This window comes from Lathamus discolor, chromosome 1 (assembly GCF_037157495.1).
Source record: "Lathamus discolor isolate bLatDis1 chromosome 1, bLatDis1.hap1, whole genome shotgun sequence".
Lineage (NCBI taxonomy): Eukaryota > Metazoa > Chordata > Aves > Psittaciformes > Psittacidae > Lathamus > Lathamus discolor.
The window spans coordinates 99,162,369-99,719,057 of record NC_088884.1 but is presented as its reverse complement, the minus strand read 5'-3'; the positions used below and the strand labels follow the sequence as shown (position 1 = coordinate 99,719,057).

The 556,689-nt window shown below is 38.6% G+C and overlaps 3 protein-coding genes and 1 long non-coding RNA gene across 23 annotated transcripts; 1 reads left to right on the top strand and 3 right to left on the bottom strand.

Moving 5' to 3' along the window:
• Window positions 1-22,743: 22,743 nt before the first annotated feature.
• LOC136018557 (uncharacterized) lies at window positions 22,744-45,023 on the bottom strand. Its single transcript, XR_010614481.1, has 2 exons — window positions 42,398-45,023; window positions 22,744-24,055 (listed from the first exon to the last, which is right to left on the bottom strand). It is a non-coding gene; the product is annotated as an uncharacterized LOC136018557 (long non-coding RNA).
• Window positions 45,024-46,529: 1,506 nt separating this feature from the next.
• On the bottom strand, window positions 46,530-74,850 carry USP38 (ubiquitin specific peptidase 38). Its single transcript, XM_065687882.1, has 11 exons — window positions 73,807-74,850; window positions 72,645-72,780; window positions 67,856-67,985; window positions 67,487-67,588; window positions 64,542-64,700; window positions 63,233-63,426; window positions 62,597-62,690; window positions 61,446-61,552; window positions 59,058-60,402; window positions 47,778-53,472; window positions 46,530-47,014 (listed from the first exon to the last, which is right to left on the bottom strand). The coding sequence occupies exons 1-10, from the start codon at window positions 74,813-74,815 to the stop codon at window positions 53,311-53,313; spliced, it is 3,438 nt and encodes a 1,145-aa protein (XP_065543954.1). The 5' UTR covers window positions 74,816-74,850; the 3' UTR covers window positions 46,530-47,014; window positions 47,778-53,310.
• Window positions 74,851-116,189: 41,339 nt separating this feature from the next.
• INPP4B (inositol polyphosphate-4-phosphatase type II B) lies at window positions 116,190-458,551 on the top strand. 13 transcript variants are annotated; one of them, XM_065687722.1, is made up of 27 exons: window positions 159,887-160,054; window positions 164,862-164,925; window positions 180,763-180,821; window positions 251,758-251,842; window positions 263,969-264,193; window positions 265,836-265,880; window positions 286,494-286,612; window positions 288,350-288,466; window positions 329,892-329,942; window positions 332,916-332,995; window positions 346,264-346,375; window positions 349,310-349,382; window positions 355,447-355,594; window positions 365,983-366,113; window positions 371,850-371,954; window positions 379,539-379,647; window positions 388,132-388,309; window positions 392,613-392,825; window positions 397,857-398,001; window positions 407,544-407,716; window positions 408,751-408,874; window positions 409,915-410,032; window positions 414,527-414,667; window positions 417,928-418,025; window positions 421,770-421,882; window positions 425,981-426,135; window positions 451,856-453,097. In XM_065687722.1, exons 3-27 carry the CDS (start codon window positions 180,810-180,812, stop codon window positions 452,028-452,030), a joined length of 3,045 nt encoding a protein of 1,014 aa, XP_065543794.1. In that variant the 5' UTR covers window positions 159,887-160,054; window positions 164,862-164,925; window positions 180,763-180,809; the 3' UTR covers window positions 452,031-453,097. The 13 variants fall into 13 exon arrangements, with proteins under 13 accessions (XP_065543846.1, XP_065543842.1, XP_065543800.1 ...); XM_065687803.1 differs by lacking the exons at window positions 159,887-160,054; window positions 164,862-164,925 and adding exons at window positions 177,595-177,648; window positions 177,918-178,033; XM_065687728.1 differs by lacking the exons at window positions 159,887-160,054; window positions 164,862-164,925 and adding an exon at window positions 139,038-139,052.
• Window positions 458,552-525,732: 67,181 nt separating this feature from the next.
• IL15 (interleukin 15) lies at window positions 525,733-556,086 on the bottom strand. 8 transcript variants are annotated; one of them, XR_010614472.1, is made up of 8 exons: window positions 555,897-556,086; window positions 545,694-545,821; window positions 530,756-530,865; window positions 530,168-530,249; window positions 529,670-529,711; window positions 527,946-528,089; window positions 527,007-527,362; window positions 525,733-526,391 (listed from the first exon to the last, which is right to left on the bottom strand). XR_010614472.1 is itself a non-coding variant. In XM_065687835.1 (8 exons), the coding sequence occupies exons 3-8, from the start codon at window positions 545,769-545,771 to the stop codon at window positions 527,249-527,251; spliced, it is 570 nt and encodes a 189-aa protein (XP_065543907.1). In that variant the 5' UTR covers window positions 545,772-545,821; window positions 549,330-549,435; window positions 555,897-556,086; the 3' UTR covers window positions 525,733-527,248. The 8 variants fall into 8 exon arrangements, 7 of the variants coding, with proteins under 7 accessions (XP_065543907.1, XP_065543917.1, XP_065543888.1 ...); XM_065687835.1 differs by adding an exon at window positions 549,330-549,435 and having other exon boundaries at window positions 525,733-527,362; XM_065687845.1 differs by adding an exon at window positions 549,338-549,435 and having other exon boundaries at window positions 525,733-527,362.
• Window positions 556,087-556,689: the final 603 nt, after the last annotated feature.

Below are 556,689 nucleotides of genomic sequence, written 5' to 3'. Positions count from 1 at the left end.
TATTATTATTATTTTGTTTTTTACAGATTATTTAACTGCAGGCTTCTGGCAAGGGAGCGTTGTGGTGGTTGTTAGCACCGCTGCTCTTCCACTGAAGAGAAATAGTCCCCCTAGTGTGCCGTTGTCGAAGGGAGCACCGCGGTGCTGTGATTCATCATTAAAAAGTTGCATTAAAAAGCATTAAAGCATTAAAAAGTTGCAACGCAGCGGCTGGAGCGTCTTAAGGAGGGCATTTGCAGAGATAACAGGGAAAAAAATAAAGCTGAAAGCTAAAGGTATTAAAATCAGTGTATGGGTTCCACCATAAATCTTTTCATAATTGCGACAGAGAAAGCACTATTAAGCACTAAAAGAGAGATCATTAAATATGGAGATATTTTGCCAAAAACGTTTAAAAAAAGAAAAAAAAAATCAATGCTGGCCTTTATCAGTATTAAAAGTGCACAAATCCTAGAATCCAAACCATTCTCACATACATTTCTACACATTTCAGCTGCCTCAGTGGGTCTATTGGAAAGGGTAAAACACTGTTTTGATGCCTGCAGTTCATAAGCATGAACTCAAATTGTACTGTTAGGTTTAGATTTCAAGCTGGGTTACAGTATACCTCTTTTGTTTAAACCACTAATGCCGTTGTTTAAGAACCTCAACATTTGAGATTATCCAAGTGTCATAGAAGACCACAAAATTTTCCAGTTTCCTTTAGAAACCTGGAAATAATTTGATATCATCAGAGCAAGAGCATGTAGAATCAGTGTGAACTTACTAAAAATGCCATTGGCCTTAGAGTGTTGTAGGATGATCCAACGGTTCATTTAAATCCTCCTAATTAACCCATGTCTTGAGGGCTAATCAAAGCAAGCCAGAGTCTTTTAGCTCAAGCAGAGTCTATGGAGGCACCAACCAAACAAATTATCTGGTCCAAAGACACAACATGGTCCCTGAGGTCAAATTTCAAAACACTACATTTGTATTTTAAAACACATTGAAAACAGTGTTAGCCTGGAGTCCGGCACTGGTTTTCATATATTTGTTATATGTTTGTCTGTCAATTTATTTTCTAGAAAATAGCTATCCAGAGACAAATTCTGTGTGTGGGTTTCATTCCTGCCATATAGCGATAAATCGTAGGTTAGGGAAAAGGAGTTAATGTCAAGAAAAGTGATTAATAATAAGTGCTAAAACCTGCCTTTTAGACCATCCCTTGTTGAGCCTAATCGCAAGCCCCCACACTGGACATAAAAATGATTTATTGGATTACTGAACTGAAGAAAATATAATTGAAGAAAATAAGAAAGATTTCCAAATGACAAGTTACGATGTTGTCTGATGGACCGCTCCCTTTCTAGTTGTGGCAGTGGATTTCTTCTAGCAACCATCTGAGTTACCCATTCACACTTCCACTGACACTTTCACTAATCAGAAGAGGACTGCATGTAGGTGTCCCTATCTCCCCCTCTTCCCAAGTAAGTCCACAGCCATAAACCCAAGAATATTAATACCATAATTCTCTGTGCATAACCAGCAATGCTCCACTGTTCATAATTTAGATACCCTGTATCAGGATAAACCAAAGCAATTAAGAACACTAATGAAATGCATAAGCAGCACAATATTTGGGTCTGACTCTTAACATCTGCATATTTAAAGCTGTGAAATTGTCTATGAAGAGATGTTAGTGGGCACAACTAGAAAAATCCTTAGCTCACTCAGCTAAATTAGGTTAGGGCATAATTTCCTGGAATTAGGATAAAAGTCACAAAGACCTTTGTCAAGAATGAATGCTTCAGCTAGTTTCCCTGCTACAGTTTTACTCTGGAAATTTAAACAATATTAGGCATTTTGAAATTCTCCTGCAGTATGGCTTGTGCTTGAAGTACTGAATACCCCCAGGGGCAGTCATTGCTTGCAGGATTACTGTAACCCTATGTCAGGACACAACCACACTCTCCCCTCACTTTATCCTGGCAGGTTATTTCTGTGCAAGCATGCTGTTACTCAGGAAGCCCAGAGGATAAAGATCCTTTGAGCTCAATTAATTGCACTATGGAGGTCTTTTGTGTTTCTGTATGAAGACAATCCTAGAGGGAAGAGGATTTTCTGTGCCTTGCCAGTGTATCAGCCATGGCCTAAATAGCTGCAGAGGTCTCATTGTTCCCACTGGGAACAATCTGACTCTTTTGCTTTGCCAACAGTCAGTGTTCATAAAGAATTGCCACCTTATTTTTCAAACAATATTCCATTGCTTCAGATCATCTTTGGGGATTTTTTTACTGATAGCAAGGAAACAATTGATTACCCCCAGGCATTTTGCAGCTAGTTGGGCTACTGAGGTTTCTTTCCCCTCCTGTTTTTAAAAAGGAGATCGCTATTGGCAGCTGCTGGTGGCCAAGATGAGGATGTGCAGAGCAAAGCAGCTATAGAAGCTCAGAAGGGATCCATACTGGCTGCCTACTGCACTGAACCCACTTGAGACCCAGGTACTGCACCATTGTGCATGTTGCCGTTTCTGAATCTCTCATAGCTAACGTGCCATTCAAAACAGTACCCATTTCATGATCGCATACCAGACTAACTATGCAGTACCCAAAATGTTGACTAAAATGCACTCTTACTGGCCAGGAGTTACTGAGCCCTGCTATGTGACAGCTACACGGTCACGGTGCTTGTGCCACCTTCCAGCTCACTGCGCTGGTGTTCAGGCTCCCCTGACAATGGTTTTGTCTCAGCTACCACCTACCTTCCACTAGCATGTGAAAGATGCCTTGATTCCTCCATTGACCTTGTGCTCTTTCACGAGTGTGTTCCAGAGTGTTTAAATGGCTTCTCCAAAATTTTGGAGTAGACTAGTTATAAATCTCACCAGATAAAGTAGGTCATGTGGAAACCCATTTGCCTCTGGTTTCCTTTTGTTTGCCAAGCCACCTTGACAAAGGAAACAGGAGCTGATAGAAGAGGAGATTAAATTCAAATAGGTTTGTTTGTAAAAATATAAATGACACTAATTTCTCATGCAAATAGCTTAGAAATTCTGGACTTGCATAGTAAGACAGTGCTCGGTACAGCTCCCAGCTTTGTGTTACAGTATGAAAACCTGGGCGTTCCTCTGTAGCTTCACATTGCAGTCACAAGTCAGCTGTGGCTCCTGGTAGTAATCCCTAAACTCTTCTATGCCTTTTGCTTATATTTGCATACAAAATTTATGCTTCATTATGACACAAAAGATTTAACACTCTAATAAATAACCTAATAAAAAAATATTTAATAAAAAAAATTTGCATGTTAAACTATGTCCCAAAACATCTTTAGGTATTTATGCAACAATGAATCAGTACAAAAAGACAGATAATTTTAAGCTTGAAAAAAACTGCATTTAGACATTTGTTTTCATCTCAGGTAGTTCTCTTTTGATCTTGAAATTACTCCCAGATAAATTGAATCTACAGGGTTATTTTGGTCAGTTCATAGATGACATTATCTACTGTTTCTTTCAGACTGCAGTTATTTATGTTATGTGGCAAAGAGGTTGAGGAAAGTAATATTAAAAAGACATAATTAAATGAGATGACTGTATGTCCGCACACTTTAGGGTTGTTTACCGGGTTTTAAGCTATCTCTTGTCTCTTTTCTATTATTCCTTTTAATATTGATGTAGGCAAATAAAGGTATGTGTACACTGTAGAATTTGTACCAAAAAAGGACTGGTTTTTAGTTCTGCATTGGTGTAATACATTGAGATCTCCTTTGTGATTTTTGTGGAAAACTCTCATTCCCATTTCTAGAATGGAAATTCACTGGTAAATGTTTGTCCTCTGTCTTTTTGCCAGGGGATCAGTTGACTACTTTACTTCATGCAAGGGAATTTCCCTTTCCATGCTAGGCAAGGAAGAAGGAGCAGGCTGGCTGGTTGGCCAGCCATGCAGAAACATCCTCAGGTCCATGCTGTTCAAAAATTAATCAGCAAGATTTTCCCTCCATAAGGACAACACCTTTGCACCTAGCCTCATGCCCTGAAAATGCATGGACTTTTTTCTATCATAGGAAGCATTTCACAAGTTAAGTAAAATGGAAGGTTAATACTTCAGACATGTTTGGTTTGGTTTTGAATAGAAATAAGATTTGCTGTATAGATGACCATGTTTTCCAGAAAAAATAAAAAAATGCATTGTCATATAAGAGACCAATACTCCAGTGCCATGCATAGTCAAGAAAGCATCACCCAAGCAGTTTGGTTTGAGCATGGTTTATCCTCCAAAAACACAAGGTGGAAGATGTATTGAACATCTCCCAAAACTTAAATTTATTGCAATGTAGAACAGCAGGGAGCAAGTAAAGGCTAAGAGGCAGCAAACATGAGCACATAGCTTTTATTTTACTGGAAGAATGAGAATGCAAGCATTTTACAACAGTAATAATTTCTGCTGGAGTTAAGGGATTTTTCAGGGATAGTCTGAACACTTGCCTGCAGCCTCAGCCAAAGAGGAGTCCTACTTCATTAAGCCAATTAGCAGTGCAGTTATCTAGGCTGGGATTCATCTCCCTGTAGTCACCTACAGTGTGGTGGTTTGCGTATGCACTACTTATCTACACCTTCTTTTTAGTAACTGGTGAGATATAGGCAACTAGGGCATATTTCATCTCTTCTAAAGGCAGATGTCTAAATTGATTAGATGAATTGAGTTCTTGGAGTGCTTGTTTATGTCCATTGACTGCAAGAGTCTAGACAACTAGCTTAGAGGTAGACAGCCATGCTTGTGACATGTAAAGTTAGGTAAGATGAAACCTTAGCATGTGAGTGAGAAAAGCAACTATATTCTCAGATGTTAATGTCAGTCAAAAATGGGGATTTTATTGATTTATTTGTTCTAGTTAAGTGGTTTTGAGAATTTTGAAAATCTTCAGCCTATATCAATAGTAGAGGTATGAGGTCAAGAGAAATTACAAATTGGATTAAAAGCTGAGAGAGCCAGAGCCACTTTGTATCGAAGCAGGACAGTCTTGCAGAGGCAGAGCACACAAGAGCAACAGTCTTTCTGTAGCTATTTATAAAATCTTCAGGGTTTCAGCTTGAAACTTCCAGAGCCTGAAGCTGAAGAGATTTAAATGTATTTCTACCATTAGTGCTGTTTTATTAATCTCTACCATAATATCTAAGATTATTGTATCGCACTCCTTTTGCTTCTTCCAGGTACAAACAAAGATTTTAATTAAAAAAAAAAAAAAAGAATGGAGAAAAATATTTCTAAATTGCAGGTGAATAGATAGAATGTTCTACTTGTACTTAAAAGCAAACAGTTAAGTTTCCTATCTCTATCTCTCCAGCTGCCACTGTCTCCTTGAGGATAACACTATCCCAGTTCACTGATTAGGCCATCACCTTGTCCACAAGGTCATCCAAGACAGTAAGAAATAAAACTGTTGCTTACTTGATCAGCCACACAACTCCAGTATTGGTATGTGAATAGTCACAGTGAACAACCCACTAGCAAGCCAGAGTTTGCCAAAAACATGAATTAAACTGCTCACAGAAAAGTTATGATCAAGTGGAAGAGCTCCATTTGACCCCAAAGTAAATATTTTCCACTTATTGATTCATCTGCCTCTACCACAAAAGATTGCATCATATTTTAAAGGATTTAATGACACCATTTTTTTTTTTCTAGTATAAATCTTGTGCTTATCTGTAGGCTGTCTGAATTTATTGTGGAACCTCAGGGATTCCATATCATCTAGGATAACACAGGCAAGTTTCCCTCTATCCAGGTAAAACAGCCACTGTAATCATAGAAATTGCCCCACTTCACATTTGGTGGTTTGGAAGGGCAAGCCGTGCCGGCCACTTGGTGCTTCTGACCTTGGCTTGCTTTAAACTCAGTGGACTTCTTAAACAGGCATGAACAGGAGTCCTCAAACACCTCATTAACCAATATTAAGGGATTCTCTTTGACCACCTTCTCAAAAATTCCTCAAAGGATGGACAGCTTTTCAGATGCTAAACAATCAGAAATCACTCTTTGATACTGAGACCTCAGTTCGCCCTCTAGATGAATTCTGATGTCAACAAGATGTTCACATTCTTTCTGTAGATGTTTTCTTCATTCCTTATCTTTTCCCCTTCTTTTCACTAGGCTCTTATGAAAGCCTCTTTTCACTTATCTCTTCAGTTGTTTTTGAATATGTTCCACGATCAACTTGTTGATGTTCTTACTTCCCTCATAATGCTTAACTAACTTTCGTAACAACCCCACTGCTTCCCCTGTCCAACATCACTCTTCTTGCAGTACCCTCTTCAGGGTGGGAGGCAAAGATACACTCCCTGTTCCAGATAGCTGGATGGGTCAGACGTCTGTGTTGTCCCACAACCCCATATGCACTATGTTGTATTGACCATAAACATTCAAGACCAGCACTACACTCTGTCCAGTGGGTAACTTCACAGACACTGTGTCTGTTCATCGGACAAATCACTGACTTTCTTCAGAAAGTGTGTTGCTGAAGAAAACTCAGTTACACTTGTTGCATTTTAATATTTCTAAAGTATTAATTTCCTAATTTACTTTGTAATACTTCTAATTGTGTGGATTCTCTATGTAAAGGCAGGACAAGGCTTTTCAGTAATGTAAAGAAACTCAAGTTTTACCTTCCCACACACAAGGAAAACAATTACTTAGACTGTCTTCATCCTCAGGAGTAGCAACCTCCAGTTTAGCAGGAGAGGTAGACTGCATGCCAAGAACAAGGATAGGTGGCTGTGGAGGCTCAATGGGAAGTTTCAGGAAGCCAGGAAACGTTGTGGGTTGGAAGGGACTCTCTCTTTCTCCCCTGGCTAACACCTTTTCACATCTCATTGGAGGGACTGAAACCCAAGGTAGAGGTTGAGGGAAACAAAACCCCGGTTCACAGATCAGGCCACCACCTTGTCCACAAAGTCTAGGTCATCCAGCACAATAATTAAAACTGTCACTTACTTGATCAGCCACACAATTCCAACATTGAGTGTTGGAGAGGGTGCATGGCAGGGTGCTCATGACCCCGTCAAGAGGCCGTGACTTGCCAGGAGTGTGAAATTAATGCAACACCTTTGCCCACTCTCCTCTGGAGAGGAAGAGAGAGGTTTCACTCTCTAACTGTGAGAGAGGGGTGTTGTGAACTGTGGGAGGACAGCGGAGGGGGCAGGTATATAGCAGGGCTGGAGGCAGGTGTAGAAAAACGAAGTGCAATGACCCCATCTGCTGCCATCCTGTTGTTCCAAGCAACTGTGTGCACAGTCAGCTCACTCTCTGAAAGCTATCTTGCCCCTCAAATTTTAATTTCTTGTGAGCCTTTCCATGAGAATAACATGGCTGTTATGACATGTGTGTAACATATGCTATTACATGTATGAAACATTAGTCACCTGGTCTGTAATGTCATAGTAACATAGCAGGAAGATCTGAGTCCACAGCACTACATTCTGTGCTAATCCTTTGGCCTCCTACAGACAGCAAATTAGAAATAATCAAGAGTTTTGATCAAAAAGGCTGTGGGTCAGAGACTTCTTTCTTCAGGCAGCTTGGGCAGAGAGATGGAACAATTAGCACAAAATAAGCCCACAAGCTTTCAAACTTTTGGACAGCCACAGACTTCAAGAGAAAATGAATATTTTTTCTTTTCTTTCTTAATTTTGCTCCATAGTACCAAGACTCTTCCAAGAAACACGCAGCTTCGGTGGGCCTTTCCCAACACTTGTAGCATCCCTTCCTGGTGCACCACAGGATGAAGGCACCTTGTCACATACAATAGTACCTTTTCTTCCTTCCTGGTCCAGCTGTTGGTGAGTTTACAGCAGTAAAAAATAAGGTGCTTAATCCCATTTGAGAAGTGCTCAACACGTCTAATTGAGCAAAGCCAGATAGAGTAATAGTGATAATAAGCTAAGGTCTGTTTTGTTACACGCATGTGCAGGCTTGATAAAAGACCGATCTACAACCTAACCAAAGGTTAAAAATTACTTGAGATCACTTTGCATGATAAGGTGAGGAGTATTGCAACCTCAGTTGTATTGTATGACCTTGATCACTGTTATGTCTGTCAGTGATTACACATCTCTATCTCTGGAGAGGAATCAGGCTCTTTACTGCAAAATGGCAAAATTTTGGTTACTAAAGGTTTCATCTGCAAGAAGAGGTTGTTCTGTTCTGGGCATGCAGTTAATCTCTTTCAGTGTAACACAGTATCTTAGTTCAATATAGCACATTCTTCCCTTTGAAATGATCTAGCTTCCACACTTAGAATTTTCTGGCTAAAAATTGAAAAGCGTACAAACCATGAATAGTTCATACTGGTTTAATGAATGTATAATCACAGGCTCCCATAAAACAGGTTTATGAAATGTGAACTGTTCCTGACTAGTAATGTCAAAGTTGTTGCAATAGCTTATTTCCATTAGCTGCAACATCCTCTAATCTTAATAAGAACACAGTAACTTAAATATTTAACAAAACCACAGCATGAAAGCATGAAAGAAACTGAATTAAGAGTACTGATACTTAGTGGGCAACAGCGATTTTGCTTTAACTTTATTCTGTAGCAATCTAGATACACCGTTCACAAAACCACACTGCATGCAAGTAGGGAAGATGTATTTACTATAGGGCAAGTGGATGGTATTAGTCAAGCAAAGACAAAGATGAGGTAAAAAACAAAAAATAAAAGTAAGAACGGGAGAAAGTAAATAGGGCTGTAAGATGAAGGGGAATGCAGAGCCTGTATTGCCCTTGGGGTGTTTTTTTGTCTTAGATTGTAAGTTTTTCAACATGGGGAGTGTCTTTCTACCCTGTGTAAAGATCTAACTCCAGGACTTCTCAGGCATTAAAGCCAGTTTCATTCTCCTGTCCCAGGGAGACAGGAGAGGTGTTAGCATAAAGAGCCTTGGGGCAGAGTCCTGGGATCTCATACATGCTACACCTCCTGGCAGACACAGCACTGGGGGATGGTGTCAGAGACTCTTCTGCTTTGACCCTTTCTGTCTCGCAGCAGGAATTTAATATGACAGCAGTGCTCACTACAGTGCTACAGACGTGGTAGAGGGAAAACACGCCACAAAAACATGCCTGTTTTGCATCCAGATCAACCTCTTGCCATAAGCAACTGCCAAGTTTTCCCATGTCTGTTCTCACACTGCCTGTGTTTGTCCAGCTCAGTAGAGAGTCAGTCCTTGTTGCTACAAGCATGCAAACAATAATCAATAACAATGTGGTCTCTGATTTTCAAATGCTTAGAATAGCGCTGCTTTTGGGAAAAACCTCAGCCAACACATAAAAATAAGATCCAGTGCTAAGGGTCAGCTTTGTTGACTTTAAGAGTGTTGTCGAATCTTGTATTTGACCTTTCCAAACCTAATTAAAGATTTACTCCAGCACAGAGATACATTCTGCTGTGTCGCACTTCTCCAGATGGGCAGACTTTGACTCATATAAGGTGAGCTATTTTGGGGGAGGACAGCGTGCCCTGCAGGACTGGGGCACTATGTGCATACAAAGAGCAGGCACACTTGCCCAGTCATACCAGTGGCAGATGCTAACTTGTGCCAGCTTTACATTTGCATAAGCAACTGAAAGAGATACCCTTGCAAATATACATCTCTACTCCACTTAAAACACTCTGAAAAGCCCAAATTCAAAGGGACATTATGATTATGAAGCTAAAACCCCCAAAAGTTCATGTGCAACTATAAATCTGCTTTTACATGATCATATATCTGCTCTGCTATTTCCACAAAGCCCCTGCCAAAGTCTCAGCATAGGAATGCCCTGCAACTTGCTGAAGCTAGTGGGAATTGAAGTAATTTTGCACTATATTAAAGTGAGGGAGGAAAGTGTGTGACATGCTCTTCAAAGCTGCATATAAAGAAGGTTTAAGTTTAAATAAGAGACCATATAATGATACAAAGTTAGCATTTGGTCTAAACAAGCTGTGACTCAGCTTTAAAAAATGCAATTTCCTCAGAGAAACTGAGGAAAACCAGCAAAATGGGAAACATGCTGCCTTTGCTGTTTCCTAGTCAAAGTGCCTAGACAGCATCAGAGATGGGGAAGTGAAATTGCTTGGGGTAGATGGATCATACATTAAAAATATTATAGAACATGGTTGAAATACGCAAGTTCACAGTCATCCACTTAGACCCCTGTTTGTTGCATGGTGTACCTGAGTCTAATTTGAGGATTTAGACAGGCTCTGTGTGGTAGCAGACCTCATCCTAGTGCTTTTTATGGAGATGCATTTCATCCCAGTTGCATAACTGTCAACAGCTGCAGTCATAATAAATGTTGTGTATGACAGTTAAATGAATGTGTCTCTCATGCTGCGATGTAACTGGCATGGAAAAGGTGGAAAGCACAGTAAATGGGAAGCAGCAAGTAACCATGCAATGCTTCAGTCAGTGTATATATCTTTTCTATGTGAGGTGAAAATGTTTTTCACTTCAAGCCAGTATATATACGCTGACAGGAATTCAGTTTAAACAGGAGATGCCGTTGGTAAGAGGCCACAGACGCGAACACAGGCTCGCACCATGTTGTGATCTAGCTTGTTGGAATTTGTGACCTTCAGCTCCAGAAACTTGGGCTTGGTAAGATAAGAAAAGCAGCTCTCCTAGTTTACCCATAGATAGGGGACTGATAAACACTAAGTAGTGTGGCATGCTTTTCTGCAGAGCACAGGGCTATGCATACATATGATACAATCACAGTGCAGCTTCTTCCAGTAGCTTTCCTAAACCACCATCAACCCAGGCAGACCTCCCACATCAGGGAAGGTCTGCATGTCACAGGAATCGGCAACATAGCTTTGGCAAACAACACAAAACAACATCAGCAGCTTTCTAAGAGAGCCAGGAAAGTGGACACCACTTTGATTTATGAGTCACCACAATTGTGTGGAACACCACCAAGGTGTATGTGTGAGCATATCCATAACTATGTTCCAGTAATCTTCCAGACCATTACAGAAGGAGCATTGCCTAGCATAACCCCCTGGGCTTAAAAGCATTTTCAGTATCCGCAGATAGAATGAGCTTAGAAGACTAAAATAATCAATACTCTTTATTATGTTTTTCTCATACACTGTAGCAATTAATAAAGGTTTGCAAAGCTTTTGTGGGCATATTGTTACAGACATCAAGACTTGCTACTGCTGATGCAGCACTGCAACTTGTGGGAGGGGAGGTAAATACCCCTGTAATGATGTTTCCTTGGTGGTGGTGTATATACCATAGAGCAATCAAAAGTGTAAGTGTGCACAATACCAAATGACACTGAAATAAGCACATGCTAGTACTATTGCAGCACATAGTACTAACAGTAGTAGCTTTATGCATTGTACTGCATTGCTTTTTAGCATTTTTAGATCCTTCTGTACAGAAGTAAGGCAGTGGCAACTACTTAGCCTCTCTGCTCATGCAGGGTAAACAGAGGTCATGCTGCCTTTGCATACGAATTTCAGGACTCCTACCTCTGCCCCATGGAATGCCCTGCACCCTGGTGTCTACAGTGGCATATAGGACCTAGGAGTCAAGTTGATGACAGAAGCTGACCTGTGGCACAGAGCTGTCTTCTGCAGAGGCTGTGGATGCCTGGAAGTGTTCTAAGGCAGCTTTGCTTATACTAACTTCGAGTTGCATTGAGTCATCTTTTTCTTTCACAGAAAGAATATCTTTCGTCATAAGGTGAAGTTTACAGGCTGGATCCATCAAACCCAATGAGAACAGGAAGCAAAAGCGGACAGTCCCTCACACAGCCTTTGAATCCCACTCATCCCATGTCATGCTAGTTGTACTCTGAGCCTCAACAACACAGTAGTAGCTTTTGATTTAGTATCATGACAGAATAACGTATCTGTCATCACTAATCTTCTCAAACAGTAATCAAAGTCTGAAGTGCTCCTCAAGGTTATCTCATTAGCTATAATCTTTCTCTAAAGAGAGCAGTAAGCTGTATCACATGCCATATAATAAGTTGTTCATGGTATGTTACAGAGTGCTTATGGACTGAAGCTCATACCAACTTCCTGTTGCATCAACTCTTTTTCTTTCCAAGAAAGAACATCTTTGCTTTGGATGAATGAATTACTTATTAGCAGAGTGAATGGTAACACTGTCTAGTTCTCTTCACATAAAAAATAAACACTGTATCAGACACTGATTCACAGCAGAAGGCATAAAAATAAATACCCTTATTACCACTGATTGCACACACTTTGGTGTGCACATTGGCAATGCATTTAGAATCATAGAATCATAGAATAGTTAGGGTTGGAAAGGACCTTAAGATCATCTAGTTCCAACTCCCTTGCCATGGGCAGGAACACCTCACACTAAACCATGCCATGCAAGGCTTCGTCCAGCCTGGCCTTGAGCACCACCAGGGATGGAGCACTCACAACTTCCCTGGGCAACCCATTCCAGTGCCTCACCACCCTAACACTAAAGAACTTCCTCCTTATATCCAATCTAAACTTCCCCTGTTTAAGTTTTAACCCGTTACCCTTTGTCCTATCACTGCAGTTCCTAATGAAGAGTCCCTCCCCAGCATCCCTATAGGCCCCCTTCAGGTACTGGAATGCTGCTACGAGGTCTCCATGCAGCCTTCTCCAGGCTGAACAGCCCCAACTTTCTCAGCCTATCTTCATACAGGAGGTGCTCCAGTCCCCTGATCATCCTCGTGGCCCTCCTCTGGACTTGTTCCAGCAGTTCCATGTCCTTTTTATGTTGAGGACACCAGAACTGCACACAATACTCCAGGTGAGGTCTCACGAGAGCAGAGTAGAGGGGCAGGATCACCTCCTTCGACCTGCTGGTCACGCTTCTCTTGATGCAGCCCAGGATATGGTTGGCTTTCTGGGCTGCGAGCGCACACTGAAACCGGCTCATGTTCATTTTCTCATCAACCAGCACCCCCAAGTCCTTCTCCACAGGGCTGCGCTGAATCTCTTCTCTGCCCAACCTGTAGCTGTGCCTGGCAAACACACAGGGCAAACCCCTGCTGGTGAGTGCTTCACAAGGAACAGTTCAAATCTGGGGAAAATGCCAGAGGAGAAACATCTTTTTGAGGAATTGGACAGCAAAACTGCACTCTGAGCTCTGGAGTGAATAAAACATTCAGTTGCACCTTCCCTTAGCTCTAGGTACCTTCTAGGTACTCTACTTGCAGTGAAGAAGGAATAGGAACAACCACCTGACCCAACCTCCACTAAAGCAGCTGCCTCCACTCACAGGCAAAATTTTACCTTGTGTTACACTGATGCAGTGGCAGTGTAGTCCACTTGGACTGACTATCAAGATTCGCTGTTTAGACCTCTGTGATTTGCCATCATTTGATCTGCAGGTAGCCCAGTGATGCCTTAGTTAGAGATATGACAAGTTTTCTAGGCATAGGAATAATGCAAACAGCAGTAACACCTGCTGGACCAAAGTAGCATTTGGTTCTGGCTGTGCAAATTACATATATTTCATATTTTAGCCCCACCTCATAACTGTATTGGCTTGCTAACAGTGTGCAGGTTGTTTGTGTGTACAGTGGTTTCCATCATCCAGCTCCTACTGCGCAGCTTTATTGCATCCCAAATCTGTGTGAGGACAAGGCTGTGTTGACACTCAGGGCTGCAGAGGAGCCATATCATGCTCTGACTGGTCCCTGGCTGAGAGACCAGAGCAATGGATGGGATGTACCTGTTCGTGCATCTGCCTTGAACAAACTGTATCCATAAGTGCTGTATCCATGAAATAGATGCATTGCTCTCTGATCAGATAGGCTGGCTCTTTTACTTTCATTCAAGTCATTGTTTTTTTTTATGTGAAAGAAATCAGGATCAGGATTTCTGGAATTGACTTAAAATAGCAAAAATCCAACCTAATATGAATTTTCCAATGATAATCGCATCATTAATGAATAAGCACTTCTATGCCATTTTGGAAAACAGCCACCATTAGGAAGTCTGCTTTCTTCAGAAGGAAGACTATTCACTAGCAAAGAAAAGGTCAAAGGCAATTGTTTTGTCTAAATGATCATGACTATTTCTTTTGACAAGCACTGTAACAATTTCTGGCATGGTCCTTGAACTGAATGAAAACCTAGCTTGAATAGACTTATCACTGAATGTCTGGAGTGTAATTTTCTATCCCGACTTTTATTTTAGATCAGTATTGGAAATGGAAAAATAATGCTGTCTTGTTTCTTACTGAAACGTACCAGCCAGTATCTCAGAGCTTCACAGTTCCTTTCTTTTACTATTACTGTCTGGAGAAAGCTTTGGAAGAGCTGGAGAGTCTTTTTCAGCTCCCTCTAACAAAGAAATTCCTTTAGCTTAGTACAACAGTGCAAAGTAATTAGCAAGTGTTCCCAATGGAAGATAATTTAAAACTGTCTCAGACCATCTGTACTAGAGACCTTACCGGCAGCAATAGGAATTTCATTAATTAAAACACACAATTGAAGAAGTAGCAATCCCTTCTAAAGCCCTACCTGACATTTCTCTGATACTAACATTATCTGCTTCTTAATTAAAAAATCCCATAGTGGTAAGCTTTGTATGAGCTTTTTAGCTACGTTCTCCCCATGGAAATATACTGAAATACAATGGACCATCTCCCCATTCAACCTGGGGAACTGGAGCAGATCAGACTATCTCCTACATCCAAACTAACTTGGAGCCCAGCAGCATTTATGCAGAGCAGCCCCAGGCCTGCCCCATACATCACTGCACTCTTGCATGTCTCAGTAAGCAAAAAAGGATGTAGGAGATCATGGAGAAACAGACTGTTTTGAGCCTTTGACTCTTCTGTGCTTGAGAGCAAGTGACGGTGGTGCTAAGCAGCTTTGTTGCAAAGAAAATCTGCAGAAAATTCTATAATAACAATAACAACAATAATAGTATCTTTTATAGTCCAAACAACCTGAGATTCTGCAGGTTGATCATAAAACTGTCAGCTGCAGTTTTCCCAAAGTTTTTCCATTTCTCATTAGCTGTTTATACATGAATGCTTTGCTATAAAATCTATGGGAGGGATTTTCAGTGACTTGTACATTAGACTAAACCTGGTGCAGGCTCATCAATAATGCGTCATGTGAGACCTGTCCTTTGGGGTATGATAAGCTTTTTGACTCCTATTTCTTGATATGAGTTGGGATGAGGCAGTAGGAAGGAAGTCTCTTCCTCTGCTGTAGGAAGAGCTGCAAAGCAATCATCTACTTTGCCATTTGTTTCCCAACCCCCTCTTCCTGCTCAGCATCCCCCATCCCCGCAAAGGTCTACCTAACAACAATAAACAGAAACTCCTTCACAGAAAAACCTGTGAAATTCTATGAAGCAGGCCAAAGTCTTAGAGGACAGAAAGAAACAAGGACAGAATAAAAAGCAGATGGGAGTGCAGTTAACTGAGAAGAATATGGTTGTTATATGGGAAGGTAGCCTTGATAAATTTTTGATCGAATACACCTGCACTTTCAATAGAATATAAAGTTAGGGTGCGAACCATAAGGTAATATGTTCATATGGGAACATATTTAGCTTAGGCAGCTCCCAAAAGCTAAATATGGTGCCCCCTGATACTCCTTTGCAGTTGCTTCTGCACTTCTGGTGTTATTGCCTGTAAAAAGAGTTTGTAATAATGTATTTGGTAGCTTTATTTTCCATTAAGAAAACAATAAATCATATCATGGGTTTCTGAATTCACATGCATTAAGGAAGGAATGACTTCTGGGACAGGATTATTTTCTATTTCTTTCGCTGCAAATGCAAGTCTGGCCAGTTTCAATAATGAGCGTGGAGCTGAAAAACAGTGTTTGTTGTCTAATCTCACACTTGCGTGTTCTCACACAGTCCATGCTTCATGTCACCGTGGGGACATCTGAGACCCCCAGCTTCCACTCTTCTCTGAGATTTCCTGGTTGCAGACAAAAGTTTGGAAAGATGAATCCTAAGTTCCATACGAATCTACAATTTGTCATTCTGTCTTATGATTTTGGAATACTTTAAGTTAGAAAAACTACTTTCCCATCAATTGCCTCCTTTGTCATAATAGGGGAGGAAAAGAGGAACTGGAGGAAAGTACAGGCTGAACTTTTACTTTACTTCTATGTGAGCCATGCAAGGGGAAATTCTGGTATCTTAGACTCTCTCCTCATTGCCCTCATGCACAGAAAGGCCAGGCTCTGTTTGGCTCCTAAGGCAGAACCAATCATGGTAACAATTTACTGAAAAACATGATGAAATAGGATCCTTAAAGCTGACAGTCCCTGGTGTTCAGAATTCATTAAAATATATTTTAGTTCATGCAGCATAGCCTGTTCTCCCTTCCTCAAGAATACAAAAATAAGAGGAGGCTGCTTCCCGGCAGCCAGAGCAAAAGGTACTTTATGCCTTTGGACCTTAGTTCCAGGCACCAGCATATTCCAGATTCTGGTCTTTGGCCCTTGTTACATGGACTCTTTATTGCTCGAGTTAATCTACTGGCTGGATTAAATTCTTGTTTTTAAATCTGAGAGCAAAATGGACAAAGAGAAATCCAAGAAGAAATTGAGCAAAACATGACACGGAGGTGAAATCTTGTTTTCCACATATAGGGCCAAATGTGAAGTCAGTGGAGTAGCTTTGAATGTACAGTGGTGGAGCTGAAGGCAGGATTTGGCCTTTGAAGCCGTGGATTGCTCGATTTGGAAGAGAATGCTGGTTGCTCCGTTGCAGCTTGGCTCTGACAAACTATGACTTCTGGACATAGTCCCAACAAGACAGGAATTATTTCAAACAATAATCGTTTTGTTTGCATAGCAGAAGATTTCACTCAGTTCCAAATACATCTTTTAAATTAAATTTCCTTTGAAAAACAATGATTCAAGGAGCAAAGTGGTTAGTTAAACTGAGGGTATTCCTGGTGAAAACTAGATCTTGGGGTGGGGTCTATTGGAAGCACAAACCACTGCTTAGTTTTTGCCACGACCATAAGAATAGGATGTTCAACCTCAAGCAGGGAGTAAGTCTGCCTCATGGTTTCCTCTGCCTTTCCTGTAACAAGACAAAAAATTCACAGAGATCAATGGCACAGGGTTTGTGTTTTTTTCTCTCTCGCTCCCCGCTCAGTGAGGACAGGCAAACCATGGCTTTCAAAACACTTCATCTGTAGACCACACACAGCCTGAGGTTAACACTATTACTGCTCCTTTGTCAGGCCTTTTTTGTCTGCTCTGCCAAATGAATTGCCTGTTTCTTTATTAAATAGATATTTTTTTTCCAGTAGCTGTCTCCCTTAACCTCAAAATAACCCCCTTCCCTAGGAAAAAAATACCAGCTGTGTACTCTTGTCCCCTTGGTGAAATGACAGAGACAACATTTTGCCAAAGGATGTTATGGAGTGTTCTCTGAACCTCTTACAGAAAAAGAAAAGCAAACATAAACATATTTTTCCTCTCACTTTGGGGCTAAAGAGTAAGTATATGGTACTCAGGTTGAACTCTGCTACTCCAGCTTCTTTAACTAATTTCAAAGACAACTGACCCTTCAGCAAGTAAAACTGAACTTAAGACTTTTTAACAAATTATTAATTTACTCTTAAATTAATATCTATCTGAGAGACAAGAAACTCTGTCTAAGAAAGCCTTTCTGCTTTCTGGGATTTTTGAAGGAATGAGCAGAATGATTGTCTAAAAGAAAGATTTCTGCCTATATGTTCAGAGTGGATATCACTTAATGTATCTTCAGTCATTGTCAGCATTTCAAAGACTGCAGAAGGTTCCCTAAAATATCATCAGGACTATCATAATCTTCCCTCATTCAGTTTTCAGTTCACAGCTCTTATAGCCATACTGACTCTCCTCATTTTCTTAGGGCTATGAAAAGAAGTTCTGGATCCAAGAATCCAACTTTCTCCTTTTATTCTCTGTACAGTACACTTCCTTCTAGTGCAATCTTTTTTACCCTTACCTTTGTCTTCTTCTTTTCTCTCACAAGTTTTGATTTCCAAATTCCATATTCATCCCTCACTCGTTCACCCACTTGTTCCCTATTTGATTTCATCTTCACTCTCTGCTATTTGCCCTCATGGTTAGCCAGTGCCTAATGTTCTGCCTCCACACAGAATCATAAAATCACAGAACGGTTAGGGTGGGAAAGGACCTTAAGATCATCCAGTCCCAACCCCCCTGCCATGGGTAAGGATGCCTCATCCTAGACCATGTTGCCCAAGGTTTTGTTCAACCTGGCCTTGAACATCAGGTAGCGTTCCTGGCTGTGCTGTGCCATCTGCTTAGGGAATCCCATTTGCTGTCACACTGGGAAGAGGGCACCCTCCAGAATGGTGTGGCATGGCTCATTGTGAACCCCAGGGCTGCTGGACCCCACGTATTGCCCATTCTCTGTCTCTATGCTTAGTAGCTCTACCCAGAAGGACTGGACTAACAAATGCACTGTCATGATCTAGTCAGATCAAGATCTGATTTCATCTTTCACTGACTGGCAGGTGACAGCTAAATCTTTCCTTTCAGACTCACTCAAGGACGTGGGAAATACTTTCATTTCTTCCATCTGGGATTTGTACTGTATGAAAAAGATAATTTCCTATTTTTCAGAGGCTATGGAAGCATGACGGTTTCCCAAAAAAGGCTGTTTCTGCAATGGTTTCTCCAAATTTCTTGTTGTCCCCTTCAGGTACTGGAAGCTGCTCTAAGGTCTGCCTAGAGGTTTCTCCTCTCCAGGCTGAACAAGCCCAACTCTTTCAGCCTGTCTTCACAGGAGAGATGCTCCAGTTCTCTGATCAGCTTCGTGGCCTCCTCTGGACTTACTCTAACAGGTCCACATCCTTCCTATGCTGGGGCCCCAGAGCTGAATGCAATTCAAAATTCAAAGTATACATCAGTATGCATACTGACTCAAAGTATACATCATTCCGGATGAGATCTGTATTTAAACAGTAAACCTCAATATAATGCATATACAATAAAGCTGTTAGAAACTGACATTTATGTTTTGCATTGGCATGTGGCAGTGCACTATTTTAAAATCAATTTTCCAGAGAAAAAATGAACAGGAATATGTGGGTTTGTACTGTTAAAGTTTCCCAAGAGAGTGGTCAAATCAGCTGGCTATCACATTGAGAGGATGACTCTACCTCAAGTAGCATCCAGCAGAAGAGTATCTAGAAGAACTCTCCCTTCTCTCTATTGATGGAATACACATTGATGAAGGAAAGGCACCTTACACAGTGGCATCCAGAAACTGCCTTTTTCTTCCTCCCTCCCCATCCCACCCACCACCCCCCCACCCCGAACAAAGGAAAAGAACAATAAAGCAAACTCCCAAGAGGAAAATAATCTATGTATGTCACTGTGAGACAAACACGTGGCAAATTATACTCTGGAAAGCAAAAAGAAAGGCTGCTGGCTATGTTAAGACAGTGATGAACCAAACGTGGGGAAGAAAAATCGCAGGGAAGAAAAATGTAGTGGCATCTGCACCAAAATATGGACTGATCTGAACTTGTGCAAATAATTGATGTAATAATATGCAATATTAAGTTTTTGTGTGAGGAAAGCTTATATTTGTAGATGTTATATGAAGAGATGTAAAACAGAAGAGTTGTACTGCATAGTGGGAGTTTCTCCTTTTCGATTAGGAGCTATGCAGAGGACCACCACATCAACAACAGAAAAAGGAAAAAAAGAGCTTGTTTTTATCACACTGAACTGGAAATCACAGTATATTTCTGACAAGAACCCGGCTGGTGTAAAAGTCCTATTGGAGATACTGCAGAAATACCACTTTGATCACCTCAGCAGAGCTGTTCATAGTATAGGAAGACTGTATCTGAGTATAGGAAGTATGGATCTGAGGGCCAGACACCCATTTCTTGAAGGAGGAAGGAAGCAGAGGGGTTGTGAGCCTGCCATTAGCACAGCCTGTTGCAAGCTGCACGCTGTGGATCACATGGATGGCTTGTAGCTGCTCAGTCCCCAGCAGGAGCCCAGCTGAACTCGGACTCGTGAGCCACTGAACCGACAGGAGGAAGTGGCATCTTCTCTTCTGAAAAGGAAGCCTGGGAAAGCACCAGGCAGAGAGAATATACCAGAAAGCTTGTTGTGAAAAGCAACAGGGAAACAAAATATTGATCTGTCCTGGTCCTGTGTAGCTGTCCGTGTAGGTGTCTGGGAACTGGCTAACCGGTTGGATGAAAGGAGCTGCTCTCCCTGAGAAGGTACAAGCAGAGGAGTTGTTCTAACTGCCTGATTTCCTTGATACTGCATGCAAATAATTTCTGTTCAGCAGAACGAATTGCACCCAGTGAAGTGAACAACAGAACCCAAGCTATCATCCCTAGGTATGATCAAGTACCTGCTATGAAATCACAAATGTGTCACTGAAAAGGGCAGGGAGCGCTTCTGAGGGTAAGTTTCCTAACAGGTCTGAACTATGTACTGTCCACAGAAGATACTGGCAGGCACTATCTCCAAGTGTCTCACTAGGCTCATCACAAACATCCTCTATCGGCAGCTAACAAGGGGGCAAGATATGAAATTAAAACAATATGCTATTCTTTTTGGCAGTCACTGACACAATGCAACAAATACTTGAGTCAATAAAATCAGATGGCAAGGAGTCATCACCAAATGTGGCAAAACCAAAATTCACATGAGTTATTCTAAATAAAAGTAGAAGGCAAACAAAAAGCCATTATGAATAGCAGATTCAGATAGCTTGGAAGCATGTACGACCAGCCAAGGAAATTGTTCCAAAGAAACTGGGGAAAACTGGGAACAGCATGTTCAGCTAGTTTCTCTTACAAAAACTGGAGTTAAAATAAGAACATGACATCTCAAAATGTCTAACACAAGGTTTACTTTTCCCACAGGGCCTTGTGAATGTGAATTACAAGAAGTTAATGTTGTTGAAAGGAAGAATATTGGATAATCTGAAATGTGGTACTGGCAAATATCCTTTTGTGCCTTCTGGTCAGAAAAAACAAAGACTGCTAATGTTAGCAACACTGCTAGAAAAAGGTAGACTCTGTTTCTAGACCTGAACAGCCATGGACATATTCTTCAATTGTACCAGATACAGCAATGGAAATAACTATAAAAAGCTTATCACAGGAGGGTGGAAGGGGCAACCTGTAGAGAAGTGAAAGCATTTCATTTGAAAAAGGTTATTTCAGAAACCTTTGTGCAGCTGACAGAACATAAAGTCTGAGGGATACAAAAGGAAAAACAAACCCTTATGAAAATATATTTGAATGTGAGCATAGAGAATAAAATGAATTTCCAGTTATTAGAAAGGAAGGTATTGTATTGTCACAATATTCTATCACCAGACTCATCTCCAGTTGACATATAAGCAAGGGTCAGGCCACAAAGAGGAGTACATTGGAGTCAGGGCTGTTAAATTTACATCAAGCATGTTAAATTAATTTTTATAACTTTAGAAAGATTTTTTTCCCCTTCAGTAGCAAACAAAGTTTGCTTAACAATACGTTACCTTCCATTTATATGGATGGTCTTGGGGGTCTACGGGATGAGCTTAGTAGTATTTTGTCATTCTGTCATTCTGTTGTCATTTAGTCATTCTGTAGTTCGGTAACTGCTGGCAATCTTGAAATGCATAGATCTGTGTAAGTGAACTGAATATATGTAAGTGTATATATTCTTACTGGGTGAAAGTTCTTGGCAACCATCAAGTAAAGGGAAATGTACTGGGTCTAAAAAGTGATGAGGCCAGCATTTTTCAACTTCTCACTTCTTAGAGATCTTTTCCAAAGGATTAAGTACATCTTTCCCAAGCAGTGGAATGCAGCTTAAAATGCAGTGTTGCAATAAGCATCTATCTAGTCTGGGAAAACAGGTTATGTATTTAGACATCTCAGCAAAACCTGTATTAATTAACTCATTTAAAAATATTGTTTAGCCTCCTGCATGAATAATGAGAGGAACAAATGTAAAATTTGTTATGGCCTATGAATAGCTAACGTATCTTCTAAAGCTCTGACCATAAGGGGAGCTGAATATTACCTTAAAACATATTAAAAAGTAGTGATGCATTAAAACATGTTTTTCTTTCTGTCTCCAAGTAGAGTCATAATAGCTGGCATTGTTTCACCAGTGCTGAGTTCTAATTATTGTGACAATACTATGACACAGATCCCCAAATACAGACAATCTTGTATCCCATGGAGTTTTTAATCAGAAAGACAAAACAGATAAACCAGGATACAACAAAGTCTGTGTTTCTCCATCCTCCTTTTCTTTGGCTTGATGGTGGTCTGCAATCATCCATCTCCTACTGATGCTAATGCAGTGGTGATAGACTAACTGTACTGGCAGGAAATAAACCTCAAAGGGCTTTCAGTTTGCACCTTGCAGAACTGGCTTTGTCACTAAGAAAAGATGAATTTACTGGAAGGCAAAATCCTGCATTAAATAAAAACTAATGCCTGTGATTAAGAAATCTTGATACAGCTTTTGCAGTGCAGAAGTATAATCAGTGTATCAAACACATCTGGAAGGTGCTTCTGTTTATTCAGGAGGAGACACTGGAATGTGAATGCAGGCTAGGTTGGGCCATTCTAAACTTGAAGAATGTAGGTCAGGCACATTTCAGATCTGTTATGACATCTTTTTTCCAGAAACAAGATGAGAACATTTAAAAAACAAAAGCCAAACAAAACCCTTGGGACAATTATTGATGTTAAACTATGGTTGAATTCAACTCAAAGACCAAAGTCCATCATTTACAGTAAATGATCTTTTATTTATGTAGTTCAGTGTTGATCAGTATTTCACTTCTGATGTCTTTATCAGCAGTTTCTTATTTTCCTTAATCCATTCCCTTCTGCACTGTGTATCACTAGAAGAAATTATCTTCAAAAAAAATTGTTGTTTCCTCTGAATGTAACAAAAGTTGAAAGCAGAGAAATGGTGGATGATCCTGATTGCTGGTGCTGCGATAGTGTCTAGAAATGGAGGCTCCTTTGGCAGAAACTCGTAATGGCATTTCCATAGGTAACTGCTATTATTAATGAGTTTGTCTCAGTGATTCCTTGAGCAGGACTCTTCTTTCTGACCCCTCCTGCAGTCAGGCACACTTTCAGCAGATGTGAAATTACAGTTTTTTCTTTCCCAGAGCACAGATGGCAATTTATTTTCCTCCCAGACCTCATTTCTGAAGTTACTAGGCAGATGGGAATGGACCATTTAGATATCTTTTAATAACTGTATTATAGTTATGTCATTCTAGCCTGTTTTTTTGCTCTCAGTGGATATGCCAGGGATTAGGAAGTTAAAGTCCCCTACAGACCTGTGAGACAGAGAGAGAGATCACTGATCCTTCCATTCACAGCTCATGGCGCTGCTTCTCAGGCCTTTCATCCCAGTCTCATCAAGCTTGGATGATCCCTTCAGTATTACCTCTCTCAGAGTAGAAGTCCTAAGAATGACAAGACTTGCTATTGTCCAACACGTAAGAGTGGCGTGAGTGACAACAGCCACGGAGAGATGTTGGTTCTCCAGAACATTTATTTGCAGATTTGTGAGGCCCAAGTCACCAGGGCATTGGTCAGATTTAATGAACCAGTTTCTCCTAAAGCACTAACCAATAACACCAAGTCTTCTGAACCACGAGGTTATGTACCCCCAGATTTCTGTAGGCTCCAGAATCACAGGAACTATAAGTGTGCAAGCCTGATTGCTCAGGTTCCCTATTGAAAGCATGACTTTCTCGTTGTGCAGAAATGGATAATGAGGTGCAATTTTAGTTTACTGCAAATGTTGTGTGATGATTGCTTTTGTCCTGTATTTTCCTTTTCCCCAGATGGTAAACACTGAAGTAATAAGTATAGCAATAGAGTGGATATTAGTGTTGTCTGCAAAGTGTTTAAGTTCTGAAAAATATACCTGAGACACTAGGAAGTAAAAGAGGGTGCAGTCTATTTTAAAAGGCAGACATCCAGTTCCAGGTGGTTGGAGGGCAAGATCAGAGCACTCATTAATGATGTGGGTGGTCTGGACTGAGAGCTGAACCCTGTGCAAGGGAGTGGACTGCGCTGTGGGAGAAAGAAAGGTTGAATTTATTACTTTTTTACTCAATTCTGTTAAGTGGAAGTTATTCATGGAATATCCATATAGGCGGAGTTGCTGGTAGAGCTGGCAATACTTAGTTTTAATTTACTGAAGATATTTAAGAAGACCTTGGGAGGAAAAAAAAGAGGAAATTAATTTTCAAATGAAAAGCGGCTGTGGGGTGAGTGTTTAGCTCTAAAACAATTCTGAATTTTGGAAAATCTGGATCCAAATCTCTTGGGCCATGGAACGCTCTATCTCTTCTTAAAATCTTTATTTTATATCCCCAAGGGTCTCCATGTGCTTGTTTCATTTATAGACCATAGGGGCTTTTTCAGGAGAGGCAGGGTAGGTGCCTTCCTCTGATTATGAAGTAACAGGACCCCCACCATAAAGCGGGTTTTGGAAGTGCTACAGTGGTATAAATTAGCAAAACCAACTTTCTGGCCAGTAGGTACGGGTTCCAATCCATTACTCATAGGCAAAATACCCCATAATCATATTACCAGTTTTACAAGCAAAGCTTTTTCAACCACATATTTATCTGGTATGCGTTTTTCTTTCAGAGAGGAAATGCTTTTTTTGTTTTAATGAACAAATAAATAAAGGTACTTCCGCACTGCATGGAACATTTACACCTGAGTTTGTGATATACTGAAGATGGGAGCAGGTGCATGACTTCTGCAGCACTGCTGGGAAACACTGGACCAAAGCCTCTGTCAAGACCACTGAAAAAAAGACCTATTATTGGTGGCACCAGTCCCAGGTATGACAGCAGAGACTTTGGCCCATTATACTTTCAAGGTCACTAAACCAAGGTCACTAAAGACAGCAAATAGAGAAAATGGAGAAAAAAAATTCTAGAGCAGCTAAACTGGAGCAAATGAGTAAGGAAGCAACTTTTTTTACTATCCATTTTGCATGTAATACACTCTTTCAAAGTCAGCGATCATTGGTCTAACAGGTTTAGCCTACTTGAGGCAAGTTTAAAGTTGCAACTTGGTTTAAAAAAGCAGAAATTAACGTTTTCTAAATTCCTAAAAAACAGTATGTTCAAGTGCGTCCAATTTACCTCTGGTTATGAGCTATTCCCAAACAAAACTATAGAGGGACCAGAGAGGATGTATAGTCTCCATCCCTGGAGTTACCAAAAGCCACAGGCATGGACCCGGGCAACCTGCTCTGTTTTCCTCTGCTTTAAGTAGGGGGTTGGAGAAGACCACCTCCAGAGGTGACCGCCAGCCTGTGCAATTCTGTGAGCCTGGGGCTGTATCCCACCCTGTTTGAAACAATATTTGGAGAACATTGCTTCCTAGGACTCTTGAGTGGTTTAGAATTGCATCCAGACAAGAATGTAACTCTGCTATGCTTTTGTTGTGGGTTAACTCCAGCACACGGCTGAGCCCTACACAGCCCCTCACTCACCCCTACCCAGGCAGGACAGGGGGGACAATGGCAAAGCAAAAAGTGAGAAAACTCACAGGTTGAGATAAAGACAGTTTAATAGATAAAGCTGCATGTGCAAGCAAAGCAGAGTAAGGAATGAATTCAGCACTTTCCACTGGCAGGCAGGTGTTTGAACACCCCCAGGACAGCAAGGCTACAACACATGTAACGACTACTTGGGAATACAAATACCTTATCCCCAGAGTCCTCCCTTCTTCCTCCTTTCACTCAGGTTTTATTACTGTTCACAATGTCATGTGTCCCAGCTGTGCCCCCTCCCAACTGGCACTGCCACCCCAGGCTACTCACTGGTGGGCAGCATGAGAAACAGAAAGCTTCAGCACTATGTAAGCACTGCTCAGCAGTAGCTAAAACATGGGCCTGTTATCAACACTGCTTTGGCCACAAATCCAAAACATAGCACCATACAAGCTACCACAAAAAAAAAAATAAATTACATGTATCCCAGCCAAAACCAGTATACCAGTTCTTTTTATTACCACAATGCTTATCTTCTTCAACTATCTTCTGTGGTCACTTTATGTTCAGTCAGCAAAGCCCGTATTTTATACTTATTCCAGCATTTTTACTTCATTTAAAGAGCAATTCCAACGACTTACTTCCATATTTTATAAAAAAAGAATAATTTCTTTCTGTGCACCGGATGTATTTAGCAACTCTGCAGTTGTAAAAGTCTTTGCCAAAAGAAACCCCGTGGCCGACTGGCGTCACACTTAGCTCCAGCAAGAGGAGCTCTTAGCTACTGGCTCATTTCCATTCTCCTTTGCATCCCTATAAATCAGGAGGCAGTTATTTAACACGTAAAGGGTACAAGCAGGAACGGAAACTGGGTTTAGGCTTCCCTACTTTGCCTGGTATCAGACTGTTGTGCTACGGATAGCCATGAGCCACTGCAGGTCCCACAGCCGCATTGCCTGCAGCTTTCTAAAGCTGCTGTAGATCACAGATTCACAGGGGTCACATGAAAGGAAGAGATCTGTGTTGCACATATTTTTCACTCACTATGCTAATGAGAAGAAGTACTGATTGGAAAAAAAAAAGAAAATAAAAGAAAATTAGAAGGCGCTTAGTGGAGAACAGAGAAAAGGTGATTGGGACCAACTCAGCACAAACGGAAGGGGAAACTCAGACATTAATGCAAGAGACTATTAGTGACTGCATGGAACAGTGGAAGGCTGTTGGATGTCTGAAGGCTTCCAAAACACCCCGAAGAGAGAAATCTAGTGATTTCCAGCCTCCTCCTGTGGTTTATTGCCTGGCGTATAATGTCCTGAATACATCAGATATTACAGACTCATTCATCACAAATGCACTTTAATGGAACAAAGGGCAAGGGCAAAATTAATGCTGGGGAGAAGGAATGGCCTAAGTGTGTGTGGAAGGGGAGAGATGATTATTTCTGTTTTAGCTTAAGTTGAAAGATTGCTCTGTATTTGTGTATGCAAAGCTTTTCACTAATAGCTACTGGAAAACCACAAAAGTAAGCAAAGAGTACAGAATTCCTGGATTTATGAGCATACAGATGATGGTTATCATAAAGCTCAATTGAAAAATCCCAGATATACCACATAAACATTAGGAGATGGTTTTAAACTAACAAAAAACAACAACAAAAAAGATGCTAAAAGACAAAATTCATCCCTGTTGTGAGAATGCTGTAATACTTAGCCACAAAAAGGGGACTTAAGCACACAAACGGAGCTTGATTCCAACCGATTTCATTTTGCTTTGCCAATTTAATTCAGATTTTTAATGTACCTTTTGAAAATTTTGAGAAAATTGGATGTAGGAGAGCTAGCAAGAGACTCACTTGCAATTGGGACTTTATGAGATGTCAGAAAAATAAATGTGGTAAAGACTTTGGAGATCACTAGGGTCTCCAGTTGACTCACTGAAGAAACTGTAAGCAAACACTATGGGAACCAGTAAGTCCCATTAGAGGCTGTATGCACACTTCTAACTTGCTCTGCACACAAAAGCAGCTCAGAAAAAAAAAAAAAAATCCATATTTATGAAATCTGAACTCACTTCAGAATATTTTAATAACAATAATAGCTTGATTAAGATCTAAGTGAAAATATGAAGCTCTAAAATGAGTTATTTTAATAGTACATAATTTTCCCTTTTGAAGCTTTGCCTAGAAAGGAGTTAATCCTCATGGACTAAAGAACACAATACACATAGGAAAGATCTTTTGAATGGTTATTCAGTTCTGTCATGTTAATGACACACATGCAATTGTGCAGGCCCTACCCACACAATTAAGATGGCAAAATCAAGCTCTCTTAAACCCAGGTATTGCCAAAACTCAGGCTGCCTCTACAATTGCTGTTCAGCCCCCTTCCATGCAAGTTCTGTGATAATACCATTGGTTTTATGGGGAAAAGCTACTCTTTTTTTACAGTGGAGTCTGCCTTTAAATACAGAATTGACTGTTCAGAGAGGTCAATAGCTATAAGAAATATAGTCTTCACAGTTCAGCTAGTGACCTATTTACTACCCACCATCCAAAGCCTACAGAGAATCGAGTTTCTGCATGTGAAGGGAAGCTGTGGGAAAGAAAATGATGAGATCATGCCATTGAAGAAGGAACCGTAATGCAGCCAACACAAGAGGGCTAAATTAGGGATGCTCACAACCACCTCAAGAGTTGCATTTTCCAGCACTTCAGCATTTCCTAAGTATATTTCATCTAATGATCTGATTTCTGAATGTTATTTCCTGGTTTTTCTTTATGTCTGAAGACCCAATAATAAGCCACCATCAAGAACAGTGCTGAATGCTGATATGCCCTACTGCCATATAATTGAACAATTATAATTAATAACAGAAGAATTATAATAAGGGTTATTCTTTCTCCAACATATATCCTGCATCAAAATGATGAAGTAGAAGAAATTGCCAAGGATATCCAGCCCGAATCTCTCTACTCATGCCCCTTGAGAAGATGTGTGTTCCCATAGACCCAAGCCAACTAAACGCTGTTGTTTAGGTCTGGCCTGGGAGCACGACTTCCCAAAGGCTAAGCTGAACCAAAGTTGCACAGCCACTGAAAAGAAAAATTTGCTCTCCCCTCCATCCCCATTGCTTCTCCTCCATCCTCTTCATTACAGAAGAGAGACTCCTCTGGCCCCAAGGTGCTCCTCTGCTTGAATTTCAGCAGCTTCCCATACACAGAAGAAGACCTACAGCTTTCCCAGATATGTCAAAAGACATTTTTACAGTGGGAAGCATTCAGCAACCCAAATGCAGGGCTGCTCTCTGCTAGTTCTAGAATGTCTGGACCAGATGGCAGTGTCACAAAAGCACTGTTCATTCATATCTGTGATGGGAGAGTTTATATTTCCATACATTTATGTCTTTGGATTTCAGGCAATGACTTGTGAGAGACATGATATTATCTCAGCACTGGTGTCACATAAGCTCATATCATAGGGATTTATTTCTTGGCCATCCCAGAAGGAAATGATCTAATTACAGGCTAATATAGTAGGATCATTATTATGTTAGCTGCCCAAGCCTTCTCATTATAAGACCCCTTTTTGCATTGCCTGTAATTTTGCAGTTTTAACTCTTTGACCCAATTTCTTTCATCCCATGAGACTTCTTCAGTCTTTTTTAAAAGCAAATTTTTCTGCCAAATCCCACACTAATTCCCAAGAATGCAGCTGAAAAGAGAGATACTATTTTCCTAATGCCAAATCTTCCATACGAAAACTCTAGCCTACATGTAGCTTTGAGAAGCTTTCTAGAAGACCAGAAATCTGGGTTGCAGGGGGACTCACGGGATTCTCCTTTGAAAATCAAATGAAACTTAGTGATGCAGCAAAAGCCTAGAAAAACTGCAGTTTGCACACATTCAGTAGAGGCCTGCCAGAACTTCATAATGCAGCTCTTCAGAGATGCTGTCTACAACGAGCACACTAGACTTTACAAGGCTCTTCTGCGGCAGGAAGGGTTGTAACCTAATACCACTAATAATTGCTCCTTCAGATTAGAGTTGCAGGTCTGTGCAACAGATTTAAAGTTTCTAGCATGCCGATAAATCCTGTTATTGTCAGGACAATTACACAGTTGAATTTTCCTTGTTTGCATCTTTCATAAGCTTAAGAATTTTGGCATAAAACTCTCCAAAAAAAAAAAAAAAAAAAAAAAAAGGCAAAACAACAGTATAAAACCCATGCAAAGTGAGTATTATTATCCCCATTATACAGATTTGCATCTGAGATATGTGAAGTTTAAAGCCAAATGTATCCATTGGTTTTTGGGTATCCAGCCAAAAAAACAAATCTGATTTTTAAAAAATTCAGTTTTTCTGATCACATGGCTTGACACAGCTGTAGCTGTGTGTTCTCAGAATCCTGCAAAGCTGTTTCAGGTCTCAGGAACAGGCACTCAAAGAACAGGGAGTGTGCAAATGAAGACTACCTGCGAAGAGCATGGAAACAAAAATGATCTCTCACGGTCCATACCTGAACTTGCATTACATAGGGGAGTACAGCTAGCAAATGAAAGGGACTTCCTGACTTGAGAACTGACTTACAGTAATATCCTTTTAACACAGTTTACCCACCAAGATTAAACTTCATATGATATAAATAGGCATATTCATTTCCCCAAAAGTATTTGGTCAGACCTATTTCAATATTAGCTTAGTCTTTCTGTGGGTTTTCTCTCTTGTTTGTTTATACGACCAAAATTGTAGAAAATTATTAGCATATTTTATCTTGAAAAAGTTTCACCACTGTTTGCACAGTCATTATGGCAAGTATTTGTATAACAAAGATGTTATATAAATACAAAGATAATAATACTTTTATTCTAAGGTTAAACCTTTCATCATGGTGTATTATGCAACAATTAATACTTTCTATTTCAGGAAAACTGATGTCTAGCTAACAGTAATAAAAGTACTACACTATGAACTCGAGTACTGGAAAAAGGTGCTGACAACTGGATGTAATGGTAATCACACATTATTAAAAAATAAGCAGGGAAAATAAAATGCATATTTTCTTTAAAACTGTTGAGCCATTCTAACAAACACAGACAATCCCTTGCAATTAAACAGCATCCTCTTTGCACTGTGGTGTTTACAGCTCTTTCAAATAGCACGTATGTTTTGTGCTTTTATCAAGTGTGCTTCGACGCTTTTCTCCTAATGAACAATTGTATGCATGGTAGTTGAGAAGCAAAACAAGACTAAGTTAAATATACTCTGGCTGCCTTAACTCAGAATTTCCTTGTATTTATGGATTTATATTAAATCCCTAAGGTTATTTTAAAATTGTTTTCAGTGTTATTTTATCATTAATCTTATTATCATCCAAAAAAACCTGGCTGCAAATGATTGCTTTGAGGATTGGCAAACACATTTGTACAGCTTGGAACAATTTATTGAAAACATAAGAGAACATGCTGTCTTGAAATGCTGTTGTTCAGAAATGTTCGTTTCTTGAATTTCCATTCTATTTATGGACTCTGAAGACAGGAAAAATACAATTTAAAGTACACCTACAGGCTGTGTACCTTTTTTTTGACCACCTTATTTTAACCTCAAGAGAAGGATCTTCGTTGTCTAGCCATGACTTTGCAATGGAATCCTCAGCGGTGGCACACAGCCGCACACCAGCCAAAGTAACATGCCTTTTCAAAACACTTGATATTTTCTCCAGGGGAGGAACTTGTAGGCAGTCATGTTGTAAACCAGCGAACATTGGTTTAACAATGAGAAGAATTTTCGTTTCAGTTCAACAGAACAATCCTCTTTAGCCAGATGTATTTCTGTGGGCATTTTAGGCATAATGAAGATTTATGGCAACGCATTTCTTTACTCCCCCCCTCCCTCCCATATATTTGCCATCTCTATAATACTTGAGTCATTTGCACATTTACATAACTCCCCAAGATGAAATGTAATTATTTTTGCTATTTTTCAGCTGGTGAAAGTGAGCTACAGCCAGAGTTACACAGAGCACACCTAGAAGAGCAAAAGATGAAACTCCCAAATGGTGAGCCCCAGTTCAAACAAGATGAAATTTTCTCTTTCACATCTGTAATTTAAGCTCCAGGGGCCAGATCAAGTCACGAACAATTATTAGTCACTGACAGTTATTAACATGTGAGTCCACACATCCTCCCCACAGCACACTGAATGTTTATGTCCCCTCTTCAGGGCATGCGTTGGGTGTCCTGCTCGGGGGATGGCCTAGGACTTTCCCCAATCACCAGCTAAGGCAGCAAACCAAATGGCTCTGTCTGTTCTAGATATTTAAAAATTTATCTTCACATTCCAGAAAATTGTTTATTTCAGATGCCATTTTTCACCGATACCTGATTTTTAGCACTTTGTATTGCCCTTTATGAAGTTTTTTAGAGAGTTAAGTGTTTTTTCTTCTGCAGTTGTAAATCTTGCTACTTCTGCTGACTACACAAGTAGCAAATAGAGAGTTTTCTCCCCTCTTTCTGCTTTCCTGGTCAGCCATTGATCGAGTACTTTGTCACCCGCTTTTCCTAAGAACACAAAAGCCCAGGGCTTTTCATCACAAATGGTTTCTTATGCTTTCATTAACTTGGGAGGAAGAATGGAATGAAATATCCTTTCATATGAAAATATGAAATACTTTCAATATGAATATTTTCAATATGAAAAGCTTTTAACAGAAGTTCATCCCTCAGTGCATCTTCCAGAGGGACAAAAGAAACCTATTGATTACTTGGAGTATTGTGTATAGTGCTGGTGTCCTCAACATAAAAAAGACACGGAACTGTTGGAACAAGTCCAGAGGAGGGCCATGAGGATGATCAGGGGACTGGAGCACCTCCCGTATGAAGGCAGGCTGAGAAAGTTGGGGCTTTTCAGCCTGGAGAAGAGAAGGCTCCGTGGAGATCTCATAGCAGCCTTCCAGTATCTGAAGGGGCCTATAGGGATGCTGGGGAGGGACTCTTCATTAGGGACTGTAGTGATAGGGCATGGGGTAATGGGTTAAAACTTAAACAGGGGAAGTTTAGATTGGGTATAAGGAGGAAATTCTTTACTGTAAGGGTGGTGAAGCACTGGAACAGATTGCCCAAAGAAGTGGTCAATGTCCCATCTGTGGCAGTGTTCAAGGCCAGGTTGGACAGAGCCTTGGGTGACATGGTCTAATGTGAGGCATCCCTGCCCATGGCAGGAGGGTTGGAACTAGATGCTCTTAAGGTCCTTTCCAACCCTAACTATTCTGTGATTCTATGGCTTTCAATGGCAAAAATCTACTAGGTCAAGATTTTTTATAAAATTTAATCTCAATTTCTGTAAATCCCTCTTCCTGGTTGGATACAAAGTTCTGCCTGCATTATCTGTCTGCATGTAGGTTTCATACAGGAACAAATGCAGACCTTTCCTCTATACTGGAGAGAATGAGCTGGCTCCCTCACGAATCAGCTAGAATCCCATACTTCTAGCTTGTTTCCCCACGTGGTCACTTGTTTCAAGCTCACAAAGGCTGGACCCAAAAGCCCAGCAGTCCAACTTGACTCTCCTACATTATTATTATTATTTTTAATCCAATTTTGAATGAGGAGAGTGACATATGTGCTTAGGCACTCAGAATAGCTTCCTTTTAAAATTAAATATAGCTGTCTTTCAAAAAATTGAACTTTGGAAACGCATTAGATAGAAAGATTCCCCTGAGCACAAGTATGCATAACTTAAAATCACAGCCAGACTTCAAAGATGCTGCCTTTACACCCACACCAGGCTCATTTTTTTTGTAATTCTTTTCTAAATAACTGATTACCTGCTAAGCATTAAATAAGCAATTTGCACTTTCTCCTTTATTCTTTATGGGGTAGTTGACCTAATGGTGAGAGCACAACTACCAGCTTAACTGACAGCAACACAACGCAGGTCAGGTCACTCCATCCCAGTTTCCCAGGGCTATGAGGCACGTATAATGACTTCTCTCCTGTTTCACTGTGCTGTAAAGGTTACTTGAGTAACTTTTACCATGTTCTACTTTAGGTCTAATTCGGCATCTCCTGCCAAGTAACTAGTCCTTACTTAGACTGATGACGGAGAGCTTAGCAATGTTTTTGTCAGGGCTCTAACTCCAGAAAGCTGAGATTTTTGTACAGAAACTGCATGACCACTGGCAAAAATTCAGCAGCTTGACTTGCACACTGGCTTACGCATCACTTCTGTTTCCCCAGCAAGACAGTGCCTGTATATTTGTTTGTGTGAGGGCCCTAAAATGAAAATCAGCTTTTGGGAGTTGTATCTGTACTCTGCTGAAGTCTCCTTTCTTCCCATCCTGAGCAGCACGCCTCTTTCCAGAGCTGCTGCCAAGGGAGAAAGCTGTGCTGTCCCAGCCACCTCCAGTCACCACACTCCGAAACGATGCAGAGTTAAATGCTACGGGTGCCACAGCTTAGCACACAGGCTGATCCGGACAGGTAAGTGGTTTATCAAAGACAACACTGGGTTTGGATTTCCAGCACTTCCCCCCCCCAGTCTCTCCCACTGAACTTCACACTAAAAAAAATTAAAAAAAAAAAGTAAAAAACCCTACTATGGAATCCTAAGGCCACCTTCAGCCATTTGTTAAGTTACTCATCTAAAGACAGCAAGAGAGAGATTAAGATAACAAGATCATAAAAAACTGAATAGCTACTGGCGCTCTCAGTAGATCATGCTTATCTTGAGATAATCCAAGAGCATTTTCTCATACATCTAGCACCATTTAAAGAGCAGCGGTCAGGTTTTCACAAACTGTGAGATGTTACAGCAGGATCAGTGGCCTGTTTGTATTTAGACACAATGTGCTTTGCAGCATACTTTTGTTCGGCAATATATCGTGACAAAAACCCAACTGTTCCCAATTACTACCAGGTAAGTAGAGAGTTTACTTTCTGAACACCTCGTTAGGTCAGCACTATTTACTGACATACAATTACATTGATACAGACTCTAAAAATAGTTCACCTAGATTTTTCTTTAAGGTCAACCCTGGAACCTTATGGTAGCTGTTGCAGTTTTCATGAGCTTTAGACCTTCCTGGAAAGCCACTGGCTCAGCCCTCGTTCCCCCAACTGTGGGGGAAGCCTGGAGAATCTGATCTCTTCTATCAGTGGTCTAAATTAGGCAAAGTGAGTAATTTCATTCTCTTCACATTCCCAATTGCTGTTTTACTGTTACAGTATGTTAAAACTCCTGTACAAAGCCTACCTGTCAGTATAAATGTTCAAAATAAACAGAACCAATTATGTCCTGTTGACCAAATGTTGGTTTAATCTCCATGAAACCTACCTCAGGTTATTTTAAAACAGACATACTTTGTAAGTTATATAAATCTACTTTATTTTCTTAGGACATTATGGTTTTGTTGTTTATTTTCAATTTCTCCTGAATTCCGTAAGTACAGGAGTGTACAATTATCATGGGCAACCTTCCCAAAGTGTTATGCAAGGTGATTTGGGATTCTGCTCCAGGAGCTTCATCATCTATCTATCTATCTATCTATCTATCTATCTATCTATCTATCTATCTATCTATCTATCTATCTATCTGTCTATCTATCTATCTATCTTTCATTTCAACAGTTAATTCCCTCCTTTGCCTATCTGATCTGTGCCAACTCCTCTTTCTTTTTTCCCTGGGAACCTGTGCTAACTCAATCCCCACACCAAATCTGCAGTATAAGGATCCATCACTGTTAGCTTTATGCCTCTCACGGTTACAGTTGTCTTGCTTGGATTTTATACTTTGCATGTATTTTATGCATATAAACTTTATGCACAGACTGAGATGTTCAACATCTTTGTCACTGACATGGACAGTGGGATTGAGTGCGCCCTCAGCAAGTTTGCCGATGACACCAAGCTGTTTGGTTCGGTTGATATGCTGGAGGGAAGGAATGCCATCCAGAGGGACCTTTACACGCTTGTGAGGTGGGCTGATGCCAACCTTATGAAGTTTAACCATGACAAGTGCAAGGTCCTACACCTGGGTCGGAGCAATCCCAGGCACAGCTACAGACTGGGCAAAGAAGAGATTCAGAGCGGCCCTGCAGAGAAGGACTTGAGGGTGCTGGTTGAGGAGAAAATGAACATGAGCCGGCTTCAGTGTGCGCTCGCAGCCCAGAAAGCCAACCGTATCCTGGGCTGCATCAAAAGGAGCGTGACCAGCAGGTTGAAGGAGGTGATCCTGCCCCTCTGCTCTTGTGAGACCTCACCTGGAGTATTGTGTGCAGTTCTGGTGTCCTCAACATAAAAAGGACATGGAACTGTTGGAACAAGTCCAGAGGAGGCCACGAGGATGATCAGGGGACTGGAGCACCTCCCGTATGAAGACAGGCTGAGGAAGGTGGGGCTGTTCAGCCTGGAGAAGGCTGCATGGAGACCTCATAGTAGCCTTCCAGTATCTGGATGGGGCCTATAAGGATGGTGGGGAGGGACTCTTCATCAGGGACTGTAGTGATAGGACAAGGGGTAATGGGTTAAAACTTAAACAGGGGAGGTTTAGATTGGGTATAAGGAAGAAATCCTCTACTGATAGGGTGGTGAGGCACTGGAATGGGTTGCCCAGGGAAGCTGTGAATGCTCCATCCCTGGCGGTGTTCAAGGCCAGGTTGGACAAAGCCTTGCATGGCATGGTTTAGTGTGAGGCGTCCCTGCCCATGGCAGGGGGGGTGGAACTAGATGATCTTAAGGTCCTTTCCAACCCTAACTATTCTATGATTTTACGATTCTATGTTTATTCTCATCTTCTCCCACAACAGTCCAACAAAGAAAATGACAAGTCCAGAAGGGTATTATACTCAGCACACTGTTTCTAAAAATGCTGCTAAAAGCTTGAATGGGGGCAAGGGAACACATGTAGAATAAAAACCCACTATGCTGAAGGGCATACCATTCTTCCTGGTATATCCTAGGAAAGGACTGAGCACCAATACCAAAGCGGCTACGCTTTCCTGGCCTGAATGCAGTAAAACATTTCAATTCAATCACGAGCAAGCAATCCAAGCATTTCCACTCACTAGACAGCCGACAGGCAGGCAGACTGAAGTGTCCAAGGAAAGGAAACACCTTAAAGAGACTAAAATGCTGAAGCATTTTTGCTTCATAACAAGTATTGCCTGGAGGACACTGTCCTTACTAGCAGTTCTGGCTTGGTTTTGGTTACCGTATAAAGAATCCCCCAGGGCTCAGTATGGTTTCAGGAACTCACATGCTATTCAAACGTGCAGTCTCTTTCCCTGAAGCCACGTCACCAGGCACTAAGAGATGAGCAGCCCAAAAATAATATTTTGGAAAGAGCACTGCCAATCCACCCTTTATGTGAACAGTTTTCTCACTGGCTCACCTTGAGGAATTAAAAGCTGATACAAAAGCCCTCCAGGCAATCTGCCTCTGTTGGTAGTGTTAGCTTGTATCTTTACTGATTTTAGTCTGCTGTGATGACCACTATCATGTACCAGGCAGAGTTTTGGTTTCAGTTAGTGCATTTAGCTCTCTTACTCCTGGGCTATAGCTTTTTTCTAAATCTGCAGTTTTCTTCTCACACCCATTCCTCTTTCATTTGTTGTTTCCATAAGGCATAATACAAAGAAATGCTGCTTCTTGTTCACAGAAAAAAGCCCTAGCAAAACAAACCCCAAAGCCACAATTTGTCCTCCCTCTTCTCATGCCTGCTGGCCACCTGACCATGAGGCCATTTTCCATTAATCTGCTGACAACCATAAAAAGGGTAGCAGGCAGCACTCGTGCTCCTACTCCAGAGACAAACCCAACACTAGGTGTGGGGATCCTTCTGTAGCGGCTACTGCACATTGTGGAGGAAAGCTGGGAGGCTGAGAGCATTAGTTGAGGCTGTCCATTTCGCAAAACGAGGAGCAAAACTGTCATTGCCTCTATGCGTTTAAGAGAACCCTGAGAAACATGCTAAATGTTAGAGCTGGCTGGGTAGATGAATGTACCTCAGATCAAAGATCAAGGGCACAGCTTCAGGCAGACGTACTGGAACAAATATGTGGAGGAAGGAGCATGTGTTAGCTGCGAGTAGAGTAGCTAAAATAACCCTCAGCTCCAGTGGTGGTGAGTGGGAAGAGGACTGCTGAACTCGCAGCGCTGGGAGAGATGTAACTGCTTTGACAGCAAATACAAAGCAAGACAATCAAGTAACGTTAAAGAGACAAGTTCTCATCTTTAAACTGCAGAACTCCCTTACTCTGAAAGCATCCAGAAAACCCCTAATCCTCCACCATTTGGAGGATTAAGACCCAAGCAACCCAAAGTGCCAAGCTTTCCCAGGGCACCTCAGACTGCCCTCATGCAGCCTTTTAATGCTATGTGAGCATCACAAACTCATGTCCTTTCAAACCAGTGTGATTAGCAGTGCAAGTCTGGTATACTCTTAAAAAAAAAACCCAAAATAAACAAATTAGTGAAATACAGTAAGAGGAGGAAGGAGAAAGAGCTTTATTACATGTGAACACAGATCAAAACATTTTTCTATGCCTATAGGGGTTTCAGAAAGAAGTACAACAAAACGTAACTTTCAATGAGATGTAATTGATGAATGATTTATGGGCTATTTGTGTAGAAGCACTAAGCATGATAAAGTCTCATCTTGATAAATCAGCTCAAATTCCACTAGTGCCATTAATAAATCAAAAGCAGGTCAGCTCCATTCTTAATGTTATTACTGTGGTGCCTTCTGTCTGCTAATGCAAGTTTTAACATCTTCTTCACACATTAGTATGAGACAAAGATACATATACCTCCTTAGTGAATTAATTAGGAGGATTTCGCATCCTTCACTTCACAGGCAGGACATCTCCCCATTCTCTCCCTCACACTCTTTTAGCTGTCTGAAGGGAACATCTATAATACACTGAAGGAAAAGTATAGAACACTATCATAAATCCGAGCCAAATTAACATGCCAGCCCTTCTAGAAATGGAGGACTTCCCTTTCCCTTTCTGCAATACCCTCTTCTCAACCCCTTCCCTTCACCCCCCAGATGCACAGGTCACCCCCTCCCTTGTGCTGACACCAGCACTTGTCCAATTGCACGGGAGGTTGATGCAATTTTCTGTCCCAGCAGAACTTAAAAAACCCCCAACATAAAACAACAACAAAAAACCCAAAAGCCCACACCACACTGTTTTGTACACTAGCCAGAATATCTGTGGGAACATTCAGCAGAATACAAAGGCATTTAAGTACTTTAAATTGATTTAAATGCAGTCATGAACACCAAAGCCAGCTCAAGGTAAGAGAAAAGGAGAGGACAGGATGGTATCTCCTCCTTCTGATAGCTGCCAGTTGCTGATTTGGCTCATCCACCTATGAAACTTTATCTTAAGATTCTATGACACATTTGTGGGCTTAAGAATCATTAAGAATACCAATTAGTCTGATTTCTAATTTCACTGAGTCTAATTAGTTCCTACACACAAATAATTCTTCACATGCCTTCACTGTGCGGGTCATTGCTCATCTGCAGAAAGAGCTGGACACTGTATTACATTTCATATCTATTACACATCTTCAAGACATTAAGCCTCTACTTGCAATACCAAGCACCTTTAAGATCACACAAGAATTGTTTTGTGTTTTTTTATATAGTGATTTGATAAGCTTATGTCCTCTGAAACAGAATCGGGTTCTGGTCAGTGTGCAAACCCCACTCCTTACAGCTTACTTCCAAAGATATTAGACAGAGAGAGACAGTACAGATAAAGACTGAGGAGAAATAGCTTCTACAGACTCTTTAGAGACTATTCAGAAGACAAAGGGGTCGGAAGAACATACCAAAAGATACACTGGAATTTAGGAATCTTAATACAAGTACTGGCATGCCAGTCTGAGTGGCTTTTTCCGTTTTAAACAAAAGCCCAAGAGTAGTTTCAAAAACCAAAACCAAAACCAATTTCTAGAAGGCTATGTTCTACTATTCCGTGTTAATTTTGCCAAGAACATGATTTTATGCACAGAAACTGAAGATCTAAAAACTCTGCATAAAGTTGCATTGGGCAGACACTGCTATATACACATGCTCCCCGCCCTGCTGAGTTTACAAAGAGCTCATGAGGCACTCCCCTAAAAATGAAAGGGCTTTCTATGTAAACTGCATATTTCAGTCCCAAATTTAAAAGTGCTTATTAAACTGAACAGTCACTAACTTCCTATCTCTGCATTAATCAAATATTAACTAGACTGAGGAATGAGATGATGTAGCTCATATGAAGCTTTATTCCCACATGTTTAATCTTCCCAGAGATTTCACAAATGGTTGAGGCATGACCAAGATCTGCAGGTGTTTATGGGCTTAGGTTTTCACTTGTCAGTCACTGTTGCAGCCTCGGAGCACCTTGCAAGAGCTAAAAACACCACCATCAATCACACCTCCTTCCTTCCTTCCAGTAGGTAGGCGTAAATTACCTGACTTGGATGACTGGGCTGGAGGGGAGGAAAACAGAAGCAGGGCAACCGAGGAAACTCACTGGAGGAGTTAAGCGCTTCATGCCAAGCATTCAGAGCCTGTGGTCGTTCTTATATCTCTTTCGACACACAGCTCCAAAGCCAAGATCTTTCTCGCACATAAATTTGGGCTCCTACATGCAAATCTTCTACGTTTTCTGCACAGGCCTGTGGCCACAGTGAAGCACACCTGCTGCAGAAAGCCATACAAGCAAAAGGATAACCATTTTGGAATGCAGGCGCTAATCCCACAGAGGGCTTCGAAAAACAAGACAGCCACTGTATGGGAAGAGGACCTCATTAGCATATGGGACACCAGTGCGATGATCTCACAGTGACCTGCACTGCTCAGCAGGCAATCCACAACAGGTTTGGACCAGATGGGACTTTTCAGGGTGTGATCTTGGTTCTTGCTATTGGAAATATTCATGCCTGGCTGTCCCAAGTGCATGGATCACTGTGGAGAATAGGGTGAGATACAAACTCATAACCAGAAGCAGATGGAAACATTTATTATTGTGGCTCTTCTGCACTCACAGAGCCGTGGGGGGTCTGAAGGGTCTGAATGCCAGAGGCTGACAACATCCCTCTGTGATGGGGGATGTTACAGAGAGGCAAGCTATCTCAAGCACACTCCTCTTTCCCAGCAAGAAATCGAGCTTAGCTTTTGTCCACTGCTGTTACACCAGGAGTTCCCAGTTAAACACCAATAATATTTAGACAGTTTGTCATGTATTAGTCTTCCTTAAGAAGACACAAGGAAAAAAAGATATCTTATTCTGACTGCTTTATTTCCTTACTGTTATTTCTCATCAAAATTTACTCCATGTTTTGCCACACAAAACCCTGCACTGCTTCATCTTGTGACTATATGTATATATGAGCTGGGCATTTTAGTAATTATCTCTTGCAGCCTTCCTCCCTCATTTACTGCTCCTCCCTAAGAGATTCAAAACAGGAAAGACCTTATTTCATATCTGAACATAGCATAAAATACTCACCAACTGCTTTCAGTAAAGAACTAAGATAGAAATCACAAGATTACTTTATCATATAGGCTACTCATTCTACAGTGGCTGTGGAAATCACTTAATACTTCTTTACTCAATTATAAAGAGAGTTAATCTCTTTCACGCTTGCAAAGACTTCTGTTATTATTGAATGGAAGCTATCAGTAAAAACAATGCAATGGGAAAATACCAGGCTCAGTAGGAGTTGGCGACCAGCAGACATAACTGTGGGAGTGACTCCCACAGTGGGTTCTGGCCAAGATATGCCAGTTATGTGCTCTTATTTTATCTTCATTGTAAACTGGGTTTTCGACAAACACCTACCCCCTCCCCCCCCAAGGTTATTGAACTAATGAAGTGTGCAAGGTATTTTGCAACTGAAAAAAGAATTGTCAAGGGAGGTTTTTCTTACTGTTCTTTCAAGCTAATCAGTAAGGGCTAATCTTATTTTGTATCATTAGACCAGTGCTTATCCTGGGAAAAGGGAACCCAAGTGCTTTATACGTAGAAAGGCACTCCTCTCATCACAGGTGCCCACGTGGTGACCCCACTTCAGGGAGAGGTGATGACCTGAAGAAGGAAGTGCACCACATCAGCAGCTGAGCTGGAAGCCCAGCACCCACATGGCCCTCACTCTTTTGAGCCTTGCCTCCACTCCCCCTGCTCCTTAGCCACTCACATAGCAGCAGTGTTAGCTTGGTCAGCTTGCTCACATCAGCAGAAGTAACAAATCCTTACTTAGTTTATAGCTGCATTTTTAAAGTCCAGCATGATGTTTCTGACTCATCAGAAACTGTAATTGCTATAACCATCCCAAGTGAACAGAATCACACCTGAGACCAATCTGGCCTCACTTTTTCAAGTTGCTATAGGAGAGATGGATTGAAATGAACTAGTTTAGCTCCCTAACATCTGCTCAGCAAATGCTCACATAAATCAGGATGCAGAATATAGTACATTTGCCACACCCTGAATAGCAATAGTCATGCAAGATGAAGAGGAGAATGAAATCCTGGACTTGAAGTCCATGGCAAGACTCCCATTACTTTTAGGAATGGCAATATTTTAATGTAAATTGTTACCAGATGGTAGATTTTAGGACCAATTGGAAAATGCAGTTAAAAGTAAAAAAGAACTGAATAACATGCTAGCTGCATTAATTTATTGCATTCAGATTATCAAAATACACAAAACTTGTGTATCTCCAAACAAAAACCATGACTGCCCTCTTAAAAGTACCCATTTTTACTCAGAAGAAAGCTGAAAGTCTTCTAACTAGTGAAGATTTTTCCCCAAGCAAGCAGATTTTCCATACCAATTTGACTTTCAAATGCATAAAGATGTTATTTTTTTAAAAGTGTATTTTAGATAAATACAGCATCTTACCTATGCGTAGGTCATTCTCCCCATGTTAAATAGAATCTTTTCTAACTGGGGGCTGTTTCTGAGATAATACTGCAGCCTCCTAAATCAAATTCAAACCAAACATCAGCTAATACAATAAGCATAAAAGGTGCTTCTACAAGTTCATGTGTGGCTGTTGCTCCCCCCCCCGCCTTTAAGTCCTTACAAATAATGTAATAAAGATATTGCCTCCAGACAGTTATTCTTAAATTCATCCAAGATTGAGATGAATTACTGTAACTCACGCTTCTCGGTGCGCTTGTTTCAGACTGCCTGTATGTTTAGGACGATTAACTTACACTGATCACATTATTAAAATTTTTCTATAACCCTAAGGGAGAATAAAAGCACCTTTTTCTCCTTCATGCTCCAGAACTACAGGTAACAGTTTGCAGAGCTGTTATGAACAAACACATTCTGACTGCTGGGCAGCACAGGGAGATGTTTTACCCAGGACACAAATTTGAGATACTCTTCCCAAAGTCATTTTAAAACATTTTTATGGGTCTGCTTATATTTTCTCATTGGCTCCATCTAATTTTCTCACAAAGTGAGTATAGGGATTGTTATTTTTAAACTGCTAGCCACAAACTCCATTTGACATATTAAAGTCAAGTTAGTCTTTCTTATTCATGCTACGTCATCCCTGAGGACTCCAGAATTTCAACTTCAGTCAACTATCTCATGTCCAGCTTAGCTGTCTCAGCTCTCAAAAGATTATTAATAAAAATGCTATTTTAGCTACTGCTGCTAAGAATTTTGCCTTTATACAGAGAAGCAGGAATCACCTTGATTATACTATTGACTTTCCTGAGACCTTTAAGATACTTGCAACACCAGCAGTCAGCCATTTATCCCAACAGTTTTGGCACCAACCACTAAAAGAGGAACGTTAATCAACTTCCACACCAAAAGCCATCACTTAGCTATTCAATGCAAAGGACAAACTGGAGTATTGCTGCAGCTCCAAACTGCGGGCAAATGTTAGCTTATCATTTCCTGCAAACTCCTCCTTTACACTCTTTTCCACAAAACTGTTTATAGCAGAGCTTCAGCTATACAGATCTGGAGAAAAGCCAAGAGTCCCGATCCCAGCCCAGTACTCCACAGCACAGCATTCTAAGACAATACTGAAGAATTTGATGGGAATGTCAACTACAAGATAGTAGTGTCATTAGTGCTCTCTACTGGATGAACACGTAATTACTCCAAACTTAATACAACACATCAGGGACATCAGTAACAAAGCCGTTTAAAACCACTTGTATTTAAATGATAATACTTTGATTATATTTATAAAAGCTTATGCTACCCAAAGCAAGTTAAAACCTTATGTCAAGATGCAACAATCAAGCCCCTGAAAACAAAACACAGCTGAAGCCACAACTGATACCTGAAGTAGGCCAATTAGAGAGAAAACAGGCAAGACTACACAAGAATACTCGAGTCAAGGTAGTTTTAATAAGAAATATTCCTTCCCATTCTTCACATACTATAATCCATATGCAGAGATGAATTTATAGCCAACAACTGTGAAATTCAATTTCAGATACTCTTCTGCCCTCAAAAGTAGTAATGCATTTGGAAGTCGCAAAACAATTTTCTTCACAGCTTTACCCTGTGATTAAAGGGGAAAGCTTCTACTTGGCAGGTCACACCAAGTCATTACTTAGTTCACTGTGACTACAAGTTGAAGAAGACTAAGTAAGCATTTCTGTTACCCTCCACTGTCACCACCAGTGCCTATGGCTCCATCTGAATGAAGAGAGCCATAATTTGCTATTTCCTCAAGCCAGCAGTGAATCACCAAGCCTTACCACCAGCAGAAAGGTTGTGCTGCCATGTAGTTCAGCATTATTCAGAGCCAAAATTATCTAATTTGGCACTAAAGTGTTGATGGTTCAAGCACCTGCAGCCACAAGCCTTTGCTTAAAAATGAGTAGTGACTAGCCTTTGTGGGAATCTCTTCATAATGCAATTCCCTACAAGTACCTGAAGCACAGCTACCACTATGCTACTTCATTCTACCACTGGGCATGCACACTTCTTAAGAAACTCTTAAACCGTTGAAGAAACACAGAACTTTACTGTAACTGCTACTTGTCTGAATTTCTACATACAAAACAGAGGCTTTACTGAGTCACATCAGGTTATATAGATGCAACAGCTCATTTTGATTTTTTAACTGCATTTTTTAAATTTTTTTTTGTATTTTTTATTATGTTATCCCACGTTTGATGAGATTTAAGAATTAAGCTTATGACAGTAGCATTTAAAAGCTAACCAAGAAACACATGCTATTACACACAGCCCAGCGCCAACAAGCATGCAGTGTACAAGATGATCTGTGTCCTGTATCAGTCAACTGGCAGCTGCAAGAGACTTGAGGAGTGGGAGGGGGGATGTAAACAGGGCAAACACCACAACACTGATGAAGCCACAGCAAGAAACATTTCATAAGTACCATGAGAATTTATTCCACTGAATTTGTTTAGGGGAGAATAAGACAAAGTTGCCAGATGGACAGGGCAGAACAGGTAAAAACCACTACTAAACACAGAGCTGCTGAGAAATTTTCCCTGCTTAGTGATCCAGTAGTTTTTCTTACCCAGTGAGTCCCTAGCTTCATTCCTGTTTTTCAAGTAGGAAGGCAATAAAGGAAATAATCTTGAAGAGTCCTAGTGATCTGAAGGAGAATCTAATGAAAATCTGGAGGTTAAGGAGACTTCAGGGATGAGGCTATCTACAACCTAAGATACCTATTCACATCAGATTGGACAAATTCTTACAATATGTAAGAGTGTGCATCATACTGTAATAAAGTGGGAAGAAAATTCAGGCAGAAGAATTACTTGCGGAAAAAAAGACTCTCCTTGGAAAATAGCTATTAAGTTAAAAAGACAAACCCTCGAATATTTACTTTTGCCAAAAAATATTTGCTTGAATACAATGTAGACAGATAGGAGGCTGGGCGTAAGTGTAGCTGAGATATGAATGAAAACAAGTAGGTCACAGTTACCTTGACCAAATGACTGCTGTATTTTTTCCCACATGGGTTTTAATTTATGCCTACATGACTTGAAGTTGGTAAGGTTTTGCTTAAACATCTTCTCTTTGGTCTCAAAAATAAGAGTAGGAAATCCACAGCTTTGCATACCCACATACTCTGAAGCTCTTGCTCACATTTCTTTCCAGCTTTTCCCTCCCCTTTCTTAAAATCCTCTGGTTGTTTTCCTTTCATCAAATCCTCTTCAAAGCTGAGCATTCATGTCCATTCCCAGAAGTGAGACGGGGAACGTGAAAGAGCTGCTGTTGCTCATTCTGGTCTCACCTACCTGGCATTTCCTTAATACCAAAGATGATCAAGTTAGATGGAGATGAGCTGACTCCCAGTTTAAAAGCAGCCCTGTCAAATAAGCAGTTAGAAGCCTGCTTAGCTGAAGTTTCTCCCAGCTTGTGTCTTATGCTACATATTCACAACGGGAGAAGAAATACTGACCACAGTATACAAACTCCGTATTAGGTGTGCTTCCAGGAAAATCAGAAGTTTCAGGAAGAATTCTCTACTCCTCCATACTTGTGATGAAAGGAAATGTTCTTCATCTGTGACTATACTTAAGCCTGTGGTCTATGAACAAAGGATGCATTTCAGGTCTAGTGCACTATTAACATTTTAGTCTTTCCATAGATGCCTTTCACCCTAACACACCCTGTGAAAGCATGGGAGCAGCAGCACTACTGTAGGCTGCCATGCAAGATCACACCACCACCACCTAGGATTCCGCTCCAGGAACTGACTGTTCTTCTGCAGAAGGGTTAATAACTGCTTTTAGGAAACTAACTACTTAAGGCCTGTTTGTTTTCTATTCCATATCCTCAGATTCATATTTCTTATTATCCTCACACAGCTTCATTCACTTCAATCCCCAAATGCAAAATACAGCAGACAAACCCAAATGATGAAGTCATCCACCTAGTTGCTTGTTTATACTGCAGCCAATTCCCTTTCCCAGTAAATTCTGCATAGCTGCTGCTTTCATGGTCTCATCAGTAGGAAACACCTTCTGCAGCCCTGGGATTTTTAAAGTCCAGCAAAGAACAAGCAGCTCCCAACTGTAGCCATACAATATTTATTTTGTTTTGCTTTAAATCATTATTAGGTCCTTTATTATGTTAAAGCTTGATCTGTCCTTTACCTTGGCCTTTAGCACGTTTGTTACTTAAAGCAAAACAAAACTGAAATATCTCAGGTCAAGAATAATTCTTCAGTTAGCCTGAATGGATCTTGGATGAAGAGAAGGTTCCCACGATTTCATCCTCACAGGCAATACCAAGTTTAATCCTGAGACCACATAAAGGCAGCTGTTTCTAATGCCAGAGGGAGGTTGTGGGTAGCCAACTAGAAGAGACTCAACTTCAAACTACACATTCTAAGGGCAACCCAAACCTTTCCCTTCCCTCTCACACAGTTCACCACCCAGGAGTAATTTATCCATTATTACCTGGCCTGTTCATTGTTCAAGTTTCCTAGGCATTCTTCTACTCAAGAAAACCCAGCCAAACTAAAAAACCTCCTTTCAAACTTGTAGTCTGTGGAACCTTGAGGAAGAATATACAAGAATTGAAAACAGCCTTGAAGAACCTTGTCTTTATTTACAGGAGGCCTGAATGTTTCTGTGCTGTAACTTACATTTCATTGGTAACTGCTGCATTTTTACCAATGATGATATTCTTTATTAATTCAACAAACTGAAGGTCAAAAAATGATAAAGATTTAAGCAACACCAATTGAGAAGACAAGTGAAACATTGCCTTATCACTGCAACTGAAATACACATGTAATTCAGCTGCTGCCCAACACTCAGGTCTCCAGATCTAGTTGGTCCATTAGGAGCTCTCTGCTCCAATTTATTTTCCATGTTTTTGTGTGAGATCCTTCAAGCTGAGATTTACAATTTACAATCCCCATAACAACCCCACCACTGTTACAATTTACTAGAACATCTATCTTTCAACTCAAGCCAAAAAAACCCAAAAAACTTTCAGACATCTTCTGAGGCATTAAAAAATATATATATATTTTGACTTCTTTATGCACCCCAGCATGTGTACAGTAAAGCACTCATTTATCCCATCCATTTTTAAAAGCTAAGATGAAAGACTATGAAACATTTAAGCCATTTTACCACAAGATTTAAGAATAGGCGCACTGCAAAAAAATATTTAAACTGTAGTTCAGTAGAACACTAAGAGATACAACAAGAAAATGAAATGGCTTTCTTTTAAGGAGTTAACAACTAAATATCACAATACTTTAGAGAACACTTGGAAAAGGGCAAGTCATTTGAAAAATGGTACTAACCTCTAAAGCCAAGTACTAACACATTCCTGCATTTGGTAATGGACATGCCCTCCCCTCAAAACTGGAATGGCTTTGTGCCTCTGCAAACCAGTTAAGGCTGACACCTCTTTCTTGTCATTTAATGCACGCTGCAGGAAAACAAATGGTGAAACAGTTCATAGCCCTTGCATCAAATTTTGTAAGAACTCAGAATAAACACAGATCCACAACACAGTCATGCAGCATAAAGTAATGACAACATTCTATATTCACTGAGTACAAGAAATCACTATTATAAACTGGTCAATTTTGACACCTGTTCCCATCAAGGTAAAACTCTTTTCAAAACTACAACCAAGAGAAGTGGTCTCTAAAGTGAATTGCCTGCACCCCAGTGGACGTTCAAGTCAATTCATCTGGGTGCAAGAACAAAGTATATCTCATACCATTAATAAACAAATTTGTAAGTAATTTAAAAATAGTGTTTATTTCATCTTTATATCATACTTTTTCAATTTCTATTCTTGTGTATGTACATAATATATTAGGACAGTAGTACAATGTATTATAAATGGAATAAATATACATATGTTGGCTGCACACTTCAAGTTTTTACTGATGGGGTGTGCAATCAAAAAAAGTTTGGAGACCACTGGCCTTGAGAATGCTGTATGATACTACAGCTGCTAAGCCAATCACAATTTCAGCAACAGGATGGTGTTAGCACTTATTTTTTTACTGTCAATCTGAAACACTCAGCAGCACGTTTCATGTTTTCAATATACCTATGAAGATTTTTTCTATTCAAGTATGCTGATACAACAGAAATTTTAGAGAGGTGAGGCCTGGACAACAAAGGCTTGTTGACAGAGTATCCTTTGGTGGAGTTACACTGAAGTTACAACTTTTTATCAGATACATATGAAATTATCATTAAAACATACACAACTTCTAAATCAGATTAGAGCTACCCTTTCCTTTTTGTAGTTTGCACTCTTGCTTTAGTCCTGCACCAGCACTTCTTCACCCCCCACCCCACACACCATCCCCATGTGAAATCATGCAACCTCTCTTGCTGCTTGCCACCTGGTCTCTGTCAGTGCTGCAAGGGATCCTTGAGCTATACACTCTGGGCCTTGGGATGTTGCTGGGGGTCTGGGGACCGTGCCTCACTTGAGCTAGCACCTCAAAACTTCAGATTCCTCTTGTGGTCCTTGCTGCACACATAAATGCTGAGGAGACACCACAGGGTGGCTGCCTCTGGCCACCCAGAGATGCAGATGAAGGTGAAGATCCCAAATGGCCACCAGCAAGTATCCCAGCACTGCAGTGCATGTGGTAGCATGCTGTTTACCAAGGCTGCAGCAAAGGTTGTACATTTTTACATGCCTATTCCAGCACTTTTACAACCGATTCCTAAAAATATTGCCTGCACTGGAAAAAACAAGCAACAAAAAATGTGTATCCTGAATCTACATACCTCCCTAGAATCCAGCAGACTTAGAAAAAAATACTTCTGTTTTAAATAAGAAAGCAGCATATCACATTGAAAACCATCCACCCCTGCTTCAGTTTGGCTAGTTCTGTTTACACTTGACCTGTGTGATTTAAGAGCATGTTACTCATAGCTATGTATTCAGATTAAAGGAAGACCTATGATGACTGGCTATAGGGAACATGAAAGTTTTTAAGATTATGTAATCTGATCTCTTGTTTAGATCGTAGATCATTTGCTCACACATTGAAAAAGTCCAATAGTTTACATCTGATTACAGCCTAAGGATACCAAGTGCTACAACCCATTGTATATCCCATAGTAGGCTGTTAACCAGGTAATTGCCCGTGTTAGGAATGGGACACATTTCCTTGGATCACAAGTCTTTCCAGCTTTCACTTTCTATCATTTCATAATTTTTATGCCTTGCTCCTCTAAATCAGAGACCAACACCACCCAAAACTGAGCAGTCAATCTTTGCTGTCATATTTAGTATTCCTTTCATTTACACTTTAATCTTGGAGCCTTAAAAAAAACAGCAATGTGGCATGATGGGAGGCCCAAAAGAAAACTCTAGGAAAGGACCTCTGGTTTATCAAGTCTAGTTGCCTATTATTCAGACACCACTTTGCATTTAATTTCTTTCATAGATATACTTGGCTGTCCCTTCAAAGCAGGTCTCTGCCTGGAAGGCTGCTCCAGAATTAGTTCTAGTAATCAGGAATTTGGTTTCTAATCTAAATCTTATTTACAGAAAGTTATACCCACTTGCTTTTGTTCTAACACTCCTTTAGCCTGGAGTAGTTCTGCCCTTCCCCTTAACATTCATATAGAAAAAAAAAAAAAAAAGTAATACTCTGACTCCATACACAACTATGCTACAGATTAAAAAAAAAAAAAAAAAAAAAGGAAAAAAAAGCTTATCCATTAAAACTTCCAGAGCATACAACAGATAAAATATTCAACTTTCAAGAGTAACGAACAAGATGAAAGGGGGAAGAACGGAAAAGGAGCTAGCCAGGCAGTGTGAATTGTTCAGTTATCCAAAGAAGCCTTTTCTCTCCTCTTAACTGAGCTCGTAGATACTGTAATCACTTGTTACGGGGAGAAATTCACAGCAGTTCACTGTGATGTTCCACGTGAAAAAAACACTGTACAAAGTGAACTGTATCAAAGAAAGTTAATACCACTCCACTGACCATTAAAACAAAAGCCAAAACACAATCTGTCATGTTAAAAGGAAAGAGAATTTTAAAAGGACGTATCATCCTTGAGTTTGGTACAACAGCACATCCTTGATGAAAGGAAACAAGAAAAAGGTCTAAGCTTCAGAAACCATATTATGTATTTTGTTATCTATCTATTCAACTTAGATAGAAAACAAAAAATGGAGCCCATAAGGTCAATAAACGAATCATCCAACGTTCATTCACAGGCAATAAAAATCAAAGCACCATATGTACACTGATCTCATGTCCAGAAGATAGGAGCATGCAACATCATTACTGTAAACCATGAAAAAAGGTGTACATTTTAGAGCAGGAAACTTCTCCACTTGCATTAAGTTTTATTGAAACCTTCCAAGTTAGGTCTGAATCAGCCTACAATAGTTGTCAGGTCAGCAAGCAGACCTGTCAATAGGTATTCTGAATTTTAAAGTCTATTCGTAAACCTCAAAGTAATGGCATCAACAGAAGTCAACAAAGAGAAAGGAAGAAGTTACTTTCAGTTTCAGACATACAATCACTTTATACCTAAGGAGATCCAACCCTATTGGCATTACTCTTATAAAATTTCCATATTTAACACTTAATTTAGAACAGGCAAACAAGGGTGTAGAAAACCTTCTATGATCTCATGAGTTAAATATAGTACAATAGGTATACAAAACTCATACTGCACATTAATTTTAGATAGGCTACATAATTTGTATTTTTTACTGTGAGAACATAAAACCAAAGCTGAACTTCACCAAATTATTATTTCATATAGACTAAAAACATTTGCCCCTGCTTCTCCTTACTAGTGTTTCAAAATGAACAGTAAATTAATACAGAGAGACAAAATACTCCCATTGTAATGGAAACAGTAGACAGCTTTTTAGTGTGTCCCCATAATCTGGGAGATAAAAGCTGAATTAACCTGTTATACAAAATATTCTGAAACCAGAGCTAACTGGAAGAGAAGCCTGAAAGGAAATAAAACCCCTCTTAGATTAATAATTACAGAATTTCAAAGCAAAGTGACTTTTCAAGAAAACCTCATCCAAGCACAACAAAATGAGAATGTTCCTCACTAGTCTCATAACATTCAGCATTTCCACAGCTGAATCCCCAGATTCAGAGACCTACAACTGAGATAGCAATGAAAAGCGTAGGTCAAAGCCCAGGTACTGCAGTCAAAGCTTGGAAACTTAGAAAAATGAATTTGAGCTGCTCTAGCTTTCTTGAGCAGTAATATCTGACCCTATAGCAGAGCAAATAGCATAGTTTTAGTGATAATATAAAAATAGCTTGCAAGCTAAGTTATCTTTCAGACTAACCCCATATATTTAATATGAGTAAGGTTTAATTTTCTACTTATTTTATGCTTTTAAAAGGCATTTTCTAAGAAATGTATTTTGTACAGTTAAGCTAACATCTGCCAGGTTTGCATGCTTTTTAAGGATGCCCTTTGTCACCTAGTAGAATATAAAAACACAGTAGAATTGCAGGATTTTGTAAAAATAAAGAAATTTACACTTCACTGTAAGATTATTCAAGTTAAGAATTAATTACCAGATTCAACAGTGTAACTCCTTCTGTTACCCTCATTGCACATCAAAACTTAAGTTGCTATTTCTGCCAAGACTTCAGAGGGTGGATCCTCAACCTCTGCTGGCTTAACAAGAAAGCCAGCACTGCTCCACGGACATCATTTTTGTCTTCTGTAGACAGTTAAAACCTGAACCCACCAGAAATTTCTCACTACAAGCAAAATCAGAAGGGAAAATTTCAGAGAACTCATAGAGGCAGAGATCATCAGCAAGGATCAATACAGGTGGCCTCCCTGTGATTTCACAAACATAGCTCGGAATTTATGACCACCTTTTTCTTGGCAACCCAGGCCACTAAAGTTGTGGATTACTAGGTATGTAATTTTTAAATGAAAAAAATAAGAGACAACATACTCCATTTCCAACTACCAGATTTGTACTGCTAGAAACATAAGAGCTACTATAAGTGTACTGATTTCTAATACTGACAAAAAAAAACCCAAAACCAACTAACTCATTTTTCCACTTTTCTGCAGCCTCAGAAAGTTTAAGTTACAGTACTGCAAGGCACATACACAATCTCTTCCTTTCCAATACACAGCAGATATATCCCCTGAAATAATTTTAAAATCCTCAAAACAATTAGAAATGCTACAAAGTTAACAATTTCTATTTAAAAACATTGTTCCTACAGAACATGCACTTTTTTTTGAAAACAACAAATATTTATAAATTATTCTTTCTTCTTGACATTTACACTGGAAATATATTGAATAATTTTTGACCTGAAAAGTACTGCATTATGTCACATGTAAGTTATTGCCTTCATTATAAATTGCATCATCTCTGGAAATCCATAAAGATGCTGGATTTGAAAATAAGTTGGAGGCGATAGACTATGTATGCAGTTTAGCCCATCTGAAAGGATTTCCACATAAAGCAATCCCATCAAAGTAAAAAGATGAACATTCTTCATTCAGTGGATGAGGAAAACAGAAACTGATGGAAGCACATGCATTCAGTTCAATGCAGTATCATTAGCAACTACTTAAAAATCTCCATTTTCTGTCTTTAGGTCAAGTGTATCTTTCTATAAAAGCAACTGAGTTTTAAAGAGGTAGTTTTTTCTGTTATGCGCTTATTTATTTCATATAGAACATAACCAAAAAGCCCCCAACATTTGCTTTTGAAACACAGATCAAGTCTCAGAAGTTAGTACAATATCCGACAAAGTTCACTATTTCAGTTGTCCTCAGCAGTACAGAGCTGCTTCGGAACCAGTGTATTCCAGAGTGTCTTCATAGTCAAAAGACTAATCTACCAACAGTACTGAACCCACCCCCTCCTCCTCCACCTGTAGGTCCACAACTTCCTGGGGGGTCATTGTCATCAAATCCATTGGGTCGGAAAGAGCATGAGGCTGAGGCGGCTTGAAGTGCCTGTGTTCTAGCACTAAGCTCTTGCTCCTGAAATGAAAGAACAAAAGAAGAATTTAAAAAAACCCAATAACCTCAAGTCCTTGAAGTAGCTTATTTCTAGTAAATTTTTAAACAGTTTTTTGAAACATCACTGACTTCTGGACTCCAAAGTCTGAATGGCTTTTTTGAACATCAGGTTGAACATCCACAGCCAATCCAAGATGTGCAATTTTGTTGAAAACTAAGTATATGTGCATCGTAATTAAATCCATTTAAGTTCATGCTACAATTGTATTTTTAAGCAACATGGGAAGTTACTAAAGAATTAAGACTGATGACCAAAACATAGCAAAACAGCAGGTTTTGATACATGTTTTACATGAATTTTCATCCTATCAATTTTAAGATGCCCTCGTTCTTGGTTGACAAATAGAAAGGTAAGACAAATGTTAATTATCTAAAAGATTCCTTTACATTCCATTAGATCAAACGCATAGACTAACAACATATTCAGAAAAAGGCAAGAAGATGGAAAGCTATTTAGCTTCCATTCAATGCAGTTTCTTAAACTTCCAAGTGTTATTGCTATGCTAACTCTTATTTAAGATTAGTAATTCTAAGGAACTCTCATAAAAAACAGGGTCAGCTGCTGGAAAAAGAACCTGCACAAGCAGCAGGACCAAGAAATCAATAGCAAAGTATCTGCACAAACAGCAGGATCAAGAAAAGGCTCCTGGCAGCTGTTTTTTCAGCTGAATGCGCCTACAGCTTCCTTAGACATCTAAGATAGGGATGAGCACAGGCTTTTCCCCCATTAGAGATATCATATACTACTTTGTCTCTGGCCAACCAGCCTCATAAACCTTGCAGCAATTTCTTAAGTATCCCTTTCTCAAATTGGTCAAGAGCTTCAAAAACTGAAAGCAGGTGTTGGGCTCTGGAATACTGACAAGAAAAAACACAGCAGACCTGTACAAGCTTTATTTCTTTAGGAAACAAAATGGAAGCATTCATGTGCTAAGACTCAATACCAATAGCCTCCTTCACATGACACTTCATCCCTACATACCTCCCTAAAGGCAAAGGGAGGAAATTTTAACAGGGTTTTAGTAATTACATGTGTCACCTTGAACTGTTCCTTTTCTTCTCCACCTCCTGGTGAAAGCAAGGAACAGAGCCAAGAACCTGGAAGACTGTTTGTATTATACTACCATGAAAGCACTAAACAGTCTTATCCATGTACTTTTACAGGTGCTAAAAATAGTACCTGTGGGTTTAAATTACTCTGCCCTCTTAGAAAAACAGCGTTAAGTTTGAAACTATTTTACACTACTAACAACTGAAAGGCATACTGGTTTCCAAAATTACATAAGATATTTGGAGGACACTGTCTACACTGATATGCTGGTCATATTCCTGAAAGACTATCTTACGCTATCTCCAGCAATACGTGGATTCTTACATATCTGCTAACTGTAAGACACATCAAAAACTTAAGTAAATTTACTAGGAATAACAAGGGAAGAACTCACTTGTAATACCAGAAATCAACAGAAAGTGTTGACTAAAATGTCAGGCCTTGTATAAATAGGCCGTTTCATTAAAAATCTACAGTGCAAAATTGCTTAATATAGAGCAGAATTTCTTCTCAAAACCAAATAGTGGGAGACTGGCTACACTGTCCCTGGGCTGGTTTGGCTTTTTTGGTAAACTATTTCTGAAAAGTGGTTAGATGCAGCATAGTACCAAACCAAAAATGGAGTTTTCCTTACTCTCTCCTACTCCTTAATCCCTCCTCCACTTTCACCCCTCCAGGTAATTGTTTTTGGGCAACTTTATACCTTAAATCCCAGTAGTTGAGTTTTACCTAAAAAAGTGTACTACAAACATATATAAGCATCAACAACAGGTTTGCTATTATGCTGTATTAAATAAAGGTCTTAAATCTGTAAACAAAAAAGACCACTAGATTCTTATAGCTAAGGTTTGTTTGGGTTGGTTTTGTTTTGGGTTTTTTTGCCAGATTTAGCTAGAAACATGACAGAATTTGCTTACCACTGTTACTGAATAGCATGAGGTTCTGGCATAGCTATGCAGCCAAACTACTTTATGTATGTCTTTATTTCATACCTTTGAAAATACTGTTAACAATTGTTCTATTGTTTCACTCTCACTAGGCTTCCTTGCAGAGGGGACAAGGCAAGAAGAGAAGCAGTACTACAAACAGCAACAGCACAGTGCCTTGCACATGACTTACATGCAAGGGATGACTCATTTCTGGAGACATGCACTACATTCGGTATAGACTGTAACTGAGCTGCAAGCACAGCTTTTGTCGACCACCTAGAAATACTGTTCAGAAGCGGACATAATGCACTGAGAAAATAAACCTCAGTCCTGATCTTAGCTTCATTCTACCGTGTACAAAACATTTTCTCTGCTGGATGGAGGGTATCTATATATGCACACGGCCAAGAGAAAGATTGCACAGTGATTAAATTATCAATTATTAATATTAATACTCTGTGAAGAAACTTTAAAACCCATACACTATTTGTATCTTCAATGCTAAAGGTAAAATTATTTAGCTGTTTAAGAGGTTTCATGCTTTATTCCCGTTCAGGAGTTTGTGCTAAATGAGCACACTTCTTTCTTCTCTCAAGGCACATACTGAATTAATATTAACCTATATTAAATTTTTCTAGTATAGCATCCAGCACTAGCATTTTTTCCAAGAAATATCCTTATTTCTTAAAAACAACTATGAATGTTTTCAGAATGACTGTATTTTTCCCAACATATACTAAATTAGGTAAGTAAAACTTGATAGTCAATACAGTTTTCTGGACTAAGAAAAACATAGAGCATCAGAGCATCCCTCCCCACCTCCCCACTTTCCACTTGCTCCCAGAATGGGATTATTAATTTGTTTCAACTGGAGCGGGAGCTACCCATATTGCAGATTTCATTACTTACAATAAAAATATTTTACCATGTGGCAAACTGGTATACAATAGAAAAACAAAAGCAGTAATCTAGACATTTTTGGAAGGTTTCTTTGAAAAAGTAAACGGTTTCTCAGGACAGGAAAGTATACGCTTAACCGGTTTAGAACTCTTCAGGACAATGAAGTGCAACTTCTCAAAAATAGAATCACAATACTAGTGTTAATTTGAGAAAAATAACTAATAACTATCAGCCTCATCTAAAGTGAAAAAATAACAGGATCTCAACAACTTTGAGATTAGTAGAGCACTACAAAGAAAGCCAATACTGAAGTATTCAAAATGGAAAGATGGGTAAAAGATCATAAATAAAAAAGAAAAATCCCCCAGATAAACCCCAAGCAAGCACTATATACTTGGGTTTGGGTGTGGCATTTTTTTTGGGGGGGGGGGGTGTTCCATTTTTAGACTTTTTTTAATTGTAAGGTAAAGGTTTTCAAGAGACTACTAACTTTCATGCTTTATAAAACTTCAGCTATGTGTTCAGTAGAGAAAGCTTTGATCTGGAAGGCTATCAAAAAGCAGTTTTTCTGTATATGTACCAAATGATTTGAACTTCTATAAAATCATTGATTTTTCACCGATTCTGATTTTTTTAAGATTTAATTAAGATTTTTGATTTAATTTTCACAAAATCTTTATTAACTTCATATTCCAGAAATCCCATTAAAATGGTCTTGAAAATGTTAATTCAGAGAAATCTATTTATGAATAACTTCAATATTTAACAAATTAATTTCTCAATATCCTGACAGTGCTGCTTGTTCCTAAAGCATCATTCAAATCCGAAGAGATGGCTAAAGCATTTCTTCATATTTGAAAATAGCCTCCATTAGACACTCAGGTAATCACCTGTCCTGTTGATATCAGTGCAGTATGTCACTACAGACATTGGATTCAACCAGTAAATACACAAAAAAGAATAGTTACTAGGATTTATATTCCATGTGGATGACACTGTTCCACCTTTAAATGCTTGGCTTTATATAAAAAAGGTTAAGGATCACTGTAGCAGTTGTACTACTTTTCTCCATGTTATTAAAATGTTTTTTTTCCTCCCCCCAATTACTCTATTACCTAGACACTGTCACAACTATACTCAAAAAAATAATCTGGCTTTGAGATTGAAATTTCAATTAAAGCATTTATGCATCAATGGAAGTCAGCAAGTCTGACTGAAAGCATGACATTATTTTGGAGGCAAGTGCATAGGCAAACCCCCTTCTTGCCTTCGCAGGCACCTCTGTACAACAAGCACAAGGCTCTGGCTGTGGAAGGTCAGTCAATAGATGAGTCCATCTACACCACAGATGGTCAGAAAAGCTTATGCCCCACACCACAACCACCTCCATGAAAAAGAAAAATTACTTTAAACTTGTAGGCAACTGCCTTCTGATGGGAACAGAAAGCCCAGTATGCTAGACAGACCCTCCTCTTACAGAAGCCTGCTGCCGCCCTGGGTCCCGTGTTAAGGACATCACTAGGAAACTTCCTACCCTGGTACAGCCCTCAGACCATTAGCTGTTACTGCTCTTCCATGCGGGTAGCAATGAAGCTGTAACATGTGGTCCAAAGAGACTTCAGGGCTTTTGGACAATTGAGAAGGGAATCTGGAACACAGGTTATTTTTCACTCTCCCTTTCCATCTGTTGGCACCAACATTTAAAGAAACAGATGGACCCTGTCACAATAGGACACAGGGTAATGGTTTTGCACTTGAAGCGGTAAATCTAGACTAGATAGAAAGGACAAAATTTTTACAGCAAGGGAGGCGAAAAACTGGAACAAGTTGCCCATATTGGTGATAGATGCCCCATCCCTGGAAACATTCAAGAGCAGGGTGATGGGCTCTGAGCAACCTGATCTAGGTGAAGATAGGCCTTCTCACTACAGTGGAGTTAGACTAAATGATTTTTAAAGGTCTTTTCCAACCAAACTATTCTATGATCTGCAACTGCTGCTTAAAGTAGCCATGTTTGTGCTACACTGTAGTCAAGAAGAGGTGGCATATAAACAAAGATGGTTAGGACACAAACACTTTAACCACAGTCTGAGAACAGCAGCAGAGTTGCAATTTAAACTCTCAGTTCTCTTGTTTATGTTTGTAAATACCTGCAGCTATTAACAGATTTTCCATAGTGAGATTTAGCTGTTTTCAATTTGAATTTACCTAGTTTTTCTAATTGGAGTAGGACTAGAACTCTTACAGTAACAGTCTGTCCCAGCAAAAAGCACACAGTAAAACACACTTTCACTGTTACACCATCCAACCATACTAATGATGTTCAAAGCAAAGCAAGTACAATAGATTACAAGAGCAGCTAAAGTAAAGCCAATGAAAATTAGAACCCTTTGAAGTCTCTCCTGCATAGAATGACAAGTAGCTCAACAACCCATGAGAGCACCTCCACTAAAAATTTAAACCAAAATGAGTTTAAGACATGTTCCTTAATGCTTCCCATCTAATGGTGACCACTCACTGTGAAACCTGGCTAGCCATATCAAGACAGAAGCAAGGTTGGTGGTTTATGTTAATATACCAGAATATTTAAAAGCTGACCTTTTTTTTTTTGGATGTGTCTTGCAAGTTTTAAGGAAACTGTTCTTCATACACAATTTCCACCTTACCTGCAAGTACAGTTTGTTATCTTTTGTAATTGCATCCATGAGGTCCTTCTGTAGGGGTGGGTCTCCATTTACCCAGAGTCCATTTGCTGAATTGGTGTTGAAGCCACAGGTGCTGTTCTGCTTTTTGTAAAACAGAACATAAGCAGTGTCCTTTGGAAATCTACTGGTAATTTTCTGGACTGACTGAAATGAGGTAAACGTCACTCTGCTATCATTAAACAGAAACCATTCTCTTGGCACCTCCATGTCCAGCTCATTTTCTACAACAGTGCAAGAACTTTGCTCTGTCAACAACTTATCTTGAGGAGAAACTAAAGAAAGAGCTGTAGACTGGTGGCAGAGTGCTGAAGGCCCTGACCCAGTAACATTTCTAGCATATGAATAATAATGTCCACTTTCAGAGGATACACCAGAATGTACCACCACAGAGCTCAATGTGTAGGGCACCAATTGAGGGCAGGCCACTTCATCAGTACCTGAGGGCTTCAGTTTTTTCGCAAGATTTTCTCCAATATCAGAAATCTCAACACCAGCAGACCAGCTTCCTGGATCTACAGCTAGAGAGGATGTTGTTCTTTCAACTGGTAGTTCCAAAACAAGTGGCAGAGAAACATTGTCCAAGATTTTGCGCCTTATATGACACTTTGGATCATATGAAAATCTCAAAAGAGTGAGAATGAGGTATTCAGGTTCCTCGATGATTTGCATAGTTTTCTCAGCATTCTGCAGAGAGGCACACTTTTCACAATAATACTTATTGTCTCCACTGAGGATCTCAGGTGCCAGAAAATAATTCAGTAGGTCTGTAACTGACAGGGTGTTTTTACCTACTAGCCTCTGAGACATATCCCTATTATCTTGAACTTTGTCGAGTTCAGCATTTGTGGTGTTCTCAGAGTTTGGCTCAGCAGAAAAATCTTTTATGGGTCCTTCATTCATTATTGCATCACATCCACCATTCACTTCCAAATTACTGAGAGGTGTTTCTCCAGCAGGACTATTTGCTAAAGTGTTAGTCTGCACCATGCAATCATCTTTGACTTCAGAACTTTCCATACAGTTTGGGCCAACATTCTCCAAGGAAGCTGGAGGACAGAAAGCCAGAGAGAGATCTGTGAAAGCTTCTTCTTTTTGAGACATACTTTTGCAGTTCAAACAGCATATAGTAGTCCTCAGCTTTCCTCCAAACATCTTCTCTATCAAAGTTCTTTCTTCACTTTCTGTACAAGGTGCAAATACTTGTGCTTTATGGTCAGCTTCTTGTGTCTGGGACTCTTCATTCATTATATTTTCAGAAGCCTTTAGTAAAGACAGTGCTTTCAAAGTTCTCTCTTCTTCATGAAGCCTGGAAACAAAGAAAAATAAATCCAAGTCGCTGTGCTGTTTTCCAAAGAAACATTGCTGCACCATTTCAGACCTTTTCTCCAGTTATGGTAAAAAATACAAACTGTGAAGTGGCTAGGAGTGTCTTACATTTAAAAAGTTGCTAAAAGCAACCTGAACCATACAGGTCAGTACTAGCCAAAATAGTACGAGAGAAGCAGAAATGTATTTAATTTGGGCTCCATTATATGTAACAGAACACAATGGATATACTGAGAACTAGCAAGTACTAAAAAAAAAAAAAAAAAAAAACAAAACCAAACCAAACTTCACAAACAACGTTTTTATTTACCATTACATTATCTTAATAAATCAGTTCTCCAGTTGACTGGTTCTGTATGTCAGATTTTATAAGAGAACAAGCAGCTATTTATCTAGTGCCAGACTATTTCCAAAGAAAAGGTCAGGATTTTCTAGCCAAGAAATTTAAGAAACTACAGCAAGAAAAAACAAACCAAAAAAGAAACCCAAGATAGGGGAGCAAATATTAGGAACAAGCAAATATTTATTTTTTAGCCACATCTCAGCCAAAACAAAAGAGGGCTGCTAATAAAATTAGGTATTTTTATCCATGCCACAGTTAATTTGCTTGTTTATTAAACTGGTTATAAATGCATGTACATCTCTTCATCACTTATCTGACCTGTATGAAATAGAGCTGTCTCTTCCAACATGAAATTCCAAATGCACGATTACACTGCTTTCAGCAGCCACATTAATTTTACAACAGGACCATGATATTAACATAACACTCAAGTTTAGATTTCTAAGAATGGAACATTACTACCACTATAACCTGCCTTAAATGATGTGGGTACAAGATGTTATCCATACTTTACCACAGATTAAACCCATGAAAAACATTTCAGACCACACAGAAAACCAGAGGGCCAAAATTCCCCATCCCCACTTAGGCAGTGGAACTGTTACATGACTGCTTCCCAGAGTTCAACTTTATGTGGTAGGAGTGTAGATTCTTTCCCATCAATGGCACAATAACTATACCTGTCCAGCAGGAATCTGAGATATTCTGAGCAGTCTTGCTGGGATCGAGGGGTAAACCACGGTGGTCTGGAAGCCTCAAAGAAAATTCTAGGAGCATATGCCTCCCTCTGTTGGCATAAGAAGAACAGACAAGGTTACACAAGAACTATTTAAAATATTGATAGTATTACTTTGATACCAATCAGTGAACTTCAGAGTGCATTGCTCTAGAGGAATCACGACACAAAGTACATGAACATTTAAACCACTTAATCATAGGAAGAGACACCCTTTAATTTTGTAGTAATCACTCCTAGTGATTACTACATTTGTGAGGGACTATAGTGTAATCACTATTACTACATTAATGATTACTACAACCTAGTGATTACATTTGGAGGAACTCATTCCCCTACAAATATATCATATTTGTGTTTACAATATAGTCAAGAGGACTCCCATGGCATCATGTTTGTTCCTAAATTTTGGTTTACAGATCTGGTCTTAAACATACAAGCAATGGATCCTGCAGGCAAATATTAAATGCGTAGTGAGTGTAAACCAGATGTTAAGTGTAATAGCAGTTACTGTCCTTGCTCACAAGCTTAAAAAAAAAAAAAAAAAAAAATATGTTTTCTTTCTTCAAAACATCACCAGTATTTCATAAGTACCAACTCAAGGTGATCCAGCCTCATCCGCTCCACAACAAGTTTATTGTTATTAAGTCAAAGAGTGTCTAATGTCTTCCTAGAACTAGCAAAATATTCTGAACTTCAGAATGAGTTTTAGTTCACTTTAGAATTCGAGCTACACTGAAATTTGTTCTAAAAACTACTGCAGAAAGTCACAATTTATCCTAGAAAGTTGCATAAAGTCAGCTTGGACATCAAGTCAGTTCTTACTTGGATTTTTTCATTTGGCTTCTCAAAGAAAGCCTGTTACTGCTCACTTCTAGAAGTGACACAATACCAAGAAGTTCCACTTATGAAACACAGATTTCTCCAAGCCCACCCACACCACCTGAACATTTGGAGGGACTCATTCCCCTACAAATATACCATATTTGTGTTTACAATATAGTCAAGAGGACTCCCATAGCATTCAAGTTTGTTCCTAAATTTTGGTTTACAGATCTGGGCTTAAAAAACAGCAGATAAAGTAAACTGACATACCTGGGTATGGGCCAAAAATGCGAAAAGATGCTGTAATTTTCTCATTAGTGAATTACACCCATTTAGATTCAGAGATAAAACATGTCTTCTGAAACTGAAAAAGAGAGATACACACAAGTTTCCTTGGTAGATTTCTAATAACAATGCAGTTACCATTGGAGCTCAGATTATTATTTCATTTTGGGAAAAAGCAAACATGTAACGCTTCAATACCTGGATGCAAAACTACTGTACGATGGGAACTAACACTGCAAAACCCCCATTTCTTTAAACATTTAAATGTGTAAGAGTAGGCTGTAGACAGACAGGGTTGGTTTTTTTTTTTTTTTTTTTACTCAACAGCTTCCAAATTATAAGAAAAGCATCACCATAAACTTCAACAGTACTCAAGGGAGCAGGGACAGTGAGGAAAAAGGGACTTGACGCTGGACAGAACGATCAGGATTTTTAAGGGCTAAAATTGCAGTTTCACAGAGCAGGACTTCAGCAAAGCAATCAGCAACTGAGTGCAAAGAAACCCACTCAGTTATACTAAGCTGAGACACCCCAGGACGTGTGTAAGCAAGACTGCTACAACTGCGATAGTTAATCTGCAATTAAATGAGTTGCTGAAAGGAACTGTTAAAAAAGACTTACTCTGTAGCCATAAAAAGTGCCTGAATAACACTGTTCATGTAGCAAGTGTTTCCTAGATTAATCAGGCCTGTCTTCCCAGTTTCGGATTTTCCAGAAAGTCTAGATAAACAAGATGGCAAAGAACTGGATTGTGAAGTCCAGGCACTCTGATTGAGAATCAACTTAATCTTCTCTTCAGTGGGTTTGGGCATATCCTACAAGAGAAACATTTAACACACTTAACAGAAAAAACTGTATTTGTTTTCACAATAGGTCCTGTGATTCAGCAGTCTATCTTCACTTGCTTGCAATGCTTCACATACTCGCTCAGGGTCTTGCTATCCCCAATAGTGTAGTAGATGCATCCCCTCTCTTCCCCATGACCTCCACAGCCACCTCAGTCAAAGCTGTCTTGATTTACTCAACTCTCAAATTGCAGGAATAAGGGGCTAGTTGTCACATTTGACCTTCATATTCACAGAACCCTTGAATTACACACTTTAACAGACCCCTAAAGTACTCTCTGTTCTGCTTGAAGTATGCTCCTGCTGTCAAATCAAAACATAAGAATGAAAGAATAAAGTCCAGAATACTTGGAATTGACTTGATTGGGCCTTTTTAAGCATGAAAATATTTAACTGCAATCCTACTGATATAAAAACGAGGCAGCAATACCAGAGTTGGGTTGTGGTTTTTTTTTTTATTTTGTATTTCTCTCTTTTTTTTTTTCCCCAGTTGTTTTGGAAATATTTTTAATTTTTATTTTTTTATTTTAGTGCATTATGAACTTAAATATTTATCTAAAACAGCACCAAATTTTGCTTTGAAAAATCATAGGCAATCTTCATTTACCCAGAGGCATGCAATACCGACTGCAGTATTAAGATGTAGTACTTAGCAATGGTGTTTTAGGCTAGCCAAAAATTAACACTATGCCAAGTACTTCTCAGAACCTTCTTCTCTTCAATACTATCAGTGCTCTGAATTTATATTTGAAGAGTTAAGAGTTTCTAGCTTGAGGTGAAACAAAATGCCTAGAGTAAGCCTCACAAAAACATATTAATAGCTACATGAGGCTTAAAAAATTAGACTGTACTTTTAATAAAGGATTTCATTTCAGGCTTTTTTAAAGGCTGCTATAATTGTATGATGGACAGTTGGAACAACTTTTCTAACATATTCCCAATACAGCTAGAATTGACCTTAGATTAGGTGGTTAGCTCTTCTCTCCTCAAGGAAGTTCTAAAGAATTTAGATCCACGGAAGTAGAGCTTTCATGTTTGGGAAAGCAGAACAAAAACATTCCACCCTCTTAATATTCCTAATATACCTTAATAGCTTCCAGAATAGGTTCATAGAGCTCTGGAAATCCTGAATAATGATACATCATACAGTGTATCAACTCCGTCAACTGCATCAAAAAGGCTGTACTGGAAGGTAAGCCATCTCTTTTGAAGGAGTGAACCAAACTAACCACGTGTGGGACAATCTGAATGGGAAAAACAAACAAGAAATGGTGTTAATTACTTTTTTTTTTAACCCCTACAGACAGCTTTACTGTTTTACACATGCCAAATGACAGGGGATCTTTTATTCTCAAAAAAAAAAAGAAGTGGTCGAGAAACAATGACTTAAAAAAGTATACATTATTCTTATGAAAATTTTCAAATATCACCATTAATTATTCAATGCTCTCTCTAGTTCACATAAAGTTTTATAACCTTATAAATTTCAACAGTGCATGTTAAAATCTGAAACAGTAAAGTGTTCAAAGTACTCATCTTCAAAAGGATCTGGACAGAAAATGTTTTGCTTTTGTGCCACCACTAACAGTGCAATATCCTGTTCTAATTTCACAGATAATGGTTTTTAAAAACAAACCTCTCAGTTTAACAGAATCTAACGCCTCAAATCTGGAACCAATTAATACAGTCACACTACTTGAGCTTTCAAGACAGAAGCCAGGTTACAGCTCCATCTAGTGAGGGAGCTAGGCTCAGTAAACCAAGACAGTCATTTACTTAGGAGCTAAAAAAAAAATAATAAAGAAATTAGCTTACTCTGAGGACTAATTCAGATTCATTGGTATTTTAAATTGTGTATAAATCAGAAATGTTTACTCCACCTCCTTCCCCTTCTTCAGTGCAGCACTGTACTTTTAAACGCATGAGTCACTTCTTTATATTATGCTTAAAACATCATGTAGGAAAACTTATTTCAATGCAGTCCCAAGGAGTAGGGACTTTTTACCATGAACCAAAATATTTTAGACACCTGTGGCAGTTTTCAAGTGATCAAAATAGATTAACTTTGAAAGAAGTAGACAGAATAATTTCCCATCACAAATTAGCTTACAAATTGTCTGGCAGTAAAAACATGAAATACAGAACATGAACTGTAAAAACATCGTAACTTTAGGAAAGCATACCAACTACAAGACTCCAGAAGACCAAAGTAAAAGAGGCCACATGCAAAACAGTCATTTGACACTTTTTCAAGTATCAGTTGTTCTCTAAGTATAAGGACTATTTCTACACCTCGGAGAAACAAATCTTACTCCTTTGGTAAGTGAGATACCCACTGTTTAAAAAAAGCCACCAAAATTAAGTGTTTGCTCTATTACAGCATGAATACTGAAAGCTGCAATTAAAAAATGTTGCTCTTTCATTTTATAAATGTGAGTACACAGCAATGAGAAAGTAACTCTTGAGCTCCAAGAATGAGATTTGTGTAAAGCAGGTCTGATATACAATAATTTGGCACAAAGAGGGAGAATGGAAAAAGTACAGGTTCTCAGCTCTCTCAAATTGAAAACCAAAATCTTACCTACAGCATGCTGCATAATACTGAACATGACACTTCAAATACATACATAAATATCACTTCTGGCTTGAGGCTGAATTAACATTCTATACATCAGTAGATTTTAGAATTCCATAGTACCCATCATGATAAGTTCTGCATCTTAAGTGCATGACAGAATGTTTTTCCTCTATAAAAAACTCAAGTCATTTATGCTAACAACACTGAAGCATAGGGAAGAGGAATGTTAATTGAGATGCAATGCAAAGTAAATTAATTTATATTTATTAAATGTGCATTTAACAATTTTTTATAATAAATTGTCTGAACGTAAAAGTGAACCAAGTAGTTTAAGTGCAGGAAAATATTACTGGATACTAAATGACAGGAGTAGCTCAAAAACTGTCAGTAAAGAAAATGGTCACAAAGATCTGAAAACAGATAGTTATGCAGTACTGCATGCAGCCTATGGTAGAAATTTTTGTTGTTAAAGCTAACACCTGTTTCTAGAATAAGTCTCTCACATTTTACACTTTTCTCATGAATGTTTTTTCCCTAAGGAACAAAGAAAAGCAAAACAGTAAACGCATAAAATATTCAAGTTTTGAGCATATTCAAGGCTACTTGGATCTTTCATTTACAACTTGGTTTCCTATGCTAGGCCAAGGTTACAGCAATGGAGGGAAGAGAAACTTCAGATTTCTATAATTAAAAGCAGTGTAACAGGCATAAGGCAATTACTCTGACACTAATCATAGGGTTGTGATCCCTTCAGGCCTAAGAGCCTTGATGACAGCCTGGAGAAACAGTGTGCTAGACTGTTACTATGGTTAAATCTGAAAGACTGACACTTCACTTAAACACCAAGTATGAGAATAGGGAATAAACAACACATCTTGCTGTACCAACACAGACAGTCATCGTCATAACCTATTATCACTTCAACTGGTGAATTGTGTTTTGATGAGTGGCCATTAAAAAAAGTATCTGTGAGTTTGCCCATACATACACTGAAACATAGATAGCATAGCTTTCTTGAAGTAAAGTATTTCTTGGTGTCAGGCATCTGTCCAGGGTGACCAGGTTATATACAGCAGATAACTGGTTATCTGTTTTCCCCAAAGAGTTGTGCTTGAAACTCTACTTGCTACCCAACTTTATCAGTAGACTTCACACCACATAAATGGATTTCCAGAAGTATATGGTTAAAGATAAGAATGCTGTGTCCAGGTACTACTGCCAGAAACACACAGATACCAGGAAGAACAATGCTCATTTCCAGTTACAGATCAAGTGGGTGAACCTGGAAGTTAAAAAACCTATTAGGGGTCTGTGAAACACAGAAATACAATTCTGCAACCTTGAAACAGAGAAAATCCAAGCACATCAATTCTGTTACTCTGGACACCTGCTTTAGAAATTGTATGTGAATGACATTTCCAATAAATGAAAACCATTTATTTACTAACTTACCAAATGAAAAGCTTCTGGAGAATGCTGAAAACTAAGTAACATATGTGAAAGGACAGCAAGAGCACCAGGCCTCACTAGAGGAAACCAAAGTCGATTAAATACCTAATAAAAAAACCAAAAACAAAACGCGTACTTATTTCAGCAAGTCTAGAAAATTAAATTTCAGTAAAAATGTAAGCAGATCTTCAAATTAACAATGATTTGAAACAGTCAGAATCACTGCATGCAACTGAAAGCTATAGATAAATTTACATTCTCTTTGCATAGTAAGACAATATCTATTGCAATACAAAAGATGCTACTCAATTGCAAGGCTGTTACAAATTCCTTTCTCTCTCCTTTATTTTTTAATGTTCTTTTCCAACATACCAACTCAATCTTAAGCAGAGTGACATCAATGAGAATTGTAAATTTCTGGACTGCGGCCAGTCCTTTTAGCAGTGCAATCACCCATGTTTCCACATGTTGAGCCAGAGGCCAGGACAACCAGTCAATCATTCTGAAAGATTAAAGAAAAATAAAAAAAATAACGCATAAAAGCCAATATGTCACTATTTTTAATCTCAACAAAGTTTTCATCTCTTATCCAGACAGTTACACACTTAGAGACTCAGAAGTAACAGAAGAATGATTTTGATTATAATTTGAGTAATTTTGATTATATCTGAAGTAATCAAACTTTATAACAAATACTGATTTAATACATTAAAAGCAAATATACCCTCCCCCTAAAAATACAGAAGCATATAAAATTAAGTATAATGCCTATTATTGTTACTTGTTATTTAAAAATATGAACCCTGATTTTACAGACATTAAGCTAACATTTTTATTTTGAGGCAAAAACTTCGTAGTGAAGGTAAAAAAGTGACCCTTCCCTCCTATACCTTTTACCCCAAATTAGACCCAAACTATTAAGTTTAAATATTAAAACTAAGTTTTTTCAGCTTTGAACTACATTTCTTGAAGCCAACTCAAATACTCTGTTAAAAAGATAAAATCTATTGATTTTAACTACATTGCAGCAGGTGTTATATAAGGCTCTTATAATAACCATCAGCAGCCTGTGGTCTGTATGTGCCCTGAAAGGAAGAATTTCACTACACCAAAGGAAAAAGGACTTCCTTGCAGAAAGCTCTTATGTTAATTAGACAAGGCCCTGAGCAACGTCTGACTTTCAAACTGGCCCTGCTATGAGCAGGACTGAGCCAGATGACTTCCAAAAGCTTCATTCAATCTATAGAAACAGGAAGTTAGAAGTGTATTTCTTAACATATTTTCTGAAAAAGCTCCTCAAAGATATATTATTTTAAGGGGCTAAATTCTAGGACACAACCAGTTACAGTCTAGTAAACAGCTGCTATCACTAATAGGCATAGCTAGTGATTATCACTCTGAAGCAGAACTACCAGCCTTTATGTTCTTCCCAGAAATTAAAAGAGCTCCAAACAGACTGAAATAAGGGTTTCAATCCTCAGATTCCAAACTAAACAACAGTCTTCAGCAACACCAGACATGCATTCCGAACATGCTGTATTACCATAAACAACCTAAATTCACATAGTTTATAATTTGGATATCAAAAATGTATAGCACACATTCTAAAATTTATGTCTCTCAGAATTATGTACTATCTGCACATATAGCATTCAAAGCTCTCTCTGACATAAGGAGTCTTTAGGACAGCCAGCACAGATCTTATACAGTTTATCTCATATTACTAGGGAAAAAAAAAAACCAAAACAAAACCTAGAACTTGGGAGAAAACATGGCAAGATCATCATAATTGTCCTGAATTTCCACAAGGCTCTCATTTCCTCAACATGTTAAATTCAAACATTTTTATTCTGAGCACCCCTTCCATATACTTTCTAAAATGGAGACCAAAAAAACTAGGCAAAAATTGCTTTTGCCTGCAACGAATTAACCTGAAACCAGGCCCCAACTCTTATAGTCCTATTGTTTTCACCTCCCAACAATTTGCAGGCTTGATATTTTTCAACAGTGGCACTAACACCTGCACATAAATTTGGTTAATTAACTTTCTATACAAATGAAGAGTATTCTGTAGAGCCCTACATCAAAACCACTGTTACAAGCCATCTGATCACCACCTCTACACTCTAGCACCTTCAATCACGCTGTCTCACAAGCGCCAAATGAAAAAGGATGCTTTTTGGCGGAAGCTAGGGCTCCCCAAGCTCCATTCCTTTGCTCTGGTTACATGATGGGCAATCCTGCGTCATCTCTCATCAGTATAATTAACTACTAAACTATTCAACCTTGTTACTAATAGGACAATGGCTATACTTTCAGTATGATTAACCTTGTGAAGAGACACATAACTTCTTGTGTAACTGATACAAACAGAATTCCCATCCTTAAAATCTGATTCTGCTCTTAAAAGCAAAATCAATGCTCTTTAGAGCAGAAACAAAAGGCAAAAGAAACAGAAGTGAATTTGCAAACATGCTTCACACTATCCTAAATAGCATCAAATCTGAGATCTAGTAGGTGAAGATTAGACACTTTGCTTATTAAATCCTCTCTGCATTGCATTTACTTGGCTCCTGCCCTGCTGCAATCAATGACTGCATTTTTAATGCAAAGGCAGGTCTTAATATGGGACATGATCTTTTCTGTGTTTACCAGAATAAGAGAACCTTAAAGACCTCAAGGGGACCTTTTGCTGCATATCACCCTAAATTGAGCAGGTCTGCTATCCACATATGTGTCTAACAAGGATATTTCCAATATCTCTTGATATTAAAAATAAGTATCTGTGCAACTTCAGACAGTAGCTTCTTTCACAATAATATCAGCCACATCAAGGAATTTGGCAGCTCAGGTGAAATTCCTCAGATTAGAAAGAGAACAAAACAATAACAGAAGATCCCCAGACTACCTGGCACACACCCACTCCCCACCTCTCCCCCCAGCATAGCATTTTTATAGTATTTTACATTTTTACCAACAGGACAAAGGGCCTGGTCACATCAGGAGTTTTTCTTAGGAAAATTTTCTGTTTCTCAAAGACACTTGGTTTAAAGTGAAAACAACATATTAACTATACGCAGTCAACTTCCTCCGAGACCTCTGAAGCAGATTTTTGATGCAGTCATATATCCCAGAAAAGATTCAACACTGTTGCTTCAGATAAGGTTTCATGAGACAGCTGAGCCGATTAAGAGCAGCTCAGTGATGCCAAAAAAGCAAGAACTTTTTCTTATATAAACCTATGCCTAATGCAACCTCAACTGAACAGATTCAATTTATTAGTCTTCTAATTACAGATTATTTACTAACTTGTGTTTTACTTTAGACAGACTCTGCAGTGTCGTGGAAGTGAGCAGTAAGAGCTCTAATTTACAGTCACCAAAGGTCTTTTGATTCTCATCAGGAGACCTTCTTGTGCCCAGAGTTCTGCATCTTCTGGGAATGATGCAAGCCTTATGACAATATTGTCATTTGGCTCTCCAGACTTTCCAAATGCATTATCCTTTTTACAATTACTCCTCTAAGACAGAGGAGAGTAATTGCTGCAAAGGGTTCCTAGAAGTACACGACGTAAGAGTACCTACAAAAATAACAAGGGGTACCAGGAAAGTTCCATGGAACAGAACTAGAGGCTCTTAAAATCAAGTATTCAAAGAATGAATAAGGCAAGTAAGATTTCACTGTCCTTTCAAAAACAAGAGGAAAAAAAGCACCACAGGACTAGTATTCAGAAAGATCACTTATTTGATAATAACAGCTCCTATTATACCCAAAGCTCAGCAATGCATTACTTCCCTAAGCAGAGCCATACAGAGAAGCCATTCTAAAGCTACCATTATACAATCACATTATGTTGAAATGGATAATACCACATAAATGTTAAAATTGCACTAACATGAAAATTAATCACCAGCACACTACTGGCAGATTATTAGCATGTACAAATCCTCCTGAACTTCACAGCTTTGCATTTCAGGCTGTGTACACAGCTCTGTTAAAATCTGTTCAGTTGAGCAGATTATTTTCAAAGCCCTAAATAATATGTCTTATTACCCCATATTACAGTATTGATGATGCTACTTCTCATTAATGTTTTCAACTGTAAGCACATTTTCAATGTGAAAACTCCTCAGTATTTCACCAAGATACACAAGTGTTACATTACATAAATGTGTGTTACACTAATTCAAATGGATGTAGTTAACAAATACTTTCAGTTGAGACTTGTTATTTTTAAACAATACGAATTTCTAACAGATTCCTGTTTAACTGCTTCACTCATTTTTCTACTCTTCAGTGCTCAATAACAGCTTCTTCCATAGGCTTTTAAATAAATAATTCAAGGACCTTCAAAGTCTTAATCTTTCTCCCATTGTTATTCTTCTGCATCACTAGTATTCACATATCTGAAGATACTAAGACTGCAACCTGAATCACAGCCTGTTAACAGTGATAGTCATGTTTAGATTAGTAACAAGAAGCATAATATGCAATTGGTTTTACATTAAAGCATAATATGCAATTGGTTTTACATTATTCCTATTCTTTTATTGACAGAACATCCACAAAAACTGTGGAGGCTGGAATGAAGATGGAAGTAAGACTGGCCCCTGTGAATCCTACTAAAAAGTAATGAAGATATGTAAACCAGAAAAAAATTCCTCAAAAATAAGCAGTAAAACTCATTTCTGTCTCCTCTCTTCAGAAGAGAGAGGATGGGTAAGAATCATGTGAGAGCATCAAAGCTTCTAGAAAAAGCATAAAAGTTGATCTTCTGAAAAAAAGGCTTTATTCCTCAGATTGCCTGTAAACCCTGTCAAGTTTCCTATTTATCCACCTCCCATAAGGTAGGGGATCTAAACATAAGGTGATATCTAAAAGGAACAGAGCTGGCTTCCTCTTTGTTTCTATCCAGCCCTCTTCTTCATCCACCCTAGCATAGCACGAGAAAGAAGCCACATTAGCAATGAAGCAACAAACTTAAATGGAAACCCTACCAGTAACATTCATAACATCATAAATATACATTACCTTAACATGCTAAACAGCGTAACTTTGAATACCATTTTTAACTTTTTTTTTAACCTAAATGACAACTCCAACAAAAGCAAGAATAATGAAAAAAAGAGACTTTTCTTCCCTTTACAATGAAACACAGTACCTGCACAGAGCTTGAGTCATACTCGCATCTTTCACATTTGGATCTGTAGTAAGGCTCCTGATGAGTACAGTAATCATCTGCAATGGTATGTGCTGCACAAGACTTGCCAGTGCAACAGAAGGTTCAAATGAAGTATCTGTAATAGTTGAACATAACATAAGAAACTAAAAAGAAAACCTCACAGAAAAAATATGCTTTATCTTCCACCCTGCAACTTCACTATAGTTGTAAAGTTTTGAGTGAATTCTATTATTACAAACCAAAACAAAATTTAAGAGTTTCAATGGATTAAGGACAATGAACAGAGCAAACAAACTCCTTTTGTTTTTATGCATGCAAGCAAGTGAGAGTCTGCCAACTTCCTCCTCCACCTCAACAGAGCTGAGAAGTAGGTTGTTTTTTTTCTCTAAAAAGAAGTACCATACAATTATTTATAATTCTTGATGTTAAGCCTAGGGATCCAATACACCTGATATTTCCCATATCCTACCTCAGCAACTGCTTGCTAACCATAGCAGTTATGGGGAAATACAGTATCAGGATGTGAAGTCTCCCAGGTGCCTCAAACAGCAAAAGTACTTTCCAGTGTAAGCTTATAGAGTACTTTACAGATTTCTGAGGTCAGAAAAGACCTACTTACAATCGCACCTACATTACGATAGCAGTGAATCCTTCCCACAACACCCAAGTTCTATGTATTTCTTACACACCCCCCAGTTCCATAGACTACACTGTTCTGAGATGCAAAGTATCCCTCGGCAGGGAGCAAGGAGGAAGAGTACCTTCTGACACTAAAAGTTTTAGTTTTTCCTAACAGGACACCCCAAACATTGTTCCTGTGTATCACTTACAGTACTGCAACAAGAGATGGGCTTGTTTTTCTGTTTATATAGTAACAAAACCATCCTACTCTGCAGCTAAATAAATCACCATCTCACCTCTAGCTTTTCTTGTGGGGGGCTTTGCTTCTGTCACGGGCAAAAGTTGCACTTTACTACCTGTGCAGGGAAGCAACGGGTCCTAGGCGATGCCTGCAAAGCTACCCGATGCTAACTGTTGGGCTCTTCCTTCTGGCAAACCTGCCGCTCTCCTCAAGCGCCCACGTTACTCTGCGCCCCTCCCGCCCCCTTTATCCCCCAGGGCCCCATCGGGCGGCGCTCACCGGCAGCAGAGATGATGGCGAAGAGCTCCTGCAGGGAGGGCAGCAGCGTGTCGGGTTCGGCCTTCCAGACACTGCGGAGGAGCCCGCTGACCTGTGTCACCTGCGAGACGTAGAGGCGCAGCTCGGCCTCCCGGGTGCCCTGGCTCTGGAAATGGGCGATGCTGCGCACCAGTTGCTGGCAGAAGGCGAGCGAGAGCTTCCTGCCGCGGGGCAGGCACTGCGGAAAGTCGCTCAGCAGCTGGCAGAGGCGGGCGCAGAGCGGCGGCGCCGGCCGCTCGCACACCAGGCGCAGCGCCTCCACTTGCAGCAGCTCGAAGAGCTCCAGCACCGAGGGGCAGCTCATGATGAGGCGCAGCCCCGCCTGGATGTAGTCGAGGATGGCGGGGTCGCGGTTGCTCAGCTCGCCGTAGCCGCGCTGCAGGAGGCCGAGGACGAGCCCGCGGTTGAAGAAGGCCTCGAACTCGTCGCGGTGGTAGCGGCCATAGGCCTCCAGCACCTGCCGCCCCACCTGCCGCTGGAAAGGGTCGGGGCCCTGCAGCACCAGCCGGGTGCTGAGAGCGAACATAGCGCGGCACTGCGCCTGGCTCAGCGGCGTCTCCGCCGACTCCACCACCCGCCGCACAATCACCCGCTTTAATGGCAGCGGGTGAGACGAGCTCACCAGCCCCTCCAGGATCTTGTCCATGGCGGGTGCTCCGGGCACATCGGCCGAGCGGCGGCGGCGGCGGGCCGGCCCAGGCCTCAGCGGAGGCCGCCGCCGCCGCCTCCCCGCGGCCCTTCCTCCGCCCCGCCGCGCTATGCCGCCCAGGCGGCGGCGGCCGCCGCTCCCGCGCCCTTTTCTTGCCCCGTCTCGCCGGCCCCTCACCCGGGCGGCGGCGGCAGCCCCAGCCCCGCTCCCCTGCCCCCGCCTGAGGCAGCGCCGCGGCCCCAACGGCGACCGCTCAACGCTCCGCCGCTGACCCGGAAGCTGAGCAGCACAAACAGGAAACCGGCCTACCGGCCCGGGCATACGCTGTGCACCCGTCAACCGGCCACGGCACGCCCGCCTCCTTGCCAGGGCGCCTGCCAATGGGGAGTGAGGACGGGGCGAGGCGGGCATAGCGGGTGGTCGGCTGGGGTGAGGGCCTGGCGAGCGCTGCGAGCGTGGAGAGTTCCCTCGCACAGTGTAACGCCCCCGTACGCTGTTCGGCTTTTAGTTTCTCCGCCGCACATGTAATGTCCCGCCAGCCGCCTCGCCGTTCAGTCGCAGTCATGGGATTACCCCGCTGTGGTGAGGCCATGTGCAGGTCTATCCTCCCTTCAGTCGGCGTGCAGAGGCCCTTTTCTCCTGTGACTGACGTTGGTTGCTTTATCTATCATGCATTCTGGCCTGTAAGTCTACTTGTAACCAGCAGCGCTTCCTTAGAGAAGCCTTTGCTCTTTAACAGCTGTGAGAACGTTCCCATCCTTAAGGAACATTGCCTGCTTATCCTTTGTTTTGCTCTAGATAGCTTTAGTTTCCAATACTCAAATTGTATTCGCATACCATGCTTTTTCATACCAGAATTTATTTCTAGCAATAGGGAGTTATGTAATTTCCAGGGACCGAGAACTAGGTAACAAGAAAGGTCACAAAATTGGCAGTATGCAAACCAGAAACCAAACTCCAGTTCTGTAGACAAATAAAATACTTCAGGCTAGGTCATCAGTCCCACAAACTGGGTGTGCTGGCAAAGCCCTCTCTGTGGTGCTCTTGTTTCTCAATACAAAAAACTTCATGGTATGTGGTTGACTAATACCTGTAATTCAGCATCAGGAATTTATGGGAAATGAGCATAATTAATCCCTGGTAATATCTGATGTGTAATAAGTGCAGCACAAGCAAACGTGAAAGAGCTGGAATGGTCACCTGAAAAGCTTCAGATGTACAGATGGCTTGCAGGCACGTGAAGAGGCAGGAAATGCAGAATGCATGTGTAGCTCTAAATTAGCAACATCACGGCTCCTGTGACCTGGGAGATCAAAGGTTTGAGCAGGTTTTCATTGCTTTGTCCTTCCTTTACCTAGCATGGATGGGAGGGGAGGCAGTGCCAGCTGCTTGGGATGAGAGAACAGTCTTCCTAACGGGATATTCTGTTTAGCAGCTTGGTCACAGCTATTCTGCATAGATAAGGCAATTTCTCAAAAAAGGAAGCAAAAAGGTCTGAAAATCTACAGTCCTGAGAAAAACTTAATATTTGAAGCTCTATAGCTGGGGGGAGGGTTAGCGACCTCGAGCATAAGAATTTGGAAATAATATTCTTATTTGCATCCACATGACCAAGTATGCAAACTCCTCATTTAATGAGCTTAAGTCAAGTAGTAGAACTAGCAATGAAAACCGACTGGTTAAGAGTTACGGTGATTGGCTGAGTCATTGTGTATGCTTATGACCTCAGAGCTAAGAATAACCTGAACTGTGGGGATGATCCTAATTACAACCTTACTATTAGATATGCAATTATCAATATATACTCATGTGCTAAATTCTGGAACACAGACTGTTCCTCTGTTTTCAGTAAAATCTAATTCCTATATACAGATATATTACTAAGCTGTGACAAAATGAAAAATAAGTGAATTCTTCAGAGAATAAATATAAAATATTTTCTTTGAAAAAGTAAGGGAAAAAAGCCCAGTTGTGTTTCATCAAAACCAAAGATTATTGGCAAATCTGAACAATAATTACTCTTCCTGTGAAACAGCATAAATGGCATCAGAAGGTTAACCATGGTGGCATCTCATTAATTACTCAAGAATCTTGAAAGGCAGAAAGGAGACTTTTTACTGAGAATGCTGGATTAAAGATATCCAGTCAGCCTACATGCATTTTATACTTCGTGACTGAGATAACTGCTTTCTAGCAGAACATTTTTTAGGTAAGAGGACCATCCTGCACGCCCATCCTAATGGCTGGTGAGGCTCTAGATCAACATCTGCTCATTGCTTATGCCACCCACATGAGCAAGTCTAACATGCTGGACTTCATGCTGGTGTACAGAGATATCCATATTGCATGTACAGTGAATTCAGCCTCCCCGAGAGGTAGGATCCCCATGTATTTGCAGTAGATTCAGGGCATCTGACATTGAGCGTCCTGTGGCTTGGCTGTGTGGTTGGATGACTGTTAAATGTAGTGCAAGCCGGGCAACAGGAGCCCAGGGAACATGGCAGGCAGGCCTCCCTTTTCAGCCACAGTTTGCTGTTAGATCAGTTTCAGCGTAACATGAAACTGCTCTGTGAGTCAGGAGCTTCTGAGCACTAATCATGGCTCTGGTATCAACCCCATTGGTGGCTGCAAGCAGCTTGCTTAACTACAGGGTCAGTATCTGTCACATATAAATAGTATTAGCTAGGTACTTGAGAGCACTGCAAAGTTCGATTAGATAATGTTTACCAAGTATTAATTTAGTTTTCAAAGCGTTGTTTAAAAATGCCTGAATGTTGAGTCATCATGTTCTAGTTGTACACTGTCACGTCTCCCAAAGGTTTATTCATCCAATAAACAACAAGACATCAAAAAGTCAAAATAGCACAGCATGTGGTCCCAGTGAAACCTGGGATGTAATTATTTATTTATATTTACGATGCAGTTATCACGATGCAACTATTTTTTTTTTTGAAGAAAGAAGCCTTGATTTGAAAGAGCTGTTTTGTCTCCTGTGGATACAATCTTTCATGATTTGGTTTTGCATATGTAAGATATATATATTTGTGGTTTCAAGGAGCAACATCTGCCTGAATGTGACTTTATTTCTAATTTTGTATTGGTTTTCCTCTGTTGTAACAGGAAGATATTGCAAAGATTGCATTCAGTATTGAAAAGACCTGTGTAGTAATTGCTGTGAAAACGAGGGGCATCTGTAGCTTTAGCCACACAGCTATTAACTGTGGTTAGGGGCAGTGGTGGTGGGAGATCTAGGTAAGCGTCAGCATCTGTGTGGCAATAATATGTCAGGGTATTAGGTTGAGACACTAAAAAGTTTAAGGAGATTCGGGCCTCTCTTGGGATTAAAAGACATACAGTGTGGACTGTGGGGCCAGAAAGTTCGTATTTTAGAAGGCAGACTTATCCGTGTGAGATAAATTGATAGACCCGTATCTGCCACTGGATATTTCCAGGAATAAGAAGTGTCTCTCTAGCTCAGCATGGCTCAGATTTCTTTTGGCTGAAATACTGTCTTTAGACTCAGGCTTCTTTACTAGGTACATCTGCCTTCTTTACTAAGTACTCAGTACTTCTTTACTAAGTCTCAGTAAGGGGCTCAGCCCGTCTATGGCAAGTGTATTTTGTGTTTCATCCTTTTACTCAAAAGGATAACTGGCCAGTCTTCGTGCATTACCTTTTTCTCAGATCTCTGTTACATGAATAAACAAAATTGCTTGTTACCAAATATACCATTTTCACTGCTGCCTATCTCATTGCACACCCTAATGAAAGTAAATGTAGTAGCCATAGTGAAACAATGGTGGTTAGGCTGGTATTTGGACAATTGGAAACTTAGCTGTGCAATACACTGTCCGTGATTGTTTTTCTCTTATGTCTTTATGAAATTTAGAATTACATCAGTGAAGTTCCTGCAGAGATCAGGAAGGTGTAAGGTACCTTGACATTCACAGCAACTACCCAGAGGCTATGTATATGCCAACAACTTACATTTCACTGGCAAGATGTGCATAATTTTTCAAAGCCCTGACAGTCTAAAAAGCAAATTTTGGTGGGCTCCGTATCTCTTCCTTCTCTTGCACTGCACAAAATGTTCACAGTAAATGTCCCAGATTTCAAAGTCAACATAAACCGCATTATGTTTAGGATGCATAAGGCTAGATATTTAAATACGGAAAATCAAACTAAGTTATGCCAAACCCCCTTGAATTTGTGCAATTTTTTATCTGTTTTGCTTGTGCAAGTGCGTATTTTGCATGCATACATTTGCAATACAAATGCAGCTTGAGTGTGTTTGTATGAAAATGTGGCATTATGTAGGAATTTATATGCAATGATACATACCATTTTCAGGAAAAAAAATTTGTAATGGTGATTGTCTCTTTCAAGTACATACTGCTTTTAAAACGAGAAAAGCTGTACCTATATGAAGAGCTTCCTTTGATAAATGATACATTTGATTAAATTTAGATACCTGCTGAGGAAATAGTCTGTTTATAGAAATAGAGTTATACATCTGCCCAACTATCTGACAGAAAGTGATAAAAGTAGATTGCCTGAAGGTCATCTGTAACTCAGAATTAGACAGAATATGGACTGTGGAAGTCAGCTGTAAGGCTGTCACAGAGAACAATGTATACTTCATTGAATCTGCTCCAAAAGATGTGTCAAATATCACACCTTTCTCTAGAAAGAAAAGATTCAGTAGGTGAAGAAAATACTAAGCATTGTACTTCACTGCATATTATGCACATCTGACTTATGTGATGTTTCTGGAATTTTGGTGAAATGTTTGCAAGTTGAACATGCATCCAAATAGACATATATTCTAATTTGTAAAATGATGACAGTACACTTCATTTGAAAAAGTAGCAAGGTTAGCTTAAGCTAGACTGCTGTTTCTTTTATAAGTTTTTAATGAGACGCTAGGCAGAACCAGTACTGAAATCCTTACAGGCATTGACTGACACTTACAATGCCTGCTGCTTAATGAAGGAGTAAATTGCATCATAAATCTCTGATTTTTATTGCCATTTCTTCATATGAGGAGTGCAAATCATCTTCCAAACTTACAGGTTTCTGCTGCCTCCCTCTTAATATATTATCCATGTGTATGGTGAAGGATACTGTAGAATGTAATTTGTCCAAGACCAAATATCAAAGAAGTTAATGCTATCAGATCTTCTGGATATATACTTTATGGATGACATTTGAAGGAATAACTGAGGACCAAATGAGCATTACCATTAAAAGAAAAATAAAAAAATATGTGGAGAATACAGAGGGGAAAAAAAAAACCAACTGAGTTTCACAGAACAAAAAGTTTGTCTCTCAAAGATACGACCATGGCTTGATTGGTGTGTGTACCTTAAAAGAGGTGCTTCAGCTTATTAGAGCCTGGGGATTTGCCAGTACTGAAAGATTTATACATCCTGTGAGGTATTAAGCATGTCTGTCTACCTTTTCTAGTTGTTCTCTTACATTCACAAGTTTTTTCACTAACCCAGCATTTTGGCTTGTATGAAATCCTTTGCTGTGAGCTAAGAAAATAAAATGTTCCAGTATACGACTGATAATGTGGCACAAAAGAAGCCTTGGTGTTTTGAGTTAACTGCTGTAATGCTCAACTGGTCATCATGGCCTGAGACTGCGGCTCAACTGAAATGTGCATACTCCTCCTAAGGGAAGTAATCCACTGAGCCTTGCATCTCGGTTCGTGTCTTGTTTTGCCTTGTGTTTGCTACAGCATGTAAGATCTACGAACCATTTTTAAACTCTGCTGTCTTAGTGTTTTTCTTTTCTTAGGTTTTGGTTTTGTTTGTTTATTTTTTTTGGGGGGTGGGGGGTAGAGGTGTGATGGTGTTTTATAGCAGAGTCTAAATTTTCTCGTACTTCTGTAGTGCTCTCATTACCTGCTCAGACTTCGTATACTTTATGAACTATATGACTGGCTTTGTTCTGATTATTTTGACAAAGTTTAAGCATTGGTTTCCTCAGGAGCTGAGAATTTTGTCCTAGGTCATAACTGTAATTCTTCTTTCTCCACTTAAGCCATCAAAAATCCAAAGATGGGCTTGTCAATTGTAAATCAGTCACAAACTTCACTTAGCATCTCGTTTTTGGTCTCTGTATAAAAATGTACTGCTGGGACCCCAAGGCAAAGTTCAGATGTCTACAGTTTCACCATTATCTCCTTTCTTACTTTTGATTCTTTCCTGGCAGCTAGTTGCTTACAGTTGTGAAACAAGTCATTGCTTATTTATGTTTCTTCTTAAAAGAGTGTCCATGCTCCTAAGTCCTAACTCAGTATTTCCTTGGTTATGCTCCCAGTACTCTGAATTATTCAGTAAACACTCTATGTCAAAAATGTCTGACAGAGGGCACTTTCATCCTTAGTCATTATTCTGACTGCGTGTAACCTACATTGCATTGTGGAGATACCCAGTTTAGGTTCAACTTGAGCAGGTGTATCTGCACCCTGCCTCAAATAATAAGCAATGCAACCTTTGAATTCATAGGGGCACAGCTGCTGCTTCTGGCACTGGAGGTGACTGCCACTTGCTTTAAGTATCTCTGTTATATGCTTTAATGCTTTGTGGGGTTGATTGGTTCTTCATTACAAAAAGAAAGTAGGCTTCATCATGTCAAATTGGCTTTCATAGCATACCTGAAATTTCTACCTCCTGTCAAAACTAAGTGAAATCAGCCATTTTATTCTAATGCTTATGATGAGCAAGAGGAAGACAGACACATGAATGTGAGTCCATACACCTTTTTTCCTTGCAACACTAAGAAAAGGTGTCTGACTTAACTTCAAGGAATCCTGAAACACCCAGTAATGAAGTACTGTGGAAAAGGAACACAGTAGCTTTGGACAATATCAATAGACAGTAACTAAAATGTATTTTATGCAAGCTTGTTTGATGAAACAGAAGTCAGATGCAGACCCACCAGCACAGATCCTCCAAAATCAGGTATAGCATTAAGAAATAAGGGGAGACCTTGTAGTAGCCTTTCATTACATAAAGGGAGCCTATAAGAAATCTGGAGAGGGACTTTTTACAAGGGCATATAGTTATGGGACAACGGGGAATGGTTTTAAACTGACAGAGGAGAGATTTATTTTAGCTATTAGGAAGAAGTTCTTCCCTGTGAGGGTGGTGAGGCGCTGGCACAGATTGCCCAGAGAAGCTGTGGCTGCCCTGTCCCTGGCAGTGTTCAAGGCCAGGTTGGGTGGGGCTTTGGGCAACTTTGTCTAGAGGAAGCTGCCCCTCCCCTGTCCATGACAGAGGGTTGGAACTAGGTGATCTTTAAGGTCCCTTACAACCCAAACCATTCCATGATATGATTCTGTGAATGCATTATGTTAGTCTTTTACAGATCCTCAGAGATTTCACACTTAACTGAGCAGATCACAAGGAGTAATATAGCCCTAAGACACAGTGTAATCACACTGGTAATCAGAATCTACAATTAGTTCCTATCTTCTGCCAGAAATGTCAGTGCAGTTTAATGATTTTTTGGAAGAGTTTGCTCAGCTACTGTTTCAGTGACCTGTTAGATTGTGGGGTTTGGGTCTTTTTCTTTTTTGAATTCAGCTCCAATATTTGAATTCCTTGGAAGAATTCTTAGCAATGAAGTAATATATCTAATTCAGATTATTTTGGTTTAGAATCTGTGATAATATACCAAAATAAGCCTGTTTATCTATATTTTGAAGCTTTTTGAGACGTTGCGTATACTAATTCAAACGCATAACAACAAAAGGAATTGTAGCGGGTTTTTTATTTTAATAGCTGAATTCTCTAGTATAAATTTAGATCACTAAGGAAATTTTCCGTAGCTCAGGCTTACTTAAGATCCATGAAGAAAAGAATTGTGTGGTATAGAAAAACAACGCAGGGTCAGATGTGTACTCTGAAATGTGAAATTGTGTAAACACATTTTTATTTGGATTCCATTTTAAATTTTAGGACAGATGGAGCCTGTGATAATTCAATAGTGGTGGTATTTTGTCTTAAACCAGGATCTGACATGTTCTTCACTTACAGTAGCTGCTGAGGAGAGCTTAGGTTAATGTGTAAAATAATTGGTTCTCTGAACAGTTGGGCACAGTCTCAATCAGTTCCCGTTTCAGTATCAGATTTCTTGTAATCAGAGGGAAGTGTAGTCTTTTTCTGATGCTCTGTATGCACTGAAATTAGTTGGAAAGAAAGTGTTTGGAACAGTGCAGCATAGAAGCAAATGTTCAATTTTATAAATAACATATGATTAGACAAATACACTAAGCTTATAGAGCTTATTTATGTTGAATCATGTGTCAGGGTGTACTGTGGACTTTTCTGCCCTTATTTCAGTGATCTCATTCTTCTGGGAAAGCACCTATTTAAAGTAAAACTTCATTTCACACAAGGCATAAATACATGTCGAAAAATAGTTATTTTTCTTTACTGAAGGCAAAGTTATCTATTACTTATTATCTACAATATGAAAAAAAAAAAATGCATTACTCATGGCCCCAAACATTTAAAAAACAATGAGGCAGATCCAGCCCCATCTTTTTGAAAGTCATATGGTATATACTGACAGCTTGATACAGAACTTTCCCAAATAAGAAGGTAGATACTTTTTTCTCTGTAGTTATTGCATGTTTTTCAGTATCTTCATTTTCCTAGAATGATTTAAAGGCAGTGAATCACAGAAGGTTTATAGTGTCATAAACTACTGTAGGAAATGTTGGATAATAGAGAAGAAAATTATTTCTTTATTAAGTGGCTATAAATTGCTTTTGGCTTGTTAATGCTTTTTAGCTTAATGTAAATCAGACACCTAAGATCTACATGGAGTGTTCTTTCTGACAAAAAGAATTGCCATTTCAGTTTTCAACAAAGATCTGGCTTAGGTCTGTCCCCTCAGGAGGGCTCGAAAGTACTTGATAATGCTTGTCATCCCCTTAGGCCAGTCACCTTCCAGTCTGGCCACTCACCAGTCAGAACTTCAGTTTGACATAAGGATTTTTGTCTCATGTTGTTTCTTGCACTGCATTTTATAATTGTAAGAGAAACAGCTTCCTAGCTCCTGCTCACTTTCTGAGTCTGCTTCAAGTATTCACCTGCTCTGCATCTGTATTTATGCTAATACTGGAGAAGTATCTTCCTTTCAGAGTAGATCAAGGCTTGGAAAACCTGTGCCTCTGAGGGCAATGTCTGATTGCACAGAGCACTCAAATTCTTGTTTCCTATCAGTATTAGACAGGTCCCCTTCAAAACTGAACCATGACCAATGAACATCCTCATGTCCTGCAACCCGTCATGATAAGAGGATGGTTTAGGCAGCTGACATACTTGTGTTCAAACAGCGCCGTCAAACCATCCATCCTGGACTGAATGTGCTCTCTTGGGTACTTGTGAGTCCTGCTTTCTACCAATACTCCACAAATACCAATGCTTTTGAAGCTAAAAGGTCTTTAATACTTGGTCATTTAAAGTTTGTCATTCCTACTGTCTCTAGAGCTCTTGCAAAAGATTGTGGCCTACACTTGCTTGTGAAATAGACATGTCTGATAGAAGGTCTAAATATTTCACCAAAGGCCACAAAATAATTTTACCTGGAACTGTAAGAGAATTATGCCTGACATTAGCTGGTAAAGCGATTTGATTTTGTTTATATTATAATTTATCTGTGTTTTGAAAGTGGATGAGGAGGACAAGAAATGACACCCTGTGCTTTCAAAGTGCTTTATGAATATCAGACTTACTAAAAGCCAATAGCATGCATATTCTAAAATTACTTAGGTGCTTTTGAAAATCCTCCTCTGTAAACACCTAACATTTTTCCTAATGAAGCTCCATCTCACATACCTCATAAATACCTGCAGAACCACCTCATTCTCTTTTCATAACTCTGCCAAGCTCTGTCTTGATGTGATACGTACAGGAGAGCTCCAGTTTGCTTTCTGTGATCATTCTTTTTTTTACTGGCCTTGATTGTCTTGTTATTACCTCCATGCTCCATCTATTTGTTATCTCTTTTCTCTTGGCTCATATTCGCATTGGCAGTGTTCAAGAACTGGATGATTCTTTCCATTTTGTGCTTTTACAGCATGTGCTAGGGCATGGCTTGCTTCGCAGTGAACATTTCCAGCAATGACAAAATAATAATGCATTAACTTTGCACAGCAGGGAAAAAGTAAGTGCTATTGCATGAACATAGGTTCGTCTGGCAATGTGTAAGTAGGGAACCCCACCTACAGAGGGACTTGCCACTGCCATGCTAAGAAGAGCTTCAGAATGGGGACTATAAACAAAGTCTTGTTCATAGTTTTGCTTTAGTGTGCAGGCTCATCTTCTGACAGTAAGATTGCAGAGGACATGCCATGAAAAGATGTTTCATTACAGTGGAATTATGTAGCATTGGAAATAAGTATAAATAGGGGTGTCTAAATAAAAAGAGTTGGGATTCATCTGGAAAGAATAAAGTGGAACTGATTTTTGCTTCATTTGGATAGTTAAAATAGGAAAAAGATAACCATTATAGTGACAGTGACACACTTGCTAGCACAATAGAAATAATCAGGATTCCAGTTTAATGAGATGTTATAGAACGTGAGAATATTTTGAAATGCTAATGAAAAAGAAGTGTTATGAGTGGTAGAAAATGGTAATTGGTAGATAGTAACGCATTTAAGGAATACTGACAGTTTCATTTGAAAAAGCATTGTAAGAATGTTGATTAGCTTAACTGGGACAGGAAAGATTTACAGAAAGAAGGGATTCAAAAGAAGAGCAGCCTTACTCCTGTCCTTGCAAAGCATTGCTTAGTATTAATTAAACAGAAACAGGATTAAACTTAGGTTGTGTGTAATAGTACAGTTCCTTTTACATGCAGTATTAATTCATTTCATGTCCATGTAGTCAACAAAATATCTTCTGAATGGCATTGACCAACACAAATGAGTGATAGATGAGCATAATATCACAAAACATTTAGAATAATTACTAACTGTAGATCACTTTACATTGTACCTAAGAGATTGCATGGATAAAGTGTTCATATCCCAGCTGTTGGTTTACAGTCTCTCTCTGCATGCTAGGTGGTGTGGGGCAGGAGCTCAGGGAATGTACATTCAATTCGCATTTTGTGTAGCCATTAGCATAATAGTTAAGCCTCTTTTTCACATGAAACTCAGAATTATGTAATATTATGTTTGTGGCATAGCTTTGTGCGTCATATTTATCTCGATAATGAGACAGTCCTACTGGCATGCGCTTTCAGTAACTAACACAACTGGATCCTATTCTGGGCTGATTGAGTGTGATCTGGGTCTCAAACTGCCAGTTACAAGCTGCCCTCTGCTCTGAGTGGCTGCTGTGCCTTTCCCAGTTTCATCAGGATTAAGTGAGCTGTACAATCCCAGTTCTGGATCTAGAGCAATAGCAATAACCTGCTTTCTCAACAGGCCCCCCAGAAAGCATACCAATAACCATGAAATCATCTTTACCTTTTGGGGAAGACAGTAAGAATCCAGCCATCCTGGCTTTGGATGGGAAATGACAGGTGACATTTTGTTTGTTTTTTACTAGACCTTATTTATTATACTGAGGATACTTTTAAGGAATGCATTTAACATAATATTAAATTTTATTTATTCAGAACCATCTAACGCTGTTGTCCAAATACCTTATTTTGCTTGTCAGTAACATAATTAAGCTCATAACACTGAAATAAATTACCAGGTTCATCCTAATTGTTATTCTCTGATTTGTCAGCTGAAGTTAGACCACATTTAATGGTAATACAATGTAAAATCGGACATGCTGGGAATATACAACATATTTCTGAAGGGTATGGTGATAATCAGATTTGTCTAGACATGTAAAACACATTTTTGGTGCTGTGAATTGTTCCATTTAATTTCATGAGTCTTTGAGGCTCATGATAATTTAACTGAGATGTAGTGTGGAAATTAGAAATTGTAATATTCACAAAGTTTTTAGCAGAAAAGCCACTGCCATCTTGAAATAATAAGGCCACATCTCCATGTGCTGTAAATAGTATTAGTGTGTTATTTCCAGTATTTAATGTATTCACTAAGCTTTTTACTTAATGCAGGCACTTGTCTGTCTGAGGAGGAATAAATTTAGACATGAACCAATATAGTGTATCAACTTGTTACTAAATGGCATTCTTTTCTCTCCTGACAGCCATGCAGCTGTGAGCTTTTTCAGTTCATTACACTTCTCTTGTTCCGATGCAGCACATGCCGGCTGCAGCGGGAATTGGCACTTACACACAATCCCTCTTCCAATGCAGTTGAGGAGTAGCAGAGCAGGTCGGGCTATCCATGATTTTCCATCATAGGTCTGCTCAGTAGGAAAACAGCGTTGGCAAAAGCAGCACTGGTAACCTGGTCACATGTTTAAAAGTTGCAAAATGAGAAGTACCACAATGCTAGTTTTTTAGCTGGTCAGTGGTGATGCAGATCCGGATGCAGATGTCTGCCTGTTGCTGCCATTTCAAAGATGTGGAAAACCTGCTGGTTTTCATAGCTGTCTCTTCAGTTCCCCTTGCTTTCCCCCAAAGTCTGCTTTACAAGCAGCTGGCAGAAACAGGCCTCTCCAGATGAATGTGTTCGTCTGAAGCACTGATGACGTTTAATTTGTCAGTTTGAATTTGGAGTGAAGATTCTCCTCACTGCATTTCTCCAAGTGGAAAGAGAAGTTTGCCTTTGTCTTTCTTCTCCCTACCCTTCCAGTCCCTTATGCCCCCTGCAGACTAGATTGTCTATAGACAATATAACAAAACGTGGGCAGGCATGGGAGACCTGGGTGTGCTCTGAGCACAGCTGTGTGAAGCTGAGGGCAGCCTGTTTCCACTGTCCCGTCTCCATCATCAGTTTGTCTGTTTCCACCATCAGCCTCCACAGGAGCAGTGGCCAACTGAGAAAGATGGGCTGTTTCATGGAAAGGACAGCCCCTGTCCCAGCAACGCAACTGGGCTGGTCTCCCTCACAGTTGCCCTGCTCTTGGCTGGGGTTGTGGAACAGGCCCTGGCTGCCAGACCTTGCCCTGATGGACCCTGTGTGGGTAGCCCTGACAGCCCCCAGCTGCCATTCGTAAAGGAGCAGCTAGCTCTTGCTGCACTCAGAAAGAGCCACCTGGAGAATAAAGGCTTGGGAATCATGGTGACATTAAAAAAAAAAAAAAATCAATCATTGAAAGATACGCTCCTGTTTTGTTTTCTTTTTTTTTTTTTTTCTTCTCCCAGGAGAAAATTACAACAACCTGCTTATTCAGCTTGGCTGTATTAATGTAACTGCTTTTTGCTGCTAATAATAACTACAGGAAAAGATTACCTAAAGAAAATAGAATTTGTCTTCCTTTTAAAAGTGTGGCTTGCAAAGTTTTGGTGTGTGAAATTCAGTTCTACCTGGGAGCTGTCTCACATCCCTGTGTAAAATAAGTCCACCGTGGAAGTGGAGTTAAAAGTCAGGAGCAAAAGAAGTGACGTAGAAGCCATAAGGGAGACAACACAGGAATTAACTGGAGAAAGCTCCAAATAGTCTAATCTGCTGGGGGTGACCGTAGGAAGGGTTTTCCAGTAGGCTCCTCTGCTTGGCAGGGCTATCACCAGGAGACCTCTGTAAGGGTCTAAATGCCAACCTGTCAAGCCAGAGTGCATGAGCAGGAAAGACTGGAAGGCAGGAGATGAAGAGGTTCTAGCTGTCTTTCCTCAGTTAAAAAGTAAACTGTACAAAGGGGGCAGTTTATTTATTCTAGAAAGGTAAAATATCTCCATAGGAAAAGAAGGAGAGAATCTTTTAGGCACGACTGGAATTGTTGTTTCTTAAAGAAAGATGAAAATTCTAAAAGATGATGGAAAACAATCTGAGCTTTCAACGGTCTGGGCTTGAGCACTTGCAGGGCATTGTGGGATAAATGACTCTCTCAGACTCTGTGGACAGTCTCCAAGTCCTGAAAGACAATTTGTTCTCTGCAAGTATGGAGAAGACAGGGAGTGTTCCTTCTGCATCTGGGGTTTCTCAGCATAGGATCTAGCTGTACCTCTGCTCGACGAAGATGGCAGAAGACCTGGCATAGGCAGGCAACCATAGCTAAGGCACTCAACGTGTCTTCCCCTTCTGTCCCTGTGTGCATGCATAGGTGTCAAGGTCATTGTGCTGGGTGAAAAAAAGGCTGACTAGAAACTTGCACTTGTCAGCTGTCTTCCTTTAGCAGTACTTTGGTTTGTTCACCTGCCTGACTGCTTGCTTGTGGGATGCTGCTAAAAATGGTAGTCCCGTCTCTTCTTATGAATATTTCAGCACAGAAGGTTTGAAGATCCAGGCGTTTTTATTGTGAAGTTAGCAGCTGCCAGCTTGAATGTACAGTGCCAAAATAGCAGTTCCCCACATCAGACACCATATGTGAGCCTTATTCTGAGAGAGGTTAGAGGAGAATGCAAATAGTTTTCCCTCAGTTGACAGGAAAACTTAGGAGCTTGAGGTAGCTCTCCACGGAACTGACCATTATTCCATGGGGAATACTGGTAGACCTCAGCATTATTGTCAAAATCACTTTAAGTTGTTGCTACTCTCTTGAGATAAGTCTGAAATGTCAACTTAGCAGACCACTGAAAAAGTTTTCCTTGTTTCCGTAAGAGGTCCTGAGCTAAAGTATTCTTCATACTTGCTGGAAGGAGAATCACCACTGCAGTATAAAAAGAAATTAGGCTCCTTTTCTTTCAGTTATATTGTTATAACACCTTACTCTAGTGTTCATATGGAAATATATTAGTAATGGAAAGTCCAATTATAAAATCTCTTGAGTTGGTGCATGAATAAAGCTGTCAAACAAGACAAAGTGCTAATAAAATCTTAAAACAACATGGGGATATTACCATAGCACCACAAAATGAAGAGTAAGTCATACATAACAAAAATACAGTAATGCAATAAAAATAATATAACTAGAGTTAAGTGTGACTTAATTAAAACCCTTTCCCTTGATGCCAGTTGATTATGCTGTCATTCCATTAGGGGTCAAATTCATCCCTGGAGTGACTTCAAGAGAGCACTAACAGATGGATTTTTGCCTTTGATTAGGGCTACTCAGAAGTTTACATCACACTGCTTCTGAAGAAGTTCTGAGCACCCTCTTTTGTCCGTTGTGTAAACCTGAGCTGGAATTTTTCAGTTTTCTTAACACTATGTTCCTGCATGTCCTTGCTTCTTCTGCTCCTGTCTTTGAATGTCTTGTAATGATAACAGCACTCCTACAGAAACAGAGAAGTTGCCTTAAATCCTGGCAGTAGAGGCCTCCTAGTACCTGGGATATACTCACATCTGCACGTGGGGCTGTACCACACAACAGGAGCTCGTTTAGGTACACTGAGTACATGCGCATCAGCACAAGCATTATGTTAGTACAGATAATTTGAAGAAAATCTCCTGCCAGTTGTCCCTGCACTGTGTGCTTGGGCCCACGGCACAAAAAGCAGTCCTGTGAGACCTTTGCAGGGTCAGGACCATTCCATTGGCAGAGGAGAGCATTGCATTAACGAGCTACTAGCGCTAAAGACTGCTTGGTGAGTACACTTGAGATAAAACTGATGGGAGGTTGATCAGAAATCAATAAGCCATTCTTTATTGAACTACATCCTTTGCAACTAATCAGTTTGCCAACTATTTAATAACTATGAAACTAAGCATTTTCAGTGCTGCCCCAGGGTGTATTAGCTACAGTCAGGGGTCTGCATGTGCAGATTACTTTTTTAGTAGGTGTGTTTTCTGCCTTCTCACCAAAATAAACAATCCATCGCTTGCACTCATTGAATTCATTTTATGTTTGTTTTAATTATTTGGTAATTTATTTTGTATGACTGCAGGTGTTTGAATGGAATAGCTGTCTGAGTTCATTAGTCAAACAATGAGTAGGCTACTTGGAGCTATCTCCTCTAGCTTGTAAATGGCTTTCTAGCATTAAAACTTTATTTCTATTAGTTTCATTAGTCCCTTTCACAATTTCCTGTTCTGTTAGGCCATGCTAAAGTCATTTTTTTTTTTTTTTAATTTGAGTATATCTTCAGCTCCACAGAAATTGCCTTATGGTGTTAAGACTTGGTTTTATCACATTAGTAGCTCTGTAAACACATGGTGCCCCATACAGCAAGCAGTGGGACTTACACAGCACACCCTGTAATCTCTCGTTTTTATTCTGATCACACAGCACAACATGTAAAAACATACTATTTCATTTGTCTCCGTTATTGCATATATGTACTGAACAGATGGATGTTTCAGTGATTCTTCCACTATAACTGCAAAATTCTTTCCCTGTTCACTTTGCTGGATGATTGCTCCGTTTAGCACATTCTTGAACTCGATTCTTCGCTTCCAGGCTAATTATTTTATAAGGTGCAATGGCTAATCTAAGCCATTATGTCAAACTGTCAATACCTAGAACCCATCTTTTTTTTTTTGCTCACAGAAACAGCAAACCGCACATTCCATGGGGAAAAAAGAAAAAAACAAAAAACCAAAGCCAAACAACAAAACAAAAACAAACCCCAATCCCCCCAATAAGAATGTAGAAGCCAACTCTCATGTCATTCATATTACTATATTAACCAGGAGACACAGATCAGAGATCAGTGAAGTAGCACACTGTGTGTTCCACTTCTTTCTGAGTTTTCCTCCACTCTTTCACATAATTATATAAGAGTTTCTTTGCCGCGGTAATACCTGAGAAGGTCTATACTTACCCATTTTTAGCTATAATCTCAGTTAAATGAAATACTACTTCAGCAATGTTTTCTTTTAAAAATAGCCTTTCCCTTTTGCTGCCATTCTATATTCTCCCTTGGGCTATATGAGCTTTATGCAGAAAATAATTTAGCGTCTCTCAAACAGTGATTTTTATCCTCATTTTCTGATAGAGGCATTAACTTCTTTCCAGGGACTAAAGACCGATTAAGATATCCTTATCTTCTCTTTGCTAAAACATTCAGACTAAATTATGTACATCTCAGTATTAGCAATGAAAACATGTTTCCCTGCCAACCAGACAGTTGTCTAAAGTAACAAAAGTGGTTTTGCATTGTACCCATTTTTTGATTCAGTCATTGTTAAAGGGAGGAGTAAGTCTTTGAAAACACTGCTTAAAATCCCTGGGCAAGGACGGTAGGATAGTGGTCAGTGATCTAAAAATAGCAATGAGAACATGCGCAGATTTAGCAGTGACACTGGTAATTCATGATTTATCTGATTCTTCCACTTCAAAAAATATTTTCTTGCATTTCTGCATGGCATCATCTTACATCTTCTCTCCAAGATCTGATGCATTAAAAATCAATAGAGCATAAAGTTGTTCCATTTTCCACATAATAGGAATCCATGTTTTTCTGGATTTCATTTTTTTGGGGGGGGTCTCTGAGATCTGTGGCTTAGATTGCACATTTGTTATATTCATTTTCTTTTCTATAATATGCTGAACTAATGGAGGCTATGTGAAAAGACCTGTAGTAGTAAAAATTGAAATTCTTTATGCTCCAATCAGTATTTTTCCTCAGAAACGCTGTGCAAGTATAACAGCACATTAACAGCTTTTCGCATACACACAAAGAATATAATCGTCATTTGGTGATCAGTGTAGGAAAACTTGCTGAAGTGACATTTCAGTGTAAATTTATGATTTATTAAAACATTTGAAATGCTTTGCTAAATCACTTTCCTCTTTTCTTTCCCTTGTGCCTTCACTATCATATTCATGTATAATTCCTTTCTTCCTCATATGAAAACTCTCTATGCCATACAAACTGTGAAAGCATTGCCGTTAATGCGGTTACTACTTCTCTGATCCTGAATGAGGGATGAAGGCATTGAAAGCAATGGGAAATGACTACTGAGAAATAATTTTAATGTATTTAATTGAAGACAGCCAGAGAACAGTTACTAAAATGAAACTCCAGTGTATCATTTCCAGCAGATACTTATGTTTATGGTTCGGTGTCAATGTTTATGGTTCAGTGGTTAAACCAGGAAATACCATCATCTCTGCAGAGACAGTGAAACTGTCTTTTCATTCCCCATGGTGATGCCCTGTTTCCATTACCAGCAGAAGAGCTTCTGAGAGGAATGCGTATGCTCACTGTGATCACTCTGCTGTTATCTTCCTGCGGGATGTGAAGAATGCTCCAGGGCAGTCCTCACCAGCCAGTACTTCTGTCTGGACTGGGCTGGACTGGATACATGCTCAAGGAAAGACCCTGCGTGTCATGCAGGAACATTTATTTCCCTGATTTTATGCAGGAATTGACGCTCCATTTTTGTTTGAGTAAGGGTATTGGTGGCCAACTTATGGCAACTCACAAGTCAAGAGCTGTTCTAATTATTATTGTGGGTGTGCTCTCAGCAAGTTTGCCGAAGACACCAAGCTGTTTGGTTCGGTTGATAAGCTGGAGGGAAGGAATGCCATCCAGAGGGACCTCGACACGCTTGTGAGGTGGGCTGATGCCAACCTTATGAAGTTCAACCATGACAAGTGCAAGGTCCTACACCTGGGTCGGAGGAATCCCAGGCACAGCTACAGGTTGGGCAGAGAAGAGATTCAGAGCGGCCCTGCGGAGAAGCACTTGGGGGTGTTGGTCGATGAGAAAATGAACATGAGCCGGCTTCAGTGTGCGCTCGCAGCCCAGAAAGCCAACCGTTTCCTGGGCTGTGTCAAATGGAGTGTGACAGCAGGTCGAAGGAGGTGATCCTGCCCCTCTCCTCTGCTCTTGTGAGACCTCACCTGGAGTATTGTGTGCAGTTCTGGTGTCCTCAACATAAAAAGGACATGGAACTGTTGGAACAAGTCCAGAGGAGGGCCACAAGGATGATTGTGGGATTGGAGCACCTTCCGTATGAAGACAGGCTGAGGAAGGTGGGGCTGTTCAGCCTGGAGAAGGCTTCATGGAGACCTCATAGTAACCTTCTATCTGGATGGTGGGGAGGGACTCTTCATTAGGGACTGTAGTGATAGGACAAGGGGTAATGAGTTAAAACTTAAACATGGGAAGTTTAGATTGGATATAAGGAGGAAGTTCTTTAGTGTTAGGGTGGTGAGGCACTGGAATGGGTTGCCCAGGGCAGTTGCGAATGTTCCATCCCTGGCAGTGTTCAAGGCCAGATTGAACAGAGCCTTGGGTAACATGGTTTAGTGTGAAGTGTCCCTGCCCATGGCAGGAGGGTTGGAACTAGATGATCTTAAGGTCCTTCCTAAGCCTAACTTTTCTATGATTCTGTGTTTTCAAAGTTGCATTGTTGGCTTCTGATCATCCTAAGACCAGATACTGAGATTTGTGGTCAACACTTAACCCTGATTTTAAATGTAATGGCAAATATTTTTTCTCACCTGACTAGCCAACTGACAGGTGAATAAAAGGACTAGAGCCTAGGGGTGGGAAGATTGACTGTAGCCCTGTAACTTCTTTCAGTTTTCTGCAGTATTTAGTTAAGAGAATTTTGGAGGCTAAGAAGCTGTTAAATGAGGAGCTGCTATGCTACTCTCCCTTCGGAGTTCACTGTTGCTGAAATGGCCTCCTTACTCCCTTGCTGCTGAGGATCAGCTTAGGAAGGCCCTGCAGGCCTCTACTGTAATTATTAGCTTATTCAGTGAATTTCTTACATAGTTTTTTTACAAACTACTAAAATGCAGACTCATATAGGCCTGGAGCCCTAGTTCCCATCTTTGCATTTACAGGAGCTCCTGTTTCATTAACTGCTATGGCTGGTACACAAAAAAGTAATACAGTAAATAAGCAAACTTTCATCCTGAGTCTGTGTGGAAAAGTAGCCTTTATACCTCATTAGCAAAGTCTCAACTGCATATATCTCTGCTTGATAACAAATGACAGCCAGAGATGTAGAGTTTCTAAGAAGTGACCCCCCTGCACTACTGAGCAGCCTATGCTGCTGTGGACAGAAACCAGGAACGCAGGGCTCCCAGCAACTTACAGGCACTGGTCTTTAGAAATTATTTAGTTTAACAATGTATCAGATTTCTGTCCTTGGGTTAGGGAGTATGTGCTCTTAACCTGTTACAGCTCTAGAGTATGACATGAAGAAAACTTGCTTTTTAACACTAAAATTCAGCGGATGTGATTCTGAATTTGCTCCTGAAGTAGGAACTATTTTTGTGACGTTCAAAGAACCAATCTAGAAATTATGTAACACTGGCAGACATATTTTTATGGTGGGAAAAAGCTCATTTTTCTATGCTTCTTGGTGATAACAACCCAAAGATACTGGTTTTGTATATTTGATATAAAAAAATGAATTTATGTTAGCATATCCCTGCAAGTCAGTGCTGAATAAAATTCAAAGGGAATATGCACATTTTTATAAATACATGGATCAGTTGGTATTGTATCTCCCTTTAAAAGGAAATCAGATCAAACACTGCTGTCATCATCTGTTTCTAAGAGTGCAAATGACCTATTATTTGAATCTCCATAGGAAAATGTGCAGTGCACCTGTTTCTCCCTATTCAGTCAGCTTTCCATGAAATGTAGCTTGGCCTTCAAAGCCCATATACCGGTCATGGTGCGTAAGAAGAAGATAACCTAGCTAAATTTACATAATCCTGTCCAAAGGGTTTGTAATTTGTGTGACAGGAGAGAAGGGGATGTAGAGGAGGAGAAAATTTTTAATTGATAAACTAACAAATCTGATACAAATCTGTTTGAGACAACAAGCTAGGTTCCTATTGAAATCAGCTGGAGATGGAGATGCACATGTTTCAGAGACTCTTGCGGACAACTGCCGTGTTGAACCTGTCTTGAGGGCCTCCTTTATGCTACAGAGGAGCTGGGTGCTGATGTATTTAACTTTCAGTCTGGTTCATACTAACTTGGGCCCTAAGGTGGTGCTTCATGACAGTGAGGTTCCCAAGAAACAGAACACAAGGTATGAATGGAAACTTATACAGAAAGAGTATTCTTTTCTTTTTCTTAACATAGCCTTCTGGGTTTTTTTCCTTAAAAAATAGTAAGTGAAACCCTGTTATTTATCAAGTCTAGATACAATGTACTTAAGTACAACTGGAAAATACGGTGGTCACAGTGACCTGTCCTCCAACAAGAAAATCCTGACCCTGCATCAAAAGCCTCCAAAGCCATTACTACCTGGCCCATTACAAGGTTGTAGACTGAGACAGGGAGTTCATTTGTAATAAACATCAGGCAGTTTGATAAGTAATAATCCTGGAGCTTGATAATGAATAATCCCTGATAATTGATAATTCTTTAGCAGTTTGATATTACCACATGTTGTTGATAGAGTGCTCAGTGCAAATGACATACAGATGGAACAAATAATCTGTGATGCATTTTTTTATCACCATATTCATTTTTGTGTGATGTGGTTAGGTTTTAGTATATGAAGGCTAATTTTTACAACCTTTTGTTTTTTTTAAATTTTGCGCCAAATTATTTTTTCCTTCTCTGTCATGATCAAACATTGTGTTAGTATCATATAAATGCTACAAGTGATAGTAATTTGAATGATTTTATTACAAATATTACCATGTAGTTTCCTTTGTTCCTTCTATTTGTATGTCTGATGAAAGTCTGTAGTGGAAGAGTGATTTACTAAATGTGTCTAAGGATTATATGGTGCTTATTAATCAATGTCCCATGTTGCTATTTTACCAGCAAAATGTGAAGTACAGAAATTCAGTATAGGAAATATAATGAAATTTCCTTAAATCATATGGAACGTAGCTATACTAATCATAATAGATGGTAGAATAAATGAATGAAATAAACTGAGTTTATCTGCCAGCAGGCACAAGTCAGTTAATCAAGACAGTACGTTTACTGTATTTCTGCTATACAGAAATGAAAACCCAGAGAGAAAAAAAAACAACAAACCCAACCAAAACATATCTAGTAAGAAAATGCTTCTTTTTATAGACATTTTATTTCCCTTTTCACAAATCTCTGTAATCCTTTTCAGTGGTGTGTGTAGGTGTTTACAAATACTCTGAAGGAGCACCTCCTGGAAGAGCTTCCGGCAGCTGGGAATTGGCTTCAGTGCACACAGCAATGTTATCAGTGCTGTAGGTTTAACCACAGCACTTCATGCTTTCAGAGAGCAATATTCAAACAACTTGTCAGGATAAACTTTGTATTATGCATTAGCTGTTAGGAAAGCTGGTACTGGAGCGAGAATGCAGTCTCCATACAAATACTGCTTTCTCCCTTTCCTGGCCTTCTCAGAAGGGTGGAAACAGAAATATTTGCAGTTTTCCCCAAAGATTTCAAGTGGCTGCAGCAAATCCTCATTTTTCTTCTTGTCCTTCTTATGTTTTTGAGGGTAGTGAAGACAAGGACTCTAAAAATTAAAATTTTATGAGGTAGCGTAAACATTCAAGTATCACGGGATCAAATTTATTTTTGGACTCTACCAGTAGTTCTTTGTCCATGACCCATACAGACCAGCATATCTGCAGTTGCCTACAGTCACGTTTTCCTGCTTCCAGATCAGACAACTAAAACCCTGCTGAGTACTTCCCTGGCAACCCTCCTTCACATAACCAGCTGCTGCTGCAGTGACCACTTTTATATGACAACTGTAGGATTACAGCACAGGAGATACAGATGTGTGCCTACAGCCTTATCTGTTTGAGTTGTACAATGAGATAAAGTTGTCAGTGTTCACTTAGGAAATGTTGATGGATACATACAATCCTTGTGAATACGAAGATTATCTCTGAAGACACAACTCAAGTGTCACTCATTAATGTAGTGACCTCCTGAGGAGGTGGGAAGGTAGCTTCAGATGGTACTAGCTGTCCCTTTCATTGTAACTGGCACCCTCTACTATGTTAAAGGAAAGGCTGGAATAGGTATGCATAATGGCCATAATGTGGGAGAGTGCAGGAAGAAACACTGTAGATTCCATACAGGACCCCGAATGACATAATTTTTGTTCTGCAGACACTTTAAGTACAGCATGGAGATGTTGTGAAAGAGGCTTTGCTTGCAGGCTGCTGAGGCAGAATTGCTGGATTGAGGGCTGGTAATGGGAGAAATAGCTGGAATAATATGAAACCCTAAAGTGTAGTAACAGGATGTATCTCCTAATGTAAAAATTTTATGATGGCTGTTTCTTGGAGCAGGATGAAATCCCAGCTGAATTGCAATTGGCATTTTGTTATAGCAGCTCATCCTGAATTTCTCATAAACTAAGACAGGGTTGTTTTGGTTGAGGGTGAACAGTCCCCCGAAGGGAAAAATGGCACTAACACACTTCTAGCTCTAAATCAGAGACAATTGCCTGTTGTCCTTCTTTAAGTGGAATTTTATTCTAATAGCATTCAATCCTTCTGACTTCCAATTTTTTCCCTCCAGATAGTTTTAAAGAAGCACGTGTACTCAAAGCTAATAAAAAATTTTATTGAAACAGTTTTTATAACGAAACACATTTCTATCTGTTAGTTCTTTTCCCCTCCCCGTTATATCTTTTACTTTGAAGAAATTTTCTTTTAAAGAGAAAAGAAATCTTTTGGAAAACATTTAAAAGTCTTGTCAAACAGCTGCAGAATGAAGTGTCTTGGGTTTTACTCATAGTTAAAATGTCTTTGCATAAATTAATGCAATGCAAACATTTATAATTTGTTTACATGTTTTGATTGTGAATTTGTGTTACAAAAATTATGATTAATTGAAAAAATCACAATAACCTGCCTTTTTCTTCCATCTTGGAATTTAAATATTTTGTTTTCCAGTCACCACTACGTACTCTTACTTTAGAAAGAGGAAATACGGCAATGGGAAGGCATGAGTGCTAAACTGTCTGGGATACCTCTTTAAATTTATTTCTTTTCCCACAGTTTCCATCACTTGTGATTACATTTGGGTTTGTTGTGCTTTAGAGCAAAGGCCATACTTAATCATGGCAGCTCGCTATATTACACCAACAGCAGCAAAATGTTGACTATCACAGAATCAGACCAAAGCCCGCAATACTTAGCCCTGTGTTTTCATCTGTCTGCTGCTCTGTGCACTCCCACCAGCCTGGCCCTTGGAGATTATTATAATTTTGCCAGTCCTTCCACATTCAGACTGAGCCACTTGCAGCCGCCCCAGTAGGTTTACCACTGGGAGTTTTCTGGGGGGCTCCGCACTCTCTCATGCAAACAAGCACACACAAAAGTTTGTGTGTGACCTAGAAAAGCTACCTCAAAGCTGCGCAGGCAGATACGTAAAGCAGAAGCTGGAGCTGAGACTAATTAATCTGGTGCGGTGACTCCAAACGTCAATTAGCTGGGAATAAATTTTAATCCCTGCTTGAACCAGGCAGGATTTAATTTGGTATCAAGAGGTGACAGGCTGTATCGTTCATTTGCCACACTTTCTGTTCTGGGAAGAGGCTTATTATATTAAGCCCTAATCTTTTTGGATTTTGCACAGACCCACTCAACCTTGTTTCTGGGAATACAAGTGAAGCTGCCTAGGACAAAGGGTGCTCAATGTTATTTCTTCGTTTTTGTTGGGTGCCACCCTTGGCAGTAGCATCAATCTGCACCCTAGTTTGGGTACTGATTTGAGGTAGTCAGCCTCCCACCACTGGAATGCATGCTGCAGTATGAGAAGCACAGTCTCAGCAAAGCATGGAGGCTGCCACAGCTTGTCCTTAAAGGGCTGGATGCTACTAGTCAAAGCAACAAATATACACCAATAAAAGGCGTATTAATGCAAATTTTAACTTAAGTCATATGTTAATATATAGAGAGAAGCAAATTATTCTAGAAGCATCTGATTTGACTTCTCCTCAGTTTGTGCAAGAGCCCTTACTGGCCTATCAGTCCTGGTTTCAATGCTGTCCAAATCGCTTTTAGACTCTCTTTTTCTGCAGAACTGGGGAATAGCAGTTACTGTGCAATTGAATGTAACTTCTTGGCTTGTGAAGGGCAGAAAAATATTAACCACAGTTGGCAGAACAGCTGGGACTTGAACAATTAGCCTCTGGTCACATAGATAAAACTCTTTCCCTCCAAGCTGTAAGACATTTTGAGGGGGATTAGTTCCTCATTCGCATTTTGCTTTGCAAAAATTGTGTGAAAGTTGCAAGATTATATATAGTGACGAAACAGCCTATAGCAGTGATCAGAATTACGTTACCTGTGATTAATAAAAAATGACAACACTGCCTGAATGTGGCCTATTTCAGCATGAGGAGTCCAGAAGTTGCAAACACAAAGTCTAATCTCCATCCCCCTGATATTTATGGTGAAGGAGTCATCACTTTAGCTAATGTAAGAACAGGCTACTTGGAGAACTAGCATACAAGCTACACATTAATCTTCTGCTGTACTTTATCCACTAGATGTTTGAAATGCCGTAAAATCCAACAGTTCACGGCCTCACTGCATAGCTGTGTGAGACAGCAGTGGGGAAGATCCCAAGCACTTCAGACTGCAGAGGCAACAGGCCCGTCATCTACAGTCCGCTCAGGGTACCGGTGCTAGGCTGCTTGCACTGGACAGAGTCTCTGTAAAATAACAAATAGTATTTGTTTCAAGACTTTGTGGGAGATGTTTTCTTTTCCTTTGGTTATTGTCGAACCTATGAGGGCCAGAGGAGCCAGCTGTGAATACAATTTCTGGGGTATGGGCCCAAGCTAAGTGACCTGGAGAAGCTTTCCCATTGGCACCTGCATGCAGACAGTTCCAGGAGGTGGACTAGGGTAAAAGTAAAGTCCTGCATGCGTGGCTCTGGACGGTTCCTGGGGTGTACAGTAGTCTGCAGATCATATGGGATGATCTGGATGATCTTCTGGAAGCTGGAGTAATTGATAATTTGCCCTCATTTATTCGAGGTTTAATTTTTAACCTCCAAAATGGCCTATGCTCTGTAGGCCAAAAAATAAAAGCGACTATTAGCCATACAAATTCCCGTATTGTTTTGTTTTTCTGTTTTTATCCTCTCCAACAAGTACAGAATGGTATCATGTATCTTAGTTGGCTTCTTTTGAAATCAGGCACCTTCAGCAACTCGATGCCCCTTTCTCACAGCACTGAGGAAGTGATTCATTACTGTCTGGGAGGGAGGACACTGTGCAATGGGTATCTGTTATGACTTGATTTCTCTGTGCTGGTTTATTTGCCATTTTTCTAAATCAGAAACATTCCTGTGGAGTGGGAGTGGTGTCAGTTTTGTGATCAGATGCAGTCTTCAGCAAAATAAACATGGAAATGGTAAGGAAGACCTTATGTTTACTCTGAAGCTTTTAGTTCAGTGTAAGATAAAGGTCATTCTGGAGAAATATGTCAAGATTTCTAGTGAGGGTGGCAGACATCTAACGTAACCAGAGAACCAGGAGGTTTAAAAAGGAGTTAAAACTACAAGGGGAAAAAAATTCTATAAGTATTTTTAGAAATCTGAGAGTTTAATATTTGAATGTAAGCACAATCAGACTGCCCATCTGAACTGGGCAGTACACACACTGCAGAAAGCTTCGAGTGTAAAACGGTCTCTCCTGTTACTGTTTAGAAATGCAGCAGTACGAACACAGCCTTCTCCCCTCCCTTGTGTTTTGCAACCTCCTTGGTAAAGTGAGATGATACTTAGCAGACACTTACATACTAGATTAAAAAAAACCCCAAAAAACATATAGCTGAAAGAACAAGCCTTAACAGATACAAGTGATAATACCAATTTCTGAATCACTTCCTGAAACCTCATTTTCCTTTGAGGTGTCTCATTCCTACTGAAACTGGAAGAACTGGAATGAAAGTTATTACGGAGGTCATTGTAATCGGGAAGTGTGAATTTAAAAAGAGCCCTTTAAACATTGAAAGGAGAGTGTAAAAAGTGCTTTTCATCACATATCCTCCCAACACTCTGCATTGCCCAGTTCAGAATTTTCTTCTTTGGTAGTCAAGGTTTTAGAGTTTGTGTACTAACTGGTACACAAAGTATGAGGGCAAGCGAAGCTCTGATTCTGAAGCTGTTGGCTTCTTATCTGATAGGCAGATATGCAGGATCAAAAATCCTCTGGGTTTGGAGCACTAAATGGATGAGAACTGGAGATACAGCATCATTTTCTTCTACTTGAGAGAAGATTTGGTGAAAAGTTGCCCTTGGTCATCAGCCTAAATCAAATCAGTAGTTCAAGAGTCTCTTTCTTGTTCTAATTATATCAAAAGAGCATCACCATGACCTGCTAGTTGCTACTCTTTCTCACTATGCAAAGGTAAAAGGTAAAATGACAAAGCAGGGTGCCCTTTTGGGGGGGCAGTGGCTTGGCTGGGAGCATTGGCTGAACTGTGACTGATGTTTACTTCTTTTTTAAATGCAGGAGTAAGCATGATCTGCCTCACTAGCTGGTGTAAAGGCCTTCCACGAGCAAAGCGGATAAAGTACATGTAAGAATTTGGCTTGGCACTTCCAGAGGATGCCTCTGACATTTGAAACTGGATAATGCAGTTCAGAAAGGGCGTTCACAAGCTGATCATGATACAGCTCTCAGTGTTTTTTAAGCACCTTTTTTTTCCCTCCAAAAATCCTATGATTTATAAAAATTTTTTCATTTTACTGAAAACTTTCTGTACTACAGTAATTTCCTTATGCTGAAGCATAGATTGTCATGACCAAATACTCTTTGCTGTTTTACAGAGGTGTTTTTATTAGGAATAGCTCCTAAGTGGGCCATGAGACTGTCTCCCTGGCACAGAGACAAGAAATGCTTACTTCCAGCCTTGCACCCAGCATCCTCAATCACATAATGATGGAGAGTAGAGCTCCATCCCTCCAACATGCTGACTCATGTACCTCTGCTCAGCACATAAGTCAGGGGCATTTACGTCCTCCTTGAAGCATAAAAATACCTTTTTTTTATAGCTCACAGGCAACAATATTTCTCCTCCTGCAACTGGTCATGCACCTAGAGCATAATCACATTCTTAGCAGTTAATTTTAGAAAGGAGAATAAATACTGGGCTGTCAAGATTATCTGTATATTTAGCATGTTGATATACTTAGGTGTGTTCTTAATTGTTCATTCTTTGGCAATGGTAGATAAATGCTTTTTTTTTTTTTTTTTCTTTGTGAAGTAACAAGACTTTCGTTTGAACAGCTTATTGCTCCTAAGAAAGTGACTGTAGAGAAAAATCACTCAGAATTCACAGAATCATAGAATGGTTTAGGTTAGAAGGGACCTTAAAAATCATGCAGTGCCAAACCCCCTGCCATGGGCAGGGACACCTTCCACTAGACCAGGTTTCTCAAAGCCCTGTCCAACCTGCCTTGAACACTGCCAGGGATGGGGCATCTACAGCTTCTCCGGGCAACCTGTGCCAGATCACAGAAGGCTAGCCTGTTTCTGGCTGGATTCCACTTTCTGTGGTAGGTTTATGTGTTTTGCACAGTTAATCTGGGGCCAAGCAACCATTAAGCAGAAGGGATCTTCTTTATAGTAATTAATTACTGCAATAGCCTTGTGCAAAGCACATTGTAGCAGGAGATATATACCAAGCAGCAGGTTCCTATCCCACAAACTGTAGGATTTTATAGAACACACACACACAAAAAAAAAAAAATAGATAAGAACACAGAATGTTGAGGGCTTGTATTAGCTGAAGTCTTACGTGGGATCTTAGGTAAATGGAGCCCATTTCATTCACTGTAGTCTGTTTGGAGAAAAAGTCATTATTAAAAGATACCATTTAGATATAATAGCTTTTTTAATTTGATTTGCACTGATTTAGCATTAGTGAAAACAGGTGTACTTCTTGTTTTCTGAAAGTGGCAGGAGCTGTGGTGTTTTCTGATCTTCCTCTTTGGTGTTGCTTTCCTTCTATTTTCACAGCCATAGTTCAATACAGATTTGACTGCCCCTCAGTGTTGAACCCTGAGCCAGCCTAACCAAAATGAAGCGCATTAACCACAGTGAATATGAGGCAGCAACCACCTTTCCACTGAGGGAAATTTCAGGAAAACCAGCAAATCAAACAGAGCACTGAGGCAGCAGTTCTGGGAGTATGGTCACCTTCTCCACAAGGAACTCTATGTTGTCTCATGGACCATCCATCTAGCCTGGACCTGCCATGTTAATGTGGATCTGTGGCTTCTAGGGTGGAGCTGGGCTGTACTTCCATCAGCTGGAAATATGGGTAGGCGTGCTGGGATTGGCCTAAATATGTGTAGGAAGACTTATTCCAGATCCTCCTTACTCTGTTATAGAGAGCTCCACTAGGACTCTCAATAAGGAAATGGTCTCTCACCCCAACCCAAACACCACACAGAACACCTGAAACCATAGACTGACCCATTTTATGGCTACCTGCTGCTCACAGCCTTTCTTTCATGTTTCTTGCTCTGATCATCACGCAGGATCTCACCCAGCTTCTCTCCCTGAAGCCCCTCTAGCATTGCTGCAAGAGTTGCCTGGAGGACCAGGCTTACTCCCTGCAGAAAGAGCGATGTAAGGCAGACCACTAGACCACTCTTCTCCTAGAGCTATCTTCAAATATCCAGTGCCCACCCTGTTATGCCAGATGAACCTTTTCCTTCTTTTTATCTACATTGTAGTATAACATGGATTATAAAAAAAAAAAAAAAAGCTTTCTTTTGCTGCTTTGTGGCAATTTTATCTCTTACATATTTGTAACACCAGCAGTTCCTGATCAAGGAGTTGAAACCTTGTGTTTTGTTTTCAGTATTCTGTGAGCAAAGGAGTAAGTATGACTGGTATTGAAATAGAAAGGCATCTGCTTTCTAAGACCAAAGTAGTTTATCATCCTCTGCCCTTCCCAGTATCTTCTCATCTTTTATCAGTTCTTTTATTAAGGGCTGCTGTGCATAACTGGTTTGATGTTTACGGGCAGAAATGTAACTGTCAGGATGGTTAAGGGGTTCTGGTCCTATATACATTTTTGACCTGTATTTACAACTGCCTCATATTTCTTTTCTTACATATCTAATTGCCATTCCCAGTTTGCACTGTCATTAGTTCCCCATGCCATTTGACTGATGCTGTTATGAACTCATTGCAGCAGTGATTTAGAAGCTCTCCTACCTACCAGAAGTTTTGTGGATGAAATCAGAGATTTGTCCTTATCTGCAAGGCTTGGGAATTGCCCTGTTCTCAGTTGCATGAGAGAAGTAGGTTTTCACAAGCATCCAAAATGGAAGTGCCCCAGAAACTGCTGGAAGAAACAACAGTTAGCCTTTCAAAAACTAGGGGAATAATATTTTTGGGGCTAGTCAGAAGACCTTATAAGAGGAGAGCTGAATGAGTTTTGACCTCTGACTTGTCAGGTTTTGTCCTTCAGTTAAGACCTCCACAGAAGGGCATTTTTCCAGAGCAAACTTGCTGATAGGGAGAAAAAAAGAAATTGCAGTATAAAGGAAGAAGAAAGGCTTAAAAGGTAAACAACTAAATGGAGAAAAACATCATCTTTTCCCTCTGAACCTTCCACCAAATCCTTTGATCTGTTTTTGGAGTTGTGATCTCTGCTGAGGAAGATGAAGCAATATCCCTTACAAATGTTTGCAGAGGTGTCTGTGGTTTGGTTTGTTAATACCAGACAGCCAGATTCAGTATCTGGTTTTGCTCCATCAACATACTAGACCTGGAGAAAAGGGGAAAGACTAGCAGTCATTATGCTAATAAAGCTTGATTAATGTGTGAAACCAAAGCTTAAAATCAAGTGCATCCTGTCATTTTGGCCCAGCTACCATAAAAAATCCTTTTCCTGCTCTATGGAATTATGCTAAAAAATACTGTCAATTGCTTAGATTTCAGCTCAGGATTACGTTTTCATTCCTATTTGTGTGATCGCTGTTAAACAATGCTATGAGATTTTACAAGGACCAAATCCTCCACACAAGTAGCCCCACTGAGCTGGATTTCAGCTTAGTAACACACGGGTAAATGCACATTAGCTCCTTCAAAGGCAATGGAATAAGTCCAGATTATGGTGGTGTAACCAGGTCACTAACATTATTATGACTATTTTTGGGGGGTGGGAGAGGAAAGGGGGAAGGGTGGGAGACAAGTTTAAGACATTTGCTTAAACTGTCCTGAGAGAGTCTGAAAGAAATTGTATTCAGGTTATCAGATGTGACAGTTCAGGAGGAAATAAAAAGTGACTGAATGTTTTGAACCAACAGCCAATGAATCAAAATTTCCAGACACCCCAACAGGGCATTTGGTGAAGAGTGAAGCATCTCGATACTATACATAGGTCTGTTGTCAGAACAGTAATAGTGTAATTTCACAGGGAAACAGGGTGACTGCTGTGAGCAAATGCACAAATTGTATAGGAGAAACAGTATCCATCCTAGGTGGGAAATGCTGACTTTAAAGTACTGGTTTTTTACTCTGCATTCCAAGTTAGCTTGCAACCAGTCTAGCATTTAGATCGCAATACACTTGCCTGAGAAACCACTGCCTGGGAAGATAGCCAAGAGCTAAGAAAATTAGTGAAGGGAGAAAACAGGTTCTGTAAATATTGAGCTTCAGAGAAGGTATGCTTTAGCCTGATATTATTACAGTTTTCTTGGGACTGATATTCATAGCCTTAAAGCAGTACACTTTTATGCCAACACCAGTTATTTGTTTTTGATGAGAAATGAAAGGATTTGCCTCTCTGGTTCCTCTCACTTTATTTCCTCCTGTGCTCACTTCTCTCCCCATCCCAGTAACAGGTTATACCAACTGTTTTACAGCAGCCAGACTACTGAATTCAAGTTAAACGTGATACTATTTACATAAATAGTGTCACAGAAATAGTCCTTCTATTTTGTCACTGCCTGCAACTTGAAAAAGGAAATGTAGATTGGGTGATCTGCAGTATTGTTTATTACTAAGCTATTCTCTAATTGTGGAGAAAACTGTACAGTTAGCTTTGCAATAAACAGAACTGTAGTCCACTAAATACCATTGAATTAAAACATTCTTGAAGGTTTTAGTTCAGCACCTTATTGGACTGCCAAGATGCATAGTTGTACGCATGTTTTAAATAACAACACATGCCATTACAAGAGTAGAGCTTGGGCAGAAAAAATTCCCTTCAACTATATTGCGTAAAAATGACTCAAAAGGGTGTAGTGTCTTGTGAAGATGCAGCGCTCTATTTCATGGAACTTACACGGATGGCTGCAGAAGAATTCCATTTTGGACAGCAAGCATGTTTTTAGGAAGGAAGTTATAGGATAAAGTTTAAGGCTGCTAAGTAAGAATGTTTGCATTGTTTGGTATCCTTTAATAAAATGGTGGAAATAAACTGGAATAACATGGCTGATCTAATTTGAATTTACTGCCCAGAGATATTCATAGACCTTTCCTGTAATGTAAATCAAATCATGCTATAAATCAAGGACTACAAAAGGTGAATAAAAGGAGCCTAGGTGTCACATTAGTGATTTGTGAAGTGTGTGAGCTCAAAGTTGCTTCTTAAAGAGAAATACGTGAAATAGTACCTCAACTGAATTAACTGAAAGTCTTTCTAAATCTGTGTAGCATTAAATTTGTTTTTACTTTCCCAAATTGTGGGGTTTATGCACTAAATTTGAGCACATCCCAAAAGTTGGGCCAATGAAATACTCCTGGGGTATTAGGAAATGGAGATCATTTACAGCTAAAGGAAGGCATATACAAAATGCTTGAGACTTCAGAATGTAAAAGGAAGGGGATAACTCTTGCAAACTTACCAGAACTGGCAAATTACCACTGAACCTGAAAGATTGTGCTAGCATGACCAGAGTAAAGGTTTTGGAAATTGCAAATAATAAAACCTACTTCTTCATGGGTCTCAAAAAGTTGAACACATTAGATGCTTAGACACAGCAGAAACTTGTCTTTTCTTACATGATAAATTGCTTTGCAGCAGAAAACCTCACACAATGTGATTTCATACTCCTGTTTATATAAAATATGTGATTGGGTTTATGACCATTTTACTTTAGTGCTTTCATACAGATTCTTGTAATACATTTTCAGCATTATTTTTACCAGTAGGGTAATAAAAACTAGTAAGAGTTATATGGTTGCTGAAATGATTTATATGTTATTATATTATATATTTTACCACTCAAAATCATTATTTATTTATTACCTTAGATAGAAGGCAGATGAAACTATAAATAGAAACAAAAAATTGAATGGCTTTATCACTTTTCAAAAAGCCCTGTACACGAAAATGACCAATAAAGGACACTTATAGAAACGCAGTATAATTATTGTAAAGAAATAATGACAAGAATTATTATAATAATTATATTTTTATGTAATTACCACCAACAATGACATAAGAAAACAAATACAGACAACTCAGACGCAATTTTTTTCTGTAACTGGCCAGGTTGGATGGGATTTTGAACACCCTGGTCTGGTGCAAGGTGTCCCTGCGTGTGGCAGAGGGGTTGGAACAAGATGAGCTTTAAGATCCCTTCCAGCTCAAACCATGCTATGATTCTGCGATCATTTTTAATGTCCACAGAATGCAGAACTAGTTTCAAGTATAAAACTGAAGCAGTTCTGCTCATAGGCAATGCCAGGGAAGTTCTCCTGATGTGCAGCACAGCCCCATCCCACTTTTCCCTGCTTTCAGTACAGCTATAATGCTATAGGTAAGCTACAGTACCTTTATGCCTACTGTAGGCTGCCTGTGGTGAGGTTATTTTCTATACAAGTTGGTGCATTTTTCAGTGTCTGCCCTTTGCAGGAGCCCAAAGGAGATGGAGCAGGCTGGATTTCAGACACTTCAATGAGATGCATAAAATTCCTGCTACAATATATAGCAGGGATCCCAGATTTGATTGGCCATATATTTTGACAGCTGTGACAGATTACAATTGAAACCTGGTTCTTTTACATAGGAACAACTTCAGGAGCCAGAGACAAGGAATGAGCTTTGCCTGTGTGTGAACCCTTGCTGTGTGGTTAAGCAGTCGCCTTCCGCAGGGCTTCTCTGCTGCTTGCAGTGGATTCTGACACCCTGTGCTGACTACACACTTCCAAGGAACAGCCTGATTTTGCAAGTACTGTTAGAAACAAAGCCCTGTACTGAACTTCCACTTAAGGTTTTCTTCTGATCGGTTGTCATATGCACCAAACTGATGGGGCGAAAACCCCAAGGCTGGGGTGTGTAGGCTGGCTAGGTATGTCCAGTGGTGTTATTTTAGTGAACACAGCCTAAGCAATCTCTGTGGCCAGCAATGTTAGATCTGCCCATGATACAAATATATTTAGGTTGTAGCACAGTATCTGTAACTAAGAAGTGTTGCTATGAAAGGTATATTCCATCGCATTATAAAAACTATAATTTTCCTTCTTTCCTATACCCGACAGTGAAAGCCAACTACCATGAATTTGTAACAGAATTCAAAAACTTCTTGCTAACCAGAATCATGGCTTACTGCGTAGGAACGAGAGCAGAGAGGAGTTGCAAACCACTGTTTTCACTTTTTTGGCCAACTCACCATGCATATTTGACATGTTATCAGTCTCATTTGACATGACAATCTTCTTCAAATAAATCTTTCTTTCCTACAAAGGAAGGGTTTGGATATCATCAGACATTTGTTTTTTTTCTGTCCTTCACAGAACGCATGTAAGAGTTCACAGCTTAAAGTAATGGCATAAGAGTCTACAGGAAGAGCCTAGCAGATATTAAGATGTGTGCCCTTTTGCCTTCAACCACTTTTCTTACATTAAACTGAAAACAGGATTACTATTGTGTGGTCTTGTAATTTAATATTTTGCAATATGCTGTGCATTTTCCAATCTTTGTAATATTCATTGTACCTTGCAGAGCCCAGAAAATTAGCTGTTTCATACTCAGGTAATCACTTTTGTGGCAGAGGTGGATCTAAATAAAGACTTCTGTCTGAATCACACACAATTGTGCTTTCTTCTTCTTGCATACTGGTCAAATTTGATTGCATTTAAACTTAGTTGATAATGACTGTTGTCAGAATGGGCAAAACAAACCCTATGGCTCTTGACTTGCTAGAAAACAGCATTCAGCCCAGCTGTGCTGCACTGGCTGGAGGAACTGTGCTCTCTTACAGTAGCTGAGCTCCAGTGAGGGGAAAGCCACTTGCTGTAGAGAAGTATAGAACCCCCCCTGCGAGGTGGTCATCATCACTTGTTGGTCCTTTGCACCTCAAAAGCTCAAGCCTGAAAGTATAGGTTTTTTTCTTTTCTTATCATCTGAGCCCTGTGCAAGAAAAAACATCCAATTATTAGGCAAGTATGCCAGCTGTGCAGGTGTCTGGCACTAACATACATGTCAGAAAGTGTTAAACAGTTTGCTTGCTCAACACATACAGAAAATCCCCTAAGGAAAACATCTTAGTTTTTCCCTGTCATTTAAATTACCATTGAGCTCAGTCCTATCATCTTCCTTGCTGAGGAGAAACTCATGTTTAATTCACACATAACTTGATGGGCATTTCATCTGTTTAATCAATCTGAATAACAAAGGTAGGATTTGGTCCAGTGACTTTAAAGGACTCCTATAATCTGTAACCAATTTTGGAAACCAGTTCCATGTAGATCTCAGAATAGACCAACAAGTATGGTGTTTGGTGTTTGGTTTTTTTTTTCTCAGCTTTTGGATACCAGTGGGTTTTGTTTCTTCACAAAAGTAAGGGTTAGAGCATCTGAAGTAAAATTCTGCGAAGAAGCAGAGCTGTTCTTCATAGCTCCAGTACAACTATTGCATTAGCAAACTTTCCAATTAACCTATGATCTACAGCTTTATGATGCAGTGATCACTCAAAGATGTTGCAACTGTCCCAGAGGAATCTAAAGTGTCTGAAGTGCTAGATACATTTATCACAGAGCCTACTTTCTACCATGCCAGATACTGTCATAAGTTCATTCTCCATATGCATTAATGGCTGGTTTAACTAAAATGTGTACTCAGGCTGAGTGGTCTCTAGAAAAATCTGACAATAAGTGAAGACAGCCTCTAGGATGTGGGGTGCAAATGCACACTTCGTAGCCTTCAGTTTAGAAGTAGCTCAGGCAGAAATCGATATGCAAGCGTTGCAGAAGGTTGGTGCCAGACAAGATGAATAATCACCTGCCTGGCCCCCAAACCCAAAATCACTTGGCTGCCAATCTTGCGTCTGTTTTTAAAAGATTTTGATGCATCATTAAGCAATCCTCATGTGTGAGCTACCAGCTTTAGACAGCCTTTCTTTGAAGAAAAACAGGTTGCTGATCTCCACTTAAGCATTTTTGTACTCCAGAAACTGCAGCAAACATGGGTACCCCCCCCCCCATATTTGTATCTTAAATCCTAGGTTGCTTTTAAAGGAAGCACATAGTGAATGATGTACAGTACAAGAAAATGGGATGTTCCTGTTTGGCGCTGTTGGGCCAGAGAGGGAGCAGAGGTAGCCCACTGTAGCTGTCTTCTATCTGGCACTGCTGTTGATGGCCAGCAACGTGACGGCCAGGTACCCACCAGTGCCTCAGATGGAGCTGGAGCAGCATTGTGTGCTCAGGGATAAGCATGTGCATCGCTGCTGTGCATCTCAGCTCATTCTCCATCCACCAAATGATGGCAGGGACAAGTTTATTCTCAAAAGCAAACAATCCAGCTTCTCAGTTTTAGCTGAGAAGCAACCTAATGCCCTCGAGTGAAACAAATGAAACGGTTCTAGGTCAGGTAGTCTCTGACGCTGGATAGCGGACAAGTGGTAATATACATCTTAAATAAAGAAACATGCCGGGGTTTGTTTTTGTGGGGTTTTGTTTGTTTGTTTGGTTAGTTTGTTTTTACTAAAATCCTTACTATTTTAACAGTGTATCAATCTGGGATGTTCTGTTCTTAAAGTTTTGTTTAATACTTACCTCTGTCTAAAACATCTGAATAAAACCAGAAACATTAAAAAAAATTCAGGATCGAATTACTGGTTTTGGTTTTTTTGGTGGTCGTGAAGCAGGCACTATTGGCCATCACTGCGTCAAAACCTTCTCTTTCTCTAGTATTTGATGGTCGGTCCTTAAAAAACCTCATCTGCTCAGGAAAATTCTTCCACTATTTAAAATCTAACACTGTAAAGGTATCAGTCCATGAATATAAAAGCCATCTTAACTGGAAATTGCCTTTTGTATTATTTTTTTTTTTATTAGGGATCGGATTATATCAGCTTCTTAATAAGAAATTTAATACTATTCTCAGACCAGTAAGTTACATACTGAGTAACATTTATAAATAATTTTACTTGGTTCCCTTTTTGAAATTAAATTCTACTGTTCTCAAATACAAGACACATATTTTTTTGTAAGTCTAGCCTTATGCGGTGTTTCTGGATTTAAGAACCAAGAAACTGCAGAATATTATGAGCCCAGTTATCCCTGATGCAATTCAACTGGAGTAATGAGAATTGCATTGGAGATTAACTTGAAGCTAGTTTTGATATCCCATATTTCTGCACCAAAAGGTAACCTGTCTGGATATTTTTAAATTATTGAAGTTACTACAGAACATCTGCTAAAGATTATATATACATTTTTGTTATTATATAATTTTTACAAATATTACAAATACTGTTGCTTTCTTATTAAAACATACAGCATGCAAGGAAGTCATATCATACCCTCTGTGAGTCTGCATTGGATGAATTTTGGACTTCAAAAAAACAATTTAGTTGAGGGATCCTACAATGCTAAAGACATCAGCTTTGAAGACTTTAAACTAAAATAGCAACATGGTGGTGCATTCTTAATTCTCACCAAAAAGACCAGCAAAGTTAAATCACTTTTCACCTTCTTGAAATTCAGCATTTTTTTGTCAAAGAAGTTATGAGAAGAAACTAAGCAAGTGCCTTGGAATAAACTCAGTAGTTTAAAGTCCATCAGGTTTTCTCAAGACAATATCATTTTCTTATTTCAGTGTACAGTTTAAAAGCAGCTGAGAGGTAAAACTTTCTGAGTTCAATGTCAAAGCTGATATTACAGAGAACAGAGGGACTTCTGTTAAAGAGCGAAAAGAAATTAGTTTGCCTTTTCTGTTTTAAAGTGGATGATATAGCAGAAACTGCTATAAAGGAAAAGTGAGGTGAACATGGACATCTTAGGAGTACGGACAAGGTACTGAAACCACTGTAGTTCTGATTAGCATCTGTTCCATTAATTCTCATCTAAGAATTTGTCATTTAGTTTTAAAGCAACACCTCTTCTGACTAAATGCCTTCATCTACAAACAGGACAAAGCTCACAAGGAAACTAATAGATTACATAAATGCAGAGTATACTTGTTGAGTATAGCTGTCCTCTATTAATTAACTTCACTGTTCTTGACTGATAAGCTCTGTGCTCCTCTCTGAAAGTCCCTGTGGGGCACGGAGGGAGGAGAGAAGGTAGGATCCAAGGTGAGACTTCTCTAAGTGGTGAAACTATTGAAGTCTGGTTTTCAATCATACTTGGTGGATTTTAGCATAGATTTTAGAAGGTGTAAATTTAATGGAATGCTTTCCTGCTTGTAGTATTACTCAAAAGTGTCTCTGCCTCTGTCCCCCAACATAGATTTTCCAGTGTCCAATGTGTGAGCACATGTTGGTGCCTTTCCCTCAGTCCAGGCTCTGTGTGGAGTTTCCTCTCTACGTAACTGTCTATATTAACAGAACTTATAGAAACCAAATTATTTTGGGGATTCCTCATTTGTATTAGATTAAGTGTGGCCAGGATATGAAAATACTATTGAAGGCATGGAAATACACCCACAAGTACATACACACAGCTTTAACTTGAAGGCCAGTTTCCACGTCAGCCAATCTAACATGGAAAAAATGTAAATAAAAGATAAGTTTCAGCCTATGGGTTGGGTACAAGGAAGCAAGAAAAGAGTAATGTCCATAGTTCATGCATCATAGCGTGTCTGCACAGACTAAAGCCAAAACCTGGTATGTGTTTGTGATACAAACTTCAGCAGCAAGGCTGCGACACATTATGCGCATTGAGAAATCCCGATTGCACAGGTGAGTAAATCAGGGGCCTAGTTAATGTATAAAAGAACAGTTCTTCTCTTTGGTTCAGGTGCTTAAATGTCATTCCCCAAAACCCTGAATGCAGCAAGGGATCTAGAGCTTAATGGAACCAGGGCCCAACAAAGAGGAATCAGGATGTGACTGGGGCATGGGCACCCTGGGAGGCACATCCCAGTCCTCAAGTCAGACACACTTTAGCAGCATATCTTCCCTGGAAAAATGGAACAATCACTAAAGGAGCAACATACATCACAGTAGGGTATGAAACCTGTTGCAGGTTTTTTTCGTATAATGTAAAATGAAAGTTGCCTGCCTATTGTAAGTTGAACTTTAGCTACTGTTAGCTTATTGAAAATTCTCTTTGTCCTGGTTTTAAAAGAGCCCTTCAACTTCTTTTTATATATTTTAAAGCAATACTGTTTTTTGAGCTGGTTATTTTATAGTCTGAGTTAATGTTGATTCATTCAGTTTGCATTTCTAGAGCATTTTGTGCTGAAATTATCACCAAGGTAATTAAATGTTTGTTATCAGGCAATAATAAAACATAATAACCTCTAGCAATTAGGTAGGCCTTAGAACATAAGGTTGGGATCAGCTACAAAAAGAAAAGGTTGAATTCAAAGAGTTACAGATTTTCTTGAAATGCATTCCTGCTTCTGTGCCCTATTTTAATGATTACATTTTGGCTAAAACTTATTTTTCATTACAGCAATATTGTCCATATGTTTAGGTTGAGTTCCTTTACTATAATTTTAATATCTTATTTAATATTCCAGCTTTTACTATATTTTGATTGTTTTACTGTATATTATATTGAATGCTTTAGAGAGATTTATGTGACTGTTATGATAGATCTGCTTTGAAAGATCAATGATTCTTTTATGATTCTGAAGAAAGCATAATACTCCATGTTTATGCTTTGCTAAATACTATTGATTTAAATAGTGAATTTTCTTAACAAACAGTAGATACAATATATACAAATAATTTCAAAGCATTGTATTTACATAAAACTTAATTCTAAATAATTGTGTTAACCATATACATGATATATAGTTATACATGCTATGTATAATATATACTATGTACAGTAAATAGTATTCTATAGCATACTATAATATACTGAAGGATCTATGCTTTATATATAATATGCTCTTAAATGTATATGGCTTCTGTATATATATACACTATATAACTAAATATACAGTTAAAGTTTAGTATATATTTTTGTATGTTTATTGATTTGAATTGGAATAGAATTTTTCTTGCTAAAGGAAGCATAGGATCCAAGCATGTTTTGTTAGATGCTCCTAATTTTTAGTAAAAATATGTTAAATTTAGTAAAATGGAAAATTGGAAACCATGTTGGAAAGCAGAAATATATTTCCTTCAGAGCAACCAGGTGGTATGTGGACAAGGGGGGGTGGCTTTAAACTGAAAAAGCATAAATTTAGATTAGATATTAGGAAAAAATTCTTTACTCTGAGGGTGGTGAGACACTGGAACAGGTTACCCAGGGAAGCTGTGGCTGCCCCATCCCTGGCAGTGTTCAAGGCCAGGTTGAACAGGGCTTGGAGCAGCATGGGAGAAGGGCAGCTCTGGAGGCTGGGAAGGTACTGAGTTCAGATACCTTGCTTAGCTCCCTTGGGATGCCAGCAGCAAATGAAGGGGTACTGTAGACTAATCTAGACTATTGGGTTTTTTTCCCCTCGAAATGTGTATTTTCTCCCAGTCAGCAGTGCTACCTGCACAAGGGCCCTAGCTGCAGGAGACCACCTCTCACACTGCCCTGCCTGCAGTGTACTCTGGCAGCAAGACTCTGCTTCTGCCTTTGCCTCTGCCCCTGCCTGTGCAGATGGACTGCTCCGTTCTGGCAGACACTGTTCCTGGGGCCTGCAGCACTGCAGCGCAATTGCTGGTGGATCCAGGAGAACCCCCCCTTGATAGCCCATCTCAAGCATGAACTGCAACAACTATTACTCTTGAAAGTCAGCATGACTCCTATAATTTATTCATCTCAAAATGTATTCATCCATCCATTATTTATTTGCATTTGTTTTACTACTATCATTACAATTTCATAAACAGCAGCATAGAGAGATGGGAAGTTAAAGGCAGAGGCAGCTGCTGGACAAAGGCCCTGGGCTTGCTTCTCCTTTCTGCTGACTGCCTCCAAGTTTTGTGTAAAGGCATAGCACAGAACAAGCAAAAATCCTCTATTTCTCTAATCCTTCACTAGGGTGGTAGAAATGTTTTGTTTCGCCTAAATTCCTCTCTGCAGTCATCTATATTCTGTTAATGTGGTGAGGACACTGGAAAGTACTGAAGTGGTGGGGAATGCTGTCATGTGCAGAAGCTGAGAGGAAAGTAAGGGTGAATGGGAAAGGAGTGCCAATGCCATACACTCACTGTCTCCCCTCCTCGGTGTCTGCTAGGGTACAGGTTTCTGTGAGCAGGAGAAATGAACTGATTTAAGGTATACTTACACAATGAATAGATTTAGATTTAGTATTTCTAGAAGTAATCTGGTGTGGGGATTACAAGGGAAATGGGAGATTGTGTTGAAAGGAGTAGGAAGCAACTCCTGTACAGAACATCACCTTTCCAGTATCTTTCCTTAACAGGCTCAACTAACTGGGCTGTGGAGAGACTTCGGAGTGATCCATTTCCTGTGGCTTGGCCGTGGCAGCTGACTGTCCCTACGTGCTCCTCACTAATCAGCTGCAAGGTAATAAGTGTTGACTTAATCTGCCTTCTTGATTACAGTGTGGAAAGAGGAGTTCAAACATCAGGCATGTTAAGGCACAAGATTGAAGGCCACTGGGTTTCCCATTAGGGAACTTGAGCCATTCTGCAGCACAGGGCTTTTTGCAACGTGTTATTGACTTTATAAAAGCCGTAGCAGCTTTGTTCTGAGTACTGCCCTTTAGACCTCCTTCTTTCAAACAATATACAGCTCTATTGTAAATCAATGTCCAAAACCATTGCAGCAAAACTACTTTAATCTGGAGGGACCATTTTGTTGAAAAGGGACGTTTCTTTAAAAGGAAAAAAAAAAGGTATAAAGAATTTCCTAAGGAATCATTTTGAGCCTTTTCAATCAGCCAGATAATTCACTTCATAGTACAGAAACACAGATTTGTTATTCAATTTTTGAAAAGAAAAAAATAAGGAGAAAAAAAAGGATTGCTACTTTACTCTTATATGGAAGGAAAAATGAATTGCCATGGAATTAGATCGTGGCATATAAAGCTTTTATGTAAATTGGGAGGTTAAGAGGTTAAGAAGTAAAAAAGCCTGTAGCCCTGTGAAACTTGAAAAGTGGACTGTTTCAGATTACGTATGTTCTGGATTTTTAAAGGGACAATTTATCTATAGCTTTGTTTTAAACAGTGGGGGATTTTGAAATACATGAATCCAGCAAAATGGAATCAAAGTCTTCAAGATTAAAATTTAATCAGGGAAAAAAAAAGCCTAAATAATATATGGAAATGTCGTGGATGTTTGAACATTTTGTTGCATGATATAAGGTACATACGGTTGTTTCTTGCAACACGAGAAGATTAGGTTCTCTTTTAATTTTTTCCTGTGTAAGCACAGGTGAGAAGAACAGCTGTGAGATGGGGGAGCAGAAGTTAGCATTTCCTGTTCTCTCCAATGACTGTAGAAAGTGCGTTCTGTTGATTGCCCTTGCTAGGCATGAATGAACAGACAGGCTCTAGGTCCATCAGACTTGGGGCATGGTCTGTGTATTCAAATGTGTAAGCCACCAAGAAAGGGAGTTTTAAGACCCTATTCTGTTACTTTGACATCCTTACTAATATCTTTCCTAGAAGATTTTAAGTAGTCCCTGGCTAGCTCTGGCTGCAATAGTCAGCTTATTTCCCTGATATTTTCAAACAAATATACTAATAGTTTCTTAAGCTGAGGTTAAAGTTATGGCCATGGACATACTATTAGATAAGAAGACTAGTAAGTAGCAAGTTTTCTTATTTGTATACTTGGAGGATGCAGAGGAAATGTACACATTTTCCATTTGGTTTAGAAATGCTGCCCCAAAATAATGTTGTCTCTTTTGCTATTATGCATTTATTGGAACTCTGTAGTATTTCTTAAGCACCTGCATCACATAATTCTGCTTCAAAACAGAGTAAATTTGGGTCAGTTTCACTCCCACATACATCATAACACTGAATGTAGAGTGACTTAAAATATTTATAGTATTGGGCTGTATGATATCTTAATGCAAGCCTTGCACTTACATTTGATTTAGCTGTTATCTTGCCCTTAGGGAAATCTCTTTTGCCCAAGAATGCACACTCTCAGTAACAAATAGGATCACAAAATCTCGAAAAAAATTGAACAGTAGTAATATTTTTAGAAGGAGGAAATATCTGTCAGGTTGCTATTATCAAGAATATTGACTTTTTTGCACCCAATTAAAACTGTTATTAAGCACATGGACTCAAAACTTTTAAGGGAAAAATGAACAGGATTTTTATTACATAGTGTGATCCACTGTTCAAACCTTCTATAAATTGCAGGTGTATGATGTGTCCATAACAATATCTCAAGGCACCTGATCTCCTGTGGTTTAGATCCCTGTTTGGAGTTCTCTGATCAGATCCTGTGTGGAAAGACTCAAGCAGTTAAAGGAGCATGGGCCATTTAATAATTCTTCACTAACCGCAGAAGGTAAATGGCAGTTTCAGTGATCTAGGAAAAATAAACTCTAGGGAAATAAGTGTTTCTAACAGATGTACAGTTAAAAATGAGGGAGCTTTGTCCAAAATTGAAGTTCAACAGAAACTCCAAGCCACGTGACTTGAAAGCAATTCAAAGGTGGAAGAATAATCCTTTGATCAAGGCACTAACCTGAGAGTAAGCACAGGTTCACATCTTAGTTCCACTGCTGACTTCCTGCATGATGTGTGCTGTCTCTGTGCTGTGCTTCGTTTTCTGTGTACTGAGACTGACAGCATCTAAACTGCATGCCATTGGCATAGGGCTATCTTTGTCTTCTGCAGAGAAGTGCCTAGTTCAGTGAAGGCTCAACCCTGTAGCATTGTGGCCCTATGGCAATGCTGCACAAGCTGGTAGAAGCACTTCCCAAGAAAAACAGTTCTGAATTCAGCATATCTTTGCAATGCTGAGCTATGGTGTCGCTGCACAAAGCTGCTTAGAAGTTTTTCAAAGATTTTTCCACTGGAAAGAGCTTACTAAAGTGAATTAAAACTTTTCAGGAGAATGTATGAACCTCATCACGTGCTTTAAGGTGCATTATGAAAACATTTTGCTGTACAAGGGACAAAAGGATTTCCTTCAGATTTACCACTTCCTCTTTTACAAACTTAAAAAGGAGTTTGATCCTTATCAGCACAGAGTATTTTATAATATGTTGGCTCATGAAAAATAGGGAGATTTTTGTAATTTTGCCTGGATTTGTGATTAAAGCAAGTGTAAAAAATCTTTGCATTTCCTCTCCGACATATGTCCTACTTTTCAACCCATGTTACCGCATAGTGTCCACTGAGATCATCATTTTAATAAAAATGCCTTCAAAGCATTAATTCCACTGTTATTAATTCTAAAAATCTCTCAGAAGTTCAGTATTCATGAAAGAAAAATCTTATTTGGCTCACCAGTATATAAATGTAATCCTTCTAATACGGCAGCACGAATAATAAGGAGCCAAAAGCTACAGATCTAATTACTGGGCATCACTGGCTCAGGAGTCATAAAAACCTTGACTCTGAATAAACAACCCAGATTTCTATTATTAAAGTATAACAATTACTTCTTGTAGCAAACAAACCCTGTATCTTCTTATGATAAAGAAATGCATCCTTATGAAAAGATTAAACCATCTGATTATGTAACAGCATATTTGTGGCCTAAAAATGTCCAACCAGAACCAGTCCTGCTATCATTAATCTTTACACTGAATTCTAATCAGGATATGGTAATGAGAAAAGGAGAAGAGAGCTGTCCCTCAATGAGACAGGGCTTGCTGATGTTCCTCCAGGGAAAGGATATTTCAGAAGTCTTATGCCCAGCTCCACTGTCTGTCTGAGAAAAACATGTGTAGAACAGTGTTATCAAAAATGCTCATCAGCTGGCTCATTTCAGTAGATTCAGCAGACTCAGCTCTTCAGAGGGAATAGAGCTAGGCCCCTGACAAGAGCTCTCTGAAGTCCTTCCCTCCTCTGCTCTTTATGGACCAAATCACTGCTTCCTATGGCAGAATGAAAAAAAAAAAGAAACTATTACAGGAAGGAAATCTCTAGATCACTCCTTTGCACTGTTTTTTGTTGTTTTCCAAATTGTAGCATGCAGGAAAGGAGTTGGACTTGTTAACAAATGGCTGAAGTTGTGTTTTCACTCAAAACTAGTGGTGGAGGCTGGGGAGCAGCATGACAGCACAGACGAAAAGGGGAGCATGTTGAAGGCTTTGCATCACCCTGAGGATCCTTGTTCATAGCTATCCTTGGAGCCCTGTAAGATATGGGGTTTCTAGCCTCCAAGGAGCACCACAGGATAGGTAAATGATGTTTGATCTTACTAGCTTCTCTGGCCCTCTCCGTTTCTAGGCAGCTTCCTTTTTCCAAAAGCATTACTGGACTTTTACAAAGCCTACCATTGATCAATGGGAAGACAAGAAGATACTTGTGGGAATAGCTTGCCTTGAAGTGGTACATAGAGTAATAGCTTTCCATGCCCGCATACTGTTACTCACGTTTGTTTCAGAGGCGAAAGCAGATTCTGTGTAAATCCTTACATTTCTGTCATGTGAATTCCAATGAATACCATTTAACTATTTTTCAGGGAGAAAGTTGATTTCCTAATTATGGAGATATCTGTCAATGAGAAATTAAAAAGAAAGGAAATGAGCCTACTAAAAAGCAGAACAGTCATTTCCAGGCTCTATTTAGATTGGGAATTTACAAGCATTGGGTCCATGCAGCCACAGAAGAAATACTGGTTGTAAGACAAACACAGTTGTGTTCCAGCACCCTGGAATAAGAAGACTGTAGTCATCAGAACAGAGGCTTGCAGCATGTGCTGATTTAAGTGAATAAGAGAACAGTGAAATAGCTATAGATGTGGCAGGGCTAGATTTCAAATGAATGAGGCTACAGGAGATAAAACATCAGGAGTGAATAAGTTAATTCATCTTAAATTAAGGCTTGATTGAGTGAATCCACTAATAGTTGCACAAAGCAATAAAAATATAATCTGGGGGAAAAAACATACAAAGACCACTCAGCCTTTGTGATAATACTGTAACCTGTTACAATAACAATATGAGGCAAGAATTAATTTGGTCCTTGTCATATCAAATCAAGGGGCTAAGATCGCCGTTACTTTGATGGTGCTGAATTCAGCCCAGTGTGAACAACAGACAACTTCTATGACAGGATATTCAAAGCACCCTAATCCTGTAGGCATGTCTGAATAACCTACCATTACAGCAGAGGAGACTTACAAAAAGAAATAGGCAATAAAATACTAATAATTCAAATACAGACATTGTATTGTGTTCATAATGGGAAAAATTAAATCCTTCCAGATTAAATTTGAGGAACTAGTGACTAGTGAGGAACTTGAAGAGAAATAGTGGAGAAATATAGTACCCTGGTGAGGAGCTGAATCCTTGTAAGAAGAAGCCGTGCCTCACAAGCTTCTTGGAGTTGTCTAAGTATTAAGTTCAAGGTGATTGAGTTGATGAAATCCACCTGGATTTCCAGTAGATGTTGAGTTAGGTATGAAATCTCTTAATGAAACCTCACAACAGTGGCATAAGGGGAAAGATTGCATGGATAAAAATGTTGTTAAATGACCATTATCAGAGGATAGTAGTAAGTGAATAATGTGGCAGTGGAGAGACCTGATCTGCAGCATCAATGCCAGCATCTAGGTTATGCAATATATTCATAAATAATCTGGGAAAGATGATGAGCACTGAGATGAAGAACTGTGCTGATAACACTAACTGATGCAAGAGAGTAAAAAAAGTCCAGTTAAGAAATATTGGCAAAAGATCCCATGATCTTAGTAATAACACAGTGGAAACTGAAATTAATGTAACTCAGCTGTGAAAGGGAAAAAAACCCTTAAATTTACATGAATTCTGCATTTACTAGTGACAGTAGAGAATGAGATACTGGGTTTGTAAAAGACAGTTTTATGGAAATTTCTGGTCAATGCCCAACTGCAGTCAAAAAAAGTTAATCTAGCATTAGAAACTGAGGAAAAGAACAGAACACACAACTGAGGAAAAGAACAGAGAACACAATGGAGGACCACTGCTCACCTTTGAATACCACACACTGGTTCTGGGCCCTGCATTCCAAAGGGTGTGGGAGAACAGGAAATGTTCAGAAAATGGCAACAGGCACATCAAAGCTATTGGAACAATTCCAGTTGAAGGCAGGATTAAATAGATGTGAATCCTTCAGACTGGAAAAAGAGATGCCTGAGGGGTGTAAACCAGCGAGTGACATGACAGAGTGGATAGTGATTGACTGTTCAGTTGCTTCCACTACGAGAACAAAAAGACATCAAATGCAACCAACAGAAGACAAATTCAAAATAAAGGAGATGGTTTCCATGCAATTGATAGTAGACCTGAGGAACTTTTCGCCACAGGATGTTGTGAATGGTTTAGTGGCATTTGGGTGAAGACACCATGAACTTATGTAAGGGAAATCTGTGGAGGGATGCTCACTGCCCTGAAACCAAGTCTGGTTCAGGAATCCCCTGAGCTGCAAAAGGTTGAAGTGTGGGAAAGACTCAGGAGAGGACCACTTATATTCATCCTCTTCCTCAGGTATCCACATTTGACCCTTGGTAGAAACAAAATACTAGGTTAACTGGATCTTTTATCGAAGCCCGCATGGTTTGCTTATGTTTTTCTATAACATTATATCAATAACATGGCAAATGAATTTCTAGTTGCAGGCCATGCTATGTTTGGAGGTTCAAAGCAAACCTACACTGAAAACAATATCAATCTCAAGGTCTTTGTGAAGCTCCTCTGGCTAAAATACATATCCAGAGCAGTTCACAGAGAAATCTTAGTCTAGCAAACAAAGCAAATAAACTCTGGCATCTCATCTTGTGCCCTGGAGAGTTGTCTGACAGATGGATATTGAATTAAAATGCTTAGATGCAATTTGCTAAACATACAAAGTTTCTGCATACTTCGACCGTACATGAGTGTTATAGATAATACTGTAGAGTCCATGCTGGAATTTGTAAATCCTCCTATGTCTGTGGCAACAGGACCGAATATCCCAAGTTTAGACTGGTAGCAATACCAGGCATGCAATAAAATTGTAACACTTAACATTTAGGTCTCGATTGTTGGTTACTCTGAAGTTGCTTTATGCAGCACTGGCAATGCAACGGGGTAAAGTGAGTGCAAGCTACCCTTTTACATCCATTTAAGTCTCTTTTATGCTGCCAGAGCAACGAAAAATGGTCTTGGAATAGTGAGCAGCAGGCTGCTCCAGTTTAAATCTGCCATTGTTTGAGAGAGGTACTCCCTGCCTTTTTCATTTCAGGCAGGAAAAAAGTACAAGGGAAATGGCAGGGGAATAAACTTGTCACTGATGTGGCCCATAAAAACATGCTGCACAGCTATTTCCTTGATTTTAGGTGACAAAGAAGAGCAAGTTGAAACAAATGACACAGAAAAATGTTCTTTAGATTTGAACTGTTTCAACAATAATTTGTTGTCCATCAGACTCACAAGGCTTAACTAATGCTTTGTGATCTATATCAACTACCATATCCTTTTTCTTCAAGTATCTTTTCCAGTTCATTAGTCTGTAACTAAAACGTCTCTTGGGTAACCCACCAATTCTAGAACCCCTAATAAACCGACTAACAAGTAATCTCCTCCCCGTGCCACACCACTTTCACTTCTGTAATTCAAGAGAATTGTACTGTCAGTATATATATATTCCTGACAGTATAATTTTTTCTATAAAACGAGTTAATCCCCACCAACTCTGTATTTGACCTCACCCTTCCTGATATAAATTTTGAAATTAATGTGTTACTATATGTATTGGCTGAATTCTTCATTAAAAGTCAGGGCTCCCCTTTTAATGACTCCACCAAGCCAGCGTCATAGAGGTAACCACTAGAGTTCCTTTTTGGAGGTTTTTGGGTGGTTTTAATTTTTAGATATATGTTGTCAAAAGATATCCATTAGCTGAGAAAGATAAAACATCTTTTATGCAATGACATAGGTGTGCAGTACCATTTTTGTGGGCTTGTGGAAAAGCAAATAACAAGTACTAACCTGTAACTGCAGTAGACTATCAACATAAAAATCAAGCCTTGCGTTAGCACCTCTTCATCCTAGCATGGTGTTCAACAATAGGCAAAGCTTTTAGCCTGCAGGAACTAAGGGGGAAGTAATTCTAATATATAAGACATGGGCACTTTCATTATCATTAGGAAGCATGCTGGATTATTCATGAAAGCCCCACTCACAGAGATAAGCAGGCATTTGCCATTTATTCCTTAGTGTAATTTCACTCAACATATCACTTTTTATGTTAACCTTGTGGAAGGTATTTTGATCTTAATTGGGTTTTTTATTAACACATTACTAAAACTCTGTATCCATTTGTAACTTCCCATCTAGCACTGGGTTCCAGAGCCATCCATCAGGGACAATATATATACCTATGTTATGGGAAACTCTGCAAGATTACCTAAACAAAGAGTCTGGATTTAGCTGGAAGTGTGTTGCAAGGACAGGCTCTGTGGGGCTGCTCCACTTCAGCAGAGGATAGGCAGACAGTGACACCCTGCTTGCAAGCATTGCTAGAGACAAAAGTGTTTTATAGGAAAAGAAGTGTTTTGGTCAGATGCAGTTCCTTTCCATGCTCTTTTTTTCCACAGCACTTCTCTCATTTCTTCTTTGGGACTCCTTGGGAAATCAAAATGCAGAGCTGTGTCCTGCACGTGGTCATTGCTTCTCTGTACTGTGCCACTGATTTCCTGCACATCCAGGGGAGGATGAGCAAGGTGAGGCACTACATTAGCATGGCAGAGGATGGCAAAGGATAGCCTGCTTGTGCTACAATTTCATCTCCAAAGAAAATGTTGAACAAACTGGTCTTTTATGTGATTTTGGCTAGGCATGGTCAAGTTACAGAATCACAGAGCCATAGAATGGTTTGGGTTGGAAGGACCTTAAATCTCATCTAGTTCAGACTCCCCTGCCATGAGCAGGGACACCTTCCATTAGACCAGGTTGCTAAAAGCCCCATCCAACCTGGCCTTGAACAATGCCAGGGAAGGGGCAGCCACAATTTCTCTGGGAAATCTGTTCCAGCATCTCACCACCCTCACAGTAAAGAACTTCCTTGTATCTAGCATAACATACTGGTATGTTTTTAGCTGAAGAGCAAATAAATGGATTACTTCATAGCAAACTTACCTTGTTTATTTGGATGGGACCAGGAAGGAACAGAGATGCTGGAGGAAAATGATTTGCCTAATTTTTATGTTAAAGAAACAAAAATATATTTGCATATGGCTGCCTCTTCAAATGATGGTCAGCGAGGGAGTGGTAAAATGAACTGTTGCCTATACTTGAAATCTGTTTTTTTGTGGTAAGGCCTGCAGAACTGGGTAATTTCTACTTGCCAAATTAGAGTAAGGTTCTCTCTGTTGACTTGCATTTTTCCTGGGCTATACAACTCCATGTAGTTATATGTCTGGTTTTTTTCATATTCATAATACATAACAGTAGCTCAAATCAAGCAAAATGCACTAAAGTTTACACTGTTTAAGTGATAATAATCAACCAAAAATGGTCTGTTTAGCGCTGGTCTGCTTAGTGCCTTTAACTGGGTATATTCTTCAAGATTGTTAGCTGTATATTTATTTCAGTTTTATTTCTTAATTACATAAAAGTAATTTTCATTTCTAAAGAAATTAAATAGAATTCCCTTAGAAACTGCTGTAACAAAACATTTCTACTAAAAAGTCATCTCTGTGATTTTTGACTTCTATTATACAACACAATTTTCTGTTAAACTGTACAGTATGTATAAAAGTAATACCCCAGGGAAGTTTTTAGTAGTTTATTATTCAATGGACCTTTTCTATAAAATGCTTTGGTTTGTACACACTTCCTCTCACCTCTCCTCTTCTTGATGGTTCTGCCTACTGCAGTATCTCTTTACCATTCTAATAAATGACAGTCATGTCAAAAAGCCAGATAAATCAATGAAATCATCGATTTATAGCAGAATGAAAAATGGTGCTGTAGAAATACGCCTAAACAAGAGGCAGTGAAGGTTTGACTCAGTTATTGTGAAGAGAAGAGCAGCTTTTTGGAGGTGGATCTTCATCTGTTAACCAGAATGATCTCTGTATAATGGCCATATTTTCTTATGTTCCTGTTCCTCCTTGTGTTGGCTCCTATGCTGAAACTGTTATTGTGGCAATAACAGACATTTATGCTGTTTACGTTATCATCCTAATGTGTGACATGATTAGCTTGCTTACAACATGACAATATTACAATATTGTTTATGGCAACTAGAAGGGAGCGACACACCACACTGCATTACAGCTCACACTGGAGCTGAACAAACTGCTGTATTCCTCCTTGATGGGGAACAAAGATCAGTTCCTTCCTATCTCAGCTTGCATCTCTCTGAGCTTCTTTTTTGGATTTTGTTTAAAGATCCAATGAGGAAAAGATAAGAACAGGTCAAGTAGCCTATATAATCGTTGCATTTCAGCTTAACTTGGTAAATTCTGCATGCTTGAATGTGAAGCAATAAGTATACCCAGGCTGAACATTTTGATAGAACCACATTACACAGTGATGCAGTGAAACCAGGGCAGGTTCCATGTTATTTCAGGTTTTTGAAAGGAATTACAGACATTTCTTGCAGCCGTCATGCTATCATTTTATATGGGCCAAAATTGGGCCATAACCAATTGCATTTCTGTAGCATTTCTGCTCAGTTATGGGTATTTTAAATCCCTGCCAATATTTCTGAATACCTACAAATATAATTAAATACATATCTCAGTCCAGCCACCAGGTGCAGGAGATGACATTTGGGATTTGGTTTGGTTTTTTTTCTAAGTCCACTATCCTCATTAAAAAAAAAAAAAAAGTAAAATAAGAATTGTCTTTCTTTACAGACCAGTCTTGCTTTAACACTGCATATCAGAGATTTCAGACTATTACTTTGTCTGCAGATGGTTTATTTTTCTTTCATTTTTTTAGGCGTTTTGCTTGATCAGTAAATAAAGGAACTTTAGAAATGTTCTTTTTTTTTGTTGAAATGTACTCATACAGATTTGATTGCCTGCATGTAGCGCACCACAGAACGCAATAGATATTTTTCGTCTGCATACTACCTGATCTCACAGACTGGAAAATAGCGTAAACAAAACGTCAGGTGAAAAAAATACAGGTTTATTTTAAAGAAACATTTTGGCATATTTCCTGACATTTTAACCGCTATATTATGACACTGTTCCCTTTGTTAAGAAAGCTGTAGAGGCATGTGGATTTAGACTTGTTTACCACTCTTCTATACACCATTTCTTCTGGAAATCCTAAAGTAAGGGGAATAAATGCCTCACTGCTGATCAGAGTAGATTACATTTGTGCTGAAATGCATGAACTTGGTATCTAAATCAACACTACTCCATTTTGATAGTATTTCATGTTATGATAGCTCTTTGTTTTCTCTTTTCTAACAAACATATTTAAAGAAATAGTACTCGGAGATTTAAAGCATCCCATTGCATTTTACATGAAGTACAGTAACTATCACAGCACAGCCTATAGTCTGAGGGAGAAATTCCTTGATAAAACCATGGTCATTGTTTTAATCTTCCCTCTCCTTTATTTATAACAAGTTTTGTCACAACAAAAACATCATGCACCAGAATACATCTGGCAAGAAAGTGAAGATGCTGTTGCCAGTAGCTGTTGAGGTAATAAATGTCATGCTAAATGAAGGACTGCAACACCTTGAAGAGCATTAGATTTTATTGTGCTCCTCAGTCCTTGCTCAGATTTTGGCTGGGTTATCTCTGCAGTCATATCACTTTCCCATATTTTGAGATGATTGTCTTAATTTCAGTTATACAAAGAAAAGTTTCAATGTACAAGAAAAATAAGCATCTGAACAGTGAATGGCAGGAAGCCCTGACATGCTTCTATCTTCCGTCACAAAATCTGTTGTCATACTTCAGCTCCCCTTACTTTCCAAGATTTAATATGAAAATGAGTATGAAAAGAAATCAATTTCTGCAGGTGTAATCAAGAGAGATGGCATTCAGCAGTTTCTTCAAAAAGTAAAGTGCTAGTGGAAGCACTAGATAGACTCAAGCTCTTGCAAACTCATTACTAATAGCAATTTCACAGGCTTCCTACTCTACACTGCCATCCTATTCTCCCCTCTAATTGTGAAATGCTTGTTCATTCTCTATGTTTTAACCCCTGCCCTCATTAAGGAGAGGAAAATGAATTGCTAACTTAGAAGTAGTGCTGTGATGTTAACATTACCCAGTATATATGTTTCCCCTCTAGCCAGTTTCATGTGCAGGCTAATTTTGTTCTTCAAGCCACAAGGGACATATGTTCACCCTGTCTTTTGCAGGCAAGTTGGAGCTCATTCTGCATGTCCTCTGAGCAGGGCACAGGTGAACCAGCTCTGACTCGAGGACTCTGTTTAATCTACAGCCATTATTTCTTACATCCAATAAATGCTTGGGAAAAACTCCTCTGTGGGGATTATTTCCACCTGAAGGAAAATTTGTCTCAACAAATGTTATATACAAACCCAGAATTCCATAGTTCACACACAAGTTTATTTACCATTGTTTCTTCTCTGGTTTTTTTTCCTTCGTTTAAAGTAAATTGCAAACAACCTCCTCATGCAGACCACTATTTGCACACGAAAGACAGGAAAAGTAAAATATATGTATTTTCTGGAATGAGATTTTCAAGAAGTCCTAAAGAAAATCAGTATGTGCCCCAGTATACATTGCAGTAGGAATACAACATTTCTACAAGAACTTGAATTTCTTCCCACAGAAGAAGGCAAAGCTTGCTGGACAGTGACCCTGTGGAAGCCAGCATTTGCTTCCCCTCTTCTCATCTCGCTTCGTGTTCTCCACAAAATGCTTTGAGGTTGATTTGAAGGATTACTGTCTCTCCACAAAACAGCACCTGTGCCATGTACAGCACAGGCTTTGCTCCTCCCTTGTCCCCAACATCTTAGCAACATCAAATCCTCTAATGGCAGCTGCTCATACGAGCTCTGAGTAACGCTAGAGAAAAGACAAGGTAGCCACAATGCCTATCATTACACAATCTGAGGGTGGAGAAGCCATGCAGCGTGGCTGCAGCATTTGCCTCTGACTTGCTGTACACCTCCATCCTTCCCTTTCAGCTCATTTCTCACTCCCTCCCCAACCCACAGCACAGAATTAAGCTACTTGGGTCACGTTTCCTGAGGTTCTGCTGTTTAATTTTAACAAGAAACATTAAAGGTGCAAGATAAATACTACCTGTGATTGGTTGGCAGGCAGTTACATGTTCATCTCTTACAGAGTAGCTGAATCCTGTCCTTAGATGCTGCAGCTGGATCAGAACAGTTCAGCTGGATCCAAAGGAATTTATTAGCATGGGTGGCAGGGGAAAAAAAGTGAACAGACTCTGACCCAATGTGTGAAGTACAGATAACTTAATACTTCTGTAAGAAGCTGTATTTTCTATTTCTTTTCTTGCTTGACTTACAAGCAATGTATGTGTACACCAGTTTATCTCACTTTGTCCCTAAAAATAACAGAGGGGAAGTGGTTAGAGGGTTTACATATTAGCACCATCTACACTTGTTAAAATATTTTTCCAGGAGCATGTATGTTTATAACTCTAAAGTTAATTTCTACTTAGCAACTAATGTTAACTAATAAAAGAGACAAAAAATATAAAGGATGAATAAAAACATTATATTGTAATGGATTTATACTTTGAATGTGAAAGTTTCCTTTTAATAAGTAGTCTTTACAAAAATAGTGGTGATCACATAGATTAATTAAATAGCTGAAATAGTATTTACTCTTAATACATTTATCCATAGGCAGTTAACCAAACAAATTAACACTCTGGAGTTACTGTTACATACCTACCAAATACATATTTTTTTGAGGACAAACAAGAAAATGTGTTCCTCTCTTACGAGATGTGCTGTATCTCTATAGCTATCTGCTCTCCGTGGTTCTGCTCCAGAACACAGAAGCCTTTATTTTTTGTGATAGCAGCAAGATATTAGAACATTTGCAGACAAATACATAATGCATAGAGCTAAATATTCTTACTGTCAAGCTGCAGAAAGAGGTCCTAAAGCTTCATGATCTTAAGGTCCTTTCCAACCCTAACCATTCTACGATTCTGTGATTCATGAGAGTAAATTCAGTGGAATATTTGCATGCATGAAGATGACCTAGATAAAAGTCAGGAAGGAGCAGGGGAAAGTTCTTGAAACTAATCTACTGCTAAACACAGAAGCTGAGAGTTGTTAATTCTTGATAAAAACGGGCTTGACTTCTCATATGACCTGACACATGACTTAAATTATTTTAAATATGTTCCTCTTAAAATGAATAATAATATTTTGCTCTCCTGTAGAGTCTGTTGGTGGAGGATTTTAAATTGTGCTTAATGCCTCAATTAATTAAAGTTCTAGACATGGAAAGTGAAGCAGGCAATAGTCTGAGAAAGACTCAAAGAAAATATGGTTCCATCCTAAGCTTTGCGAGCCTTTTTAGGCCAAAAATTTCATTTGATTTTACTTTCTCCCAAGCTCTTTGAGGCAATCTACTGCCATATGACACACAAAGGAAAGGGTTTCCCATGATGTTTCCCAAAATTAATTCATTTTTCTTGGTCAAAACAAGGTTTTATACCCTGAATGGCACACAGGTGCTGAAAGGCCAGCTACAGCTAGGGCCCAAAGCTAACAGTACCTGGTGAAATCTCTGAGGAAGATTATAGCTATTTTACAAGTGGGTCAGATCCACAAAAATTTAGCAAAACTCTCAAAACTATGTAACAGGTCAGTGACAAAGCTGGAACTAAATCTGACCGTCCTCACTATCAATCACCTTGTATTAATTATTTCCATTTATTTCATTTAATTTATAATGCAAGGCAGATATTCTTTCTGAACACAGCGAAAGAAACAGACCTTGGCCGGCAGAATGTACAGCCAACTTGAAGCAGTGAACATCATTAGCTCTTAGCTAGTCAATTCATGTTACATACAAGTTTCTACAGGACAGACAGGGTCAAAATCCAAAATATATCAAAGATCAGCAGATGAAAAGTAAGGGACATAATCAGCTAGGAATATATCAAGCTCTCAAAAATATTCTTTGTATTACTGTTTTAAATTGCAGTACAGGGAAAAGAATACACCATTAAGTGGTGATGATTTTAGATTAAGCATTTACTTTAAGACAGGCTACAATATCATACACAGACAAGAGACTGCTATTTTTGAATGGCATCAAATTGTGAATTGAAGCACAGTGGGTAGGAAAATGCTGCAAAGGACTTTGAAAATGATTGCTCATCTGTGTAGTAAAATATATCCTTTTTAAAGTCCTGCTGTGACCAGTATAAAATGATCAGGGGTGAGAGCCTGCATGGGGTCTGCCGTTGTGTAGGAAACAGAAGGAAAATCATTGTCCAGCAAAGGCCTGGGTACATTACAGGTAAATGAGTAAGCCCAGACAAAATACTGATAGGAAGTTATCCTACAAGTAAAACTTCTCTGAAATCAAGGTGGCTGTGTTTTAAAGCATTAGTTGATTAGAACAGGACCAGCAAATTTCCAAGCAAGGGGTGTCTTGAGCTGTATTTTTCTGTCTTAAATTAGAGGAAAAGTGTGACAGCAGGAGCTCAGCAGAAGCTCAGCAAGAGCAGGAAGAGGTTTCCCCTTCAAGAGGTAAGATATTGCTAATTAGCTGACTGGTAACATCTTACCTCTGTGGCAGGTAGACAGGAGCTCCCTGCCTCTGGTATTCGTATGGGGCTGGAAGCCAGCCCCTCCTACAGATATTCCCCTGAGATGCTATACCTGCAACAGCCCTCTATGTGCTATTCAAACCTGCTCACTTGCTGCCTTGAGCACTGGCAGTATCTTGTGAGTCCTTGATTTTGCCAGTTGGTATTTAATGCGGTTAATCTACTTTTATCTTTATGACATTCCCTTTGAAGCATGTATGGACTTGCAGAAAGCACTCCCTCAATTATCAGCTCCACCTGTCACACAGGCCTGGACTCCCGTCCAGTGAAGAGGGAATGGCAAGTAAATGGAGTAAAATGCAACTTCTCAAGATTATGTTTCTATTTGCATTCCCACCTTATTCCTGAAGGTTCTTTCCAAGCTCTAGAAACCTACTTTTATATGGAAGAGAGTACTTTCTTCTTCACTTTCCAAGTGTTAAGTTTTCATACAAGTGTGGTATCTTGAGCTACTCTTGACATGAAGACTATGCATTAGAGGACATATGTATGCAGCTGTAAAAGGAAATAGATTTTAAATGAGAATGGAATCACATAATCATTTTATGAAGATACCAATGATAAGGTATCCTATCATCTTGCTACTTCAATCTGGCAGGGATTTGTGAATTTTCAGTTTTTTAGATGTTGCTCATCTTCAGCCAGCTGCCACGAATGGAGCTAAAATCTGTTTCAAAGGAGAGTGTGAACTACTGTGTGAAATGCTCCACCAGAAGCACTGAAAAGCTGTAAGGGCTTGGTTTTCTGTTGCATCAAACCTTTTAATTTTCAGCATGCAAAGTAAAAAACAAATAAATGCTATCATAATTTGAGAGAAAGTTATCTTCAATAAAATACTACACAAGTGATTACACCAGTGGAGGGCAATGCAAATACGAATGCAGCTGCTCTGTGCCAATTTGTCCCTTTGGAAAATGAGAGAATTGAGAACAGCTTGCCATTGCCAGGGATACTCTTTTTGTAGGCATTGCTGGCCCAGAGGACAGTTTTCTCTCTGAATGGTGAGACAAAGGGAATATGGGATTAAATTTAGGACAAACACAGATTTTCCTGAGTTTTTGGCAGAGTTTTAAAGGGAGAAGATAATTAATATTCTTTTTGTAACAAGGGAATAGTTATAGTTCTAATTTCTGAGAATAAAACCAGAAGTCTGAACTCTAATTTGTAGGGGTGGTTGTGGTGGAATGAAAAGTGCCATGAAACTTCACTTAAAGACATAGGAGTGGGGTTGGGATTTGGCTTTGGGAGCCAAGGAGGAAGCTTAGAAATTTTCTTGATAGATTTTTTTTTTTTCCCTTTGGTGGACATCAGCACAATGCTTTAAAATAGGTCTGTTCTGGCATTGTACAAACCTTCCTTGAAATTCAGCCTACGTTAGGAACATGAAGAAAGCAACAGCAAAATCTTGTCAGTACGTAAAGAATCATGTATTGCTTCAATTTCAGCTTGTCTGATAACTTTATTGTTTCAGACAGTAAACTAACTGCTGGCTTGGCCTTTCACCTTCTGTCCCACACAAGTATTGCTGAAAGATATTGAAGTGTTTTTGCCTTCTGAGATAAAATAGAGCAGTGTGATTTTTTGGCAGAGGTTAAGCGTCCAACATCCAGTAACAGGGCGCTTGGCCTGAAAGATGGCATACAATACTAGTAGACCTAATAAAAACTATGGCTTCTGTCCCATAAGTAGGTAGTAAAAAGGTCCTTAAAGTCTACAGAGTTTGTACTAATGGAACTGGACTAATAATTTAATCCCTGATCTTGATTCTTTAAAGCCTTGCTTACTGCATAGTCATTTATGTTAGTGCAAAATGACCACAAAATGAAACTAAAACTTCCTTTTGTTTTCTTTTGCTTTTGGCTGCAGCCCCCCCAGTCTTTAGTACAAGATCTGCATGTGTCTGTCTTGCCTGGCAAATATGAACCAGCTTAGGCCTGGGCACATAACTGCATATTGTCAAAGCGGCCAGAACACATGATGCAGTGGATAAGCTTTAAGAGACTATCTGACAGAGGCTGTTAAAATAAAGTCATTCCAGTACCATGCTTTGAACAGCAGTAGAATTCCGTTATTCAGCATTGTGTGTTGTATAAATATGATATTTCCAAGGTCATATTAGTGATAAAATCATGTTTGAGGCCTTTGGAACTCTGTTGTTCCTTGGTTTGATACAAAATTCTGCACAGCAGTAAATAACAAAAAAAGCGAGCAGTAATAGTGTAATAGTGCTTTGTCTGGGATTTCTAAGACTGACTTCTTCCTGACAGTGGGGCAAGAAATGAAATTACTGTTCAGGTTGGCTTTGATGATAAATATTTGCATGATACATCCAATGTACAGAAAAACAATTGTGTGGGGTCAGTTTGTTACCATCATTCCCTACTCGTACAACAAACATAATAAATAAAGTGTAAAGGAAGCAAATCTGTCTTTCAGCAGGAGGTGTGATATACTCAGCACAGGACTTAATTTTGGTTTGGTTTTTTTTTTTTTTTTTTTTTATGATCTGCACTACCACTTCATCTCATTTAGTACACAGTATGACACTATCTCTGCAGTGATTTTCTCCAGTGGTTCTGTATTGTTTTCTTTCACTGTTTTTTGGTGGAAGGTGTGTGATCATTTCAGATAACTGAGGAAGTGTTTTCCTTTGACATTGCTTTCTTTGGTATTTGATAGTATGATTTTTATCTCAATTTTAGTTTCACCTCCACTATATTAGCTATACAACTCTTCTTCTGGTGAATGTTAGTCCTGAAAGTTGTTTTATGTTAGCAGTGGAGCTACTCATACAATTGATTACCCACACAGAACAACCTGTAAAGACCTTATTTTTTTTTTTAGTAATGCATGGTTTTCATTCCCTTGCAGAACCAAGTTCACCTTCATCTTGCTTTTTTAGCAATAATGCTGTAGCTGCATTGTACTATGTATATTGGGTATAAATCATGATTAGATAGATTAGCAGGGTAACTTTTTGCACACATTCATCATCTGTGTAAGTAACAAGGTGTGAGGCACCAAAAGCCAAACCGTAGTTCACGGTCAGTGATTCTGTTTGTTAAGAGCCTGACATAGTTCACAGATTTCATTTTGTGTAGTAATCTACAGTGACACTGTTATGCAGGAAGCTGTACCAGTCAAGTTCAGCCCTGCTTTGCTTAGATGTATTTTTGCTGATTTTCATTTGGTGCTTTAGGTTTTGTTTCAGCGCCAGAAGCATCCTTTGGTTTCAGGCAGTGTTGCTGGTTCCACCATGGGGAGGACAGTATCTTTAAGAGGTGGGAGCCATCAGACACTGATATGGGAATGGTTTATGCTTTCATTAGGATTTAATTTGTGATTGCCTAGTACTTTGCAGTTAAAAAGTATGTATAAAATTAGTATTCTTTGCTGTATTGTGGTTAACATGTAGAAGCAATGCAATTATGCTATGCAGTCAGTCATACTAGCTGTCCAGAGAACAAGCAGCCTTTGATTTTTACTCTAGCTTTGCCTTCAAAGATGTTTCAGTGCTCAGGAATATAGAATGCTTTAGATCATCTTCAGTCCTCCTTGGATACTGAGACTAAATTTAACTGCTCTGGCTGATACAGCCCTGCTTCCTAACAAGGTTAGCATGACAGACCCATATTGCATTTGGTGTACATTAACTTCTCTCTCTTGGTAAACTGTTACACAGAACACTGATTGAAGGTAACACAAAAAGAGCTTCTTGAAAACAAACCGTTTCTATCCATTAAAATGTACTCTGAACAAAGGCCTATAGCAATAAAGATTTGCATTTCTTCTTGCTTAGACCTTTGCCTTTCCTTGAAAGTTTAGTAAATTCTTGTCAATCCTGTTATTTCCTCCTGTGCAATGGGAGACTTAGCTTGCTAGAGCTTCTCCAGCAGAGATGGTTTACTCCAGCTGCTGACAGGCCATTAAATTCTACTTTTTTTTCTCATCCTGAAGTTCTTTAATGATTTGGTGTTCTCTTTGATCCCAGGCCTTGGTCTGGAAACAGTAAACCTTGCTAGCCAGATCCAATCTGGCTAGCAGAGGAAGGATATTCTCCAGTAGCTCCATGTGCTGTTCCCTTGGGAAGTCTTAAGTCTGTCTCAGATCAATTTCTTGTTTGCTCTTTCCCTCACTTTCTTTGTGAATAGGAGATTCTTGATTTGACTCTGTGAAACAGAATCATATCAGACCAGGAAGCTTAGTTATACCTAATATTTATAAGGTGGAATATAGGAGATCATACATATAGGAGTTGCGGAGATAGCAGAAAGGAAGATTTCGAATAAAGAAGCACATTGATTTGGAAAATATCGAGAAATACCATTAAGTAAGTAACAGAAAAACAATCCCCAGTAGGTCCTTCATTTAAATTTTTCTCCTGCTGGTACAGTTATCTGCTAAAGACTGAGCTTCAGATGCTCCTTTCCATATACCAGGATGATATGAATAATCCAGTCAAGTACTTTGTCAGGTTGGTGCCTCTTCTTCTAATGGCTCAAGTCTGCATTGCTTTTTTGAGAATGCTTTTATAGCTTTTCTTAAGCTTTGCGATACATTTATTATGAAGCACAGGTATATGTACACTAAAATTTTCAAGCTTGAATGGATGTAGTTAGACACCCTAAATCCACATCTAGGCACTTACGGAAATGTGATGTTCAGAGGTAGGGACCACTGAAACACATTTGAAATCATTTTGAACTCAGTACTTTTGAACATCAGAAGACATTTTTTCTGCTTAAGTGTAATTTCAAGCTCTGAAAATTTTGACTGTATGATGAAAGAGAGGTTTAGAGGGAAAGAGGGAATAAAACTCTGATTATATCCCCCCCCATTGATGAAAGAGAGGTTTAGAGGGAAAGAGGGAATAAAACTCTGATTATATCCCCCCCCCCCCCATTGACACATGTCAGGTTTCTGAACAGGCACTGTCCACTAGCATCTTGCATCTTAACATCAGAGTAATCTAAAAATCAGCCTTTTTCCTTCTTGGGCTCTGCAGTATGACTATCTGTACAACAAGGCTTGCCCAAGAAATATCGTACTTCAAGCCTATACTTTTGACAACTGCTTCTTGCATGTTCAGTGCTTTGTGTATTTAAGGTTTCATTACTGAAATAAATAAGCAGGTGTTCTCATTACAATTCCTTCCAAATCTAACAGGACAGCAATTTGACAGACTTTGTCCTCAGTTCTGAACACATCTAAGAGATTTAGATTGCTTTCATTTGAAAAGTAACCACAGACTTACTCAGTACTCAGTTCTTAAGGGAGCACAGAGAAAGAAGCCGCCTATGCTACTGAATTACGTGTAGTTAAGTTTTCAAGTTCCCTGCTCACGAGCCAGATTTTCATCAGTGGTGCTCTGAGCCTGCTGGTACTGATTCCTATGCCAGCAGGATCTTTTCTGCTGTGGTATACTGTGGAACATTAAAAACTGAACAAGAAGGAAGATTATGAAGAAATTCCTGTTGTGAGAAGCAAAATATTGTTTGTGGGAGATATTCAAAAGATTAATCTCTGAATTTAAAAGGCAGTTTCACTTTGTTACAATGGTTTGTTCAGTATAAGCCTAAAACTGCAAACATTAATGCATGAGTAGCTTTACATAATTTTTTTTTATCATCAAGCTAGGTGTTTGTGTATTACTTCTTATGTGTAAGTGTTTGGACACTGCCAAATTTCTCTCTCTTGTGCGTCCTCAGAGTTTTCCTTTAAATTTTTATGTAGCTTACAATGCAAGTATTTGGTTAGCTCCCCTCTGCTCACAAGTTTTTCTCTCTGTATAACTTCAAGCTCTTGAAACTAAGTCAGTCTTGCTTTGCACAGACCATTGTCAGCCTTTGTCCTGGTACCGTGTAGATGACTGCAGCTACTACAACGTAGAAAACCCTAAAATCCAGCCCTGTAACAAATGATATTTAGTAAGTTAAGGTAGCTATTTAATCTGCATTAACTTAGGTTGGTTTGTGTATGATGGGATAGGAGTTACTTATGCAGCTCAAATCCCAGACGGTGTCCTGCTATAATGCTATAATGTACAAGTAGTCTCAATAGGATTAACTGAAGTTTGAAATACCAGAATTCATCCAACTACGTTAAAAAAAAAAAAAAAAAGGATTATATATAGATTATTATCAAGTGAGTAAGATGCTTTAGAAATTACTTAATTCCTCTGCTGCCTTACACACCAAACCAGTTTTGAGATGACAGCCCATGCGGCATGTACTAGCTGAGCTTTGTGCAAGCCAAAGAGGTCAGCTTGGCCATCAGGGCCACCTGAGGGTTTTTTTTTCGTGAGGAATCACAGAATAGCTTGGGTTGGAAGGGACCGTCAGTATCGGACTGACCACGCAAAGCCCAGCATCGCCTAGATGCAGGCATTTATTCTGGAGGAGCAACGCACAAAAAGCGCCCCCTCACCTTGCCTCAAGGGCGGCCATTGGTGCCCCCCTACAAAGCTGGAACGAGGGGGCTGTGGCTCCCTGCGGAGCAGGGCCGGGTTCACGGAGCCATTAGTGGTTTGTGGATCCGCGGCGCCGGTCGGAGGCTGGGTGAAGCCCTCCCACCTCCAGCGCTGGCAGGAAGAGGGTTCCCTCACCGCCCACTCCCAAACTTCTGAAGCTCACAGGGAGCCATCCCCGGCGGTTCCCAGAAGCCATTCGCTTGCCCCTCGGGAGCCCATAGCTGCAGCTCTAAGACGGCGAACAACCAACGTTTTCCCCTGGCTCCGTACTGTGTTCACCTCGGTGACCGTGCCTTGGGGAGCACCTCCAGCCCTGGGAGGAGGTGCCGGTGAGACGCTCGTTAGTTCGGTAGAGCGCTGGCGCCGGTTCACCGGGAGGGACCCCCGCCTCGTTCAGCCGTCACCTCGGCCGGCGGGCTCCAGCTACAGTCTCTCGGCCCCTAGCGCTCGAACAGGCGGCCGCGGCGGCCGGGCTCCCTCTGGACGGCAGGAGGTGAATGGCAAGCGGCGGCTTCTCCCTCCCACACCCCAGTGTCGGTCTCGCCTCCTCCAGCAGCAGCAGTAGCGGGTCACCTCTGCGCGGCTAAGCCGAGCCGCGCCGCGCCGCGCCGCGCCGCTTGCCTGCCGGCCGCAGGGCTCACACAGAGGCCGAGGCGGCTGCTGGCCCCTTTCCCCGCCGCGGGCTCAGGGGCGCTACCTGCGGGACCGCCGCCGGGCTGCGGGCACACTGGGAGGAGACTCACCCGAGGGCGGCGCCGGGAGCAGGAGCGCCTGTGCCCGCGGCGAGCGACAGCCGCCACTCGCCCTCCCTGAGCAGGGATCGGGGCGGGCAGGCTCGGCGGCGGCTGCCTGGGCGCTCAGCCCTTCCTCTTCTCTCGCCGTTGCGCTGCTGGAGGCTCCAGACTATAAATAGCAGGCTCGGCAGGCACCTAGAGGCACACGCACTCACCGGAGGAAAGTACGGTGCCGGTCGCCCCGCCGGACGGGCGCACAGTCGCCAGCAGGTAACTGCCGCTCAGAGTAGCCGGGATGCGGGGATCGTTCTGCCGGCGAGGGGTTTGTTTCCTCGTTTCCCCGCTGGCTCCGGAGCGTCGGGAGAGATTAAAAGCCGGGGATCGGTTCCGCCAGAGTCCCTCCCTTGTACTCCCTTATCAAGTTTCTTAAGGCTGTAGCCTGCGAGCTGTGCGCAGCCCTTGGCAGAAGGCGAAGGCGCTCTCGTCCAGGGCTGCAGCCCTGCGAGCGCCGACCCGGCCGGGGGCGCGCTGACAGCGGCTGCCGCTCTCCTCTCTCCTGGGGCGGGCCCCGAGCCCCCTCACGGCTGGGGTTGAGGGAAGGGAGGCGGCCCGGCCGCACCGGGGACCCCGGCACTGCCCCCCGCGGCTCTGCGGGTATCACCGCGGGAGCGGGGTGACGGCACTGTCGGGGTAGCTTCAGCTCGGCCCCGCGGGGCACGTCTCCTACTTTCTCTCGGCGACAGCGGCGTTGCCTGCCGGGGAGCCTCTGTGCCGCCTTGACCTCGGCGCCTGGCCGCCCCCCGCCGCCGTGCCTCCTCTGAAGGGGCGGTGTGAGGGGCTTGAGGACCCTCTTTGCCACAGCTTTCTGTCACGGTTGAAAGTTGGAGGTACTTGGCTGATGAGGAGGGTAGCAGGCTCTGTAGGTGCCGCTGAGGGGTTAATTTGGTGGAGTAATAGAGCTATAGGATCCCCATATTGCAAATAATAGCGTCTGCTGAAATGTAATAATAACCACAAGGAAGGTATTACATATAAACAAGTTCAGTAGAGTTGTAACTTGAAATTGTATCAGCCTGAGAAAAGGGGTAGGGGTGATATTTAATTTCTGAACTGCGATGAAGTGGAGCTCTATTTTCTTTTCCCCAGAACGACATACAGGTTTTGGAAGCACTGGTAGCAGAGCTGGTGCTAGCTGCTTGCCTCGTCTCCGAAGCTAGCCCAGTGTCTTATTTGAAATAGAAATAGTAGGATGAAGTCTCTGTGGAACAATGTTTTCATCTGATGTGGAATTATGCTTCCTTTTCTCTTCCTTGTCAGAAATAAATTTACTTGTTTATTTACCCATTAATGACGTGTTAAGATAGAGATACTAAAATCAGGCTATATATATGCCATTTAAATCTGGCTTTGAGTCTCAACAACAAGACTAATTTTCAGTCTTCACTGGTTTACAGGCACTCTCTATTTATGTTTAAAAGGTATCTACATAGCAAGAATGATGGAGAAAAATGTCTGTTTCTCAGTCTGTATCAAAGTAAGAATTTATGTAAATAAGTAGCTACTAATGAAACTTCTTATATTCACATAAGTATTTATTTACAAGTGTGATAGTCTTTAAAAGGCAGTGTTCCAGTAATTTGATATTTTTTAATGTTATTTTTATTTTGCTTGATTAAATTTGAATTGGCTTTAAAGCCCTGTGGTATCTTAGTTTTCTTGTTCTGTGAACCTGTATATTGGATGAGGTTTGTGCATGTAAGTCCTCATTACTGTAACTATCCATGCAGGACTGAACAGTGTTTATTTCACACATTCTGATAATTCCACTAAAATTAATGTGCAAGTCACAAGATTAATATGAGCAGAAATTAGTCCTGTGAGATTTTTACATCCCTGATGACATTAGTGGGAACATGTGGCAGTGTTACGTACTTCAGAGCCCTATTTTTGCTTTTTTCCCCTCTGTTTTTTGACTGTTTTTATAGTGCTTAAAATGAAATTAAATCTTTCTTTAAAACAAAGCTTTTCTTTTACTGGCTCTCTTGGACTACTTAAAGTTTCAAGTGCCAGTTCTCCACGGGTTCCTCAAACCTTGCAAGTGCTGCTGATCTCTCATTTGCTCTGGTTTCTCTGGAGGGACTTAACCGTGAGACTGCCTTAGTTCTTTCTGATCAAAGAATTCTGTCTTCCTTAGGCTAGGGTATATCAGTTTGAGCAGGTATATCCACATGCCTCCTACAGATCCTCCTTTATGACTGTCTCCTTATCTTCTGATCTGACCTGACGATTTCACAACATTAGGTAAAGGTTTTGTGAGTCAAAATGCATGATTTATGCTCTGCTTAGTACCTGGATGCTTACTATACTGCAAGAAGACAAAAAAATCAAAACCAACCCCCGAAAAAAACAGGGGTAGAAGGTCTGCCTGGAGCACTGAAGTCAGCCATGGAGCATACTGCTGCTAGTTGACAGTCAAGAGTGGAGGCTGTGAGATAGTCTGCAGATGAGGTAATTGTTTGAATAGGCCTAGGCCTAAATTCACTATGAATTTTGAAGAAAAGTAGTTACATTGATATGTCTGCTGAATTGTTTAGCTTGTTGCAGATACGACTTTGGCAGTGAAATGTGAAAACAATACATTTTGGATTTATGCAACAGATTAGCAGGAGAAGGTAAGATAGTTTGCTAAGAGAGACAAACTAAAAGGTGGACAGTTACTCTCAACGCTAACGTTTCTTTAAAATTTCTGATAACTTGAACTAGCATTCTTGACCACTTCAGCAGTGAGCTATGTTTCTCTCTCCATTTTATATTTTCATAACCTTTCCTATATGTCAAATGCTCTGACTGACTGGAAGGTGTTTAGAAAGGGCTAGTTTTGTTTGGCTTAGTGAGTCTTTTGTATTACATTAATATTTTATTGTAACCATTGATGAATGGTGAATGATATTTTTTATCACACTTTTGAATAAGAATTCTTTCTTCTAAAGTAATCTGGACTGATATAAATCAAATTCTATGAAGTACTTTTCCTTGGCTTTTTAGAATAACTTGCAAATCTAACTTCACATGTCAAAACTTGGCATGGATGGAAGGCTGAAATGTCATTTAGTGACAGGTGGCGGTCCTGGCCTCACCAACCCTTTAGTCTCGCCTACTGTTTATCCTGGGTTTAGGAGCCCTCTGCACGCTACCTGTTTTCTCCTGTGGATCAGTCAGTCTTGCTACAATTTTGTCCCAGATTCTCCATTTCCTTCTTTAGGAGCAATAGTTGGTTTTGCTTTTGCAGTCCTTAAAGTTTATTTTTTTTTTTTATTTTTTTTTTTATTTAGGAGCGCCTAATTCTCCCTTAGCTCTGCCAGATAAGGATATGGTCAGTTATCCACATAGGAGAGCCAGGTGAGCTAGTTAAACTGTTACAGAAAACCTGAGACAAACCTTGAAAGGCTGTCTGAATTGCACAAGGTTTGAGTACCATGCTGGACTTCAGCTCATAGATGTCTTCACAATGATAAAGGGTTTTAATTAAAAAGACAGAATCTTGATACAAAATCCACACTGGCAATTTTAAAATGGAGTTGAGGTTTGTGAATTTCAGTTTCCTGCTGTTTGGAAGACTATGTTAATTGCTTACCAGCTGAATACTAAGAAGAGAGAAAACCTATAAGCTAGTGATGGAGGGATTCTTTAGTTTATTTTCCCCATGAACTGAAAAGATAGATTAAGTTAATTTGTCCACGTCAGTAACAGATAATTTCAGAGAAGAGGGTTTTTTCTCATTTTTTCTCATTTCTTCTGTCAGAATCTCAAACAGCAAATCTGATTTCTATAATGCTTTCTCCTATGAAAATTGCTGTTAGGAGACAGGATATGTTGTCTGTCTTCCAAGTCTTGCATCCCTTTTTGGCAAGGTATACTGAGAAAACATACTGAAAAGTGAAGTGGGTATCTTGCACCATACATGGTACATATATTAATTTGTCTTTTGAGAGGGAGTGAATAGAATAAATTGCATGTGCTTACTCTAGCTTTTACAAGTTTACAATGATACAGTTTGCTTATAAGTTTCAGAAATGGGTTTTAAATTGTTTAATGTACCTTTAGTGGGACTATTTAAGAACATACGATTACTTCTGTTTCTAAGGTGCTTTAGGTCCAACTTCTATAGAACTTAAAACCCTTCTGAATCCAGGCGAGATTGGGCAAGACAGGTCTTCTGTTTATAGTAGTTTCAACTCTGTAGCTGCACAGGAGGTTTAATATTGCTTTCCATAGGTTAGGATGCTAATAGGCTTTTTTGCCTCAGACTGACAAACTCGGCCTCTTCTAGTTTATCAGTGAATTTGCCCCATAGGTTCCTTGACGTTGTTTTTAATGTTGAAGAAGGCTATATTTAGTGAAAATACAGAAGACAACACAGCTAAAGGTGCTTACTCGACATAATACAGTGTCAAAGTTGTTCAATGTGATGCTATTGATCAAGTTAATTTCTTTGGCGGGCTGAGTTTGTGCTCTGTTACTCTGTGCCATGACATGAAAAAAATCAAATCCATCTGTATGTTTTTGGTGGATGCTTTTTATTTTGTTGTATACTCTGTTTCTATGAAATTTCACCCTATGCTGTGACCTCAGTGAGACTTTACCCCAAGCAGAGTAGTATAGTCAAGCTGGGCTAAGTCTGTCTGGGGATCATTTTCCCTTAATCTTACCAGGTATGTATAGCTAAACCACTGTCATTTGTACCAGTTTCTTTAATTCTGTTAGCTGTATACTTGTCAGTAGGAGTTTCTTGCTTGCTGTGAAAACACTAATTTGGAAAATAGAGTGAAATTCCTTAATAGGCACTGAAAAGACTCAGTTTTTTATTGTAGTTGTAAGAGGTAGATGTGTAATAGACAATTAAGAGGGAGAGTGTCTTGTGGGAAATAAGCTTTTATTGTATTTTGACAGCTTTTCATGTACTATCAGTTTTTTTTTTTATTGTTTACTTAGAAACTATGATCTTAGTATATTATAGTAATGGAATCTTACCAAGATGCAGTGAACCTAGGGTGCATATTTCTGTTACAAAAATGACTCAAACCTATGAAAATGGGTGTAAAAGTCTAGGCACTAAATGTGACTTGGTATTTTGTGTATTTACTGTTGTGAGAATGGAGCATTAGGCAGAACACATCAATGCTTTGGTATCATACAGTTTCTGTTACAGCAAAAACATCGCTGCTCTGCTTGGATTTTGTTTACTTTGTGCATGTGTAAGTGGCTAAAAAACTCAGGTGTCAGTAGAAAGGACTTTTATATATTACTTTCTCTGCTATAATGACATAATTCTGGAATAGTTCCCTTTCATGGGTTATTGCAGTTTATACTGTGAATGAGAACAGTATTTGACGTTCAGAATAACGTCAGTCCACTATTTTTATAGTTTTAAAATGTACTTTCAATTGATGAGATCTTTACTTTTTCAAATTAATAATCTGAAAGTTGGAGTGTGCATTAAAAGTGCCTTTTTTGCTTTAGCCAAGTAAGTGTGTGGGTTGGGTAGTTAATTTATTATTTTTTTCCCCTTCAAGAGGCAGCTGTAGAGCTACACTCTGTCTCAAATTTCTGTTACTGTCTGTTATGACACACGATTCATGCGGCTTTTGTAGAACCGCCACATGACGTAGCCTCTCTGTTAGCTGGAAGTGGTAAAGATGGCAATGTTGCCTCTGTGGGGCAAGCTGATCATAAAACAAACTTTCCTGCTGTCCTGCACAACAACTCTTTCCAGAGGAGCAGCATGATCAGGCGGTGATCCAGTGATTAAACCTAGGAATAAAGATTGAGGATATAAGTGATGAAGAAACACCTGATTAAAAAAATTAACATATAGAAATAAGCATTCTCAGTTTAGACCTGCTGTTGAGAAATACTCTTTAGTTTGATCTGTAGTTTCTATACAAGCACAGACAATTAAGATGCATTAATTAAGTTTTCACTCAGTGAATGTACATTAAACAGTTTCCCAAATGAATCATATTTGCTGATTCCTTAGCCGCCGAGTTAAAAATATAGATATTCTTAATTGTATCTCTAGGAATTTTTTTCAGCTTTTGGTTATCTGTCAATGTCAGATAGCTTTAGGTTTTGGTATTTTGTTTCAGCTGCTAATGTAGCCTTTTCCTTCTAGGAACTGACAGTTTCCAAGTAAAATAAATGAAAGCAGTGGCTGCTATTTTTGTGGAAGGTTTTATGGTTTTGAATACCTGAGGTGCTGATAGTTGGAAGTTTAGAATGTATGAGTACAGCCTACACTAGATGGCACTGCAAAATATGGAGAAGCCTTGAGACATTTGGCATTCTTAACAAATGCGGTAGAAGCTGCCACACTTAGGGCTTAGTTCATAGATGAGCATGTATTTACGGCGTGTACTCCTGTTAAATATCAGGTCACTTATTTTTCATGGTGTAATTTCGTCTTGAATTTACCTTGTTTGGGCAGTTACTGCAAGATAGCTGGCATACTGTAAGTTCAATCTACAGTTTATTCTTGGTTAGCTGGCTTGTGTTTGTAGTTAGTTATTGGTTAGGAAAACCACAGGTGGTTTTGAAAATGTTATTTGAGATGGATGTTTTAAAACTGTAAGATAAAAGCTATCAACTGATAAAACAACGATGGGTGAGACTTCCTTTTAATATTTGATAGTTGTATTATGGACATTCATCGTTTACCTAGGATGACCTGGTACATATATGTCAGTATTTTTAAAACGAATTAAACTGTACAAAATCTCGGGGGCAAATTACTGACGTCAAATTGCATGTACGGTTACAGTTTTTCATCTTTCCTTTACAGAAAGTGCCTGTGTTTGTGAAGTGATACATATAAAAGCAGTTGCTGTAATGTTAGTCTTTTAAAGAATGGTACAATGTCTAAGCCTCAAAAAGACCAAATGCATCTAAATGTTATTCAAGCATTGCAATGGGGCTTCCTTGGCAATGGGAATTAAGAGAGCTGTTTGTGAGCAAAGTACATCCCTTGTTAGTAAACCTTGAAGTGCTTTGCAAGTTTTCTTTCAGCAGTGGCTGATTATACAAAATTCTTGATCAAGGTGACAAAAATAGCATTTACAAGAAACCTTTAAATCAGTTTCTGTACCACGAATATGTGCTAGCCTAGAGGTAGACTACCCTACTAAAGCAGAAAAAGCAAGAGGGAGTAGAGGACCCAGCCTATAAAGGTTGTGTGCATAGTTGTTGTACTGCTTTGTTATATATTTGCAAGTGAAATTAGAAAGCAGTTTGATGTAACACCGTGAAAGCTTTATGTTTTTATAAATTGGGTTTTTTTTCTCTGACAAAATGAAAAACCTGGTCAGAATAGCTTCTTTGGAACTGAGTATTGGAAAAAGCAAAACTGTCCACATCCCGGAATTATTAAATATACTCAGGCAGTCAAAATATGCAGGCGAATATATGTAGTACTTTGCTCTAAAATTGATGAGTAATCAATCTGGTGGTAAATTAGGAAGACTGTTCATGCTTAAGATGTAAGTAAGTCATGACATACTGAATATGTTTGGGGAGAGAATATTGTACAACATCACAACTTCTGATAATGACTCCTTTTACGTAGAAGATAGAAAAGTACTATAAAATTGTAGGAGCTTTCAGTGAGGAAATAATACATCTTTTTCCTTGCTTTTCCGCTACTATTACAATGCTTTTCACAGAAGCAAGTGTTAGGTACCATTAATACCTGTAATATCAGTATTTTTTAAGATAATGTGAAAGATAATACCAGCCGAAAGTGTACCTGTTCCAGTAAACCTGTGCTTGGAGAGATACTATATGTGTACATGTGGGTCTTTGAGGTACACAGCAAGTATTTATATTGTCCTTTGAAAATACAGTTTCAACTTGTATCACTTACAGATTGCAGCAAAGGAAACCTTGTGTGAATTCTCCTTGGCAGCTCAGAATCTTAGCTGTTGCTTGAGCTCCAAGTGTAAATTGAGATAACTACATACTCATTCAGATCTTTTTGGTTTGGCATTCACAGGTAATTTTCTTATTTGTATGTTTTGTTTTAATTAGTGTTCTTAACTGAATGGCAAACTCTGGTAACCTTGCACAAACAGACCCTCCAAACATGTTAAACACCAGTTTATTTAAAAAAAAAAATTGTGGATGCCTTAATTAATATGAATAGGAGTTGTCCTATAATTTGCAGCTGAAGACTGATCTAATGGCGTGTAGGAATCTGACAGAGCTGATCGCTGACAAAAGCAAACTGTGAGAAGTCACTGACTGACTCACAGGGTGAAAGGAATACAAGATTAACTGTCAGTCTATTTTAGACCTGTATAAAAAGTATTCCAGAAATAAACCGTCTGATCTGTTGTCCAGTGCTCTCACCTCCAGCCATGATCATGGGGAAACTGAAAAACCTTTGTCTAGTTTGGGATTGTGTTTTATCAAGGCTGAGGAGGCTTGATCTGTGCAAATGGGATGGTAAGTATCAAGTCCTATTTTCTCCCCCTCCCTCCCTCTCCCCCCCTCACCTGGAGGTTGATCACCCAGTTTCCTGATATTTTTGTTCTGGTATTTGGCTATCATTTGAGGTCTATCAGCTTGTTCTCTATAAAACTTTACTCTTGAGAATGGGTCTCATGGTTGTCTAAGTGTTCGGGACGCTGCTGAGTATATCATGCCTATGGCATGGTGTGTGATCAAAAATCCATCAGGCTACCAAAGTAACCCTCTAAACTTCCTGTTCTTGGTAGTATGACGTTGCAGGGAGGGTTAGAAACTTACGTTCATTTTACTTTTTTGGGAGTGTAGGAGAAAATTCTTCTATTTCTGTTGCCATTAGTGGTCCAGTTGCAGGTACAGCTTTTTTGGCTGTTATGTGGGCATGGATGCAAGTTAGAGGAATTGTTTGGGAATAAAGTGATGAGTCCCAGAAAAAGCAAAGCAAACAGAGTCTTTAGAGCTCCTGGGAACAAGTCATTTCTGAGCAGAGCAGTGGGGACAATGGGAAACTAACCCATTTGGAGTAGTCCGTTTATTTTTCTAGTACAGGCAAACCTTGCAGTCTTCTTCCAGGTGGTAGCGTTTGTTGGCTCTCCTATTTCAACAAATCTATGTTCTACTTAAGAAAAATGCCACAACTGTTTCCATGTTGCTATGAGAAGATACGTTTATAATAATTATTTAAAATACCTAATTCGGCACTTGCTCAACTTGTTGAACAGCTTGCTAATGACGTGTCCTAGAGTTATCTATGAATATTTATTAAGATTTATAGCAACACAAGGATAAAGAAAAACTGTACTCTTTTTTGAAAGAAAAATTATGTTTCTCATTTTCAGTACACTGAAACTACATTAACAATCAATGTTGGCATGTTACAATGGAATGACATGCTTGGGCATTTTGCCTGAAGCAGTGATCTGAGGGTTGTGGCTACCTCTTTTAGTAAATACAAAAATAATGAATAGCTTTGTCCTCATGAACTGTTCCAGCTGGGAAAAACTAAACCAAAACAGAGCAGGGAACCTCAGGGGAGTCATATAAACGTCAGGGCTATTAGAAATTTTCTACTAGATGGGAAATGAAGGGATGTGCCATGAACAGTCCCAGTGTTGCAGCTTTCCTGAATCTTTAACAATGAAGTTAAATCTTTGTGTGCTTGGCCACTTTCCATCTTACCGCAAAGGTTGGTTTGTCCTTGTTTATGTTTAGAGAACTGTGTATATGAGGAGATGATGAGCTGGCTGCCTCCTTAAATGTTTGCATGTGAGACTGACTCCCTTTATGAGGCAGGAGTGCATCAGGGTGCATTTGGGTCATGGAGAGCACCAGAATTTTCAGTGTCTTTAATTTGGATTTGTGAGCATCTTGAAACATTCCTGGGTCTGTTTTGCTGTTTGTATTGGCTGGGATAACGTGCCCTGTTCTTTGTCTTTTGTATTGTTCAGACAACACAAAGAACAGAAATCAGACTTTCCAATCTATTTCCTGTTTTCCTTCTTTTGCCTACCTGGCATGATGTCCTGGTTTGGCAAGGTCTCTTAATCTTTTCTTTCTAGACACCTTATGGTAAACTTCACATCTGGACACCCTATGGTAAGTTTTTAACATCCAAAGGGGCCTTCTTATACTTGAGATAAGTGAGCCAATGTGAACCTCATGGACTTCAAAAACACCAAGTTCAAGGTCCTGCACCTGAGTCAAGGCAATCACCAATATCAGTACAGATTGTGTGGTCAGCTGAGTGAGAGCAGTCCTGCTGAGGAAACTTGGAGGTACTGGTGGATGAAAAATTAGAAATGAGCTGGGAATGTGCACTTGCAGCCCAGGAAGCAGATGTATTCTGGTTCACATCAAAAGAAGCATGGCCAGTGGGCCAAGGGAGGTGATTCTTTCCCTCTACTAAGCTCCTGTGAGATCCCACCTGGGGTGCTGAATCCAGCTCTGGAGTCCTTAGTACAGGAAATACATGGATCTGTTAGAGTGGGTTCAGAAGACTACCACAAATATTAAAGGGCTGGAGCCTCTCCTCTAAAGAAAGGGTGAGAGAGCTGGGGTTGTTCAGCATGGAGAAAGCTCCAGGGAGACCTTACTGAGGCCTTTTACTGCTTATAAGAAGGGGGCTTATTACAAAGGAGAGGGTTTTTTTACCAGGATATGTAGTGATAGAGCATAGTGGCTTTAAACAAAAAGACAGTGATTCAGATTGGACATAAGGAAGTAATTATTTAAAATGAGGGTGGTGAGGCAGGTGAACAGGTTGCCCAAAGAAGCCATGTGACTGCCCCGTTCCTGGAAGTGCTTAAGGCCAGGTTGGATGAGGCTTTGAGCAACCTGGTCTAGTGGGAGGTGTCCCTCTCCATGGCAGGGGAGTTGAACTAGATGATCTTTAAGGTCCCTCCAAACCCATTTAGTAGGTTGCTGAGTAGGATTTGCCTTTTAAACTGTCCTGTAGTGTTAGTCTTGATGGTTATTTAGGAGATTAAAAAGCTTTGTGTTTAATTTGTTCATAATAATGAGTTTATTTGTTCCAATTCTTGATGAAGATGTAATTTAAGTTCTATATGTAGAACTAGTGTTGGTCAAGCAGACCTTGTACTGAAGTAAATTCTGAATTCTGTTCTTACATACTGTTCAGCAGTCAGGTGTGGGTTTGTTTTGTTGTTTTTTTTTTTTTTTAAAGGTGTATATAGGCATTTTTTGGAATTTAATGAGAAGTGTTTGGTACACTTGTGTTTATTAGTGAAGAAAACTTGTAAAGTCTCTGTATGCTATTTATTCCGGTTTTTGCTCTTCATACATACTCTCATACATACATGCTCTTTCTTCATACAGTCTTTCAGCTTGTTCTATTTCTGACAAATAGTGTTGTTTCCATTCTAGACCAGTGAAGGATATTCACAGCTTTCAGACATAGCTCTTATCATACCCAGACTCCTAACAGAAACAGACAGTGTAAGCCGGGACCTTGTGTTGAGGTGGGCGATGCATGTAACTTGCCATGCTCTTCTCGGTAGAATTTCCTGCATCTGACAGATGATGCAACCAAGCAAGTAAATAAAATTCACATCTTGTAGTATATATAGGTAGCAGGTGTCATGTAGGTAGGTCATGGACTACTGTGGCTCAGGTAACTGAAAATAATGAAAATAATTTATACGATGTTTAAAATAAGCACTGCCTTAGTCCATCAACTTACAACTCATCATACGTGAAGAAGGAAACACAAAGTGTAAGTAAATTCAAAGGATTGAACCGAGAAAGACAGACAGATAATTCTTTTTGTTTACTATGCCACACGCACACACACAAAAAAGCAATGCCTTTAAAGAATTGCCAGGCAAGAAGGAGATAATTAAACCATCAAACACAGGGAATTTCACGGCCATTGTGGGTAAACAACTCTGGCTGCTCCAGGCAAGCGACCAACTTAATTAAAAAAAAAAAAAAAAAATCAAATCTAATTTAGTTAACCCATTTATCAAAGACATATGTTGGAAAACCATTAGTCTTTCTACAGAGAGTAACACTTTGCTTGTAAGTGCAACACTTTCGAAAGGGAACTTTCTGAAGTTTGGAGTGTATAAACAGCAAGGTGTCCTGTTTTGTTGGGTTTTTATTTTATTTTATCAAATCCTAACTACCTGATATTTCATTCCTTTTTTTTTTGGGGGGGGGTTGGGGGGTTCGTGAAAGAAGACCTGAAAGAAGGTAGTCTTAGATTAGACATTAGAAAGAAGCTTTTCACTATGAGGGTGGTGAGACACTCAAATGGGTTGCCTGGAGCAACTGTGGCTTTTCCATCTCTGGCAGTGTTCAAGGCTGGGCTGGACGGGGCTTTGAGGAACTTGGTCTAGTGGAAGGTGTCCCTACATATGGCAGGAGGTTTGTCTTGATGATTCATAGCTAATTAAATTTTTTTCACTTCTACCAATGAGTCTGCTCAGGCTTTTTCATAGGGAAACATGTTTTTTTATCTCATTCATGTGTAATGGTAGTTTTAATGAGAGATTCACTTTTAGAAAATATGCTTAGGTATTTAAAAACTAAAGAAAAAAACACCAAACAGCAAAACTCTTTTTTATTGATTTCTTTAGTAACAGCAGCCAGCGGAGATATTTTAATTTATTAATTGGTCTAGGAAAGAATGAATAGTAAGCAAGCCAACAAACATACAGTCTGTAGGTTAATTTAGAAACCAGAAGTGTTGGTCCATAGTAAAGTTATAAACAGCTTTACAGTTGACAGATGAAAGGCAGTTAGGCACTTGAGAATCACAAAGTAAACTTATATTAGCATACCAGAGAACAACTTCCAAATCATACGGAAATGCATTGTTGTTCCCGAAGCATTATGTAAGCTGCAGTGCTGTGCTGGAGTAGGGGATGGATTTAGGCAACTGTAAATTCACCAGTTTTGAAGCTTGAAGAAGCTGTGTTTTGTTTTACATGTGATTTGGAATGAATGGCTTTTCAATATAGGACAATGTAAGAAGGAAAAGAGCAATTATTTTTTTGAAGGGAGGAAATGTAATTAGGGTTTCTTTAATCTGCAACAGGAAAATATGAGAATATCTTTCACCATATTTCCACTTGGTTACTGTGTTGAGAGAGATTTCTGCTCCCAAAGGTGAAAGTGTTGCAAAATCAACGTGAATCCATTTTTTTTTTCGCCACTAACTCCCTGTGGTATCTGGTCTCCTCAAACCTCCACCAGTAGGAGCTTTAGTTAGTAGACAAGTTAACCTAGACAGCATTGATAGGATTTTTATTCCACAATTTATCTGGGGATTTAACATGGGGATTTGGAATGGCCTGTTAAGTACCTGTCATTCTTGTCCTTACCAGTCTGCATGTCATAACCAGATATATGGTTGAGGTAATAGTATCAAGCCAGACATCCTCCTCCTGTAATTTACTATGCAAAATAAGTAAGGTTGAGGAATAAGAAGTGAATAGATGAGAGCATCAACTGAGAAATTACTACTTATGTTTTTCAAGGGCAGAGAAAAAGATTAGGGAGAAGAAGCAGGTTTGATCTTAAAGCTCTGTATACAGAATATAGTATCACTAGGTATGATTGTAGGTTCAGGAGTTTAACATTTTCAAAGTATTCAAAGAAACAAATATATAAATTATTAAAAATAATGTTTTGGTCTGGCCAATTTTCACTTGTCTCTGAGATTGAGCAGTACATCATCTGTGCAATCAAGCAAGTGCTATTTGCACTGAGTTATACAGCAGATAGTGGTGTGGATGCTGTCTTGGCCTGCAAGCTGTGTCCTATCTGTTGCAGCACTGCTGTGGCTGCAGCATTACAAGGTGAGCATACTCATTAGCACATGGAAAGTGTATGAAAATGGTAGTGACTGGATTGCCCAGGGAAGCACTCAATTGCTCAAGTAAAGATAAGTGTTTATGTGAAGCTTGAGGCTGGACTGTAACTAGAGCTGCCATATCTGAAACTTTAAAATTACTCTTAACCTAAACATTCAGAATGAATCCATGTAATACTTTCAGCCTTAAGTTTTAAATGCCATTTTTACTTGTACTTGGTTTTCTAAATCTTTGCAGAATATGTGATGTGGTATTTGCAAATAGCAGCATTACTTTATGAATTTCTGGCATTCTAACTGGTCTGTGTAGATGCATTAGTCACTGACTGTTTTACTGTAGTTGGTGAAAAAGCAAGAACCAAGTGCTTAAGTGTAAATTAACATATATAGAGCTCAGTGCCAGAAGGGCAGCAAGAGAGAAAACATAGGCATGCCAGAGGTAGCTGTGAAACCAAACGAAAGAAATTGGCATTCTCTGAAGAAGCTTCTGCTATGGTGCTTACACTAGATGTATGTTAACAGTGTGTATCGGGTTTTCCTGTTGTGGCTAGTTGCTCTGCTACCTTGTGCTTCTTTGGTAGAATTTGGAGATGTTGGATTTGGAGCCTTCGCATGTGTATCTATCTCTTCATGCAGTGATTCTTGATAACATCAGCTAGATTCAAGTTCATATTATTACAGGGAATAGTTATCTAACACATTTTTGCAAGTAGTTTTCCAATCTTACTTTTAATTGTGGATTTAATATTTAAAATGTGAGGATTCTTAATGTTAAGAGTAATATTAAGGAACATTAATATTTAATTCGAAGTCTTCAGAAGTAGCTTAAAGTCCTTTTGGCAGTCGAGATAGGTAAGATATCTCTTACAGTTCTGTTGGAATTTTGGTGCTTATTAATCATTCTTTGCTTAAGGGATATGGCATAAAATCTTCCTTTGTATGTGTCTGCCAGAAGTTGGATTACGTTGGAGCTAAACAAACATCGAGCTGGTCGGAATTTAGATTAAGATCCATATTTGTAGATTTTTAAATTATCATAATCCTGAAAAACAAAGCTGAAAGTTCTCATCTCTGTCCGCACTACAGTAAACTCTGGGTTGGGACAGATGGCATGTACTTCTGTGCTGCTCTGTCTTTGGCACTTGATATTTTTCAGCTCTATTTTTCATTCACAGAAGTGCGTAAGTAAAAGTAAGATGCAGTGGAAAAGTTGTCTCCTAAGTGTATGCCTGTGAGGATTTCACTCAGCAGGGCTGTTTGCTGGTCAGAGTTGATGACTTAACTGGAACAGAAGATTCAGATCAGACCAAGAAATCAACCTTGATTAAGGTCTTCAGTTATCTCCTTAGATGCATGCTTGTAAGGATTTCACTCTGCAGGGCAGTTTGCCGGTCATAGTTGATGACTTCAGTGTAACAGAAGGTTCATATCAGACCAAGAAATTAACCTCAGTTAAAGTCTTCGGTTTTGAAACTGCATCCTTATTAAAACCAGAACACATTGGTGGGTTTATTAAAGTCTTGCTGTGGGTTTTGTTTTGAATATCTTTTCTGAAGATTTTTTTTTGTAAGATTTTTTCTGGTTTCCTTGTGCCTCCACCTTTCCCCCCCCCCCCCCCCCCCCCCCCGAGGTACAGGGGCACTTTTGTTTGTGCTTTTGGCTGCTCACTAGCCCAGTTTCCTGTTCTTTGGCTTAGTTGTAATGCAATATAAGTAAGAATTATTTAATTATCTGGTTAGAACAATGTATTGCCATATACTGAAACTATTGTTCAACATTTCTTCTCATTTGTGTCTTTATAATTGATAGTTTTCTGCGTTAGTCTAAAATGTAATGTTATTCTTCACACTGAATGTAGGAGATAAAATTATTGTCAACACAAAAGTATAGAGTTTCTGGATGAAAAATATCTTTCTTTAGTGAAATACATGAAACCGTTTAAGTTACATCCTTGTAGAGAATTTCTGCCTGTATATGGAAAAAAATAACCACGTTTATCTGAAAAAGATTTGGGAAAAGAGCATTTTTCTAGAGAAAGTTTATGTTGGAAGTGATGGAAATCTAGCTTTGTGGGAAGAAAGACTACGTGGTTCATGTAATGAGAGCCAGGGATAATTGAAGTAAGAGGTAATATGAAGGATCAGGATAAGAATATTTTAGTAAGAGTGAAAAGGATGAGCACTGATAGCCTGGAAAGCTGGAGGTGAAGTGATGGTACTTTTCTTTGTTATGCTGTCTTCATTGTTTTCTTCCTCAGTTTTTGAGGCTGTTTTCGTGACAAATTCCATTAATTCAGTGATGAGGAAAAGAAGCTGAAAGGTTGGTGTGTGGTTTTAGACTAAGGAAATCAAATGGAAAAGTAACTAAATTGTCTCATTATATGTCTTGTCTCCTGGTTTTGGTGGTGATAGCAGTGCAGCTGCAAAGAAGTTGATTGAACAAACCTTTGGGCAGTTAGCGAAACTCTTAGACCAGAAAAATGAGAAATGACAGAAATACTGGGAGAACAAGGGAAAAGATGACATTTTTGTATTTTTGCTAGTTTCTGCCTGTTTTTCCTTATAAAACTTAAGTGCAGCTTACTTCAGGGCATGACAGATAGCTGTTGCCTTTTTCTTTTTCTTTGGAAAAGCCCAAACAAAAACCCTTTCACTTGTATGTGGAACATAGTCCTTTGTTTTCAAACTACATTCCTGTGCCTCTATAGGTATAACATTCAAATATAAAATTAAAGGTTTTAAAAATCTAATACATTTTACCAATCAAATGCTATTTATTTTGGATAGCGTACAAATAAATTGCCTCGTGCCTATCAAAAACCTTGTGCAAGCCATAATCAAAATGCTAATTAAAAGAAAAATAAATCTGGTCACCCTTACCTATTTGAAGAGAATGGGGAGTGATTGTAATTTTCTAACCTATCACAGAAATAAGTAATCTTAATTAAGCAATCTTAATCTGTAAAAATGAGACTGATTTCTTATCCTACTGGAGCAGAATGACTGGTTGCAAGCTACTTGGATAGTAGTAAAATTTAGTTGGAGAAAAAGCTTTATTCTGTGGACAGATTAAAATTTGGTCACCAGAGAGTATAAGAAGACTTGGAGATGTATGTTATAGATAGACATTAAATGAGAGATAATCTAGTGGTAGTCACTAGTACTTTTTTTGCTAAAGTCGGTATCTTCTTAAATGAAGGTTGGTTGCTGTGTTTCCTCCCACTCCAGGTGGACTGGACGGGAAGGTGGATTGTACTGGATCTACCTAGTCTGGGTATAGTAGCCCAGTGCTGTGAGAAGGTCATAACACGTTCTTCTTTGTAAGTTTCTCTTTTTTTGTCACTTCTTACCACTGACAGGAAAAGACAGACAGAAGAGCATGCAAATCATTGCCAGGTAGTATTGAGTTCCCCCTTACGAAATGAAAAAGTGATAGGAGTATTCTTGTCATTGGTTGATACAGGACAGCAATGTATTTATTGTACCGGATGACCTGAATGCAGCAACTGAAATACCTAATATGGTAACAAAAATAACAATAAAAAATAAATTAATACCAAGTGCAGTGCTGAGCTGGAATCTGTGTGTGTCTATCAGTAGCTGCTGGTGAACTGGTATTCTTCATTCCTTGCAGCATAATTTAGCAGATCCAAGAAAGGGACGGGGCAGAGCTAGTACCACACAGTTGAGTCCCCTGATGACATGAAAAGAGGCAAATTATACTTTTCTGGGCCAATACACTAAGGCTCTAAACTTACTATTGTATTTTTTTAACCATTTCTTACTGTGGTTTTCTTCCTTCAGTTGTAATATGCAAATTACCAGTCAAATCTATTGATTGTTTCATCTGCATCCGTGTAAATTAAATAAAATGGGAGAGAAAGCAGCTGGCAGTGGGAGCTGTGCTCATTTAATGACTGTAAAATTTGACCTCAAGCTAGGCCTCCTTTTATTTCCTTTCTTATGAATAAGGGATTTGATGGAAGCATTTTGGTGTGATAGCATTTCAAAATTTTGACATGCATTTAAATATACATGGACTGCATACTTGAATCTGTACTTAGCCTTTCACTTAACCTGAAGACCTATAAATTCAAACAAAATAGATGAACAAAGCATTCAGTAAAATGTCTTGAATGATGCCTGCCAACTAAGAAAATCAGCAAACTGCCAGACAGTATCAGACCTAAAGGAGACACCTTTGGCTCTTGCTGGGTATGGCAAAGAGCTGTAGTAAGGTATGGTTACTGCAAAATAGGTATTAGGAGCTAAACTACCCTTTCTCTACTTTTGTGTTTTAAATGCTCTGGTTTAGAGTAAATAGATGTCATAAATGCTGCTGATGTATCTTAAGATGTGTTGAATGTCCTTCACCTCTGATACATGGCAGCCGGTGACACTGCTGTCTTCTGTGACAAGTCAGTGCAGTACTGCTGGAGGCAGAGCAGTGCTACTGATAAACCTGAGATATGTTTTGTCTTCGGGGCTCCTTTTCTGTTAACTAGATAGATGCTCCCGCACTGACAATCATCTCCAGGGTGCAAGATTTGAAGTACAGTGCTGGATTTTGGGACAGCAGAAGATTAATCTGTTACTTTTCTCTCTTCAGGATTGGTTGGGATTGTTCTAATTTATGTCAGTTTTGAGCTGATGCCTTACAGTATCTCTGCTGTTCAGATTAGTCCAAGCATAAGGTGCTTTGGGTAAATTGCTTTTCTCATGCTCAGATTGGCTTCCAGCACCTCTCTCCCTGGGGTGAAGGGGGATTTAAGACCATTTTGTGACTGAGGAGATGAGGGTTTAGTTTACTACCAGCCACATTATGGCTTCTTTTAAGGATTAGCCCAGAGTAGAGAAGTGAAATACGTAATTTAGATACTACTCCCCTTCTTTCCTCTCCTTTTTGAAATGGTTTCAGACTCTGTGCAACCAGATACTTGAAATATATATACATTGGTAGGTGCCAGGCTTTCTTTTGCTGGATTTTTATTTGTCTATTTATCTTTACCATGTAGGGGTGAAATGCAGCAGGCATTTAACAGAATGAAATAGCCACTGTTAAAGACAAAGGGAAAAACAGTGTCTCTTTGCAACTGAATAGGAAATTCTAGGTATGTTTCTTAGAGTTAGTCAGACTTTGACCAGGATGCCATAATTAATGACCTTAATGAAAGGCAGGTCTTCGTCGCTTAGATTCTTAATACCAGCTGTATGCGTATGTTCATCCCACTGTCAGAGAGTGCTGTAGCACTATGAAGGTATCATTTTTTTACCTTTTTATGTGAGCTATAGGTAGCCGGAAGTCCTTTATGCCTTGGTACCGTGATGAGTCCATGAACGATCTTGGACTACTTTCATTCTGTGTATGTATTTTTGATCTCCTTACTTACTGTGGAGTCAATACACTCCCCAGATGTTGCTGCAGCGGTGGAAGAATATTTAATTCACAATCTTAGTTTTAATTATTTTTTCAAATGTGAGTGAAATCATAGCTCACCTCAGCATAATATTCTGTTGAGAATGTGAATTTAACTAGAAAATGTTCTCAAAGCTAAACTTCCACTTTTTCTTTAGCTGGAATCTTTTAATAATACTTGACTGATTCTCCACAGGCGTGGGGTTTTTTGTGTTCTCTATCGTAAGACTTAGATGTAAGCTCTTTTTTTTTTTTTTTTCTGAAGATTTCGGCAGGTTGATCAGTTGTTGCTTTCTGCTCCGTTACCCATTCAGCTCAGCTTGATTTGTGTTGGTAGGAGTGGTAGAATGTAAGGAGCAGAAAAATAAATTGCTGGTTCTGCATGTCTCCTGACCAGAAGCATTACTTAGTTAGCTATTCCATTCTTCTTATCCTTCCAGTCAGGGCAGTCTGTACAGAAATGAATTTCTTCATCAAAGTGAGAGAACATACCACTTATAGTGCCACTTTCATCCTGGAAATAGAAAATTACTTTTCCTCTGGAAGGCACGAGCATTCAGACACATATAATGTCTTTGAAACTCTTCAAGAAAATGAATAAATCAACCTGTCAGACCTATAATCTCTGTCCAAGAACTCGGTGATTCTTCCAAGGTTCAATGTGCAGAACCAGAATCTTGTGCCTGTGAAATGACAGTCTTGTGAGTAAGCAGAGGTCACTGTTTCACAGCTCGTGAAGAGTGTCATCGACCTTTTTAATATGTCTGAAAAATTTGCTCCACAAATATACCATGCGTTGGCTGATTGAATGCCAAGACTGAGTGAGGATTGAGGGTTTTTTCTTTCTTTTCCAAGTTAACCAAAATGTGTATGGTAGAGAACTATGGTACAAGAGAAACAGAAGTGGATTGAAGTTGTACAGTCATTGATTAAGTGACCAGTCACTGAAAAGCCAAAGCATTTGCAGGATCACAGCACTAACATGCATCTACCTGTGATCTTTCAGGGCCTGCTTTGTCTACCAAGGTTTTGAGTAGCATAGAGCCACCTTCTAAAGACCTCTGCTGAGGAATGATTTTATTGCAAACAGAATTAAATTACACCAGTCTATAGTTAGCTATGTCTAGTCTATAATCAGACTCAGTGGGGCAGATTATGTGTTCTCTTAAAGGGAACATGGGTGGAGAAGATTGGCAGGAGAAAACAATGTAGATAGTGTAGCAGCTGGCCTTAGATAATCAGTACTCCAGGTGGGCAGAGAGGTATCTGAATTTTTGTTTGCTTGTTTCTGAATTCTTTTCTTAAATTTTAGGCCAAGAAATAAAACTGTGCCATCCTCTAGATACAGCACTGAGTCCTTTCAGATCTTAGGAAATAGTTCATTTGCATTTATCTGCTTGATTGTTTTTGATTTACTTAATGGTGGTTATCAGATATGCTATGACGTCAGGAGTGGTCTTGCAAATTTGGAAAACTATAACTTTCAAGGGTTATGATTCATCCATGTTTAAAAGGAAGTTCAGGCATTAAACCAAAGTTTTATTACTGAACATCCTGAGATCCCTGGATCCTAGCTTAGTACAGGGGAATGGGATATAAGAGTAGAAGGCAGATGATGAGCTCTGCTGTATTTTGATGAAGGGGCTGGGGAAGTAGTACTGGACAGCAGAAGCAAATGATGTTTTGGCTCTTCAACTGTCACTGGTCTCAGCCAGGTGAGCTAGTTTGTGTTGATAGCAGTGCTCATTTGTTTTGAAGAGCAGATGCTGAGGATCAGCATATCTTTATTTTTGTCCTCTTTGCTGTGGGGGTGGTGTCTTCTGCAAGTAGGGAGGAGTGGCAAAGAGGAGCACTACAATTTAATGCTGTTACAGCTAAAGTTAACAGAGTATGAGTGGGAGAGAGTAGGCTTTGTAGAAGATAAAAAGTTGCAAGGAGGAGGGGGAAAGGCAAAAGCAATCAATGCTAGTTTCTTGAAGCCAGTGTCTTGACACACTAAGTTCAGGTAAGACAGTTGTGTGTAATAGTTTTTACTTAAAAAGTAATTATTGATTATTATCTATCGAGTCACAACAGTGTTTTTTCTTGTTTCTATGTTCAGTCTGGTCCTGGCTCATGAAGAGAGAGCTTTGAGAGTTACCTAAAAGCTGTTGAATTAATCAGCATTGGAATATAGGCTTTCTATTATATAGCAGCCCAAAGACAGCTGTGGCAAATATGTGCTGTCTGCATCAGTGTGGTCTCCAATTGCATGAAAAATCTGCTGATTAAATTGAAGCTAGCTCTAAAAAGATTGTTAATAGTGTTAATTCTTCATCAATACAAATCCTTTGAAAATAACTGTGGGTGTCCATTGCAGCATCATGTTAGATATATTTCTGGTCACACAGTGTCTGCTGGGTTTGTGCTACCCCCTTGGCTCCCCATGCTTCCTCTGGTCCCTGTTATTCTACACAAAATAAAGCCTAGCAACAGTAAATCCCACAATATGCAGATTTTGGTCCTGTCTGCACCTGCAGAGATCTGCTGTGAAGGAAATACTGAACTCTCTATGCCTTACTTACTGATGAGTCTTGTAAGTTAGAAAGTATGCATTTGTACTGTTTGTAAATAACCCTATGCTATGCTTGTTTTTATTTTTTCTAGGAGCTCTTTGGTTTGTGTCCCTGTGAGAACACCAAATTAATACCTTTCTTTATCCTTTTATTTTGGGACTCACTTGTGTTTTTCTTCTCTTCTTTAGTAGCAGAACTTGGTTCCTTAGTATTTTCTGTCCTCTGAGGACATACCATTCTCTTATTCTGTATAGGCTAAAGGTTTTACCAGTAATCCTCTTTAGCTTTTGTTTAAGGATACACATCTAGACTCCAGACTTTCTTCTTTGGACACAGGGGCTGTTTGCAGTTGAATAGGTTGTTCACTGTGTTTTAAAGTTCATAAAATTCACAATAAGTGGTTGTACATTGGTACAAGTTGGTTCTTATTGTGTCTGGACACAAAAATACAGATGCAATAAGTCATACTGAGATTTACCTGCTGTCTAATCCCAGGGTAAATCCAGAATGATTTTTGAGTCATTTATCTAATACTACCCAGAAGTCCTGTCAGTGAGTTGGTCTCTTAATCCCAGATGGATTAATTTAGGTATAATGTGTGCTAATATATCCTGCTAATCCTTTATGTGATAAATCCTACTTTAGGTTTTTCAGTAAATAATTTTTTTTCTGTATCCCATCAATTCATGCGTGCAGTTTATTTACTGGCTGTCATTTAACTGTCTTGTATCTGCATCAGTGTATTGCATCTGAGTACATAACAGTTCTGGATAAAGAACCGGTAGCAGACTGAGCATAATATTTGGGAGAAACTTCCATCTTTTTATGTTTTTTGTGAAATACAGGTTGACAAGATTGCCTTCAAAGGAATCCTAAAATTGAAACTAGATTAGGAATTGATAATAAAGAAGAGATAGTCATTGGTCAAAGACAGACCATAAGTTGGCTCATCTGTGTATTACAAATACAGCCAGTTGCTGGAAAAATATTTTGGAAACCAAATGTAAATTAGTTACAGTAGAATGAGTATTTTAGTTTTAAAAGTCTAGTATGCATCAAAGCAGCTTTTCTTGTTTTACTAGACTTGTCTGATTATATACTCTAGGCAAGTTATTCAGAGTTTGTCCAGGTGAAATACCTGTGACTTATATTGTTCCTGAAATTAAATACCTGCTAGTAAAGTGAGGCTGAGTAAACAAGAAATAGAGTTAGGTTAATGCTTGCAGTAGGGCCAGACTTGCTTGAAGGAGTGAGTTGATGGCTGTGAATGCCCTGGGAGAATTTATGTGGTGCCGTTTCAGCAGATGTGGTAGAAGCTGTGTTCCCTCTTGTGTTTGTGCAAGTGTGTTCAGACAGTTACTGCATTTCTGTATTGCTGTGTGAAGTTGCATTTAAAATTTTTGAAAAGGACTGGCTTTCCTTTTTCCTTTCTGTAAAATGGGTGAGATTCTGTTCTAGGAATAGATGAATAATAATGGTCAATGGAGATAATGGTCATTGTCATCTTTAGTACTTCAAAAGACGCAATTGTAACTTCGTTTTAGGGATTTAAGCTGCTGTGATATAGTCTGGAGCCCAAGAGCAGGCTCTGTATTTTAAATAACTTAGCTCAAAGCTTTTTGGTAAAGGTATCTGCATATAATTAGCTTTCCTACAGGAATATGGGACTTAACTCAAATGTCCATAAACTTTGGATTGAGTACCAAAATACTTTTGTTATTGAATTCATGTAGTGTTTTGCTAGTGTTACTGTTTGCATCTCCTCTGTATGGGAAACCAGTGGTTGGAAAACCAAACTTGTACTGTTATGATTATGTGCAACCTGTTGTTTACTTGCCCTCCTCCATAAATCACACAGTAGTAGAAAGAAGAAAATGATACCAGCTACTGCTCTGTCTGTTCTTTCACGGTGATTCCAAGTGCAGTTTTTCTTTAAAAGCAATATACTGTTATTAGCAACCATGTTATGGAGATTGAGAAGGGCATGCAAAATGAGGAAAAAAATTCGTATTTACTTCAAGTATGTGTGAATAACACCTGTTCTTCCTAATAAAGACACAGAGACCAAGTATCTTCAGAAAATACATGCTAAAAAGGTTTGTGGGGCTTTTCATAAGAGAAAGTACTATCATTTAATAAATAGGCCCAATAAAATTAGTGTTCCATCATAACTTTATGAGCTTAAGCAAAACATCTTGTAAATAATATAATCTCAAAGTGTTTTAAATGGACTAGTTAGAAACCTGTCTTAAGGATCTAGAATAGAATTGTTATCTAAGCTTTTCCTGCTCTATGCTGAGAGAAACTGCACCTTTTTGTCTTTTCTGCTTGTATTCTGCACATTTTTAAATTTTACATTCTCTTTTAGTAAGTGGAGCTTGTTTTTCTATCAAAATCTCCTAGTGTCAGAGATAGTGTTTTCTATTGTTTCTTTGTCTGAATTGCTTCTGACTTCATTTTACATGTGGAGAGTGTGGAGGGACAGATTTATGGCTGCTGCTTTCACACACTGTCATGGTTTTCTCTGTTGTTGCTTAAGAAAAGTGACAAGCCACTGTTTGAGACTTGGAGCTTTCTTATTATGTTAGTACCATTGCAGTTCCAAGTTTTGCTGTGAATATAGAACTAAGGTGTTTCATACATTTTTTGTGTATGAAAAGACATTCATAAGCCCATTTCAGTTTGAATGTTTTCTAACTTCAGTTTCTAGGAGGGTACTGGGATTTTTAATACTAAAGGAGTATGCTTAGTAGCTTTTAGAAAGCGAGAATATTTAGAAATAAACCTGCCCTGTATTTTCCTGTGAGATTGCCTTTCCCCCCACCTCCTTATTAATGGTTAGAAAATGAGTCACTAGAAGCTCCAGGTAACCTATGGCAGTGAAGCTAATAACTTAATTTACTTTAGGGCAGGGTGGAAGGAAGACCTGGTTGTACAGAAAGGATCTGGAAATTTTAACCATTAAAAATGTGCCTACTGGAAGAAGAGTCTTAAAAGATGAACTGAAACTATAATTCGCAGAGAGACAGCTTGCTGACATTGAGAATTTGTGCTGTTGCTGAAGAACTTCAAACTGAGAAATGTGATAATCGGCATTATTTTTTATTTTTTTCCCTTTAAAGTGTACATGAAAAGAGGTAGGAAACCCAGGGTAGCAGAACAGAAAAAGTGATGTAACTGTACAAAACAGTGGATAATTGAACTTAAGTGTAATAAATATTTCTGAGAATAGCTAGTGGTTATGGCTGTGCCAGCTTTGAATGAAGCTAAGATTTTCTTAGGTGAAGGATAAAGCTGAAACACTTCTGTGCAATTACCAGGAACTGGGGGTTTAAAAAAATTGGAGCTGCAGCATGTTAAGTTGGATATGACAACCATAAGATAGTAGCATAGGAGTCACGACAGAACATGGATATTGAAGGATGCAATGTTTTCAAGAAAGCTAGAAACAGAGGTTATTGAAAAGCATTCTAATACATGATATTTTGCTCTAATAATTTAGAGATAATGTAAGTGAAAGAGAACCCGATGCCAGCTTAGTGAAAGGTGGTAATGAGACTGCTGTGGCATTGGTAGGTTCTTGTATTAGATGCAGTGCTGGATCTGGAAACAGGTAATTGTGGTGGAGTAAAAATTAAAATTACTAGACACACTGTGAAGAGAATACCTTCATGCATACCAACTGGAGAACAAGTGTCTCTGATGATGGTAGGTAGGGCCAAGATATTGTTGTTGAGACCTCAAACAATTTTTAAATTTGAAAATAAGTCATGGGGCCTAGAACAGGTGGGGCTGGTTTAGAATACTATAGTTTTAACTCAGGCTTTGTGTATCTTGAATATTTATGTTTTCCGTCCCATATATTTTCTTCAGAAATGGGTTCAGGGGAGAATTATGAGGACTGGAAAGCATTCCCTACAGGGGAATGATTAAAAAGAAACAAACCTGAAGCTTGGTTGGCTTTGACACTTCCAGTAAGGGAAAGAAGAGAATATAACTGTAACTTGAAGGTCACTGTTGGCATAATAATGTGGATAATTTGGACATTAAGACATGTAGGCTGAAAATTACTGAAGGTTCTTGCCGTTAAACCAGTTGGGTGGTGGAACAACATTCCTTTGGGGATATTGAGACAAAGCTATCTAGCTGCTTCTAGGTTTGAGCTCAATAATATATATTATGAAAAGGATTTAAATCTGAGGATGTATGTAATAGTAGATAACTCAAAGGTCTCTTTCTGTTTGTTTTTTAATGCAGCTGGACTAATCCTGTGTGTCCAGTGGGTGCTCTTTGGGTTCTACTGCCCGACTGGTATCTGAAAGTAGGTAACCACTAGGTGACTGATTGTAATCAGTTTGTCTCTTTATATTATCTATACAAGCTTTACAAGGAGTAACTTTTTGTTACACTTTCTTCTGAGGATTAAATCCAATTAAATTGAAATGCCACTGTGACACTTACGAAAAGAGTTGCCCTAAGCCTTTCATTTCCATGTCAAGAGAAATGTTTTATAGGACCTCAGGCCTTTAAAACAGATGATGTTATAACTGACAAGTTTCTGACCCTTGGTAGTTTTTTGTGCTTGAAAAGTAATCATAGGAACAGTCTTTCATTCTTGCACATTTCAAAAACAGCAGCCCCAAAAAAACCCAGGCAATAATAACAATACCCTTCCTTCACCTGCTACCCCTCTAACTTTCACACCTCTTCCATTCACCTGCAGAAAGAGTCTGATGTGACTGGTCTTGACATGTGCTAATGGCAAGGGAGTTGCTTATGCATCTCTCTAAGCAGAAATTTTTGGTTAATGTTATACTATTTTGCTGGAGCAGAATAAAAGTTGAATCTTTGTGTTTTGGTAAAGCTAATTTGTATCCATAGACTAATTATATTTAGCAAAGTGGGTTTTTTGGGGGGAAGAAAATAAACAGTAAATGGCTTAATAAAGGAGTCTTGTGGGTCAGTGTTACTGCTTGGACTGGGGAGGAATAACATTTTAAAACCAAAGAAAAATGATGGGCAGAAGTTAAAACTTTGGTCATACTTATCTAGAATGTACAAAGAAAATGCCAATTTAGTGTCATTCCAAACAAAATGCAAAATTTCAGTCTTCCTGTTTTCTTTTTCAATTTTATTTTAAAAATCTGTTTGCTGGGAAAGGAAGGAGACAGTGAAGGCTGAGAAGGAATCTGAGAATCTTGGCACTGTGCTTGTCCTCCAACTAACATACTCCTAATTGTCTGAATGCCTTGAGGAAATTAAGGAAGAAATCAGTTTTCAAGTCATTTATGGATATGTTTTTTTTTGCCTTCCTTGTAAGGTGAATTGGTGTGTATGCTGGGACCACAACAGCCTACGCTGGTAAATTGAGCGGAACGCTTTTGTAAAATACTGTTTGTGTGCGTGCACGTGTGTGTGTACTTGCAGTCTGCAATTTTTAAGATGTTCTCAGGATAAGGCAAACAGCTATTTACCAGCAGAATTGAAGTTTCTTAAACCTCTTTGTCTAACTCCCGCACAAGTTGCTTTTCTGCCTTGAAGCAAGGTGAACTTGCTTCAGACTAATGTCTGAAAATTCAAAAACAAGAGGAAAAAAATCCCAAAGCCATTGATATTCTACTTGAAATAACAGTCTCAAGGCTGTTACGCATCAATTGCAGAACATATTCCTCGCCACCAGCTGCAAGAAGAGCTGTTGGTTCACAGAGCAGCCACCTTTCCTGGGTTTGTTCAAGAGCTGGAAGAAGCTGTGGTAGGATCATAAAACTGACTCCTTGCAGTCCTGGACCCTGAGATTTGAACGTGTTCCCTTCTTTACCTCTCTGGTACTCTTCTAGATCAGCCAGTAGCTTCTGCACAGGGTGCTCTTTTTGCAGTCCTTCACATATCCTTCTTCCTGTTCCTGCCAGCTCTACTTTTCCCAGGCTAGACATGCTCATTATTTCAGCTCAAAAAATCAACCCTGATACTTCTCTTATCACCTTTAAAATGCATTAGCATATATTTGGTCCTTTCTTTCTTTGTCCCCAAACGTTCCTTCTTTTCGTGGTATCCTAGTCCAGTTGTTACTCTCCGGTGGCTCTTTCCACAAAGTCTGCAGTCTTCAAGTAGACTTTGAGAAGCATGTCCTTGAACTGCCTTTCTAAGGAAAATGCTTTTGCCTCACATTCTAGAGAAACGTGTCGTAAGTTATCTCATATTCCTGATTATTTCATGCAAAAGAGAGCATTCTGAAATACGTAAATCGTAAGAGATTCATATCTCGTAATGTATGCAAATGGAGTTAAGATCAAAATAACTGCAAGTCTGCAGTGCTGAAATGGAGCTGTAAAGGACTGTTGCAGTAAGGAGGAGGAGGAAGGTAGTTCATTAGGGTGGTATTAAAATTTATTTTTGCGCTGAATTAATTGTACCGTTACGTAGTCACTCTGTTTGTATGGGTGTATTTTTCTCCAGTACCTGTGATGTTCTGGCTGTGTGAAACTAGTACACATGGTAATTGCTCCAGTGCTGTCTGGGATTTTCACATGGAAGGCATCTTCCTCAGACTCTGCTTACTGTGTGAAGCCCTTCTCCATAGGCTGTGAGACTTTACTGCTGCATAACTGCCTGCTGCAAACGTGTCAAAAGCTCACTAGTACCCAGATTGCTGAGAGGAGCTTACTCAGAGCTCTGGCCAAGCTCTAGGTATTCTGCTTTGCCTCTGTGACAAGATGGCAGGAAAGCAAATAATGCAAGTGTGACCAAGGAACAGCCTGTTTATAACCACAAAAGCAGAGCTTTGCAAGCTGAACCCCAGAGGGATGTTCTTTCTTTTTTTAGCCTTTTTAGGGTTGGTTTTGTTGTTGTTTTTTTTGTTGTTGTTGTTGTTGTTTTTTGTGCACTGGGTTTGTTGGTCCTTTTCTAAGTTCTGTTTCTCTGTTCCAGGCTGTTTTCCCTGTTTATTCTTGCTCAGAGGGTCTTTTAGAACCTGAGAATCCTTCAAAGTGTGTAAATCTGATTAAAATGTAGGTGAAAATCCTTCCGTTAGTTAGGCAGCTTTTCCAGGCTGGGCAATCAGGTGTGATTTTACTAGGGATGGAAAAGAGGCTGTTAACAACCATGCACTGAAGCAAGCTCAGTTTCTTGCCAAGGAGCTTGCCTTTTGCTACTGTGCACCTTCATTTTTTATCACAGGAACACTAAGACCTCAGCTGCCTCTGGTAAAAATCATAGTTAAGTTTCATGTCTAATGCAAACCCATGCACTTAATTCAGGCATACCTGTTTTGTAATAATTGTATCTTAACACAGAAGTTGTAGGCTCTTTACCCAAATAATTCTCTACTGAAGGAGTGTGAGTATCTTATGAAACCAACTCCTGAATTTTGTATTTTGTTTGTAACTGTGGCACCCTTATTTTCTTTACTGCTGTCAAATTTTTATTGTTGCATGTGGTGTTTAATCTGAAAAACGTGTGACTTTGGTGGTTTTTATGTAGCTGGGCTATTTGTCAGTTCCAGCTTCTTCAAACTACGGTTGTTAAAAAGAATATTTGCCCATGGTCCCTTGTAGCTGAAAAGAATAGGGTGTCATTTATTATAGAGTAGATAATTATATGCAGAAATCCAGCTAAATATATGCCTCTATTGCCCAATTAATAAGTTGTGAAATAAGATTTATTTTCTAGTGGTTTTTTTTTTGTTTTTTTTTTTTTATTTATTTACTCTGGCTTTCCAGCTAGTGAAAAATTGCATATTAGTGAAAATAGGTAGTGTAATGATGGACATTCAAGAATAGGAAATTTAACTTAAGTGTTAAACTTCCCAAATTGCCTGTCTGCATGGGAAGGCATTAGTAGATTTTGAATTTCCACACATGGTGTCTGTGTCACAGGTTGTAATAGCAAGGAATTATGCAGTCAAAAAGTCAGCAGTCATGTGGTCACCATGGAATAAGACAAGGAAGAAGCCATTTACAATTTGTACTTGCAAATACACAGGTTGAGTAGTCCTAATCTAAACTGAAATAGGTATGTGAGAGAGCTTGATTGTCTCCTGTATCATCCTTTGGCCCTGGATTCAAGTTGTGGTTCTAAAGTATCACTTTGCTCTTTCTTCTGTTCTTTTTTCATTTTGGGTGAATTTAGGGAGATATCATCATGTACTTAGTTTAAAAAAAACAAAACTGTGAAGCCTGTAAGTCTTTTTGGGGTGTCTTATTCTTTATTTAAAAATACATAAACTTTATTCCTGTCTGCTAATTGAGGATATGTCATTGATCTTGACTTGTTATTGATGTAGCTTCCAGGTCGATATAAAGTAGTTATGTCCTTTAGTGGTTTTCATGTTCCATGAGTTTTGTTGCTTTTCTTCCCCCTGTAATTTTGTTTTGCATCTCTCTCTGAATATTCCCTTCCCCAGATAACATAATAGCTTCTGCTGAACTGAGACTTCCATTGCATATAGAAATTGACTCATTATTAATGGGACACAGTTAAAGCAATTTATTGCTCTTTCTTAATAGAATAGCACTAAGTCACAATTTCCTAGATTTATTTGTTTAGCAATTATGTTCTTAACAGTGGTAGTGGCTTTTTAATTAAAATTGTAGGTAATCAGATATTTGTGAAGGTTCAGGAGCAGTATATTTAAGTAGGGAATGTACTTCATATGAAGATTCTCCCCTCCTCTCCCTGATACTTTGCTTGACTTATAATTATCCAAATTAATTGACATAATAAAATATTAACTCCTTTGCTTTTCCACTCTTTCTTTTTGTCAGTTTGAGGGAAGCCCAGTAATCTCTTTCTCTTGAAAAGCGCAGGGCAGGAGAGCTCACGGTCTCTTCCGAAACTGTGAGAGGTGAGAGTGAAACTGAAGCCTCTGCTGTACCTTCACAGGTGTGTTAAAGAATTTCTGTAAGGAAAACCACTTCTGTTATTTTCTTGAACACTGTGTGGGGGAAAGACAGCCAAATCAGAATTAATACTATTAAGAAAAGAGGGAGGGGTTCCTTCCTGTTAATACCAAAATAAAGTGGTGAATTCCAGAGCTGTCTGAAATTTAGTGGAAGTTTTTTCCAAGTACTTAAGATCAGAAATACAGGGCTGTATTTTACTGTGTGGCTGACTTGACTCAGTTTTCTAGGAAAGTCATTTTAGAGCTCAAATGAGCTCCAGATCTCTCAAATATGCTGTTAAAATCTCTTTAACATTTATAGCTCAGATAAACCCCAGATATCATATGTTTGGGGAATGGGGAGTAGTAGAGAGAAAATCTCATCACTGTGTTTTCTCAGCAGTGTGGTAACATTTCTGTCAGCATAGATGGTAAGACTATTGAAGTTTGGTTCTAGGATATGATGCAAGGCAAAAAAGGTTAAGGAATGTAGTCCCCGAGCAGTTTTGTAAGCTTTTTAAGATCAAAGAATGAAGAAAATCTTGTATCTTAGACGACAAGCTGCTGTCTCAGTGCAGTAATTTGTCTGTTACAGTAAAAATTACCAGTAAAATTTGCGTCACAGTTATGTTGTACTTTGTTTGCTTCTGTCTTTTGCATCTGTTATAGATATTGGAAGAGAGAGGAAATGAGTCTTCTAGAGGCAAAAGTTCCAGTTACTGCCACTCAGATACTGTCTCTTACAGAATGGAGCATGCTGCCATTTTTAATATTATGCAGTATTATTTTGAAATGGGTTGCTGCGTCCTCCCCTCATCCCTTTATGGGATCAGTGGTTGCAGCACACTACCTCCTCCAGACTAGTTTTCCTACTATTGTGTGTATAGGAGCTCCAAGTGAACAGAGTTATACTAAGGCTTGTGTGGGGGTTTTGTTTCGTTTAAAGGGCAGGTTACAAAAGGTTTGGGTGTTTACATTCTTGGAGCCTAGAGAAAGGAATCTGCTATGTAAATGAATTTGTAACTAGTCACTGAAATGCTATTATTTAGCTGGAGACCACCTGCTCTGAAACCACAGCGTCATCATAGTGTCTGAAATCACTGACAGAGTAATTTGTGTGTAGCTGATGTCTTTGAAGCATTAATGATGCAGTTGCCTTTGAATAGGCTTTTGGAAGGCTGACTTAATCTTCTGGTGTTTGTTTTCTAGTGTTGGTTTTGAAGTGGATAAGTTTGATAAATCTATGTTTCTCGCTGGCCCAAGGGAAAGTTGTAGCCAGTGTGGTTCTGCTGTTCAGCAGTGGAAGGCAGGCAGTTTGGCAGGGCAGCAGTCACCTGGGCACATGTGGGAGACAATAATTTAAGACAGTATTGCTTAAAAGTGTAGTAGGAGATTTGAGAAAAGCTCACGGATTAATTTGGATTTGCCAGGAAGCTTGATGAGCAACAATTGTCTGAAGTCCTTTATACGTGAACTTTGTCCTAAGGCTGCAGCTATACCATCATACTAAGCTGACACGTCTGTGGTCATCTGCAGAAACATTACCTGTGGATGCAAACTCTTGTCCTCTGTTTTGGGCTGGCACTGGCATTTTTGCAGCCAGGTAGTCAGTTTGATCAGGGAACAGCTTGATGAGGTTGATATTGATCAAGGTAAGTCGCCTTAAGGTGATGTGCATGGCTGCATCAGCACTGGTGCTCCACGAGGAAGAAGGGCAGCCTTTCCCCAGGAGTCTGTGTCAGGCCAGAGGCTGCTCAAGCAGAGCCTGAGGGAAGTTGCAGTTTGAACACTTTAGGTCATAGTACGGTGGCCGTGCTGGTGAAGGCAGCAGCCTGATTCTTGTTCAGTTCTCTGCCTTGGGTGGTACAGGCTGTTTGGCCATGAACCACATGGGGCAGCTCATGCAACTGAAAAATTACTTTATTTTCACAGAGCTGGTTTTTGGCTGGATCAGTATCCATTGCTAGAGGTATATAATTCAGTAGGTGTGCCAGGTTATACCTGTCTGCAGTAAGTGTTTGTATTATCCTTCTTGGGAGAAGCAAAATGCAAGAATATATATATTTTGTTTTTATTTTTTTTTTTCCCTGAAAGGTCACATCTGAGCTCTGGGGAACTGCATGAATCATTTAGGAATGTGCTTGACTGTGAAGTCTGCCAGAGCAAGGGAAGACAAAGCTGTTCTGTGCAGTTGTTTTCTTTTTTTTCAGCTGAAGGGAATACCTTCCGGCCAAACCAGCACTTGATTTCATCATTTGCCTCCAGATCAATAGCTCACCTCTCACAGCTTTAATTTTTTTTTTCTTTTTTTCCTTTGAGTAGATACTTCACTTTTAAAGCCATGTTAGTTTTAAGACTTTAAAAGGGCCTTGCAGACAGTAGTGATACTGATAGAAGGGTGCTGGTTGGTTTAGTTTATGTAGTGCTGTATGATGCCATTGCAAAGTCATACCTCCCTTGGGAGACAGCTGGCTCTGGTTAGGGAGAGTCTTGTTGGCTGGAGCTCCTATGTTGTTTTTTAGGGCACTGTGAGGTTAGGGTGGTGGATCTGAGGATAAAGGCATAAAAGTTGTTAAAATATGGTATGTGTATGTTTCAGCATAAAATAGAACTGATATGACCACTGGTACTATTGAGAAAAACAGATAACTATTAAAGGTTTCTACTGCCTTCCCTTTACACACATTCAAAATAGTTTTTCTATGTTACTGTTCTTTTATGCAAACTAGGAAAGCTCAAAAAAGTATATTCTAGGAAGTGACATGTCTCACTAACTTGCTAAATATTGCAGGCCTGTCATTCTTTTAATTCTAGTTTTTCTTTTGGAAGGCCATAGTGGTTGATAAATGGTGGGAAGCAACATTTGAATTAGGTTAAAATGATAATCTTTTCAAGTAGATTACAACAGTGCTGTCAGCCTAGCAAAGTATAAGGCAAAATGACAAACAATGTATGATCAGCCTAGCTTCAGTCTAGCTAGCAGGAAATAGTTAGCCAGAAGATAGAAATGAAGAGATCAGAAAGATAGAAATAAACTGTTTTTTTTTTCATCAGCTCAGTTGACTGCATGCCAGCTGATAGGTATCTTTAACTTCCTATAGAAAGAAACAATTTTGTATTGCAAATAGATATATAGTTAATTTAGCATTTAGTGATAGTTGGTATATACATCTTGCCTATCTTCCCTCAGTGAGAGGAAAAAATTACTAAAAGGAAGGTTGTGTTTAAAGACAAATGTTTCCCTACTCTTTTATCCCTCTGTATGAAGGTTGATTTTTGCAGATCCCCTTGAATCTCCTTTGGAATACAGTCTCTAAATTTATGTAAGCCAGGACAGTTTTCTTACCTAATCAGCTGATCACCTGTTAATGATTTTAAAGGTAAAACTTAGATACAATTTAGATTTTAAAACTTTTCATTTGAATATGTGGATATATCCGTATATTTGGAACTCCTGTCATATATTCTTTTTGCTGACACTGCATTGTATTCTTCTGTCTTGGATTGAGGGAATAAAACCTAGTGTTTTGCTTTAATGTGCAGGGATCAGTGGTAGAATGGAGAATTCTAGGTGTGTGTGGGGGGCATAATGTGTCCTATTTATATTTTATGGCCTAATAATTATGTGTGAGATAAAGAGACAATATGTGGAATTAGCAATACCTTTTTGCTTAAAAAGAATACCGTTATTGAAGACAAAACTGTGGACTAATTTTGCAGCTTTTCTTTTGAAGGCTGTTTCCTGCACTGTGTGTGTTCCGAAGATTAAAGAAGCTCTTAATGCAAAATGATGTGAACTAAAAATATTGTACCTTTTCAAAGGAAGAGAAGAGGAATTCAGAATGTATTTGGCAGGGTCTCTGAGGACTCGCAGACATGAATTCTAGTGCTTTTCTTTTTGAAATTGCTGAAATCAGGCAACTGATTTTATTGGCTTTGTTTAGGAGGTTTCGGAGATTGCATCATTAGAAAGCTTGTGTTTTAACACTTTACCAAAATATCTAGCCTCAAATGCAGCACTAATGAAAGCTGCAAGGTATTATGTGCTAAGTTCTTTAATTCCAAACTGCACTTAAGAAAACTTGGAACCTAAAATGTAGTGTTGAAGGTGTTTCAGGGTAGGGTATCCAGCCATGAACGTGTTTACTCTGTTTTGCATTGGCACTAGTGAAACTCCCGCATTTAGTACTTTGCCCAGCTGCTGTTTGGTGGTTATCAGAAACTAATAAAATATATCTTAATAGCTGTCCTGCAGGGTGCAGGGGCTGCAAATTGCTTCAGTGTGCAGCTTTTTTCATGCTGGTCTCAGGTGTTGAAGTCAATTTTGTACAGGTTTTGCTTGGTAAAACTTCCCTGTAATTTAATATTACTTGAACATGCTGATAGTTTCGATTGACTTCTAACACTTACGTATAGGGTAAGAGGTGGTCTGACATCTCTTCAAGTGATCAAAAATATACATATTTCTCATTGCGATAATCAAAAATAGGCAACTATATGGCTGGTACTTAATAGTTACAATATGTCTCAGCTCTTCTGTGTCATGTGAATCAAATAGTTACAATTGTTCTACGTCCAGAGAAAGTGATCATCAAAAGTATAATGGCAAATACGAGGGGACAGGGGACATCTAACAGATTTAATGCATTTTGTGGTCCATGAGCTGTCAGAACTTCATCTGTTCTAAAATTATTGCTTCCAAGGACATAGACTCCTCCACCTCTTTCTCTCCTGGCCGCTTGCAAAGTAATTGACTGGTCTGGTTTCCTCATGAATTATGGTTGTGGTAATTGTGTGGGGAGAAATATTGAGAGAGACTTTAGATGCAGCGTGACTCTCTCTAACCACAAGTATTAAATAATGCCAGTCTCTTGAACCACCAGTGTTAAATAACTGAAGATAATATCTTTCCTATTGGAGATCATGCTAGGAAAGAGATTAGCTAGCAGAAACATTCAAAGGCACTATGTAACTAAGTAGTTTCCCCAACTGACAGCTTTATTCCAAAATGGAAGTAGATTATTGAGTTAAACGGTCTTGCTGCTCCTTCAAGGAGACCCAGTGCTGCAGCTGAACGCAGACACTTCTATCAGTTTTTTACCTTTTAATTTTATTGTTGTGTCAGCTCTGGCTGTGATCACCTTTGGATAGTCATTAAGCTTCTAAGTTAAATGCAAGTTTGAATCCCACAGTCTCTTAGGCCTTTTAGGTTTGAATAATATTCAGACATTGTCAGATTAGTTTAGCTTCTCTGGCAGATTTCCAGGAACAGGCACCTTGATTATTAGCACTGTGGATCTCTGCTGGCCAAGCTGCCTCGCATTTAAAGTCTGAGACAGGTGTGTATGTACCAAAGCATGCTGTCTCAGGGGTTTTAATTGCTGTGTACCACTCTTGCTGTCCCGCATGATTTGCATGTTATAGTTCGTATGCAAAGCAAGTGATGCCCAGGTGTGATTAAAGGAATTTCTAGACCATTACCACTTTACAGATAGATACATGCAACTGGTGGAACATCTCGGGGGGGGGGGGGGGGGGGGGATATGGATAACAAAATCAATATGCACATCACTTCCTGGTGTTTCTTTATTCCTTTTCATGAGCTCGCCAGAAAACCACAATGTTCTGTTCACCTGGTTTCCCTTTGCTGGAAAACAAAAGCTTCCTTAAATAGCAGTTTATAACTTGTCCTCTGGTCTTCTGTGTTTTGCATTTCTATGTAAATTACATGAATCCATGCATTACAGTAATTACTGCATTTAAGCATAATTAGAGTTTAGCCAGTAACCTTCATTTGTTTGATAGCATAGGCTTTGTATGGTTGCTGATGTTTTTCAATGACTTTTCCACCTGGGACCAGGCTTATAGTGTATGATTTCCTCCATGCTACTAAAAAAGATAGAACCAATCTAAAGTATCTGTACAGCTACAGCTGAAGATGCTGTTTAGTGTAGATTTATAAGTGGCTTACACAATGGACTGGAACTGATTAGTTCACAAACCAGTAACTAAGTAGGTTGCAGTTGGATTTCTAGAACTGCATTCTCTAAAACAAGAAGGCTACCAATAAGCTATGTGAAAGGTGTACAAGACATCTGCCTGAGAGAGGACCAGGGGATAACAAAACTGCACACCTGGAGATCACAAAAATTATTTACCTTGCCAAATTTAGGTCCGGTGTTTTTAAAAACAAGTAGGTCTATTGCAAACGGTGTGCTTTGTTGTTAAAAATATAGTCTGTGGCTGTAAACCAAACCCAACAATTAATTCCACTGAGACTGCAAAGGCTAGCAAGAATGTACGCGTTGCCAGTCCCCAAATCTCTGTATGCCCTTGTAAGCCTTTTGCAAGGGTCGTGGTGGCTGGGTTTTGTTTATCATGTGGCCAAGCCAGCAGCTTCCCCTGCCCCTGATGGATTTGATCTTCAGTGCTGGATATATTTGTAGTATTAGATTACAGTGTATGATAAATATACTTTTTGTAAGTGCTATGTGACTCATCTTTTCATAGTTGTAGTCCATCAATTCACCAAACATAGCCATCTGTACCTGCATGGAACCTCTGTTGGAGTTAGTAGCTCATTTTTGGCACAGCAGCACCCTTGTATGTTGTAAATTGGTGGCCCGGTTCTGTGATGACCATGGTGTTATAAGGTTGTAATTTCAACAAGATTATGAAATGGAGCCAAAAGCATGAAGATGTGCTTAAAAAAAGAAGTGTTGCTGCTGATGCTAAAGGGAAAACAAAAAAGAACATGTATGTATGGGAATGAATGGAAAAGGAAGCTGCAGCCTTCTACTGCTTAGATATGTGCTAGGAATGCTTGCACCTATTCTGTTTCTGGCTTGCAAAGGTATTTGATAATGAAAGGCAAAAGAGCTTTATGGCAGTTCTCCATAGAATTGTAGAACCATTGTAGGAGGAAAAAAAAGAACAGAAAAAGACTTGGAGCCTTGTCTTCTGAATGTCATATTTATGGCTTGGCTGTATTAATAGTTGAGTTTGGTCTGCTTTTGCCATTGTAGTGCTGTTGGAATTGGCTGTGGTTTGGCCATTAGAAATTAAAGGAGACAGCAGCAGTCATTTATTGAGGGATAAACTTGAACAAAGGAGTGAATATAAAGGGGAAAAGTAGGAATGAAATGGCCAATAGAAAGATACAATGCAAAAGATGTAGCTTTTCCTTTAGTTCAACAATTAAGGAACTTGATCAGGAATTAAGAGTTGTAGTTATCCATCAGATGGTGTCAGTGCTGTCCTCTAAAGAGCAAAGGCTTCTGATTCAGAGACAGGAACTGGCTTCTGAAGCCCATGTGCTGTGCATTGAGTGCCTTTTTTAAAGTGTGTAAGAGTATTAAGAACCATCTGAAAAAAAAAAAAAAGAGGATTGCATAGAATATTTTGGGGCTTAAAAGGCAGATCTATTTAGAAATACTTTTCTGGCTTTATTTTGCCTTCCTTGCAGCATTGTAACATGGTGCTGTTAACTGTAATTTGGACATAAACGTACGGTTCCAGCCTTCCACTGGTCAAAATTACAGCTACAGAGCCTAATATTAAATTAAGATCAGAAAAACCAAGGAGGAACTATGAGAGAAAAAAAGATCTCTCATGTATATGTCCAGTATAATTTTTTCACTAGGTTCAGTAGATGTAGTTCTAATAACCGAAAACTGTTGGTTTTGTGGTTTGGGGTTTGTTTTTTTTAATTTTTTTTTCTTGTTTTGTTTTGTTTTTGATTGGAGGGTGAGGAACAAGAACTCATTTCCTGAAAGTACAGAAGAAAGTGTTCCAAAAGAATTGAAAATTGTTAGGACACGCCATAAACTGATGGGAAGCACTTGATGTCCTAATCAGTGTCAGTATAACAAACATGAATACTAGAGTATATGGTGAACTTTTGTAGTTAATACTTCTTTTTTTTTTTTTTTTTTTTTCTTTTTTCAGTTACTGTTCCTGTGAAGGAGATGGAAGTACTAGGCAGTCTTGCCTTCTACCCCTCCACCTTGAATACCTGTTTGAGCTTTCTAATTATTTATATGCCTATAGCCAAAATATATTTTTAGCAGTATTGATAAACTGTGGAAATGCGGGGTAGAATTATAGCTTCTGCACGAGGCTATAAAGACAGTGGAAAGCAAAACATACATTTTTGTTTCTTAAAATGTATGTGGTGAGATGTCGTCACCCGTATAACCTTGCAATTTTTCCCTATTCCTTGCACTACTCCCATACTATGAAAGACAGTATGGTGTTTGAAATACACAGGAGTGGAAAACACAACAAAAAGCACCATCTCTTGCTCTTTGTTTTGTTTTTGATATTTCAGTTGACCTTCATATCTGCGGCTTAGGTTTTCCTCAGCTTCAACAAACTAAGTAGCATCATCGTTGTCTTCCTCCGTTCTTACTCATCTTCATCCTCTTCCCTGGCAGCCCCATGAGATTCAATGCTAAAGATCTGGCTTTGCTGGCCAGGCAACCATCAGGTTCTTTTGACAAGGAAGGAAAACTGAAGATTTGCAGAGTGGTCGGGGATGAAAAATTAATAGGTAAAAATGACTTGCACTGAAAACTGCCTATGGTTGATGTGCATGTTTTTTGCAGTTGTCAGCTTGCAGTTTCACTAATCACATGCACCTTGGAGTTTTCAGTTTTCTTCATTACTGATGCTTGAGTGGTGCTAAATACCTTCTAAATAAAGAAGTTTAAAGCCAGTTCTTTAGTTTGCTCAAGTTTTCAAGCTTCCTTTGTCATGTCCCTGAGAAACAGTACTTGGTCCTTACATTATTATTATTATTATTATTATTATTATTATTATTATTATTATTATTATTATTATTATTATTATTATATTATTTTAAAATTATTTTTTCCTGTAAGAAAGATTGATCTTTACTACTCGTGATTGCTTCACTGTATTTTCAGATACCCAGTTCCTCAGGAGCTGCCCCTCCCATACTCAAAACCTGTGTTCTTTTATCATTATAGATTTTCCATGGCTCACTTCCTACCTCTTTTGCAGGTTTCTTCAGGCTTTTATGATCGTGTTTTAAATGTCTTTCAATTTCCAGTAAGCTTGAATAAATGTCTGTTCCCTCGGTAGCTGTTAAGAAATAGCTTCTGTTTAGCTGTAAAATCAGTTCTAATACAATAATTTCAGCAACAGCAAATGTTTTATTTTCACTTGTCCCAGTTGATTTTTGTTGTATTATATTTATGCTTATTTTATGAGGGGGAAAAAAACCCCAAACAAACCCAAACGAGCACAGCCTCAATTATGATAAGTGGATGAGAAAACTTTGTGCCACATCGTCAGAATATTTTATTTATTTTCTAATGGCAAGTAGACAGTTTCCTGTGGAGGATACAGCAAACTTCTTGAAGATAATACTAGTGAGCTTTTCTATTTTGCTGCTTTGAGGTTCCTCAAGAGGATTCTCTCCCCATGTTCTTGTTGTAGGCAGCATGTCCAGTGAATGTACAATGTTTATGAGGATGTTTTTAAATTTTCTTCCCTTAAGAATACTGATTCTGCCACTAAAAACCTTAGGTCTACCAGAGACAGACCAAACATTCATCTAGCCCACTATCATGGGCTCTCTGTGCCATGGTCAGTGGTGATAGAATCTAGGAAAGTGTTTAAAAAACTATGCATGTGTAGGATGTTCCTTTTGCCCTGTAAATCCTTCTGGCTTTCAGCAATCAGATTATGACTGCTTGAGAGAAGGGTCACTTCTCTTGAGGTGTTTTGGTCACTGTATGTACTATCCACTGATAGACTTATCATCGTTAGTCTGACTAATCTTTGGACTTGCTCATTTTTCACACTTATGAGGTAGTGACTTTCACAATCCTATATAAAAATGACTTATTAGAAAAAGCAGCAGTGTGAATGTAACAGATTCATTCCTTTTGGTCCCTACAGGATTCTGGAGGATGGAATTTAGTCTTAGCAGGGTCCTGTACTTCTACTCTAAAGCAGCATCCTTGGCTCTGATAACTGTGTTCAGATTTTTAGTTGGTGGATATGCATTTATATTATTTTCTGTGTTGTTCTTGCACTCTAATACATCTGGAAGTACTTAGGAAGTTCAATTCTTTTTCTAAAAAGCCAACCCTGGTTATAACTGAAACCAGTTATTTTATGTCCCATGCCTGGGAGTGTAAACCTTCCACTCTCCTGTGGGGGAAAAGCTATTCTGATTTTTTTTTTTTTTTTTTTTTCAAATGTTGCCTATTGAAATTATCAGGAGGAAGGAAAAAGAATCTTATTTATTTATTGTAACAAGACATCCCTCTGGTCCATGTTATGTCTCTAGATGTCTCTAGCGATGGCCGGCTTTGAGGGAAGTACAAGAGTTCCACAGAGGTAGCTGTGGAATAATGTGATCCTAGGGTACAGCTGTTCTTCCTGCTCCCTAGCAGTTCAAGACTGGCTGCTGTCTGGACACATGGGGTTTCACATGCCCTCTCAAAAAGAAAAAGGAATGTATCTTATGTAAGACTGTTCCCTCGTATATGAAGAAGTGGCATAGGGTTTGTCTGAAGTGCTCACATTTCGTATATGCAGGTATATGTATCTATTTGTACCTACAGATGTATGTACGTGCTTTTTTAAGAAGAAAAATTATGCAATTTTAAAAATGGAAAGTTCAGGAAGAGTAACTTTTGAACCCTTTTGGACCCACTCAACAACCCTAAAGTTCTGAAACATTCCCTGTTTTTAAAAGCTTAAGTCCCTGCATGTGTATAAACACAAGTATGTTGTTGTTCCCATTGGTTAAGCACTTTTTAAAAGTGTAGTGAGAGCAATAACAAAATGACCGTAAGTATTTAGGTTTCATTTGCTTAGTTCTTATTTTCTAACAATTATAAATTCAGATTAGTGTGTTGTAACCTAAGTGGGATAGTAAATGTTTTTGTGTCTTAACAAGGATTATATTTCATCTTTTGAAATGATTGAAGAAAAAGCTGTTGCATGCCCAAGTGGCTGTTTCTGCTCTGATGTGAGGAAAAGGGAGGAAAACAGAGAAAACATTGAGTGTATGCTGCAGTCACCAATTCTCTTGGCTGCGGAGTGGAAGAAACCTTCTGGGAAGTTGCTTGGCATTTAACAGCATGTTGTACATAGGCAGCTGCTGAGTGAAGCTGGCTTTTTTTGGTTGTTAATGATTCTTTTTTTCTTGACCTTTACAACTAATGCATCTTCTTTAAGAAGCATTTAATATGTGAAGACAAAAGGTTGTTTTTTCTTAATCTCTTACTTCTTTGCATGCAGAACCGAGAGAGAGATGGTGCCGACTGAAAGGAAATCTGCTTTTTCTAATGAAAAATAAGGTAATTCATTTTCCTATTGCTTTTCTTGATGTGTTAGTCTAATTAGTGAAAACTTGAGTGATCCTTTTTCATGATAGCTCTTGGCATTGTTTTTTTAGGGAGAAAAAATATCACTATTATTAGAATAGTGGAGATGAAGAAAACCCCACCCCATTGTTTTCCTTCAACACTCAGTATTTTTCATGATATCAACATGCCTTAGCTGAATCTATGGCCAGGTTCTGCTTGTAACACATCCAGGTCTAAATCTAGAATTACTCAACCAAATCCACTGGAATAATGAAAGCAAAATCTCAGAGCTGTATGAGGTAATGTGTTAATGTTCAAGATGAATTTTCTGACCCCTACTACAGTTTTTTTTTGTCTGGTTTTTGTACCTATGTTTATCAAGAGTACTTTTATTTTTCCTTCCTTTATTGTAAAGAGTAATTATGTGCTTAAAATAAAGGGCCTATTAAAATAGGGTCTGACTGTGGCACACAATGGGGGTCTTGTGGGAGCTGCTGAGTGCCCTCATTTGCCATTGGCTTTATTAGGAGTCTAGGCCACTCATCCTCTGGAAGGAACAAGCACTGAGTGTGGAATTGCTCTTTTTCTTGCCCTTTCTGTCTGATATTATGAACCCTGCTTCTGTAGTTGCCTGAAAATAGCACACTGGATTGTAGTGAATTAGGGAGTAGTATGAAGATAGAGATACTTACCTGTTAACCATAAGTGTTTTATAATTGGCTTCTAGGGTATTTTTATACTCTGTGGCCTAGCAGTTGGATGGAAATGATAGTACTGCTTGACAGATTGCATATTCTGTTTGAAAGATTTTTGTCAATGGGATATAGCGGCTTATTTTAATACAGTTATGAATGTGCACATACGGTATACTTTTAAAGCAGTATTTGCTATCTGTTCAGGAGCATGGGGTAGATTTCTGTATGTATGCAAACAAATGAGACTCTATGATGTAAATGCTTCTCTGGCCTGAGTTCCATAGGGCTGCGTTCCCCTGGGTGGTAGAAGGACCAAGAAGCTTTACATAGGTGAAAGCCAGTTTATGGTCATCTCTTTGTCACACCCTCAGAAGTTATCATTCTGCTGTATGACTTGCAGAGACTATTTTTAGTAAAAGGCTTTAAGTTTCAAACTGCTTTCTTCTACTCTGTATTCCTCCAAGCCTCCTGTTTTCATGGGAGCCTCTGGCATTTTGTAAAACAGTTTCAGGAAATATTTTGAGCAACTTTGCAGCTGTGAAGAGTAGGAGAATTTTGCTGAAATCAAATATAGCTATCAGTTTGGCTCTTGAAATTCAGAGAATTAATGTTACTATACTAGAGAGTTTAGTGTGGATTGGTACTTGGGTTCATATGGTGTGTGGTGTGTGTATATATGTATTTTAATGTGTAGATGAGGTTCAGGTGGATGGAAGATGAGGCAATCTCAGTTGGACCATCAAATCAACCAACCAACTAGTAAATAAATGGGAATTACCCTTGAAATGCTGTGGTTTGACTGAACCAGTTTAATAGGTAGGTGATTTTTATCTCTATGTATAGGTCAGTTTTATAAAACTACATCTCATTCTGGTTTCCTTGTTTAAAGAAGTTTTCAAAATTTGCTGTTGTTACGTACGGAGGTTGCTGACGACACCAAGCTGTGTGGTTCGGTTGATACTCTGGAGGGAAGGAATGCCTTCCAGAGGGACCTTGACACGCTTGCGAGGTGGGCTGATGCTAACATAAAGTTCAACCATGCCAAGTGCAAGGTCCTACACCTGGGTCGGAGCAATCCCAGGCACAGCTACAGACTGGGCAAAGAAGAGATTCGGAGCAGCCCTGTAGAGAAGGACTTGGGGGTGCTGGTCGATGAGAAAATGAACATGAGCCGGCTGCAGTGTGCGCTCGCAGCCCAGAAAGCCAACCGTATCCTGGGCCGCATCAAAAGGAGCGTGACCAGCAGGTCGAAGGAGGTGATCCTGCCCCTCTACTCTGCTCTTGTGAGACCTCACCTGGAGTATTGTGTGCAGTTCTGGTGTCCTCAACATAAAAAGGACATGGAACTGTTGGAACAAGTCCAGAGGAGGGCCACGAGGATGATCAGGGGACTGGAGCACCTCCCGTATGAAGACAGGCTGAGAAAGTTGGGGCTGTTCAGCCTGGAGAAGGAAGGCTGCGTGGAGACCTCATAGCAGCCTTCCAGTACCTGAAGGGGGCCTATAGGGGTGCTGGGGAGGGACTCTTTATTAGGGACTGTAGTGACAGGACAAGGGGTAATGGGTTAAAACTTAAACAGGGGAGGTTTAGTTTGGGTATAAGGAGGAAGTTCTTTCCTGTTAGGGTGGTGAGGCACTGGAATGGGTTGCCCAGGGAGGTTGTGAGTGCTCCATCCCTGGCAGTGTTCAAGGCCAGGTTGGATGAAGCCTTGGGTGGGATGGTTTAGTGTGAGGTGTCCCTGCCCATGGCAGGGGGGTTGGAACTAGATGATCTTGAGGTCCTTTCCAACCCTAACTATTCTATGATCCTGTGATTCTATATGTGACAAATCTTAGTTTATCAATAAGACTAGTAACCTGATTAATGTCAAACTGCTTCCAATGGGGGTTTTTCAGGTACTTTCCTTAATTAGGGAGATCAGAATAAGAGAAACTTGGATATTCAAGTTGGGCAAATTCATATGATCACAGGATGATTAGTCACTGAACCCAAGTGTGATGAGATATAGTGGGTTCTCAGTTTTAAAATGCCACAGCTTAGTAAGCTCAGTACAGAGATCACTGAGTGATTAAAGGGGCAGTGTCTTACAATATATCAAACTAAATGATGTAGTACTTCCTAAGCCTAGGAATTTGTAAAATGGTCATTTTCAGGGGCTTCATCTTGTTGGGTAGTATAAAGGATAGCTGCTTTGACAGAGACCGATCTCCCCTGAATCTCGAATCTCTGTTTCAAAGGGTGCAATTTATAGGCTTACTAAGTAAATAAAACCAAAGCAACTTGTGTGCTGTGATGACAGAAGGGAGTGTACCATGTATTTTCCTTTTTTGCTCCCTTTTTCCACCCCCATATTTCATTCCAGAAATGGACAGTTGAAGCAGATCGGATTTGAAGCAGATAAGGAATCATAGTTTGAATTCTGGGAGTGTAGTTTGCAGGATAATAATAACCAAAAATGATCTTATCATAGAAGTTATTAAGCATCTTAAGCATAGTAGTTGCCAATTTTCTGCTTTTAATATCCTACTGAAACCTTTGATAATTCACGTAATGTAGAGTGTGAAAGATGTTCCCGGAACAGCACTGATGAAGCCGTGTTCCTATTTTTGTTGCTGGAACCTGACTTGGGTTATGGCTTGATGTGGAAGAAAAGTAACTCTGTTGTTTTAGAAGCTCATCCAAATGCTGAATAGTTAACTCCAGAAGTCACTGTTGTGAAATGAAGACTGATTTGCTGCTATTCCTTAATTGCTTTCGGAGGTACGTGCATGTCTGCATATACAAATGCTTATAGTTTAATGACAGATTGTCATTCTAGTTCAAATGTACATAAATTATACTGCTTGTATAGAAGAAAATTCTTCCCTATGAAATTGCAAAGGATGCTTCCCGACTTATTTGTGCTGTAAATCTTTAGTGTGGCAATACATTTTCAGTGCGAGAAAAAAATGTGGTTTATTCTATCCACTTTATCATATTGGATGCAGCAGAATAACCTGTTAGGCATCTTAAGGGTGTTCATTTTCCTTGGTCTAGCAGTGAAATTGGTTATTTTGAACTTTGGGCTAGGTGGTAGACGTACTTGTAGGCCTGAGGCATAATCTGGCATCTGCTGGTGTTGGTGAAACTTTTTCCTTTGGAGACTTCAGTGTGGTGTGGGTAGGTGGGTTGGTGGGTTTTTATTTGTTTTGTTTTTTTTTCTCTGTCCTCTCCCCCTTTTCTTCTTCCCCCCAGTTGGCTCCCTACCACATGGTAGGTACTGATTCTAGGTTTGCAAAGTTATGGGAGTAAGGGATCTGCAGGAGTGGTCTTTGTGAGGAAAAAGTCAGGGGTCCATCAGCAAAGCAAGTGGTGCTTCTGTGAAAATGTATTTAAGAAAGGGCAAAATGCTGCACAGCAGTGAGGAAGTGTGAGAAACAGCCCCTCAAACACACACAAGGTCAGAAAAGGAGCAGAGGAAGGATCTGCTCCAAGTGTGGGAAGAGATACTCCCCTGAAGTCTATGGAGGAGACTATGCAAGAGTACGTGGATATATACCGAGTGGTCTAGAGCCCATAGCTAGCCCATGCTGGAGAAGGTCCTTCTGGAAGAAACTGCAGCTCCTATGCTGGAGCAGGTGTTCAGTGTCTGCAGCCCATGGGAAGGACCCCATGCTGGAGCAAGGAAAAAGTGTGGGGAGGAAGGAGTGGCAGAGAGGAACCATTATTGACTGACTGCAACTCCATTCTTCATCCCCACTTGAGGGGTGGGGAGGAGGTAGAGAATGGAGTGAAGTTGAGCCTTGGGGAAAAAGAGGTGGGGGAAGAAGCTGCTTTAGTCCTTGTCTTCGTTTCTCACCATCCAGGACTATTTTATTTGGCGATAAACTAGATCAGTTTTCCCTGGGTTAAGTCTGTTCAGTGTGTGATAGTAACTGGTAAGTGATCTTTCCATCTTCATCTTAACACATGAGCTTTTAAATTTCATTTTGTCCACCAGCCCTGTTAAGGGGGGGCGGTGTGTGTCAGACAGCAGCTGGGTGGGTGGGTGTCTGACAGCTTGCTGTCAACCAACCACAGATACTATCCTTTATGGCAACTGTATGTTAATTCCTTCCTGTGTGAAGTCCAAAACCCTTGAGTTTGTGTGTAGGCTTTCTGTCCACTGCTGGGGAGGTGGCAGATGTGTGCACTTGTGTCTATTGAAACACTGTTGATATACTATATGCTTTTGAAGGCAGGAGTTTTGCAGCTGTGCTTCCTAAAGCTGTTATTAGCAGTGCTGACTGGGCTGGGGAGCCCTCATGTGTGACAGGGCTTCTAGAGAAAAGTTTGACATTGTGCTAATCTTGGAGCAATTTTTATGGATCCTAGTCCAAAATACTTAGAAATAGTATTATTAATGTTTTCAAAACAGTTAATATTTGGAACTAGGGAACTAGAAAGTGCTGTGTGCCTCACTGAAAGTATGTGGGTTATGTACTTAGATTCTATCCAATTCCAGCCTGGAGGTACTTTCTTCCAGAACTTATGTGAGGGGGAAACTGGGAGGAAGATTGTCAGGCGACAGTTGCTTATGCATATAAGAAGTATTATATACTTATGTGCCTTTTTTCATCAGCATAGAAGAGGACTTTTGATTAGAAGTGTCAGATCTCTTTGGGGATTGCAGTATTGTTTACTGGTTTTGGTTTTAATTACAGATGAGAATTTACAGCAATGGTTTTCTCTCTCTCTTTATTTTTTTTTATACCAAATGTCATGCTCTGTCATTTCCTTGTTTTCTGGTTTAGGTCCTTCAGAATAATTTCCTGCCTTCTTGGTTTTTTTTAAACCCCTACTGTTTGCTGTATATGTGTGAAATTGGAGTGTTTGTACTGAAGTAAAGAAAGAAGCTGCCTAACCTGTCTATGGTTCATTTTCCCATATACTAGTGTTCCCAAATGGTAATGCTGATACTTAGCCAGTTTTCTAAATTACTTTGTAATCTACAGTTAAAAAATACGCTAAAAACTACAATTATGTTTTTGCATCTTGGTAATAGTTCCAGAGGGCCCGTTATGTTTTATTGAATAAACATTTTGACATTCCTACTAATTTTTGAATATATATTTAGGAATTTGTTTAAAAATAGATTTTTGATCAATAGTCTGTAGTGGATTCTCTAGGAGAGTCATTAGTGTCTATTGTATAAATCTTTCTTAATTTGTGGCTTAATGATCCTTAGGGGGGTAACCATTCCAATCTGTTAGGGCAATTTGTCTATGCACTGGCTCAATAAACCCACACTGCTTTTGTGTGTGAAAGGTTGCCTTTTAAGACTTCCATGATGTATTGATTTTTTTAAAAATAGTCTTGTAGAGGAAAAGAAGTTTAGTTAAATGATGGCCATATTTAAAATAAAAGCTGTTATGGGTGCTGAAAGTACCTTAAATTAGCAGTCATATTTCAAACATAAAATGATAAAGCTGGCCTTTTTTTTTAATCACAGAACCATAGAATGGTTTAGGCTGGAAGGGATCTTAAAATCATCTAATTCCAATCCCCCTGCCATGGGCAGGGACACCTTCCACTAGACCAGGTTGCTCAAAGCTCCGTCCATTCTGGTCTTGAACACTGCCAGGGATGGGGCAGCTGCAGCTTCTCTGTGCAACCTGTGCCAGGGCCTCACCACCCTCACAGGGAAGAACTTCTTCCTAATATCTAATCTAAATCTCCCTTCTGTCAGTTTAAAGCCATTCCTTGTTGTCCAAATCTCAATAGTGTTGAGGTAGCAAACTTGTATGATGTGTTCAGACTGTAGTGGATCTATATGCTTGTTTCCTAACCCACTGAAACCAAGGGATTTACACTGAAGAAATGACAGACTTAGCTACACAGGTGTAAACTGAAGTGCTAAAATATACCTGCTGCCAGAGAGAATTAAGTGAAAGTTGGAAAATATTTTGAGACTTCTCTAGTAATGATTTATCTTTCCTTAAACCAAATGCATTATTGGGCTTAAGATTTTGTAGATGAGATTATAAGCAAATCTAAATGGTTGTGCTGTCAATAACTGCAAGCTTTCTTGCAATGTTTGTGGAAACATAACATAAATTATGTTGTTGTAGCATTTATCACAAGTGTAATGTATTGGTAACAGTTGGGGAAAAAAGCCTCAAAGTAAGATTTCAGATTGACTCATAAATCAATAACAAGAGAACCATGTGCAAGGTAGAAATAATAGAAAAATGACTTCTGATGTATTTCTGAGGCTCTGATGTAAATTACACTGTAACGCAGCTGTGAAAATATTACTCGGGTTTTCATGGTGTAATTGTATGTAAATTATGCCATGAAAATGTGAGGCTATCAATGAATCTGCTCTGCAGTCAGGCAGGTGTACACAAGGTATTTTCAGCATTTCAGCATAGCTGTATAGCTCTGATATCTTTTAAATACTCTTACAGAGTGAGAATGCTTTATATTGGAGCTTTTTGAGGCCTTTTCTGGTCTGTTGGACTATGGGGTTTTCTCTCTGTGTGTGGTTTAGCATTCTGTAAGTCGGTGATCTCTCCAGGGCATCTTGAAATAAAAGTGTCTCTTCTGGCTAAGGATGTACTTTTTAAAAACCATTTTTCAGTAGTGATTTCAGTTTTCTAGAGCATGCTCTGTATCAGTGTGTTTAAGGTCTGAGCAGCCAGAGTAAGTGTTGCTGTGCTGTATAGCATTGCTTTGGGATTGAATGCCACTGCTGATGTGGAGGTTTTTTGCTAAATGCTACTTTGATATTGGTTATGACTGTGTTTTGCAGTGTCTGTAAGCTGATAAGCAGGTAAGTGAATCTATGTCTATAATATAATATCTTTTCAGAAAGTTTCAGTGAAATATGTTGTTGCTGTGTTGGTGTCGTGGTTTAAACCCAACCACAAACCTCGTCCACTCACTCTCCCCACTTCTTGCCCTCCCCCTGCTCCTGGAGGGACGGAGAGGAGAATCGAAAAGAATGCAACTCCCACGGGTTGAGATAAGAACGGTTTAGTAACTAAGGTATAACACAAATCACTACTGCTACCACCAATAATAATAATGATAAAGGAAATAACAAGAGGAAAGAATACAACACCTCAACACCAGCCGGCCAATAACTCGCCCCACTCCCCCCAGCCAAGCACCGACCGATACCTCCTCCAACCCTGCAGTCCCAATCCTTCCGGGTAACTCCCCGTTACATCCTGGGCATGACGTGCTGTGGTATGGAATACCTCTTTGGTCAGTTTGGGTCAGGTGTCCTGTCTCTGCTCCCTCCCAGCCTCCCCTCCTCCCTGGCAGAGCATGAGGCTCAGAAAGTCCTTGGCCACACCAAACATTCGAGCAGCAACTGAAAACATCGGCGTTATCACCACTGCTCCAAGGCCAAAAGATCAAAACACAGCACTGTACTAGCTCCTAAGAAGGAGAAAAATGACTGCTGCTGCTCAAAACCAGGACAGTTGGTAATTTTGATTTACACGGGGAAGTGTGCTAAATAGAGACAGAAGCAGAAAATGACAGAACTGTGGCATAGGCAGATCTGGAAGCTGTATCAACCCTTACATGGCTCAGAAGTCTTAGTGTACTTCCGAAGAGTCTCAGTCCAAACCTTGCATGTACTTTTTCCTCCACTTAACTGAGATGTGTACTGTTGGAATGATGATTTTATCTGTATAAAACAGTGTGCACATGTGCATATACATAAGTTTAAGTATCAGGCAGTATTGAGTTTAGTTAAGAACTCAAATGAATTTGTTTGTGTTGAGAGAAGGGATGTTGCCATTTGGGCTTTTTAACTTTCCTCAGTAAGGTATTGCATGCTGTTGCTGTAGTAATGTGTTTAAGTCAGTGAGATGTCTTCTATGTGTTTTAAGTCCCTTTCTGAGACTGGGCCTATCTTTAAATAATAACCAGTTGTGTTGCCCATTATGTTATACTGTAAAGGTATTTTAGAATGCCTTTTTTTTTTTTTTTTTAATGTCATGTCTCAATTTAAAGAATAGATTTTTTTTTTTTTTCCCCCCCAGGATTTCTTGATCTTTTTAGCCATATTAGATTGGAAAAATGCTATGCAGAGAACTCTGTGCTAGTTGAATGCTGTCAACTCTAGCCTTAAAACCCCACTAAGCATGATATGTAATACCAATGTAGCGTTAGGGGGGAGGAAGCCGCTGTCTTCATGCTGCCAGTGAAGAGATCATGTGAGAACCAAGAAGTTGTCTGCAATAGTTGGGGCAGAACAGTAAGCAGACTGGCATAACCCTCAATTTTCTTAGTAGCTCTTCCTCCAAAGCAATTGTAATGCTAACCCAAACCCATATATTTTAGTCCTGCAGACCACTGCAAGTTCAGAGAGCCGTGTTTCCTTGTGGTAGCAAGGGCACAATGAGCTTTGTTGCTGAGAGTCTGTGTGGTACCAGTCAGGTGAATGTGCTGACTGTTGCTGTGTTTGCCTTGCAACAGTACTTGAAAATGGAATTTATAGCCATCAAGTAAGGAGAAACATTATTTGCTCCTATTTTTACTATGAGTTGAATGACTTTATATCTCTCTCTTTTCTACCATCTTAACAGGCTCTTGGCAAGTCATACTGCCTTTATGCCATCTTTGATTCACTTACTTTGCAGCTGCTCCTTCCTGCCTCCAGATGTTACTGACTTATTCCAGATAGTGAAGCGCTCCCTTTCCTTCATCTGCAGTCAGAGGCAGGCCTTTCTTAAAACCAATGCTTGCTTTGATAATTCCATTCTGTCTCCTGGTTTTCTTCTGCCTGCTTTAATCTCTTGCTTAACTTGTTCCATAATGTCTTCCTTTCCTTTAGCTTTTTCATGGCATAAGCATGCTTTAATCCTTACTTTTTTTGTGCTAACTGCCCTTTACCTACCTGCTCCCCCAGCTGTGCTCATTACTCTTTCATATCTGAAGTCTATGACTACTTTGTTTACAGTGTTACCCATGGCATTTCCATCCCACTCTCTTTCCCGGTCCTGTTGCTATCCCTTGCAGTCTTCAGAACAGTCTTATACTAATCTCCTTTGAATAACCTCTTCCAAATGAGAGCTGAGAAGCATCTCTCTCGTTCATGCGATTGTCTGCCACTTTGAATGACAGCTCACTGACTCCATTTTCTCCTGGTCATTTGCAGCTTTTTCCTTTGATTTTATGCTTTTTGGGGATTCATGATACCTAGAAGTTGAAGCACATATGAGAAAAACTGACTTTAAACTGCATATTCTTCAGTATTAAATTGCATCTGCATCTGCCTAAATACCTGTTTCTCCAAACTCCACTTTCATCTTGCTTTTCAGAGACCTCTTCCTGTGCATTTAGCCATGAATTCAATTTCAGCAGGAATCCAACAGCTGCTTAATCTTTCCTGTCAAGCTCTTCCCCCTGTTGCTTTTGATGGCTGAAGCAAACATCACTTCTCTCCCTGCTACTCATACCATTTTTAGCATTGCTTTCAAAAGGAATGTGTTTCTGAGTATTCATGTTCTGGCTATGTCTGTGTTTTTGCAGATTCTTTTCTAGATGGACCACTCTTTCTTTCTATCTCTCTATCACCTAAAACTCTAGACTGGGATAATCTTATTTTGTGTTTTCATTTACTGAAATACCTCTCTCGTGATCTTGGTGAAGATGAGGTTTGGTTATATCCATTAGAGCTGTTGAAGAATAAATTCCCTATTTTTTTGTTTGTTTGTTTTTGTGGGTTTTTTTTTTTGTTTTGTTTTTTTCTTTTGTAAGCTCTTTATTTTCACTATGAAGTTCTTTTTTTTTTCCCCAGCCTCCAGTATCCTATTTGATCTACATTTAGAGTCCTTCTGACTTTGAGTGGTGTTTAGCACACAGTGCCTGCTTTCATAGATCTGTGGAACCAACAAGGAAGTACTAAAACAAGATATTTAGTAAGAAATGTAATTTTTCTCTAAGTTTTGCCTTTATAAATCTTTTCTATGATGCTTACAAGCTCATAATGATAATGCCATTTATTTATCACTGTTTCTCATACAGGCTGACATGGACTTGCGTGTCTGGTATATAAACTCTCTGGCTTTTCTTGTGGTTTGACATCTCTCTGTACAGTGGATAATATCATTAGGTTCTGTGGTCCTTGATCTGTATTTGTAAAGGCTCCAGTGATATATATAAACATTTAATCTGAGGAAATCCCTAAATTTAGTGTTATCTAATAGAATTAGCTATTTTTTATAGTTGTTTGTGCTCTCTGCTATTCCTGCAGCAATTAATGTTACAGTTGCATAATGCATGGAATTGTATACGTTAGAATTACTTATTGGCAGTAATCAAGTACCAGTCTTGTTTAGAATAGATAATTGCATAGATAACTCTTTAGCAAAAAGTTATAGAACATCCCTGTGTGGTTTCTGCCTTGGTTTACTGGCTTTCGCTGTATTTGGTGCTTCAGTGAACCCTCTGGTGGTTCTTGGAAAGTGCAGGGTCTGGCAGATGTGTTTGTTGAGCAGCTTCACGCATGGCTGCAGAGGGAGTCCTGGGGCTGAGCAGATATTCACTATTTGAAGTAAGTTTCCAACATCACAACTCCGTTAGGTTCCATAGCTATTTTGGGAGACCTGGGTGACAATTTTTGCTATGTAAGCTATGGTTTTTAGAGAACTCTTTTATATCCATCTGTTTTTAGTGAGAGAAGACCCAATAGCTATGTTGGAAACAAGAAAGGCTTTGAAACTCTGTGTGCACATGCTGAGCAGACAATGTGTGGTAGTCCTAGCTGGGTAGACTGCAACTGAAATACTTCAGTTATCTCATAGAATATTAGCTCCTTACACATGAAAGAAACCTAGGGATGGAGGAAGGCTAATAATACCAGTGGAATAACATGCTGTGGTAAGAGGCAACTCCTGCTGCAATCTGTGAATCTCTGCTAAAGGATTGTTTTGAAGTTGGTATCAACTGTAGCTGGAAGAGCTGCTTGGCCTTTGAAACTGTTTGACAATGCATTCCAGTGAAGAGCCCCTTAGGAAGATAAAACTACCAAACCAAGCACAGAACTGGCACTTTCAATTATGTTAATCTGAACTGGGATATTACTTCTAAGAGAAAATGCTGTGGAAGTTAAAGATTTATCTTTGAAATAGTATTCCCACGTTTCTTTAGTGCTGAGTGACTAGTAGTCAAAGGAATATGCCCCCTTCTTTTATTTAAGAAAGAAAACCTCACCCCCCAAAACCAGTGGTTTGCATAACTTTTTTCTGTATAAGACAGTAAACCAGTTTGTCAGGATACTTTTGCTAAACTCTTCCTTCATTGTAAGGGGTGTGAGCCCACGATTAAGTGTTATTCATGCTTTGTTACTGTGTTAGATAATGTGGCCTGGCTGCCAGTTTGTGCATGCTGGGCTTTTCTGTGGGATCAGTTTGTCTGAGTTTAGAATATGACCTGTTTGTTTTATGTTTAGTTTATAATGGAAGTTGTCAGTAGATGGCAGCAGCAATCTCTTCAGTTAATAGTTTTAGGTTACCAGCCAAATGAACATCTTAGGCTAATGTTAAATAATCCTAAGAAAGAAACATGCTACTGAAGTAATTCACCAAGGGCAAAACTGGCTTTTATTTTTAGCTGAAAGCAGAGTTTTGAAGCCAGAGGCTGCTGATTAACCTCGGTTTAGACTTTTATGAGCTAGATGAAGAGAGAAGAAGGGAAGCAGGAGTATATGCACAGATAGAGTTGTCTTGCAGCTGCAAAATGATTGATGCCAGCCAGCCCAAGGAGTTTGTGGGTAGAGCCCTTCTACCATCAAAGATGATCTTCTGGCTAGTCTGTGCTTGCCTGACCATATAGTCATTAGTAAAGGTCGTATTTAGCAGATGGGAGGAGAGGAGCTGTGTGTATATATGCACATACATCAGGGTGCTGCTCTTTATATATTCTTTATATATTGCATCCCAGGTGATCCTGACTAGCCTTTTTTTTTTTTCCTCTTCTCCCCTTAGTGCTTGCTATGTCAGTGGCTCTCAAGTTTTGAGAGTGGCTTGATCTATGCTGCCCCTTTAGGAAGCGAAGCATAAAGTTTTGCTTTGTTCTGCTCATGTCCTTTCTTTTCTGCCCTTTTTGAGACGGGGTTCACCTAGGAAAGATGTCCTATGGCTCCTGAAAAGTGATTTAGGGAAGGGCTGTTTCACCCCTCTTGAAAGCCTCACTGTAACCCAGCTGCCGTGACTTGGTTGTGGTAGGGATGAAGGTGACTGCTATGTGTCATCTTGGTATCAACGTGGAGATGAGTGCGGTGAGGACAAGGTCCTGGTTGTACTGGGACCTGAAGATGCTTTAGGACAGTGCTGTGAAGGGGAGGGAATGAGGAGGTTAGCTAGGTAGTATTGAAGGGTAGCCTTGCTTCCGCAGGCTCCTGGCTGGGCCAAGAAGAATAATGGTGGCTTCCATACCTGTCTTCACTCTGAGATTTAATGAGACTTTCTTTCTCCCTGAGTAAGTTGAGTGCCCCCAATTTATAAGAGAGGCTCTAGCCTCTGGCCTTTGGTTTGTCAGCAGCTACTGACTCTTAAGGTCACAAGAGTACCTTCTCCTTCAGTATCTTCACTAAGCACTATTTACTGTTCCCTTCCTTTTTCTGAGCAGCTCTCAGAACTGAGCTGAATTCTCCCCAGTGCCACTAGAACGTATTTTCTGAGTGGTGATAGCTAATTTTAAGTTCAGTGTTATAAAAGTAAACGTGTTTTGGCAAATGTATACAGTTTGCATGTATCAGCACTGTTTTATTTGTTTGTTTGTTTGTTGTTTTTGTATGTTGACTTGCTTAGTGAGGATACTGAGAGCCTGTAGCTTTGCCCTCAGTTTTAAGTTTGATTCTCTTTTGTTGGCATTAGAAAACGTTACCACCTCATTGTACACATCCTTGTTCCTGAGCATCTGTTAATGCCAGACATCTGCCCTTTATGACTTTGCAGTGTAATTTTTCCAAGAAATTGGTGAAGGACCTTGAAAAACTTTCTTTTTAAAAGCTCGTGTGTGCTGCATGCATGCTTCTGATAACTCTAGCAGGCTTATGACATACACTTTTAATACGAAACCTATTAACTCTTTATCTTCCTGTTTCTCTAGTTTTATTCGGTATTATAATTTCTATGTTTGTCCAGTACAGCAGAGTTCTTCGATAGAAAAATCAGAAATATACTACTGTGTACCTGGCAATACTAATCACAGGCAAGGACTGGGCAGGATATTAATCTAACTTTTAGGGGTAAATTTTTTAGGGGTAAATTAAACACTCTTTTAGTAACTGCAGATGTTAAATTAATCAAGAACTTGCAGTTGATGATATGTAGGACTTTATTGTAGCTACCTAATAGAAGTTCAGAAGATGCAAATGGTGTGGAAAACAGTCTGTAGCTGAAGTCGAGCATTTTCTTTCATAGAAAGAAGGAAACAATGGCAGATCCAATACATTAAATAGTATTGCTGGGTTTGGGAGAGTTTGGTGGTGTGGAGTTTGTGGGTGTGGGGTTTTTTTACAATTACTTCATTAGTTATTTTTTTTTCTTTGGTGGAATTTTTTATTGAGAATTAAGTTCTTGGTGTGTTTTAGGTTGTGTGGTTTTGGTTTGGTTTGGTTTGGGGATTTTTTTGAGTTCTTTTTTGATTTTTTTTTTTCATATGTTTTTATTTTGTGTGGCTTTGGGTTTGTTTCTTTTAATCACATGCATCTGGCCTTTAGTTTTTTCTAGGTTTACTCAAGTTCTTAGACTTCTGCTCCTCTTGACTATTTGAAAAGTCTGCCTGATATTGAATGTATCTGTAGACTTTTGCCATTGACCTTTCCTTTAGAGCAATATTTATAAAGAATAGAACAGATGTGGAAAGCAAAAGTTTGTGAAACCAAAATTGATATCTCTGTGCTGTTTCAGAAGGGTATAAAAGCTTTCCTAATATAAAAACACTCTGAAGTATTCCCATGAGAAGATAAGCCTCAGCATTACCAGTGATGTCTCCTTTTTATCACAGCCTAACATACTAATGCTAATGGATCAACTTTTTAAAGGCTGACAATTATTTCTATTTCTGTTAAGTGCATTGCAGATACTACTGCAGCGTGGTACCCAAGTGACAAGCTCCTACCAGGTTCATGTGGTTTGATTTCATTGGGGTAGGGATTTTGTGATGCAGCACTACTTTCCTGAGTAGATTTATGAGTGATTTTGAAGAATCTGCAGCTGTTCACTCAGTCTCTCTTTTTCAACAGTTGCTTTGGTGGCTTGTTGATCTGCTACAAAGTTGAGGCAGAAGGTAAAAATAAGTAGATCATCTGTTCCTTTAAAAAAAGCCTGTACAAAAATCCCCCTTCTCCAAAAATAGCCAGGACACCACCACCGTTTCAAAATTGCTAGGTGGAACTGCTTTTAGCTGTTACAGTCTTTGATTTTACAGGTATTTCCTAGATACACAAGAAGGTTAAATAAACAGACTTAAACTCTAATGGGACATTCTGAGGATTAATGTCAATGTAGTCCAAGCACATAATGGGATTCAGTGAGGCCAATGTGTTTGCATTTTGGAATGGATTTTAGAGAAATAAATACACTGTATGATCAGCATTTACTGCTGAGATTTTCTGTGTTTGAGGAGCAAGGCTTCTTTTATCAATGGTCTGGTAAGTAATCAGTGTTACTTGGTCTGTGTTTTATCAAGGCTTTGATACGTTACACTCTGCTTAACATTATTTTAATGGCCATGGTATGGACATATGCAGAGGCAAAGTCTGTTTTCCTTCAACACTCAGTATTTTTCATGATATCAACATGCCTTAGCTGAATCTATGGCCAGGTTCTGCTTGTAACACATCCAGGTCTAAATCTAGAATTACTCAACCAAATCCACTGGAATAATGAAAGCAAAATCTCAGAGCTGTATGAGGTAATGTGTTAATGTTCAAGATGAATTTTCTGACCCCTACTACAGTTTTTTTTTTGTGTGGTTTTTGTACCTATGTTTATCAAGAGTACTTTTATTTTTCCTTCCTTTATTGTAAAGAGTAATTATGTGCTTAAAATAAAGGGGCTATTAAAATAGAGTCTGACTGTGGCACACAATGGGGGTCTTGTGGGAGCTGCTGAGTGCCCTCATTTGCCATTGGCTTTATTAGGAGTCTAGGCCACTCATCCTCTGGAAGGAACAAGCACTGAGTGTGGAATTGCTCTTTTTCTTGCCCTTTCTGTCTGATATTATGAACCCTGCTTCTGTAGTTGCCTGAAAATAGCACACTGGATTGTAGTGAATTAGGGAGTAGTATGAAGATAGAGATACTTACCTGTTAACCATAAGTGTTTTATAATTGGCTTCTAGGGTATTTTTATACTCTGTGGCCTAGCAGTTGGATGGAAATGATAATACTGCTTGACAGATTGCATATTCTGTTTGAAAGATTTTTGTCAATGGGATATAGCGGCTTATTTTAATACAGTTATGAATGTGCACATACGGTATACTTTTAAAGCAGTATTTGCTATCTGTTCAGGAGCATGGGGTAGATTTCTGTATGTATGCAAACAAATGAGACTCTGTGATGTAAATGCTTCTCTGGCCTGAGTTCCATAGGGCTGCGTTCCCCTGGGTGGTAGAAGGACCAAGAAGCTTTACATAGGTGAAAGCCAGTTTATGGTCATCTCTTTGTCACACCCTCAGAAGTTATCATTCTGCTGTATGACTTGCAGAGACTATTTTTAGTAAAAGGCTTTAAGTTTCAAACTGCTTTCTTCTACTCTGTATTCCTCCAAGCCTCCTGTTTTCATGGGAGCCTCTGGCATTTTGTAAAACAGTTTCAGGAAATATTTTGAGCAACTTTGCAGCTGTGAAGAGTAGGAGAATTTTGCTGAAATCAAATATAGCTATCAGTTTGGCTCTTGAAATTCAGAGAATTAATGTTACTATACTAGAGAGTTTAGTGTGGATTGGTACTTGGGTTCATATGGTGTGTGGTGTGTGTATATATGTATTTTAATGTGTAGATGAGGTTCAGGTGGATGGAAGATGAGGCAATCTCAGTTGGACCATCAAATCAACCAACCAACTAGTAAATAAATGGGAATTACCCTTGAAATGCTGTGGTTTGACTGAACCAGTTTAATAGGTAGGTGATTTTTATCTCTATGTATAGGTCAGTTTTATAAAACTACATCTCATTCTGGTTTCCTTGTTTAAAGAAGTTTTCAAAATTTGCTGTTGTTACGTACGGAGGTTGCTGACGACACCAAGCTGTGTGGTTCGGTTGATACTCTGGAGGGAAGGAATGCCTTCCAGAGGGACCTTGACACGCTTGCGAGGTGGGCTGATGCTAACATAAAGTTCAACCATGCCAAGTGCAAGGTCCTACACCTGGGTCGGAGCAATCCCAGGCACAGCTACAGGTTGGGCAGAGAAGAGATTCGGAGCAGCCCTGTAGAGAAGGACTTGGGGGTGCTGGTCGATGAGAAAATGAACATGAGCCGGCTGCAGTGTGCGCTCGCAGCCCAGAAAGCCAACCGTATCCTGGGCCGCATCAAAAGGAGCGTGACCAGCAGGTCGAAGGAGGTGATCCTGCCCCTCTACTCTGCTCTTGTGAGACCTCACCTGGAGTATTGTGTGCAGTTCTGGTGTCCTCAACATAAAAAGGACATGGAACTGTTGGAACAAGTCCAGAGGAGGGCCACGAGGATGATCAGGGGACTGGAGCACCTCCCGTATGAAGACAGGCTGAGAAAGTTGGGGCTGTTCAGCCTGGAGAAGGAAGGCTGCGTGGAGACCTCATAGCAGCCTTCCAGTACCTGAAGGGGGCCTATAGGGGTGCTGGGGAGGGACTCTTTATTAGGGACTGTAGTGACAGGACAAGGGGTAATGGGTTAAAACTTAAACAGGGGAGGTTTAGTTTGGGTATAAGGAGGAAGTTCTTTCCTGTTAGGGTGGTGAGGCACTGGAATGGGTTGCCCAGGGAGGTTGTGAGTGCTCCATCCCTGGCAGTGTTCAAGGCCAGGTTGGATGAAGCCTTGGGTGGGATGGTTTAGTGTGAGGTGTCCCTGCCCATGGCAGGGGGGTTGGAACTAGATGATCTTGAGGTCCTTTCCAACCCTAACTATTCTATGATCCTGTGATTCTATGATCTTACGTTTTAAAAAATGGTTTTAAGGTATTGGTGCTTGCTGTGTTTTGTCTTGGAATCTTTCCTTTTGTGGTCTCCAGTGCTCACAGTAGGATTGTGTTAAAAGGATCTGAGACTTTTTCTGGTGCTGGTTGGAACAAGCTATGCTGCACTTCTTGCTCACAGCTTCAGTTAATTTGCACGGGGGAAAAAAAATAAACCAACTCCATTCTGTCCATTACAATATTAATGTTTTGAAGTAATTTTAAGATTGTGCTGAGAAACTAGGGTACAAACAGAATTCCTGTGGCAAAAAATAATTAACACTTGAACAGTCACTATTAGAACTTAGGTTTTTATCTAGCCTATTCAAAAATATGTGAATTGAAGGAAAAAGAGTATGGTTTTTATGTGTGTTAACACTAGAAACTTTAAAGAGTTATTTGAAATGCTTATTAATCTAGAGTGGAGAGAATTGCAGGTGGGAAGTGACGGACTGAGAGTTGTGCCAGGGATGGTTTAGATGAGAATTAGAATGAATTTCTTCATCAAAAGGGCTGCCCAGCTAAGTGGCTCAGTCCCCATCCCTGGAAGTATTTAAAAGATGTGTAGCTGTGGTGCTTAGGGACATGGCTTAGTGTTGGACTTGGCAGTGTTGGGTTAACAGCTGAGCTTGAGGAACTTAAAGGTCTTTTCCAACCTAAGCAAATCTCTGTGTTGACAAAAGCCTGAAAAACCGTTGCTCTGTCCATGCTGCAGTTGAAAGGGACATGTTTAGCTTTTATAAGTGTAGCTAACTGGCTTGTCATTTTGGCAGCATAACTGTAGCAGCCTGGTCTTTGCTTATATGATGTTCACCCAGGATCCTGTGCAGGCTAGTAGGCTCTTGTGGAAAGCCAGCTGGGCGCTCCACCTGGAGATTGCTGCATAGATGTGTCTTGTGTGGCGTTGCGAGTTAATGCTGTTGTATTACATGAGTAAAGAAGGCTCAGGGGATCAGTTATCACCCTGCTCCAGTATTGGGAGGGTGGCTACAAAGAAGATGGAGGCTCTCTTTACAAGGAATCACATAGGAAAGATTGAGGGGTAATGGGCACGAGTTACTTTTGGAGTCATTCTGATCGGACACCTAGAGGAAAGTTTTTCACAGTGAGAACAAGCAGTCACCGGAATAACCTCCCCCAGGAAGTGGCGGGTTCCCTAGCGCTGGACATTTTTAATATTCAGCTGGACAGTGTTCTGGGCCATCTTGTCTAGACTGTGCTTTTGCCAAGAGAGGCTGGACCAGATGATCCTTGGGGTCCCTTCCAACCTGGTATTCTGTAATTATAGAAAAGGCACTGTGGGCTCAGTCACAGGCTATTAATAATAATCAGAGGGTTTAAATACTGCTGAAGTTTGACCTTTGTAAGGAAGCTTGATAGCCTCTGCAAAAAACTTAAGCAGTCTGTAGCCTGGAGAGAAGCAATTTCTAAAATTTATTTTGCTTTTATTTGACATGTTGCTTAGTTCTGAAATAAAAATGGTTTTCGTTAAAGTGTTCTCTGCAGAGAAAGAAGGATTATTGTTAGGAAAGGCAATACAAATAAAAATGCAAAGTTTTATCTGAGAGATTTTATACCAGGAAGAAAATACTGTTTATCCCCTTATCCCATCTTCCTGATAAAGCTTTGCTAACTTTCCCTTCTCCTTCCTCCAAAAAAGAAGTAGATATAGGATTTTGATATGTATAATCCTAGTGATACTAAAATTGATGATCTTGACATGATAGGAAATAACCAAATAGTGTCACAGGTACAGAAATGCAAGATGTGGAAGGAAATGCAGAATTTCCCTTCCTTCCATGTTATGGACCACATGAAGACCCAGTCCTCTCCCCTCTCTACACTAACATGAGTTAGGCCAGTACAGCTTTCTACCACTTCAGGAACCTCTGAGGCTGAGAGAGGTGAAAATAAGATGTGGACAGGCTTCTGCCTCTGTGAATCTGCAGAGATGCAGGGGTCTGCTAGTGTGTGTGTGGTGTTGGGGTTTGCTTTTGTATTAGCTTATTTACTATTTTATTGTTCATGGGTACAAGCGGTAGAGCAAAAGTCTTCATGCATAGTTGTTCTTTAATTTGTTAGCTGTCTGTCTTAGGCAGATTCCCTTAAAGGCCTAGACTTCCATGGTTGCAGCCAGACCTCATGGATTTATGTGGCAGTCTTTGATCCAGTCTGGCAAATGCAATTCATATTGCTGTTTCCTGATGTAACAGACTTTCCTTTTGAGTTTCAGCTTGATGCTCATTCACACTTGGCACACTCATAAGCTGCTTCACTGTAACTACTTCTACTTACTATTAAAGTTGAGCTACTACTTCTCCTTTGGGTTTGTTTGGTTTTTTGTTTGTTTGTTTGTTTATGTTTGTTTTTTTTTTATTTTCTTTTTAATATTTATATTCTTCCAAAGATTTTTATTTGGCAAAATATTCAGATAAATATACTGCTGTTACCAGACCTAATAGTTTATTTTCTAGAATAAAAGAATAAAGATTCTTAGTCCTAATAGAGAAAAATTGGAGGGGGAGGAAATCATTGAGACATTATTTGTGCATGCTTACCCAAATCAGTCATGCATTTTTTGATATTTCAAAAACTTTAAGAAAAACTGTTAATTAGCCAACAGTGCCAGAAATGATCCAATAAAACATCGAAAATCTTAATATGAATTTGGATTAAAATACGTGTTTCTTGAAGGTAGAGACAAAAGCTTTGTATTTCACCTTAACAAATTTCCCTTGACCTGATGATGTGGATAGCTACCAACCTGTTTGCTTGCTCTAGACTATTACACACACTGATACAATGTTAAGCCTCAGAAAGTTTGCATATGAAATCTGAAAGATGCGTATTGCTAGTTTTCCCACGACTGTTTTAAACAGCCTGGCTGCATTTGATCCATGGAGTTGAGTAAAGCTTTCTGGATGCAGCGGTGAGTACCCAAACGGTGTGTTTATCCTGTAGAGTTACATCTAAATTGTACCTGTTCCTGTTTTGGTCTGCTGGTGTATTGTATTTCTTTCCTTATTGATAGCTTTAGTCTTAATATTTTTGCATTACATGGAGTTTCATGCTAGTCTTTTAAGTAAAAATATTGCCTGAAATGTTCTGAATTTCTCTGTAGGGAAACTGTTGGGAAGAACAGTTGTCTCTGCCTTGTGGAAGAATAGGTCACATTCCCATGTGCCTGCCCACCTCCTGCCCCTGATAAAATTGCTCACAAAAAAGGCTAGCAATTGCTAGGATGAATTTTCATACCTTACCGAATAAGTGCATCCTTGTTTATTCAGTGGTGTTTTACCTTGGTGTTCAGCCAGGTTGAATCAAAGGACGTCTTAAGCTTAAAGTGGCATGAGAGCAGGAACAGGAGTGTCATGGGCAGGAATGCGCTATTTGCCTTTTTCATTTTTTTTTTTTATTCACAGAGACTCTGATTTTTTCAGTGTCTGTGCACCCCCCACCCTGATCCGTAGCAGATGCAGGTATCTTTTGTCTGTTTCTGTGAACCATCTATGCTTTTAGCCTCTACATCACTATTTTTGCATTTGAAAGTTTAGTTTGGAGGGAAATATTTTCGGTTTCTTTCTGCTTGGAGCTGAAAACAAGTTGTGTATCGTCTGACCTGTTAACGCTAGCAACTTTGTCACCTTCCAAAACTCAAGAAAATCTGGAAGTATTCTTCAGAGTGGTTGCCTTCCTTAGCTGTCCCTTAAGTAATAGGAAATCCAAATCTTCTTTGCATACATGCAGTCTGGGTGTTTTCAGCCCCGTTCTGTGGTATTCTGCACATGCTTTTCTGTTGAATGAAGGAATATTCTTCTAATTGTTTTTCAAAAGAGGTTTTAAGTACATGTTTTAAATTATACAAAGATAAATTGAGTATGAGGTAAAACTATAATTAATTTGCTATTTAATGTCTTAATTGCTTGCTCTGTGTTTTGATTATATGCCCTATTCCCCATCTTCCTTTTAGGAGGTTTTTATTTTTGTGTGCAAAGCTCAGAGTTGAGAGCATCTTCACAGTAATCATTTCACTGCTTGCTTGTGTTCCGAAACCAGATATTTGTAGATGTACATTTTAAAACATTCTTCTCTGCCGACTGTGTAGAAAAACAACCTGAAAGGAAGGGCTTGCCTGCTATGGAGAAAGCAGTGTGATTTGTATGTAAACATCACAGGGTAAGATAAGTTATCAATGGAAATGAGCTTATGTTTCCCTAATTAGAGTTTCTAGAATACATGAATTGTGCTTCCATGATGATTTCTGGTCTTCGTCTCTTCCTGCTTATCATGAATCAGGATTGTGTTTGTGACCCTCCTATAATGGAGACACATGAAACAATAAACCCATTGCTTCCCTGCCTCATGGGAACGGTCACTCAAGACGAGCTGGTTTGGCACTGAATTTTGCATTTTATCCGTTAAGGTTATTATTTCTACCTGTGCCCTTCCTGCTTCCTGTCAGCAAGGAGTTCCCATCCTTGAAAGAACGTTATAGGGGTTTTTGTCCCTGGTGCTAGACGCTACCTAGATTGCAACTGCTCTCTTTCAGGACGGTCCTGAAGATGCGCACTGAAACTTGCCAATCACATCAAAATACTCTTTTGGTGGAATGACGGAATCTTGCTGATGACATCTCTAAATTTGACTTTCTACACCTCTTCCCATTTTTATGGGAAAGCTAAAGTATTGCCATCCACTTCTAAAACGTATATTAAAACTTTGCCTATTTAAGGATAGGAGCCTATTCTGTTTGAGTTGATGGAGATTTTGAGAGCTGTGTAGCTGAAAAAAAAAAACCCAAGGAAGCCTGGCATTGAGTCTTGTGTGTGATCTTTGTTTATTCCTTCAAGTTTCCCCCAAGGGGAATCTCTAAATGTTTTTTGTTTTTCAGAGAAACAGGTTATATTTCTTTCTGCCTAGAATAACTGGTGAAATATGGAACACTGAAAAGCCTCCTCAATGAAGCATTGTTCTGAAACATTGCTGGCTGCTTCTCCTTTCTTTCCAGTCATGCAGGAGTTCCAAAACTGTAAATATTCAAGTGTTCCACTTGTACAAGAATATATATTTTCCAATCCAAAGTGAACAGAAGACTGTTGAAGGAGGCCAGCTCTTGCCTATTAATTAATATTGTTGTGGCTTGTAAAGTAGGGAAATGGATTTCTGAAACTGCAGCTTTCTTTTTGATGTATTGTTGGCTGTTAGGCTTTCAGAATTATGAAAGACACTTAAGTATGAATTGGAGGATAATGTCAAGGGAAAAAATGTTACATATTTGGCTGTGTTTTAAAATAAATTGAACTTCAGAAATGTTCAAAGACAGGTGTTCCCATTTTGATTCATTCCCTTGCATTAACATATGCTCGGCATTGTGTTGTGATGATCTTTACCATTTCAAGTTAAAAAAAAAAAAAAAAAAGACTGAAATTAGAGAGGCAAAGATTTTTATTTTTTTCCTTCTCCCATGCTGAAGTAGGAACATTTTCCAGTCCAATAAGTAAGGAAACATTTACAGATGGGGAAGGAGTAGAAGTTTAGAGTGAGATGCTCTGTAAAACTGGAGTAAACAGAATATTTTTAATTAACTGGTAACAGAAAGAAACAATTGGATAGTTTTTTTGCTGGTTTTGGTTTGTTTTGGGGATTTTTTTTGTTTTTTTGGTTTTTTTTTTTTTAAACCTCTTTGAAAGATTCAGGTGTGTGTATTTAGGTGGTGTTTATGGGGGGAGGTGAGGTGGTGGTGTATGTATTTTGTTTTCTCCTGGGCAGCTCTTTCCACACTACTGCCTGTTTTTTGGATTGTGGGATCTGAAGGCCATAGGTATACTGCTAGCCTTAGGCCAGGTCACCTTTCAATAGCCATGGAATCCAGGGAGTCTAGCTAGAACTTACCAGACTGTTTCCATGAGGTATTTTGTTTTTCCCAGATCAGCAGGTTGTAGGAAAGCCTTAATTCTGGTTAGCTCTGCTGAAGTGTAGCTCAACACGTGTAGTTCTAGAAAGAGATTAAGGTAAACTGTTTTCTAACTATTTCCAACTATAAAAAGTGAGTAGTGTGATGGCCATTTCACTGCGTATTCGTGTGCAAACATACACTAGGAACTGGAAGGAAGGTTGAGACTGTTCTCTCAACTTCTATTGCAACATTTCCCCTCATCTTATTCACACTAGATATTATTCACACTAGGCCACTCTAAATGGAATATAGCTTGTCAAGTACTAGCTAGTCATGTGAATTAACTTCCTTATCTTAAACTAAAGAATTATCTTGAGTCTCCTACGGTAGGACCTCAGTTTATGCTCCAAAACAGACACTTCAGTAAAATTGCTTAAACTCCTTTGGGTTCTTGGCAAAGGAAGACAATGACGTTCCTCAAATTCAATAATCAATTTGAGATTTTATTGCTCTGTTGGGCAGGATGCCTCTAAAAGCTGGCTGAGAACAGTATTTGGAACCTTCCCCATAGCTGGTAAAACCCTTAGATGCTGAGACTAGGTGGAGTCTGATTCAGAAGTCTGTAGCTTTTAAAGAAGAGAATTTTTTTTGCAGTAACTGAGCATTCTTTCAAAAAGTAGCCTTTGGTAAACTTCACAGGAATTGTTTCAGTAAAAGAAAAAAAAAGAGTATTTTTGGAATGACACAATACTGTCTGTTTTGGTAGGCTGTATTATCCAAAAGGGTACATTCTAGTCTAATTAAAAGTTAATATAGGTTAAGCAAACTTCGAATTTTCCAAGTTTAGTTCTGTTTAACTTTGGTTAAGAAAATATTTGCATTTAAGCAAAGCTCTCCAGAGGCATATTTTTGGCATCTTTATCTTTCTGTCAGTGTCAATATACTTTTTTACTTTGAAAATTTTAAAAAGAATAGCGTGTGTTAGTGTCACTCTTTCAAATTACAGAGCTGAATGATAACCAGCTTCAGCAAATGTAGCCCCTGAACTTTATTATGTACTTTATTTGGAATAGTGCATGGTGCCAAGAATACCATTCCTTCATGTCGTTACAGGTGACTGTATCGCATGATTCAGACTATCTTGTCTTTTTTGTCCTTTTTGGCGACGTTCAGTTTTGTGGTTGAGATGTACATTAATATGCATTTGTTTGGTTGCAGTCTTACTTAAGATGAAAGTTTTGTAATACAGTTCACCTTACTTGATTAGTTACCATTCTATACCAAAGAAAATCTATCTATATTTATTTAATAACTTGATGTCAGCAATATATCGGCTTACACTTTGAGCATTATTTTATATTTGTATACTAGTAAGAGGTTCCAATAACTGAGAGGCTGACAAGGTATAGGGCTTTCCAAACTATTCCCATGTGGTTTGAGCAACCTGGTCTAGTGGAAGGTGTCCTTCCCCATGGCATGGGGGTTGGAATCAGATGAGCTGTAAGGTTCTGTCCAACCCAAACTATTCTGAGTCATTTTGACTGTGATTACTGTGGGCTTAAGGTTTTTCAGGTTATGCCCTGAAGAGAAAGATAAAATTCAATATGCATTACATTGAGTGTATCCAGGATAAATGAGAAAGATGACTAATCAAGCTAAGAAGAAGATGAATCTTGAAATTATTAAAAAATGCCTTTTTGTGTCTTTAGCTAGGAATTTAGTATCTCTAGATAGTTCAGGAACATCTCAGGGGACTATTTATAACTTCTCAGGACAAGCTTTTAGGGGAAAACTTAAAAGTGAGAACACTGGAAATCCTGCTTTACAGTCTCACTAGCTTGAAAAAAATCTTCATTGCAATCTACCAATGGCAGGGTAGAGTATCTATCATCTTTGAGGAAAAGAAGCAAATGTAAGATAGAACAGGGCTACCTTAAGATTGCATAATTGTGATGTTGACAATACCAATGTAAGTAGTATTTCACATGCTTGTTTCTGCACAGATTTTGGGTGTGGGTTAATGAAGGATTACGGAGGGATTACTCCAATACAGGAATGTAGTACTATTCTGTAGTAGGTCCTGTTTTGTGCTTTGCAGACCTTGGGAAAGTATTCACTTGACAGAGCCTTTTCAGGTCTTGAAATCCTCTTGTTCTCTTTGTTCTTCCTTGTTACTAATAGATTCAGCTGTATTATTTGTATTTCTACTTTGTTGCTGCAACTTAGTGAAAGCCAAACAACAGTGTAAGCTTGTTTTCCAGGGATTGGATGCTGATATACATCCCGCTTCCATACTTTTCATAGGATGATATAGAGATGGTATCTGTCATAGTAGAAGCAGTTCATGAAAAAGTGATCCTTCGGTGGCTGAGATAACCAAATGGGAGATGAATACCCTGTCAAATCATGCTGCAACAATCATGACTATTGGATACCTCAGAAAATATGTTGTGTTATTAGTAAAAACATGAATGGAACAGTGCTGATTAATGTAAAATGTAGGGTAAGAGGATCACTAAGGTTCAGTGAAGAAAGACGCATAGAGAAACAGCAACCTTTTGAAGGTGATGAATACAGAAGAAAATATATCCTTTTTACAGATTCTTTTCTTGCTGAGTTAGAATTTGAATATATATGGAATTATTCTTAAAGGGTGAGTTTTTTTTTCAGAATGTACTTTGTGGTACTTTTCCCTCAGTGGTAGTTGGGCAGCCTGCTGTTTCTTGTTATAGCATTGCTCTCTGCATACTGACTTCTTAGTAAAAGTGAGAGTAGAAGTTTTGCTCTTGAGGAGCTGCAGAAATTGTAGTTGAGGTGTGCTTGAATTGGTGAATAGGTTATTCTCTCTGCACCAGGTTGATCCTGCTGTCCAGTGTTTGATGATCAGACCTTTAGAGCAATAACTGCTGTAATTAGTTCTTCATTGTAGCATTCTTTTTGGTCTCTCTTAAACAAACCACCAAAGCCACCAACCAACCGCCCCCCCCTCCCCCCCCCAACCCCAACCAAACAAAAAACCCACATCACAACAAGCCTTCTCCCCCTAGAAACCAAAAAAACCCCCAACAACCCAAACCCTATACTTTGGAATTGAATTTCTTCCTGTTCTGTGTAAGAGCTGAAAATGCAGTTTGCTATATGTGGGCTTGCTTTCATTAAATTGATTGAGAGGAAGAGATGCTTCTGCAGTGTCACAGTTCCAGACTTCTGTGTCGAAGACAGTAAGCTTGAAGAGCCTGTAAAGGAATGTGGTAATTGCCTTAAAGTTCAGCGTGGTAAGCACCTGGCCATATACTTGGTCTGAAAGGTTTTGTACCAAGGTGGGTATTGGTCCCTTTTCCTGAGTAACAAACAATAGGACAAGAGGAAATGGCCTTAAGTTGCACCAGGGGAGGTTTAGGTTGGCTATTAGGAAAAAATTCTTCACTGAAAGAGTTATCAAGCATTGGAAGAGGTTGCCCAGGGAAGTGGTGAGTCACTATCCCTAGAGTTGTTCAGAAGATGTGGTGCTTAGGGACATGTTTCAGTGGTGGGCTTGGCAGTGCTAAGTTAATGGTTGGACTTGATCTTAAAGGTCTTCTCCAACCTAAACAGTTCTATGATTATATATATAAAATGTCGGACTGATGGTCCTTTTTCTCATATGTCAGGTTGCTTGTTTCCTGAAAGCTTCAAACTGGATTTCTCTGGTATATAGGATGTTTAGCACCTTTTCTGGGCTTCGTTCTGGTCAAACTGTTGCAGGGATATTATCTGTTTTAGCTGTTCTCTTAATCTAGTTGTCTTATGTGGGGCTTGATGTGGTTTCTTTTAGTCTAGTCAGGTCTTTTTGTTTCTTCCATATTCCTTCTTTTCATCTCTGTTAGCTTTCTCTCCTGTTTCTGGAGGGAGAGGTGTTTTCTTTCTTCCAGTTTTGTGTGAAATCCCCAGTTTATTTCCGCCTATAGCTTTCTTTGTTCTCCCATTTTGTCCATTTTCATCCCCAAATCCTTTTTCTGCATTAGCTATCTTCTCATTTTGTACTGGCATTTTTTTCTTATTTTCATGCAATCCATATTTCAGAAACTACATAATTTCAGTGTTACTAGGCATATCAATATTCTGTTGCAGTTTTTAAGAAGCCATTAAACTTGACAAATTTTGTGACTCTTACTATTGTATGTTATAATAATTATCCCTATCTATTAATCAAGACAGAAAGACTAATAACTGATATAATGAACTAATTCTTTGCCACATTATTGAAGTAAATTAGTGTTTACTTTATGTAAGGAATATTTTAAGTATTTTAGAAAGGATGTTGTAAGGATGGAAAACATTAAAATGGTGCAGCTAACAAACTGTGACTGCTTTTTACTTCTACTCGAGTCTAGTTGTTCAAGAGGTTGAATGACTTCAACACCTACTCATCATTCACCATGCAGTAAGAAATACTGTGCCTCCTAAATCAAATTTTAACAATCTGCTCCTGATTTAACACCCATTTAACCTTTTGAGCCTAATTATTTCTCAGTAAACCAGCTAAATCTTAGCCTATCTTATAAAGTCATCCAGTCGTCACTTGCAAGTACAGTATTTGTTAATATTTGGAATTGAAGACACATTGGGCTACAGCTGCAAGACTACTGCAGTTTTTCTTGCTGATGAAAGAATGCAAATTTGTTGCCTGTAATTCTCTGTGCGTTGACAGTGACCTTACTGCTAGAACTTGCTGAGACATGTGTTGACTCAAATACAGCAAGCTCTCAAGTTTCTATTAGTTTAAATACTGGTTATGGAATTAAATATGTAATTCTTAATAACTGAAAAGCTGATGGGCCTCCAATTTAGTGGACTTCTAAATTTAATTTTCAATAAAGGAAACTCATTCAAAAATTTAAAGCTGTTGCTATTTGAAAACAAATTACAGCATTGTGTTGAAATTCTGCTCACATTACCCATGAAGTCCAGGGTTTTCTGTAGTATAAATGTAAGTGAATGCTTGGCCTCTGTGCTGATTTGTTTTACTTCTATGAAGGCTGTGTGAAAGTCATGGAAGAGGGCTATAGTTATGCTTTGTTTATAACCAGAAGGCAAAGACTGCAGAGAGAAATATTCTTCTATCCCCTGGCTACCTGAGCCAAAACCTTGAGGATATATGTAGTATAAGGCTTGCTTATCTTGCTCAGTCCTATGCCATAAAGTTTGGGAGACGTATTACCCAGAAGGTCTTTTTGGACCAAGACTAAGCTAAGCAAGCAGCGCAGGAGGGCTATTGTCTGGTTTTTGCTGTCTGGGAGAAAGGCAAATATTTGCTTTGAGGTCATCCCTACAGTTGGATGGTGCTCTGGTTGCCGAGGCTTCACTCACGTGGGACAGGGTTGCATGTGTGCAGGGCAGATGGGAGGCCTCTGTTGCACCAGCCCTCCTTGAGCATCTTTGGAAGCCTATGGAATAGCAGTCTTTTGGTTACATGAATGCTCTGTGTTGACCTGCTCTTCAAAGATTACACTGAGGCTAACTTGTGCTTCTCTTGTATTTCTCTTCTGAAGCATGAGGTTTTTTTAGTCTTGGTCGGTTCTCCTTCAGTACCCTTTGAAAGAAATGCAGTAAATAATCTTTTTCTTTTCAGCTAGATATTAGAAATATCATGATACAAATCAGCTGTCATGTAAATACCTGTCAAAATAATAAATTGGTTACAAAACCCCTCTAACTGGTCACAAAGCCATGAGTCACAGTCAGAAACTGATCTGTTTTAGGAAGAGGCAGATAGCATGTACCCATGGATGGCTAGGAAGGTAACAAGCTGCAACTTCCACAATGAGCCTATCTGTTGCAGAAGAAACTTCAGGAGGAACAATATCCCCCAGCAGTTCTGATACTAGGAGTTATGTACAAACTTAATGAATGAAGCAGTGCTGCTTTCTGTCTGCTACCCAACTTTCCCTTCTGTTTGTGAGTGGAGTTTTTATTTTCATTTTGTAAAAGCCCCTTTGTGTGTTACCTTTGATGCATCTAGGATGGAAGCATTACTTGTTTGCAGCATGGAAAATTTGGCAACTGTTTTCAGTAATTATTTTGTAGCTTTAGGTCTCTTCAGCTGTACTTATTTTTGTTTTTTTTTTGTCTAATTTGATGTACAAAGTAATTTAGGAATCCTCTGTAGGAAGCCAAATTCATCTCCTGATCTCACCATGAATAATTAGATGCTTGCACTATGTAACTTTGTTACTGATAGCTAAAACAATCTTTAGTCATTATTATGGAGTTTATAAATATATAGGTATAAAGCAACAGAAAGATAGAAGGAAACCCCAATAAACAAAGCATATTGTTGTTTGGGAACACAGGGAAAACTCCTTACTTGAAGAGTTGGAATGGAAAGCTCCATCTACTTAGTGTATTCAAAATAACAAAATAATAGTGGAAGATTAAAGCAGGAGGTTGAGTACTGGATTGCCAGCAATGTTTTGTACAGTTGGTGTATTGAGCAGCAGGTTTGGCACAAGTACTTTGATATGACAGGTGGGATTTTTCTTGAAGGTCAGTTGCCATACCATGTAAAAAAGAGTTGCTCTCTCAGGAGTCACTTTTGCTAAAGATTTTTAATGAATGGATTTATTGATACTGCTATGGATTCTAAAAATAATATTTCTAATATGTTGAGCTTTACTGAGTTTGGTTTTATTACTTTGTAGTAGTAAAATCATGCCCTCTGTCTTGTTTTAAGCATCAGTATTCAAAAGGCTTAAATGCTCAAAAAGCGCCAGGGGACAAAAAGGCAGCTGAACCTTGACTGGTTTTAAATTAATTCAGTTTGATTTCAGCCAGCCAGATTAGCATCTGTTGCCACATGAGGCTCTGGCATAATAGGCAAAGGCTACTGATGTTATAACTGTAATATGTAAAGTCTTCACAGACTGACAGGAAAGTATGTCAGCTTTCTCTCTCACTCTAGTTACTATTCTGTTGGCCAGTTCCCCAGCTCTCCTCTTTGAAATTTGTCATTTATACCTTTTATAATTTGGGCAGTTGTGCAAAATAGAAGAAAAAAAAAAATAAAGAATTAATCTGGTGGTGATGGGGATAGGTGAGGTTGTTAACATGTTTTCTTTGAGGACTTTTTGAGCTAATAGCCTCAAGCTTTGGTATACAAGTGTTTTGTGTAGGACAGAGGTGGGAAGGAAGATAGCTTTTATGTTATCATTTGTAATATTCATAGTATTGTGAGCAATTCAGAGTTAACCTTACAATTTCACAGTCTCTGTTCTGTGGCATTGTACCTTTTAACATATAGTCCCAAAGAGTTACTCTGCATATGCCTTGTCTTTAGACTGTAGTGTTGTTCCTCTCTGCTCTATTTCACAGAGCTGTACATCTGCAAGGTAGCAGAACATAGAAACTGAAAATGTGGAAAATCTCTGGGTATCTAATTAAGCTATGTCTTACATCTTTATCTCATGCTTCTTAGTGTAAATAAATGATTATAAGTTTAATATTCATACTAACAGAGTTTTAGAAGTGAAAAAAATGTGTTGTGTCCTAAAAACCTAAAAAAGAAAAAAAAAATAAATTGGAAATTCTTCTCGCATCTCAGTCATTTTGTTTTGAGGAATCTTTATTTTAAATTGAAACGGTTGATGATTTGGGTATATGCTACTCTGGATGAGGTTTGTCTGTTCTGCTGCAAGTAAATTTGTGCTCTGGGCAGCATGCTGATTACATTAGAGACAGAATCATTCCCTTTGCTCTAGATCAGCCAGTCCAGGAGATTCTGTAAGCATTCAGCAGCTTGCTTTTCCTTTATGTGCTAAATGGTTGCCTGAAAAAATAAATGTGGGATCTCAAGATGTGCATTTTCAAGTTAGGTATTTGAATTTATGTACATATACATGCGTATGCCTGTGTGTGTATACCAATAAGGCCATGTTACGATGGAAGCAGTGATAAACACTTGAGAAAGCATCACAAACCATGCTTTTGAACTTCTAAAGTTGTTGTTACAGGAGAACAATATATGGTACACAATGTGTAGCACAGAGTTGTTTCTATTCTTCTCTTTAGGTATGTGAGAAATGCCGCAGGGCTCCCCATTGACTATTTTCTGCCTGAGTGACAGAACTGGGATCCAGCCATGTAAGCTTGAGGGGATGGTTGAAAAGCACGCTATCCCCACACGTATCTTATCCTACACCAGCCAGTATTTTACTGTTTTTCAGACCATGTTAAAAGAAGTAATTTACTGGATTTTCTTTACTCCAAGTTCATAAATGGCTTAAGATAATCAGATAAAGGTCAAGAGTGTTGACATGTGCTACAAGCTGTGAGCATTTTTACACTCCAGTATGAATTTTTTTAGTGTTTATTTTGTTTACACATCCCTCAAGGTGCTGTGCAGTCCAATTAGAGTCACTAGGTTTCAGAGTGCTGTGAAATCAGGGATTCTATGTTCTGATTAGGCTTTTGAAATAGTGATGGCAAGTGCTGCTTAGAGATAGGGTGGGGTTTTTGATATTATTTGTAATTGATTGAGGACAGAGTAGTGATAATATTTTTGTTGTTGTTTAAAACATTTTTACTTTGCCCTCATAATGCACCCTCATAATTTACTGGCAACTTTAATGGCTTTAACCCTATCACTCACCCTGTTTCTTTTGCCTTCTTAATACTGGCAGTTAACCACATTATGAAGTTTATGCATCTAAGTGTACATTTTAGCATCAATCTTTTCCCCTGCAAACTATCGGAAGCATTTAACTAACCAGAATATCCAAGCGCCGGGTTGTGCTGAATGCCAAAAGTGTATGCTGTTAATTGTTCATTTCTGTGCAGTTCTCTTTGTGCTTTGCCTTCTGATAGCAGACACTTGGGTTCTAGCTGTATCACAGCAGCAGTGTTGGCCTTGCACTAGAAAACATTCTTCTGGATATAAAGTTTACTTGTCGTAAGAAAGCCTTTCCTCCTGCAGCTAGTTGAGGTGATACACTGGGGAGCGTCATTTGTGTGAAGGGTAGGGCTTTGCTTGAGTATCTCTCCCACCAGCCCTCTGTCCCATTTTATATTGCAGTATTTAATGTTCTGTGGAGCTGAGTAGCTCAAATATGATGCTATCAGCTCTCTGCTATACAGACCTGATCAGGCCTATGCAATCCTGATACACAGGAAAGTATAGTTTGCCAGGCATTCCTCTGCACCTTTCTGCCCAAATACTTCTCATGCTATACTGGCATGATACCAAAGTACCTTCTGTGACTTTGGTGAAGCTGATGAGTTTCACTGTAAAATGCACATACGTGATGATGGGGTGCTATACTTTTCAGATATATCCTCTGTCTTAGAGTGGAATAGGTGGACAGAAGACAAGAATGTGTGTTGAGTGAAGAATCAGCTTGTTGGGAGGGCTGTGGGCAGGGTTGAGGAGAGGTGTTTAAGGATATATGTATATGTATGTTTCCTGTAATATTCACTGGATTGTAAAATGGAAAAGAATTAGCCAAGAATTTTGTAGTAGCTAGGTTCAAATATATTTTTTCCTTTTATTAAAAATTTACTCTTCTTTTTCTTCTTCTGGAGACAATCTGTTTTAGAATTAAAGGACGATTCTAAAAATGACCAGATGACAATGGGAAAAATACCTGAGTAGCAGTTTCCCAAGCACAGATTAGGTATCCCAGTCTGTCCCTGGGGTAAATAGTCTCTAAACTTTCAGATAAGACTATAATATTCAAAGACAGTCTACTTTCAAGCTCTCAATATGCAAGCAGGCTTGTTAATCTTCAGGATACTTTAAAAGGTATTGAATAATTACATCTGTGGGTTTTGCATGTGAAGAATGGATGGATGCATTTAAAAAAGAAATTGAGAGCAGTTCCAGTGGTTACAGATTTGACTAGGGTGCAATAAGATACTTTTTGTGATGATATAATAGAAATAATGTAGCTAGTGTTAGGAATCAGTTTTCTATGTGATTTGGCTGTCTGAATTCATAAGGATATTGCTGTGCTAATAGACCTACACCATTGTGAAGAAAGATGGTTTCTAATGGCCTTGACGGTAGCTGCGAAATCACCCCTGGAAATTTGCGTATACAAATCAAAGAATACGCTAGCACATGGAAACAGATTGCTGATCTGAGGGCCATTTCTTTCAGGTTTAATAATAAACTCACAAAAGCTGGTGCAATGACCAAATGGGTGCCCTAATGTAATAGCAGTCTTTCCTTCCTTCCCCTTGTGCTCTCCCTGTGGCACTTGGCTGAGCTGAGCCCCTTGTCTTCCTTTTGTGGATAAGTAAAACTAATAATTCTAAATGTAATGAAAATGTGCAGTAGCCCTAACTTTCGTGGTAAGTTACAACCAAGTCACCAATATATGCAGTAGTTATGAATGCTTTTACTATCTATTATGTACTTGATGTTTTTAATTAAGTCCCAACCCCCCCCCAATATCCCTTTCTTCTATTCCCCTAATTAAGCCTCAGCTGAAGTAAGAGGATAAATAATTTGAGTAGAAGGAAAGCTATATTCTAGTAGTAAAAACTGCTATGTTTCAAAAATGACTTGTCCAATGGTAGAATGAACTGCACTTTGTTCCCAGTTCAAGCCATAGAAGAGTATAAGGGTTTTTCCTTTGCTTTAAGATAGTGAAAACTATTGTTTCATCTTAAATTGCATCACAAGGTTTGCTTTCAAGGGCAGTCTGCTGATCTGCCTTGCATTTGACAATCCTGCATTCGTTGACTGAGAACTTTCTAAAAGCAAAACCTAACTTTGAGATCCCCTCCCTCTGCTCCTCAATTTTGCATGTAGACAATAGTATATGAGGCTGTGGGCTTTGACTAAGACTTTGTCTAAACTCAAAGAGTAGGAAAACAGCAGATCTGGAGCTAGATTGACATACCGATTTCATTACCCTGCAATTGTTGCTTGTTTGGTGAGGAACTTGGAGGTTCTTCTAATTTGTGTGAGTAATTCGCCCAAGACTGCAAACTCTGCAGGATATCTTTAAATAGTATATATTCATGATGTTTTCATGTAGAATCATTATCAAAATTCATATGGTACTTATTGTATGGACGCTTACCATTTAGGATAAGGTTGGTCTTGGAACTAGCAAATGGAAACCTTAATTTAATCAAAGCAATTAATTCAGAATTCACGTTTATATCCAAGAGCAACATTTTGAAGAAAAAGGGTAATCTTATTTCAGCAAATGCAGAGTTGGTACCTCATGAGCAAATACTGCCTCCAGAAGAGGCAGGGGTAGCATGGCTGAAAGACAACCTGTTTCAGGCAAGTAGATGGAAGTGGTTTTTGTATTTTTATGTTTATTTTACTCCTGTGTATGGAAGGGAAATTTAATAGGTAGTTTTATTGCTTTCAGCAGCACTGGACCTTTAAGGGGAGTCCAAGAGAAATAAATGAGTTTTAGTTCATTTTGTGTAACTTTTGTGAATTTAGAAATACCTTTTCACTGCATGGAGTCCCAAAGTAGTGTTTTCCTTCTTGTCTTTGGTAGTCTTCCAAAATAGGAACCATTACAATAAGTCTGTTGTAATTTTTATGACCTGGGTCAGAGAGAGAAGTGTTCCCATCTGTCTTATGAATAATTGTGGATTGCATAGATTTTTCTTTCAGAAATGATAAATTTCTCACAGTTAGTTTACCTGTGTACTTCAGTTTTAAAGAAAGGATTCCATTGTGTATGAAATACTGTATTACTTTCTACCTCTCTTAATGGAGAGTTCAAAAAGTAGCTCCAGAATAAAGAAGCTTTGATAGCTTCCTTATCTTTAAAGATTCTCATATATTTATCTATCATAGTGGTAAGTGGTGAGACTGTCCTGTTGTCTATGATTAGATGTCACTTCATGTACACATCCTACTAATAGTCTTGGACTGAAAAGAGCAGACTAGCTGCTGCTTTCATTATTGCACTTCACAAAACCCTATTTAACATCAAGAGAAACAGAAGCAGAGGATTTCTAATTCATTGTATTTGAGCCCTGAAAAATAGTTTGATACACTGAAGTGTCTTACAAGGCTTGATTGGAAGAAACTGTATTTAATCTAGGTTTTAACTTTCTGCTGTGCGTCTGAGTTAGAGACTTGAAACTGTTTTGAGTCTTGAACAGTATTATATGTATGTGGCTTGCTACTGAGACCAGAAACCATTGAGAATCTTCTGATCATGCTCAGGGAGTCTCTAGTATGATTTGAACACCAGAAGTGTATTAGATTGTTTTCGTAGACTTTGAGGGGTTCATTATTTTAATTTGTATTATTTAGTTTTAAATCAGTGTAGCACACCAGAATTTTAAAGTCTCTGTATGGAGTTGCTTACTGAAAGTTAGCCTGTTTTCAGCCTGTGCTGCCTAAATAATTATCAAGTAGCCTGATGTGTAAGTGTTGCTTTTAGGACTCTAGATGTGACTGCCTGTGATCTAAGCAGTATGTCCCTGATGACACAGTTTTTTGCTCTTTCAGCTTTTCTGTAATGCAGTTTTGTGCAGCACTTAAATTGTGGTGGAAATGAAATAACAGAAAATAGAATTGCAATACAGAAGAGAGCAAAACAAAGTATTTGATAATGTCAACTTTCCTGTTGTTAAGAAACTATTAAAAAAATAACCCCAAAATCTCTTCCAAAACACATGCCAAATGACTAAGAGTGTTATTAAAGGATGTTTTTGTATTCTATAGAGTGGTATTATATTATGATTGTGTTATTCCCCAGATCTAAGTTTCAAAATAGAGGACTAGAATGAAGAGCTTCAGCTGTCTGAGAGCTTTAAAAGACAGGCAGTTACTGCTTTTGAGAAATTTCTTTCATTAAACAAAGAAGGAATATAATATTCCAAATTAGATTAGAAATTTAAATTATTTAATCATGGAATAATGCCAGACTGCTCATAGCTTTTTTGTATCATGAGTGGTTTTAAGGACTTCAGTCGTTGAATGCATTTCAGATTAACTACAGCAAAACTGTGCTATTTTGTTCCCCTGTGGCTCTAATTCTGAAGACCAACTTCTTCAGTCAGGAGAGTTTTAAAAACCCTGAGAAAGGTTTCTGTTGGCAGAGGTAACTATTGATTTAGCCCCTCTGTGTGTCTGTCTGCTCCATTTTGAGTAAATCACCTGGGTTCAGACTGCTGGGATTCACAAATATGATGAAGTACAGATTTTGAGGAATCTGCAGAACAAAATGCAGTGCAGGAAAAAAGCTCGACTGCTGCCACATAAATATGCAAAGTTTGAATTATGGGACATACTAGAAATGTTCCTGCGTCCATGCCCTGCCAACAGTATAGGCATAACTAGTACAATAATTTTCTTTGACTTTTCAGAGATGGTAAGCTAATGAGAAGCAGAAGCTTGGGGAGAAGTTGTGGCCCTTGATTTAGGTAAGATTGCCTTCCACTTTCCCACTTCCCTTTGTCACCAGGCAATTCTTAAGGTCAGACTTCACAGGAGCTAATAGAGTGTGAGATTAAATCATTAGAAGCAGTGGATGAGGCTGTGAGAGAAATGAGTTTTTTCTGTTGCTGTGTAACCTCAAGTTCACTGTGAAATTGTACACAAAGACCTTGCTGATTCAAAGAGGCGATACTGGTCAATGACCTGTTCATTTGGCAGTAACTCTGGTGTTCTGCTTGTCTGCCCTCAGCTTCCATGGAGGTGGAAGCTGAATGTGCAAGTGATGCCTTGATGGCCATGATCGCCTTTGAAATGCAGTATGTGTAGTATCAATGCACACCTTCGGTTTTTGTGAAGCTGTTGATTCTGTTTTGATTGCAGATTCTTCTGCACTGTTGGCAACATCCCACATTCAAGTAGTATTTCATTTCAACTGCATCTGTTTTAAAATCTTTAACTGAAAAAAACTTCTTTTTGCTTAGGTATAAAAATTGAAATTCTTATCCTACAACAGTTTTTAATTTTGCTAGTAGCCTTTTGTTGATAGATTGTGGTGCTTTTGTTGACCATGACATGAATAATTAGGGTAAAACAGCTATGGAATTTGCAGTTACGTGAATTAAGAGCTCCTGTAATGAGGTAACTAAAGTTGTCGTTGTTGCCTGCCTGTGACAGCGTTGGCCAGCTGTTTAGCAGCTAAATTAAACCATTGTTTAAAGTTTCTAAAATACTGTTGTATATCTGGATGAGAGAGATCCTTTAAAATAAAGAGAAATTATCCAGAAAGACAAGAAGAGTAGATCAGAGCTGTGTTAGTTGAGTTTCTTATTAAAAAGAAAAAAAAAAAAATTGGGTAGTGATGGTATGTAGGGTATTCTCTAGCAAAACTGAGCAAACAGATTCCCAGCTTCAAATGAAAATATGGCCTATTAGAAAGCAGGATTATTTCCTCCCTCCCCACCCCCATTTTTGGACGGTGTGGCATGAATTTGTGTCAAAACCAGTGAAATTTTGTAGGCTTCGTTTTTTTTTTTCACCATGTTTGCCTATATTTTTGTAATTTGGAGAACTGGTTCAGTCTACTGTTCTACCCTTTAGGTTAAGAGTATGGAAACCCCACAAATCTGCATGCAGCTTGGGGAGCTGCATGTTGTCATTGTTTTTCAAATGGCAAACTTGCACTAAGTTCATCCCTGGCAGTGTTCAAGGTCAGGTTGAATGAGGCTTTGAGCAACCTGGTCTAGTGGAAGTTGTCCCTGCCCATGACAGGGTGTTGGAACTGGATGGTCTTAAGGTCCTTTCCAACTCAAACCATTTTATGACTGATACTTCTGGGTCACTACTATTCTGGGAAAGGCTTTAAAGCTAAGATTGATTCTTGGAATTTACAGATGTTTTGCATCAGCTTAGGTTAGTAATTACCCTCCATGCTTAATCTGAGGTACCACAACTTTAATCTGTAAAGTGTGTGACCTGCTGTGGCTGGTCATACTGATGAAATAATAGTGGTTTGCAAAGGGTTTGATGGTACTGCTTTTAGTGTTACAGAATAAGGATGAAAGGCTGGAATTCTTTATGTGTGGATGATTAAGTTCTTTACTACCTGCTGCTTGACTTCATTGAGGCCTACAGAGTATCTTCTCTTTATTGCTGCTGTTTGCTCGGAGGACGTGGAAGTATTGCATGGAATGAGTATCTCTATTTTCTACTTGTTTGCTGCTCTGTGTTACCATATTTTTGTTGTTGGCTGTGGGAATTGAGAAAGGCCCCCTCTGTGCATCCAAAAGTGGACACAGGAAATGTGGCAGTGTGGAGACTGAAAACTGCATGCTGAGGTAGGGTTGCTCAAATTCTCGTTAGTATTTAAGCTTAGACTTTGGAACTGCAAACTTTCTTTTAAGGCAGGTCAATAAGATAGCCTTTTAGATTTAGCTACATTTTTTTTTTTAGTGAGGCTTGAGGATTTCAGATCCATTGTAAGACTTCCACTAAACCACCCCTACTGGAAAATCGTGTATTAGTGGAAATGTGGTCTTGAAACATGATGGTAGTGTCTTAGTAAAAATTTCTTTACAAAAAAAACAGCTAACCAGCACCTCCTATCCCCCCCAGAAAATAACTACCCTGAAGCCTGTTGGTTGCTTCAGATTCTTCTGTTCAACCAGTGGAAGCAGCTATCTTTGTTATCATGCCAGCTTGTACTGTGCTGTATTGCCACATTTCTGAAATGTTCTATTTAGGTTTGTAGTCACAGCCAAAGGGAACCTAAATTATGTAAATCTTGTCAGAACCACTGTTCACATCTCTCGAGGAATTACTGGTTGGTTCCTGTCCATAAGTGGAATTTAAAACGCAGGGCTTTCTAAAGAACAGAGAGACTGACTGCAGAAGAGCAGTTTCTTCTTCTTTTTTTTTTGTTTTGTTTTGTTTCAGTTTTTCTTCTAGATAGACCTAGCTGACACAGAGACAGAAATCTTGTTATGCCATATCTTAATTCAGCTTTCAGCTGTTTCATTTCCTTGTTACCTGTTTTTGATGCTTCTGTGAAAACTCTTCCTGTTTTAATGTTAGAGACTTCTTTGACTGGGGAAAATGAAGATGTTCTTCTTTAATGCCTTTGTGTGTAAATTGGATTGGATTATGATTTTGTCTTGATGGGTGAAGCTAGACATTGCAACCTGCTCCAGGAAAAGGCAGCAGAAGGTACTTGGGCCTGCTTTACACAGGCTGCTCATAACTATAGAGGGACAGAAATGGGATACTGTACTTGGAAAATACCAAACAACAAGATGGACTTCATTTGATACTGGTGTGTTCAAGTTTTGTGGATTCAAATTGATTTCCTCAGCATTGCATAGCTGGAAAGGTGCAAGCTGATGTGTGCTAGATGGGGTGACAGTCACCCTGTAATAAGGGATATGCATTATAGGCAAGTTATTGAGGCAATTTATTTTCATAGGTGGTGTACATAGCCTTCAAAATGTTTGCTGGCTTATTTTCAGCACTAAGCGACTTTCACATTGGCAAAAAGGGGCTCTCTTAATAGCTATGCTTTTATATCCACTGATGTTATGAAAGGAAGAAAATAGTTTTATGTGTTGTAAAGGGTAGAATAGCTAACAGTGTTATAAGATTATCTTGTCTTCCTGCCTCCATCCTAGAAGAACTTTTATAACAAAATAGGAGCCCGTGTTGTGACAGTGATTCTACTGAATGTACAGACTACAACTTGATCCAAAATTTGAACTCTGAAATTGAATTAAGTCTTAGTGTAATTCCTGAGTCACTGTGGAACGGAAAGGGATATATATTAGACACACAGATGTTTGTATACTATATACCAGTCTCTTGTGGCAAAAGTGAATATGAATTCTCATCAGCTGAAAAACCTGGCTAGATTGAGGAACAAACCATAGTATTTCTCAGTATACCTTAAGGTTCTGTGCTGCTTAATCCACCCTCTTTATATCTTATTTTTTTAAAGGTTTTCAAAGCTAGATGTCAGTGTAAAATTAAGCCTAGTAGGCAGTGTTTACCATTGCATCATTGGGTTTATAAGCAGTATAACTGTATAAATACAGCTTCTAATGCACAAGAGAAATCATTTATATTCTCAAGCAAATGTAGTCTAAACCCATGTTTGGGAACAAGTCATTACATAAGTGTTGAAACTGATTTTCTTCTTTTTATTTCCTTTTTTCTTGTCTCTGAATGCAGTCTTCATGAAAGAGATGGAAAATGAAGGTTTGATTTCTTATTTTTGTTAGCAGCAGTAGAGTTGTATGGGAGTCCAGCCAGTGCATTTAAGTAGAGAAGCAGGCATGCAGATTTTCCAGTTGGAGGCATCTGGGAAGAAGACTTGAAATAACCGTTTTGAACTTTCTCTTTTTAGGCTTGTTTCTCAAAGTGGCTTTGAAGGTTCTTAATGAGTATCACTTCAATCTAGTAAAATCAAAACCTGGGGCCGGGGCGGGGGATGATGCCATCCATCCTAAGTGAAGATATCAAGGTGGCTCATTTATCTGCAGTCACACCTTTTTCCATTCATAGTTTTCGAAGTTTTTCTGCTCTAAGTGATTACTCTTTCGCAAGGCTGGCTCTTGTATTGTAACGTGACAGCAGTGGCATGGCACCAGGAATTTGAAGCTTTTTGGCACCATACAGTGAACCGTACCTGCTTTTGGAACAACTCACCAGTCAGTACTTCGCATGCAGAAATCTTTTTTTCAGTGAGAGAGAATTACCAGTCTTAGGTCTTCTGGTTAAAAATGTTCTTTTCCTTTTAGTTTCTTGTTCTTAATCTTTGGATTCCTTTGTACGTGTGCCAAGCAAGTTTTGGCACAAATGCTTTAACTTTCATTGGATTTTCTTCTTTTCATAGTGTCATGCTGTATATTTCAATGGGTCTGGATTATTTTCCACTTTTGAAGGGGAGAGGAGGGAGCCTCTCCCAGAAGTTAGGGTTGATTTTCCAATTACATCTTAGGGAAGTTTGCTTAGTGTGGCAATGAATATTTGATGATGCTGTAATCAAAGTGGAGGCTCAGGTAATCCAATGTCCCTAAATTTTGAATACTTTTCTCCCTTAATTTTTTTTTTGAGATAAAAAGAGTATCTTTAAAGAGTAATTTAAAATCTATGATATAAGATGGTGAATATATTTTTAATATAACTTAAAAGACTGAAAGAGGATGGAAAAATGAGGTGAAAAATAGCTCAAGGACATTTTAGATGTAACTCTCTGGTAGTTTCTGTACAGTTTCTATTATAATACAATGTAGAATACTTGAATATAACTTTTTGTGTTCCTAAGGTAAATACCTGGTCATGGAGTTCAAACACTTCAGAAGGATTATAACTTCTCCTTCAGATTTTTTGAATTTGGCTTTTCTGCCTGATTATTCTCTTATGAGTCGCTGGATAATCAGCTACAGTTCATTCATGGATGTTCTATTTTCTTCTCCTTTGTTGTCTTATTGAAGGTCATGGTGATTTCAAAGTAATTCCCATCTCAGTGCTGAAGGGCTGATGATCTTTTAAGAGAAAGCACATATCTCTTGAAGGAAAGAATGCTATATTTTGGACCAGGAGTAGAGGGAAATAAAGTGAAAAGATCCCGTTTCATAGGAGGAGGAGAGCAGTAAAATGAATAAAATGGAACATTTTATGAATGGTAGAAAATGATTTCTCCAGGGCAGAGAACCATTTTAAGGGGAATGAAAGGAAACTTGTACTGTTGTTACAGCCCCAAAGGTGCTAAATGTCCCACTTACCTATTACACAAATCATTCAACTTCCATAATAGCACAGTGCATTTAATACTTTCATTTGAATTTCTGTTATTAGTCATAATACTTAAGCAATAGTTCTTACCAAGTATACTCTTATTTTGGGCTCTTTTCCCACAGGTGTGTTTTCCTACATGTATTCAATCTGGATTTAATTTTATTTCTGGCTTGTGCACTTTTTGCTTTAATTTGCATTAAACTTAGGTTCTCAGTCTCTTTTTTTTCCATTGGCAGTAGTGCTCCCACTAGTATTCTGTATTAGCTTTCCTATGGGTATGAAATAAATATTTCTGTAAGGTCTGTCAAAGTTTCTTTGCTTCAAAGCTGAAAATGTTGCAAGTCCCAAGGTAAACTAATCTGCAAAGGTGAGATCTTTTTTAACCTGAAATGATAAAGAAATGTACAAGTCAGGTGTTGACAATGGAGGAAAGTAAAGGAAGGATGAGGAAGGACAGGGTAAAATTGACAAGATGTGGTGTCACTGTTAAAACTGTCAACACTTAAGTTACAGTGGGTTTTTTTTTTAAGGGTGTCGTGGTTTAAACCAATCCACACAGGTCGTCCACTCACCCCCCCCCCCCCGACCCTCCCCACTCCCGGAGGGATGGGGAGGAAAATCAGGAGAATGTAACTCCCACGGGTTGAGATAAGAACAGCCCAGTAACTAAGGTATAACACAAATCACTGCTGCTACCACAAATGATAATATTGATAAGAGAACATAACAAGAGAATACGATACCACCGCCGAACGAGTCGACCCCCCCGAAGAGCCAGAGCCTGCCCCTTCCCGGTAACTTCCAGTTCCCCCTCCGGGCATGACGTGCTATGGTATGGAATACCTCTTTGGCTAGTTTGGGTCAGGTGTCCTGTCTCTGCTTCCTCCCGGCCTCCCTCGTCCCCAGCAGAGCATGAGACTCACAGAGTCCTTGGCCAGAATAAACATTACTTAGCAACAATTAAAAACAATCGGTGTTATCAGCTCTCTGCCCAGGCTGGAAGTCAAAACACAGAGCTTGCACCAGTTACTAAGAAGGAGCAAAACGGCTCCTGGTAAACCCAGGACAAAGGGTATTTTGGGAAACCATCATGGCAGAAGTGGCCATTTGTGTGTGAACACAGGATGTATCATCTTTACAGTATTTCTCATGTAATCTTTTCCAGCTTTTTCACTAAATGGTGCCAGCACAATATTAACAGCTTCTACGCCTGAATTTTCATGTGTAAACAGTAGTCCTTTCCTTAGCAAATATTTGTGACCCAGCACTGCATGTGTAATCGAGAATTTAGGCAATGCTTCACGAAGAAGCTTTAGCGCTAACATAGAATTGGATTGCCTGGTTTCGTGCCCTCCATCGAAGGGAATAATCTTCCTTTCTCAGTGCAGTGGGAGCAATAGCAGGCAGGGTCCCACTGAGGAACAAGACTCAGCAGAGCCTCTTCTGTAACCTAAGTATCAGGTTGAAGTTGCTTCTCTTAGCAATAGGATTCATGATGGCAAATCCCCAAATAATGATGGTAATGAAATTCCCAAATTTCTTTGGGTTGTGGAACTAGAGAAGGTGTCATCTCCCTGGAGTATGTTCATGATAGTGGATAAACCTTAATTGCTTTAGTAGTGTGCAATGGTAACATTGTTAAACTACGTGAGAAGCTTGGTAGCCACAGTTTCACAGCAGGCTAAGTGGCAGATTTAGGTCAAGTTTTCAGTGTTTGACTCTTAAGGGACTTCATATATGTGGTGTCCAAAAGTTATTTGGTATGTTTTCACAGCCAGCTTGTTTTAGGATTAACTTCTTAATTTTGAATCGCACAACTTGACCATGTTCATTCTTTCTTCAGAATTTCATGTTCATCTGAAAACCTTATGCTTCCTGGAAGACAGAAGCCAGATTGGCTGGTTTTGCATGTTTTCCACAGGATTATAGGATATACTTTAGAGAAGCCTCTCAGTTGATACTGTACTGAGCACAAAAGTATCTTACTGAGTTGTTAAGCTGAGACAGTGGGAAACATTAGATATTTATTAACAAAAGTAGGTCATACTTCCTAATTTTCAGGGTGGTTTGTTAGTAGCATTACCATCAGCTTCCGTATACCTCATGTTGGCTGATGTCACACTGAAGCTGGGAATTCTCTCTTTTTATCAAACTTGTGGGCAATTTTTTTTTTGCTATCATTCACACAGGTATCAATTTTGGTCATGTTAAAGACTGAGATCAGTTACAAGAAAGAAAAGCCTCTGTGTTTTGCTGTTATTTTCTCCCATTTGCTTATCACAAGTAAGGTGAACCTTCCTGCTCACGCTTGTCATTCAGAACTAAAGCGTCCTTAGTTTTGCAATTTCCTGCCTGAGAATGAGAATATCCACAGTGGAGCTGAAGTAAATTTATGAACTAATGAGACACCTGCAGTTCATTCAGATTTGCTTCCCTGAGAGCTTGTTGTGGGCTACTATTGGCTAGTACTGTTCAAATATTCTGTATTTTGGAGTACTCTCTTTACAGCTGGGCTCCACGATTTTTTTGAAGTGCACAATATTCTCAAAAATGAATCCAGTTCTCAGCCTAGACCTCAATAGGTTACATGGAACCCATAATGGCTGGTTAAAGACATAAGAGACTTCCTCTCTTCGTGTGAAAAGGACAGCCAGTTTGGGGGAAGATTAGGTCTGGTTGCTTTGGGCTGAAGAGCAGTTGTAGCAGGAAACTAAACTCGGTTTGTTCTTCTTGTGAAAGCACCAGCTGGATTTTAAAAATAAATCTTGCTTTTTAAATTCCAAGAAGAGATCCCGTTTTTGCTAAATGCACCTTTTCCCTGTGAGCTTGAGTTGTGCTTGGAAATTTTCCCTCATTTATGAACCTATCAGAATAATAATTAAAAAGAAAAAGAACCAGATCTATGTTTCCCTGGAGTTGTTGGGTTCTTTATTTGTGTGTACAGTGTAGGCCTTTCTGAAATTTATAACTTAGCCTCAAACTGAGCGACTTCATTGTAAATTGCTGATTTTTACTTTTGTCAGCACATTTAAAAAGGAAGTTGACAGCTGTAGGGTTTATGCTGGCCTTTGTCTCCAAGTCTGGAAATGTGTGATATAATTCAGAGTCTTTGTGTTACACATCATCAAATGAAGCGAGTATTATCTTTACTTCATAAAGTTCACCATAGTTACATAGCAGAGTAACGGTACCACTTAAAATAGCAACCAAATGTATGGCCAAGTAGCGGTGGAATAGGGGAAAGTAATTAGTCGTCACAATACATCAGATGATAGGACATACAGAGAAATCAATGGGAGGGCAAACCACTCCAGTGATTGAGGGCTGGTAGAAATGTAGCAGCAGACAAAGCAGGCTTAACTGTTGTACCTGTTTTACTCGGAATAATTATTTCATGTTATTTCTGTGGCTTTTTTTAATGACTAATCTGACAATTTAGTTAATAGGATTGAACATGCAATTGTAAGTTCATACATACAAAGTGTATCAAACAGATTGATACACTGTTAAACCTCAATTCATGAAGTAATAGGAAGCAGCTTGTCAGACTCTGTGGTGTTGGTTGTTGGATTTGTTTGTTCATATTTAGTTATCTGGGGGGTTTGGTTTTGTTTTTTGAGGAAGTAACAGTTTATTTAATAAAACTGTCTGCATAATGTTTGGTGGTTTGTACCTGGCTCCTTTTCTTGTCTGAGAAAATGTAGGGCAGTCTTCAAGAATAGGGTGAAAAAAAACCACAAACAACCAAACCAAACACACACAAAACTCCCCAAAAAACCTCAAAGAAAAGAAGACAAGTCAAAACCACAAAAAATCCCCACTAACTAATACAAAACAAAACAAACCACACTCCCCCACCCCAACCAAACATCCCAAGGGATGTGAACACAACTGGGCTTAAGATATATGAATGACACCTCTAAAAGTCAGTATCAGTTGAGTGATCATAGAATGGAGATTTTGCTAATGGGAGTCTGCTGGTTTCAGCAAGAATGAGGCTTAATAGTAGTCAATTATTCTTGAAGGGTTCTTCACTGCCTGCTTGAATGGATTTGAATTTGTGAATTATGAACCTTGGTAAGGGAGGATGCTCCCAGATGGAGTGCCTGATCTCAGCTTCTCAAATAACAGATCCTGCCCCTGTGGTTTTCCAGTTTATAAGTGTTTCAAAGGCATCCTCTAGATCTTAATCCATCTTTTCTTGGTCTAAGTCTCTCCAGAAGGAGAGCTGCTCACTTTGTCTTCAGGCCTGTAGTGGAATATCATTTGGATCTCCTCAGAGCAGTAGCAGCAATTCTTGTCTTGAAACTCATTGGTATTATTTAATTACAGCATTATAGCAGTGAGCTCGTTAGGAGGGAGATACCGCATAAAAAAGAACTTTGCTGAAATTATTTGGAGAACTCTGTCTGTATTTTCAGATAGAGCTGGGTTCTGCTGTCGTCACAGCTGAATATGTGGCTGTTGTTTTACATCCAGTGAAAAGTTGTTTGATTAAGGTCTGAAACATCATTATCGCAGTTGCTGTACTGAAACACTGCTGTCGCTAGCTACTTTTCTAATTTAGGCTGTGATGATTATATTGCTTGTAGTGATTATTGCTGGCCCAAGATGTCAAGTATTTAAAAAGAAAACCTTTAAGTATTGTGAAAATATGCCAGCATCTCTGACTGATTATCTAGTTAAGTGGGGCCTTGTTGCTTTAGTTCACTCAAAGCATCTACTTAATACCTTCTTAGACTCTGGGAAAGGTGTTCATAATCTCAATAGCTGTTCTTATGAAATAATTGGATAATCTGAGTTATATTGATGTGGGCAAGGATTCTGGTTTCTGTTTGCTTCAATTCTGCTATGTTAAGCTACCTCTTCATTTTTGGACATCATCATTTGCATGGGCACAGTTCCAGAAGGCAGTCTCTAAACTGAAATGAGGTTATAGTTATCACTGCAGTTTAGGACTGAGTTTGGATTTGAATGCTCTCTATTGATTACACCATTCAAAGTGTTGTGGGTCTTATCATTTGAAGACACTGGTTTTATTCTGCTGTGCATAGATTATAGAAAAAAACACATTTTATTTCATTTAAACACTAAGGAACTTTGGTTCAGGTGTTTTACCACTGCAAGTGGCATTTAAATGTGCTCCCTGGGATTTAGTCCTACTACTAAGAATGCCCTGTGATCTTTAATCATAGGTGTCTTTTTTCATGTCTCAATCAAAGTCTTACCACTGCAACATAGTGGAACCATATAGTTGTCAGATTTAGCATTGGCATGTGTGTTCTCTTAAAGTTAATTGTTGTTTTATGCAAATGTTTTGGCAATTTGTAATGTTAGTATGGTGATTATTTCCTGAAGAAAAACAGGTGAAGCCAAAAGCAGATTGTAAGCTCACATTGCTATGCACCAAAATGAAACCGTATATCTGTTCAGCTAGCAGTGAGGCAGATGTTCTTTGGATTTACAATGACATCTTGCAGCCATCAGGATTAAGAAGTATTTTTTTCAGCAGGGCTTCAAATGTCACTGGAGCAGCTGTGACTGCATTGTGTATTCAGAAACTGATGGCAGCTGTGGTGGAATAGAGGTAGTGGGTTTCACAGCCAGGAGTACAAGGTGGTGGTCAAGGGTTTATGTCTGTTACAAGGTTTCTGCTTTGTCTGTTGTCTCCCATTTAATTGTTTTAAAAATTTTGCTTGCCCAGGAAAGTCTTCTCAAACTACTTCAAGAGTGTTAGTTAATGGATGATGGTCTTTTATTTTGATCTTTATTGAACTTGAAATGCACAGCTGTAGCGCCTATTGAAAAGACATTTTACTGGAATGCCAAATTGAAATTTTAATGGGAAAGCAGCAAGGAAATTAAGAAATAAAGTTCTGGTATGGATTAAATTGAGAATCCTGTATGCTTTGTGCCTGTGTAGTGCTTTTCCTTAAGGAATCCACTTGTTTATTCTTTGCTAAAAAACCTTCTTCCTGAACTTGTGTTTTCATTTTTAAATAAAGAAATTTCTAAAAGGTGTGAGAAAACCATTAGCATTTAAAGAGAGAATATGAGTAATTTTAAGATTTTTTTTTTTTTGAAACTTATAGTAGCCTTGAAATAATACTGGTTTGAGTTATCATCATCACCTCATTTTAACTAGTGGTTTAAATCTATGGCTGAAGCTCTGCAGTGTAGTTGAGCAGACCAATAACATGTTGCTGTTGAAGGCAAGTGATCACACCTCTTGGATTCTCCCTTGGTCCCAGTGGTACAGTGATATGTTTTTCTGATTGTTCTTGTATTGATTCAGTTCACTTAGCTAGCAGAAGAATATTTTCATTTATATCTGGTTGGGTTAGTCCTGTTCAGGCTAAGACTGATGCTGCTTATGGAGAACCTCATGAAAGAAATTCCATAAAAATTGCAGGGAGTGAGTGGAAGTGAATTTGGCTTAAATTTCTTGGATTTTGTGGCAGGCTGCTCCAAATCCCTCAGTCCAGATAAACCTCTGGCTTCCCTAGTTCAAGAGCTTCTAGGTTATGCCAGGGCCTTTTAGATGTCTAACAGTGAGAGCTTTGAAGAAATGAACTGTGAAAATAGATCATGTAGTAGCGAAAAAAGATTTCACAGTGAACAAACTTGTTTATGGTGGTGTTAATCACAAGTTAACTGTGTGTTTTCTGTATTGGGGGGCGTGGAGGGGAGGATTTGGGGGATGTGGCATAGCATAGTAGATATCAACCCACTTCTCTGTACCCAGTTTTTTTTTAGTTCAGAGGGCTCTTGTGACAACCAAAACCATTCCTTCATTTAATGATGTGTGTTCCGTGTTGGGAGAAATTATGACCTTTAGTTAAAAAAAAAGTTAAAAAATTCCTTGTGAAATATTTTTCATGGAGAATAATGCGGTAGAAAACAGCAAAATGAGCTGCTTAGCTGCAGCAAAATTGTGAACAGGTCCCAGAAAAGCTCTCATCCTTACCATCTTATCCTCTGCATATGGAAAGACTGAATGCAGGGGTTGGGAGGCCCGTCTCTGTATGATGAGGCTACAGTCCTCGTCTGCACAATTCAGGGATCAGGAGCTCAGATGTGTACTTGCTGCTAAGTCTGAAGTCAGGCTGATGGAGTGAAGAGTCTAGTATGAGCTTTTATGGCAGGGCTGCCAAATTGGCAGTTGTTTAGGCAGGGCTGGGCAGTGCCCAAGTTGGACTTCCAAATCCTTGTGGACTGTTGCTCTTGGCTATGCATTCAACTGTTTCTGCACAGTATCTCCTACAGGTTGAGTGTTATGTTGACATTTATGGCCTTTCTTCCTATTGCAGCCCATTTGACCGCCATAAAGGAGCAGGAGTAGGAACAAGAGACTTTACCCTAGAAATGTTTGTCTGTGACCATGCTGTACTGAAATGTAGCGTGGCTGATTTCTTAGTCATATTTACTGAAGACCAGAGTAAGCTTATTTGCTGAGCTTATATGTGAGAATTTTTTTTTCCATGAAAAAGAATGTTTAGGGATTTGTGTTTAAGGAGCCCAGATCTGGGTCAGAATTAACACCTAGAACGGAGGGAGCCTAAAGGCTTAACAGGAGTTTGTACCCAGTGATGCAGAAGCAGATTGATCTCAATACGACAGAACAATTTTTATTACAGTTGCCAAGTTATATCAGGTTGTTTAACTCAGACTGAAAATACCAAATGGGACCTTTTACTTATCTTTTCACATTTTTGGCGTGGTAGGTCTTTGATAATTGTTTAACAGCAGCAAAATCCATCATGCATCTTTGATTCAGATGCTTTTATTCTTGTTGGTGTATAAAACTTACAGAAGGTGACAATACATAACTGACAGTCTGTTTTCTTGCCACCTCCTTGTGCTATAGTGTTACCTATAATTAATAATTTTTCAGAATAACACTTTTTTATGGTGTTTGCAAACTAGCAAATCTGTTTTGATTATTATAGCCATGACAGTGATAATTTAAGTAATTTAAGATTAAGTCTTGTGTTTTGGGCACAGCTTGTTTTAGTTTATGTACTGAAGAGAAGTGATTTCACAATGCAATTATGCTGTAAAACAGACCATCTTTTTCCTGGCAAAATTAAAACATTATAATATATCCATGTATCAAGTAGCTTACAGCCAATTACGTCAAAATGTGGGGCTTATGTAGGTCAGCATAGCCTTAGTTAAGGCTGAAGTCCTCATATACCCAAAGACATGGCGATGAATGACCTCTTGAAGTTTAAATAGCCTTGGCACCACTCTTGGGAGGGTTTATCAGCAGTGGCAATCATGCAGAGCTATGGGAGCAGCTGGAAGGAGCCCAGCACAGCTGCCTGCAGTTCCTTGGGTGTGACTGTCTTCAGTTGTGGTGCAAAATTCTGACTCTGTACTGGCAACCTGGGAAGCTTAAAATAGGTAGGCTATTTCAATCAGGGAGAGTTGCAGGTGTTTAGTGCTGGCTTGTAATTGTAATAGAAAAGAGAAAGACATAGACTGCCTTTTACATCCAGCTCTCTGCAATGCTACCGTGCTGCTCTTGAGCTTCATAAGGAAGACCTCAACTCAAGAAAGTACTAAAGCCCTCGTTTGCAACTGAGTGGCTCCATGTACATTTTCCTCAGGAATGGTGCTGCTAGTATAAATTCCTGCCCTTTGCTAATGTTCACTCCCTCAATAGTTGTGCTGATGGTGCTGGTTGTAGGGCTACGCTGTATTTACTGTAAATCTGATTAGCCACAAATTTACTGTGAGGTGCTGGAGGGAGTTTGTTCCTTCTCATGTATCACAGAAACATAGGATGGTTTGGGTTGGAAGGGACCTTAAAGATCATATGGTTCCAATCTCCCTGCCATAGGCAGGGACACCTTCCACTAGACCACGTTGCTCAAAGCCCTGTCCAACCTGGCCTTGAACGCTGCCAGGGATGGGTCAGCCACAGTTTCTCTGGGCAACCTGTGCCAGGGCCTTACCACCCTCACAGTAAAGAACTACTTAATATCTAATCTAGATCTCCCCTCTTTCAGTTTAAAGTCATTCCCCTTTGTTCTATACCTACATGCCCTTGTAAAAAATTACCAACTCACCTCTGCCTGTTCTTTAGCACTGCTGCTCAGGCACTGCTGTTTGAGGTGGGCCTTTCTGCTGAGTGAAGGGTGTGCATCATGTGGCCAGTGGTGTTTAGCAGGATGGCTCTGCTGTTAGTTCTGCTGTACTTGCAGGAGTGGACACAGGGTTTTATTCCGTGGTGGTGTCAAGTGCTTATGATGCTTTTGCACTGTACTGTAAAGTTGCTGTGGCTTTGGCAGTTACTCTTGCAGTTTATCTTGTGGTCACCTGTCATGAGAGATTATTCAACTATGTCCAAAAAGTCTGTTGCCTGCATTATTAATCAGTTTAAAACAAAAGTCTCTTAAAGCAGCTCAGAGGTAAAACACCTGGCTCCAGCCTTCACTCTATTATACTTGTATAAGAGAGATTTTAATTTTAAATGTGAAATGAGGGTGGGTGTATGTTTTCATGATGAGCTTGTTATAGAAATGGCGTTTCACAACATCTACTGTATTTTCAGTTATGAAGCTAACTCTTCAAGGAATTCTGATGCCTTCACAAATGGCAAGAGGCTAAGATTTACATTCTGTGTTAACCACTTTACACTGAGGCCAAATGGGGTAGGCAGTTACAGAACTGTTACCTATGGTTAATAAACAGATCCCAAATGAAATACTGTACAAATGGATGTGTAGGATTTGGGGGTGGTTTTTCCAGCTTGATGCATTGCAAGTTTCTCAGGCTGAAATGAAAGTAGCTAGACTGTTAGACTAGCAGCAGTTGCTGGGGAAGATGTGAAGCACTAGGCTTTCTGCTGCTTTCCTGTACTGCAAGTGAGCCTGCTTCTGGTAGTGACCCAGAGAGAGGAGGATGCCACAATCTCTCTGCTTGTGGGAAGCATGAAAAAACTGTCATACAGCAAACTCATTGTCTCTTGAAGACCTCTTCCTGTGGCCTTTGTCATAAATCATAGAATGGTTTCAATTAGAACGGACCTCAAAACTATCTAATTCCAACCCCCTGTCACGGGCAGGGACACCTTCCACTAGACCAGGTTGCTCAAAGCTTCATCCAACCTGGCTGGATGATTATCTGCTTCAGCAGAGCATAGGAAGTGAAATTGTGACAGGGGTTGTTAAAGCCTGGGAGATTTCTTGGTCCTTCTGTGCTTTATGTACCCCAGTATCATTATGCCTTTGTGTTACCATCCAGTCCCTAGTGTAAAGTGGGAAAGAAGAGGAAAAAAAGCAAATGAAACAAATCACAAACCCTTCCATATTTCTGTCTACTACGGTGTGCTTGCTGGGAAAACTAATTTAGTTATAATTATGGTATAATTTCAGGATATTCCCTCACTAATACAGTATGCTTCTCAGATGAAATGCAAACAGGAAATTAAATAGAACAAGACAGCTGAACCTTGAATATAGCCTTTATGTCTTCATAACATACTATGCTCTTGCATAAATATCACTAGATGTTAGTGATTTTTTGTTTGCAGAAATACCCTCCTGTAAATTTTTTTAGGCCTTTTTGGCAACCTTGACTTGAAGTGTGAGATAGGTAATCGGTCAGTGTGATGTAAGTCTGTAAGGATGGAGGATCTTGTCATTCCAAGAGGCTTGTTAACATCATTGCCATTCTGGATTCAAGTTGGCCTTTATACCGTTGGCTCTTGACACAGTGTAACTGTTTAAGGTCTAAAGACATGATTGATGCTAGTGCATGAAGATGAATAAATGACATGAAACACTTTTGCATGGTGCTAAATTGTGATAGCAAACCCAAAATTTCAAAAAAATTGAGTATTCTGTTTCAGGCATTCCCTTTTAAAAACAAACAAGCCAAACCTAAAATACTTACACAATAATGATGTAGACTCCAACTATAGTATGGAGTTTATATTCCAGATAAATAGATATTCAAAAACTGATGCAAGAAGCTTCAAATTGACAGAAGAAACATAATAACTGGGGATTAATTTATTTGGGATAGTAATTATTATGGCCTAGCCAGGAAGTACTATCAAAACAGGTTTTTAATGTGGTGTTTTCAAGGAAATTATTGGTTTTGAAAGCCAAATAAAGAAAAGCCAATTCATTATGTTAATATGACTATTGAAAAGTTTATATGCATTTTTTAGTTGTGGACTATGAAAAATGTCTTAATAGGAGAAGTCCTTCTGTAGCATTACTTTTACTCTTCTATTGTGTTTTTGTTGGGTAGCTGTGCTCTGAGAGAAGAGCTCAACCACTGTGATGAAGAGAATGCATTGACTTCGAGTATAAAAGCATTGCAATTTCTCCTAAAGGCAAATTTCCAGTTTTAAACACTATGATTAAAAACACATGATTCTGTTGGTTTTCCTGGTTCTTTTTCAGTGTTGGGATACCAGCACTGTTCTTATTCACAAAAGAGCATGAAAGAGTTGGCCTTGAAAGTTTGGATGTATTTTTTTTGTGTGTGTAAACTTAGGGATATGGTACTGCTGCTTAATATTCCTAGCCACTCGCTTGGATTAAACTAGCTGAGTTTAAGAAAGGGCTCAGTGTGTGTCAATTTAGAATCAGCAAAAGAGGTTAAATGCTCGCTGTAGTTCTCCTTTTTAATACATTGCATTGGATAAGGCGTTCTTGAAAGCTGACTTGCTTTTACTTGCGGACTTCTTGCTTGTGTGAGAAATTTATCTCAAGAGATGTTCTGTGGTAAAGAATTAACAAAGACCAATTGTGCACATCCCTGGCAGTACTGAGGAAGATTAGGTGGAATGAGCCTAATTTAATTCTCTTTTTTTTTTTTTTTTTTTCTTCTCGGAAATTACTGCAGTTATATTGGGTGCTTAGAACAGAGTAATTATAGCTACAAGCTTAAAAATGCTTAAAGTCCTAAATTTGGTTTCTCTTCTTTGCTGTATTGATACGAAACATAAAAGCCCTACAGAAGTGCTTCGTTGTCTCTGGAAATGACACTTGGAGCCAGAACTTTTAAGTAATCTTCTGTATAATTTATTTCTGCATATGGGATTCTTTAATTACTCTTAGGGTACGTATTTAGTAGTAGTTTGGATTGTAAAGAGCAAGACAGGTAAAACATTTTGTTCCTATGTTGCTTAATGTTTTTCCATCTTTATTGTTTTTTCTAAGGTACACAGACTAACATGGTTGATGTTGAACAGGCATGTGGAGACACCCCTTCCCTCTCTCTCCCCCTGACTACAAGTACTATCAGCCACAGCAACAGCGCTCAATTTTGAAATACTTTACTAAGCTTTTTCCTTACTGCTTTTATGTCCATTCCTTCATATCCTCCTTGTCTCTTGATGAACATCTATACTCAGGATCGTTGTCTATGGTTCTTCTATGCAGAGGTAGTTAAAACTTGGCTTGGTTGCATGGTCGTATCAGCTCGTCTTTCTGTAACACTGGTACATTGATTATACAACATTGCTGAACTTTATTCACCCTTTTGCTCCAGACTCTGAAAAGGTGCAAGGGCAGAGGAGCCAGATCCATGGCCTGTGAAGACTTATGGAAACCAGGCTCCAGAGCTAATGTGCTCATTGAGGAAGGAGACAGCTGGTGGCTTCAGATTTCCCCCAAAATGGGATTTTTGAAAGAGATCTGTAGGGGTTCCGGTTAAGGGAGAAAATATGCTTATTTTTTCTTAAAAAATCCAGAAGACAAGGAAATAGTTTGTACTCCCACTCTTTGAAGAGTTCCAGGAAGGAATATCAGACCACAGTTGATAATCTATTCCTGTGGTCCCTTGACAATACAGACATGAGCGCGTTCATCTCTGGATACTGGTTGGTGGTGTTTGACAAAGTGAATTGCAAGTGCATGTGAAGCAGTGTTGCTGTGCCTACCATACTGTTTTACCAGGCTGTTTGCCAGCTCATCATGGCCTGAAGCATATCTGGGATGGACACGAAATAGTTTCATTAATTGTGTATATTACCTTTGAGATGTTTGGCTGGTAAATTTTCCTCATTCTTTATCAAATGCGATTACAGCATTGTAGTATGATAAACATACATCTTCTGTTAGCTGCTTTGACATATAAATTAGTAGTAATACAATGAACAATACTGGGTACTGAAGTCAGTGTTGTAAGTAGTTTCACAGGGTTTCTATGCAACTGAGTGTAAACATTGTACTAATTCTTTAATGTGCTGTTATTTAGTTATACCCTAGATTGTTGGTTGCCCTTTGTGCTACGTCATTTTGATCAGTTTCCTGGGGGATATCTAATACTTAATGTTTAGGGCAAAGCAGTTACAGTGAGATGGTACAGGAAGCAATAAATGGCTTTGAGGCTATTTAAATGATGAAGCAGTGATGAGGCTGCTAAATTAGAGAACTGTTTGTAAAAGTTCTTTTGGGGAAACATTGTTCTGCTGTCGATGGAAAATAAAACTAGTAGGTGGAAACATGAGAAGTAGCATTAAACTTACTTCACACAGAGAACATTTAACTTTGCTGTTCACTAAGTGTTTCTGCTTTGCATGTGAACTGCTCATGAAAGTCTGTCTTGAAGGTTTTGGCAGCATGGCAATTAAATAATTTTAAAACCACGAAGGGTCAAATGTGTAAGGCTATGTGTTAGTGTTGTACAGGCATCTATTTGCAAGTGGATGGACATAGTTCCTTGTGTTTGCACACAAATGAAGCTACACAGATTGGAAACAGCTTTCTGAAATGGGATTATTACTTATTTCAGTGTCTGTAAGGAAAAGAGTGTTTTATGTGGCATTTTGGGAGGGTCTGTGACTTATTTTGTGAGGGCGTACTCTGGCTGAAATTGCATTTATAATGTAGATTGGAAAGTTGTTTTTTTTTATTTACTCTCTGAGATCAGTGCTAAAACTATGACATTAGAGATTGCTTTTTCTCCCTTCGTGAGACCAGTAATTACAGCTTCAAGTCAGAATGTGAAGCCCAGATGAAGGTTAAACTTGCCTCTGAAAAGTGTTTCTAGGCTGTTATGTTGCAATAAATATTGACATTTCCAGAACACTGTACAGCTTCATCATCTTTAATCCAGGGCTTTCAGCTGCACCTTTTTTTAATAACAGACATGAATGTATTTTAATTTTGTTCTGAAAATACTTTGGGGAAAGTTAATTACTGTTATCTGTAATTGAGTATTGGAAATGATTGTTTCAGAAGCTGTCTTTTTATGACCAAAGGAGGATGAAAATGCAGAAGAATAAGATAAAGGCCATTATATCCTATGCTTGCTCAGAGAGCATGCAGTGAAATTGTTGTTGGTTGCCAGTGAGTTTTTGGAATATCTTATGTAAAGACCTATAAACATCAACTTAAAAAGTGAATGCTACAATGTCAAGTTGTTTCTTTTTCCCACAAAACAAATGCATTCATGATTAGTCTTAAACTCACTTGTGGTGAGATAAATTTAACCTAAGTCTGCATAGTGAGTCATAAAATTTACAATGGATGTTTGCTCATATATAGTTTTGTAAGCAACCCGTAGCTTCTTTCTTGGGCTGTTCAAATGCGCATACTCTTTTGAGATTGTGTATCAGCGCATTGCATATAAAGCTAAGTTTTCCTTGAGGACGATCTGCTGTTAAGTCTGCCAGAATTGGTCTCTCCAGATGAGGCTGAACAGCATTACTTAGCAAATGTGTCCCAGGTTTAAAACTTACCACAAATTTGGATAAGATTCTTGCAGTAGTTTCGTATGAGTCTTATAGCCAAGCTCAAATTTTCAGAGGTAGAAATTAAAGAAATTCCTCTCGTTTCTTTGTAGGAACTCTTTAGTCATCTATATTGTCCTTTTTTGTGCATTAAATGTATCTGTGCTGTGTGCTTTCCGCATACTTACACGTGTTTTCAAACACCGTTTTACTGGGGATTTTATTTTTGTTTGCTGTGGTTGTGTTGGAGGTTCAGCAGAGTAGAAGAATGGCTTTTGCAGAAGGTTATTTAAAATAAAATTAAAGTAATGGCAGAAAAAATTGCAGCAATTGTAACAAAATGTAGAAGTGGACATATTGGCAAATGTTAGATGTTTGAGGAATCAATACAAATGCACTAAACACAATTACCCATTGGTTCAGAAAAGTCCATGACCAAGACTAGTAGATGCCCGGAGGTGTTTTGGAGAAGCATGATGCGATGTTAGCTCTGTTCTTAATGAATTCCCTATTTATTTGCCTCTGTTCACTATCATAGATGCGCACAATGCTGTGTGGGCTTTTGGGCAGATGCAACAATTATTGTGTCGTTTGTTTGTTTAAGCACTTTTCATTTTCTGAGTTCTGTTGTGAGGTAAATGGTTCTTTTACTGTGAAAGTAATCAGGCTAGGAAATGAACAGTTAGAATTTTTGTAACGTACTGGCATAACTGGGGTGATAAGCAGTGTGGTTCCCCTGGAAGACAGCTGAGATAGACAAGAATAGAAATATTTTTCTGGTTTTTTACTAGGCTGTATTTTTGGTGTGATGTTTACAAAATTAGAAGCAAATTGAGACAATTATCTTGGTGATGGTGAAAAGTGACGTTGATTTTCTAATTAGTAGCCAAAGATAGCCTTGGGAAATAGCCTTGCTTTTTTCTCAGCTCCATATGGTGGAAGTTAAAGAAAACAGGTGTTTGGGTTTATTTAAGTGTGACTTTTTAAAAAATCCATGTCTTTTGAGTCTATGTATTAACTTTTACCTCTGTGACTCCTTTCCATGTTTCTTCTCCTGTATACTGTTGCTGGGGAAGATGTTCCACCTCTATCAACTACTATCAAGAATGTTCAGTAAAAGTGGCCTTTAAACAGGCTTTGTTTTCACCCGTGTGCAGGATGGACTATTCTAAGTTGTCTTAACGTTTGGAATAAAAATAATCAGGTCCGTTGTCCGACATCCACTATGTGTTTAAAAATATCAACATGCATCTCCTTTGTTTTTCTTTTCTATGAAGTGTTTTTAAGATTTTCATTAATAGCCTTTCACGGAATCTTCTGAACGTATGAAATAATACTTTCATGTCAGAATACTAGCCTGGAAATAAATTGATATGCTTCCAGCTGAAGGTATGGGCAACTCTGAGTTGAACTCGTTGATCTATTGGATTTGCTGGAAAATCTCTTCTTTTACTATAAATATATATTTTATACACTATAATATATAATATATAATATAAATATGCACAATATCTACTATATGTAATATATATTATATATAAAAATATATATGTGTATATATACACATATATATATATACTTTCACTAAGGTGTCCTGTGAGGTTTTTTGTTTGTTGTTTTGGGCTTTGGTGGGCATGGGGTTTTATTCCCCCCCCCCCCCCCCTTTTTTTTTTTATCCTGTTGTTTTTTTTTTTTTTGTAGGAGCCAAGATGTTAGTTTAAGAAATGCAGTAGTTCTGTGCAACTTGCAACTTACAATTTGTTGTGTCACTATCAATGTACCACTAAATAACTTTATGTGGGAACTGCTTCACAGCTTTGTAATGAAGTCTTTTATTTTTCATAACACCACAATCTCAAGTGTGTCTATGGAAGTAAAAGCAGTAATTGTTTTTACCTGTCTTTTTCAGGTGAATATAAACCCCTCGATTACTTGAATTAGTAAACAAAGCTTCCATGTTGAAAGTGGAATGCTTTAAAGAAGATGGAAGTTGTAATCTAGTTTTTTAAGATTATGAATGCCTGTGTTTTGAATCAGTGGTTGAATACTTTTATTCTGATTCCACAGAGGATATTTGATTTAAGGCATGCCAGAGCTTGTCACTTACCATTAATTTTAACAATCCTTGTTATGCTTGTTCTTTATAGCCAGTGCATGGTACCTTAGAAACTAGTTTCTACACTATATTGAGGCACTTAAAACATATTGAAATAATATTATGTATAAATAAATATTTAGGGCCTGTTGATGCTGTAATCAACAGGCAGTTTCTGGATAATGGCATTTGAGTAAACTAACCTTATAATGCCTTTATTTGGTTTTGTTTCTGATTTAGATATAGAACATGACACTTAAATTTTGGAGAATCTGGAAGACTGATAGTAGTTTCTGCGGGTGGACTTTTTTGTTCTTCATGATCTTGTCTTCAAATAGTGATTGCATAGCTGGAGTTCACAGTCCTGGGCTGGGGCTGCATTTTGTGATTATTTTTTTTCTTCTTAAATGTACCTTGATTTTTGTAAAGGGTAGAAAGCAAAGAAATTGAATTTTTTGCAGAGAGAAGGTGGAAAGGTCAAAGCACAGGTAAAATTTTCTTGTCATGTATTTAATCATTGTAATTTGAAAAAGGTTAAAACCCCAGTGAGCCTCTTTGATAAGTATCTTTGGAAAGTTTATTTGCACTGCACATCGAGTCACTAAATTTTGTTTGAATTTAAAGGTACTATTGCATGCCCACTCAAACAAGTAGGTACCCTTTTTGCTCACAGTTATTGACCTTTCTTTCCTAACTGTTAAAAATACCTTTCCTAAAATTTCTTTCTGTGGGCTTATGACTCTCCCTTCCTTTTTGTGCGTGTTGCTCTGAACAACAGTGGTGGTGGTGTGTCTGCGATGATGTAAGAACATAATCAAGGTTGTTAGTTGGAGGCTATGTAATTTATTAGACCAAGTGACAGATGAGAAGTGGCAAGCTTTTGACCACAAATGCCTTTGATGAGGTTTGAAATCAAAATACCAACATTCAAAGCTAAATAGTGTTGCTCAGTGTTCAATTAAATATGGATCAATTTTGCCATCTCAGAATGGAAAGGGAGTTCCTAAGAGGGGAGGCAGGAGAAGAGCAGATAGGGTGTTCTTGGTGGAGGGAAGAGATGAGAAAGCATTTGTCTCCTGAGTGGAAGAGACACTTTATAGCTGGTGGAATACGAGGAGTTGGCTCTGGAGGGAGAAATCTTATTGAGCCCATATTTTTATTTTATGACCAATTGGATACATTTGGTATCTAGCAGAGTTACACATTTTGGCTCTTATGTCGGTCTAGTTGCCTGTGAAATTTCCTCCTCCATGCCAAAGCTCATAGTTGAAAAGAGGTGTGTAGCTTTCCCTTGAGGATGGCTTGAGAGATTAAAGCAACTGTTTTATGAGAACTGCCCTACTGATGTCTGGCTGTACTGTATCAATTGTCTGCATGAACATATTTTTATTTTTATTAAAAAAAAAAAAAAACACTTGTTCATATTTACTTCTTGTTTTTATAAATATCCTAAAATAGGAATGCATGATGTTCTAGTAAACAAGAAACATTGTTTTGAGAAGAGGCATTTGGTTTTTCAAAATCTATATTCAAAATTCACTTATTACGTATAAAGTATGACGGACTTAATCAGTGTTTGTCTTCTAATTCCCAAGCATCTAACTGCTACAGTTTATCACATGAATGCTTTACTAGGTCCTGCTTAGTGAGAGAGCTCCTGAGGTGTAATGTTGAAGATCAGAAAGTCAATACCATGGACATAATGGTGTTAATGGCAAGGGAGCTGTTTTTCTTTTTAAAACTAAAATTGATGAAGTTTAATAAGCCTCTCCCATTCACAGAGTATGATATAAGCTTTCTAAACTGTAAGCTTGTAACCTAGATGGTTTTCCTTAGGGTGCCCACACATGAATTGCTCCTTCTGCCTTTTATGTTCAATGACTTATTGTTTGTAAGGGAATATAAGAAGAAAAGTTTCTCTGGGAGGTAAAAAAACCCTCTCATCTTTCTTTCCATGGCTGTAATAAAACTAGGTTTCTACATGGTCCTTTTTGTTGTTATTTTGTTTTTCCTCAAACATAAAATATGACAGATATGCATGCAGAATATCGAGGGCTTAATTCTGTTGCTCTTGCAAAGAACACAGACATGTCTGGTCTTGGCATGGATGCCAGGACAGGTTAAAGGCAGAGCTGTGCTCTGGCATACCTTGTTACTCACCTTTGAGCTTGGGAGTGATCTGGAGTGCTGGCATTCCTTTAGCTGCAAAAAAGGGAGGAGAGGACAAACAAATGCTGGTGGAGTAAGGAAGTTAAAATGAACACGTTTAAAAAAGAACTAAAAGGCTTCTTTTGATTCAGTTCTCTGTTTAGAGGTTGGAACTTACTGACGTTGGGAAAGAGCTACCTGGAGGCAACGTATAGGTCTGCTAGAAAATTTTTTGGTGCTCTTAGGCACTATAAGTAGTCACACAACACCCATCTCTTAGCACACTGAGTGTTGAGCATCTTGAAAAATATTTTATTTGCTTCTTTCAAAAGCATTGTGCAGAAGATTAAAGCTTTGGGGTAGGGAGCAATCGAAGATTGCTTTCAAATAAAAGTAAACAGCATTATTGGCAGTCCAAGGAATCAGAAGAGCAGGAGTTGTATTTACAATACATATATTGGATATATTAGCACTTAGGGTTTATAATTGAAAATACTCAAAATACTTATAAATTGGAATGAAAGCACTGCAAAAATTTAAGTTTTGAGGAAAGTTGATAGCATATAGTGAATTTTGGATTTTTTTTTTTTCACTTTGGGAAAACCTTCAGTGGAAAACACAAGATTTATATTGAAAAGAGAGGTCCTGTGAAGAAAGGTATTTTGTTAAGAAAGTCCATCCTGAGGTTGTCTCTTTGGGGTTGTGTGGATCATGAAACTAAGTCTTGAAGAAGGCATGGTTCTCTGCCAAGGTAATTTGCACAACATTATTTGTTGGAGGCCGAGCAACGGAATGCAGTTTGGTCTTGGTTTTCTCTGCACTTGAAATATTTTTTTTTTAATAGTGTCACTTACGGTGATCCTGTTTTAAATGTGTTTGAATAACTGCTCATGCAGTTTGTGCATCATTTAAATCAATGAATGGTCAGTATGATCGCTGAAAACATTTTCTGCTGCCAAGGAAAGCAACAATATTATATGAAGAGCTCCATTTGTTTTCTTAATAGGCACTTAGATCCTTCATTTGCTTTTCAATCTGTTGGGTTTTTGTGTTGGTTTTTTTTTCCACGTACTTGTACAAATAATGCAGATCACTACATTGTAATAGGGAGGAGAAGTCTAGCATGGATACCTAGTTGAATAAAGTATAAGGTCTAGGAACTACAACTGCCCGGCCAGTTCTTACAGTGGAGTGCATCAACAGGGATTTGTGTTGAGGCTGGTGCTTCACGTGTGCATAAATGGTAAGAAGTAGGTAAGCAATGAGGTGAGGAAGTCTGATGCTTACTTACTGAGTAGTTAAGCTCGGGGGTTCAAGTATCCTCTAGCTTTTCAGCATGCAGTGTCAGAAACACAAAGACCTGATGCTGCCCTAATTTAGCTGGAACTGCTAGGGAGTCAAGAAAGTTGTGGTTGCGAGTGTACCTGCATGCACTTCTCTCTCTCCTCTCTTGCTGACTGATGACCTCTTTGATGACTCTTCCACACCTGTCATATTTTGGGAATAGGAAACAGCAACCATTTCTGCTTGCTAGGAGTACTTTTTAAGACTAAAAAAGAAGTAGCCAAACTAATTTCAGCATGCATTTACTAGCATGGGACTCAGTGCCACCCAGAAAACGTTTCCCACCACCTTTATTGCAGGGGCTGTGCAGCCCATAGACCCTATGTCAGGGAACTATTGTGTCCAGTTTTCTACCGAGATCCTGGGTTTTGTGTTTTCCATTTTTTTTTTTTTTTTTTTTTTTACTTGCATAATTGAAATATATTCATGATGCTGGTTCCACTGTTACAAGCAAAGACTTTTTGTACTGCCTATTGATCCCATTCCAGTAGTTCACTGATGCCCTTATTCTAGGAATCCTCTATGACATTTGTTCTCATTGCCAAGGGGAATATTATAGCAGCACAGTGCAATAATTGTCATCATACCCTGGTTCTTCAAACCTTTGGCAATCAGAACTAATATAATCTTGCTTGGCAAGTCCTGCTTCATTAACCTGATCTTCTATGACAAGGTGGCCCACTGAGTGGTTGCAGGAAGGCCTGTGGATGCTGTCTACCTAGCCTTTTGGTAAAGTCTTTGACACCATTTCCCACAGCATTCTCCTGGAGAAATTGGCTGTTTGTGGCTTAGATGGGCATACATTTCACTGGATAAAACCCTGGATTTTTTGTATTTAAAAGCCATGTAGATGTGGCACTTAGGGATGTGGTTTAGTGGCGGACTTGGCAGTGCTGGGTTAACAGTTGGGCTTCATGATCTAAAAGGTCTTTTCCAATCTAAATGATTCTATAAGCTGTCATATCTAATTTTAACATGCAGGTAGTATTTAATTCTTATTTTCAGGTATTTTTGAAGTTAGAAGGCACTATATTGGGAGCTGTGCCAGATATTAACAACATGTTTTTTTATATGATAGCCAAAAAATGTAGAACACAGGGAGATTGTTTTTTATTAAACCCCCCCCCCCATATTATGGGAGGTATGTGGTGGAGTGATCCAGCACTGGAGTCTTGCACCAAAATATAGCTTTAAAACACTTCACTAATTTGTATTTGAACTGAATACCATAAACTTTTTAGGTAGACAGGGAAATCTGAGATTGTTTCAGGCTGTGTGTAGAATGTAGAAAGTGTCTAATTTTCTTTTTTCAATTATGCTCATGCATAATAAACTGAGTAAATGTGGAGTGTGTATTAAGAGAGTGTGTATTTGTACATCATTATTATATACTCCTGATGTGTTTTTAAACTGAAAAGAAAATTACTGTTGATTAAATATTCACATTTGCTAAAGGTAGTAGTCTATTAGAAGTCCTATTCTGTACTGCAGGACTTGTTCAGCGGTGTAAGTCAACATTTTCCAGAGTGAACACAGATTATTGGTATTATATTGTCAGCTTGAAGCTGGGATCTGGTAGCATTGCCTATGGATTAATCACAGTGGGGAGAGCATTTTTTGAAGAAGATGATTTAAGTATCTTTCAGAGAGCTGCCAGTTTGTAAAGATTGTTACAATGAACTACCAGGTTACAGCGTGTCTGGAGTAATCGAAGCACCTCATCAAATGCCCGGGAAGCATATTTTTCCTTATCGTGCAGTTTGGGTCTTAGGCTTTGCATTACTGAACAGACACAGGGTTAGAATATTAATATGGCAGAAGAATATATAATATTAAAGGAGACTTCACTATGAGGGTGATGAGACACTGGCACAAGTTGCCCAGGGAAGTTGCGGCTGCCCATTGCTGGCAGTGTTCACGGCCAGGTTGGATTTGTCTTTGAGCAACCTGATCTAGTGGAAATCCCTGCCCATGGCAGGGAGCTTGGAACTGCATGAATACTACTTGCCAACACTTAAAGGGCAGTTTTAATTCTGCAAATTATATGCTTGTATATGTCATGCAGTTATTTGTTAATATCTCAAAATTAGAACAGTGTATTTTGCTTTATTTGGCAATGGACATAGTGCTGTATAAATACATCGAAATAAATTTAAGACATAGCTTTTCTATTTGTGAATGAAATTACCCTGACAATTCATGTTTCTTTTTTCTTGTTCATATATATATATATATAAAAGCTGTGCTTTAACTGCATGATGATGAACCTTATCTGTGCTAACACTGAAATAGCAAATGTAGGTGGTAATGTTTATAGCATAGTCAAAAGCAAGACCTGAGCACACACATACATTACTGGGCTAGTATCAATCTGGCTAGCTCATTTTCCAGTACCAGTGAAGTTGTAAAAACTCAGGATCATAGGCAAGTTGTACAGCTTGTACTATTTTTAATGCCATTAGGACTTTGTTTCTGTTGGTGTCGGAGAAAGATAGGTTAACACTAGGCTATTGTTAATACCATTATATGCTTTCTACGTGTTGCAGACTTCTGGTCACGCTGTAGGCGTGCTAAGAGACAGTGGTCATATCATATCTGTTCCTATTCTTATAATCACAGAATGATTTGGGTTGGAAGGAACCTTAAAGATCATGCAGTTCCAACCTCCCTGCCATGGGCAAGGACATCTTCCAGTAGACCAGGTTGCTCAAAGCCCCATCCAACCTGGCCTTGAACACTGCCAGGGATGGAGCAGCCACAACTTCCCTGAGCCAGTGTGTCACCACCCTCATAGTGAAGAACTTAATACCTAATCTAAATATCTCCTCTGTCAGTTTAAAGCCATTCCTCCTTGTCCTACTCCTACCTGCCCTTGTAAAAAGCTCCTCTCTAGATTTGTTATAGGCCCTTTTGGTACTGGAAGCTGCCCTAAGGCTTCCCAGAGCCATCTTGTCTCCAAGCTGAACAAGACCAGCTCTCTCAGCCTCTCTCTGTAAGAGAGGTGCTCCTTCCCTCTGACCATCTTTGTGGCCACCTCTGGAGTTGCTCCAACAGATTTACCTCCCTCTTACATTGGAGGCCCCAGAGCCAAATACAGTTTTCTAGCTATCCTCCAGGAAAGCCAGTCTTCAGCTGATTATGAGGACACTGAGATTTTCTGAGCCAGGTTTACACAGTCAGGATGTAGATACATGGTGGAAGTAGCGAGGAGTCCCTAATTAGGAGCAGGCACTTACCTTCGCTTTCCACTCTTGCAAGTAGACTCTTAGCATGTATATCACTGAAAGCAACCTTGTAGGTGCCCAAATACCTGGTCTTTCAGGTTTCCTCAGTCACCAACTTTTCCTCTAAGGCTTCCAGTGAAAGGCATTAGATACATCTTTTATTAAGTGGTGGACAGTGATGACTTTGCAGTTTGAGGGAGAGATGATATGGGCTCAAAATAATTTGATAAACTTCACCTGCTGCTACCAGTCCCTTCAGGCAAAGTCCTCTATTGCAAGTACTTTAGTGGCATACAGGAAATGAATTCTCATCACTGACATCTTGAAAATATTGTTTATTTTTTTTTAATTCCCTAGCATAGCCTTTTTTGTACTTCTGTGTGGCTATAATTTTGTCCATTTTAGTGATGTTTTGTTACCTTTTGGTAACATTTTGTCTTTAACTTGTTTTAATCATAGGAATAAGTTTAGATGCAGCAGAAAATAATTTATTTGAAAGGAATGATAAATGGATAGGTATATGTAGCATCCCTACTCTATCACACTTCTGAATATAATTGTTTCAAGTTTGCAAAAATAAGCTTTTAAAAAAAATGAACTGTGAAATTCACACACACACACACCTGCCCTGTTTAACACTGGAGGCTTTTTGTAATGTCTTATTAGAAGAGTTTTTACTTTCCGTGGTGTTTGGTTTTTCTACAGTGCTATAGCTTCACTTTTCTACTTACTGTTTTAACACAGAGGAGTTGCTTGGAATCTCACTTCCAATTTTAGCTGTCAGTTCAGTTCCTGACTTGATATAGATAACAGTAGTTTGGGTTTTTTTAGCTCCCTCCTTACAACAACCACCCTCCTATTGTAAAACCCTTTTATAATGACACACTTCCTCCCCTCCCAGTGATATATCAAGTCAGATCTACAGGAATGCAAAAATAGTTCAGACATGACACTGACAGTTTTAGGAGTTTCTCAGTGCTTTAATTTTTTCAAAAGCTTTTTTTTTTTCTCTTCCCCTGTCCGATCCAAGGAAAAATGGCAGGCTTGAGTCTGCAATAACGTAGTTGTTATTGCATAGTCCACTTACATCGTAGGTTGCAAATTTTGTTAAGTTAGAAACAGCTAAAAAAAGTGCCAATGTAATTTCAAATACTGTGTGCTTCCCTCTCTACTGTAGAATGTGTTTGCAGATTTTATGCTTTCTAACTGCAAAAATGTTACACTTTGTCAGAAAATGCCTCCATATAATGTATACTTTGGCTGACTCAGGAATCTGGAGCTAAGTACTTGACTGATGGTTGCCAGCTTAATATCATTAAGCTTTCTTGATGTTAAAAGGAGCTGTGTACAGTTATGTAGGTATAAATACACAGTTAGCAGACATCTGCTCATGTGATCTGGTGTAATTGTCTCTTATTTCAGTTTTATGCATGGATTCCCCAGAAACAGGGATGTCTTCTCTACTCTGACTTGAAACTCATGACAGTTACAACAGACAGTAGCAGCTTTAATTGTAGAGCAGTACTTTGGATTTACAACAGCAAAACTTGGCCAATCGTTTGGCAAAGTGAATTGGAAGGGTTTCTGTTGATTCTAGATGTTGGGCACTCTTCTACTTCAGCAGTTTGCTATGATGTTTAAGTTAAATTTAGGAATCATTAAATTTTCTCCTCAGATCAGTGTTTCAACACAATTTCATGATCTGGGCAGTGGTGGTGTGCCTGTAGACTTTGTCAGTATTTTAAGAAAGATGTAATAGTTCAAGGCCTAGTTGTTATTTGGCATTTGGATTGATCCAGTAAGTTTTTTATGACAGTTATCCAAAATAACCAATGGGAGGAAGCAAACCCCAATATATTAGATAATAAACATTACTACAGAGCTGATCTTGATCCTATTTGCTGTGCATAAAGAGCAGTTTGTTAGAAGTTACCCTTTTATTTAAAATTGGACCTGAGGGGAAGGGAAGCTAGTCCAAAGAAGGTCACATCATGCACTTAGAGAGAAATTTTGGATCTCCTTAGATACTGAAAAACAAAGCTGATCTCTCATATATGCATAATGGTTCCCTTGATAACAATTTTGTCATTTCACTTGTAAATGCATTTTTTGTTAGTTTTTTGTTTGACAGAGCACAGCTCATCCAAATGATTAAAAGTCTGTAGTAATAGTATTCGAAAGGTATTTTTCTTCCATTTTGTGTCATGATGTGGGAGATGTTTTGCAGCAATATATACTTTCTTTTCTGGCAGCCTTAATGCTCTTTCATAGTTTGTTTTCCTTCTTGTTCCCTCTTGCATACAGGGAAAGTAAATGCATCAGATGCTCTGATCACTGTACTTGATTGTGTACCTTGGAAAAGCAGTCAGATTAATTTGAAGATGTAGCATTGTTTCATTCCCACTTCCACTGGTGTAGGGAGTTGAGTAATTTGTCTCTAAAGAGGTTCTTGGGCTGTAGCATCTGCTTTCTTAAAATGCAGAAAGCTTCAAATAACCCTGAACTGTCTTTTTGTTTGCAGTTACTCTTGTATGTCAACTGCGTTGAGACAAACCTTGCTTGTACGTACAAATTCTTGTTAATGATTTGATAGTTATCTTTTGCTAACCACTTGCCAATTTGTTTATATTATGCATATCCCTTTCATATACAAATCCAAACATAAAGCCTTTAAATTCTGGCAGCTCTAACAAGCTACATGGAAGCTGTGATTCTTCATTCCTGGCCTTTTTGAATACCTGACTTGTGTGAAAGACATGAAACAGATAGTTGCTTCTCTTTACATACTGACAGGCTTCCACTTATTTTAGATAATATATTTTGGAGGAAATCTACGTCTATGGAGTTGTTACATATGCCAGTTTCATCTCTGGGGCATGAATATCAGCAGAGGAACCATTTTCTGTAGTGGTGAAAAGAGAAAAAGCTGTTAGGTTTGATTGTCTATTTTTTGGACAGAGTGTATAGGAGACTCGTGTGCTCACAGCTGAGTGTTAAATTGTCTCAGATCTTTGTTAACTTCTGAAATAAACCCCTGGGTTTGGTCATATCTTTTCTGTAAGATTGCCAGCTTTTAAAGGAATCACGCTGCATTACCCACTTTTCAAGTCTGGGAGACTACTGATGTTGATACTTTCCTTCAAAATCGGAAAAATTCAAAGTGTTTCAGCAGTATTGCAGTGAAAGAACTTTTCCAAATTAGTCTGATATTTGTTTTTGAACTATTATTGCCTATTTTCCCAAGATGACTTGATCTGTTGCCCTTAAAGGCTTTTTGTATTTTACTTTACCATGTAGAACCTCAAAGAATGTCTTGCTCAACAGCACCTGAGAATTGCCTCTGGGTTACCGCCTATGCTTGACTCACTGGATTCTACAAATTGAGAATTCCCAAAATAGTGCTTGCATTTCTCCCTTAACTTACTGCACTGTTTCATTGCTTTCTTCCTTTTAAAATTTTATTGACCAATCAATTAGCTAGGTTTCAGTCTACAGGACAATGCATCCCTTTTAGACCAACCCAGCCTGAATAATATTTCAAACACGCCAGTGTACAAGTGGTTTCTAGATAAGTCTGATTGCTTCTTCTGAGTCTGTTTCTCTTTCGACCTCTGGCATATTTCAGTATAATATCATGTGCTTTTTCCTTGGACCTCTGTTTTATTTTAACCTTTGTGACCTTTGGATGTTGATTTGTGCTTTGATAACTGGGTTTGGAGTGTTCATTTAATAAGTGGTAAAAGGTGGCAGGGAGGGATAGACTTTCTCAGGGAAATCATTACTCATCAATCTTACTGTGGTCTTATTGTCTTGCTGTAATAAATTTTCACTTTTTTCTTATGAAAGATTACTAAGTAAGTAAAGGGTCTTTTTGTGAGAAAATGCAGAATCAAGCCATCCATTTCAAAAAGAATACGAACCTCTTGGCAAAATCTGATTCTGGCAGAACAAATAATGCAGCATAAATGTAGAGAAAGAGGCAGACAAGAAAACTTGTGTATATTAAGCACGTTATAAATATGACCCGTTTTATGAAGTTATTCGTTAAATGTCATGTGTGGAACTAAAGTTCGGGCTTTTGGTAAAATTGGAATACGGTGTGAAAAAGTTTTTATTTTTAGGATCACTTGAATAAAGAAGTACCTGAGGAAGGAATATTAAAATAAGAGTTTGCATTATTCTCTGCAGAATCTCACTGAAGTAGAGAATGAGCTCTGCAGCATTTGTATTGTGAACCTGCAATGAGGGAATGTATGGGTACGTGTTCTAAGGGTTATTTGTTACCAGATGTTAGGGATAAAAACTGGATAATGAAAGTTTTAAGGTAAAAAGGATTAATTCTGAGGGAGTGATTGATAGCTTCACTCTCATGAAAAATGAGTCATACTAAACTAGAAGAGCCTGCATCTTCCCTGCAGAGCACTCAAAAAATGATAGTGGTGATTTGTATCATATTGCACTCTGCGATAGGTCCCCATATCACTTAATGTCATTTGAATTGCATAGCTAGAGACAACATTCAAAGTTTCAAGTGATGATAAAGAAATCCCTTTTAAATAAAAATTGAAGAGAAATGCCTGCTGTAAGACTTATTTTGTTTCCTTGGAAGTATCCTACTCTTCTAGTGGAATCTGACATTTGATTGAGTCTTACTAGTAAATATGAAACTTGGAATGAGCTAGACTTGCCTGATTTGTTTAGGAATGAGGTGGCAGCTAAACTTTTGAATACCAGCAATAGGAGAAAAAAGCTAACTACTGAGTTCCTTTTTTCTTAGTTTCTGGCATGGTCTTTTCTAACAGTTTATTCCCATTATAGCTCATAGAGCTGAAGTAGGATGGCACAGATCAGTAATTAAAGAACGCCTGTATCCATCTGCCTGGTGACTTTCATGCTTTGTTGTCTTTATATATCTACATGTTGCATTGGCTGTAAACAGCTAAACAGAAGGACTTCCCAGTCAGGTTCCAAATCCTAACATTGTGTCATATTTTATGTCTCAGAATTCTGAAGCCTCTGAAGTGGTAATCCTGGAGCGCTGCTGGATTGTGGAGTTCAGGAGTAAAACAGATGTTTCAATAGTTGTCAGTAAGTAAGACATAGCTCAATATGTTCAGCGTCAATTTTTACTGTCAATAAAAATAACAAACTCAACTATTGAAACTTGCTAAAAATTTAGCTAGAAAATGTTACATTCTCTTGTCTGTTAAATGCCCATGTCTAAACACTGCTTCTCTCTGAATTCATGCCTAAAAAGAAAATCTCAAAAGCTGTTGTTTTACTTTTTCTAAAATCAGGTGAAAGCCTGTCATAGAATCACAGAATAGTTAGGGTTGGAAAGGACCTTAAGCTCATCTAGTTGCAACCCCCCTGCCATGGGCAGGGGCACCTTGCACTAAACCATGCCACCCAAAGCTTCGTCCAACCTGGCCTTGAATGCTGCCAGGGGTGGATCATTCACAGCTTCTTTGGGCAACCCATTCCAGTGACTGACCGCCCTTACAGTAAAGAACTTCTTCCTTATATCCAATCTAAACTTCCCCGTTTAAGTTTTAACCCATTACCCCTTGTCCTGTCTCTACAGTCCCTAATGAATAGTCCCTCCCCAGCATCCCTATAGGCCCCTTTCAGATACTGGAAGGCTGCTATGAAGTCCCCATGCAGCCTTCTCTTCTCCAGGCTGAAAATCTTCAGCCTGATCATAATCTTCATCTGACAATAGGTAGACATTTGAGGTTCAGTTTTGTTAGATATTATGTACAATATGGGTTTTATATCAATGCAAGGCAATTCATCTTATTCTTGAAGGATTATTTGCCAGCCTCACCATTAAATGAGGGGTTTTCCTACTTTTGTCTCCTCCTATCAACTCTTCATTAATAAAAGTGTTAAAAATACTATGAAAAAAGTAGTTATTTCATAGAAATTGGAATAATTATTTAAGTGCAAGGATTGATTTTATTTGGAGAAAAGGCTGACATAATTTTCTCTGCAGGAACAAATCTCCAGTAGCCATTGTGGTAGACATTTTTTATGATGTGGATTCTTTCTGATACCACTGCAGAGATTTGAAGTCCATAGATCTATATGATATTTTCTATTGGCTGTAATGGCCTAAGAGCAGTTTTGGTAAAAGTAGCAGGCTGGTAGAGCAGGCTGGTAAAAGTAGCTACAGGGGAAAAAAGGTTATGTTGCATTTGTAGGACAATGGCCGGCTTTGCATTTAGTAGAAGTTCCTACTTTCTTTATAATCAGCAAAACTTCCAGTCCACTTCAATTGAAATGTTACATTAATTATACTAACTTTTGTCCTCACATGCTGAAGTGATTCATATTCTCATAGAATGGTTTGGGTTGGAAGGGACCTTAAAGATAATCTAATTCTGACCCTCCTGCCATGGGCAGGGACACCTTCTACCAGACCAATTTGTTCAAAGGCCCATCTAACCTGGCTTTAAGTTTTGGTCATGTTTGAGAAGGCAGCATTGTGGGGTTTATCTTTTTCTGTGGAGTAGCTCAAATCCTGCTTACTTAATAGTGGAATTAAGTCTCTTGTCTCTTCCGCATGTTGAGGCACTGCATCAAAAAAGACTTCTTTTTGGATTTGGAAGCATTGCTTTGCCTAATTATAACAGCTGAATGATTACCATTGACTCTCAAATTGAGACATTTTAAATTGTGCCCTAATTGAGTCCAGTTCATTGGTTGGAATCATCAGCTTTATGAGGTGGTGATGTTACAGTTTGAGTATAAATACAGTCATGCCAGTTCTGTTCTGGCACTTCTTTTACAATGCTTGAACGTAATGCTGCTAAACTGAACCAAGAATACAGTTGTGATTGCTGACAGGACTCTCAATTAGCTCTGAAGCCTGCAAACAGGGCAGTTTCTGTGGCAGTGACACTGGCAGGTTTTAAGTCTAAAAGGTGGGAAAGTAGACAACAATGAATACTGAGTAAGCACTTCAAGCTGCCTGTAGAGAAAGACTGTGAATATGTGTGGAAGAGGAAATATGCTTGCATAGTTATGAAGAGAAATCGCTAGCTGAGAAACAGACTTTTCAAAACAAAGTTTTTGAAGGTCAGTAGTGTGGTTAGAAGTAAGGGTGGCATTCTGACTAGCCTCTAAAAACATATTAAAGGAGAAATGAAGAAGCAGTGCAGAGAACTCCAGGTATGCAGAGCCAGCAAATGAGGATGAATGCCTGGGGTGCAACTGAAGGAATACAGCAGAAGATGGAGAAGAGACAGACAGGTATATGAGAAATGGATTTCAAACTTGGCAGTTTTCCTGTGCCGGAGAACAAGGACAACAGCCTGGCTGCTGCTGATTTGTTGGATGGGAAAAGAAAAAGAAAGCCAGACTATTATGTGGTATTAGAACAAAACTGAAGACAAATGAAAATGATATATTGTGGACTGAGTGACGATAAAATACCAAAAGAAGTGTAATAATCCATGTACCGTAGGTGAGAACAAAACTCAGAAGACAAAATGGGGGAGAAAAGCGAAACTCAGGAACTAAGAAGAGATCTTTGTCAATGGGGTCTTTGATAATGAAAAACTAGCTGTGTTCTCACAAGAATATATCCCTTAGCCATTGGGAGCCAAAAAAACTTTAAAATATCTATCTGAGACTTTTAAAGGATTTGGGTGAAAGCAGGAATAGGACATACCTGCTCATAATGTCAAATTCCTTGTGGAACAGATGGAAGAGAGCTGTGCAGGAAAACAGAAGCAGCCCCATGGAAGGAAGTAGAGTTGATCTTCAAGGTTTAATTTGGGATATGGCTGGGAAGGATTTGCAGGCTTGGAGATTAAGATAATTAGCTGGTGGGTCAACTTGGAACCATGAGGGGGTGGTTAGAGTGAGCTTTTGGCCAATTGTCTCCATATTTCTCTGAGTGGTGGGCTGAATCCCAGGAGACATGAAGAAGAGTGAGAAATTGAGAGTAATCTGGATATCTAGGAAGAGAATGTAATATAGGGCAGTGGAGTTAACATGAAAGGAAAAATAAGGACACTTTTATGCAGCATCTAGTGATATTACGGAGCTGATCACTGCCTCAAGGTGATGTGGGCACTGAAACATAGTGGGAGTACAGAAGAGTTCAGGCAGTTGTGGCAGATAATCCTCCCAGTGCTTCAAGTATAGTGCTCCCAAAGCAGTCTATCTCAAAAGGTTTCTAAGCAGAACATGAAAGAAGGAGGACTTGTTAGGTGACTGTTGTTCTGTATGCAGCTGGTTTCTTGCATGCTCTTCCAGAAACTAGTTGCTATTAGCAGAACAGTGTGAGTAGGATCTGATTGAGCGTGACAGTTCATACATATGTGATTCATTCCTGAAATCCTGGAAGGTGTGATAAGGAAAGCGTTTCAACCCTTTTGTCCAAAAAGATCTTTAAACTGGAAACTGCTGCTGTGCACTAAGATGTTTGAGCAGTGCACTGTTAACTGCCTTCCCTTGGATTCTTCTCAGGAATAACCGCCATTTTCATGTCATCAAAAGGCAATGGGTGACAGTGTAAGTGACTCTCTTCTGAGAGGTACAGAGTCACCCATTTACCAACCTGAAACCCTCTCTAGAGAAGTGTGCTGCTCACTGGGGGCATGTATCAGGGATGTCACCGAGAGAACACCAAGCATCATACAGTCCAGTTACTGTTATCGGCTGCTTTTGTTTTAATGTGGGCACCAGTGATACAGCCAGGAGCAGTCTGAGGGACCTTGACAGGTTTGAGGGGTGGGCCATGAGCCTCATGAAGTTCAGAAAGGCCAAGTGCAAGGTCATGCACCTGGGTCAGGGCAGTCCCAGGCACAAATACAGGCTGGGCAGATACTGGATTGAGAGCAGCCCTGAGGAGAAGAACTTGGGGGTGTTGGTTTACAAGAAGCTCAACATCAGCCAGTAATGTATGTTTTCAGGCCAGAAAGCCATCCGTATTGCGGGGCTTCATCAAAAGAAGCATGACCAGCAAGTTGAGCGGGGAGAATCATCTCCCCACTTCCACCTGGAGTGCTGTGTTTGTTCTGAGTCTCCCGACATTAAGGACATGGACTTGTTGGAGTGAGACCAGAGGAGGGCCACAAAGATGATGAGAGGGCTGGAGCACCTCTCTTATGAAGACAGGCTGAGAGAGCTGGTCTTGATCAGCCTGGAAAGGAAAGCTCCAGGGAGATCTTAGAGCAACTTCCAGTGCCTAAAGGAGGCCTAAAGAAATCTGGAGAGGGGCTTCCTGCATGGGCATGTAGGGATAGGACAAGAGGGAATGGCTTTAAACAGACAGAGGGGAGATTTAAATTAGATACTGTGAGGGTGGTGAGACACGGTCACAGGTTGCCCATGGAAGATGTGGCTGCTCCATCCCTGACAGTGCTCAAGGCCAGGTTGGATGGGGCTTTGAGCAACCTGGTCTAGTGGAAGGTGTCTCTGCCTATGACAGGGGGTTGGAACTGCATGGTCTTTGTATGGTCCCTTCCAAACCACTCCATGGTTCTGTGATCTAAGCTTGCACAATGCAGGCAGGCATCGCAGGCTCCCCAGGCACAGAAATACATAACTGTTTAGAGCACAGCTGTGTCTCTGCTGGACCTTGGAAACCCTGTTATCGGCGGTGACACTTCCGAGTGTATGTGCCCAGGTGCTGGCAAGGACGGGTTCTGCAAGGCAGTCTCCCTGAGGAGTGGCAGGGGCTACCCTGTGCTGGACTCAGCCGGTTCCATCCGGTTCCAGGTGCCCCCCCTTCAGGGCTCTGCCCCTCAACCTTGTGGGTGCCTCAGGGAAAGCGTGTTTTGGAGATGGTGAGATACTGCCCAGCTGTGAGGGGCGAGGGAAAAAGTGTGGGAAACAGCCCTGTGAGCACCAGAGTGAGAGCACATGGAGGGGAGGAGGCTCTCTAGGCCAAGCAGAGATTCCCCTGCAGCTCCCTGGGGGACTGAAGTGGAGGAGGTATTTCTCTGCAGCCATGGGTAAAGTGTGAGGGGGAAGGAGCAGCAGAGGAGTACTTACGGGCTGATCATAACCACCCAAGCCCTCCAACTTTCATGTGGGAAGGTAGAGGAGTAAAAAAGGGAGTGAAGTTGAGCCTTGGAAAATGGGGGAGAGTGGAGGAGGGGAAAGGTCTTTCTCCATAGTGAGCACTCTTAATTTGCAGTATATTAAGTTTTTTTTTCCTGTGAATCTGTTTTGCCTGTGGTGATAATTAGTAAGTGGTCTCCTTGTCTTTAACCTCACCCATGAGCTGCTGGGTTTTTTTTTTTGTTCCCCAGTGCTGCTGAGGAGAGGGGGTGAGTGAGGGGCTGGGCAGGTGGCTGGCAGCAGGCCCAGGTCAACACAACACTGTTAATCTGTGTCAGGGTTTTTTTTCTTCCAAGTGTTTCATCCACTTCCAGAGGTGTCACTGTCTGAGCAGCAGATGCAAACAGATAAGCAATTGGGAACAAAAAGCTTGTGTTAATGTTGGTAGTTCTTGGTCACTGTTGTGATTCTCTGGAATGGGATAATTAGCGCTGTGTGGCTAGGTGTTTGAACCGGTCTCAAGAGCAACCTGAATTTGACCTCTCTGTTGTCTATAGCCTCATGTGGGTGAGAGCAAAGAACTGTCTGCCTCCTGGCCTCTATGTCATGTACAACACAAAATTGGGAACGAATCCAAGAGACTCAGGCACAATGAAATTCAATCAGATGAGAGGCAGCATTCAAGGACTGTCTTGTCTTGATCTGTGTATCTCTTCTGCTTTTCAGGGTAAGAGATTTCTTTAAAGTTATTTTAATTGTGTTACTGTGTGTGATCCGTTAGTGAGTACTATGGAGAGGTAAGAGCTCTAATAGCCAGGTAGGGCTGGTGAGGTGCAAGGAGGAAGGGAGGGAACAGGAAGAAGACAGAGCTTTTGATGAAAGGTCATAGTCATCTAAAACACATTGCAGTGTGCATCAAGGTGGGGGGGGGGGGGGGGGGAAGGCCTGCATATAGGAATACCCTTAAGATGGCAAGCATTCTCTTTTGCCATGTGTAGTATTGCAAGTCACTTAACCTTGGAAGTTTTTGTTTCCTTCAGTAGTAGCGGCTTGGAAAGGCAGGTCAGTATCACTCCATTTTAGCTATAGAGTGAGTGAGTCATATGCTAAGGTTACTCTTGCAGACCCAGACACAGAATCAAGACCCGTGAATCCTGCTTTTTTTAAGGTAGACTGATGGTCCAGCCAGTGATGCGATCTACTTTCAGGAAAAGCAGTCTACTGTTTTGCAAAGGCCTCAGTACGTAAAGTGAGTGCTGCGGTATTTCTGCTCAGTGATCTTGAGATACCGTTGTGGTATTTAAATATTTGTGTGGTCTGCCTTGCTTCTAGCATAGGTGTGGTAGTTACTTAATAAAAGGGAAGAAGCAATGTGGCATGTGTGAAAGCCTGCAGGTATTAAACGAAACTAAGTTTTGTACTGCAGTAGTCATCCTGGGATATCACACTATATTAATTTCAAATACCTCAGGCTTCTGTGGGGACTTACATAAGTTACCATTGCAATCTCTATTTAACTTTATTCCAGCATTGCAAAATATAAAAAACAACACTGAAGATAAAATTTTTAATTAAATTTTTTATCTTTGATTGAAAGTTTAACTTCCAAAGCAAGATTAACTTGGCACCATGAGTAACCACAGGATGATTTCATCACTACTAATTTGAACATGAAATATACATCAGCATATAGAATTCAGTCAGCTTTGTGAATTAAAAGCCTCTGATGTCTATATTAGAAATATCCTGCGGATATAATTTACGTATCAAAGCTTCTGTTCTACTTTTGTTACAGCATATGGTGGTTAGCTATGATGGTGCTTTATATTTTTGAGTGGCAGTGGCTCATTGATATTCTCAACCATTTTCCACTGCTGAGGTAACACCTGAGAATTACTTTTTGCTTGTGTGTGTCATAGAATCATAGAATAGTTAGGGTTGGAAAGATCCTTAAGATCATCATGAAGCCTTGTGTGGGATGGTTTAGTGTGAGGTGTCCCTGCCCATGGCAGGGAGGTTGGAACTAGATGACCTTGAGGTCCTTTCTAACCCTAACTATTCTATGATTCTATGATTCTATGATTCTATGATCTAGTTCTACCCCCTCTGCTGTGGGCAGGGACACCTCACACTAAACCATGTTACCCAAGGCTCTGTCCAACCTGGCCTTGAACACCGCCAGGGATGGAGCATTCACAGCTTCCTTGGGCAACCCATTCCAGTGCCTCACCACCGTTACAGTAAAGAACTTATATCTTCCTTATATCCAATCCAAACTTCCCCTGTTTAAGTTTTAACCCATTACCCCTTGTCCTATCACTAAAGTCCCTAATGAATAGTCCCTCTCCAGCAACCTTGTAGGCCCCTTTCAGATACTGGAAGGCTGCTATGAGGTCTCCATGCAGCCTTCTGTTCTCCAAGCTGAGAAGTGTCAAGAGAGGCAACCTTCAACCTTTTTGAACTCTCTTACTTCGCACGTTTGCATAGGAGGAAAAATAGTGATCCTATAGAAAAAGGGGAAGCTGTCATCCTGGATATTGACCATGTGCTTTGTACCTGTTTTTATTTAAATCTTGCCAGTAATTTCTTTTAAAACAAGATGCTGGAAGGGCCACTAAGCACCTGCAAATGAGGCATCTCCAGTTCAAGAAGGTTAACTTTCTGTAATGTCAATGTAAGTGATGTCTTTGTTTCTGCCCACTTGGTGTGTTGAGGGATGGGAAGTCATAGGATCACAGAATGGTTTGGATTGGAAGGAATCCTAAAGCTCATCAAGTTCCAACCCCCCTGCCACAGGCAGAGACACCTTCCCACAAAACCCCTCAAAACCCTGTCCAACATGGTCTTGAACACTGCCAGGGATGGTGCAGCCCCACCTTTAGGTATTGGAAGGAGGAAGGTTTTTGGTATTGGAAGCTGATGGTTCGAACACAGATTTACACTGTGGAAGTTGGACAGTTTCTAGACAACAAAACCTTGCTTTAAAATGTGTGCATAGCAACACCAGTGGCTAAGTGGCTGTGAGCTACATAGAATCAGAATAGTTAAGGTTGGAAAGGACCTTAAGATCATCAAGTTCCAACCCCTCTGCCATGGGCAGGGACACCTTGCACTAAACCATGCCACCCAAGGCTCTGTATAGCCTGGCCTTGAACACCACCAGGGATGAAGCATTCACAACTTCCTTGGGCAACTCATTCCAGTGCCTCACCACCCTAACAGTAAAGAATTTCTTCCTTACATCCAATCTAAACCTCCCTTTTTTAAGTTTTAACCCATTACCCCTTGTCCTATCACTACAGTCCCTGATGAAGAGTCCATCCCCAGCATCCTTAGAGGCCCCCTTCAGATACTGGAAGGCACCTGTTGTAGAGCAAACACAGAATGCTCTGCTACAGAATTTGTTCCCACAAATGTCATCAATGATCCCTCAGTGTTAGCTTGCTTTTGCAGCTTTATCCAAGTGTCAGTTGTGTTATCCAAGTGTCAGTGCTAACATTTAGAGACCATTTCATGCATTAAAGTTAGTAATATTTGGACTTTTCTCTCCCCTCCTCCGCTCCTGTGGCTAGTAGCTGTGACCATTAATTTATTTTCAGCCAGACAGATCAAAATTGAACTAAGTGTAGAGAAATGAGAAGAAATATTTTATAGCTGGCAATTTATCGTAATTGCAGAGTAGTGTTTAATGGCAAATATAAATACATCTGACTTTACACATTTTTTTATATTAACGTAAATAGTATAGTAGCCGTACTCTTGCTTTTAAGCACTCTCCTAGCTTCCAGGAAACAAATGAGAGATCTTGGGAAAAGCTGAGGACAAAGCTTTGTAAAATGTTGATTTAGATAGATAATGAATTCGGTTAGATATATACAAATCTATTGTTGGGACAGACACTTTCAAGTAACTGTTGGTTACATCAGTGTCCCAGTGTCTGGCCTCAGGATCTTTCCCTTTATTTCTGTTTTTTGAGTTTATGCAAACTATCAAAAGGTCTTATGTTGCTTCTTGTAGCTATGTAGACCACCTTCGGTTCAAGAAGAAAAAGAGGTGAAGATAGAATTACATACCATTTTCCATTGAATTTAGGGTTAGTAAGTTGAATGTTTGTTTTGCGATGAAAGCCATTGTGTTTAACAGCGTGAATGTCTTCCGTGGGTTTACGCCATCCAACTTGAATACCTACTAGCAATGTCCAGCAGTAAGATGAAAATTACTGTTCTACTATTGCAGATTCCCAAATAGATAGAAAAATTTCTTAGTGTTGTGTATTCCTAGATCTTACATGTCCTCTTAATTAGAAATTATAACAATAAAACTAGGAATGTATACCACATAAAGAACTGGCCTTGTTGAAATGTGTAGTAAATATTCTGAAAACGTCAGGATTTTTTTTCCAGAACTAACTCACGGTAACTCATGTTGCAATGACAGCATATCAAAGGATGCTCATGTATGGTAACTACTTAATTGTAAAGCATAAAGTGCTCTTGTCCACCCAAGAAATACTCCTGTGTTCAGGACACAATGCAAATATAATTCTGCTGATATGTCTACCACTCATTCAAGGCCACCATTACATTTGTGGGTCTGTTCATTTCAGAATCATTTCAGCTTAGTTTTTTCTGAGCTTGTTAGGGTTTGTTGTATGCAGCTGATTTAAAATAACAGTCCCCATAGTCTGGGAGAGAAAAGAGATGGTGATCTTTATGACATAAATAAACCTGTTGCTCCTTTATTGCAACAGACATGTTTGCCAATGTGCATTTTGGACATTGCTTGTGTGTATTCCAGTATGTGAACTTGTTGTCTGTAAACATTATATGCATTGAAACACTGTGGGAAATATCTAACTTGCCAACTGCTGGATCTGCAGAATAAAAGTTTCTACACTTGCAGTGATGAATATTTTCAGGTATTTTAATATGCTTTTCAAAATTTAACTTAGCTGTCAGAGTACTCCAAAAATCTAAATATAGCAGACTGCAGTGTTTTGAAGTGACAGTTTAGAATGAATTTCCAGATAGCAAAACTGGCACCTGTTAGATCAGAATACAGTGAATTATGCCCACTTGTACTGCATTTCACTATCCATTTCTGGTTCCATGCATATTAAGGGTGATTCAGTATGCTTTTTGTGTTTGGCAGTCTGATTTCCACAGTTAAGAAGTAAATATAAATAGCTTGATTTCAATTGCAAAACATTGATTTCCTCCCAAAGCAGATGTTTTTTATCTAGCTAGTGGTAGGATGTTTCAAGACAAGATCACTGTTCGTTCCTATTTGCATTTAAAAATAAAGAGCAGAAAGAAAAGAACACCTTGGTGTACTTGTATTTTGGATGCTAAGTGTTGGCTTGTTTCTCTGCAGTTTTTCCTTAGCTAAGGTATCTTGGATTTTCAGACTGCTTTTATTAAAGTTGTTCTTTTAAAGGCTGAATGGTGTAAGCAGGCGCTTTGCATGCCTGTAAGTTTTTGATTTTTTTTTTTTTTTTTTTTTAAGTAGAATCACCGCTGATTAATTTCGGTCTTGATGCTGGTTAACTACCTGCCTCTTTTTTTCCTGTCCTTTTTCCACTGGCAGCTCCAAAATATTATGAAATAGAAACAAACTTCTGAATCACTGAGGTCAGTGACAGAAGAAAGTAGACCACTGTGCTGTTGCAGATCTTACCAGAGCATCGGAAAAGTTATTGCCTCTTCCAATTTCCAGTCTTTTTGAAGGTTACTGCCCTTATGGCTCAATGCAGTAGCAGAGCTTACAGCTGAAACTTCCATGTCTCTAAATCCATTTTTGACAAACAATAAAATGCAGCTTCAGGTTTGATCATTCAAGTAGGTATTTTGTGTGTAAACAAGGATCTGATGAACATATGCAGCTCTCTCAGGCTTTGAATATTCTTGTCTCAAGAACTGAATGCCTTGTTTTATGACTGAGGGCTGAGGCAAGAGTTTGAATCATTATTAGCACTTCTTAAATCGCCTGCGAATCCAGAAAGATGTTCCCCTGCTTCCTGCTCTTCTTTCAAGTCTTTCCTCATGAATTCTGTAGTCTGACTGGTATGTGAAATCTTATCCAGCATTTTTAGCAGCAGCTGCAGTCACACAGATTTCCTTAGATACAACCCCAGATAAAAAAACTTGTCTTACTCTACAGGCATTTTTGCTGGTACAGTTCAAGAGGCTTCCAGACTTGAGGTTTGCGTCTTTTGTTCCCCCCACAACAATAAAAGCAGAGTTAATTGTAAGTGGCAGATGCTCAGTTTATGAAGTGCAGATGGGTTTAGAATAGCATGTGGGTAAGTGCCCAAGGTGAGATACTCAAGCTAGTAAAAGGGAATGTAAGCTTACTGTGTGCTGAAAATTTTTTTCTGTGTTGTTTGGATTTTCAGGCTAAGTATGAAAACATTTAAGTGTACTGTTTCATCCACTGATGTGATCTGTGGCTTATTTGAGTCAAAATGATTCTGATGTCCAAACAAATACTTCAGTCCTGATTAAAACAGTAGCACAGGTGTTTTGTAGAGTGTTATGTATCTAAATCACTTGGTAACTTGTTTTAAAGAAGCACTGATTTTTTTTTTGTTTTGTTTTTTGTTTTTCTTATTTCTCAGTTTATTCTTCTCAGTGCTTGTTGCACTAAATGTCACATTGAATTTGTGCCTCTGTGAAGCCATCTACGCTGCAGAATTTGAAATGCCTAAGAGGTGTTTTTTCTTCTTGTTCTAATCTTAACCAAATGACTGACCCTTGCTACTCACCTGGATTCCTTGGGAGCTTCTGCTTTTTTCCCCTCTTTTTTCATTTTCTTCTTAGAAAATTTAATCGTTAAACAATTAGACTTCAGGCAGAACAGCAAACAACATGTGGATATTAATGAGGTCAGAAGCTCCCACATGCAACCTATTGAGTCTTCACAGGAGCTGCTAGGCTGCGGAGTCTGTGCTAAGAGAGCATTTCCTGTTTCAGTTTGATTCTGCTACCTAGTTTAGCAATATATTAATTGCTTTTGGAACCACTCTGGGGATGGACTCAGTACAGCACTGAGTACAGAAGAACTGGGAGTTTGATTCAAGGGGTGGCTGGGGTGCATGGTTCAGTGACCATGAAAAGAAATGTGTGTGTGATGCTTTTAATTGTGTGGTGTCAATATTTTCATGATCCTAAAAACTGTGTTTATGTTTTCTGAGCACAGAGTTTCAGAGCGGAGAACAAGATCTTTACCTTGAAGCTGCATCAAAGCCAGATTGTGAATCCTGGGCTGTGGCACTGGGAGAGGCAAACTCAGAAGGTTTGCAGAATAAAATTCAACAGCTCCGGAGGTTGATCATGGAAATCAAAGAGGAGAGAGCATCACATGAAGCACGACAGTTTGTCCCCTCATCCCAAGTAGACAGTCTAGGAGAGCCACAGTTTACAAGTAGGTGCATAATACTCATTATTATTGAGTGGTACAGTAAAAATGTCCTTCTGTCTATCAGTACAAGTAGATTCACAAACAAGGTGCATAATGCTGTTTTAACTTGTTGCTTGACAAAGTGCAGTTGTAGGGGCAGTAAACTGATGAAAATTATCTTTAAATGTTATTACCTGATGTATTTTTATTTATACAGATAAACTTTGGGAAACAAATGTGTGATCACTGTGTTTCTGACTTTCTCTCCCTAATCTGTTTTTTTCATAAGACTTAGATGTTATTTAGTTAGAAATAATCTTTTCCTCTTTTGAGTCCTATATGAACATATGGACTACTGTTTAAAATGTAGCCTGATAACTGATAAATGTGTATAAAGCTTTAGTGACACTTGAATTAGTATCGCAGATTTGTTCTTTGTGATATAAAAGCACGCTGGGGATTTGAAAGCACATAGCTATATGTTGAGTCATCTTTGGTGCTCTGGATTTATGCTATATTTCAGTTGCCCAGCTATTTAATCAAGTCCGTATCCAGCATATTGATAAAGGTGTTCCAAACCAATATGTTGATGCTGCTAGTAGCAGAATTCAACTCAGAAATTTGGTATAATTTCATTAAAAACATAAAATAAAATAAAATGAAATCATGTTATCTCTTCTTGACCAAGGCCTTTTTAAGCTCTGCAGCTGTAATTTTTCATGCACATACCTGAATGATTAGCTATAGTAATAAGAACAATGTGGGTTGGTTTTTTTTGTGGATTGTTTTCTTAATTTTTAATTTTTGGGGGTTTTTAAAGAAAAATCTGGTGTTCCAGTTCATATACTTGGTCCTTCCCATCTGACCAATTTCTTCAGTAATGGCAAATACTCAGTAATGCTCACTGGAGACAACATGTAAATGTCAACAAGAGACAGTTCAATTTCTACAAGGTTCATTGATACCATAGTTGTGATGCAGTTACTTCCTGCAGTGGGTGAACAACTGTGTTTTTTAATTATCCTTCCTACATTTCTCTTGTTGCTGCTCTGTGGTTCACTCCTTTATTCCAGTGCAGTAAGAAAATATTGGTCTTTGCACTAAAATATGCGCTAGAATGTAATTTCGCAGTGAAGGGAATTAAAATATTCTTATTGCCCTGCATATATGAGAAGAGGAATTAATTTGCTATTTTCCAAAACCAAAAAGTTGGTTTTGTTGCTTTACAACATATATGTAGCTGGTTTATTCTGCTGTATTAACCTGATTTACATACTTCCACAGAATGTGTTTTGTCTGTTTTTAATGAGATAACATCACTACTTAAGAATGAGTAATTAGATTTGATATTTTTTCGTCAGGTATATTGTTAGTTGTTATGATAGAAAATCTTACAAGTACCCAACTAGTCAAGTACAACTATGAAAGGTTGGGTCTTTTCTTTTCCTTTTTTTTTTTTTTTAAGATTTATTTTTTTTTTGGCAAGTATTTCATGCACAGGTCTTTTTCACTATAAGTTGGTAACATGAAGTGTTATTCTCATGGCAATGGCAGATAAAGTATGAATTAAGCATGTGAAAGTTTGACTATGTATTAAAAAGCTGAGCATTGAAGTCTAATTATGTCATATAAATACATATAATTATTTTTTTTTTTTTCCTGAAAGGTATTCAGAGAATTGCAAATGAGCCAAAGCTGGAGTTCAGTCTTGGTAAGATACCATTTTGTCTTCTTGGAATTGCAATGGCCTGTGTGTGTGAAGAGTTTATATTTAGCTGATACCCTAAAGCTGCCCCCTTTGGGACAGATGTACTTCTGTCTGATACAATAGTTTTTAGGTTATCTTAACTCTATCTTGGTAGCTTTACCTGTATGCCTTTTAAAAACTGACAGTTATAGCATTACAAAAACTTCATTGAGTAGTGTTTTTTTTCCTGTAGGGACTGTCTCTGCTGAAATGGTTAAATGTTGGCATGGAGAAAGGCCTAGCTCTGTGTTGGGGAATTACTGTGCTGTAATAATTGTTAAAAGTTATTTTAACTTTTGTGTGCCTTTCTATACACGCTGTAGGTGACATGACTGTAGTATTTGGACATAGCTAGTAATTGCTACACTCAAGGGACAATAAACTCCCAGAATGATAGTGGTGCGGTGTAGGAGAGCGGAAGAAGGTGCTACAAGCAGTGACTACGAATTAGATGAGCCGTACATCAGTAGAACTTGCTTTCAGTGATAAATGTACCCCAGCAGGCAGAAGTGTAAAACCAATGTAAAGTGATTTTCAGACTTGTTTGGGCTTATGCTGAGTTCACTCATGGTGTCAGTATTTGTGTATTGCATTTGGTTGTTTCTGTTAGGAATTTATGTTCTGTGGTTTGTTCTGCAACATTATTGATTGAGTCGTTGCAGCTCTGTGAGTGATCTTACACATCGACTTCTGCTGCTTCTTGGGTAATAAATAAGAGTAACAGTGTAAATCTCTTGGTTTTGACTGATATTCCTGTCTAATGTCTTAAGTCAGGGACATTTGGCAGTGTAGGGAACTATGTAAAACTGATTCTTAGTGTCTTGGTCCTAAAATAGTACTATATATTTAAGCGTTGCACATTTACATTGGGGGAATCCACTTTCAGTGGCTGCATGGTCCATGGAAGACTTCAATTTTATTGTAACAGTTATAATTCTTCCTGGAGTATCAACACTTCTATGCCACCTTTCCTAGCTCCAGCCACCCCACTCACCACTACTGTGCTACTTATATGTTTAAATGCACAGGTATGCAGCAAATACCTCTTTCTGATAAGTGAGACAGGAACAGTTTAGCTGTGAAGTATGCATGTGCTGTTTGGCCCAACCAGCTAGTTAAAATACCTCTTGCAAGGGCAGCCAGTCAAGATGTCTTTTCTGCTGTTCGCCTGGTTATTGACAGAGCTGGAAGGGACTCTCACTCTGACAGGCTGGTCTCTGCATCTGGAAAACGTGACCTGCCTTGCCATGCCAGCTGAGCTGGATAGCTGCCCCTTGGAAGCATCATGCCTTTTGAAGGCTTGGTTTATGCCAAATTAAAGACTTGACATTAGCTTTAGCTAATCAAGGACTTAGAAGATCTCTCTGTGAAGCAAACCAAAGCATGGTAAGCTGGGATGAGAAAGACATTTGCTTCAAGCAAGCACATTGCTGCAATGTTTGCTTAACTTGGGTAACTAAATCTTGGGCTCTGTAGAGATGTTTCAACTTGATTAGACTGGTCTTTAGCATTTAGAATTTGGAAAGCAAATATAACAGTTGCTAACCTATAATACTGGTTTCTAGTCCTGGAAGAGTGGTTTATATCTATAATTTTGTTCATATGCTTTATATGAACAGTACTAAGTAGCATACAATATATGTATATAAATAGACATTAGCTTGTACCAGTTAATATATACAATTTTTAACTAATATTAAAAAATTGACAATTATCATATAATTGTTATTTGCAACTCTTCTGGAACACTCTGGAAAGTGTTCTCTTTGTAAAGTGCCCCAAATACTGTCTTCCTTTTATTTTAAAGGTTAGTAAAGTGTTTTGGGTGTTTTGGTGGTTGTTTTTGTTTTGCATGGTGGTGGTTTGGCTTTGGTTTTAGTGTCTTGAGGTTAAAGCAAATGATAAAAATCTTCTGAATTACAGCTTTCCTATGCAATGTACTCAGCAGTTTTGGGATTGTACCTGATCTTGTAACATTCCTTATTTTGTAGTCAGATCTTGCTTTAGACAAAGATTTTTGATTTTTATATTCCTGAGGACTCTGGAAATATGGCTGTTTTTTGAGCCTTCTAACTGTTGGGAAGTTTTACTTTTCAAACTTCTTGTTTGGCTTTTCAAGTCCTTCTGTTCTGCATGCTGTTTTATGGACCACTAAGAGGTAGCATGTGTCAGTTTGTGCAGAGTGCTGAATAGAGAGAAGGAATAGAGCAAAAGGAATAAAGGCAGATCCTGGGCATAAATAAAGACCTAATCTAACAGTGAAGCTGGTAAGAATTTTTCCCATGACTTTGAAGTGCACAAAGTCGCTCCTTTTATAGATGTTTATTTTGGAGTTACTGTTCTTAGTTGCTTCTCTAAAACATCCCAGCCTTTGAGTCCCAGATCTAACTAAATGTGGTTGTAGGTTCCTGACTTTGCAGTGATTTCAGTGTAGCTACTTTATCAGAACTTAACTTATTACATAATGCTTCAGCTATGGGAAATAAATTATATTCTGCATGTTGGTAAACACTATTGTGAAGTCTTTAAGAGCTTCCACCTCTAAAGGTAGTTGCGTTTACTTGATGGGAAATTGGCAAAGCAGCACAAGAAAACTCAATAATAAAAAGAAAAGAGGAAGCAGGGCAAAATGCACAGTTGATTGTCAAAGTGCTCAAACATGAAATCAGTAATGAACATGATGTTAATACGGAGAAATACATTTGAAAAATGGTCTAAAAGAAAAGTTTGTTACTCTACCAATGACCAATTGAATTAATTTTGACCCATTACAGTGTGTTTGAATTTGTTTAATTGACTAGAATTGTGAAGAGAAAGGAAAGGATATTGCAGTTGTGGCTGTAAGTATAATAATCTAGAGAACTGTAGAGAAAGGAATGTCTCTGCACATGTTATAAACATATTCAGGTGCTAACTTTAATGAAAGCACCTGTCTAGCATCTCCAAAAGCTTTTTGTTTCTTGGGAAGTATGTTAGGGCAGTGATGTCTAATGGACTGACCTAATGTTGCACAGCCTCTAGGTACTTTTCAAGGTACAGAATAATGTAATCCATGGTGACATCATTTTGCAAAATCTCATTAAACAATGCACAACTCACAGAAAACTTCAACAAGTAGCTGAAAGAATTAAAAATTAAAATTTTGGGGATATTTATTTATTTTTTTTTTAATTGAATAGTGGATTTGATAAGATCTGTCTAACTGTAAACACAGAAGTATTTATTCTTTACGGTCTTATTTTCTCAGAATAATGTTGTGATGGCATCTTTTGAAAAAGGCCTTGAGGCAGATTTACCTCTGTACAGTGAACATAAATGGTGTATGGATGTAGCTCAAATACCATGACTAAATGTTTTTTTCAATTCTGAAACATAATCTGAAGCTTTTTCAGCAGCAGTTGTTCCTAGAAGAGTGATAAGCAGAAGTACTTTTTTTTTTTCCTTTTCTTTTTTCCTTGTCCATACGCTAAGCCCAGAGTCAGAGTCCTGATCCTAGCACAATTTTCCTTTCTAACTTGGTTGTCATATTATGAGTTGGTGAACAATTGATACCTTGTTCTGTTAGCCAATTGAAAAAAAAAAAAATCATTACATTTTTTGTTAGATTTTAAAAGTGATCGCTTCTCCATGAATCGTACTGAAAGTGATGCTTTATGTTGAGGGTGTATCCCTCAAAAAAAGGTCAAATGTTGATCATGTTAGGAACAATATTAGCAAAAATATGAATGTGAAGGGTGGGTTTGTGCTTTACTAAAACTGTTATTTTTCTGTTTACATTTCATCATTTTTTGTTGACACAGTTTACTGAATTTTACATTAATTTGCTCTAGCCCTACACAAATTTCATCTTCCACCAAAACAGCTAATCAGGTTTTCTTCCTAATTTTACTAATGTTAAATTTTACTGATGGAGTGACCCTTACTTGACTGTATTTGAACTATCAGGAGAAAGTGGATGACAGCCTTGTAAATACAAATGTGTATAAATCAGGGCTGTTACTAAGGGAGATTTTAAAACTCATAGAATAAAGTTTCTCACAGCAACACGTTTTGATATAAATGCTTATCTAGAGATAAATTTTGAATAGCTATTGCTAATCTCTTTAGCAAGGGGTTTGTAGATACCAGAATTTGAAAAGCTATTTAACAGTTGAAAAGATTTTATTGGAATTTAACCATTCTGAGAGACAGGGGTTTCTCATCTTAGTTCTTAAGCGATGCAGCAGATAATAGGATTAAATTCTGTCAGAAACGTACAAACTCTGGAATTTTGTCAGTTAGCAAAGTGCTGTATTTACAAGGCCAGGGAGGAAGGACCATAAAACTAGGAAGGACCTTCCTTTTTAACATCATAAATAAAACTGGTAGGCTTCTTAGTAAAATCAATTTCTTCTTGATATTGAAAATGGTACTTCTGTCTACTTCACATTTTTCTCATAGGCTGCATAAGTATTGTCTATTGTGCAAAATTCCTTCTATTCAGAATCTCAAAGGGATAAGGTTGTGTCTATGCTGAAAACTGTAATGCTTTCTGTGAGGCTGGCTGCTAGATCAGTGCCACATTGAGGCGGGGTACTGGGAGCAGGTTAATTATAACAGCTCAGTTTTAGTGTGGTTCACCTACCTCATTCCTTACCAGTAAGGGTACTTGTGCTGCTTTGCCTGAACTAATTCTAGGTTCTGAGGGAAAATGCTCAAAGCAATCAGAAACCTCTAATATAACTTACAAGGTTCATTGAAAGTTACTTATGAAAAGGGTTCCTGAATTAGTTAAGAATTTGTAGATGCAGGTAGAGATTTAATGTGATTCTGTGAAAACTGAGCTATCATAATAACTTTTCTCACATAGATTAAAACAAACAAACAACTCAGTATGAACCATAATTTGTCCTTTAGTATTTTTCCAAGTGCAGTACTTGGCTTCTGAAGTATTGGGTGTTCTGGTGGATGTGACAAGGACTCTTAAATTCTTCTGATGAAAATGAAAATGTGTGTTTCCAGGGTATTTTTAAGGTAGTTCATAGGAATATGAGATTAAGATCATTAAGTTAGAGAGAAGTTATTTTTGGCACATGCTGCTGCTCTTTTTTCTTCATCATTTTTCTCTTCCTACTTTTCCCCCAAATTACACCTCCTACCGTGCATACTTTCTCCTACTCATCTTGCCAACATATATACTCTTTCCAGTTCAGTTTTTGAAGCTTAGTCTCTCAAATGAGTCTCTTCAGATTCTCTGCATGCCTCCCACATAGGGCTCTTAGACCTCATGCTATGAGAGTTGATTTGGGGGTGTGTGTGTATGTGCACGCATGCGTGTAGCCTATTACACATTCAGTCTTTAGGATGCTGGAGTGGGAGAACAGAGCAAGTGGCAGAGCTATGTGAGAGCCCAGTGGCTGAGCTGGGAATGGAGAACAGTGCCTTACCTAGCAGTTCTCTGCTATGGAAGGGAGTTTTTATGGGCTTCTTAGGTGGACTGGCATTTAGCCCACTCTCCTGTTGCATGACTGACACATCCACGCTTTTATGTGACCTGATGGCTTTGTGCTTATCTGATACATAATGAGTCCATGAGTGATTCCCCTGCGGTTCCAGGAAACTGGTCTGAATGAAAAGGACTAGTTACTTAGAGTCATTTCTATTGCGGATGTTTATGCACAGAGAGCAACAAGCCAAATAAGGATGAGTTATTCCTTTGTTCTTATAGAAAGCTCTGTAAGGCTTCCTTACCTACAACAGAGAATTGAATGGCAGTCCTGGCACTGCTGCCTTCTTACAACCTTTCTCTACCTCCTACCTCCCAGAAAGCTGACATTTTAACTATTCAGGATGTAACTGATTTTTTTTTTCCCCTTCTTTCTTTATTTATTTTTAAATTCCTTAACCATGCTGTTGTCAGGGGGTCTTAGAAGGCATATAGTGACTGCAGATGCTTTTCAGCAATAAATGTTAGTCTACTCCATAGCTTCAATACTAGAAATAAACTACTTTTTCATAAATCTTTTAAAACTACAATGCGTCTCCTAGTGGAAGGGCTTTTTTTTTTTTTTTTCCATCAAACTGCAATGGCTGGTAGCATTAAAATTTTAAGCTTTGTTTCTACTTAAAAAAGAAATTGTGTATGCCACTAAGACATTTTTAGTATTCCTTGTTTTATGCTTCAGTGGCTGAAATCGTAGTTTTCTATGCTGCTGTCTGATGTCCCTTCAAGTCCTGGGATTTCTTCCAGGAAGGTATGAGAAATAGCTTGTATTTTGAAATTACTGGACAGTCAGTTGGGATGCCAAAAGTAACACTTATGATTCAGGGACTGGAGATTAGTAAGGAACTGGAGCATCCTTCATATGGGGAGAGGCTTGCGCTGCTCAGCCTGCAGAAGACAAGGCTCATGGGGGATTTTATCCGTGTGTCTAAATACCTGGTATGAGAGATTGAGTGTGAGGGAGCCAGACTCTTCTCAGTTGTGCCTGGTGAAAAAAAACAGGATACTGTGGACTGAAGCTAAACCCATATGAAGTTCAATCAGAGCACAATTCCCCATACACAGACATTTTTACTTTGAGGGTGGTAAACACTGACACAGATGACGTAGAGAAGCTGGTAAGTCTCCGTCCTTGCAGATGGTCGAAACTCAACTGGACGCAGTCCTGGCAACCTGCTGTAGCTGTTGCTGATTTGGGAAGAGGGTTGGATTAATTGAAGCTCATTCTCAATGAGCTTCATTCTGAAGCTTCATTCTGAAGCTCATTGAGCTTCAAGGTAAGACTGATCTGGTGATCTGCGTGGCAGGGATTTGTCATGTAACTTGCCAATAGGATTTTCTTAGTGATGGGCTTGCAATGGACTCTTGTGTCAGTCTGTACCGTATGTTGATAATAAGATGTCTGTTGCCTCGATCTAGATTTTTTTTTAGGATCTCTAAATCACTTATAACAGTCTAATTTAAACGTAACTTAAAATTGTTGCCATCCTTGTTGACTCAAGCAGTTTTAGGGAACTTCCATTCTTGCACTGTTACTAAATCCTTTAGGGTGTGTTTAGTGTGCCTCACATAAGGGCATGACAGCAGCCTGAATTGCCCTACTTTTGGGGCAGAGAATGTGTTAGGACTGGAGTGAGTAGAGTAAATGTGGATTAAAATTTTGTGAATACTCTTGGCCTGGGATAATATCTTATTGGTGCTCATTTTTATGTTTTAAGGCCTTTTTTTGTACATCTGCATGCATAGTTTAGTTTATTTTTTCTGTATATTCTCACGGGGAAGACTTACTAGTAGGAATGCTTGCAAAGTGCAAGCTTGAAATAGAATGTTTACTGAATATGTATTTACAGCAGTAGAGTTGGCTAGGAATTAAATTGGAATGGACACTTGTACCCTGAGCTGAAACTCTTCCCCCTTTCTCTGTGAGTAAAAGAATTTGGGTCAAAGACAAAATAAGCTGAGGATGACTGTTGAGTGATTAGCCCTTTATTCCAGTGAGGTGGACCTGAGTTCTGGAGTGACCATGGGCAGTGACCTGAATTCAGTGACAAGTGAATGTAAAATAATATATGTAAAATATAGAACTTATCTTTCCTTTTTAAAATCAAGGTGGGACAGATTCAAGAGGAAGACGTGTCTGCTCATATGCTGTCTTTTGTGTAATAACTGGTAACTTTGTGGTGTGTAGCTGCTATGTTATAGGTGGGCAGAATGACAAACCTCTGTGGATCTGCCCGGTGTCTGACTTCTTTCTGGTCAGGTGTTCTACTGAATTAAAATGGACACTGGCCCCATTTCTTCTTCAGCTGTCCCATGGGGTCTGTGTGAAGGAAATCAGCAGTGATGTTTTTGCAGAGCACGGACTAGCAACTGTGCCCTGCCACTGCCTGCCAGCCTGCTACTGTCAAGATAGGTGTGTGGTTTGCAGATCCTGACAGGGACAAAGATAGGCTCAGCATTGTTAAGGCAAAGGCAAGTGGGACATGCCCAGAAGCCAACCTGCAGGGATGTAGAGACCTCTTACAGTTGAAAGCTTAAATATCTGGAGACTTTAAATACCTTCAATGCTACATAGCAGGTGTGCAGAGGCTTAGAGCAGTCTGTTTAAAACCCACTTGTGGACATCTGTCTTTTTGTGCCTTTACGCTTGACTTTTTGCTGTCACTTTTTGCAGTTGGTCTTTTCTAACCTTTAGCCCAGTCTGTAAAATGCTTCATGAAGAACTGTTGGGAGAACTCTTCGCATCTCTTTCCGTATGTGTCGTTCTCCTTGAAGATAGTCACCTGGCAATCGCAAAAGAGTACAGATCACTTGGGTGACAAAAAGCAAATCGATTATTTACAGATTACAGTGGTTATGTTGTTCATGCTTCCTGTTGTGCAGAATGGTAATGACTAAACAGACATGAAGGAATTCTGTTAGGCCAATAATATTTTAACTGAAACATTTTTAAGTAATTCAGAGCATGATAGCTCTTGACTTTTTTTACTCTAATGGTACAGCACAGCATTAACTGAACATTTGTCTTTGAAATGGCTGTTGTTAAATACATCTCTAACTATGCCTATAGAAATAATTGCAGTAAGACTTTCATGTTATAAAACATTTCCCTATGGATTTATTTTTTTTCACTCCTCATATCTAGAAACAGAAGTTCTGTAAAAAGCAGAACATCTAATTAACAGAAGTTTGAAGTCATTCCTCTCTTTTGAACACATTAGTAATAGCTGCACTTACTTTGGGCAGTTTTCAAATGCATGTCCTGTGGGGAGATTTGACTTGAAACTGAGGTTCCTCTGCAGGTCCTGAAAAAAATGGAATTCTCTTAAATGCAGGACCACAAAATGCCACATGATGTTGGGTGCAACATGATAAGCAGACTGACCGGAGGTGCTTCGAAGGGCTTTGCTGAAAACAAGCAAAATACCGAAGAATGCTTTCCTTCATTGTTTTACCCCCATCTCATGTGGATAATGAAGTTTCTAGTACACTTATGGACACTTCAATTATTGTGATAAACTAGATTTTTAGTCTGTTTTTTCCTGTTATGTGGAATATGAAACTGAACCAAAATAAATTCAACTAAATTAAAAAAATGCCTGACTGAAATATAGTTCAAATGTTCAGAACAAGTCAAAGCTGACACTTTAATCTGCAGTCCTGTTGCATTTAAGATTGATTTCTGAGAGACTGAATGAATACAGAATTTCATTATGAGTTAAGAAGAATTTAGTCTTGGCATTCTTTGAAGACCAGAATTCTTCACACCCAAAAGGTTGAGGATTGTTGGCTGTATGATTATAAATGAACTGCTTTAGAAACTAACATGGGCTAGCACTGTTTTCAACTTCAAGATCTGAACATGCTCCCACTGAGATGAAGAGCAGCAATACCTAGGTCATTCTGGATTTAAATCTCAGGTCTGCCAGGGGGTGTCTCTGCAGAGACTCATGAGGGTCTTCCCCCCCACCTTTTAATCCTTAAATAATATTTCTTTGTACAAAGGTGTTGAAATAATTTACAATTATTTCTCTGCAAAGAAGAGAAAGTTCTATCTTTACATGTGTCAGCTCATGAAAACCAAGGCAGTTTCCCCCTAGTATTGTAACGTGTAAATAGCAGATTTTCACCTTTGAAGAAACTCCTGCTAGAAATGACAGTCTATTTATAGTATAAAGATCCAACTTTCTGGTTTACCATGCAGCACGTTGGGCCCTACTGCTCTGTAGAAATAGTTAATATCTCCTACTTTTAAATCTGCCTCAAAATACAAGCTTGCAGGCCTTTTGTAAATGTGTGAGTTAACAATTTAGAGTAATAATTATGAGCCAGTATCTTTGAGGAGGTGAACTCGGTGTTGATTTTGAAGAAACTGGCAATGCAAATGGATATAGTGCTTTAAAAAATGTTACTTTAAGATGACATCTAAGTGTGTCACGACAGCTAGAGTCAGTATGTTTTTTGTCACCCTATACTTTTTTAAAGGCTGTTTGTGTCTATCAATAGAGTTCTCATGGTTGAGATGTACATTTGGAAGAGTTTAGGGGTAAACGTTTTTACTTCCGAATATGTGAGTAAACAAATCCAAAATGCTCATGGGAGATGAATTCTTGCCCTTTGACACAGCCCTTGATCTGTGAGCTTTTGTTATTTCTGGACTCTGTCATTAACGTGAAAAGACACAAGTATGTGGTTTTGGTATATTTTGGGTTTGGTTTTGTTTTTTAATTCCTTAAAAAGGGGTTATACTTTGCTATTTCATGCTAGTTCCATGCTATTAAAATAATCTTAATTTATTTGTCAAAATGGCTTTTTCAAAATCCCTTGAGGAGTAAAGCATTGTCTCTTACTTAGATCTCTAGTTTAGGAATTAATCTAGAATTGCGACCTTTTCAGACAAGTCTTACTGATATTAGAACATCCTATCCTTTTACGTACAGCTTGCATGCAGATTACTTAGCATTTATCATGCATTTCCTGCCTAGAAAATTTAATCATTATAGGGCTTAAAGTGATTGTTCTGGGTTGCAGAAATCTATTTTCTCCTTTGATTAAAAGTGTCTCTTGCTTTTCTTTGCCGTGACTTTGAAGTACATTTTAGTCTGGTTTACTTTTAGACATGTCAAAGAGCGTGGGTTTTGTTTTCCTGAAAAATGACCTGTGGCATATTGGAGTGACTAATGCTTTGCTTTCCATTTTCTGTGAGGACCGTCTTCTTAGACAGAGACTCACTATTTCAACATTTGACAGGCACCTATGCAACGAGAACCAAGTGTGAATCAAGCTATCGTTTAGCATCCAAATGGGGGATATAATAAAACAACCCAGTAGAATCATACAGCTCAATAATACCCTGACTACTTTTTTTAAAGGTTTTGTTCTGGCTCATTTGAGCACTACAGATGGAGAGTATTACAATGCTGAAACCTTTCTGCTGTGCTCCCATGGGGGTTGGATTTTTAGGAATGTTTGTGAAGTTGATCCAAACTACACTGCTTCCTCTCCCTTCACAGAGGCTCCATCCTTGGCATATGTAAAGGAAGGAACACAACTCTTCTCGGACAAGTGTTCCATTAGACAGTGGAGCAATAGTTTGGCTTCCAAGTCTAACTATTGTCAGTCTTCTGTGAGTTGCAGTCCTTACTGCATCTTGTCCTGGCACCTTCATCATGATTGCCTTTACTATGTAACATTTTCACTCAAAGAAGAAATTAGTAGTTCTATTCACTAGCAGTGTCTCATGGGCAACAGGGCTATGGCCACATGGTTGATTAGCTTATTATTAATTAGAGCTGGCTTCAAAGAAGTTTATGTGAAAAGGACATCCTCATCACAGCCTCTAAAACCTCACTGTTGTTTAGATGTGCTCAGGTCAGTGTTAACAGCAGCTAGCTTAGGTTGTAGTAGCTGTGGGACCCTGAAGGCCTGTCCAGGCTGCATGACATGCTGAAGAAGCAGGGTGGAACACTCACTGATGAGGTCTCGGTTCCTGTAGCTGGACTTCTACCCAGAAGCCAGAGTAGCTCACTCAAAGCAGCTGTATTGCAATGAAGAAGCACCCTGAAAGATTTAAGGTTGCTTAGAGTTTTTTTCTGAAGCTTGTTGTCTGCTGTAGTTCCTGGACTCTGTGTTGCTTCCTTTAGTTTTCAAGAGAAGCTTCTTTCCTTGCCAAGCCTGAAAGTATGTTGTAAGGATTTATGCGATGACATGGATTTGGAGTAAGACTAAGCAGCAGCTGAATTTTCTTTACATATTAGAAGAAAAGACTGTCTCAACAGTATTGTAAAGTAATACTGCACTCTGAGGATCAAAACCCCGTAATGCTTCACTTGACAACTGGCATAGCACTATATAAATGCTTATGTCAAAGGAAGCAATGTATGCTGTTAGAAAAAAACATGGCAGATGGAAAACTTTGAGAGCGACTTGGCACTTTCGTTTCTTTTCATCCTCTTGTTGTATTGCTGATATATTTTTGCACATTTATTATATTTCTGAAGATAAGGACAAAGTTAGGAATCAGCAGAATATATTTTATTTATAGAATATGGAGAAATTGATACAGGTTCTGGATGTTTGTTATGAGCTTACAATGTAAAGAAACTTAAAGCTGAAAGAAAATGGGAAGCCTGTATACCATTTGCTGTTCTTCTAATTCCTTGGTTGGTACTTAAACTTGTAACCACTCAATTTTGGGGATCATGAGAAATCTCAGAAAAATTGCAGCAAGTTTTCTTCTTTATTTGATACTTGGAATGATAATACTGGGAGAAGGCGAAGGGGGTAATAGTGTTTCACTCTGTTTCCAGGAGGTTTAAATGCTTTTGTGGTACTCTAAAGTACCAACAATACCAAAATAATTTATAGCCTTGGAATAGCAGTGTCAAAAATAATTTTGTTATGAATATATTTTGGAGTGCAGTAATATATAGCAAGCTTTTGTAAGACTAGACAAATTTCTTCCTCTCACTTTTCCTTTTTATTTCTCTCAGCAGAGAACTGAAATCACCTTCAGGTTCAAGCATAACTACCATTTCTGCTCATGGCTCTGCCTGTTACACTGTTGGACAGAAGGTAGTGATGACAATTGAGAATCTAAAGGAACAGCTAGAGCCTCTTCTTTGGGGTCGCTAGACTGCTCCAGCATCTCAGAGTTCTTTGTGCTGTTAGAGGCACAGTGTGCTCAGTAAGGAAATGCAGTCTTTTTCTGGAAGAGTTACAGAGATACACAGAGACACATTTTCAGATACAGTTTCAAAAATTAAAGGAGCTTAAAAATATTGATCAAGAGCGTTTTTTTTTCCATAACTTAAGGAACCAGCTGTTATGAGTAAAGCTATGAATTCACTTCTGTGACCTTGTTGCTATTGTAAAGCTTAAGTCTGGAGCACAGGGGTGGCAGAAGTCAGTTATACGCAGTTGTAAATAAAGCTGGAGGAGCATAATTTTTAGCAGTGAATGTGCTCAAACAGACAGTCTATTGGTAGCCATGGATTAAGGCGCTACCAAAATGTAAATAGCACTGAATGGATGGTTAACACATGTAGCCATGCATTCAATTCTGCAGTGGAAATATGATGCCTATGAGCTGTACGATGATCCAGTCAGCCTCTTTCCTGAATCTCTTCATCTATCATACTTAAACTCTGTAAGCAACTAGGACTGTCCAGGCTGAATAGCAAAACTACAGTATGAAATAGGCCTGTTCTAACACGTCAAAAGAATTGAGACCCACGTGCAGGATACAGCTATTATTGCTGCTGGTAATGGCAATGAAAAGTTAGTCTAAGCCTTTGCGTTTATTTTACCTTCTTGAAGAAAGCAGAAGGATGCAGTTTGGAAGTGCATCTTAATGCACTTAATGCATACTTAATGCTTCAGTATAGTATGAAGCTTTCAGTAAAGCAGAAAAGACACAAACCCTAAAATTTCTTTAGTACTGCAAAAGCCAGGGTGGGCAGAACTTATTCTGAAATAGATCACTTCTGATTTTTACAGTGGTAATTCCAACCAGATTTATTGCTTCATATGCAAATAGGAAGATGAGTGCAGCTGCCGTCTCAACTCCTGGCCATGATCACTTATCCCACCCTCCGTCAGCATATTGCATTTTCCTCCAGCAGCACTCGTGTCTTATTTCAATGACTCCTAAATGATTGTGTTCTTTTAGCTGCAAATTAAGTGAGTGACAATTGATGTTTTTCTGGACACCATATTGAGGTATTCACGTACAGTGAGTACTGCTAATATACTCAGCAAGGCCAAGTCAGGTATGGCGATGCACTCTCTGAGCCCTTCCCAATAACCAGTGGTGCGAAACAAGGTTGCATTCTCGCACCAACTTTATTCACAATTTTCTTCAGCATGATGCTCCAAAGGGCTATGGTAGACCTCAAGAAACAAAACCACGTTTATATTCTATATTGTACTGATGGTAGCCTATTCAATCTAAGGCGACTGAAGGCCCACACTGAGACCCTAAATCATCTTGTTCGTGAGCTGCTTTTTGCTGACAATGCCGCCCTTGTTGCCCACACAGAAGCAGCTCTGCAGCGTTTAATATCTTGCTTTGTGGAGGTGGCTGAGCTTTTTGGGCTGGAAGTCAGCTTAAAGAAGACAGTAGTTCTCTACCAACCTGCACCACAAGAAGATATCATCATCCCCACATTACCATTGGTGAGTCAGAGCTTAAGTCAGTTCAGCAGTTCACCTACCTCGGTAGCATTATTTCCTCAGATGCCATGATCGACAAAAAGATAGACAACAGAACAGCAAAGGCATGTAGAGCCTTTGGAACACTCTGTAAAAGAGTCTGGTGCAATAAACACCTGAAGGAAAGTACAAAGATTAGTGTCTATAGAGCCATTGTACTGTCTAGTCTTTTATATGGGTCTGAATCATGGGTTATCTACCGCCATCACCTGTGACTCCTTGAACGCTTTCATCAGCACTGCCTCCATACAATTCTAAACATCCATTGGACTGACTATGTGTCAAATGTTACTGTCCTTGAACAGGCAGGGGTGACCAGTATCAAGGCCATATTGCTGAAATTACAGCTGCACTGGGCAGGGCACGTCTCTAGGATGAAAGATCACTGCCTCCCTAAGATCATATTTTACGGGGAACTTGCCACCAGTTGCCGCAAGAGAAGTGCCCCAAAAAAGAGATATAAGGACTCCCTGAAACAATACCTTAGCTTTGGCCATATTGACTACCATCAGTGGCCCACCTTTGCCTCCAGTTGGGAGACTTGGAGACATACCATACATAATGCCGTTGACTCCTTTGAGACCTCACGCAAAACTAGTCTTGAGGAGAAAAGACAACATAGAAAGAATCATGCCCCACCTATACCACCCAAGGAGACCTTTTGCTGTGCTTTTTGCAACCGGATTTGCCTATCTCGCATTGGCCTTTTTAGTCATCAGTGTGCTTGTAGCAAGAATGGGTAAAGCCCTTCCCAAATCTCCGTTCCAAAGTCAAGCCATGATGATGACTGCTAATATTGGTGGTGGTTGTGTGTTTTTTCACTCCAGATCTGTATTTGTAGAGATTTCTTGGAGATACCTTTCTTTATGCTTTACCTGAGGAGACTTCCCTGTCATCTCTTTCTCCTTGGACTGTTGGTAGAAATCTTCTTCCTGCTGTTAATTACAGGCATGCCCCAAAGGATACTAATTGTATTATGTACATGTATTTCCTTGAGCTATAACTAGGTTACTTTAGCAACCAGCTGTACATTCAAGAGAACAGATATGTATTTTATCTTTATACAAGTCTCATCTCCAGAGACAGAAACAGCCTTCTTGAACATTTTCTTAGTTAAAAGTCAGTGGTTCTCTACTGATTTGTATGTGATCCAAATGTAGTCTTCTGTTACGTAGAGATTCTTTTCATTGCATAGTTTACCTGAGTCTGACCATCTGTTTTAGTCACTACTGTTAAAAGAGTGTCCCTCCTAGTACACAGCTTTTTCATGACTGTGTAACTGTGACCTCATTTTGCAATAACATGGGTATTATAATTTCTGTGGCTGCATCCTTTGATATTTAGTGTAGTACAGTAAATTTTACTGGAAGTCCACATTACAAATTGTTTTTGAAGTAGCTTCTGTGTTCTTTTGGTCCCTAGGTAGAAGTGCTTTTGAGCAACCAGCAGACTGAAGCATTCTTCTGAAATGTGAATGGGACAGCCAATTAGGAATATTTATGATAAACTAATTAATAATATTTATTGTGGAGCACTATCTGGAGGGGTGGTCATTAACATCTTTCTTCATTAATACCAGTCCCCAGATGTTTCTCTCATTTGCTTTCAGGCATGTTTTGCCATGCAAAGAACACATCTTTGTCCTGTTCTCATCCCTCTTGCAGCTGTATTTACATTCCTACTTCAAAAGGATGGCCAAAGCCTTTCCTCTATATTCTGAAGTAGGATTATTCCTAAGCCTTTGTATGTGCCTTACTGAAGGTATTCTTTTCAGCAAGCTTGGTTAGTGCTGTGTGTTTGCAGCAGAGGCAGAAGCAGTGGTGATGTGCCCTTCCTTCTCATACGCCTCCCCATCCTCCTCAACAACCCCCAGGGTGGAGGAAAGAAATCTGCATGCTGTTTAGCATTCTGCATGTAGCACAGGTCTGAATGTAGTGTTCTCTTTTTTAACGTGTCCTTTTGCTCACTAAGGAATAGCTGCACCTCAGTTAATTAGTCTACCAAGACAGACTGTACATTATTATTTATAAACTAAGTTGCTTTGGGATAATAACACTGCTGCAATGCCAATAAAAAAAAAAAAAAAAGAAAAAACACAAAAAAACCAACAAACCCAAACAACAACAACAAAAAAACAAACAAACAAAAAAAAAAACCAACAACTTTTGAACATTATGTTCACATATACGTGTGTGTGAGACACACAGGCTTCTCCCATGACTCTTGTCCTCAGATACTACTAATTTTGTTCTGTTTTGACAGCATGCAAAATAGTGTACCCTGGAGACAGCAGGGCTGTGGTGCTTAATTTGTGTCCCTTGCTAGCCCCTTGGAATATGTTTAAGTTTGGAAATTGGAGGCAGATGAAGCTGTGGGAAATTGTGTTTCTGTCCCCAGTTAGAGGAAAAGCTACCTTTCAAATTGTCATGTAGGCTGATATACGCATTGTGTGAATCTGTAGTCTGGGAGGACATTCTCCAGTATGCTGTAGTTTCCCCCACTAACAAAAACAAACACTGTGATTCCAATGCCATTTACTAGTTTTTTGGACTAGTCCTTGGCTTCCTTCCCAAACAGCTCTGTGAACTCTGAGCTCAGGATGTCTTTCAGTCCATCTGCCCATGTCTGTTTGCTCCAGCTACTGGACCTTTTTAAGTTCTGGGAGATGGTGCATCTCTCCATTTCTCTACCAGATTAATTTCTTTTGGCTCCAGTGGGCGTAGAGCTTGGAATAGTGCTGAATGCCTGGTCAGAACTGTTACAGTTCCAGGGAAGGTAGATGATGAATTTTTCAGACTATTTCTGTTTTGTTTTGCTTTACCCCTTTTCATTTTCATATACTCACAGGGATTTTTCAGCCTTTCTCTCTGTGCTCTGTTCTTCTATGGAGGTAGTGTTTTCAGAAAATTCTCCCAGATCCAATGAATCAGTCACTGAAACTGTGAAGCGAGATTCTGCTCTGTTTACATTATAGCCCAATTTTGAGGAAACAGTAACTGGTCTTTCTCTTCTGTTGTCTTTACATGAGCATGCATGCTCACAGAAGGATGAAGAGCACAGCCAGCATGTCAGTGCAGCATAGAAGCTAGTGAAATACTGAATGTGGCAGGACTCAAGAGTCAAACGGCTACTTGTGCAGTTTGCGTTTACAGCACGCATAGTTTGTGTGCATCGTTATTGTACTGGAATGTGCAGGTCAGTGTATATGCATGACTGATAGAGAAGGAGCACTTGTTTACTGGGATTCATGTAAAAATAGTATTATAGTTTTAATAGTAGAACAACAACAGTAATGGACATAACAGTATTCTCTTTGCTTTTATTCTTTAGAAAAATAAGTGTTGACGGATGATTGATTAAATGTTATCTGTTTTAAGGCATTTGAAATGGTTAGACAATTTTATACGTAGACCACAGAATTTTGCAAAAAAAATAAGTATTTGTAAATATATTCTAGAGCAATCCTTTTTCCTTGCAGCCTTTAATTTTGCTCTACACATAGTGATTACTTTGCTGTCTTTTCTTCTTTTTCTTTGCTTAATATATAGAGGAGTTGTCTTCCTGTCATCTTAGCTTCTTTCTTTGTTGATGTAAAAGCATAAATTATTCCTAATACTGTTCTTCCTTAAACATTCATTGTACGCTGATAGGCTTAGGAGAGATGGGATCACCAGGAGAATGGATGACTCAAGCTTCTACACTGAGTCAACAGTCACAATGAGTAGATTCATATACTTTTGGCATGTAGGTACAAGCTGTCACTTCATTTCACTGAGTTTTGTTGAGGAATTTTTTCAGAATTAATTCAAGCATAGTAAAGTATTAGTGTGACCTATTATATGGTCTGCTTGGCTGTAGGTTATAATGGAAAATGCATTGATACTGTTACCTGCTTTTGCTGTGCTATATTTGCAGTTAAGAAAACAGCCTTAGCAAGCCTTTAATGTTTGTATTTTCAACAGTTTCTTTTTGAATAGTATGTCAATAATGCTCAGTGGATGTGTTTAAATATATAACATGTAGCTAGTATTCCACTTCCACAGCCACATAATGTTTCGCTTTTTCTGAAGTGTGTTGGATATTTTTTGAGAAGACCTAAGATTTTCAGATACTGCCAGTAAAACAGTTCAAAGGGCAGTAATGCCATGTGGGGCTGTAGAACTTGCCAGGCTATAAACAGGATATAAAAAAACCTTCTTCTTTCTTTGCCATCAGCTTAAAAATAGTCCTTATGTTGTGTTAAATAGTTCAGTTGGGCTGTTTTTAAGGGAAGTGATGCACTGTGCTCAAACTGACGGATTCTGTGTCACACCAAATCATTTCTCTCCCAGCATCAACCTTACCGAATATCCTCTCTAACTGAAGAAATAGTTGTAAACAGTAGTAGCACAATGTCACAATAGAGACAAAGTAGGCGGAGGTTTTATTTAATTTCATTTATCCTTCTGCCCTGGGATTTTCTGAAGAGTTCTGGTACTTTGTGCTTATACACCCCATTGGAGAGATACAAGTGAATTATCTTCATGTCAGCTCTACCCAATGAAATTCTAGATTGTGTTACTAAGCTGCCTTCTTGCAGGAAAATGATCTAATGACTGGATTGTCCTGCTATCATAGAAATTAGCTGTCTCCTATGCTCAAATATCACCAAGGTGCTAACCATTTAGCTCAAATCTTCTTCCTATTGTTGAAGGTTTGTCAATAGGATAAAAGCCTGTGCTATTGGAATTAGTCACACCTAGTTTATGTATTTGAGACATCCAACAAGTAAATCAAATTATTATTTATGGGGGACTTATTTCCAACATGCACCGGTACCTTTTACAAGAGTTCAGCTGCAGGGTTCCTGCCAGAGTCAGTGGTGGAGTTTTGGGGAGATTTATTTTAATTTTTCCTAAGTTTCCTGTCTCTGTTTTTCCCTTCTTTTTTTCCTTCTTTTTTCCTTTTTGTCTTATCCCACTTGTACCACCAAATTATGATAGGGTCAGTTTGAGACTGTCTTTCAAGAGATTACATCGGAAGTTTGGGCTAAAGCAAAACCTTCAAAATACTCAGTGAAGATTAGATTTAGTTGCTTCCTTGTTCCGTTTTAACTGTTATGGATGGAGTGGTAAAACTTTCAGCCAGTTTTTCTTTTATTTCCTCAAGCAGCAGGTCCTAGCTTCCCCACTCAAAAAAAAAAAAAAAAAAAGGATAAACCAAGCTGAGTTGGCCTTTTGTATGTATCAGAACTTCCCTTGCCTTGGCTTCTCATCAGGCCAGGTTTGCTTGCTGTGAGGATAATCACTCACCTTTCAAAACGTTAAAGGTCAGCTGCACTTGAGGAAGCCCGTGGTTGGCAATGACTCCTAGAAAATTTCACAGCATTTTCTTGACAATTAGCCTTTCCAAACCTATGGGCTTTTCTTTTCTTCCCTCTGGATTCTAAGTTCCCAGTGTTGTGTGATGCTCTGCAGAAAGCACTGGTTAGGTGCTATCACAGTATTCACTGTTGCGTCTTCTCTGCTGGAAAATGTAAGGTGAATGGGTTTTGCTTTTGAGGCAATGCATGCCTCATTAGTCTACGTCCCTTCTGCAGAACAGCTAGTGGGGCACTTATTTCTTTTTTCCTTTTCTATTTCTTTGGTGCTTCCATCCTTTTGGTTAGAAGGGATGAGGTGTATTAGTCTAAAGAGTGAACTCAGTCACCTGCATGAGTGAGCCCAGGGTAACAGCAAATTATTAAAACAAGAGCTGAATTTCTCTATACTTGTTAGCTAGAATAAGTTTTAATAATGATATGACATAGTCAGAATACAATTATTCTTCTAATTTATATGCCAGACAAAAGAATTGGTTGTTTTGCTGTCTGCTTTTAGTTATGTAGATTTTTACCCAGTGATTAATTCTACTAAAAAGTTCCTAATGTAGTATCAGACTGTATAAACTAACCTAATCACTGAGAGCGTTTAACTGGTTTAGAATGTGTTTAAAATGGTCATGTACTGTGAAAATTGTCAGACAAGAGATGATCAAGTTAGGCTGCTAAGGGAGATTTTGTGGCGAATGGAATAAGTGCTTATGTAAAATTACCTACTGTTGCAGTGTGTGTAAGTGTGTGCATATGCGCACGCATATTCATATACTGGAGCTGATGAGCCTCTGGCACGGAGCTTTGCAGAAGCTGCAAGTATTTTTAGTGGAAACGAAATCTCAGTTCAGTGCTGCAGCATGTGACTTCCTATTTCTGTAAGTTACTTCCAAGGGACTTCCTCTGTTAAATCGGCTTGTCTCTAGAGATCTGATCTGGAACCGGCGCTTAGTCTGCTTTGTCCTGTGCCTGTGACAGCTTTTTCCCAGAGTTTTCTTTTGAGAATTTCATTTTTATTTTGTACTGTCTCCAGCATGCAAGGATCTAGTGACTGCTACCCGTGATCGGAAGCTGAATACATTCATACAAGTCTCAGTGCTACATCCAGCAGAGCACATTTTGACGAGGTATTCAAGCACTGAAATCGTGGAGGTGAGAGTCTTTCTTAATTCAATTAACATGTTGATTAATAAATCGCTTGTTTCTTCCTTAGAAAGGGAATGAGAAATAAAACAAGTTAGTACATAGTCTTAGGTAAGACAAGCACACTCTGGCAGTTAGTAAAGCATACCTAAGAGCGTTCTGTAGTTCTTGGCATTTAACCAGGATAAACAGTTAGAAATGAACTTGCCTTTTCATTAAAGCTGTGTCATTCCAAGTAGAGATATAGAGAATACTCCGGTTCTCCAGACATAAGTCTAGAATGAAACAGGGAATAGTTGCTCTCATGAGAGAAAAAAGCAGTGCAAAGTAAAACTAAATTAAGAGTGCAGTGAGTTGGTAAAGTATTTTTAAATTACAGAAGAACATAGGTGTATTGTATGGTCCGTTATCCTGTTTCATGTTCTATTTTTTTCCATTGGAAAGTTTTGCAGTTTCTAGAAGTAGCCTAATATTATAAAATTAGGGAAAAGAGTGTATGTGTGTAATGTCTGTGACTTTAATAAAATAATTAGTGTCTTGCATCACGTATTATATCTTTGCTTTGCCATATAAGCATGTCAAAACCAGCAAAAATGGTTCACAGAGAAAATGAAGTGTGAGCAGGCAGTGTAGGTGTAACTTGTTTAACTTACTAGAGAGACTCATTAAGAAGAGGGAAGTCTTATTATAAACACACACAGGATTTCGCCAAAGGCTTAACTGTTAAATACAGTAGAAATATTTTGTGAGCTCTTTGTGTGATCAGTTTCAACCAACTACTAATTAAATTGTTATAGTTTCAGCCATCAACCATCCTGAAACTGCTTAATTCAGGTATCTTGTGTCTGATCAGGATGTTTCATTGCAGACTGTCTGCAATGAAGTTGTGCAGAAGATGGAATAGATGTATATTTTCTTAATAGAAGTTGATGCATTTCCTAACACAATGTCCTAGATCTGAATAAATCCCTGAACTTGTTATGTCAAGGCTCTTAGCTTCACAGTCAGGCTTTGGGGGAGGGGGAAGAAAGGGGCACAGAAAAGCTATTTTCTACAAAAATTTAAGGATACTAGCCTGGTAATCTTTAGAAATTAACTATAATTAAACATTAGGAAATGATAAGCACCATTTTATATGTCTCATTTAATTGTCTGTGTGTTTGAAGCTGTGATTATAGTTACCTCTTCATAGAGCTTTTAGATATAATCATATTACAAAACCCAGGAATGTTATCTTGCTCCACTACTGCCTAAGAGGGGTAGTGTAATCACCTCCCCACAAATCGGTATGCTTAATGTAATACAAGGAGTCTCCATAGCATTGTAGACATTGAGATTTAATGAAGATCTCTTTTTTTGTTTGTGTCTAAGTTTTATTTTTAGGTTATTTAAATTAATATGAAACTGAGAGTATTGTGAGAGATAGAAAGGGATGGTTTATTGCATGTTATATTCCAGATACTGATACCTGCTGACTGAGTTGTTTAAAGGCATGTTGTTAGTCTGTTTCAGAAGCACTTAATATCTCTTCCAGTTGAAAAACTTTCCAGAAAGTTATTTGAAACTTTCCTGACAAAGTTTTAAAGTTCTCCAGTTTTCTTATTGATTGGATAATACTTAGCTCTTCAGATCTCTCTGCTGTAGAAGCAAAGTTCTTGAAAGAGCCCACAGTTTCTGTACATCTGCACTGGTACACTATACATTTCACAGCTGTTACCTTACTGAATGTTTGCTTATGTTACACAGGGTACAAAAGATCCACTGTTTTTGACTGGTGTGACATTCCCACCAGAATACCCTATCTATGAGGAGACTAAAATAAAACTCACAGTCTATGATGTCAAAGATAAATCTCAAGACACGGTAAGTGCTTTGCTTCATTTCTTGCATAAATCATACTGAGGATTCCATGTTGTTCTTTGGCTCTCTTTAGCAAGTTTGCAAATTGGGTAAATAGGTCTATGTGAATTGGTTTTGTTCATCTTTTATACTTAAAATGTACTTTATTTTTTCTTTTTATGTTAGAGTGTAGAAAAAGAGAGCCAGGCTTATGATGGACCCTTTGCTGCTGTTTAATTGGTTGCATGAATAGGCACAGGAATTCCTGGCAAATGAAAGATTACTCTTCTGTGCTTTTTGATGGCAGAGAACATATGCAATAGAGTGAGATAATACCACTGTGAATAATTTTTCAGAAAATGTTTCTAATAATATATATACCCACACCAGAATGATGTTGTAGCCTGTAACCTGGTGTTTGAGAGAGATAATCATACTTTATTTTAATCTCTTGTGTGATGATACCTGCAGGTCTGCAGTGGCTGCTGCTATTACTGGTTTGTAAGAGTCCAAGGTCTTGTGTGTCACTGCTAAAGGCGAATCATTCTGAGTTCCAGTATTGCGTATTTTTTGTTTCAGCATCAGCTTTTTATGCTGAGAAAGTTACTCTCTTGAGATGATACATGGAGGTCAACAGTACTGTTTGAGTGATGTAACTGCTGAATATAGGCCTTGAGTGCCATCTCATCTGCTCCAGGTGATCTAAGACAGCCTTATAGAGCTAGAAGATATCATAGGACCTATTGGAAATGTGTGTTTTTCTTCTGTGGCAGCTGGAGTCAAAGCTAATGGTTTTCTCTTAGGCATCAAAAATGGCCCTTAATACCTCTATTTAAATAGCTGAGCCAATTTATAGCTGAGCTAGTTTATAATACTTTTTTATAAGGCAAGATGTTACTACATAGCTATCTTACAACTGGATGTAGGTAAGAAAAATTTAAATAAGCTGTAAGATTTAAATCAAGGTAGACTGCAGTACGTGTGAATGATCCTGGGCCATCCAGGCTGTGACTTCATTTGTGCCAATATTTGGATTCCTGTTTTCACCCTAGAATATCAGTAATGATCTAACTAATAACTTGACTTTCTTTCCTATAATTGGAAGCCAATGCATTTTTCTATTAATTCAGGTGACTTTTTTTGAGTCTGGAGATGTATATAGATTTGGAAAAGTCAGGTTTAAATCTGCTACAGCTTGATACCATTACTAGCATAGCTGCAGCTGCACAGACCTTAATGTTTGCTTCATGACCCAAGAAATGGGATGTGTTCCTTTGGCAGTAAGCCTGTTCCAAGTGCTGTGGCTTCAGAGTTCTGATGATCCATGCTACAGTAAAGCTGGCTTTCTTGTTTCTCAAAAATTGCTGCCACAGCTTACGGCCACAACATGTAGCCCCACCATTTCTTAGCCAGGTAATCCACTTGGGGATGGAGGGGAATCCAAGACTGTTCGGTCACTTTGCTCTTCTAGGCCACGCTTTCATACTGGTTACGAGCTCGTACAAGTGAGCATTTATGGTAGAATAAACCTGGAATCTGACAACTGCAAAATATTTTGCTAAAATTGGGCAACAACCTACAGTAATAAGAATTTCCACAAAGTCAGAGCTGTACTAAACCTGGTTAGTTCAGTTAACCAGTTCAAGTAGTTAATATCCTTCATCACAAATATATGCTTGTCCTTTTCTTTTTTTCCCGTGTAATTAAAATGAAATTAAAGGAAGTGAATTGTGTGCATTAAACTCAGCAGGATTTTACTACCACTAATAGAAGACTGTAGAGAAGGCAGGGAAAGGGCAGTGGGTGCGTCACAGGGTAAAGTAATTTCTCGTTTTTTAGCTAAACCTGTCTCTGTCCGTATGAAAGAATTAGGTCTTACTTTCAAACCTGTTGGATTTTTACTGTAATACGGAAAGAATTAAATACTGCTCAGTTTGTGCACACATAATGCTAAAGGAAAGTGGATACCCCCTAGTGAGAGACAACCAGATTTTTGTTTTGGCATTGCTGCCATGCTGTGTAAATAGAAAATTTTAATAAAGACTAAGCTATTCCTACTTTACTTTTATGTATTTGGAATAAACAAGCTAATAGAGTGTGTTAAGAAATGTAATTTAAATACATCCAGTGGAGCCATGCTTACAAAGCAATGGGTACTGCCATATTCTGAAAAATGTACAGTGACATCTGTTTCTACATCACAACGATTTTCTTTCCATATTGCCTTGAGCAAATTCATGTTACACCAGCTTGAGCTGTACTGGCTTGAAGATTTTGGATAGCTGAGTTTTGTTGTAATGATGGGGCTACACCTGTTAAGTCATTGTTCAAGAAAATTGGAATTAGAGGCTCATACACTGTTAAAATATTACCTGTGTACCACTTTTGCACAGACATGCTATTCTTGTCTTTCCTATAAGCATGCAAGTTTGGTCTAGCAAGTTTTAAAGCTGAAGCCAGATTCGTTCTCTTTGAAAATACCGCTTAGCACAAATAAGATAGCACTGCCACATGACAGACTCACAGGAAATACAAAATAGATGAATTTGTGTTATAGTAAGAGGAGGGAAGGCTTAGTGACTAATCTGGGAGAGGGCAGTCTTTCTGTTCTGTGTTTAGAATATATATACTTGTGTCCTGCAGCAAGCATTCTGAACTTCATTGTGTTGAGCAGTGTGGTTATATTTACTGTACTGTAACATTTAGCTCTGGTGAGACTTTTTTTGGCTTGTTTTCCACGATTGGTTCTTCTGTTGTCTCATCTATATCTGAAATTCTCATTACACTGACTTTTCTATCTGTAAAGTGGGTTTGAAAAATGTTTGTGTCTTGTGTGGTGGGGTTATGTGTGTTTTAATGCAACAAGATCTTGTAAAAGCTGTCCTTGTTGACAACTTTCTGTGTCTGGTCTCTGCATCACCCCTTCACAGTTTCCCCTTATTTTCAAGAGGAGAGGGAGACTTCATATCCTAACTAGGGTTACTGATTTAATGGATGTCTTTGCTGTTTACCTTAAAAGACCAGCAGGTAGATATAATCTCCTTTGGATGGATATAAGAACTGGAATTCACATTTAGATGTAAACAGCCACTCCAGTGCAATCTCCTGAGAGCAAGGAGAAATGGGATGTATAAAATTCAGTGGAAATATTTACACATTCTACAGTCTGGTCATGCATTTGTTATTTCCCAATTTTTTTCTTAATCGCTGAGAATAAAATTAGATGAATTTGGTAATTTTAAGAGGAGGAGGGATAAAAGTGAAGTTTTGGATGTGGAAACATGTTATAAAGTGCAAATTTAGATTATTTAGGCTTCAAATTGCATGTCTTTTAACTCATGAGATTTGAATCTTCTATTAAATTTGCTTACTATGAATGAAAATTTGCAAAAGGTTTTTCTTTGCGTGCTTCTTTGTATTGCAAGTGTCCCTGTTAAAATGGAATCACGCTGGAGTGAGTGGAAAATGAAGACTGCCTGTCATTAAAAGATGTGTTGTGAGTATGGTTGTGAAGCCAAATCTGAAGTGACAGCATTCCATGTTCCCTCGTGGGCATCGATCTATATCACAAAACCACCACACACTTTAGTGTGGTTTGTCATCTCTGCTGAAGAGGCCCCATGGCTTGAATATTAGGAACACTGCAGAGCAGGATGTGAAATGCATTAGCAGAGATAAATGTGAAAGCTTGTCCATCATCTTCCTGCACTCTGCCTGTACTGGAGTGCTCTCAGTCCCTCGCTCTTGTGAATGCTAAAACTACTTCAGCTGCTTTTCTTTTTCTTTAAAACTTAAAGTGGTGTTGGAAGTGCTTGACTTTGTTTAAAGAAAAAACATGTAATTCTTCCTTTTCTCAGTTCTGGTCACTGTCATCTCTGCAGGATTTTTAGGAAAATATAGCCTTTTAATATCTCATTCTTTTTAATAGAACAGTACTGTATAGTACCATGGTCCTACCAACAGAAATATGTGCAGTAAAGCTTCAGATGTTCACGTGTCTCTTCAACATCATGTAAATATTTTTTTTTTTTTCCACAAATACATACTTGCTGATAGATGTAGTCTTTCTCAGAATTTTTTAAAAGTCTGGATACATAAAGGGGATTTCAGACTGCTGACTTTCATTTGGGTTTATATGGAAATAAAATCTTTCTTTGAAGTAGCTGAGGGTACAAATAAGGTTTCGTATATCTTAGTGTATCTGTAAGAGAACTAGGGATAAGCATCAGGACCAGGAAAGTTACATGTATAGACTTAAAGTCCATTTGTAGCCTTACTGCTGTCTGTGCTTAGCCCTTGAAAATTCAATGGGAGGATATTTGACTTTCCAAAATTCCTCCTCTCTTTGAATGCATTCTACTTTTCATCCTACTCTTTCTCATACCCTCTCATTATTTTTTTCGTATTTAAGGCAAATTCCTCCCTATTGCTGTATCTTCAGGGAAAGTTGTAATCTACTATTTGTTAATTTTCCATTTTCTTTTCCTTTTCTACCTGCTCTGTCAATCAAATGTTACTGCTGCCTTACATGAGGCAAAGGTTTGCTCTGAGAACTGACATTTTGGAAAACTGCTGTAAAACTACATAGTGATGAGACTAATTGTATTCTGTAAAAAATGTGAAGGGTTGCCTTGGAAATTGCTTAGAAATAAAAGAGCCAAATAGTAAAAGATAACGTTTTCCTGTAGATTTTTATTCTAACCAGCTAAGGATTTCAGTAACATAGGTGTGATTGTTCTAATCTCTGTAGCACTGTCCAAAAAGCTTGAAAATGTGTCTTTTTTCCATGAGTACTTGTGTATGCATATTCATAGATATCCTTCATTGCTTCATCCCTCACTCGACTGGCATGGAGCACATAGGACTAGTCAAACAAATCCAAGGTGGATATTGCACTGCCTTATCATTTCTAATGATGACTTTTAGGGTTCAAGGGTCATGTGCCTACTATAGCAGGCTGGAATATTTTTCTCTGAAATATGCACAAAGCAGTGAATAGAGGAAGAAGAGCATGGTGTGCCTTTAGTAAGTGTGGAGCAAGCTGGTTGTGAAAACATGACCTTAGGTTGAAGAACGTGCTTCTTTCCTTTCAAACAGTTGATATGCATTCCTTTGTAGTGCCTTTGACCTGGTGTGCCTTGAAGGAGACACTGGAGGAGCAGTTCCTCAGGAGGGGTGGCTAGTGCTCTTGTCAAGCAGGGTGCTTCAGCCCTCACAGGCAGCCCTGGCACTGCAAGCGTGAAGGATTTCCTTGTACTAAAGTCAGCAACATGGGAATGTTTGAATGACTCAAGGGATAAGATCTGTCCTCACTGGTGATTTCTTATCAGGTGAATAATCAGCTCTTCCAGCTCAGGGGACTGGGTACCTGGAGAATGACTGGCCTTACTGTGAAAGACTAAGGCAGAGAAGGTGTTAAGTAGGCTCGGCCTTTTCCTTGTTCTTTGTAACTGTGTTTGCAGTAAAGGATGGGGATTCTCCTTGTCCCTCCTTTTTTTGCTACTGTATTTATAGAAGCATTTGTATTTGTTATTTGCAGCAGTAGCCAGATTAATTTCTAGTTGGGTTTTGGCCCTTCTAATTCTCTCCCTTCACAACCTCACAACATCCTTGTAGTCCTCCTGAGTTGCCCACCCCTTTTGCTGAAGTTCATAAGGTCTTCTGTTTATTCCGGAGTTCCAGCTGAAGCTGCCTGTTCAGCCATGCCAGTCCTCTTTCTGCTGGCTAATCTTTTGGCACATGGGGACAGCCTGCTGCTGCACATTTAAGATTTCCTTCTCTAAGAATTTCCAGCTTTCCTAGACTCTCCTTCCAATGAGTTCTGTCAACCAGTCTCCTTAAAAGGTTGGAGTCTGCCCTCTGGAAGTCTAAGGTAGCAGTTCTGCTGACCCCCACATCCTTACTTCTCCAAGAATCAAAAACTCTATCATTTCATGATCATTTTGCTCAAGATGGCCTCCAACTATCACATCACCCACAAGTCCTTCTCTGTTCACAAACAGGTCCAGTGGGTGCCTTCCCTAGTTTGCTCACTCACCAGCTGAGTCAGGAAGGTCTCCAGGAACCTTTAAGACTGTTGGCTCTCTGCTATGTTGTGTTTCCAGCAGTCATCTGGTAAGTTGAAGTCCCTCACAACAGTGCAGGCTGGCAATTGTGAGACTTCTCTCAGCTGCTTACAGAGCATTTCATCTGCCTCTTCTTCCTGGTTGAGTGATCTGTAACAGTCTCCCACCACTATACCTGCCTTGTTGGCCTTTCCCCTGATTCTTACCCATAGACACTCAAGCCTGTTGTTGCCATCATTAAGCTCTAGATGATCAAAACAGTCCCTAACATTTAGGGCTACTCCACCACCTCTCTTTCATTGCCTCTCCCGTCTGAAGAGTCTAGAGCCATCCACTGCACACTGCAGTTGTCAGAGTCATTCCACTGTATTTCTGTGATGGCAATTATGTCTTCCACTGTTCCTGTTTGTTGCCCATGCTGCCCATTGGTGTCAATGCACTTCAGCTGGGCTATTGATCCCCACCTTTTAGGGGAGAGAAGCCCTAATTCCTATGTGACCATTCTCTGGTGCTTCAGTGGTTTCTAATACATCAATAGCCCTTGCGTCTTTGCTGCCACACAGATCTCCGTTCCCTACTTCCACTGAGATGGCAGACCTAAGGACATTGCTAGCACACCATCCCTCTAACACTGGGCCTCTGAGGCTTATGTCAGGTAAGCCTGGTTTTCCCCCTTTCCCTTTCAAATCTAATGTAAAGCTTTTTCAGTGAGCCCTACTAACTCCTGTGCAAAAGCTAACTTTGCTAGCTACCTCTTCCATCTCTCCTTAGAGAAAGGCACTTACCTATGTTGATGTAAAAGGTAAAAGGTTCAGCATAATAAAATCTAGTCCTTCAGTGGCAAAAAATGTTTAAAAAATATAATACTTAATATATTTAGATGCAACAAGGATTGAAAGGATGAAAAGAAATATATATGGAGCAGAGGTAAATCTGCTTTTGCTGTTGTGTTATGAAAGCAGGCACTTAAAACCAGTTTGGAAACAGATTTTTCTTTTCAAGCTTTTGTGTGTATGTTCTGGGAAAACAGAACAAATTCAGTTTATTTAAACAGATTTTTCTCCATTACCATGTGTCTCACAAGAGTGTTCTATACAGTTATGGATGTATTTGCACCAGGAAATATCTGCATTTGAAATTTTGTACTTTCGAAGTAAAGCTGAGGAAATAATTCTATTTAAAAAAGAATTGCATGCATTGGACTTAACGTGAGACTATCTTCTTGAGCAAGTTTTTGTTAGAAGAGCATAATAAATTGTTCTGAGTAAAGTAGTTAAATGGTTTGAATTATGCTGCACTTTAAATATTTGATGAATAAACATGCAAGGTTTATGTAATCATTTAGGAATTCCAGTGTTGTTAGAAATGCTTGTATCATTGATTTTTACAGTAATCAAAGCCTCTTTATGCAATCATTATGCAGTATACTACAGAAGCAAATTCCCATGTGGCTGAAATTCTCCATGCTTGCCTTTTTTCATGCCAGAACTGGGGATTTTGTTTTGATCTGTTCTTTGTTTTGTCTTCTTCACCATGGATTGCATGATCATAAAAAGAAGGAAAAAAATCTGGCTTTCTAACATGCAGTTTTTCAATAAACCGTTGCAGTTTGTGCAATGTTGGCTGGAAAACTAAGAGAACAAAGGACAAATATAGTCAGTAGCATGGTCAAAGTGTAGTGTATTTGCTTTTCTGAAAATCTCTCCAGCATAAATGTGAATGAACATTACAAACATCAACAGTTAAACTGAGTTTCAGTGCACACAGTATCAACTCCTTTGTAGTATATGAGATTTCCTTTCACTGAGAAGTAAGCTGCCTTCCCTCACCTTGAATGACTCATTGATGAGGTCGTGGATCTTTGTCAAGCAGTCACTGCCACAGTGACATTAGGTAGGGTTATATTTAGTATGTTTGGTGTGTTTTTCCAGCGTTCTGGGGTGTTGAGATTTTGGTGGAATTTTTCTTTCTTTTTCTTTTTTCCCCTCTGGCTTTCTTTTCATCACAGCTATGATATTTTTAAAGCAAGAATAGTCAAAGTTTTTTATAGTACCATGCAGCTGTTGATGCTTATTCTGGCAGTCTTATTATCTTTATATCCTTTGTTGTATATGCAGTCTCACTAATGTGAAATGAAAAAGCTGCAAGTCACAATTATCCAAACAATTTTAGTAAGATTTCATTTTTCCCTTTGTTTTTATTTTTTTTTATTTTATTTTTTTTTTGTTTTATTTCAGTTTGGAGTAGTGAACACTGTGTCTATTTTCCTTACACCTCCTTCCGCTATCTTTGTTGTTCTTCCCCAGTTTTCTCTGCCAGCTTCAGCATGTACCAGTAAGGCACAGTATTTAAAACAACTATTGTAATGACTTATATGTAATGGTTCATAGAGCTTTTGAGGTAACTTTGTTTAGAACAAAACCAGAGATACAGATTTGCAAAGACTGTTCTATAAGTGTTGACTGTAAATATTACACCTGAGCCATATTCAAGTGAAATTGATGCTTTCACTAGAAAGAAATTAAAACAAATTATTTTGTCTACAAGTTGATAAGCAAGTTTGTTGTCATGCACACCAAAGAGTAGTATGTTTGTACCAATACTAGAGTATGTATTCTTGTGGGATTAGAAGAAAACTTTTTAACTGTGTAGTACATTGATATGACTTGATATGTACAATTATTTCTGGTGGAGGCTGAAGTGTTCTTGCGTTGTGTATCTGCTGGTTACATATTGCCTATATTGCTTAGGTTTTTGGTTCTATAGAAGACTATGAGCATTTGTCACTGTGTTATTGTTAGGCAAAACAAAGAAATCACTGTATCTCTGTGGAGCAGAACGAAGAGTGGAGGATACTACCTTCTCTCTTCTGCATCTGTTAGCACAAAATTAGGCAGGTGTGTTACTGTCTAGCAAGTTTATGTCTGTGCTACTTCAACCAAAATCTGGGAGCAGGACCAGAGGCAGTATTGGATCACAGTGTTATGTTCCCTTCTTTACCCTTTAGAAGTTTTACTGGGAGTGTCAGAAGCAGTCAAAAGCTCTAAACTTTTTTTTTTCTAGGTGCATTGAGTGATAAAAGCTAATTCTTTTGATTGCACCAGCATGTGCACCATGAGCCGCTGTATGGATCTGTTTTGTCATAAAATGCAGATTTGTAAGTTTGGTTTTGGAGAAAACTTTCTTTGGTGAGATTACTTCAGGCAGGATAGTGTTCTTCCTGGCAAAATCTGTTTTGTGTGGGACAAATGTGATTTATTTCCTGTAGAAGGCAGCAGTCAGTACGTCTTTGAGATGCTTGCAAGCTTGTATCTTGACACACAGCTGCTTTAGTGAAATCAAGCATGGAGGTTCTTGATTTGTTCTAGCTATAGATCCTCACTGCCTCTGTTCCTGGGGAATAACTTGGCAGCTCTTCAAAAAGAAGTAATTGCAAGACTCTTGCTCAAGAAATTATCTCTCAGTGTCAAAGCTCTGGACAGTTACTGCCCAGTTATTGCTACCCTGTTCTGAAATAACATCACCCCTGTGACAAGAAAGTTTCTGAATAATTAACTATGCCCAAATGGCTTTCAGGCTTGGGTATGACAGAAAAAAGGCTGTCCTTGCAGTATAAATTAAAATGTAGATACATATACCCTGTTCCGTTGAGAGGCTTCCTGAAAGACTGTTTCCATGTATGTACAATACTGCACGAGACTTGTGTCCAGAGATTCATTATCTGTTGAGACATCCTTGGCCTTATCAGTTACCTGTCCTCTCCTAGAAACCAGGAGGAGAGATGTGGTGAGTATCCGGCCAACATTCCAATACAAAGTGCATACTGGGAGGCTAGGAAGAATCTCAAGAGTCTCAGTTCTAGATGTGTTGTAGAGGACCAAACTAGTAGTGCATAGCAGGGTAGTCCCATCATTGCTATCGTAGATAACACACCACGCTGAAGCAGTTTGTTTGGCTGTTTTCTGTTACATGACTGCTGAAATTTGATTTGGGCATGCGAGTGGCAGATGGGGAGTTGCTGGTCAAGCAAAAAGATTGCTAGGGATGTGACAGGCAGAAAGTATCGGGGGGAAAGGAGACTCATGTGCAGAGGCAGAGAAATTGAAGTATAAAGTGCGGCCAAACTTTGATATGCTAAGAACTTAAATAGTCCACCCTTTTCTATCTCAGGCTTGCATACTGTTAGAGCTGGATGTGCGTGTTTGCGTACAGGTAGAGCTGGGTCTCTGGAGTGGGCTTCAAGTCCCAGTTCCTTTGACATTACTGTTAGAAAGAGTAATGACATGTTAGGCTATGTTAGCTATCAGTACTGTGAAGCCTCAAGATAGTAGGTCTTTTGAGTTTGTGTACAAACAAATTCTGAATACAGAATTCACTAAAACAGGAATAATACAAAGACTACAAAGCTGTGTGATGGAAAATAGAAGGAGGTAAAATGAAGACCACGCTTCTCTACAACTGCATTGCTAATCCAGAGTCCATGTAATTACACTATACCTGAACATCCTTATTTTCTGTACCTAAGGCTTTTAGGTTAGGTGGTGATGTTATTGTCAGTTGCTTCTGTGGTCACTAATATGCTAATATTGAGTATAATAAGTTGTAATGTTTTTTGTGTGTGATATTGAGTATGAAAATTAGGGAAGGGGGAACAAATTCAGTTTCAGCCTCTATAAACATGGAACTTAGAGCATTAGTAGCTAAAACAACTGTAAGTAAAATGCATGTTTTATTTTCCTTGAAAAATGCAGCCGGTATGTGCTGGTATTACTAGCAATTGCAATAAGTTTATTTCTTACTATCTTAAAAAAAAAAAAAAAAGAAGTCCTATTCAGGGAATATGGAATTGTGTGTATTTTGCTTACCTACACCAAAATAGTAATTTCAAGTAAGTTCATTTTATTTGTTGTTTCTCATTCACATGATTTATTCACGGCTCATTCAGATTTAGTGCTACAAACTATGAGAAAAAGCTTATCATACTTTAGTAAAGCCACTTAAATATTTCATTGAAAAATTAAGTTGCCTTTTTCAAAGAGGGAAATGTTTTAATTGTGATTGAATTAGTATAATAATCGTACATAATTATTAGCACTTATTTTAAGCAGATAAACACTTTCTCCTAAATTAGCCAATGCTGATGCTATAAGAACACCTGTAACGGCACCTCACCTTACCAAAAAATACAGTGGGTTTGGGGGACATTTGGTTTTGCCTCAAATTTCTGAAGCTAGTTTATTTTCTTGTCTTCCATGAAATGAATCCTGCTTTAAGTGCTGGTATTGGTCAAAGGAGCCTTGAAATGTTGGGGTAAAGAGGGCCAAGAATGTGCCATCTTGTATGATTTATTTCTCTTGAAGTGGTTTTAGTTTCATTAGGGGGTGCTTTTCAGGGGAAAGGGTTTGTTTCTAGCAAGATCCTTGGCCTGATGGTACTTACAACTTGTCAGCTCTAGCTGACTGGGTGAGTCAAAATTTCCACATGGCATAATTTCTGGAGCCTGGGCTGGCAGGAAGTCTGAGGGCGGGGTGCTGCTTGCAGCCCAGAATATAGGTTAGTATCTGAGCAATAATAACATTTCCAAGAGAGACGGCTGAAATTCTTAAGGATGCATTTATTTACATGAAGTTTTTTAAATTAATTTTTAGAGGAGGGCTTCAGTTGTTCCTTTTTAATCTCTTCCTCCTTTCCCAGTTTTCAGATCACTGAGAAGATTGCATTTAAGTAGTTTATTTTATAAGCTGGGTGAAAATATTGGAGTTTGTCCCACATGGTCTAAAAGAGCAGTGTGTGCTGTTTAGTGCTCTGACTTTTCTTCCGTATGTTGTTTCTAGAGTCAATAATAACAAAATCCTAAGACAGATGAAAATGGTCTGTATCGAAATGCTGAATAGCATTGAAGGTCAGTGTCCTATGTAAACAGAACAGTTCCTATGTATACCGGAGGAACATGTGTACGTGTATTTACATTGACACAGTGTGTTAGAAAAGGTTCTACTTTTTGAGGTATGGTTTCTTCAGGATGTTAGAATAAAAGAGCTGAAATGTAGGCTACCATAGCAGGTATCTTTATTTCTTAGTGCTTTTTCCTTATTTCTAAATCTATATGGCACTTGTAACCACTAATGAAGTTAACTGTGTCTCTCCTTAAACTTTCCTTTTTAGAGAGGAAAATTGAAAAAAAAGAAACAGGGATTTTATTGTTGCATTGGTAGCTTCATATCCAGAATTGGATTTTTACCAGTTCTGTTAATCAGTCCTGTCCTCTAATGTCTGTATCTGAAACTGGAGGTAACGTGTGACCACAGTATTTCTCTGGTGGCATTAGTTCAAATACAGAGTTGTTTGCAGCACATACTGCATCTCCTCTGGGGTTTTATGAAAATGTTAGTATATTCAGAATATTTTGGTACTGAATATTAACTTGCATCAATTTATTCACTGGAAAATATTTGTGCAAGGAAGGACAGTGGTGGCCCTGTTAGTCTGAAGAAATCTGCGTGTGTATCATCCCAGTTTTACAATAAAAGCCTCATGGCAGCAGATAATTATTTTAATGTTGGTTATCTAATTGAATATAACACCATTGCAAAGTTTTGCAAAGTGTGCAGTCTCTGTGCATGCCTTTTGATGGCAAGTTTTCTGTCCTCACATTTACATAAATCGTTATATACAACGTGTAGGCTGAAGAGTGTGAAATGTCTTTGGAGTAAGCTGGAGGATGCTGAACCTGTGAGCTGCATGGCCCTTCAGCTCCTGCCCACATTGCTTCTAACAATCTAACAGCTCTACCTCAGGCTCAAAGTGTCTGTGCCGCACAGAAATTACTCAGTGTGGGGGATATCTGGATAAAAGGCCACAGTGCTTTTCCCTTTGTGCTTGATCTGTTTGGACAGCTTCAGAGTTCAGGCAGGCCTGTCTATAGTATGGGGTTAGTGTGCTTACCCTGTGGAAAACAGTTGAGTATGTCAGTTTCTGTCAATGAGACCTAGCTGCATGTTATTTGTAGAATTCTCAGGAGTATTTTGCAAACTATGCTGCCAGACCTCCAGCAGAAAGTGTGTCTGCACGGCAGTATTGCAACAAGGAATTGGACCCTCTTGTCACGTGCAAATGTAGTTTCTATAGAGGAAGAGAAAGAGATACTCTTAATTTAAAGTTAAATGTACTCACCTCTGGAGTTAACAACTGTTTGACTAAGAGATGGCAATGCTACATACTGCTTGAAGATAAAAGCTGAAGTCATACCTTACTGAAGGTATTAGGTGGTGTTTGACAGTCCGCTTTAGCTATTTGAATCAAGGACATGGACAAACATAGGGGACCAGACTTCTGTTTCAGGAAAAAATCCTCATCATGAGCAAGGATGTATTAAAGTAAGATACTTCCTGAATGAGCAAAGACATTCTGTTTAACTGGATTCTCCGGGCAGTCTTAAAGATAATATTAATTGCAGCAGTTTTTACAATGGAAAACGACGTTTGCAATACGTCAGTGCAAGCTACATTTCCTCCCCCAGAGCTGTTAGTATTTTTAAAGCATTTGAATTGAGCTCTGGATGTAATTTAACTTTGAAAATTTCTTCTTAATGAAAACTTTCTGTACTGTAAATGTACAGAAATGTCTCCAGAAATCATATATGAATCTAGTACTTTCAGAACAGTCTTACTTGGAATGGAAAAGAAAAAGCAAGGATGGGTGCCTCACTGATCTTCATGGAACTTATTGAATTCCCTGTGAACTTTTGATATGCTCAGGAACTCCCAACAGTAAGTTGTGACATATCGTTCAGTTCAGAAACTTGAAGATGTGTTTCAGTAGTGAGTCAAATGTGATTTGCCATGGACTCCCCAGCACTTTTTGTTAGTGTAGGGGCCCCATTTGACTTGAGCAGCTTGCACTGGGGCAACCAGCATGGCAGTAACCTGACAGTGCAGAGCTAACAGCTCTAACTAGCTAAGGCTTGACAGAAGCACTAAAACCTTCACAAAAGGACTTTAGTCAGCTTTATTTGGTCTGCTGGCAAATGTCTAGACTTCTGAAAAGTGACAGTGAGGCTTGTGACAGCCTCAGTTTCATGGTCCTTCCTCATTAGGCTGTCTTTTAAAGCACAAGGCACATCACTGTTGTGCAAAAGAGAACTTTTTGGCATGGATTTCATTGAATATTTTCTGTTCAGTTGTCAGCTGCAAATACTGAGTTGATTCTTATATAGTTTTTGTTCACCTTGGGGTTCATGTAATTTGTGGCAGGCTCTCTTTCATGTCACTTTATCAGTTACTTTGTGTTTCAGCATAAATGCTCTACTCCAGTGCAAACAAAAAGCAAGAAAAAAGCCAGTTTTTCAGATATTCTCTTAACAGATAAAGGATACAACTAATTCATATGCCCACAGTAGTCATTGAGGAAATCATAGCTTAGACACTGGACTGGAAAAAAAACCTGAAAGGTTTTAGAATGGTACTGGATTGTTTAAGGTGCTTTTTAGGAATCAAACGTGAAGTCCAGGCTGTTTTCTCTTCCCCCCTACCTTCCCCCACATCAATTTTCAGTGTAGCTGAAGATTATGCTAAGGCTTATGGATTGAATTTAGAAGGATATTCAGACTGGAGATATTTACACACCTAAAGATGCCAGTGAGCTGCTGTATGGATTCTAATGAGGTTAAGCATCCAATTTTCCATTTTTTCGCTACTTGAGGTACTTCTAGTCAACCTATATCTACGTAGATGCCTTTAAAGCTGCCTAAAGAAGTTTGCCAACACCATTTTCAGTCTCTACATACTTTTGAAAAATGTGATTCTAACTTTGCCAGATTGGTGTCTATAGCATCTCTTTTACAGATGTCCATGTGCCAACACAGAAGTGATATGCTCCATAAACTTTCAAGATGGAGGTTAAGTACCCTTTCAGGAGTTAATTGACCAGTAGTCTGGATGGAATACATTCCTTGCCATCAGAAGCTAGTACCTCAGACTGGCTTCTAACAGTCTGTAATAGGAAAATTGATTACAGCTCTCCTGTAATCAGATGGGGGGTGGGAGATACATTGGCCTACACAGTGATACCTAGAGACTTTGGGCAGTCTGGGGGAGAACAGTGTCTCAGCTTTTAGTCCTTGCCTTGGTGATTATTTTACAAAATCAAGATGAAGAAATTCACTTATATATGGCTGGTAGGACCTGAAAGAAGGGGGAGAAACTCAGGTTTTAATGCAGTTTTACTAGGTACAAGTACAGTGAGACAAAGACTCTGAGGATTGAAGATTGGGTAGGAGTACCTTTGGAATAAAGAATCTGGAAACCCATGCCTGGGAGGTTTATAGACAGTCAACATGTCACCAAGATAAAGTATTTTCAGGAAAGAGTTGCCACAACCATAACGAAGTAGTAATTCAGCAGAACAGACTGTTTCCATTGAAACATTTTGGACTGAATTGCAAAATATTACTAATGTGATCTGCAGCTTCCCTCACATTTCTGTTGGGAAACTGTGTAGGTATCACTGTGTTTAGTCTGTTATTCTGTTTACTGTTCTTTGAACTTGAACATGAAGGTTGTTACTATAACATAATTTTGTCTTATACGCCTGGAGAGAAGTATATTGTGGAATTTGGTTAGAATCTCACAATTAGGAATTATGTAATGTCTTTTATATTTTGTAAATGGACTGTTCAGTTCAAAAGCATGGTGGTTTTTTTAATGTGTAAAAATTGTATTTTGTTTTGTTTTCTAGAGGGGATGAAGATTGATGTTGGTTAATTGAGTGAGTTAAAGCCATCTAAAAATTGAATTGGCCATTCAGAACAGTGAGAACAGGTGCACTGAATCTGAATGACTTGAGTCTCAGAAAAAAGAATGAAGACTTTTGTTTTGAAAGAGCTAAAGCAATAGTAAATATGTGACAAAGGGGAATTTTGATAAATAAAAGGGTTAAAAGACAGTAAATTTGGATTCAGCCTGTGCCCTTGTTTTTTAATTAACAGTTGTGTTTTTGAACTGAGATATAAATAATATCTTCATTATTCTTGTTCTTAGAGTGACAGGGAAGTCTGTGAAGGCTGTGATCCTTTGCTTCTAAAGGTTTGTTATATAGGACTACTGGAAAGGAAATTAAGTGTTTAATATAGCAGTGAGAATACTCTGATAAAAGTTCATCTCTGTCAGCATGTCCTTTATAAATTCATGGTCTCTGAGTTTTGATGGGCATGAAAACTAGCTTTACGCTAAATTTATGAAGATTTAAGGGTAAATTCTTTAAAGTATAAGGGGATTTTGGTGCAGGAATGTCTCTTATTGTGGCAGTGTGAATATATGTCATAAGGAATATTTCTTAAAATGAATTTTAAAATAGGTAGTAATTTTTTCATTCTTGGGGGGGCTTGGTTTGGGTGTTTTGTTTTGTTTTTTTCCGTTGTGTGTTTTTTTGGGGGGGTGTGTTTTTCAGCTTTTTTGTTTGTTTTTCTTTCCATTTAAAGTAACTTGAAATGGAGTATAGGCTGGTAAGAAGTGTGTGGAATAAAATAGTGATCTGTGCTCATGCTGATATATGTAATTAGCACAAGAACTATTATAAGTAGGACAATGCTCATACTTATTCAAGCACCTCAAAACCAGACAGGAATTCAGATTTGTCTGAATTTGTCATGCTGCATAGTGGATGTACATAGGCTAAGTGGTTAAAAATGAATCAGACTTCATAGCAGGGTATCTCTGCTCTGGTCTAGAACAGCAGTCATAGCCTGCAGGGCAATACAGGCATAACAGCAGCCAAGCAGTGCCCAAAAGAATTCAAGGGGAGTAAAGCTCAAAGGCAATTTACGGTGTTTCAATTACATTCAAAAAAATATGGTCTTTTGGAGGAGGGGTATAACTTTTATTTGTTTTATCAGCATATGCTAAGAATGTCTCTTGTGTCAAATGTCAGTGAGAACACAAAATTGGAAGGTCTATTGCCCTTCTCTAATTTCCAGCAGCCCCAGTTTTAAAGTCTGGGGAGTACTGCCTTAGTTTAAATAGATCTCCTTCCTTTCATGTTAATGGGCAGTTGAATTCATTTAAAATAATCGTATCTCCTTGCAGCTCTTGTTTTGTGATGCTGAAATAAATAATAAATTGAGCTATTTTAGTCTTATTACCTGAAAGTGGTTCACCATTCTTACTAGCCTTCTTAATCCTGTTTCTTGAATATGAATGTCAAGTGTATACAGTATTGATCATGAAGTGGAAATGCCTTTCCTGATATATCTGGAAAGGAATTTGCTTTTTTCAAAGTTGTTGATGCCTCATACGCAGCCTGCCAATGAATGGTATGCTTAAGTCTTTTCTGCTGCTGTTTCCTGAACTGGCATGCCTCTAGCTTGTAGAGGAAGTGCTAGTTGTTACTAATTGAATGCATGGCCTTGTACTTGATACACTTACGTGTCTGTTACTCAGGTCTCCCATGTGTAATTCTTTCTGTATCCCTTTGTGGTTTTACTTTTTACAGATTCTGCCTTTTAAATTTTATTACAAAGCTTCTGCAATTTTTGTTGTAGTGTTCAGTGAAAATATGAAATAAAATTAGCCCTGCCACTGAGTCTCAAGGAACTGTTATTACTGTTTCAACCCTGCCATTTCCTGATTAGTCAGTCTGTTATTCTAATTTCTTTCTAACCGACTAATAAATTTTGAAAAGCCACTATATCAACTGCTTTATTGAAGTCCACAAGATAAAAGCTACTGCATTTCCTTTGTCTAGACAGTTATCTTATTAAAGGAAAATAAGAAATTAGTCTGCTTAATATCTGTTTAATGAACATGTGTATTTTCCTAATAGGAATATGCATATGTATGTATAAATATTGTGGCAACCATCAGTAATACAGTCACCAGTCAGGGGGGATGCAAAATCCTGACTAAATCTTAAACTACTGGGAAGATCCAGAATAACTTGCAGTTTTTAGTAACATGCCAACTAGACTATCCACTATCCTTGTCAGCCTACTGATGATGTTAAAGTCTAACTATGAAGAGCATGAAACACTGTGAGCTAATGGGACCTGAGGAAACTGCATTAACAACGGTTTGAATCATAACTGAAGGAGTTCTGGGGTGGTGGGTGGTTTGGTGGTTTGTTTTTTTTTTTTTTTTTTTTGCTTCTTTTCTCCTATAACATATTTGAGAGGCTTGACATCCATGCGATCTTTCTGAGCTCTGTAAGTTATGTTTTTAATCTTAAGAGTCTAACATGGAGGGTTAGGGTCTGGTTTCATTATATTAATTGGTGGTTTATATTTCCAAATAATTTCCAGGTTAAACGCGTCATTCATTCCTTTAACATTGGGCTACATAGTTACATTTTGCTTTAGTGCCCACCACAGTTTATTTGCAATGTTTCTGGCAGCAACTTCAAATATGTTTGGACTTCAGTCTGTTGGTGTGTTCCAAACAGCAGCAAGAGGTTTTAGGCTGCTTGCAGGTAATGAAAACCGTGAGGTGGTTTTACATGCTTCACGTATCAGTGTTGTTCACTCTTTAGATTTTTCCCCTTCTCAGTTTTATGATTCCTTAGGGAGCTTTAGTTTTAGCACTGAGCTAGAGTAACATATCAGAAAGTAATGCAGATATCTTTAAAGCACACAGTTGCATTTGTTTTGCTGAAAGTCTAGTCAAGCAGATAGAGAATCTCCTTTGGACAGTCCTAGCTTTAAGTTGTCTTCATGAAATAATGAATAATTATAATGAATAATGAAACTATTGTGATAGAATAGTGTTTCAAATGCACATAAACAAAATTCACTCATGAGCATTTTAAACTTAGTCAACAACAAACTTTTCAACAAAATTTTAAATAAGCTTAGGAAATACCTAAATTTCTGCAGAAGAAACCTGATTTTGTGGGATCTTGGTTCATTGATTAATTTTCTCTTGTTTATCAAGTAATTGCTTTTCTATGGAGAAAATAAGGGTTTCAAGCTTAAGGTATGTTCCTGGTGTAATGCATTTCTCCTTGGCAGTTTTGAGTTCTTAAAGATTCTTCTCTTGTATTTAAAGGGAAGAATGGGTCCATCTTGGTCAGAGGTAAATCCATCTGTTAAGAAAACAGAGTTCTGAATTGTTATCATGGGTCCTCAGAATATATTCTCCCCTTTGCCTGCTTAGTGAAAGAACCTTTTTCATGTAAGAAACAGCGCTGAAGTATCAAAACTCTTAAAATGAGGTTGAAAATACAATACTACAAAAATTACTATTTGGTTTCTTTTTCATACCAGATTTTCTTTTACAGGCCCAAAGCTTCTGCTTTTGTAGTGGTGTTACTTCAGTGACCTGGATTTGCCTCTAATTCACATTGGCAACGCCAGGAGTGGCCCTTAATTGTTTTAAGCAGTATCTATTTTACAAAAAGCATGACTGGCAAGGCATTTTGTATTTGGAAAATACCTATGAAACAGCACACTTTTCATTACACTTATTGACTCTTCCCCTGTGAAGAACAATTTTTGTTCAGACTGTACTTTCCTTACTAAACTGCTGCCAGTTAGCATTCATCTGAATCCAGTTTCCCATGAGATATCTTTGAGAAAGGGCTGTTCTGATTAAGTATATCATATTTAATTAAAATGATACTATAATTTCATTCTTTTTGTTGTGGTCTAAAAATTCTGAAGTTTCAACAGTAATTTCTTGTCTCCTTTTATGCTTTTTTCCTTGTTTTACTGGTTTTGAGGAAAATAGCCATTAGTGACTTAGATGTTGTTAGGGCAGAATTTATGCTGGTATATTAGTGTTCCTAGAATGGAAACCATTGCAGAAACCACATGTGCTACCTTAGCAGTGAAGTAACTGCAGCTGTACTGTTCGTTTCAGTGGCAGTGCATTGCTTGGTGATTGGTATTGAGTTTAGGGAAGTGGGAGGTACAAGTGAAATTAAGAGTTAAAATGCTCAATTTAATGTGGATATGCCAAAAAAGAGGCATTAAAAAAAAAAAAAAAGCCTCATTAAGTACAAGGAATGAAGACATTTTATTTTACTTATGAGTGTTGACATTGTATTTCCTGCTTGTCATTTCTGTTCTCCAGTAAAACATATGCAGCTAGTGCAGAAACTTTCATTGGCACCACTAGGCATGGGACACAGCTTTCAAGTCTCCAGATTTTGAACTGTGAGTGAAAAATAGTAGTTCTGTCTTCCTTGATAACGTTTCCGTTGTACAGCCTGAATGAAAAGGGTATTAAAAAGTGATGTACAAATACAACAATTTCTTTTACTTAGTCTAACTTCAATGTTTTTGTTTTCCAAAATAATTTTATATTTGTCATTAAAATGACTAGATTACTGGTGTAGTAATAAAACCAGTCAAGTGTATTTACACACTGGCTTTAGTGTATTAACAAGATCTGAGGTTATAAAAGAAAGGTGGTTAAGCAACCATGGCCCTTCAAATAGTTTCATATGTAGTGTTTTCTGTCCTAAGGCAGCATGCAAATTCTTCTTCAGAACTCAAAGATACTCATAGCTGAGCGTGTTTTGCCGGCCACGTTTCTAAGTGCTCTGAGGAGATAAATCTCTTGGATAGCATGTTGGATGAGAGAAAGTATGGAAGTTACACACCACATGTCTCTGAATAGCCTGTCTTTTAATGTAGCTCTGCTGAGTTGTGTGGCTGAGACTTGTGTTTTTTTGGGGATGGTTTCAATTAAGTCTTGGGCTTTGAAGAGATATTAAAACAGCACAGTGGTTGGAATACAGAAATATATTTGTTAGGGGGATAACCCCAACTGTGAACAGAAGAAGGAAGCTGAGTAATCCAGTGGTATGTGGAACAGGAGACAAGAACCTATGTTCCTAATTTTATCCCGGGCAAGTCACAAATACTGTATTTCTATGCGGTAGAGGGTTTGGTTTTTATGGGATTACTCCCAGTGCATGAGATCAAATATGTGTACACTGGTAGGATCAGAGTATTAGGTAACCAGTCTTAGTGTCTGAAGATGCTAAGCACTTGAATAGTGGCTAGGTAAATAGGAGCTTCTGCCTCTGTAAAATGGGGGAAATGCGTAGGTGTTATACAGAGAAATGCATGGGATGTTCTAGAGTTAACTTTCCATTTTAACAGGATGCACTGGAAAAAATTGTAGAGTAATAAAACAGTTTAGGCTGGAAGGGACATTAAAGCTCATCTAGTTCTAAGCCCCTGCCACTGGTAGGGACACCTTCCATTAGACTAGTTTGCTGAAAGCCCCATCCAACCTGGCCTTGAATGCTGCCGGGGATGGGGCAGCCACAGCTGCTCTTGGCAACCTGTGCCAGTGTCTCATCACCCTCACAGTAAAGAAGAGTCTTCTCCAGGATGAACCACCCCAGCTCTCAGCCTGTGTTCTTAGGATAGGTGCTCCAGCTCTCTGATCATCTTGGTGGCCTCCTCTGGACATACTCCATCCATCTGTGTGCCCTTTTTCATTTTCTAACAATACTTGGTTGCAAGAAAGCTCTCTTGCTAACAAAATTCTGTCATTTTTGTTGTCCTTAATCATTTTAAACAAAGGAATGCTGAGAAGCTTCAAGCAGTTTGTAGTCTTTAATACGCTACTCCTTGCCTTGTCTAGATGTTGCTACATACTGTTGTTGCATGAAGTCTGAGATGTTTCAAAAGCTTCATCTTGACTTCTTTGTTCTCGGTTAAAGGATTTCCCTGCTTTTAGGTGATGCTGGGAGCTACTTTGACATTAAGATCTACATTTTATCTGAGGGGGGAATACTAAGCATTTCGTCTTTTTTCCCCAGGATGCAGTGAGCTATGAGTGGCTTTAGAACTGAGTTTTCATCCTGGTACAGGCTTTCTCACCTCTTCCTAGATGCAGTATGTATACTACTACTGAAAGGCCGTTTTCTGGCTGCATTGACCAGCAAGGAGCTTTGAAATGGAACTGCTAGTGTTCCTTGTGAAAGTATCAGTCACGTAGATAAGTAGTTTTACTTTCCTGTAGCTAAATTCCCTGTAAGCAATTTGCTGTATTTCAGGCAGTCTTGGGGTGTGTGGAAAATGGGAAGTTACTGCTTTTCCCCTACCCTTTCTCTATATGCACAGTGCTGACCAGGATGGAGCCAAGAGTGCTATAATTTAAAACAGTTTCTCAACAGCTAAACCAAATAGCAGGACTGTAACATGCTTCTTTTTCTTCTTCAAAGGTAATAAAAGCAGTAGAAGCTGAATTTTTCTTTTAATGGTTTTGTGGCTAGAGTTCATCTGTCTACCGGAAATTAACGGGGATCTGTTGCAAAGAATTGGTACCTGAGGTGTTGCTGTAGCTGCTGGGTTTATTAACCCTTTGTTGCAAGAGGGGACATATTGGGGTGGGAGTTCCACGAAGTATTACTGTGGCTGATGAGAAGGTATGTGATTTGAAGTGGTATTTCATTTAGTTACCTAATTGAGCCATCTTTTATTTAAATGTTATTCTGTATAAACTTCACTGAAATATTTCGTGTAGTCTTACTTTGTTTCCAGTTAGCCCCTAGGGGTTTCACTTTAATTATTTACTGCAGCTTGTTTTCACTCTTTTTTGAGTGTGAAAAAAGAGTGAAAAATGTCGCTTATTTAATATGCAAACATGTGGAGATTATTCCTCCCCCTCCATTTTGAAGAAGTGTGAGACTCTCCTGATCTATTGTACAGGAATTCCTGTAATTTGCAGGAGCACAAAGCCATTTATGAGATTTTTTTTTTTATTTTTTTTTTCACACATGGAGAGAACAGATTTTTATTCTGTGTAAGTAAAAAGCAGGGAAGTCAGTGCTAGATTACAGAACAATCACAACTCAGACTGGTGTGTGCGTTTTCGTGGAAAATGACATAGTGCAAATACCATAATTGAGTATTTGTACAGAAAAGGATTTCTATGGAACCCTATTACAAATGCTTGGCATATAACATCCAGGAATACGTTTGGCCACAGGCTGTGGTGAGTATTAAAAGAAAGCTGAAAGGCATATTTGTGAACTTCCATCATTTTGAATTTAAAACTCTGCAGATCCAGTTTGCAAAGGCTTTAATAGAAAAAGTCTGTGAATGTGGACATTTAGGAAAGTGGAAAGGACTTTCGTTTGTGACATGAACTTCATGAGCACAAACTGGCTGCTGCAAGTCAAGCACAGAACCTATTGCAATTTCTGATTACTGAAAAAAATGAATTGCAGAAAACAAGTAGAGCTCTTTTCTGAGAAAGGGGTTCAGTGTAACCATGCTGACTCCTAGTGTCTTAAGAGCAAGTATCTGTATTATATTGGCCCTGTGCCATAAGGCAAGAGCAATTATGTTGTCAGATGTTTCATGGGTTGCCAGCAGAGCGGGATTTATAAAGAATGTGTTGGGACTGTTCGTTATCGGTGGAGGATGTGGGAAATTTAGGGGAGATAAAAGTGAGAGGAAAAAATATTGCTGTTGATACAATTGAACTGCGTAACTGGAAGAGGCTTTTGTTGTTGCTGTTTGGGAAACAAACTGCGTCTTTGCTCAGGAAACATGGTTTTGTTAAATGATACTTATTAGCTTCTGGCACTTATCTTTACAGAGAAATGTTTTCAAGGCAAAACAATGGTCAGTCTGCAGCTTTTCTTTCTTGGATAGAATAGTTTACTGCGATGACCCTGTATTTAGGTGAAATGAAACAAAAATAGTGGCTCTGCTCTGGAGAGGTCTTTAGCACATCTGTAGCACAAATGTAACACATCTGTAACACAGAAGATTAACTAGAGGCTAAAAACATGAATTAGTCTTTGTCATTGTAAAGATCTGGTTTTAGCAGGAAAAATATAATCTTCCAGACTTGAGTTTTTGAACCGTTTTTTCTGAAATTTATTGTACTTGGTTGTTGATGATAGCTCTAGTAGTGGCAGGAGATCTCTTAAATGTAGGCACTTGTCAAATGAAGTGCACAATTATAAAAATATCTTCAATCTACACAGGAGCACAGAAACATTAGTAGGAGACCTTTGTCCACAGAACTAATGATGCTAATGGTGATGTTGATGCTTCCAGCTCCTGCTTCTTAACATTTTCCTTGGAAGAACTAACGTTTTGAATATAAATTCTGGAGTATTAGTATTTTTAAGTAGGAACTGAAGTCAGAAGTGAAATAGGCAAACTGCTACACTGAAAAGTAGTCCTGATGCATGTCCTCCAGCAGCAGTGGATCTTTTACAAAGGCTTCTACTTTTATGTTCATAAATAAAATTATGAAATGGTAAATGGTTTTTTTTTTTTTTAATGAAAGGGTTTCTTTATGTATGTTTCCTTTTTATGCCTATAATATAAAATAGGGTAATATGCTTTATGTTTGCTCTACACATCAGTTGTAAAACTTAATTATATATTATATGAAAAGAAAACTTCTGTAGCAAACTTCCTTCAGTGTTAAATACTTGGTGGTGAAGAACGGAAAAGAGTGGAAGTCTGGCATTCCAACTCAAAAACCTTTCTGTTTGGGGGAGTTCATAAATCCTGGAAAGTTACCTTCTGGTATGTGATCCTTACGAGTACTGTAATAAATATTAACTTCCCTCTGCAGGGGCTTGCAGCTTTCTCTGTTTATCTCATTGTTGAGGGAAGGATAATCATTTATACTCTTATAAGAGAAAAAGACCCCAGGAAGCATGTACACTGCAGTTGGCATATGAGTTTTGAAGAAAAGCAGAGTCTTTTTTTTTTTTTTTTTGTGGGTATCGTGGAATCTGAATTAATACTCTCTGACAGAGGCTGAAAATACCATTGTTCTGTCTTCTCATGAGCAATGGTGAGATAATAAGTGAGGTGCCATTTCAGGAACTGCATGTTTCACTGTGGCAGCCCTTCATGCACACAGATGTCATGGGAAGAAATTGGTATGTACTAAGACCAAAGATGCTTTTTAGGAGAAGAAATTAACAGCTATATTAAACTGTGATGGTATAAACAAAAATTAGCACGACAGTAATGAAAGGACATTGAGAGTATCTGGGACTTTCTGTATGGACTCCAATAGCCTCATCCCTCATTTCTGGAGGGCAAAGGAATTTAATTTTAAATAGATATTAGATGGCTTTCTAGAGATGAATGTAGATCAGAGAAGAATTTCCGTGAGGTCACAGATAACAGGCTTCTAGATTCTAAGAACTTGTTATTTTGCATGGTGAGTGGGCTTCCCCTCTCCCTGCAGAGGTCTGGAATTCTGTCACTTTTGTGTTTGTGAAACATCTTGTGAATTTCATTCAGGGGTCTTGGTTTCTTCTCTGGTATACAAGGAAGAAGGCAAGTACCGTTAACTCAGAGCAGTCTTGAGGTTGTTTTTTTTGGGGGAGGACCTTCATTTGCCCTTAAACTGTTCTTCTCAAGGTACATGCAATTGTGAATTGCTCACAGGTTTGTGGAGCAATGATGATGTAAAAAGTGAAGCATAATTCACTGCCTTTCTGTACCATGATCTTTGTGTAGGAGGATGAGAATTTTAAGCTGCAGTGTTTAAATCCAACCTGCCATACACATTTTGTTAATGCAAATATTATCTTGAGCTGAAGCCTCATGTGCAATTTGAATCAATGCTAGGCTTTTCTTGTAAAAGAATACTCAGCTATTATTTTTAAATGTGGCCTTTCAAGTAAGTCAATGTTTTAGTTTTCACAGGGAATGAACTGAAATCCATTAATGTTGAGTTTATTTCACTCTCATCTTTCTAAAAACGAGATGAGGAATTTAATAAAGTGATCACTGCTCTGTGATGATGCTTATGTTGACAATTTTTGGAGCTAAGGTTCTTGCAACAGTATTAGATTTGGTATTATTTCAAGATCTCTTAGTGTTTAAAACTGAGCAGAGTGACTTCATGAAGTTACAGAATGCAATAGGAAAAAATCAGCTTCTTTTAGATCTTGTCTTGAAGGTGTATAAGTAACCAATTTGTATACTTTTATAGTTCTATGTAAAATATATATTTTATGTATTTTTATTTTGCTGAGGGCTTTTTTTAGTTAAATTCTTAACTCATTAGATTTTTTAAATATTTTTCCATGTAATAAAGTTTTGTTAGTCAAATACTGAAAAGCATTTTGACCCCTTTTATTCTTCTTTTGAGATATTAAGTATGTATAAATCAAGGCATGCTTTATGGGACATTTTAAGATCAGGGAAAAGTTTCAGTCTTCATTTCAAGCAGTCTGACACTAGCGCTGTGAAAAATAATCACCAGGTTGGGAAGTGTATGTCAGAAAGTTTAATAACCTATTGTATTGACAGTTTCCAATCAGGTTTATAAAATGTCTCCTTGCCACTTAAGTAATACACTCTTTCCACTATATCATGTATATTCTCATAAAGTACAATCTATCATTAAGCAAGTTTTTTCTTTAAAATTAATCAATTGACTGTAAAACTGAAAACTTCCTTTTTAATTACTTTTAAGTTCTCCTTTGCTTTCATTTGGGATATCAATGGTATTTAGACAGCTGCTGAAATGCCTCAAAATAGAATGCTTTCCTGAATCAGGACCTTTATCTCCTCTTCTCCTTATCCCATTTCTCGTGTTCCTCCATGTGAATCTGGAATACAGATAGCTTTGTGTAGCCTGTTTCTCTGGTAATTTTACCTGTCTTATATCCAGACTTCTTTGTGGTCTTCAGTTTAAAAATTATTTTTGGAATTGTTGGGAAAAAGCCACTGCCTAATACAATATTTAATGCAGCCCATAATACAATGCAATCAATTGTTTGTTCTTGCATTTATTTAGTAATTTAAAATGATCTGACATGAGAGCAATAAATAAAATGGCGTGTTACTCAAAAATACCGTATCACTTGGTGAGACTGATTAAGTTTGTGATATCCGAATAAGCTTGTCCCATGCATACATATACATTTCAAGTAGCTGATGCTAGCAAAGCAGGTATGACACACAAGTCTTATAACTACCCTAACATGACTGATACAGAATTTAATTTCCTATGTATCCACTTGCTTGTAAGCTATGTTATCCTCTTTGTATTTGTTCTACTCATAGGTGGGATAAATTACAGATGTTAAGCAAGAGCCCATCCCAATACCTTCAGTATTCACTGCTCTCATTACATTCTCATGTTCTTTTTTTGTCATTTGTAACTGTGGCTATTATTGCTCTGGATAAGGATCCTGGCTGCTCACCTGCAGAAAGGTGAAGAAATGAAAGTCATAAATGGGAAGAGGAGGGTGTTGGTGGTTTTGGCATCTGGGGTTTTGTTTTTGGGGTTTGCTTCTAAATGAAATGCTACAATTAAGTTGCTGGATGTGGCTTTTTTAACACTGGAAATTGCATGGGTTTTATTAGAAAACTAGGCAAGTGAGCCTTGATATTCATGCTAGATTAGTTCATGTCTTGAGATATGTAGTGGGTTGACCACGGCTGGACACCAGGTGCCCACCAAGACACTCTGTCACTCCCCTCCTCCTGGGAGGGAGGGGGTGGGAAATAAGATGAAAAAAAAAGCCTCTTGGGTCAAGATAAAGGCAGTTTAATAAAGCAAGAGCAAATGTCATTTGCGGAAGCAAAGGAAAAGAAAGATTTTATTCTCTATTTCCCATCAGCAGGCAATGTCCAGCGACTTCCTGGGAAGCAAGGCTTCAGTGCACGTAGTGGTTGCTCCAGAAGACAAACATCGTAAATAATGAATGCACCCTCTTTCTCCTGCTTTCTTTTAGCTTTTATTGCTGAGCAGATATCATGTGGTCTGAATATCCCTTTGGTCAGTTTGGGTCAGCTGTCCTGGCTGTGTCCTTTCCCATGATCTGGGCCACCCCCAGTCTGTGGGTGAGAGGGGATTCTGGAGAAGCAGCCATAATGCCAGGACACTAGTCTGTTACCAACACCGTTCTGTTTAGCAGTACAAAGTACAGCACTGAGTGCTTCTATCAGGAAACTTGACTCCATCTCAGACAGACCCAATACAAAATGCATGCTAGAATTAGTTAGATAAAGATGTATGCATTTTATCCAGTGGTGTCCTGACTTTCTTCTGATTTCTGTTTAAAGGGTCCATTTGCAAGATGCTGAGTTCAGGCAGCTGCTATAGTAATCACGTTGGATGTAGAGGGTCTGCAACAATTTACAGAGAATTTATTGTATGAGTTGGAAGATTCTCTGAGTACAGCATTATTTCACATATAAGCTGTTCTTTGTTGCATATATCTTTTTCACTTTTAGATATGATATGTGGAAGGGGGAAGCTTCTAAACATTAATTTTCTAGAACTACCACCATCCTGTCAGCAGATAGCATACTGTGCAATTATCAGAGCACTGTATCATAACCTATCCTCAAGCTGAAGAGATGACCATATTTTTACATGTATAACTACCATTCATATAATACATCTGGTATTAAAATGCTTTTCTTTTATAAATAATTATTCCCTCTGTCAAGGGGAAGGAGTGAGGAGAAATTGTAGGCTGTACAATTGTACTTGCTTAAAGTGAAAATGACCACTTCACTTTACTAAAGCTCATATTTGTTAAGCTTTTCTATATTATTCGTTGTATTAGTTTTGCTTCAGTGAAACTGGTGCTGTCCCTGTGAAGATGATAAATTAAAATAATTTTGATATGTAAGGCTACTAACACAGTTTTGGAAGCATAGCCTATGTGTTGCTTATTAAGTAGATAGAATCTCCTACTTGTTTTCAGAAGTCCTTCTCAAGATGTTGCAGTGTCTGTAGTCAACCATTAAAAATTATACAAAGTTTCATCATCTATGGCAAGATCTGTTCTTTTGATTTATTTAGACAGAAATCAAATCTTTGTCATCTAATCTACATGACATAAAATCATTCCTGCTAAAATGTGTATGTGCTTCTTTTATCCTCTACTTTTGTGGGGCAGACTTTTGAGTGAATTTCTAATACTAATTTTGATCTCTGAGAACTGTTAATGATTTAAAATACAGGTATCTTCCATAAACTACTTTCCCTAGGCCTGGACCAAAGTTAAGTAGAATCTCATACACCTTCTCAAACCAACTTAACTTTTAATGGTTTTTGGAAGACAAGTAGCTCAAGGTGTTTACAGACAGAGTAATTTTTAAAATGAGTTGCTGCTTGGTGGCTTTGAAATGCATGCCTGTGTAAAATTTCCAATTCCCGTTCCTGATGCCAATTTGAGTATATCCTGAGATATGATACTGACTGTAAATCTCTGCACCCTATGGTATTTCATGTCATTTGGTGAGGAGGTAAAGGGTGAGGCAGCAAGTGCTGTCATCTTAGCAGAGCTCTCTTGGAAGCAACAAAGGATGCAATAGTGAGAAATTATACTGCACATCAGAAGGGAAGGAGCAGCATGTAAAATATGACAGGGAGGAGAGCTGTCATCAGCATTTGTACTATAGCTTTCCTGTCTCCTGGTTGAGGCAGCTTCATTTAATAAGCTGTAGTGTTGTGGCTGACATCTGGATATCTCACAGAAAATGTCTGGTGGGTGAGAATGGAGTTGGTGGTGTTTTTAGACAAACAGGTATGTTGGAAGAAACAAGTTTTGAGGAGCACAAGCTTTTTTGAGTTCCTGAAAGAGACTTCACATGCAAAAACCAGACTTGTCTGTTTCTTTCCATCTCGTATCAGCTTGTTTAGTAACAGCTATCTTCTTTTGCAGAAAGCATTATTTTGCTGAATTTCTGAATAAGAATTTGCAAGTTGAATTCAAGAAAGAACATATAAATGATTTCTAGAAATAGAAGCATGATCAAATTTCAGATTTAAACATCTTTGCCTAAGAATGCTGTTCCTAATATCTTCTGTTTATTTGCTGATAAAGCATGTTTGAAACAATCCTGGAAAATTACCACTTTTCAGTTTCAGAAAAAAAGTGAATCTTCTTTTTTTTTTTTTTTTTCATTTTTAGTAGTGAAAATGTTTAAATCCATTTGGTGTTTACTCTGAGCATTAGGATCTTTTTGCGTCATCAATATATAAATTGTGAAAGAAACAAATTAATTTAAAATATTTACCTAGTGTCTTTATTCACACTTTGTGATTCATGAAAGTCAGAATTCAATTACTTACCATAGGCGGCCATGACTATCAGCTCTCCTGACCCTACTTAGCAGTCTGAAAGTAGGCTGCTCATAGCTTACTCGCTCCTAACTCTGCAAGACCTTGATTGTGCTTATAGAAAAGGATTATGTCTTGCAGATTGCAGTTATGCTTAAAAGAAAAAAGGTGATAATGCAGTGCGGGGAAAAAAAGGATTTATCTGAATATGGCAGTCAAGCACTGTGACATGTAGTCAGATGAGGAAAACAAGTCTTTCTGTAAAATGGTTTTGAGATCAAAATCCTACATTTTATGCAGAAGTAACTAATTTCACTGATAAAACAATGAAATGCTTTTAACATTGTTGTCTCTCTTCCAGCTTTGCTTTGAGAAGTAAATGAACTGTGTGAAGTCTGCTTTTTTTTTTTTTTTGCATTGTCTTGTAGGTACAAAACTATATTTAGGTTGCTGCAGAGTAAATAGGCCCACGGTGATAACTGCGTCCAGTGACACCTACTTCTTGCCTTTGAAGCAGAAACTAATTTAGATTGTGAGAGAGGTGAGATATCTGTCTTGAAATCGCTTCTGAAGCCAGAAGTGAATTTCTTTAATAAATAAATATACAACCCCCCTTTCAGTTCCAGTCTCAGAAGAGAGAGAGGGGTTGCGCGAAGGTCAGAACACTATCAAAGATTGTTTAAAGATGGCTGAGCAGTAGGTTATTTGTTGGAGTATTTATACACTTAGGAACTTAATTCCAGTTATGCAGGTTTAATTAGTGTAGTTCAATAATGAAATGCTTTCTAAAATTGAAAAAAAAAAAAAAAAAACAAAACCCAAACAAAACACAAAAAATATTTTTTTCATTGTAGATAGTTTTGGAAATGTTTATATTTGGATAGTTGAGAATGTTTGGATTGTTGGGAATGTTTATTTTCCCAGGGACTTTCGGAGGTTCCTGTGAGAAAATTCGTTGCACCTCTCAAGCCTGGATTGCTAACAATGCGGATGAAGTATGTGGGAACTCTGAGCACAATAGTCATTCTCATGACAGTACTGCAGTTCTGCAGGTTGAGAGGGCCATTGTCTATGGAAGTACAGCTGTACGTTTGCTAAACTGGGCTTTTGTTAGTAGATAGATCCTGTCTACTAAGGCAAAGAAAATAGAGCTCATAACAAGTCCCCCAAAATTATAAGTACTCCCTCTCATTGTTTAACCTATATTTATGCCTTCTACCATAGTATATCTGATAAGCAGTTTTACCCAGATATTCCCAAAGCAGAAGCGAATTACCATCTGTTAGGTAATATTGCCACCAGCCCTTAGCCTCCACTATTTTTTAAACATTCTCACAAACTGTCATAATAATGAAAGAAAAATCCTTATTGATAACTCTTATTTTCCTTGCTTTTCTGGAAATATAAGTGAGAGTGCTTCAAGCTTCCACTTAAAGAAAAAATCTGGTGTGTGAAGAAAGCTTCTGATCTCCTAAGGGAAAAGGGGTTGCCAGCTGAGAGAATTCTTTACCCATGGAGCTGCTTCAAGGCACTCAGTCTGGAATAATAGAAATGGGATGAAAAAACAGTAGTCTCCAAGTACATGTGTATATACACACAGAAGACAAGGCAAAAATATATATTTTTTACTAACGTGAACTTTTTGGATGAACTAAGGCTTCATGCATTGGAAGCAAATTACATGAAGGACAACACAGGTAAGTGAGCTGATCAAAGTGAGACTGAGTGATGGATGTAATGCAGCAGAGAGAGGCAAGCATGATTCCTGGATGAATCCAGGGAACTATGTTCAATACACCTAAGTTAGGCCTTTTCTAGAAAGCTGTCAGTAATGTGATCATTCGCATTCAAGAAAGATGAATTAGGACTGGAACAGGTCAGCTAGTCTAAGGAATGGAGAGCCTGTTGTATGACAGTGTATTGGAAAAGCTTGGCTAATTATCCTAACAAAATGAAGTATGAGAGAGCATATGATTCCTTTTTTATGAATACATCAGGAGACCAGTATGAAGAACAGAAAATAATTACTTAGCTAAAAGACCGTGTTGGCAGAAGAGCAAATGAGCATAAACTCTCCATGAATAATGCTGGGCTGCAAATTAGAAAATGACTCTGAACTATTATAGCAATCATTTTTTGGAATGGCCTTCCAGTCACAAGGGTGGGAGAAAAAATTAAAATAATTTCAAGGTGTAGTTCAAAAATGTGTGAAGGGGGTTTTATTATGTGGTGTCTGTGACAGTAAAATATTGGAGCAAATGATGTAGAGGTTCTTAGAGCCCTGTGTTGCTAATATTTCTTTTTATTAAAATATAAGGCTGTTGATCACTTTTTCAACTTTTATGACTGTTTTTGAGGGGAGTAGGGTTAGTCAGAAAATATGCACTCTACATGTATTCTTTTACATAGTAGAGCTGAAGCAGCTTTCTCTGCTTCTCTCAACAACTCTTACGGGTGTCTGGAGTACTGGTGGATGGGTGCTGCATGTAAACATGGCACAGACTTTAGGGAAATGATGTTACTCATTTTAAATCTTCACATGGATGGATGGATCATCCCTGGCAGTGTTCAAGGCCAGGCTGGACAGGGCTTGGAGCAACCTGGTCTAGTTGAAGGTGTCTCTGCCCATGGCAGGGGGGATGAAAGTGGATGATCCTCAAGGTTCCTTCCGACCCAAACCATTCTATGGTTCTATGACAAAAGTTCTTTCTGGTGGTGCTACTGCTGCAGCTGCATGTAGCTGTAACTTCAGGAAAAATCCAGTGCTGGAATTCCAAAGAGAGACACTCAGTAGGAAATGAAAAATGTTGAGACTGGCTGAGCAGAATCGCTCTGAAATGTTCACTTTAAAATTTAAAATCTCATGTTAAAAAGTTACCTTACAATGGAAGAGGGAGAGGGTAGAATCTTTAACTTTCTTCCTGGATAATCTCATGACAATTTGCAGCTTCTATGGGGGCTGATAGCTTGTCAGTTCTGTACCTCATGTAAAAACAGCTCATTCAAATTACCTTAAGGTAATTTGGGACCTTAAGGGCCCCAACAGGCAATGCATTCAGGTATAGGCAGAGGGGTAATACTAGCTTCTATGGCAAACTTAGGTGAAGGTGTGTACTGAGGACATTACTGCCCCAGCTGCAGAGCAATTTAAATTCTGAGTTCTCATTTTCAGCTGCTCCCATGAGTCAGTAGACTGATGGAGATTTTGTATAGTGTTGAAAAGCCTGGATTTGGTTAAGGCAGCAAGATTCTTTTCTGTATTTAATATGTGAATAAGCTTCTGCAGTTTGAGTAAATGTTGCAATCTGTTGAGGAACTGGGAATGTTGGAAATACCTATGCGAAATGCAAATATAAACTTTGCTTCTTGTAAGTAACTGGCTCATCAGTGTAAATGGTGTCATGTTTAATTTATAGTAAGAGTTCTGAAGAATTTACTAAGATTTTTATGGCAATAGATACAAATTATGAAATGCAGATTTTAGCATACTCAAAAATAGACTGTTTATTCAGTAAATAAAAAATGGGATTTTCAATTGATTTTGTCAACGTCGTCAAACTCAGAGCAATTTTTATTCAAGTTTTGGTGCGGAAGATTGTGTTCTGGTAATTTTGTAATGCCATTGAGCTCATCATCTGTCAGTCCAGCAGTATTTGCCTTGATTTATGTTGTGTGTCATATACTGAAGTGAGACTGTGTTGGCTGGCTGCTTATCAGACAACTGAATGTTCTTTTCACCACTCCTGGCTTGTAGCCTCTGAAATCTTCCCTGCAATATGTGGTTAGAGTACAAGTTCTTTCCTTGGCTTCTCTAGCATGGGGTTTTGGCACAGGTTCTCTGATACTCATGTGGAAATGAGATGGGTTTTTTAAATTTTTCCTCCCCCCCATCCAGCTGCCTCAGGCCCTGTGAGCAGTGCTGAATACTTTCAGTCTCAGAAGGCATGTTTCCTTGAAATTCCAGCTTAAACACTTGGGTTATAGTCTGCTGCTTCAGGGGAGCAAGATGCTCTTATGGACAGACAGAGAAATTGCCAAATCAGTCATGTTTTGCGCAAGCAATATGCATAGCTGAATGGGGGGGGGGGGTGTGGAGAAAAAAGTGTGAGGGAAAAGCCTCTCTATATATTTCTACATCTTATTTTCTTGATCGTTCTGGAGTGAGCATTCTTTGGGATGTAGGTTGCCAGAACATCTGGGGTCTCCTGGCTGCCATTAGCAGCTGCTTTTTTTGAATTGTGGAGTCTGTCTCAGTGATGTTTGGGAAGTGGAGCTGTAGTAACTGGCCTGAGGTATTCAGATTCGAGCAAGTAACAACTCCCCATTGGCTGGCCCATATAAATGAATAGCCGAAAAAGCTTAGGAGTGCTCCATCATTACGCTTGCTGACAGAAGCTAAACTTTGTCTTCTGTAACTTTTATTTGACAGTGAAAGTGAGCAGGGAAGAGCAGGCATCGCAGGCACTTTGGAGGGGATTTTTACTCTTCAGGTTTTGTGGATTGTTCCGAGTATGCAACAGATTTTGAAGGGGTGATTCCCAGAAATTATGGTGGGGGCAAGGGGAAGAGCAACCAGCCTACCAGCTGTCTTTAATGACTACAGATTTCAAACATGATGTAGTATTATATAAAAATGATATCTGAGGAAATGTCTAGAATATTCAGTATGTATAGTAAGACTACAGAAGGCTTCTTCACATGGTTGGGCTTTGTTCAGAAAAACAGAGATGGAGGAAAAATCCTGTATTTCATTATTTTACTACCAGTGGTCATTATAATGATTGCAAATGATGAGTGCTGTGTGCTGTGTCCTGTTCTCAGTTGCATCTGAGAATGTGTTTGGACCCCTGCAGTGCTTGAACCATCATTTGTAGGTGTTTCTTCCTGCATGCAAACTGTGTGTGCTGAAACCACAATGCAAAGGTCATCTTTTGCTAGCAGCAGTTCACGGGTGGGGTGACAATGCTCTCATAGTGCAGAACAAGAATGCTTTGCGGGAGAGGTCTACATTAAGTCTCAGCTGAGAGTTAACTGAGTGCAGCAATATACAGCAATTTCTTCTTTTTGTAAAGCGGTGTTCTGCAGCAACTGATACTGGCAGAGTATCTGTACCCCAAGTTTCAATAAAGAGCAAATTACTAGCAGCAGAAGAGCATCTTTTTTTAATGATGCTAAGGCTCAAATGTTAATTATGTCTAATTTATAAAGACCATTTTTCTTCGCCACTTTTAATCTCTCACATAACCTTACAGTTGACAGATATTTCTCAGTGGAAAAAAGAAAAGCTCTTTCTAATAGGTTATAAACATTGAATCTAGTGCTCATGCTGTGTACTACATTAACAAGGTAAATAAGCAGTTTCTTTCTTCTCTTTTTTCATTGTATATGCTGAAAATAAAGATTTATATGGGTAGATTTGACAGCTTTTTCATGTTTACATTGACTCTAAGAGATAAATTAAACTTGGGGTTTTACCTTCAAGGATTAGTTATTTCTCAAATGAATAGCTGTGGAAGAGAATAGACCTAGATACAGAGAGGTTGTTATAACTGTGTTTCAAATGTGCTATTTTCAGTTTTGTATGTTTCGGTTTTGGAGCATACTGGGGAAAGAAGATATGTATGTGATCCTAGTGCTTTGCAGGGGAAGAACGTTAACAGGAGCTGCCTTTTTTCCTGCTAGGACATCTTCAGTCAGCTCCTATTTGTGTTTGGTAATTTGCAGACCAAGTGTCAGCAGCGTAAGTGGTCAGCCAGGCTGACTCAGGCCCTGTAGCCGAACCATAACCTCCTCCTGGAATCTGAGATGCAGTGGGCCCTTGTACAGATAACTGTCAGTATCCTTCTGCATAAGAGGCATGGTGCAAGGTAGTACCGCCCCGCTGTGGGTGGCAACTATGCTGAGTTGATAAGCCTTGCTGCATCTGATCTGATCTGACTCTCTGAGCATATGCAAAGCACTCATAATGTACGGATTTTTCTGTCCCTTGATCTCTTTCAGCATCCATTTGGATGTTGCAAAGTGGCATGTTCTTTGTGATGCAGAGTTCCTGAGGTTTTGGAGGCAACTCTGATCACATGCCCAAGCTGTAAAAATAAACAAAATTGTATTTGTAATCAAATTGTATTTGTAATCAAATACTCAAGGCTTTTGTTTTTCTGCTTCTTATTCAAACACCTAGTTATGCACCTACGTAAGCTGTTAAATTCTGTTCGCCTCAGCCTTTGCCCAGGGGGATCTTGTAATGCTTATCTTGTGCCATGTGTTGGTACTCTTCTCTAGAAAGCATGCAAAGGTGCAGCCTACACAGAGAAGATAAAGATACTCAGTTGCAGAGAATTTGGAAAGAAAAGCGATTTATGATGATTCTTAGAGACTGAGAAGTTTGTATTTTCTATTATGCTCATATTATGTCTACATTATTTCTTGAAAAGTGTGCCTGGAGGTAGTAAATAGTCTCAGTGCTGCACAAATGAATTATTCTGACTTCACACACTGCACGAAAGTCAAAATCTAACATCGCCTATAAAAAGTATCCAACCATATGCAGATATGCCTGCCCTTCTATTTGACCCTTTCAGATAAATAAACAGCTGAAAATGTCATTTGGTATACAGCAGATAATAGGGGCATGCATATAGTAGAGAAAGTCCCAGTTTCCTTACTATAGATAGTAGGGAAAATATATACAATATTTTATCACTTTTAATTTTATATTTTATGAATATAAATATATAATGTTTATTGTATAATATACTATATAATAAAACATATGTATTATACTACTGCAAAAGCATAGCAGTGACGTTTGTATAGCTTATATTCATTTTACTTGTTTTCATCTTCAATTTCAACATTTGTTAGTGTCTCTGCATAGCAACTTTCCATTGGAACTGTAAACCCATCAATACCAGATGCATATCTATTATGAAAAAAATTTCTTTTTTGTGTTATATGGACTCTGAGAAATAATTATACAATAAAGGTTAGAAAATTACTGTATAGTCTTTGTCCTCCCGCAAATAAGCAGGTATCCAGCAAAGTATTGATTGAAGTGTTTTACTTTGCTGACTATGCTGTGCTGATTGAACTGTTTAGCAAATTGTTAATCTATATAATGAAAATAAATAGCTGGTAAATGTGTACAGTGTTTCATCACTATCTTCTTTTAAAAATTAATTTGCTGCTTGTACAGGAATGGGATCTATCCTATAAAAGCTGATCAATATTGTTGCAGAACCTAGTAACAATTTCAGCATTTTCAGCTCATCCAGCACATATACATGGAGCTGCAACTTCAGTGATGAAAAAGTTACAAGACAAGTGGTTACTCCCTGACTCTGACGGTTGGTGCTGCATGGTTGGCAGGCAGTGGTGGTGAAGCTGGGGACTGACTGTCCATGGTGGCTGCCTGTGGAGCTGTGGTGGCTGTGTTAGCAGAGTTCAGTGTTAACTTTCTGTGCAAAAGGGCTTTTGGGGAAAGAAAGGTGCAGATGCTCGCTATCCCAGATCACCTCCGGGTAATGTAAAATTGTCTGCATGTGTTCTTATACCACTGCCAGCTGTATACTGATGAGGTGATATTGTGAATGCCTTCATGGAAGGTTCTATATTGAAACAGTATTAAGTCAATTTTTCAGTGACTCCTTTCTGTGGTCTCTCATCCTACGCTTTGTCTGGAATGGTGTGTACATAGTTACAGTGAGATGCTGATATCATATAACAGCAGTGACAGAATAGTGCATTTGGGCAGCCAACAGCAATAGGTACTGGGAAGTCATTGGGAACTGCTGGTGATTTGATGAGATAAATCTAGAGTAACTGAGAAAAGGATCTAGCATTATTTGTTTGAAAACTTAAGTGCCCTGTGAACATAGCCTTTGATCACAAACTGAAATTCAAAGGCTTTAATTAAGGGCAGGCACAATACGTTCGAAAATGGTAATGATTCAGTCTTCTGAACTTTGACAGTGTGTGTGGATGCGGCTCAAACTGCCATGAGTGACTGAAAGAAATGTTCTTTTTAATCATATGAAGCTGTCTTATACTAAAGGACAGTTAATTAAAACTGAATTTAACATTTATGCCTAGAGAAATTTGACACTTGGATATGTCTGTGATAAATGCACTATAAAGTATAAGAATAGCTACTCAGTGGGTATTGTTCTATATGAGATTTAAAGAAAATGAAATGTATCATGAGTACCCACTCTAGAGTTCTTACTGGTTTGCAAGCTGTGGTGCATACGAGATAGCTGTATTATTTTACAAACTGTATCATTGGAATGAACACTTGTCACAAACATTTTGCATTTGACCTAGTTTACAAGCAGGTTTTCTTGCTTACTTCTTTTGTCTCTTCATACATGTCTTGTCTGGGAAGGTAAGGCTGCAATGTGTGTTATTCCAGGGATGTTCAGCCTTACACCAAGCTAAAACACCCTTCGGAGGTTTGCTTTTTGCACAGGAAAACCTAGAGCAAATAATGACAAAACTCACATTTTAACAGAATAATGGATGCTTGGGATTAAAATCTGCCTTTTTGTTTGTATTTGTATTTTGTAGTTGTTTTAGAATACTATTAGGTCCATTAGGGAAAAGTTGGTTTATGACAAGTGTTTTAAAAACAAATTAAACAAACAGTAGTTTGTTTAATCAGGCAACGTACTGGGAAAATATTTGCTCTTATAAATCCTTCGTATTTCTTTAAAAAAAATAAAAATTGTGCATTGGGGTTAGAGTTGAATTCTTTTTTAGATTTTATATTTTGTTGCAAACTGTCTGACTGTATTTGTAATGTTGCTGGCCTGGGTCTATGTGGACATCTCATAATAGGATTCTGATAATTGCAGTATTCTGAGAGTATAAGTATGTTTGGGAACTTGGCCAGTAGATAACATGAAAGGGACTAGACAATAGCTCCTACGTATATATTTGCATACACATGTATGACTTTTTAATGAAAATTTTTAAAGCGTTTCTGAAGAATAATAAATATTTGTGTACACTTGGATCAAAAAATCCAGTTTCCTTTCAAAAGAAATGTATTTGGGAGGAGGGAAAAACAGCCTAATGCCAGTCCCACCAAAAATGGTGCTTACATACATTTGGCTGTATGATTACTGGTTATAAAGTGGTTTAAAACAACTGAAAACAAACAAAAGAGCCATGGAGCTGCACTGAAAAGTATTTTAGAAATCAGACCTGAAGTTTATGGATACTTTTTCTGGTCCTCTAATTGTGACACTAATGAAATTGAGTTTGGAACTGCAAACAAGCAACAAATTTTTTTTTTCCTTATTTAACTCCATTTGGAATAATGAAATTTTTGTTATATGGAAGGCTTATGCTGTAGGTTTGTCAGGTGTTGACATCCTTTTCCCCTTCTCTGCTGGGGCAGAAAAGCAGAAATAAGTTCTCCTGAACTGAGAGTTCATCCAGCAAAAGAAAGGAATATTCTGTGATTCTAAGCATATGTTTGGAGTCCATTAGTTTCTATAAGCATAAAAGATACTTAGTCTTCCTCGTGCTTTAAAGCACACCTTATTTTCATGCAAAACCAATTACACATGTTTGAAAATACTTGCTGGGCTGCTTCTTATAAATCAGTGGGGAAGAGAAAGTTTCATTCTTAAATTATTTGTTGTGTTTCTTGAATAAATATCCATAGCAATTAGAAAATGGAAATACCTCACTTCCATGTTGGGCCAGATGTTGGTTGTTTGAGGCTCAGCTTTTTACTGGTGTAGAATCTTATGGCCTGTCATTGACACCCTTCCTTCTTGAAAGAAACAGATCTGTAAGTTATCTTACCAACCCCTGAAAGGGTGAAACAACTACCGCTAACAAGGAAATATCAGTAATTTTATTTTAATCTGTGACTTGAAGAATTTACAGGTAAATTTTTGATACAAATTTGGTGTTGAAAATTTTGTGCTAGTATGCTATAGAAAGCCAAATGAATGCCTGTGTAATATTAATGCTGGAACTAGATGATCTTAAGGTCCTTTCCAACCCCAACTATTCTATGATTCTATGATTCTATTAGTGGAAAAAATCTAAATATAAAATTACATCAAAATGAGGAATCCCACAGATTTCTAAAATATGCTGTGCGTTATTACATTAATTATAACATTTCTTGACTATCTTTATGCTTTTGTGGAAAAATAGTTGTTCTCACTACAGAATCAAGGCATAAGAGCTAACTCAGAAAAGCTGTGGTTCTACTTTGTTGTGTCTCTATGGTAGATTTTTGTTGGCCTTTTCTAACAACACACTGTATTTAGGATAACAAACGGGCAGGTAAAATTACCTTTGTTTTAAAGGAAGCTTTTCTCTTTGTATGTTAAGTTGCAGCTAGAATAAAAGAACTAAGAGATGCATTTGAGGGCATGGGACAAAAATTAGTCTTCTACTTACAGTTTTGCAAAATGAGCTTGAGTTTTACTTTGAAATCAAGCCAAAAATTGTTCCTTGGGGGGCCCTGCTGTAAATGGATATCTGTTATTTAGGCTAGGTAATCGAACAGATGTGACTGCTTAGTACATGCCTCCCTTGTGAGTTGCTGAAGCTGGCATCCTTTTACCCGCAAGCTAATTCAATGGGCTGTTTTGGCTTAGGCGCACTATGTTAGAGGGGTGTTACAGAGGTTCTCTAACACTTATTCTATCTCAGTTTTACTGTTTAATTGGTTCTCTGTTCTTAACCAACATTCAACGATAAAATTATACAGACACTAAATCTGCCCCCCTGTATTACTGTATGTTGTCCCATACATTTTCTTGTGGAATGAAAGTAGTGTACAAAAGCAGCTCCACCCTGCAGCAAATGCAGGGACAGCTGGAGGTCCCTGTTGTCCCTGCATTCCTTCTATGAATATCTACAAATATTTGTCACCTCAAAGATGCTCAGAAATTGGTAGGAGGAGACAGGGCCATACATTGTGAGAGATTAGGGATCCGGATGTCTTTGGCAGATCAGCCTGCCAAGGCAAGTGCTTATTTGGAGAGAATACTTTTTAATGTACTGTGTTCTTTCATTTACAGTTGAAAATTTTGGTTCCAAATTAACAACTCTAGATGAAGAATTCTGGCATTCAGGTTAGAGGCAATGAGTCTAATTTTATGAAAGGAACAACTGAGCACAGTCTTTCTCCTTTAGAGAATCAGGAAAGTTCAGACTGATAAATGTTTAGTGGTAAGAGACTTTCCTCATAGGAACCAGAAGATATTGTGGTTTTAAATTATAGATTATTTTTTATTAAATTATACATACATATATTCCTCCCTTTAAATTCATCTCCATAATGTCGAAAGTATGAGGAAAAAAATGCGCTGTTTTTTTTTCTTCCTTTCTCAGGTCCACACTAGTGTCCTACCTGATCACAAGGAGCCGAGAGCAGATACTGGAGTAAGCAATTTTAATTTTTTTTTTTTTTTCCAATAATTGATTTTACTTCTCAGTCCATCAACAAGCACAGACACCCAATGAAGAGAAATGGTGTTCTGCATAACTGCTAAACAGGAGCTGACAAGCTTTTTCGCTAGCAGAAGTCGGGTTAAATGAATAAAAAAGTCAAGGCACCAGTAATGGTCTCAGTGTCTGTTGAAATCCCATTCACATTGTTCTTGAAAATCCTTTTCAACTGAAATTATCTTGAGGCAAGTACAACTATCTAGACTTCCTGCTGCTGCCATACAAGCAATCTGGATGAGATCAAGAGCCTTGGAATCATGTTGCCGGAATGAGCCTGACCTGTTGACTTTCTGGTTTTCATGTGCAGAGTATAAAAAGTTCTGCTGTAGGAGTTGCCTTTGAGTCCATCTTAAGAAATTACATTAGTGACATATGGAGGACTCACTTTGCTGTGTAGATCTGTGAAAATTTTGGCAAAGGTATTGGGATGTCATTTCTGGGTCTGAGAAACCTCCCAGATAATAAAGATACCTCATGGGGCTGGGAAATATTGGTCCTGCAAGAGCTGAATAGAAGGCCGAACGTCTGGTGCAGGTATCAGACTTACATCTGCAAACAGTTAAACCAACTGGATTTTGAAACTTTTAGCCTAAGGTGACTTTCCTGTGTTACCAGGGCCCCCTTGGCACAGTTTCCAGGACTTCAGCTAGTGTTTGAAAAACCTGTAGCTTGGCAGCAAGTTCAATCTGAGTGAAATAATTGATGTGTTTCAACTTTTCATATAGCTATTATGGAGACTTTTCTCTTTGGCAAGCTGAGATTATTCATCAAACTATGCAAGGCACATATCTTAACATTTATAATCATAAGTACTCCACTAGCAAAATTACAGAGGAACATTACTCTATAATTAACATTACAGCAGCAGTTCTGTTTAAAGCCTGCCTTTAAAGCCTCTCCAAGTCACGTGTGCAAAGTTAGACTGGTTTGTATGCTGCCAGTTCAGACCCCAGGGTAGAATACTGGTATCTAAATCAGTGTGAAAAAGTATTCTCCAGCATTGCTTGAAATTAAACCCCTTGAACATTAGCATAACTCTCTTCATTGGATCATTCACAGTTTTATTTAATTTTGCAAATAACTCCTGATTGTCAGGCAAAGAAAACCTAATTCTAAATAAGCATAAAAATAAAAACCAGACAAGTGAGTAGAATTTTTTTAAGCCCATACAATTATTCACCTTTAATTTCATGACCCCAGAGAACTAGATAATGATGCTGAGAACTGGTTACCGGGTACAGTGACCAAAGCTCCTAGATTGTGTAAGAGAGCAATATAATTGTTTCTTAGCCCTGGTCATATGTGAACTCTGACTTAGGGTTCTTAAATGGATTATAGTTCTATTGTGCTGCAGAAAGAACACCTAAGTAACCCAACTTCTATCAGTTTAATTCCAAATATTCACCTCCCTCTTTTCAAACGGTAAGGTTGAAAATATAAGCACTTATATGCCATAAAATACGAGACTAGAGGCTGCTATATAGAAGCTGTGCTGCAGACCATGTTCTTATTATACTGATATGTATCTTCCTACTCTTGTAAAGAGATAACTAATTTGTGCTTACCATGCCACCATAGAGTTTTAGTGAAGAAACACTGTCATTAACTGATCTAAAAGAAGATGGAACTATCTGTGTATTCACTCTAGGTGTGTCACACCTGGACATATTTCTTGTAAAAGTACATGTTTCATTTTGGGAGGGAAAACTAACCATCAACTTTGCTTGTCTGGCTGCATTATTTTTTCTTCCTTACATCCTATTCAGCACTTCCCAAATCTGCTGTTTTCCCAGCCTTCCCTAGACTCTCAGTTTGCATCTTTTTTCATTTGCTACTTTACTGCCAACCAAAGCACAGGAAATCTAAGCCTGTGTCATGAGTAGGAATGGGCCATAAGTGATGACTTAGTTACCCACTTGGAAACCAGTGTCAGTGTTTACCTAAACTGAGAATTTTGATTTGAACTGTATGTTTTACATGCAAGGAAACCTATCCTAAGGATGGGCTTTTTTGTTATCATTCAAACACTCAATATCCAGCTGGTGTTCCTGAAAAAATTCAGGCTGCAGGGTTTTTTTTACCAGAGGAAGTTACACTTCTCTGTAGCAACAAATTCTCTATTTCCCTAAAGGGGAAAGTTACTATCTACATGCAGCGTGTGTCAACTCAGAGCAACTTGATTTTCTTTAATTTGTATATCCAAGAACATGTATAATTTACCTTGGAATTTTACCTTGCATTCCAATAGTAAAGTAAAATTAGTGTAATGTAATGAAAAGAAGCTGTATTTCTTATTATTTTCTTGCAAAAATTCAGCATAGTCATAAGATCTCATTATAATTTATTCAGAGCAAGTGGTTGAGTCGTATATTTGAAAGATAAATGGATAGAAGATGGCAGTAGACTGTTGTTTTCTTTCCTGTTGTTTCTGGGGCAAAGTTGACCAGATGAGATTTTTGCAATTCATAGATGGTAGTGCCTAAGGTTTGAAGAAAAACTATAGCAAACCCAGCTTTGATAAAATAGTGAAAACTTAAAATTTCTTGTAATCTAAAAATGACAATTATGGAAAGAAGATGATGCACAATGCAAGTGTGCTTGTGCTGAACAAAAGTTCTCTTATGGCTGTACATTTTGCAACCTGTTGTTTTCTCAGGTTGTCAGACTGTACATAATAAAAGAGAGAGAGGTTCCTGCCTGTAAAATCAAAGTTTAACAGTTTACTGATAATCATGCTACAGGTGCATAAAAGAATTTCTACTGGATAGTGTGTCAAATTGACTCTATTGGAATATAATATTTTCTAGGGAGCAAAGAAAGATTTTGAAGTGTGACACCAAAAAAAAAAAAATTAAAACTTCAAAAATTAATGGAGACCTTACCTTTTCTTTCTGCTTTGGTTTCTAGCGAAGCTTCCTGGGCTGTACAACTTTTAGAGTAGCAGACTTGGTAAAGTCAAAGGAGCAACAGTTGACCCTTACCCTCAGGTAAGTGTTTTCCTCTGTTATAAACTACGTTGAATTAATAACCTATGGGATTTCACATCCAGAGAAGAGCAATGAATCTAGTGAAGGGTTTAGAGGGCAAGTTCTGTGAGGAGCAGCTGAGGGAACTGAAGTTGTTAAGCCTGGAGAAAAGGAAGCTTGAGGAGACAGCTTATGACAGCTCTGCAACTACCTGAAAGGAGTTTGTACTGACGTGAGAGTTGGTCTCTTTTTCCGAGTAACAAGTGATAGGATGAGATGGCCTCAAGTTGTGCCAGGGGAGGTTTAGGTCGGCTATTAGGAAAAAATTCTTCACCAAAATGGTGTTAAGTATTGGAACAGGCTGCCCAGGGAAGTGGTGGTGTCATAATTTCAGGATGTATTTAAAAGACATCTAGATGTGTCAGTTAGGGACATGGTTTAGTAGTGGATTTAGCAGTGTTAGGTTTATGGTTGAACTCTATGATTTCAAAAATCTTTTCCAACCTAAATGATTCTATAATTGCGCGCTTGACTATGAAACTCTGTATTACTTAGGTATATTAGATGTCAACTTGAAATGCTTCTATTTCTACCATGCACAAAGTCAAAATGAAATATTGATTCTTTAAGCTGGGGCTTGCTTTGTGTCAGATTAGAAAAGGTTAGCAATTTTTTAGTATGATAGTCTATGGAAGAATTGCAGGGAATTTGAAGTAGGGGATGTTCTTTCAAGGTTTCCTTTAGAAAGGAACAGAAAATTCTAAATATCATTTGATGTGTGTGGTTTAAAGATTTAACACAGTACAGTTTTCTGGTTTGGTTACTAGACATATTTAAAGATGGTGGACCCAATGACTCAAGGCTTCTTTTACATGAAATTGGTTGTCATCTTCTAAACTATTGTTACATGCGGCCAAATTCAAATGCCAGTAGGGGGGTGATGTACATCTCTAATGAGTGGCACAGTGTACAATGCTGCAGGAGAGTCAGACGGGCTGAACAGATAGTTCTGAAAACTGTGCACTGAGGAAAAAACATTAAGTTTTCACCCCTGATACTGACTTGCATGGCCTAAGGTGTATAAAGATATGAATCTTTTTGAAGGTTAGGGGACACATTTTAGGCACTGATATTCTGAATTAATTCTTTGGACTTTATATGGTGCTGGGATTTTGTTGAGTTGATTTTTGCAGGAACAATGAAGACTTATTTGCCATTACTGGGTATGTACAGGTACGCATCACAAAACAAGTACCTAAACTCATGATGCTTCTACACAGCCACATTTTGGGGAGGAGAGAAGCTGTGACTAGGGAAACTGAGATACTGGTATATGTTCTGCCTAGGATACTGTACGTAAGTGCTGTAGAAAAGTTGTGTTATATTCTTTATCCCTTCACATGAAGCCAGGCTTGATTTGGATGGAGGCCCAAATTGCAAACCGTTTCAATGATGTTTGTGGTATTGTCACTATGTTGAGGACACTGTATATTTTTTAAACAGAAATTTGCTGAAGCATTTTGGGTTTATTACCACACCTGCTTTCCTATTTTAACAATAGTAGTTGCATTACCACACCTGCTTTCCTATTATAACAATAGTAGTTGCATACATGCATAGTTTAAAGGGTAAAGTTAACAAAATTCCTTGATTTTAATTTCTCCCAAATGCAGATAATGTCATGCCTACTCAGCAGGTAACTTTTTCTTGCAGAAGAAACCAATCCGATCAAATGTGAACTGACTACACCCTATGGAATTGTATGGCTAGATAAACAAATACCAATTTACTGTTTATAAGTCTTTTGTTACAGAATTTCGAGTTGTCTCAAGTTCTTTGGACAAACTTTGCCTCTCTGATTGACATATTGAAAACTTTGATCTGAAACAATGCCTCTGACAGGTGCCATAATAATTGACAGAATGTAAAGTCAGGAAAGTTTCAGAGTATTTTGTATCTAGCCCATCTAATTTGTAAATAAAATGTTCAGATTGATAACTAATAATCCACAGGTGACAGATTGCCAGGTTAGTTTTAACTGAAGCCCTGAGCCTTTTCAGGTTTGCTTTTATTTACTATTTTTAGTCTTGTATGTCCTCTTTATGCAGCTAATATTAAAAGACAAATATTATCATAGAATCCTGGAATGGTTTGGGTTGGAATTTGCTTTCCTTTAATTGCCCTAATATATTAGCTCCCCTCAGGAGGATAAGGGAGTCTTATCAGAGCATGCAGTTCTATTCAATTCTTGTTGATATACTTTGGATGGGAGTTTACCAGAGACTGCCTGGGACTGAGATACTGCTTTGCTAGATCTGAAGTAAAGATTTAAGTATCCGGAAATAGCTCTTTGATGTGCCCTGTAAATATTGTTGCAATTATAGTATCTAGTTACTTTTTTCAGGGTGTTGTGGGGTTTTTTCCCCCATTTATTATGTCATGCTGTTGTCTTTTATGAGGTACACAACAATATAAAAGTGTTTTTAAAGAAATATTCTTGTATTTTTCTCAGTTATTTTGTGGAGGGCTGGCATACACCTACAATTCCTTGCTTTTCCTCACCAGTGTACATTCATAGTGATTAAGGAATCAAGTTACAAAACAACTGCAAAAGAATTTATTGTGATTGTCCTTTCTTCCCTATAAAGGTGCTCTAAGCTAATGTCTGAGTGTTTATTGTAGATGTGTGCGCCTATGTCTGTCTAAACATCAGAACCAGAACAGGTCAATTTATAAAATTGCTTTGATGCTGCTGATGTACACAACTGATGTTGGCAAAGGAAATTTAGTTAGTAGAGACTTGGGATTGTGGTTTTCAATATGAAATTCATAAAAACAGATACGCTTTCTAGAGAAGAAAAAGTTTTATTTTGTAATGGTGATGCAATGCCACTTGCTTCCAGCTTTCTCACAGGGCTGTGATGATGAACAGGATAAATTGGGCCGTTCAATAAAACAGAAGCCAAAGCCACAGCCAGTAACAGAATATTTCTTAATAGTGACTATATGTTGCAGTGTATTCAATAAAAAAAAAAAAAGCACACGTCCTGTTTTTCTTTGTAAATGAGTTAGATAATGATTGCTATTTTAGTAATTAATAATAGTTTTTTAAATAAATTTTAATAATTTTTTCATGTTCATTTTGGAGGATCGTTTTGCCATGCCTTTCTTTTAAGAACAGCACAGTGTGGTTTTTTGCTTGGTTGAGGCTTTCTGTAAAGGGCCAGCAATTAGTATTTCCGTTAGCTGCTTCCCCTGTGGTAGTAGTTTGCCTGTTTCCAAGAAGGTCATCTTTAACTGGGTGATTCTGGTATGATTTCCAGTAAGTTACACATAAGAAGCAGCAGAAGAAAAAGATAAAAGTGCTCTTTTGCTCTCTCTGTAAAAATAAGTTCTGAGATGCTCCTCTTAGTAGACGGTACAAAATTGCAAGTAGGGTACCTCAAGATAAAACTAGGGTAATGTCAATGCCGCTTGCATCCTTTGGCCCCTGTAAACAAGAACTCTGTAGTGATGGAACTAACCATACAAAAACAAGAACTAGGATGCAGTGCATGAATTATACAGATCACCTGAGAGAACATGCCTGTAAATGTCTGTCAGTCATGTAGTGTACAGACTTCCTTTAAACATGTGACTGTACTTGACCTCTTGGACCATATCTTTTTGTCTATCAATCTTAGTTTTTTAGCTGCCTTATTTTCATTTATCTTGGGCAGGACTGAACCTCTTTCCTTCAAATAAAGGAGATAAAAATTAACGATAATTATTTTTGGAAAGTTAAAAAAAAAAAAGAACTCCAAGACTTCGTTAAAGAAAGTCCCTCCAACTTCCCTCCCTCCTAGCACTGTCCTGCAAGCATCTTGTAGTTTAGTAGGCCAGAAGACATGTAACTGCACTTCAGTAGTAGTTACATTCATGTTTAACTAACTAATCACAGAATCACAGAATCCCAAGGGTTGGAAGGGACCTCAAAAGATCATCTAGTCCAACCCCCCCACAAGAGCAGGCTAACCTACAGTACATCACACAGGAACTTGTCCAGGCGGGCCTTGAATATCTCCAGTGCAGGAGACTCCACAACCCCCCTGGGCAACCTGTTCCAGTGCTCTGTCACTCTTACAGTAAAGAAGTTCTTCCTGATGTTAACGTGGAACTTCCTATGCTCCAGTTTACACCCATTGCCCCTTGTCCTATCACTGGATATCACTGTAAAAAGCCTAGCTCCATCATCCTGACACCTACCCTTTACATATTTGTAAACATTGATGAGGTCACCCCTCAGTCTCCTCTTCTCCAAGCTAAAGAGACCCAGCTCCCTCAGCCTCTCCTCATAAGGGAGATGTTCCACTCCCTTAATCATCTTTGTGGCTCTGCGCTGGACTCCTTCAAGCAATTCCCTGTCCTTCTTGAACAGAGGGGCCCAGAACTGGATGCAATATTCCAGATGCGGCCTCACCAAGCCTGAGTAGAGGGGGAGGAGAACCTCTCTTGACCTACTAACCACTCCCTTTCTAATGCACCCTAAGATGCCATTTGCCTTCTTGGCCACAAGAGCACATTGCTGGCTCATGGTCATCCTCCTATCCACCAGGACCCCCAGGTCCCTTTCCCCTTCGCTACTTTCCAGCAGGTCAACCCCCAACCTGTACTGGTACATGGGATTGTTCTTCCCCAGATGCAAGACTCTACACTTGCCCTTGTTAAATTTCATCAAGTTTCTCCCCGCCCAACTCTCCAGCCTGTCCAGGTCTCGCTGAATGGCAGCACAGTCCTCTGGTGTGTCAGCCACTCCTCCCAGTTTTGTGTCATCAGCAAACTTGCTGAGGGTGCACTCAGTTCCCTCATCCAGGTCGTTGATGAAAATATTAAACAGCACCGGTCCCAGCACCGACCCCTGAGGAACTCCACTAGTCACAGACCTCCAGCTAGATTCTGCGCCATTGACCACAACTCTCTGCCTTCTTCCTTTCAACCAGTTCTCGATCCACCTCACTACTTGATCGTCAAGCCCACACTTCTTTAGCTTATCTATGAGGATGCTGTGGGAGACAGTATCAAATACCTTACTGAAATCAAGAAAAACTACATCTACCGCTCTACCATCATCCCTCCACCTAGTCACTTCCTCATAGAAGGCTATAAGGTTGGTCATACATGACTTCCCCCTCATAAAACCATGTTGGCTGTTCTTAATGACCCCCTCATCCTTGATATGCCTAGTGATGGAGTCAAGAATAAGTTGTTCCATCACCTTTCCAGGGATGGAGGTAAGGCTGACCGGTCTATAATTACCCGGGTCCTCCTTCTTGCCCTTCTTATAGATTGGTGTGACCTTTGCCATCCGCCAATCCTCAGGCACCTCGCCCGTTTCCCACGACTTACCAAAGATGATGGAAAGTGGCCTAGCAATGACCTCCGCCAGCTCCCTCAGCACCCGTGGGTGCATTCCATCCGGACCCATCGATTTACAGATGTCCAGATTGCATAGCTGATCCCTAACCCAATCCTCATCTACCAAAGCAAACTCCTCCTTTGTCCTGACTCCTTCTGGGGCTATAGAAATCCGGGGCCCTCGGGGAGAGTCTGCAGGAGTAAAGACAGAGGCAAAGAAGGCATTCAGCACCTCTGCCTTCTTTATATCCTCTGTCTCCAGGGCACCCACTTCGTTCAGCAGTGGGCCTATATTGCCTCTTGTGTTAGTTTTATTTGCTATGTATTTGAAGAAGCCCTTTCTATTGTCTTTAACCCGACTAGCAAGATTGAGTTCCAAGGAGGCCTTAGCTGTCCTAATTGCCTCCCTACATCCTCTAACAACTGTCCTATATTCCTCCCAAGCGGCCAGCCCCTCCTTACATAATCCATAGATTCTCCTTTTCCACTTGAGTTTGCCCAGCAGCTCCTTGTTTAACCACGCCGGTCTCCTAGATCCCTTACTTGATTTCCTATTCATTGGGACGCTCCGATCCTGAGCTTGGAAGAAGCGGTCCTTGAATGCTAACCAACTATCTTGAGCCCCTTTACCGCCTAGTACACTTTCCCATGAGACTTCCCTTAGCAGTTGACTGAAGAGGCCAAAGTTGGCCCTTCGGAAATCCAGAACTGTGGCTTTGCTAGGTATTCTATTCCTCCCGCACAGGATCCTAAACTCCACCATCTCATGGTCACTGCAGCCAAGGCTGCCATTGACCGTCACCACTTCGACCAAACCCTCCTTGTTGGCGAGTACTAAATCTAGCAGCGCTGCTCTCCTAGTTGGTACGTCCACCATTTGAATTAAGAAATTATCATCAGTGCACTCGAGGAACCTCCTAGACTGTGAATGACTGGCTGTGTGAGTCTTCCAGCAAATATCGGGGTAGTTAAAGTCCCCCACGATGACTAAGGCATGTAGTCGCGAGGCTACTTCCAGTTGCCTGTAGAAAGCCTCATCAACTCCTTCGTCCTGATCAGGAGGTCTGTAATAGACCCCCACAACTGTATCACCCGTGCCAGTCTGCCCCTTGATTCGTACCCACAGACATTCCACTTGCTCCTCATCCGACCCCGGACAGAACTCAATACATTCTAGTTGCTCTCTCACGTAAAGAGCAACTCCACCACCTCGCTTCGCTGACCTATCTTTCCTAAAAAGGACATAGCCATCCATGACCACATCCCAGTCATGTGAACTGTCCCACCATGTCTCTGTAATCGCCACTAGATCATAACCTTTAGCCTGCACACAGACTTCTAACTCCTCCTGTTTATTCCCCATGCTGCGTGCATTGGTGTACAGGCATTTCAGGGAGCCAGTCCTAGTACCCTTTTTCCCCTGCGGGACAGGGTCTAAAGAGCTATCCTTTCCCACAAGTGAAACAAGAGATTGATAGTCCTCCTTAGCCCGCCATCCTTCAATCCCTAGCATGTTCCTCTTGGGCTTGTCCCCAACAGGCCCAGTTAAATCCCCTCCCCCTTTCATAACTAGTTTAAAGCCCTGTCAATAAGCCCTGCTAACTCCTGCCCCAAAACCCTTTTTCTTCTCTGGGACTGGTGTATCCCGCCTGTCACCAGCAAACCAGGTGTCCCATACAGCAGCCCGTGACTGAAAAACCCAAACCCCTGCCTTTGGCACCAGTCACGTAGCCATACATTAACCTGCAGAGTCTTCTTATATATCCCTTCACCCTCGCTTGCAACAGGTACGGAGGCAAACACCACTTGCGCTCCAGACCCTTTAACCAGCCGTCCCAGGGCCCTGAAGTCTCTCTTCATTGCCCTTACGTTCCTTGTAATAATTTCGTCACTGCCAACCTGAAAAACCAGCAGTGGGTAGTAGTCAGACGGCTGCACCAGTTCAGAGAGTTTCTTTTTAACATCTCTAATCCGAGCCCCAGGCAGGCAGCAGACCTCCCTGTGGGGTGGATCTGGTCGACAAATGGGCCCTTCTGTTCCCCTCAGAAGGGAGTCACCCACCACAATTACTCTTCTTTTCTTCTTGGTTGGGGAAGTTCTGAGGCATGTGGGTGAGTGACTAGGCCTGGGTGACTCACTAGATAGATTTGCCTCACCATCTCCATTCACCTGGCCCTGAATTTCCAAGACCTCGTACCTGTTATTCAAGGGCAATTGGGAGGGAGGAAGGCATTGTGAGGGTTTTCGCTTACCTCTCTGAGGAGGAACCTCCCTCCATCCATCCTTGTCCATTAAGCTCTCTCCTTCTGTCTGATGGTAGGAGGGAAGGGGATGGATCTAGGCTTTTTTCAGTGATATCCAGTGATAGGACAAGGGGCAATGGGTGTAAACTGGAGCATAGGAAGTTCCACGTTAACATCAGGAAGAACTTCTTTACTGTAAGAGTGACAGAGCACTGGAACAGGTTGCCCAGGGGGGTTGTGGAGTCTCCTACACTGGAGATATTCAAGGCCCGCCTGGACAAGTTCCTGTGTGATGTACTGTAGGTTACCCTGCTCTTGCAGGGGGGTTGGACTAGATGATCTTTTGAGGTCCCTTCCAACCCTTGGGATTCTGTGATTCTGTGATTCTGTGAACCACTTCCCTCTGCCCTTGCCTTAGGGTGTGGTTCCACCAATCTATTTCACTTTCACACTCTCTAATGGCTCTCAACCTTTCAACTAATGACAATTTGAAAGCAGCACACTAATTCTTGCAGTCATTTACGTACGTATAACTTCATTAGCAAATGATGACTATAGAATACTATGTATTTAGCTGCTTTTCTCCATTAAAATTCAGTCCAAGTCTGCCTACAACTATTTTACTTAATCTCCGTCCTGAAATTGTTTCATAGCTGCTTCATGTCATGTCATCCACCACAGGAAGCAGGTAAACAATGGCTTGGCATTATAAGCAAGGCAAATCATCCATTCAGTTGAGGTGAAACGTGTTTTGATGTGAAGCTTAATCAACAGTACATTGGATCATGAAAACCGAGAAGGAATTGAACAGTGAAAAACTTTATTTACCTTAGAATGCGATGTTAGTCTATACTAATGGCATTTATTGCGTATTATGCTTTGAAGAAAGGGGCTGCCTGCTAGATGGCAAGTCATGCAGTTTGCCTTTCAGGAGGCAGTCACTCACTTTGTCATGTATAAGTGACATAGCTGTGCAAATATACTGTCTGCTTCTCTTTCCTTGTATTCTTGAGGTTTTGTTTTTGTTTTTTTGTTCTATTTTTTGGAAGAAAAGTATGGCCATGGGAACCAATTAGCAGGCCTAAATTTGCATATTCACTGTGCAACAATGAGACTTGATGTGCACAGCATTGGAGGCAAATGGCTGCTGTTCTCAGTCCTTCCGGCTCATTTGCTTTTCTACCGTTAGGTTGTTACCTTCTTTCTTTCTGGATGCTTGGGTCAACCTTTTGTTGCTAGAAGTATTCAGGTGAGCATGTATTCCTGCTGCTTGTGATGGTGCTGACTAGCTCCTTACCTTGCCTTTGAGGGAACTGATATTGACCTGGTGATTCTTGAGGACTTAGTGTGGTAGGGAAATCCATGTGTATAATAAACTACAAGTTCATGTTAGAAGCATTAGTAAGTAATTGTAGTTTTAAGCCTGGGCTGATTTTGTGATGGCCTCAAAAGTCTGTGCTTTCGCTCAGTGAGTAGAACATAGAACAGCAGTGTTGCTTTTAACACTGATAGAAGTCTGTGGGTTTTTTTGGTTTTGGGTTTTCTTTTTAAGTTCAAAACAACCTGCTTCACTTGGAATCCCCTCCACAAAGTTCGGCAGAAGATGGGTCCTTAGTGACTTCAGCTTAGTGAGTGCGAACTATCACAGGCTTATGGCTGTGTTAGGTGCAGTGAGCATTGCAGTGTGCAGTCATGTTACGCTGCATGGTTAGGGATAGACTGAAACATTGCTAGCTTTGCTGCCAAAGCCTACATCCTGTGACACTGGATTCTAAAATCTGGTTTAGAAATTATGTTTCTAACACTTGATCTCCTTTTCACTGGTCATATTCCAAATGTAGATGCTCTGCAGGCCATTGGTGCTCCTTCTCCCAAGCTTCTAAAAATAATCAGCAATTTTCCAATTCCATGAGAGTCTGAGCCATATATGTGCCTCTTTTTTTTATTTTTTACTTTTATTCTTATTGCTGTATTCCTCATCCCCACTGTCCCTCTGCAGTTTTACGAAGATATAATCCTTTGTCTTTTAGGTCTACCATATCTCTTGTTACATGACCATGAGCCATTTGATGCAGGGACAGTCTTCACTGCACTGCGAGAGTACAGAGTGCACTTTTTGCTTTTATTAAACTGTAGTAAATAAGCTGATTCTATCCTAATGCATTATGAAGTAGTCTGAAACTAATTAATTATTCTCCTTTTGCTCTGTTGAGCATCAGTGTGTATGTGTGAGATTGTCTTTTCTTGTCTGTCCAGGCAAATAGCATAAAGTGTATGCATATATGTGTATGTATGTGTGCAATACTGTTTCAGTTAGTGCAAAGTCAAGTAATAAAGATTTTTATCCAAGTATAATCACTAGATTTTACTTATTTTTCCCAGTGATTCACTTCTGTTTTTTCCTTTTAATTTTCTTTCAAGCTAAATTCTAATCTCCTGGTGTTGCTTGAAGTTTTAAATGTGTCCGTTGTTTGCAGACTCATGCACCAGTGATATTTTACATTCACAGTGTCTGACACAGCTAATGACACTTTCTCCTTGGGCATTTATAGAGCTCTTTGTCGATTTGCATGCCTATAGCATAGGGTGGTTGGATTTTTGTTGTTGTCATTGTTGTTTCTTGTTTTTGTTTTGTTTTAATTGTATTTTCATATTTCCATGTGGAAAGAGAAGAGAAATGGAGGAAGTAGTATAACTTCAATGCAGTGTCCCACTGTCTAGTTTTATTCTGTTGTATGACCTTCTCTTGCAGATACTGCATGTTTCAAATTGTAATGTTAGATATATGTTAGACCAGAACAGGAGTGATTTTGAGAAGAAATCAAACGTGTATAGAGTAAGCTTCCAAATCTATACTGCTAGTTGTGCAGGCAAGCAATGCACTGCCCACTGCCATACTGAGGCCAAACCTCTAATAACAGCAATGAGGGGGAATATTTAGTGTTCTAAAGGAAGGGAGACAAGGACTGTGAAAACACAGTTGGCTTTTATTTTTTAATTTTGTTTTACTTGAGCAACATGCCTTTTTGGCTTGTAGCAGTTCATTTGCAAATTAAGCTGCATTTTGTTCAACATCTCTTTATACTCTTAATTTCCTCTGATGTAGTTTTAAATCAGATCTGTTTTATGTAGGTCAGTCTCAAACTTGCATTTCTCTTTAGCCTTAGAAAAATGTGTTTCCTAAAAAAGGATGGGCAAGATTTTACTTCTGAAAGTCAAATGAATGCAACATTTTCCTTTCAGACTAGAATAACAGCAAAGTGCTATTGCATATTTATGTCAGCCTGGTAATGAGGTCGTCCACTTGTACGCTTTAGTTGGGACACATTAAGCTGTTGAAAAATTTTCAGTCTCACAGCCACACATTTTACTCTGATTTTTAAAGGCATAGGTGATTTGATAACATCTGTTGTATTCCCTTTCTTCTTGGAAATGCTGTAGTCCATTTGTTGAGTTAGCCTAGTTTGTATGCTGGTTTGACAAGGGAAGAAGAAAACAAATGAAATCAAACCACTAAGCTGTAGCAACTCAGGGGAATCTTCTTCATTCAGAAGGCAGCTAAGTGCTTATCATGCATTTCAAAATTATTGTACATTTTTGCTCATAAAAACCCTTTGGACATTGAACCTTTTGTGTGCTTTGTTAATTAACATAGGCTTCTTTGGTTGTGAGGCTATCTGGAATTGGTTAATTTTTTATTGTTCCTTTATTTTATTGTCAGTAATGAATTTGGCTTAGAGGAAATGAAGTAGTGACACATGTAAAATATGAAGAATTATGTCTATTTTGCAAGGTTTTATACAAGAACAAATTTAATTTGTGTAGTTACAAGATGAATGTATTTTAATGAGACACATATTAAAGGATAATGGTTTGCAACCAAAATAATTATTTAAATTTGAAGCTTGAGGGCAGTTGTATTTGAGACTTCACTGTAAAAAATGAAAGTTTTGATTTAGCATGATAAATAAGTATCCATGCCTGAAAAGACTGACGTATGTGCTTGAGTCAGTGTGAAGACTTGGCATGCTCTGACTTAATTAAGGTCTTATGCTGCATGCAGAAATACAGATGATGTCAAATTGTGAGAGGAAAACGCAGAGACAGGGAGCTCCTACCTGGGACATGAGCAGGCACTCTGGGAAAACCTGTGCATGGCAAAGTCCAAGGCCTGCCCTGCGTGAGGGTGGGAGACAGTGTGTGTTGGCGCAGTGCTGCTCAGGGGTTCTCAGTGCTTCCAAGGTAGTGAGAATTGTCTCGTGGAGCTGTACAGCTGTGGTGCCTCCGCATGGTATTTTTTCATGCAGCAGGCCAGGCCTTGGATTGCAGTCTTTCTCCTGGTTGGTGAAATGAGGAGAAGGCTGTTTGGTTTGTTTTTTCTTTTTTTCTTTCCTATACTAATATAATGTGAGGACCGTTTTTTGAACTTCTCAAAGTGTGTCTGTGTTGAGGGGGTTTTGATGTTTTCCTGCAGCAAGGATTGCCCTAGCAATGTGGCAGTTTTTAATGGAAACACTTTTTTCTAATATTACTGTTTCTGAAAGTAATATTTTATTTTTTGTTGCCAGCCCTCTAGTCGCTTTTCTATGTATTCCTTTGTCCTGCTCCATCACTTCTCATCTTTGCTTCTGAGATTATACACAGTATTACCCCAAACCCATTTGTTTTCATTCTTTTCATTCCTCTCTGTGATTCTGCAATTCTGCTGAACTTAATCTCATCATTTCCTTTTGCTGATTTTTACTTGGTGGCTGTTGTTCTACCTACTTCATTATTATTAAATGGTCTGTTACCCTTCTTCCTTTCTTTCAAAAAATCCAGTTGTTCAGAATAAGCCAGAGGAGGTAGGCTGCACCATTAACCTTGGTGTTTTGCTACTAGTGAAAGCTGAAAAGCATTCAGTATCTCTTTGGAGTTTAAACCTTGGTTTCTCCTAAAAGGTAGTGAGTGAGCAGTACTCCTGGGAGATGTACATCTCAATTGCTATTTATTTTTGCTTAATTGAAAGTAAACTGTTTGCAGAGATGGTAATAAAGGAGTTCATCTGGAACTATATTATATTCTCCCATATAGTTGAAGGAACAGGACTGATTCTGAATAATTACTCTACAGAAGGACTTGGAAAGGAAAAGTGATATTCAGATTAGTTTCATTATTTTGGTTTAGCAGGAGGCTTATTAATATATTGAGCATGTCCTTTCTTCACAGATTATGTTAGGAAATAAAGCAGTGTGTTGTGCAATGAGGTTCAAGCTCATAAGCAAGGTATTGGTGCAGTGTTACAGCCCTTTCTCTCACGGTTCACACACATAATAATGTCTAGAATAAAAGCTTGGCATATTCATGGATTCTTCCACCATTTATATCACTTATCCATCCTCAGTTTTGTGCTGAAAACTTAGATTGTTATTTTAAAGAATTTGGAGAAAATACAATATGCCTTATTGTTAGCATTTGGTTTATGATTAGAATCATGGAATCATAGAATGGTTAGGGTTGGAAAGGACTTCAAGATCATCTAGTTCCAACTCCCCTGCCATGGGCAGGGCTATAGTTAGGAGAATGGAGAGGGAACTAAATGTTTATCAACAATGTTTTTACTGAATGCATGCAGTGCTGCAGATGACCCAATGTGTGGGTTTTTTTCCCTAGGACTTCTGATGGTGGGAAGACAGTTGGTACCATTGAAGTCAATCTTGTGAAGATGGGAGAGCTAGAGGATGGTGAAACAGACCACATCACAACAGATGCCCAGGATCAAAAGGTAGAAACTCAGTTCATTGTGAGCCTTAATTAGAATGATCAGCTTTGCCAAATACCTAAATTGATAATTCCAAATTGGGTTACGGACTTAATGAAAAATTTCCAGAATAAAGTACTATGAACACTTAATATCCCTAAACTAAAAATAGTTTTTAATGAAAACCTATAGAGTAATATTCTAGCCTTAGTTCCCTAGTCCCTCCCCTTCTTTAGGAAAAAAAAAAGAGCTAATTTTGATCTCAACTGAATGTATTTGATCACTCCTAATCAAAAAATATCCATAGAGACACCATAAATTTTCTTTTTCCCTTGGACAGTTCCTCCTTTTTCTGCCCTTGAAGTCCATGGATTTTTATGTGCAACCTATACCCACAATATTGAAAACCTCGAAAGAATGACAGACAAGCAAGCACTTGCAAAGGGGAAGGTTCAGCTGCATTTCATGGGAGCACACAGCGGTGGGGAAAATCAATGAGAGGAATGGCATAGCAATGATGCCTTAAAGTGGTAGCATAGAGCAGTGTTCATCAGAAAGTTGTATGTAGGGGTTTTAAGTTGGATGCTTATGGTGTGAGGCAAGAGGAAAGATAGAAGGGCTTTCAAAGAGCAAAAATGCTCTTAAGTAGGCAGGCTGTTGCAGGCGAAAGTGGTGGAGACTGGAGTTGAAGTTGATATGGGGAGAGTGGATTTGAGAGTAATAAAGCAAAGGAAGGAGCATGGAAAGGATGGGCTTTCTCTATGGTGACGAGCTTTGGGATTGGAGGAGATTCAGAAATTACTGCTCAGAACAAGGAAATCAGAGTTTGAATGATTTGCGGTTAATAAAAAGGTCTCTCTAACTGATTCCCTAACTGATGGTAACTGACATACCTGTACAGGATTGCTTCCTTTTCCTATCTCTGTGTCTGCAGCCTCATTCTTACTAACAGAATTTTTGCAGCCCTAATACTATGGTGTATTGCTATACACTATGGTCTATTCTGTTATTAGTGGGGGGAAAAAATAAATACATTAGATAATGCTTCATGAAGTGTAAGTTGAAGGACTGCATTTTTTTGTCTGAAAGTAACATGTAAGAATGTAGCTTTGGGGCAATTGTTCTGAATAACTTTCCTGCTCAGCCAAAGCAGTCTGCTTTTGATCCAAATTCGGAGGTTAGATTTTACAATCCTTTTTTCACCATTCTTCTTAAAACACTTCAAGGCCCTTTTAAAGCAATGGACCAGTGGGACCAGTTCAAAGAAGCCAACAAACACTGTGAAATCTTTGCGGTTTTGTACTGCAAAACTTCCACAAGATATACAAAATGAACTGGTTTTTTCAGCCTTCTCTTTCATTTTGCTCTTCTTCTATTTCCAAATGTGGAAAGAAGCTTCCCACAATTATTTGGGATATAGTGAATGAGCTCTGTCTAGCCTGAGGGAGCCAGAAATAGCATAGCTGGCAGGGCCAGGGAAGTGGTCATCACCCTGTACTTGACATTTTGAGGCTGCACCTGGAATCCTGTGTTCAATTCTGGGCCTCTCACTGCAAGAAAGACATTCAGGTGCTGGAGTGGGTCCAGAGAAGGGCAGCAAAGCTGGTGAAGGGTCTGGAGGATAAGTCTAATGAGGAATGGCTGAGGGAACTGGGGTTGTTTAGTCTGGAGAAGAGAAGGCTCAGAGGGGACCTTATCACCCTCTAAAACTACCTGAAAGGAGATCGTAGTGAGGTGGGGATTGGTGTCTTCTCCCAGGTGACAAGTGACAGGACAAGAGGTAATATACTCAAGCTGCGCCAGGGGAGGTTTACCTTGGATATTAGGAAAAATTTCTTTACAAAGAGGACAATTGTGTATTTGAACAGCCTGCCCAGGCTGGTGGTGGAATCACCATCCCTGGAAGTGTTCAAAAACTGTGTAGATGAGCCTGCCAGTGATACGATTTAGTGGTGGTCTCGGCAGTCCTGGGGTAATGGCTGGACTTGATGATCCTAAAGGTCTTTTCAGACATAGTTGATTCTATGATTCTAGGGGATTCAAATACTTGTCAAGATAGACAAGCCTCATGACAGCTCCATTTTCTGTGGTCTTTAAAGGATTCCTTAGTTTTTATGTGTTAGTTGCACCATGAAGTTTTGGTTTCTATGTTCATAGTGAGGATGCAATTGTGAGACTGTAAAGTTATTGAATTATTTCAAAGAAATAAGTTCTAAATCAGGTTTGACAATTCATTAGATTAACTACGTACAGGGAATTCCTCATGGAAGTGTAAGGTGATAGTTAAATTCAGTCTAAGATATCAACTGGTGGGACAGTACATCATGTCTTGCTCTTTGATTTAAGCTCTGCAACAGAATATCTAGGAACTGAGGAAGCCCTAGGAGCTGCGTTACAACTTTAGAGGCCATCTGCTGTTTGTTTCTGAGTGTAGGAGAAGCATTAAAAATGTGCATTTAACATAGGTTTACACTGTTGATTTTGCCATGAACTTTTAATACCTTTATACCCTGATCAAACAAATCTTCCAATTTACTTGTATAACAAATTACTTCAATCACACACTATGAGTACATTTTAAAGACTTCCCATGGTTTCTACTTTTCCCTTGTTTAAAAAATAATGGAGTGCTTTCTGACACTGCATGTGAAAACTGCATTGTCACCAGAAAGCTCTCTGAAAGCACAGAACTTGTAAAAAATTATTTTAACCTCTGCTGTAAGAAACCTTTCTGTTTTACTATAAAATAGCTGATCATATTTTGCCATTTTCTCTGCTATAGCTCTGATTGTGTTACAGTGTAATAGAACAGGAATATAAAGAGGAAAATGTAAATTATAATTAAGGGTTCAGAGGTTACATTATCAGTGATGTTTTTCAGTCTGCCTTTTATAAACTGCTATGAATTTCCTTGTAACAGCTGAATGTGTTACATTTGCTGTTGCATTTCTTTTGTAGTGTGCATTGGTTCGTGAATGTACAGCCACTGAAGGCATAAGTGGTAAAGACAATTTGCCTTCATTAAGTGCAGGTAAGTATTCTAACATCCATAAAAAATGTGTTGTAATGCTATGTCAGATCTTGAAGAAATCACAAAGACTTGGGGTAGAGCTCTTAAAAGGCTGTTCAAATGATGCACAAATTTTTAATATTTTAATGTTTTGTACCTATTTGATAGTATCATTTTACTGAGAAATGTGAGGGAAAACTTCCAGAAATATGTCAGTTATGCTTTCTGAAACAAGCACTTCTATGTCTTTACCATTCAATGATTTTCAAGACTGTCAGTGACTTCAGTGGGCATGGAATTAACCTGATAGTTTTGTCTTTTAACATTCTGTTAATTACGCATTATTTGTAACTGCATACCATGGAGAATTAATCCCTCTCATAGTTGATGAAGTGGCAATTTCAGTTTGATCTGGAAGCTGTATGTCCTAAAATGAAGGAAGCTGTTGGCAGGGTGTTCTCAATTCTGGGTGAACTCTGGGCTAAAGTGTCCAGTGTTCAACTAGATCTATTTCTCTTTCATTATACTGAGAAATATTACATGCTGATATGCTGCACCATAAAAGTTTTATTAGCCCAAGTTTATGAATCTCCATTACTCTGCAGTAACAATGTCACAAATAAGTTATATGGGTCATCTGAAACCACAGTGCTGTCAAGAATTCTGTGTGTTTGCTGCATACATTTGAGGACAAATGTTACTGAAGTTTTAAAGCCTTTAATGAAACTTGTTCATATGACTTCACTGATAGGACAGACTTATTAGACTAGCTTTGCAGTCTGAAGGAAGCACTAGAAGCCTTCAAAAAATAGTTTTTCTCCATGTATGTATGAATGATGTGTTTTTTTTCTATGACTTGTTGAGACTAGATCAAAAGCAAGGAAAAAATTCTTCTTCAGAGCTGCCATTTCTTTTCAACAGTTCAACATGAGACTAGGTATGGTTGTGGAAATGATACTCATTGAGAATTACTAAATACACAGGAACTACATCTGGCTTCAGAAATTTCTGAACTGAAAATCGCTGGAGGCATGAAGACTATCTTGCATATTTAGGTGTCTATTTATGGCTCTTGGAGGCAAGATACAGAGCCAGTTGAACAATTTGTCCTAACTCAGTGCAGCCATTCCTTGATTCTGATTCTGTATGTCATCCACATAAATGGGTCTTAAAGAAATGACATTTCTGTACAGAGAAAATGTTACTGATTCACAGCTGATTTCTTTCAATTTGCTGTCTCTGTTGAGTGAGTTTCGTTGGGTTGTTTGGGGGGGGTTTTGTGGGTTGTTTTTTTGGGGGGGGGTTTGTTTGTTTTTATTTTTATGGGGAAATGCAGTAGTTTGGGGATTGTATTTTGTTGGAACTTCCAAGGTAGATGCCAATTTTATGATTATTAAAGTCTAGATCACTTTGTCAAGAGTATTTGCACATGACATTTTTGTTTATCTAGACAGTGCTTAACGTTTCTACGTTTATTGTTCTCATATACAAACACACAATATAAAACCAAAACCCACACCCAACATTACTAGGGTGGGTTTTTGTTTGGTTTGTCATTTTTTGTTATTTAAAAGAGTTGAGGGGAAAAATCAGAACTGCAGACACATATGCAAGAAGTGACAGCACACAGGATATTGGAAAGAGTTTTCAGTTACAGGAAGTTTGTTCTAATAAATACATACTCTTCAGTCTGTTTCCTGTAGTTGTGACTTCCTCTTCTCACTCCAGCATTGCCTCCACTTCCCTGCTGACACCTGGCACTAGTTCCAGGTTTTGTCAGTCCCAGTCTCTTTACTGAATTCCCAATTTCTTTTCTTGTAAAATTTTAGCTCTCCTTTTATATTCTCAACCTTTTTGCCCACCCATTCAGACTTCTTCCCCAGCACACTGCTGTGACTGTGATTCATGTGGATCAAATTCCTGTGTTGTTTGGAGACTGGCTTTCTCACATGGGTAATTGTGTTGCCCTTAAGCATATTGTACCACACAGTAGCTCTGCCCAAAAGCATATTCATCCACTCTGTATGAGTGTTATGTGCACAGTCTTGGTGGTGGTAGAAACTGGGAAAGATGCAAGAATTTTCAGTAAAGATAGACCCTTGGTGCACATAGGAGGTGTAAAGTTCAAGTTTTGAGTTTTTACATACTGAAATTTCACTCCCAATGATTATGTTGTTGTCATATATGGTGAAATTGCACATCTCTGTTAAAGATCTACTGTCAGAATTCAAGTTTATAAAGCACAGAATTTTCTGTTGCAGATTTCTGGCCTCATTCTGTGCAGCTGGAAATTTCAGAAAATAATCAGTTTAAGCCAGACAAATTTGTGTGGCAGAATTAAAGGCAATCAAAAACAGGGACTGAAGGGAAAGGGACAATATTAGTAGTATAGTACATTACAGGCAACCTGATAACATCAGCGTTGCCTGCACTACTTTCCCTGCTGTGTACACACAGAACTATTACAGTGCAGTATATATTCCATATAGATACATATTTAGTACATGTGTATACTGTTGTAAAAAATTCTATCTCCTGTGGTTTATCAGGCCTGTGTGAATCTTGAAGTCTGTAGGAATAGATACACATTGGCATTCCTCTGCAATTTAAATCTTAATATAAGGAACTCACAGCCCTCAAGTGAGTTATGAGGCACTTATGGAGTGAGTGGGAATGAGTGTCATATTTCAGAGGCTTATCACTATTCCATTTATACCCCAAGAGATTAACTTTGTGTGTCTTGAAATTCAGTTATTTGTTTATAACACTGGAGAGTTTGCTGATTGTTTGCATGTAAACAAATTGCACTTTGCAATAAAAAAGAGAATAAAAGTAATGGAAATTAAGCAAAAATGAAGAAAATTTTAATTATTCTTCCTGAGTTTATATGCATAATACACCTATGTGGCAAAGGAAGATGTAGTTAGAAACACTGTTAATAAATTAATATATGGCAGCAGTAGGTGTTGATCTATGTTCAATAGGGAACAAAATTGAAAAAAGTATTCAATCTTTTATTATGTTTTCATTTTACTTGCAGGGGAAGAAATGTGAAGGATATTGCATGGAATAAAACCACAGAGGTCTTTAAATTTAAAAATGAGAATTTCCAGAAATATGGCTAGTTAAATATACGGCATTGGCTTTTAGGCTTCATTGCCATAGAGAAAGGCTTTTAGAACAGGTTTTTCTCTTTTTAAACACAGCAGTTCATCTGTTGAGTTGGGTTTTTTTCAGTGTTTTTCATGATCACTGTCTAAATATAGGAAGGATTACCTTTATGAAGCTTTGAGTAATTTTAATAACTACTTTTTATAAAAATGAAATCTAGTCTTGCCATTCTTACTATTTGGGTGGTTTTACATGCCTTCTGGAATTTGTTTTAGATGACTTGTTGTAATTAGAAAGCAATTATTGTTGTAATTGGAAAGGAAAACGCATGAGATTTTTATGGAAACACATGATGTCAAGTATTTTGCAGCTCCTGTTGATGATCTCAAGCTTTAGTGATACTTCAAATAGGGTTTTTTTCTCATTTTTTAAATGAAATTTTCTTCATAACCCATGGAGAGATGTTTTGGCTATATATATATATTTTTTTTTTTTTTTTTTTAAACTTGCAACACATTTGAGATTATCCCCATCTGAAAATTCAGACTTGGAGGTAGTACTTGAATTGTAGCTTAATGGTTCTAACAATGATAAAAGTCGCAACTTTTTGATCCACATTTTCAAAGTTATTCCTGGTCTCCCTTGCTGTCATGCTGCAGTTCTGCTGGGTTTTTTTTTTGTTTGTTTGGCTTTGTTTTTTCCCCATGGTGGTTGTGGTAATGGTGGGGAGATAGGAGGAAAGAGATTGTGGAGCTACATATGTGTGTTAGGCTCTCACAGACAGATGTGAATTTTTGAATGTAATAGATTGAGTACAAATGTAAGGGCTGTTCTTGGAAAAATATCTTTGGATAACTTCTTAGGAACTAGATATAATAAGGTAAAATAGAGAAAAGAGCCTTTTGTGCCTGCAGCATCATCATTTGAAATATCCTAATAAAAAATCTTAATAAAAAAATATCCTAATATTAGAAATATTGTAATAAAAAATTCCTAGAAAACAAGTGGAATTAAAAACAAAAAAACCCCACAACAACCTCACATACACATACACAAAAAATGCCACCCACAGAACAATGACAAAATCACCATCAAATCATCATCTCTGTTTTGGCAAGTGTCTCTTTAAGGGCAGACTTGAATTAGCCCTTAGTTTCTTGAGCCATCCTTGACATCTGAAGATTGTCATTCCCTGTCTTGTTACTGGAAGATGTTTGGTGCCATATATTTACTTTATGGATTTACAAAGGCTGTTGATAATATTGACAAAATTGATTTTGTTAATTAGAAGTTTCTCAGCAAAAGAGGAAAACAGGAAAGCATTACAGCATATTTTAATCAAGTAATATAATAAAGCCCAGACACTAAGGTTTCAGTTGATCATAGGCAAAGGACTTGGATGGGATTGTTTTTTTTTTTTATAGTAGACACTAGTTGAGTCTGCGTGATGAGGTTTCTGGAGCTGTGTAATATCTGTTAAGATGCTTGCATGTTGAAGTATTTGGGGTATTAATAACAAAGAAAAATTGCTGTTATTCAGCATATGTTATGCCATAGCTATCAAGCATCTCTTAGGCCTGTTTCATAACAGTAAGTCAGAATTTAGTTTTTGTGAGTAAAATCACTGCTAAGTAAAGGCAAAATGACTCTAGAAAGACTTCCACTTTCTCTTCAAGTTTAATCTTGTTTTAGGCCTTTCTGAAAGGACTTCTGTTAAAAACAGTTTGATTAAATAGACAAGACAGTTTGTGAACATTCATGTGTTTTTCATTCCCCATAAGTAAGCCTACATAAGCAATAATGGTGGAAGTGAGTTCTGAAGCTGAAATTTCTATTAGTAGATGTCATTTTGACAGCAACAGTTTCCTCGCAGCACACATGGGAAATGCATTCCTAGGAGTTACAGACCATTCAGTGGCAGATCAATTGGAGCCTGCTCTGAGGCAGCTTTTTCCAGAAGGCTGATAGAAAGGTACTGTTGGAGGATTTGGATGGCTGTCCAGAGTCGTTCTGAGTTGTATGATGTGTGTGTTAAATGACAGTCATTTGTCTCCTAGTAAGCTTGTCAGATCAAACTCCTCTTTTTCAGCTTTTTCCTCGTTTGCTTTTTCTGCAAAATTAGCTAAGAGTAAGGAGGAGGAAAAAAAAAAATGAAGGAAGGAAAGGAAAGAATAGAAATTTCTCAGCATTATCATTGACCATCATCGTAAGATCTGAACGGAATCATAGCTAACATGTGAGAGCTTTAAGATAAAATATGGTGCATTTTTAAGTAAGACCTTCCAAGACATCAAGTAAGGTGATTTTCCTATGTCAAGATAGACACTGAGAACAGTGTGTGTATCATATTTATAGGTTTGTTATACTTATTTTTATGTAGTGGGAGTCTATTGATGAAGTCGGTGATCAGGTTGACTATAAAATGACATCCTTTTGACCACATCGATGGTCAAGTTTCCTTTAATGCAGATGCACACCATCTGTATTAGTGACTTTTGTGTGTGCATATCATGGAGAAGATGTATTAGGTATAGCTAAACTGAGGCATGCTTCACTTGTCCCATGCAATTTATTAGCAACGTGAGTGATTCTAGCAAATGGTGAGCGATGGTATTGACTGTATGTGAGTTCATTGTCTGTTTCTGCATTTCATTTTTTCCAACTGTAGCCAAAGTGTAAGAATAGAGACCATCATTTACATTCTCACTACACTGAAATGCTAAATTCACAGGATACCTACTGTGCAGGGAATGCATGATTTATCTACTCTACTAGTAATACTTTGTCCTCCACATGCTGCTATAATAAATTAAATAACAATCTAATGTTTTTAATAGAGTTGCAATGGTTCTAAAATTAACTCTGGAAGCAAGGCAGGAAATAATGTATTATTTTTGAATATAATTTTTGTCATAAATTTTCAGAGAGCCATATAACCACAGTAAAGTAATGATATTATTTTTCCTCTCTGCAGTGTTAAAAAACCCAATCTGTAAGTTATATAGATTCCCTACTTCTGACAACAAGTGGATGCGGATCCGGGAACAGATGGCTGAGACCACCCTTTCTTTCCATGTTCCGAAAGAGCTGATCAATCTGCACATAAAGGAGGATATGAGAAGGTAAGTATTTGCAACAGCAAATACTAGATTTTATTTTGCTGAGTTGCAGTATTGTAAGTGATGAGCTAAAAATATTAATTTTTAGTATGAAATAGGCAAAATATAGCAATCATTTTGGCTGCTAAGAATTTACAGCAGTAACTGAACAATAGCATAGATTGCTCAGAATTTTTAGGACTCCAGTGACTTCATAAGTTCTGAGCAATGAACTGTGTTAAAGAGCAGTTATGACTTTAAATGTGTAAGCATCAACATTGGTTAACAGTGTAAATGCTCTGAAAAGTTAACAATTTATACAGAAACTACACATTACAAAGGGGTGAACTACACTGTAGTGTGTTTAGCTTTGTGTCTGAGCAGGGCTAATGTCACAGGCAAACATTATGCAAGCAAGGGAAAATAGCATGTTTGTAGTTAACAAAGGAGCACTGAAAATATGAATCACATTCCTCTGACTAATGTAAATTAGTTGGCATAAGAAATGGACACTGAAGTAACTGAAGTTTGAAGTCTTTGTTTACATTTGGTCTTGTAACCAGGAGGGACATCTGAGGATCATTACAGTATGTACGACCTGGGGATAAAAGAGGATAGGGAGCACAAGTGTCCCAAAATCCTTTGTATGTCCAATTTCTGACTGCAGCAACTAGAAGGGTAGCCTGTCCGTGAATATGTATAAGTTGTGCTGATACATCTATGGAAAAAAGCAGTGTTTTAAGTAGTCCAGGGCTTTCCTGAAAGCATGCTTTCTTTTTCCAATGAGAATGAGTGGTGTAGAGAAATGTATTGCTTCTTTCCCCATGAAAGTTGCTTCACAAATAGGTAGGCATTTGGTCTCATGTGTGAGATTAACACTGTGAGCCAGTACTGCGTACCAAAGCCACCCTGTGCACTTTCATGCAACTCCATCAGAGGGGGTGGCTTATGGTTGTTTAGTGGCTGTTTGTCCTGCAATAGGAGGTTCTTTTCTCTTCTTTTATTCACCCCATCTGCTGCTTCTCTATGATCTTTTCATGCCAATATAACAGCGTGTGGGAGACCACAATCTTGCTTTTAATAAAGTCAGTGAACAGATACATACTTACGCATGGTGATGATGGCTTATAAAAATCATATGAATTGTTATAAGGCTTCTTTTTATTCATTTATTACTGTGTTTATGCATTTATGGCCTGATCTTGTTTGAGAATACTAACATGTAAGGCTTTTTTAGTAAGCAATAAAAATAGATTATGCTGACTTGCACAGTTCATCCACTTCCTAGATTTTCATTTGCCCCATGGGTAAATGCCTTTTAAATGTTAGAGGATTACTTTAACCACTTTTACTACTACTGCGTTATTCTCTCCGAAGGCATAATGCAAGTAATGGCACTGGCTGTTATTTCGTATTATAGCATTCACCTCCTTGGATAAAGTCATAGTAAAGAAGCACCATAGTTTGGGGCTTTTTAAGTGATTATTCAATACTTACCAATATAAAGAAAGGCTTTGAGGAAGAAACTGAAGTAAAAGTTGCTCAAAGATTGAGTTGTTCTGATTTTTCTTACTGCCAAAATGTGGTTAGCTGTTTGAGGATAGTAGAAAGTGTGGGTGTGAGGAAAGAGAGGCATAGTGATTGTACTGATCTGAGGGAGGAGGTAAGACCAACCAAGAGGAGCAACAACTTGGGGTAGAATACCAGCAGATGATGGGAATAAGGGCATCTGTGTTACCTATCATCATATAAGTGTGTAGGTTGGAGCTTCAGTTTTGTACAGGCTTTGCTTATTGAAATAAGTGCAAAGATGTGCAATTATTGCAAAATCTTGTGGACTCCTTACATTGTTAAACTGATAGAACGATGTTAGAAGGATATTATGTTAGTTCTTGAACTTGTGCAAAACTTATATTGCAGCATCTTGAGGCTCTTCTCTTCTGAAGTATTCTTCTCTGCACCTTTTTTCCCCAGTTGGTATAAAAGAATAAATATTTTTTTATCTCAGAGGTAATTTTTTGTCATCCTCAGTCTATTTCATTGTATTCCTATTCTGGCTGCAATGAAGCAATTGTCTAAAAAAAAAAAATATCCAAGTGAAGTGTTAATCCCATTCAGAATTGTATTTTAAATTGTAATTTGAATTCCCTTTTCACATAGCTCCTAAGATTGTTTATCTCTCGTATTCACTGTTAACCAAACGTTTTCATTTACTGATGTGCTAGTCTGAAGTATGCAACTTCTAAGGATGTTTAGCTTTACTTTTCAGTATGAGATACTATTTTTAAAGATATGCATACATTACAGATTTTATCCTTCAAACCTCCCTGGAAGAAGTTTTAGTAAGAGTTACATGGTTATTTTTATTGTTCTAACAATGGTCATACAGTTTGCTTTGCTGGTTTTATTAAGGAATTATTTCTATTTCCTCCGTAAGGTTTTTCAATGCGTCCTTTCCCTAGTCTTTAATATTTCTTTACACAAATCTCGTCCAGATACTTTGCACCTATCATGCATGATTGATTAGTCAAGCAGTTCTTTGAACCTAATTGTTAGAAGAAAGACTTAGTAGTTCACAATCATTGTTGAGAAGGTTGGCTGTCCCATATAATCTAAGCTTGCAGGTTTAGATGTAATTGGTGTTGCACTAGATAGCACAGCAGCAGAATTGGCCTATAGTGGAGGCTGCAGTACAGGCTCTTTCAGATTTGCCACCACTCTTTTGAGTCTCTTGGAACCAAACTCAGCTTTGACTGAAAATTCCACGTACTTACAGCTGAATTTGGCCCATGGCATTTGCGGTCACAACCAATAAACAGATTTCAAGGATAAATTGCTGAACTTTGCTTGAACCCTCTCTCCAGAGTACAAAGCATGCTCAAGCCTTCCTTCTGTATCAGGAATGGCTGTCCTGTCCCAACTCCAATAGCCTTTTCTTGTACAAATCTGTGCTGTTTGTCTGTTTTCTGATTTCTTTCTTGTAACATTACAGGATGAGGACAAAGTTCAGACTGTCTGAAAGATGTATGTTTTTGTACTATCTTTTAATACACAACTTCCATAGAGCAATGGAGCCCCAGGCAAAAATGCTGTGTACTGGGAGTAGACATTGCTTTTTCTGGACATTTGCATATTATTTTTTACACAACTGATTTTTGAGCAATTGCACTGCAAAAACATTGTATTAATAAGAGGTAATAGCATTAAGAAAAAACCAAAAACAGTTATTCTAAGTAAAATTACCATGAATTTTGAAGCTGTTTGAACCAGCCACATTTAGACAGGCACTGTTAATATGCTATCTACTTAAGGACATTGAAAACCTAAGGTTTTCAAGTAACTACCTAGCACAAATGTTCACTTAGTAACTAAGTAACTACCTAGCACAAATGTTCAAAGAAGAATTTTTTACAACACTTAAAAAATGTAGCTCAACCACAAGCACATGCATGATGGTGCATTCATTTTACGTGCATTTTAGGTTGTTATTGGGTGTTTAAGTTGCAGTGCAGTCTCAGTGGCTGCTGAAGTTTCCAGGTGTTATATCAGTGCAGAACATGCCCTGGTCCATACTGAGCAAATGATATAACTTGTAGGCCTTGTAGAGCCTCCCACATCATAGTGAAGGACAGAAAGCCAAAGCAAAAAAATAATCTGTTTCTCGAGATTGTAATTATTTTAGCACACTCAAATTCTGTCATAAGAAGCATTTTATTTTTTACATTGTTAACTAGAGATTTTGCACTTAGCAGTACTTATCTGTGGTCCTAATAGCACCAAGTTGGGTGCAATTTTGTCAGTTCATGTCAGTGGGGGTGCAGAGAATATAAATTGTAAGGCAATTAGAAAAGCTTTGTGCAGTTTTAATATGTTGCTCATGTCATAAAGATTCTCACTGTTTATTTTGGATGAGGCACTCTGCTTAATATATTGGAGAAAAAAGAACACAGAAACCCAAAAAACTGTTTAAATGCTTGAGTAATAATACAATTAATAATGTGATTAATCTTGTCACATGTGATTCCAAGCTGAAAGAAATTGTTATAAATATAAGCTATGAGAATAAAATGGTTTTGCTTATATCATGCAGCTGAAGCAACATTGTCTTGAGCCGATTCTAGTGTAGAATTTTAAAAAAAAACAACTGAAGAACCCTGGAACAATTCTGAACAGCATAGATAAAATATACTATATGATTAAAGTGTAAATTCCACAGGTGCCATTTAGAGTATTACTGAATTTGAGACTCTTTGCAAAGTGTGATGCAGATTATCCTCTGCTACTAAATGTGAATCACAGAATTAACCTCAAATGACCATGCTGTTTGAAGATCTCAAGTCTTTCAAAGATAAACCCAGGCAATAAAATATCCAAGGAAGAGCAATTTTAAGGCAGGAAGGAAGAGATTAGTTTAATTTAGCTTGTATATTGTCTACACTTTTGAATAATAAAAAGGGATAGTGGTAGAAATGCAAAATGAATGTAAAACCTCCATCTTTCGGGAACAGTATAAAATATTCTCAAGCCTTTAAAAATCCCAGTCAATTTTCCATATATATATATATGTATAAGAAACAGGTTTTAAAATATTTTTAATGCGTGTGGGGGCTTGTGGTTTTGGGGTGGTTTGGATTTGGTGTTTGCTTCTTTTGTTTCTTAAAAAATGTTGAATGCAGGAGATAGGCAGAACCTACATTTTAGGTTTTACTTACCTGTCAGGTCAGGTTTACCAGAACCTGAAAGTTCTGGTAAAATCGGTAAGAAAAAAAAAAAAACCAAAAAACAAACAAACAAAAAAGGACAGTTATTTTCTAGAAGTTCTATGTAAAAAATATTAGAAAATAAAGTATCCTTTTATTCACTTTTTTTGTGGTAGCTTCTCCATAAGAGATTAAATTCTTCTCAGTAATTACTTGTCTGTTTGAGAAACATTATAGTAAAAAAATGACATTTCTTTTATTTCTTGGGAGAACGTTATATTTCTTGGGAGAACCTTCTGATGGGTAATTGCCTGTACATCACAGGACAATAACTTCTGATAAAGTAAAATGAGAGTAATTTTGTCAGTTTCTGTTCTACAAACAAAACAAAACAAAACAAAAAAAAAAACCCAAAACAAAATAAATTTAAAAAAAGGTTTATCCATAAACATGTACACTTTAAAGAAAAATTTTTTAGAGAAAAATAGTTCCCGTGTTCCTTTCCTTAAAAGAAAGCTTCTAAGCTTCCTTTACTTATAAGTGATTGAATAACCCTAAAGCTCTTGTTTTCTAAATACACAGAACTTTGTTGTATTTATAACTTTATAAAACTTTTGCAGATATGATATGCAGATATGTCTCATCTTGGTTTGAATCCTACTAAGCACTTTGCTTCTGATCTTTTCTGAAAGTGGATTTCAGAAGCTAATTTTTCTCAGCCGAGGCAAAAATCAATTTCTTTTTTTATATTTGAGCTTGTCATGTTTGCTTCACTAGGACATGCAAGACTAGATTTTTGATGCTGAATGTATCAAAAACTACTACTTTGTCTTCATACAGCATTTGTGGTTTATGTACTTTTATCATATGTCCTCTTAATTATCTCTTCTTTGTGTAATTACACTGATCTTTTCAACTTCATCTTTCAATTTGGAAAGATTTGTGCTATGTCCTTAATGATGCAAACAGCTATTCCTGCTGTTCCCTTTTCTGCAACAGAATAATTGAATCCAAAACAGTTCATTGATGGTATGCTGCCTTCTGAATCGTCTTGCTCATCTTAATATCTTGCTGCTGGTTTTTTTTGCTTTGTTTTGATTTTACTGTTGCTAACCACAGGTTTTCTCTATGCTTTCCACAGTGGTATCTGGGCTGTTGAACCTAGTTGTTGTTTTGCAGAACAAGTTCATTTGGAACATAATTTCAGTATTAGGACTTTCTTCTAATAATTATGAACATGATGCATATCACTTGTTCAAAATACTCCTTACAGAATTCAGTATTTTAAATTTTCAGCATTGAATATTTTTCCTTTAGGCTGCTAAGCTGTTTCTATGTCCTCATACCCAAAATGATGAGAGAGTCTTTTTCCGTTACTATGGTCATTAGAGAGCATGGCACAAAGCGCAGACTGATTAAGTAGAAATTATTTGTTCCTCTTTCAGGTACTTTTTGTAGTTTAGTATAATCATGCACCTAAGGTGTTCTAAAAAAAAAAAAAAATGAAAAAAGCGTGAGTTGATAAATCAAAAGGCAGAATATTAGTCTGAGCCTTGGGTGCTCAACCATCATTTCATAGTGGGCTTCATTGAACATTTTCTTGGAACAAGAAAATTGCATGTAGTTTTGAGTCTGATGGCAACAGTATTTAACTGCTACTATTGTCAGAAATGTATCCAGTCATGTTGGATACCCTGGTGCAGTTGTTCATAAAGAAAAGCATAGCTGTTTCAGTCCATGCATGGATCCTCTTAAACCACCCTGCATATCCGTGTAACAGCTTGTGCAATGTGTAATTCCATCAGCAGGGAGAGGCAGGGTAAAGCTCAAGTTTTAAGGGCAAAGTGTCCATGAATTGTAGCTGAATAAATTGGTAAGGCATTCAGAGTAAAAGAAGTTGTTGATTTTAAGTAAGAGTCTAGAATGAAGGTTTATGACAGTTCTGATAGTGCTGTGGGATCCTGAGGAGTCTTATAATTTAGACTTTTTCATCTCTTCAAAATTGTGTTGTGATAGCATTAATGATCATTAATCCTTATACTAACAATCACTGTGGTATATAGAATTTTTCTGCCATAATGTCACAAAAGAGTTTTGAAGAAAGGGTAACAGGGAAAGTTTAAGTTTCTTTTAATGGAGAACTGCTTCTAACCATAATGGGAAGTGCTCAGTAAAAGCTGGCATAGTTCGTCTACTAAAGGAAAGAGTGGATATGAGAAAAAGAAAGTACCTGAGAAAAGCGTAAAAATAACCTGATTAGCTGATGTTTGAAATGGACTAGGACAGATGGGACAGACTGTTTACATCCCCATTCTGGTTAGGTACATATGAGGCAAGATAATGTCGAAGCCACCAAGGAAGATGCCGAAGTAATCAAGGGAAGAGACAAAGTTGAGGCACACTGCTGGGTGGGAGTTTTGTTGTGCAGTGACAGAAAAGACTATCTGGGAGACAGCTTGAGGAACTGAACAGCAAGGTGTAGACAAAACTTGTATTTTCATTCTGTAAAAAGAGTTGAAGTTGATGCTAAGCACCAGATCTGTCATGATGATGTGTACAGTTACCTGGAAAATACTTTGAGAGGGGATTTGCAGTGGGAGAAGATGATGATAAATCACTCAATTTTAACAATATTGGGTTTGCACTGAGCTTACTGCTTTGTTGACAAGCTATTAAAAATTCCATGGCTGCACTGAAAAGGTGAATCAGTAACTGATTTCCCTTCTGTAGAGCCAATATATATTATAAATATTAATTTTCTCTTACAGCACAGTTTTCGTTTGATGCAATTATTGATTAAAGTGTGTTTTTTAAAGTTATTCAATGAAATAAGTTCTGGTATAAATATTATTAAAACAAAGATTTTTAAGATTGTTGTTGTGGGTATTAGTGCAAACTATAAACTTCCACATTTGAAAAATGTTATGTTTCTTCAATCTGTTTGTTTACTTTTGGGACGGGCCCTTCAAAGCAATGATGATGAAGCTTGGTACTATGGAGTGTTGTTGATGGAGCTTAGATATAGGAAAAATAATTCTTTTTTCAGCCATAACTCAGAGTTTTACTGAGCAACAAAAGCAGTGACAAATAGTAAGAAATCATAAGACACGAATACTATCTAAATCCTCTGTCTTACATGTTCATATTTGGGAAAAAAAAAAAGACATAATTTGCAAAAAGGCTAATTTTGGAGGAATAGCATTTATGACATATAATCCTGTTATCTCATGTGTTGGCTTTACTATATTTTTTTTATGAAATTAAATTTAGAAAAGGTACTATTTAGAGTTTTCATGCTATATATGGTCTAGATTTACTATAAAACTGCACATTCACTTTATTAAAACATTGTGGATAAGATGTGTCTTTTCATGACATACTAGTGGCTGCATTTTGACTTCATTGATGCATTTGTGTTTCTGAGATGAAGCAAATAGAAGCCTTGTAGACAACGATAAGAGCAGGATTTGACATTTCTTGAAAACATGTTAAAGATAATGTGGTGGGATTTGAACTTTCCCTTCCTGTTGCTGTTGGTGTCAATGCAGTTAACGTGTAATCAGCCAGTTAAACCAGTTTTGGTTTTGGGCTGAATAGTTTAGCCTGAGATAAGGGATTTCTATTTCTGATGTTGCTTGGCTTCAGCTTGAGACCAAAAACTCCAGGAGTGGGCTTAGATAAAGGCAGGGAGCAAAGCCTCAGCAGTGAGTTTTCCATGGCATAGAGGGCTGTGCATGCAGCGTATTGATGTGCTGACCCCTCACTCTGTAGTAAAATTCTTCACAACGAGGGCAGTGAGACAGGCTGCCCAGAGAAGCTGTGGCTGCCCTGTCCCTGGCAGTGTTCAAGGTCAGGCTGGAGGAGGCTTTGAGCAACCTGGTCTAGTGGAAGGTGACCCTGCCCATGCCAGGAGGGGTAGAACTAAATGAGCTTTAAGGTCCTTTCCAACCCAAACCGTTCTCTGATTCTACGAATACTATACTCCTGTATGGGAGGAGCAGTAAAGTTTTGGAACTCAACCAGGTCCAAACACTGTTGCTCAAACTATTAAATAAGACAAAAATAAATATCAAGTGCCAAAATATTGCCACTGCGAATAAATAAAATTGTATACCCTATCAAATCTTAGGAGGTTTTATAAGAGGAAGCCCTGAGATTTTCACTTAATGGGATGCCTCATTTTAAGCTGATAAAAACCTTGCAAGGAGAACAGTGTTTGAAAATGGTGGGTTTCTCCTCTTACTGCTGATGATTCTTCTGCTACAGTGTTACCAGCTTGTATTGATGGTGGAGGACAGTTGAAGTTTCATCTACTTCTGTTCTTCGGGTTGAATGAAATGGAAAAAAGTAGCTATAAGTCATTAGTAAACTCCCAATGAGCTCACGTATTGCAATCTGTTTCCATTTTGATACATCCAAGAACATATATAAACAAACAGTCTTAATGCTGCTTCCAGTGCAATCTGCTTGATTTTAGTTGTCCTTTTCACCAGGAACAGAATTATGCCTATATAGCTTATTCTAATAGTGTTCACTCTCATTCAAAGCTAATGATGATACAGGCAACATCAGTGTATCAGTGTGGGACTGTTCTGTTTAAGAAATAATTTTAAGAAATAATTTATGGCTAGGGGTCAGAGCTGTTGCAGTAAGTACAGCTTCGTGTTTCTCTGCTGCATTCTCACTGGTCTTTTTTTCCACCTTTCTGCCCCTTTTCCCCTTGTTTTTTCTTTTACTTCAGTAATTTTCCTACAGACGAGAGGAAATCTGGAAATCTTTTTTTGAGACTTCCAAGAATTGCAGTGCAACAGTCTGCTCAGTACTTTGTGGAAAAGTAGTTGGTTGTTGTTGCACAAGTTTTCTCCTGAACAATTCCAAGTGTTTGAAGAGTCAAGATCTTTCATTTTCAGTTTTCTTTAACAGCAGATCCCCCAAAGTGGCCCTGGGTTATGTATAGGATGAACTTCCTTTGCAAGTGCGGAAAACAAACAGAAAGCCCAGTGTACTGTGACTATGCTTGTTTGTGTAGGAAATTAAAGTGATCTCTATTTCACTCAGGTCAGCTCTCAAGAGTGTACAGGAAAACTGATAATTTGCTAAAGGATTTCCTTTCGGATTTTCAGTGACATGTTTGGTTACCATAACAGACCTGATGAACACAGCTGTAAGGCTGAAGATTAAGTTTAAGGGGACTGGTGGTTTTTTTTCAGTTTGTGTGTTTTAAGCACTAAAGAAATGTGGGCAGGGCTGGTGTGTTGGTTAAACTGACTTATGAAGAAATACTGCTAAAACTGTGTTTATGATATATATGAAAGTATCTAAAGAGTAGAGTGTATCAAAATACCTATGCTGCAAGCATTGCCGAAGAAGCAAACTTCGAATTCTTTACAATGATGTTTCGTATATTTTCACAAAGAATTGCTCCCTGGAGCCTAGAAGCCCTCTTACCTCCAAGGAAGAAATAATATTTCCCTTTGCAGGCTATTGCATTGGTACCAGTTGAGTTTTGAACAGAAATGACTGATTTGACTTTATTGTGTAGCTGAAAAAATGAGCTGAAATCAAAAAATTTTACAAGTGTCATGAAAACAGATTTTATTTCAGTTAGAAAGTCTTTGGGTTTTTTTTTCATAATCTGGTTTTAGATTAATTTGGATGAATGTTAACACATTCATGAGTTAATTAACCTTATATTTTTGCCTTTTGATACAGGAATCAAGAACTTAAAGATCTGGGAGAACTAGCTCCTCACTGGGACAATATGCGAAAAAGTGTTATTGCTCATTGTGATCAGATGCTGAGCATGTACCAGGATACTCTTGCAGAGCTTGGGAAGCACACAGGTATGAATCCATGGCTCCATAATTCCATGAAAGTAGCCTCTCCTCATCTGGAGCAGTTAAGCCAGGCTGGGCGGGGCCTTCAGCAACCAGGTCTAGTGGAAGGTGACCCTGCCCATGGCAAGAGGTTGGAACTAGGTGATCTTCAAGGTCCCTTCCAACCCAAACCATTCTGTGATTGGTGTATTCAGCAGAAATAAAACACATAAAAATGAAATATTTGTAATTCCGAGATCTCACAGGTGCCCTATTTCTTCATCTATTCTTGGTTACACAGCAGCCAAAAGAGAAAAAAAAAGGGGGAGTGAATGTGTGTGTGCATGTTTTAATTGCATGTTTTCTTGGACAGACTGCTTTGATAGTATTGAATACCATCTGCTAATTGAAACCACCCTTAGAGGTGGTTTTGTCAGTTTTTCTTGAAACCTAATAGGGTTTCATTAAGGAAGTCGCATTTAACAGTCTACAGGAGAACAGTAATATCTAGCTATGCATTGCATCTCTTTAGTGTAGTGCCCACACTGTGCCAGAAAAACACAGAATTAACGGGATGGTCAGCCTGCTCACAGTCCAGAAGCAGCAGCATGTGCTGCCTCACCTTTCTTCACGTGGAAGCGGTGGTCTTATATTCTGATGTGTGCTGGGTGCTTGTTCAGTTCATACCTGCCAGAGTCCTGTGGTCAGAGCGTTCGCATGGCAGTGGAAGAAGCATCAGTGACAAATGTGCAGAAAAGGCAGCTGGGCTTTTCCTCTTGTAGCAATTCTTACTCATAACAAGGCAAGACTGCAGGACAAATTATTTCTGATTATGAATTTCTTTTCTTTTGATTGTTCACAAAATCATTCAAGGAACTTAGGATAATTCTTTTCTGTTTTGTGAGACTACTGTAATTATTTCCTGTATAACACTATATTTAGAGCAAACAAAGATTTCTGTCAGTATATAGCGTAACTTTTTGCCTCTTTCGGCTGGTGTGCCTCCTACACACCCACACACACCCCCACACCCACAGCCCACTATTTTTGATATGTTCTAGAAGGAAATGGACACATTTGTTCTAACTTACTACAAAGGCCTTGTTATTGTTGCTGCTTTCTTGCTGGTGTCAGATTTCTAGCACCAGTCCTCACAATTACCATCTCAAATCCATGTTTTTGATGACATTATTGCTTGCATATGCTGTTTTCCTGTATAGTCTCACTGCTAGGTGTTCCCACTATAGTCCTACTCCCACACTTACGTGTGTGTAGGCACAGCAGTATGTGTCAGAGGTCAATACTGCACTTTGTGTTACATACACAGAAGTTTACAACATAGAATATTCCTGAAAGAGGGATACATTATGGTTATGAAACTTTGTAAAAATAGAGGTACAAATTATATAATCTTTTGAAATATCTGGTATATAGTTATGGAGAATTTGCAGTATTTTCTTAATTATTTATAGCTTTCTACATACTCCAAACAAAACTTTTTCTGTATCTACTGAGAAATGGATTAACTGGGTTTTAGCTCAATATACAACTAAAATGCATAGCAGAATAACTGTTTCTTTTAAAGAATTCGGTGCTTAGGATGAATTTGCTGCACTGCGTAGGTGAGACACAAATCTTTCCCTTCCAAAATATTCATTCAAACTGTACTTTTATCCTTTAGCAATCATCTTCTAATACAGGACTGAGTATGGTATTTCTCATTGCAGATTGCTCTCTGGAGTTCTGTGGCTTTCTTAGTCACAGGAAAAGATAAATCCTGTTTCAGTGTATGAGCAAAACACAGTCTCTAAATGAAACTAAACATTTTGGGAGCAGTTGATCACCTGCTTCAATGAGTGTGTGTGTTGGGGAATAAAACTCAGCTGTTACACTAACTGTTGTATAATATTTTGCATTTTGGTTGCAGAAGTGTAATTTCTTGTATTTATGATTGTTTTCCATCATCAGATCTGATTTTGGCAGACTGCTGTCTGATCCAGCGTGACACTTCTATGTTTCTGTGTTTTAACTGATGTGTGCTTTTTAATGCTGAGCTAATAACATTTTGAAAGCAAACCATAAAATATCATATGCAAGGCAATAGATACAGATCATGAAAGAATCTATGTAATGATTATAACTTGCAGGAAAAGACTGAAATAAACTTTTGAGAATAAAATGAAAATAGACACTGTAATCTATTAAGCATAAATCCTGCAAGTCCAAGTGAAATTGAAAAGGTTGGTGATGTTAAATGACCTGTCTTGACTGTGGTTTGAGATAACTGCAACAGACATGGGAACCTAGTCTGAGGAGAACAGAACCAGCCCATATGAAAAAGAGTAGGAACATCTCTCTGAAAACAAAACAAAGCAGGAAACAAAGCAACCTAATAATTGTAGTGAAGATGAGAAATAAGGGGAAGATCTTAATTTGCTGGTCAGCACACAGGTATACCTCCTTACTAATTCAGTACTAGTAAATACTTGTGTATACTTGGAATACCCCTGATTTTGCATATTGTGTGAAAAAAAGTTACTTTAACATTCAAAGACTTATTTTATTGGGATCAATGGGCTAACTGCACATTTTAAAGCCAAATAATAGCCCAGTCCTTCTAATGAAGACAGCATTTACTTTTAACCCTGCAATATCTTATTAGATGTCACAAATAAATTAGATGATAAATCCACTTCTGAAGGACCAATTCCATGAGAGTCATCTAGATGCACATATCTCCAATTTCCTTTTGTATCAGCACTAGGGAAGACTGTTAACTCATAAGCCATGTAAAGAGGGGAGATAGCATCTGCAAATAATTCTTTTTTTTCCGAAATGTTCCCTCATTTCTCCTATACAATCACATGCTGGGTTTTCTGAGAGACAGTTACTTCAGATTCAATTGAGCTATTTGTGGAATTTAATGGAGAAGGCTATTTCTTGTTAAATTTGGAGACTGCATGAGTGTTAGACAGCAGTTTTGATTTAACAGCGTATTTACTGAAAATGGAGGTTTAAGGAAGTTAAGACTATTTCAAATTTGAGTTGTTTTGGCAAATAACTCCCCTCAAAAACGCGGGAGAATTTTATAGAATGACAAGTATTTTTGTTTCAAGGAAACATAACAGAAATCTAAAAGAGCCAGGGAACATCAGAACAAATAATTTTAGGTTAATTTTAAATACAGATTTGGTGGTTTGGGGAGGGAGTAGAACTTTAAAACTTATTTTTTTGTGCGCTTTAGTTTGACCCGTGATGATTTCCAAACACACCTTTTTTTCTTTTTTCTTTTTTCTTTTTTTTTTTCCCATTTCAGTCATCAAACTGAAAATTCTGTCCATCTAGTTTAAGGCAATCCCTGCCTCTATCACAAAGGTCCTTATGTGACACCAGGCAAGACAGCCTTCAGAAGTGGTTAGTGTGTGGTGTTCTTTTTTGGAAGCCTGGCAATAGACACCAGCTGTTTTGCAGACGTACTCAGTACTCATGGATGTAATTCAGCTCGGTGGGAGCTGTGCTTCCAAAATGGAATGTGATGTTGCATTATAATGTGTGCTCTGCAGAATGACATCCTCCATATCTCATATTGATGCATTGTTTTCTTAAATGATTTGACCTTTTATTGTCTGCCATTAGAATGGATAAAATTATAACCCTTTTTCTCAGCCAGTTAAAATTGTTCTATAAATATTTGTAAAACCCTTAGAAACTGTTGGCATGCAGTAAAGAGGTTTGAGGGAATGAATAATCCTGTCTTTGTGGGAGGCTTGAGCAGTATATTTGAATCCAGATACCTAAGTAAAAGTTGGAAACAAAATATTGAATCATTATTTCTAAAGTGAGCAGCAGAGATACTAAACATTCAATGAGCTGGAAAAAAGCTAGAATGTGTTAAGTCATTGAAGTCTATTTCAGAGTTCCTCTTCAGATGGATGTCAGATGAAGGTTGCATCTATATTCCTGTATTTCCTAACTTTGAAGAGTTTAATCTTGCAACAATAACAACAACAGCAACGGTTTTAATAGAGGGGTTGTAGTTTTCTTGGTCATTAAATACAACTTACCGAGCTATTTGAAAACTAACAAACTACACTAAAAATTTGTTTAATCACATGGATGATACTGGCAAACACAGACTGAGGTATTAATGCCACTGCATGAATATCACATACCTGAGTAAACAGAATAACTGATAGCAGTAGGTGGTTATTATCCCATATGTTTCTGGCACTGGACAGGAAGGGATTCTGCTTCACAGCTCTTCCCTGAAAAGAGGAGGAACAAGAGTCAGCAATGCTGCATGTATGCAACTCCAGCCCAGAACAGAAGTGTACTCTAGGGAAAGCAGGCTCTTCTGTTCCCTCCTTCTCTTCTTTTGCCTGTCCCTTTTAATCTGCTGACATCTTTTTCTTATCTTAGTCTGCCAGTGCTTCCTTGTCTCAGATGCAGTTATCATTCCTTAAGCTTTGATCTCGTTTTTAGCTGAATTCTGATAATCTGCACTCCTTTTGGATTTCCTTCCTAATGATTTGCAGTCTCCTCACCTACACTATTCCTCATACAGTTGAAGTTCCCTTTACTGTTCCTATAATTTTGTCTTTCTATGCTCTCCAGGTGCAGGTTTCCTGCTGGTATTCTTCGTCATCCATGGTTCCTTATTTCAGTCTGCATCTGCAAATTTTCTGTCAAAGCTGAATCTTTGACTTCTGTCAATTGCTTTTCTTTCTACTTTTGCTCTTAATCTTTGTTGTATTATTTACTTACTAAGCTTAGGTAGCAGCCTAAGCAAGGCTGGCTGGTCTGGATCATCACTGGTGCCCTCTGGCAATGATATTTGCATTGGGAAGCTCAGTGCTTAGTCTTGTTGGAATCTATCGCAGTTTCAACAAATAACCGCTAGCAGATCTTGATTGACTAAGTCAAAAAGAAGAATTTAAAATATTTCATATTTTCCCCTTAAGAGAATGTTGAACAGATTGAACCTTTCCAAAGACCTTTGAAAATTATAGTGTACTGCAAAAATTGTCTAGGTGAATGTTGGGTGATTGAGTGAGAAGATAGGACTCTCTCCTAATTTACACCCTTTAATTTTATATATGCATATGCTGTTATCAAATATTTCCAGGTAAATTACATTTTCATACTGTCAAGCTTTAATTATATTCCTTTATGCCACCATAAAGTTAATCATAATCTCATATTTTGGAATTATGCAACCAGATTTATTTATTTTTTTTTTCCCCAGCACATTGCGCTGCTTCTGGTTCTGGCTTTTTAGAAAGAAAACCCATTTATAGCTTTTCTTAAGCTAGTTTATATTTCTTGATTTAAAATTTCTAGGAACGATGCATAGCCTTGTCAATGTAATCCTTTTGCTTGAAGAAAAAAAATGTTACTTGGTGAAAATGTAGTACCTCCACAGCTCTGTATCCCTGTGTTTTTAGCACAGAATAAACATAATGCGCATTAACTGTGACATTGTTTCCAGCAGACTGCAGAGCAATTTCAAACAGCGGGAAAAGATGTCTATCACCTAGACTGAAAAATTAGATTGTTCTCTGAATTAAAAGCTGTTTTGTTGCTTCCAATATGGATACATGCTGAGACTCAGTTAGTGAACCATTCTTCTCCTAATGTACAGTTACACATTAAAAGTAAATTAAAGAAGACTTCTAACATACAAGTATTGTCCTTGCATTAAAAAGAAGACAAAACATCTGCTGGGTGCTTAAGATAATGATTCTTTAAACTGTTGTTTTTCAGGTTCTTCCTTCAAATCAAGCTGTAGCAAAGGAGAAAAAACATTAGAATTCATCCCAATAAATCTTCATCTGCAAAGAATGCATGTGCATAGTCCTCGATTGAAAGGTAAAGTATATCCTGCAGAGAAGTTTTCCAAGTATGACAAAGTATGTTTTGAAATGCAATTAAACTTTCAACTAAGAGGTATGGTTTTCATTGTAGCCCGTTTTAAGATGTAAATATCTGAATTTATATATCCTGTTTTAAGGATGAACATTGGGTGGACATGCTTCAGATTTAAAACTGCAGTGGAACTGAGAGGTATTCTATTTAGAGAGTTAAGTCTTGGTAATGTTGAATTTTCACTTAATCACTCTTGTTAAATTTTGTAGGTGGGATGAAAAGATGCTACAGATAAAAAGCGTGAAAAATAATAGTATTGCATTGATTCATTTTTTAGTAAATTTATGTGCAATTTGAACTTTTGTCAGTTTGCAGAATGGTGAGGAGAAAAGCGTATCGCAAGAAATACAGTGACTTATAAAGAAAATTCTGAGATTCATTTCCTGTTGCATGCATTTTTCCAGTTAGTGAAGTTTGTGCAGTATTAGCTCGTTTGTAAAATTTGTGCAGTATTGTAAGATTTGATACAGGAGGTTTCTTGCATGACCAGATTGTTGCTTGGTTTGGTTGGGCTTGTTTGGTGGTTTTGTTTTTCTAATAAAATCAGAATCAGTCTTCCAAATGTATTATTTAAAAATCTGTGCTTTACAGGCTTAAAGTGTTAATTTTTTTCACTTTAATGGGCTCTAGAAACTTTGTGTGTTTATTTTTTGCCTTTGTTTTGTATACATATCTGGAACCTGTCTTCCCAAAGATTTTGATTTCAGTCTCTCATGCCTGTGCATCTGCTTCTAAAACCCAAGCTCTACAGTTTGGGTGTTGTTTGGAATATTTCTAGAGCAACTGAGTATGACTGTCCATAGAAGACCACACTTAAATCATGAGATCAAAGAAGTGAACAGCTTGCCCATCCTCCACATTTCAAATTCTTAAAGTAGCATGCAGATGCTGAGATTGATTGGAAGACCTGGATCTGTGCTGGAAAGTAGGAATCAGACCCAAATTTAAAGCTGTACAAGGGATTTCTCTGCCTCATCTTCTGAAGGCACAAGTTTTGGATACTGGTAGCAGATGGAAAACTTAAGAAGTGGTTAACAACATTTCTTTCAAGTTGTGGGGTTTTTTTTTTTATAAATTCCAGGTGTGTTGTGCTCACGTTGTTTCTATAAAACTGAGCAAATAAGTAAATGAAGAATATATGTTCACTGAAATGTATTCATAGCTTATACATGATTCAATATAATGTGTGGTTGCAGTATAGAACTAATAGTGTCATGATTCATACTGACACACTGCACAGTCACATCCTTCTAGGGCATTGGCTTAATTTTCCACTGTGGTGTATAATGTCAGTGCAGTGTAAAAAAAGCAAGTCTTACCTGCCTTGTTTCTGAGGTGTTTCTGGTTGGTTGGTTGGTTTGTTGGGGTTTTTTTCCTCTCACTGTGCCACCAGAGATAGTGATAAGAGCACAAAATATTTCCTCCTAGAGACTGCTGGGATAAACTTACCAGCCTAGGTGATGCTAGTTCAGTTAGGGATGGTGTTACTTCTAAACTTATTATCATAGAATGGTTAGAGTTGGAAAGGACCTTAAGATCATGTCGTTCCAAACCCCCCATCATGGGCAGGAATGCCTCACACTAAACCATGTCCAGCCTTGCCTTGAGCACTGCCAGGGATGGAGCATTTGCCAGTTCTTTAAACAACCTGTGCCAGTGCCTCACCACGCTCACAGTAAAGAACTTCTTCCTTATATCTAACTTGAACTTCCCCTGGTTTAGTTTGAACCCATTACCTCTTGGCCTATCAATACAGTCCCTAATGAAGAGTCCCTCTCCAGCATCCTTCTAGGCCCCCTTCAGATGCTGGAAGGCTGCTATGAGGTCTCTACGCAGCCTTCTCTTCTCCAGGCTGAACAGCCCCATCTTTCTTAGTTTGTCTTCATATGGGAGGTGCTTCAGCCCCCTGATCATTCTCGTGACCCTCCTCTGGACTTCCTCTGACATCTCCATGTCCTACTTATGCTGAGGACACCAGAACTGCACACAGTACTGTAAGTGAGGTCTCACGAGAGCAGAGTAGAGGGGCAGGATCACCTTCGACCTTCTGGTCATGCTCCTCTTGATGCAGCCCAGGACACTGTTGGATATCTGTGCTGCGAGCTCACACTACCGGCTCATGTTAAGTTTCTCATTAACAAACACCCCAAAGTCCTCCTCAACAGGGCTGCTCTGAATCTCTTCTCTGCCCAATCTGTAGCTGTGTTGGGATTGCCCCAACCCAGGTGCAGGACCTTGCACTTGTCCTTGTTGAACTTCATAATGTTGGCATAGACCCACCTCTCAAGCATGTCCAGGTCCCTCTGGATGGCATTCCTTCCCTCCAGCATATCAACTGATCCACACAACTTGGTGTCATCGGCAAACTTGCTGAGGGCGCACTCAGTCCCACTGTCCATGAACAGGATCAGTCCCAACACTGACTCCTGAGAGACATCACTCATTACTGGTCTCCCATTGGACATTGACCCGTTGACTGCAACTCTCTGTGCAGCCATCCAGCCAATTCTTTATCCACCAAGTGGTCTATCAAATTGATGTCTCTCCAGTTTAGAGACAAGGATGTCGCATGGGACAGTGTCAAACGCTTTGCACAAGTCTGGGTGGACGATGTCAACTGCTTTGCCCCTATTCATCAGTTCTGTAGTCCCATCGTAGAAGGCCACCAAATTGGTCAGGCAGGATTTCCCCTTAGTGAAGCCATGTTGGCTGTCACAAACTACCTTGTTGTTTTGATGTGCCCTAGCATGGTTTCCAGGAGAATGTGCTCCATGATCCTGTCACGCACAGAGATGAGACTGACTGATCTGTATTCCCCTGGGTCTTCCATTTTCCCCTTCTTGAAAATGGGGGTTATATTACCCTTCTTCCATTCGTCAGGAATTTCACCTGACTGCCATGATTTTTCAAATATGATGGACAGTGGCTTAGCAACTTCATCTGCCAGCTCCTTTGGGACTTGTGGATGGATTTCATCAGGTCCTTTGGGCTTGTGGATGGATTTCATAAGGTCCTGTGGACTTGTGCACATTCAGGTTCCTAAGATGATCTCAAATCTGATCCTCTCCTACAGTGGGCCTAAGGTCTCCATTCTCACAGTCTCTACATCTGTCTTCCAAGACTTGGGTGGTGTGGCTAGAGTACTTGCTGGTGAAGACTGAGGCAAAGTCATCATTGAGAACCTCTGCCTTCTCCAAATATATCCTATTTCTCAGGAAGCCTTAATGAGCCCAGTGCTGCCTGTGCCTAAATCAGCTTATTCAATGCTAACCTGTGCCATGTAAGCATTTGCTTAGCATTAAGCGAAAATATCTCTCTTGATTATGCTGAAAATACCGTAAACATCTGATACCTTATGGAAAGGGTGATAATTTTCTGTAATGTCATTTGTGATTCTGTTTAATACAGAGTTCCGCTGCTGCTGCTTGCATTTAATTTTAACAGCATCCTTTACAGATAAAAGATTATGTATAAGCAAATCATAGTACAGTGAATAATATATTGATTAATTGAGATTATTAAATTTGCTGTCACTGTAGAAACATGTAAATTACACTGTAAAGTTTTGTCTTGTAAATACAGTCTGCATCTAAGCAGATTGTAAAACGGTCAGTAGAAACAATGATTGTGGGAGTACTAGATTGTGTACTGCCGATGTTCATTCACTTCCAATTTAGAACATGGGATCTTCTGAGTATCTATTAGGTACTGTATTGTTCCAATATTTTGTTATTTCTTCTACTAAACAATGGTTGCTCCAAACATTTTAGCAAGATGGGGAGTTATTGTGACAGAATATGACAGCATGAATTTTAATGTAGCTACTCTTTTGAAGTTAATACACGCAAAAGCATTTTTAGATTTGCAATGACTACACATGGCTAGAACTGTAATTTTACATCTTTTCAAGAAAACCTTTGGCCACAGGACATTGTATGTTTATTTGCTAAATAAAAAAGTGGAATGAAATATGCTACTTAATCACCCCCAACTTTTGCACTGCTGGAGTTTGTTTTCTTTTGTTTTCAGTGAATTTTCTCCTTTCTCCTCCAAAATCATTTTGCTTGTGGCATATGGTTAATCCATAATTGAAAAGGGTACAGAAAGAATTAAATGTTAGAATCATTTTCTAAATTTAGAACTTGAAGTTATAAAACACTCCCTTTTTTCTTTAGCTAATGTTTGGTTTGCTGACGTAAAAATTAGATAAAGCTGAGTGTTACACTCAAGTTCAGAGATTGTAAAACATTAATAGAGAAGAGAACTCGTGTTAAAATCAGGGTATTTCTGCTTGCCCATATTTTTGGGACTGACACCTTAGTTACGGGGAGCTCTTTTTATTTCTCTGTTTACAAAATGGGTTCCTCAATATGTTTAGGATATTTTGCTAGCTCTGTAGTATGGATGCAACAAAAAGTAATTGATTTTTATTATATTTGCCTTTGGTTAGATAAATTATTTCTCTGTCTATTACATAGCTACCATCACATCTGTTTAATTCTGTGAACATTCACAGAGGTGGTGGTTAAACAAGCTGATGAGCCATAAAACTGTCATTAACCCTTACCTCACCAGATGTCTTAATTTCAAGAATGCAAAATAGGTTTTAATCCCACTGACCATGTGCATGCCCACTGATATGTGCTTTTTTGTTCAACATGTTCAATTACAGGCTTACTTTTATCGAACTTTGATTTAGGTTGTTATTTGCAACTGACATGGAATAGAAAATACCTGTGTGTTTAAACTTACAATAGGAACAGCTTTGAGAAAAATACTATTTCATTATGGGATAACCAAATCCCTATCTATTTGATAAACACCACATTTTGCTTTGTTCATCATACTACAAAGTTCAAATTTATATATTGCCATAGCTTTGCTTTTGTCCCTGTTCATACATTGTGTTTGTTTGAAACAAATTTGGTGGACTGAAGAAATTTTTATTTTGCTTCTGGCCAGTGGGAGACACTGTCTCTATGAAGGTAAAAACGTTACTTCAGTTCAATATTGAGCTGTGCTTGACATAAAATTTCCTTAGCTCTTTAAATTGGTCTGATAAAGCCTAGGTTTGTGGAACTTCTATCCTGTCACTGTGGATATCACCATGTTGCAAAAGCTGTGTTTTATTTGTGAAGGAGTGATGGGCAGGTAGTTTATATTTCTGCAGGGTGAAGAGATTGTTGGTTTTGGGCAAGTGTGTAATTGATGTTAGTGTTTCACTTGTACCAGTAGAAGGTGAGTGATATTTTTGAGTCAGAATAATTGGTATGAAACGATGACTAAGTCAAAGCTCTGTTTCCTTGCACTCCAATCTTCTGCATTTTCTTCCTTCAATATCTGAAGTAGGTATTTGAAGAAGGGTTGAGGGGTCTTTCTAACACCTATTAATTAATATTTTGGGAGAAGCATGCTGACAGTATGGTACAGCTCCTACAATTCTCTGCTGGATTTTAAGGTCTGTCTCCACTGTATTGTCAACAGTCATCTGTTCTTGAAGCGGACAATGGTTGTGAGTTAATGGAGCATTCCTGTACCAGTGCACTCATGCTGACACTGCATGTGCTTTACATGAAGCTTCATTGATGTGAAAGTGGACCACATCAAAAGGCATTCCTTGCAGCACTTTCCAGCATACTGTCCTCTGGAAAGTGGGAATGAGACTGCCCTGTGACTGTCACTAGGGTCATAGACATTTTCTTCTACTTAGCCACTCTCACTCTCCCATGTTTGCTTGCATGGGGTAGATGCTCAGCTGTTCTGGGTGTGTTCGTGTCTCAGACATCCTTGACCATGATGAGAAGATGCCATAGGCTGAATTAAAGCTTCCTTGTGGGCAAATCCTCCATAAAATTAGCTATAAGCAGGGTCACTATTTCTTTTTAAAACAGAGGCAGCAAAAGCACCAGGGTTTACTCTTTTAAGTATTTTCTTGAGTTAATCTGTAAACATATACAGAAGCCATTATTCAGTTACCCTGATGGGTTCATATCTTATTTTGGTTTCAAGCCACCGTTTTGTGTTTTTTTTTAAGGAATAGAACTACTTATTGTCAAGTACTGATAGAGCTCTAATAGCCCAAGATTATGTAGTATGGACTAATCTCTATTAAGACCTGAAAGAATGGGCTATTGAAGAATCTTGATGCTCACCTTAGGCTAATGAAATTGTGTCACTTCTTCTTTTAAGTGGAAATTGAAGAGTCACCAATTAGAGTGCAAATCAATTTGAGCGAATATGCTTTGACATTCAGCTCTGGAAATAAAACATAGTTCATTAACTGTGAATCATTTGTACTGTGTTCTTGCTTCTAGGGATATTTATCATCAAAATGCAAGAAAAGTTCTATTTTAGGAAAGGATTAGATTTTAATTTAAATGGAAAGCTTCCTTAATGAATAAAATAGTTCACAGAAAAAATTCCTCTAACTCTTCCTTTAGAAATACATTGTAAGAATGAGGCATTCTGACCTGTATTTTTATACCTCCAGTAAGCTTGGCACAAAACAGGTACTGCTTACTGCAAACATAAATTCTGCAAATGTAAATTTAAACCTTGAAGGAATAATTATTGTGGTTTGGGGTGTAATTAAATCTTCATCCCTGCATTGACAATCAATCACAGGCACAAAATGAAAGGCTGTTTTTAAGATGATGTTCCACCTCCAGTTCTGTAACCATACAGAAAAAGTTCATCCTGTATGTCACAAGATATCAGGTACATACGGAGAATAATAACACTTTGTTGTCTCATCAAGAATTTCAATAGTATGGTATATTTTCCGTTCTGTTAGCTTTTCAGCTGAAAACAATTTACATTCTCTGTGTTTATAAGCATATATAAAAAGGAAGTACGTGTCATAGAACAGGGTTCTTCAATTTAGCATTAAACAGGTAATTATATCTGCAAGTGGAAGATAAACAAATTCAGAGCATAAAATAAGTGGAGATTTGATTGATTGATTAATCTTTGGAGGACTTCTCTCGGAATGTAGCAAATTCATTGTCACTTGAAGTCTTTAAATCAGAATCTGATTGTGTTTGTTTGTTTGTTTTTAAAGATGCTTTTACTCAGCCAGAAAATATAAACTTGGTGCCTGAAACATTAGCTGTAATTCAAGTAGTCAGACTCTTCAGTTCCATCATAATGGTCTCTTTTGACTCTAAAATGCATGAATCTGTGCATCTCAACATGATTGCAAGTTAAATAATGGAAGGGGTAATAAAGTGAAATACACAAAGGGCCAATTTACCTGGCAGCTTTGTAAACTGCAGAGCTGGAATACTGTTCTATGCTGTGGCATATAGTTTAGATGTAGCAATAAATCAGATAAACTTTTTAAGGTGTGCAGGTGGCTATATGGAAAGAATGGTTAGCCTTTGGGCCTCCTTGAGACACAGATTCTCGATTATTCGTTGGAACTAATATAGACCTGTTGTACTTGCATCTTGTAGAGTAGATCATAGTGTTGCCATACCATGGGGATAGGCCCATGCAAATCTCTGTGCTTGTCTGTTGCTGTTCCAGATGCTCTGTATGATGTCATCACGGTGGGAGCGCCGGCGGCGCATTTCCAAGGATTTAAGAATGGTGGTCTCCGAAAACTGCTGAGTAAATTTGAGGCAGAAAGACGAAAGTAAGTAATTTTATAAGTAGCTAGGAAAATATCATTAAAGTTGCATTAAAATGTTATGAGCTCACTTGAGTAACAAAATGGTTTACCCTGCTGAATGCGTGGAAGATTAAAATCTAGTAGGACTGAACAAGGATGCATTTATAACCTATTTCCTTTATCTTCCCTGCTTTATTGGGCTGCAAAATTGAAGCACAGTTTACTTCTAGTGTCAAGACCTATTTTTGAACACAAATTCAAAATTGTGACATTTTCTTCCTATATTTTGGGAACTTGAGGAATATCAGTGCTTGAAAACATGCTGTACAAAATGAGATAGCGTTTTGGTAATTCTTGTGCTAAGTGGAAAGTGGCTAGAGACAATTTTTCAATAAACAGAACTTTATTTCTGACAGCCCTGGGTATATGTGAACAAAAAGTATTTTTAGCATGTCTATGAAGTAAACAAGGAACTCCTCTTGGTTTTCAGAAAGATGAAATGAGAATAAGCAAAGATAAGACCCTAATTAAGGTTTCAGTTTATTGCGGTACTCAAATGCTTCGCTAACTACTCAACATGTACAATACTGTTAGTTGCATATTTTGCTAACCAAGAATTGGACGTATTTGTGTTTGTTGCTATGGCTGTTAAGAAATTTCAAGCAGCCACAGCTGTCGCTGGCAGCACCCATAGTTGTGACTGCTCAGTACTTCAACTAACTGTGCCAACCCCATGCAGTCAGTGGCACAACATTCAAAAGGGAATGCAGGAAGGTACTGCATATATGCTAATCTAAGCATCGGGATGCTCTGTAGAAAATGAATTCCATTGTTTTCAATGCTAAGAAAATTTTCATAGTTACGGTATCATAAAGAATGAGCAGAAATTATAAAAATCTATTGTTGATTTCTGGGTTGACTAGAAAATGGCATCAATACTAAAACCAAACTGAAACCAGCAGATGTATTTGCTTTGAAAACTGCATTAATATTTTTAGTCTGTGCATTTCATGACATAAAAACCTTATTAAATCTTCCAAAGTCTTTCATTTCCCTTGCCATCTCTGATGAGAAAGCTTGCTAGTGAAACATGAACATCACTGTTCACACAAGACCCATGAGTGGACTTCGTGTAAACAATAGGTACATATTCTACTATCAGCAACTGGATAGACAGCCTTATCCCCATGATATGGAGGGGTATGAAGTACATGATAAAGAAAATGTCTAAAGGCATTTCTTAAAATAGCTGCTTTTTAACTATCTGATTAATATAGTTGCAGTTGTATTTACTGGAGTTTTGTTACATTTCATAAGAAGAAAATAATGTCATAAGTGATATAAAGAACTTCACAGTGTTTTGCTTTCAGAAAATGAACCGTTTCTCACTTGTGCAATCCTGCAGCGTATCCATATTGACAGAATGTGATTTCCCAAAATGGAAGGTAGATGTAAGGGACACTTGAAATCATTAACTGAGATTTCTGTTCCTTGAAGAAAAGGAAAATGCTTTATAGGAAGAGACCTAGTCTTTCTTGAGTTCTTCCATATTGCAATAGCTCATAGGAATGGGTAGACAATGCTCTTGTTTCATAGATGCCCGTAACAGGAGAATAGAAGATGATGGGCTAGACTCATTTCTTTGGATCCTATTCAGTGTTCTGTGTCAAAAGGATAGGGTGGCAAAGGATACTCAGTGCTGCACTGCCTCTTCTCATTTTCATTCACTCTTCTTTTACTGAGTCAATCATGTAGACCTCTAAGGTGATAGATTGTGATCGAGTGCACAAGGTAAAGCTTTGTGCAGATTTTATCAAAGCATTTCCTACCTATTTCAAAGTGCTTACACATCACCTTATATTTGCCTTCCTGCTTAGACTTGTTTGCATCCCTCAGAAGCACTTGTATTTTGGTGACTTTCAAGGACAGTACTGGACTTTGACAGTGCAGTTTTCATGTTTCCTTGTTCCCACGGAAGAGCAAAAATCTGTATTTAGGATGATATAACTAGGGTAACTGTTAGTATCCTCTCAGACTCTTCCTAAAAATAAAAGGGCCTCCGTCAGGCTAACAAACTTAATTTTGAGCATTGAAAACAGGGGACTGCAATTTTAGCGAATCACTTACCAGACCTGAAGAAACGGACACTTAGCATACGAATTCCCATGAAGTAGAAAGGAGGAAACCTCCAAAATTCGTCTATCTTTGAGAGCAGCACAGAGCAAACTCAACTAGAAGCTCTTGTGTGAGTCAAAAGACAGGAGCAAGTAAGCTCTGAACATGAACTCACTTATTTGAATATTGAAGAATTGGTCTACTTTAAATATATACAAGAAGTGACCATTCTCATTCTTACCACGGAGAATTTCTTTCACTGTGGCAATGACAACTTTATTTTGTAGGCACCTGTTTGTTTAACTGCATGAGGATAGTTTGAGGACAAAGAGCATTTCCAGGGGCAGCTTTTACAATTTAAATTTTCTGGTTTACAATGGGAGCAGCTTTTCTGAGGATCTGGTTGAAGGAAGAAGTGACACCTTGAGATATCAGTCAGAATATAAAATGAACAGAAAAAAAATGCAGATTTAGCAGCCGGTTCCTCTAGGCGAACCGAGCTGAATAATTAGAGGAAGATGTGGGAAGAGATTATTTTTCAGGCCAATCCTGGTAGCTTTCAAGATAATGTTTGCACATGACAGAATGCCTTGCATGCCTTTGACCTTCAGACTGATTATTAGAATAGGTTATTGAAATATTCAGCAGTATCACCATATCACAAAATATTCCTTACTCAAATCTATGCTTGTGGAATTAACAAACAAGAGGAACTGTCAGCTGGTAGCAAGGTTATATCCCACTTTGCAAGAGCATAATTGCATTTGCAATTGCCAAACCAGAACAAGATTGAAACATATGTTTCATGAAAGTTTATCAAACAGAGAGATGAGGAAAATGTGTATCTGAAGATAGGGCTGGCATATTTTCTATTACATATAGAAATTTTCTATTACATATGTATTTTGTGCAGACAAAAGAGAGGGGAAGGTATTATATTATATTATTTAATTAAAAATGCAGTATTTTTGCAGTTCTCTCATTTGTTACCACTAAGAAAGTTGTATTAAAAAAAAATATTTCTAAAAATGCTATCTCAAATAATAGGGAGAAGGTGAAAAACAAGACTTAATGGTATGCAATCTAAAGGCAGGTCCATTATTTAATTACCCATTCACAATCTGTACTGGTTTTGATTTGCAACAAAAACATAGATAAAAGGCTTTGCTACTGCAAATGTCAGGCCTGTCTGTAAGTAATGGCTCTAATATGTCTGTCCCTTTAGTAGCTGGTGGTGAACTTCACAAGACCAGTAAGAGCAAAGGATTTATTTTTTTTTTTAATCTTGTTTAGGCATAATCGCATTTACATCCAAATCATTGAAGTTTGATCACAGTATGTGAAATCATTGCACAATGTGAATTGTATGTGTATAAAACAATACAGATTCATTTTAGATCTTTTTTCATGATGTTGTATTGGTTTATTCTTTTTATTTTTTCCTTGCTTATTTCTAGCTAAAAGAGAAAGTCAGTTAGTTGTTCAGATTCAGTTTTCTGTTGGCCTGCTGGTATAGGTTACTTCTCCTTCCTGCAAATGGAAGGCCTTGTAGTCTTCATCATCATCATCACCAGTCTAGATGGTGTAGCAAATTATTTTTAGAGCTCATTTGTGCAGGAACATAAGGCAGAATGCATTATACTGTATACAGTAAGTTATACACATATAATGTCTTGCTGCTCAAAATGTGCAGAAATCACTTCCAAGGTACTTTTGAGGACTTTTTTTCTAATTTAGAATCTAATTTGATAATCTCTGATGTAGCCAAAACACGCAGCCTGATGATTACAGGATTTTTAATACCCTGGTACTCACCATCAAGAAAAATCAGTGTCCCACAAGCTGCATTAGGTGCGGCAATTCACTACGGTTTTGTAGACCATTTCTAGCAAGTTCTTCAGAAATTACCCTGCTTTAAATTAGCACAGGCGTAAAGCTATAATAGCACTGAAAAAGATTTTCTGTTGATTTTTTTCTTTTTTATTCTTTTAAAGCCATAATAATTTAATTTGGGTTTAAACTACCCAAAAGGACCCTCTTTTGTTTGACTACTCCTAGCTTTTGGTCAAGGTGTGAGGTGTGTTTCTTTACGAACATATATGTTACTAGAAATTTTATCAATTCTGAGGTCTTCCTTCAACCCATTTCCATTCTCTGAGGAACCTGAAATGGTACTGTTCCGCAGAAAAATCCCAGAGCCGTTGAAATAATAATGAATTGCATTTCATCTAGTTGTAGCCTTTATTCTCAAAAGGAAACCATAGCCTGTCATGCATTGCACTGTTCACGGAGATGTTATTCTTTGCTCACTTTCCCCTGGTTTTTGTTGGGGTTTTTGTTTGTGTGTGTGTATTCCTACGTGTGTGTGAGAATGAGAGATTAGACTTCATGGAGATGAACATTTTCTTTCATTGGCCATAAATCAGTGTAGTTGGAAGTTTTGCTGGGAAACTGCCAAAGATTATACTATTTGTTGAGATATAAAAATCTCATCAGTATTTTCCAGGCACTAGGCACTCAGGACAGAATTGCCTGAAGCGTTTCCTTAAGCAGGTATAAAAGAAAAGGGACTGCAGCTGGAAAAAGAAGGGAAGAAGGAGTTGAGGAGCTTTGTATGTGAAGGTTAGAAAGGACCATGTGTTTTGGAGAGCAAGAAACTGTTCCTCCTCCATGGACCCATGGAGTCCCACCAATGTAAAGATACTCTTAAATTAATTTGAAGATCTGTGGAAGGCTTTCCCTGGGCATTCAATCTGCCTGGACTTAGTCTTCCTAGGAAGATTCACTATAAGATTCACCTATGCCCCTGTGGTATCAGTCCTACTTAGGTCTCCAGAGGGCTGATGAAGAGCATCTTCACCTTTCTTTTGACTGGAACTCGTGTCCAACGTAACCAGCTGAAGGCATTGATGTAGTTATTTGAAGGGTCAGTTAGGAATGAAGAGGAAATAGAAGAGCAGCAAGAGAAGCTGTGCATATGGCTTTAGCCATTGCTTCAAGATAAGGATTTATGGAGATTTGGACTTAGTAACTAAGGGTAGATTAGAATGAATAATTTTATTTTCCTCAGTATTCAAAGTCAGAATTTACAAGTTTACAAGGGAAATCTTTAGCGCTAATAACATCAAAATCTCGGCACTGATAACATTGTTTAGTTTTGTTTCCTGAAGCAGTGAATTGTCCTGAGGTTGAGGGGCTTTAATGTAGCAATTTATTTTTGAGCCTTACTTCCCTCTTCAGACAGAATACACGTGATGCATAAATAAGCCACTGAATTAGTATTCGGTAATGTATGTAAGCTGGAAGTTATCTGGGTGTACAGGTTCTTGCTGTGTATACTTTAAATGGATTCTTGCTGTTATTGTCTGTGGTTTTGACTGTTGAAAAAAGCAAGGTCAAATGTTCATTCTTGAAAGATTTTAACCCAGTCCCAGATGGTGATAATTTAACTCAGGCACACAAATTACTCAGTTAACAGCAGGAGTGGAGTTACTTGGAGTGTCATTAAAAATTAGACATTTAGCATATTGCAGTATTTATTCTCAGGCAAAAAACTTTGTTAATTTAAATTGCAGATCTAGTCAATGTAATCTTTATTCAAATTACATGACTGTGTCATTAAACCAATTTTCAAAATGAAATGACCACTGACAGTCATATATACACAGTTAATGATGGTGCCAATATGTGGAAATGATTAAATATGCTTAGTGAGAGCTTTGGAACTTAACCCAGAAGACATTATTAGAGTTTTTCAAAAGGTACCTGACTAATAATACTTTTTGCATATCAAAGGTAGGTTTTCATAGTGCTGCTGGCATCGCACACTGGAGCTACTCATGCGGCCTTTGGCCCAGTGCAAAAGTTTCTTACTTGTAATTCCCTTCATCTAGTTTCTGCATTACAACACCTGTGAAAAGTTTCTCTGCATGTTCTTTTGGTAGCTGTTTCTTTTAAGTAATGCTGCTTAAATACCACAGCTGTATGTGGCATTGAGCTCTAAAAGTAGTTATTTATAAGAAACTAATTTCAGTGACTTGGAAGTATTAATGTCTTTTCATGAATGGCAAGGCCACAGAAAATCTTAGGCTAGTCTTAGATGGAACACTGTTGAGACACAACAATTAGAAATTTCAGATACTCCCAAACATGTTGTTTCTGAATAATAATTATGCGCTTTCTTGGGGGAGAGAAGTTGCCCTCAAATTCTGAAAGAAACTGAATATTTGGAATCATATAATGCTTTCTAGGGGTCAGGAAATGTTAAAATTAGCCAAATAATGAGGCCTGATTTAACACTTCATTTTGAAGAAAAAGTCATTCTCTGTTTATTATTTCCTTTATTTAAAAGCTATGATTGCCTTTAGTAGAATTAGAACTACCTACAGGTTTAGTATCTCTCTTTCCTCTTTCTTTTCCTATAGCATTGACTGTAGCTTTTCTGCTGCAATATTTGGTGAAGCTTAGAGCTGTGGGAGATGAGTGAAAATGATCTGGGAATTAAAGGCTGAGGGGAATCCCAGAAAGAAGTGTGTGCATGGTGTGCTTGATAACAGAGTTAGCCAGATTCAAACTGCAAAAAGGCTGTTTGATAATGGGAGGGGAAGCCTGAAGGGGAATTAGAGAAGATTATTCAGTGCTGTGAAGCATCAAGACTTTTAAGACTGACTTCACTACAATTAACATAGACTATATTACTCTTTGTCCCTGCCCTGTCTACTGACTCTGACAGCTTGAGAGCTGTGGTGGATTTAGAGAGAGCTCTAACTTCGGAAGTTCATTTCACTAAGTGTTTGCCCCTTGAAGGCAATCCTGTGGCCAATTCCTATTTTCCCAGAGGGACAGGGATTTTTTATTATTATTTTTTTTTCCTCCCAAAATCAGTAGGAGAGATAGTTTGTACTATTCATTTTGTTGAAATATTCAGAATTCTGGCCTCTGCACTCAGCGGTACAGCAATTCATGTAGTGGACTGCAAATTGGAGACGCATAGTGATTTTGGTGTGACTGCTATCATGACTGATCGTGGCAAAGCTTCGCTGACTCAGATGCCCTTCATCCTGGCTACCTCCACAAAGAATTGTATCTAAAATAGAGACATCATTGAAAGATGGAGAAGCAGGTTGGGGTATTTTGAATTTGTGACTGCAGCTTAGCAAAGTGTCTAAGCAAGAGGCTTAATTTTAAGACTGCTTGCATCTATCCTTATTTGGCAGAAGACTTCAGCCATTTAAGTTGTAAGGAAGTGGCTTCATTTAGACTTCTGAATGTGAAATGAAAAACAGTGCATATTGTTCAAAGGATTGCACAAATTTCAGGTTTTAATATGTGAAATTAGGAAGGAAATTAAAATGGTTGGGAGAGCGCAGAAGCATCTGAAGGATGTGTGGTAAAAGGACCCAAGAGAAAAGAAGGGATAGGCTTACAGAACCAACTTGGGACTAGCATGTATGTTGCTCTGGCGTTAGTAATGTTCTAGGAGTTGCTTGATTACAGTTTTTCCTTGTTAACATTATAGGCTAACCTGAAACTGCAGAAGGTTTTGGTAAGTTTTTCCGAAAGGCTGAAGCAGTGCTTTATAAATGGACAGATTAAATACAAGAGTTTTAGGTGGGGAGATGTATACTACATCAAAGAATACAGGGTGTGTGCAAGCTGTCTAAAATCGTATTTTGGAATAATGTTATGAAAATGATATTGCATAATTAGGAAGTGTTGGAGAAAAAAAAAACAAGGGTAGGAATGCAAAAGAATTGTGGTGGTTTGAAAACAGTTAAAAGTAGAAAGTTTGCAGTGTTTATTTGTGTGGTTTTGTAGTAAGTAACTCCCATACCCTATTTCTGTGTCTTTTCTTGCAAATGAGACACATGCTTCTTATTTGAGATAGCTCTGGTTATTAGCAATTCCTGGACATCACTGATGCTAATCAAAACATAGTGTGGGCCACTGATCAATTAAACAGTAATGGCTCATTTTGAAAGACTTAATGTGGTAGTTAATAACGTGATGGGGAGTCAAGTTGGAAAAATAAGGAGCCTTATGACCTTTGTGATTATTAAGTGACTTGGTCAAACATTTAATTTCTCCAGAATTACATTTTTTTAAAGTAAGTAAATAAAAACCTGTTTTTCTTGTGTTAAGATCCGTCACTCACAGGGATGAGTAAGTTGAACAGTACTGCTTGGAGCATTTGGTAGTGGGCAGTCTGTTGTCCTCTACTGTTCTAGCAAGGAGCTGGTTTTAGCCTTAAATAAGGAGCATTTCAATGATATCAGTGAAGTTTAGGTATCTATCATTGTTTGCAAAACCAGGTAAAATTTTTAGCACATTAAGCATTGCTATTAATAGCAGAAATGACTTTGATGTTTTGTGACCGTTTCTCTGTTATTACAGTACTGGATACCAGTGTATTTACTATTCACCTGAAAACACAGCCAAGGCAAAAGAAGTTCTCAGCAACATCAATCATCTGCAACCTCTCATATCAAGCCATGCAGACCTGCTGCTTAATTCTGCAAGCCAGCATTCTCCAGACAGCTTGAAGAATTCTTTAAAGATGCTTTCAGAAAAAGTAAGATTCAAATCTTCACTGCAATGGAAAATGGAATAACCAACTCTCTAACTACTGGGTTTTTTTTCCCGCATAAATTGACTTTCACAGCATCAGCAAATGTTAAATAAGTTCTGCTAAAATAAGCTTCAGAATGTTGCTATTAGAAAAAGAATATTATTTAGCATTTTCTGTGTAGAAAATTAATGAAATCTATAAAGGTTGTCTTTATTTGAAATTATAATTAATTTCATGTGTGTCTGTTATCCTCTAGTGGCCACACACTGGGGTTTATAAAGAAAAAGATTATTGTAAATAATTTTGCAGCATGATAAATGGTTGTTTTACTTCTCTTTCTTTCGTACTTCAAATTTGAGCTTGTGGGAGGTAGCTCAAGCCAGGTTTGAGCTAATGTTTAGAATTATACCATGATCAGAAATGGTGATACGATCTGGAAGGAGAAGTTGGCACCAGGAGGTCTCAAATTTTAATTCTCTTTCTTGTATTATATTCTGCTGTAGCTGTAGGCTTTTCCTCATGTTAGCTTCTTTAGCTCTAAATTAAGGAAGATAATATTTTCCACCTGTCTCACAGAGTGATACTGGAGATTAGCTGAAGTCTGAAGTACTTTTAAGCATATGTTATCTTACAAAAATATTAACCACTATAGCTCTGACCAGAGGGGTTGGAAAAAAGTTTCCCATCGCTTCATGGGCCATACCTTCTGTAATATGATCTCAATATGGCTTAATAACACTATCAATAATCATTTCAATATATCTTCAGCTATTGGGAAGTAGCAACCCCTGTGGTCTGTTGAGAACTATTATCCCAGCAGTACATCTTTCAATGGGAGAGTTTCAAATCTGAATATTGAACTCAGTCACATACTGTGAAGGCATTGCATTGGAACCACAGGGGAGATAAACGTTGCTCTCGGTTACAGATGTGTAAACGCACAGTAACTCTGAGAATATTGGAGTCACTGAATGTCAAGAGCCATGTAGGAAAGTAGAATTCGGCCTGTAGATTAAGAAAGAGTGGGGGATGGGTGTTGCGGTAGTTATAGCATACCTTTCCTTGTCATACCAAAGGAGGCCATTCTTAGCTGCATGTAGAAAAAGTGGAGCCACTCTGTTAGTGCTTAGTTTGAAGAAATATGCAAGCAAAAGTAAAGCAAATCAAACAAAGTGTTTGTTGTGAAGATCCAAGATCCAGTTGCTAAGGAATTTGTTTGTGGCTATAGCCACTGGCTTTGCCCTTCCCACCTTTGCCTGCCTGGGCTGGAGAACTGAATGATTTCAGAGTGGCTGCAGACAGCTGTGATACTGACTGATAGTTTGAGCCATGGCCTATTGGAGAGTCTGGCCACAGAAAAGGGCCAAAAAGGACAATCCATTGAGTTTGAAAAAGTCACAGATATTTTAAATTTATCATTTGTCATTTAGTTATATATGTCCGTATCAAATATTCAGGACCAGGATTAAATTGCTGGTTAGTACTGGAGCACAGGTTCCCAGATGTGGAAGCAGGAGTCTAACCTGACATAGTCCACCTACAGCCCCTAGGTTCTGTCTATCCTCCACCTTTTGCTTGGAAGAGATGAATCCAGTTGTCTGAACAACTGCTGCATGAATGACTGAATGCCTGCTTCCCTGGCTATTCCCAAATTTACTCTGAGGAGAAGACAGATAATTGAGAAAAAGTGTGGGACCCTTGCTGAGGAAACTAGTGTAGAGACACAGCTGCCTGTAAAAAAAAAAAAAAAGGAGGTCTTTCATTTGGAAAAGAAAGACCAAGAAACAGCTTCAGAGAAAGCCAGTATTAAGTTTCAAAAACCCAGATTGAGTGAAACCACACAGTGCTGCAGCTCCTAGGTAATACAAAGCATCATCTCAGTATTCTAAAATAGCCTATCTATATAATCTGGTCCAGTATGGGAGAATTAAGACTAACAAAGTGTCCCTGCTTATATTTACGATAGGTTGATATGCTCTTCTGAATAGAATTATGTGAAGCCTACCTATATTCTTATGCATATGAGGTGCTTCTGCTCTCCCACCTTTTGTATACTATTTTATATGTAGAATAGAAATGTTCTCATACATTTTAAGTTGCTAGAAATTTAGGAATGAAACTGCTATTTGAGGAAATTGAAAAAGTGATTTTTCTGGTGATTAAATTCCTCAAATATATTAAAAAGGATAACACTTTAAGATAACGTTAAGCTTGATATAAAGAATAATTCTTTCTAAAAACATTAGGTAGCAGGGAGTATATCTGAGCTATCAGTATGGTGAATTACAGTTAAGTATTTATGTTAGAAATGGAAAGATTGTGTGCATGGCTTGGAAGTGGAAAATCAAATAATTCCACTGCTGCTTCTTAAATTGAGCTTATTTTCTCATAGCAAGCATGGTTTTACTTCTCTGTGTATGATTTGCAATTTGCTGTAGTGTTTTCCTGAGACTAACCTTTTATCAACATTTTCTGTTAATTGATTAAGAAAGCCTTTAGCTGTCGACAAATGTATCAGCATATGCAGCTTGCAGAAGGCTTGATAAGTTCATTTTCCAGCTATGCCTATCTTTGTTTGCAGAAATATTCTTTGGTTGAATATCTAAAAGAAATTGCAAAGTTTTTATTTCTTTGTATAGACTTGTTTTGTGATTGCAATACAATTTTATAAATAGCGATGTGCAAATGTAGCAGTACTGAGCTGTAAGTAAATGCAGCTGAAATGTAGATTGTTCTTAAACCAATGGAATTTAATTACAGAAGCGTTTTAGTCTCTATATAGAAAAATGGAGGTTTGCTTCCATGCCAGTTTGCTTCTTAAACTGAACTTTCCCTATAAAATATTTACATTAATTTAAATTGCTTAGACTTTTCAGGTAGTTACCTAATATATATTGCAGTCATAGTGGGCATTCCTTACTTCGAATTGTCCAATACATAAAATTTCTGAAATGTAAAGCTCTTTTGAGTCTACCATGCCTGATGCAGAGACATGAAACTATCTCAAGCAGACTTCGAGTGGAAAGGGAGGCATAAAACCTCAGTAAAGCCATGATGTTGTCATTTCTAAGGACAGACAAGCAAAGTAGTTTAGACTCTCCCGATATGATACTATCTTGAAGAGTCTTGAAGATAAGCTCTGCTGTTACCATGCAACTCCAGCAAGTCTCACTTTGCTGCTTCTTCATAGAGGGTTGGTAGGGTTTGCTAGCAGTATTCCCCAGAGACTATGAATTCTCTGAGCATGCACCACTTGGAGGCTGGAAATGTAGAAAACTGAAATTGTCCTATAGTACTGAAAAAGAAAGAAAAAAGTAAAAGAAGCAGAAACTTTTCAAGCAGGTAGCGAACCTAGCAGCCAGAGCTTTAAGAAAACCATAAATTATTTAGAGCATTGTGGTCTAAATGTCAGTGAACTTTTGAGGGGGTATAGAGGCAGGAAAGTAAGAAAAGTTGAGGAGGATTAGGCATACAGAAGAGCAGCCAGTATTAGCAAAAAAGGCATGCCCGGCAGAATGGTGGGAACAGCAAATGCTGTCACATGGAGAGGGTCTAAGAGATGCTAAAGGGCAAATGGAGAAAGCATTTTCCTTTTCTTGTTGGGGTGGAAAGGAGCTAAATACTGCAGAGATGTTGAAGGTTTTTAAAAATACAGTGAACTTTCAGCTGTCACAGTCAACAAGAAGGATTTAGAAAAATGATGCAGTGATTGAATAACATCTTCAGAGAGCCTAGAAAAGCTACTTCAAGGTTTCCTGTCCTTAAAAATAATTAAACTAAAGCTAGAAATCAGGTGTTTTCCCCTGCCCCAATGTGTGGGTTGATACCAACAGGTACCAAAATTTCACACTGGAAATACTGCTTTTGCAGGTGCTGCAGTCTCAGCAGTGTAGAGTGGTGTGGTTTTATTCAATTTGTTAATTACGTTTTATATGGCATTTATTCAGAAATTATAGAGCCGTGACTGGTTACTCTTGGAACTGATCCTTGTAGAGGTTCATCCTTGCAGACAAATTCTTGAACTCGAATAGAATAGGATTGTGTGCAAAGATAATCATCTCTGTGACAGATACTGTACTTTTATCTTAATCCTTAGAACAGTGGGATTGTAGAATGTGGTCATATCCCTATACCCCTTGAATCATTCCTCATTGTATCTCTACTTTGTGTTCTACCTCTCAGGCCTGCCTGAAACCAATATCCACTCTGCCTAAGGGTAATTCAGTCCTATAATAGGTATGTTGCAGTATTGCCTTCCTTGGTCTAACCTCTTCATTCATACTTTTTTTTTTTTTTTTTTTTCCAGACAGAGTTATTTGTGCATGCATTTAAGGATCAGCTGGTCAGAAGTGCTCTTTTGGCACTATACACAGCTCGGCCTGGCTGTGTCCTCAAGAAACCAGCTATGCCTAGAAACAGTACAGAAGAGGGGGGTGATTTACAGCATCAGGATCATCCTTCTCAGATTAAAAGACAGGACTCTATACCCCATCATTCTGAATATGATGAAGAGGAGTGGGTAAGTAGTCATAAACTCTTAGCTGCTATTCAATCCTAAACCCCTACAAATCGGCATAAACAGATAAAAGCTCCAAATGTCCTTGTCACGTACTATTGGGAGGGGAAAGGGGTGCAAAACTGTGAAAAACTGTTTTCAGATACAGTACAGATTTAAAAATAACTCAAAAGAATTTTCCCAACTAGAGTGTGCTTCTGTGTTGCTCCTTGGTTGTACATGTAACAGCCAGAGTATCTCTTTGTGCAGGCAGGTAAATAGTCTTTGGTCCTTCTAAAGTTCTTTTTGCTAGTTAGGCAGATTTAAGGAGACTAGAGTAGCAGATATTATTCTGAAGGAAAATTATTATCTTTTTTTTTCAAAGGCTGAATATAAATAGTTTAAATGCACATGAATTAATTCTCAGCAAAAAAAGAGCTGTTTTCCCTTAGACGCTGTTCTTAGAGGATGTCTGAGGTTGCACTGAAAATTACACATGGCTTTTCGATTTTAACATTCTTAGCATGTCTTCCAAAGATTTTTATTATTTATATGGCTGAGATTTTGTAAATTAATTATTTTGGTGGATTTGTTCATAATGGATCTGCTGCTTTGTTACATGTATGCTGAACTCAAGCTATTTTTATTCAGTTCAGGCTCATCCTTTCAGTTCATTACTGTATTCTCATGAATGTAAAGGATGCAGCATATTAATTGCTACTGTAAATTCTTAATAACTTGCATGAGCTACAGAACTTGCACCTGAACTGTGATTTTTATACATACCACAAATAAGGGAAGAAGAATAAATTTCTTCTAGAGAAAGACAATTATCTCCAACCCCATGCATTAAGTAGTCATGAGAGTTAAACAATAAATAACTTATTCTTTTATTTGTCTGCTGGTTTTAGAGCCTTGAATTAACTTTTTCATGTTTTCTCAATAACCCGATGGGCCAGAATGGTGGTTCTTTCCTTGAAATGAAATCCAAAATGTTTGCTTTCAGCTGTTGAAATGTTCAGATAAATATCACAATAAATTTGATGAAAGGGAGAAATTTTAGTTTGGAAAAGTAGCATTTTTGTGCAAGCTGTATTTTAGTTTAGTACTGTCATTTAGCTTCTCTGCAGAGGCACTAGCTTTACTGTTTTTCATTATTGATTTTTGATTTTTTTCTGCCAGGTGCTTGATTCTCATCTCTTAAAATATATAAGCACATTAGTTCACAGTTGATCAATTTTTTTTCTGCTGAATGAGTGAGATTACCTGCTTGATTAAAGCGTATCCTGAAGTATTTTCTGAGTTAAACTGAGTCAGTTATTGTAAAACTTAAGGCAGTATAAATATTAGAGAAATTTTGTTTTTTTCTAAATTTGATAGATTAGACTTTCATTATTTTTCAGTTCTTTCTGTCAGTCTAGGTAATGAATAATGGTAGTTGTAATGATCAAATTGTTATTAGTATGATGAAAAGAGAAAGAATAAATTTATATAAAGTATGAAAAATGTTTAATCTGCTCTGAAAATCGACTATAAAGGGGAAAACTTTGAGATACATTGCCTTGTATGCACGGTACTGTATCCTTTTTTCTTGTTTTGTTTTTCCCCACTCTATTATTAAGATCTAGACCTGCATTTTACAGTTGGATTTTCAATCTTAGTTTTGCCTGAAATATAAACCAGTGGCATCAAGCAATCCTTTAAGCTAACTCTGTTCTATCCACTTCCAATGGCTGCATTACCTTACAAAACATCACAAAAGTGAATTCAAGGCAGTAGGTGAGGTCTACCCCCTTCCCTCGCATTCAAATTTATCTGTAAGGAATAACTCCCGATTTCTTAACTGCACAGGATGCCATTTCACTGAGTGACTAGTGTTTTCCAAAAAGCCTCCTTCTGGATAGCAAGACTGTGTTGTACCTCTCTTCTTTGATGCCAAATGCAAATATTCATTCCATAGTAACTGACAGTGGTATGAATTGTGCACTACACATAAGCAATAGTAAAGCATTGCTGTTGAAGGAAAAATATTTGAGAGTTTCAGATTGCCTCTGGGTAGATACTCTCTTCTCCTTTTGCCAGCTGCTTCTGCTGTCCTAGCACTTCCTTGCAGGAAAGAACAAAGCATGTTATCATGTATAATAAAAGAAAAGGTGGACACATTGCATCTGGACCTTTTTCTGCTTTACATTTATGACTGACTACTTAACATAGTTGAAGCTACAAAGAACAGATAAAATAGTGTTTCCAATATGTTCAACTACTGACATGGTACTCAGACACAGGTCTGACATACTGACCTGTGTGCGATGTATTCCATTCCAAAGCACTGCTGCATCACAGGAGGGGGTTAATCATGCACATTACTTAAGATATTTGCTTTATACAGGTTCACTTTTAAATGTCTTAAGAAAAGTGATAAGCTTTCTGTGATGACAAGGCCTAGCTTTTTGTGGACATCATTCTGAGTATGCATGCGTGACTGGCAGTGCCACAGCAGAGGCAACAAGAGGGGTGCATCTGTGGTCATTTCTAACTAGCAACACCCACCTACATGTGCTGGGACTCAATAATGGCTTCTAAAATTTGAAAGAAGTAAAAGATGTCAGTGTGTCGTTGCCATGTCCCAGCGGGGTCAAGCCCTTTCCACCCACCTTCCCTGTCATTGGCTTGACTTTTGATCTTGAAGCAGTAAGGAGAAGGAACAAGAAACCTTGTTTCTCTTGTTCTTTCACACCACAGTAGTAAACTTACCATCCAACTGGTGGGAAAACTGATATCGGGGAAGAAGCGTCCTTACTTGGGAATCTAGGGTCACAGTAGTTCAGTGTCTTGAGAAATAAGACTTATTTTCTTCTGATCACTCACATCACACAGAGGGCTTACAAGAATGTTTGAGAAGCTGTGGGTGTCATTTTGTGCTTTAACTTGGTGCATGCTGCAGAATGGTGGCCTGTAAGGTAGTTCTTAGGCAGATTGAAAATACACCACTCACAAAGGTGAAAAATGGGTGTAAAATGTGCTTGGCTACAGGAAAACATTATGGGAATAGTACGGGATGACAAAGAATGTTAAATGGATGGATTACTGATCCCAGAGACTAATAGGGCGTCACTTGATTTCACTGATTGGAAATTGCTTTTTAAATTGAGAATTGTTCTTACCAAACTACAAAATTTCAGCAGTATTCTTGGCAAAATGTGGCCATCTTTGGTGCAAACAGAATAATGTCACAATGAACGGTAGACACATCTACTTTTTCTGTCTGCCTATAGTGATATCTTCTAATCCCAGGAACCTCCAATGTGGAGAAAAAGGACTGCGGGACAGGCTCTTGCTCCATCTCACATGCCCATATGTAAAACAGCCAGATATTTAAGGTCCTTTCCAACCCTAACTATTCTATGATTCTATTTGATAATAAGGGTGAGCTTTCTGCCAACAGGTGTTTATGAATTTTGCTTTTAAACCCTCAGGGGATATTTATGTGAATATTGTATAGACATCCTCTCAATGTTGGCTTAATGGGTGGCTTGAAAAGAGAAAAGTGTTCTTTCCAAAATGAAACAAGGGCTCATATTCATGTTACTTATGCAATAACTCCAGATGCTCATTAAGCATCACTGTTTGTGTTGGGATTAAACTCCCCTTGCAGACAGAAGAAAGGGAAATTACATTGCTGCAGCAACACTGAGCAACTGTGTTTCTGTACAGATTCAGCAAATACAGTTCAACAGTCTGCAGGCCCATGTCGTGTCACTCAGGATAGGATGCCTGCTTGTAGTGGGGTGTGCCCTCAGTTTGAGGGAACAGGGGAAGATCAGATTCCTGTGGACAGGATAATGGCCTCAGAAGTATGGCATGTAGTTAAAAAGAAATCTTAGTTTGAATTTTTGCCTTAGTTCTAACTTTGCCTTCACCAAACTTTCAGGCATTACCATTTCTATGGAACTATGGTATTTTTCAGGTTTAAGTTTTCTTTAACCTTCTCTCTTACTGTCTTTTCAACTCCCAAGTTTTTTGCCTCAAGGGCTACATATGCGTAATGCTTACGGCTATTATAAAGTAGAAAGAAAAGCAATAATATTATCTTCCCATTTTTCAACCTTCAAGCAAACTCTGGTTGCTCTGCATTAGTTTCAGAATGACTCGGCGTTAAAACATTTATATGGGGTGGGGTTTTTTTGTGGGTTTATGTTTTGGGTTTACTCTGACTGCTAGCCTTGTGTACAGCCTCATTTCTGTACAGCTTGGCTGTTTCCTTTTTCTTATTCAGCTCCATATAAGTAGGTACAAGAGCTTCAATTTCTGCAGCATCCAGCACCTGAAGGACCCTTCCTGTGTCTGTGTTCCATAACAGCTTTGTCTTTCACTCCATATTACGTTTCTTGTTCTCTGTTGTACAGTATTCGTTCTATCATTCTGTTACATCTGTAATTCTCATCTTTGTTATAAACTCAGTTAAGCATGATGGTTGCAGTTTGTATGAGAGGTGAAGAACAAAATTGAAATTGTGTTACCTAATAAACATGGCATGAAAGCAAGTTTCTAATTCTAGGCTTTTAATTTTACATTTGCTTTAACAGAGTAACTGATGTGATAAAATAGAGGGTATGTTAAATTATCAAAAACAGGTTGTCAAGTATTATGGCAAAAAACTGGCAGTTGCACAGGAGGTTTGATTTGGCAAGGCTTTGTATGTCTGCTCTCTTACTTTATTATTTCAAATAGACAAACTGCTCAGTTTGTTGTAATTGGACATGAAACCTAGCATGCATTTTAGCATAGACTTTGAAGTATGTGTGTTTTACAGTGTCTAAAAACCCCAAACAGTTTCAGTTCAGTCATTTATACTGCAAGAAAAAAAATACATGAAAAAGGAATAAGTTGGTAATAGGCTGAAGAATGAGAAAAATAGTAATATGCTGACACCTAATACTCCCAATAACACTTACAGTAATTTGCACATCTCCAGTTCAAGGTGTTAGTAAGAAGTTAGTATTGTCTCTTCTTTTAATTCTTCAGTAATGTGCAGTGATAATTATGCTTTTTCAGGACAGGGTATGGGCCAATGTGGGAAAGAGTTTAAACTGTGTTATTGCCATGGTGGACAGATTACTTGAAAAAGACAACGTCAGCAACACTAAAGAGGGTGAAAATGATCCTTCAGCAGCAGATTGCAAGGTGTTTCATACAGGTGGTAAGCAAGCTTTTTTTTTTTTTTTAATCACTGACTGGAGTAAATAAACATGGAAAAAGTCACAGAAAAGCAATATGGAGAAGGGTCAGTAGTATCTTTGATGAGAGAGCCAATAGCAAGTTTTGCACAGTTGTAGCCTCGAAGGATGGAAGGCTACTTATCAAATTATAGCTCCCTTGTGTGCTCAAACTTCTTGCTATGCTCTTCTTTTTTTTTTTTTTCTGTGCCATGATGAAAACCTGTTGAAGCAACAATGTTTTCCTTTGAAGGTTGGTGTAGTTTAATTTATTTCAGGTTTTACTTGAATATACCATTTTAAGAAAAAAAAATTGGAGTGTGTCTTACTTACAAGTTAGGTGAACATTCTCTTTGTGTCATTCTCCTTCTACTTTTCTGAAGTGCTATACTGATTTTTGTTTTCTGATTTGCTAAAATTCATTTTTCCCTGAATACAGGTGTCAGTGTGTGTCAATACTGAGGGCTAAGTAAAGTGATTCCATGAGATGTGAAGAAAACTTTATCCACAACAGGCTGTTGTCACCAAATCTTCTGATCTTCTCCTATGGCTACATTCCATATTGCTTTCTCTAAGCGTAGACTAAATCTGATTCTGAAGTCCAACAAGACTTTGTGATATGCAAGTGTGTTGGAACAAACGAAACAGCTCCTCAGTGATACTGCTGGGAGCCCAACACTTCAGTTAAAAAAAAAAACAACAACCAAACAAAAAAACTCCATAGAACAACAAAAATGCCACAACCACTTTATTTTACGGCGCTTCAGATTTCCCTCTCCCTCCCCAGTCTGAAAAAAGTGATGACTTAGTATAATTCTTTCTGGATGCTTTTTGACACACTTAGCAAAGTGAATGTTTACAGATTTTCCTTCAGTCTCTTCAACCCTGAACATGTCCTCTGTTGTTCTGTATAATCCGTAAAATGTACATAAGCAGTCTATTGGAGTTACAAACAACATGCTTTGATTCAGGCTCACACGCTACACAGGCAAATGAAATATTGGTCGCAGCTTTTAGCTCACGAAGCCAAAACCCCTTAAAAGTTACTTCCTTTTAGGTACTATAATAAGCAGTCATCAAATAGAATGAAAAGTACCTCTTGCTAAGGAATAATGGTTTGAAAATTATAGATGTGTTTCATTCAGCTGGATTGTCTTGTGGAGCTGACAGGCCAAGGACACAAAAAATATCAAGATGTTACAGCGCTGGAATAAATTACTCTTCCCCCCCACCCCCCCACCTTCATTTCGGGGCCTTCCCTTTTCTCTTGAATTAGTACAAGTTTTCTTCTGTGAGAGCACAATAGGTGCTCCTGAGGAGTTGTGCTGAGGGTTCTGCAACATGGAAACTGCAGATTTGTGGGGCAGATCACTTTGTTTTTATGTTCTCCTTTATGAGGAAGACATAATTTCCCAATGATATTTTCACGAAAGCTTCTTGCAGTGCCTTTGACAATTCATAGGACTTTCAAGGTCATGGAGAAATGGAGATGTTTTAAAATCGCTTTCTTTTATAGGACTAACTTAAAAGATGGAACTTTCTGAAGAACTAGCCAGGTTTTGGGCACACACCATCCAAAGTTTGTTGCCTGATGATTTTCAAAACCATTGCCTTTGGTGCCAGAATTTTTCATGCTTGACTTCTCTATGAGAGTGTGGGTTTATATGGACTTTTTTAATCTGCATCCACTCTCTGAAATTTGATGTGGAGCCTTACAGATTCACCATGAAGTGCCTACATAGAGGTTGAGATTCTAAGTTTAGGGTTATAAATTCTGCCTTAATTCTTCTCCATTTTATATCTGAAGCCTGGTTTGTATGGGCTCATATCTTTTTCCTAGATATAAAGTCATACCGTGTTTACACCCAGAGATATATTTCTAAAATTACAATTTTATGCTACATACAATTCACAAACATTACATATACGAAAAGCTTTTTGTATGCTTTTGCGATTATATTATACCATAATTTGAGCATAACGTTTCATCAACACTGAAAATATATGGGCACAGATAGATCTTTGATTCTGAAAGTGCTTCAGTGCTGGAGTTGAGCTGAAGAAACATTGTACTGATGTTTGTAAGAAAAATGGGGAATACCCAGGGTTTGAGCAAAACAATGAAAAGTACACCATAAATACATGATGAAATATTTGTTTGTATTAGTGAACCTGACTGTATCAATACTTTATTTTCGTAGCATATAACAATGATAAAGATGAAAAAGATGGCATGCATGTTCATTTTAGATGACAGAAGACATTATGACAATAATTTGATGCAATAGCATATTCCTGTAACAGTAGATGTTGTCATAACATATATTCAGAGCTTCCTAAGATAGGTTTATATTTGCAGTCTCAGTGTTGACATCATGTGATCTTATTCTCTTTTTTTTTTTTCCCCCCAAACATTTATTATGTGGAGTTTTTGTCATCAGAAATATCAGTGGCACTTTTTTCTCATGCTTACCTTTCAATATGAATTATACCTTCCTTAGCCGAACTTTTCATGCAGTCTGACCTTTGAGTGTATTCTTAAGACTGAATTTGAGTTATCAGTTACCAAGGTAACATGCTGTGGTTTCATCAGTTGCAGGATTATGATTTCTCTGCAGGATAAATCAAGAAGAGTAGATGGATTTTAAAGGCAAGGGAGGTTTTCTATTGTTTTAACTCCAGAGCTGTTTGCCTTGGAGAACTACTTGACAACATTAAATCCTTTTTATTTTTGCCTTTTCTTTTTCCATGAGAGTCAGAATGTGGAAGCCTATCCTGCAGCATTAGAGGTGCCAGTGAAACATGGTAGTTTGCTCTTACGCTTACACTGTCCCTCACAGGTCTCCATGTGTAGCTGTGCTGCTAAAAGAGTCTGTTGGCTCCAACTGCTTCTTGTAGCACACCATTAGAATTACTACCAAGCTGTTCCTCTGCTGGCTCTGTGCAAGAACTCCCTGTTTTTTCTACATGCAAAATTCACCACATGATGTCAGGCAATTTAAGCTGGCAGTGTGATTGCACCTGGATTTTGCCTTAAGTGAATTACGGAATCATAAACTATGTTTCTGGGTGGATGAATGGACCAATGGTAACCTTCAGCAGAAGTAGCAAAGAACACCTGGGGGAATGGTGCCATATTTCCTAGCTAGAATTAAGGGAAACATCTGTTCATAGCCACATTGCTGTAGGCATGTGTGGGTTAAATTTTGTTGAATAATCTGCTACCTGGTGGGGACTCTTTAAGTCTAGATTCAGCCTTTCTGTCTTTCAGTTCATCCCTCCTAATGCAGTGCTGGTAGAAAAGTGAAATAAAGCTGTGTTGTGGTTTTGTTTGCATCCTCAGAAGAAGAGCTTTTAGTGTAAGTTACCATTTGGTCAGGAAAATGAAGAATTCTCCCTTGGTCTGTGTTTGCTTGAGCAGCCGGTATTTATTTTGGGGAAACAAAAGACTTGTGAAAGACTTTCTCTTTCCTTCACTTTCCTCACATTTTTCTTTCCTGTTCTCTTAAGCTTGCCTTCATCCTGCTCTTTTTGATAGAGTACTTTCCTGGGCTATATGTAGCCCAGTTTATAATTCCAGTGCTTTCTCTAATTTGGCTAATAAAGGAAGCTTAAAAATGTGTAAGGGAAAGGAATACTATTTAACTGAATCAACACACTAATTTTTAAATAAGACATCAGAATATTTAGTTGCACAACATTTCTAGAGCAAGTCTTATCCATTACTCCTGTGTTTTGAATATTTTTGATTTCCTTAGCTTAATGTCTGTTATTGTCATTGCTGCTTTTTTCTGTTTTCCTTGTGACTAAAGCTGCTGACACAATTGTATATGTAACGTTAGATGATTTCCATTTTCACTATAAATCCATGTGACAGTATAAAAAATCTCAGATGATTGCAATGGAATAATAAATACCCAAGATTTCAAGATTGTTCTTCTGGACACCCAAATTGTGCAAAGCAACTGCTATTACATTAACTGCAGAAATACCAGGAAGACTTATGCAGGCTTTTGCAAGTTTTTGGTATTCCTGTGAGAAATGCCACAGAATTATGAGCATAAAACCTCATTCTTTCTTCAAAGAGCTTAGCTCTCATACTAGATTTAAACTGAGCTCCAAGAGCAGAGTGGCAATACGGGGTAGGAAGCTGACCTTTCTATGCTGCCAAGTTTAATACTTGAACTCTACTAAGACAGTTTTTAAGCCTCTCAAAAAAGAAAATAAAAGAAATCAGAAGGATGTTCCTGTCCTAGGTGAGTAAATTCAGACTGTCCTTAATAGTACCATGATGTTTACATTACCTGCTTTGAGGGGTTTACTGCTGGTTTGTGTTGGTTGTTTGGTTTTGTTTGCCTTTTTCCGTAAGGCAGATTTTGCCTAGTGTTTGATCTGTGATGTTAAGACAAACTCAGTTACATCCTTTGAGCCCTATTATTTCAATCCTATCATGGATTATTTGTATGTCCAGGTAGTAAGGGGGTAAGTGGTTAGCTACAGTGAAAAGTTAAGTTGTGGGTAGCTGCTGTTGCATTCATTACCGTATGTCTGTACAGCCCTCTGTTATGCTTCTTTTGCTTTTAATTCCATGTTCAGTTTTTAACTTCATACCATTTATATTTTGAGGTGACTTGAATCCATCGAAGATTTCCACTGATTTTTAAGTCGTGCAGACAGCAGTGGCAGAATTGGCTTTTTTCTCTGTTGCCAGGACAAAAGGAGATAGAAGTCCAATTCCAAAGCCTCAGAGCTTTTCCTGTTTTATCACCAGCACATTTTAATAAGCACTTCAATGGGTTCTGACTTTGAACAGAGCAGAAGCTTGCTTTTCTGCCAAACTCTATCAAATTTAACATGCAGTTTGACATATTGCAACTTGAATATTAGCACATAGAAATTACTAGCTGTGTGCTAAACAGGTCATTTGCCTGTGCAGGCATGCTGATTAAGAGAACATGGGACTGATGGGCATTTTCTGGCAACCAAAGGGCAAATCCTGTCATAAACTGACCTTCCACAGCTCTCTGTTAGCAATGTAAGTGGAGTATTACTGGTGCTTTGCTGCACATATTCATATGTTTTAATCATACACTAACTGCATAGTGGTGATACCACTTCTTTTAATTTCATCCTTCTGTTTTCCATTTTAATGTGTTTGGCTTTTATGCCCTTAGTTTCCTTTCCAGTGGCTGACTAGAACAATTTTTGAATTGAGTTTCCTTGTTTCATCAATAATCTTTGACTCATCTTTGGATATTCCAAACAGTACATAGAATCAGCAAGGTTGGAAAAGACCTTTAAGTTCATCAAGTCCAACTGTTACCTCAGGACTACCAAGTCCACCACTAACATGCTACCTTTCTCATTTTAGCAACCTGACCGTTATCCTGTAGTCTCCTTATTGCTTCTGTTCTTGTTCCTAATGTCTTTTTTGAGATGCTTGCTCTTCAGTCTTTTTCAAAAGATTTTCCATGGTACCGAGGATGCAAACCTTGTGATTTGTCACCTGAAGTGTCAATATGTGAGTCCTTGAATGTGTTGAACACAGAAGTGTTTCTAGAAAGCTGTCATTACTCTGTGCTGTAGCAGAGGTCTTGAGCCATGGCTGGCCCTCTGTACCTTCTTTACAGCAACAGTTGATTCTGAGCTGCCAGTTTTCTCATGAAGCAGGAGTAGTAGGGCATCTTGCATCTCTCCCCAAATTCAGATGTGTAAGCAGTAGCTTTTACCCAAACAGTATCCTCACATGTCAACGATGCTGTGGCAAGTTAGGTCTAAGCCTGATTTTAGACCAGGGATTTAAAGCTCCCTTTACAAATAATAGCTCTTTATTATTTTTATTCATTTTCCATATTTATGCCTTGCATACAAGACAGTTTTATTTTCTGAATTCTGCTGAATTTTCTTGTAAGCTTCAAAATACAGAGGTTTTTTATGTTTCATTAACTTCAGTTTCACAGTGCTTCTCAGTTTCAAGGAGCAACTTAAAAGCTGTTGTACTTGCTATTAAGCAAGTGCTTCTAATGAATATTTGGAGCTCTGTGCATTATTAATGAATGACCCTGATTTATATTCTTGCTGAAGTATTAGCAACAGGATATTCTGCATGACAAGTGACATACAGTGATTTTTAACAGACCAAAGATTGAGCAGCTATATAGATTTCTCGTTAGAGTTGTCCATTCTAAGATCCTGGTCTCAGCATAAGATATATCTCTTATATATCTTATATATACACAAAACTTGCTTTAAAATTAATGGATAGACGTGGGAATTTACTAGTCCATGCATAAATTTTCTGTTTTCAAGAAACAATGCAATCCCTCTCTTAGATTTACTGACTAGCTCCACCTTCTGGGGACTGGACATCCTTACTAATTTTGAGCAAGGATTTTCAGTGTGAGGAAGGAGTAGGATGGTAGCTATGAATAACTTAATCACAAGAGGCTTTAGTTTTATCATCTTTCCTTTTGGCAAGTACAATTCTATTTATATTCTATAATAATTTCTCTTTCCTCAGTCATTAGGGTAATGTTTCCAACAAATTTTCAGTTGTTATTGTTTTCTACAAAACAAAATGTATATGTAAGTAAAGCTCTGCATTCTTTGGGACTTCAAGTACTCAATAGGATTTATTTTTAATATATATAGCATGAATGCCCTTCAATGTAAAAATGGCCTTGAGAATTTCAAATCTTTGGATTCCTTGTTAATGCAACTGTTGATGACAAAAATTACTTAGTAAGTTAGTATTCCAAACACATAATTTCCCCCAAAACAGCCTTGTGAGAAAATGATCTTGAAGGTACTAAAAGGTATGTGCAAAATAATTTGGAAAATAATAATAGAAGGTGGTTATCAGTTGTTTACTGCCAACCTGGAAGGCTGCATGAGGTAGAATCCACTTACATTTGTTCTGGGTCCAGTATTATTCAATATTTTTATTACTGACTTAGCTTATGAAATATGAATGATGCTTATTAAATTTGCAGATGCTTAAGGCTGGGAGAGGCTTTAAGCACCATGGGAGCAGGATTAGAATGGATCTTGATGAAATGGAGCACTGAAATATTAGGATGCAGCTCAGTAAGGGCAAGTACAAAGTTATGTTCATAAAGAAGCAGAAATACAGTACGGATTGACTGGTTAAGTTTGACAGCTCAGTAGAGTCAGATCTAAGTATTATGTGACCAGTATGTGACCCCTCTTTTATGAAAAGGAGTGTCAGTAAAGCTTTTTAGTCCTACCCGCATAATCTGAAATTGTAATAGCAGGTTCACAAAGTGTGGCTAGTTCAAGAAATTCAGCTTTTTCTCTCTTGCCCTGGCCGTCAGTGTACTTGCAAGATCCTTGGCTATGTCTGTATCCAGCTCTGCTTTCTCATGAAAATAGAACAGATGTCAATTTAGCAATACCTTGAGATCTGTTTTAAAGTGGCCAGGTATGATCTCTTTCATTATTTGCTCAAGTTGGAAGCAGAAAAGACATTCTGTTTCAATCACATACAGCCCTGTTGACAGGTTCAGTAAGCGTTGCATCTTTTGATCTTGTTCTGCAGTTGCTTTCCTTGGAATTTATTGATTAATTTAATAAATTGCTATAATTTAAGACCAAAAAGGAGAGTTTAAATTGTCTGGTCTGTCTAGTCTGACTTCCAGTATGTCACACCTTGTTGTTTACCTTATTTCTAAAATTGACTGTGTCTCCCAGCAGCCTCTGGCCTTTGGTTGTTCTTTCACTTTTATTCCCTAGAATAAACATCATTGTTAGTACTTGTTATTTTCTCCTCATGAAGCGGGGACATCAAGTTGCTGCTCAGCCTTTTTGATAGGTTTAAGAGATTAAACTACTCTTAAGTCTTGCAAGCTCTCAGGTTTTTTTTCAGCAGCCTCCTTAAAATGTGTACACCAGATCTTGGCACATGGCGTATAAGTGCTGTCTTAGTCAATGGCATGTGTAAGATCGCCTCTTTTTGCTGGAGCATGAAATGGGGGATGGCTTATATTCTGTTTTGTTCACGATGGCTCTAACTTCATAGCCACTGTTTTCCAGGGAATGGTTCTTCAGTCTGTATTACTCACATTTAAATATGTATGACTGTGTTAGAATGCATGTTACCTGATGACAAAGACATTATTTGCAAAGCAACTCCAGTTTTTCTCTGTGGCTGCTCTGTCCTTGTTCCTATTTCCTCATTCCTGCACCTTTTCCTTTTTTTTTTTTTTTTTTTTCTTCCAGTTTCTCCTGGCTTTCCAGGTTCTATCCAGTCTTTTTGGCTACAGTTGTATTAATTTAGCTACTTTTCTGGAGCATAGCCAAATTGACTTTGCAACAGGCAGCTATGTCTTCCTGCCTAAAGAACTTCTCCAGAACTAATGAGTATTTCATTGGCCTGACTCGGAATGTTACCTGAAACAGCGTACTGTTATCTTCCATCTAATTGCAATTTAAATGGAACAGATTTTAATTATCATTGATTCTTAATTACACTAATCTACAGAAAATATGAGTAAGTGATGGACTGTGTTAAGTCAGTTACACTCCCTATTTTTATATAGGTTCTTCTGCAGTGTTGTTTTTTATTTTAAACTGTAACAGTGAAACTGAGATGCAGATTCTGAAGGAGGGTGTGTTTTTATTATTGTTTGATCAGCTTGGAGAGGTAGGCAAACCTATGTGCAACTACCATGCAGGTATGGTTTTGTTAAGTCCTGGAAAATTCAGGAACAGCTTGGGAATTAGGCAAGTTGGAGTAAGCTGTTCCAATTTTCCTCCATTCCTAGATAACACTTCATTTCATTTGTAATATATTAAGGAGTCATTTTCACTGGCTTGTGTTTTCTGATATTCTTAGCATGTATTTTAATAGAGCTAAACATATGACAAAAGTCCTAAATCTCTCCACTTGAAGTACCTTAAAAAAAAGAGTTCAGTATATCTAAATATTTAAAGAGAACAACCTAAAGTGAGGCTAAAAACGTGACCCTGAAGGTTAGTAATTTTTCTAGCCTATATATCAAACAGATAATACCCTTTCAGATATCTGTTTATTCTTGTTTTGCTTTCTGACACTCACTTTTTCTTAATTATAGGCTCTCCTGTCTGTTTTTGGTGGTACTTTGTCTGTTTAGATAACAAGTTGTTAGTGCTGGTAACAATAGGAAATCTTCATCCCCACTGTATTCATCTTGTGCTAAATGTGTTTTCATGTGTATCCCTGTATGCTCTGTTTATGACACTTTAATGCAAGCTTTACAGAGAGGTTAGGTCTGTTAAAAAGTCATTGTTTCAGGATATAGTTGGATTCAGGCAAAGCATTTAGCCTCTGTCTTGGTGGTATGCTGGATTTCTACCTCCAAGCATATTCTCTGGTGTCCTTTGCTGTACTGCAGCAGTTAGGATGGAGCTGCAGAGTTGTTTTAAAATGTAGGACAATCTACGCAGCCACTGCAGCCCTCTTTTCATTCTGAAAAGCATTTTAGTTGCAAGTTTTCTGTTTTGGAATGAATGTTTTATCTTGTTCTAGGTGACTGGTATGAGCAGCTCTATCCCCTGGTGATTACACTGAAGGACTGCATGGGAGAAGTGGTGACCAGGGCGAAGCAATCAATGGCGTTTGTTCTGCTTCAGGAGCTTGCCTGTGGTTTGCCACAGTGTTTGATGCTGACCCTAAGAAGAGACATTGTCTTTAGTCAAGCAGTAGGTTGTCTTGTGTCACTTATCTCCTACTGTTGCTGTAATTAAGCATCTTATTCATGCCAGTGTTTGTGATTTTTTTCGTTTTTTTTTTTTTTTTCCTCTTCTCAGTTTAACACAACTTTTTTTCCTATGTTTGCCATTACATCCACTTAAATGTGTTATAATGTGATAGGGAAAATAATAGTAGATGGAAATCCATAGTAGCTGTATCACTGAGTTAAAGAAGAAGGTCTGCAATGGACCGTAGAAGGTTACGTAGTCCCCTTTTTTTCACAAAGAAGGATCCATAAAGTTATTTTTAGTTTTTCTAGGTTATATGCCAGTATCCTCACCTGTAGGTGAAGTTCTGATATCTAGCCTGGAATAGTATATAGCCTGGAATATAATACCTAGCTTGCTGCTGTTCAAGTTAGGTATTTTTTTCCCTCGGTCACCTTGGAAATGAAGAACAGATTATCTGTTATCAGATTGTAGCAGTATTTTATTTGTTTGAAGGCTATTAGTGTGTTTCTTCTCAGACTTGTCTTTTACTAACTGAAGTGCTTTTGCTCTTCTGTAGATCATATTTTTCAGACAGATTTTTCTCTGAATGATTCATCTAATTTCTCCCTTAAGTTATATGTTTTTCCTAACATAATTAAAGAGTTAGAGTGCAACTGCCAAGGAGATTCAGTTGCATTAGGTGTCTAACTGCTTTCAAATCCATCATAATTCACAGCCTTATGTGTTTACAGCCTGCCAGCAGACGTTCTGGTCTTGCTTCTCTCAGTGTAAATAGCACATAACCCCACAAATAAATGAAGCTTATCTAATGTAAAATAAGTGAGTATTTCACTGCTTTTTACACTGAAAAAAAAAGCCTCAATAATATATTAATATGAAATTGTGTACGTAGTCATTGAACAGAAATATCTATGCTGTTTTCCTCAAATATCTAAATATTATTTCTATTGCTCATAATGATAGCAAGCCTCATTTCAACTATGTTATAACAGTACATCTGTTGATTTCGTATGGTTTCACTGTCTTTATAGCTCGCTGGATTGGTCTGTGGTTTTATAATCAAACTGCACACAGGTTTGCATGATCAAGGATTTTTACAACAGCTTCATACTGTTGGATTGCTTGTGCAATATGAAGGACTCCTTAGTACGTATAGTAAGTATTGTTCTTGGACAAAGTTTCTTATGTATTCAGACCAGTTTACCCAGGAGGTTCTTATTTTAACCTCTGTTCTGCTTCCACTAATTTGGCTTATGAATCAACAAGTACTATCCTTAGGAAACAGTAGGTTTCCATATAATAGCACAGTTGAAGCCATTGATACTGTGCTGTCAAATCTGCATCAAAAATTACTCATTCATTTTATTCTCAATTCCTCTGAGAACACTAGCTGCTAATTATTCCATGAAGAGTGCTGAACAACATTGTCTTAAATACAGGAGACTCCTTCCTCAGTACAGCTAGTGGAACTTTTGGCTTTAATAAAAACTGTCTCCATTTGTATAGGCATTTGACCTAAGCAGGTTTATAAAGCTAATCCAGACAGCAGATTTAAACAGTTACTGACTCTTAGCAGCCTCTGCCCTGACCACACCAGTGATGTGAAGATGATAGCTTGAAAACTCTAATTCCTAGCTTGTTATAGATGTCATCATTTGATACTTATTAAAAAGAATATTTGGAGGGAGAAACTGCCTTATGTTTCAAAATGCTTTGATCTGGATGTATTGGATCCTTCCCCAAATTACAGATTTTGACCAAAGTAGGGACTTAGCATTTGTGCAGCTCTTTAATGCACAGGGAATTGCAGATCCTCTCTTGGACATTGCTGTCAGGCTCCCTTTTGCATGATGCTTGTTGTTATTCTCAAAACCTTTGTCCTCCATCGGCAAGATGGTCTTTAAAAACACTTTCAGAATAGACAAAAAAGGCTTTTCTGAGGTATTGTATGCACATGCAGAGCAGCCTGATTTTCAGGGGTACTTAATACTCATAGTTATCATTTAGGCCATGGAGAATTGTCAGCAGTTCTAAAAATCAGTCTGCTTTTATGTAGGTTACTTTAATGTAGATTTAGGACTGTGATTTTTTTAGAAGCACAGACTGGAAAATATAATCCCTGTATTGCTTTACTATACCTATTCAGTGACTGATCTATCTACTCTGTTAATAACCTCTGTAATGTTTCCATATAGGTGAAGAAGCAGGGATGCTGGAAGACATGGCTGTGGGAATTTCAGATTTGCAAAAAGTAATGTTTAAAGTCATAGAAGCCAAATCAGAAGATTTTTTGCCTATCATAACTGGAAGGCGGTAAGAACTTTGTTTCCTGTAGCCCATGGCATGTGATTTAATCTGTAGCACATGAAAAGCCCAGATAGTGGTTTCCTTGTTGCTGAATTCTATTACATGGAAAGTGCAGTAGTTTTACTTTGCATGAGGTGAGTGGAGATGTAATGAGGTAGTAGAGATTTGTAAAGCTAGCAGTAAAATGGGTTCTGGGTTACTTTCCTGATGAAAAGCTGAAAGCTCCAATTATTAAAACAAATTAATCAAAACAGTGTCTGGATTATGTAGAGTTTCTGTTGTGTTTTTCATACTGATTCAAAGAGAGGTGTCAAGGTCAGTATTTACGAAAGTGGCCTCTAACTGAAGAAGAGTTGGGTTTGAAGTGTCCAGAACTTCTATATCATTGTGACAAATGAAATCACATTTCTAAGAGCTAGGCCTTTGTTATCTTAAGACAAAAACTGAAAAACTCAGGCACCAAAACCTAGTGGTCACTTCTGAAAAATAAAGCCTGTCATAGTTCCTGAAGATCACACAGGACATACGCAAACTCAAAAATCCTTGTGCAAAGCCACTGATGCATCTCATATACGCACTGCTGAATATCAGGACATAAACTTCATTAATTATGGCTATGAGAGGGTTAATAGATTGTTACACAGGAGGAATAGGGGTTTTATCTTCGGTATTATTCTAGTCTGAAGCTCCAAATGTTTTTACTTTTGCAGAAATCACTTCCTTACTAGTATCATTATTCTTAAGATTACTGTAAATTAAATTCAGCTAAAAGCAACAACTTTTAGAAAAGATGTGTTTCCTCTGAAGGGGGTTTTCACCACTGATTTACTTAATTATCTTGGATAATTCACTCTTATTCTATGGGCCTTCTGAGAAGGGATTGAAATAAATAGCAGGAAGGCCGGAGTATGGTAGGCAACGCATCGGGAATAATTAAGAATAATTATGGTGTGTAGATAAAACATAAGACATACATCCTTTGCAAATTACAGCAGTCAAAAAGCTTGAAAAATCCAGCAGCTACATTAACTGGCTTGCTGCCATTACTGCAGTACACTGAACTGTCACGCTAGGAGGTCCTGGCTTGAAAAGAGACTTGCGCTTTGAGCTGCCTCTGGCCTTCTGGATTGATGGAGTAGTCAGTCTTTAGGAAGAAGAGTTACTGCCTGTGATTGCTGTACTGTACTTACTGGCAGGTGTTCACTGGATGGAATCAGTATCAAGGAAAAAAAGAATTAAAAGCTTATGCATAGGAGCCCCATTCTTGTTAGAGCTGTGATGAGACAGCTGCTATCACACAGCATTGGAAGTCAAGCATAAAAAGAGAAGACAGTGGAAAACCTAGTTATTTGTAATTAATGTGTAAGATCATTTGGCTTATTACATGGTGTGGCTCAAAAAAATGAGGCCGAAAGACTCTAGAAATGCAACACAAGAAGATTAAGATACAAATTCTTATCTTAGAGAGTCAGAGTATTCACTTGCAATTGTTTTTCTGGGGAAGTGCTGAAGACTGAGATTCTGTGTACACAAACAAATCAATCCAAAGAGCTGTGGCATTGACTAGCACTGTGATAACCTGCTGATATGGGTGGCTGACTCTGGCCATCCAGGAAAAGTGGAGTTTAATTCAGGTGCTCAGGTTCTTTAATTATTATAGGCATTATATTGTGGTATTTTATTATACTTACATTCTGTAGAAGAATTTTATAAAAGTATTTGTGCATATGAACTTTGAGGCACCTCAGGGTTTGATACCATGTTTTCAATGAAGCCCACTGTCAGACTAGCACTTTTACAGCCACATTGGAGTGATCTAAAAAGTCATCACTTAGCTAAAAGAAGAGCTAGGTAAACACTTCCCAGCTGAGATGCAGTGACTGACCATGTGTGCATTGTTTTTTCTGTTGCAAAACAAAGGTGCATATAAATGACTTGGTATGGAATGATAGCAAATATTAGAGAACAAGGCAAATAAAATCAAAGATAGGGATATTCTTAAACAGTTCTGTTTTAGTGAAATTATATACATTTAAGTGTATAATGCCAAAATTTATATTATTTGTTCGGAAAGATATTATTTATTATTTACTCTCTTAAACATGCTGGATTTCTCCACCCTGTTGCCCTGAGAGATCATTGAATGTTAAAAATTATGTACTGGTATTTCCTTCTTATTGGAAAACGTGGTAGCTACCTTACTCATCTCATGCCAAAAAAAAAATGGTATCTCTGCACTGACTCTAGCCACAAAAAGACATGGCATGGCAATAAAATTTACTGCTTTATTAGTGTTTCATGTTTAAATAGAAGCACAGGACCTGTAAGATTTTCAGTAAATTAACATCAAACAAGTCTTCCAGATTTCAGTACTTTGAGTTATTTTTTCTTTTTTGCCCGCCTGACTTCAGTACCATTTCTAGGCAGCTCTGTGAAAGCTTGGGAGCCTTTTACTTACATGATCAGAAATGAGTTGTTTTCATTGTGCAACCAGAGTTTGTTGTTTTTTTCTTAGAGTTATCACGGATTATCTGTGAGACTTCTAAAAATGTTTCAAAAAAGAAGAAGAAAAAAATAAAGGGGGGGGGGGGGTGGCAAGAGGAGGCTCTCAAACAATACTGATGCTAATTTATCATGCCTAAAGGTCAGCATTTCCCAATGTTCTTCCACACACTGAAAGATCTGTAGTGATTCGGGGGTGTGAAATGTAGCAGTGCAGGGATTTGGTGGCATTTTGCAGCGTATGCTCTTCGAATTAGACTAAACCAACGTTTCTTCTCAACCTCATGAAAGCACTACATCACAGAAGAATGTCCTGGCAGTACCTGACAGCAACTAGGAGAGCTCATATGCAGCCTCTGAATGAATGCGTTGATACAAAGGTCATTTGAGTTCTTTACTGTCATCCTTGCTAACTCACCATTTCCTTCACACAGGTGAATTAATTAAACAAAACACAAACCAAATAGACTTATCTGGGGAATGAAACTATTTCTTCACACACACACTTTTTTTTCCCCCCTTCTAAGGCATGTATCCTCCATTGAAAACTGATAGCCCCCCTCAATAGGGAGCATTTGGCATTTGCTCAGAGAGTACACACTAGTTCTAGCCTGTACAAAGGCAGAACCAAGGCATATGCTGTCGCCCTAGTTGCATGTAATTACAGTTCAGTCACAAGTCTGTACTGGATCTATTATATTTTGCTCTCAGATACGTGGACAGGATAGAGGTTCAAATGCAACCTTGAACTCTTCTAAGCTAAAATACTTATGCGAACACCTGCTCTGGGATAGTGCCACTCCTCCTTCCAGTTTGCCAAGGCTGTCAGAGCTAGTGCAGAAACTGCCTCTTTTCTTCAAGGTTTTCTGAGTTTTCTTTCCCGAATTCTACACATGGGAAATCCAGATTGTATTTTAATTTCTTAGCAAGCATGTGATTGATTAAAATAAGGGTTGGAGTGACTTCATGATAGATTTCTTTTAATAGCTGCTAAAAATTTTCTAGCTAAAGTTTACATGCAGAAGTTGTGTGACTTCCTAGGCCTGGTTTCTGTAGGTAGGATGTAGATCTTCCTTCCCTTCTGTTGCTGTAATACTGTTCCTTCTTGGTGGTATACGAGATGTGCTCTGCAGGAGAGGAAACCTCAGTCTTCATTATCAGTTGGCCATGTTTGAATGATTAAAATGCCAGATCATGGAGACAAATAGATTTGCTTCTAGTCTGTTCCTCTTTTATTAGACTGATTGCTCTAATAATTGAAAGAAACCTAACAAACCCCAAGTTAACAGCATGCTGTTGTTTCTGTGCTGGGGTCAGGCATCAGTCCTCAAATTCAACTTGGAGGGTTCCACATAATAAGAGTTTAGACTGGCAGCCAATATAACATGTTTTTCATAAAATCAGACCAAACACAAACATATAACCACAGCTGTTCTATATTACATCTCTTCCCCTAAAATAGGATTTATGTTTGTGTAATGAGCCTTCAGTTATTATCTTCACAGAGTCAGTTTTGTTACTGGTGGTGCTTTCTATCCCCAGGGAGAAAATCCAGCCACTGAAGAAAACGGGAATTTTGCTTTGAGCTTTTTTGAAAGGTGTTTGCTCATATTGCATTTAGCAGGATCAAGTCATGACTTCCGAAAGGGAGTTGTTGTAACTCAGCAGGATGCATTTTAAGATTTGAGGAGTTCTCACTTATGTTTTTGGTAAAAAGAAGACTTTTTACTGCTTTCATCCTTAGTCCTATTTTCACTTCAGTAAAGAAGTCGCTATCAAGAGCGTGTGATTATATTTACCTGCCTTTTTTCCATATATAGCTTGGTTATCCTCTTAAAGCAAGCAAACTGAATCATCACATTTTATGGTTCAAAACAATTAAGGGGAAAAGGGAAGGACTGATTTATAAGTCTCCATGTTCTCTATAATATAGGAAGGTTGTAATTTCAAGAAAACTAATTGATATGTGCATCCTTATTCATCTTTTTGTTTTCCTAGTGAACATTATGTTATAGAGGTCCAGCTTCCAGCAAAGATGTTTGAGTTGCTGCCACAAGAGATTAAAGAAGGAAAGCTACTTCGCATGTATCCAGTGCTCTTTAATGTTGGAATCAATGAACAGCAAACACTTGCAGAGAGGTAAGAGAAAATTGTGTTTTATTTTCTATCCAAGTATGCCATGCTAGTATGGGGTATCTCCCAGGACTAAAAATAAATCTGTTTTGTTATTTGTTGTGGGACCATCTCACATTTGCTTGATGTGTATTTTAAAAAGTATTAAAGCGAATAAGCACAAGCTATGAAGCCATGCAAAATAATGAAAAGTCCAAGTGAAGATATGACCATATGCAGGGGTGCATTTCACAGAGCCAATGCCAAGTTTCCTCTGGTTACAGATATTAAATTAATTTCTATTTCACAGATGTAGAAGTTTGTTTCAAATATGAGTTTGAAAATTGAAAATTCTCATTATCTTAGAAGTGGGGTTGAAGATGCTGGGCAAGTCATAAGCTAGAAAGAGATCATTTTTCAGAACTTTTTAGGGCTTTTTTCCAGGGTTGAGGAGTGTTAGTTAATAATAGGGAATGCTTAGTATTATGTTTGTAGAAACATTAAGGCTAATGTTATAGTTCTGATATGCTAACATTAATCCTCTGAAAAGATTGCTGGAAACTAATTAATTAGCACAATAAAAGTCAAAGTTTCAGCAGCCTGTTAGTTTTCCAAGAGAAGGTTATCTGTCCATGATGTTTAATTATCAAGTTTGTGCAGTGCTAAAACTGGAAGGTAGACATCAATAATGAACAGCTACTTTTTCTTTTCTTCCTTAACTGGTTTTATTAATAGGGCATCAGAGAGACATGTATCATTAGATTGCATTCACTACAAACTCGAAAGCAAGTGTAGCTGGGGAAGTAGGGTGAAATAGTGAAAAATGAAGTTAACCCAGACAATAGGCAAGAAGTTAAGCACAGCAGGAGTTTCTTGTCCTGTTCTATCTAGACAGCAGAGTAAAAGTAATCTCTTGTCTTTTAAGGAAGTCTTCTAAGGAATACCATCAGATATCTTTGTGGATGTCTGTGGGGGACTTCTCCAAATTGTGAGTGGTGATGTATGAGAAAATTTCGATAGAAAATTGAAATGAGGGACATAGGCTGAGTCATGAAATGGTAAAACCTTGCATTTTACTGTTGAAAAAGTCAATTAATGGGTTAGAGAGCTTGAAACATTCTTAAAAATTAAAATAGCTTATATTTGATGCCATAAAGAAGGGAAAAGTGATGCTATGAGAGGAGTGACAATGCCAAGGTGACAGGGTACAACATCAAAAAAATCAGTCATGACAATTGTGACTGGGACACAACAGGTTTCTCCAAAATCAGAGGAGTATGCAGGAACAAAGAAGCAAGTTCATGACAGCATACATGGGTGGGATAGGCAGGAAGGACTATTATGTTACAAATGCCCTGAAGAAAGATTTGACAAGATTTAGAAACAGCCTGGATATGTGGGGGCTTGTAAAGAGGAGTTGGTGTGAAAAGATGTCTGGCTTGCAGGTGGAGTGACAGGAAGACAGGTAGTCTTGTTCACAGTGGGGATTTTACATTATGGACAAAGAAAGCCATGAATGAAAAAATAATATATGTAGATCTATAAATAAATATATGTATATTAATATATATATCTCAAAAAAGTCAAGTTGGATTATTCCATGCAGAAACAGTTTTTTCTGCATTCACTTACAGGTGTAAACGTTAGACTTAATTCAAAATACTGCTTAACTCCCAAAGCTGCACCTTTGTCTTTGAGATTGGAAACACTGCACATGCTTTTAGGTAAAAAATATTTTTTGTGGGGGAAATTAACATGAGAATAGAAAGAAAATTTTGTGATAAATCTCTAGAAAATGTTGCTTTATTTAGATGAAAACATCTCTTCAGTATAACACAGTTGAGAATGTATCTGATTTAAAAGGAATATTCTTGTGTGACAGTGCAGCAATGGCTATTGAGGAAGTAGTCTTTTCCCTCTTTAGCATGTTTGAATGTTTTATTTCCTTCTGCGTGATGTAACTGTACATTTGGTATCTTCTAATTTGTGTTTCCTTTCCTCTACCTGGTAGAGATAACTTACCTTCCTGAACAGGTTTACCTGTCCACGTCTCTCTGTAGTCCACCATTTCCTTCTCTGTCTTCCTTTTCTTTATTTCAAGGCTATTCTAGAGATGAGTCCTAACTGCCCAAGGGACATTCCTGTCTTTATATTCATATCCCTCACAGCAGAGCTACCAGGAGATTTATATTATATATTTCTCTTTTTTAGCCTGTATTTTCTACAACTTGGCTGTTGCAGGAATTTTGATCTTGCAGATAAAGATACTTGCCTATGTAGCTATGGTCAGATTGTGGATAAGCGTAATAGCATCCTGATGTTGTCTGGATTTTCTGTGAAGTGCAGAATAACAAGGATTAGGGGATGTGTTCCCAGCAGACTCTGCTGCTGCAAGAAAGCCCAGAACATGTTCCTGAGCCAGCTGCAGTACTGTCAAGCAACTGCTGAGGTCTGTGTGCCACAGTAAGCTTAAATGAAGACGAAGCCAGCTAGCCTGCAGGTCATAACTCTGTGAAGCTTAATGGTGAAATCACTGCTCAACAACAAGGAAATGGTTCTGTCATTGGCTTCAGATACGAGAAACCAAGATAACCAACAGCTCAGGAGCAGTGTAGGTCAGAAAGGGCCCAAAGAAGTAATCAGTTTGACTATTTATAGCAAATATTCTCAGACCATAGCAGAAAATATTTCTTCAGAAGGTTTTCCACCTGACACTTGAATATCTTCCATCTTGTGTGGCTTCAATATTGTCCAGCTCTGGTAGAAATTAATACATTTAAGCAAGAGCAGCAGTAAGAGATGTAAGAGATGCTCTCTGCCTGTGGTGCCATCTGAAATTCCCACAAAGAGCCCTTGCATTTATGCAGGATTTGTGAAGGTAAAAAGAATATGTGCTTTATTGAATGTTTGTCTCTAAATGGATTACTTTTGTCCATATGATTTTGGAAAAATTATCCATGTGTGATGACCTCATTCTGAAGTATTAAAATATTAGTTACAAAGCATATGAGAGATTAGCAACTACATGTTTAACAAAATCTGCTACATTCAACACTGGAAGGGAGGGGAATAAAAAAAAATAATCAAAGTCCTGTGAACAGTGTCCTTGCCTGTATCAGGGGGTTGGAACTGGATGATTTTTAAGGTCTTTTCCAACCCAAACCATTCTATGGTCCTATGATTTCTGTATGCAGAGAAATCATTCTGAAGGATAATTTAGCTTTGGTTTAGTTTTGATCGTTTGTGTGGGATTTTCTTTTCCATTGTTTCATTGTGCTTTTTTATAGGTTTGGAGATACCACTTTGCAGGAAAACATTAACCAGGAAAACTTAGAACTTCTAAAAGAATATTACAAGCTGTTTACAGAAAAAATGCCTCCTGATTGTAAGTACAAAATAATGCAATATGCGAATGTCTTTGAAAAGGTTTGATAGATAGAAGATTCTAAGAAAGTAACGTTACCACAGTATTAGTGTGCAGCTTTTAGATTTAGGCCTCAGTCCCATAACTTGTTCCATAAAGTTTAACACTCTGAACATGGCCTGTACACAGCCCTGCTGAAGTCAGTAGTGACTGCAGGCCCAATGCCACAACAGAAACTTCAGGGAGAGTGAAACAGCATAATGATGACCCAAACAGCTCTTTTAAATCTTAGTATAATATTCCTTTTGATATTTCAAGTAGAGGACGGTCTGTACCTAACATATTTGTACAGAAATACTTGGTGCGAATTTTCATCAGTTTCAGTCATTCCCTCCACTCTTATTTTGCAAATGTATTAAGGTATGGCAAACCACTGAGAAACTGGCAGATGCAAACGCAAGCAGTGAGCCACGTCATAATGTCACTGATGTGAATAACAGGGTTCCATTAGAATGGGTCCTATATTTCAATTTTACAGAAATTTGGTATTATAAATATTATGAGTCTGTTACTCTGATTCTTGAAAGCAAACACTGAAAAGACCATTTATATCAATCTAATCCTATTAAAGTTGTCTAAATGCCTAAACTGTATTCCCAAATGATGCAAATCTTATGCCCTTATTTTAAATAGCTTGGATTTAAGTCTCTGTTCCTTCCCTTTTTATAAAGGGGGGGATGAATCTTTTAAATCTAAAGGTCTGTCATCCTACAGGATTTGCATGTGCCTTCTTATGGTGAATACTGCCTGTTAAAATCCCTTGCAAAGCTTCTGTTCTCATACAGCATACCTTGTGTTTGTTAGTTTTGCAAATTATCTACTACATGTATGTACTGGGAGTTATATCTAGTGTGTCACTGTGTATGTGTACTTATCTTTTATCTCGGGATTATTTTCAGATGTTAATAACTGTGACAGAAATTAAAGTCCTGTTCTTAAACAGTGGGCAGTATGCCCATCATCCACCTCCGGCTCTAGGATTTCTAGGATTTCTGCAGAGAAACTCACACAAGAAGTTAGTAATTAATTTAAGGGAATCCTGCCAAGAAAGCATCCTGAAAAGCTAACCTCATCTGGGTTTAGGTCTAAGGTAGATTTGCTGCCTCATAAATGGTTCAGATTATATAAAAGCAAAAATTTGCATGCAGATAGGATTGGCCACTTTTCAGTAACAGAAACTAACCTTGTACTGCCTTCTTGCAGAAGGATTATTAGTGAGCTGCACAGTCTTCCTGGACTTCTTCCAGACTGTGCAGGCTTTTAAGAACTACGCTTATCTAATTCATCATGTCTTTTCTGGTTATTATTACCTTCTTGCTTTTTCTCTACCTCTAAGATGTGAGTCTGTTTTTCATCCAAATTTTTACACCAGACAAAGCACCTTCTGGTTGCATTGCCCTACCCAGTAGCTCCCTGCCATTGCATGCAATCACTCTTTTGGCTTGGAGAAACATGCGTTTTAAACCAGCTCCCTGGAAAAACAAAGTCAAGCTCTCCAAATCATTCAGCTGGGGGAGGGCTTCAGTTGCTCTCCTGTCCACTTACCTCAGTGCTCATGTTCTTAAGAAGCTAACCCTCCATGCAAGCTGGCAGCAGGTCTGGTGTTGTGGCTAAGTGAGAATCATTTGGCATTGATGGCTCCTTGATGGTTTTGTCACACCTTTCCAGATAGTTGCCTGTAGTGCAAAATCTGTGCTGCAAAGTAAGTGCAGGACCCAGCTCACAAAGCTCTTAGTTACAAAAACAGTGCTCATAAAGCCAGACAGAATTTAGGGACTCACAGCCCGTTGGCCAGGCTGTTGCATCCACCACCCTTAGGCAGCCTCACTTGCCTGCTGCTTCATTCATATATTCCATTTCAATGATTTTAATTTTCCACTCACATAAAGGTATTGCCACCTTTACTGGTAGTTTTTCGTCTCATCTCTGTAATTCTGATTGCAAATAATATTCTAGCTTTCTCTGTCTTCCCAATTACTAAAAGTCTTCAGCTGCATGTAACTGTATGCTGTACACTGACTTTCCCTCTTCTTTTAGATGAATATGCACTGTCATTCACCTGTTTCTTAATCTCTTTAATTATCTAATAGGAAACTCTGAAAACTGTAAATAACAATGTGCTTCCAGAAAGATTCCTACTAAAAATGCCAACCAAATGTACCACTGATTTAGGCACCAAAATAGGACTGCTGTTATGGAGTAGCTAATGATAGTAAGGGTAGAAAAAATGTGTGACTGTTGTTTAGTAGTACCTGATTAATTGAAAAGAACAGTTTAGAACTCAATTTAAACAGCTGAAAACATGAAGAAACCCATGTCATGAGTGATATTCAGTGTTGCTGGTTTGATACCCAACACTCACAGCAACATCAGTTCGTCATTGTCCTATGTGAGAGGAGGGATACATGCAAGGTTTAGAAATCCAGCAAACAAAGATTTTATTCCACAGCATAATAATGCTTGTAGCGGTACGTGCATTTTCAACACAAAGTCTGTGAGTCTGTTATGTACTTCCAGGCTTTTCCCCCTTATAATCTATGAGAATGATTTGATGGCTTAATGCTGCTTTATGACACAAAGGATTTAAGTGATCAATCGCATCCAGTCAAGATGCAGCTCATTTGCTGATGCTGTAAATTAGGAGAATCTTACTTTATCTGTGGTGAAGTCATCTGTCTGAGATGACTCATTTTATGCTGTGAACCAAAGGAAAACTGCTATGAAACAATAAAATACTTACCTAGTTATGCATTCCCATAATCTGGAAGCATCTTTTTAGAATACTCATTGTATGCGATGTGTTTGAAAGAAGCAGATGCAGGATAAATATAATAGTCTACCAGGTTGTAATGTATTTTTATATGTTCTGCATTATCTAATTGTCTGATCAGGAATTGTAATACTAAGATAAAACAATCCTCATTAAGATTATTGCAGAACTAGTTTGAATGTGCTTTTTCTGCATTTTTTTCTTTTTGGCAGCACAGTATGAGGAAGGCAGCTTAGACATTTTTAGAATAGTTCTTGAGTATATTTAAATTACTTCTTACTATGAATCACGGATAGGGGAAACTGCAGAATTCGTTACAGATAAAAGGTAAAAGCCTGTTGATAAGAGGGATCATTCCAGCTGTGATCACATTAGGAGAATGGATTTTGACCTGCATTAGTACTTGCCTCATTTTACTCTTTGAATTGAGTGTAAATCTTGGGCTTGGGGCTTGAAGAAGTAAATTTTAAAAGCAGATTTTGATTGTTTCTGCTGATTTTCGAAACTAATGAAGATAAAGGTAACATTAGAACAAACCCCTCCCCTATATACCCACAAAACTGAAGAGCAAATTAAATTGCTTATTCTTGAATTGCCACTAGATATCTCTGATAATAAAATGTCAGCTCAGCTGCCATACCTAGGGCAATTAGGTATAATTTTGGATTTTAAGTAAAGCTGAAATTATTATGTATTTCAAAATCAAAGTTCCTCAGACTGAGAAATATCCCTTGTTAAATTTGGGGGGATGTGTGTGGTGCGGTGGTGGTGTTTAGTGTTGTTTAACCCTCCTCTTATATTAGGAATTAAAGCAACATTTTCTAAGAAAAATGAGATGTAACAAAACCAAAATATTTTGACCTAAAAAATGCATCCCATCAAAGCAGATTTTTATATGCTTGATTATTTCTCTACTCATCAACCTTTTTTTCCAGGTCTACCACATTTTCAAGAACAAAATGATTTAAAGGGATTGCTAGAAAATCTCCATCAAAATATCCAGGCCAAAAAGAGAAAGAATGTAGAAATCATGTGGCTGGCTGCGACGGTAAGTCCTCTTGTTTCGTATGTGTTCACACGATTTTTGTATGCCTGCTGATACTGTAAGCGCAATGCATTTTAAGGATGTAATTGGGAAACTTATTGATTAAAGTAGATGGGCTGAAATGGCTCTCTAACATTTCCATTCTGATGGGCTCTCATCCCACTCATGCATATATCTCTTCTTCCTACAGTTAAATTACAGATATTATATTTTTCCTGCTTTCTTAACTGGTAGAACTGGCTAGAATTCAAAGAGAGAGAGATGGTCTTGGTCACTTTGTTGTCCCCTACTTTCTCCAGCCCCTTTACTGCAAAGCTTCTCCTAGCTAGGCAGTCCATGGCCTGTGCTGCTGCTCAGGGTTGTTTTGCTCCAGATGCAGAATTTTTCATTTATATCAATGAGTTGTATAACAGGATAAAAGAGGTTTTTGTATTGTTTGGGGCATGTTTTTTTGCTTAACTGAGTCCAGTTTTAGGCAGAGGAATCCCTTCATCCCCAGTATGGACAGAATTAATTGTTTGGATGATCATGCATAGCTATTGATGTGTCATGTCATATGGGAGAGACAATACAGTATTCAGCTACAGTATCTAACTATTTTTGCTTGTTTGTTTAAAATCATATCCATTCTTTGATAATATAAAATTTGGTTGTTCAGAATACCTTCCTTTTATTGTTTAGTGTCCATAACCCTTGAGGACATAATTATTTACTCTACCTTTTGTTAAATATTGCTGTACTCAACTTTTTAGTACTTACATTTTGTAAACAAGTGTTTAATTGTATCAGCACAACTTCTTGTCAATCACATATTATGGGGGTTTTAGCCAGTGTCACTGTGACAGCCACTCCAAGGGCACTGATAAGCTTTATATGCAAAGGGCAGATGTTCAGACACAGGGAGAACACAAAAATGTTTATCAAACAATTAATGATACTTACTTTGCTTTATTTACATAATTCCTTTTCGTTTCCCAGTTCTGTGTTAAAAACAAACAAAACCCCCAACCAAATAAATGACCTTAGATATTTACAAAGAGCTCAAGATTTTCAGGAATGTGGAATTCAACCAGGTAATAAGAATAGACATCCTTGGTGTCTCTGACCATTATATAAGTAGACGCTCAATCTTTATCTACTAGAATTGAAGCAAGACCATGCATTTGAGGGAACTTTCAAATGCATATACCTTTCAAGGGAAATAAGTGTTTGATAAAAATATTAATTAAATTTTCCATGTCTCTTCATTAACATGAGGAATAAGATAAGATTAGCTATGTCTTTGTATTAATAACACTGCTGTAATTTTTTTATATTGCTAATAACATTTTGCCTTGTGGTTCATAAATACTACCACATGCTATTACAGTATAAATCTGTTGTGAGTAAAACCAGAAGCCTTTCTAACAGTACAAGTTCTGCAATTACTACGAAACATTGCTTTTTGAAGAAGTGTAAGATAAATCAGTACAGGGTAATGTAAAATGAGCTATATGAAAATTTTCTTAATCTTTGGCTATAGAAAGTTGTCTTCTACCATCTATTCAGGATTCTCTGGAAACAATTTCATGGGTAAAAAGCATTCTTTGAACATTCAAACTGATTCAGATTTTTCCTTCACTGTATTCTGCTTCTCCTCATGTTACCTTACTGTAAGTTTCTGAAATATTTCTTGACTAATTGATTTACACATTGTTGCACTATATTACATTTATTTATTGTAAAGTATGTACGGATATCACTTTGTTATTGCAGTAGATTCTAGATAGATATGCATATGCATCTGCATGTAATCCCTATTGTAATGGGACCCTGAGAATACAGCTGTTTTAAAAGTCAGCTTTTGCAAATTGGTATCACACACATTTCTTATCCTAAATATAATGGGATAAAGACTTAAATGCTACATTCTGATCTCCAAAACTGCCCCTTCATCTTTTGTCTTAGATCACAAGAAATAAACAGAGTATATTCTAGAGCAATCAGATCACTGTTTGCCCATTTTATTTACTTTGTTTAACTGCTGGTGCTTAGTGAACTGAGTCATTGTGAGGTTTTCTGTGGGCCGGCCTATCAGGTTAACCTATGCTTCGTCTTAAATCCAAATGCAAGGATTTTTTAATTTGTTTAAGTGAACAGATTATTTTCTATTTAATCCACTTTAAAATGATTGAGACTTTTGTACTGTGCTTCAGTGCAAAACAAGATTGTGGTTACAGTAATTTGCGTATTGTGGCTAGAATGCTTCTCAGTTCAAAACTGACTCTCTCTAGCCAGCAGTTTACGTGCTGCCAGCCCAGATTTGGGATTTAGTCTCCCCTCCCTTCATGAGGGTCTCATCTGGAATAATTACCTGTTTTTTTCTTATGATTCATTCACTTCAAATATTCACAATTAATCATGGTCTTCAAAAGAAACAGTGTAAGGAGAATTAATCTCCTCAATTAAACAGTTAACTTCTTTCACAGCATCATCTAAAAAAATTCAACTTTTGAGACTCATACAATTAACAGATAAATAAGTGCTTATTGGCCAAAGTGAGATTATGAAGTTTCACCCTGCAGGATCCAAAGTAAACCCTTGATAGCCAAGCTGGGAAGTTCCTTAGGATGAAGCCTAATTGCTGTAATTTATTGCATGCCCTATTCTCATAACTATTTCCTTTTTAGATGCTGTTACAGCTATGATTTTCCAGGGATAGGAGCAAGCAAATAAAAGTATTACCTTTTCTTAGGACAAATTATACCAGGGGAAAGGCAAACCCACACATAGGCACACCAGCTTTCCTTCAAAATTTTCTTTTTCTAGTTAAATATTGTTTGAACCCAAAGTATAAACTAATGGGCTGGCACAACCACAGATTGATTCTTAAGGTGAGAAATTATCCTCAAAAATACGTTTCCCTTATTCCTTACAATTGTGCCAAAATGTACACTGAAAGTAGACAATCCGTGGCAGTCATTTGTGTTAACCTTTAGTTGTTATGGGTCATGCATGGAACAGTTTACCTCTTAAAAACAAGGACCATATTTAAATGCAGATGTGTCTGAATCCGTGCCCTCATATTAGTCCTCTATGTCCATGAGCTTGAGCTAAGATTTGATGAAGTTCTTCTTTGCTTTTCAGCATTAATTAGGTGTTCAGACAATTCAGCTCTAACTGAATAGGATGGTTCTCACAGAAAATGAGGAAAAAATTGAAGCAACTTTTCCTTTTCTAGTCTAGGCTAACACAAATACTTTGTGTTTCAAGTTCAGGATTTTGGATGCCATGGTTTTGTAAGCTGCAGTCCATGCACACGTTTTAGTGACTTGCTTAAAATGCTTAGGACTAAAAGTAGTAGATTTTGATTTTAATTTTGTTGGATCCACCACCGGTTTCTTGCTTCGCTGAGGGGGTGGTGTTGGGGTGGGCAGGAGAGAGACTTGACTGCAATTGCAGTACAAGACTGCGTGCAGTGTGCTTTTAAAATAAATAAAGGCTTTTTTTCTTCAGTGAGCAGGTTATTTATATGTTTGTCCTCCTGGTGAAAGCCTTGAAGATCTGCTTTTAAAATGTGTCATATGGACAAATTGGAAATGGGCTATAGAGCAGTAGCTATAATCTTTTGGTTCTATTTTAGTGGAGTGTTAATGCTGCAAATTTATAAACGTTGTTGTGTGTGGCTGGTCTATCCCTGGCAGTGTTCAAGGCCAGGTTGGAAGGGGCTTTGAGCAACCTGATCTAGGGGAAGGTGTCCCTCCTCATGGCAGGAGGTTGAAACTAGATGAGCTTTAAGGTCCCTTCCAACCCAAACCATTCTATGGTTCTATGAAAAGATAAGTTGGCAGTTCTTTTCAGCACATTTTCACCTTTTTTGGCACTGCGTCAGGCCAGCATAATCCTGAGAATATTAAAATCCCCACAGTAGATTTAACTGCAAAGATACACATCAGTAGCCGTTGGAATTACTTTTACAGCTTTTTTCTTCTTGAGAAATACTTCAGTTCTCTGTATTCCTTGTCTGTGATTGCAAAACTGTGGGAGTTTCACAGTCTGTGTAGTGCCTAGAGAACACAAGGTGTGAAAAGGGCAATCCTTTGATGTCTGCATGTGTTTCAGATTTGCCGTAAGCTGAATGGAGTCCGTTTCACCTGTTGCAAAAGTGCCAAAGACCGGACATCCATGTCGGTGACGCTGGAGCAGTGCTCCATCTTGAGGGATGAACATCAGCTTCACAAAGACTTCTTTATTCGGGCGCTGGACTGTATGAGAAGGTATGTGGAGATTTTTGCATATCCCTTGCATTTGGGGCTGAGCCAGAAGCCAAGTGTGGTACAAAAGGGTCTAAAGCCAGTTGCAATGTGTGATAGGCCCCAGTCCTGATTTAGCACAGCTTGACCAGCAGCATGCCAGCTGGTAAGTCACTTCTGCATGCAAGGGCTTCACAACTGTGTGTTTTAGCAGTAATTAATAATTTCTAAGATAGATAAGTGAAACCTTGGAAGTGTCACCACTGACTGTAGCATTTTACCAAGGTAAATAGCAGTTATTTTAACAATTTCTTAGGCTTTCACAAGACTTAACAACCTTTTATGACAATATAAATAAAAAAAATGAAAGTTAATGTCTGTTTTAAGATAGATTTTTTAAATGTTTATGCACTCATTAAAAATTTGTGTAAAACTTATACAAATAATGTGAAAGCAGTATAAATATTTTTTACAGATGGCAATTCTTCTTACCTCATATTATTAAGAATAAAGTTAGCTTGGACTGATGGTGTTGCCATTAATATCTGATAAAATCTTTACTATGCTTTAAAAAATAAAGTTTTTCATTCTAAATTACAGCTATGCAGAAATTGAGGCTGATGCCATCAGCAGTGTGCAATTAAAAGATGTAAAGATTTCTGACTAAATGACCCTGATGAATAAAAAAAAAGAAATTGAGCAAACAAGTTTTGATCATGAAATTAATCCAGATGCTATATTCTCTAAAGAAGCTTTCATCGTTGGCTTTAATCAGTACTGCAGTGTGTTTTTTATAAGAGTTTAAAAAATGTATCTACAACATTCAAATTAGGTCTCCAGCAAATAAAAAAGGTCACTGCAAAACTAACAGAAAATATTCTGGTCAGCCAGCAGAGTCATATCTTGCACTTCTGTGAAACACAACTTGTTTCCATGTTGGATTTGGATCATACTATGTAAACAATCATGTTTAAAGTCTGTAACTAGTAATTCCTGACCTTAATGTTTAGTATAGTCAGATTAGGTGTTTAATGTCTACATTAGCACTGTAGGTTTACACAGGTAGGGTCCTTTTGTCTTTTGGCAAAGATAGATGTTCTAAAGAAACAAAGTAATGTTTACAAAGAGTAATTGAGCAGAGGACTGAGATGACTTCAACACAGGTTTGTTTTGCAAGGTGCTAATGCAGTGTCCTGTATTAAAATGAGGTGCATAATTTTGTACGTACCTTGCAAAAATCCCTTTGTCTCTGCAGTATTTCAGTGAGTGAATGACTTGTGTGCAGTCTTTCGTAACCTCGTATTTTACCATTAATGAACAATTTCTGAGTTTTCTGTGTTAAATTTTATTTATGTTGGCATTTCAAATGTTGTTTCTTTTGCTTTTATGTCTCCAATAAATACAAAAGTGTGTAAGCTACAGTAAATTACCAGATACAGGGAAACTAATTGCATAAAACCATTATTATGTTAGAATAGCATTGAGCAGTAGATTAGAAAAGTTTCACAGATACAAATATGATTTAAAAAAAAAAAAACAGACCTGGTTTTCATACAAACTTGTTAGTATGAAAGTGTAGTAGGTTTTTGTAGACTAAAATGTAAGTGGCTTTGAGTACTTTAGTATCGCATAACTGATCTGAAGGCTGAGAGGATTAACACGTCAATTCTGTTTGAAGGTAACAGTAAATTGGAGTTGCAGAGGAATGGTGAAAAGCCCAGAAAATCTGGAGAAAACTTAAAAAATAAATGAGCAGATGGGTATGTGAGGTTGAAGCGCCATCACAAGAGTTACTTCTATGATTTTGCTGTAGTTCTGAACAGAGAAAAGTTTTATCCTGCTAATATCCGATAAATTAACTTGAAACAGCCTTGAACTGATGTTAGATGCTGTGTTCAGATGGAAGGTAATAATTTCAACTTGGGAAATTGTAGGGTGGTAGGATTGTCTGGTAGGACTGTCTGGGTGGTAAGATTGTCTCAGATTTAAAGCAAGAGCCTTGCAATTAGTGTAGCAGTGGCATACAAAATAACCTGCACCATCAGGATAAGAAATAAATAGATCTTTTACCTGGGCTAGTTTTGATCTGTGTAACATTGTTCACATAAGTGGAGGCTGAAAAAAAAAAAAAAGCAAACTATTTTTTTCTCATGAGCTGGCAAATGAAAGCCCAAAAATTCAGAGCAGAGGAAAAACAATGTCAAATGGGGACACACAGTGCTTAATTCCATGGTGCTCTCACCAAGAGCTGCCTTCGGGTGCTTTTTTGGGTATCTTTGGTGCTACATACATTCAGCAGGGACTGTTTCTCCCTCCCCACTGCCCATCTGTTGCTGGAGGTGCTTCTGGAACAGTGCTGGATGACACAGGCTTCCCTCCCCCGCCACCACTGACTAGGTAGTGTGGCATGGACCCTCCAGCTGGGCTTTCTACTCGTAGGCAGATGGAGAAAGGTCAGTTGCAAAGAAGGACAATTTGAGAAAGCAAACTGGGAAGGAAAGAGCAGTCAGGCAAAAGAGATGAGGGGGAAAAAGCCATAATTTCCACAAGAAGACAGACGGTGTTTCAGCTACATCCATGTATTTTACTTGAGGGAAGTTTGGCAGCTGTGGTTTTGAGGTTTGTGTGAACAAGGTCAACAGACTTGTTTGGTAATCTTTGTGATGCTTGATCCTTTCTTTCTGTTTGATTACTATTCCAGAGTGCTATTTGAAAGATTATGCTGTGCATTTCTATGCTTTTCATTGACTACCTGTAGAAGCTTTTAGAATGTTTTTCACATTTAAAAGAACCTATTTTGTTTTAAGAGCAGACAGACAAAAGCTCTGTTTGCCATTTAGTTTATGATTTTAGCAATTTTCCCCTGATGAATCTTCTCTAGGTCACTTAGTTAAACTCTGCCAGTCAAATCCCTTTATGTTGATTGCCACAAATCACTTCTAAGCCTTTCAAAAGAACTAGTAGAACAGAAAAATTCAATTTTAACATCTAGAATCCTAATGGCCTGGATTGATCTTTGAAAGGCTTCTTTCAAGAGTTAACAGTAGGAGAGACAGAGTACTGTGAAACAGAATGGTAGAAGCAAATGGCGAATCAAAAGCAGCCTCTATTGGAAATGCCATGATTTTGAGATACGAAAATTATAGAGGTGCCTGTGTAGCTGTAAAGCTTTTTCTTTTCCTGCCAGTGATGACACAGATTTGCTGGCTGTTGTAAAATGGAATCATGTGCTTATGGGTTTGTGTTTTCTGGCCACCAGAAGTTTGGAGATACTGACTTCTGCATGCTGCTGTTTTTCAGCTTCTCTAATGTCCCTAGAATTTTGAGCAAACCAGTGGCAATTTCAGATGTTTTGGTGTGTTTGCTTTAATATACATTGCACAGTGCTGTTTTGGAAAATAACTGCCAGTAGCTGTTATTTAATGACTTAGTTTGTAAGAGGAATCAGTGGCTTGTAGTGATAAACTATATGTTTTTTGCTTCCTAAAATGAGAAAAAGGAAGAAAGAAGAAAAACTGTACAAAAATGTTTCCGTTAGTTGTCCTTTTAGCATATGAAAAATGTGGTGAAACGATGACAGGACTTCCAGCTTGTCATCACTTAGCATATGTAATATGTGGTTTTGTCTGCTGGGTGCAACTCTAGCCATTGTGGTGTTGCAATTGATGTGTATGTGAAGCAGCTATTCCATAAATAATTCTCCATATTCTAGTTTCCTTGGTATGTGTATGTGATGTCCATTGATTTTAGTGGCAGGCATAGTGTAGAATGAGGAAAATCAATACCTTTTCCCCCTCTGTATCAAATGCTTGCAATTTGCATCATATTAAAATCATATTTATAATATTGCCGATGCTTTCAGATCATAATCTGTCACAGTCATCAATATTATGTTCCTATTTTTCCCTTCCCCAATATGAGAATATTTTCTATCATTCAATGTTAACTATATTCCAAGAGGCAGGGGAGAGACAAAACTGATTTGCCCGAGTTCCTTTCAGTATCTGTCAAAGGATTATACTTTTTGTCTTTACAGCTGGCCGCTTACCAGGGAGGTTGGACTCTGATAAGCAGCACACTAGAAGCAGTTCTGTAAAACTCATTGGATTGTCTTTTTTCCCTTTTCTTCTTTTCTGAACCTGTTTAATTTTAAAGTTTTGGTGACGGGTTTCCTTTTGAAGGCCTTGGGTAGTGAGTAACCTCAGAATCTCCTGGGTTTTGAACATGTTTCCAATAAAGCCTCAAAAGTAAAAACAAGCGAATGAAATGACAAGTTCACTGTATATGGTGAAGCCTCCAGGCTTTCAGCTTGATCATCATTCTTAGCAGGGCACAGTACCTGTCAGGTATTTCCGACATTGAATGCAATATTTGTCTCAATGTAGGACACACAGTTTTCACTTGAAACAGCAGTCAAGGATATTTCAGATTATTTTAGATAAATTGCCTATCAAAAATCTGATTGAAGCATAAATACAGAGAATGCATGGTCTGGGCAACGAGGTATGGGGTCTTGATGGCCCAATTATGAAGCAAAGAGTTACTTTTTAAAGGGCTGTTCCAGGGCATCTTTTCTTAGAGATCATCTCAAAGATTTGTGGGGTTGAGAAGAAGGGATGGCTGTAACATCTTTGTCAGATGTTCTGGGCAGAATCTATTAAGTCCAGGCTGAGATGACCTTGGCCATGGAAGGCCCTATGCCAAACACCGCAGTGCTGCAATTGCTGCACGGGGTGGGAAGCAGAAGCAGACAGGATCAGAGATCGGGATCCATGTGCAGACAACTGTTGTTGACAAAGTATCAAACTGTATCTTGAAAAGGCTGTGTTAAATCTAAGGTTTTTTTAAGTACCCTGTTTCACAGAACTGATCTTTACAATGTGTCTTTAAAACAATGCTCTAGTTTGTAAGATTTCCAAAAAAATAAGGAAACAAGGAAACCCAAACACACTTTATTTGCACCTTGTCAGGCTCAGAAAGTTCATTGGTGAGGTTCAGGCTTCTACATGGGCAAATTAGGTAAGTAAAATTGGCAGTTGTTCTGTAATACATTCTCACACATTTTGTCTGTTCCACTGTGGTCAGATGTTGATGTCCATGTTTTGCAGGGGCACGTTTTCTAGCTGATTGCCAAAGTTTCATTTCTCTTGTACCTCATTTCTCCAACATCTTTCCATATATTGGCTTCAGACTCCTTTCTGATCAACGCCCCGGTCAGAGTCCTGAGAACTCTCTCATGAGAATGTTCTCATCTTCCTCTTTTTCACCAGACTAGTGCTTGAATAGTGCCCTCTTGTTGCTCCTTCCTCCTTTGTGATGCATGTGGCTGCCTTTGTCTTCTCCAGAGAAGCACGTCCGGTAGCTTCACTAACAATGTGGAGAGAACAGCGGAGAACATCAGTCCCCCTGCCTCATTGCCTTTGCTTCGTGTTGCAGTGGTCATCACCTGCCATGGAGAACAGCAAGCAAAAGTCTTGTCTAACCCCTTGACCTGGCAGACGTTCAGCATAAATTAAATCTTCAACGCGTGTACCTGGTGAATTTTAACACGTCCTTGTTAGGAAGAGGTGATTTGAGATTCTAGCAGGAGCAGGCTCTTACAATAGTTATATCTATTTGCTCCATCCCTGGCAGTGTTCAAGGCCAGGTTGGACGAAGCCTTGAGTGACATGGTTTAGTGTGAGGTGTCCCTGCCCATGGCAGGGGGGTTGGAACTAGATGATCTTGAGGTCCTTTCCAACCCTAACTATTCTATGATTCTTTCTATTCTATGATCTCTCACACCTTTATTACCTTGGTGCAGAATATCAACTCCTGCTCGTCAGTGTAGAGGTTCTAGTAACCATCCCAGCCGCGCCCCCGTCCCCCCAAAAAAGAAAAGCTGTATTCTTTTTACTTCTTTACATGACATTTGAAATTTGAATTTTATCCATTCAAAATGAATGAACAATTGAAAGTAGAATCTCAATGGAAAACATTGTGTAACCTTAATTATAGTTGCTCTTCACCTGGAACCTACAATAGTATCATTGAACTACTCACTGGGGAGGAAGGGAGTGTTCAAGGGCAACAGTAAAAAACTTTGCCGCTCTTTGCAGGGAATGTTTAGAGCTGAGACCCAAGCTATGTCACCAAACCCCTTAGCTCTTCAGCAGGCAGTAAACCAGAATTTCTGAAGTAAGTGCTTAGTATTCCTGTCAGTCCAGGGGAAGAAGTACCTGTAAGAAGTCTGTACCACCTCTACATTCTGGCACCAGCCTTAGGTGGGTGAGTCCTTGAAAGGCACCTTCTCCTTCATTGATTATGTGGGAAAGGTGGGTACCTTCCTACCTGAGGACTGAGAACCTGACAGTAAATTTTTAACTGCCGAACAGTAAAATATGGTAACATAGCATTGCAGTGTATTACAGGGGGAAAAAAAAAAAGTTCCTTTTTCATTAAAAAAGAAACCGGCCATGTTTGTGTTTAGCTTTGTGACAAGAAACAAACCTTGATTCCCTGTGACCTTTTTTGCTGAAGGGAGTCCTTGCCTTCTGACTTACACATGTATGTGACACAGTTCTCCAGAGAACCAGATTTAATGGAATTCCGATCATAAACTCGCCCTACTCTGAGTTCTTCTGCTCTGATTTGTACTTTCTATTTCTGAGATATCAACAGGGTAAATGATCTGTTATCTAGCCCATATTAGTATTTGCCTTATCTTGACCCAAATGAGAGTCTAGAGACTTGAACTATGCCTTCTCTCCCAGTGCATGTTTTAATTATTCAGTAGAGGCAATGAGAAAGGTGTGTAATTAATTACCAGGTGCACGCTAGGATCACTTAGTTTTCAAAACCAGCCAAATGAAAAAACCTTATCCAATAAATTTGCTTTCCCATTTAGTACCGCAGTCTGTGTTTGCATCCTTAATAGTGCAGCAGTGATTTTTGACTCTGCATCTTGATTAATTAAAAAAGGAAAGTGCTTACACTATTTGCACCCCTAATGTAAAGTGTTTGTCACTTTTGTTGTACATAGATAATAGGACCATAGTTTTCCTGGACTTCACCTGCTATGGGTGGGCAAATCTAGCATGCAAGCAGTCAGGTTATCTGGAAATACGGTTTGGTGTTTACTTTTGAGATTCTTCTAGTCATCCATGGAAGAATTTATTAATTGCTTCATTCATTGGGTGCTTTAATGCTTATGCTATTGCTTATTCAGATCTTCCTGTGAAAGACTAGGTCTTACCTGAAATCAGAAACTAGATGTGTTTTTTTCACCACAGTGAGGAATACCAGATTTCTTCCTAGTATATTTCACTTCTATTAAGATTTTCTGGGAGAGTGTGTGAGGAAAGTCCATGCATATTTATCACCTCTTAAATCTCCATGTGCCACAGCTGAATTACTATGGCTTTGACCACGTACAGCTAAATCACTCGGGAAAAGCAACACTGCCAGGTCTAAAATTTAGATAAGAAGGGAGCAGGAAATAAAAATAAGCGGGTAGTAACAGCATACAATAGCTGGCTAAATTTATCATGGATCTAATCTCTTCAAGAATTTATCTGCCTCTAAAACAATATTCCTCTCAGAATAATGCAACATGGGCAGGGAGAGAATGTAACTTCCTTCCTGCAGTCCCAGCCATGTACAGGCTGTGGAGAAGTTGGAGGGGACACGGGAAAGAGTGGCACCTAGCTGCTATTCCAGAAGGGTGGTTTCGTAATAGAAGCTTGTGCATTTCTTCAGGAGAAAGATGATGCAATGTCAGGCTATAGCATTAGTTGGCTAATGTAGAAAGCAGGTAATAGACATTTTGAGGTCAATTTTTGCTCTTAGTTTAGGCTCCCTTAATTCCTTCATCAAACTTAGTTTCTTTTGGAGTACTCCCTGTTCACATAGTCATCATCTGTTCTCATCCAGCATCCCTGTTCCAATTTTCTTTCATAAGATCCCTGCCTTTTTTTATGCGTGTGATTGTTGCTGTTGTTTTCCCTTCTGTCTGCTGCTCTATTTCCCTTTTCCAGTGATCATTTCCGTGTTTCTTTCCCTCCTGCAGTGTATGATAATGTGTTCAACTTGGTGTGTCATACTTTGGAGAACTCCTCTGAGAGTAGCCTTGCTTAGCTCAGTTCAGGAGTGAGTTTTAGTTGTGGTTTCTAGTTGTTACTCTCTGAGTCAGCTCTGATTCGGTGAATGTTATTTCATGAATGTGTCTTCATCATTACAGCAGCCTCTTTCACTGGCATAGCTAGCAGCAGCACATTGTTTCTCAGTGTTTCCTTGCCAGCAGAAGTCGTGGTAACTGTCAGGAGTGGAGTGACCAAAGGAGTTTCCATTTGGACTCTTTATTATAGATTTCCTATTTCCATGATGTTATCTGTAGTTGTCTGGAACTACACTCAATAACAAAGCCAGGAGCATTATATTGGTATCCTGTTCTCTCGATCATTCAGAGATAAATTCGGGAGATAATTTTGGGAACCTGTGTTCTTAATAGCCTAAGCCTCTAATATAATCTGTATGAATAGGAAGTATGTGTTTATAAGGAAGTTAATGCAAAGGAAAGGTTGGAGCCCTCCCAAAGTGCACAGCCAAATCACTCCACAGTTGACTCCTACTGTTCTAACAGTTAAAGTGGTTTCTGCAACCCTGGGGCTTAGTGGTGCCATAGTTGTATTGTGACTCCAAACATAGCTAGTGCCAAAATCACTGGGCACTTGGCTGTGCATCTGCAGTGCTGGTTTTGTGCCCTGCTGTGCACTTACTTCCTTGCCAGCTTATCTTCTCTCCCCAACCTGGTGTTGTTGCCATGTGCGGATTGTCTTCCAGCAGTGGCTTTTCTCCTCTGTTGGAGATGCTCCTACTGCCCCAGGTAGGTGCCAGAGCAGAGTTTCTATCTCTGCAGGGCCCTGGGATCCCAGACAAGGCTTAGCCAAGTTAAAGTCCCATTGACAGGGGAGGTCGGAGGGTGAGCAGTAAATCACTGTTCCCCATAACTTCTATCATGGGATGAAATATTTGGGGTATATGACTTAGCCTCCTACTTAGATCAGCTGTTAATGAGACAAGAGATGCCTCTGCCTGTGGTACTTGGAACCTTCACTTAGCCTTGTGTGAAAGATTTCATAGTATTGTGGTATTAGGGGTATCATTCTTTATTTGAATCAGTTATTTTTTTATTCCTTAAAGGAGTAAATAGTGCTTTTGGGGGTAATTTGATAACTCTTGAAATATTCTGAACGTCTGTAATTTAATATAAGCACTGTTACTAGCAGGGCTAAAGCCTACCATACCAGCGTAACTCCATGAAGGAATATGAAGTCAGGTTTGTGCCTCTTTTTAGGTTGAATAGAAGTTTTCTGTGCCCTTTCATGGCTTATAGACTTTCTTGGGGAATGATTGGCTGAGGCCCAACTGAAGTTTTTCCACAGTTCGGCATTTATAAGAAATCTCTTTCTACTCCTCTCATTAATCATATGTGTTTCCTAATGTATAAGCAACTTCAGTCTCATGCTACAGCCTCCCCCTTGGACCATGTCTCTGCATCTTGACTGTATTTCCTTACACTGGTGAGAACATAATAACCTTTGAGGTGTCTTATCCCTCACTTGACTTCAACTGAAATCAGTTAGTGTGCCCAAAGGCTGCAAAAATACACAGATGCATCTCCCTTCCCCTCACAACAAGCACTAACATGTAACCTTTGCTTCTATAGGAAGACAAACTGAAAAGGCAGCAAATTGTTATCAGCAGTAGATCAATGAGCTGCACCTTGCTTTAAAAAAATAGGTATTTTCTCCTCAGCCACAGACCCACCCCACTCAACAGCAGTGATATGAAGAACTTGTTTAGAATACTTAAAGGATTAAGGAGCAGATTAGTTGTATATTTGTAAGAAAGGCCTTGCTCTAAGATCCTCTCATTAATAGTTTGTGCCTTGGGTAAACTGATAAGTCTGATGAAAATATTATTCTTGCCAAAATAAAGTTCTTTAGAAGCATTTTACAAAAAAAAAATCACTCCTTACTGCTCCAAAGTTGTTGATTTTTTACAAAATTTAAATCCATTTCTAGCTTATTCATAACTGTTGACAGTGGAGCATCTACAGATTACAAAGTAATCAGCAACAGAAAGGTTTGCCTGGCATTACCCAGCAGACTGCCTTGAGGTGGTGTGGTAAACAGAAAAGGGGAGTGTCCACAGTAGATTGTTATGGAATGTTTTTCATAATACATTTCAGCCAGGAAACAAAACTCAGCACCTTTGATCTGGTTTGGTTTGGGGTTTTGTTTGTTTCGGGTTTTAGGTCAGTTTAACCAAGGCTGGCATGATCTGTGTTCTAAGTTTGTAATAAAACGGCTGAGGGAAGCTAATAAAATGGCTGAACTGGCAGTCTGTCAAAGGCATTATCGGCTGATTTTGAAATGATCAAAGTAGCATCAGACAAAGGAAGGCAGTTACAATATCATCTCATTCTCAAAGGTCTATGAATTGATTCTGGAATTCCAGAAGAGTCTGCTTTGATAATATTGGTTATAACTGGTTAGAATATTTATTCATGAGTTTTTAAAAGACCAGACATGTTCAGCCTTTTCTGTTTCACCTTTTGTTGTCATCAGTGTGCAATTAGTTATGCTCTGTCCTACTTTTATGTTGTTAGTTAAAGTTGCTAGGTATTTCTAAGATGCCCTCTCTCATTTAAGATCTTATCATAAAAAAGTTGCAACATGAGTTTGTTTCCCAAAGAAAGTGCAAAACTTTCTAGTTGCTTAACATTTCTTGTTTGTATTGTATTCTTCACTTTGTCACCTATATAAAAACTGCTAACGTGGTAAGCTGCATATGTACTAAATGCCTTTCTTTTAGTAATCACTAGGTAAATGTTTTAGAAGTAGGTCAAAAACTGAGATTCGAGGAGATGTGCAAACAGTTCTTAATGTCAAATGTTCTTGACTCAAAAAGCTTATAATTGACAAGCAAAGGATAAGATAAAGAAAGGCACTTGTATCTTTTTCACATCCTGTTCAGGATAAAGATGAAAAGTCTTGTCACTTGCTCATGACCACACAGTCCTTTCCTTTGTTGGAAATTGAATTTGGATCTACTTTTCATAAACAGAGGCTTTTCTCATTGTCTGTCTTGTGTTAAACAGAAGTTGTGATGCTGTACTTGCATGTGCAATAGCAATACTTATAGGTTCGTTGCCTTACTGACACTCACTATTCTGCACATTAATAATTTCCCCACTCCCTCTTGCTATTTGGGTTCATGCTTACATGGCTGGGTTCATGTTCACTGTCTGCACAGTTAAAGCCTCTTTCCCTCCTGGGCTCTGCTAAGCAGGTGCATGAACTGCCTGAGCACTGATGGACAGTCCTTCTCAACATCACGCTGAATAAAGTCCTCTCTTGCTTTCTTGCTGTGTTGCTGCTTAGGGGAGAAGGTTGCTCCCTGTTTCCTCTTTCTCTGTGAAAACTTGCTGCTGTAATGGTATTATCAGCTAATTTGTAGACAATTACTTTAAATATAGTTTGACATTTCTGTTACACAGATTAACATCATTTCCTGTGTGAAGATGCTGCTTGAAGTCATTCTTAAAGTGAGCTCGTGCATGTCAGACCACTAATATGCTCTTTATTTTCGCTTTTGTGAAGTGCAAGTGGCCCAAGAGGTGCTGCCAGGCAGAGGAGTATTCACTTTACTGCTGTAGGACTGTTTTTCCCCTGCTAGCCTGCCTTGCTGAGCTCTGTAAATTACTGTCTAGTGTTCCGCTTGCAACTCACTTCCTCCTGCACTTTCTTGAAGGGAAAATCACATTGTTTCATGAAGCCCTTAGAGTGGATATGACATTATGCTTCATGCTTACTGTGCTCTACAGAAGTATTAAGAGGGTTGGTTTTGGTTTTTTTTTGTGACCAAGGTTATTGTCTGCCTGGCTGTAATTTGTGTAATTTTAGTCCAGTAGATTAAAAGTCAGTAAAATATATTTCTGGCTAGAAATATAGGAACCATTGCATACAGAACAGTTTTGCCTGCTCACTGTGCTGGTCTGTGTGGTATAGCCCATAACGCACGCTCAGACACAGAGTCAAATAAAATGTAGAAACGTAGGAGTTGGTGCATTTCATTTTGTGACATGTTGCTGTTTTCTTCTATGACTTCATACAGAGAATTTTTAAAAATGGCTTCACAAATATTCTTTCCAAGACAAGAAACAGTTTTTAGAGTACTTTTATTTCTGTATCACTGTGGCTTCTGGTTGTTTCACATGCCTTGACTGGGAATTAAAATTCAGCTAAAAGACTTGAGACCTTTGTGTCCTGAGTTGCCCTGCAGGTTTACTGTCTTCAGATGAAGATACTTGTTTGTAGATGAGGATTTTACTGAGCTAGAAGAGCTGGGAAAATTCAGTCACTTGATATAAGGTGATAGAGCTATTGTTCCTGGTGTTTCAGGGAGGATAATGAAACTTGAGTGTGCCAGCATTTTTCAAATCACTTTTTCTCACTTTCAGACAATGGGTGTTTGCTGGTGGGAAGGTGCTGAGCAAACACATAGCACAGTACTCTAGAAAGATGTTTGTAGTCTTAGCGGATTTTTAAGTTATTCTGTGAAAGAGGTATCTCAAATTTGATGTTTTCAGTTCCAAAAGCAATCATTCTTCCTGCTGTCATGAAGAATCTTCCTCTATGCAGCACAATAGGGACAACAAAACACATTTTAGTCTCAATTTACTTTTAATTCCAAGGTAAAACTTGAAATGAGGTGGTAATGAACTTGCGCTCATGGTTTTGATTATCTCCTGGGTGCTTATACAAGCACTCAGACAGTACAGGTATTTTCCAGACATGGTTCTGTTCTGAGAGTGTTTGTCTCTTGAGCAGATTAAAAACTGAAATTTTCTGCTTTGCGTGCCCTTAGAGTTAATATAGTAAGAACATCTGGAATTCAGTTCTTATGTTTGAATGAGACCCACCAAAATACATACCCAAACGAAGAAAAGATAATCAATCATGATATGATAACTGTAGGAAATGAGTTAGTAAGACAAAGAGACAAATCCTGTGAAACAGAGAATGATCAAACCAATTAAAACTATTTGGAAAGGAGAACTCATAAATGTGTTTCAGTTCCAGCTGTGCAGGTCAGTGGGTGCTGCGGTGGTAACAGCCAGTGTCTCCCTCAAATTCTTTCCTAAAATATTGGTTTGTGCCCTGTATCTTTAATATGCTCAGCTCACAAACAGCCCTTATGTGAAATAAAACCGCAATAGCTATAGGAAAGTCCAAGGATCTAAACTGACAGACACTGGTTAGAAATATACACACCCCACAGATGAGGTCGCAAACATTCCAACACATGGGTTTCTGTAGCATGAACTTTATTGATCTCTATGATCAGTGGCTATATATTACCATATAGCCACACGGGGCTAGCAGAAGTCAAAGGACCTCTTCCCAGACAGGACCAATGCCTGCTATTGAGGTGGGCTACTTTATTCAAATAATAAAACTTTGTTATTACTGCATTACAAAATACATTAAGCATCCAGTTTCCATTGTAAATGAAGAAATGTATTACCTCAACAGCTACTTTTGAAGCTATCTGCAACTTCAAACACAGATGTTAAAACTAATGGAACTAAATGAACCCCCTCTGAATTGTAATCCTTGAATAGAAAAGTGCTTTTTAGTAAGGTTTTCTTAATAAAGTTTATTAAATGAAATACATATTACAGTGGAGAGGAACAACTAAAATGATCTTTTATGGCAAAAATAAAAACTGTAAGCTTGCTACCCATACTCCATTGGGCATGGAATGCCAAAAGAGAAATGAAAAGACATTTAATCTTCTTGCAGACCTTAATGTTCTGTACCACATTGTAACATAGCCCAAGCCAGACAATTGCTTCCTCTTAAGTCTTTTTTTTTCCTTTTATTCACATTACAGAGAAAAAAAATTGAGACTGTCCATTCAAAATAGTCTGTAGTCAAATGAGCTTGAAACATTACATTGTTAGCCATCCCGTTTGACCGTATTTATGGTGCTGGAAAGAAAATCTGAGGCTTATGTAGTTCAGTTTTGTAAGCGATGCAGTGGCAGCGCAAGTACAGGCTGGAGATCGTAAAGCATAATAACATGGGGAAAAAAACATTGGTATCTCCTCTTTAGGGAAACATGTTCATAGATAACTCTTTCCTTGCCCCCAGGTTGCCTGTTACTTCTTCAGTGGTTAATTATTCTAAACTCAAGAAAACATCATTGAGCCAATGTAAAATTGTCATTTTTTTTCCACTGAAAAGTCCAGTTTAAGATGCACTATCATGTTTTAAATTTTCTACAATATTTTTACATGTGTTTCATTACTGTATACCGTACCTGGGAAAATGTCATGTATTATTTCATGCCCCAAAATATTCTGCATTGATGTACATAAACTGATAAGTGGAATTGCTGCCCTCTCACATGCTTTTAGCTTTGTTTGAATCTTGTATCTGCCATCATTAAGTGTTCATGCAAAGAGCAAAACTGAATAAAAATAGGGTAGTAATAGCACTAGTGAGAGTTAAATAAAAGAAATACTGCTTGCCTGGTTTAACCGTGTTGTACAAGAAGAGGAAGGATGTTGTTAACTTACTGGTACGTAACCAGTGCACAGCAAACTCTGACCCGTGTATATATCAATGAGATAACAGGAGACGCCTGTAGCTTGACAGTGGTAATTTTAAAAACTTACTTCTGCTGTTAATTGCAGCTTTTGTGTTGTATTGATTTTATTGCAGCTGTCACTAGCAGCACATTAATAGCACATTACAGAACTTATTTTTAACTAACACAAAATTAAATACAATAAAATGAGACAAGCTTGGTTCTGGCATCCTTTCTATGTGTAGGCTGGGCTCTGATGAGATGATGTGAAGCTGATTTAGTTTTTAGTAAAGGTTAATTGAGAGTTAAACTATGAAAATGGTTGAGATCTTGTAGAAAAGAACATCACATACTTGTCCATATATAATTGTGCTTATGGCAGAGGGTAATTTAAGCAGTTTAAAAGTCTTGGTCTCTGCTGTGTTCTTACCAGTGCAGTAAATCCAGGCCAAAAAGGGAAATTTTTTAGTTACTAGGAGCCTGTAAGTGCTGTCCAACGGCCCCAGAAACGCAGTATTAACCAAAAGACAAGGAGAAAGAGGTACTTTTTCATAGTTCATTGGCTGTGAGCAACTGCTGGGGAGGGCTGTGAATGCTGACACATCTCACTGGGCCTGGAAAGGCACTGACATTCCCAGGGCGGTTAGTGTGGGATATGTTAACAAGATAATGGAAGGGCATTAGCATTTATTAGAAATTAAAAGGGAAGCAGAATTCCTTAAGGCCTACCACTGTAATAGGCATCTGGGGGGGATGAAGTGTTTCTAATTAACAACTTATGAGCTTTTTTGGCTGCACTGTAGATTTTTCTATCTGACCACCTGGCCTCTGGCTCACAGTTCCTCAAGCCGTACACTGTAAGCATGTGAATAAGTGTTACTGTTTTTCTTAACGACAAAGAAGCATGAGCAATACCAGGATTAAAATGTCTCAGAATTGACTGGGTTAAGAACTGCATTCTTTTCTAGAGTGTGAAACAGGAGGTGCTGAAATTGCCCTCAGCACAATCTCATTCAGTGTTGAGTTCTAGGGGTGCTGAAGTTATTTCAAAAGACAGGGATTTTCTGGAAAATTGCTGCAGCATTTATCTAAAGTGGGAGCACCGTCAGATAGTGTCTTGCTGAAACGTTTCTTAAACTGTTTACCTTCCAGCATGCAAAATTACTAGCATACATAATAGATTGTACTGTAGGCAGTATAATCCACCATCTCACTGAGGGAAGACTTATACCCTCCTGCTATCTTCCATGGCCTATCCTGTGGAAGGAAGGAAATGCTCAAACACTGATACTGGCTTGCTGCTACTTCAGAAGGGAATAGTGGTAGATTATAAATGAATAAGTTATCCAAAAAATCTTTGGTGTTTCTAATTTTGTGTGACATGTTTTGGAATTTTCATAGTAAAACACCGTTTTTTCCACAGTTAAAACCACTTTTAAGATAGTATCCATCTGCTTAGTAGTAAGTGATGGCAATTAGCAGAAAGCCCCACTTCTGAACTGCTTTACACTTACACATGCAGCTTGCTGTGAATATGTTTGGGGATATTCATTCTTAAATTGTCTCTATCCCTGGGACTTCAAAGTTGCAGGAATTGGCAGATTCCTGTAGCTTTTTGCAAGCTGCAGTTCCCAAAGCATTGTAGTGGCATCTCTGGTGAGAATGTTTCCTCTGTACTGATCACGAGTTTGAGGTAACACAGTCTGCCATACAGAAAAAAAAAAAATAAATTTAAAGGTGTAGTATCTGATGGTTCAAGAAGTAAATCTGTGTTTTTTTCATCTGTCAGTGACTTACCTCATCATTAAGTGACACTGCAGTGTAGTGAACTCTTCTTTTTTCTGTTCAGGGAGTCCTGAATGTAGTTCGTAGAGCATATCCTGAGAGCTGTATCTTTCATCTTTGGCAAAGTCTGAATTACTGTGACTGCACTGATCCAAACCATGTTCTTCATTTCTTTGTAACAGTAAGGAAAATGTAGCAGTATGATGGAGAGGAAGGTATTTGCTCTGTGTTATAATTTGTTTTCTTACTCCTTGCTGCTAGCAAAGGCTTTGGGATGCAGGAAGTAAATACACTGCTTATTGAACCTTCAGTCTATAGTAATGTCAAGTCTTTAAAATGTCCTTTCTTTTCTGGAAATTGTAGGAGGAAAACTGTATGGGTTTGTCATGGTCAGACTAAAGCAAAAACCCAGCACTTTAGCACCAGCTACTAAAAAGAAAATTAACTCTATCCCAGCTTGAAACCAGGACAGGGTTTTCATCTCTTCACTCTCCCCGTCACTGCAGTTCTATCTTTGCTTAAAATGTGACGGTCTATGCTAATATTCACTTTCTGAGATACGATGAAGGGAGCTGGGAGAGTCTATCTGAAACTTACTGAGGAACCTGCAGCATCATTTGGCAAAAAAATTGCCTTACAAACCTGAGTAGAGACAGCAAAGAGAAAAAGCTTGTAAAATATTTCAGCTTCAGTGCTCCTCCTTGGTATCTGAGGAAGAAAAGCCTGAGACCAGGCTCCAAAACAATTTTGGCTGTCTTCTAAATGCTTAAACAAAACAAGTAAAGAGAAAACAGTCATATCCACTCTCAATTTCCTATAGAAAGGATTTGTTCTTCAAAGTCTCTGCATATAACCTGTTACCAGAAAGGATGACAGCCACCCTCAAGGCACTTCATGAGAATTTCAGCCCAGCTCTGTCATTTGCTCTGAAGGAAGTGGATGGAAAATGCAGCGCATTTGGGATTCGAATAGGATGTAGTTTGCATTTTATGAAACTCTCTTAGTTATGACTAAAATCAACCTCCTAAACAAAAGATAAGTGTTTTATTGGTAGGACTGTTGAGTGCAATCTCCAGATTGCTGCAGTCTGCATCCCAGCCTATGTGTTTTGGGGTAAGTTTTGTTTAGCTGTCGACCTAGTGTGAGTAGGGGTGCTGCATTAGTGCTGCTCCTGGTACCAGCGCCACCAGCTAAAATCAGGTTTTGGTGCATTTTGTGATTGGGGAATCTACGTGTGTGCTAAATCCCTTTGCATAAATGCACCCACGTACTGTGAGGGACGTTAGCACTTGAAGAATGGCTGGGATCAGAACAGACCAGGTATCAAACTACTAATGTGTTCTAAAAAAAACTGTATCAGTATGTTGGTTGAAAGCAATTAATGAACTGGCATTGTTTATTTGAAATGGAAGAGTGGTTTTTCAGATCTTTCCGGTGATATTTTGTATGACTTTGGTTAATCTCATGAAGAGATGATGTGGATTGGTGTCATTAGTCATCAGCAGTCACATTCCTCCTGTTGTATATCTCAAACTGAATGTGCAGTTATAAAACAGTAAATTACAATATTCAAATTTATACTTCCTGCTGTTCAACACCCTCCTCACTTAAAATGACCTGAATTACAAATCCAATACAGATTGCGATCCTCTGTTTACACCAACAGTTCTCTCTGATTTTAATTCTGTCATTCTACCCATCGATTTGAACGTGTAGAAATTAACATCAGATTTTAAGCACCATTCTTCGTGCATGACTGTTTTGGTTGTACGAGAAGCCTTTTTTGCCTCTTAAATCAGCTTTGCCACTTGTTCTCACCATGGGGGGAAAAAGGCTAGAAAAAAATCTTTGCCAAAAGAAGAGGGATGATTCATGAAGATTTTTCATGGTCAACAGGAAGCATTTAAAATCTGATTAGACATAAAAAAGATAATTTATCATGGGTTTATGTTTCACTGTGCTATGTGAGCTGAATATATGATCATATTCTTCTTAAAGCTCCCTTGCTATGACAGCAACAGACCGGAAATAAGTGTGACTCACCGGCTAATTATAGTAGTGCCATAACCTTATGGCAGGGTAATGTCTCGTGTATTCAGAACTTACTCAAACATTGTAGTCATCATCATTTCACACCTGCTTAGATCTCTAAGAAACCCCAGATTCATCTTATGGCTTGGTTGTGGGTTTTTGCTTGGTTCTTTTCCTGCACAAAGACATAGATTGCATTTGCTTTAATATTGGTTGCACATTGGATTGAATTTCAAACCTTGCAAGAGAAGCTTGTCAGGAAAGATTTTGCAATTTTGTCCTGAACATTTCCCATATATGTAATCCTAATACTTTATAGAAGAGTGTCTGGGAAGATTATTAGAACCATATTTTTTTATAGAAAGAGAAACCTTTGTAGAATTTATGTGTAGTACTGCACAGCAGTATTGGTAAATAGTAGAATGAAACAGCAAATCCTCTGCTTGGAGAATAATAGAGGTGAAAATCATGTTTCAAAAACCACTCAGCTGGCTTGACAGGTAAAGAAGAATCTCTGCTGCGAACCCATCACTTTTCAGTTCTGAAGCTAATCTCTGGTAAGAAGACCAGAATGACTTTGCAGGACTTGAAGCCTCTGCCCATACTTGTAAATTAAAATCCCCTGGGGGATGTTTCTAGGACATGCTCTCAGTCATGAAATTATTAAATGTTTCCACGTATGATTATGGTGGATTTTAGCACTCTCTTAGGTGAACTCAGGGCAGTTTGGGAGTTGGCATGACCAAGGGACTGTTCCCAGGTGGTGGCTTCTGGCTGGTAATCTCTTTTGGCCGAAAAGGAGACAGATACAGAATGTGAACTTGATCTTGCTGTTCAGCTGCAGCAGCAGGGAACTGCTCAGGGAGGATTTAAACTGTTAATTTAGGTGTCTTAAAAGCAGCAGTGAGGAAAATGGGTTGTGATTCTACCTGGAATGTTTCCTTTATTTTTATTATATTTTCACTGTATGAATTTTGTCAATGTTACTATTTTACTATGTAGTTACTCTTTAAAATTGAAGGAAGAAACATTCTTGCAGGACTCTTGTATCGGTCACAAAGGAAGACACTAATTCTCCTGCAATCAGATGAGATTTCTGAAGTGCTGGACTAACACTGGGGGAGATGTATATTGTCAAATAGCACATCTTTTGTGCATATTAGATATAAACCTTGCAGTTGCCCTTTCATCTGCTTTTCAGTGTTAATGGTATGTTAAAAGTTAACATGGGCAAACAGTAGGGAGTTTACTTTGTGGTGAGCCAACAAGCCAACAATTTTGGGACAGAATGGACCAAACTGGGATTTTTTCTGTTTTCCAGATCTGTCTGAAATGCTGTCTAAACAAATAAAAAATGTTTAACTTAGCATTTAATATTTCAGCTTTTTCTCTCTGACTTTCTCTAATGTAGGACAATATTGAAACAGAAATGGCTTTCACAAACAGGAAGCTGAAATACTTCTCTTAGACTTTTTCCCATGTTGGGCTGAAGCTGTCAGGTGTGGTCTATTATGAATAGATCTGGATTAACATGTACTGTGTTTTCAGGAAGTTTAATATATGGCGTACAATAATCAAGCTCTAACTATATTGTCTAGTTTTGGTAAATAATAAAATACCTAATTTGGGAACTATTTTTGTTGTTACTAAACTGTAGTCATGTGAAAAAACAAATGGTGTTCCGATGTTTTATCATCGCATATTTAGCAAACAGTAGATGAGCACGTGCTTTTGTACCTTTTATACAAAGTATGAATATTTTCCTAAATTTTGTCTCAGAATTAGTTTAATGTCTTCCTCTTAATCTAGACGGTACATACAATCAGCTGATAGATTGTGAATACCTAGTTCAATCTGTAAGAGTCCACATCTTTCAGGAAGGGTGCTGCAGAGCAGGATTGCAGGGAGACATTTCTGTAGGCCAAAGCAAGAGTGAGTTGTGCTGTTCTGTTGCACTTGCCCCTGGATATTCAAAAACAGCTCAGCTGACAAAATTGGTGGGAAATTCAGACATTAATAATTAGTTTTAATTAGTTTGACTTCAGTGAGAACACATACACTGGAGTTTGAAAGAGAGCAGCTGTGTAATCTGACTTTTTACTTCACCATTCCTTCCAAAGTCCCCATGTCTATCTGTGTGATCACGTAAGACAGTTGGGTTTTCCTGGATGTGTTTGTGTGGGTGCAAGACCAAATGTCTCCTAGCCTCTTATTAAGTACTGCTGCAAGAGTGTGTATTAATGAATCTGGTGCTCTGCACTGAACCATTATGGCCTGTTCATAGTAGTGTTGAAAATCTGTAATGTGACCAGAGCTGAGCCTCCAGTACCCTGCTGTTTCTGGTCAGCTCCTCAAAATGGAATCTTCTTCTCTGGGCAGACTGAGGACCCTCAGTAACAGTGGTATAGTTTGAGCACAAAACACCTGAGTTACTGTATATTGACTGTTTTTCAAGATCTAGGTGTCATGTCATCATGACTACATTGTGAACTTGCTGCTTGGCCAAACTCAGTGGACAGGCCTTGTGTTATATCTTGTGCTCTCCTTTTTATGTTCTAAATGATGGTGTTAGAAAAGAACATTCTGGTGTTATAACCAAACGAGGGAGAGACAAAAGGAGCAGGAAAATAAAATATACTGATAAAAACAAAAAGAATAGAGAAAAAGGTTGCAGTACAAAAGGTAAAACAAAAAGAGGGAGGTTAAGGTGAAAATTTGATAAACACATTGGGTTGTTTGTATTGTTGATGTATGTTTAAATACCAGCTGTCTCCAAATCCCTGACTTGATTCAGTTCAGGATTCATATTCGAGGAATACTGGAACAGTATTCTTCGACCTGAACTGCTCATCGGTTTCAGTAATGCCAGTCGTTTGTTTTGAACCAGAGTGGAAATTATAGACTCACATAACCAGCAAAAATTGATTTCTAGCATCTTTTACTGTATCTAATACCATTTAGATTTGAGGAAAAAAATTTATGTTATTGACAACAATATGCATCAGGAAAAGAAATATTGTAAAGATTGTTGATACAGAAGATGTGTCTTATGGTTCCCTTCCATTTTGAAACAATGCAGAAACATTTTTTAACAAATTATTGGAGGTTTTATTGTATTGACTTTGTATCTTAACATAAAAGGTTGCTGCCCAGTATTCTGTTATATGTTTTATCTGAGTTCTGCTCCGATTCAGCAGTCCTCCAGGACTAGGCTGAGATCTGCTTATTTCCTTCTGAAACATGTTTTATTCTTCTAGATATTATAGTGCAGCATCTACATGATGGCCAAGAGATGTTCACAAGGACAAATCTTTCTCCTTTGAAAACTTTAAGGCTGCCTTCTAGAACTGTAGTGCAGCATGTTGAAACACTTGATTCTTCTCTGAAGTATTTAGAGTGAATCACAGTAACATGTGTAATGTAGAAATTAAGCTGCTTTCACTCCAAAAAAACCTGTGGGGTTGGGTTTTGTTTTGTTTCTTAAAAAAAAGCAAGCAAGCAGACAGTATTCTGTTTAGAGTCTCTGAGGGCTGAAAACACACTTCACAGGTTTTTTTCTTGAAAGTTCTTGATTGTGATAGTCTTAAAAGGAGTAAGTAAGTAAGTAAAATTGTGTAAGATTTAGAACTGTTAGCAATCCCTTCTAGTTGAAGAAATATTTGTGCTGCTGTTGTTGGATGGGATTAAAGAGAAGCATCCATCTCACTCTTGCCGTTTGTCTGTGTCAGCACTGGAGTTTGACAAGAAAAAACCCAACTGGCCCAGAAACTGCTTGCTTTAGTCTGTCTGCAATAAAGGAAAATTTCCTCAAAGTATGCGTACTGCAAGACATGAATTCAGACTGAAGTCCTGCTAGCACATGGGGTCCTTGTGTTGGTAAAGAGCCGCCTATCTATTCTACCTGAAGCACTTCTTTAGGACACTTTCAAATTTCTAGTATCATTAGTAGCTGGAGCTGGAAAAGTTCTAACAAGAGAAGCATATATCCCAACGTGATAAAATGCAACTCCAAAAACCTTGCACAGGGTTGTCATTGTGACTGATAACCAAAAGCCAGACTATGCCCTCATATGTGTGCTTGGCTTTATAAGGACTCTTGAGAGGCTTCTTTTTTCCTCACATCATTTTCATTGTCTCTGCTCCACTGCTTAGAGGTTCAAACAATTTATCATCTGAATTTAAAAACAACAGAGAATACCTGCTGTTTTGCCTTTGCCTCGTTTGATAGGTATGCAGCATTATCCCAATAGGAGTTTAAGATGATAAAATACCAAGTGAGATAGAAGGCAGACTGAAATGGTTATATCATCATTAAACTTACAGCACCCTTGGCTGTTATGATGTTATATTGGTGCTATGTTGTAAGCCTCAAATGAACAATTTGAAAGTAAGTAAATAGAAATAGTACTGTAGGTTGGAGAGGTGTTCACGTCCCTAGATGTTAACGGATTTAGAAGCTTTCACTATTCCTCTTTAAATTGAGTATGTGTGTATGAAATAAAAACTTGTTGGGTATTTTGGGAGTCATCTTCCTTCCCTTTGGTGTGAGTTGGGTGTATGGTTTGTGATGGAAGGGTCATCCAAAACGATAGCTACACCATAACAGGGTCAGATGTCACTGTTCTGGTTGTGCTGAGTGTCAGTCAGAAGGCAAATCAATCCAGCTGACGTGGCGCCAGCTGAATTCGTGCTGTTTGCAGGAAAACTTCTACAGGTGTTGATGAGCCAGGGGAAGCAGTGTTGTCATGCTGCTGACAGCTGGGTGTAGGGCCTCGCTTTAACTAGATACATTAGTCACTGCAGAGAATGCTTTAAGATGTGTGAGAAGACATTGTAACTGCAGCGCATTGAAAAGTATTAGCAGAGCTTAGCAAGGCATCTGTCTGTGATCAAATATTCCTCTTAAATTAAATGCATGTTTAGGTATTCCACTCAGCCTGTTCTTAGGAAGCTGACAATGGAGTTGGATCCTCTTGCTCTATTTTGAAGAATCTTGCATAGAATGATATGACTAATTTTGGAACAGAAGTCTCTGTGCATCAGCTGTTCACTGTGGTTTCTCTGGGGGGAAGATAGAACTTTTTATGTTGAAAGACGCTGATTGTTCTTTTCAATGTATCAAAGAACAAATGTACTGTAGGTTTTTCTGTTGGAAATAAAATCATAGAAGAAATGGCTTTTATCTGCATTTCCATCATTACATCTGCGTAAATGTCACCGATGCTAATGGGACTTGTAGAAACATAGATAAAAGACAGTCACACTGTCAATGAGACATGGAGTAAAACAGAGCAAGGCAAATGGCAGAAGTAGGAGGGTTCCTTCCTGAAGAGGCAACCTGTAAATGTGTGTAACTCAACCAGCTCAGAGTAAAGTGTTAGCATGCAAAGCTAAGGCTGTACCTCATAGTGGCTAATGCCATTGACTGTGCAAACTTGCTGAATGTTGAACTTTGTTGCTACCTATGTGGATCATTTCAGAGGAAAGAGTTTGGTCTGTGTATCTGCTGTGCCATAGGTGCACATATGAAGTCTATGGTGGAAGACACCCAGAAGGACAGTCCAAAAGCACCTGGGCTTTGTGACTAGGACTGAATAGACAGGACTATGAGGGTTGAGCTAGAGCTCTTCATTGTGGGCGTGATGGGGGAGAAGTGAAACCAGCAGGCTCACCTCCAAGAGTAGAAAAGGACTGAGGGGACAGTGCAAAAGGGTCAAAGAGGCAAACTTGTGGGACCCTGGAGAGATTAAGGAAGGAAAAGGAAAAACAGCAGGCAAAATGTTTTAAAAGTACATAAAGATACATGATAAAGGAGAAAATTAACAAAGAGCAATGCAATTAGTCCTCAGCTGATCCCAAATGTTAATGTTATCACTGTGAGCAGAAGAGGAAGGAAGTTCTGGGGGTGGACCATAGGAAAAAGGTGTTTACTGGGTTGGTCTGATACAGAACATGGAGTTATTTCTTTTGATATAAGCCACAGTGTTGACAAAGTCAGCATATCATACAGTTCCTTGTTCCTTGACAGTTTCTGAAAGAATTTTGTCTAAAATACTGTAAATGCAGTTCTTGCACCTCTCTTGCTATCCAAGCTCAAGAAACTCAACACTGCCTTTTAACATGCAGGTCAGAAGGGTAGGCTTTCTGTAACATGAAGTGATTGCTGATGTCTTTGATGCACCCTTCTCATTTTACCTGGCATTGTGTGATACTACCTTTACTGTTCTGCAGCCTCTTTATAGTCTGCCAGCATTTTCTTTCTTGAAAATTAGCATAATTGGGACATGTGCTGCTGAAAAAGCACTGTGTCATAATTTGTATATTTGGTTATTCTCAGGTCCACAGGGAAAAATTGTGAGTTTTCTTTTCATCCCAGAATATTCATAGTACATAGAGAAGTGAAAATCTTCTAAGTCCTTACTGGCCAAAGGACTAATAAGGACTCCTGAGTATATACCAATGAAGTTAAGTTTGGAGGGATTGAAGGTTATAGTTGAAGTATACATAATTCTGCTTGCAGAGAAGCTACCAAGACTACAATAGAAGAGGTTGACAGTGATTTGAAAGTATTCCTGCTGCTCTGACAGGACGGTGACTGTGCAACTTCAAGTGATTTAGTAGAGGTTTGCTGTAACCAGATTAGTTCCTGGCTGAGTTGAGTTGACTTGACAAAGGTATAAGGTAATTACAGGAATGTAGGTGTGAGCCTTTAGATAGAAAGAATTGCTGCTGACTTCCACCAGCACTGGTGAATTTTTTAAGGAGTCAATATACCATCATTTAAAACTGTTGAAGGATAGTTGTTAATTCTTTCAAAAAAGAGCATGTGCCCATTCTTTTTCTGCCTATATATTTCCTAATAGATAATGAAGCAGGACTGAAAAGCCTGCAAACACCATGGAGACAGTCTTTTGTCAGTGTTGCATCGTGACATATGCATGATCTTTTTTTCTTTGCTTCCTTAATATTTTTTTAACTTCTCTTATTTCATTTCTGTTCTATGTGTGTGTTCATTTTAGTGGTAGTATAGTTCATCTCATAAGTTATTTAACATTAACTTGTGAATACTACTCCAAGGCAACTAGCAGGCTTAATAACCTTTTAGACACCTGGTCATCGTGCTGCTCATATCAGCTGTAGAGACACAATAAATATATTGGAAGTACTTATCATAAATTTCTTTCATTGAAATGGTTATATGGTTTCACTTTGTCAAAATACTTACATGTTGGCTTTCTTTGCTGTTTAAATGCTGTTCTGTTTGTTCCTAACTTCCCCTGTTTAACAGCAGACAAACCCAGGGAGCACTGAATGAATCGGATGATCCCGAAACAGGCTGTCTAACTGATAACAAGCCAACTTCTCGACACTTCTATCCTGTCGCCTTGCTGCTTGTCAGCTCACACTTGCTGGTTGTGTGGCTTATCTTAAGTCTTGCTTTGCTATTAGCCAAATATCAATAAACTTCACTCGTGTTCCTTTCTTTTCTACAAACAGCAACAAACTAACTTTAGAAAAAGGAATTATGCTGTAATATTTCTACAATCTCAGACCCCAAGGATTTGTCTTTAAGATAGAAATGACTGAAATGTATTATGTTTTTGTTAATTTTTTTTCCAAACTTTAAGAAATATACTATGCATTGAGTGAATTGATTTGCTCTTTCTGTTTATGGTAGAGCTTTCCCACTTTAATTAGCTCAAAGAAAGCCCGCTTACAATGCTGTCACTGTATACAAGAAGATGTGGAATCCTGAATGCTTGAACTCCTCTTTCCAGAGTAATTAGTCTGACAAAAAAAAAAAAAATTAAAAAAGAATTTGCACAACACAAACTAACCCCTAGACAAATATTTCAGGGTGGTGGTTTGTGAGACTTAACTTTCTCTGTGTTATTTTCATTGCTACTAGTTGATGAGATCCTTTTTGTTTAACAAACGATTATTACTTTACTACAACTAACCACTTTCTGTCAAGTAACTTAATGGAATGGAGTAGGTTCTGTTTTGTAATGAAATTCACCTGTTTGTAATTGTTGCTTTAGTTGCTTTTGCTTTCAAGACACTTTTATATTCTTTTTAACAAAGTCCTGTTTATGTCTTGATGCACCACTTTGGCACTTGTGACTTTTGTACTCTATGTGAAGAAACATCATTCCTTTCTAAAGCAGAGTGTTGCATTGGGCTGTTTGAAAAGCTTTTTTTTTTTTTTTCTTATTCTTCATTGCAAAGCTGAACATACGAGAAAAGAAGCAGAGATGAAACTTTCCTTTGCAAATCTCTAGGGCCAGACTTAATAAAATGCCTTATTCCTAGAATACGCATTTTTAGGGCAATGTGTACTCTAACATATATAGCAAACAATTTGGAAAAAAAAACTATGAGAAGGTTTAAGAGGCAAATATATTTATGGAATTAGAACAAATGAATAATTAAAGTATTTAAATTATTTTTACTAAACTTTAAAACCTCAAGGGCAAATATATTGGAGGGGGGGAAATCTTATCACCTATTTCTGAGGGCAATAACTGTACTGGGCCTGGCCTTGGATTTAATTTTGTAAGATGTATCATCACTTGTGGAAAACAAAAATGTAAAGTTGAATCTTTGTTATTTTTACTTCAACTGTTGCTGAAACTCTGCAATGAACAAATAAAGCGTATTTATTTATTCTGTGTTTCATGAAGTTGTACTTTTTCCCCCTTTCACTAGAGAAGGATGCCGCATAGAGAATGTGCTGAAGAATGTCAAATGCAGAAAGTATGCATTCAACATGATACAGCTGATGGCTTTCCCAAAGTACTACAGACCTCCAGAAGGGACATATGGAAAAGCTGACACCTAAGTTTAACAAAAGTGTGATCAGGAACATACATCATGCTAATTAGTGAATATAAAAATCGCTGTTTATAGCTTACTAATTGGGAATGTGTAACCAGTTGAGGTGTTATTTTTATCAGGTTTTATCATTATACATTAAAATAACTTCAGTTAGTCATTATGAAATAAAATACCATGAAATGCAGTGGACTGAATATTCTCAAAGCCAAATATATTCAACTCTTCTTTGTGAAGCTGAAGGTTAGTATGACTCATACGCCAGCTGGAATTAGTTATTTGGGTCATTTGATTGAAGATTACAAAGGCAAATGTCATTTGCTATAGGAACTGAGGTTAGCAATCTGCAAGGTGACATACTGACTCCGAACCAAAACCTGAGATTTTATTTAAGGGGTCTCTTACTGCTGAAAATGGTGTTTTCTGGAACCAGCATGGCACCAAGGTCTTGATCACTAATGATGAAATCCTTCACGGAAGTGTTTACAAAAGATTCTAATGTTAATGGCTGGGTTAAATATAATGTTAGTAATTACATTTATCTTCATTACATAAGCGTGGTAGCTTCTTAATATGTTTTTTGTAATTACAGCCTGTAATTTCAGTAATTCCATTCTGATTCTTTGCAGTTTATTTGGGTGTATCATTCTTGGCTTGCTGTACCACAGCCAAATAACACTCATTTCACTTTCTTATAAATCACATTGAAATCAGGGGGATTAATTCTTCAGTAAGTTGACCTGAATTTGACCTGTCTTGTTCACGTTTACTATAAACCCTTAAAAATATACATTCTTTAGAGGTAAGAAAAATTAGTTATATATACAGGAGACAATGTATCTTCAGGCTATAAAGACATGTATGTTATTACAGAGCCTAAGTGATATGTTATAATTATGAGTAACCTGCTGTATTTAGGACTAGTTAGCCACTGCAGCTGGTTTATATCGACTTTGTAATGCTGCATGTAGACACTGTAGGATGAAGAACTATCAGCTTTCAAAATGAATGTTAGTGCTTCTGCCAGCTTGTGTTAGTCCTGAAATCTGTCTTCCAAAGAACATTTGTGTTTTCTAATTGTGTCTATTTATTGCTGCCTTCTGCCTCCCAGAGAGAAATACAGTTAACCCCCCTGCTATTCACTGGTTACTGACCTTTATGTAATGCCTTCATTTTGAGAAAAAAAAAAATATCTGGAGCAGAAGTGTGAGAATTTTATTTGAATGAAACCTCACTGGGAATGTGCACATCTGGAGGAAATTGTAATTACCATGGATAAAGAATTTAATGTTTTCTTACTGCTATGGAAGTCAAAGAAATCTCGATGCACTGTGAGTTATAATTTGTTATTTTTAATCCATTAATGTCCATTACCTGGGTATAAATCTGTAACTATACCAGTAAAAATTATATTTAAGAGCCTGATTCTGCAAATTCTAATTGGATAATTACATGCAGATGATCTAAAATTAAAGCCATCTTGTATATTTGCATGATCAGGCTTTGGGGCTTGTAGAACATCAGGAAGACACCCTTGTTCCAATATTCATTGACTTCAGTGGAGCCAGGAATTCACCTATACAATATGTTTACCTAACTAATTGGAACTTTTTTCAAAGAAAAGTAGGTCATTTAAATGGTATATTGATGCATATGTCGATTATTTTATAATGCGCTGTCATGAATTACTTCTTTGTTCTTCTGGAACGTATTACTTCGACAGATGTCAAAAGAGTTGGTGTTGCATCATAGCTAAGCTCAGGCAGATGAGAATATGATGCCTTGATATTTTCCTGTTGTGTAGCAGTAGAAGTGGGCACTTTTGGGTGGGTGGACATGTTCATAAATTTGCGTTTGGGTCTTTAACTATAGCATAGCTGGTCTGTACAAAACTTTTTTTTACGGAACATAAGTCTTCCTAGGGCAGTAAAGTTTTGTTCTGTTACTGCACTAGCCCTCACTATCTGCTGTTTGTTATTAGCTTAAAAATACCTACATGTGCAATTTAGAACTAGCAGTAAATTCCTTGTGCATCTGTGAAATAATCCTAGAGATGTACAGGAGAGAATGCTGCCTTCCTAGTGTAATTCTGAAGCAAGCTGTTAAAGTCTCTGTGGGGATGGTATTCACTGGTGAGTACTATGGTTTCCTATAATTCTTCATTTCATGTCCCATGGGCATCCTGTCAAGTTCAAAATACGAAATTTTATAGATTTTCTTTTTTAATAGGAAAATAGCCTTTCAAGATCTTGTCTCAGCACTTTGATCCCATTTGGGTTCCAAATTGCCGTTAACACTATCGTGTTACTTTTATATTGAAGATTTTTTCCCCATATATTTTCTGGGGGATGGTGGGATGGGGAAAAGAAAAAAAGGCATTGCACTCCTGTCCTTTTTTAACAGCCTTTCCCATCATGTCTTCTGAAACTAAATGACACAGAAGAGAAACCAAACCCCACATCAGTGTACTTACAGTGAAACTTCATTGCGCTTGGGCCATTACAGAAGAGTAGGCTGTGTTTTGAACTGAACAGGCTGTGCTTTTTCAAGCCAGTTCTTTTGTTGCAACATCTTTTTGTAGGTCATGAAACCCTTGTATAACCAACTGATGTGGTTCAAAGTCTCCTAAAAGAGCCTTGTTGCTGCTTCAGTACTGAATCAGGCTCAAATGTTCCCTGGTTTGGGCATTGGCTGCTGTGGGCTACTGGAGGCCATACAAGCAAAGGCTGGGTCATTAAAGCAGAACTGTCAGCTGAGCATGGATTCCAAACAAGTGGGTTTTCTGGTTTGCTTTTTATGAAGAAACAAAGAGGGTTTGCTGCAGTTTGGTAGTTACATTACTTGGAGTACTCTTTGTGGAAGCTGCTTCAACCCCTGTGCATTGTTTGAATACCTAACAGAAGAGTTAAATCATCTTTGAGGTGTTGCACCTATCCTTGTAGTTCTCTGTGAGTAAAATTAAGCAGATGAATTTTTATGAGCAAACTACACCATTTGTTTTGCAAAGGGTTAAGGGAAGTATTCTGATTTTGGTGGCAGATTCACAGAAGATGTTCCGTATCTCCTGTTAAAACTTAGAATTCTAAGTTATGAAATAATCTACTTTGAGGGGAGAGCAGTTCTCAAGGGCTAGGAGATGAACCTCCAAAGATATATCTGGTATCTAAAGCTAAATCCTACTTACTTACTGAGGACATTATTTGTAGAAATAAAGTCATCAGGATCTGCCTTGAGCAATCCTGAAATAAGGGTCTCTAGCTTTGAATATCTGTATAATGCATTACAGGTTTATATGGGGGGGTTGTGCCACAGACTAGTGTCTAAATAGAGGTTAAAATTGGTGGGGTTTTTTCCTCAGAGTTGACTGTAATACTGTTATAATGTATAACATGCCTAGACCTGATGTTATTAAGTGGCCTTCTTTTAGGAAGTATAAAATATATTCTTATTAATGTTTATACTTTGGGTTTTATAGAGCAACTAGGAGACAGAAGTTTTTTATTATGTTATCTGATTTTTGTCTATGTGAAGCTGTGTATTTTCATGGAATGCTAGCAATGTATGTGTTATAAAGAAAAAACAATTTAGGAGGACATCCAAAACAAAATATTAACTGAGGAAGAGCCTTAATGAAGCCGTTTGCAATGTTAATTTTTTGTGCTGTCTGAATTTTGACATTAGGTAAACGAAATAAGGGAATTAACAAACACTTTATGTGTCTAAATCAATCAGTCCTGATGAAAATTCACTTATTTATAGTGAAATAAATTGTAATGGTATTCTAAATCATTGCTAGTAATGTAAGTGGAAAAAAATGCAACATATCATTTCAAAGCCCACTGTATAATATGCCTATTAAGAGCTTCAGAAAATAAGCTAATTTTTATTTCTAGTTTAAGCGCAAGTTCCAGGAAATCCTGTGGGCCACTTATAAAAAGCAGAAAATGCACTGAACATCAACCAGTGTAGTAAAGAAAGAAATGACATTTAAAACTATGTAGCAAAATTACTTTTGGAATTAATGTATGTAATCAGTTAACAGCCTTAAATGTCTATCATGTCAGTTGGCTGTTGTAAACTTGAAACCATTTATATCTATAGTAATGCTTTTTCTAATTGTAAAGAAATTGAGCTGTACAGGCAATGCCATGAGACATGAATTTGCATCTTTTCACTTATTTGTAGCTTAAAAGCAGATGTGTACAATCAAAGTGCTTTACAATAACTTAGTGTTCTTCACAACAAAACTTACCTTGTCAATTGCATGTTAAAATAAATAAATAAATAAATACACAAATACCTTTTTAAAGCAGAAAAGAAAAAAAATCACAGACTTCAGTCTCTGGAACATTGCTTTTGTTTTTCTTTAGTCACGCAGCACGTTGACTGTTGTATTGCCAGAGCATTCAGCTTAGACTCTGCAGCACTCAAGCATTTATTTAATCTCTCTCTTATAACATCTGCTGAGTAAGTAATATAACAACAATAAATTTCAGCATGATACTCATGATGCAAGATTAAAAACTTACATTTGCTGAAATAAACATGAAACTTAATACTTCAGAATACGTAAACCAGAGGACTCTTTTGAGCCAATATATTTGTATTCCAAAGAGATGAAACATAAGGCATGAGGTTTGCGTGCTGACAGGGAGGAAGAGTTACAGTAGAAATCTGGCTGTGATAATAGAGTGCCCTGGATCTGTGTACTTTGGAATGCTGAGATTTGGACCATACTGCTCTTACTTAGATCTCTTAACTGTTGGCAGTGGTGTTTTGTACTCTTTCCATGCACGCAAAGTGCTTTGAAAGTTCTCAGCACTTCTCTTTTGTTTATGAATGGTCTGACTTTAGAATTTCTAAAATCCCTAATTACTTTGGTACTTGTTTTCATTTTGTACAGCTATTCCTTGTAATGTTCCTGTCTCACACTCTGGAGCACATGGGGCTGTGTATAAGTAACATCAATAGCACTTCAGTCCATAGTGTGTGTTTGTTCAGAGAAATGAAGCACAACTATAGCAATTCAACTCTTTATATTTCAGGATTTAGCATTTTTGTTTCATTGCTGTCTGTAAGCCATGTCCATTGTACACTGTGTGTATATTTTTATTTAAATAAATGTGATGTTTATTTTTTATGTTTCTGACTTACTTTGTTTGTGACTCATTTTTCATTTTCATTACGGTGGTGTTGCTCAGATCACGCATGATGCTGGGAGTGGGTTCCCTCCTAAAGGAGTCAATGGAAGCCCTCCCACAGGTCTCATCTCTGCTAGGAGCAAATATTTGAGAATACAACAGTAAAAAGTCTGCAATGGCCATAAATTCATTGTTCGTATTGTTCCTAGTATTACTACAACTTTCATCTCGGAGCCAGGTGGGTCCTGCATTTTCTAATTTAAAACAATGTTTATGTAAACATAAGGAAACCTGTTTCACGTAACTATTAATCTGTGAAGTTATTCAATGTAACAGAGGTGGAATTAACATCTTCCATTATTAAGACTTAAAACGTGATGTGGCATGCTTTGGCTGGTATTTTGTCTTCACTGTCTAAATGCTGGATTCTAGACCTTGGACAACAAGTAAGGGTTGCTTGTTGCATACTTTACTTTCTCTGTTTATATGTTAGCATGTTTAGTTGTTTTATTGTGATAAATAGAGTGAAATTTTAATTCCCTACAAGGTTCTTGGTAACTCCCATTAGAAAGCACCAGGAACTAATGTTGAAAAGCTGTTAGCATTCAGCCTAGGAATTTTTTCTCATAGTAATAAAAGTGGCAGTCTTTAAAAACTACTTTGTCTCACTTTGCATGCTTGTGGATTTTATCTTCCATGTCAGCTGGGAACCACTTTTCTCGTGACAATGCAAGGGTGAAAAGGAGAAAGAGCCTACAGCTGTAATGAGATAATAGACTGGTATCATAGTAAAAACACATTTTCATCAATTCCCTTTCCAAAGTTACTTTGCGTTATGTTTGAGTAGAAGTATGCCCTGATGTTTCTGAACCACGGTCTGCAGTGGTCTGCATTGGGCTGTGTGTTGTTGGCATGAGGGTATATGTACACAAATGCTGCTTCTGGTATGCAAGTCCTTGACAGCTATCCTGTGCACTTAGTGTTGAATCTTGTATGGATCACAACCTTTCATAGTTGTGACAGCTGTTGTTAATGGAATTAAGGACAGTAAGAGTCTAGATGCAAACTGGTCTGCGTGCTGCTTACTTTGCCCAAATAAACAGACCCTATGCATTTCTGTGTAGGCTGTCCAAGCACAGCCCTAACCCCATACATAGATGAGAAGTACACTCGCTCTGCTGCAGAAGACTTTTGGCATTGTTAGTGGAGATCATGTAAATGCTTCCAGATTAACTGGGGTAAGAAGCTGATTTCAAAGAGTAGCTGAGATTTTTTTTTCTTGTGTGTATATATAGGTATGCACATGCATATTATATATACACCTGCATATTCTTGATATACTGTGGGGTAAGGAAAGGCAGTTAAATAAGATCAAGTAAAAAGCTGAAATTTGTACTTCTAGCAGTTGAATACAGTTTTGCTATTGAAAGTGTTGCACAAAAGGGCCTGTCGTATGGCAGATGTTAACTCTAATGGTAAGTTACTCCTGGGGAAAAACAGAAGGAGGGGGAAAAGGGAAAGAGAACATATTTCCCAGTGACTCACTAGGGGCTGTTTCCCAGACTGATTCTGCAATTCCTGTCAGGAGCTTTAACAGCTCAAGCCTTGGAGTGATCATTCCTGCTTGGAACGCTGTCAGCACTGACCAAAGTGGGCTTCAATCAGGGCAGTTCTGTCTGCTGACCGGTTGTGAGGCTTTGTGCTTGTGTGTCTTTGAGTCTCTAATGGAAACCAAAAGCTACAACCGAGAGGCAGGAAGAGGGGGGGAAGGAAGGGGAGAAGTCTTTGCCAGTGGCAATCAGTTCCTTTAAGTGGCTGACCTAACAGTATGGAGCTGCAGGTGCAAGCCTGTGAGAAAAACTGCATAAGAACAAGGGAAAAACACCGCTGTGTTCATTTTCTTTCCTCACCAAATTCCATGTGGATATCCATTTTTCACGCAAGAATAATTTGTGATTGCTGTAATTTACAGGACAAAGCAGTTTAAACTGCTGACTTGAACAGAATTAGAACAACTGTCATACATAAGCACTGATTGCCGCAGCAGAATTTGCCCCTTGGGTGATACCACTTTCTTTCAGTGTGAAATACATATTTTGAAACACAGAGAAGTTTGAGGTCTGATCCTGAAGTCATTAATCATGAGCGAAGGATCAAAAATTGGGCAGTTCAGGTGAGAAACTCCAAGGACCAAGATTTTGAGAGCAGATTCAGAAGCATTCAGATTCCTGGACTTTGGTTCAGAACTGTGAATGTCCAAAACTTTCTGTTTGTACAAGGCCACAAACAAGCTCATGGTTGTGGTCTGTGACTATTCTTTTAGTATGCATAACAGCTGATGGCAGTTTCCTGTAAATGATTATAATGAATAGCAAACTGTAGTGACCTTACATAGGGAAGTAAACATATGTCTTTAGCACGGTCTGTTTAGAAAGGATATGTGCAGTAAAATGTTCAAAAGCATGTGAATGGGGGCTGGTTTTGTTAGCAAGATATAGGTTTCCAACTTGTTTTGGAACTTACGAAAGGAAAATGTACATCTCATAAATAAAAGTTTAGTTCTATTTTCCCTAGTGCTACTTCAGTCAAGGTAAGTTTTCTATGTGAATAGAATTCTATTTTAATTCAGTTTCCCTCTGGTATGGCAGATAGTAAGGGAAAGGCTAGAGAAGCCCAAGTTAATGAAGTATCACAATCTGCCTCTTAGTATTTTTCCAACGAGACCAAAATATCAGAAATAGTAATAAAGATGGGTCAGAAGGATGTTCATAAATTGGGTCATCTGACTTGGTTCTGTTTCCAGATGGAGACTTTTAAAAGTCTTTGTGGGAAAGAAGAGACTGATGTTAATGTGTGACATACAGACACACAGGACTGGTTTCCAGCAGGCAAATTCTCCTGCCTGCTCCATAATATGGCAGCTCTCAATTAGGCCAAACTGGGGCACAGTGATCCCAAAAGAAACTTCACAATAAATGCCATCCTTCCTACCACTTCATTCCATCCACAGTGTTTCAGTCTTAGGGAGCAGTGGGCAAGAAAAACAGCCCCAGCCACTCCACCCCCCAATACTGCACCATGGCACCTGTATTCTCATCAAATATAGCAGCTGTATGACTATAATTAACATACTCATGTTACGTGATGGAACTCCCAGTTAAGTTTATGGGATGTATATCAAAGACCCAGCAGATAAACAGCTGTAATAAAATAAGAGAGCAAAGACATCTCTGACTAGTCAAGGACAGATAAGGAAGGTCACATCTTAACCTAATCTATGCACCTTAAACTGCATTCAACTTTTGTCATCTTCTCAGTTATTCTTGGAGTTGGAATGTTTTGCTGCTTCGTGACTGTGGTAGCAGCTACAATGGAAATAGACTACCAGTTTATCAACATAAATATGAAAAATGTCCTTGAACAAACAACAGGATTGTTTAAGAGCTGCGGCTGCTCAGCCAAGCAGGTGTCATGCATGTACATCCTCATACAGGCAAAACGATTTTGGAGAAAAATGGTTATACCACTTTGTTTGTTCTCACAAAAGGAAGGGACCATGACAGTCCTTACCGAGAAGGTAAGGAGTGTGAGAATGCATCAAGGCAGTCTTTTTATGATTGATAAGCATTGTGTCTTTTGATTTCACATCCAAAGACTAAAAGACCTTTTAGAGGCTGATTACAAGACCTAATATGAACAGAAATTACTTGCTTGTCCAGATAGGTTCAATATTTCTGCTATTCCACAGGAGCTTTGATCCAAACCAAGTTTTCACCCTGAAAAATAACCAAAATCCCAAAACTCACAAAATACCGTTAGGTAATATAAACAGTGCTTTTAACAGCTACCTTTAACTTCCAGTGACACAGCACCTCCACGTTTGTTGAAATAGAGGGTTATTAAAAAACAATAAACAAATCAGGACTTTTTAAATGTCAACATGGGGAAAAGAAGTATTTCGTGTGAGTGGAAAGTAGCAGCTGTTAGCAGGGTTTTTTTTTCTGTGAACTAGTTAAAAAAAAAAAGAAAGGTGAAGCACCCAGTTTATGTATTCATGGGCTTAATCAATGGACATCAGAAGAGATGTGCTCCCACACTTTTTAAAAATCAACAGGAAAGCATTGCACCCAATGCAATTCCCTTTTGCATTAAACTTATTAAGTCAAATCAATTTTTACGAGCACATAGGACAGAGCTCTGGCACTTAATTCCTTTTGATCTTCTGCCTGCTAAATTCCATTTCACACTGTGCTACAACACAGTTTATTTTTAACAGATAATTTGTTTGGACATTATGAAACAGAAAATACACTTCTAGCAGTACTAAGGCACTAAAATGCCTGTCAGATTATTAACTGTCTGCATACACACGCACAAAAATAACCATTTGCACAAAGGGGAATTTTAGAGTTAAGAAAAATGCCTAATTGTGATGTTCAAGAGCATGAAGCAGACTACTTACCTATACCGACTTACGCAAAGCCAGCATCAGAGGTAACTCTTGCTAATTTCTATGCTCAAAGAGCAACTTCCAGTTACCATAGCTCTTAAGTGTCTGGAGAAAAAGACTGCTATGAAGTGACAGGTTTTGAAGGGAAGCTCTTGTACCCAAATCAATGGATTTGTCTTTTAATTACAATTATGCAAAACTCCACTATGATTAGTGCCCTGAAAGGTACATTTCCTAATTATGGATTCTTTTTCCAGATGGCTGCTACTTAAGAGTTGGCATATTGTCTTCTGTACAAATAATGTACATCTTTGGGATTAGGATTTTCATGCTGCTTACATTTGTCTGTGATGAGAATCATAAAATGCTTTAGATATTTCAATTACTAATCATGCTGTGATTATACTTTAGTAGATGTTTTTGTTTTAGTTAGAAAACTAGTAGTTCAGTGCTATTTAGTGATGGGCCTACAAACAGATCATTGTTCTCATAGGCATGCTCCACTTGAAGATCCACATGGGGATCCTTGAAACAGTTTGAGCACTGAGGGTTTAAATACCTACAAAAACTGGAATTGCATAAGACCCTTGAGCCACTGATGTCATGGACCCTCAGCAATGGCAGTGAGCAAGATTGCGTGCTCAATGACAGATTAACTAATTGCTCCGCTTGCTTCATTTAGGGAGGTAGGTCTGGGAGAAGGGGATGGCATATTATCTGGGCCTGTGTCTGTGTGGATCTAGTAATCTTTGGATATTTTCACTGTTTGTTATTGCACCTCTGTGGATTAGAAAAGCTGCCACAGTCCTGTGGTCTGTTAAATATCTTGGCCTTTTTGTCTTACTCTACCCCCTCTTGGCTTCTTTTTCATTAATGGTATTACAGAAGGTAACCAGATACATGAGAGATGCCTTCTTTGAATAGATACTGTGGTGAATCTGAATCATCCATCTTTGAACAAAACCCAAGCACAATCAGCGATACAGAGATGTGACTCCATTTGAATTTTCTTGTACTCAGTTTTCCTCTGCCAGATTTTTTTGCAGTCTGGCTTCCTGCTTTTGCTGCTTGTTTGTGTAGTAACATGGGAACCTGGATGGAGAACCAGGTTGAGGAGAACTGCTGTATGAGCTTTGCCCTTTGAGCAGTTGCTGAACTCCTCAACAGAGTACTCTTTACTAAGTAAATGCAGGCTCAGTGAATACTATATACAAGTCATGCTACTAGATGATACCTCCAAAGCAGGGATCAAATTCATCAAGAGAAAATTCTGCATTTCCACTTTGCTTTTGATATGCCTAGCCAATTGCAAATATAAGGGACTTTGGTAAAATGTAGGCTCTGCGAATCACTTCAGATTTTATTACACAGTAAGGATAATATGCACATTAGCCTTTTCAGATGAAGGCAGTGATAAGTAGAACACCTGCTTCTCCTAGGCCTGAAAAATTTATATTTTAAAATGAGTTTTCATGAAACTTTGTTAAGAAGGCAAAGTTATGATGTGGATTCAAGCAAGAACACCAAAGCCCAGAATCCATAACAAAATTATTCTAAACATGAGCCAAAGAGATCAGAAACTACCCACCTAATCTTCTGCAGGATAATCAAATGCAGTTCAGGGAATGTCAGGTATAATTGCCACTTACCTTCTTCAAAATGCGCATTTGTTTTATCTCTCAGCTATAGAGCACATTTTGATCTGACTTTTGTTCCATTTCTTTAACTTGGGGCTTACATCTTGCATCCACACTAGGATGACTGTAGATAAACTTCAAATTTGCAGATGCACACTTCATTTACCCTTTAATAGAAAGCTGCCTGGTCATCCAGTAAAGTTTTAAAGTGGCATGTGCTGTAAGAATGGAGTGTGCACCCACAAATACGAAGTTACCATAGCTTGTGGAACACAGATAGAACAGTAAATATGACAACAGGAAAAAAAAACAAAAAAAATGTGCTTTGTAAATAATATTCTTGCAATGTTATTTGTAACACAACCCAACCCAGGATTTTGGTAAAGTCTTTATATAAATTTTTAAGTCAATTAATCAAGCAAATAATTGCTAAATTGGAACACAAAGTATGTCAGTCTTCGGGATTCTATTTTTGTTCTAAATTTCATTTTGGAAGGTATGGTTTATTTTGGGTGGCTTGCGGGTGGGGGATGACTCCTAAGGTTTTTCTGATAGGTTATTTTCAATTTGTAATAGGACCATAGCCCAGTGGAGAATTTATTTGTCATGTGCATTATTGGGGGGGGGGGGAACCCAACCAACCAACCAACCAACCAAACAAACAAACAAACAAACCAAACCCATTTCTGATTCCATCTGAAATCAGATATTAAACAAATGAAAAAAAGAGTTAGGAAAATTAGCCAAATCTGTCAGGAAAACTTCAAGTATCCTGGGTGCTGGCATTTTTGATCAGCATGTTTAAAACTTAAAAACTAGAATAGCAAGCTCAGCCCTCTTGCATGGTAGTAAAGACTATTTTTCCACTTCAACGGTTTCCTCAATCATTTTCTCCTAGTGCACTGCTCAGTACATGACTGTGTTTGACAAGGAAATGTGTCATAATATCTGCTATTAATGTAATATATTACTGAAACACCAAAATGAAGATGAATAGCAATTAATGTAACTTAAATTCTAGTTCAACACACAAGGTAGATAGAAGTGTGTTATATCTATTCCTATTTTAAGCAGCTGCATGTTTGCGCTTACACACCTTTGCTTTCCTAAAGCAATCCGTGTCACAGCAGCTTGACCTTGGAATGGCAGCAGTATGTTAAGCTCCTCTATTACTTTGTCTGGCATTTGCTACAGTTTTTTATTGCCTGATAATTTTCATCCTCTTCCACTGTCTAGAAAAGGACATAAAGCAAAAGGGCAAAAAGTATAAGGGGATCAGTGTAGTGCACAGTAATATATATTTTTCTCCATAACTATGTATATATATATTGTGCACCAGTGGGAATACAGAGACATCACACATTTTTCTCTGCGCCTTGTTCTACAGCAAATTACGCTCATTGTGATGATATATTCTAGAGGCTGAGATGTAGACTTCAGCAGTGAAAACAGTACTGATCACACATTTCTAAGCTGCTAACTGTATTGAGATTTTTGCAGATGATTCAGGATATAATACATTGCCATTGCAGTGCTAAGACTGCAATCTAAATCCAATGCAAATTTATTTCTTTTGATCATCTGAAGTAATTGTGATGAATTCCACACATTAATGTCTAAAAAAAATAAAACAAAATTTGTGTTTCTTTCAGTGATCAATTAGGTATCATTAAGACTATCAAATTTTAAAATTACATGTTTTGTTTAAGATGGATCTTTTCTTTATTATACTTCAGTATTTTATTAGTTAAATTTGTAGGTAGTCAATAATTCATTCACTGTTTCTTTTCCCTGCAGAGTTTTGTAAGAGGTTATTTATATCTGAACATACCACAACAAAGACAACAACAAGACAAACAATAGCCCAAATAGATGGATATGGGGAAAAAAGTTGTGCGCTTGTTTTATGTCATGTCAGATCTTATCATAACTGATAGAAGAACATAAATTAAAAGCAAAGGATTGAATTTCACATGTGTATCCAGTTATCTTAGGCAAAACCAGCAGTTTCCTATTACATCCGTAAGTGAGGAAGGTCAAAGAAAATACTTATAATACAACCATACCTGTCTGGAAGGAGATGGTTGTTATAAAGCAATGATACAATTAAGAAAGCGTACTTTTGAAGGTATTCTACTGTTATAAACAGAACTAAACTGTATTCTACTGTTACTAAACAGAAAACAATGCCATGATCAAACCACTTTCACAATAACTTGTTGCTGGACTGAAGTTAAATCAGAAAATCAATTGAATCATTAAATTAACCATAATGTCCTTAAATGTTGAAGAATTTGGTTGTCCAAGTACAAAATCCCACTGAAGAAAATCAGCTGTATTCTATAGAGTTTCCTAGGGCCTGCGGACAGAAGAGATGATCTGTTCCGTGCTTTATATTAGAAGAGGTACTTATGCTTTAAACCCAAATACTTTAGTTACACTAAAGGACTTTACTCTTCAGACATATTAAATTAATTGCTCGCAAAACCCAGTGGTTATCATATGCACCTTTGGCCTTTGTTTTAGTTTGCCATGAATCAGGCAAAATGTGCCCAGATAATCACATATAGCTGAGAGCAAGAAAAATCCCAAGGCCATTGCCAATTTGTCTTGGGAAAATTTCCATTTGATCATGAATGAGACCCCATCCATGCATAAAGACTCATTAGTAGGGTATGTAAGAAGCACCTGTGAGCCTTCTCAGAGCATGGGTCTCATATACTCTTCTTCACCAGTCATGGTTACTGAATCCAAACCATCTAGTATGAGAAATTGAAGCTGAAGCTTGGCCCATGTTTGGATAAAGGAAAGAGCACTGTGTATCTTAGCTCAGATTAGGTTCAGGTGAGGTAATCCTTAGTTTTAGGATAGGCAATTCAAAACCAGCAAGTTGAAATACATAGTCAGGGGTTTTACAATAAAGTGGAGACTGAGGTACGGGGTTATGTCACCTAACTTTTGTTGCCTAATTGTAGTCTAGTTGTCATTTATATTCCAAGGAGAGAAATAGTCACAGCCAGAAACATCTTAAATCCAGCTCTTTGAGCAATGGGTGAACTGTCCTCTAAAGGTGCTGATCTCTTTCTAGTTAGGAAGGGACTAGATGAGGAATTTTGAAAAATAGTTCAGATTAGTGTCTGAATCCTGGCCACAGCACTTGCCAGCTGCCACTGCTGTTCAGCTGTGGGGGAGAAGCTGTTCAAAAAGAAGAAGGAGCCTAAGATGTATTAGAATAGATATATTCAAGAACCCTAAAGGTGTGAAAAGCAAGATAAAACCTGTTTTAAGGAAGCCAACATAGGCTTGTCGTGATAAGTTTGTATTATGTTGACAGTCTGCAAAATTCAGTACCAAAAATCCTTTTTAATAATCAGGAAGCACTTCTTGCATTTAACCAGCTACAGCTTTCACTCTGGAGTGACATTAAGAATAAGCAAGTTATTTATGGCTATAGCCCTTAATCCATTTGCAGACGAGACAGTAATATTAAAAGTTGGCTATTGGTCAAGCTGCTTATCTACTTTCAATTTTTTACTAGGTGAAAGAAAGTTTCAAAATTAGTGGTAAATAAAATGCACACTTTCCCATTTCAGGTAGGGACTCTATTGGCTCCTTCTCCATCTGCTAATTCAATAGCAAAGCATGTGCCAAGCTGTAATGCCAAGTTTTTTAACCTGTAAAGGTGATAAACCTTTGTTATTATAACTTGTGTGGACAGCACAGCAGGTAAAGCCATCAGCCGGACACCCACCAGCCCGGTGGCTCGGAGCAGCAGTGGAGGGAATGCAGGACCACCATTTTAGGGGAAAGAACGAACAGCCACATTGCTTTAAGCATCCCGATTGTGAGATTAAACTATCAAATAAAGCAGCAATATGAATACCATGTACTGGATTCCTCTCCTCAGGGACCTGCTTCTCTGAGTCTCCAGGAAGTGTAAGACGTTGCCCAGATTTGCACTGAAATTACACGTTATTTACAGCGGCGCTGACAAGAAATTTGTTGGCATTTTTCAAATCTGCACTATCATAAAAAGCAATGACATCACAGGTTGGCTGCCCCAGGTGTCCTCTGGCCTGTGCCCTGCCAAAATGGCTTCCTTGCATGCTAAAGGAAAAGAGATGAATGAGGAGATTCACTCTTTGGAGGTTGCAGCCTGTCAGTGAAATAACAAATACGCAGCACTTCTGAGAAACCTCTTTTAATGTCCTCTACTTCTCAGTCATTTAAATGCTAAGAACTGGAATGGTAGTGGAATAGCTATTTAAACAGAGGGGTTTGAGCAACTGTCCCAAACACAATTTTTTTAAATATATATTACACACACACACACACACACACACCCCGATTTCTCAGCCCTTCCAGGTATATTTAAAATGTAGTCACTAATGAAAGCAGCCTTGAGTTTAATCCCTCCGGTGGCAAGCAGAGCAGAGCATGTTGGGTCCAGTGCCAGAGGAAATGGCACAGTGAAGAAAAACCATTGATCCATGTGCTTCCCCAGTGCCTTGCAGAGAACCACTTCATCACAGACAGTGTATGCATGCAGCCTCGAACATTGTTAATATCTAGAGAGCTGGGGTCTTTTGGATATACCTTGGTGAAATACTTTGTAATTTGAGAGGTAGTCAGGTACATGGAAAGACAAAGCTCCTAGCGAGAGCCAACATCTCACGTTGATCTGCCCCACCTCAGCGTATGGCTGCCTCACGTAGAGCTCTCTGACCTGCCTTCTTCAAAGGCAGACTCTCCAAGTGTCAACCACTGACTGAGAGGGTTTTCCAAAGCTGGGTCTTCGCTGGGGGCACCCCACAGGTGGGCACGGCTAGCTATGACCGTCTTGCAGAAACTTCTCTGGGCTGTTCTGCTGCAGGGGTAGGAGAACCTTCAGAAAGGTGTGTGGAGGTGAGGAAAGCTCTGCAATTTGCCTATGTGTGAGGTAGCTCATCCGCATGAGGTCGGAGGCCAGCGAGCGCACAGCCATGATAGCAACAAGGCTTCCCCCCACAGGCGGCGGGAGGGCTCTGTGGTATTCCCGCCCAGGAAGCGCCACCTATCGGTGAGCTCAGAACAGCCCCGAGGTAAAGGCTTCACCTTGACAGAACGGACTAGGCGGGAAGATACGTTTTCAACGTTGTTTCCTCCTTTCGCCTTAAAAAATCAGAACTTTTAAAGTTTTAAAAGGTTTTAAAGACAAAAACCAAACAGCCAGCACCCACCCCCCCAGCTTCTTCTACTGAAACTCGTGTCACAAGGTCTTCTGCTGCTGCGTGGTGTGTTTGTTTCGAGGGAAGGCGCAAGCGGCTCCCCTTCAGAGCTGTGGTAGTCAGGGGGGGTGGTTGTGGTGTCGGGTGTGCAGAGGCTGCTGCTGTCCCCTGGCAGGGACCAAGCATGGCCTCAGGGGATGGCCCACGCTAACAGTGAGCTGTTAGCATTTCCAAGGGGGGGCTGCGTCCAAGGTGTGTTTGTGCAGCATGGCCATGGATGGCAAGACTGCAAGAAAAACTTGCAAGCTTCACAGCTTCAGAGTCCATCTTGTTAGCTAACGGCATGTAAAAGTGAGTACCTTTAATTCTCCTTCCTTTTTAAAAATCCTCTTATAGAATATAAAAGAACAATCCAGACCAACCTGCCTGTGGCAGATTCAAGGATATATATAGGTGGATAGTTGTTGTGGCTACAAACACAGCATCATTCAAGTTCTTTGAACTGCTAAAATACCACCCTTGCAGGGTGGCAGGCTTTGGTGATTCTCGCAGTGGAATCTGTCAGCATGTTCTTCCAGGTCCATGGTCTTTTCCTACAAATATGTTACATCAGGAAGTAAAAACTGAAAATGCTGTGTCCTTGGCATTGTCTGCACCCTGATTTTTAAAAATTTTATTTATCCGGCAAATATTAGATATTAAAGTAGCAAAGAAAACTAGTGTTAAGAATTCATGAGGGCTTAAAAATCTATATACCTTTTTTCTACCCTGATTTCATGGAGTTTCTGGAGTTCATGGGAGTGCTTCCTGCAGGTGTCACGCTGATTAATCTGTTTTCCTTTGAGTGGGGCAGTGGGGGTTCACTTAGCATTTACACAAAAAGTTAGCATTGGGCAAGGACTTTTCTGGATCAGACTGTTTCGTATTTTCTTTATGTCTGTAACCACTTGTTGATGTAGACATCGTGTTTCTCTAAGTGCTGTGAAAGACAATGTTACTTTATTGCTACCTTCCTGATATGTCATCTTCAGGAATCAAATCAGGGCCCTTTGGCATATGGGATTTCAGTGTGGGATTTTAATAGCCTTGTTGGTCCCTTGAGACTGCGGTGGTCCTGAGATTTCAGTTCCATGTAAGCCTGCTTACAGAGATAATGATGCCTGACAAGGTATGTGGATTGTGAACGCCATTGTGTTGTTTTTTCACATTTGCTGGACACATGCCTCAGGTGAATACACACGTGACATACCAAAGGTAAAACTTACAGGAAATGTTTGTTCAAGCACTGCAATTTAGTAAATGCTTAACTTTGTCGCAGTGCCTTTTGTTTTGTGTATGCAGTCTATTAAGTTCATCGTATGACATACAATCTGTTACAGCCTGACATAGATGGGATCTAAAAGAAATACTTAAGGCTTATTTTTTTGTTTTCTTGAAATGAAATGAACTTTTGCCGGGGTTGCAGGCTAGAGATTGTATTCTAGTGCAAAATATAGCAATGCATTTACTATTGATTCTTGTTATTCATAAGCCATGAGTCACACCTGCATAAAAGCAAATAGTTCACTGTGGTTAGACAGCAGTTAACATACAAGTTAGGCACCATCAGAAGTTAAGATTCCTATCTTTCAAATCATTGTCAGGTTATGTGATACAAATGAATTTGTGATGTGATGGTATATTCAACAGAACAATGTTGTCTATTCTTTTTTTCTCCCTTGAAATGGCTGTAAACCCTGCCTTATCTGGAAGCAATCTCGTCCTAATTTTGTTCTGGGAACTTTGATGTAACAAAGATTTTGGGTGCTCGTTTGTGGTAGCAGCTGAGGAATTTGAGACTTCAAGAAAAGAACTGAGGTGCTTGAAAGTCTACTCCAGTTAGGTAGGATCAATCAATGTGTGACACTACTTTTTGGCTTAGATTCTGAAACAGCTTTTAGTCATATGAGCTATCAGGGCTCTAGCAATGTTACCAGAGTTCACAAGAGAACAAGCAGATTCTCCAGGTGCCCTGTGTCTGAGGACTCTGTAGAACACCATGACTTTTCATGGGAAAGAAATATCCCATAATGCCACCAGGCTCACAATGCCAAAGTTAAGGCATTTTGGAGCTAGCATTTGTCTAGAATTTTCTCCTTTTGACCCCACGGTGTCATCTTAACCCAACCTATCAGATAAAGCAATTTTATTGCGTATGTGCAATGAACACAGTATGTTCCAGAAGTTTGTGCCTCACTCTGCATGCCTGTACTTAGATAGTGAACGTGAGCTGTAGACAGGCAGGTCTTTCAAGCATGCAAAACTCTTGATGCTGTGTCCAACATTTAATAGACATATGCACAATTACTGTCAGCACTGGCACTGTAGTGTGAGGATTTTTGATTGAGGATAGAGCAGTCTCAGGTCAGAGCTGGAAGCTGAACACAGAAATTTAAAATGGACAATAGTTTCAAGTGTAAATACAGACACACTGGGGAGAGGGCAAGCACATATTAACATTGTCTGTGCTCAAGGTTCCAGAAGTGGCCTCTGTAACATTGTTTCCACAAAATATTTTGTACATGTTGGTGCAGCTTGTTTTTGAGCACTCTCCATGCTGCATGCACAGAATAGCTTGAGAATGCACAGCTAAAACTTCATGGAGTCTGTGCAGAGATCTCCTAAAACTTCCTATTGTGTCTATCAGTGCAAGAGTATTTTCTGAAGCAGTGATGTGTCCTGAGGGGTCACTTTGACTGTCTCATAGTCTTTAAAAATCTACTCTGCTTTTCTCAGAAAAGTTCCTGGTTTTACTTGTCTGTACAAATAAAAGAAAATTGACACTCCTGAATTAAATAATTAAATTATGGATCAGTACGTGATGCTGTACTTAACAGACAACAGTGTGGAGATGCTTGTTTCAATTATGAAGTATAAGCAATGAAGAATTTCTTCTTAGCTGTGGAAGAGAGAGAAATTAAGCAGCAGTCACTTGAGCTATGAAATTAAACTATTACATGTTATAAAAAGGCAGTGAAAACCAGGGGAAAATCACAGAATCACAGAATCCCAAGGGTTGGAAGGGACCTCAAAAGATCATCTAGTCCAACCCCCCTGCAAGAGCAGGGTAACCTACAGTACATCACACAGGAACTTGTCCAGGCAGGCCTTGAATATCTCCAGTGTAGGAGACTCCACAACCCCCCTGGGCAACCTGTTCCAGTGCTCTGTCACTCTTACAGTAAAGAAGTTCTTCCTGATGTTAACGTGGAACTTCCTATGCTCCAGTTTACACCCATTGCCCCTTGTCCTATCACTGGATATCACTGAAAAAAGCCTAGCTCCATCATCCTGACACCTACCCTTTACATATTTGTAAACATTGATGAGGTCACCCCTCAGTCTCCTCTTCTCCAAGCTAAAGAGACCCAGCTCCCTCAGCCTCTCCTCATAAGGGAGATGTTCCACTCCCTTAATCATCTTTGTGGCTCTGCGCTGGACTCCTTCAAGCAATTCCCTGTCCCTCCTGAACAGAGGGGCCCAGAACTGGACGCAATATTCCAGATAAAATGTATTATTAGCATAGGCAGGCCTGTCTGCTGAGGAAAATAACTGGCAAAAATTTGCTTGCAAGACTTTAAAAGGTGTGTGTGGTGTCACATGAGGAACAATTAAGCAGATAGTTGACACACAATGTGGTTTGGTTTTGACTGTTCCTCCTTACAGTGAGCTATTGTTATGACCGTGATTTCCTCGCCTTCAGTTTCACATACAGAGGTGGACATGTCATTAGCAGTTACAAGCATTTTATTTTTTGCTCCCACTACCTTGACGTTTTCTGTCACTTGGTGCTATGAAGCTTATGTCCTTGATCAGTGTATATGAGGGACAATTAATTTTATCTAGAACTTATACTTTCTCATTTGTTCAATGGCTGTAGTCTAGCAGCTAATTTCACACTAAGGACCTAATTACTTTGCCTTTCCTGGCATTTCTCCTCTGCTTAAAGCATTCAAAAAGGCTATATAACTGTTCCTGAAGTCCTCATTGGAGTTCAGAAAAACTTGCCTGGCAAGGAGATACTTTAAGAAATAAATGTGAATGCATGTGTATTTTAAATGCTGTTGAATTCTTATGGCCTAGTGGAACAGTATAATGCTATTTTAAAACGTAAAAACTGACGCCAGTGCTCTGTCACACAATTCTGTAGTGCTGAAGCAGAAGCAGACCTAATTGATAGTGACAGACCAGTAGTGAGCTCCACAGAGCTGTCTCTCTCTTAGCTGAGATTTCTTTACACTGGAAGAAAAAAAAAAAAAAAAATTAGATGGATATATAATTTTTTTAAGATATTTTTGTCTTTTGTATATTCCAGTATCTTTCTGTTTCAACCAAGAATAAAGTCTGGAGTCCCCTGAAGTCTGATTTTACTGAATTAACTCCAGTAAAGTCAGGGTTCTTATGTCCATTTCTTGTTTCACGTATCTCTCTCCCCCATGTTGGTAAAGATTCTGGTTTAGTATAAATTAAGCAAATTTCTTGTGTGAAACCAGTGAAGTGTACAGCATTAATATTCTTCTGCTAGAGTACTGCAGCTCTAAATTTCTAAGCAACACACAATGGCATTGCAGCCAGTGTTACTAGGATAACCATTTCTTGTCCCTGCTTTTCACTACCTCCTCTTTGACCACTTCTTGGAGCAGAGTAATGCCACTTGCATGTCTTCTCCACTTCAACTTCAGAGGGAGCTTCTTGTGCTACATCTTTGCTCTTCTGCCATATGAAATCACACCGCACTCTTTCCTCCAAGTGCTGGAGCAGAACAGAGGTGTACAGTGAGTCTGTGTGTTGCAGAGAGGGAAGGAATGTGAGAAAGATTTGTCCTATGGCTGATTCCCATATGACCTTTGTCGTGGTTTGAACCCAACCACAAACCTCTTTTACTCACTCCCCCCCTTCTTGCCCTCCCCCTGCTCCTGGAGGGACGGAGAGGAGAATCGAAAAGAATGCAACTCCCACAGGTTGAGATAAGAACAGTTTAGTAACTAAGGTATAACATAGATCACTACTGCTACCACCAATAATAGTAATGATAAAGGAAATAACAAGAGGAAAGAATACAACACCTCAACACCAGCCGACCAATAACTCGCCCCACTCCCCCCAGCCGAGCACCGACCGATACCTCGTCCAACCCTGCAGTCCCACCAGCCCTTCCGGGGTAACTCCAAGTTACATCCTGGGCATGACGTGCTGTGGTATGGAATACCTCTTTGGTCAGTTTGGGTCAGGTGTCCTGTCTCTGCTTCCTCCCAGCCTCCCCTCCTCCCTGGCAGAGCATGAGGCTCAGAAGGTCCTTGGCCAGACCAAACATTCGAGCAGCAACTGAAAACATCAGCATTATCAGCACTGTTCCCAGGCCAAAAGATCAAAACACAGCACTGCACTAGCTCCTAAGAAGGAGAAAACTAACTGCTGCTGCTCAAACCAGGACAACCTTATACTGACGTCTTCAGCAGAAGATACTCTAGGGGTCAAGTCCAGCCTCCTGGTAAGATCAAATCATCTGGGAAATAGACAGTAATGGAAGGATATAAAGATAACCTCCCTCTTGCTTTTCCTGACCAGCTGGCTGAACTGAATAATGGTAAAATACTTGGTGACACTCTTGATACTTTAGGAGATACCATAATAGTGAAAGATTCAACTAGAATTGCTCAGCACAAAACTTCAAGTGAACATTCAGGTATAATTCAAACACAGTAAAGTTTGATTTAAATGTTAAAATATGTGTTAAAACTTCCAAAGGATGGTAAAGGAGAACACATTCCCACATAATCCCCCCCGCCCCCTTTCTTCTACTCTCATAATCAGATCTCAGCTAGTGTGGCATACCCAAACTGAGTCAAGCTCTTCCATTTTTCATTTCCAAATGATTACATATCAGAAGCTATATAAGAATCTGTTTTAAGTAAACCCATAATCTCAAGCATGTTAAAATAGCTCACTTCTTCACATATTTGTAATTCTGCCGCCTGAAAAAATTGCAACACTTACTTCTTTATTGATTTTGCCAGTAGAGTGGTTAGACTATGTAGGTTCCTGAAGCTTCTCTGTCTTTTAGAAGTGCACATAATGTGAACAAAAATAAAGCTTTTCAATCAGATTTTGGGTGTGTTCTCTCCCTTCAAAACAAAGTTGCAGTTACCAGTCTGACTGTCAGTGGTGTATTTTATCTGACATAAAAGCAAGACAGGAGTGACAAGGGAAATCAGAACGTCTTCAGCACGAGATGTCTATTAATGCCAAAATACACCAACAGTGAATTTTCAGAACAGTTTCAGCCTCACTCACTTGCTGTTAGCAGGAACCCAGCTGGGTGATTTTGTTTTGGCATTAAAGTGGTGAGTTTTTTACAACTCAAAATTCAGCACTGAATGCTGAGTTGATGTAATCTGAGACAAAGGTGATTTGGAATGCCAGGTGCTTTCTGACGAGGAAAGATCACATCTGAAAATACGATCTGATCTGTCTCCCACAGATGATAAAGTTCAAATCCAGAAAGTCTGACTCTCCCTCAAAGCAGGTGCTGTAAAACCACATATGTAATTTATTTTTCTTTAGTTTACTAAGATGTGGTTACCAACTTTAGGTTGCTAATGATAAATATATTGATAAGGTACTTGCAGTTAGACTATACTGCCTTATATGTGCCTTTTAATTATTTATTTAAAGAAAATTTGTATTTACCTTGTGTATATGCAGAGTATTCTAGATCTATGGTTTTGTTTAAAGTCTGTTCTTTCCCTTCCAGTCAAATAGGTTTTACATTTCCTCATCCTAACATTAGCATTGACATATTTGTAACCTGCTGTCATTCTAACTGATTGCTAATCGATCTTTATTAAAAGTTATAATGAGATAATTTAAGTTTATCCTTCTCTTGTACTTAGTGATAGCATTTTGAACTAGTTTTATACTCCTCAACAGTTTTCCTTTAAGTAAAGTGTGCAACTTTAAAGAAGTATATTTTGCACTGGTTTTCTGCATTCTGGGGTATGTCAAACAAATCAGCTGGTTTTACAGGCAAAGTAGTGACTGAAATACAAGAGGAATTATTGCTCAATTATCTCAGCTTTATGAATAAACTAGCATAGATTTTGAGCCTTGTCATAACATAAGACCTCATCATCTTTGACTGAATTTCATAGTCTACTGGAATAACTAAGCTGGGGATTGAGCTTACAGGTGCCAATTTCTTTCCCTCACACTGGGTTCACCTCATGCAGGTTTCCAGTTCTAATGTACCTAGAGCATACTTTCAAATTGTAATGGCAGAAATCCAGCAAGAATTGACCTTTTCCGATTTTAGATGTGAATTTTGCCATTTGGCTGTTGAAGTAAGTTTGTTGGACTGAAGGCAGTTGATAGCCCAGAGGTAGTGGCACAGTTTATTCACCCATCTGCAGTCTCTTTGTTCAGATGTTCTGCTTTGCCTTGGAGCTCACCAGAGAGAGTACACAGCATTGTATTTGTCAAAACTGTTATGGAGGAAGCATTCTTGAAAAACATTTCATCATACAGATTGTGTTTTCTTCCATCTAAATTACTATTTTGTGCACTTAGGGGGGAAGGAAGCAGAGGCATTATAATAAAATAGCTGCATTTTTTGGATCAGGTTTCATTTGAAGAGCTCTTGTGAAGCCAGCTGAGACACTGCTGTACTTGAATTTTTGCTGATCAAGGTGATCTATGGGCTTCTCCACACAGAGGAGGTCTGCCTAACGTGTTTCCTGACACACAGTTCCATATGAAGAAGTTATGGAGCACATTAAGGAATGCATCAATTATAGTTTCTTAAAAGAATATTCCTGAAAAAGTGAGAAAGAATGCTGTACTTCTGAAGATGTATTTAAAGCATCTGCCAACAATCTTTAATATTATACACAGATTTACTTAGTCAGTTTGTATCCAGTGCTGCCGACTTTCCTGAGCAAGAAGCTGATAATAAACCAATTCAGGAATGGGTTTGTGCCTGCAGGCAAGTGCTTGTGATGCACATATAAGAACATAGTATAGCAAATCTGCTTCAGCTGCATGCTGGGGTCTCTGCAAAAGCAGGTTGCAGCATCCTGGCAAGAAAACTGCTTACAGCTAAAAGGCTGAGTGTTGGACATAGATTTTCCTCAAGTGGACTATAGTGACATGTCTCAGGAAGAACCCATACATGCCAAGGGGCTGATAAGGGCACAGTATCAAGGTGTCTGCTCTGTCTGTGGCCTGAGCTCCTTATGACCAGGCTGTCTGAATTGTGTGTGGTGCAGTTCAACCTCTGCAGTTTGTAGCTCAGTGTATTAAAATAGCAGTGTTATTAGGCTACTTCAGCATACTTAATTAAACTTGTTCATGCCACAGACAATGTAGTCTCCACAGATAAAAAAAAGAAAGTGCAGAAGACCAGGTGTAGCAGGTGCTTTAACACTCATTGTGTTAAACATTGTGTTTAACATTCATGTCTTGTGAGTCAACATTTCTCATGTCAGCAGTATTTTAGATTTTCTGGTGTAAAGAACCTTTTAACTTCAACAGAGATCAGATGCTTACTTTCTTCTTCGTCTTCTTTTTCTTAATCCCAAATTGCCAACAACCCTTTCAGAAATAAAATATTCTGTCTGGTTCTGCAGATGCATGCCTGACTTTTAACTAGCCCAGTGAATGCATATAGATCAAATTTGCTATATCTATTCATCTGTACTTGAATTAAGGGGTGTGATCAGTGCTGTAGTGTGGTAAAGTTTATTTCTAATTAACCTGATTTGCACTTGTAAGTTAAAAGCTAATTAGTACAACTCATTCATCGTTTATATCTAGGGCCACTGGGAATGGTTTGATTTTCTCCCTGTTTGGTTCTAGGCCATACATTACCTCAACTTTCAAGTTTTTCATCGAGTTGATAGTAGTATTTGTAGGACTTAATATTGTGTTACAACAACATTTCCTTAGGGCTGGGTCCTTGAATCCAGATTTCTGAATCTTTGTTAACTTTAGCTCTTGCAGTATGTAAATTACGAATCTGAATTCTGCAGATTGGACCTATTTCTATTCCTCCTAAGCAGCTGTGAATTGTCCTTGAATAACTCATTTTGATGGGAAAGCATATTGAATCATAGAAAACTGGTGTTTACAAAGCCCATCTCCCTCCGTGTTTCACTCCTGAGTGATGTTTAACTTGCTGGCATATCACTGAGATTCCAGAGGAAAATAAAAACAATGAACTGTGCCTCCTCACTCTCCCGCAAAACAATCCAGGCACATTTATCCCTGTGACTTCCTGTCTTTGATTTTGGAAAGATATTCCTAATGTCCACCTGAATCTCTCTGGAATGCTCCAGTGAATCTTTCAGAAAACAAATGAGCTACAGCAGAAATGCCCGGGAAGGTGGTTTGGAGGGAAGAAGTAGCACAGGAAGTTGTATTCCCTGATGCTACTCAGCTGCCACAAGCTAACACCAGTATGTTGCAAGAAAGTTCACTTAGTTTCAAGGGTGTTAAAAAGAGAGAAGACTGGGACAGGACACATTCTGAGCTTACTTTTATTCCCTTAAAGGAATAAAAAAATGCAACAAAATTATCCCTGGTATTCTGTAGCTGCTGTCACCTGGAGTTGCTTGAAAGAGGTTTGTTAATGATGTATATAGTCAGGTATTTTCTTTCCTGATGATCGCTTTTCCTGAATAAACAAGTTGGATCTCTTTGCACTAATTGAAGTGGTCTAAATGTAGTCCAACATTATTCTATATGTACTTTTTACTACTCAATCAGTGCATAAGCCCTAATAAATAGCCAATGGTAATGTTACCTTGTAAAATACAAATACAACTTTTTGTATGGGAGAACCTGATTCTTTCTGCTAGCCAATGCACAGGGAGATTGATGCACAAAATTCCTAGCATGGCGCAAAGCAATCAAGTAATTTCTAGGACCTAAGCAGTTCAGAGACAAAAATCAGATTCCAGAATAAAACAATAGGAGACCCCCACATAGAAAGCCGCGAGTTGGTGGTGGAACTAAACCTCCTGCCTGAGTTACATTGTTGTCAGTGTGGGTTTAAACAAGTTCAGAGATGGAACCAGGCAGGTTCCTGATACTGCCGAACTTGTGTAGCCTGTAGGTTCTTTTCCTCAGGTGCTACATTCGTTTTCAAATAGGTCTTTCCAACAGGCTACAGACCCTGCTGATCCTTTATTCCTGCACAGATTATATTGCCCAACATCAGCTGTGCTTTAACCAATACAGATAAGCCTTTGTAAAAGGCTTTGTGGACTCTCATTTTCAGCCACACTTAATTTGGTTTCAGATCAGTAAGAAAACACAGTTAGGGGCTAGGGCACTTTTCAATAAAGTAGGAGTTTCTGTGCATATAATCCTCTATTTTATTTGTTTCAGATTTTTTTTCTTTTGCACCTGTGTATAGAAGTCTTTCTTGAAAAAGTCTGAATAAAAATAAGGGCATCAAGATTTCATCTTTTAGTTTTAAAGCTTAAATGTAAATTTATCATGGCTTTTAATGAGTTATCTTGTGAGTGAGGATGTAAAGATTTGACCAGCAGAAATAGAACCACACAATAAGCTAAGCTGTTAAACCCTATTTTTAGTTAAGAACAAAGACCATCTTTGAAGTTTTTCTGTGCTTTGACAGTCAAGGTTTTTAATGGTCTGTATGAGATGGATAGCATTAGCAAAGACTTTGTGGAGAGCTATAAGCAGCTAGCCTTTTAGAATGGGAATACCTTACACTGTTTGACAAAGTAGAACCACTGTATACTTTTGCTGCAGTGCTGCCATTATTGGAACAAAGAGAAAATTTCTTTTATATAAGTATTCTCCAAGGGTAATAAAGTAAGGTAAGAACACCTACAACTAGTATATTCTCTTGACTGTTTATTCCCACCTCCCCACCCCCCGATGAGTTAGCAGAGTTCTAGTAAAGGGGAGGAGGAGACTGAAGCAAAGAAAGGAGATTGGAAAAGAAAGCTGTCCTTCTGAGATGCCAACGTGTTCTTCAGGAAGTCACCTGTCAACATAGAAAGTTATTCGCTTTAGCATCTACTGCCTTTGTGCAGTGAAGCTGATGAGTTTTGACAGTTTGTAATGTACTGTCTTTAGGTCCTTTTACTCTAAAGTCTCTAGTATTCTGTATCAACTGCTGCTTCGCTTCGGGGAGAGCTTTCCTTCTGACAATGTATTCTTAATTGTAAAACGTGGCTCTTCATTTCCCAAATAGCATTTTCTCTTAAATTTATTTTCTGGGACGTATTTTTATTTACAGTATGATGTAGTTTCGTAGCAGTTAAGTATGTATATTCAGAATTCCCAGAATCTATGGGCATAGAGGTTCTGTTAACATAAGCCATATAAACCTCTATATGGATGCTGAACTGACTACATGATGGCCACTAAGTCTGATACAAGTACCTGTCAAATCCACATAAGGGGACTATAAAAAAAGCTTTCTATTTGTAGCCGTATCCAAGCAGTATTCAGCTGATAATTCTTTGGTTCTGAGCTCAAGTTGGCCAGCATTAAACAAAACAAAGTTAAATCATCAAATGAACTCCAGAGGAATATGCCACCATTCTTCCCCGAAGGAAATTCAGCTGGTTTTATTTGTATTGCTTGGAAATTAAGATCATATTTTGCCTACTGCTTGAAATTTATGTAGAATGAAGAGAGAGACCTTGTGCCAAAAAGCCTGCAGAAATGGTGCTAAAACAGACTGGATTGTGAGGCTGGCTTCTAGGTGACTTGACTGATCATAGTGCCCAACACTGGGATGAAGTTTTCCTCTTGTTCATTCTGTGTTGGTGTTTTATGACAGAAGGAAATAGTGCAATTCCTTCATAAATTAAACTGACACATAACAATTTTAACTTCTAAAAACTATTTCTGTAGCCTTCAGTTGTTGAAGGCATGTTTTTTTTACAACCATGCGCTTGATAATAAATAATTAAAAGACCCATCACCCTGCCTGTGTATGACTTTCTGTTTAGCCACAAACCAAACTAAGTGGCAGTGGTTTGATAGGAGCTTTTTTTGATATTAAAGTCCCCTCCACTTCTTTTTTAAGCATTTGTAGGATGGATTTTCATGGTGAAGAGGCTGACAATGTAATATAATATTCCCAGAAGGAGTGTAACAACCAAATAAATAAGATTGCTGAATTTGCCCTACCCAAGAAAAAAAGAAAAAAAAAAAAAAATAAGAATGGCAGAGAAAGCTGAAGATTATCATACCTAGAAGTACATGTAGTTGTGATACAGATTCAGGACTCAAATGAAGTCCTATGGTGACTTTTCTGTTCCTCACAAGGAAGTATGCTTGGAGGATGATTTGAGACTCTGTCCATCAAAGAGCATGAAGCTACCTAGAGTAGGTATGGTCTGTGGCCAGTTGAGCATGATTCTGCTAATCTAATTTCTTTCTATATTTGAGGTGGCTTTAAAAAAAAAAGACTAAGCATGATGAGTTCTTGCAATTTAGCACAATTTAGTTGCATTGCAATCAGTGCTTTTCTATCAAGTTCTGGTTTGTTAATATCTCAACACTCATGAAAGTAGGTTTATATTCACTTCCCCTCAGATTGTATTATGACAGTAGAAAGGAATCACTGTATGGCATAAAATAGAGTGAATATGAATTTTCACTACAGAGCATTTGAAGATTACATAGAAGAATTAACATGGAAAATATGTTGTGCTAAAAATTATATAGTAATTTAAAAGTTAGGGGAATGAAGGGTGAGAAGTTCATATAGCAGTAGGCTTTTACTTGTCTTGTAGCATTGTCCAGAAGATATTATATGAATTTACAGTTTCCATATGGATTATTGATTAATAAATATACATGGTGCTGAATTTGCTAACCTTGGAGTACCTTTTCAGTACTTGAATGTAAGAGGGGATGGGGTGGTATTTGAATTTTATGGATAAGGAGGGTTGTTTTTTTTCTTCACAAGTTCTGAATTTTAGCAGGAAGAGAGTAAACTGTAAATCTCATTAAATGTGTCAGTCAATGTCGTACTGTAGGTTACCCTGCTCTTGCAGGGGGGTTGGACTAGATGATCTTTTGAGGTCCCTTCCAACCCTTGGGATTCTGTGATTCTGTGATTCTGTATGAATTTTGGTTTCATAAGACCATTTTCTTATCTCAAACTACTTAGCCACATTTCATAACCAGGTTTGTACTGTGCCCAGTGGTGGAAGGCAGGAAATGGGACTGAGAAAATAGTACTTATAAATTAACCCTGTATTTAATAGCTGCTCTGGTGCTAATGTGTGTTGGAGAGTCTAGAAAACAGTCCCAGAATTTAATTGATAGTATCATGCTGGTTTCTGTTCTGACACAAAGCAAATTTGTACTCCCAATAGTATATGAATTTATTATTATTGTGTTATTTGTTTATTGTGGTATTCTCTGGACCTTTGAGATGGAGACTTGATAAAAATAACTAAATAGTGTTGTCCATAGCAGCAACACTAGTAATAAAGAATCTGATCAATCTACAAAGAAACTGGGCATACTGAAAAGGAAGATTATAGAAGGAGTAATCACAACATTAATCTTAATCCCAGATTAATCCTCTTGAAATAATAAATTTGCTCAAATCCCAGCCCAGTCATGGAAACTCAGTGCCTGAATGTGACTAGAGACCTTTCTTAAGATCTGAGGAGCGGATGCAGGGGTTACAGGCTTGGAGAGTGTTAGCAAATTTCACAGGGCTGGATATTGCCCCGTGTTTAGCTGACAGTAAGTAGTGTCAGAGCTGGCCTGCAATTGAGCAGCACTGCCCTTCCCTGGAGGTTATGAAATAATGATTGCTTTTTCTCTACATGAATGATGCCAGAGGAAAGGACTTGGTGGTTTATCAAAATGTCATGCTTAATTTCCAGCTCAAGATATTTCTGCATTTGAAATAAGTTCAAAGGTGAATGTGCATTTAAGAATCTTAAAGAGCTGAATGCTTGTATAGGACTTCTTAATTAAGCTCTCTCAATTGCTCTGGGGAGCCAATTGTACTTTAAAATGCAGGAGGATTAAAAGACTTTTCCAAAGAATCACTTGCAAGCTATAATGCATGAGGGACAGAGCAGTGAATGAATCTTTAGGCCCTTTATTATTAACTGGTGTAAACCAGCAAGTGGTTCCAGTATTTGTCTGGTATTTGGAAATACTGAGCATCTTGAGTCTAGCTCTACCTTCAGAGACTGAACATTTTCTGAGAACAAAGATGTCACACCTTTGATGCTGGACAAGAAAATCTTGTGTTTTCAGAATGATCATGCTGGGACTGGATCTGGCCCAAATTTGCATTGAGCTATTTAGATTTTTTTGTATGTTTTGTTCCCCAAGTGGAAGCTGTTCCATAATGTGTACCTCTACTATTTCAACTCTTGCTGGTGTGAAATTTTAAATATGTATTCCAAATAGCTGCTCAAGTAAAAGATAGTTCCTGGGATGACGTGTTCCATTTTCTTGATCAAAGTGATACTGGCAGTAGCTTAATTGCTGTAAGCAGCGGCATTTTTTATCCAATCTTGGAGTTGTAAAAGCAGCAGTCTTGCCTTCTTTGCAGCACTGGAAAAAGCAACAGACTATCGTCTTTCCACAGTAAGAAGTATTTTCCTAATGAGTTAAATGGGCAGAAGGCTTTCAAGGACTTGCTCTGCACCTCAGGAACTCTTCAGTAGCATAAGGCTCTGTTTGACACACAAACGTTCTGCCTCTTAACAGGAGCCAGCTGAGAAGCCATCTCTTTAAAGATCTGCATAACTCTCTTGAAAGGCTATCTGTGAAACTCCTTGTGTAGTTCCTACAAAAGACTATCTTTCCCAGCCTATCTATCTAAATTGAAAGGGAAGCAGAGCTTCAAGGATTAAGGGTAGGAAAGGTGGGAGTTTTTTTAACTGTTGGACTTGGCTGGCATCTCTTCATAAAATAATAAGCCAAGGCTAATATTGTAAGCAAGCGTTTTCTCTAAATGAAATACCTGGAGAGATTCAGTGTTGGTCAGGCTGTATTTAAGTCTAGAAGTTTTGTATTCCTTTTGACTTTCTGACATTGTCATTCCCTCAGGCAAACAGATTTTGTTGGCAGTGTCCGCCCAGCAGCTTATCCTTTTTACAGTTGGTAGGTGGTTAATAGGAAAGCTCTTGTTCCTTGCTAGACCCTTATGATGAGAAATGACATAATAACAGATACAATTATTTCAGTTTTCTTTTACTTGGTTTGATAAAAAAATCTGTGGAGAGAGTGATAGGGAAGGAGGCTGGAACCTCTGATTAACAGATGTCCGTTGCAGGTAATTACTGCATGGAACTGGCACACCCGTGAGTTTTATAAAGGATCTGACACATGTCAGGAAACAGCTGACCGCTTTCCCTGAAGCTCTTTTTCTGTCAAGCATACTTAGTTTTTAACATATCTGTAACTACCACTGAATACAGAGGTCTCAAATTGGGAGTCAGATAACCTTTTTCTTGATTTATGGTGAGAGGAATGAGAAAGGATTTAATGCTGAGGTGAACAGTTTGCTTTTTCCTCTCATTTATGCTTGAGTATGGTTTGATCCAAATCAAATTCCCAGAATGAGCAGGAGTTCTGTAACTGTTGAATTTCTTAAAGAATTCGCAACAGATTAATCAGGACATCTGTTTGCAAGTGTCCCTGGAAATGTTGCTGAAGAAAGCAGCAGTGTTTGTGCTGGTAGTAGACTTTCTGCACGGCAGGTCTTGAGCAAATTCTTATGCTATTTTCTGCCTGGAATAACTCTTCTGTGGCTTAAATGTAAAACAGGAAATCCCTTACCAATTCTAAAAATTGAAGTTTCTTCAAAGACGTTAATAAGTAAGTGCATTTTTTCAATGCTCTGAGGTTCAAGATTAATATTTTTCTGAGCTTTTGGGGATGCCAATCCTTCCCTTCCACAGTGTATATTCTAGAACTTCTCAGGAGCTGCCTATATCACTGACATGCTTATCTTAGTTGCTTAACGTTTGAAACTGTATTTTGAATTAAGGACCTCACAAGTTCTACAGAACATTTTCAGGGCTAATCTACCAATCAGCTCAACACTGAAGGAGAAAACAGCCTTTCACAATGCAGGATGGAGAACTTGTGAATGTACCATTTTCTCTGATCCTACTGCTTTGTTACCCAGTTTTTCAAGCAACCTGCTATCAAATAATCTACGATTGTTGGGGAGGGGGTCATCATTCCATCCCAACACACCTAGTCAGTTGCCAGCACCTATAATAAATGCTTGGAGCAATGTAGAGATATTCCAGCTGCTTCAGCCAATGACCCAGCTTCATTTGGAGCTCAGCTCAGATGCCTCTATACAAACACCCGTAACATGGGGAACAAACAAGAGGAATTAGAGACGTGTGCAAGTCTATGGAGGTATGATATAATAGGCATCACAGAAACATGGTGGGATGGCTCCTATGACTGGAGTGTTGGAATGGGAGGTTACAGGCTCTTTAGAAAAGACAGGCCTGGCAGGTGGGGAGGGGAAGTTGCTATTTGTGTTAGGGATAGGCTGGAGAGTATGGACCTCTGTCTGGGGACAGGTGAGCAGTCAACAGAGAGTTTGTGGGTCAGGGTTAAAGGGAGAACAGCAATGGGGGACATTATTGTCTGATCAAGAGGAATCTGTGGATGAAGCACTCTACAGACAGATAGGAACAGCCTCATGCTCACAGGCCCTTGTTCTCATGGGGGACTTCAACCACCCTGATATCTGTTGGAGTGGTGGTACGTCCTGGCACAAGCAATCCAGGAGGTTCCTCGATTGCATGGAAGACAACTTCCTTCTGCAAGTAATACAGCAGCCGAGAAGGAGAGGTGCCATGCTTGACCTCGTGCTCACCAACAAGGAAGGGCTGGTTGGGAATGTGATGCTCCAGGGCAGCCTTGGTTGCAGCAATCATGAGATGGTCAAATTCAAGATCCTCAGGACAGTGAGAAGAGCGTGCAGCAAACTCCCTGCCCTGGACTTCAAGAGAGCAGACTTTGGCCTCTTCAGGAACCTGCTTAGTAAGGTTCCATGGGATATAGCCCTAGAGGGCAGGGAGGCCCAAGACTGTTGGTTGATATTCAAGGATCACCAACTACAAGCTCAGGAGTGTTGCATCCCAACTAGAAGAAAGTGCAGCAGGAGGGCCAGGAGACCTCCTTGGATGGATAAAGAGCTGTTGAGGAAAATTTGAAGGAAAAAAGAGGCTTATAAAAGGTGGAAGCAAGGACAGGCGGCCTGGGAAGAATAAACTGATGTTGTCTGGGAAGCTAGGGACCAGGTTAGGGAAGCTAATGCCCAGTTAGAATTAAACTTGGCTAGGGATGTGAAGGATAACAAGAAAGCATTCTATAGGTACTTAGTGAATAAAAGACAGACTAGGGACAATGTAGGTTCCCTCCGGAAGATATTGGGAGACCTGGCTACCCTGGCTTTGGAGAAGGCTGAGGTTCTTAATGACTTCTTTGCCTCAGTCTTCACTGGCAAATGCTCTGACCACACCACCCAAGTCTTGGAAGGCAGACGCAGGGACTGTGAGAATGAAGACCTTGGGCCCACTCTAGGAGAGGACCTGATTCAAGTCCATCTTAAGAACCTGAATGTACACAAGTCCATGGGACCTGATGAAATCCATCCGTGGGTCCTGAAGGAGCTTGCGAATGATGTCGCTAAGCCACTGTCCATCATATTTGAAAAATCATGGCAGGTGAAGTTCCCGATGACTGGAAAAAGGGAAACATAACCCCCATTTCCAAGAAGGGGAAAATGGATGACCCAAGGAACTACAGACCAGTCAGTCTCACCTCTGTGCCTGCCAAACAAAATCTTGGAGCACATTCTCCTGGAAGGCATGCTAAGGCACATGAAAAACAACAAGGTGCTTGGTGACAGCCAGCATGGCTTCACTAAGGGGAAATCCTGCCTGACCAATTTGGTGGCCTTCTATGATGGGGCTACTGAACTGATGGACAGGGGTAGAGGAGTTGATGTCATCTACCTGGACTTGTGCAAAATGTTTGACACTGTCCCACAGGACATCCTTCTCTAAATTGGAGAGATATCAATTTGATGGATGGACCACTCGGTGGATAAAGGACTGGCTGGATGGCTGCACGCAAAGAGTTGTGGTCAATGGCTCAGTGTTCAGCTGGAGACCAGTAACAAAAGGTGTCCTTCAGGGGTCGGTGTTGGGACTGGTCTTGTTCAACATCTTTGTCACTGACATGGACAGTGGGATTGAGTGCGCCCTCAGCAAGTTTGCCGATGACACCAAGCTGTGTGGTCCGGTTGATACACTGCAGGGAAGGAATGCCATACAGAGGGACCTCAAAACGCTTGTGTGGTGGGCTGATGCCAACCTTACGATGTTTAACCATGCCAAGTGCAAGGTCCTACACCTGGGTCAGAGCAATCCCAGGCACAGCTACAGGTTGGGCAGAGAAGAGATTCAAAGCAGCCCTGTGGAGAAGGACTTAGGGGTGCTGGTCGATGAGAAAATGAACATGAGCCGGCTTCAGTGTGCGCTCGCAGCCCAGAAAGCCAACCGTATCCTGGGCTGCATCAAGAGGAGCGTGACCAGCAGGTCGAAGGAGGTGATCCTGCCCCTCTACTCTGCTCTTGTGAGACCTCACCTGGAGTATTGTGTGCAGTTCTGGTGTCCTCAACATAAAAAGGACATGGAACTGCTGGAACAAGTCCAGAGGAGGGCCACGAGGATGATCAGGGGACTGGAGCACCTCCCATATGAAGACAGGCTGAGAAAGTTGGGGCTGTTCAGCCTGGAGAAGAGAAGGCTGCATGGAGACCTTGTAGGCAGCCTTCCAGTATCTGAAGGGGGCCTATAAGGATGCTGGGGAGGGACTCTTCATTAGGGACTGTAGTGATGGGCCAAGGGGTAACGGGTTAAAACATAAACAGGGGAAGTTTAGACTGGATGTAAGGAAGAAGTTCTTTCCTGTGAGGGTGGTGAGGCACTGGAATGGGTTGCCCAGGGAGGTTGTGAATGTTCCATCCCTGGTGGTGTTCAAGGCCAGGTTGGACAGAGCCTTGGGTGACATGGTTTAGTGTGAGATGTCCGTGCCCATGGCAGGGGGGTTGGAACTAGATGATCTTAATGTCCTTTCCAACCCTAACTATTCTATGATTCTATGATTCTGTTCTATGTGATATTAGGATCTGGATTTTCACTCTGCTCTTCAAGTGCATAGAGAGGAACATGGTGCTGGATGAGCTGATAGAGCTTAATTTGGATTACGTAAATATCCTTTTCACTGGCAACAGCAGCAGCTGTTATTTCTTCTAGTTATCAGATATGTGTGCCCTTCATTTTCTTAATAAAAACATATGGAGAGGTATAGGCACATTTTCATGCACACACACACACACCCAGCATGAAATCCCTCCACTAGCTAGGAATTCAGTTTATACTCTCCTCTCTTTCTATCCTTTCTATTCCAGTTGTCAAAGCTGGCCAATCCTGAGTATAAGTGGAAGACACATTTAATTGATCGTGATAATTCTTAGAAAACTGGATTCACCTTGGACAGTAAATCCGTGTAGCTGGGTTACTATATTTAAGTAATACATATACATAAGTGTCAAGAAGATCAGGTGGTGGTTGCAACTAGGAAAAGATATAGAATATCGAAATGGCTCAGCAAAAAAAAAAAAAAAAACAAAAAAAAAAAAAAAAAAACACCAGAATGAGAAAATGAGAAAGACACTTTGACGCGCTCAGGGGGCTTGATAAGCTTTGACATTTCAGCCAACTCTGAGATTAATAAAAGATGCTTCTTAGCTGCTAAGTGCTGCAGAGAAATTGACAAAATTACAGTATAATAAAACATTGCATTTGATATCAAAGTGAAGCTTTATTCAGACAGTGCACTAATAGTATCACTGTCTGGAGTGGAAGGTAATGCATAAAATAAAACAGACATGAGAAGGTTGTTAGACAGTGTAGGTGAGAATTCTTCGAAAGATGACAAGTGCCAAATGGAACATTTTAGAATCAAATGTGGGTGTTAGAAAAAATTAGGATCTGAAATCATGGGACAGGAATAGCTACAGATAGATTAAGAACAGGCCTGATAAAAATAAAGGGCAGGCCAGCCCCAGAATAATTGCTGACAGGAGGGCAGGACGCTGTGTTGGAAACATGCCCATGACTCTCCGAACAGTGCAGTGAGACCTGACCAAGCATGAATGGATACACTGTACTGATATACTGAGACAGAAAAGTTTAGAGATCATCGCTGTACGCTTCTCTCATAGCAGCAGATGACTGCAAGAAGGCATTCCTGTGCCCTTGTGTCCATTAACCTCTGCTTGACAAGTTGCATCAGTAACTGACAATTTACCTAGCTCAGACCTCTGTTTGCTAGGAGGAAGGTGAAAGAAGTTGCCTTTCATGTCCTTTAAAATGGAAGGCATCAGATATGATAAGTTTATACAAAAGATACAAATGCTTATTACAACTATTCCTTTTACACCACAACACTTGTAATTTAATAGTATGCTGTCAAACTGAGATGTTACAAAAGATATACAATAAATACTTCAGTATGAAACTGAATTTTCATTAATTACATCTGACAAAGAATGGAATGAGCAACGTATTTTTGGCAGGCAAGTAATTAGTGAGAAGTGGTTTAGACAAAAGGACTGTTTTACAGCTCGGACAATTGAACTATTCAGTGTTGCTCAAACTGAACTGAAAGAAATGAGCTTCTCCCATGTCTTGCCTCCAAAGGTGTAAGAAATCGGCAGCGGAATGGTATTACCCTCTGTATACAACTCCTCAGCTCACACAACCGCAGTACTGCCATGCAGACTGTGCCTTGATTTCCTTGTTTTCTTGCCTCTGTCACTATGTTCTGCCACTGTGTCCCCACCTTGTGCGTTTGGTTCAAATATTTCTTTCTTATTTGCAGTCTTATGACAGGTAAGATTTTCTGTGCCAGCATTCCTGTTGGCATGACTCTTCTGTTATTCTCATAGGGGTTTTAAGATTAAAGCTTTTGGGGTGGGGCACCTGTGATATTATAATGAATGGTATAGAAGTAGCTGGGATAGATTCCAAACCAGAGGAATTCAAGTTAAGAAAATATTACAAACTTTTTCAGTATAAAGATTAAATATGTAACACATTTTCCTCTTTCACTACTAAATGCCATGACAAAGTACTTAACATCTTTTCCATTCATTTCATTTCAATATATTGTCTTCATGAAAGCACACAGCCTAGAAACAAACTGATTTCAGTATAACATATAGGAGGATAAAGTTCAGATTCTCCAAGGCAGTGGGACTTTGGTAAGTGCTGTAGAGACAAAGGTATTCCATAACTGGAAATCAGGTATGTTGGCTTGGAGAGGTATCTGGTGATAATGAATGGATTGATACTGGCAGGCATACTTTGCGCAGGTTTGCATCTTGCTTCAGTTTGTTATTTGCTCATAGTGACTTGTATTATTCTAAAGTTATGGGCTTGAGAAAGGCTTGTCTGAACAAGCATGTGCTACATGAATTCCTTGAAACAGCTTATAAACCTGCAGTGCTAAACTGTGCACTATGTAGGGTGTAGGGAAACACTTGGTTTGGTTTGGGTTTTGCTTTGGGTTTCTTAATACATTGTAGGTAATCACCTCAACATTTGCTTTCAGTGCAAGGCTTGGAGAAAAGCTGCCTCCTGGAATGAACACATTTTTAGGTAGAAACAATAGAAGCGATTGCCTGTATGCGCAGTGTACACTTGCTGCCTGTGAAAATTAATAGAGAGTTCAAATAGGCTACAGATTAAGCAGAAGACAAGCTATGTGAATTTTAGAGAATTCAATGTGCTTTATTTCTTAATAGGTGTATCAATAAGGCTGGATAGGGTTTCATTATATATTAAAGTTTGAATATGGAGATACAATATGTAGTCAAGGAAGGAGGATGGGCTTTTTGATCTCAACAGGAGCCTTGCTTTTGCATCTGTGGAGTGGTATAATGATCTTGTCTATTGTAGTCTCTTAGACATGTTTATTCCACATATTGGAATCTATTGGAAGTTAGAGTAACATCCATCTTGTGAGCCTGAAGTATAATATGCATAAAACCCTATTTTCACAATTGAAAAGGAGGTCTGGATTTATCAGCATCAATTTTTTTCAAACTGCAGTTTCCCTATTGTGTTTTAAAGGTTGCAGCACTTGAAAGAAGAATGTGATATATTCTACAAAGGTTTGGATCTATCAAGGCAAATTCCCCAATGGTAGCTAAAAACATCACTGAGTACCATGTCTACAACTGAGGAGACAAAGTAGCTGTGAAAGTCATACAAGGTGCTGCTTTTGATCATAAAATAAAAATTAATCAGCTGAGGAGCTATGATCTTTATGTGCAAAGCCAAAGTAAAAAGAAGTAGCTTCGTATAAAATCTTTGTCCTATTGACTGACTGTGAGTGTTTCACTAGAATTCAATCCAATTTTGCAAATTTACTCCTTGGCCCTATTTTATTTAAAATACATTAATTTTACTCATTCATCTTTTTTTCTGCAGCAAGTTCTATGATGACAATTTTGGCTATTTGAATGACTATTTTAAAAATACGTATTATGTCAATTGCTCTGTGAATGCTACCATTTATCTTTCTGGGTGAAATCAAACCATTTGGTTATTATAGCTTACTAGACTGATAACTTTTGAATCTCATTGCAAGAACGCCAGTTTTCAAAAACATGTTAAGCTAGTACAGGACATCAAGTTTTCACAAGCTAGAAAATGAATACAGGTGAGTCAATGTCAGTAGATGTTCCAGAAGATCATCACCTAATGCATCACATCAAATCTTCCCTGGATCCTAGTATGACCAGTAAGTTGTTCAACCTTGGTTCACTGACAAATCAAATCATTGCCTGTTCATTTGCACAATTTCTTTCAAACCAGTGCAATGAAATGTCATACCAAACCTACCATATATATTCTCAGGAGAAAATCAATATAACACAGGGGCTACAAAAACTACTAATGTAAGAGAAAAAAAAGAGCATCTGATCTTATCACTACAGAAATCTTGGTAACAATTTTTAATGGCAAATGATGAATTTTGCCTTCTGAATTAATAAGGACTCAAAGTTGAGTAACATTCAGATAAAAGGTGCTTTCATCTTTTCTCTGCTTACTACCCGTGGGACTCCATTTTGATATTAAATCTGTGAACCTGAATCTATGTGTTGATCTGACATCCACAGATTTTAGAAAGGATTCCATGTAGACTGTGTGAAAATCCATCTTCATTTACTGATAGAATCATAGAATCATAGAATAGTTAGGGTTGGAAAGGACCTCAAGATCATCTAGTTCCAACCTCCCTGCCATGGACAGGGACACCTCACACTAAACCTTCCCACACAAGGCTTCATCCAACCTGGCCTTGAACACCGCCAGTGATGGAGCGCTCACAACCTCCCTGGGCAACTGATTCCAGTGCCTCACCACCCTCACAGGAAAGAATTTCCTCCTTATATCCAATTTAAACGTCCCCTGTTTAAGTTTTAACCCATTACCCCTTGTCCTGTCACTACAGTGCAGTGACCATGAGATGGTGGAGTTTAGGATCCTGTGTGGGAGGAATAGAATACCTAGCAAAGCCACAGTTCTGGATTTCCGAAGGGCCAACTTTGGCCTCTTCAGTCAACTGCTAAGGGAAGTCTCATGGGAAAGTGTACTAGGCGGTAAAGGGGCTCAAGATAGTCGGTTAGCATTCAAGGACCGCTTCTTCCAAGCTCAGGATCGGAGCGTCCCAATGAGGAGGAAGTCAAGTAAGGGATCTAGGAGACCGGCGTGGTTAAACAAGGAGCTGCTGGGCAAACTCAAGTGGAAAAGGAGAATCTATGGATTATGGAAGGAGGGGCTGGCCGCTTGGGAGGAATATAGGACAGTTGTTAGAGGATGTAGGGAGGCAATTAGGACAGCTAAGGCCTCCTTGGAACTCAATCTTGCTAGTCGGGTTAAAGACAATAGAAAGGGCTTCTTCAAATACATAGCAAATAAAACTAAAACAAGAGGCAATATAGGCCCACTGCTGAACGAAGTGGGTACCCTGGAGACAGAGGATATAAAGAAGGCAGAGGTGCTGAATGCCTTCTTTGCCTCTGTCTTTACTCCTGCAGACTCTCCCCGAGGGCCCCGGATTTCTATAGCCCCAGAAGGAGTCAGGACAAAGGAGGAGTTTGCTTTGGTAGATGAGGATTGGGTTAGGGATCAGCTATGCAAACTGGACATCTGTAAATCGATGGGTCCGGATGGAATGCACCCACGGGTGCTGAGGGAGCTGGCGGAGGTCATTGCTAGGCCACTTTCCATCATCTTTGGTAAGTCGTGGGAAACGGGCGAGGTGCCTGAGGATTGGCGGATGGCAAAGGTCACACCAATCTATAAGAAGGGCAAGAAGGAGGACCCGGGTAATTATAGACCGGTCAGCCTTACCTCCATCCCTGGAAAGATGATGGAACAACTTATTCTTGACTCCATCACTAGGCATATCAAGGATGAGGGGGTCATTAAGAACAGCCAACATGGTTTTATGAGGGGGAAGTCATGTATGACCAACCTTATAGCCTTCTATGAGGAAGTGACTAGGTGGAGGGATGATGGTAGAGCGGTAGATGTAGTTTTTCTTGATTTCAGTAAGGCATTTGATACTGTCTCCCACAGCATCCTCACAGATAAGCTAAGGAAGTGTGGGCTTGACGATCAAGTAGTGAGGTGGATCGAGAACTGGTTGAGAGGAAGAAGGCAGAGAGTTGTGGTCAGTGGCGCAGATTCTAGCTGGAGGTCTGTGACTAGTGGAGTTCCTCAGGGGTCGGTGCTGGGACCGGTGCTGTTTAATATTTTCATCAATGACCTGGATGAGGGAACTGAGTGCACCCTCAGCAAGTTTGCTGATGACACAAAACTGGGAGGAGTGGCTGACACACCAGAGGACTGTGCTGCCATTCAGCGAGACCTGGACAGGCTGGAGAGTTGGGCGGGGAGAAACTTGATGAAATTTAACAAGGGCAAGTGTAGAGTCTTGCATCTGGGGAAGAACAACCCCATGTACCAGTACAGGTTGGGGGGTGACCTGCTGGAAAGTAGTGAACGGGAAAGGGACCTGGGGGTCCTGGTGGATAGGAGGATGACCATGAGCCAGCAATGTGCTCTTGTGGCCAAGAAGGCAAATGGCATCTTAGGGTGCATTAGAAAGGGAGTGGTTAGTAGGTCAAGAGAGGTTCTCCTCCCCCTCTACTCAGCCTTGGTGAGGCCGCATCTGGAATATTGCGTCCAGTTCTGGGCCCCTCTGTTCAGGAGGGACAGGGAATTGCTTGAAGGAGTCCAGCGCAGAGCCACAAAGATGATTAAGGGAGTGGAACATCTCCCTTATGAGGAGAGGCTGAGGGAGCTGGGTCTCTTTAGCTTGGAGAAGAGGAGACTGAGGGGTGACCTCATCAATGTTTACAAATATGTGAAGGGTAGGTGTCAGGATGATGGAGCTAGGCTTTTTTCAGTGATATCCAGTGATAGGACAAGGGGCAATGGGTGTAAACTGGAACATAGGAAGTTCCACGTTAACATCAGGAAGAACTTCTTTACTGTAAGAGTGACAGAGCACTGGAACAGGTTGCCAAGGGGGGTTGTGGAGTCTCCTACACTGGAGATATTCAAGGCCCGCCTGGACAAGTTCCTGTGTGATGTACTGTAGGTTACCCTGCTCTTGCAGGGGGGTTGGACTAGATGATCTTTTTAGGTCCCTTCCAACCCTTGGGATTCTGTGATTCTGTGATTCTGTGATGAAGAGTCCCTCCCCAGCATCCCTATAGGCCCCCTTCAGGTACTGGAAGGCTGCTATTAGGTCTCCATGCAGCCTTCTCTTCTCCAGGCTGAAAAACCCCAACTTCCTCAGCCTGTCTTCATATGGGAGGTGCTCCAGTCCCCTGATCATCCTCGTGGCCCTCCTCTGGACTTGTTCCAACAGTTCCATGTCCTTTTTATGTTGAGGACACCAGAACTGCACACAATACTCCAGGTGAGGTCTCACAAGAGCAGAGTAGAGGGGCAGGATCACCTCCTTCAACCTGTTGGTCACACTCCTTTTGATGCAGCCCAGGATACGGTTGGCTTTCTGGGCTGCGAGCGCACACTGAAGCCGGCTCATGTTCATTTTCTCATCGACCAGCACCCCCAAGTCCTTCTCGGCAGGGCCACTCTGAATCTCTTCTCTGCGCAACCTGTAGTTGTGCCTGGGATTGCTCCGACCCAGGTGTAGGACCTTGCACTTGTCGTGGTTGAACTTCATAAGGTTGGCATGAGCCCACCTCACAAGCGTGTCAAGGTCCCTCTGGATGGCATCCCTTCCCTCCAGCGTATCAACCGGACCACACAGCTTGGTGTCATCGGCAAACTTGCTGAGGGCGCACTCGATCCCACTGTCCATGTCAGCGACGAAGATGTTAAACAAGACCGGTCCCAACACCGATCCCTGAGGGACACCACTCGTTAACGGTCTCCAGCCGGACATCGAGCCATTGACCACAACTCTTTGCGTGCGGCCATCCAGCCAGTCCTTTATCCACCGAGTGGTCCATCCATCAAATTGATATCTCTCCAATTTAGAGAGAAGGATGTCCTGTGGGACAGTGTCAAACATTTTGCACAAGTCCAGGTAGATGACATCAACTGCATTACCCTTATCCATCAATTCTGTAGCCCCATCATAGAAGGCCACCAAATTGGTCAGGCAAGATTTCCCCTTAGTGAAGCCATGCTGGCTGTCACCAAGCACCTTGTTGTTTTTCATGTGCCTTAGCATGTTGTCCAGGAGAATGTGCTCCAAGATTTTACCAGGCACAGAGGTGAGACTGACTGGTCTGTAATTCCCCGGGTCTTCCATTTTCCCCTTCTTGAAAATGGGGGTTATGTTTCCCTTTTTCCAGTCGTCGGGAACTTCACCTGACTGCCATGATTTTTCAAATACGATGGCCAGTGGCTTAGCAACTTCATTCGCCAGATCCTTCAGGACCCGTGGATGGATTCCATCAGGTCCCACGGACTTGTGTGCATTCAGATTTTGAAGATGGTCTCGAACCAGATCCTTTCCTACAGTGGGCCCAAGGTCTTCATTCTCACAGCCTCTGCATCTACTTTCTAAGAACTGGGTGGTGCAGTCAGAGCCCTTGCCAGTGAAGACTGAGGCAAAGAAGTCATTCAGAACCTCAGCCTTCTCCAAATCCTGTGTAGCCAGTTCTTCCAAAAGCTTCCTCAGGGGGCCTATTTTGTCCCTAGTCTGTTTTTCGTTTGCTACGTACCTGTAGAATCCCTTCCTATTATCCTTAACATCCCTGGCTAGGTTTAATTCTAACTGGGCCTTAGCCTTCCTAACCTGGTCCCTAGCTTCCCGGACAACATCCCTGTACTCTACCCAGGCCGCCTGTCCTTGCTTCCATTTTTTATAAGACTCTTTTTTCCTTTGAATTTTCCTCAGCAGCTCCTTATCCATCCAATGGAAATACATGAAAGACTTTTATGTTATAGGTAGTCTCTTCTCCCTGCATGATTCCACCAAAGATTTCTGAGAGTAGGTATGACTGACCAGTGAAAAAGAAGTAAAATGAGAGCTCTCTAAACTGGATTAATAGATAAGATTGACAATCATTAAAAAAATTACAAAGAAAACATTTTCTTTCAATTTTTAATATGCATTTCAGGGCTTAGTGTGTGTTGTGGGGTCTTGGGGGCTTTCAGGCTCTTGTAACAATTCCATATAGAGAACAGGAATATCTCAGTACAAACACCTTGTTGAAGGCACTGACAAATACTTTTGGATTTTTCCCAAGTCTGATGAATATTCTAAAAAGAAATACATGTTCTTGAAAAGCATTAAAGCAAAGAGGGTTGCCCATATCCCCCAGAAATGTACAGCCTGTGATTCCTTTATAAATGGTACTGCCTCTGACACAGGAGAAGCTGACAACTGGAAAAAGAGTGTCACACAAATAACTTCATCAGGAAAAAATAGCCTGCACTAGCGCCTGTCAAAAGTGAAAATAAAAGGTTCACTGAAGATTGATTTTAGTTTTTTGTAACTGTCAGCAGAAGTCATCTCTTCCTTATAATGTTAAGTATACCAGATTCTAAAAAGGGATGGCTGAATGAGGTCTTACCCTATATTCTTTTTATGCGTAGGTGCCATCAGGTCATCAAGCAAGGATTTCCCGTTAAGGTAAGCAAAGGCGAATAATAATTCACCACAGAAATTGTTCCCAGTTCTGCATGATGTGTGCACCTTTGCTTCAGCAAAACACTAACTCTGTGTGAAGTAGTAGCACCTAGATCTCCTTACAAGAACTGACATAGGCATCTCAAAGCTGTGCCCTTGTGCTGGCTCTGCAGGTTTCCTATATAGGTCACCATGTTACGTTTTACTGGCTCCACAGACCACATCATGTCAGAAAGTGACAATGACTGCTCCCATTAGAATTTTAAATGGCAAGGTAGGAAGTCAGAAGTTGAGACCACCCTAAAGAGAAGAGACTTGCCACAAATGATAAGTAGTAGTATAGTAGTAGTAGTAGTAGTAGTAGTAGTAGTAGTAGTAGGCTTTTAGCCATGTGTTGGAAGTAAAGTTTTCTTAGAATTGGCCAACAGCATGGGACAGGATCCGACAAGGTTGCATGTTGCAGCTTCATTAGTATCTGCTTAATCTGTAAACAGAGAGAGTGGGAAAAAGCCTCCAAAGCTTGGTCTTCTCTGGAAGCCTAACCCTGCCAACTGTAATATAAATTAATCAGCAGGTGATTCTCACTGAGGTGTTTTTTGTAATGAAAGTCACAGTGCCAATATCCCTTTTATATGATTGGGGCTTCTGATATATGACAGATCAATAACTTTATTATGCTTATTTCCCTCCACCTAGTTAGCCACGTAGGTAGGAAAGAGATCCTATAGTGCTTCCAGAAGGGTCTTCAGGAGACTTGAATTATAGCTCATTGCACTATAATTAAGACTTCCAGTTGGGAGTTTGCCTTTTGCATGATTCTGCCTATAGCTGGCAGATTAAGATGATGCTAAATTTCTTTCCTAGGTTTTGGAGCTCAGAAGGATTTTCTTGAGGTGCAATGAAGGGATCTCTGGTGCAAGTTTAGACTTCTCCAGCTTTCCTGTTGGCCAAACAACTCATGAAACAGTAAGAAATTTTGGGAAAAAAATGCCAGTTGGGACAAGAGAGGAACAGATACCAAGGACCTTTTAAAAATGCTGCTCCTTGTCTTCTGAAATTTCAAGAACTACATGGAAATACTTTTGAGGAGAACTGGCAGAGGTATTCCCAGGTCATCCTCTTGCATCATATATGGGCAGCCATCTTTGCCCTAGTGGTCTTCAGGAATGTGTGTCCCTTTTTAAAATCTTCATCAAAGCTGGGCACTACCCCATAAAAGCAGCAGAATGCAGACTGTTTTAATATATTGTTGTGGGGTACCAACTATATTTTATGTTAGCTCAATCAGGTTGGGGAACAGACAGGTAAGAGTTAAACAATCCCAACTGGGGGAGTGAAGCAGGGACTAAGTACTTTTGCCATATTTTCCCTTTGCATTCCCTGCTTAGTGTTTTGGAGATGGGGTGACTGATATTATCTGGTTGTGTGTGTCACAGTACTGAGACAGCATCTAGCAGCTAAACATGACAAGGAGAAAACACACCTAGACTAAGTCCTCCTTGTTTCCTGCATAGAATATCCAGCTCAGGATAAATAAGAAGACTACCTTAAAAAAAACACAAAAAACACCCCACACCCCCCCCCCCCAAAAAAAACCAAACAAATAGAAGAAGCAAAAAAAGAACACCAACAGGATTCCTGTTAAGAGATGTAACATCTGTTCCTTCTAGTGTGAGTGAAAACAATCTCTCTCTAGAGATCAAAAAAAATCTCTCTCTAGTGATCAAAAAAAAAAAAAATTTATCAACATGGTAATTATTCTGTCATGGCTTCACATTGGAGATCTGTGTATTGGGTGCTAGACTCTAAAAGAAAAACAACCCCGGATCACATTTATAATACCTATGTGGTCAGTATATTAGGAAAGGGTTTGACCAGTGTAGATTATAACTGAAGTCCTTTAAAGAATGTCATGAAGCAGGGCTTATTCCATTCTGCTTGAGGACTTCTGGGAGTTTCACCCCCAGAGTTTGCATGTCATCAGGGTATCAGGGTTTTTACTTTTCTGAAAAGTAAAGATAATCTGGAAAGCATTAGATAGGTTTCTGAAGGGCAGTTCTAGTACAGTATCTGGCTTGCTGAGATCTGGATGTCTTTTATCTCAATTCTATTAATGAAGTTCTGAAAATGTTCTTATCTATTTGAAGCAATTGCAGTGACATGGAATTTTGTCACAAATCGGGGATATTGTAGATGATAAAACACAGCAGGTCTCTGGAACTCACAGAAAGGAGTAATTCTGAGAAGAGAGAATGGAGAGGGGAGGGTAAGAATCTCAAGACCTGCACTAAGATGGTAAAAATCAAGATGATTCCAGAGCACAACAGAATGCCCTTTTAACCTTCTTTTTTAAAGATCCTCTTCACTTTCATGACAATGGTCCTTTTTCCAAAGGCAACTTAAACTTTCATCATTAAATGACTTTTCTATAATGTACTACAGAAATACAGTTCAAAGCTAATAGTGTCAGAAAACATTATATGTGTAAAACAGAAATTAAAAAAACTACCGTTATTCAAGAAATATTCCCTATTTCCCTCAGCTATCATATTTGATATGTATTAATTTTTAGAAGACAGCTCCAGGAGAACTGTTTTTTAAAAATAAAATTGATGCATAAACTTGTGACCCTAGTCTTTACTACTGTTTAAAATCCTCTGAGATTCACAGCACTTTGCTATTAGCAAGAACACTGTAGAAAAAAGGGAAAAAAACTCTATGCCCCAAACCGCATCTCTTCATAGGAAAATGTATTAAGCAGCAAAATAAAAAAGAAAAAAATTATAGCTTATTTAGAATAACAGTGTTTTCCAACTAGGCAGAATGAAGTCAACTTTTTAGACACGATGTTAGGCTAGATACTCAGAGGATGTAAATGCACATAACCATTTTCATCTTTATTGAGATAAAGTCAATAATTTTATTTTTTAAGAGAGTTAAAAGAGTCAGGACTTCAGATTCTCAGAAGCACAAAAGATCAATGTAAGCAGGATGACTAGATCTCACCTTTGCTATCTTTATCTATATTTAGTTTAACCATGGCAAGGGCAAGGTTCTACACCTGGGTCGGAGCAATCCCAGGCACAGCTACAGGTTGGGCAGAGAACAGATTCAAAGCAGCCCTATGGAGAAGGACTTAGGGGTGCTGGTCGATGAGAAAATGAACATGAGCCGGCTTCAGTGTGCGCTCGCAGCCCAGAAAGCCAACCGTATCCTGGGCTGCATCAAGAGGAGCGTGACCAGCAGGTCGAAGGAGGTGATCCTGCCCCTCTACTCTGCTCTTGTGAGACCTCACCTGGAGTATTGTGTGCAGTTCTGGTGTCCTCAACATAAAAAGGACATGGAACTGCTGGAACAAGTCCAGAGGAGGGCCACGAGGATGATCAGGGGACTGGAGCACCTCCCATATGAAGACAGGCTGAGAAAGTTGGGGCTGTTCAGCCTGGAGAAGAGAAGGCTGCATGGAGACCTCGTAGCAACCTTCCAGTATCTGAAGGGGGCCTATAAGGATGCTGGGGAGGGACTCTTCATTAGGGACTGTAGTGATAGGCCAAGGGGTAACGGGTTAAAACTTAAACAGGGGAAGTTTAGACTGGATGTAAGGAAGAAGTTCTTTCCTGTGAGGGTGGTGAGGCACTGGAATGGGTTGCCCAGGGAGGTTGTGAATGTTCCATCCCTGGTGGTGTTCAAGGCCAGGTTGGACAGAGCCTTGGGTGACATGGTTTAGTGTGAGATGTCCGTGCCCATGGCAGGGGGTTGGAACTAGATGATCTTGAGGTCCTTTCCAACCCTGACTATTCTATGATTCTATGATTCTATCTTGGAAAGTTGCAAAGGATGAAAATTGGCCTGCAAATAGTTCAGATCACCTTGAATGTTAGAAGGCCTCTTGTTTCTATGAGGGTTCTTGTCATTCATTCAGAGACCATGAAAGTACATTATTTCTGTAATGTCATCACTCTTCTACTGGAAAGGTAACACAGAATCAGCACAGTTATCATTAGAAGCCAGGAATATATTTAGAGGTATTTTATGACCTGTAACAGTCTGCCTTACAGCATCAAACTTGTCTGTAACGTGATACTCTTTCCAACTTCTGGACAAGAAGGTGTCAAAAGCTTAACTGAGTTTGTGAACCTTAAACTAGAACCCATTGTGATCTTCAAGACAAATCGTAATAACCAACAGTTTTGGGGAACAAAATTGAGAGTTCTTTCAACCCTGTTTTCTGCTTTCTCCTTGCTCAAAGTGAACAAGCATTTCAATGAATATGGTAGGACTAAGATGAATGTAGGAGTAAGGATGAATATTAGCTGTCTGCCTGAAGACAGATTTCCTGCTTGAGGTGTTAAGAAAGAAGGAGAGTGATTTGCTGGAAACCTTGATCCTCTCTGATACAGAGTTTATATAGCTGGCACGAGGCTTCAAAAGATTGCCTTTCTTCAAGTGATTTAATGTAGCTCATGTTAACTGCTTTCTCTGAATACAGACTTGACTGAACTGACTATACTTATTCAACAGAGTATATTCATGAAAATATGTCACCATTGAAAATATAGCTGAGGCAACACACATTTACAGAGAGCAGGAACGTGGAGCACTAATACTGTTCAGAGTATCATTTGCCAAGATGTCTGAGCTTGTATCAGTACAGTATCGGGTGTGAACTTACATCTCTAGCATCAGTTTGTCAGTGCTTAGATGCAAGATGATGTGCTTTTGATTTTGCCCTAAAGGAAGCTATGACATCATTGTTCATTATAGCAGAAGGGAGAGTTACTACTCCTCTCGGATTTGATACCTGACTAAAAATAGGGCTGGACTTACCACTCACTAACCTCTCAGATGTGGGTGCCAAACTTGGATTTTTAGCAGGCATCCAGTGAATGAACTTGGTCAGGATCTCAAGTCAGAGAGACATATAGACCCAAAGTCTGTGGAAACTGCAGAGGTCAGATAGCTGGTATGTTTCTAGCAGTATTTGGCAATAGCTCAGAGAAGCAATTACTGTGTCATAAAAGAATGCAAGAGAAAGAAATAAATATCATTTTACTAATGTATAATATGCTCTTTGTCATTTCCTTAGGGAAGAAAAGCTGCATCTCACTACTTGTTTCATTTCAATAAAAATAAGAAGAAATACAGGATTAATGTAGTTTACAGCTCACTTTTCCAGACTACAGGTATCTTGATATGCAGTTGCAGCCAAGTAAGTACCATTATCACAAGAGAAGCTACCACTTGAGGGACAATGGGGGCTAATTCAACGCCCCCCTGCTCATGTATTGATGTGATGGCTTTGGTAGGGGATTTTTTTTTTTTAAACAATGACAGTCAAATTTGTTCCAGAAGCGAGCAAAACTGAGTAATTCTAAACTGTTAGGGAAAAATAAATAAATCAAATTCTTGTTATAAAAAATTCTGAGTTGTCTCCATAATGTTTAAATGCAGTGCAAAAACTTCTGTTATGATTTTATAAATATCAAATGAATGACTCAGTGTGTAATTGTGCCTACAAGGGCTCTACTTGTAAAGTGTACCATCTGTAAAAAATTCAGTCAAGGAACAGCTGAAATTGGGCTATGCTTTGGGTTGTCCATGGCAGAAAATTGATATAAATTAATTAAATTTAAATTCCAGTTAAGAAAAAGAAGAAAAAAGACACACACACACACACACACACACACACACTTCTTATGTTTGAACAACTAAAACATCTTGTAATTCTACAGTACATGAGATCTGGTGGAAGCCTTGTTGAAATAGATTGGAATAGATCCATCACTTTCAGTGAGTCCTGAAGCAGGCAGTAACATTAAAGATTTGAACAACCAAAAAATTGTTTTGAAAGAAGCTAGATTGCAAAATACTAAACGCTAATCTTCATTTAATAAATTCTAGTGGTGTGGTCCTGTCGTATGTGTGTTTTCAGGTTTTCACTTAAAGCATTTGAAGTTCAGTTGCATAATGTAATTTCATATATTGAAATATATAAACAAGTTGGAAAACTCAACCCACGAAACCTTTTTTTTTCCAAATTTTTTTTTGTCTTTTTTTTTTTTTTTTGGTGGACAATATCAGTGTTAAATGTATTTTTGACAAAATAAGTTTTGTTTGACAATTTGAACCAGATCTAAAGTCTGAAATGTCAGCTTAAAATATTCTCAGACTGAGACTAATCTGTGAACCTTCAGTTTGTTCTTGGTCAGTTTATGAAAAAAAATGCTAAAAGAAACCAAGGGATACCAATGTGCCTTTACATGCACTTCTTTGTGGTCATGTTCTTATTAGAACCATAGAATCATAGAATAGTTAGGGTTGGAAAGGTCTTTAAGGTCATTTAGTTCCAGACATGAGTTGTGTCTGACCTATCTGCTATTTCTGTCACAATAATTGCAGTAGCTTTTCCTCTGAATCAAGTTCTGGGTACTGAAGAAAGAAGGAAACAACAGCTGTGCCAGAAGCAGAGCTTGGTCTGCTTTCATTGTCCTATTATTGCTTTTTTTCATTGTCCTATCAGCTTGAGATCCTAAACATTTGGAGAAGAGGCCAAAGCCAGCTTTTGAACATATGCCTTTGGTGGTAGCTGGGTTCTTTGGTTTCTCTCCTTAGGGAAGTCACAACACTTCCTGTTCATCTCTGCATTTGCATTTGCTTACTTGATTGACCAGTGACCCAATTTTTAGTTATAAATTTTATCACAACAAAAAAAGGTTAATGGTCAAATTCCTTAGAAGGTACTCTGCTGGTTCTTTGACTTTATTCAGATGACTGCTTTTCCCCTTAAAATACTTTGCCTCTTTCCCCAACTGACAAAGAATGGGATGAAAATGCTTTTATATATATTGCTGAGTTAAAAATATCCATTTATTTCCAATATGAGCTTCTCTTACTCGAGGTATCTTTTTAGGGCCATCCCATATGGTTTTATTTTTTTTTTTCCTTCTGTTTTCTACCTCCCCTTTAGGGGTAGGACTCCAAGAAAAACAAAGGTAAATTTATGGCCCAGGGGAAGCTGCCAGGCTAAATTTGGAGCTGACCTGATGCACGCTGTCTAATTAGGTGTGGATCCCAAAGGGGTTTTTGATAAGGTTAAGGATGCTTTTAGGATAGAGATTAGTGTTGATGCTGGTAGCTACTGGTAAATGTCAGCTGAACACAGAAAGAGGCTACAAGATTCAACAGGTTCTGCCTAAACCTGATAGTGTTCTGCCTAAACCTATCAGATCCAAGTCTGATAAAACCCCTGGACAGACAGGGTTTTGATTAAAGGCTCTGCAAGGGTCAGTGAGCTAAATTTATGGTATTAGTGGGTTAAGGGTTACTAAAAATACCTCTTTCACATTGGTTCAGTGACTTCAGCTTTCTAAAAATAATAGTGGACTGCTATGGTTTCTTTGAGCACATCATTAATTTTTTGTCATTCCATTTTTTACTATTTTAGTATTATGTCCTCAAGACATCTTTGAGTTTTTTTCAGAGCATTGAAAGAAATATGAGTCATAATGGAATAAATATTTTAGGGTTTATGTGTTCTTGCTATGTGATCCATATGCAGGTCTTTTTACATATTTTGCATATTTGCATATTTTAGAGTTTTGTCTGTGATTTTGTGTTTTTAGCAGAAACATTCAGGCTTAATGCCTTATAGTTTAAAAATCTATATTTAAATATGTCGTTAATATTGTATATCTAAATATGATTAATATGTCTTGCTGTCTGTCTACCCACTCTATTATGTATATATTAGAGACACACACTAGTATGTATTACATTGTGCATGTTTTTATGCACATTATAATATGTGACATCACAGAGACACAATTAATATATTTCATAGACTACTTTTAAAAACTGTATCCTTTACATGCTACTAACAAAAATCCAAACTGTGACATGACATAGGAATTTATTTCTCTGAAAACATGTGCTTGATTATTCCTGGATTACAGAAGAGGGCTTATTAAATATAGTCTTTCAAACATGCAAGAAAATGCAGTTTCACTAATTGACTCATGTTGCTACTGATAGAAGAAAAGTAACACCTGTTCTAAGACAACCAACACACACACACACACAAAAATGCTATACACCATTTCATAGGACTTCCAGATAATAACAAATTTTTTTTGCAAGATTGTTCTTCTAGAATTTGTTCTACAAGCTTTAATTAACACATCTGGCAGGGGGGAGGAGGGAAGTTGTGGGGTTTCCCTTATATTCTAATTAAAAACATTTTATTTTGTTTTCCTTCAAAATGTGACTGATTGAAAATCATGGTAGTTTTTGCTTCGGATGAGAACATTCCATATCAGATGAATATAAAATATTTAGTTTTGGTAATTTGATTTTTTGCTTTGACTAGATAACTTTTTTCCACTTTTTCTTGCTCAGCAATTTTTAGTTAAACTGAAGTTAAACCATACCTTCATTTTTTCTCACACATTGCTTTTTCAAAAGGGATAAAATAAAGATTTGGGGGGTTGGACTAGATGATCTTTTGAGGTCCCTTCCAACCCTTGGGATTCTGTGATTCTGTGATTTTATGTTGGATTTGACCCAGCTGTGTTTAATGGCATAAATGAGGGCAGAGGGGAAGCCTGACTGTGAATTTGGACCTTCTAAAGAATTCAGCTGTGGGCACATGAAAAGCAAAGCAATACAGCTTGTTCATCACATCATCACTCTTTTGAATTTGATGTCTTTGATAGGATGAAGATTTTGTATCAGTAAAGTAGTCAAGCATATTTTAAAATAAAGAAAGCAGTTGAGGTTCAGAGAGAAAACAGTACACATTGCTAAGTTTTCATTTTCCACTTGTTTCACAAGATACATAGTGCAACAGAATGAGATAGGGGTGTTTCTGTTACCCTTAAAAGGTGACTATCTATGTGTAGGTTAACAGAAGCAGATAAGTCAGAGGAAGAGAACCTTATTCCTCAGTAAAGATTTCAACCATATGAGATAAAGTACAAACTGTAGAAAATTAAAATTTATGTAATAGAGAATGATGAAAGTGGGAAGTAAAAAATATAGGTCTGAAGGTTTTTACTTTCTTTAGGTGTCTACAATAACTACTGAATGGATGTGGTCTTTAGTCAGTTCAAGAAGCACAAAGGGGAAGAACAGAGTGGGAGGATATCATCACCAAGCGAATCTCCTCAGAAAGTAAGTTTGCGGTTAAGTCATTATGAATGGTGACTTAGGAACTGAGGGAAATCAGTGTTTCATGTCTGTACAGCATTTAAGGACATACCAGCAGATCCAGTGGTGAGATGTGAAAAGCATCAGAAATCATGCGTGCCCTGGATTTATTCCTGCTGGGCTGACTCATGTCAGTAGTAAAGTTCTTAATGACAATAAAGTCACATGCTCAGGCCCAACTGCTTACATTGTTGTTTGCATTTTGTTCATGAAGAAAACACTGAGACATGAAATGAGCAAAAGAAAGTTTCACTGGAGTAACTGTGACCTTCAAGAAGTCTAACAACATTGTAATCTAACTGCAGGTGCAGTATTGGCCATTTTCATTTAAATGAGACATTGATTAAAATCTATCTGACCCACTTTTATTTGTACTTTAAACAAAACATGGCCTTTATTGTACATACTAGCAGTACTGTTTATAATATTGGGGTAGCTGTAAAGGGATAGAAAAGTTCTTTTTAGAGATCTAAGTGGCTTGATGAGACTAACAGTGTTCCTTTGACCTTGAATTTTGCCTCCCTTTAGGAAAGGGATGCATGAAATAGCCTATTAACTTTTTCATGTTGAGCCTTTTCTAGTCTGCTAAACATGGAAAGCATGTAATGTAACTGATGGTGTTATTTTTAAAACTTAGTAATTTTAAGAACAGCTCCCAGGTATTCATCACTGATAGAAGCTGGAAGATACAGCAGCTGCTCTGTATGAGAAACAGCTTTTTTCCTAATAGGTGTTGACTGGGGCTTGAGGTTTAGGATTTGTTGGAAATTCCTTCCTTTGTATTCGATATTTGAAGTATTTCATTGTCAGTTAAAATAGGTGAGACATGTTGTCATCGTGTATCAGTAGATCTAGAAGGAGAATCATAGTATTCAATATCTATTACTCTGTAATCTATGTAAATTACTGAGACTGTAATCTCTTCAGGGCAGTCACTATCTACTATGTTGTGTTTGTACAAGGAACAGCATAATGTGCCTTTACTTTTGTTTGCCTTACCAGGGCTATATCAATACAAAATAAGTACCATCATTGTGATTCCATCATATTTACTTCTTTTAATCAGTCTTGTCATAGTTCACAAAATAACATCACCAAGACTCAAATTATCAGTGCCTTAACCATAATATTAGAACTGACAGCAACAAGCACTCTCCTTTCTTCTCAAAGTGAGTTTCCACTAAAAGTAAAATTTAAGATCTTTGCAACGCTGTTTGCTATTTATAATTGATGTGTCTCTGTGGCAAATAGTGTAGTCTTTAAATGTTTAACATCTATATCACTTGGGTGAGTAAAATGAGTCGTGGGCATTAGCAGACCAAGTAATGAGCCATGAGATCTACTGATACTGAAGTTTAGAAGGTTGCTGTGGAAGCCTGGACACAAAGAAGTTTTAAATAAGCCTACTAGCTTAAGATAGATATACACCACTATAAATTGTGGGTTCTAAATTCAGAAACATGCTTGCATAATTATAGCAGTAAGAGCAGAAATAAAAACAATAAATAATATGTATTTATTATTAAATAGGAGTACATTTCCCTTTTCAGATAATCCTAGTGCTACTGTGGCAAGGAAGTTCACAGGAGACTGAGATGAAATCAAAACTCAGATCATGATTTGTAGCTATTCAGAATCTGACTCCTGAGTTTAAGGATTAGTCTGCAAACCACATTCCCATTACTTGTTCTTGTGCTTGTAGTTTTTTTAATGAATCTCATAAATGCATAAAGCATGTAGCATTTTAAATATTCAAAGTACTGTAGAGGCATTGCTGTTAATTATGCCTCTCTTATTCCCTCACAAAAAGAATAATTTCTTACTCCTCACTGTCTTTCTTCTTCAGTGAAGTGTTATATGCAGTGCTAGATATTGAGAATTTGCAGGGCCTCCCAAGTTAGGTGTCTGATTAACTCCTGCATAGAAGAGATCTATCCTGCATTTGAAGAGATCTTTCTCTGCCTGTCCTGAAAATGTGCTTGGACAGATTGCAGAATGGCACATGGTGAAGCAGAGTTTTGGACACAGGAAGGCAAGGCTCACATCTGAACAGATGGGAAACAAGGTCTGAGAGAATTAGGAGTAAAAGTATTAAACCTACACAGCCTCTTGAAATCAGCTTCTCCAAGTTCTCTGTTAATTGGTTAGTTATGTTGCAGTAATCTTTATCCTAATTAAATAACCAATCTTTATCCTAATTAAATAGAGAATTCAAAAGAAATCTGAAATTGCCCTAATGAGAATCATGCTTTCTTCATATCACAAGCGGTGTTTTAGTGGCCACTAGAGAGTATTTTCAAAATACTAAGAAAGAAGTTTGATATTCTTAAGTGTTTGGGAGTGAGAGGATAACATACAAACTTAGCTTTGGAAAGTCTAGTTGTGCAATACAGAAACATTCTTGCTGAAGTGAATGATGTAGTTCTATCTGTAGTGCAGTGATACACTGTGCAGGAAAGGAACTTGGTACTGGTGTTGAGGCAATACTTCTGTTGTCATATATACTCATGTCTCAGGTCACAGCCTCTTTGCCATTTCTGCCATGTTAGCCCCCATCTCTCATTTGGGGTGAATCAGCTGATTCCTCTGGTAGGAAGACTTAGGAACGTAGCAAAAACTGACTCAGAGGTTGATTCACCCAGAACTCTTTCCAACTCTGACTTCAGGCTCAGACAAACATCCCCAGCTATCAAAAGGAATAGCCAGGGAAATACAGGGCAGACATCCTCAGTGGCTGTCAAAGCGAAGTAACACAGATTGGACTTCAAGCTTTAAGAATCTGTGCTTGCCAAGGACATTTACCATGAGCATATGTTATTGTTCTTATTAATGGGGTTTGATGTCCCTTATTTATTTCTGATGAAGCAAGTATGTCATGGTTTAACCCTACACAGCAGCTAAGCACCACACAGCCACTTGCTCACTCTCTTTCAGTGGAATGAGGAAGAGAATCAGAAAAGTAAAAATGCTCATGGGTTGAGATAGACAGTTTAATAGCAAAGCAAAAGCAGTGCACACAAGCAAAGCAAAACAAGGAATTCATTCACTACTCATTGCCAGGCTGGTGTTCAGCCATCTCCAAGAAAGCAGGGTTCCATCCCATGTAACAGTTAGGAAGACAAACTCCATCACTCTGAACGTCCCCTCCTTCTTCCCCCAGCTTTATATTATCATATATACGATATATCTCTCCCCAGGTTATGACATCATATGGTATGGAAAGTCACTTGGGTTAGTTGGAATCAGCCGTCCTGGCTGTGTTCCCTCATAACCTCTTATGCACCACCAGTCTACTCGCTGGTGGGGTGGGATGAGAAGCAGCAAAGGCTTTGAATCTGTGTAAGCACATAATGAAAACATCCCTATGTTATCAACACTACTTCCTGCACAAATCCAAAACATGGCCATATACTACCCTCTATGAAGAAAATTCTGTCCCAGAAAATACCAGCACAAAGTTTGACATCTATCTGTATCTGTCATAGGTGAACTCCCCATAATAACACACTCCTCTAATAATAACGGCACTTGTATGTACACTTGCCTTTAAGGCCTGAAATGTGATAATGCTGCTATCAAATTTCCACGCACTACTGCTTTTCAACAGTCAACCTCTTCCTAGATATAACCTCTCTTCTCCCGTTCCCCATGACACCTCTTCCACCGCTGAAAAATACTATCCATTTTCTGCCTCAGGACAGCAGCATTCAAACTTTCTTTCATAGCTGTGTAGCTTTGAGTACCCATGTTCTAAGATAGTCCAATAGTTTAAACAGGGAATTATCATGTTAATCTGTAGAATACTTAGAACACCCTCTCAACTTTATTTTTACTACAGGAGATATTCTGATATGAGAAAACAAGTTACAGACTGACTTCAGGCTAGAAAATAGTTATAATCAACAAAAATAACTAACTGACTTGTTTAATGCTGAAATTATCTTCTTTAATGCTTTACAGAGATGCCCATTCCATTGACAATCTTTAAATGAGACTTCAGGGAAATAAGAATGCTAGCAAAGGGCAAGGACATCTCTTGTTTGCTGAGTGCATGTTTGCTGAACAAGAAATATTTTTTTATTAGGGTGTGACTGAAAAGTAACCTTTGATGAGATGTGCTCAGGTATTTTCAAGTACAGTTTGTTCAAACAAAAGTACTTGAAAAAAGGAAGCGGTCTTAGAGGAAATTTTTTCTAGTGCATAGGTAGAGGAATATATGCCAAGGTGAAATATTCCATTATCAGATATAAAATATCAACTGTTGGTTGCTTTTATTCTAGTAATGAACCATCTTTAAATTATAGCTCAGTCTGTCTTTGATTCCTCTGCTGTGTTTTAACACACAGTGAGCTATTTTCTCTGTGCTCTTCCATTTTGCTTAATTGTCCATATTGTTGTTAAGTACCTAACAGAGTCAAGGGGTTTTGGTTGAATCTGCAAAGAGTACACTAAGCTATTAAATGGTGAATTTCTAATCTACCCTTACATTTAAAATGTTGCGGTCTTTTACGAAATTATTAATCCAGGTGTGACCATTAAACTCTGAAATTCTTTATACCAGCTTTTATTGACCATCAAGCAGATGTGCAATCTAGTTAAAATGCATAGAATATGATATGAAAAAAAGCACTACTTCTCTTTAAAACAGTTCTTTAAGATTGAGAATACATAACATATGTAAATATATGTGTATATACATACACACATGCATACACACTTACTATCATGTCTGCAGTCATAGCAATGTCGGCATATTGTTCTTAGGCTGAGTTCAAAGTCCACAATCAGTCAGAATGTTGTTTCCAGGATGCTGTAGGACTTTACATAAAGTAGAACTATTTGTTTTTCTGCATGAAGACAATAATTTCTTGGTGATCACCAGAAAACAAAACCAGGCCACTATCCACTAACAGCTCTGATTATTTCTTAGCTACAGTTAAAGAAAGCTGATATTCAAAAGCCGACTGGACACTCTTATGGGCAGCCTCCTCTAGTTGACTCTGCCTGAGCAGTGGGGTTGGAACAGATGACCTCTAGAGGTCCCTTTAGTCTCAAACATTCCGGGATTCTTGAAGTGGAGTTTATGAAGATTAAGCCTTTACCTGAATGGAATTCAAAGACAAATGTTTGTTATGCTTCAAGGCTACCAGCCAAACATTTAATTGCATTTTCAAACTCTTTACTGAAGATTTAAATCTTCCCTGTCCAATCCCATGATAATTATCTGCTTCTTTTGCATACTTCATTAGATAGAAAAAAAAAAAAAAGTCTCAACTCTGGGGCTTACAGCTGCAGATCTATAAGGCTTGTCAGTTGCTAAAGAACTATTCTAACTAAATGGCCTGCCCACTACAACTAGAAAGAAAAAACAAACCCAAAAAACAAACCCAAACCCCTGCATTTTTATAAAATTTAATCAAAATTTGCTAGAAAAACATAGGATTACAGTTCTTTTATTACCTTCTTTTCACTAGACCTTGATCTGGCAGAAATCCAGTCTAATAATGAAACTTTTAAAGTATATTTCTACTTGTAAGTACAGCACTACATACACCTCTGGGAATCCATCACCCATCACAGGGTATCTGAAGCATATGCTAAAAATGGGATAGTAGGAAAGGATGAAGTGTGTGAGCACTGAAACATAAGGATTATTTTCAGTCTTTGATATACAGCTGTAAGTTAAAGGAGAAATCTGATGCCTTTGTGGAAATCCCAAACAAGTGCTAAGACAGTTTACTCATCAAGCACAGATTCTGTGGGAAGATCAAGACAGATTTCTACTTCAGAAAGTGACAGTTCTTGTTTGTGATCTCTATCCTATGTCTACATGTTCTTAGAAAAAGTTTAGTCTGTTAAACTTTAAGGGACAGAGCAGATGGTTTTGAGATACTCATATTAAAGTAAATGTATCTTTATGCCGGAAAAACTCTGATTTTCATTTGTGAGCTATTTGAATTATTAGTGTATATATGTAAAATGAGCTTTCAAGTGTATTTAGTATGGAACTGCCAATGCCATCTATAGGATAGGAGAGACCTGTTAGTGATGAATGTGCCTTGAGCTTTCCCACTTTTCAGAAATTTCTTCAGATATATGTATCTTAAATGTGGTGTTGTCCTTTGCAGAACACCTGCATCATTAGAAACTGAAACTGTGCTCTGAAAAATACGTGTTGAGGATCATTTTATTATCAAAATCACTTTCTCTAGAATTATTCACAAACTGCTGTACTAAAGGTGTAGCCAAGTGTAAGAAAGAAGATAACACTGTAGTGTATTTCTGAATAGACAACTGGGCAATAAACAGGAGTATGGTTATAAATCATATAAAGGTCATGAGGCAGCAAAACAGAGAATTTAAAAGGAAAAAGGCTGTTACTGCTGATTGATAATTTCTCTTTTAATCTAATTTTCTGTGCTTGAAGGTATAGCAACACGTCTGAAAATGGCTTGCCACCCTATTTGGTGCTTACCAGTCTGGCACAAATTGTAAATTTTGCTTCAGCACTGAATTTCAGCTATAATATTGTACCACCTCTGCTTAATAATACGCGTTCTTCTGCAGTCTGCCCTGTAGATTTCCTATCTCAGGGAAGCTATAGCCCATAAAGATCCCACTACCATATCTTTTCCAAGGAAAGCTTAGTACTGCTGAAGTTTTTCTTCCAAAACTTCAAAGAAAGTCTTTCAAGCAACAGTGCTACTGTTGCTTCAGTGAGCAACCCACAAAGTCAAAGTACAAAATCTGTCTGTGACAAAAGCACAAACACTCCTAAGTCCAAAACACAGTGTTCAGTTTCATTTTTAAAAATCAGAGTCTATTTAACCTGATGTGAATCATAGGGTTGAGGAGCTGAAATGAAAAAGGAAGAAAAGCTTTTTTAGTAAGATAAAGTGGCAAATGCAAGCCATTTTCACAGGACATCTGTCACAGCCTTGTTGACACATGAAATACGGAAAAGCATGAAACTGGTTATATGCCCCAAAATGTCTTTTAAAAAGTAAGCAGGTGGTAGCTGCTTCTCTTTTACACACCTATTTTGTATATTTACAGCAACTGATGATTCCAGATTGAGAGAGTTGGGGGTGGGGGTAGTGGTTTTCCTTTTATGACTGCTTATTTCTCTGCTTGGTCTCCTTCCTGGAAGAGAATCCTAACATTCTGTTTAGCTTGGGCTTAGAGTATAAAATTATCCTAAACATTTACCTTCCAACTGTTTCTCAGTAATGCTTTCTTCTATGATTCTATTTTTGTTAGGGCTACTTATTGTTACTATTTTTAAAAAATATAGATACTCTAATAATTGTATTATGGATGCCTCAGGTTTAAAAAGAGATACTGTTGTGATTTAGGCTAATAGTTATAATTTCTCATGTGCTGCCTGTTCCATAAAAGGCATTGCACAACTACATGTGTTGCAAGAGATTTTTGTTAATAAAATTGGTGTAACTTAGGCATTTACAACAAGAGATTAATTAGTCCACTGAGCTAAACTGTGATTCTGTTCACTGCTACTGTTAATTTGGCCTATCCTCTTTGATATCCTAGAAGCTATTTGGGAAATCCTTCAGCATATGAAGGGCCAGAATGTGACACAGTATTTCACTGCTGAGTTGTGGTGGGTTTTTAACTGCTCTAGTAAGATATTAAACTCTAATGTGCAACTTCTTAAGCATCAAATACTGTTGAAGACTAGAACAGACTAATCTTTCAGAGTAGGTTCTCTTTTGATAGAGGACATTCACAATCATAAATTCTTTGTGTTTTCTTTTGCGGTAGTGATATGGCTTTATAGGGAGGAAAGGTCTAGGCACATTTATTCAGTAACCCTGGTTCTCTAGCTATGGTAAGAAACCCTCTTTGGGACTGCATGCACATAGAAATGGGAGCACAGGGAAATCCATTTGCAGTTTGTTATTGTAGACGTACAGCCTACAAATTACTTCTGGCCATGTAGTTTGAATAGCTATCTGAATGCATGCTTTGCCTGTGTGGAACTGCAATATTGCTTAATTGGTATTTTCCCCTTGGTTACTTGGTTGAAAAGTTCAGTTTGTCACAGCTAATCTTTAATCCACAGCAACTCCCAAATGTATTTAGTGCACTGAATAGATTGAGTAGACCATGTTGAGGATGGAATAATAAATTCCAAGGTCATTTGTGTGCAGTGAAGTATGATTAGGGATGTCTGTAATTTACGTGCCTCTGATCTGATACCTTCTGGCAACAGTTCTATCCTGAAAGTGCATGGCATGGGTATGGTGGGTTTACCTCAGCCAAGAGACAAACTTTCCCCATCTTCACACTCACTCACTCCCCTTCCTCATCAGGGCAGAGATGGAAAATAGGATGGGAAAGCTTGTGGGTCAAGATAAAGATAAGTAGATTGCTTACCAATTACTGTAGTGGGCAAAACAGACTCCAGTTGGGGAAAGTTTATCTAATTTATTACCAGTTAAAATAGACTAGGGTTTTAGAACTAAATACAACCTTTTAAACACCTTTCCTCCCATTTTACCACGCTCAGCTTCATTCCATCACTCTGGATGTCTCTACACTCACCCCTGAGTAGCAGGCAGGAAGGTATTGGGGGGTAGGATTGCCAGTACATACTGGATTCTTTGCCATTCCTTCCCTTTCACACTGTTCCCCTGCTGTGGTATGGACTCTCTCCATGGGCTGCAGTCCTTCCAGAAAAATTTGCTCCTGCATGGGCTTTTCATAGGCCGCTGTTGCTTTGGGAAATATCCAAATGCTCCAATATGGCGACTGGAGGGAATATCTGTTCCAGTGGCATAGAGCACCTCCTTCTCCTCTGATTTTGATATTCCCTCTGCTGTTTCCCATTCTTTTCATTCCTACCTCCCCTCCCCCTTTCTGTCTAACTCTTGTTCAAAGTGGGGTATGATATACTTTGCTTATCAAAATGGGGATTTGTATTTTCTTTTTATTCTTTAAAATATTTATTCTCTACCCTCACTAGGAATGTTGTAGGGTTTCTTTCCAGAAATGTATTTAATTGCTAACAGTTGGAATGCTTACAGTGAAGTTATAGAAATTCTGATCTAAGATTCTTAGTAATGTTCCCTGTTAGAATATATTCTGGGAAAGTTTTAAGTATTTTTAAGGGGGGCAAAAATCGGGTTAGAAACTCCCTCAATTTTCAAATAACTTGGGTATATTTGAGAGAACTCAGCTGTCTGACTTTAACACATAAAAGACACTTTCAGGTCTACTCATCAAGAAAAAATACAAGCAATCTCAAACAGAAGGTGGGTTTTACCATTGTATTTGCAAAACAAGAATGAGTTTGTACAACTCATGGCATTGCCAGAGGTACATAACTTACAGTATTTGAACAATCTTGAAAAAAACTACACAGAAGCACTGCCATATATTTGGAAGAGATTACGGATTTACTTTTACACAAAGAATATCTTTCAGAAAATTTATAGTCACTTCAGATATAGCCAAAATTTTTACTGTTGAGCTGGTTTTGCTAGGTTGACTGTGAGCCATTTCAGACTAACTTTAAGTTGGCATATTTTTTAGATACTGAAAGTTGAAAATTCCAGTAATTCTGTTTGGAATACAGTTTAAAAAACACTGTAAATTTCCCTCAAGTCCTGAGAAATTTCGAGAATGTAATCTATAGACTCTTTATATGTGCTAGTAATCCACACGGTATTATCCTCAGGCATAAGAAAAATGCCAGCTACTGCAGTACATGTTTTTTGACATACATTTGTAATCCTCTTTTCACAAGGACATCAGTAGTCTTATAATAAAGCTGTAAGTTAGGAAGTTGCTTTAAAAACTGTTTCTGAAGTGTAATAAGTGTCTCTGATAGAAAATATTTTCAAGTAAAAAAATTTGCAACTCTGCTAACAGGCAGAAAACAGCCAGTAATACTCTTCAGCACTAATAGATTTCTGAACTCTCTTGATATGCTTTTGTTGTAGCAACAGCTGTGAGTGAATATTGTTTCAAGTAAACAGCTTTTCCTTGCAGAAATGCTGCCCAGCTGCACTGTTTAAGTTACAACATATGTCCCAGTGTCCTAGCTATTGCGCAAAAACTCATCTGGAATACTTTCTCGCAGCATCTGAGGAGTTAAAACAACTTTTGGAGTGAGAACTGGTTTGTCTTTTTGGACCATAAAAGACTTTTATAAAGTTCTTGTTTTGTTCTACTAAGTAATTCTAAGATCTATTTTCTATAACCATAGTTATAACTGATCTATTTGGTACACTGTAGCTGATGAACAGAAAACTTTAATACAGAGTTAGGGTTGATTTGAGATATAATCATACCCTTCTGGAATGCCTTGTTCAACAAAATTCACTCTGATGACCAAAAATGCACAGACAACCTTAAGAAGTACAGATCTCATAGCTAAAGGAGATTTGCCTGCATTGAAGTGGTCTTCACCCTTAAGCATTTCTACTGTGATATAATTAGAGCATTTTGACAGTGAGGTGATAATGCAGTCTGGAAGGAATTTACTGTGATGGAATCGAGCGGAACTTTTTTCTTGCATGGGGAAGCACATGGCATTAAGAAAGGAGTGGATGTGCATCTCAAGAGTCCTAATTGTTCAGTACTGCTTCAGCTGCGGAACCTAGAGTGATCTTGCTGTTGACAGCCATTAGGTTGGAGATTAGTGTAGCCTGGATGTTTAGGGGAAAAGAAAATTCTAACAACCTTAGGGAGGAGAGGGGTGTAAAATTAAGCACATGCATTATTTTTACCATGAAGAAAGGAAGTGTTTTGTTGTGGAAAGGCTAAAGGCAGATTTTGATGTATGTTGTTCATAAACAAAGATATTCATGGCATGGGTTGCTGTTGAAAACAGTGACTGATGCATGTGTGACTGAATTCTTACTCCCTGCTTCTCAGAACCTTGAGATTTGCTAGTCTCAGCATTCATGGACATGATATTCAGCCAAGGAAATAACTGTGTCATTCTTTTGTCTCTCAGTTTTCCAGGGTTTTGTTGTTTGTGGTGGTTACAGAGAACCTATAGGTGTTAGAGATCACCATCACCAAGATGGTTTGCAATTCAGATGCTACTTGTAGGCAGAAGGAGGTTCTGGTTTAAGCATACAGTACATCTTGAGTTGGTCGTGGTTTGCGGCTTGGAAGACACAGCTAACAGCTTAGTAAGAGGAGTCACAGTGTGTCTAAATTCCAAATCTTGTCAGCTTTAGTATTTAGTTGTTATGATAACTTAAAAGACCAGAGAAGAAAAACAAATTACTTTCTATGCCTTCACCCTTTCCCTGTGACTCCTCATAGCATATTGATAGTGGTGCTATCATTTTTGCCCTGTTCCTCTATGTCACTGCAGTGCATTCTAGCGCTTTCTGGTCACCCCACATGTGCTTTGCCAGTTGGTCTTGGGGCCAAGAAATAACTCCTCACTCTTTCTTTTTATTTGTGTAGGCATAGAAGCCTTTGAGAAAGCCATGAGAACAGGAATTGTTTGGGAATTGTTTTTTAAGGCAGCTTGCCTAGAAGATAATTATTGGCATAAACTCCATGTTCTATGATAGCCTGATAGCTATCATTACAATCCTACTCAGCTGCTAATGGGAATTCTAGAAGCTCCTTTGCACATTGGAGATCATGTACAAGCACATACCTGGAAAAGCCTATGTCCCACCTGCTGACACAATTGGTGCCTGCTTTGTGGAAGTGTATGTGCTTGAGATTCCTTCACCAATGCTGAAACAAAACAGTCTATCCAGAGTTATCAGTGCTTTCAGAAAATCTCAGAAGATCATGAGGTCAAAAAAGGGGAGATTAAACTGACAAAAATCCCTTTAGGTCTTTAAGTCAGTAGTTAACATCTGCACCTTATATATCATAGCTGGAGAACTTAAAAACAATTTAAGAAATTCAATTGCTTCTGTCTAAGTTGTCCCAGGTAGATCTTCATAATTTATTAGTGATACAAAATAGTAGAGGATGAGGTCCTAAAACAGAATTATGTCAAGTGATAAAAATGCTGTACAGCCAAGGGATTTTGGATGAGTTACCTTATCCAAATGCTTGATACTAGCCGTAGGAATATTGTCTGGGGTAAAATGAAGCCCAGTCACTGCAGTAGGCAGTGTAAGACAGAGAAGTGTTATCTGAAGACATCAGTAAAAAATTTAAAATGTCGAATGATTCATGAAAGCAAGAAACTTGTTATAGAAAAAAGTTGCAGAAATCATTTATAATGATCTCATTTTCTTTGAACTAGTTGTAGCAAGCTTGCCAAAGGAGCAACTAAAGCAAACACAGATTAACCTCTCATTTGTTATCTTGTGAATAGAAGAAGAAAAAAAAGTTTCTTATAAAATGTGCTCTAAAAGGTCACAGTTAAGGTTAATGAGGAGAAGAAATTATCAGCTGTCACAATTGGTGATGATGAGCACCTGCTATTCGGTATTGCTACCTTCTGCTGGTTTTGGCTGGGATAGAGCTAATTTTCTTCATAGTACCTAGTATGAGGTTATGTTTTAGATTTGTGCTGGAAATAGTTTGGTAACAGAAGGATGTTTTAGTTGCCTGCCAATGGGATGAATATGTGATGAACTGTCCACAATCCCTATTCCCTGCCCCCCTCTGCTGCTTAGGGGGAGAGTTGGAGAATCTATGGCTAAAGTTAAGCCTGGGAAGAAGAGAAGAAAGATAAGCCTGGGAAGAAGTATTTTTAAGAATTGTCTTGATTTCTCATTATCCTACTCTAATTTGTTTGGTAATAAATTAAACTATTTTTCCTCAAGTAAAGTCTCTTATGCCTGTAATGATAACTAGTGAGTGATCTCTCCCTGTGCTTGTCTCAGCCCACAGGCCTTTTCTTGTATTTTCTTTCACCTATACAGCTGAGGACAGGAGTGATAAAATAGCTTTGGTGGACACCTGATGTCCAGCCAGGGTCAACCCACCACAGTCCTTTATTACTGCAAGACTATAGATTTCAAGCTATCTGCAGGAAAGATATGAGTCTTTGAGAGCAGGAAAAGGCAGCTTTCAAATAGAATTGTTTCTCAGTTTTACCTATGGCACAGGTAGCGCATTGCTATAATATAATGTTATCATTTTTGGCATCTTAGAAACATTCTAATGACGTATTTTAAATTTCTCTTAAATTCTCTTTTGTCACTTTAACAAGATCTGTCATTTGTGGTAGAACAGCCACTAAGGTTGTGTAATAATATATGCAGTATTTAATTTTGAAAAGTCCAGTACAGTTGCTTCCTGGAAGGCACTGAATAAGAAAAAAGCTGCAAGCTGAAGGCTTCTGTTCCTCTCACAAGAGAAATACTGTATTTGGGTCTAATGGAGGCTCTGTCAGCAATGCTGTCACTGCATTTTAAAATTTTATTTCAAGAAAGCAACTTGACATATAAAAAGTTAGTTGCAGTTCTTTGTTTTCCTCAAATACAACTTGTGAAAAAAGTGTGCTAGAAACCATTCTGTATATATTGAAGTGGAAAGCATGGAGTAGTATTGAGTCTCACTAGGAAAATTTAAAAGAGGGCAAAGTTTGCGGGGTTCAGGACTTCGTGGAATTACAGTCTGGGAGTCAAACGATGCTGCTGATTTTTTCTTGCCTAAGGAATCTGAATATGATAAAAGACTAGCTGTATTTCAAGATAAATCTGAAGTAAAAACTTGGCTTTTAGAAATATGAAAGGACTGTGGAGACATCCCTGGAATATCAACCCATTTGTGTTCTCCAGGGAAATTAGATTTCTAAGGAATAAGATGAAAGATTCAATTCTTTTCTTGTGTGACAGCATTAGAGTCACAGTTGATAGGAACTCTGCCTGATCCAGTTCTATTGGGCATATATTTTTAAAAATGGACTCTAATAAATTATTTGAAGATGAAGGTATTTACGTCAATTCATTTGTTTTGTCCACAAGGACATGTTCTAAAGACTGACTCACACCTTAGATGACTCCTGATATTTCTTCAACTGCTTCCCTCCCCATTCACCATCCGGCATAGACTTTAAAGATTTTACCCAATAGTTAGTCATCATTCATCTCTGAAAAATCTAACTCAGACTCAAAAGGAAGAGAACCAGGGCAAGATATCAGTTTGTATGCTAAAGTTGAAATAAGCTCCTTTAGCCTTAGGCATTTATCAAGAAATTTCCCAGAAATCCACCTGATTTCTGTTCTAACATTATTCCATTTTCCCCCATATGTTTTTCATTTTAAGAGGTAGTGATCTGCCTATGCCATGGTATGAATAAGTCATTAAAACAGGTGTTTCATTTTTCATTGTGTTTGCCCATCTTCTCTCTCATTTTTACAAATCCAAATGATTCCTTATCAGCTTGACTTGACCAAGAAAATACCACTGCTAATAAGCATTTAGAAAGGGATGAGGTTTTGGAAGACTTTTATTTCTTTATATCTTTATTTAAGTTGTTAATTATTGGCCTAATTAAGCCTTTTAATGCAGAGGATTCTCCAACACTGCCAGGTTTTGAAGGGAAGCAGTTTAGAGATGATGATTTGATTTGATTATTGCAAAATAAATAACCCCATTTATGGCTTGCATTCTATCCTTAAATGCATGCAAGTAACATTCCACAGAGAGCATAGTGGCAAAATTTAAATGTTTCTTCTCTTCTAGTGAAGGTGTAGCTCTTAATACACTACAGAATAGCCCCATTTTAAGTATGGCTCATTGTCCTGTCAGTCTCCTGTACTGAAGTTCTGGTTTTCTGTTTCTATTGCTAGTAAGGTACACCTTCATATGGAAGAGATGCAAGTGAAAGCCACTTTGGTTGAAGTTCAATGCTTTTTCTATTCTTAAGAACAGCAATACTGACTTAAGGATACAATGAAATTTGTGTCTCTTGCTTTGGCGTCGTCCATTTGTTCTAAGCAGCTAGTTCATTATCACATTCTTATTCCTCCTGCCAAGACATCCCATCATGACCTTGGCTGAGGGACTCAGGATGGGAATTTCCAAAGTCTTCTGAAAGGCCCCTTTAGTGCTTATTAGAGGGAAGACATGAATGATCTGACTGCAGTTGTGAGAAGGACTCTGAAATTTACTGTTTAACTTTGAAATTGCAAGCATATCCTTCTTTTCATCCAGCCCCTTGCCAAATTCTGCTACTCAGAAGGAACTGATGCAGTAGATTCACAGTGAGTTGGAATAAATTTGTTTTCACCATTATCACTTAAGGTGGCTCTCACTTCTTTTCCTTCCTGCTGTTTGCTTTCAGTCCTGTAGCAAATGTTCCATTTTTCCTTTCTTTCTGATGCTACAGGGAAGCAATCGGCAGCTCAGTCACCTTTGAGTATAACTGTGAGAAAAGCAAATCTTATGGCACTGGAGTTATTGATAATTACAGCTAGGCTAATTTTAAATTACATTATTTTAATACTGTCATAGAATCATAGAATAGTTAGGGTTGGAAAGGACCTCAAGATCATCTAGTTCCAACCCCCATGCCATGGGCAGGGACACCTCACACTAAACCATCCCACCCAAGGCTTCATCTAACCTGGCCAACCTTGGCCTGTCCCTATATATTTGTTCCATATTTTTCCTATAAGAAATGCAACAGAATATTAATAGCTCCATCCTTTTGTGGTGGTGCCCACATTAAAGTAGGAAAGGATGTCAGGCAGAGAAAGAGGTATGCAAGGAAGCAGGGCACTTAGTTTGGGTTTAGTGGACAGTAGAACCTCAACTTCTGTCATGCAGCTGTCTATACATATCAGACAGCCAATAACTGTACATGTCGTTTATGTACTTGGTATGGATAGTGATGTGATTATCTAGTGCCATGTGTTGTAGGAGAGCTAATTTGCAACACACCTTTGTTTCAATCAGCTTTCCTGGAGGCCATAAACTACTGAGCAGTAGCTTTTTGTGTAAATGCAAATGTCCTTTAACTCGCTTTGTGAAATAGGTGGTACTTGTGGAAACATTCACTGGACCTCTGGTGTGAGAGGAGGTTAATATTGTTGCTCCAGTGTAGCCACTTGAACCCCTATTATCTGCTGCACCTGTATGTCTAGTATTTCTACTCAGAAGCAGAAGTACTGAAAAATTGAACAGTTCTATGGTACTCAAAAATATAACTGTCAAAACATTCTGGCAATGGTAATTCAGTGACATTTTCTGTTAAAGCATTTAACAATATCACTATTTCTGAGGTGCTGAACTAGACCTATAAAAACACCCCCAGAAAAACCCTTTTTTAAAAAAAGGAATCTCTATTGAAATCTCTGTTGGGCCTGTTTAGAAAGCTACAGCAGGAAAAACCATGAAGAAAGAGCAGGCTGTTGCTTTCAGGAGATTAAATCAACATACACTGTATTGGCTTCTAGGGCAGCTGCCATCCTTGGCTTCTATTAAATTTTGGATCTGGACGTTTGGTTGAAGGGTTGAAGCAGCTGAAACACTGCCTTAGGTACTGATACATATATATGTTGATGTATATAACAAACACAATATTTGCCCCTCTTTGTAAGTATTACCATGGTACATGGCTACAGACTCAAATGTCTGTGCCACTGAGCTTTTGCCAAAATAGATCTTAGTGTATGTTTCTATTATTTTCCTCACATAGCCATACAAACAAGACAGATAATCTGACATTTCTCCTGAGCCCACAGCTGCTTCTCTGCAGGCAAAGAATCCTCTTTTTTTTTAAATATATATTTTCCCCAAAACAGTGAAGCTCCCAACAGCAGAGTTTGCTGCTGTTCAGAATTTGCTTTTTTCCACTACCGTTAATGATTCTGGCTTTCACAAAGTTCTCATTTCCAAATGACCTATCATCAGTGAACACTAATATCAGTCCCTTAAAAAGGGATTTGAATGGAGAAAAGATGAAGGCACTCATACCAACACTAGAGTCAAATGAGGAGTTACCTGTTTCCTCCTGGGTAAAACAGACGGCCCGCTATAGACCTGCAGGTCTGTATTAGCCTGCCATTTCCTTTCTCTTAAGGTTCCCATGGCTGCTGCCTTCTCACTGGGGGCATCTTACCCATTAAAATCTTGTTCATTAAAGAATGGACAAATGGAACACTAAACAAGGCAGTGATTACTTTTTAACAGGCTTATGCATCCACATAGGTAAATCATTGTATAACCTTAGTCAGAAACTTAGCTGACTTTAAAAAATTGAGGGTAAACTGGAAGATGCTACCTTTAAGGTCCAAATGTCTACTAGGGAAAAGAAATTGATAACCCATACTGCATCATATAATTGTAAAGGACAGTCAGATATTGTCGAAACTGTAATCTATTGGTCATGAAGCACACATGGACTGCTTAAAAGAATATCTGGACTGCAGAAATTATTGGTTAAATTCTCTTATGTGTTTTATGAGTGAGGTATTATAGCTAATAGTTCTAGTATAAATATACTGATGCTGATCCAGAACTGACATTAAACTGTGAGGACTTTCAAACATCTCCTGTGAAATTACCTGCATGGTACCTGATCAACAGGTGTTCAAATATTTGAGACACCAGAGACATTCTATTGATGAGCTACCAGTATTGATCTCCAGGGTATGACAAAATAACAGGAAGGTAGTGGATGTCATATATCATCTGCACTAGCGCTATTACATTATCCAGTTTAAATATAGACAGAAATATGGATACAGAATACCAGGAAAGGAAAGGACAAATAGATTTTAAATTATTGCAAAGTCAGGAACACAGAATTATGTAGTTCCAAACTTGTGTGGAAGAGCATTATTCTTCTCTTCTGGTGTTAAAAGATAAAGCTATTTTTCTTTCTGAACATAGAGACACTGTTATGAGTCACCTTAGTCCGAAACTAAGTATTAATCTTTTCTAAACATTTACTAACAGCAGTTGGAAAAGAATAGATAGTAAATGCCACAAAAAAATTGCAAAATGACTAGACCTTGTGTGGAAGAAACACCTAGGGATGTTTACCTCAAAAGTAGGCATCCTGAATTAGTTTTTATTGTTCTACCTGAAGTACTAACAAGTCAGATCAGACTCATGCATGTCTTAGTCATATAGAATCTTTTCCTCTGGGATATGTTTTAACTCCCTCTCTGAAAAAAATATCAATCTGGCCTGAATTTAGTCCACAAATTACACTGATCAGATCATTTCATATAACCATAGGAGTCAGGATGTAGAAAAACTTTCAATAGTCAGCTTAACTATCAGGAAAAGGAAAGAGTCAGGAGAAATACTGGAAAACTGGATTAACAAATGGCCTTTTTTGGTTCTAGAATATGGAACAGGTAGAGATGAAATCAAATAAAAGAGATATAGCTGATGTCCACAAAAGAAGTGTCTAACAGGGTGTCAAGCTGAGTGGTCACAGACTTAGCAATATTGTTTTGGAAAGACAAATTCACACTATATAACATACTTGCATTGGTAAATGATTTAATGAAAAACAGAATAAAATTAATCAGGTAAATGATTTTCACAATGGCCAAGATAAAGAAAACTACGTTAGCAAAGGAGATGCTTATGTCTCCCATCATGAATGCTGCTGGACTGTGTGTCAAGCTCCCTCACAGATAGAAATACCAAAAATCCCTGCTTATCTTTGGTTAAAGACCACAGATTGTACCTTGTCTATGCATGTGGCATCAGGAAATTATATTCACTGTATACCATTGTTTTAAGGAAAATATTAAAATGTAGAACCAGTTTAGTTCACCCAAACTATGTAATAAACACTTCTTTCATTGATGTTTTGCAGTGGCAAATAATTTGTTTATTTCTTCTGTGATACCTCTGCCAGGTTTTAATCCTAATATTAATGCACTTATGAATTTACCAATCAGTCTATAAATCATCTGGAAGGTGACACCAACTATGGTCACATTTATGTTCTTTCTCTTGTAGTTTCAGCTCCTCAGAGTGCTGAAGACTGACTGTTGGGATTAGCCAACCATAAGAGAGTACCAGACAGTGTATTTGTTGCCATAATGAGATTGAGACTTCCTTCCTGGTAAGTGGACAGCTGAATGACTCAGACATTTATCAAATGAAGATGGAGAACTGGTGGTGCCTGGAGGAAAGAATTATTTGTTATGGATAGCAGTTGACATGACATGATTATGAATCATGAAGAAAGCAAGTTACTTTAGGAAGAGTTGAAAGAAGACTGTGCAACATTTCAGACCTACCAGAGTCTTAGGTACACGGTTATCGTGATTTCCAATAACTGATCAAAAGTGATTCCTGACTGCTTACCACAAAAGGAGGCAGATTTACAAACTATTACATAGGCAGGAGTTCTACTATATAGAATTTATTATTTTTTTTTGTTAAGTAAGAGTCTTGATCATCTCCTTTATTCGTAGAAAAATCAAAAACAGCAAAGAAAGGAAACTGTCAGATATGACTAACAACAGAAGTCAGAAATGAGCTAGGATGTTCTAGGAGCACAGATGGTAAAGGGATAAGGTTCAGGTAACAGAAATAGCTATAGACAAATCTTTCAACAGGGTATGATAATTTTATGTTAATAATAATAATAATAGAAGAGCTTTTCTCCAAAACCCCATTCAATTAGCCCTGAACTGATGTTCATAAGGAGGTTCCTACTGCAGATACCCTGAGATCTTTGAGAATTTTATTCAATAGTGGATAAGTTAGACAGGATTTCTTCCAGTGGACTTACCAAAAATTAAGGAACATTTAAGTCAAGAAGAAGCTTTAAACCCTGTGAAATCCCTTTCATTTATAATACAGAAGTAATATGATTTGCAGGTATTCAATATACAAGGATTTTATTATTCCTTGTTTACATATTATGCTATGTAAGATTGTGAGTGATGTTCTTTCCAGTTTATTGCTCGGTGATAATCTAATTTCTCTGAGGATGTTTGTGGAGGAATCCTCTTCCCAGCTTATGTCTTTTGGTCAGTGCTTGCATTCCTTCTGTATAACCTTTACAAAACTCTGTATAAATTCTGTAAAATTTTTTTCTTCATATTCTTCACATTCTTTGCATTTTGATGATGTTGTAGAATTCAACTGAAAAACAAAATGTAATAGTAAAGCAGGGAACTGACCTATTTGTTCTGCTAGAGAGCTAGCCCTTCTTTGTCTTGTTCGTGTGAATAACTCCAATGTAGTCAATGGCTACAGAAAGCATTGCTGGAGGCTTCCATGGTACTCGTGTGTGCAGCTTCCTGCTTGCTTTCTGAGTAGAATCAACTTTCAAAAACACAGCATTTCAGTGAGAGATGCAAGTGGCTGTCCATTTGAAAACTAAGATATTATTCTGTATGTGTCTGAGCATACCTGACTTTAGATGCTGAAGTTACAAATTGTGATGTATGCATACAGATTCAAACACTCTGATATATGTACGCAAGCACAGTCAAAAGTATTTGCTTTGATGGGTGTCTTTCTAAAACACACTAAATTCTGCATTTCCATTGTTGTATGTGTAGCTTTTTCATTGTTATATATACAGGTTACTAGATTTTATTTGCTTTAACCTGTACAGTCACACTTTTTATATAACAAAAGTGGTATTTCTGCTACTGAAGAAACATTTTTTATTTGTTTGGATTTATTTTTTTTGTTTCCATAGACTGCTGATGTTACTTACCTTGTTAGTTGCTAAGCTAGCATTTCCATTTTTCCATATGTTCAATACATCCTGTGTCTTGCTACAGTTTTTGATAAGACATTCTTGAAGAATCACTTTTGTCTCTAAGAAAAAGCATCTTATTACAGGTTCTTGGCATTCTGTCTGAAAAAAAAAAAAGAATTTGTAAGTTTTACAATTAAAAATAAATAAGTAAATGTAAGATATAACTTATCACAAAGTAGATGGTATTTCTTTACTGGATATCTTTTCCTACTGTTCTAATACTTATAAGTATCTCCAAAGATTGGCTGTGAGAGTGTTAGTGTTAGTCAAGATCATTGTATTTGTTAAACGTAAAGGCCAGCCAATATGCTAAGATGAGGTGAGTTGTAGTGTCTTGGTGAAGAATATACAAAAATATTTAATTAGGCTAGGAAATTGGGATATAAATAAACATAGTGAATTTAAATTAGTATTATTCTTTGTAGTTCTTACATTTTCATTCAGAGGTGTGAATTCAGAATAGGTAGGTGAGAAGTGAAATAAAGAAGAAGCAGCAGGGCTACTTTCTCCACCAAGTCAACAATAAAGCCAAGAATAAGTCACAGGCTGTCTGACCGTAAAGAAAAACTTTGTGACATTGTCAGCTATTAAGTTAGCCATTACAATGGATGGATCTCTGTCTCAGCTCACTTAAGAGAATGTGTGTGTGGATATGAATGTGCATGTTTTGTGACCTTTTTTCTGTCATGTACAGGGCTAACTGTACGGACACATCAGACTATGCTTCCTCAGGCTTGCCAGATCCACTGAATACATCAGCGTTACCATGTTCTGCATGCACACTGAGGCTATTCTGCACTGAGGTAGTCAGTCCATCATTTCCAAGAAATCTTTGATTAACTATTTATGCGCAGTATTCATGTATTGTCTGTTTGGCACTCTTCTTGTGTGAAAACTTTTTGGTCAGGAAAGCAGTGTCTCAGAAGCAGGCTGCTACCACAGTAATCAATCCAGCCAATTCCACCAGGGCTATACCTAAAGTGATATATTGGAGTGGGATATTGCCTGGATTCATTTTCTTGGTGGGATGCATGTGTTCCATGGAGTGCAGACTGAGTTCCACAGCTACAGGTTATGAAAAAGTCTCTTTAGGAATGAAACTACTTGTAAGATCATCATATTTTACATAGGGTACTATGATTGTATGAATAATTATATTGGCAAATTAACATAATTCATCCCTTGCAGGATAATTTATAACCTACAACTACTAGAAGTCTAAATCCTTGAGAGTACCTAGGTATTTGCTGTTGAGCTAAGGAATGACAAAAGATGAGAAATGCACAGGTAGATATATTCCGTATTCCACTTCTTCAGTATTTTATTCCATAAAACAGTGCATGGTGTTAAATAATCATCTTTGTAAGTATTTCCTTTTTCACTTTTTTCCTCCCTCAAATTAGAAATTGACACCAACATTATTTTAACAGGGTTTGTTTGAGATAATTTTGGATCATGCCTTTTAATAGACTAATTTTAATAGCTGATGTTTCAATAAAAATAATACCTGCTTACATAATTTATCATAAATACTTAACAAAACTGTTTCTTCCAAGGCAAATTATTTGATTGCTGAAACTTTTATCAAATATAACCAAGGCTGCCTTGGGAGTAATTTGTAGTGAAGAAATTAAGCTAATATATTAGACCAATTGTGGTAAAATTTTGACTTTACTTACATCCTCATCTGTGTCTGCAGTATATAAGCTGACATCAATGTCCTAAAAGAAAACAAGTTAGAATTTTGAACATCATTAACTAAGTTTTATAGATAATAAAGTTAACTGCAAGACATGGATTAGCTCCAAGTAAAAAGGCACAATCCATCCAGGTACTGGGAGCCAGCAAGCCAGAGTCACCCAGTAACCTGTGTGGAGGACTCATCAGAATACAGTCCCACAGTACTTTCTCCTAACTAGCAAACTCCCAAGCCCACTGTCCCTTTTCTTAGGAAAAGTGAGAAAGAAAATAATATTTAATTCTATGCAGTATTTGGTCAACCCCAGCTCCCTTCACCCCTTCCAGTCCTTTGCTTCTACCCATGAAACAGCATTAGACAAACACTATCCCTTTTCCTGCTCCCTGTCACTGACACTTCTCAGGCATGTACAGTGCTGAATAGTTAATTATGTCTGTTCTTATGACTATATGAAATGCTGACTTCTTAATGCACTTACTTTGGATGCCTTGATCTGATCCAAATCTTTCAGAACTTCTGCCCACTTGCAATGACCTGCTGCTGTCTTTGGTACATAAGTGCTAGAACAATAACACCAGTAACCATTAGCCTAAACAGTAGGTATACATGTTTATGCTGAAAACAAGACTCAGAGATTAAGATACTATAGATACATTGTTTACATGTATACATATGTAAATGTGTAGGGCAAGTATATTTGACAGATCATATAGCTTCATAAAAACTCTGTCTCAGTCACACACTGTATAAGTAGTCAATGAGTTTTTTGAAAAGAACAGTTTTATAGAACGTGATGCAAAAGAAGGGTTCATCTACTTAATGTAAAATTCCTACAGTTCTGTTTAAGCATACAAAAAAAAAAAAAAAAAAAAAATCACAAATTTCAAAGTCTCTTATACTCAATATTTTCCACACCCTGCTACTATGGAATTTCTACCTTACACCCTGTAGGAATTTTATAAATTTTATTTGCATTTCAGAAGTACTTTTTTGTGCACAGGAAAATTTCCTCCTGCTATGGATAACACTGTATTTACTGTATAATTAACATTGACTTTGTAGTTACCACAGGAAGAAGATGATTAGTCCCCTCTCATTCTTTAAAAGGCAAAAGAAATAGCTGTTCAGAAGAAGATACAGCTGATATTGCAGACAAATACTTTTCAGGTGTGTTTTCTGAAAGACACAACCAAGATGATAGCTTGTCACAATCTGATTTCACAGAATTTTGCTGTAGTACTGACTTAATTAGCCAGTTTGACAAGACACCCAATCAAGACAAGACTACCTGTGTGTAAATTGGAAGACCAACTGATTTGTAGCTTGCAGAAATATATAATCAGTTCACAAAACAGTTGGTGGAAAATCAGATGCTGAAGATGCATTGAAAAATTTGAACTCATCCTGGGCTCCCGGTTTATTTACCTGTTCATACTGCAGACTGCAATTTAATGCAGGGACAATATTAAAGAACTTTTGCTTTGTTTTTCTCCCTAGAGATCTTTCCCCTGGCTACCTTCTGTCAGCTAAATTCTATGAATTACCTAAAATTATAACATTACTTACAATATTGTCATTGCATAGATGAGAAACTGCACTGAATACATCAAATGCTATAGTTATGTGTCTAGATCTTAAATGTAATACAGTATATATTTATACTTCTTTATGTAGTGTATGCATATCTAATACTAGGAAGTGATGCACTGAAGAATTCTGTTAGTGGAGTCTGACAACTGAAAACAAGGAGGAGCTGTGAGATGTGCATTGACCATCAGTAAACATTTCACTGTGCACAGCCTGTGAACCTTTGCTCCAAAGTCACAAGCCCTTTGATTTCAGCTACTGCAGCTCCTTCACAGAGCTAGGTTAATTATCAGCAACTGTACTTTTGTTCTAAAGTTTGACATCTTATCATATGTGCAACACATTTTTGTTAACTGACTTAATTTCTTGAGCAGCCGTTTATTTACATACTAACTTAAAAGTGAATATTTAAGAATGGACCAAAGAACATAATAAAACAAGAGCTAGCATTGTGCAGTCATAAATATATTGAGATGAGGGCTCATTCCATATTTTGCCTATATATTGCATAGGGCAGTTGGAAGTAGATGATCTTTTTTAAGGTCCCTTCCAACTCGAACCATTCTATGATTCTGTGATTGTCAGTTTTGCAGCTAACTTACTGAAATCTGCCTTATCTACAGGCAAATTTGTAAAAAATATTCTTTTCTTAAATAGAAAATGTTTTAAATACATTACAAATATTTTGTTTTCAAAACCCATAGATATAGCTGAAATAGCATAATAACCTAATCAGTACATAAATTTCCACACTCTATCAGGTAAAGCAGTGCCGGACCCTTTTATCACATTTGTCCAAAACCTGTTGAACAAGTTTATACATGAATGATAAACAGATAATCTAAATTACAATAAGACCACAGCAAGTAATTATCTCATCTATTTTTTGAACCATTTCAGTAGCGATAATGTTGTGCTGTTACCCAAAGTATGAGCTAAATCATTTTATTACAGTGTGACAGAAAGGCTGTAAACTTCCGCAGTTAATATTGTTTGATCTAAAATTATTCATGGTTAATTTTGTTTGTTTGTTTGCTTGTATATAAATCTGCACACTGACTGTTTTGATTTGCCAGTCATTAAAAGAAGATTTGTTTATGGCTTTTAAAGAATTTATTTACTTGAAGTTCAAAAGTAGCCTTTTGGGGAAACCTCAGGTACATTTAAAGAAATGGACAAACTGATTTGTTGGATACAGCTGAAGAAAATAGTTTTTAATCCCATATCTAAATTTCTTAAAATATTTTAACAAAATTATTTAAAATGTATTAGAAACGTTTAAAAATTAGTAAATATTTTGATAATTTTACAAGCTAATTTTTATCAAATGAGGTGGCTACAAATGAAAATATGAAAGACTTATGTTGGGCCCAAAAGCACTTACCAGCTTTTTGTTTCATAGTTAATATTATGGGGCCTTAAAAAGCTCATTTGAGAGGGAGTTCCAGTCCAAATGCATTGTCAAATTTATGCTGTAGAAGGTGAGGAAAATGATACATTATAGTACCTATTGAATAATAGGCCAGGGTTATCATTAATTTGTCATTTGTTTCTTGTTCTTAATACTTGTTCACTATGATGACAACGGAACACTTAATGATTTATGTAGTTGTCTTGATCTTTGGTTTTCTTAAATACGGTAGGTAACAATTTTATTGTAAGGAAATAATAATTTCTAATTTAAAATAAAAGTTTTAGAAGTAACAGAACTTGTACTGATTGTAAAATATATACTTTAAAGTGTATTCCATCTGTTTATAGAGAAAGAGGTTCTTGACATCAAATAGATCAGCTGATGCATTCCTTTCAACAAATTAGGACCATTTTTTGAATAAACGTCTTAATTAGTTCATTCAAACTGCTACTCAACAACATAAGAATTGTTAGGTCACTTACATGTTTGGACAAATTATTCTCCTGCCTTGAACACATATTGTTGTAATGTAGATACTTTCCTTAGCTAGTGTCAGTTTTTCTTTTCTTACTCTGTTTAATCATTAACCAGTTCCTCCCAGTCTTCCTTATATCTCTGATACCCTTGTTTTATAGAAGCTTGAACTTTGGACAAGGGAGCAAGCAGCTCATAGTCAAACACACATTTTCATCTGTAGCTTTTGTTCTGATAAAATAAAGCTCTAGGTTAAGGATTAAAACCTTTGTCAGTGAACACGTGTTGTTCTGAGATACAGATAAGAGATATGATATACATTATAATCTGTTTGGGAAAGGAATACTCTTGTTTTATGTAATGAAGTTAAAATTAAGCACTTTGAAAGCAGACACCACTGAGTAAAATCTAAACAACAGTAGTACTTTTTTTTTTAATATTTACTTATTATAAGTAATTTTATTTTTTTTTAACAAGAAACTGGGGCACATGCTGAATTGCTTACCTTGTGCACAGCCTAGAGCAGTTGCATGTCTCATAGGATAGTTCTACACGCGATCAAACATGGGGTAAAGGTTGGACTTGATGATCTTAAAGGCCTTTTCCAACCTAGTTGATTCTATGATTCTATGAATCCTCATCTGCTCCACTGTTCTTGGGAACAAGTACCCTGAAGTGTACAATGTACTGAGATCTCATGAAGAGTTTATAAACTGGTGCTAGTGTTTTCACCTTTCATGGGAAATAAGGAGCTGGATAGTGGCAGTGTTTTCTTCATGACCGTATCATGCTGGTGAGTCATACTTCACTGTGCTCCCCTCCCAGAACTTTATATCCAGCCCTTTCAGAGTCCTGGATTGTCTTGAAGAATCTCTCACTATTTACAACACCACCACCACTTCCTCTCCCACCCCTCCCACCCAAAAAAACCCAAACCAAACAAAAAACAACAACAATAAAAAACGCAAGGTCTAACCTGCGTAATTTTTGGTCACTCTCAATTTTGACTTGAGTTCTTGACCCCTAGCACACAGCTTTTTCCTTGATCAGTCCTTTCTCCCTTTGCTCTAGGTTTACTGACTAGTCTCAGTGGTGCTGAGAGGTGTCACCAGTCCTTCCATTTCACACTCTTGTAAGCAAATCTTTCTCAGACTGCTCCCTCTGTAACAAACAGTATTCTATTTTTGTTCATACTTGGCTTCTTGGTTTCCCTTTTCTGTATGATGTGTTGCTATTCTTTAATTTGTTGCCACACAATGTTTTGTTTCTGCTGGGTACTTGCCTTCATCCTCTAGTGCTCTAAATCTTCTCTTTTCTCTGTTGCTGCTGCAAATTTCTCTCTAAAATCATACCACCACCTCCAGCTCTCTAGTCCTTGGACATTTTCTTAAGCAACATCTTAGAGATAAAGTATTTTTTTCAGATTCATTTTTCAGTACTAAAGCTCATTTTTAAGTACTAAGCTCTGCACCCATTCATTTGCATTGTTTCTGCAATTCTTCTCATTTAGTTTCTCCTTTGCCAGAATAATTACAGCCTCCTTTAGAGAACTCTGTCTCCTCCCCCAGCACAATATCATCCTGTGGCTCTTCCTCTGCTGTTCTCTTGTTTGTTGCCTCCACTAAGTAATTTTTTGTCCTCTTGTGCTAGCACAACCCCTTTAAAGGGGACAAGGCACCAAATAGCTGCACAACTATTGTGCTGCATCTAAGTTTTTACATTGCACATATTGGAGCTCTTTCTCTATGCACAGAAGCAAAGAGAGCATTTTTAATATCATAATCTATAAGACTGGAAAGAGAAGATGGTTTTTCCTATGTGTATCCTAGTTTTGTAGAAAAAAAAAACAACAAAAAAAACTTTTTAAGATTTTTTTTTTTTCAGAGAGAAGCTGTGGAGAGTAAAGATTTCATAAAATAATGTAAGTGACTAAAAAAAGGAATAGAGCTCATAAAGCAATACTTCTGAACTAGATAGCTGCTCCAGTATTGAGCCCTTAAATAAGTAATTTTGAAATAAAATTTTCATGGATCATGAGTGAGTTTTAGAGGAAAGACATGTTCTTAGTGCCTTGTGATGGAGTAAATGCTAGAAAACACTGCAAGTCAAGGGAGAAGACTCACTGAAGGATGTCTGTGTTTTTAATTCCTAAGTTCATCTACGTAGTGTAAAGGTAACAACCAAAGGGAAACAAAGACCCCTGTATATTAATTAGTGTCAGAATGTATTTATCCTGATGGGATAGAATTCAGAGATAAAAACAGAGAACCACAATAATGTACTCTGAAACAATCAGAAACACTGTAGCAGATGCGACCTATAGGTGCCGCCCTCTAAACAGACTTTGAGATTAATTTCATTTGTGTATCAGAGATGTTGCACATTCACAGAAAGTAATATTTTACTATGAAGAAATTTAGCACCAGGGCCTTAACTGGGAATTACCTTTCCCAATTTTTACAGACTAGTCCCATCTATCAAAAAAAATATGTTCTACAGCTCTGATAATTTCTGTTCTAAACATGATTTCATGCAGCAACCATTAAAAGTTGCTTCTTTGCTATCATGGTGCCTGAATACGTATGGTTCCACAGACCTTCTAGTTTCTCTTCTCCCTTCCTACCCATGTTTGCATAGAAGTTTATGAAATCGGCCCTCAAACTCCACCAGGTGTTACCAGCAGCTCTCCTCCTCAAAGTTTGAAGGCAAAAAGCAAGTTTTCCAAGTTTCTGTCTAGCTTGTGCTGATCCAGAAAGGAAGTCAGTGGAATTACTAAGTGTTAAACTGAATCACATGCTTGAATGCCTGTCTGGATGAGAGCCAAAGCATGCCTTAGATCATTTTGCCTTCAAGCCTTTATTTCACAAAGCTAAAGTGTTCTCTTCTGTGTTTAGCTAGAGTCAGACAGGATAAAGCATTTTTGCAGCTGTCATTTTAAAATTGGGCATTCTTTACATATTATTCCCATTTTATTACCTCCCTTTTACTCCCTTCCCCCAAGAACTATAGTTTTCCTTCTTTTTATTGCATAGTGGTGACTCTCTTGTAGAGTACTATCCTACCTAGCTTGTATGTGCTTAGTGTATGTGCTTGTATGTGCGTAGTGCTGACCTTCAAAAGAGTATTTTCAGTTATCAGCATAGCAGGAAACTTTCAGTTTAATCACTAATGCATTTATGTGTTCCTGGTTTGCTTAAATACTTGTTGATTTACTTTTGACAATCATCAAGTAAGACTTCCTTCTCGTATATGCTTTTGCTAATCGGCATTTATGCCAGAAAGTAAAGTTTGCAATACCTGTTTGAAAATTGTACCCAAAGGTCACAGAGTAGTTGCTATTCTGCTCAATACTTTAAACTTCAGAATTTGAAATATAAGAAGTTAAATATTTCCTTTGACCTTTTTTTGCAAAACATGCTTGGGACCTGGGGCTTATACCATTGCCTTATGAAGGTGTGTCCTACGTCTACTTGGCTATAGGCCTGAAAGGAAGCTTGTCCTTCATGCAAAGAATGATCCTATACCTTTCCAAAGGGCCCCACAGTCACAGCAGCAGTGAAGCCCAACAGAAGCACTGCAGTATTTAAGGCTGCAGTATTAGTAGTGGAATATAAGTATAAATATATATTCTGAAAGATATTCTGAAATATATATATAAAAATATATATTATATATATATTTTATTATATTTATATAAATATACATATATAAAAAATATATATTCTGAAAGAAAGTGGAATATAAGTATAAATATATATTCTGAAAGGAAGTTTGTCCTTCATGCAAAAAATGATCCTATATCTTTCCAAAGGGCCCCACAGTCACAGCAGCAGTGAAGCCCAAGAGAAACACTGCAGTATTTAGGGCTGCAGTATTAGTAGTGGAATATAAGTATAAACATTGTGAATTAAAAGCTTTCCTTTTAGTCTGTCTGCTTTTGCTAGTTTGTCATTCAGTTTCATACTCAATGACCACAGGCCTCTTCCACTAATAGCTCTGCTTGAAATGGGGGTGCCAGGTCCCTATTTACATGCTTGAGATACCGGGATGTCAAACATGTTGCATACTCCATATGTTAGACTTACCCTTTGCATGTCAGATCAGGATCTCTCTTAAGCATTTTTTGCCAGCTGGTGAAATCCAGCCAGAAGAGAAAGCTAATATATGTTGCCTTCTTTTTGCATCCTTCCATGTAATGTCAGTCTTCTCAAGGTACTGATCACTTCTTAAATTATGAAAGGTCAACTTAATGTGGTTCTGATGCAAATATATATGATATTAATGATAGGTTTGCTTGACAAACACTGTGATTGATAAATAGAGAAGCCCCAAGCCTTGGTAATGGCAGAATTTATGAGTTAAAGGCATAGTCAGTAAAGATAAAACATACAACAAAAAAATCTCATTTGTAGGGTACAGATGGTTGGCTTTGACCATTTATCCCCAAATGACCACCCTCAGGGTGAAATAATTAGTGAAAAGACCTTTCAGAGTATACTCTCCCAGATTAGAAAGCAGCTCAATCACAGGATATTTGAAATATAAAAGGCATTAATAAGGCATTAATAAAACACATAAAAAAAGAGGGAGAACTAGTCAGCACTGAAGTTTGCTTAGCAGAAGGTGTCCTGATCTACATATGTTAGGCACTCCCTGTAAACATTATTTGTGATATTTTTACATCACAGAAACAAATATCCAACAGGGACCAAAAATACAATTATGGATAAAATTTTTGTGTACTTAGGGATAGCATATTGACATGTAAACCAGTCCCAAACATGGAAAATTAAACAGTAAAAAGTATAAAGGATGTCATACTGATGCATGAGAGTTAGAAAATAGTTTTCAGAGGAGCAACTGCTGGACAAATATGTCAGTCCTAGCAAAATACTCATCTCAGAGACTAAATAATACATGCTAATACAAACAAACTTAGAAAGGAAATTATTTCTGCTTTATATTACTCTAAATCACTTAGAAATAACAATGCAATAAAACTTACAACAACTGAACAGTCATCCTCAGTTTCTTGCCCAGGATATAAGAAGATGATTATTGGAAAAGCTCTAATGTGTGCTACAGAAGACACCCGCTTTCATGTAAATTTTGAACGTATTTTTGTGAAGTGCAACAAATTCTGAGATTGCATGATGAACTACATTTTCTGTACATATAGTGGTGGATGCGATACAGTCATCATCATTATTTCAGGTTTTTTCCATTCGTACGGGTGATTGTTTTCCTTTGCTTCTTGGCAGGCAAGCCCAGAATATATAGAGGAATGGAAGAGGTTATGTGTGTGCAAACTAATGAGAGCTCAAGCAATAGTAAATTATAATAAAGTGGTTTCTGTATTGTAGCTCTTAAAAAAAAAGGAATAAATGGTTGTCATAGTTCTTAACAGTGCAGCACAGCACTCATATGGAAAACTTCAAATTTTCTTTCAGACAGGACGAGTCCATACGAGTGAGTACATTCATTTAGACAAAAGTACTTTTAAAAAGACTGAAAAAAGAACTTCACACAGATATTAAAAGCAGCTGTATATAAAATAATTGGCAATACTGCAAAGCACAAATAAATCCCTGGTTGCCTTTATATTATAAAGCTGTGTGGAACAATATTATTGAAAAGCAGTAAACTGTTGGATAAAATTACAGGTCTGCATTCTGGGATTTCTTACTTCATTGATTTAACATACAAGATGTTAAGCCAAAAGCAACTCAATTTGTTGACAGTAATTGAGTGATAATAAATGTTTCTGATATGTTCCTACAGGACACAAGATAAATTGTAAGAGATGAAACATATATTGTGAGTTGAACTCATGATCACATGGCAAAAAGTCAATCAATTCTATTAAATTAGTATATATCTATATATGAATTACTTACAAAGCTATGATTAGTCTTGTTAAGGAAAAGGAACATTTTGGGAGAAAATTTAGCCTGCCAGAAAAATTACTACTACTTATAAATTGGAAAGTGCACATCTTCAGATCAACATCAGTCAATCAATCAGTCTCATTTTCAAAACAAACTGCTTTCAGCAGCTCTCACTGAAATAAATGCCAGAATCAGCTGCAGGTAACTGGTTTAGTAAATGTGCCACATCCGCCTTGTGGGAAGGCATTAGAGGAGGATAAGCTAAAGATAATACATCCCCATAGCCTCTTTTCAAGCAAGTTTTTTCATCACTTTTGAATGGGAAAGCTAGGGATTAGTTCCATGTCATTCTAAGCAAGGGCTGAGATAGCTTTTGATCTGACTCACAATCATAGTCTTTTTTTTTTTTTTTTTGGGTGGAAAAAAAAAATTAACAAAGATATTAAGAACTGTGTGTTATACTGTTTGCCTGAGTAATACTGGGTTTGGTGAAGGCAATATTAGGCCTGCTGCCTTATATAGACTTCTCTTTGCTCTTCCACCATCTTACTGCTTGCTTGACACCAAAGGAAGGCAACACTGTGAAATAATTTACTTTGTTTTCTTTCTAAGACAAGATAATAAAGTTTGGTTTTGGCAGATATTCACCCAAGTGCCATGTAAGTTCCACGCGGTCTTTTTTCAAATCGGTTAGGCCAGACTTAATACTATTATTTGTTTTACACTTGCATATTGAGCCTGCACGTTGCTGTGTCTGCACATGGGGTTTTCTACATTTTGCTTTCAGAGCCTGACTGATATTACTGATCTTTGTCTTAGACCTGTATAGGCAGCCAAACAGTTTTGCATCAGAGTGGCCATGTAGGCATCATCTTGTTGAACATCTGTTTTATATTAAATCTTCTTTGCACAGCTCCTGTACACTCAAAGGACTGCAGAAATTCATATCACAAATAATGACTCTTCATTAGCCCCTGGTGTTCTTCAGGTAGTATGTACCTCGAGGGTAACTTGTAACAGGCAGATAAGGAAGCGTTGTAGTCCTTAGAGGTTAAAAATTAGGTACATATGCCTGATACGAATTAAAGGAGCACACTGAATTTAGAAATAGCAGAGCTGACCATAAGTAAAAGTCCTCTAGGTCTGGTGTCTCCAACCACAGCCAGTTGTAAATGCCAAGAGAAGAGTACACTGAAACATCCTCCAAAGCTTGTCAGATTCGGGGCTAGTGTTTTCAGTTTTATAACTTCTCTAGCCTTTTTTCCTTCTGTTTATTGGCATAGATAAATATTAGCTTTTTAATGGATTTTTCAGAATTTTATGTAGCAGTTTCTTCCATGTAAATATTTTTCAGCTTATATTTCAAACATTGACAGGCAATGTTAAGTTCTAAACTTAAAATCTAATGGTAAGTAATGTAAAAATGCAAAATGCTACACTAATGAGTACTTTTCATAATATAATTTTCTAAAGAGTACTGTTTTTATGAGCATGCGTAACCTAAGGGATCATATCTTCAATTTTTTAGGTTAGTTTGAGTTTTCTGAAAGTCACAATGTCACTGCCTTGAATAAATGCACATATTATTTTCAGACATTACAATAGAACAAATTCTGATGTTTACCCTTTTCCTGAAAACAAGTATTTCATTTCTTTGTGGTTTCAATCTGTTTATTTTTGTTTCAGTCCAGCAGGCACTACGAGAACATTTTCATCATTTACAATAGCTATTTCAAAACTGAGCAACCTAGCTGAAAAAGAGTAAACAAACTTTCTTCTCTCTAGTAGTTGCAAACTATGAATTAAAAAAATGCATGGAAGTGCTACCATTTACTAATTCTGTATACCTGGGACAATGTATCACACTTTTAAGATTACTTTTGGCACCAAGATGCATATAAAATTCTTCAGAGTATATAGCGAAGTTTCATCCCATGACCCAGGCTTGTGGTCAGCTGAAGGGATGACAAATATAATCTTATTCTTTCAGCTTCAGTAAGAATGAGGCTTTTGTACTACTCAAATGCTTAGCATTTTTTTTCCCAAAGATGTTTCCTTGTCCTTCAGAAAATCTGAGCCAAAAGAATAACCTATTACTTTGAGAATACATCTTTTTTCTTCTGTGTCAGAAATAGTTTAGCTAATTATATTAAATTCACACAAGACAAGATTCAAATATTCCTTTAACATGTTACTTCCATTCCCATTTCTTTGGAATTAAAGACTGACCAAAGTTGTAAGCGAACTACAAAACAGACAAGCAAGTAAAGACATCACTCACTATCTGATAGGATAAAGCATTGCAATAGTTAAAAATCTGAATGTGTATGTTACAAAAGTGCTTAAGAAATGTGGCTCATTGTTGTGTTTTTGGGTTTTTTTTTTTCTGTTAGAAATACTGAGTAGTATTTTTAAAGAAAAGGCTTATTTCCTTTGAAAACAAATTTAGTGGTTATGTGAACTAGAGAAAATGACCTTTTCTTTAGAACAGAACTGAAATATAAATCAAAATTAAGATCCATTATTTAAATGAAGAGTTTTTTGTTTGCAGATATTTCAGTCAGGACAAAACAAGTGTCTTAAATTGCTTTGAGATAAATCAGTCCAGTTTCTTGGATGCTACTGTACTTTCACTATGGTATGAGCACTCAGCTGTTAGGAAAGGTACTTGCAAAAACCTTCAGAACCTAGAAATCACAGGGGATAATTACTAGCCCTCCATCTTGTTGATAACCTTATTGTTGAAAAATCACTCCTACTAAGCGTAATACAAAGCTTGAGTTGGCACTCTCAACTTTCATACTTCAGTTCACTTTCAACAATTATCTAACTCAGAGTGGTAGTCGAATTATCCATTGGTTTATTGTTAAAAGTTGTCACATATGCACAGCACATAAATCTGTGTTATTGTCAAGATATTCATCTTTAGCTGGATGAAAACTACCAGAAAACTACTTTGTCCTCATTATGACCTATGTGTCTTGAAATTGAACACAATTTTAAATGAGACCTGAAATATTCATGTGCCATTTAAATTATACAAAATAATCTACAGACATCCATAGAATCTTATGAATCTGAGAGATATTTTCAGTTACATAATGGCTAGAGATGACTGGAGATTTTGTCCTTCAAAGAAAGAAAAAAAGAGAAAAAAAGGAAGACAGGAAAAAAAATAGTTTTAAAAGTAGAACTTGAGAAAAGCTTCACAAAGATTCCCTCAGGAAAAAGTCTCATAGGTACTTGAAGAGTGAATATATCAATAATGTATCACCATACATTTATAATATGTTCAGGTTCTGTTAGATAACAAATGTTAGTGGTGTAGGGGGTTTTGTGTACAATATACAAGTCACATCGTTTTCAGTATGGACTAATACAAAAGACAGAGTAGGAAAGCCAGTAAATCTACCTGGATTATAGTTATCCAACTGCTGAAGACTGTTTTCTCAAAGATCCAGATAAATTTGAGTACTAGAAAGGAGAGCTGCACTTTGTGTGCTGATCAGCTAGAGAGAAGGTAATTGGTAACAGTAGATAGCCATAACAGAATTTTTTACGCCTGTGTGGAATTCAGAGCTCTTTACTAGGTTTTCCCTATATTCTCTCTATCTTGCAGTGACTGGCTTCTATCTGGCAAGAAAATGAAAGCAAATGGCTTGATTTTAAACTACTGACTCATATGGGGAGAAATGATGGCATCAGCCAAGGAATGCATATAAAATCAATGTCTGTAGTGATAACTCAACTGTTTTATATTCCAAAAATATTTTTGACTAATCAAGGTAGGCAGCCATTCAGTTACAGAATAGATGTGGTAGAAATCACATTCATACCAAAACATGGGGTAGGTTCAGCCTATGAAGATCACCTTCTAGCTCCTGGTGTTATTTTCACATTTCCCAGCACTACTGAAGTTATGGTGTGGAACAAAATCTCTAGAAGGTCTCCTTCATCCTTAAGTTAATAATCAGAAGTATTCTAAACTAAATTACCTCATAATAACTTACAAAGACAACATAGATGTTTCAAGAGTTCTCCACTTGAAAATGGAACACGAAAAGAATCATGTAAGTACAGCAACTTGACACATTTTCCTCCAAAAACCGCTAGCTCCTCTCCTGTTCCAAGGTGCCTTCTGAAGCACTTCCTTATACAGAGATTTCTATTGAGAACAGTCTTCAGTTCTACTCTTTCTCCCTCTGGTCTTTGCCAGCTCCAGCTTGCTCATCACTCTTCCTCCAACACATATGCATACGCTGTGTTTCTGGCTGGAAGAATAAGTCAATCCCCCTCATAAATCAGGATTGCAGGGGCAGATTTATTTCACATCATTCAGCAGTACTACACCCCAAATGCTTCATCACATCCTGAAAAACTTTCCACTGAAAAAGTCCAGCCTTTATGAAAGGGTGGGAGTGTTACTGAGATGAAGTTGTCAATGCAAATGTCTCCTTAAAATCAGACCAAATTTAATATCTCCACTGTATTTCCTTCCAGTTTTACTATACAAATTAAGTGTGTGTTCTGTAATAAGCATTTGTTTCAACATTTACAGAAAATGAATGATGGATTGACTTACAAAAGTCTTTATATTTTAATCTCAAAATTAACCTACAGAGTCTTCATAAATGTACGTGTCTCTTACTCTAAATAGACTCTTTCTATGTGGTATTGTTAGCTCTCGTATATTTGAATTCTATTTTTAGAAAGAGTGAGTGCAATAACATTTTAACTATGAAATTTAGCAGGAACAGAACCAGGCATGTTGATTCATGCACCAATTAAATTAGAATAGCTTAATGCATCCTTTTAATATTCTAAAGCCTTATGGTTTTTATAGAGCCATGAGATCTTTTAAGATATTTTCTAGGAATAGGATTGGGTATAAATTTTCTTCAGTAGTCGTATTCAGACCTGATAGCAACACACTGTATATCAGAATCTCAGTAGTATATGAATGATTTTGAAGGTTTCTGGAAAAAAAGAATTTGCCCATTGCTCCTAACCATCTCGGAGATGGGGCAGATTTACATTTTCTAAATTTCCTACCTGCTTTTAATTGTCCTCCATGGGTCTCCAGGAGCTAAGCAGAAGTGAGCAAAACCAAGCACAGGAGATCAAAATCAGTGGAGCAAAATACCATAAAGCTCTAGCTGTGTTTGTTTACTTTAATTGTAACGATTGCCTAAAGGCATGAATTTCTCAATCCATAGCATATTCATATTCCTTTTGGTTTACAATTGCAGAAGATATGGATTAACATTCAGTCAGGAGGATAAGCTCAGTTCAGGGCTACTTACTGAGTCATTTCTAAAGTGGTTAAAATTTTGCTAGCAAAATTTCACTAATACACAGCCAAACTTTATGTCTGATTTTTGTCTTTTATAATGTGCAGTGAGTAATAGGAATTAATTTTGATAATTTATATGCTACTTAGTTACTTGAATATCAGCATGATGACTATCAGAAAAAGATAATAGCTTTGCTGAAACAAACTCATTGTATTTGCCTCTGGATTATTTTTTTTATTATTTTTTTATTTTTTTTAAATGTGGACCCATCATCTGCATATTGAAGAACTGAAAATTTTGAGAACTTACACACTGTGTTAATGTTACACTACTTTTTTTCTAATGGGAGCAAACTGAGAACATCCATTAAAGTGGAACCAAGTGTGTTACTGACGATAGGCTACTGAACCAAGCACTTGGCAGTGACACCTAGGCCAGGTTTCAATAGTCTTGAGACCCTGCCTGCATATTAGGAGGACTGGCTTTGCAGAGGGACCAATCTATCCACAGTGCAGTATGCTGGCAGGGAGGGATGAGGCTGTGAAGACATTGTGGAAGAGCCATGGTGGCAGGGATGTCTGATTGCCTTGAAGCCCTGCTTCAGCTCTTGCACAGATGAGGGCTCACAGCTGAGGCACTCAGTTTTTATCTCCATGGCAAGGTACCATGCAGGCAGATCTCTGTTCTGCTTGTTGCCACTGGACAATCAAATGGGAGAATCCCACCTCAGTTTGCCACATCCCTCAGCTTCAGGAGGGAGCTCCCTCATTGCTCAGGAAAGGAGCCTACCTGGAAGAAAGGAAGGCCAGTCAAGAGCTGCGCATGAGCCTAGGGGGTACTGAGTGCCGTGTGCTAATAGCTTCTGGGTTATAACAAGGTCACCTGGCCATGCTGCACAGTGGAAATGCAACTGATACCTAATCACCTAGAAATCATGTTGGGAGCTATGAATAGTACTACAGAGGCTGGACACTTGCAAGGGTTTTCCTCATGTATCAAACACTTGAGGTTCAGGGTTTATAGTCTTGCATGTTGCAAAAGGTCAGCTAGATATAGATATAAGTCCAAGCAAGAGAAAAACTCTGCTAGAACTTGCTGTGCCACAAATAAACTGAAAAATGTGAAAAAATCCAGACATATTTATTATGTAATTCTGGTACAAATGAACAACAAAGAGTGAGAAAAACAGAGTGGAAAATTACAGGGTGCTAGTGATCCCATCTAAAATACTGGAAATGTTTGCAATCCTTAGATTTGTTATATTACCTAGCTTTCTCGTTGGGCTGAAAAATAACATTTAAAGCTGTCCTGAAATTTCCTAAAATGTTATGTTTAAGTGACACTTACCCGACTTTCCAGCCTACTCAATGCTCTGGCAGTTTCATGTCGGCTGCGCCATCCCCAGCACCCTGCCTGCTGAATCATTACTCAGAAAAGAAGCACAGAATCTGGAACAGGAAAGTACACTGTGGGACCTAAATGAGGAAAAAGCATGTGTAACGTTGCAATAGAGTTCTGAGTGGCTCTCAGCCCATTATTAAGAGCATCCAAAGCAGGAAGTTGCTGAAATTTCGCAAGTAATTATTGCAAATCTCCTTAAGTCTTCTAAATTAAAGGAAAACACAAGACAATTTCTGAAAGGGTCATTTTTGTCTAAATAATAGAGACTCATCTTTGAATGTTGCAATGTAACAGGTGTTCCCCCTCAAGAATGTATATTGTCATCAAAAGAGAATTTTTGTGACTTCTGATGATAATCAGAAGAGAGGTTGTAGCCCAGGTAGCTAATATTAAAGTCATTGATATCAGTATAATTCTGCTTTTTATAAAGGGCTGGTAGAGATCTCCTGTTACAGCACAGCATGACAATTGCTTTTAATAGTTGCTTTTTACATAGACACAGTACAGTCCAGCTAAGTGGTTTTACTTTTGGTCTTATCTTATAAAATAAATTAGAAGAGAATAAAGGAGAAGAACCAAGGCTGGGTCAGCAGCAACCCACTATACCATTTAAGCAATGTTTTCATAGCAAGTATCACAACAACTGTTTAACCCACCTCATTCCCCATTTCATTTACCTTTTTACAGATGACACAGTAAAAGGAGTCCAAATGCGATCAGCAAGAAATAAGTTTTTGAAGGAGCCTATTTAATGGAAGTTGTGGAAAGTCCATCCTCAGAGGTATTAAAAATATTAACCAAGACCAGAGCAAACTTCTCTAATTTTGAAGTTAGCCCTGCTTTATTTGGGAGGCTGGAAGAGGTGACCTGTAAATGCCTCTTCCAACATAAATTATTCAGTGAATTAGGCCTTGAATTAAAAAATCTGATGGAGAAGGGAGGAAGAAATATACAAAAATGCACAGATGTGTGATTGTGTGAGGATTATTTTCTTAGAAAATTAAACTAAACACTGATAATTTCAAAGACATAGGCTAGGAACATAGTACTATATAGGTAAAGGGACTACAGTTGCCTACAGTTTTCTTAGGGCCTTCTACAGCTGGGTCTCAAACAGCAAGACTCTTTCAGTTGCTTTTGGTTTGGTCAAGCTGAAATTGTTAGAGCTGAAATTTCCAACACTGAATTACTTTCTCAGGCTAGTTATTTTCTTTCAAGTTCCATCAAGAGTAGTTCAGTCATTTCCAAAAATAAATTAGCAGAAATACGCATTTCTTTCATCTCAAGAAAATGCTTATAACCGTCTAATTAAAGCTGTGCTTTTTAGTAATGTGCTCGAGTTTGGCAGCCTAGAAAACCTGCATAAACTTGGCCAAGTCATGAGTGCCTTAGTTTACATAATTGTAGAAGTGATTTGTTGGCACTGTGTAGTTGGTCTCCAGCAGTCTCTTCACAATGAACATAATCCATCTTGGAAGCTCAGAGGTAAGCAGAACTCTTTTATTCAAAAAAAGCCTTCCTACAGGAAAAACATGGTGAATGCTGAGGAACAGAAATCCATGATGCTGCTGGTGCACAGCAGTTGAATTTGAGTACTGCGAATGGAAAGCACTACAAAGAATTAAGAAAGGGTAGAGGTGAAAGGAAGAAGGGAAGGTTGAGTGGAGCATAAGGATTTATGAACACTAAGCATATTCTTCTTGAGAACTTGAAAACCGATCCCATGCTCACTGATTTCTCATGAGTTCATTAGTTTTAAAAGGTATTAAATCTTTAATCACAGAAGCTGTGGCTTCCCCCTCCCTGGCAGTGCTCAAGGCCAGGTTGGATGGGGCTTTGAGCAACCTGGTCTAGTGGAAGGTGTTCCTGCCCATGGCAGAGGGGTTGGAACTGGATGATCTTGATGGTCCCTTCCAACCTAAACCATTCTATGATTCTATGATGTAACAATTTCCTTTTTCTCTCACAAGATTGATGAACAAAATGGATTCTGTTCACTAAATGGACCAAGGTTTTGAAAAAAACAGTATATAAATGTCCTTATTTAAACATGAAAGATGTATAGAAAAGGAGGCAGAAGATCACAGAAAGAAAAATATGAGTTCAATGAAAAAGGCAGCTGAAAACAGCCCTGAAGAAGAGTCCCATCCCTGCCATCATCACCATCTTCGTATGATTCAGGCAAGTTTCTTAACCCATATTTTTCACAAGCGGCAATCATTTTCTAAGTAAGTTCCCTCCTACAAGAAATCTAGACTTTCAGTTGCTTTGTATATCTGCCTTTAGATTGAGGTGTTTCATGGTCCCCAAGTATATATTTCTAGTCATAATCAGCTCAGATGCATGTTTCTCCAATGTAGATGTTGCAGTTTGAAGAAGTGAGTGCCCTTTACAGAGCTTAGTTCGAAAAAGCATTGAGTTCTCACAGCTGCAACAGAATATACTGAGTGAACACAAGACAATCCTTACGAGTGCTAAACAATCTCCTAAAAAATAAAAGAAAAAATAAAAGAAAAATCTATCTCCAGGTATCATATACTGGACCCAAAATCAGTAGGTTTTCTAATATTCCAATCTTTTTTCAAAGTAAAGTTCCCATTTTCTTATCCTTCAGGACTACAGAGAAAAATGAACTAATTCAAGTCCAAGAAGCAGATGCGTACTATACTGATAGATGCCAAAGAGGGAGGGCAAATAAAATTAATTATTCTGGATTTACAATATGGTGCAAGTAACGTGTAGCAAATCAGACATGGGGCCATAAAAAAGAATACATGAGATGCAGAACATATGCTTTTCCTGGCTTTCCTTAGTTTTATATTTCTGTCTATATATTTATATATTCTAGCCAGTGTAAAATCACATTTCTTGGGCCCATATAAGAAATTATTGTAAGATATAGTGCAACCAAGGCTGAAGACATTTTTTATTAAATAAAAAAATATAAAATTAAATAACAAAGATTAGAATTAAATAAACTAAGTGAAAGAAAGCTGTAAGCAGCAAGACATCATGTAAACCCCAATCTGATGATTTTTGCCATCACCAGCATCCAGTGTTGATCATCACAGGGCAGGATTACACTTGGAATCCCCAGGCTCACAACAGAGACCTGTGCAGTCCCAGGTGAGCTCCCAGTGTCACCTTCCTTCTCATCCTCTCTGCTGCCCAGCAGTGATCTACGTTCCATGTGGCAGCCCTGACTAAAACTAATCACGTTAACCCAGAACTGATCTAAACTCAGGAATATGAAACACTATTAGATTTATTTACCCTGCCAAGAAACAGCATAATGAAAAACTCCACCTAACAACTACACCATTACCAAAGTACACTAGCAGGGAAACAAACCATACTTTTCTTTTTTTTTTCTTCCACGGGCTACAGTAGATGAGCCTGCAAAAATTACTGTGACTGCCATTCCTGTGTTCTTAAAAACACACTACATGCACTCATTTTTAACAGATATGCAGATGTCTAGTACTTTAATGACATTCAAACTGAGGCTCCATGACCCAGGAGAAAGCCAGTATGGCTTATACAAACAGGTGTAAGTAGTTATTTTTTAACAGGTGTGCTTACATTGATACCTTTTACTCTCACAAGCAGGTTGATGGCAGTAACCAGCTGCAGCTTTCAGATGTCAGGCACATAGATTTCCATGTTCCTGCAACACCTCTCCTTAGTCCTGGAAGGGCAGGTAAGGTTCTTACTTCTTTTTGCAGGAAGACAGACAGTTATACTTTGTCACTTGCCAGGGATAAATGCATACGCCACTGGTACAAGTGCCATAACTCATAATTAGTCAGTGCAACATAAAAAATGGCCAGAGTTCATACCTGATTTTCCATCATGTTGGTTACAGAATTGATATTATGTTAATAATATTTAGCAACATGTTAACTATTTATAAGAAGTTCATACACTTATGATATGTGAAATTAAAACTTGTCAGTGTTGTTATTCCTTTACATAAAATAGGCTTTCTACTGCAAATGTTGTGCACAAGATCATAAGCTCAACAACTGCATCATCATATTTTGTATCTGCAACAAACAGGATATGTGGCAGACGGTGACCCGACATCCCTGATGAGTTCAAGTCCTTTCTTCAGCTGAGACAATAAATTTCTCTACACTGTCCTTATTTATAGCTTAAATATGGAAGAAAATTACTGAGCACTTGACATATATAGCCTTCTGGCAGAGACTAAAGCCACGGAAAACCAGAGTGTGAACCAGTTTTGGCCAGTGGTTTAGAATATGGTGATTCCTCTACTCAAAGATGGATTACAGCCAGTAAATTATATTTACAAAAAGGCACCCTAAAAATCTGGTAAATTCTAGTCATGGATGGACTGGCTTCGCAACTTTGCTAAAAGATTTTTTTTAACAGTCACAGAGTGCAACCCTTCTAGTCTAAAGGTATCTTTATAAAGCAGGATCTTAGAAACAATTTTTCCGTGGGTAAAAATATCAGCCATTTTTTGGTAAAGAATTTTTAAGCATTGGCACTCAAGTTAATTGATAAACTATTAAACTGTTAAATTGCAATTTATAGCAGCTATAATGGCAAGAATATCTGAGTTATCACCCTGTTCTGCCACTAAAGACATACCTCATCTGTTATAGCACAAAATACTGTAAGATGGTTTGTAATGATGCATATATCTTGTTACCTGCTGATAATAACCTATCAGCAGTGACAACAGTTTAATTATATTGCACATCTCCTGCTGGCTTCCAAATATTTCTGCTGCTCTTCACTAATTTCTTGGCTAAAGAAAGTATCAGTCTACTTATTTTACAGTAGTACATTAATTTATGAATGGAAGACAGAAAGCTTTTATTATCTGCTGAGCTGCCTGAATTCTTTGTATTGTCATCGTGATATAAAAATCTAGCTGCAGCTGCTCATATATCCTGAAGGATGGTGGAGAAAAGGCCCCACGTCAACTAAAGGATGTGGAGGAAATCCCAGACTAGACCTCTCACAGGGATGTACAGAATATTCTCAAAGGTGGCACTCAGCCCTGGCCAAGTGGGGTCTTTGCTTGCATTGATACAGTACAGACAGTTTGAATGAAATGTCTTTCTCGTATCTCTTACTTCTTTCTTCTTTTCCTTCAGGTTCATTCTGGACAGGGGATCGTAGCACCCATCATGGGAACAGCTCTGGCCCAGCAAGAGCAGAGGACCGTTCAGTAGGCAGGAACCTCTGAGGTGGACACCAACAGCTAAGGCTCAATGTTTGGCAAAGAAGCAGTGAGCAAGTAAATTGATCTGGGATCAATGATATGAAATCAGAAGTCTTTCTTTCTGTGAAAGAATAACCTGCATGTCCAGGTATTGCAGATCACCAACATGGTCCTATCTCTTTCAACTCCAGCTCAAAAAGGAGCTCTAAGCATATATTCGCACAACGACCTATTAATAGTGCATTCTACCAGAGTTTGGTCTTTGCAAAGACAGCTACATCAGCATGTTCATTAATATGTCAGCATTTATTCCTGGAGTGAAATCCTGTCCTATTGAATCCTGTAAAATGGGAATCAGAAAACTGGGTTGAGTAAGAAGAATGTCTTTAAATTTGGGAACTCCTGATAAAAATGAAGGTTTTGCTTTATACATATTTCTCTGAATAATGAATAGCTGATAATAAATAATTGATAGCAGGGATTTCTCCCCTCCATTTCTGAGCAATTACTTTTGTAATACTTTTGAAAATTTGAAATATTTCAGCATGCATGCACAGCAAATGGGCGTATTTAAGATGTTTTTGATTCGCCTAACAAGCTATAATTTGGTGTAGAATATTGAAAATGTATTATAATAATGAGAATTGGCAGTGCATTACATTCCTGTATTAACATAAACTTTGAAGTCACTATTTTCCAGTCTGAGTTTCTAAGTCCATTGAAAGACCTCATGAAAAACATGAATCCAATTCACTCTCCAGGGTTTTATCTTCTACTGATGGTGCAGTCATGAAATAGAGGATATAGCAACAAGACCATGTCATATAAAAAAAAAAAATAAAAAGGAAGGAATAAAATATGTACTTCTGTGCAGACTAACTTCTGTGCAGACTAACAAGTTTGTTCCAGCAGGTAGGGTTGGGCTGCTGTACATTACTAATCCCTGCAAGCAATAACACTCTACTGGCCTGCAGAACAGTGATCTGCTTTACACCACAAAACATGTTATTTTGATAAAACAACATGTCTCACAGAGAGGCTGTCCTGGATTGTCCTTTTCCTTGATCTACTGGCTGCAGCAAGCTGAACTACCTCAGCAGAGAAGAAGGAAATATTTGACGGAACCCTGGACCTGACATTGGAGATTTATGTCAAATCTATTACTGGCCATAGCTTGGAAGAGACTGCAAGCAGAAGAAGGAACTTTTCAATCTTCAGAAGAATTCTAGCACTGTGTTATTGTGTTATCCATACAACCCAATTACTCCCCATCAGCTTGTACCTCTGTCCCCTGTGATCTCTATTTTCATTGAAGATCTAGGAAGCCTCAGAATTGATCTGACCATAATATTCTTTTTCTAAGACAATTCAAACATTCCTGAAGACAGCAGTGTGTCTCAGAATCATTTTGGAACAACGGCTAACCTAGTGCTGCCAAGTCCACCACTAAGCCATGTCCCTGTGCACAGATCTACACATCTTTTAAATGCCTGCAGGGTGGTGACTCAACCACTTCCCTGGGCAGCTGTTCAAATGCTTGATAGCCTTTTTGGTAAAGATATTTTTCCTAATAGCCAATCTAAACCTCCCCTGGCACAACTTGTGGCTGTTTCCTCTTGTCCTATCACTTGTTACTCAGGAGAAGAGACCAACACTCACATTGCTACAACATCCTTTCAGGTCATTGTAGAGAGACATAAGGTCTCCCTTCAGTCTTCTTTTTTCCAGGCTAAATAACCCCAGTTCCTCAGCTGCTCCTCACACGACTTGTTCTCTAGACCCTTCACCAGCCAACACTCCCACCCAACTTGGTGTTGTCTGCAAGCTCTGCTGAGGGTGCACTCATTCCCCTCATTCAGATCACTGATAAAGATACAAAACAGAACTGGCCCAAAACAGCCCTGGGGAATACCACCTGTGACTGGCCACCAACTGGATGTAACTTCTTTCACCACAACTCCTTTGGCTCAGCCATCCAGCCATTTCTTTTACCCAGGGAACAGTCTGGCTGTCCAAGCCATCAGCAGCCAATTTCTCCAGGGGAATGTTGTGGGAAATAGTGTTAAAGGCTTTACTAAAGACTAGGTAAACAATATCCACAGCCTTTCCCTCATCCATTAAGCAGGTCACCTTGTCATGGAGATCAGGTTAATTAAGCAGGACCTGCCATTCATAAACCCACACTGACTGGGCCTGATCATCTGATTGTTCTGTACGTGCCATGTGATGATACTCAAGATGATCTGCTCCATAACCTTCCTGGCATCAACATCAGGCTGATAGGCCTGATCAGTTCCCTGATTTTCCTTCAGCCCTTCTTGTAGATGGGTGTCACATTTGCCAAATTCCAGTCTACTGGGATGTCTCATTTTGCCCCTTTTCCCCTTCATATCTAGTTTAAAGCTCTTTCAACGAACCCTGCTAACTCCTGCATGATCATTTTTCTCCTTTGAGACAAGTATACCTCATCTGTTGCCAGAAGGCCTGGTGTAATGTAAACTGATCTATGACCAAACCCCCCAAAATTCAGCTGGTGACACCAGGCTCAGAGCCAGGCACTGATCTGCTGACTCTTTCTGTTTCTTCTCTTATCATTCCCTGCAACACGAAGGGTAAAGGAGAACACTACTTGTGCTCCTGATCCATTAACCAGTTGCTCCAATGCCCAGAAGTCTCTCTTTCTTGCCCTCAGGCTTCTTGCTGCAGCTTCATTGCTGCCTACCTGAAAAATCAGTAATGGGTAATAATCTAAGGGCCATACCAGGGTAGGAAGCGTTCTCTTCATGTCTTTAACCTGGGCCCCAGAGGGACAGCAGACTTCACTAAGCAGTGGGTCTGGTCTACATATTGGGCCCTCTGTTGCCCAATAAAAGGAGAGGAAATTGTCTTATGACAATGACCTGGGTTTTTTTTTCTCTATGGAAACTGTTTTCATGCAGGGCAAAAGCTAACTTAACCTCAGCAACACCTCCATGCTAGATGAACTACTGCTTGGTTCCACTTGCACAGTCTCATACCTATTATGTGAAGGCATCTGGGAAGGTGGAGTAGTCATAGAAGAGACATGCCTGCTGTGCCAGGCAGGAACTTGCTGCCATTGACTTCTGTCCTTTAAGTTGTGTTCAGCCAGGCAGAGAGAAGATAGGGGATTCTCCATATTACATGCTGCAGCCTCGCACTGGGCTGGCAGCTGTGTCAGTCATGGTGCCTGCAGAGCTTGGAGAGGCCATGACTTTCTGCCTGGTAGGTACTGTTGCTCCCTGGTTGAGCTGACAGGGCCCTTCCTGCAAGCCCTTCTGCCCGAGCTGCTGCGCAGACTGCCGCACCACACCCTTCTTGCCTGCCCTGGTGGCTCACACTCTCTAAGGACTTCTCTTACATGCAGGGCAGGGGGCTTGCTCACCATTGCTCCAGGTCCCATCAGCCACTGCCACCTAAGGTGCAGCATCTTGGCGGCTCTCTCAGCTCCTCTCAGGTTCCCCAGTTCAAGAACCTCCCTGTGCACCACACTAGAGCTCTTCACGGCCTATCATGCTGGGACTGGAGCTGCTTGCCTCCTTATAATGTTGCATTCTGAAGAGCTTGCAAAGCTGACCTTTGAGTTTGTAGAGCTGAATTGATTGTGACAGGCTATAAAGCCATGCTACTTGTTCTTAAACAGTTTAGAACAGGCCAGTAGGCTTCCAAAGAATGAATTTTTATAGATCTAATGATCTTTAAAACTCATTTGTTTATACTAAGTTGATCTCTAATGTAGTCTCTCCTTCCAGGATAGAATAATGGAGTGATACATTTCCATTTATCTAGTACATCATATAAATTGATAACTGTGAAAAGAAACAAACACAATCATAACAAGCAAAGCAAGTGCTGTGCTAATAACTATTTGGAAAGTATATAAAAACATACTGTGATAATTATAATCACAAATTTGTTCTGCAAGATCAGATTCTTAAAAGAAAGCAGCACAAATATTCCTGCTGTATACAGAAAGAATCACAAGGTAGTGGTTGTGCACAGCAAGAAGAATTTCCTAATACTGACTTCTACAATGAAATTTTGCAGGTTCTGACAATAGAATCCTTCACAAGTTTCTGCCCCACCTCTTTTTCCTCCAGCCTTTAAGTTTTGTTAGGTGGAAAGTAGTATTTTTAACAACAGACTTATAAATGCATTTGCTTACTCAGATTTACAACAGGCTAATACCTCCCTATTATACTGCTATCAGCTGTGGTGTCTCCATATCACTGTTTTCAGTAGGTTTCCACTTGACCGAAGATTTTTAGTTCCTTGCCTGCATTTAATATTCCTTCAAGTGTATACACTAAGACAGTAAATAACTTTTCTCCCAGCTTTTTATTTCTGTCTTGCTGTGTAAACCATGGTCACAGCAATACCTGTTTTTTTCTCATGTTTGCTGTGTGAGTTTGTTAGGAATTTTCACTGGCTAGCGCCAATTCTCTGTACTTGCTGATGTCTTTCACACAGCAGAAACAGAGAAACAGGTGCCAGTTATAAGGTTAAATACAGTACTTGAGCTATGTCTTTTATATTTATAGCAAATCTTATGAGACAATTTTAAAAAACATTAACCAAAACCAATTGCAAGCTGAGCGACGTATTTTTTCAACACAAGAAAGAAAGAAAACCAAGAGGATGTTAAAAGCTGTAAAATACTCACAAGTCTCAGAAAAGCCATGCAGCAAGCCAGCACAAAAGTTAGAATAAAGTTTGAGCTAGTGACAGCAGCAATGCTCCACCCCTCCTCCTCCGTTCTCTTTTACTTTCAGTTGTTACATAATAACACAGGACTATGCACTAAATATAACACAGAACTTACTCTCGCCACAAATAGCAGATACTGAGGATTTCCTACTGCTGTTTCTGAGAAAAGTTGAAACTTGGGGAAAAACAAAACAAAACAGAACCAAATCGTAGTGAAAGACATGTACCTGTGATTTAGAAGGCAAGCAAGTGACTGTCAAACAAGAAAGGCAGCTTATTGCTGATCCAAACAGCAACGTCTATGCATGCTGCCTCTTATCCTTCTGTAAGGGGAAGAAAAGTGTACAGCTGTCTCTGCACGGCCACTTCCCCTTTGTAGCTTAAATGTATCCTTCCCAGCCTGAGCTCTGAAGAATTGCTTAATTTGAAAGCAAACACTGTAGCTTTATCCTGTAGCTCCTCCTCCTCAGGCTTTTTAGTGTTTTACTGTGCAGCTACCACAAGGGGGGAGACAGGAGTTGCCTTCCAGGGCAAGACCGAGAAAGAAGAGCGCGGCCGTGGAAGAGGGTTTCAAGGGTACAAAAGAGCTTCTCCCAAAAGGCGCAGCATCTGACATGCTGTGACACGACAGGGCAGAGAGGTGTCATAAGTCCAGGTGACATCAGAAGAGGATCTCTGTAAAGGAACTGAAACAATTCTCTGCAAATTGCGCTGAACTCAAAAGCTGTGGATTTTAGCTGTTAAGAAGAGGCGGTTAGTGCCTATGATAATCACAAGATATGGCAGCTGTAATTCTAAATCCTGCTTAGACACCTCACAATGAAAAACCTTTCTAACTTTAGTTAAACTTCATAAACATTGTCCTGCAGATGAAACTTGGAAGCTGTCTGGGAGTGCTCTCAGGTTTCCAAGACCCATCTCTGAAGAGTCATACACTCCAAAGGCAACAGTGAAAATGGTACTTCCTTTCTGTGTAGTCTTCTTTTGTCCAGAAGAGTTATCCTTTTCTGTGGGTGCTGG

What these genes read in the sequence shown, in the direction of transcription:
- USP38 (XM_065687882.1), bottom strand. Translation starts at nt 74,815, where the DNA reads ATGCCCGGGCCGGTAGGCCGGTTTCCTGTTTGTGCTGCTCAGCTTCCG. An exon ending in CTCAGATTCCTGCTGGACAG is followed by an intron (nt 60,403 to 61,445) that starts GTATAGTTATTG and finishes CTTTGTTTCCAG; the next exon opens with GCTTCATGAAGAAGAGAGAA. An exon ending in ATAACAAACTGTACTTGCAG is followed by an intron (nt 53,473 to 59,057) that starts GTAAGGTGGAAA and finishes CTTTCATTTCAG; the next exon opens with GAGCAAGAGCTTAGTGCTAG.
- INPP4B (XM_065687803.1), top strand. Translation starts at nt 177,922, where the DNA reads ATGAGATTCAATGCTAAAGATCTGGCTTTGCTGGCCAGGCAACCATCA. An exon ending in TTTGAGGCAGAAAGACGAAA is followed by an intron (nt 379,648 to 388,131) that starts GTAAGTAATTTT and finishes CTGTTATTACAG; the next exon opens with TACTGGATACCAGTGTATTT. An exon ending in TAAAGATGCTTTCAGAAAAA is followed by an intron (nt 388,310 to 392,612) that starts GTAAGATTCAAA and finishes TTTTTTTTCCAG; the next exon opens with ACAGAGTTATTTGTGCATGC.
- IL15 (XM_065687835.1), bottom strand. Translation starts at nt 545,771, where the DNA reads ATGATTCAGCAGGCAGGGTGCTGGGGATGGCGCAGCCGACATGAAACT. An exon ending in TGAGTAGGCTGGAAAGTCGG is followed by an intron (nt 530,866 to 545,693) that starts GTAAGTGTCACT and finishes TGTGTCTTTCAG; the next exon opens with AAAACACACCTGAAAAGTAT. An exon ending in CTAATCATCTTCTTCCTGTG is followed by an intron (nt 530,250 to 530,755) that starts GTAACTACAAAG and finishes TTATTGTTCTAG; the next exon opens with CACTTATGTACCAAAGACAG.